Below are 526743 nucleotides of genomic sequence, written 5' to 3'. Positions count from 1 at the left end.
TGAATATTTCTAAAATAGAGATCTCAAAGAGGAAAATAAAAATCATCCATTATCTTACTATCCAGAGAGAACCAACATCTTGGCATATATGCTCTTGGAATCATCTATGTAGGCAAACACACACACACTCACATGTGTGTGCATGCCATATAGAGCTCTATGTGTTTATTTTACCAAATAAATGTTAGCGTATACATGCTCCTAAATAACCTTCTTTTTTTCTCTTAACATATGGTGAACATTTCCCCACATCTTTAAATATATTTTTTTAAAAAGATTTTATCTTTATTTATTTATTTGAGAGAGCACTCATGAGTAGGGGGAGGAACAGAGGGGGTGGGAAAGGGACAAGCAGGCTCCGCACTGATCAGAGAGCCCCATGCAGGGCTCAGTCCCATGACCCTGAGATCACGACCTGAACCAAAACCAAGAGTCAAATGCTTAAGCTACTGAGCCACCCAGGCACCCCATTGTTAACATTTTAAACAATGCTTGTGTTGACACTTATCCGTGACATCTGTCATCCTGATCCTGCATGGCTGGGCCATTCCCAGTAGGGATTCCTGTATTCTTTTCTCTTCTTGCAGGTGACATAGTTACAGAGCACATTAATGACCGTGTTGGTCTAGAAAGTTCCAGCCCAGCGTTCACCTACATCATTTAGGAATGTAAGTCTAACTTTACATTTCATTATAGCCACTGCACTTTACTCCCTACCGTCCCAGCCAAACCTGTATGTGATTCTGTATATGAAAATGAAAAGTAAATTTGCAGGCAACTTAAAATCTAGAAACTGCCTCCTAAAACCATTCACTTTCCTTACCACTTGGGAAAGAATGGGGGACACCTTTAGAAGCAGTGGCATGTTAAGAAAAAGAAGCAATGATATGTAGCTAAGTGGAAAAATAACCAAGATGTAAATGAAATATATACTTTTATTTAAAGCATGTAAAAATATACATACAGTGAAAAACGAGTGTCTGGAAAAAAAATGCATGTAGGCATTGATAGCGAATACTCTTTGGATGACTTTTTAAAAACTAGTTCGTTTATTTTCTAATAAAAAATAAGCAAGTATTACTTTACTCTTCAAAATAAATCTAACAAATGGCATGTTTTTAAAAGAAACGGAAAGGGCATTAAAACTTATAGCATGTGTGATTTCCTTCCTTCTTTAAAAATTGAGCAGTAAACCAGAGGACGACCCCTTCAGCCCCTTCCCACTCCAGTTTATGAGTCCTCAAAGGAAGAGGAAGAATGACTTGATATGTAATTTACTTGAAATGTGCAGTTAAAATATAATCAACGTAGCTGATCGTAGAGGCAAGATGATGCAGTATATACACTCCGTCTTGGAAAACTGCTACAAAAGTATTTTTTAGAATCAGGACAATGCAAAAATGATAACATTTTTAGACAAGAAAAACAATATCAAATTGGAAACTGGGAGATGATCCTTCAAGCATAACTTTTTTAAAAATGATTCTCAGCAAAGAAAGTGGATACTAACCCAGAAATATTAAAACTCTGGTCCTTATCCAACAATCTATGAGCAAAGACTGTATCTTGCAAGAACCATGAGACACTATCCTAGGAAGCTCTGTGGTGGGGTACAAGATCAACAAACACAATCAACAAATGTAGAAACTCAGCAGTGGTCCTCATGAAGCTGAGTTTCTTTATATCCTAGTTTAAGACAAAATTTCCAGGGTCCTGGCAACTTGCAGGCCAGGCATCCAATGCCTTCAGAAAGCATATGATCTGGGAATTTAACCTCAGGTCCAGGACCTTTGGGTGATACAGATCCCACTTGGTTGTTCTTTAAGACTGGACTCAGGAGGGACCTTACACCTGATGAGAAGGCAGATGGTTTATCCAATATCTAAGAGACTAAATGAACCAACCAAAATAAAGGGCAACAGATGGGTATGTACAGGCATTTTCCAATGAAAAGTCACCACTTTTTGGGTGTATCAGTCAGGACAGATAGGTGTGAGCGAAAGAAGCCAAGTAGAAAATATTGGCCAGAGCTGACTAACTCCAAATGGGTCCAAGAACCAGGTTGGTAGACAATGTGGCCAGGGCCAGTGCTAGAAATAATACCGCAGAACCGGTCTGGTGAAGACACCACTGACACCATTATTCAATTGAGTCACTGCAATTAACACCCCTAATTTCAGCAACACTGGTCATTGAATCCTTAGGAGACATTTCTCCATCGGCATCTTGTTTTTATGCATGTCTTACAAGCAGAGGCCCTGGTTGCCCGTGTTCCAGACTATCTGTCAAGGATGATTGCAGGTCTGTTGGCCATTAGGATGTCTTCTTTGGAGAAGTGTCTGTTCATGTCTTCTGCCCATTTCTTGACTGGATTATTTGTTCTTTGGGTATTGAGTTCGATAAGTTCTTGATAGAATTTAGATACCAGCACTTTAGCTGATAAGACATTTGCAAATATCTTCTCCCATTCTGTAGGTTGTCTTCTGTAGGTTTCCTTTGCTGGGCAAAAGCTTTTTATCTTGATAAAGTACCAATAGTTCATTTTTGCTTTTGTCTCCCTTGTCTTTGGAGACGTGTCTGGCAATGTGATGTGATGAGCACTGGGTGTTATATACAACTGATGAATCACTGAACTCTACCTCTGAAACTAACTATGTTAATTAATTGAATTTAAATTTAATTTTTTTTTAAAAAGGATGCTTGCATAGCAGAAGTCTTGGAAAGTAAAAATAGTATGTTCCTACTGAGCAAAGGGGTAGACACTCTTACTGCCCATTATAAAAGATTCCGTGTGTTTTCCTGTGTATTTAGGTATCTATCTGGCTCATCCACTTTGCTCCCACAAGAACCTATTAGCCTGCAAGTAGGGCAAATTCTCATACCCTTTAGCTTTTGCACTTGCTGCTAGAATTGCTCCCATTGCTGTCTTCGGAAATGGGAGCCAGTCATTAGAACAGAGATGGCAGTCTCTGCTTTTTCTCTTCTGAGCTTCTAATTCTAAGCTCAGGTGGTAGGTGCTTCTAATTGGTTTCCCTAGGTCATGTGATGCTTGAGGTAAAGGGAGTCTGGGAAATACAATATTTGTTTTTCTACAGTTTCCATAGTGGGAAAGCCTCCAAACATAGCTTGTTCAGGATGACAGGGGGAAAAAAAAACAGACAAATGTCCACTACATCAGTAGTTAGTCTATAGTTCCCAAATTGATACAGAACAGGAATTCTTAGGACTTCGTCAAAGGTTAAATCCAAAGCCAGAGGTCTGTAATATTCTTCAGGGAAAGACTTTAAATTCCATGGCTCCTGGCAGAGATGTTTGTACCACTTAGCAAAAAATACACCAGATGGCACTCTAAGTAGTGATTATACTTCTGCTTTCCCCTAGCTGTGTTGGGTGCATTGTTAGGGCAGAGCAGAATCCTTCTAGGAAAAGAAGATCAATGTGGCCAGATTCCAGTTGTTCCTATCATATTTCTCAAATAAGATGGCTTCTCGGGCCATGGGTGATTCAGGGCTAGGAGGAAGCATGTTACAGGTGTCCAACGGCTACCATAACAACAGACAATAACTCAGTCATCACCACCTGGGACAATAAGGAGAAGGCAGGACTGGAGATAGGAATGTTCTCTAAGAGGATGGTGCGCTGGTGGAGATGGGGAAGCAGCCCTGGGGGAAGAGGGTCCTAGACAAACACATTTATTGGAGGTTTTAGTCTACTCATTCTGTAGAAGTCTTTAAGTGTGTGTGTGTGTGTGTGTGTGTGTGTGTGTGTGTGTGTTATGTTTAAGAGTAACATTCATGTACACACATGTGCAGATAATAAGCTCAATTAATTATTCTAAAGTGAATATACCTGTGAAATGATACCCCCAGATCAAGAAATAGAACTTTGCCGATACCCAGAAACTCTCTCAAGTGTCTCCCAATTACCATTTCCTTCCCTTCCTCAAAGATAGCCACTACTCTGATTCTAATATCTTATTTGTTTGCTCTTTTGAACTTTATAAAAATGAAATTGTATGTACATACTCTTTTGTGTCTAGCTTCTTCACTCAACATTATGTTGTGGGATTCATCCATATTTTGCATGTAACATAGTCTGTTCATTTGTATTGCTATATAGTATTCCATTATATTACTGTATCAAATTTTATTTATCTATTCCACATTTCGTGGAGTCCAACTTTGGTCCACTGCAAATAATGCCACCTGAACTTTTTTTAAATGTCTTTGGTATTTACATTTTGGTTAAGCATATGCTAAGAGTAGAATTTTCTGATCATAAGATATTTATGGGTGGAGTTGAAGTAGATACTTCCAAAAAAACTTTCCCAAGTGGCTGTAACATTTCACACTCCACCTGCACTGGGCTTTAACTTTGAGGGACATCAAACGTCTGAAGATGAATAGAATCTTCCATCTTGGATCCTCAAACTTCTTTGTGTGGTTAACTGATGTTGGGGAGGAAGAATTCTCTCTGCCATTCAAGATCCTTCTAGCTGGAGTAGGAATCAAATTGACACTGACATAAGACAGATTAACAGGAGAAAATCAAATTTAATTTTATGTGTATGTGGAATCCACAGAGACATAGACATTCCAAAGACAGTCAGGCAAAATGAAGTATCACTGTGAGTTAGAACTGAGGAAAAGGTGGGAGGGGTCTGGGACTTCAAAGGGAAGGAATGCAATTCACAGGAAGATGAAAGAGCAAATGTTCTTCAACAAATGCATACTGGGCCCTTCAGAAACAATGTGGCATGGAGGACTTTGATCAAACAGCCCTTGCTAAGTACCTCCCTGGTTACCACACCTAGTTCATATCAGTACGGAGTTATCGATCGTGATAGCTCTCTTACTGGAGCAAGTCCTCTATCTGAATTATTTTGAGGGCGGAGGTAAAAAGAGCTTTCCCTGAATCTGCTGGGTTTTGATTGCTTTTTAACTCAAAATGATCTTCATGCCCAAGTGGCCCATCTTGGGTCTGCCTGCCCTTGGCCCCCATGCTGAGTTTGTGGACTGAATGTATGTATAGGAATCGCATATTTCTTAGCACCAGCTAAATCACTGTCCTTCTTTGTCAGATAGCTCTTTCCTTCACCCACACTTTGTTTCTTCCTGAATCACTGCCAAAGTCCTGAGTATAGTCCCCTAAGGGTCAGAATTATAAACTAGAAGTCAACATTTGGTTCAAACCAGGTTCAAAAGCTCATGGGGAACTCAACTCACTCAGCAACACAATAAATTTTTGCATATTTCTCTCTTTTTTACAGTTTTGAAGACACACATAGAAATATGGATTTCAGTTGGAAAATAGCATTTTTTATCATCTTCTACGTGGAGACATCACATAGCCACAGTGAATATGGATACTCTTGTTACTTTTCTTCTACTTAATATTTTAAACATAAAATATGAAAAATATTGACTCCTATATGCTTAATATTTTTCCTGTTGAAATTGCACGGGAAACCTGACACTAGCTCTTAGCTAATTCAGTCTTCTTGTTTGACCACCTAGAAATAATGCTGCAAATGATGCCATTGCCTCTGGGCTAGTGTCAGGAAGACCCACTCTGAGAGGGAGACTTTCTAAGAATTACGGATTTATCATCTGTGCCCTTTATTTGGTCAGAGTTAATAATGCTCATGTGGTAATGCAACAGGACAATAGCTGGCCAAGTTGACCTTGAAAAAGGTCAGGGAATCCAAGCTCACAATGAACAATCTGGAGCTTCAGTGATCTAGTGATGTCTGGGGAGCCAAAATGAGCCAACGCCTGGCAATCAAGACACCATCACGGCAGCAAGAAGTCCACCGAGATGAAGGTTTTTGATGTTCGGCCACTTGCCACCTGCTGATTTTGAGCAGATAATTTTGCCTTCCAAAGTCTTAGTCTCTTCCTCAGTACAATGGGGATAATAGTAGTATCAGCCTCATTGGGTGATTGCAAAAGAGCACTCATGTGGATGAGGGCCCTCAGACGTGCCCAGTGAATAGTAAACACTCAATAAATGCTAGCCATTATTTTATATTATTATCTCAGGGAATTACTATCCTCATAGTTTGATTCAGACACTATGTGTGAAGCACCTGACAGACAGCTTGGCCGTGAAAAGTGCTAAGTAAATGAGCGCTGTTATCATCGATACCAAGGAAATGTTAAGGTAGTCACAAAAAAAGATGCTGAGGACTATCTTGTAACAGGAGAGGGAGTCACTAAGTACCGGTAAGGGGCAAATGTAGGATTCAAATAATTGCACAAAAAATCTCACTTTGTGCAAGTTAATTAACGAAGGGTGCACACATCCATAGAAGATTGGAAGGCTATATACCAACAGAGAGGCCAGACAACATAATGGTTCTAGTGACAGATTCGGAGCCCAAGTGTCCTGGGTTTTGACCTCATGTTGCCATTCATGAGTCGTTATCACCCTGGCAAGTTATTTAATGTCTCTGGGCCTCAGTTTCCTCATCTGTTAAATCATTGTTGGGTTTAACGTGGTCAAAGATTGTTGATCATATTAGAGGAGTTAATATATATAAAGGGCTCAGACTACTCTCTGAAACAGGAAGTGCCAACCATGTGTTTGATAATGCTGCAGGTTTGTGCTGCTTGTGCACCAGGATTCTGGAAATTAGTTTCTTCTCTATTTCCCAAATTTCAAAGTTGTTTATTTTATTTATATTATTCTTTTTAAAGATTTCCTTTATTTGTTTGAGTGAGAAAGAGAGAGAGAGAGCAGAAGGAGGGGGAGGAGGAGAGGGAGAAGCAGGCTCCCCCCTGAGCAGGGAGCACAGAGTCCTGGGGCTCGATCCCAGGACTCTGAGATCATGACCTGAGCCGAAGGCAGACCTTTAACTGACTGAGCGAACCAGGTGCCCCCATAAAAGTTGTTTATTTTAAAAACTGGAAAACTAAGATTGAAATCAGGTGAAGCATTATTTCTCAAACTTTTCTTCCTGTTTCTTTTAGGGAAGGCTTTCAGACATCCTTCCCTAATTGATGCTTCTCCATGAAATTGTAGTACCACAGACATACTGGATATCCATTTGTGTGCTGTATTTATATCTGTGCTACATTCACAAAAACTAAGTTTTTCTTCTCCCTCCAAGAAGTAATTTTGCTGGGAGGCAGGAGTGATATCATCCCCATTGTGCACACGTTAGTTAAAAGAAACAAGCAAATATTGATGGCCAAGGAAGAAAAACTTAGGGTAGAAAATTTAGTAGGTCAAAACCTTGGTAGCAGCAATTCGAACACATGCTTGAATCTGTTCCTATTTCATGGGTTATTTACCATAAGATCTTTTTTAGGTTTTATGCCTAGAATAGAAATGAGCAGGCAGTTCTGGCCCAAGAATTGCCTGTTGAGAAATGAGTGTCATTGTCAAGAAAGTAGACCCACAAAGGTCAGGAATAGTATTTGTTTTACAGCTTTATTACTTTTTTAAAAGATTTTATTTATTCATTTAAGAGAGAGAGAGAATGAGCATGAATGGGGGGGAGGGACAAGCAGACTCCCTGCTGAGCAGGGAGCCTGATGCAAGGATAAATCCCAGGACTCCAGGGTCATGACCTGAGCCGAAGGCAGACACTTAACAGACTGAGCCACCCAGGCACCCCACAGCTTCATTAATTTTATGTGAAGAATTTTTAGAATCTGAAACTCAAATGCATTTATTTATTCATTTTAAATATTTTATTTATTTTTTTAAAGTGGGCTCCACACCCAATGTGGGGCTCATGCTCAATGACCCCAAGATCAAGAGTCACATGCTTTACCAACTGAGCCAGGCAGGTGCTTCACAAGTGCATTTATATACAAGTCCAAAACTGCCTTTGGATCCAGGTGAATGCTTCCTGTCCAAGCTTCTGGATCAGAAAGATCAAAAGTCACCAGTTCTCAAAGTGGCCATGGACACCAGCTTCAGAATCATCTGGAATGTTTATCGACGTGCAGTTCCCCAGGTCCTCACATATTCTGGTGTGAGTGTGGGGAATTGACATTTTAGCAAGCTGCCAAGCTTTTTGTAAGTACGTTATGGAATAATGATAAGGGTGATGCTAATCACCATGGTAGCTCACTTGCATAAATTGGTGTGTGCCGAGACCCCGAGGGTTCCCATACATCCCAAAGGAGGGGAAAACCCAGGGAACTTGAGCAATCTTGGATTTCTTCAAAGCCTCGGAAAGTAGGCTCAAGTCACTTTCAATTTGATTTAAAAAATAAGGATGTGAGGGGCTCCTGGGTGGCGCAGTCGTTGGGCGTCTGCCTTTGGCTCAGGGCATGATCCCAGCGTTCTGGGATCGAGCCCCACATCAGGCTCCTCCACTATGAGCCTGCTTCTTCCTCTCCCACTCCCCCTGCTTGTGTTCCCTCTCTCACTGACTGTCTCTCTCTGTCAAATCAATAAATAAAATCTTAAAAAAAAAAATAAGGATGTGAGATGCTTCTTATACTTTAAATGGCCCATGGAATGCCTACCCGCCAGAGTTTCATTAGTCTGTTTAAGCAGTGCATCACACAGCTGGCTCATAACATAATTGTGAGAGTGAGGAATGCAAAATGGAAAAAGGGGAAGAGCGGCTAACAACATAGACAAAAACTCCCATCAGTCAGCATGCTAAGTGCCTTCTGGAATGGTTGGCCTTGAATGGTATACTATGGTTTTTCAGCCTTTTCGATCCTGCCATTCTTAATGCTTTCAAAGCAATTTGAAAATGGCAACATAATGGAATGTCTCAGGTCAGGGGATAGCTCTGTTCACTCGTTTCGTGGATTCATGATTGATGGGGAGAAAGACAGAAAGCCTTGCATTGAAAGAGTGGTATGTGAGACAATGGCCTTGGGACCCTGCCTTTTTCTATGGGAAGCGGTTGGCCAAAAAGATCTGGGCTTTACCAAGGACTGGGCGAGATAGGTCAAGCTCTGCAGAGGAATGATCAGCATCTGGGCCCACCACAGTCCGACAGGCCTGACCTTAACAACAGCTGAATTCAAAAAACAAAACAAAATATCCAGAAAACAACCCTTTATTATGAAAAAGAGCAAAAGAAACAAAACCCCATAAAAACTTGAGATTGCATTTCATAACCTCAGAAGAGAATGTAACGGGATGAACAAAAAGGCCCCACAAGAAAGTAGACATAAATCCTCTTTTTCAAGCCCTAAAAGGCACCAAGAGCAAGAGAAAATTGCAGTTCAAAGTGTAAATAAAGTAGATAACATCCTCGGTCCCAGGGCAGAGGAGTAAACCCACACCCTAAAGAGTATAGCTTGTCTCACACTGTGAAACTGGGTTTACTGCAGAGTGGCGAGAGCCTTATAATTTAATTTATCCAGGAGATTCCCCGGTCACTGGAGGAATAGTGGACAGTTTGCAGATGTAGGTGGTTATATCCTGAAACAGTCATCCAAAGTAACAAGATTTGTCCGTAATATAGTTACTGCTTAGCTTCTTTTCAGTTTTTACCAAGAAATAGAAATAAACTCTCATCTCAGATATATGGACATATCTAAAAAATTGAGAAACACAAATCACAGCATTCCAATGACTGTGGGATCATAAGCATGGTATTTACTCTTTGTTTGTCCATTGAAGTACATGATAATAACTAATTCTGTGAGTCCATGACGGACAATGACACAGAAATAGAACCCACCGTGGAATTAAGTGTTGCGTAAGTGCTAAACAATTAAGTGACCTACTTTACATGTAAACTTACAATGCCAATGTGTTTTTTTATTTATTTTTTATTTCTTTTATTTTAAGGGCTGGCTGACCCCATTTCCTTTTCCATTACCATAAATTTCTTTCTGGAAAATTCAAAAGTGATTTCAAATTTCAACAAGATTTCTTAAGTCTTGGAGTAAAGACCCGATCTTAGTACAAAACAACAATTATTACAATTTGGCCTCAGAATCCTGGACCTTGGGGCGCCTGGGTGGCACAGCGGTTAAGTGTCTGCCTTCGGCTCAGGGCGTGATCCCGGCATTCTGGGATGGAGCCCCACATCAGGCTCCTCTGCTGTGAGCCTGCTTCTTCCTCTCCCACTCCCCCTGCTTGTGTTCCCTCTCTCACTGGCTGTCTCTATCTCTGTCGAATAAATAAATAAAATCCTAAAAAAAAAAAAGAAACAGAATCCTGGACCTTATTTTAAGTGAACAAACGATCTAAGAAGCTTTCATAAGCAAGAGGATTGCAGAAAGGCATGGCAGAACTCCAGTGCGTAAAACTCAGAAACACAAACATTCTGATTAGCAAAAGTACTTACTTGATTGGATAGCCATTGTTCCCATTTAAAGGTGCTAAAATGAAAAGAAAAAGTTCTTATGTTATTTAAAGAAGAAATAACCCTATATAGTCAAGGAATTTACACAGGTTGTAGAGGGGGGAAAAGACTTTAATAAGGTATCTAAACTCTCTCATTTCTTATTTGGGGAACTACTGATTTATTTGCTGGTAACTCTCCAAATCTTTGCCTCTAGAACAACTCTTAACTGTAGAATTCTAGAACCAGATAACAAACTTCCCATTGGATATTTCCACTGAGATGCACTGCAGATGTGTCTCTTAAACACCACTCCTACAAACTGGGACACATTGTGTCTCCCCAGCGCTTCCCTAATCTTGTTCCCCTTCCAGTGTTTTGCACTTTGGTGAACGGCACCCAGCTGGAAACATGCCTGCCTTCCTTGATTCCACACGTCGCTTGTACCGGATTGAGAATTCCGGCTCTCTGTAGCTTCTACGCATCTCCAGAGCCTATATCGGCCAGAGCCCAGTAAGGAAAACCATACAACTTAGTTTTTAATTTTCATTTTTTTGGTATATATTTGTTTATTTATTTATTTGAAAGAGAGCGAGCCAGGGCGAGTGGGGGGTAGGGGCAGAAGGAGAGGGAGAGAGAGAATCTTCAGCAGGATCCACACCCAGCACAGAGCCAGAGGTGGGGCTCCATCTCACAACCCTGAGATCGTGACCCGAGCTGAAATCAAGGGTCGGATGCTTAACCAACTGAGCTACCCAGGTGCCTCAACCGCACCAGTTATTTTAACTGAAAAAATTTAGTATAAGGAATCAGTAAAGTGGGTATGGCAAGGCTGAGAAGGCAAAGGGAGAACACTGAGGTGACAAAATTGCAGATGCAGCTACCACCTCTTGGACTGGGAGAACGAGGACCAGAGGTTGGAGGTTGGGATTACCAGGAGGTAGGAGCATGGGGGGAAGGACCCTGAAATTCTTGGGACCCAGGCATGGTGGAGGGACCACCGTCTGCTCGCTGCTACAGGAGCTCAGGGGAGGAGTTGCACCTAGTTGGGCTGGAGGAAGGAGGTGTTTGGAGTTTGTACCTTTGAAGGGTATGATTCAGCTGGCCCAGGGAGTGCAGATCAAAGCCAGACCTATCGCTGTTTGCAGGAGGAAGGGCTATTGTGGGCTTAGGCTGATGAGATCAGCAAACCCATAGGAATGAGTGGCTCTCTTTCTGCCTCTTCAGTCTTGCAGTCTTCGTTGAGGGCTCCTCATGGGGGAAATCTAACAGGAGGCCAGTGGGGAGAAGAGGAATGTAATTTACAGACAGCTACTATGAGCATCACAGAACAACGTATAGGGACGTGTGTTTGGTGCCAGGAGAAAACAGTTGTCCAATGACAAGAATAAAGCAATTTAGTTTGATATCCTTTGGATTGGGGGAGTACAGTGCCACCCAAGCACGGGGACACTCTTCTCAAGGGACATTGGGCAGAGTCAAGCTTTATGGAGTATAAGCTCTGGAAACAGGGCTACCCTTGGCTAGCAGGTCAATCAGGGAAAAAGGTAAAAATGTCTTTGGTCTAAACTGATGGGCCGGGTGCGTATCTGCCGTCATTTAGAACTACGATATTAGCACAGATTCTTGGCAGTTGGGGATGGCTGGCTGGAAATACTGCCTTTCTGGTCAAATGCAGCATTTCAAGGAACACGAAAGTTCTCTCAGTTTTGGTTTGCTGACGTGGCATTCTGGGCAAGCGTGTAGCTCCATCTCGGACATAGAAGTTTATTTCAGCACAGCCTAACAGAGCATTTTCAACAAAAAGCCCATTATTTCTACCTCCTACTTCCCCTTCTCTCCGTCCCCAGTGCCGCTCTCCTGCCCTGCGTGCTGTTATCTCCCCTCTGACCTCCTGCAGTTGCCTCCTAACCGATCTTGCTGCTTCCTCTCCCGCCTGCCTCAAATCCACCTGCACACAGTGGCCAGAGTGATGACTTTGTTATTCTGTTTAATCGAAGATTTTATTTATTTATTTATTTATTTATTTATTTATTTATTTATTTATTTGCGAGGTTGGGGAGAGAGAGCAAGAGCGCAAGAACAGGGGGCTGGGAGGTGTGCAGGGAGAAGCAGACTTCCCGCTGAGCAGGGAGCCAGACTCAGGGCTCAATTCCAGGGCCCTGGGATCATGACCTGAGCTGAAGGCTGACGCTTCCACGACTGCGCCCCCCGGACGCCTGTTTAATTTTCAGTTAAACAACATAATTGCTTAGTAGAAGCATTCCCCCTGCGGTATTTCAGAAATTTATCTAAAATTCAAATTTAACTAAACATTTGTATTTTTATTTGCTAAACCTGGCAGCCCTACCCGGGGGCAAATCACTGGCCTGCAGTGTTTTTACCAATTACAATGAGTCAATTGCTTTTTTATTGGTTTATTTTTCAGAGTCAACCCCACACCGAATGAGTTCCTCTTCTATAATTGTGAGTATTATGCCTTTAGAACCAGATTGTAGGGGAGGAAGAAAAATCTTTCCTCTACCCTTCTAGGTTCTGTGGCTGACAATCCCCTGTCATAAAAGACAGATTAACAAGAGAAAAACCAACTGAGGTTTAATAACGTGTGTACCTCATGCATACCCACAGGAGACCCAGGAAAACTGAGTAAAACCCCTTGATATAGTCCAAACCAGCACCTTAAATATCATCTCCAGCTGAAGAGAAAGGAAGATGTTGGGGGAGGGGCAGTTATGGCGATGCTACCAGGAAAATCACAGTCAATTGTCCTGCAGATTTAAGTCCTTGCCTTCTCCATTAATTGGAGAATTAATCTCCAATGCAGATTTAGAGTCAGCCTCTCCTTCCTGGGGGGAGACACCTTTATAAATGGGAAATTTCCTTTATATATGTAAATGTCCTTTACAAAAAGGCAACTTCTGCTCTGTTTTCAGAGATTCTCTTGTGTGTCTGAAGGTTTTCAAAAACAACCACATCAAATCAATCCTTATGTCAAAGAGGCATATTTTAGGGTGGTGTATTTTGCTACCCCTCAAGATGAAGTCAAGGGAGAGACGCAGAATCCAATTAGGTGAGTTTTGGTCCTGGCAGGAAGTTAAAGAATCCTCTTGAGGTCAGTCACGGAGGAAGGAGCTTGGAGAAGGAAGCTAGCAGCAGCCTAGCAGAGAGGTAGGGAGAGTGAGGAGTTCTGGCCACACCAATTAGTTAAAAGAGGTTACAAAAGAAGCTAAAAGGGGTTACAGAAGTCTTGCATAAGAGCGTGAAGTACCCAATGGAAAAACCATTAATGTTTACGTCAAAGGGAAAGACACTTAAATGTCTTAAGCGTTTTAAGAAATGCAAAATAAACCAAGCCAAAAGGAAAGTCAGCTGCAACTTTACTGGTTACTGCAGACTCCTATCTTCAACAGGAGAATTAGTACATTCTTAAACTCCAGGGAGGTGGGTCCGAAAGCCAAGTCCAAGGTAAAGTATGTGATTCTTGTTATAAAACTTATGAAAATAGCTCATTATGTCCATCAGTGGAGTAGGAAGAAACTCCCTGAATATACGTAGGCTCAGGTCTTGGATCCTGGCCCCTCATTCTTGGCCACCCAAGAGCCTTCTGTGATTGGAAGAATCACATCAATTTGCTCGGGATGGTTGAAACTGGTTCTTTTATGGGTGTGTATGGATTTTCTAATTCTGGGAAATTTCCACACTTTGCTATGATTGTGTTCAGAGACAATGTGTGAATGGTTGGCATTATTATTATATAAAGTGTTTAGAATGTTGAAGAGATTTGGCATATTACCATGTTTGACCAAGCGGCCTGGTGATTCCATTTAAAATATGTAATGGGGCAATTGATTTCAGACTTACAATGTTAAAACTGAATATTATAAAATAATCTGGCTGAATTTATAAGCTGTATTAGAATTTTTAAGACACCTTAATATTTATTATGTTAATATGTTTATTAGATTTACAAGACAATTTAGCTGGGAAATATTACTTGTTAGGTTCCAAATTGAAGTGCTTATTAAAGAAAATGAAATATAGTAATACTATAAGTGTAATTTAAACGTTTAAAGATAATTAACTAGGATGTAAATGGGACTGATTCTTCAAAAATTTTAGTTTTTTTGGTTTGAATTGCTCCAGCTTTATTCAAAATGCCCTTGGAAGTGAACACATTTATGTATCTACAATAATATAGCTTAAAAACTCCATCTATTATTTAATTTATTACTTTAATTTGTTTCTATTAATTAGGACCATCAAGGAAAAACAAATAACTTTATCCATGCTTAAAGATAGCAAATAATCCATAGTGACAGTTTTGAAGATTCTTTTTTTTTTCCTCTTTTTTTTTTTTGAGCAGGGTGGGGAGACAGAGGGAAAGTGAGAGGGAAACAATCTTGAGCAGACTCTGCGCTGAGTGTGGAGCCCGACAGTGGGCTCAGGACACTGAGATCATGCCCTGAGCCTTAATCAGGAGTCGGCCGCTTAACTGACTGAGCCGCTCACGCGCCCCTTGTAGATTATTTTTCATGAAAGTCAAGCCCGTGGCAGATACACATGGTTCTAACAAGTGAGTTTGCTCATCCCTAGCCTTTCTCAATAGCCACTGAAAACCAGATTTCAATTAGGAAATGCCTTAAATACAGTCCCCTATTTTGAACCCCGAGTCCTTCCTGCAAGGCTGAGAACTTCCCTTTCCCCTTGACTTTGCTCCCTTCTTTCCACATGTCACTACTGGCAGAGGGAATGTGACTCAGAAACCGGTTCCTCGGGGTTGTAACATTAGATGATGCACACTGGGGTCATTATGCTGTAAACCAATGCCCGTGTCTCATTGGGCTGGTTTCTCTAGAAGGTGCGTTGTTGCCTGTGCTGTTGGAAGAGCATTCCACAAGCGTGGGAAGAAAGGACCAGCCACCAGCCTCAGCTTCTAGGGACTTTTCTCTTGGCTGGGAAGGATTTTATGTTAAACAGAAATACTTCCAGAAGATTCAAGAAGTGGTAAAGGTGACGCAAATCTGCGAAGGACCAGCATGGGGATCCTATACTCTGAGGTATGTGCCCATTCTGGAAGTAAGATTCCAAAGGTGTTGAAAATTGCTCTTGCTTCTCAAATGTAATTTCCTGTTCCTGTTAAAGGGTGTCCTTTTCTTGTTTAGCTTTCCGTGAGAGTGTTAAGCAAAACAAAGTGCTGTGTATTAATCTTTTTGAAATATTTAATATTTTAAGGCAAATTATTTTGCAATTCTAAAACTCTACCTTCATCAACGTAGAGAGCAATACGATATATATGTCACGATGTCCAGATGTTTGTGGGGGTAATTTGGATCTTGCAGGAGCTTATGAAAATGAAATTAATGGAGTCATGTTTTCTGATGTCAAGTTTTCAGAGGAAAAGTGAAAATTGTACCCAACTGGATTTTCTAAACATACAAAAGTAGACTGGCTCTTTAATGGAAACACACAGACAGAGCGACACCTTTCAGCTTGGTATTTGAAAAGAAATTCACTACCAGCAATTATACATAAAGATGATCCCTGTATAGAAGAGGGATAAATGCAGAATATGTTTTTGATATTTTGAGTTTTTCTTTTCACATCTGATGAATACAAAAATGTTTTCCCCTGTATTGAAAGTAACCTATTAGAATCAAGTAAATTTGTAATAATGTTTCAAAGGAGTACAAGTAACGTATACACAAGAGTATAAGAGGTGTAATGATGTTATTAATCACAATTTACTCCCTTTCCTCTCCAACACAATTAACTGGTTATTCTGCATTTCATTACAAATGCTCAACAGAACCTCCTTGGGTGGTTCTTCTCCTCATATTTTAATACGAATATTTTAATATAAAATGCAGTTTCTCTGCATTTGCAATTATTTCTAACGCTTGTTGTGTGTTTGTGTGTGTGTGTGTGTGTGTGTCTTTCTATAGTCAATGTACTCTTTGATTAGTTTAAAATTCTAGGTATGTCTCGCTCAGTGACGTCAGTTTGGTGAGAGATCATATATATGAAACTGACAATACACACAGTATTCTAAAATGCTACTGCTCTGGTGTTTCTCAAACTTTAGATTGCCCGAGTTTGAGGAACCTAAAAGACAGAACTTGTTTAATGCAAAGTCAAGAACTCCCAGCCCAGCCAGTCCGTTTCACTCAGTCTGTGGTGGGGTCGAGAAACTTAGCTTTTAGGGGAGCATCCCAGGTCATTCTCCCATGGGTGATCAGTTTACCCCCCATGGGAGAGAAACACTGCTCTAAGGCGAGGGCTTTTCAAATTTTAATGTGAGTACAGATCACCTACGCTCTGGTTCAACTGCAGATTTTTATTCTGTAGGTCTGGGGGGCTGAAGATTTTGCATTTCCATTTCTTGATGCTAATGTTGTAGGTCCACGGACCGCACTTTGAATAGCCGGGTTGCAATCCAGGTCCTGAGAATAATTATGTTAAAAAAAAAAAAGTCTCTGCCCACGCAGTGCAACTGTTTGTCGATTGGGTGTTGGTTTGGCAAGTAGTTGAGTCAAGTCAACGCGAGGTAAGATATGTTGAATTGTGTTTTTTTTTAAGATTTTATTTATTTATTTGACAGAGAGAGAAACAGCCAGTGAGAGAGGGAACACAGCAGGGGAGTGGGAGAGGAAGAAGCAGGCTCCCAGCAGAGGAGCCCGATGCGGGGCTCAATCCCATAACGCCGGGATCACGCCCTGAGCCGAAGGCAGATGCTTAACCGCTGTGCCACCCAGGCGCCCCTATTGAATTGGTTTTAAGTATTGATGGGGAAAAGAAAAGTTTCCTCTACTCTTCCAAAATTTCTTCTGGCTTGGCTAAGAACTACATTGACCTGAGACAGATTAACAGGAGAAAAATCAAATTTAATTTTGTATGTAGGGGAACCCTAGGAACATGAGAGTTCAAAGACAGAAAGGTAAAATGAGGTGCATATGCCATCCTCAGGGAAGGCACAGAACAGGAGCTCAGGATTCAACAGAGAGGAGGCCAATTCACAGGCGAAAAGAAGAGCAGATGTTTGACAATGAGATGTATGCCCTGCTCTACACGGGGTCACTTAGATAAAATTTATCTCTGGTAAAAACTCTCATTCTGGGAGAGACCCCTAATTTAACTCCTTCTCGGTAGTTCAGGGAAGGGAAAAGTTTCTCTTGAGCCTGCTGGATCTTGATTGCCTCTAGCTCAAAAGAGTTCACATGCCAAAGTGACATATTTTGGGGAGACTTACTCTGAACCCCTTCAGTATCAATGAGAATATCCCCAGAAGTGGAATCAATGTTTCACTTTTCAAATATATGGAGGACAACGCGACTTGGAATTTAATCTTATATTTAAAGACAAATTCAACAACGACACATATGCAAACACACATGCATACACACACCCCTAAAACCCCTAACACACCTAGAAGCTCACAGGTAATTATTGAAAGCCCATAATTAATATTCAACCAAAGGTAGCCTAAGGTAGTGTTGAAATAGATGTTTTGGCCATGCCACTCCTTATCACAAGTGGAAGTGGATTCTAGGCCCTTCCATCTGATTGTGCACACTTGCCCACTAACTCTAGTGTCAGCGATGTGAAACACATGAGCCCCTGGAAAGTCCACCATTTCCAGAAAGAAGATAGTTATCTACCATTTTGGCAAATAGTTTCTCAACTTGCAGAATTCCCCCTTGATATCAACTTCTTTTTTTTCTTAAGGTAAAAGTAGCCACCACGGAGGATAGTAAAGGCATTGGTAAGACTAGCTTGGTGGCAGGTTTGTTTCAGGAGTAAGTGTTGAATCTTCCCCAGCATCAGCTGTGTCGAGGATGCTGTCAGTGGAATGGAGGTGTTTACTCTGCCGTCTCATTAGCCCCCCAGCGGCTGATCGCAGGAGATACTCAGCTAGTCTGTGAGAGCTCTCACTGAGCTCTGCTGCAAGGACTCTGGTTTGTGTGCTGGCTTTAGACACATCACATTTTTGGTTGAGAGAGTGATGGTGCCCAGGGCAATGGGTTCTAGAGCTGCACCAATTCTGCCCAAGTTTTCGAAGGTACTCAATATCCCCAGATACCACCTTCTTGATACCTTGCCTAACACTGTTATTCCATGCCCAGGACTGGGATGATCTGGTTTGAGCAATGGATGTTAGTGCTGAAGAGAAGTGGGTCCTTTCAGATGAGAAAAAAAAAAAAAGCTTAGCTTGCTTGCTGCAACTGTAGCTGCATGTGGGAGTGAAGCTTAGTCTTACCCTCTGGTGTCCTGATGCAGAAGCTCTGGGGTGGACCTTCTGTGAGATTCTCCCTTCTCTGATTTTAGAGAAGTTGAGCCGCTCTGGAGTAATCCCTCAAATACATAAACATAACCTACTCATCTGTCATGTATGTACTAGTCTCTCTTCTGCCCTCTGCCAATGGCTCTGTGTTGTCTAAGTATAAAGAATGGGAACCACTAAATTAAGAACAGGCAAGAGCCAGCCAGTCCTGCCCCATTTCTTGGTCCTAGACTGCCTCAAAGTACCTTTTAAAATTTTTAATTCCAGTATAGTTAACGTACAATGTTATATTAGCTTCCAGTATACAATATAGTGATTCGACAATTCTCTACATTATTCAGTGCTCATCACGATAAGTGTGCTCTTCACCAAGACACATATTTTTTAAAAAAAACTTTCAGTGAAGTTCAACTTCCCACTTTGAGTGTGGGAAGCTCTTCTAGATTGGGGATGTAGGCTTGTCATTTTTTCCTTAGAGCTGTAGAGGAGGGAAAAATTCTTTGTCCCTCTATTTCTCTTGGGTTGATTGGCTGGGGCCCCACAAATTTGACTGATAACTGAAATATTAACAAAACAAAAAGAAACAGAAGTTTACCAACACGGGCATCATGCATATGCATGGGAATACCCAGCGATGAGTAACTCACAGGGGTGATTAGAACTCGGGCTCTTATAGCATCTCAACAAAAGGACCACACATTTTCAGAGAAGCGATCAGACACACGAGAAGGACTTTGAGTTTCTAGGGTGGCAAACTGTGGAAGACAAATATGTGGTGGCGCTAATGGAAGACAAAGGCTACAATTCCTTCAGTGACTTCTTTGGGCTGACAAGGGTGACTTTTGTCCTTCCTGGCAGAGAGGGGAGGGGAATCCCCTTCACAAATTTATGTCATGCTTTTAGCTAAATAGGAGGAAGGCAGAGCACTTTCCTTGTATCTGCTTCTTCTCAGTTGACTTCAGCTCAAAATAATTATTATGCCAGAGGTATATTTTGTATATACATATAGTATACACATACATACACATACACATACATACACATACATACAGGTGTATATTCTGTGTATATATATATATATATACATATATGTATGTTCTCTTTCTCTCTCTCTCTCTCTCTCTCTATAGAGAGAGAGAGAAATAATTGACATAACATATTAGTTTCAAATGTATAGCACAATGACTCCGTGTTTGTCTGTACTGCAAAGTGATCACCACAGGAAGTTCAGCTAATATTCACCACCACAGATAGTCACACATTTTTCTCTTGTGATGAGAACTTTCAAGATCTACTCTTAGCTACTTCCAAATACACAGTACAGTATTAAGTCTAGTCACTATGCTGTGCATTACATCTCCGTGATTTGTTCATTTTAAACTGGAAATTCGTACCTTTTGACTCCTTTCACCAATTTAGCACATTCCATCTCCCTCCCACCACCCCAGGGAATGGCCAATCTATTCTCATGCACTGGATTTTTTGTTTTTGTTATTTTTATTTTGCTACTTTTGACTTTGTTTGGATTCCACATATGAGTGAGATCCTATATCCACCGTTCTGTGTCAGACATATTTCGGTTATCATACTGTCCTCAAGGTCCATCCATGTTGCAAACGACAAGGTTTCATTCTTTTTTTATGTGTGTGTATGCCACACCTTCATCCATTCATCCATCAGTTGGCATTTAGGATGTTTCCAATATACTTTTAAGAAAGGAGGAGAGCATGAGGAAGCATTCCCAGGTTTGTCCTAACAGCTGCAACAGAGGATGTGTTTAGAGCTCAGTAAGAGAACCTAGATTGGAATAATTACACCCTGTTAGGAAAGGTGGGCTCTGAAACAGGGCTGACTCATTTAACCCTTATCAAACATACTTGTTCACACTATTTACAATCACAGCAAACATTTAATTAGGGCTTGTTACATATGTGGTCATGTTCTAAGCACTTCATGTGTATTAACTGATTTAATACTTACAGTAATCATGTAAGAGAATCACTATTATTATCTTTATTTTACAAATGAAAAAATTGAGGCAAAGAGAGTTTAAGTGACTTGCCCAGAGTTATGCAGCTGGAAGTACTTCCTGGCTAGCCACTAGGGGCTGCAAGAGCAGACTTGTGTTTGTCTACTCAAGGAAATTACACTTACGCCACTGATGAGCACACCAAAGTTCTTGGTCTACTTGCTTTCTCAATAGGGACGCCATACTCCATGAATGAGTTGGTCTTAACCACCCTGCTTTCTGCCAGTACTCTTCCCCACTAGGTTACACTGTTGCCTGTTTCTCAGAGGGAAAAGAATAGGGAACACTGAATCCAGGTTCCAGAGAGTTACCTTCTATTCCTGCCCTGCAGACAGTACTGCACTGCAAAGTACTACAGAAATTGGAAAGAAGGAAGATGTGTAAGAACTCAACTCAAAAAGGTCAGAACTGTAGAATCTTCTGTAGACTCTTGACACTATCAGCTGGGGAAAAAGCATCGGAAGAAATATCTTGAAAATCATATCGGAATGGTGTATCCCTTTAAACCCGGGAAGGTCTAAGGATAAGCTGATCTATGAGCAAAGGAACACACACACACACACACACCACCACCACCACCACCACCACCACCACCACCACTGTTAACATCAATTTTGGGGGCACAAGCCTATTTGTCAGCCAGGCAGATGTTACTATAGAAAAAGGCACCTGACAAAGAGGAGAAAGATTGTATTGAAGTATAATGTCCACAGAGAGCAATGCAGGTCAAACAGGGCTTTCGGGGAGAGCTGGTAGAGCCGAGAGGGAGAACCCAGGGAGACAGGAAGAGAGTTGTGGGCAATGGGAAGCCATTGGACTGAAAGTCAAGAAAACGTAGAATTTAATACTGACCACACTGGGAACTCTGTGGGACCTTCTATCTATAAAAGGAGAGCAGGATGAGATCAGGTTTAGCATTGTGTCATTCCATGATATGAGAAAAGGAAAGGCAGAAACAAAATGGAAACAAAATGGCTCCTTCACAGTCTTAGCAGCTCTCTCTACGTTGTGTGTTAAACCCCTAGTATTGGCACTGTGTATTCAAAAAAAAAAAAAAAAAGAGCACTATTCTAATATTCTAATTGGTTTCTTAATTCTTTCCTTATACAAGTATTTTGATAAACAATAATGTACTAAGTCACATTTCTAAAAGGAAATGATAACTTGAATGTAGGAACAGAAACCAGGACCAAAAACTTGTAAATATTTCTTCATTCATTGACTCATCCATTTATTGAATCAACAATATTTGTTGATCACACACTACATTCCAGGCACATGCTGGCTCCTGGTAGATAGTGATAAGTAAGTAAAGTGGACCCTGACCTCTTGGAGCTACCAGTTTAAAAAAATGAACATACACATGAACAAAATAAGTATAAATAATGAAAAGTGACATCGAGGAAGCATCAGGATAAAGAGAATATATAAAGGGGGGAGGGGGTCCACGTATGGTCTTTGACCTGAAGGGCTCCTCTTAGGTAATGATAATGAAACTGAGCTCTGAGGAATAAACACCAGTCTTGGGAAGCTTGGGGAGAGAATCCCAGACAGAGGGGACGGATATGTGGAGCACTGGAAGCATGGACGGTTGAGCCTATTGGAATGACGGACGGAGTGGTGTGTGAAGGTGTGTGAAGCAGCTCGTCCAGGTGCAGGCAACAAGGTGCACTGTCTGTACAGAATTTAGAGGCTCATAAATCTGACTAAAGGTTGTTCTGCTTCTTAGTATCACCCAGGCTCTAGTAATTCTAGCTTGGTCCTCCTCACCCTTGGGTAGCCATTGTTTGATGGAAGGTCTGGGCACCCAGGAGGCTGTGAGGGTGATGTTCCTGCCTCCTCCGGGCTCTGCACTCACCTGTTTGGTGGTCTCCGGTGGCAGGGAGGTGTCTGGGATTCTGATCTGCTCCATCCTGGCAGCTAGAACACACCCTTTCTCCTCCTCATGAGGGAAAGGCTTTCTTGCTCTCTCCTGGTCACCATCACTGACCTCAGGGCTTCTAGGGTCTGAAGTCAGCAGTGAGTCTCCTCTGACCTCCTGGCAGTGCAGACAACATACTCTCAAGCAGACCTTGTAGGAGAAAGAACACAAAACAGGTAACTGTGTGCTCTGCTTCCATATCTCCTCATTGCTACTATCCGTCACAATCCAACCACTTCTGGGACCTTCCTTCATGTTCCATAAAGGCTAAATGGGCCTAAGACAATCTTTAGGGGAAAAAAAATCCTCGTGCCTTTTAATTGACCTGGAAGAAAGAAGTTACTAAGAAATTTCCAAATCCCAGTATATGACAAAATGAATCATCAGAAAGAACGGCCTGCAATTAATTGTACAAAGAAAATGAAACCTTTGATAGTGTTCCCTAGGATTGCTTAATCTGAAGAGGAAGAACATATCTTCTTTTGTTTTCTGAGAAGACTTTTCATGAGTGTACCAGAATTACCTGAATCATTTTGCTTCAAAATGCACAAATCCTTCCCAGAAGTTGTTAGGAAACATTTTATAGGGCTAGAGCTTCGGCACAGGGATGGCTAAGGAGCAGCCCACCAGAGTTCCACACGATCTTTCCTTAGACTGGGAATAAGCTGCATTCACTACTCTTTAGAAGAAGCCACAGTGAAAGTGGGGTTGGAGGGATGTCTGGCTCTTGGTGACATCCGCAATGGTGCAAGCAGCTTGGATATTTCTTTTCTTTCCTTTCCTTTTCTTTTTTTTTAAAGATTTTATTTGTTTATATGAGAGAGAGAGACAGCACACAAGCAGGGGGAGGGGCAGAGGGAGAAGGAGAAGCAGACTCCCCACTGAGCATGGAGCCCGATGTGGGGCTCAATCCCAGGACCCTGGGATCATGACCTGAGCCGAAGGCAGGTGTCCACCGACTGAGCCACGCGGATGCCCCAGACGTGATCATGTTAAATAGCATCTACAGAATATTCTAGTTGATCATCCACACGCTGAATGTGTCACGCATTACTGAGAGACTCTTCTTAAATTTTAGGGCCTGGGAAAGTGAGATACACAGTGGGACAGGGGTGGGGTTCTGGCACCAAGTTGGGGGGTATTTTTAAAGCCAGGCACATGGGAAGCCTAAAGGGCACAGGGTTAATCCTGATGTTCCAAGTTTCCAGGGTTTCTGATGTTCCTCACCTCGTGTTACTGTAAGGGTCGCAGGGTTTCATTCTGGCTTGACTTCTATTATGGGGGCTCCTTCCTTTTACTCTTGCAGTGGTTCTCAACCCTGTCTGTGCCTCAGTCACAGCCAGGGAACTTTTAAACAATTCTAATGCCCCTGCCTTACTCGCTATACCCTCCTCCTGAGATTCGAATTCGGTTGGCTAGTAGTGGGACCTGAGCCTGTACTTTAAAAGAGCTCTGATACTTAGCCAGGCTGAGAACCACTGAGCTGAACTATTGAGCTGGTTCTCACATCAAGGCAACAATCTGGATAGAGAGACCAGACTTAAGGCACAGAAAAAAGGCCAGTGAGCAGCAGGAGGAACTGTGGTCCTTGCTGTATGTAGGATGGATCAAGGAAGTTTCTTGGACGTGAACCGTGAACCGGGCTTTGAGGGACCCATCATGCAGCCATACAGCTCCCAAGCAGGTGCAAAGACAGAAGACAGAAATGGACGGAGCATGCTCCTGAAGTTGCTGCAGTGTTGTGAGCACAGACGAGAGGAACAGATGAGACTGGAGAGGCAAGTCGGTTTATTAGTGTGCTCCCTTCACCCTGTGCCTTAGTCTTTCAGGCTGCACAGAGCACAACTCTAGGGGGCCCCATCCACAGGTTAGTCAACGTGGACTCACACACACTTTTGGTAAATCTGCCTTGTCTTCAATCTCCTCCCCACCACCTTCCCCTGCGTCTCCACTGAAGTCTCATGGTGTCTCGACTTCCATCTACTTCTTTCTTGTTCACCATTGTTGTTTTCTTTATTTTCTTTATTTTTAATTTTTTAAAAGATTTTATTTTTTTGAGAAAGAGAGAGTGTGAGAGAGAGAGCACAAGCAGGGGGAGCTGGAGGCAGAGGGAGAGGGAGAAGCAGGCTCCTTGCTGAGCAGGAAGATCCTGAGATCTGCTGACCCTGAGATTGTGATCTGAGCGGAAAGCAGACACTTAACCTACTGAGCCACCCGGGTGCCGCTCTGGTGTTGTTTTGTGACCATGGCTTGAAGTCTTTGCTTGTGTCCCTTTCTCTGTTTTCCCACTTCCACCCACCGTCTTCCAAGACGCATTTCTACCTTCCTTGATTCTTGAGCACAATGTCCCCTTTCATTCTGTTCCCCGGGGGTCATCCGCAGTGACCTCAACATCCACAAGCCTTCCCTTTCCTTTCTGGACCTCTGTCTGCCTCTGCTCCAATCAACCCAACACGATGGCCCGTGACCTCTCATCAGGACCATGTTCCATCTGCAATGTTCAGGATTTGGTGCTTCTGCCTCCTCTTCTAACTCCATAACTGGACCCGTTTCCCACGAGACCACACGTGCTGACACTGCTTCTAGTCCTCCTTTGTGTTTCTGTCTGCTTGTCCATCTCCGTTTGCACGTCTGTCCAGCTCCACCTGCTTCCCGTGTGTTGTCCATTCGGTCTGAATCCCAAGATGAGGTGCTCCTCCCAATGCCTTGCCAGACAGACCTATTTCCTAACCTTTGCTCTTTGCCCCCTCACCTTCTCCATCTTTCCCTGACTGACGAAAACCACGAGCCTATCTTGTCGCCTCAGCCCACCAAAGCTTCTTACTGGGTTTCTACAACCCGATGTGTCAAGCAATGTCCTGTTTGTGTTTCTGTCCTGCAGCGCTTTCATGATGGCTGCCCTGAATCGTCCCCACCGTGCTCCAGAGCCTCTTCCCTCCTCGTCTCAATCCTGTCTCCCTGTTATTAACGCGTTTGTCTATTTAAACGTAACGGTGGCTTCTTGAGTTCATCTCTCTATGCCTGCCTATTTACGATAGATCCATATTGGCATGAAGCCTGAAGATCAAACCTCAGACTTTCAGGCAAGTTTCAGCCAGTGTGGAGTTCCTTCTATGTGTGGTTCTTTCTATCCCAACCACCTGCTTTCCCTCCTTTGCTTTGATCAGAGCCGGGACTGTCATCCTGTTTGGGACGGTCAACGCTTCCACTGTTGTTCTGTATCTCGCCAGCTCTTCATTCTCTTTCACGACCTCTGCCCATCTTCCCTGGTGCCTTATGTTTTTTTTTAAGAATTGTAAGAGAAGCTGACCTTAATAGAGGGTTTATTCTTATGGGTCTGATCTGAGCTAAGTGCTTCATCTGTGCAGTCACATTTCTGTGACCTGATAAAGAAGATGTGATTTTTTTCAAAAAGATTTTATTTATTTATTTGACAGAGAGACGGCCAGCAAGAAAGGGAACACAAGTGGGGGGAGTGGGAGAGGAAGAGGCAGGCTCCCAGCGGAGCAGGGAGCCCCATGTGTGGCTCGATCCCAGGACCCTGGGATCACGCCCTGAGCCGAAGGCAGATGCTTAATGACTGAGCTACCCAGGCATCCCAAGAAGATGTGATTTTTTTTAAATTTTAATTTTTTTGAGAGAGAGAGAGAGAGCGAGCGTATGCACGTGCATGATGGATGGGTGCAGAGGGAGAGAGAGAATGTGAAGCAGACTCTACACATAGCCCAGAGCTCGACGCAGGGCTCAATCTCTCAACCCTGAGATCATGACCTGAATGGAAATCGAAAGTCAGATGCTCGATGGACTGAGCCACCCAGGTGCCCCAAGAAGTTGTGATTATTAAATGCAGAAGGGAATTAAGCACAGAGTTTAAGTAAGTTGTCCCAATAATACTACTGTATGTGGTGGCGTTGAGATTGGAGCCCAGAGGGTCTGCTTCCAGAGCCTGTATTTATGACCCCTTGACACCAGCACTTGGGCTGGACCTGCTGCCTCCCTCTGTGCACCGCTAGCTCCCTCTGGGCTTTCACAACCCAACCCGCCACAATTCCTCTCCAGTCACATCGTCTGATTCCTCATAGACTGTGTGCTCAGGGCCCTGTGGTCTGCCTTCTGCCCATCGCTCTATGAACATTGATGTTCGTTCATGATCAGATCCAGAACCTCTCCTTACATTTCATTCCCGTAAGTCCATCTTCCTTCTCGAAACTCTTCCTTCTTTGCATCTGGGCCGTATCTTTTTCTGGTTTCTCCTGCAACCTCTCTGCCCTCTACTCCTTTACCTCTTGGCAGGTATCGGTACATCTAGGTCAGCCTGGAGAAGAATCTGGGTACATAAGCGGGGAGGCTTGGACACCAGCAGCCCAAGGGGGGAAGAGGACTGACCCGTGTCCTGAGCATGTAGCTCGATTAGGGTATGAGTGGAACCAAACATAATCTCAAACGCAAAGACTTTAGCCGGAAGACACTGTGAAGGTTGTTTTTCAGACGGCCTGCGGTAATGAGAGCCAGAATGTGTCCATGCTGCAGTCATTCCCCTTGATTTCATTCCTAGCACTGCCAGTTAGGAGCCGACTATGGGTAAGAAAGACAACCTCCCTCAGTTTCACTGATACCAAATGGGTGTAATAATACTATTTAGCTGGGGCGGTTGTGTGAGGGTTAAATGAACTAACCGAGGGACTCAATAAAAGTTACCTCATCTTATAATTTATTCATACACTTACTTACTCACCAAATAAACACTGAATGCCTACTTTGTGTCACCTATGTGCTGGATGCTGGGGAGAGAATGTACGAGCACAGACACGATACCTACCCTCATGTAGCTTTCAATATAGTGGGGGAGCAAGTTGTTAGTAATACCCGTGCCCTTATTTACTTAAAGATTTTATTTAATTATTAGAGAGAGAGAGAGAGCACATGCAAAAGTAGGGGGAGAAGCAGAGGGAGAGGGAGAGGGAGAGAGAGAAACCCAAGCAGACTCCGTGCTCAGTGCCTAGCTCAACGCAGGGCTCGATTCCACAACCCTGAGATCATGACCTGAGCCAAAACTGAGAGTCAGACACTTAACTGACTGAGCCACTCAGGTGTCCCAATGCCTTTATTTACTTAGATCAAGGGTACAGATAAGGCAGTGGTACGAGCTGAAGTTGGAAAGACAGGATTCGTGAGATCTGAAGAATCATGTGTCAGCTCAAGGACCACATCCTAACTCCATTGGTCACCAAGTGACCAAAGTTTTCAGTAGGGAGGTGACACGAAGCTGTTGCTTTTGGTGGATGGCCCGGGGGCTGGAAGGCAAGACAGGGAGAAGCAAGGCCAGTCAGCTGGTAGTTCTGCAACAGCCCTGGTGAGAATGACAAGATCTGAGCTAGGACTTTGGCCATGAGGATGGACAGAAGAGTACTAAGGGATAGAACCATCACGACAATTTCCCAGGTTGTCCACTGGTTTCCTCTTCACTGAGAGTTCCCCCAAGTTCCAGAAGCTTCAGAGGTCAACAGAATTCATAATAACTCTTCCCTCAACCCAAGTGGACAGCCTCTTCCTCTTTCAGGGCCGTAGCTTTCTGTTGGACTTCCCGTCTGTCCCTGTCAGCACTTTCATGACCCTGAGCTGCCCCCTGGTGGACACTGGGAGTTCTCAACAGCATAGAACCTTTCCTGGGGTTCACTCAATTCCTGCAACCCACCACTTGTGGTCTAACTGAACCAGGGGGACACTTTACTTTGCACATACAGGAAATAGGAAGCCTAGGAAAGATTAAAAGATAACATAGGATTGATATGTTAAGTACGATCACTTGAGTGGGATTAAGGAAGCACTCAGAGGCACCGGGGTGTCTTAACATTGCCTACTGTATTTAGCTCCTTTTTGTTTGTTATTTCAATTTACGTGACAGGACATCCCTGCTAAGATAAGGGCATCTCCCAGAAAGTTTTTGAGCAGTATTAGTGCTTTAAAAGGACTACCCCTCTAAGGCACCTGGGTGGCTCAGTTGGTCAAGTGTCCAGCTTGATTTCAGCTCAGGTCATGATCTCAAGGTTGTGGGATCGAGCCCTGCATTAGGCTCTGCCTGGGATTCTCTCTCTCCCTCCCCCTTTGCCTTTCTCCCTGCTTGCGCACGCTCGCTCGCTTGCTCTCTCTGTCTCGTTCTTTCTCTAAAATAAAGAAAATCTTATTTTTTTAAAGGACAATGACTTGACTTTACAGTTGATGTGGAAGATGCATTGGTTGGGGAGAAACTTGAGGTTCAGAGTGTGACAGTCACAGGATGTGACAACATAAAACAACCTTTGCCTTATTCCTTCGTTTTATGCCTGAGGACATAGAGACACATGAGGGGAAGAGATTTGTCCCCGGTCACCTGGGGACAGTAGCAGAACCATGATGACGAGCCAGTTTGCTGATAGCAGATATTCCTCCTTTCAACTGCTCTGGTCACTTCTGTGTCAGCCAGACAGAAAACCTGGAGACGCAGCTGACCCCAACTGGTGACAAGGTCTAGTCAAGGGATGACTTCAGGGTAGTAGAGAAGTAATTTGTGTAATTGTGCATTTCTACTGCATTTCGGACCCTTGTATCACCCTCATTTCCTTTTGGGGTACAGAAGTTCGCCTCTTATGGGCTACTGAGCTGACTGTCCTTTAGGATGTTGCTTTCATGAGTAGGGCCTTGGGTGTAAAAGCACCTTACTTTCAAAAGCTCTCTGATTGTGATATTTGGCAATGTTAGAGTATGAACTGATTAGCAAATCGACCCCTCAGCGTCCTCACTGAGGTCTGCCTCAGCTGGTGCTGATTAACCCGACTCTGTGCTTCCTCAACTTTTCCTATTGTTAAGTGTGTGTGTGTGCACCTGCGTATGCACACTAAATTCCCAACTGGTAATACATTGCACGGGGTGACGAGTAATGCGTTTTATCCTCCTCCCTGTCCCCCTGCAACTGCGGCTGGCACCCAGGAGAGTCTGACTTGATCGAATCAGCAGCAACAATCTTTTCCATAGATTGAGCCCCATCTCTGTGCTCTGTATTATTCTACATGCCTTGGTTTTTTTTTTTTTTAACTCTCTAATTAAAATCAGTCTGAGAATATTCAGTAGCTGCCTACCGTGTGCCGGTGCTGTGTTAGTACTGGGGATACAACTCGAATGGATTCCAATGACGACTGGCACGATGTAGCCTCTGTCCGCCGGGCGCTGACAACCCGAACTTCGACGCCTCCCCTCACTCGCTGCTACCGCAACCCCTCCCCATCCATGCGACCACGATTCTAAATCAGTAAGAAAGGAGTGACAGTTATCCAGTGGCGGCAAAGCTGCACCGACCTCAAGAAAGACTTCAGAGGGGAAGGGGGTGGGGAAATGGGATAGGCTGGTGATGGGTAGTAAGGAGGTCACATATTGCATGGTGCACTGGGTGTTATACGCAACTAATGAATCATCAAACTTTACATCAAAAACTAGGGATGTACTGTATGGTGACTAACATAATATAATAAAAATATAATTATGGAAAAAAATAAATAAATCATACATGTATACATGGAAAAAAAAAGACTTGATAAAGCAAACATTAAGTGATGGCATGGAGCCAGGTTGGCAGAGAGGGGAAAAGGGTTTGTGCGGAGGGAGCCGTGAGGACAGGGGCCCAGATGGAAGGATCCGGACATGAGAACTGAACACAGAAGAGAGGTCCAGAGGAGGGGCAAAGTGGGCAAGGGGAGGTCGGCTTCGGTCTTGCTGGTAAGCTCCCATCGTGCTTTGCACAGCTCCTTCTAACACTTTCAAAATAAAAAGCATCGAATGAAGTTAACTAACTTGTTATTTATATATTATTTGTCTAATATAGGTGTTTTCCACTGCATTGGGTTCCTTGAGTACAGGGGGTCATACGTCTTTGTCCTATCACTTAGGGCTGCCCTAAATCCCTCCCATAGGCCTATCCTGCCTTTCTGACAGGGGTCATCTCTCCACCCGCACACCACACAATTTCCTCCCTGACCTGAATCGGCAATGTTTTCCTTCCGGGTATTCCCTCATTCAGTGAATACATCTGTATGCCGAGCAATCTGGGAACTGGTAAGGGCTTCCTCATGGACTTAGGCTTAGATTTAAGCCTAGGCACAATGGAGACCAAAGACCTCATCTACAAAGCAATATATTCCAATTTGGAAACACTGGAGCTTTAAGTGACTGGGTGAGGATTTCTCTCTTATGGGGGCTTTCATTATAGCCGTATTGCAAAATCTGCTTTTGTGTTTCCCCTCTCAGCCCATCTGCCAGGCAGCCTACCAGAACGACTTGGGTCAAGTGTGGCGGTGGGTGAGAGAAGACAGCGCCTGTATCAACGTGCGAGATGGCTTTAATGGAGACACTCCCCTGATCTGTGCTTGTAGGCGAGGACACCTGAGAATCGTTTCCTTCCTTTTAAAAAGAAATGCTGATGTGAACCTCAAAAACCGGGTGAGGCCATTACACATGAGTGGAGAGAGTCATTGACCATGGTAATCCTTTCTCCCCACAGCAATGGAAATAGTGAATGCCATTCTCTTGTTGCTCGTAGCTCCTGATACCAACTTTTTTTTTTTTTGCCTTACTTTAGAGGGACAGACAGACACTATTCTATAAGGCCAAAAAGCCAAATAAATCACAGTTCAATCAGCAGGCATGTTTTGTGGTTAATTATATCCTCATACTTCTGAAAAGAATGGTAATGGTTCACTCATTTGACTAGTGAGAGCTTCTTCCTTTCTTTTCATCTTCCTCTCCATGCTGTTCCCTGCCTTCCCGCTACCCTCTCCCTGCTTTTCCTCCTCATTATCACAGAAGTAATGGGAAAGATTTCTGGAAAAAAATGTTGACCTGCTGGTGTTAGGTCATTAGATTTTTACCTACTGGGTCAGTGTTCTCCAGAAGATCCCACAGTTTGCTTATAGGATTGAAGAATGCTAGTGAGACATCTGTCAAGAACAAACAAGCTCATGAACCAGAGGCTCCTTGAAGGCACACAGAAAGGCATAAAGATTGTACTCAGGATGCAGTGTTAGCCGATGGAATCTTTAGAATCAAGGAAGAGCAGAATACATGTGTTGCCAGGAGCATCCTTTCAGAACACCTTCGAACGTCCATTGTCTGCCTCATAGCAACAAGCAGCATTTAAAGTGCACTGAATAAATATAAAAAGTCATTATTGGTCATAATTATGAGTGTCCTGTTCCCACTCATGTACATTCAGTGAGGAAAAGCAGCCTCTAGGGCCCCCCTTGCCCCTTCCGAGTCAGTTTCAAGACCAGCTTGTTTGCAGCAATAACATATTCCCAGAAAATGGATAGCTCCTGGACCTTCTTGCCTGTACTTACTGCTTTTTTTTCGCTTGGTTGGGCTTAAAAGCAAGTCAGGCCTGCACCGGATCTCACAGATGGCAGCTTAGTGGCGTATGACAGGCTCTCCCTAACTCACAGCTGACGAACCAGGTGTGTGCGCTCGCGGTGAGTGGGCGATGTCTGTGGGTTCACGACCTCTGTCTGGAGACGTGCTCGTCTGGAAGCTGCTGGAAGGAGATATTGGTCAACACAGGGATGGGGCCGAGAAGGCGGTGAAGCTGAGCTAGCCTGCTGGGATCCTCTGGTATCATGAACATCTTGGAAAGGACTTGGGAGATACTTTAGAAAAATAGAGATTTTATCACAAGAAGGGTTTGGCTTACATTTTATATTTTTAAAATATTTTTAATGGTTTTTAAATGTCTAATCTTCTTAATTTTTCCCGAATACTAATCTTGGCACATTAATAATTTAACCAGTGCCTTCTCATTTCTTAAATGTATGTTTAGGACTTATTTTCAGAAGTACTAAATGAACAAAGGCCTCAAAATAAAACACACAGTTCTGCTGGCAATTCACACACACACACACCTAATAGAGAACATCAGTTCTATGGAAACCAAATTAAATTAATGGGGCGCCTGGGTGGCACAGCGGTTAAGCGTCTGCCTTTGGCTCAGGGCGTGATCCCGGCATTCTGGGATCGAGCCCCACATCAGGCTCCTCTGCTGTGAGCCTGCTTCTTCCTCTCCCACTCCCCCTGCTTGTGTTCCCTCTCTCGCTGGCTGTCTCTATCTCTGTCAAATAAATAAATAAAATCTTAAAAAAAAAACATAAATATACTTTTTTTTTTTGGCCTGTCAAGTTGACCAGGATTAAAAGAGGAAACCGAGTGTTGATCAGGAAGGAAGTTTAAATCATTAAGATTTTACCCGAGCACAATTTAGCAACACAATATGAGAAGCATTCAGACCTTTCACGTCAGCAATTATACTTTTAGAAACTTTTGCTAAGGACAAATTTGGAAATGTTGACAAAGCTTTATGAATGAGGATGTCCAGACAGCGTAAAAAGTTAAAATCTTGAAATGTCCAACAGGTAGGGTTTGGTCAAATAAATCAGAATAGCTTTATTCAATAGAAAGTCATGCAGCCATGGAAAATGCACAAATTCTAAATGTGAAAAGAAAAAGAGGGTCTGATTTTACATATGCAGCATGTTCCTACATTTTAAAATTCCTTATAATGCATTTTATTTTATTTTTTAGAAATATTTTATTTATTAATTTGACAGAGAGAGAGAGAGAGAGAGAGAGAGCACAAGCAGGGGGAGGGGCAGAGGGAGAAGCAGGCTCCCCGCTGAGTAAGGAGCCCAGTGCGGGGCTGGATCCCAGGACCCCAGGATCATGACCTGAGCCGAAGGCAGACGCTTCACCGACTGAGCCACCCAGGTGCCACTGCATAATGCATTTTAAAAGACTGGAAGACAATACAGCCAAAATGTTAACAATTATTTCTGGGCTGATAATGGGTAATTTTAAATCCTGTCATTATACCCTTGTTTAGTTTACAAAATTTTTACAGAGAACGTATATACCTTGATATTAAAAAAACAAAAAGTATTCTTATTTAAGAAAAGCACTCCCCCAACTGGAAATTAACCTCTCTTTCCTCTCTGACTTTCTCTCTCTCCACATTGATTTGATTGGTATTCCAATCATCGTGGCCGGTTTTGCATTATATTTATTGTGCTCGTTTTTTGTCTACCTTTATCTGATTATGAGGCCCTGAGGCTTGATATCCCCTCCCCAGAAGCTTAAGTCTATCACCTGATAAATTGTCACATATTTGAAGAATTAAATTGACTTATTTCCATTCTTCCAGCACCGTGTGTATGCATGTAAGAACAGGGAAAATATGCCACGTGATTAAGATTTTCCCATAAACAAACCACAAAATGAATAATCATCTACCATAGATGAGTCAGGGATAATGATAGCTTTTCACACTGAATTCAGTCCTATGTTTATATCTCACTGTATTTGTTCCCCAAAAAACTAACATGCGTGTGAGAATCCATCTTTTTAAAAAAATATATTTATTTATAGATTTTTGAGAGAGAGAGAGACAGCGTGTGTGAGTGGGGAGAGGGGCAGAAGGAGAGAGAGAGAGAGAGGGAGAGAGAGAGAATCTCAAGGAGACTGCCCATGGAACCCGTGTGGGGCTTGATCCCACGACCCTGAGATCATGACCGGAGCCAAAATCAATAGTTGGTTGCTTAACTGGCTGAGCCACTCAGGCACCCTGAGAATCTTTGGACTATACTGTGCTTGACATTCCCATCAGTGGAGAAGCGGCCTTATTAATCAGACACACTCCACAGAAGGAGTTGCCATGGGTACGATAAAAATAAAAAGCACAAACTCACCTTCTTTTTTTTTTTAATGTAGTCTTTTGTTTTCTTATTTTTAAGTGAGCTCTGCTGCCCAAAATGGGGCTTGAACTCACGACCCTGAGATCAAAGGTCGCATGCTCTACCGACTGAGCCGGCCCGGCACCCCACCCACAAACGAAACTTTTTGATATGGCAATCTGAAGATATGGAATTTGAGACAAGTATTAATAAAGAGTGCTTTTCTTAATTTTCAGAAAGAGAGAAACTGCTTGCATTATGCCGTGAAGAAAAAATTTACGTTCTTCGATTACCTACTCATTATCCTCTTAATGCCAGTTCTGCTTATCGGGTATTTCCTCATGGTGAGTAACACGGGTGTGATCAAGGGATAAACGGGGAGGACAGCAACAGCATGACTCAGCCAGTGTTGCGGACCAGTCAGAGGCAGGGAAACAGTAACAAAATAAGCTCCTGGTTCGTATTCTAAAAATAGCATTTCCAACATCCACAGGCAACGCTGTGATAGAAAGAAAGTGAGAAGAAAGGTGGCCAACCAGGTTCGTCTGTGTGATGTTTATTTAGAAGAATAAATTAATCTTGGTGAAGAATCATCGGAAGGAAGCAGAAAATCCCGAATATTAAGGAAATATTCCCCCGCCACTTCTTTTCTCCTTTTACATCAAAAGAGCTTGAGTCTTTGTACACATCTTTGAGTTTCTGATTTTTCTGGACCTGCCCTGTCTCGAGTTAAAAACAGATCCTAAGAGATTTGCAGCCAGAAGTTGACAAACACGGAACATCTTTATAGAGAATTTAGCCAACCTTTCATGTTGACAGAGTTGAATAACGAAAGATGTAGTTGGGGGAGGAACGCAGTCATTTTATGAGTAGAAGATGAAGCTTGAGATGGTTATTTTTGTTTTTTCCAAATGGAGCGACAGCTTTGCACTGACTCATTGGTTCCCTGGTGTCTGGTTCCATTGTTGAGGGATGACTTAGCAGATGTGTCACTTAATCCAATTAAATGACCAAGCTCCCTTCTCTCCATAGCTAACAGACCATGGACATTGGTTACTTTTGCCACCAGAGGTTCCAGAACAGTCTGCCAGTTGGAAGTGTAATTACCCCCTCGGGTATTTAAATGTCATAGAATTTGAGGAACTCTAATTAAATATGATAATGCCCATTTTTGATGCTTGGATTTATGGGAAAAAGAAAACACAAGCCACTGATAAACACATCATCTGCTTATGTACTGGAGAGGTTCTTGAAAAATTAATTGCGTATTTAGTACAGAGCATCGAAGTATTTGCAGTTTTGGGGCGGGCGAGGGGTCTGCCATTCATTTCCAAAATGATCACAAGGGTGATGAGCAAGACTCAAGACTCGTTCAGAATTTGTTGAACACAGCCCTGCTTCCTAAGACAGTTGGAGGTTTAAAAACTGGAGGCTTTGGCAAAAATACTGATTGTAATGAATAACTGCCTCTGATTGCGCATTTATCCTACGTATTCATGGGGCATGGAACTGCACACTTGTGATGCACAAGACGCAAGTGCCAGGGGAGGACGTTTTGGAGGAAGGGACCAGAAAGGACTGTATTACTTCAGAGAAAGGTAGGAGGAGACAGGCAGTCTCGGTGTTGACCAGGGAGGGAATTACAAAGAAAGGAGGAAAGTGGGTGGGGCTTCCTGCACAGCAAAGGGGCTGACCTTCAGGACTTGACCCCCTGTTCCCCAAGAGCTGTGCTCCCTAAAGCAATGGGATGTGGTGGGGGGGGGGGATGCTCAAACTGTCCTGTGGTCAGAATCTCGGGACTGGGCAGGAAACGTGGATTTCTGAGGAGACTCGTTTATTTCATTCCTTTGTTCCATCATTCAGCACATACTTACTGTGGACCTACTCCGTGCACACACTGCTGGGTGGGAGGGATGCAGGGGGAAAGCAAACAGGTGTAGTCCTTGTCCTCATGAGAGAGAGTAGAGAAGAATGGGTCCTTAATGAAATAACCACAGAGACGCATGTAAAATTACTACAAAGTAGGTGGTACAGGGAGGTGATCTTCTGCCAGAAGAGAGATTTCACTGAGCCAGTAGGTCAGGGAAAGCGTCCTGGAAGAAGAGAGGCTTGGGCTGGGATATTACAGATGCATTTACCAGGTCAAGAAGGGAGGTCTGGCGTGGGGCCACTGAATTCACATTTCCAGTTTCCCAGGTGCTGATGCTGCTATCCCAGGACCACACTCTGAGAACCCGTGTTTTAGCTGACTGATATTGGAGGGAGAGGGGAGAGGGGGGAAATTTTAAGGAAGATGCACAGACACGTAGAGGTATAGGGATTAAAATCAATCCTGTTGAGTAGAATAGACATAAGATGGAGAAAAGTTTCGTCAATGGACCTCTTCTGTACTTGCTGTTTCTAACAGGTGTCAAAGACCAAGCAGAATGAGGCTCTCGTCCGAACGTTGCTCAATGCTGGCGTTGACGTGAATGCCACGGACTGCGTAAGTTCCTGGGTTTGGTCATTTTGAAAGAATCTTCAAAATGGCATTTGCAGGCAGTGTGTTTGTCACCTACAAAGTTACTCACTTTATTTTCCTATTTTCCTTGGCTTTCTTTACATTTCATTCTTTCTTTCCTTTCGTTTCCACTGCTAGTCAGGCAGCCTTGAAGTTGTTTAGATGCTGCTGCTAAACTCATGGGAGTAAAATCTTCATTGACTAGAGGACATTTTCTAAAAGAACCGCTCCACCTTTGATGAGAAGTTATGGGAAATGAAGGCTCTGCTAGGAAACTTCCATCCTCCAGAGTTAAGCCGCTGGAGTCAATCTAGGCTTGTCACCTTTTGCCTGTGTGTGCTGTGGCCGTCATAAACGTATTGGATTCTCGGTTTCCTCACCTGTAAAGTGAGGGCGCTGATAGCACCTCCCTTGCAAGGCTGACTCAGGTAAAGTGCTTAGCAGAGTGCCTGGCGCATAGTGAGGTCAGCGAGTACCAGCTGCGGCAGCCAAGCTTGCAGCCCACTGGGTGAGAGGGGCCCCATCTGTCAACTAGACCGGTAAGGATCAAGGTCAAAGAGCCCAGATGGTGGTGAGGGCAGTGACCACTGAGCAGCAGCCCGTAACTACTTCCTGTGTCTAAATAGCAAGTTTTGTCTCCACCTTTCACCCCTGCACCCTGCACGCCTCTTCCTCCCTTAAATGATCATAAATGGATCAAATGTTTATTTGTATGAACTTTTATTTGCTTCTATCGATTAGATGAAATTTCGGCTTCCCAATTGTGTATTGAAAAAGTTGGCAAGTTGAAATTTGAGTCGAAAAGAACCAATATTTTCTTTGTGGTCCCGAATTTATTTTATGTTGTATACATCTGTGTGTGTGCGTGTGCATTACCGTTGTTTTCTGATGGAGCGAATGTGCCCGTCGCTGTTTCTATTCATTACTTACATCACCTTAGTGTTGGTTATATTGGTATCGTATGTTTAGATGGAGGTAGCTCCATGTGCCCGTGTGTGCATGTACACGTGTGTGAGTGTGCATGCATGTGTGTGCATGCGTGTGCACACATGTGTCCATACCTGTGTGCGCGCGTGTGTGCATGTGTGAGCATGCGTGTGCATGTGCATGTGTGTGCACGCATGTGTCCGTGCATGTGTTAGCGTGTGCATGTGTGTTTGCGTGCGTGTGCGCGCGCGTGTGCGCATGTGTGTGATCATGTGTGTTCATGTGCATGTGTGCGCACGCATGTGTCCGTGCATGTGTGAGCGTGTGCGTGTGTGTTTGCGTGCATGTGTGTGCGCGCTTGTGTGCGCATGTGTGTGAGCGTGCATGTGGGCATGCGTGGGCATGCATGTGCGCGTGTGTGCCTGTGTGTTTGCGTGTGGGGGGAGGAGAGAATAAGTTTATGAAATGCACATTTTCCCTTTTATTTAAAACAGGATTTTTGTATTAATTGGAGTAGACAACTACTATGCTCCATCATTTCCTGTATTAAGTAAGATGTTATTAAAGATTAGGTAAAAGATTTGTTGACGATTTTTTGGGGTCTTCTAGTTTAACTTCAGAAGATTGAAAACGTTGTGATCAAAATCGCTCTGGGATATTTTTCAGGTTCTCTGTGTGTCTCTAGCTGGATGATTGCACTCCTGTGCATACTTGTGTGCACATTCATGCACGCACACACGCTTTTCCTGCCATTTTTCTACATCTGTCTGAATATTCAGATTGTCCCCCTCTAAGTGATGCGATGCATTATATTTTTAGGGAATTAGACTCTTTATTCACATGGGAACGTTCAGAGCCGGATCTTCCACTTATCATCTCACCACTTAATAAAAATAAGTGATCGCAGCATTTTTTGCTATGATCTCAGAAGAGTTAATAAGGTCTGATATTATTTCATCACATACCAAAGCCACAGTTGCTTGGCTGCTTCTTGAAAGGCAAAATTGGGGGGCACAAACACCTTAGCTATACATTTCTTTTCACTTGAGTTAGTGCTTTAAATTAGTACCAAGAGAGCAGATCCACTAGTTTAAAGTGCAGAATACACGCTCCAGCAAACCTGTTTGGGAAGCTTCTCCATAGAGCGGCACCGATGCTGTCACTGTGCTGGAACACGAGCCACGTTCTTCAGCTTGTGGGGGCTTTAGTCAACAACCACAGAGGATGATATTTGCAAAAAGGCCCATGTGGGGACCTTTATGAGAAAAGACGGCAAGACGACCAAGGTGATGATTGCCCAGACATGTGGAATCTTACCAAGAACCCTTGAGATAATTCGGCAGCAGCTTCTTATAAGTTGCATTGTTTAAGTTGGGAGCAGAAAATGAGAGAGGAAGATGTTAATGGCTTATAGGACATGAATTATATGCACGTTGAGGCAAAAGAGGTGTGTTAAATACAAGAAATGTAGTTGTGCATAGATGGTTTGAGGACCGGCTTACTTAGTTGTAGGCTGTGACATGTGACATGTACTCGCTGAAGAAGCCACCTGCTAGGGACAGTAGAGCCCAGTGATGAGCCTAGGTGTGGTCCTCTGTTTCAGGACGGCTGCACGGCGCTACATTATGCCTGCCAAATGAAAAACCAGACCCTTATCCCTCTGCTGCTGGAAGCTCGTGCCGACCCCACGATCAAGAACAAGGTAAGAACCTGTGGACATCTTCCGAGCTCCCTTCCAGCAGCAGCATCTTCTGATTTCGGCTTTGTGTTGAAGTGCATTAATTGCCTCTGATGTTGTTTGTTAACAGCAAAACTAATTGTCCTCGTTAAGGAATTAAGTTATCGTATTACTATTAAAGCCTGTGAGTCAGTCGGTCTGGACTGTTTGCTAGACCTTTTGCTTTGAGGTTGGACTGTATCGGGAATAAATAACTATAATTTTTTTTCTCCTCAGCGTGGTGAGAGTTCCCTGGATATTGTGCGGAGATTAAAGTTTTCCCAGATTGAATTAATGCTAAGGAAAGCATCATAATCCTTGTGGCCTCACATGGAGAAGTAGATAAAGTTAAAGGACTGGATTCTATCTCCATTTTGGACAATTGGTCTGTGGACTGTTGAACCTGGATGCTATGATTTTATGGTTACCATGGGTAACCATAATCGTGGTTACCATGGTAACATTTTGAAAGAGCTTTGTATTTAGAATTTTCTTTTGCCCATTGGAGTTCACCATGGTCACGATCCTTCTAGGAGAAACACCAAAACTCTTGGAGGCTCCATTTTGGTCCAAAAAAAAGGTGACATTTCAAGGTCAGTCTCTCCCAAAGAAGAGGATCAGTGTTACCTGGTTCAGTTTTCTCTTCTCATCTGTGCGGCTCTTACCAAGAGGCTGTCCTGTCTATATCATGCCCAGAAGACAACTGGATCTATCCGTCCTTTTTGAGTAGTAAGAAGAAGAATCAAAGTATATATATTTGTATAGACTGATGTATTGGGGGGATGGGAGGTGAGCTTCATATGTAAATATTTACTCGGTGAAACAACTTCAATAAAGTCATCTATCAGTCGTCAGGGGTGGGAGTATTTATGCCACCGTAATTGGCAAAGGCTGTAAGTCAGGGCTTTTTCTTTTTCTTTTCAGAGAGTCGATTTCTTTTATTATTTATTTATTTTTTATTTTTATTTATTTGAGAGAGAGAGAGAGCACAACCAGGGGGAGGGGAAGAGGGACACAGAGAAGCAGACTCCCCGCTGAGCAGGGACCCCCCCCCCCCCGTCCCACCCAACCCATGACCACAGGGCTCGATCCTGCGACTCCAGGATCATGACCTGAGACGAAGGCAGACACTTCACCAACTGCGCCACCCAGGCGCCCCTCCAGAGAGCCAATTTAACCAGCATACCTCTAGATATTTTGCTATTGGTTTATAAGTAAGAGCCATCTTGATTTTTTTTTTGAACAAAATTGTGTAACTATCAAGATGTTTGTTCAAAAATACCTTTCTGATTCTCTTGTGAAGGCGAGGCAGATACTAAGATTGTTCATTCTGTTTATATTTATTGACAAAATTTAAAACAGTATTGTTAACTATTGGACAAAGGATTTTTTTTTTTTTACAAGAAAACGAGCAACAGGATGTCGTGGTATGTGGATTATACTTCTAGAGGAGAGACAGAATATCAAAAAGTATTTCTCAAGTCGTTTGTCAATAGACAGAGTAGAAATAAACACATTTAAAAAATGATTGAATTTTGCAAAGCCAGACTGAGTCATCAATATCTTTAGACACGGACTAAGCCACACTACGTGGTAACAAATAAACAGTCTAAGAGGGAAAGCTTTACCATCCTTGAACAGAATACGGGCTTAATGAAAATCCAGTCCAGGAGTATTTATTGAACTACGTACAGAGCCTTAAGGCACATGTTTTGTGAGGGAAGGAGTAGGGTGTAGATATGATTCTGAAGCCCTTAAGTGCCTCTTAAATTATTTAAGGCGCATTTGCACTGAACGAAGTTAGCAGGTGACTCTGGGGGATTGAATAAACAAGCGAACTTCACGCACCAGTACATCTTCAATTTGGTTTGCAAAATCACTCTCTCACCCACGTACTTCATAACTGTCATCTTTGCAACTGTGTGAACATTGGACATTTTTCTAAAGAAATAAATCCAGGTTTGTGAATGAGTTTGGATAGTTGTCAAGATCAAAGGATAGAATACATGACATTCTAAAACTTTCTTCCCAGTTTTTAATATTTGAAGGCAGAAAACTGGGCCAGACATCGGTAGCCTCGGGCAGTAAACTCTCATGTGAGCTTGGACTTGATGCTAGGTACTGAAACACAGACGTGCTTCATGCAGGGGCGTAATGTGCTTACTGGAAAAGTCGCTAACTATCTTACCAAATTATTTCCTCTGAGACTCAACTGTAAAACTTGGCCCCTTTTAATGATGCTTAAAATATATTTTGTCCATACTCTTCTCTTTGCCTTCCTCTCTCTCCCTCTTTCTTCCTAAAGCAGCTCAGCTTCCTTGAGGTAGCATTATGTCTCTATGGCAATAAGGTGAAAATGTCTAGCTTAGTTACAACAATCCAGAGATTCAAGACCTCTGTTTCTGTTCCATTCTGTCATTTTACTTGACCGTTCCAAAAATACGGCTTATAGAAAAAAATTAACATTGTAAAGGGGTCTACCTGAATGACGTAAAGAGTCCTGGCTAATTTCTAGCTGTCAGGTAAAACCTACTCTTCAGGATGGCAGAATATACGACAACACATGAAACCTATGTTCACCCAATGAGTATTTTAATCAGCTGAAAAAAATTTCAATGCCAGTTTTAGTGTCAAATACAGGAAATCTGAAGGAGTGTGTATTATATCTCTGTCTTCCCTTCCCCACCCCCCTTCTACTGATATGGGAGGTTTCCAATTCTGGAAATCCTGAAAATCCTCCGCTTGGGGACCCCCTAAGACTCTTCAGTATCGGACGCCTCACAGTCTGACCCCGCACATTCCCTGGGAGAAGCTGGTCTCCTCCTGCTTCATCAGATGTATGATCTCATTGTACATACGGTGAGGAGCATCCAAGCCCCAGATGAAATCCACATGTGCCCATTCAGGAATGTTCTTATGGTAGATGAGATTGGTCACCTCGGAGAGCAGCATCTTCACGTCCTCTGGATTGGAAAGCCAGTCCTGACCCCCAGTCCACATTGCAGTGGGGACCGTCATGTCTCTGACTTTATACCTTATGGGAGTTGGCTAGAAAAAAGGAATAATTTTTAACTGTCGGTAACATTTGGATTTCCAAACTCACGATTTATATTTCAAGTCAACAGAGTCAAAATATGACATGTGTTGTGAGGAAAGGTGCACGGGTGCCACACAGTCAAACAGGACCACATCCAGAGGGTCCGTTCAGCCCCCACTTGAAGGTACAGTCAGTTAGCCTCAGTTTCTTCATCTGGGAAATGGGGATGACACTTGTTAACATCCTACGAGGTTAAGTTGCCTTCCACCTTAAGCATGAATCTTCAATTCTTTTTCTCCTTATTAGTAAGTATTTAACACATACGTTGCCTTTGGAAGATAATGTTTCTGTCCTTTTAAAGGCTGATTTCACAAATTTCATGAGGCCAGAGAGAGAGAGATTCTTGAAAGAAAGGCAAGAGATTGGAGCCCCCTGAGAAGGTCTCTGGGTCTTCACGGAGACTTTCTGGGAGAACAGAAAGGCCTTAAGGCAGTCCAAGTTCAAAACCTGGGGTAGTCAATGGCACAAGAACTCAGGTCCTTTAAACCGGGGGGGGGGTTAGGGTGGGGGGTTCTGGGGCACGGTTGTAACGATTAGACCCCTGCTCCAGTCCCCCATCACCCAAAGAAAGGAATCTAGGATTCTGAACTGACAATCTGCCTTATTCAAGTAGTGCTTCTAGATCAGACCAGCTGGCTGAGCCCTGAGGTTAATCAAGCACCCGGAACTTTCCCCTGTAATGTTGAGCCCCGATTCTTCTCAGAAAATCTACCGTGGAGCCAAGGCTTTCAACCCACGAGTCCTGGTTGACTCTGTGGCTTTCTAAGAATTTAGAGTTCTACCCTGAGATTGTGATTTACAATAAGGAGTATATATTTGGTCTTCGTTCCCATTTCTGGCATAGAGGTCCTCTTTACCCTTGGAATTTACTCAGTGATGAGAGCCAATAAAATGTCTTTTGTTAAGTTAATGAGGTGACTTTAGGACTTGATTTAAGGATGGGGGCTGGTCACCAGGGGAGCCAAGCCTGTGATTAGAGGGTTGGAAATTTCAGTGTTGCCCCCAGACCTCCAGGGAGGGGAGGGGGCTGGAGATTGAGTTCAATCACCAATGGTCAATAATTGAATCAATCATGTCTATGTGATGAAGCCTTCATAAAAACCCTAAACAAGGTTGGGAAGCTTCTAGGCTGGTGAACATGTGGAGATTTGGTGAAAGCCAAGGGCTAGGAGAGAGCTGGAAGCTCCTTGCCCTTCCCCCATACCCTGCCCTCTGCACCTCTTCCTTCTGGCTGTTCCTTGTTACAGTCTTTTGGAATACATGGGCAATCTAGGAAGAGAAATGTCTCTCTGAGTTCTGTGAGCCAATCTGGCAAATTAATAGAACCCAATGAGAGGGCTGTTAGAATCTTCCAGTAGAGCCAGTGGGTCAGAAGCATAGGAAGAACCTGGGCTTGACATTGGCACGTGAACTTGAGGGCAGTCTGACTCTGATGTTCTCTCCAGGTAGTGTCAGAATTGAGTGAAATCGTTGGACACCCAGCTGGGGTCTGGAGACTTGCCTCTTGGTGGTGGGGAATCTCCCCATGCCCACACACGCATAGGAATTTGGTGATCAAAGTTACCTTTTATGGCCTAACTTAGACACGAAAGGTTGAAGCATTCTAAGGCGCCAGTCCTGTATTTTTCTCATTTTACAGGTGAACTGAATTCAGGTTAGCTCTAAAGTGCTGCGATTCTAGAATGCCTTTTCTGCATAAATGTTTTCTTTTTCTTTCCTGGGGCCTGCCCTGCGTAAGCCACTTTCTCTAGAATTTAAAACATTAGGGCTGATAAATTAAAACTATCTTAGAGCCGGAACACTTTCTCCAAAGACAGGTTTTTAGGAAACAATGAAAAAGGACTTAATAAAAAGTAGCTGATGCCCATGACTTAGACTTTGCTGGTCAGGGTGCTCCCAGCCTGTCCCATTTCTTAGGCTTTTATATCTAGGCTGATGTAGGGGAGTGGATGTTACATACGATCCACGACTCTCAGAGGTTGGCCTCTGTCTGTCAGGCTCCCTCTGGCTTTATGTTCATATGGTCAGTATTTGTTTGCATTCACGCACAAGCTAACCAATAATCTTCAGTGGGGGTTTTATGCTCAGAAAAGTACAACACACAATTCTGACTCCCCACAACTATTCATTTCATTCTAGAGTATCAGCTGTGCATTTTCTTACATAAGGTAATAACTTGTCATATTTTTCATTTGCAAATGACAGATGCATTAAAAGTGCGACCAGCAGAACTCTTAAGGATTATCTAGTGCAATAATAATAATTATTATTATTATTTTAAAATAGGATCCACACTCAGCATGGAGCCCAGTGCAGGGTTTGAACTCATGACCCTGAGATCAAGACCTGAGCTGAGATCAAGAGTTGGATGCTTAACCGACTGAGCCACCCAGGTGCCCCAGTCCAATAATTTTTAAAGATAAAGACATCAGGGTGTGCAGAATGAAAGCAGCCTATCTATGACCCCTCAGGTGGTAGGGTCGGGGCAGGACTCATAAGCGACCCTCACTTATCACCAAACGCTCTTCTATGTGCCATGAAGCAAACTCGCCCCTGCTATCTTCATTCCTGGTTTTATGTTTTATTTTTATCTTTTGATCCTAAAAGGATCCTTCTAGCGACCACCAGAGTCTGTACTCTTTCCTTCACCATAACTACCCCGTCTTGCTCCTTAGAAGCCCAAGCACCTTGCTCATGGCGGCAGACTCACCAGGAAAGTTCTTCTACTCTGTTATGGAAGCAGGAAGCCTCTTGGCTAAGCTGTGAATGTCTCTCTTTTCAAACGGAGTCAAGCCTGACCTTGTAATTTATTCCTGCCTTCTACAAAATACTGTCATTATAACTTCCCTCCCATTTATTTCAAAAGAATGTGCTTGATTTTCTTACCTGATTGCCTTTCTCCAGATTTTTGGTCTCACTCCCCCAGTCAAATGCCCGGAGTTCCCCAGAATTCATTGTCTAAAAGGAAACAAATTGACATGGCCTTCAAATGCGTTCCTGGGTAAGGGTGCGAGGAGGGGTGAGAGGTGCTACCGAGTCTGCAGTCGCAAGCCAATTGGAGAGTAAAAGCCGAGGCTGCTCTTCTATTCGGTATTCAGATAATCTTCGAGAAAGCAGAAGGGCAAGAGTAAGGCCCCTTCAGGGAGAAAAATGCACTGGAGACGCACTTGCCACCTTGTCCTACAACTCCATAAAGCACATCCCCACCGCAGTCTGTGTAGGTGCTTGTCCTGCACACCCCCACAGGCTCGATGGGAGAGCGCCCCCTAGAGCCGAGCCATGTGGTGATTCCGGGAGAAGGTGACCAAAATTTCATTCAATTCCGAATTCTTCTTTCCTTTTGATTATAAAGTCTCTCTCCTGATACACACGCTCTCTCTCTCTCCCTCTCCCTCTTTCTCTCTCTCTCTCTCTCTCTCTCTCTCTCTCTCACACACACACACACACACACACACACACACACACACACACACAGAGCAATGACCTTAGAGGAACATTTTGACAAGGCTCTAAATCGTTAGAGAAACAGATAGGACCGATATTTATGATTTGTAAGTCTCCCTCAGTATTCTTAAAACTTTCTGACTGAACTAGGAGCCCTCCGTTTTGTTTTGTTTTTCTCCCAACGAGGTTGTGGTTGTAGTAGATGAGAATCTAAGGTTAACTATGCTCTAGCTCTCAGTCTTTAGCTCCATCGTTATTTCCACAGCGAATCGGTCACTCCAGTGTCCTCTACAATGAGCAATACTAGGCACAGTGCTTCTTTACGGGTGAAGCAACAGTTGACATCCGCACGGTCCCCAGAAACAGTTCGTGTGACTGGTGATTGGGACCCTCCCACCTGTGATTGCGGTGAAGGCTGAAGCACAAAGGACTCCCGTGAATTAGGTCCTGCCTTCGCATTTTTATTACCACTTGACCAACGTGCTGGAGGAGCCGAAAAGGAGAATGGAGACATGATCTCCAACCCCATCTGTGAGGTGGCTAGAGGCAGAGAAAGGTCTCACTTGGACCACCTGAAGTCACACTCTTAAGGTCCACTAAAGATTCCTTGGGCCAACCCTCCCCTCCATCTCCTGAAAAGATTCAGATCTAGATCAAATTCACGGTCGAAGCAGCATTGACAAGATCATATTCCCTCTTGGAATAAATGTGAAATAACGCCTGGGCTGTCCAAAGGACGTCCTCTGACTGCTCCAGACAAAACGCACAAAGACCCTTGGCGGAGACGACGGTTAGCATCCCTACCTGGCTCCAGTGCAGGATATTCTGCACAGACGTTCCAGCCAGAGTATGAGCCACGTACACGTTTGCTCGGCTCTGTAACAAAACACAAGTGGTTTGTGGGGCATGCAAAACTCACAAGACGTGCACCTTGTCAAGACCACGTCTCGAGGGTGTCAGACTGAGAAATGGGAAGATCATCAAGTTATCAGCAATTATTCACAAAACAGTAATATACACTTAGGGACACCTGGTGGCTCAGTCGTTAAGCGTCTGCCTTCGGCTCAGGTCATGATCCCAGCATTCTGGGATGGAGCTCCACATCCGGCTCCCTGCTTAGCAGGAAGCCTGCTTCTCCCTCTCTCACTCCCCCTGCTTGTGTTCCCTCTCTCGCTGCCTCTTTCTCTGTCAAATAAATAAATAAAATCTTTAAAAAAAACAGTAATATACACATGCGTATAAATAAAAAATTCCACTAAGTGTATCCCTGGGCGCCTGTATTTTTCATCTGAGAAGAGCTTCTCTTTAAACATCTGACTTCTTCTTTTAAAAAACTTTACCAGAATAATTAAGGATGAGGGCCGTAGAATTGGGTCTGTATTCAAATTCTACCTCTGCCATTCAATTTTTAGGTCAGTTTGGGAGATATTTAATGCATTAAATCTCAGGACACTAGTCTGTCAAAGGAAGTTATTGATCATACCTGTCTCATTGGCTTGTTACAAGGAATCACTTAGCCTGGCACAAATAAATGCATAGCAAATGGTAGCAATTAATCGTATTATTTTTAAAAAAGGGAAAAAATCTTCAGGAGTGAAAGATGTATTCCTCCAGCTTCTGGAAGTGCTGCTGGCAGACAGTACCCCACTCTCAGGCTTCCTTGTGGGGCCGCCCCAGGTGCAGAGAGCTGCCCTGCCCAGCGTCTCCCCTGGTGACATCTGTAGTAAATGACAGGTTGAGGTGGGAGTATAAAGACCAACCCTCTCACTTTAACTTGGGACAGCTTGGAAGCATCCCCCCATCTTCACATCAACCGAGAGTCCCACGGAGACTGTATCTCGGCTTGATATTTTCAATCTACCAAATCCTGCTCACTTCCTTTCCCTGGTGTCACCCCGAGGGTATCACCCCAAATCGTTGTGCACACTAATCTCTGCCTCCGAGTGTGCTTTCTGAGGAAGCCACAGTGACCCCTCCAACGACAGCTATGCCTAAGTTGAACTGAACTCTGGGATGTCCCATTAACCGAGAAACGGGAAGGACCCAAGGAGAAAAATGAGGTGCATGGTGCCTACCAGCTCTCTCTTTCAAATAATGTTACCTCTCGGTAGTAAAGCTGCTCTCAGACCGCTTCCATCCATAATCTACGACGTCAATCTCTAGCGATGCCGTTATGTCAACCTTGACTCAGGCTGCGTTGAAGTATTTTCTGCATGTTAGTATGATTTGAAGAAAACGGAATAGGTCTTCCCTGGCATTAGCTCACTCTTAGGATGTGAGACTAATCACTCCTCACTTTGCTTTGGAACACTAAGAATTGACTAGGCTCCCACTTACCATGTTCATATTGTTTGTATTAAATCCTCCCATAAGTAACATGACGTTGCTACAAATCTGATCGATAATCATCTGACGGCACAGGTAAATAGCAAACTGTCTGAAGAATCTGGTCTGGTACAGGAATTCTTTTTTGCCAAACAGTCCCTGTAAAAATATGACATGGAGTTGTAGTCGTTACATCATAGCCAAAAAGAAGTGAGTCTAATTTAAAAGCGTATAGATCTTCCAAAACTTAAAATGGAGTTCATCCCCAATAAGCCCTTCATAATCTGAAACTATTGTAAGTCAAAACCCAGGAGCTGTGGCTGCTGCCCGGCATCACGGAGAGGTTTGTCTCAAATATCACTAGCCCAGGAAAAGATCAACATTCAAAATTCAAAGCATGGTTTCTACTGAATGTGTATCACTTTTGCACCATCATAAAAACGAAAGAATTGTGAAGTCGAGCTATTGTAAGTCGGGGCTGTCTGTATGTCTTAGCAAATTGGGCTGGAGGACTCTTCTACGCAGACAAGGAGTTATCTGAGGAGTCACATACCTTGATCATCATATCCGGCAGCAACAAAAATTTGGTGCAAGGGCTTTTCGCATGTTTAAGAGTGGCTATGGGTGCTAAAGCAAAATACATTTTGATTTTCTGAGCCAGTTCTGGCATGGTGGAAAAAGCAATAAAGCCTACAAGAGAAGAGATAGGTCAGTGTGGATACTGCATATCCTAGAACCCATAAGATGCCGATTGTATTTTTATCAAGTTATTTCAGTAACTATGTGTGATTATGTTTTAATTGTCCTACAAAAGTATAGGCTCCTTGAAGGGGAAAACGCCAGCAGCCAACATGCCTCCGTGTTCCCTCCAACACCTGGCATGCACCTTCCTGCTAGTAGTTTCTCAGTGCATTATTGAATTAAACCATTGAGTCTAATAGTGCAGAATTTGAGAAAACATATATACAGAGAAATAAGTATGTAGCAGACACTTTTCAGGGTACTTTCGTAGTTCCTACCTCATTGAATTCTCAGACTCTTGTGAGGTATTTTTAACAAATCTCTACAGTGAATGAAATTGAGAATTAGAGAAATTGCTTTGTTTATCAGTAACAAGCAGGTTCTGTAATGTAATGGGTGTTGGGATACCAGGGTTTCCGCCAGTCTCCTTGATTCCTACCTTTTCTGGAATCCAAACTGTACCATGATCTAATAGACAAGTTGTCTACTGAACTGGATTCCAACTCTTATTTGTCCTAGACCAGGTCTGGGATGCTCGCTAAATCATTCTGGGCCTCAGTTTCTGTACCTATGAAAGTCTATGAATTATCACCATGTAGGCACCATCCCTGTGGAGCCTTGGGGAGAAAAAAGGCTATCATCCAAAGCCAAGGCATGGTCACTGTATTTGAAATACTCTACATCTGTGCATTCCTTGGCTAGGCTGATACTTGCAGCTTGAGTGCAAGGGGGAGAGGGACAGAGGAAAACTAGTATCACGTGACTTCCTCCAGTTCCCATAGGTGAGTGAGTACTTTTCCCTCCCTGTGATTAGGCTTGCCAGCCACATGCAAAGGCAGGCTCAAGAGTGACTCATTCCTCTTGCTCTTCCAACTGTACCATCAGTAGGACTGGGCTGGAACTCTATTAAACTCGATTCCAGCTTGATTGTGACCCTCTTAGAACTCCCCTCAAACGTCAAGTTTGAGAACTCAAGCTAACTTCTCCTGGCAAACTTTTTCTTTATGCAAAGCTGGTGTAAGTTCTCCATCTAAACAGCTCCGTGGTGGACTACTAGAAGAATCCTATACTTTTTTGCCCCCTTCGTCTTCTTGAAATAGCATTTGGTCTCATCATCAGCACCTTTGTCTTAATGTCAAGCTGGACAATTTGAGCATGGAGCAAAGCAGCTCTCAGAGGCCTCTGGCCATTAGAGCAGCAGCAGGCATTAACACCCCACTTACTTTCTGTGAAGTGTGTGGTGAGATGTGGCATCCCCAGAGCCAGTTAATGTTATTGGAAAATCCAGAGAGGAAAATATGAAAGTCAGGCTCTTTTCATTCACCAGAGAGCACCAAATATAAATAAGCCCACTGAACTCCTGCCCTGAGTTCCGGGGGCGGGGGTGTGCTCACCTGTCTCCCCAGAATCCCATACCCTGGCCTTCCCCTTTTGGTTTGGCTCAGGGTGAAAGTAAAAAGCACACTCAGCCATCCCATCTCCTCATGGCTCACAGCTCCCCTCCTTGCCCTGGTCTAAGCCAAACACATTTCCTACTGGCTTTGGTCCGAGAGAGAGTTAGAGACCACAGCCTCCACTCCTGTCTTCCCAGTGATGACCTGTATCCTGCAGGGCTCATGAGTTAAGGTTTCTCACAAATTCACTGAAAGCAAAAGGACAACAGCACGGAATTCCATACATTGGCCATAGAAGGGAAGGAAAAAGACTTGAATGAAATCCCCCAGCCGTCCTGTCGGTAGTGTGATGACCATGCTTACTGTTTATTAAATTGAGTGCACACTCTGGACCAGAAACTGCTCTTAGACTTATGTCTTAGACGAAACCCCTGCCTGCACGGAGCTGATCCACATTATCCCTGAATAGTTCGAACACCTCTATCTCCCCTACGAGGGCTTTACTGTCTTCATGTCATTGGAGACCACAGGGCTTGGACAATTCACTCGAGGACATTCACCTGAGAGGTGGTGGAATCAGATGTGACCTAATCCCACATCCGTCTGTCTCCAGAACCCTTGCTCCTTCTGCTACTCTAGTCCCCGGCTTCCACAGCCCTCAGGGTCGCTGAAGAGGACAGGACAGAGCTGAGAGAAGGTCAGGTGCTGGCCACCCACCCGAGTGCCATATGCCCACACCCCTGACTGTACAAACCTGCTCTCTATGAAACCTACCCATGGTAGTGCCCTGCGAGTAGCCGACATAATAGACCTTTTCCTGGCCGGTTCTCTGCAAAATAAAGTTTATGACTGCAGGAAGGTCAAACCTAGCCATCTCATCATAACTATAAGGGGGAAAAGACAAAGTTATAGGAAAAATTATAATCAGAAACAACAGAAGCAGCCCAGGGTTTACAAACAAGCCCCTAAGTCATCAGCCCCACCAGCTTGTGACCGTGCCCCTCGCGCCCTCGGGATGGACTTGTTTCACACCTGTGACCCATGGGGGCCTCTGGGCTCTCAGACTATTTGCACTATTTGCACCTTACTGTTTTCCCCAGATAGTATCACAGAGCGATAATCATCTTCAATGAATATTTACTGAGCACATGGGCTACCTCCTGGTGGAGGTGCCCTGCTGTACAGTTAGCAAAGCAGCACCCGGCCGTACAGATTTATTCGTATGGGAAAGGATTAAAAATGCCACAAGGCCCTTCTCTGACACAGGTTGAGATAAAGAGTGGTTTGAATGCCAATAGGTAATTTACACAAAAACATTAAAAACCGTGAGATATGTATTAGCCAAATTGATAGTCCCTAGGGCTTAATAGTTTCCCTGATATCTCTAATGTTGACTGATCTCCTCTCTTTCTGGGGGTACCAGTCCTTGTCATTACTGGGGGGGGAGTTAACCCCAGGATATGCATCTACAAGGACATGGACCTACACCTTCTCTCAACTACCTGACACCAACCCCCATCTCACCCTATTAGCCAGACCCATTCTTCTATTGGGGAAACCCAATCCTCCTACTACTTCCCCCAAATTAAAACAATTGGGGGATAACTTGGTAGGATATTGATGACCCAACCAAATTAAATCATCCAAATGCTGGAAGCCATATTCTTTACCCGGTTCTCCCAAAGACATCCGTGTCCACCTCCACTCGGTATACCTGAAAGCCCAGAACTCATCCTGGTCTACAGAGAGGGTCTTGTGTTTCCGAGACCAGATGTTCCCCCTGCTGTTCCCCAGCCACACGTCAAAACCGGCGTCTGCCAGAATGAAGCCCAGGCTGTTGTTGGGCAGGTTGGTGATCCAGTTGCTGGCGTCCCCCAGCAGACCATGCTGTAGGAACACCACCGGCCTCGGACCTATGTGCAAGAGAATTTCAGCCATGAGACAAGTTCTCTACCTTCCTTGTTACCCTCTAGTGTGCAAGTGCTTTTGAGTTCAATAGACCCGTTGAAATTTTGATTTAGCTGCTTGTTAGATCGATTGTATTAGTTGGTCACTTAACCTGTCTGTGTCTTGATTTCCTCCATCAGAAAAACAGGATTTCTGTTATGATTAAGTAAAATAGTGCACAGGGAGCAGATGCGACAATGCCTGGCACAGAGAAAGAATCAGTAGAGTTCAGCTTCCATTGTCTTTCTGTAGTTCTTACTCTCACTCGGTATGTCTACGCACCACCGAGGATACTGGAAGTGCCCAGGACATAGTATAGTCTAATGATGGAGGTAATTATGGAATTATAAATGTAATTACATATTACATAATTATAAATGTGTATATAATTATATTATAAAATTATATATATATGTATGTATGTGTGTGTGTGCTATAGATACCATATGCAGAATGGTTTAATGATTACAAGCCCTTCATGTCAAAAAGATTCACAAGCCAGCTTGAAGGAGCTCCCACTGCTCAAATATGGGAAAATTTGAGACTCAAAATAAATAATGATAGCAAAAAATCATATCCCAGTGAATAAATTAAGAATGTGTGAGTCCAGGGGCACCTGGGGTGGTTCAGTCGCTTAAGTGTCTGACTCTTGATCTCGGCTCAGGTCATGATCTCAGGTCAAGGGTCTCAGGGACCCATGATCTCTCGTGACTCTGAGATCATGACCTGAGATGAAATGAAGAGTCAGACACTTAACCGACTGAGCTGCCCAGGTGCCTCATGTTGTATACTTTAAATACATGCTATTTTATTTGCCAATTATATATCCATAAAGCTGAGGAGAAAATAATTTTTTAATAAAGCGAATATCACCAATATTAGAACAAGCCATTATCATGGGCTTCATGATGTGACACGCTGAGGACACAACTTCACTTCCGTGGTATTCGGGCCAAAACGTATGGCCGGAATCATACCATGAAGAAACATCAGACAAACCAAATTGAAGAGCATTCTATAAAATAACTGCCCAAAAACTCTTTAAAAATGTCAAAGTCAAAAGAGACAAAACTTGAGAAACTGTTTCAGTTCATGGAGACAAAAAGTCATGAAGACTCAATGAGGCATATGACCGCGGATGAGACTACTGATCAGGGAGAAAAGCACACACAAAGGACTTCAGTATAACTGGAAACATTTTCATACGGGCTCTGCAGTAGGTACTACTACCAGTCAGAGTTAATTTCCTACTCTTGATAAAGGTATTGTGATGATAAAAGACAACATTCCTCCTTCTTTTTAGGGAAGGGAGTCAGGATGTGACCCAGCCTACCGGGAGATTTTCTCCTTGAAGAGGCCGGCAGGAACTGCAGGAACGTCACTGGCCACTAGAGGGGAGTATTCTGCACCAACTGTACCAAAAGGGCAGATGGGTGGGTTCCTTGAACTCCAAACTCTGGGGCGAGGAGTGAACAGTGTAAGTAAACAGGATGTGCGAACAGAAACTCCAACCATGAATAGGGGTGCAGGTGACCCGTCAGCTCAGGCACCGCCACAGTCACTCGATTGCTTGGAAGAGCCGTGCCTTGCTTACATCCTAGGATTTGCAGGCCTCACTGAAAATTCTCTCTGCAGCTCCAGGCTCTGTTTAGTTGTATAAAATTCATTCATTCATTCCACATATATTTATTGGCATCTACCATGTGCGTGGCATTCTTTTAGGCACTGGCTGTATAGCCTTCAACAAAATAAAGTCCCAGCTCCCAGTGAGTTTACATTCTGGTTGTGGGAGACAGATAATAAGCCAGCAAATTGTTTATCCTGCCAAGTGGTAAGTGCTGTAGGGAAAGTAAGCAGGAGAAGGGGCCAGACCCTACTAGGAGGCAAGGGGCTGCTTCAAATGCACCGAGGTGGGAGCGTGTTGGACATACAGAAGGCACAGCTGTGCAGCTGGTATTAAAAAAAAAAAAAAAGCTGGCTTTCAAAAAGCTGCACATGTGGAAATTAGAATAAACCAGAACCCTGAAGCTTGTTTATGCCAAAGACAAAAGCATTTGCCCGGCAGTCTCTGGTCCTAATTAAGAATGTGGGCTCAAGTGGCAGACAGGTCTTGATTTGGGCGCGGGTTTTGCAATATTCTAGCAAGTGCTATTATAGACTTTCTGGACAAGTTACTTAACCTCTGTGCGTGGCAGTTTCTTCAGATTATTGTGAAAGTTAAATGAGACTAATGCAAATAAAGCACGTGACATCCTAGCTGGCGTTGAGAAAGAACACAGTACGAAATTGTATTATCTGTACTCATGACAAATACTGTAGTTGCTGCTATGAACGTAGAGCTAGAGTATGCAAAGGAACAGAGCACACGTTAATTGGTAATGAATGTGAATATTTTTTAAAAGCCAGCGATAGCTGAAAATCCCATATACAAAAAATGGGATTATAGGAATTAAAGAAATGTATCAGAAAATTAAAAATGTACATCTATTTCCTAATTCTTAAAAAACTTCAGTGAAAAGCTGGGCGACATCTCAAATACTTAGAGTGCTATTTGGATGGGGAATACAGAGTACGCAGGGGTGGGCGCCAGGTGCCATACTGGAGTTTGCATTCTTTATAAGCAGAGGTTGGTATGGTCCACTCAAAAGACCATCAGTGGATACTGTAAAATATCTATATAAGAGGGGTTTGGGGAATGAGTTAAGTGCTAGAGGGGGTCAAGAAATGGACCTTTCTTGAAGGTCTTTTTTTTTTTTTAAAGCAAACACTATGTTTCTTTGAGGTCATTGGGGATATTTGGGGTAAATGGGGTGGTGGTGATGGGGAGGATGGGGGCGGTGAAGCTATCTTTTGGCCCAGACAATGGGCCCCAGTCTACAACAAGAACTCAGACTCCCCTCTACACACTCAAACCACAAGGAAATCATTATTATAGAGAAGGCTGCCATGTTGGGGTGGCATGGGGTGAGCCATACCTGTCTTCTTAAGTTGTCCTAGGCCTTGAGGAATTCTGTTAATGGAAAGGATGTACCCATCTTCTGTCACAACTTCATACTCCTCACAAGGATAGCCTTGATGTTGGATGATTTCACTCTAAGGAAAAAGCAGTGTCTTTTGAGTTCAGTTCTGTATGGCTATGCTCTCAATGATCCAAAAGTAATGAGAAGATTCCTTGACTCTGAAAGACATAGAAAGGAGTCCCTTGTTTTCCCTAGTTACTCATGTTATCTTAGAAAAACTAGCAAGCCCTCCCTAGTTCTCATTTTCTTTGCCTTTCATGTAGAGACTGGACTAGAACAATGGTTCTTGAAGTGTGGGCCCTGGACCAAGAGGGTCAGCATCACTTGGGCCCTTGATAGAGATACAAATGGTCAGTTTCCACCCAAACTGAATGAACTGGGATTTGTTTTTAACAAGCTCCTTTGGAAATTCTAATTCACTCTAATGTTTAAGAACGACTAGACCAGAAGACTGATTCCAAAGCCTGGGTCCAGGGCAGAATTACCTGGGGCACTTAAACATACAGATTCCAGGGCTCACTTCAGGTTAGGGACCAGGTAATTGTCAGGCAGCCAATGAGGCATTCTTCCCAGAACAGCTTACGAGAACCCTTAGGCCATGCGTTCCCTATGGTTTTTTCAGCTCTAAGAACCACAAACTCAAGAGCAGGCGCTCTTAATGTTTTTAGGTCAGGGATCCCTCAGGGAATTTGAGGAGAACTATAAAAATGAATATGCACATGGACCCACAGGCACTTTTTTGTATCAATTTTCAGGGGTTCCTGATTCCTGGTTGCCTATATATGGGCCCCTGTGTAAGGACCCCTACGCTATACAGTCATTACATGTAGAAACTCTTTGTCAAATATGAAGCTTCAGAGCTCTCCCCAGTAGCCTCCCTACTCCCACCCACCGCCATCACCCAGAGGAGGGAATCATTTCTCTCAGCTTTAACAGGACTGAGAGAGGAGAAAGCCTGGTGGGAAATGCCCAGTGTCGTGCATGGGGGAAAGGGGCATACTAGTTAAGAGAAAGGCCCTGAGGTCTCCCTTGCTTGAGTTTTAATCCTGCTTCTAACACAAACTAGCTGTGTGATCTTGGGAAAATTAGTTAACCTGTCTCCGTTCCTCAATTTATTCATCTGGAGATCAGGCATACCAATGGCCTTAGCTCTGGGGGGTCTGGCAAGACATGTGAAGAGATAATGCACATATAATGTTCACTAGGTTACCTGGCACGTAGTAGGCCTTCAACGAGCATTAGTGACTACTATAATGAGAAATCACCCCCATCTTCTCAAGTAGCTCCTATTCATTTGGAGACTTCAGCTGAAGAGATCTTTGTTCAGAAAAACTTTCTTGAATTCCCTGGATCAGGTCCCCCTCTTCTATGTTTTCTTCTTCGATTTCACTGCTCTTGTAATTAGTAACTGAGGGTCTATTTTCCCTGCTGGACCGTAAGCTCCATGAACTCCAGTCTTTTGGCATTCTTAGATCTCTCTGAAACCTCAGTGACTAGACCAGCATTAAAGGCCTGCTAGGTGCTCAGTTAACACTGGCTAGAAAAACACAAGCAAGAAGCCAGTTGGATACCAAAATATAGGATTGATTATATCCGTATACGTCAGTCTACAGAATCAAGCCCGTTCAGGCTCTGAACCACTCGTACTCTATTTCATTGAATGTATACCAGTAATTATATGGACTTCCTATTTTACTTTGCTTCTGCATGCATAAACACTCAATGGCAGAGTCTGATTCAATGGGCTTGGGTATTAGGGTTCCTGAAGCCCCAGCAGCAACCAGTGCTGGACACACCCAGTGGGTGAGGCCCAGGGAGACCAGCTCTGCTGAAGACATTGCCTCTGTGCAGTAACTCAGAGGAATGTGTGTGGGCTCTTCCCAGGGCCAGCCCGCTGGCGGGAGCCTCTCCTCACCTGGGAGGGTTAATTGCACGTTGGTTTAAGCTATGAGCTTTGTGTCCAGGCAGGCCCAGATCTGAATTGCGGCTCTGCTACCTGTCAGTGGTGTGGCCCAACCCAAGTTGCTTATAGCCCCTGATTCTGAGAATGGGGATGATCCCGTCTCCTGATTGGGTCATACCTGGACAGCTTGCAGTCACCATGTCTGCCATGGGGTAAGCATAACTATATGGTGGGCTTTCCTAAAGTCAATGCAGAACTTGAAAGTAAGCCCAGCACTCTGGGATGCCTAAAAAGGTGTCACATCATTCATGAGTCACATACACGAGGCCCTCTCTAGAGGTCACCAAGACCCCCTTTTTGCCAATCTACTGAGGTCCCAGTCCAAAAGAGGGTACAAAGAACAGATGCTACTAGAAGCTGGCATCCTGATAGTAAGAAGGGGGGACTGAGACCTTTCTAACATGGAAGCAAGTACAAAAGGAATAAAAATCACAGAGGAAGTGGAATTGCCAAGGGTCTGGGTGCTGCTCAAGATGCGGAGATGATTTCTCTGCACGTAGGATGGACCGCAGAATCCATGAAAAAGTTACCTTGTGCTTGGGGCCCAGGGATTAAGTCATTCACCCGAGTTTACCTAACTTCTTCAGGGAGGACGAAGGTGGACACATACCCAGGTTAGCATTCTCCCCAGTACAGCATGCTCATTTATGACTCTGCTCTGCCAGCAAAAGCCACCACCACATAGAAATATAATATATAATGCAGATAATACACAGATGCACAAGTTAGCGAGTGAACCACTTCACTTGCCCCAAACACAGAAAAATCCCAACTTACAATATTCATGAATGCTTCTGGGTCCACGGCTTTCGTTGGCATACATCCTGAATTCACATTTCTCTGGAACAAATACGCCACCAGAATCAGAAGCCACATCTCCGTTCTGTGTGAGACAATCCACACTCTTGACAAGATTTTTGGCATGATTCAACATCTGCATTTAATTTTTTTTTCCTGGCAGTATCACAGCTAATCCTAATGTCAGAAGGAGCTACAGCTTTAAAAAGCTGTTTCCTATATGTTCCATCCAGGGTTCCTCCCCCAAATTCGGAAGCAAATTCAACAAGCTTGGTTGACAGGAAGGAAAGAGCTGGAAGCAGAATGGAAACATGGCCCAGGATGTCCCAATGCCACCAGGCCCCTCCCACTCCTCCCAGAACACAGAGTCACCAACCCTCAACTTCTAGGTATATAGAACTTTCTTTGATGCCACCTGGAGTTATGGGCATATGATACAGCCCAGAAAACCCCTGTTCTTCAACATCAGGAAATAGGAACCACAGGGAAGATCCTTCTTCTTTTTTCCCTAGTTTTTGTCTTTCTTTGGAGGGTGGAAAGATACCGAGTCTGCAGAACACATTGCAAGCTTTGATAGCCACATTCCAAGGCTTTAGTGATCAGTACTTTTTTTTTTTTTAAGATTTTGTTTATTTATTTGACAGAAAGAGAGAGAGGGCACAAGCAGGGGCAGAGGCAGAGGGAGAAGCAGGCTCCCCGCTGAGCAGAGAGCCCGATGTGGGACTCGATCCCAGGACCCTGGGATCATGACCTGAGCCAAGGGCAGACGCTTAACCAACTGAGCCACCCAGGCATCCTCTGATCAGTCCTTTTATTGCAGGTCAAGGTACTGATAAGTAGTTTGATATAACATGTCAAGAAATGATAGGACATTTTCTCTTTTTAGCAATGGGTGAGATCATTGTTTGGAAGAAAAGGAAACTTCCACATTTAGGCCATTTCTCTGTGGCTCAACTAAACAGACACGTGCAAAAAGTTTTGTTTTGGGTTATAATCACCCCCTAATGCCAAGAGATTAATGAGACCAATCCCTGGCAATTAACTCATCTGCAATAACTGAAGTGAGTTGCAGCCTAGTTATTTTCACGAACGAAATGTCCCAGTTTGATACACTGTGTGGCCATGTGAGCCCTTCCTTACCCTCCTATTTTTTAAGCAGGCCAGGGACATAGATTCATTGTCATTTTAAGTAAAGCGTGTGTTAGAGTGTAAGGGGAAAAAAAAGACTATTATTTGAAGTACTCTATTTCTTGGCTTGCACATCGGGTCTTCAGACCTGAGCTAACAGCAGCCACACTAACTCAGAGACGTCTGGAATGTGGTTGGTGAGGGAGCAAAGCTGGAACAGGACTGCTGGGTCTGTGCAAAGGACCGCCCACGCTCTCGGCCACACCCGGGCTGGGCTGGCCGCAGAGGCTGATGAGGTAAGCCTGAGGCTCTTATCCGGACCGATCTCAACATTCCCCCCACGCTGATCTGATGCTTGCTAAGGAGGGGCCGTCTGACCTGGTTCAGAAGAGCACGGACGTCACTCTAGCACTGAGAGCCCCATGTCCTCAGTACCCACTGAGCTCGCTCTGACGTCCCGCAAAGTGAGATTTTTGAAAGGAACTTTGGCTCCCACCACTGACATTGTAGGATTTTTAAACGTCAGATAGCTAGAAAAAACCAGAAAATCACATTCGGCTCTTTCATTTTTAGAAATGTGAAGACTGGCCCCACATTGCCTAGGCAGAGTGTGGCAAAGCCTATACTAAAAATTCAGGTGTTTTAACACATTGATTAGTATTATTACCACGTGGGAAAAAATGTAATGTTTCAGTGTCCTCGTCCCCATTCGAGGACAAAGCCTTACACTATCAGAAGAAATGATATCAGTCTCTGGGAATTGTGTCTTTAAAACTTTTCTCCTGGATTTGAGATTCAAAGTTAGTCTCAGTGATTTCATTATAAATTTGGGAAACATAATCTACTCACATTTGTTCCAATGTATTCAGGTAAGATCAACTCCCACGTTAGATTAATAAACTTGTGAATATTGTATGGATTTATCAATAAAAGCATTGATGCCAATGAAAGTGGTTAGCTCCGAAAGAATCCCATATTTTGTTTTCAGCCTTCAGGAGCCGTGTCCTCCTTGGGTTTGAGCATAATGCAGAGAAAAAACAGTTCAATTCGGCTACCAAATTCTTGGGTAACTTTCTGAGCTCTCAACTGTTATTTTGGAAGCAGGAAAGTGACATTCTAAGTCCAGCTCAAGGAAGTAAATTTTGAACAAACATGACCTGAGTTCAGTTGTTTCCCACTCCAGAATTTTAACCCCCTTAGCAACTCTGAGAAGCTAAGGGTCCTGGAATTGAGCCTTACGTCGGGCTTCTTTGCTCAGTGTCTGCTTCTCCCTCTGCCTCTCCCTCTGCTTGTGCTCTCTCACTCTCTCCCTTTCCAACAAATAGATAAATAAATAAAATCTTTAAAAAAGTACCATTATTGCAATATAAGACAACAGAATGTACTTATGTGTATGTGAGGCATAAAGAAAATCACAGGGTTTTAAAATAACAATTGCCCAATATCATGGTAGCTGGGTTGAAAGAAGGCGTAGCCTAATGTGCGGGTTAATTTATGTTTTTAAAAAAGAGTTATTTGTTTATTTGATAGAGTGGGTGGAGAAGCAGAGGGAGAGGGAGGGAGGGAGAGAGAGAGAGAGTGAGAGAGAGCGCACACACGAGTTGGGGGAAGGGCTGAGGGAGAGAGAGAATCTCAAGCAGACTCCTCACTGATCACAGAGCCCTAGGCGGGTCTCGATCTCACCAATCTGAGATCACGACCTGAGCCAAAACAGAGTTGGACACTCAACCGATGGAGCCACCCAGGTGCCTCAGTGTGGGTTAATTTCTAAAATCAGATAGTCATACGCTAAAAACATTTCCCCTCAGCTTTTGTCTGTCTGAAGGACGGCTTTGCTGAGAAGGTCTTCTCGGTTGGTGGCATCTTTCTTAAGAGCTTTGAGCATCTCATCCCGCTCTCTCCCGGGCTGCACGGTCTCTGCTAAGCCCTCTGCTGACAGAGTTGTGGGGGCTCCTGTAGGTCAGAGCATTGTGTTCCTCTTGCTGCTTTTAAAGTTCTCTTTTGTCTTTGATTTTAGACAGTTTTATTATAATGTATCTTGGGGAAGATCATTTTGAATTGAAATTTTGGAGTGACCTTCGAGCTTCGTGAACCTGGATATCCATCTCTTTCCCCAGATTTGGGAAATTCTCCATCAGTATTTCTTTAAATAAGCATTCTGCTCCTTCCCTTCTTCCCCTTCCCGGACTCCAATGGTGTAAACGCTGTTTCTGTAAGTCCCATAGGCTTTCTTCTTTCCTTTTTATTCTTTTTTTTTTTTTTTTTAGCTTTTGCTCCTCTGATTGGATCATTTAAATTGATCTAATTGCAAGCTCACTGCTTCATTCTTTTGTTTGTTCAAGACTCTTTTCAAATTCTCTGTTGAATTCGTCAGTTCAGCCATTGTATTCTTTAGCCCCCAAATTTCTGTTTGGTTCTTTTTCATATTTTCTATCTCTCTGTTGAACTTCCCATTGTGTTCTTGTATTGTTTTCCTGATACCATTGAATGGTTATTTGTGCTCTCTTTTAGCCCTCTGAGTATCTTTAGAAGAATTATTTTGAACTCTTTGTCAGGCAATTCCCGGAACTCTATTTCTTTGGGGCCAGTTCCTGGAGGTGGGCCTTGTGCCTTTGCTGGAGTCAGGTTTCCCTCATTCTTCATGATCACTTGTAGCCTTGTACAGGTGTCTGTTCATTTGAAGACGCGTCACCTCGTTCAGACTTAGGAGCTGGTTTTGGTGAAGGACACCTTTTGCCTGCGGGCGGGAGTGTGCCGCAGCAGGCTGTGTGACTACGTCTAATGGCGCAGGGTGCCAAGTGTGGGGATAGGTGTCAGTACCAGGTCCAGCGGGGAGTGGTATCTTTTTGGCTCAGGCTGCTGAGGTCCATCGCATCGACAACTGTGCAGTCCTTGGTGAGTGCCATGGGGGTCTGTGGTGGTGGTGAGGGCTGCTGGGGTCCTCAGTGGGTCCAGTGGCTAGGCATCAGAGTAGGCAGCTGGAGCTGGTGTCATGCCTGCATTTGGCTGTGGGCGCCAGCTGGAGCTGCCTATGTTACAGGGGCCAACTGCAGACACACATGGAGTGGTGAGGGTAGGGCGGGTGGCAAGGGCCAAGCCCAACCGTGGGCACACTGGCAGCTGTGGGGGCCTCGGCTGTCAGCGTGTGCTCCCGTGACTGCAGTCCCCCATTGGGCATGCACGTGGCGGTGTGGTCAGTGACCGGCGTCACGCTGGTGGTGTGCAAGGACACTGCGGAGGGACTAGCCCTGAGCATGTGCCTGGCAGAAGGGGTCTGTGGGGTCTAATCCGGTGTCTTGCTCTCCTGCAGCTGCAGCGTCTGAGCTTCCTGCTGCCGCAACAGAGGTGGGGGGTGGAGGGGAGCAGTGACTCGGGAGGCATGTGGCGGGGGGGGGGGGGGTAAATACCTATGGAGCAAATCTGGTGAAATCAGCAGGGCTCTGTAGGGGCTGCGCTGGCCACTGGTTCCTTTCCTTCTTTCTTTCTTTCTTTTTTAAATTTTTATTTATTTGAGAGAGAGAGAGAACAGGAGCAGGGGGAAGGCAGAGGCAGAGGGAGAAGCAGGCTCCCCGATGAGCAGGGAGCTTGACTCAGGACTCGATCCCAGGACCCCAGGATCATGACCTGAGCTGAAGGCAGACGCTTCACCGACTGAACCCCCCGGGCACCCCTGGCCACTGGTCTCTTGAGTGGGAGAAGTTGCTCGGTTTGTCTGCAGAGCAGGTCACTGGGAACCATGGTGGCCCCTGTTGCCTTCTTCATTCCTAGCTGTCTCTACTGTCTCAGCTTTGCCAGATGGGTGGGGTGACACCGAAGCAGGTCTTTCATGTGGTGTCCTGAAAGGCTGGGGATGCTCCCCACTTACCTCCTTCTTCCTTCGTCAGCAAGGGGGACTCTGAGCTGGGGAACTCCCTCTTGGCACGGGGCAATGCAGGCAAGATGTGGCTGTCTTCCTTTATCCTCGGGTGTGGTGTGGTTATTCTCAGGTTTATTTGTTACCCTGCGCTGCTGAGGTTCCCTAGGTGGACTCCAGAACTGTCCGGGAGCTGTTTTTATTCGTGCATAGTTATCTAATGGTTGATCTCTGTGGGTGGGGTTGGAGGCTGGTGTGTCCTGCACTTACTGTGTGTGTGACCTCCTGAGACCTCCTTACCCTTGCTGAGCCTCAGTGTCGCCCCTTGCAATTTTTTTTTTTTAAAGAGAGAGAGCACAAGGGAGGGGCCGTGGGAGAGACAGAATTTCAAGCAGTTTCCATGCCCAGCTCGGAGCCTGATGCGGGACTGGATCTCATGACTCTGAGATCATGACCTGAGCTGAAATCAAGAGTCAGACACTCAACTGACTGAGCCACCCAGGCGCCCCCCGCCTTGTAACATGTGAATAGTAATGGCACCTTCTTCCCAGGCTGCCGTGTGGGTTCAGTGGGTAAGAAGGCAATGCCTGGTGCGGAGGGAGCCCCAAGCATAGCTCAGCAAGTCTGCTTCTTGCCGGTCAGGGTTGCTGTGATGCTGGCCAGCGGCTCCTCACCGTGGCCTCCTGCTGGCTGACTTGATGTTTACAAGATAAACCAGTTTCTCCATCCACCAGGGAAACTAGGTCACCCGGTGTGCAGGGGCGCGGCCAGAGCCCTGGCAGACAGGTCCGCCTCTGACTCCCGGCTCTGTCCCTTCTTGGCTCTGTGATCTCTGTCAAGCCCCTTCACCTCTCAACGCCTCCATAAAACGACGACACCACCACAGTAAATGAGAAAATGTCTACAAATGGAATAAGCACGTATAGGTACTTTCTTTCCCTGTTTTTTTCCTTCTTGAAGGATCCCGTGATATAGACCCAAGCTTGGTGGCTTAAGTTTTCAGGTTTATCTCTAACCCAGGATGAATTTAGCCCTAGTTTGTTAGAGCAGAAATGTACAGACTTCTGACATCATGGAGCTCAACTTCCTGACTTTTATTTCAAAACTATATAACATGCAAACTGCATATTTGTGGTGAAACTTCAAACACTGGGAAGCACATAGAATGAGATGTACATCTTACTTTTCTTCCTGGAGTTATTTCCCACTAATAGCTTGATGTGTAACCTTCAAGATACTTCTTATATGTTTACATACACGTGTAATTATACATTCATGGACAAATGCATGTAACTTTATATACATGAATAAATACATTTATTTATATAAATATGTGTATGTTTCCATATTTATATATAGCTTTGGAACTTTCTATCAGGGGCGCCTGGGTGGCTGGGTGGGTTAAATGAGCAACTCTTGGTTTTAGCTCAGGTCACGATCTCAGGTTCATGGGATCCAGCCCCACATGGGGCTCTGGGCTCAGCAGTGAGCCTGCTTAGGATTGTCTCTCTCTTCCTCTCCCGCTTTCTTTAAATCTGTCTCATTTGATTTCACTACTGCAAAAAGCCTCATTGTAGTATCAAGATATGAGGATGCGCCAACCATTCTTTGTTGATGGCTAACATTTGTCTGCTTGCAATGTTTATTTATTATGAACAATACCATAGCGAGTGCCCTCAACATATTGTGTGCACATATCAGAGTATTTTTATAGGGCAGAGTTAAGATGGGAAGTACTAGATCAATGGTTACGCAGTTTCTCCATTTTCAGAGTGACTGTGAAATTGCCCCCAAAAGATTGACTCAGTGTAAGTTCTGCTAATAGGGTATGAGTGTGATTGTTTCCCTATATCTTCCTTCGTCGATTCTGCATTTCATAAATCTTTTTAATTTTGCCAGTCTGATGCAATCAAGATGATCTTGTCATTTTTGTTTGTGTTCTACTGAGCTATAACAGACTTGGAAATTTTTCCTGTGCTCTGGCTCTTTGGTTTTCGTTATAAATTGCTTTTTCCAATTATTAGCCTATTTTCTCTGCGTTTTTAAAATGATTTGTTGGGCTTTTCATTTTTTATGAATATGGGTCTTTGGTTTGTTACATGTACTACGAATATTTTCTCTTTTTCCTCTTTTAAAATTTGGGTTATGGTGCCTTTCTTTAGTTCCTTTTCCATCTTACAGAAATGTTAAGATGTTATGGAGTTAAGTCTCTTGAGGGTTTCATTTTGGGCTTCTAGGGTTTCTGATTTTTTTCCTAAGACAAATTTTCTTTACCCCAAAGGTTACATAAATATATTCTATGTATTTTCCAATATTTTCCCAATTTTTTTACTTAGAACTCCGGACCATTTGAAATTTATTTTTCAGGGCACCTGGGTGGCTCAATTGGTTAAGTGCCTGCCTTCAGCTCAGATCATGACCCCAGGATCCTGGGATCAAGTCCTGCACTGGGCTGCCTGCTCCACATGGAGTCTTCTCCCTCTGCTACTCACCCCATTCTTGTGTTCTCTCTCTCTCTCAAATAAATACATAAAATCTTTTTAAAAAGGATTTTATTTTTCAATATGGGTGGGTATTGAATCTGGATTTTTAAAATATAAGTAGCTATTTAATTTCACAAGTATAACTGATCCTTTAGTCTTTTCCAATTCCACTGCGATGAATGACACCTTTACTTTTTCACCTTCTGTTATAAGTTCCAGAAGCCCTAGAGAGCTTACATGATTTTCCCAGAGCAACGCTTCTCAACTGGGAACAATTTTGTTTCCAGGCAACTTTGGGCCCTGTCTGGAGACATTTTCCGGTCGGCACTACTAGGGGAGGCGCTACTGACATCTAGTGGTAGAGGCCAGGGATGCCGCTAGACATCCTGCCAGGCACGAGGCAGTCCCTGCAAAGAATTTTCCTTTCAAAATGTTAATAGTACTAAGGTTGTGAAATCTTGTCCTAGACTCAGAGTATGAATATAGGTCTGAGAAAAAATTTGACTTGGAAAAGGTATATGAACATGTTTTATGATCAGCATTTAAAATTGCTGGCATTGCATGGCACCTGGGTGGCTCAGTTGGTTAAGCGTCTGCCTTTGGCTCTGATCATGATCGCAAGGTCGCGGGATCGAGTCCCATGATCGAGTCCCATGTTGGGCTCCCGGGGCAGCAGCAAGTCTGCTTCTTCCTCTCCCTCTGCCCCTCCCCCTGCTTGTGTTCTCTCTCTCTCTTTTTCTCAAATAAATAAATAATAAAAATCTAAAAAAAAAAACCCTAAAAGTGCTGACTTGTTGTAACTGTTGATAAATCCTCCAAAAGTTGTTTTGTTTGTGAGCTAATAATTATCATGATTTAGCATCTGTTTTCCAGGTGAGAGAGAATGTGACTCTCCGCTCTGATAGTCTGTGACATGTTCCCTGTGCTCTCCCACGGAAATAGCCTATCCTTCCCCACTATAGAACGCATCCTTTGCTGCCCTGGATGACACACGCTCGCACAGACTAATTGTGCGCTCTTTCCTAAACACTGGCTTTGAGCAGTCCAGGTGGGGCTGAAGTTTTCACAGCGGACTCTACCTCCCATACGCAGGGAAATCAGACTGAGACTCATCTAATAGCTGCTGCTAATTTGTTTCCCCCCTAGACTGGCTGAAGCAGGATCTCTGGGTTTGGGACCCAGGGATCTGTATTTTTATCAGGCGAACCAGTGGTTCTGAGGGTGAGCTAGGTTTGGGGGTCGCTGCCGTGCTGCACCCACAGACCTCCTGCCCACAGGGAAAGAAGCACATCCCTGTGGGGTAAATTCTTCCAGAGTGACTCTGACCTCAGAAGGGAATTTAATCCCGAGGGGAACGTAGAACCGGAGCTTTTTTAAGATTAAAGTTTCCCTGTGTTCCCCAGCATCAAAAAATGTAGTAAAAAGATGATTCGTAATAACCACGACCTCCTTGAGATTTTAAAATATATCAGGGAAAACCACAAGGTTGAAGACAAAAATAGGCAGGTTACTCAGTTTTATGGCTGCTAATGATAGCTTGTGTTGGTTCCGTTTGCTTTCATCTCAAAGTGCATTTAAACATTAATTATCATAAATCTGGGTTGCATTTAACGAACAGCCTAGAGGATAAGATCACATGGATTTGGTCTGCACACTGCTAAGAAAGTGCTGGAAGTCACCTAATGCTGCCCAGGGAGGCGTTTTGCAAATACTCCGATAAATGGACCTTTCCACGTTTATTGGGATGTTTAGCCTCCAGGGCCACTCAATCCGAGATAAAAGAGGTATGAGAACAGCAGCGAAGGGCTTGAACTTCCAAAATGGCTTCAATGAGAGCAGAACGATTTTCTTAAGCACACTGAGCCGTTAGAAAGCCAAAAGCAAATGGTTATCCTGAAGACTTCAGATTTGAGCATTCCCTATTGTTTAGCTTTTAAGAGATTCATTATACGTATCATTAAAATGGTTTCCTGGCGAGTGTGTCAAAGAAGGAAGAGAAATTTGAAGTGGATTGACAGAAATTCAGTATATGTGTGCAAATCATGACGGAAGACATTTGCGATGAAAAAATTAAATAAATAAATAAATAAATAAATAAATAAATAAATAAATCCGAGAGCTAGCTAAACATAGTTCCCTGGTGGAGAGCATTTTGGGGAAAGAAAAGTGAAGGGCATGGAGCGCCTGGGGGGCTCAGTTGGTGACGTGTCTGCCTTTGGCTCAGGTCATGAATCTCAGGGTCCTGGGATTGAGTCCCCATGTCAGGCTCCCAGCTCAGCAGGGAGCCTGCTTCTTCCTCTCCCTTGTGCTCTCTCTGCCTCTGTCTCCCTCTCAAATGAAAAAATAAAATCTTAAAAAAAGAAAAAGAAAAAAAGAAAAGAAAGTGAAGGGCAGAATCCAGAGCATGTCTGAGGACCCTGTTAACCCTAGGGGCTTGGTAGCCTTGATATCCATTGATATCCCCCTGTCATCCAGGTGATACGAAGTCTGGCTGAAGATGGGATAGTGCGGCAAAGGAAGGATATTTCTTCCCGTGCACATTATCCAGTGGGAAAATTAGGGGACCCAAGTAGCCCTGTCTAAGTACTGACTCACGACTCCTTCTGAAGCCATGTCCAGAGTGCATGGATTCTGGGGTAGGGGGTCTGGGATAGTGATTGCAGGTGTATGGCCATTTGAGAATAGCGATCAGGAAAAAGGAAGGTCCTAGGACTTTCACATCTGTTATAAGTCAGCAGGTGAAGATTTGTGAATGTTGAACTTAAAACTACCTAAGACTTGTGAGTACATTTATATAGATAAATAAACCCAGTAGTCATCAGAGGTAGGATTCAATCGCTCGGGAATGCAGGTAAGTAATTTAGGAGCTCTCCAAATCAGTGCCTTTGTCCCCAGACGTCTTTCTTCCCCTAATTAGGAAAAATCTCTGCCTTGTTTTGTCAGAGGGCCTGTAGTTCCACTAATAAAGAAGAACCTCGTTAGTGGGGCACTCCAGGAAAGTGGAAGGAGCACTGGAGTGGGAGTCAGGGCCCGGGGTCCCCGGGGCAAGCTAGTTGTGTGACCCTGGGGAGTTCACTTCCCCCATCTAGGCCCTGGAATCTATACAATTCAGTTGAAACCAGATGAGTAGTTTTCAAACTGTTTTGTTGAAGTCTGGGTCCTGTAGAAGGGCTGCAAGAAGTCTGCCAATGGAGGCATTCAATTTTGTTTTTGAAAGTAATTTTACTCATTTAAATAACTTTGCCTCGCACGTAATCGCAAACGTCTATTTGTATACTAAAGTTCACGTCAGTAGCCACATATTCATTAACTTTTGCTGGAAATATAGAGTAGAAATCCTCTGCTCTCTTACATAATTGAGGAGAATTGAGCTTGTTTATAACCTCTTAACTGTTTAAAAGCGAGTATGACTTCAAGTTCTTTTTTTTTTTTTTAAGATTTTATTTATTTATTTGACAGGGAGAGACAGCCAGCGAGAGTGGGCGGAGTGGGAGAGGAAGAAGCAGGCTCCCAGCGGAGCCCGATGTGGGGCTCTATCCCAGGACTCTGGGATCACGCCCTGAGCCGAAGGCAGACGCTTAACGACTGAGCCACCCAGGCGCCCCGACTTCAAGTACTTTTGTGTGCAGATTTATCATGTCATTGAACTCAACAAAATAGAGCGCCGAAGTGTAAGCCAAGACCGATTCCCTGGAGTACTGTTGCTTATAATAATTCCTAATTCGGAGGATTATCAGAGTAACCTCATTCTTATCACTTCATAATGGCCGAAGGTCATAAATGTGAATTTTATGTGATAAACTTAGACTAACCATCTACTATTTGTTGATTGTACACGTGTTGGAGCCCTATGTCATATTACTTGTTTGAAAAGCTTTTTTTGTCCTAAAACTGTTTTAAAATCACTGGGTGAGATGGTTTCTATAATCTCTTCTCTGGCATTATATCTCAGTCCTTCTTAAAAACATGAGAAATATCTACTCATGTTGTCACCCTTTGAGATTTTGGAAATTTTGATGAGAGGCAATAGAGCGATGGCTGGGAATACTTTAGTCCAGGAGCCCTTGAGAGAATCAGGCTCGGGTGGATCCAAATTTAGAGAGTGGGGTTAGACAGAGAGCAGCATGACGCAGCCCAAATCCTCACACAGAGAGAAGGAAACTAGATGGCAGGGGTGGGGTGGTGGGCGGTGGAGGGGGGGGGCTCACCCAGAGACACAAAAGTGGTAGGTGCTGTACTTCCCCTGGCTGGGGGGTGCCAAAGTGCATGTCCTGCTCCTGCTTCTTTATTTTTAATTTTAAAATTTATTTTATTTGTTATTTTGGTGGGGGAGGGACAGAGGGAGAGGGAGAGGGAGAAGGAGAGGGAGAGAGAGAATCTCAAGCAGACTCCATGCCCAGCACGGAGCCCCACACAGGGCTCAATCTCCAACCCTAGATGGTGACCTGAGCCAAAATCAGGAGTCAGACACTCCACCGACTGAACCCCCCAGGTGCCCCCAAGTCCGCTTTTTAAAAGTGATCACATTCATAGGAATACAACATATTGAGGCTGATGAAGACCTGGCAGGTCACCTAGTTTATTTTATAGATTAAAAAGGCCCAGGTGAGAGAAACAACTTGCCCAAATGTTTAAGACCAGCTGCCGCATGATGGGGCTAAGGCAGGCAAGGAGCGCTGGGGAGTGAAATGTGAGTGGAGAAGGAGAGAGGAAGTGAGGTAGAGACAGTCTCCTTCCATCACTTCCCTGCATTCAGGGGATGTCTTAGCAACACCCACCCGCACCCTTTAAAGAATTAAATAGGAAGTGTCTCTGCGTTCAGAAGTTGCTTCTCCGGGGCTCCTGGGTGGCGCAGTTGTTAAGCGTCTGCCTTCGGCTCAGGGCGTGATCCCAGTGTTCTGGGATCGAGCCCCACATCAGGCTTCTCTGCTAGGAGCCTGCTTCTTCCTTTCCCACTCCCCCTGCTTGTGTTCCCTCTCTCGCTGGCTGTCTCTCTCTATCAAATAAATAAATAAAATCCTAAAAAAAAAAAAAAAAAGAAGTTTCTTCTCCTCTCTATGCCTTCTGGCTTGGGGATTCTCTCCATTTTCGGAATGTAGCATTCTACCTGTTGCCCTGTTGCTAATGTTGACATAGATCATTTCTAGAAGATTCTCCCCAAGGGTTCCTGCCTTGAAATATTTGACTGGTCTGTACTAGGCCTAGTATATCTTTCCAACAGGGAATATGAAACCTATCCTTAATCACAACAATAAACACCAAACAAATCAATCAAAACAACAACAAAAAAATCCAGAAACTGTACAATTTTAAAATGATGTCCTAAAAATTATGGAAAAATTTTTATGCCTGCTTTTTCAAATCTGCAATATACCTAATGAAGGATGGAACAGCTGAGGAACATGAAAGACTCCAAGTATCTTTGGGTTTCTTTAAAATTTTTTTCCTAAGGCCATTAAAAGGGTAAGTATGGGGATGTGTGGGTTCAGTTATGGGGCCTGGAAGTCCCAAATGAAACCTCAAGGACACCTAGCAAGGAGTCCCACCTACCAGAGGCATTGGGAATGGTAGATTCTGACAGACCTGGGTTCAAATCCCAGCTCTGCTCTCACCAGCTGTGGGCCCTTGGGCCATTTTCTGAGTTTCCCTTTTTTTCCTATAAATGAATAATAACACCTTCCTTGTGGTGTTGTTGTAAAGCCTAAAAAAAACCCCACACGTGTGAGGAGCACAGCAATGTGCGTGGCATCGAGAAGCTACTTAATATGTCATTGGTATTTATGGTGGCCATACTTATCATTAGAACGAATACCAATTTGTAGGCTTGAGGTAGAGAAAACTGAAAAGAAATCCGATTACTCGGACATTTTCTGCCTCACATTGTAGCTAAAATATATAAGGAGCTTGAAGCAGGCGACCCTGACGGCAGACCACGCTCTTCAGCAGCTCGGGTTTGCAGGGCCGGGTGTGGGCACAGTTGCCGGGCCCTGTGCTGGGCAGCTCTGGTTGCCACCTGCTTCTCCACAAACTTGGCAAGGGGGAAATCTGGAAGCTCTGTCTCTAACAACCTGGTAGACAGCTGAGGCAGAAATTTACTTTGAGGCCCTACAATCTGATCATCTGTGTTGATTAAATCCGCAGGTCTATTTCTGGCCGAGGGCGGAGTAGGCAACTTTCCTGATAAAGGCAAAGACCTTGGAAAGACCTTGGAAGGACCTTCCCCATTGTGCCACAATGAGGACTGTCCACCTGCTTTACCTTTCTGCAACCAGAAAGCACTGACCCGAGAAGTATCTATAAATTCATCTAAATACCTAGGAAAAGATAACCTCACCTATTGTTTTTCCTCTTTAAGGAATTACTCCATTTCCAGAGCATCTGTTTCTGCCCTTTTTCTTTCTCCGATACAAGGTCAAGAGGAAGGCAAGCATATTCTCTCATTTAACACATAAAATAGGAAGTAAAAAGACACTTCTCACTCTTTTCCCCAAAAAGGTCACTACTTATTTCCCTCTCTTTTATTCACTCAAACTTGCAATTAATTCCAAAATTAAATATATTTTTTAAAGATTCATTCATTTGCGATAGAGAAAGAGCGAGCACACCAGGGGGACGGGCAAAGGGAGGGGGAAGGACAGAACCCCAAGCAGACTCTGTGGGGAGCTCGGAGCCAGACACGGGGCTCCATCTCACGACCCCGAGATCATGACCTCAGCCAAACCAAGAGTTGGAAGCTCAACCGACTGAGCCACCCAGGTGCCCCCCAAATTAAAAATTCTTAATTCAGAAATTTATTTCTAGGACCCATCGCTGGCAAACAAAAATAGCATAAGCAGCCACGTGAGGGAAATGGTTACGTAAAATCTAGTTCAGTCTCACAACAGAGTACTATTCGGTCATTACAGATACATTGTAGCAGGATAGTCACATGTTCACAATATGTTTCAACCCAGAAGCTAAAGACTACTAAATAATATTTACTGAATAGACATAAGACCAGAAAGAAATCTATCAAAATATGAACCAAGTAGTTTTTGGTGGTGAGGATTTTGGTTATTTATTGTTTTCTTTGTTAGTGTCTATTTCCTAAAACGTCTATAATAAACAGATTTTACTTCTGCAATTGAACAAAAACAAAATAATTTTTTTTAATTTAAGAGACTATTTCCTAGCCTATTTTTTTTATTTTAATGTTTTTTTATTATATTATGTTAGTCACCATACAGTACATCCCTGGTTTCTGATGCAAAGTTCGATGATTCTTTAGTTGCATATAACACCCAGTGCACCATGCAATACGTGCCCTCCTTACTACCCATCACCAGCCTATCCCATTCCCCCACCGCCCTCCCCTCTGAAGCCCTCAGTTTGCTTCTCAGAGTCCATAGTCTCTCATGCTTCATTCCCCCTTCTGATTACCCCCCTTTCTTTATCCCTTTGAATCCAGAGAAAGGCAGTGCAGAAAGAACCGCAGGGATGGCCTACCTCAGGGCGGGGTTCATTTGCCGAAGGAGGGCTGATGCAGGAATGCAGGAATGCTGTCGCCCAGCTCAGGACTAAGTGGGAGAGGAAGCAGGACACTGACCGCACAGCTTCCCCTGTAATCAGCCATCACTCCAGCAACAGCTTCACTGCCTCAGGCCCAAATTCTTCCGCAGTTGCTTTAATTGATGGCTACCCCTCTCGCGGCCGCCCCAGTGGAGCTCCTCAGTTTCCCCGAGTGTGGGCTAGACTCCCCTGGGACTCTGGGAGATTTTAGCTGCTGCACAGGCTACTAAATCATACAGAGGTGCTAAATAACAGAATCACAGGATGAGGGAGTCAGTCCCTTTTGTCACTGTGACAAATAACCACGAACGTGGTGTTTGAAGTCAGATACGTTTATTCTCTTATGGTTCTGAAAGCCAAGGCCAAGGCCAGGAAGCTGAGAGCACGGTGCTGACCGGGCTGCACTCGTTCTGAAGACTTCAGGGCAGAACTGCTTCCTTATGTTCTCCAGCTTCGAGGGGCTGCCCGCACTTCTTGCCTCCGAGTACCTCACACCACTGCCGGTTGTTCCAAGGTCATATTTGCTTTCTCTGACTTTGACCTTTTGCCTCCTTGTCAGAAGAACCCTCATGCTTCCATTGGGCCCACCCAGATAACCCAGAATAAAATTCTCACCTCCGGTTTCCCAATGTAATGACAGGTGCAAAATCTCTTTTGCCGTAGAAGGTAACACATTTGCAGGCTTCTGGGATTAGGACATGGACATCTTTGGGGAGACATTATACTTCCTACCCTGTCTCCCTACCAAATGCCTTTCAACCTTCTGGGGCTCCTGGTTGACTTAGCGGGTAGAGCATGCAACTCTTGGTCTCAGGGTTGTAAGTTCAAACCCCACATTGGGTGTTCAGATTACTTAAAAATAAAATCTTAATTTTTTTTTCTTTCAACCTTCTGAATGTCACAAGGAGAGAGAGTTTAACTTTGGTTTATGTCTTTGTTTCTAGCAATTGCTCATCTCCCTGGCAAACAAAGAGAGCATCTAACAAAAGAAAGGAGTTCTAAAACTCTCGTGCCCTGACTAGTCCTGATATCTATTTTATCATCAATTATGTTTTTTATTGTTATTACGTTTATGGCAACTTTCAAGTTTTGGCAAATAATACCTTTCCTTCCATTAATAGTAGCTGCAGGAAGTTTCTTTTTTTAAAGATTTTATTTATTTATTTATTTGGGTGGGGGAAGTGCGCACACATGGGTGGGGGAGGGGCAGAGGGAGAGGCAGACTCCCCGCTGGGCAGGGAGCCCCACGCTGGACTGGATTCCAGGACCCTGAGACCATGACCTGAGTTGAAGGTAGGTGCTTAACCCACTGAGCCACCGAGGCTCCCCAGCAAGGAAGTTTCTTTTAAAAAGGTATTTAAGTTAAAGAGATAAATTGATTTTGAGAACTTTGAATAAGCAGGATTATGGGTGGCATGCAGATACAGCAAGCATTGTGAATGAGAAATGTGAGTGACCCAAGCTTGAGAAATATTGCCTTAGGAGAACAGCACCCCACTTAAAATTAGGGAAGAGTCAGGACATTCAGGGACGACTCTGCTCCTTGCTTAGCTCTGAGTGAGGCCTTCCTTGAGGAATGTCATACAATTTCCCTTCTGCTTCCGGGCACCTGGCTGGCTTAGTCCTTGGAGCATGCAACTCTTGATCTCGGAGTTGTGAGTGCGAGCCCCACTTTAGGTGTGGAGATTACTTAAAAATAAAAATCTTAAAAAAAAATCAAGAAAAAAAACCCCCAATTTCCCTTCTGCCTCTTTGACAGTATGTTCTCTACATAGATAGAAGATGGGTCAACAAGATTGGGAGAGAGAACTTCCTCTTCATTCAGGAAGAATGCAAATCAGCAATGGAAAATTGGTGGGGTGTCATTTAGCGGCATGGGCTATGGGCGAATCTTGCAAGTCTTGCTGAGAGGTAAACGTAAGTTCCTGTGCTCATGTGGCCGAACGACCAATCAGGACAATCTAGGCAGGAAGAGCTGGGTCCATAGGGAAAGGAACCAGGAGGTTCCTTGAACTTTAGAGGTCAAATAGTCCAATCCTTTCAGCTTGGAGGCTGAGGGGAGAGGGTAAGGATGGAACAGATGGCGATGGGAGGGTCAAGGAACTTTGCATGGTGAAGGTAGTTTTCCCTCGGGGGCTTTACCAGGGATTTCCCTAAGAAGGTTTTGGGGTGGGAGCTTCATCATTATCAACGTTAGATTTTCCCGGGCCGTGACCCCAGTACCACGAGGGTTCCCTGAGTACCAACCACTGGCCAGATTGTCTCAGTGATGGGCTGATACAGAGCTAGACTTTAATTTTCTCTCTGTTTAAATCACAACATGTCTTGGATTATTGGTCTTCTCTTAATAAAGGATTATAAAATGTTTTTTGTTTACCTTTTATATAGTCTGCCTCAGAAGCAAATATTCTGGGTCTTATTAAATATTTCCTATACTTCACATTGTCTTTACCAGATCTTTGATTGCTTAAAATAACTGAGTTTTTTCAATATGAAAAGAGCTAAGTGTTTTTGGGGTTTTTTTTGCAACTATGTAATTTCTTCCTATATTTGCCTTTTGACAGCTTAAACTATTAGAAATACCAGGGTGTGGTACACCCGTTTAAGCCCCGTTTAAATAACCTACTTAATAATAAATCATTTTTATATTTGTATTTTTCTAATTTTCAATCACACACATGTACTTTTTAGTAATAAAAATCGTATTATTTAATTATCACATAGAAACCTATGTGGTTTCCATATATCCCTGTGGGAAATCTTGCAGAGCAGGTAGTTAGCAGTTTGTCCTTTGTTCCGTCCCAGGGCTGATTTTTGGCCTCTGTCTTCTGTGTTTGGAGCTGTGCCATCCCACAGGGCTGATGAGATGCTTTGATAGAATCCAGGACCTGGTGTTTTCACCTATAGCAGTTTCCAGGGATCTTTCTTTGGGGAGGGATGATGGTGGCAGGCGACAGAGGTCATTTTTAAGTGTTTACCATTAAAAAGAAAAAAAATGGAACGCTTGGGGGGCTGGGGGGCTCAGTTATTAAGCGTCTGACTTCGGCTCAGGTCATGATCCCAGGGTCCTGAGATCGAGCCCCGCATCCGGCTCCCTGTTCGGCAGGAAGCCTGCTTCTCCATCTCCCATTCCTCCTGCTTGTGTTCCCTCTCTCTCTGTCTCTCTCTGTCAAATAAATAAATAAGATCTTAAAAAAAATATATGGAACGCTTCACGAATTTTTGAGGCATTCTCATGTGGGGCCACGCTAATCTTTTCTGTGTGGTTCCAACTTTAGACTCTGTACCATCTAAGTAAACACTTAAAAGTGCTTATTTTGGTGAAGCTTATGAAGGGCATGTAGTATTCCGAAAATGTTAACTTTCTCAGCTCAGTGGACTGGTTTGGTTAGGAAAGCAATTTGCCCACAGAACAAAATGACAAAAACATAACAAAACAACGAAAACTAACAAATAAACAGAAACAGAAACAGACCCATAAATACATGGAACAAGCTGAGAGGTTGTCAGAGCGGAGGGGTGGGGAGATGGGCAAAATGCATTAAGGCGGTGGGAGACACAGGCTTCCAGTGATGGACGGAACAGGTTCTGGGAAGACAAGACACAACGCAGGGAACATGGCGATTACAATACCCCCGGTGGTAACAGAGGCAGCTGCACTTGTGAGCGCAGCCCAATGAACAGAGCTGCCGAGGCACTAGGTTCATACTGACGCTGACGTAGGGCTATGCGTCGACTGCTTCCATCAAAACTTTTTTAAATGGCAAACAAAGGTAGGAGTTATTGGGAAAAAAAATACTGGTGCCTTTATACTTCACAGAAATTTTTAATAATGGCGCAATATTATTGTCATTCTTCTTTCCATTTGGATTGGCTCTGTGCGAGCTGTGACGATGCTGATGGAGATTTTGATGAGATAAGAGCCCCTGTCACACCCAGATCCTGGCTTGGGGAGGTTTTCATAATCATCAAGGTGTGAGTGCCAGGAATCTGTTTTCACTGCACCCCAAAGCACTTCTTCAATCCCATCAGAGCTCTAAAATGGAACGAGAACCACCTGGATGTTTTGCAATCTCTCAGTTTCAGATGAAGATAAGAGTGAAGTCAATGGAAACGTGAGAAACTGACATTTCCCCTAAGGGTTAATATGTACAGCAGGTGTCAGCCCCGAGTTCCGTGTCAAGTGGGACTAGCAATGAATTCAAATTAACAAACCTGAATTGAGTGTTTTCTACTTTCAAGTCACCTTGCTAAGCACTGGAAAGTTAAAAGATAAAGCCAAAACTTGGAAACGACCCGGAAGTCCTTCAGTGGGTAAGTAGTTAAATAAACCGAAGGAGGCCCATACCCTGGATATTTCTCAGCAATAAAAAGGAGCAAATGCGACACACTCTAACAGTTCACAGTTTGGATGGCTCTCAAGTGCGCGAAAGAAGTGACTATCAAAAGGTCGCATACCGCAAGATTCCCTTTACACAAAGTTACAGAGATGAAGGACAGATTAGCGGTTGTCAGGGTTGGATTCAAGGAGGGCTGGGGAGTGTGGGAGTGGTTGTTAACCGTGCAGGGAAAGCTCGAGGGGAATTTTTGCGGTGATGGGCAGTTCTGGATCTTAATTGTGGCGATGGTTACACAATCTACACACACACAGAGAGTACATAGTGAGATCTGAATAAGCTCTGTGGATTATACCAAGGTCAGCTTCATGGTTTTGAGAGCACACTATAGTCATGTAAGATATTACCTTTGGGGGAAACTGAGCCAAGAGTATGTAGGACCTTCCTGTACTACTTTTGCAATTTCACAGCAATCTATATTTTTTTCCAAAATAAAGATTTTAAAAAGTTAAAAGGTAAGAAACACAGAAATCCTGTTCTCAAGCTACTTAAAACAATTAGGGAGATAGACTAAAGAGATAATTCAGGAGCATAATAAAAAGTGATTTAGAAGAAGAAGTATGAATCTGGGGGCGTGAAGTTCAAGGAAATCTTCTGAGAAGTGGTGGTGTTTGAGCCAGACCTTAGAAGGTGTGGATGAGCTTTGCACAGGAGGACAATGGGGAAGTGATCAGAGCTGACCAAGGCCCTAGGTGATCAGACAACTTCCTTGCTCTTGGATTCATGAGTCTCGAAAAGCCATCATTTTAGTCCAGTTCCACCTCTCTGAAACTAATTATTCTTCCTGAAAGAAATTCACCAGACACTTAACATTTGACATGCATTTGTATTAGAAATTAATATTATTATTTACCTTGTTCTATGCAAAATATTAATGGGATATTCAGGCTTGAGAAAGTATAGTTCCCTAGTGAGTCTGTTATGGGGTTATGACTTTCTTGCTTTGTGTAAATGTAAGGGTAAGTAAAAAAAGGAGAATTGTTGTCAAATTTTCGGTAACTTTATATTACTAAGTCTATAACCAAGTTCCGTGTCAGTGGGTTGCTAGATTCTATGCTTACTTGGAAACGATCCTGGTATTTCAGACAAACTGATGAAAAATGTGTTAGCAATCTTCTACTCATCTAACTTTTTCATCCACCTTTATTGAGAAATAACTGCCATATAACATTGTGTAAGTTTAAGACATACGGTGCGATGATTTGATACATTTATATATTGTGAAATGTTTACCACAAATAAGGTTAGTTAACACATCCTTCATCTCACATCATTACTCTTTTGTTGTTATGGTGAGAACAGTAAACAATACAGTATTGTTAACTATAGTCACCACGCTGAAATAGAGTCCCAGAACTTACTCTTCTTAGCTGAAAGTTTGTGCCCTTTGACCACATCTCTCCATTTCCCCTCACCACCTCCCCTCCCCGGCAACCACCATTCTACTCTGTTTCTACAAATTCGATGTTTTTAGACTCCACAAATAACTGAGATCCTGCAGTATTTGTCTTCCTCTGTCTGACGTATCTCACTTAGCATAATGCCCTCCAGGTCCATCCATGTTGTCACAAATGGCAGGATTTCCTACTTTCTTTATGGCTGAATATTATTTTATTCTGTGTGTGTGTGTGTGTGTGTGTGTGTGTGTGTGTATGCCACATTTTGTTCATCCATTCATCTGTCAATGGACACTTGGTTGTTTCTATGTCTTGGCTGTTGTGAATAATGCAGCAATGAACGTGGTTGTGCAGATATCTTTTTGAGTGATTTCTGTTCCTTTGGGTATATACCCAGAAGGAGGGTTGCTGGGTCAGAGGGTAGTTCTATCTTCTCATCTCAATTTGATGGTTAGAATTTATAAAAAACACAACAACCCCCTTTCCCCAAAAAACCCCAAAACATTTTCTCATCTCTTGCCTTAATTTTCCAAGTAATTTCGGTCTAGGGTCATATAAACATGACTTTCTCCATGGTGTCCCAATGACATTTATATACCATTTGAACACATTTATACAGATACGTGCTGTCAGACATCCTGGATTAAAATCATGACTCCTCAACTTGTGCAGTCTTAGGAAAATTTGACTTTTCTATCTCATTTTTCTCTGTGCCTCATGTGACCATATTTCTATCCCATAGGCTTATAAATTTTAAATGAGATATTTCCTATAAAACTCTTAGCAAAAAATAAACTATTGCTCAGATTTATCATAGTCAATACATTTGTTACCATATGCAGAGCAAAAAATTAAAAAAGTAGTGGTATTGGTAAAAAGTGTTCTTTTCTTCTGTACTCCACAGCTTGTCGATTTCAAGCAGAAAAGCTGAAGGTATTTAAAACATACTTTTTATTGAAATATACATAACAGAAAAAGTGCACACACTGCAAAGGTATAGCTTGATAATTTTTCAAAAGATTTTATTTATTTATTTGTCAGAAAGACAGAGCACGCACAAGCAGAGGGAGTGGCATCAGAGGGAGAAGCAGACTCCCTGCTGAGCAAGGAGTCGGATGCGGGATGTGGGACTAGATCCCAGGACCCTGGGATCATGACCTGAGCCCAAGGCAGATGCTTCACTGACTGAGCCATGCAGACGCCCCATCTGTGTGATATTCCTTACAGCAATGTGAGTAATTACAAAGGATCCTAATCCATCTGAATCTGTTGATAATGAATTTCCATGGAGTCTGTAATAATGTTTCCTATGAACATACAGAGAAAGGTCTCCGAGATATACTAAGCGATCCAAGCAAGATGTGAAGAAGTAGGTAGAGCATGGTACATTTAGATCAACAAACCCAACGAGTATCTATGGATCTATTTCTGTGCGTGCGTGTTATAATCCATAGAAGGCTACTCAAAAACACTGGTAAGAGTGAATTGTCTTTGACGGGGAGCCTGGGGGCAGGCTTGGCAGCGAACGGTATCTGAAGCCAGCAGAGCTACAAACATGGAGCTGTGATTTAGCAAGTCCTCTTGTGCTCTTGGGATCTAGCCGGTGAAGAACAGAGTCCTGTTAGCAGCTAGTTCCAGAATGAACTGGCGTGTGGAGCAGACCAGGACCCAACCCACAGGGCTGAGCCAGGCCCTGGCGACCCCAGCCCAAAGCAGAGCCACTCCAGTCAAACTGCAAGCCTGTGAGCATGAAAAAGAAATGCTCGTTCTCGTGAGCCACTGAGCTACTCGCGACCGCTTGTTACACAGCGTTCCTATAGCAACAGCTGAATAGGATACATCCTGTAGGAGCTCGCTCAACTGACCGCCACTTAGCTGGATTCCTGTAGTAGCCAATGGCTCCTTTTCTCTCGGTGGATAGCGAACTGATGTCCAAAGCTTCTGAAAGATTCCACCATGGCCACAGCTTTTCACTCCTTTGACTTGAACTGTAAGCTTCCTAAGAGTTAGATACCTGTCCTCAGACTGACTTAAGCCTGTTCTATTTGTTAGAATAGTTACATTACTTAATGCCTTTTGATGAATTTGGTGAAATGTGACTTTAATAGACTGTATTGTTTGTATGAAAACCACATTTTTCAGTGGGTGTGATATGCAACTGATAAATTATTGAACACTACATCTTAAACTAATGATATACTATATGTTGGCTAACTGAATTTAAATTAAAAAAAAAGGAAAAAAGAAAAAAAAGAAAAGTACATTTTACTCTTCGGAAGAACTCCATAAAAGTCACTAAAAACTGATCAACTTAGATGGTCTGATCTTGAAAAATAAAAATCATACAAATATGGAAGGATTTGCACTTAAAATGGCTTCCCAAGTGTTTTAAAATTGTTATTCCTTTGAAAGGCATTAAAACTAAGGTTAAAAAAAGATGATGTATGAATTATTTATTGAAGAATGGTTATGTGGTATCCGACATCCAACAGACCCAGGTCCTACATGCAAATATTAGGGAGCTAATTTACATTTCCCTGTTTTGAATTAACTGTGGGAGGTATGCATGTGTATCATTTATTTATGATTCCTTGAGGATCCTCAGCAGTTTTCCGTTAATGACATCTTCATAGACGGTAAAGAACTTTCGCAAGTTTCCATTGCTCAGGAATCCAGAAACAGACACAAAGCTTCACGCTACTCTTGGAACTCCGTACTGAGTCCTAGAATCAACACCTGGCTCATTTAGAGAATGAAATAGAGCGAGACTTGGAATAGTCCTTGTGCCTCCCTTGCTGCTTCTAAAATAGGCTTTCTGGAAGCTGCTTTAAATGTCACTTGGGTGCAAGCAATGGTATAAATCCCACTTTGACCATGAAGACACTCCTGGTGATCCGTTTAACTTATCTTTAAATCAGAGAGAATTATTTCTCATGTGTTGTAACTTCAGAATAATCAGTAATTCAGCATATCCTACCTAGTCTTTGCCAATTGTGTCTCTCTCTCTCTTTTTTTTTCTAGCTTATGACAGTAAAACAGGCTCCCAGAATACTTCAGTTGTGTTCTTTTTTCCCCGTGTGCTGTTGTCTTTCATGCTGGATGCGGGCCGCAGCTTATTTTCATGGCCTGTGTACAGACGGCCGTGATGACTCTGGCCCTGACTGCGATTTTGAGTAGGCCCTGGGATCACGGCCACCCAGAAGATATTCCCAAAGGGCTGCCTTTACAGAGCCTTTCCTTCTGGGAAATTGACTTGCATTAAGAAAGGGAAAGGCCTCTTTGCACTACTCTCCCAAGTGCGTATTTCGCAGAGATGAAAGTGGGGTCTAGCCCTGGCTGAGGGGGAGAGGTGGGAGATTTCAGGCGCGTGCATTCCTTAGCCGGAGAGCAGCGCAGCTGAGATGATTCCTAGCCAGACGTTGGCTAAGGGAGCCCCTCAGCAACAGCACACAGCATGAAGGACTCTGGAGAAGACCTCCCTGCCGATCGGCCTCTTTCTCCATGCTTCCCGTGGGCCCGCGGGCAACTTGTGACCAAGAAGGAGGGCGCTGCAGTCAGGAGCACGACTTCATCAAGGCTATGATTTTACTATACAGCCGCTGAGGGGCGTCCAGGCCCCAGATGAAATCGAAGTGGTTCCAGTCAGGCAAGAGGTCGAAGTACCGGAGATTCCCGATTTGGGGGATTACCCTGGCCACGTCCTTGAGCGTCACAAGGACGTCATTGCCACCAGCCCACATGGCAGTCGGCACCTTCATGGCGGTCAAGTCATAGAGAGGGGGACGGCTCTAGGAAGAGAGAGAAAGAGTGTTCAGGAAAGAAAGCTCCTCACAGCATCAACTGGGTTCAGATACACAGAGAGGCGATTAAAAGAGTATTTACTGCGAATACTGTCAGGCACCGAGGGAAGTAGAAAGATCACCTGCAATGGTCCGTGCCTTCAAGGCAAGATTGGTCAACAGACATTTGCCTACCAAAGACGGTGTGTCAAATGCCACGAAACGCTCCCCCAAAACAATGGCAGTGAAGGCAAAGAAGGAACGACTTCTGACCGGGGGCTTCCTAGAAAGAGGAGTCATTTGAAACGACTCTTGAGGGACGGTTGGATTTTGCCAGATAGGGGTGAGGGGGGAGAGCTTCCTAGCAGGTAGCAAGAGCATTACAGCATGGTCAGGATGGCAAATGAACCCAGGGAAGAAACTGTGTGAGACAACGCGGTAGGATATAAGTTTGGAGACAGGCAGTCAAGGTCTAGGCTAAGGTATTTTGATATCTTTTAGAAGTTTGGGGGGATGAAGCAGGGTCATTTCTCAGAGCTCTGTCTTAGCGTGACTGTAGGACCATCAGTCTAGGATGCCTTGAGGAAGGAATAGGCTGGAGGTAGATCCTGGAACAGTCTAGACACGCAGTAGGAGATGGTCCAGAGAAGGGATAATTGAAGCCATAGGGATGACTACATTCTCCAAGGGAGAAAGGGAGAGAAGTGTGAAGAATCTTGGAAGAAGTTTGACAATTTGTGAGGGGGGGGAAATAGAAAGTAGCCAGTGTTGATGGAAGACGAAGGAAGCAATCAAAAAGGGAAGGGAAAACTCAAGATCACTGCATCATGGAAGTCCAGGTTGGGGGAGTGAATGGCACGGGGGCTGTGGGAGCTCACAGAACATACATTTGAAGGTGAGAACAGGCCACTGGATTTGGCAGTCAAAAGCCACAGGCAACTTTAAATAAAGTAGCTGTAATAGAAAGATGAAGACCTAAACTATATTTTCCAGGGTTCAGGAGTGAGTAGAGGAGGGAAAGAAGTGGAGAAACTCAGCCCTTTTAAATATTAAAAAATGTTGATTAAAATCAGAGGGACAGAACGATGAGTGAATAGAATCCATAGGTTGATGGAAGGTTTTTTGTTTGTTTTTCATAAGGAACAGCAGTTCATTTAAGAGGGTAAAAGGAGCCAGGAGGAAGAGGAGAAGGGAAGAGATGGGGCCAAGGGCGCAGGCCCACAAACTTGGGAAATAAGTGGGCCTTCATCTTCTGAGAGAGGAAGGAAGAAGAGAATCACGGGGATAGAGTCATTTGAAGATGGGTAAGAGGGACGTTAAGAAATTTCATTCATGCAACAAGTACGTGTTAAAGGCCCAGGAAGTGCCAGGTCCTCTGCCAGGTAAGAAAACACCAGTGAACAAAACAGAAGGACATCTCTACCCTCATGGAGTTTATACGGGTTAGTCCCCTTATTCTCGATAAAATGCAATGGGCATAAAGATTGTGCTGGGAACTTAGGAAGATGGCAAAGTAATGAGGCTAGAATATAATAAAAATTCACTTCAAATGACCTAAAATCATACTCAAATCCAACAGGATCAGCCTGGACTCAGATTGGAGCAGCTAACTATTGAGAAGGTCTAAGGACACTGACACACTTCCATACTTAAGTCAGCACCGCTGTATCTTTCACTCTTACAATTTTATTTGTCAATTTTGCCTCAATAAAGCTGAAAAGGAAAGAGCTTAGCTAACAATGGTCTTAAGTGTATGGCTGACATTTTTGTTTCATTCTCTTGTAAACAGAAACAATATATAAATATAATATACTCATTAAAATAATAGAAGAAAAGAGAAGTATGTCAAATCCAAATTGAGAGCCTCCTTCATTCCTTCAAGTTCCCCCAGTTCAGTCTGCCTCTCTTCCCCTCTCTGAAGGTAATTCCTTTCACATTTGTTGTTGCTCTTTATTTGCTTATTCGTTTGTTTTTCTGGCCCTATTCCAAGCATTTGCAAATATCTGCATCTGTGAATATCTATGGTTTGAGGGACAGGGAAAAATTTGGGGGGGCAGTGGAAACTTCTATGTCTTGATTGTGGCATAGTTACACGGATGAGTGGATTAACCAAAACTCATTGAATTGGAAAAATTGTGAATTTTATTGTTTGCAAATTACACTTTAATCAAGCTTAAAAAATAATAAAGATATACATAGCTCTCTTAGTTGTCTTAATGGCTAGTAAAATCGTTTTTCTAACAATTCCATCCATTAGAGAGAAAATGACTGGTCTGATTGGCTGCTTTGATGCTCAGAAACTACTTAACTGATAATTTGCACTAATGAATGGCCTTGAATATATCCGTCTGGGAAAACACTGGAAAAAATTAATTTCATGTGTTTGGTTCATATCGAGAAGCCCAGCTCCTGAATTTGAGAAAAGAAATGGTGGTAGCAGGATTTATTACAGGTACAGGAGGGCTAAGTGAGTCTACAAATTTTAGCGTGAAAACTGAGGGCAAAAAGATGCTGAGGGCAAAAAGATGCTAAGCTCTCAACTCTTCAGGGGTGGATAATACTCTTTTAACTTTCATGTGGGATCCTGTGTATTTTTTTGTTGATATCAAGAACTGGGTATTCATTTCCTCTGTACATTTTTATAGATTTTTGCAAAACAACTTTCCTTATTATACACTGAACAAAACTATGTTAAAAACCACCTCAGTAGCACTGGGTAGGTCTTGCGTAACTAAATGAAAAAGCAAGATTAAAAATCATGGGATAGGCTGGTGATGGGTATTAAAGAGGGCACATATTGCATGGTGCACTGGGTGTTATACGCAAGTAATAAATCATGGAACTTTAAAAAATAATTTAAAAAATTTAAAAAAATCATGTGAAATCAGTGATACTGAGAAGATCGGAATAAATGCAGTAGAACAGTGATACCTCTAGTGTGCTCTGGGTGGAGGGATTATAAATTATTAGAATTCCTTAGCATATCCTTCTTTTATTTCTATTCTATTTATTTTTAGATTTTCTGCAATGAATCCATAGGTAAATTAGTCACTTTTTAAAAAGCTCTATCAGTGAGAATGCCACCAATTGTCAGGTGGGATTCTTTTCACTGTCCAAAAATTTCTTACTATGGCATCCCCAAGCCCCCCTTCTGGGGCCGTTCCAAGCAGCTCACCTGATTGTAGTGATTCATGTTCTCAGCTTTGCTTCCCCAGTCATAAGCTCTGAATTCATCAGATCCATAAAGCTGAAATACATGTTTTTTGGAAAAATGATCACAGTAAGCATCACAATTGTTGACAGCAAATCTTAGAAAACCACTGTGTGCTGGGAAGAAAAGAAGGCTCCTGGATCTCCAGAAGGATAGAAATACATTTTTACCACTAGAAGCACAAGGCCAACAGAGAGGGAAGCAATGATCTCCCCCAGTTTGAAGGGACAGCTAGTGGGAAATCACGACTCCTCAGGGAAGGTCAACCCTGAGGTAGTTCTCTCTCCAGGGAAGGTTCCATCACCTGAGGCTTTCCCGGTTACGTCTTGCTTCAGCTCGGGGTCTGTTTTACAAGCTCCGATCTAAGAGAGGGTTCATTTGCGTCACCTACGTGGTCTGTACCATACCTTGTCCTGTCCCTCAAAATCTGGGGAAATCAAACCAAAGGCGCTGGCAGAGAAAATACTGAAGCCAGCCTCGAAGCTTCTCAGGGTAGACCCACTAACTCCCTCCTTTCCGATGTATGGAATGCGACCGGAAGGGTCTTGCAGGACAAAGACACTACCTGTTTTATGTGCAGGATGTTCTGCATCGACGACCCGGTGGGAGCATGGGACATATACACGTCCATTCGACTCTGAAGGGAAGTGAAACACAGTACAGCAAACATCACCCAGTGAAAGAAACTGTACAGAAGCAGGCAACAAGTGTGCTACCAAGTAGCGAACCGATGCTGGGGTTTGGGAAATGACGAGGCCGAATCATGCAGGTAAATAAGAGCTCACGTCAGGCGCTTGAGGGTGAGTAAAGCGTGGGTTGGGATCATTTGCAAGGTGGGCGGGTGCAGTGCGCAAGCGCGTGGGTGTTCGCTGTCCCAGATCCATCGGTCAAAACACCTGGGCTTCGGAACTTCACTGTGTTAATTATGAGCTTTGTGAGTTTGGGTTTCTGTATTTTCACCTATTAAATGACCACACTAAAAATCATACTGTGCCAGGCTTTGGTGAGGATAAAATAAAATATTGCCAAAGAAAAGCTAAACAGAATCCCTTCCAATGCGCTGCGCTTTGGTCTTTGTAAACAATATAGAGATGAACATTAGAGAGATAGCAGTGCTCGGAATGCCGTGTCTAGAGCACTGTAGAACGAAACTAATCAAGGGAGCTATTAAAAATATTTACTTTTTAAAGAAGAACAAGGGTTCCTCTTGTATTTTGGTCTGGCACAGCTTCGCCTCTTGAATGGGGGCAGGATGGGCTGGAGGAGAGCAGCCGTGCGGGGACCAGCCTTCCCGTATCGGCCTCACTGGCCGCCACGTGGAATGTGACCTAGCCAGCGACTCCACCGCATTAGCCCGCAGATGGACACTCCTCCCCCTCCTCCTCCTCGAACTCGCCGTACGGGAAACAGACTTGATGAGACAGGATTGCTCTTCTTCGGTGGGAAAGAGGGTCTATCTCCGTTCCATTCTGTCTTGTGCCTTCCCAGTGAAGTGGGGAGTTTTATCTGAGGCCAAAGTCACCCAACAAACAAAGGCACACAGGAAATAAATTCAATGCTTGTCTGGACTTCTCTTCTGGGATTAAAAAAAAAAAATCCTCGGTATTGGTTGTAAAATCAAATTGAATATAGTAATGGTGGCTGATAGTGAACGTGTGGAACTCTACCCACGATGGACATCTGTTTTCCTAAATATGACCGGGGATGGAAGGATGAACCTACCTATTCTTTCCCCCAGTTCTCACATCCATGGTCCCTGGGACACCCGATCTGTGCATAGCAAATCTCAGCCTTTCTTTAGAACAACGCGTTGGTTTACGCAGCGTAATAGATACGTGGAAGTGAGTCAAAGAAAAACCAGAATCTCTTAAAACATCAAGTGGTCCCATAATCATTATACATACCATATTCATATTTTTCTTGTTGGATCCAGCCCATAAGGACATAAGTTCACTACATATCACCCATAATATTTTATTGTTGCAGATTTTGAGGGCCGACACCGTTCCCGTCTTTAAAAATACACCTTTGGTACCAAAAACACCCTGTAAAGATAAACAATAATTATTCTTTCAAGAACTGTTTTCAGGCTTTGTGACATTCCCTTCATCCCAGGAATAAAGATTCTTGGAGATCTATTTCCATTTGTATTTGCTGTTTCTGCCAAGGAGACTAAGTCATTCGGGAAAAGGAACTATTTATGAATCCATCTCTATCCAGGAAGATCAACAAACATACTTTTTTAAAAGATTTTATTTATTTATTTGACAGAGATAGAGAGGGAACACAGGCAGGGGGAGCGCGAGAGGAAGAAGCAGGCTCATAGCGCAGGAGCCTGATGTGGGGCTCGATCCCATAACGTCGGGATCACTCCCTGAACCGAAGGCAGATGCTTAACGACTGCGCCACCCAGGTGCCCCCAAAAAACATAATTTAAAAAGATATTGCAGGAAGGCTCATCAACCCCAAATTCGCTTCTCCATGGTGAAGCTTCCCTATTCTGTTCAGTTGGTGACGGCCTATGTTTCTCATTTCTTGTTAACTGGCAAGAAAGGCAGAACAGTTTCTCTTTAAGGCCAAACATTGCCTTGACTAGGAAGGAAAAGCGGGGTCACCTGCTACCCATGTGCATACCATCTTTTTAACAGCATCCCAGTGGGGCCAGCACTTGGGCTAGAAAGGAGACCATGGCGTACTGAGGGGAGGGGACCACTGCACAGAAAATATCTGATATCATGGGAAGTAGCACAGTTAAAACTTCTAGGGCATGGGAGAGTAAGCCTGGGTGGGGCTTTCTGACGGGGGATTGGAGCTTCTGGGGACCACAGACATAAAGTGGTGGGAGGGGTCAGGGGATGGGACTGAAAGTGGCAGGAAATCTGACAGTAGGTAATAGGAAGCTGAGATAAGCCTCAGACCCCACCTACGCCCACAAAGCCATACATATGTAGAAATGATGTATTTAAAGATAGATGTGTCTGCCTCCGAATGTAATGTAACTAATTCGTCTGCTCAACTCTGCCGAAATGTAGAAAACTTCCCAGACTAACTGATGTCAACACACTTTGCAACAGAACTATCAACCACACAAAAGGGAACTTGTCTCACCTGAGCTTACAGTAAACAGTACAATAAAACAATACAGTAAAAATGAATGAAACCAATTGTTGGGCTCTATGGAAATTCATGCTTGTGTTAGCTTGCAAATATTTTTTTTTATCGTTCCCACCCCTTCACCCTAAGCCAGGGCCTCATTTTATGTATGAATGACTGTGAAACCCTTATTGGTCTCCTTGACTTCATTTTGCCCAAAATCCATTTTAGTGGACATCCCAAATCAAAGGGACAATTTTGCCCAAACACTGTTTATTGTGGCAATGACCTTTTTAGAGAAACAAAAAGCAAACAGAAAAAAAACACAAAAACAAAAAAAACTTTCGATGGATAAAGTCCCAGATCCTCAATTGGCAACTAAACTACTTTTTCAACCCCTGGAAAATAACCAATAAATGTCTGACTAAATAATTGAGCTGAAATACATTTAGGTTTTGGAATCGTAGCTTTGGTAAATTAAAGCATGCTCCCCTACGGGAAGGGGTGTGTTATTCAGGCTTATCTAACATCAAAGTCAGAAATGCCAGGGATCATATGGAACTTGAAAAATGTCTTCCTTTTGGGCACTGTGAATTCACTGACCTGCCCAGCGGAACAAGAACGGAACGAGAAAATTGTGAGTGGATTTTAAACTGACATCGCAGTTATCTCGGCTAGAAATTCTGATACACACTCAGGTCTATTAATGATTGAGTATAGTAAATTGTATATGGGAATTGTAGACATACATGTGGGTACAGACACACACGTGCATACACACATGGACACACACACGCACACACACATGGACACACACACACAACACGTGGTCACAGAATCTGGTTTCTACAGATTTCATGTAAATTTCCTACTTTCCTACTTTCGCTTCATAATAGATTTTGAAATAATTAAGGAGCTATGATCCAAAATGGGATCTTCAGAGACAGTTTGGCGAAAATTAGGAGCCTACCTTGATTATGGAATTTGGAAGTAGAAAAAAACTGGTAAAAATGCCCGTGGGATATTTGAATGAGACCACAGGACCCAAGGCAAAATTCATTTTGATTCTTTGTGCCAGTTCAGGCATGGTGGAAAAGGCTACAAACCCTAAGAGAACAGGAGACAAGACAATCTTGTAAAAATCAGAAATACTGAGGTAATGTCTCTACTAACAGAAGTGGGACTCTGCTTTGACATTTTATCCTTCTATTGCAATGATCCTGCAGGTGAATTGGGAAACTCTTCTGAGTTGTTCTGCAAAGATAATCTGCCTTCAGTCCTTTCTGCTCTCAAGTGTTCATTTTCCTCGTATTCCGGACAATTTGACTTGGTTGGGGGGAGCGAGGGAGAAGCTGCCCAAGCCACCACCGCCGAGGGGCCCTGGGGACAGCTTCCCCACCCCCACATGGGCTAAGCGCTGGCAATGCTGTCACTTTACCGCCAACCCTGAGATGCCAGGATGAGTCACAGAGCTTCCAGAAGTAAACACTTGGTTCATGGGAGGTGAACCAATCAGTTCTTTATGCAGTGTTATCCAGTTATTCCTCAGTTGTTTTTTTTTTCTCACAGTGCAAAGAGATTTCATCCCTCCCAGTGCTTCCCTCGCTGGATGCTGACCAACCCTCCAGAATGTTCCCTGATTTCCCTCAGGCCTCTGTGGTCCTGGCAAGGACGAGCTGTCTCCATTTACTCTGACTTTTCAGCAAGTGCATAGCACCCATTTCTAGCCCTGAGAGGATGAGGGTGGAGAGCCGCACGGGAAAGTCTGTGGAGTGTCTGTGTATTTTGGTTCCCTGAGATGACTTCCTGGAATCCGGCCACTTCCCCTCCCCCCTGCCCCCCCAAAATTCTTGTTGAATCATTGAAACCATCTTGGCCAGAAAAAAGAACTGACTTTGTATGAATTGGCTGAGCAATGGATACAAAGAGTGAAACTGGTATACTGGTATAATACCTCCCCCTGGAAGATCTCTGGGCATGTGTGGAGGGGAGTTGTTCTGTGCTCACACTGACTAGTAGGGTGAGTAGGAGCCTAGGTTGCTAAATGTCTTGCAAAGAGTGAGTCCTTCCCACGTACCAAAAATTGTTCTGCCCAAAATGCAGAGGATGTTCACTAAAAATTCATGCCCTAAATGCAAGGCAGAGCAATGCTGATCCGATATTTTCTGTTTTCTTTGCTGATCAGATGTAAGAGCATATCTATGTCCTGCCTACTTTTCCAGACCCCACTGAAGTCATTCCTTCTCCATCCGGTTCCTCCACATGCCCAACACCCCAGCTGGGGAGTCAGACTGACCTGATTTGATTCTGTGTTCTGCGCGAAGAGAATCTGTACTAAGAGACCCTGAACAATCCACTTCATTTCTTTGAATTTCTATTTCCTCTTCTATGGGACGGAAACCATCATAGAGTTGCTGTGAAGCTCAGACAGATTGTGGGGAAGGTCCTGAACACAGAACCCTAAGCATAATAAAGGCTCAGTAAGCTTTAGCTAGGATAGTATGATTATTTGCCCATTAGTGGCAGATTTTTTTTTGTCTCCTACTAGATCTTTGATATTCTTTTATGTCCTGTGATGTTCACTGCCTGTTCCAAACATAACTGTCTCTCAGGATGAAGCAATGACAAATATATAGCTGCTGTTGATGATAATGGTGATAAGGAGACGACTGTAAGAATATTTATTGTTTCTTGCACAGTTTCACCCCAGCTAAAATATGCATTTTCACATAATCTCTTAAAATCGGAAACTTTAGCAGAAGATCACTAACAAATTCACATTGTTCATAGTATGGATTCCTCTAAATTTTTATTTGGAGCTGGATTTTTTATTTCTAAAAGATCTAGTAAATCATGAAGAAGTACATTTTCAAAGAGTAGGATCTTGGACTTTAAAAAATTTGCTACATAGTGCTTGCATTTGATTGCTATTCCATAACTATTAAATCACACTGTAAATAGATAAGCCCAGTTGATGTAGGCTTTTGTGTTTCAACTTAAAAAAATGTGACCATGGGGCGCCTGGTTGGCTCAGATGGTTAAGCATCTGCCTTCAGCTCAGGTCATGATCCCAGGGTCCTGGGATCGAGCCCCGCATCAGGCTCCCTGCTCAGTGGGCAGTCTGCTCCTCCCTTTTCCTCTGTCCCTACCCCTTCTCATGTGCTTTCTCTCTCAAGTAAATAAATAAAATCTTTTTAAAAAAGTGATCGTGTATTTTCAATTCATTCAAATATAAGTATAACCTCACCCTTCCACTGTTTTTTAAAATCCCAAATGGGGTGTGAGGAAGGTATGATTGACGCATACTTAATCATTCTTCAGGGATATTTCATGTCATTAGGCTTTACTATTTTAGCACAGTGGGGACCTAGAAACTTACTCTTTGGAAATACTTTGGATTTGGGGCACATGGAAATTATTTCACCATGACAAAAGTGTTGTTGTAACCAGAAATGGAGGAAAGAGTGCCCGACACACAGTCTCTAAAATTCAAGTTCACAGCCACTTCGGGCCCTAGGACAACATGTGCAGCCCAGGATGGAAACTTAAGGGCACGGTAAATGGCAGTGACTCAGCCCCAGTCGAAAGATGTGCTCTCGTGAGGCTCTGACTCTTGTAAAACACTGACATTTGTAAACGTACCTATCGTAGTGCCAAGTGAGTGCCCGATGAAGTACAGCTTCTCCTGACCGGTTTTGTTCACGATGAAGTCTATTATTCCTGGGAGATCGTATTTGGCCATTTCATCAAAACTGCAGAATAAAACGGGGCTTGTAAATACTCGCTACTAAGTTTAAACTCAGAGCACCTGCTCACTTACTTTTTACACACCGAATTCTGTGGCGTTCACTCCTTTGGTGTGCATTTCATTATTTATCCAGTTACGTGTAGGCTAGTGTAGCTTTTGTTTGCTGCATTTGTATGTGTCACTGTCTAATCAAAGCCTGATTTCAAGACTTGAGTGTACTGTCTGGGGGCCAGTCCTACCGTCCCTCCTCTTCTTCCCCTTCCCTTTCCCTTGCTTTGCCTGCCTCTTCCTCAAACACCCACAGGGCACTTCCAGACCTTCGGGCCATTTCACACTCAGCTTTGGAAACAGAACTGGTTGCCAATCATGATTCTAGCTGAGAAACTCTTGATCAATTACTTAAACACTCTCAGCTTCAGTTTACTCGTCTGTGAAATGAACATAATGCCTGCTCTGGAGCAGGGCGGCTAAAGGTATTGGATGACAGTCAGGTCATGACTCAGGTGCCAGCCGGCACTCAATCAAATGCACCTGTTATTTATGTTTCTTTCCATATTAGAGATATGTTCGATATCTACCAAGATGCCGTAGCACCAGTTCAACTGGCATGAACACAGGAGAACAAAAAGACTTACGTAATATTTAGTGGAGCCAGGTGTCCCATGAGCTCGAAGCTTGCTTATGAAAAGGACACATGCAGAAATCTGTAGGCTGACACTCCTGAGTAGAGGAGAATTCTTGCGATGTCTTATAGTAAACAAGCTCCAAGCTCCCAGCCAAGGGCCAGAGACACGAAGTATTTCCTGATGTTTGCTCTGGCCCCAAAAGCTCTGACCCTAACAATTATTCCATCCTTGCTTCATTCTCAACCTGTCAGTGGGGGCTGAATGTTTCCTTACTATGGTAGGAATGCACACTCTGTTCTAGCAGCAGGCTTGCAAACTACTAGGGAGTTTAGCCTTGCAAAGGGAAGTCTCTTGCAGGCATCAGCCTGTCTGTCCTCTGGTGATAGCAGAAAATACTCTCAGTAAAAGAAGCCAGCTGCATATGAGAACATTGTTCTCCATTGCCCATTAGCAAGGTTTTAAAGACCTCATCTTAGCGTTCTCCTGAAAAATGGTATCCGATGAAGTCTCAACTGGTTTCTCTAAATGAATGTAGTACTGTTACACATCATCTCTGCAAAACTGACTGTCTGAGAGAAAAGGCCTGCATTAGCAGCCCTAGAATGAATAGAAGCTTCTCGAGGGCAGGTCATTTGCTCACTCTTGAGTGCTCAGGACCTGGAACTATACATACAGTAGACACTCAGCAAACATTGGTTGAATGAGTGCATGCACCGGTCATAGGAATTCCCTGAGCTGTCCCTTGGGATATACTTATAATATACAGTATTGGATAGAATTGGATGTTAAAATCATCTTGTTAAAATGATATAACGTGCTTATGGGAGAACCAGTGGAAATCTACCTTCTTGCTATTTCTCTGCTTTGAGATATTCGTAGAAACTACAAGAACCATGTGACTTCCGATGTTACAGATCATTATTAACATCATTCACACTATTATATTCAAAGAACTTGTCTCAAACTTTCTTCGTGATTTTTCTTAGATACCGTTTACCTAAAGGCCCAGAATTTTTCTTCAGTCACTGAGAGTGTTCTGTGTCTTCTTGACCAAGTGTTGCCCCGACTGTTTCCCATCCAGACATCATAACCTGCATCTGCTAGAAGGAATCCAAGGCTGCCATTGGCATAATTCTCCAGCCAAGAGGCATTGTCTGCAAATAAGGCATGCTGCAGATATACGACTGGCCGGGGTCCTGGAAGGAGGGAGGAAGAGAGAGGAGAGAGAGAAAAATTTATGACAAATCGAGCATCTCAGGAACATGATAGAAACTGCTCCCCACACCCCCCCCACACACCAGACGAAGCAAAAACTAAAACCAGCATTCACCTTTCCCATTGTCATTCGTGCAGAGTGTGATAATCACGTAAGTTTCTCGAGCACGCGCATTATACCTGCTGCTATGTTGACGGGTGAACATGCATGAGCTTGTTACAGTCTCGTAATACCTCTATAAAGTAGCTATTGTTTTAAGGATCCTTATTTTACAGATGCAGAAACTGATCTTTAAAGTAGTAAGGTAACCTTCCCAAGGGGCCACCCAGGTAACAAGGTGTGGGGCCAGCACGCAAGCCCAGTTCTGTTTCATACCAAAGTGGGTGTTTATAAACTGTGCTCGCTGCTCTGTGAATTCCCATTTGCGTATCTCTGGGGTCCTAGTTGCAGAGACAGGAAAATGATCGTGTTTGATGGAATCCTATGCCTCTTCCACGGAGGAAGAGAATGCGAGCGGAAATGAGCAAAGACTGGCTCCTTGCCAAGCTTCTAGCCAAATCCCCAGCCTCTGCCCACCGGAGAGCATTTGAAAATCCCAGATATAATAGAATCAGCTCAACATCCCTCTGGTAACTGTCAAAATTCCCAAGGGAGAAGGGATTCAGGGAGATGAGGAGAACCAGAGCAGAAGTTTCCAAAAGGCACCACGCTTCAGTGGGTAAGAGCACGGGCTCTGGAGTCAGGCTGGGTTTGAATCCTGATTCCATCACTTGCTATGTGTGTGACTTCAAGCCTGTTAGAGAGTCCGCTCAGGTTCACGATCTGTAAAATGATAACTAGTCATAGTACCGACCTCCTAGGGATGCTGAGAGATTTGTCAGATATAAATTCATGTTAAGCTTTTAGAATAATGCACTTAATCAATGGTTCTTAATTCCAAACCTTCCCCAAATTCTCCCTCCTTAAGTAAAACTTTTCCTGGGAAAATGCTCTCCCTTTAGGGTTCCTAGCCCTCTCCCCTCAAGGTTGGTGTTGCCAGATTTAGCAAAAAATGAAAGCGATGATTAACAGAAGACTCAGGATGCCCTGTTAATTTGAATTTCAGATGCAGGATGAACAATTTTTGTAGAAGTACATTCAAAAGTGGAACCTGTCCGAGAAACTGATTTTTTAGTGATTTGAAATCAACTTCAACTAGGGGTCTCCCATTTGTCTCTTACCCTCACCTATGTCCCACTCGCGGTTTTCATCCTGAATCTCTAGAATGATGCCTTTCTTTCTTAGATGAGAGAAAGCCAAACAGGGTGATTTTAGCCGCCTCTGAATATGAATGGCAGGAGGGACGGTGCAGTAACGAGGTAAAGGATTTGCCCCCCAGCCTTCCCAGACACCTGCTTACTTTTCTCTCTTCCTCATCTCGAGCTTTTCCGCCACGTGTCCCTATTTAAAGAGTAATTTCTCTGCTTTTGCATGGCTGCCTCTTTGTGCTAGAATTCAGGCCTTATGAACACCATGCTCTTTCCTCCCACAAAACTTCTGTCCCTCTGATCAAAACATAGGCAGAATGTTCCAGTTTTCCTTCCGGGAAAAAGTTTCAGGAATGCCAGGGTCATTTAACTTACTTGATTTTTTAATCCTGCAGAGGGAGGCCTATTGATTCTAACAGGGGCAGGAGAGACTTCATGCAACCCAGCCGATCTCTTTGCAAGTGAGGAAATCCACTTTCCTGGGATGCGGCAATTTTCCACATGAGAAATCAGTCACCAACAAAAGAAATGTTGGCCCCGCCTTTGCATTTACATGCCGACCAAGCAAGCCTGCTCGCTGTCAACAAGATCTGTCTTGCCCTTTGTATTTTTAGGTTCGTGACTGTCTTCAGAGAATTGGGAAAGCATGAGACTCCCTGCTAACTATTTCAAGACCAGTCCAAGAGTGGAACTGATTCTGTTAACGGAGAGCCAGCACTAACTTGTGGTCGTCTGCTGTCCCCCTTTGCAGGAGAGAGACATCTTGTACCTGTGCTCCCAGCACCTCTTCGTCCATGGGGAATTCTGTTCACGCTGAGGATGTAGCCATCCTGGGTGGTGACGTCATACTCTTCACTGGGGTAGCCATTATAGGTGATGATCTCACTCTGCCCAGTGAAAGCACAGATGTTAGCTCCACATTGTCTCCAGACGTTATGGGAAGGAACTAGAACAAAGCATCTGGTGTGTACTTATTGGGGTGAATTATCTGAAATTTATAGCCCCAGGTAACTGTAAAATCAATTTACTATGTGAAGTCTTGACAAAAAAAAATTAGCAGAATATTAAAAAATGTCTGCTATTGGCAAATTTGGGGGTGGGAGTGGGGGAGAGATAATATTTAGTATCGTCCCATTCTTCTGACAAAACTATGTTCTCCAGCTGATTTTGAGACCCCTTTTAGTTTGGTAGAAGGCCATCATATACATCATCTAAATGGCTTAAAATAAAAATTTTTACTATTTTTAAAATATAAATTCAAAAGAGGAGGATGCCTATAAATTCTTTTTTGCTTTACATTACTAGAAAGTATTATTTATTCAGCCAAAAGGGAAGTTCTCCCTAGCTTGATTCTTGGAGAAATGTTAAATATCACCTACGTCTTATCTGTTCCCTTATCTGAGATTTTCTGCTATCACAAGACCGTTCATCTGCCTTATATGATGTCCTTTGGGACTTGGCATGACTTACAATATTCATCCACACTTCAGGATTCGCTTCATTTTCCAAATTAAAGAATCTACCAGCATTTAAAGTTCCACAGATCAAACAACAGGTTGTTGTTAAAAACAGCCACATCGTGGGAATGCCTGACGTAAGACATTTAATAATCACAGATTAATTTTACACATCAACGTTGCTTAAGAAATGAAAATAGTGCCCTACTGAAAACCGGACAGACATCCTAGGAACACTGAGAAAGTGTGGAAGGGAGCAAACACAGTGAGCTAACTCTGAGCAGGGGGAATCCATTCCTCCCATAGAAACTGCTTTGACCCAATCCTCTCCTTGCAAGACATTTAATCTAGTACAGAGGCTTATTGTTTTGGTTGTCCTTTAATCAAAGGTTTTCAATTATGTTAAGTCTTTGCTCACCTGCAAATGGCCAGGATACCGGAGGACTCAGAGGACAGGTGTCCAAGCCACAGCAAAGGGACAAGTGGTGTTATCCTCTACTCTAACCGGTTTCCCACAAAACAAACAAGAACAATGAGCAGAGAAGCGGATGATCGGTTTCCCGTGACAGGATTATTTCTCTTGCGGACACCAAGAGGGGAAGGTTGCACATTTAAATGTGCGATCTCTTCCTCGGCGTGGCTTAAAAGCACCTCTTCCAAGGCAGACCAACCTCACGGCGGTACAGATGCCCATCTTGTGCCCCCCTTCATGACCTGACTTTGAGGTCCAGCCTCACCAAAGACAAGATCTCTGACCTTGGGCAAAGTTACTTAGCAGCTTTGTTTCTGGGTTTCCTTGTGGGTGAAATTAGAATAATAATGTAACCTACAAACTGTGGGGTTACAGGAAGGATTAAATGACCTACAAAGCAGTAAACACAGTAAACACAGTAAGCCCTTTCACTGTTTTTCCTAATCTGAAAATGAGCCAGAAAGTCACATCAGAGAGCTGTAACAGATTAATGACTGACTTCTAGAAATGTAGAGCTTTCCTTCTGAAGATTTTAAACAGCTTTCCATGCATTTGCTGTGTGGTTGAAGATGATTTTATATCCACAAATGTTATATCATTGAAAACATTGTTAAAACCAGTAACAGCTAACATCCACGGAGCAGAGAGCTAAGCTTGTGCAGAGAAATGTTTCTAAATGCCTCAGGCATGTTATTTAAATCTCAAAGAAACTCCATGAAGTAGGTCTCATCAGCCTCCCTTTATCCATGAAAAAAACCAAGTCTTAGAGAGATTTCAAATCTGCCAGGTCACCGAGCCTCCAGGTGTCAGAAGCAGGTCGGGAAGGCATGCAGCCTCCCAGCAGTGCCCTTGCAATTTACCATCACCCCCAACCCTCCTCCGGGTTGTGACAGATCTTGATCTTACCCAGTTCAGCGAGCGTCCTCTGCTCCCGAAGACTCCGCACTGATTAGGAACCTCTAAACTTTTGCATGTGACATCAGGCTGAAGAACGAGATGTACTTGCAGCGACAGTTAGAAGCTAGAGAGAAGACAGACAGGAAGCCCATGGAAGATGAAGAAACCCTGGGCTGTGGCGCCACCCAGGGCGTCTTCCTGACGCACTGAATGCCCTGATGCACTTGCAGATTGGGAAACAGTGGTCTGCAGGATGCCAAGTAACCAGTTGGACTGAATCCTTCCTGTTTCCTCGGAGTGCCTGACACTGTTGGGAGTGTTCAGCAGCACTTTCAAAGCCTGGCGGGAAATGGGAAGTCTGGTGGACTCAGGATCCTAATGGACAGAACCAGGCAGGGCAATATCCAGCTTCTCAGCGCCAGAGCAATTCCGTCAGGGTCAGACCAAGCCATGTCTGGAAAAGCCCTGATATCAACCGTGCAGTGTGGAGGGAGGGGAATGACTGTAGCTAAGTGGTAAGGGTGAGGCCATCCTGACTCCCAGCTCCCGAAGCCAGGCAGGGTAGGCGAGCGTTGGAGGAAACTGACCCATGTGCCCAAGGGAGGCAGCCCTGCGTCAGCTTTGGCAGCGGCCCTTGTGGGCGCTGAGCTACAGACCAGTTAACCTTTACATAAAGCAAAGTAGAAGCAGGGGCTCCTGAGGGGCTCAGTTGGTTGAGTGTCCGACTCTTGATTTTGGCTCAGGTCATGACCTCAGGGTCTTGGGATCGAGCCCCATGTTGGGCTCTGCGCTTAGCAGGGAATCTGCTTGAGATTCTTTCTCTCCTCTTCCTCTGCCCTTCCCCACCCCTGCATTCTCTGTCTCTCTAAAATAAATCAATAAAATCTTAAAACAAAACAAAGTAGAAGCAGAGGCCAGAGGAGAATGAAGACAACTTAGCTTCCCCCCACCCCCCAAACAATAGTGGAGGCACGTATGCCTCACTTTGTATTCTGTGAGCCTCTAGGGCCCCAGCAGTGACTGACTCTCTTGGGGACAAGAACCAGGAACAGTGAGGTCCTGCCTAGCCGGTGCCATAGTTTCCATTCTCTGAGTCTGGACTCATTCTACACCCCTTTCAAAAACAAAGCTATTACTCACATTTTCCAAACCCTAAGACCTTCTCTACTTACACGGGGAATTTCGTGCCAGTTAGGCCAATACGGAGTGAGAGGAAGCACTCTGCTTGCTGGGCTCTGTGGGGGGATTATGGATTAGTCCGACTTTGAGGCCAGACTCCGCCTGACCGCCCAATGGCAGAGGGGTGAGGACCTGCTGGGACAGGCGCAGGGCTTCTGACTTTCAAAATCACTTCAAACAGGACTTCGGTGGGTTCTCTGGGGAGTTCCAGCAGGCACAGTGTTATTGGCGTTAATGTAACGTGTGGTCACGCTCCGTGTGGACATGGCATGAACGCAGCTAAACGTCTCCGGCCTTGACAGGTTGTAGTACATTGCGAATCTCAGAGCTCTACGTCGTCGTCCTCTCAGAGCCCCTCGTGGTCGCATTCATTATGCTGAACCAAGTTACAATGAAACACGTTGCAACTTCTTCCCTGGCCCTGGGAAATACTAAAACTATAGCTCCTGCTCTCTAGAAGCTCAAATTTTCCCTGCTTTTCTTCCCCCAAAAGTTAGATGATATTAGAGCTGGAACACGATCTTGGGCAAAATGGAGATTAAGGGGCAGCCTTTCTGAAGCCCGGTGGTGTTTTGATACCTTGCTCCAAAGATCAAGTCGGTCTGAGCAAAGTTTTTAATGATGGCTGCGCATTCAAACAACCAGGTGGCTCTAAGTATGTGCTCGAGCATAGAACCCAGATCCTTGAACTCGGCATCTCTCCGTGACGATGATTATTCTTTTCCTTCCAATGTTCTAATTCAAAATACATTTGCTATTACATCTCATCTTTTTTTGTTTGTTTGCTTCTTTCTCCCCAAAGACTGATTTTTTTTTGTAACACATAATTTTGGATCAAAGGGGGAATCATTTTCCCTTGAAACGAATGAGAATTTTGGAAAAATAATAATGAAACCTTACCCCCTTTAGACAAATTTTGCCCTGGAGTAAAAAACGTTCCACGAACAGGAGCACAGAGCCTGTTGCCCGCTCACAAGATAATTCACCTAATTCGTTCTGCATCCTCAAATGCAAACAGAGCCGTAAGCATGTGTGTGTGGGGATGCACACACATGTGGGGACGCACTCACAATGACTGATTAGCACACTTTGGCTTAGGAAAGGCACTTTAAATTACATTTAACAATTTTATTTCTTTACCCATAAAGCAGCGTTGGCCATTTTCGTGACATCTATAAGAATCAACGCAGTCTCTGAAATGACCTATCAGAATGGAGTACGTTCTCTTTAATGCTGGCTGGTGTCAGTGAATCGCCCTGTCAGCCCCACTAGACCGCACCCACCTTCCAACACAGTATGGCTATAGGATAGAGAGGCAGGAGAGAGAAAAGGCAAGTAAAAAGTTCTATCGTAAATAACTGAAATATGAAAGGTTTTTGAAAAGAGGTCATAAAACAGCTTATTGAATGTACGCCCATCTCGATCCAAAATGCGCAAAGGAAAGATCACTTCCATTTAAAGAGAAGTTGTTACCCAAAGTGCAGGTGGTTGCCCTTGACGACGTCCACGTCCTGCAGGGGCGGGATCAGGTCTGTATTTGTGGCAAAGATCAAAGTTTGGGGGAATGAAGAAGAGGGCCGTATCATCTAATAGGAGGAGATTGATAGCATCCTCCAAGCCTGTTTACCTGCCTCGCTGCTTACTTAATGTGCAGAATTTATGGATGGTATTCTCTACAGCTCATTTTGTATTTGAATTCCTGTAGGAGGTATGTTCAAGTGGAAATGCTTTTTAAACACGCACAGACGTGCACAGACACACACACACACACATACACACACACACACACAGAACACTTGGCCAGAAGTTTAAGTTGTATCTAGTTTTAGATACAGTCTCATCCATTTGTGTGGGTAGATGAAAGGCAACTGAAACGAACAACAAGATAACATTGGCTATTTTGATACATGATGCTGTTTCTTTTCTGAATTTTCTACTGTGTTAAATTACTGTTAAATCACCTTCAAATCTCCCCAACCCCCTTGAAAATAGGTCGATGGCTTTGATTTCATCCCTCTCCTAATCACCACCATGTAACATATTTGCCAGGTGAGTGAATAAACGAATGAATGGATGAATCTAGAAATCCAGAAAACATTGCTGAGTTACTGAGGAATAATAATATTATTATTCATAAAAACAGTGAATTCTTAACTATTTACTGAGTATTTACTTTGTGTCAAGTGTTTTCCCTCGTTACTCTACTAGCTTGGTTATAAATTCTACTGGATCTCTTTGCTCTTAAGTATGCTTCAAAGGACATTTTTTTAAAAAGATTTTATTTATTTATGTGACAGAGAGACAGTCAGCGAGAGAGGAAACACAGCAGCGGGAGTGGGAGAGGAAGAAGCAGGCTCCCAGCGGAGGAGCCCGATGTGGGACTCGATCCCGGAACGCCGGGATCACGCCCTGAGCCGAAGGCAGACGCTTAACGACTGCGCTACCCAGGCGCCCCAAAAGGACATTTTTCTTTACATAGTTATATAGTAAATTTAATAAGAGAGTAAACTCATAGGAAAGGCCAATCTTGTTTTGGTTTTGTACTAAATTGGAATAATTCCACCATTAGTCATAGATTGCATTGGATACTAATACAATAAAAAATTGCTATTAGATAGTCATTCTTCTCCTACTATTCAGTCTCCAATATGTTCTTAAACCTATCTATTATGACACAATCTGATATCTTTCACACAATCTCTTTTTTCTAATTTTTCATTAAAAAACAATCTCGTAAATGCAGAATCATTCAAGTTGTTTTCTACAAATAGCCAGATTTCTTAGATCTTAACCTAACATTTTTCTCTATACCAGCATTGTCCAAAAGAAATGTGATGTGAACTAAATGTATCATATACATTTTCTTCTATTTTTTAAAGTGTAAGGAAATTGGTGAAATTAATTTTTATATTATACTTCATTTAAACCAATAGACCCAAAATATTATCATTTCAACATGTAATCAATATTATTAATGAGAGACTTTCCTTTATTACCATTTTTTTGCACTAAGTCTTTGCAATCTGATGATTATGAGACACTCACAGCACATCTCCGTTAGGACTAACCACATTATAACAGCCTTATAGCCACATCTGTCTAGTGACTGCGTACTTGAGGGTACAGCTCTGTCCTATCCGTCTTGTGCTTCTTGTTTTCTTAAACTTTTTTCCAACCAGATTCCTTATTTCTTCACCTGGGACTCGCCCCAAACACATACTTTGTATCATATATTTGACCTGAATTGGATATCTGCCTACGAAACTTCCTACTATCTGAATCATCAAACATATCTTCTCAAGTGCTCGGCCTCTGCTCCCCTAATTGAGCCTTGAGACTTATTGTCCAGCCAAACATTTTGCTCATCAATATTTAGCTACAATACTTTATCAAAAGCACAATGATCACCAGTGTTCTCCAGGTCAATAAATCCAGAGAGCTTGTTACATTGATTCTACTCTAATAACAAATGCCAAACTATTATTTAAAAGTTTTTTTAAAAAATGATTTCATATTTCCTGGTAAAGAAAACGTCACTAAAGGGGTGCCTGGATGGCTCAGTTGGTTAAGTGTTCAACCCTTGATTTTGACTCAGGTTATGATCTCGGGTCCTGGGATCAAGCCCCACATTGGGCTCTGTGCTCAGTGGGCTGTCTGCTTCTCTCTCTGTCCCTACCCCTGCTTGTGCTCTCTGTCTCTCTCTCATATACAAATAAAATCTTAAAAAAAAAAAAAGGAGGGCTCCTGGGTGTTTCAGTTGGTTAAGCAACTGTCTTCGGCTCAGGTTATGATTCTGGAGTCTTGGGATCGAGTGCTGCATCAGGCTCTCTGCTCAGCGGGGGGCTTGCTTCCCTCCTGACCCTCCCCACTTTCATGCTCTCTCTCTCTCTTCTCTCTCAAATATATAAATAAAGTCTTAAAAAAAGGAAGATGTCACTAAAATAATTATGCCATCATTTAAATTCATTTCCAAGCTTGACAGCTCCCTGGACCTACCTCTTCCGAGTGTTGGTTGAATAAACAGCACTTACATACTAGTCTGATTAGTCTAGCTTTTTTGAGAGGTTTTGCTTGGAGACCAGGGATATCAGCACAATTTCACTGATTGTCCCTAAAAGACGATTGAGTCCTTAATGTAGAACTGAGAAAATATTTGTCCGTGCCTCACTTTGTGGTTCCAAATAGCCACATGGTAGCCAAAGCAGCCTTATCTCCAGCTGGAGCATCAGAACTTTCTAGCTTGGTTTCCTGGATTGGTCTAATGTCTTCTTCACATTGTGGCTACTGTCCTCCCTTTAAATCACACATCTGAGTCTGTTCTGAGCCCTCTTGAATTTAAAACTCTTAAATGACTTTGCATTCAAAATTCCGTGACCGGCTAGGAAAGCGCACAGCCGAGGCTCTGCCTCCCTCTCAAGCTCACCTTGCCCCACTCTCTCCCGGGCTCCCTGCACTTCCTTGTCTCCAGTAAGCCTAGCTCCTTGCCACCCGAGTCAGTCCCCTGCCTGTAATATCTAGAACACCTGACAGATCTGAGATTTGGTTTGCTCTGAGAAGACTTCCTTCCCTGTCCGCCTAGATGAGGGTGCCCTTCTTGCTGGTAGATTCATCGTTGTTATAATTAAAGATTTAATTATGTGAGTAAGCTGTTGCCAGATATCTGCTTTTTTCATTAGTCTATAAACTTTACTCGGGCAGGAACAGGGCTCACCTTATTGCATTTTGGGCTCTGAATGCCCAGATACGTCATAATAGGTACTCACAGCCTCATAACATAAAGATGAAGAGCTTGGTAAAGTCAAGATCCTGAATTTTAGAGAACTGATATTTTGGGGAAAGTTATCCAATATTTACAAACTTCAGTTCCTTCATCCAGAAGAAAAGGATGAGGAAAGTACTATTTTATGACTATTACAAAGATTAGACAAGATAATAGATATAAAGTGATTAGACTGTTATTTACATGTGGGAAAGACTCAATGTTCTTGAAGGATATGTAGGTGACGATTTTGGTCAAACCATATACTTCTTTTGCGTTCTTTCCCTTGCATACAAGCTAACATTTGCATACTAGGACTTCCTATGTGTTTTATTACAGGAAAAGAATATACTAATTTGGCTGAAAAATTGATACAGTTCTTTTGACAGCTATAATTTTCAATGCAAGTTATAAACACGTTTTGATGTAGGTTTTGCATTTTCTTGTAAATTTCAGTGTGACTCAGTTATGTGTAAGTGCAGTCATTTCTGGGACACCGACAGGATCAAGAGTCTGCATATGACAGTCTGATATGCCATGATCATCAAAGAGGTGCCTTCCTGTGAGGCCTTCTGGTGCCCTGCCAGCCAACCGACCCCATTCAATACCCTCCCCCTCATATGTAAAGCTCCTTTATATATGACAAGAAATTCTTGAGAAATAAGTCTTGGCCAAAATATATTAATTATATGTCTTGAAAGTACCCCAGTTCCTACAGGACCTAACCCAGTGCTGGAGGACAGAGAGGACACTCTTAGCCATTCAGCAACTATTTATTGATGACTGGTTTTGTGCAATCATAAATGAGACACGTCCACTGCCATTAGGCGCTGGACTCCTGCCCAAGTTCATTTGGAGACCAAATTAGTCACTATATTCTCTGTCCCTTCTTCTTTCTGCAGATACCCCCAAGGCTTCCTTTACAACTCAGGCCATTCCTTTCCTCCTCTGGGAGGTCTTCTCTACACTCAGCCTTCTGTGATCTTTCCTTTCTTTGAGGTTCAATAACGCTTTGTGCTTCGTGTCTGTTAAGATACGCTATCAACTTCTGTGTACACACGGTTATGTATCCACACCTTGAACGCATGTGGACATACTCCTGGGAATTAGAGTAACCACCTAGTTATCTGTTATCTGACTTTGGGTACCTTAGTTAATTATTTCTGGTACTGTTCATGTGTAAAGTGGGTATACTAATATCCAAGACATAAACTATCGAAAGGATGAAGGGAGATAATGTGTGTCTTGTTCAGTATTTGTCACATAGCAGGGACTCAATGAGATTAATCCTCATCTCCGTGTACACTCTCAGTCCCTCTCCCTCTTCACCCCCATAGCACCGGAGAGTACAACCTCAGACAAAAGAGCAGAGAGGATTTAATTGACCGGGTGAAGAAAAGGGGAATCAACGATTGACAAGTACTATCATGCCGGCAATACTGCATGATGAGACAGTACTGACTCTTGTACTGATAGACAGCCTGCCAAAAAATGACTCCATCACCTCAGGAAGTTATTAGCTTTTCAAACATTCCGTCTTCTTATCTGTAAAATGGAGGAAGCATGGAGTCCATCTTCAGGGCTAAGGTGAGACTCCAGTGAGAGACCCACATAATCACTGAGCATAGTGCTTGGCCAATGTCAAGTATCTCAAAAAAATAAGTAGAGTTGACTTCTATAATGTTACTCAGATAAATACGTCCAACTCTCCAGAGGGCAAGGAAACAGGTCTTGTGATTAAGTACGACTTCACATGTGCCATTTTATGTCTTGGTATACCTAATTCCTATGTGAATTAAGAATTCTCTTTTTCCATATGGTGTATAGGTCATGACTGGAAATATGAAGCCATTATGTGTGCCCAGCACTTTATAAATAATAATATCTACTAACCCCTTTCTATGGACCTGGCATTGTGTTCAAGTCTTTTGCATTATTACCTCACAACATCTCAATAATAGAGGAATTAACAATATTTCCATTTTACAGGTAGCAAAAATGTGGATTAGGGTGCTTACTTAACTTGTCTATGATATAAAGATAGCAGTGGCCTAGGAACCAAAACTGAAGACTTCAGGGCCCGTGATGAAGTCTTGTACTCTACAAACGTGCTTCTCTTCATGGCAGCGTATGCGTGAGGCAGGAATGAGGGTCTCCATTTTGGGGAAAAAAAAGGAAGTAGCTAGAATCAATGAGAAATGACTTTTCGAGGGTCACACAGCTAATAAATAGTGGCGTGAGCTCTGAACTTCTGTTGTCTAACGCAACCGTGAGGACTGTTCCCACAGCAATTCCAGGTTCCTGCTCAGTCAAGAGAAAAGGTGGTTATGCCTGTGAAAACACTTTAAACTGTCTTTTATTTTATTATTTCCTTATTATTGAAGTCTAATCATCATGCAATGTTATATGAGTTTCGGGGGTACAACACATTGATTCGATAATCCTTTACATTACTCCATGCTCCCCATGATTGGTCTTCTTTGAAAAGAACTTCAGGTGTCACAGAAAGAAGGGTGACTTTTTTGTTACGATGATCTTTGTCACCACGGGCCGTACCCACAATGTCCTTGAAAGGAAGGGCTGGGAACTGGTTCATTTCACTAAACCGACTGCGTCCATCTGACAGCATACAGGTGGGTAGGAGGCACAGGCACCCCAGCCTTGAAAGAGGGGGCTGGAAGATGGAAGCCCAAAGGTGGGAAAGGGTTTAGCCTGGGATAAGAAAGCTCAGGTGAAGAAAAAAGAAAGGCTTGCTCTTGCAGAGGATGGCAATCTCTCAGATTTTCCAGTCCCCTAACCACAGAGGGAGCAGTGTTTTGTTGAGGGTTGGGTAATTCTCCAACGGGGCAGGGCAGGGCTTCCCTGACGGGAATCGGGTTGTGTGGGGTTGAGTGGATGACTCCTGGCTGTTACCCTGATGTGTTGTGGCTGTGACACCTGTCAACAGATTTGTCAGACGGATACCAGCCGGGCTGGTGAACCTGGCCCTTCTCTCCGCAGAGCTGGTTTTGACTCAGAACTTGGGTGTCCTGTTTTACATACTCTCGGATGCGCCTGCTCTGTCCTGACCCTGCCCACTTCACCCCTGCCCCCGTTGCTGGTTCAGCCGCTCCCTCTCTGTGGTTCTAGTGACACAGATTTCGCTTCAGTTTCTCTGTTTTGTTGAAATCTGCGTGAAGTTCTGGCCTTGCCCACTGTGCAAAGCTCCAGGAATCCCCTAACAGACAGGAGCCTCCCTGACCAGACGGTCTCGCCTGGGCTTCCTCGTCTGTGTCTTTAAGAAGACGACACAAGGAAGTGATGAGAGTTGGAATCTGGATTCGGAGAACTCTGGGCTTAGGACCCAGATTTGCTTCTAATTGGCCTGAGCTAGTGTGCAAGTCTTCTGAGAATCTGTGGTCTTTAAAAGAACATAGTCCCTTTATCACAGAGATATGGGCAGGGACATGTGGCTCAGGCCATGCCTTTGGTAAATGCCCAAGAAGTTAGTAAGCGCTGAATAATGTCGGCTATTTTTATTACTACCCTCATTGGTTGAAATTCCCCAGTGTATTTTAAACTCAGTGTAAGTCATAAGATGACGACCACATTTTCCTTGTTTAATGCCCAGTCTCCAGCCTCTAACACATAAGAGGTGCAGAGCAAATTTAAAAAAAAATATTTTATTTATTTAGAGAGGGTATGAGCAGGGGAAGGGGCAAAGGGAGAGGGAGAATCTCAAGCAAACTCTACACTCATTGCAGAGCCTGGCGCAGGGCTCAATCTCATGACCCTGAGATCATGAATTGAGCCAAAGCCAAAAGCCGCACACTTAACCGACCGAGCCACCCAGGTGCGCTTCAGAGTAAATTTATTTAAATGAATGACTTGTAACTCTGAGGAGTTGTTTGAAAATTTCTTTGTCAGGGATCACAAAGACACCCCTAGAAGGAGAACTCTGAGCTCCCCAGTCCTACACAAGTAGGCTTATGGTGGAACTGAAAAGTGGTTCCGTGTTAAAATTTTCTCCCCTCCAGAAGCTGCCAGTGTTCGGATTCCTGAACACGTAATACAAAATCAAACTAAAAATATTACATTTATGTGATTGATGAGAGTGATAGTGATATACCTTGAGGCTTCTACTAAAAATAAATTATAAATTTAAAGAGTATTTTTAAAAGACATCACTAAAGGCCAGAAAATCCAACCTGATTAGGAAATGCAATGTTGTGACTTAATTTTAATTGAATTCCATTTGGTTTAAGGCAAACAGCGTGGGCAGATCGTGTCGAGGAGAATGAGGAAGTTGTGTGGGAAGACTTAGGTGTATAAACCTAGTTCGAATGAAAGATGGACATCTGGTTAGGGAAGCAGAGGCAGATGTATCTAGAAAAGCAAGTGAAGTCAGGTTATGTGGAACTTGGGAATATAGCTAGGGAAGTTAGGGCTTGGTGGAAGAAAATAAATAGCAGCAGAGTCATGGTAAGTTCTGGAATAATGGTGTTTCATGGTGAAAACACCTTTGGAAGGAGGAACAGGGAAGATGAATCAGTGCAAAAACTCATAATTAAAGATATTAAGGAGAAAGCAATAATACTTTAAAAAAAAAGATTTTATTTGTTTATTTGAGTGAGAGACAGAGAGAGCACAAGCAGGGAGAGCAGCAGGCAGAAGGAGAGGGAGAAGCAGACTCCCCGCTGAGCAGGGAGCCCGATGCGGGACTCGATCCCAGGACCTTGATATCATGACCTGAGCTGAAGGCAGACGCTTAACCAAATGAGCCACCCAGGCACCCCAGGAATAAAGCTTTTGTAGAGAAAAACTGATGCAGTAGAAACACTATATTGGCTCAGCGTTCTGAAAATACAGTTCCAATCCTAGCTTACTCACTAACTCATACCCCTTGGGCATACCACTTAAACATATGACGCATAAGAGACAATTTTAGGTAGAACATAGAGGAACTTTAAAATTGTTAATAGTTATGTTTATTTTAGTTATTTTCTTTATGTCGAGTGACACTAGCTCTGCATTAGTACAATGATATAATCTGTAAGAATTTTGACTTTTGCTTCTAGCCATAAGACGACAATAGGGTCTGAACTTACCACCCTATCATCAAAACTAGAACATTGGAGGCAAAGGAATAAGCCACAGTTGTCGGACATTGGAAATCAGGCCGCCCAGGACTGTGATCGCTGTGAGGAAGGAAATGAATGAGGTGTTCTCTAGGCAAACCTGAACGCTCTGCCTACTGATCATTTCTAGAACACAGCAAAGGTAGAGGAACCCAAAGAAAGCTCGGTGGGAGTGAGATAAAACCACAGATGCCAGGGAAGCCACTGGTTCTGGAGAAGAACCTGAACCAGGCCTTTTTGGATCTGCTCACCCAGACCCTCATTGCCGGCACTTCCTGGAGAAGCACTTCCCAGGTGAGGAGGGAAAACTCATCACGACGATGGCTGAGCACCGGACTCACTGCCACAGGCTGGCTGGCCCCTGGTCTCTTCAAAAGGCTCACCCTAAGCTTAGCTAGGAGCCTCTGGAGCCCAGAAGCTGTTGAGGGGTCCCCCTGGCATCCCCCTGGTGCCGGGGTTCTGCCCGAGCCTCTCCCTGAAGCCCCAAGGTAGCCTTTCAGACACTCTGGAGCCCTCTCCCAAGCCATGGACCACAGGGAAAGAGGACAAGCTTTTTGCAGCAAAAAAAAAAGAAAAGAAAAGAAAAAGAAAAAAGAAAAAAGAGAGGGGAGAAAGAAAGAAAGAAAGAAAGAAAGAAAGAAAGAAAGAAAGAAAGGGAAAGAAAGAAAGAAGAAAGGGAAAGGAAAGGAAAAAAAGAAAAGAAAGGAAAGAAAAGGAAAGAAAAAAAGCAAGCTCAGTGGTTTATATAATGTATGAAGGCAGAGACTGGAATTTGGGGAACATGAGGACGATAAAATCTGTGAGAACACCAGAGAAAGAAGAGCAACACAGAGGCAGGGCTTCTGAAATACGGAGAGGCACCCCCTTGAGCTTTTGGCTAAATAATAACGTGTCCGTGCAAAAGGTAAAGTATCACCAGAGCGGACGGAGTGAAACTTTCAGAGAAAGAACAATTGCCAGGAAACTACAAGCAAAACAATCCCTAGAGTGTACATAGTATACATAGGGATGCATTTGAATTCCCACCAGCCGGCATGGAGAGGCCTTTCCGAACACACTGGGACATTCAGGAGAGACTTCCGAAAGTGCACACCTCATAGCCAGCCAGAGCTTCCTCGGAGGAGAGATCAGTCTAGACCGGCCCTTAGGGGGGCCAGAAACCAAAACCAAAACAAACAAGTCTCAAAGCAATCAGACTTAGCTTCAGGCAAATGAAGTGACTGCCAAAAAAATTTCCAACCCTGTTTAAAGGAATATAATAAAACTTGGCACGCAGCAATGCAAAATTCAAAGTTTGGCATCCAATGGAAACATTACTAAGCATGCGACAAAGCAGGAAAATGTAACCCACAACCAGGAGAGAACCGATCTATAGAACGAACTCATCAGTGAGAAAGATAATTGCATAAACAGAAAGTATGTTACAATAGGTTCTGAAGGATGCTGACTATGTTCAAAGATTTAAAGGAAAACATAAAATAAGAAGTGGAAAAATTGAAGATATAAAAGAGACCTAAATGGAATATCGAAAGATGAAGAATACAGTCTCCAAAATAGAAAATGTGCCAGATAGGATTCCAGCAGACTAGACACCGTGTAAGAAAAAGTTGTGAATATGAACACACACAATGGACAGTATCTAAAAGGAAGCACACAGAGGGAAAACACTGGGAAAAATGCACAGCTTTAATGACTTGTGGGTCAATAGCAAGTGGTCTAACATATAAATTAGAGACCCAGGGAATGGGAAGGTACAAAAGATGTTTGGAGGGGAAAAAAGGATATTTGGAGAAATAATGAACTAAATTTTTATAAATTTGATGAAAACTGGAAGTACACAGATTCAAGAAGCTCATTGAATTCCAAGCAGGATACACAATGAAACCACCCCAAGCCTCAATGAAATCAAATTTTTAAAAATCCATTGATGAAAAGAGAATCTTAGAGCAAAGAAAAAAAATGTACAATAAGTACAAAGAAGCAATATAAGAACTTACATACTTACAAGAAACTACATGCCAGAAGGTAATGAACAACACTTAAAAGCATCGCAAGAGGGGTGCCTGGGTGGGCCGGTTGGTTAAGCATCTGACTCTTGGGTTTGGCTCAAGTCATGATCTCAGGGTCCTGGGATCGAGCCCTGTGTCAGGCTCCTTGTTCAGCGCAGAGTCTGCTTGAGAGTCTCTGTCTCCCTCTCCCTCTGTCCCTCCCCTCATTTGCACATGCCTGCCCTCTCTCTCTTTCCCTAAGATAAATAAATAAAATCTTAAAAAAAAAACACTGTAAGGATAACAAAATAGAAAGCATGTCAGTCCAAGATTCTCTTATCAGAAAAAACAATTTAGAAATGAAGGCAAAATACCTTCTTCACCGATCAGCCCAGCTGGAGATTCTGGGGGCCTCTCAAACTTTTTCTAAGGATGTGCACACGCCACTCCTCTTCCTCTGTCCTGGGGGACAGGTCCCAGGGCTGTGTATCTTCCCCATTCATCACTGACCATCAGGGGAATGCAAATCAGAACCACGATGAGATACCCCTTGCACCTGCTGGGATGGCTGTAACAACAATACTACTACTAATAAAACAAAAGACAAAAGAGAAGTGTTGGCGTGGATGTAGAGAAATCGAACCATTACCCACTGTTGGTGGGAATATAAAATGGTGCAGCCACTGTAGAAAAATGGTACGGAAGCTCCTCAAAAAATTAAGAGCAGAACTGTACCTGATCCAGCAGTCCCACTTCTGGGTATATATTCCAAAGAATTGAAATTAGGATCTTGAAAAGATACGCTTAATTCCATGCTCATCTCGACATTATTTGCAATGGCCAAGAAATGGAAACCACCTAAATGCCCATTGATGGATGAATGGATAGAGAAGATCGACTTTATACATACATATAATGGAATATAATTCAACCTTAGGTGATGGCAAAACAAAGACTTTTTCAGACAAACACTGCGAATCGATCGCTAACAGATCTACAAAACAAGAAATGTTTAAGGAAGTTCATCAAAACAAGAGAAATAAGGAAATAAAGGTAATAAGGAACAGTGAAGCTTTTAACTAAAGAGACTAATAATAATAATGATAATAATGGTTCGTTACTACTATTAATAGTAGTTTCCTGTTGCTGATGAGAAATTACCAGAAACGTGGTGGTTTAAAACAATTTACATTTATTTTCTCACTCTTGCTGTGGGTCAGCAGTCTGGACATGGTGCAGCCACTCCCTCGGCTCAGAGGCTCCCCGGGCTGCAGTCGAGGTGTGGCCAGCCTGCTTTCTCAGCAGGAGGCTTCCCTGGGGAGCAGTGGGCTCCAAGCTCATCCAGGATCTGGAAGTAATTCATGTTGCAGCGGTATGACTGAGAATCCCATTGTTGGCTGGTTGTCGGCTGGAGGCCCCCTACAGATCCTAGAAGTCACACACGGTTCCTTGCCGTGTAGACTTCCTCCCCGTACCTGTTTACTTCATCGAGCCCAGAAGGGCAATCTCTTCCCCAGCCCACTTAGATGGGGTCTCATATGATATAATGCAATCAGGAAGTGACGTCCCATCACCTTCGCCATAAGCATGATCTAACCAAGGCTGTGGCACCATTACTCTTGCCAATTCTGTTGGCCAGAAACAAGTCTCAGGGCCCTCCCGCACTCAGGGGAGAGGATTACACCAACACGTGGACACTAGGAGGTGAAAATCACTGGAGGGGTCACCTTAGGGTTTGTCCGCCACAGTATTATTTTGAAAATCCCCTTGCTTAGAGAAAGGAAAATGCATTTAATTTTGCTAACACTCATCCATCAGTCTAATAAGGTCTTGGTAAACTTCCTGGGGTGCATCCTGTCCAAGGTAGAAATCCACATGATTGTAGTGTGGAATAAACTTGTAATAAATAAGCCTGGTAATTTTAGGGAGTAGATTCTCAATGTCCTTGAGATCAGCCACGCGGTCCTGTCCTCCGCTCCACACAGCCGTCGGCACTGCCATCTTAGTAACATCGTATATGGGAGGTGTTCGCTAATGACATGTAAAGAGAGAAGAAAACAGAGTTTTTACAGAAAACCACCTTATGGAAGTAACATTCACTATTAATTGTTAAGCAAGTTCTTCAAATGCTCAAAGTGTGCAGTTAGAATACACTTAGTGATATATAAACATTAAAATGTTAAAAGTACTTAAAACACTTTCATGCAATAATTTGAATTGTGAACAAACAGAAAACCCTGATTTGCACTTAGGGGGAGAATAGGAAAGAATCCCAGGGGAATGGGGCTCTTATTCCTATGGGGACCATCCTTCTAGTCGCACTTGCATGGGGGGTATGTCCTTTTCCAACAAAATGGATGTGTTTATGTATTGGGTAAATGTAAATACTTCTTCCCAAATGCAGAAATCTGGTCTAGGGGGATTCCTGTCACTCGAGCGGGCTCTTTGGGGAGCGTTGAGACCAGCAGATGAAAACATTTGAAATATGAGGTTAGGAAGGAGCCAGCCTGTTCCAGAGAAGGGCGGCTGTGGTATTAGTCTCCTGCCCCTTCTCTCGGGTCATATATAGCCTTTCTCACGTGGATCCAACAAAGCCCACCCCCAGCTCCTCAGCGGTCTGGGATGACCAGGCCTGGCCAGTCAGTCCTGCATCCTCTGGCCTCCATGACAGGATGGATGAGAGAGGGGCTCATGGCTAAAACCAGGCCAGAGTTCTCCCTGGAGCCTTTGGCCAGAGCGAATGAGAAAAATACTAGCTTTTTCTTTGTTTGCAGTTAAAGGAATGCTATGAGCTAAGGACATCCAGCCATCATCTTACTACTATTTTTAAAATAGCCTGAGAAGGGAAAGAGCACACGCAAGCAGAAGTGGGAGAGAGAGGGAGGGATTGAAGGAGTGGGAGAGCCTGGAGGACAGTGTCTAAGTTCCCACCTATGGAGAACTTACCACTTTTTAACTCAGTAAAGCTGTATATATTTTTTAAACATAAAATAGACTTTTCTTCTGCTATCTGCCACTGGAAGATTATGGACTGCCAACATAGTCTGTGGACTGAATTGCATTTTCTCAAAATTCGTATATGGAAACCCTAACCCCTACTTTGACTGTATTTGGAGATACAGCTTTTATGAGGGAATTAAGGTTAAATGTGCTCATAAGGGCTGGGTCCTCATGTAGTAGGACTGGCAGCCTTCTAGGAAGGGGAAGAGAAAGATCTCTCTCCAAGCACAAGCACAGAGGAAAGGCTATGTGAGCGTATGGCAAGAAGGCGGCCCTTGGCAAGCCAGGAAGAGGGTCCTCACCAGAGCCCCACTGGCCTGCACCCTGACCTTGGACCTCCAGCTTCCGGGACTGTGATAAATAAATTTCTGTTGTTTAAGCCACTCAGTCTACGGTATTTTTTTAATGGCAGCCTGAGCAGATTCATACACCACTGTTGCGGCCTGGGTGGCACAGTGGGGGAAGCAACCAACTCTTGGTTTTGGCTCAGATCGTCATCTTGGGGTCGTGAGATCGAGGCCCTGCATCGGGCTCCATGCTCAGAGATTCTTTTCCTCTCTCTCTGCCCCTCCCGCCTGTGCTCTCTCTCTCTAAACATAAATAAGTACATCTTTAAAAATGAAAATACACCATCATTAGTTTTGGCAGCAAGATTAGGAAGAAAAGTTTATATGGACAAAGGTGCAGATCCTTCGGAACCTGTAACCTCCCTGACTGCACCTCGAGTTCTCTGAGCAGGGCGATATTCAGGCTGTTACTGCAGAAGTCTCTGGCAGTCGATGGGTTGGTGTCTGGGTCTTTGCATTACTAAATATCTTACTCATATCCCGCTTACCCTATGCTGCTGGGAGACCGTGGCCTTGGGCTTAGGAGCACGTGGTCAATAAGAAGGTATAGCTACAAGAGGCAGGGAGAAAGGCAGAGAAGCTAGTGAGTACAGGTCGGCGCTCACCAGTAGTGCATGTGAGCAGAAGGGCTCAGGGGAGCCCGTGCAGTGCCCCAAAGACAAGGAGCCGCAGACGCAAGAAGAGGCATGCTTTTCCTGACTCCGTGGTTTTCTCAGTGGGATCATACAAAGCATAAGTACTCAGATGCAAGATGGAGAGAGGTAAAGAATAGAGAGACAGCACAACTCAGACATATTAGCAAGCTTTATGGCAAAAGAGTGGAGCCCCTCTGCAATGATTTAGGACCCCGTGAAGGATGAAAGGGGGCCCCGAAGATGGCAAAGCAAAAATAAATATGAAAACCAGGATGCAAATAAGACATGTTGGCTTTGGGCCAAGAAATTCTTTTTTACTTTTGTAGTAATAAAGGATTAGTGATTACATTGATAATTACGCCTGTCTAATTTATGGCTATTACTTATGCTTGTGACAAAAGCAATTGCTTTTTACACATGCATGTTGTTCACCCTCAGTTTGTTTGGGATTTTCCGTGATTCCCTCCAAGGTCCCAAGCAAAAGATTAGTAAAGGAACTTGAATCACCCCCGTCTTCTGAGGATCTGCAAGCACGATGGTAAAGCTAAGCCCTGTGACTCAGCTCTCAGCCAAGTTGATAGCTGAGTTCCACAGATTAGCTCACCATCCAAGACACTTTCCTTCTAGCAACTATCTACTCTTGCTAGGATGAGGAATTGGTTAATTACAGAGTAACTCGTACTTGGACAGAGTGGGTGAGTCTGTGTGTGGTTAGCAGTTTAGGAGAAAACTAGAGAGGTTCGGGAGAAAAATCGGATTTTTCACACCGGCCGAAAGTATGCATTTGCACTACTGCAGTTAGGGTAGCACTGGAAATGTGTTTTTTAAAAAAATTCAAATTTTTTCGTGTCTCTGATTTGAGAAACTCATGTATCTTTGATGACTACTTGTTTAATTTGAGCTCAGTCTATCAGCACGAAGCCAAAACCATGTACGGATTTCCTTATAAATCCTGAAAAAAAATAACAACAAATAGAACACCACATATCATCATTTAATATAGAACTTTGGCTCCAAAAGTTTTCAGAGATTGTGTCAAGAAATATCTTGACACACCGTTTTCTGGCAGATAACAGTACTTCTTCCTAAGAGTGATATTTCTATCTGGTATTTCTTTAATGATCCATACATTGTTTTTTAAAAAATGAGTAGTACGTGGCATCCCAAAGAATGGTCCCAAAGTGCTGAGAGTTTCCACTTTTTGAGAAGAAATAAGTGCAGTGAAAGAAGAATGGATATAAAATCCAGGAACCCCTGGGTCATACTCTGGTCCGTTATTAGTTAAATAATTTTGACAATTTACGTAACCTCTCTGAGCCTCTGCAAAATGCAGACAATCTTATTTGCCTTGCAAGGGCCTCATGAGGAGCAAAAATAATGATATGGAACATGCAAGAAACCATTAAGTAGCGTCCGATCGATACAAAGTACCCAGCACAGTCTTGGTGCCTGACGAGGGGATATGACTTCACTTGTTCACTTGCAGTTGCCGCTGTTGATTATCGCCATCTCCGTACCTGGTGAAAGTGCATCATGTTCTGATCAGGGTTTCCCCAGTCAAAAGCTTGGAACAGACCAGAATTAGCAGCCTGTAATAAAATACAAACAAAAACGCATTACAGTGATGTAAGAAAACAACATACATTTAAAGACAATAAACAGAAAATAGGCAAAGAGGATGACGTCACATCCCACTCGTTTCGGCACAAGAGCTAAAACCCAACAAAGATGAATAAGCCAGATAATATAAATGATGAATATTGATATACTAATTCACAGAACTGATACTCTTTTATGCCCCCCCCCCCCATACTTCTCTGGTGAAAATCCTCGGACAGCAATGTCCTTAAGTATTCTAATGCTATATGTAGCAATGGTTACAAGGATGCTGGATGGAATGATTCTTGAATATCTTAGCTTCAGGAATTTTAATATATTTTTAAAAGGCACCAGCTAGGGGTGCCTGGGTGGCTCAATGGGTTAAACATCTATCTTTATGATCTCGGGGTCCTGGGATCGAGCCCCACGTTGGGCTCCCTGCTCTGCAAGGAGTCTGCTTCTCCCTCTCCCTCCATCCCTCCCCTGCTGTGCACACACTCTCTCTGTCAAATAAATAAATAAAATCTTTTAAAAAAAGGCACCAGCTGTGCATCCTCCTACATTGCAAAGTGACTACGTTTTAATGTACAAACAGCTTTGTATGTTACCCTTGTCGGGTGGTCTAGGATATGACGACCATATTCCTTATTCTTAAACATTTCTGTTGCTATTGAAAGGAACACAGAGCACTCAGTGCTTTCCCTGTGAGGTACGGTGCTGCTGTCTCCCATCTACAGGGCCAGGCACCCTCCATGTCATCAGTAATGTGGCCACAGGCTCAGCATTGGAGACACCATGCAGGCCCATTTTTGCATTTTATTGCTCAGACTTCAGCTATTAGAATGCAAACACTCATAAGCCTCTAACCTAGGGGTTCCTTCTTCCCTGATTTGCCACCCAAGTGGGATCGGGGAAGCAGATAGCACTCACATTCACCTCAAGCAATTCATGAAATGATTCTCAGGCTCCTCCAAGGGTTTTTTTCTTAACTTGAATCTCAGATTTTTTTTTTCAACCACATTGATTTATCCCTGATTTTTAGTTTAAACTTATTCCGATCATGATTTCTAAGGACAGAGGCAGTAGTCTGTTGCTGTTGGGATGCTGCAGGTTTTTGACAATGAGAAGCAATAACGTGGACTAGTTAGGTCCTTGGGTTCTAGCAGCAAACAGAGCTGGTTTGAAGCCAGGCTTAAAGGATTACTGCAACTGTGATCCACGCCAAGTTTTTATCTTCTCTAATTCTCATCTGTGAAATGGGAATGACAACATTCTCTTCCTAGGGTTGTGAAGATTCAATAGGGTAATGCAAAAAAATAAAATAAATAAATAAATAAATAGGGTAATGCATATAAAGTGTGTAACACCTTGGAAAGCTCAAAATTACCAGTATCATCCTCCTCCTCCTCACCCCTGCCTTAGCTGTCTGCAGGACTTATGACCACATATTTTATCTCATCCCCCATCCCCACCCCCACCCCCATCCTCCTGACTTCTTTCTGTCCTGAAGAGGACTTTCTGTCACAGGAGAAGAGATCTTTTGAAGAGCAGTCATCTGGGACATGCGTAAGCGACTGGCAAGGACATTTGGAGAACAGGAGTCTCAGTGCCTCCATGGAAAGATGGTTATAAGCATTCAGTGAGACTGAATGAAATCACATGTATGAGGAGCAAGAACACACCGTAAGTGCTCAGGAAACGTGAAATTGAAGTCGCGTCACCTGGAGGGCCATGCCCATCACTGGCTCCATCTGTCTCCTCACCGGGAGGAGGCCCTAGTCCTGAACATCCTTCTTCCTGCAGAAACTTGAAGGCTTATCTCCTGCAGGTGGAACTCTCCAAAGGAGTCCAGAAATCCTCCACTAGCATGGAGCTAGTTTATTAGGCTGGAGGTGAAAGTGCAGATTCCTACTCATCTCAGATACATTAAAATTCTGGGAAGACCTTTCTCTCCTCTTCCCTGTGCCCCCCATACACACACGTGTTCATACAGACTTGGCCCAGAAGGCTATACCAGTTAAATCTTTGACTTGCTGACCCGTGAGTAATACAGCAGAACACACAAAAAATTTAAACGGAGGGAAAACCAGAAACCATTAATCTAGTGTTGTCCCTCTCTAACATTTATATTTGCTCAGAATAAAGCATGATTTCCATGCTCTGAAATGGCCCACGTGCCAATAGGAGGATGACAGATCTTTCTAGAATACCCTGTGTCATGGTATATAAAGTTCTGTTAGAACTGATGATTTTCCAAAAAGAGGAAATACAAGCTTTCCCTAGAAAAGGAAGTTTGGAGGGTTCCAAAAATCAGAGTTCAGTCAGAATCTGTGGGAACCAAGCCCAAACACCAGACACTCCTGAGGACACGAAGAACAGAAGAGAGAGCAGGAAGTCAACGTGACTTGATGCTGATTCCAGAAGCATCAACCTGACAGCAGCAGGTGCCCGCAAAACCCTGCGGTGGGCTCTGTGCGAGCGCTCCTCAGGGTCTTTGAAAGCTACGTGGGCCTCATCTCAGGAACAGGAAGCTCGTACCTGGGCCCAGTGCAGCATGTTCTGAACAGACGTGCCCGCGGCGCTCTGTGCCAAATAGACATCCAAGCGACTCTGCCAAGGAAAGAGATCTGTTCTCATCTGGAGGCTGATCATGTGACCACACCACAGGTGACCGTGAATATTCATTCTCTCTTTCTCAGGAATAAACATGCACTGTACCCTCTTGAAGAACTTTCTCCTCCCTTGGCTCTAGTCTGTCCTGCGCACCCTTCATAAAGTCCAGAGGGCATCCCGCTGGTCAAAGACGCTAACACACCTTTTCTCCTTGGCCTCACCTCAGACAGGTCCAAGAGTCCAGGGGGTCAAGGGATGAAAGCCCCGTGACCTTCCTCACCCTGCGCGAAGTCCCAAAGGACATTCCGAGAGAGTTGTTAACACGAGACATTGAGAAAACATCTGAATGTTTGCTTTCTGATTTTAACAACGTAGTAAATATTCTACAGGGCCCCCTGAAAGTTTGCAGAACATAATCCATCCAGTATTGTAACTTCCCTTAACATTTAGATTTTTTCTGGATTAAGAAAAAAAACACTTGATTTTTCTATGGCATTTTTTTTTAGCATGCTTAGTTATATTTTTCCACCAAAGTGAGCATAGAAGTATCATAGAGCTTTTAAAAAAACACAACCCCTCATGAGCTACCCCAACCTATTGAATCAATATCAAAATCTCTAGGGGTGAGTTCTGGACATGTGTATTTCTTCAAAGTTCCACAAACTCTACTTATGCACCCCTGCCTATCCTCCGCTAAAATAAACATCCTTGCAGAGACTATAATAGTCCATAGGATGGTTCCCAACAGTGAAAAAAAAGCCAATCTGACTGTAAAAATGTACAATGATGGCCCTCAGTGAATGTTCGAGGGAGCCATTTTGTGGAGTCTTTCTTTAGCAAACTCTTAGGCCATGTTGAGAGGGTGCTCTTGAAATGATCTCTACTGTCTTTGCTTAAAGGTCTTCTTACTTAGCTCTGCCTCCATGATATGCTTCCTTCTAAGTGATGGGCAAGCACCGTTCCCTTCAGTAAACTGAGACCAACATAGGGAAGGAATGTGAAAAGCCAGTGACTAAGGCATGCTTTCCATAAACCACCTTTTAGAAATATTGCTTGAAAGCAAGAAAAGTGTTAATCAGTGCCTTCCACCAACAGAGGGAGACTCGGCTCTGGGCAGAAGTCTGTGAGATATTCGAAGACCATTTTCAGCTTCGTCCTGCTTCTGGTTTCGAAGATACCTCCTCTCTGGCTGGGGAGTAAATGGTAGTTTCCCCTCCTCCCTCTGCCACTCTGTGGGTCAGCTAGTGGTGACTGAGGAAGAAAAGGATTTCAGTTGGAGAGAACTCACCAGGAAACCCAGCTTATCCTCCTCAGTGTCCCTTGAACAGTGAATCTGCACCTATCTTTGGAAAGCCCTCCCTTAATCCCTTTGGGTTAAAGAAGTAAGTGCTTCACAAAATGACTATTTCCAAATCACCTATGAAACTGGAAAACTGGTTTAAAAAATACAGATGTCCAAGCTTACTCCCTGCGATTCTACTTTAGTAGGTCTGAGATGGGGTTTAGGCACAGCAAGATAAATTTCATAGCCTTAATGTAAGTGAAGGATTTTTCAATGGCGGCACTTTGGCCAACAGCGAGAGCCAGCGAGAATGTTCAGTGGCCAAGCCTTCTTCTCAGATCCTCCTACCTACTAAAGCAGGTGGACTCCCCAGGTTTGGTTGGAAACCACCAACATGTAACTTCAATCCAGGAGACCAGAAAAAAGCCCTTGAGATGTGGTTTCCACGTCACTGAGTACAAACTTTCTTCACCTCTGTGCAACAAAACAATTGTTTGCTTGGCTCCGATTATTTAAACATACCATGTTCAAGTTTTTTGGATCAAATCCACTCAAAGTAAATAGGAAGTTGCTGCAAATATGACGAAATAGCTTCCGGTTGCACACCTTGGTGGCAATGAATTGGTCAAAAAATGTATGAGGGTAGAACATCTTGTCACCAAATAATGCCTGCAAGATCAATGTAAGACACCATCAAATTTCATGGATGTGGATGTCAAGAGTGGAAAGCGAGTGGTAATTCAGACACTGGACAGCAGTGGTATGTGCTCTATGCTAGTCCTCGGTGAAACAGAGAGGCCTGTTAAATTTTGTCTTAGGTTCTCCCAACCCACCTGGGTGGTCTTCCCAACTCTCCTCTTGGTGCATTTTCCCAAGATCCTCTACTTGGGGTGTTTTTGGAATGCCTCCCTTGAGAAACTAGTCCCCGTAGGAAATTGGTAAGTCTTTGGAGTCAGGGATACCTTGGTTCGATTCTGGACTCTGTCTCTTATACCTTAAGAAAGTATTTCATTGCTATTATCTGGAACTTTCTCAACTATGAAATGGAATATTAATATACAGTATGTAGGACCGTTGTGAAGATAACAGGTCATGTTTAAAAGGCACCTACTGCAGTTTCTAGAACCTAGTTAACATTCCCCAAACAATAACTATTATAATTAGTGAATGATCATTCCAGAATCTTCTAGCAAACTCTTCCAGAGGCAAAAGTTTAACCCCCACAAAATCAGTCTCTACTAGTGGAATTTCAGGCAATGTTGCCAGTGAGTTGCATTTACCTTCTGAACTTGAGGAATCCCTTCAAATTAGAACACGAATTCATATCTAATTCCTGTGCATAGAAGATGAGTCTTGCCTTTGTTTCACAATAACTAGTTTTATAATCTTAAATTAGATACAAAGATGAAGATATGTTTTAAAAAAGATTTTATGTATTTATTTGAGAGAGAGAGAGAGCATGAGCAGCAGAAGGGGCAGAGGGAGGGGGAGAGAGACAAGCAGACTCCTTGTCGAGCCCAGCACCTTGTAGCTCAATCCCAGGACCCTGAGATCATGACCTGAGCTGAAGTCAAACACTTAACGAACTGAGCCATCCAGGCACCCCTGTAAAGATATTTTTAAATTCTTAAACGTTTTGGAAACATCTATTTACAGTAATCAAAACTGGCTTCTCTTTCTCCTGGAATCCTTTATTAACTGCCAATTACAACCAAAGAGCAATACAAGTAGCATCTACTTTTATTGTACTGATGCAGGACGAGCTCTCACAATATCTTTGGTAAACTCGAGCCAGTAAATTCCTGCTGGGTATAGTTGGTTGAATTCTGAATTTGAAAAGTGGTTATTTTATACGGTCAAAATTCATCTTCATTTAATGGAATATTTGGTATCCCATGGAATATTAAGGTTATCTATGATATACTGTGACTTCAGATAATCCCCCCCCCCCCCCCCCGCCAGGGAGAGAGAGGGTGAAGGAAAGAGACTACAGTGTGTTAAATTAGTTCAAATCAACTTCTTTACGTCTGGAAAGCAGTAATTAACCATGGCAGACATTATCTAATTCGTTCTGGCCTCTCATTCATTTTGTCACAATCACTGGGACACTTGAACAATATACTAGGTAATTTATTTAATCCACTTATCAAATTGTAAACCTTCCTGTGTAACCGTCTACATGATAATTAGTAGTAGTAGCCACAGACACATAAAGTGAAACTTTTTTTTTTAAGATTTTATTTATTTATTTGACAAAGAGAGAGACAGCCAGTGAGAGAGGGAACACAAGCAGGGGGAGTGGGAGAGGAAGAAGCAGGCTTGCAGCAGAGCAGGGAGCCTGATGCGGGGCTCGATCCCAGGACCCCGGGATCACGCCCTGAGCCGAAGGCAGATGCTTCACCGACTGAGCCACCCAGGTGCCCCCGCAAAGTGAACTTTTAAAGAAAAAATAGCTTCTTTTTAAAAAAGATTAAAAAATTTTTTTAATTAAATTTTTTTTTAATTTTTAAAAACTTAAAAAAATGTTTTTCTTTTTTGAGAGGGAGAGAGAGCACATGTGTGAGTGGTAGTGGGGAGGGGGAGAGGGAGAGAGAGAGGGAGAATCTTTAGCAGACTCTACACCTAGTGGGGAGCCCCACATGGGGATCAATCTCACGACCCTGAGATCATGACCTGAGCTGAAATCAAGAGTTGGCTGCTTAACCAACTGAGCCACCCAGGCGCCCTAAAGATTTTATTTTTAAGTAATCTCTACACCCAACATGGGGCTCAAACTCACAACTTGGAGATCAAGAGTCACATGCTCTTGTGACTGAGCCAGCCGGGTGTCCCTGAACTTACCTTGTAAAGGAATGTTTGCATCTATTCTAAGTTCTCAAGTGTGATAATCTAAATAGATTAACACATGAATAAGCAATAAGAGTAGAAAGCAGCGTCTGGTTTTAATCAGTGAACATTTTTGTTTTTTATTACCAATATCTTTATCATCCACACTTGGCAGAAAATGTGGATAGAAAGGGTCAGTTCGTAGACGTGACCAACCATCAAAATACGATGTGAAGAAAGAGGTTGTATCTGCCATAAAGGGCCCTTGTTCTTTACTCTGACAGTTGGTGTTTCCAAATATAGGGTGAAGTAGCATGGCAGCCTCTGGCTTCACGCTACCTCTACACGCATGCAGGAGCGATGCGACCAAACTACCATTACGTTTACCCAGGCATGGATAATTGCTTCTTTAGCCTAACCTAAAAAGAGAGGATAGTAATGCAGGCCAGCCAGCCATATAGCGCCCTTTCCTACAGCTTGGCAAACAGGACTTGTAGACTGTAATTCCAAATTGGTTCTGGAGGGGGCGTGCTTGTCATATAACAGCATGGGAGACTTCTTTTTTGTTGTTGTTAACATTTTATTTTATTTTATTTATTTTATTTTATTTTATTTTATTTTATTTTATTTTATTTTATTTTATTTTATTTTATATACAATGGAATATTATTCAGCATTCAGAAAGGATGAATACCCACCATTGGCATCGACATGGATGGAACTGGAGGGGATTATGCTAAGTGAAGTATGTCAATCAGAGAAAGCCCAGGAGACTTCTATTAGCTCTTCCAGTAACTGTGTGAATTTAAGAAGGTATCCCTTCTTCTGGGTACATGGGTACGTGGCCCCATGCCAGGTCACAAGGTTTGCCAAGCAGAACATGGGCTGGATGCAGCTCCCCAGAACTGACTTTTTCAGGTTGGCATTGGAAAAGAGGGGAAATAATTACACAGAAGAAAGAACATTGACAATAGATGGGCTGGTCAGATCTGGGTTCAAATGCTGGTTCCACCACCCATTAGCTGGGTCATTTGGAACAGAGTGCTTAGCCCCTTTGAGCCTCAGGTTCTTTTTTTAAGAAATGTAGCCAGGGGTGCTTTGGTGGTTGAGTCTGTTAAGCATCCGACTCTTGATTTCGGCTCAGGGCATGATCTAGGGTCGTGAGATGGAGGCCCACCTTGGGCTCTGTGCTGACCGTGGAGCCTGCTTGGGATTCTCTCTCTCCCTCTGCTCTTCCCTCCCCTCTCTAAAAAAGAAAGACAGACAGACAGACAAAAAATACCAACAATCCTTACTATTATAGATAACATGTAAAAAGCAAAGGGTCAAAGCATGCTATAGGCCAGAAAAAAGATAGATGGGTCAGAGCACACAAATGCCGAGGGGCACAACATGGGGTGGGAGAGGTGGAGAGGATAAGCAATTGGTAAACAGGAGATCTGAAGCACCAAGTGCTAAGGTTTTGAATCTAAAATAAACTCAATTAATAACACTAGACAATACTTACAGAGCACCTGCTACAGGCCAGGCACGATGCTTAAACATGTATCATTTCAATGAATCTCTCAAACAACTTGACAAATTTTACCCATTTTTTTACTCATTCTTTCATTTTCAACTTCATTGAGGAATAATTGATATCATAAGACATTAAATGTCGTAAATGGTAGTCTGTACACCTTGACCTACATTCCCCCATTTCCTCCTCCTCCAGCCCCTGCTAACCACCATTCTATTCCCCTTTTCTATGAAATTGGTTTTTAAATACTGGATTCTACATATAAGTGATTCAGTACAGTATCTGTCTTTCTCTGTCTGGCTTATTTCATTTAGATAAATGTACCCTAGTTTCATCTAGGTTGCAATGACTATATTTCCTTATTTTCTTTTGACTTTTTTATGTTCTTTTAAATTTTCCCATTTCAATTTGTCTATACTGTTTTCTGTAAGGGCTATACTAACTTACATTTCCACCAACAGTGTATAAGGATTCACTTTTCTCAACGTCCTCGCCAACATTTATTTCTTGTCTTTTTGATAATAGCCATCTAACGAGCATGAAGCAATATTCCATTTTGGTTTTGGTTTGCATTTCCCTGATGATGAGTGATGTTAAGCATCTTTCCATGTACCTGTTGGCCATTTGCAGGTCTTCTTTGGAAAAATGTGCATTCTTGTCCTTTGCCCATTTTTAATTGGATTACTTGCTCTTTTGCTATTGAATTGTATGAGCTTTTTTATATATTTTGGTTAATACCCCTTATCAGATACATGGTTTGCAAATATTTTTTCCCATTCTGTAGGCTGCATTTTCAATATATTGATAGCTACGTTTGCTGTGGTGAAGCCTTTTAGTTAGTCCCATTTGCTGATTTTTGCTTTTATTGCCTATACGTTTGGTGTTTTATCTGGAAAAATCAGTGGCAAGACCAATGTCAAGGAGACTTTTCCCTATGTTTTCTTCTAGGGGTTTTATAAAGGTTTTAGATCTTCAATGTAAGTCTTTAATCCACTTTGAGTTAATTTTTGTGAGTGGCGTAACATAGGGGTTCAGTTTCATTCTTTTTTTTTTTTTAAGATTTTATTTACTTATATGACAGAGAGAGAAAGAGAGAGAGCACAAGCGGGGGGAGTGGCAGGCAGAGGGAGAAGCAGACTCCCCGCTGAGCAGGGAGCTGGATGCAGGACTTGATCCCAGGGCCCTGGGATCATGAACTGAGCTGAAGGTAGATGCTTAACCGACTGAGCCACCAGGCGCCCCTCATTCTTTTGCATGTGGCTGTCCAGTTATCCTAACACCGTGTACTGAAGAGATTGTCTTTTCATCATTGTGTGTTCATAGCACCCTTGTCAAAGATTAGTTGGCCATTAAGTGTGGATTTATTTCTGGCTCCCTACTGATACTGTCTTGATTACTATAACTTTGTAATAGATTTTGAAATTGGGAAGTGTGGTGCCTCCACTTTTGCTCTGCTTTCACAAAATTGGTTGGGCTATTTGGGGTCTTTGCGTTTCTGAACACATTTTAGGTCACTTTTTCTCTTTCTGTGAAAATTGCCAGTGGAATTTTGATAAGGATAGCACTGAATCTGCAGTTCACTCTGGGTTGTATGGACACGTTAATGATATTAATCCTTCCAATCCGTGGACACCGGGTATCTTTTTATTTATTTGTGTCTTTCTGGGCTGTATAGGTATGGAACTGAATCACCATGGGCTAATTTCCTTATTTCTCACAAACCAGAATCCCTGGCTTCTATAAAAGTGGTTTCCCTTTCATCCACTTTCATTGAAATCGCTGAACGCAACGATCGCTTTTAGTCTGCCATGGACTAAATGGATATCAATCTGTCTGAGGAAAACAGACTAATCCCCATGGACCAATGCACTTCAGCTGAGGAACTGATCACATTAGTTAGCTGTCAGTACACAGAGAGAATCTGAAGTTTGGGATATTGCCCAGATTTTGAGGAGTTGACAGACTGAGAGTCGTTGACGTGTGGGCAGTTGAGTAAGGTTGGACTTTTTGTGGGGCGCCTGGGTGGTGCAGTTAGTTAAGGATCCGACTCTTGCTTTCAGCTCAGGTGGTGATCTCAGGGTTGTAAGATCGAGCCCCACATCAGGCTCTGTGCTCAGTGTGGAGTCTGCTCCAGATTCTCCCCCCCTCTCCCTCGGCCCCTCCTGCTCATGCTCGCTCTCTTTCTCTTTCTAAAATAAATAAATATATCTTTAAAAAAAAAGGTTGGACTTTTAGTGATGGGAGAAAACATGTTCTAGGCAAATCATAATAGCAATGAGTAGCTGACATTTATTAAACGCTTATAATGTGCAAGACCTGGTTCTAAGGGATTCACGAGTCTGAACTCAATCCTCACAGCAGCACTATGAGTAGGAACTATTAATATCCCCACTTCATGGGTAAAGAAAATGATTTGCAGAACATTTAAGGTCTTGACCAAATTTACCCAGCTAGCTAGGCTCCCACCCCACGCCATCTGGCACCATGCTGTGATCTTAATTCCTACTCCATATGGGTCCTGAAAAACCAAGGGCCACTAGAGAGAAATTTAACCTACTAGATGAAACAAATCAATTAATCAACTCAACATCTGCTTTATCTGTGAGTGAGGAATGACACAGGACAGAAGCCCCTGATGTAATTCAGACAATAGGGTAGAATGGCATCGGAATGAGCTCCCTGAACCCTGTCGGTAAAATTACATTATCGGTAGATCTACATGGACGTCTTAAATCTTTTATAGTGTCAGAAGCTTATAAATGCCATTTTTTCTACGGTTCTCTTCTCTTGAAATCAGTGAAAATAGATTTCGTTTTAGTTTCAGTTACTACGGATTTAAACGTGGAGGAGTCACATACCTTGACTACTTCCCTGGAAAGAATTGTGAATTTTTTCAAAGGACTTTGGGTGTATTTCACCGTGACAACTGGAGCCAATGCAAAAAATATCTTAATCCTTTTAGCCAGCTCTGGATTTGTAGAGAATGCTATGAAGGCTGAAAGGGAAGAACACAGTAGTTTATAGACTTAAAACAATTCTTCAGTCATTGCACATGATAGTAAAAGTAGTCATATTAAAAACAACAACGACAGCAGCTACAAAAGCAACTCAGAGTAAGTACCACTGGTAGGGAAGAATTTCCTAAACTTCTCAAGGAGGCAATTGGCTAATTCGAACTGCAGTGACTTTCCTGTCCCTGGAGAATTTAAGTCTACTCATAGAGAGTGTTGCAGAAAGGGTTCAGACATCCATCGTGGGGCATATCCAGGAAAACTCCAAGGACCATTCTACCTTGACCATACTCTTTAGTATCAGACAACACTGGGCTATAATTTGGCTTCCCATTCATGAGCTGTGGGAAGTCTTAGTTTTCTCAAGCTGTAAATGTGGAAAATAGCACCCTCACAGGATGATTCTTTTGAAGGTTAACTTACACATTATAGAACCGAAGGTATCCTTTGGCATTCTCACCATTAGAAAGAATTTCCAAATTCAGCCATTTGTAAAACATGGATAAACAGCCTCAAATGTTTGTAGGTTGCAATGAGAGATGGTACGTCAGATGCATAGCCTATAAAGACCTACTTTACACCAGAAACCCGATCAGGATTCAGATGTAGAAAAGAGCCTGGTGGAGATGCTGTGGGTACTGTTGAGGTGTCTAGCTGCATGGGGAGAGGGACGGGGGTGAAGTGCCTCTAGGCCTTGTCAACGTGGCCCCAGTACCTCTGGGAACTAAAAGAAACAGTCATTGTGGCATATGATCTCCACCATTTGTAATTCTCTTCTCTCTTTTTGGTGTCCTCATTCGACTGAAAGCTCTTTAAGGGAAAGACCCGTGTCATTCTTATCTCGGCCTTCCCCGTGTCTAAGCCAGTGTCTGGCCACCGTGTGTGATGTGCACACGGACGTAAGTCCCTCCCCTTCGGGCTCATCTATCAGTCTCCAAATTCAGTCCTGGGGCAGCAGAAATCCCTGGTGTCCTGTTTCATTTCCTCTTCAGAAACCAGTCCGAGGAAATGGTTTCCCAGGTCAAGTCCTCCAGCTAGACACTGCACAGAGGGAAGAAGCCCTGACCCCTTTCATGAGTGCAGAAGGTTCTCTGACACTCCCGGATCCCAGCTGCCCCAAACACACCGATGGTGGTGCCTTGGGAGTGGCCCACATAGTAGACTCGCTCTTGTCCAGTTTTCTCCACGATGAACTTGATTGTGGCTGGAAGGTCATAGTTAGCCATCTCGTCCACGCTGTCAAAGAGAAAGAACAACAAAATTGGGGGGAAAAAACCCCATCTCATTGTCAGGCCTGCAATGCTTAAACACCTTTATTGCAGACACAGATCCTTAGCTTTTGTCAGTGTAAGACTAGAGTGAATATAGAACGTTAGGCATCTCCGCAAGCGTTGAGGGTGTCCCCTGGATTGTAAGAGTAACACGGGTAAGGTCCAGAATCAGGGAAATCTGCTTTGCAGAGGCCCAGAGAGGATTTTCCGGTTAGGCTAGTCATACCTCACTTAATTCTACAGCGGATTTACCAAACTCCCTTGAAAAGAACAATACCTGGAATGTTTATTTTAAAAGCAGACTAAAGCCAACAGACTGGTAGGCGTCAGCCTGGACAGACTGAATCAGAATTTCCAGGGACGAGGCCTGGTGATCTGCGTATTTATCAATTACCTTTTCCTCCGAGTGGTTGGGAAAACGCTCACCTAGGGAATCATCCTGTTACCTGTCATCGTGCCATGACCCGGCGGCACTGGGGTGTGGAATGAGGAAATGCCAAATGGTTTCGAGGAATAAGGCAGCAATGAAGCCAAGGAACAGATGGCTTTAGGGACCTGCAAGGCAGACTTCGTAGCACCGGTGCCAGTGTGGGGGGTCGCCCCTGGGATGAAGCTGGCGTGGCTTCTAGAGCAGACTGTGCCCCAGGCGCTGCTGCTGGCAACTCTGCTCTTCGCTCATTCTGAGCTCAGGATTTCTCTTTATTTCCCCAGGACCCGGCTTGGGGGCCAGGTCTCAGCCCCGCCAGCCTATGGTTTATTCACTGCTCAGCGATTACACATTGGAGGTATCACCTATGCAGACTCACCCGGGGCTTGCTCTTGGCTTATCATGAATGTCTGGTTCTCAAAATTTTCACCCAGAACCTTGTTTCCTGTCCCACTTCTCGATCAGTTTCAGTTTTCCTCTTTAGCAAGCACCCCATGTAAGCTTCCTCTGGGGTCCACAGTGACAAAGTGATAGTCCTAGATATAACCTTTCTAAAGACGACCTTTGCATTTTGACTTTTTTTTTTTTTGCATATATACTTTGCAGGCGCACACACACACCAGCAAGTAGGTTTTTAAAACAAACAGCAATGCAGCAAATAAGGGCATTTCTTCAGGGCTTGTGAAGAAAGCCTGGGTAGAGGAAGAAATGTTTGTTTCCTTCTCGTGGATTCCCTGAGTTGTGTGTGCACAGTAAGGGGAAAATCCAAGGGTGTTCGTCCATGTCCACGAACATTCATATTCATTAGTACACAGCTCCTTACCTGAAGGCCCAGTATTCTCGAGATTTGGGTGAGAATTTCAAGTGTTTTCTGGACCAGGTGTTGCCCCGGCTGTTCCCCATCCACACGTCATAACCGGTGTCTGCCAGAAGGAACGCCAAGCTGCTGTTCGGGAGGTCGCAGATCCAGTTAGAGGCTGACGCAAGTAAGCCGTGCTGCAAATACACAACAGGCCTCGGAGCTGGAAAACACACGGGCAGCGAGAATCTCAGGTCCGAACACCCTCAGTGTGCGTAGGAGAATTCTCTTTCCCGGCTTCCTCTAGTATAGAGCGGAGGGAAGGGATGACATTTGGCACCAGGCAAACCTGGGTTCGAGTCCTTTGTGAACTAATTACTTGGGCAAGTTATTTGTCTTCTCCTGTCTTGTTTTTCTCTCTGCAAAATTTGGATTATATGTAATGTTTTACGTTGTTCTGTAGGTACTGGAGTCAGGTCGTTCTTGCTCAAAGTCTGTTCTGCTACACGTTAACCCCTTGTGCCTCAGTTAACTTGTCTGTATAATGGGCAGGAATAAATGCTATCTCATAATGTAGTCATAAGAATTAAATTAGAATTAAAATACATAGGGGCACCTGAGTGGCTCAATCGGTAAGCATCTGCCTTTGGCTCAGGTCATGATCTCAGGGTCCTGGAATCGATCCCCGTGTTGAGCTCCATGCTGAGCAGAGAGTCTGCTTCAGGATTCTCTCTCCCTCTGCCCCTCTCCCACTTACTCTCGCTTTCTTTCTAAAATAAATAAACAAATCTTTAAAAAATACATAAAAGACTGTTCAGCATAATAAATCATTTCTCTATAATTATTCATATCAATAACGCTTGATGTCTCATGAAGCAGCTGATTACCAAACTACATTTTTCTAAAAATAATAACAGAAACATTAAAAATGCCATTTGTGAATATTGAGCCAGTGCCAGGCACTGGGCTCGATTTTACACACGCCGCAGAGTTTCATTCACATTTTCAGAAAGCAAAACAGCAAATGCAAGATGTTCAGTGAAATGTCATGCAACGTAAAATTGTTAATCTGATACAAAAGTCCTGTTCTCAAGGTAGAACAGCTTGACTAAGAAGAAGGCGGGGAAGTGGCGTTGAGACACAGACAAGAGAGAGAAGAGCGACAATTTTCCTGTCCTTTACAAATAGTTACTATGCTGGAACCCAGGACCCCCTCAGCTCCCTCTGGGGCCAGACCAGCTCCCGGAGATCTGGCGGCTACACCGGGGTCCCAGAGAGCCTTCAGTCTTCCAGGGGCAAGGAACTAAAGCCTATTTCATTCAGTCTACCTTTGGAGGAAACGGAAAGAAGAGGTGTTACTAATTCTCCTAAATTATTGCCAAAGAGCAGTCATAGGCGTAGGCCCCCTCTGACCTGAGCCCCCAGCAGCTTCTCATTGTGGAGTTGGCTGTATAGCTCAGGCATTTCGGCAGCGGGCTGGCAGAACGGAAGTAAAAGTTTGGGCAGACAAAGTTCTCATGAGTACTTACAAAGGTAAAAGGGTTATCTAGAATCTAGATTTTTCTCTTTACATAATTAACCATTCTGATGCTGGCTAGTTTCATTATACAAGACTCCAAAGTATCAAAGGAGCTAAGATGTGAGGGAAGAAAGCAAACAGTTCTTGCCAGGTGGGTTCCTCCTTTCTTAACAGAGATCAAGCTCTGTTGTAGGGAACTAGGAATGGCTCATTAATTAAGTTTAGTATAGCACTAATTGGGTCCGATTTAGGGGCCCCTGGGTGGCTCAGTCAGTGAAGCGTCTGCCTTGGGCTTGGGTCATGATCTTAGGGTCTTGGGATCCCGTGCCACATAGGGCTCCCTGCTCAGCGGGAAGTCTGCTTCTCCCTCTGCCCCTCCCCCCTGCACATATTCTCTCTCGCTCTCTCTCAAATAAATAAATAAGAAGAGAACTAATTGCAGGTGAAGTAAGTTGGAAAGCTGTCAGAATAGCTGAAGCAAAGGATAATGATCATGTCCAAGCCTGGACTTGAGAAATATGGAAGCTGAGAGAAGCTTTCAGATGAGAGAGAAATTTGGAGGCAAAATCGATAGATCTTGGTGATTGCCTGGATGTAGGAAGTGAGGGAGAAGAAAGCACCAAGATGACTCCTCGGGGTTCTGTTGTTAAGCTCGAAGAGGGTATCTCTAGAACAAGACCAGGTTTTCTTCCATGTTTTTTTGGAAGGACAAAGTGATGGAGAAAAAAAGACTAAAAGGTGTACAGTTGACCTTTGAATAACATGGGCCCACTTATATGTGGAATTTATGGATAAATACAGTACAGTCCTAATTGTATTTTCTATTCCTTATGATTTTCCAATAACATTTTCTTTTCTGTACACTGCTTTACTGTAAGTATACAGTATAGAATACTTATCATGTACAAAATATGTGTTAATAAACTGTTTAGGTCATAGGTCAGGCTTCCGGTCAATAGTAGGCTATTAGCAGTTAAGTTTTGGGGGAGTCAAAAGTTATATGTGACTTTTCAGCTCCCTGTGGTGGGGGTAGCGGTGTCCCTAACTCCCATGTTGTTTGAACCAACTGTGTATCTAAATGCTTGAAAAACTCCAGAGGATCCTACAGGCGAAATGGAGCAGGACTGGTGGAGGTGATGAGTTTCTTATTTCAGAGCAAAAGCTGCCCAGCTACTCTGCTGCTCTCGGCACACCTATGAATCGCTGCTGTAGGCATTCTTCCTTCCACAACAAAATAAATCCTACTTGTTCTGGGACATCCTCTTCCATGAGGAATCCGGTAAATTCCGAGGACATAACCATCTTTGGTCACGACATCATACTCTTCACAAGGGTAACCCCAGTAGGAAATAATCTGGCTCTGAAAAGAGGAGAGGAAAATAGACACGTCCATGATGTGCAATGTAGTACTTTGAGTTACACAAGCTACTGTTCAACTAAGTATTGGGACAGAATGTAGCAGGAACCTCGGGTTGTAGAAGAAGGTTGCATGAGGAGGCATGGAAAAGCGAGATAGGTTGACCATATATCCTGGTTTGCCCAGCCTGGTAGTATTAATGCACCTGGGGTTCGCTCTCAAAATGTTTGAAAAGAAATTTGTATGGTCAGCTAATGAGGGAAGCCAGGAGGGATTGTGTAGGACCCCGGGGCTAGTAACCAGTGAGCTATTGCCAGCCAACCCTGAAGGGAGGTGGGAGAGAGTGGTCACCTGGCCCAGAATGAGATAGGTAGAAAGGGCCACATGGAGAGGAAGGAGACAGCCCACCTAAGGTGACCACGTGGAGGGAACCAGGCAATGAATCATCTGACCTCACCCTCGTCCCTCCTTCTGATCTGCTCAAGATTTCAGTGGGCTGAACCGAACTGAAAACCAAAGTCAGGGGAGCTTGCTGACCTAGTTCTTACAGGTCGGCTTCTTGGGCAGAGGGAAAGGTGTAAAGAAGAGAGAGGGGACCCAAATAAAAGACACGTCCCGAACAGATGCACAGGCAAGAAGGGAAGTACTGTTTACTGGTCATCTTCCGCATAGAGCCTGGTGCATACACTCTGCTTTATTAATCCTTACAACAAGCCTTTGAGATGGGATCATCCCATCTACGACTAAGCAAACGGAGTTTCAGCACGATGAAGCATCTATCTGAGACTGGACACTAGGAAGAGAGAAAGACAAACCTAAAGCCTAAGTGAGTTTAGCTCCGAAGCGCACGCCGTTACTACGGGCTCCGCACCTGCCGACGCAGGCGCACGAGAAGTGTGTGCGTGTCATGGGGCTAGTTAGAGCAGTGGTTATGAGCCTGGACTCTAGAGACAAACCGTATGGCGTCTAAATCTCGCTCTTTCTCTTCTTAGCTGTGCAAATTTGGGCAAGTTATTTAACCCTTTTGTCCTTCAACTGTAAAATAAAAATAATACTAGTATCTCTTCACAGATTGGTTCTGAGGACTATACATAAAGTATCTAGAACAATGCCTTGCACAAAATAAGTGCTCTGTACACGTTTATTATTCTCATTATCTTTATAGAATAATTAAGAACCCAAAAGCACCCAGACCAGGAAAGAAGAGAATGTGTGTGAATTGAGAGAAAGAGGGAAATTTTGATATGAAGGCATATAGTCACGGACCGTGAATTCAGCCCTGTAAGAGGTTAGGGCTGCTTACTGGGGAGAGAGGAACAACACAGGACATGGATTAGAAACCGTGACGGTTTCATTCTTCTTAAAGTCCTAACACAACCTTGACATAGGTGAGGACATCAATGGTGCACAATGTATGCAAGAGTATGGAGTATCCCATTGGAATTAAGCCTGTGGTGGAAATCATCATTTGCCTCTCTTTTTCTTTCTTCCTTCTTCCCTTCCTTCCTTCCTTCCTTCCTTCCTTTCTTTCTTTCTTTCTTTCTTTCTTTCTTTCTTTCTTTCTTTCTTTTTCTTCCTTCCTCCTTCCTTCCTTCCTCCTTCCTTCCTTCCTTCCTTCCTTCCTTCCTTTCTTTCTTTCTTTCTTTCTTTCTTTCTTTCTTTCTTTCTTTCTTTCTTTCTTTCTTCTTTCTCTCTCTCCCTCCCTCCCTTTCTTCCTCGTTTTCTTTCTTCCTCGTTTTCTTCCTTTCTTCCTTTCTTTCTTTCTTTCTTTCTTTCTTTCTTTCTTTCTTTCTTTCTCTTCTCCTTTTTTTGACTAACACTATTCCATTCCACTCTATTCCTTTCCACTTCTGATATAAATTTCTGCATGTTAAGATACTTTCAGTTATAAGCAACAGAAACCATGTTTGGCTTATTAAATTAAGAAAAACACTGATACAGCTCACAAATTAAAGAAATGGCTCTAGAAAAAAACTTTAGGGAGAATGCAAGGGTACTCTGTAGAGGTCATCAGTGTGAACTCACGAAACTTCTCTTCAGGAAACCACCATCAGATGGTAGCTCAATCTACCAGGAAAGGGAATATTACTGCCCCAACCTGGCTCAAGTCTTTCAAAGTTTGGATCAGCAGCTTCCAGCTCCTGCTTAGCCATGTCGGGGAACAAGGGAGCGAGCACAGATTCAGTCAGTGTAGAAATGGTTGTACACAAGCACACCAATTAGATCTAAATTATATCTAAAGTGATGATAAATTACAAATTCCTTATCTTAATGTTTTTTTCTTAATGAAGGACTTACAATATTCATATTAGCTTCAGGATTTGTGATTCTTCCCTTCTTGTGATAACCATATATAGGTCCAAGAAGAAGGATCCAGCATGTTGTTGCTAAAAGCTGCCACATTTGGGGTCTGCCTAGGAAAGGAAATAGTAATATATTTGTCATCAAAGAGAATTCTACAAGTGAACTTTGGTGTAATCCTTCTATAATACGACTGTAGGAGAGAATAGAAACATGCTTCTGGGTTGTGCTTTAGCAAGCAATAGACTTCATATTTGATGAGGTTGTGGAATACACGTGAGGTTCAGTGGGGTGGAGTCTGGAGCCAAAGACCAAGAAAGAATTCTTGAGACTCCTTTGGTGCAAAATTGGTGGTTTATTAAAGCACAGGGACAGGACCCGTGGGCAGAAAGAGCTGCTGCCCCGGGTTGTGAGGGGTGGCTGATTATATACCATGGGGTTGGGGGAGGTGAGGAAAAGGGGAGGTTGTGAAAATACTTTCATATGTTAAAGAAGACTCACAGGATACTGGAGGCCTTGCTATTGTCAAGCCAAGGCTCTCCCTCCCTCTAATGAGGCCCTAACATGGCAGTTGGGAGTCTCCTGGAGGAATGATCACAGTCCTTGTCAGTGGGCTTCAGGTTTAAAAGAAATTCCATTTTATTTACATTTCCTTCTGCCTCAGCCTCCCTCAATTTTATGGAGGGGATGGTAATGTTAGGGCTCCAGGAAACTGAATTTGGGTCTCTGGAAGTTAGCCTATTGATAAGAAAGCTGCTTCCTTGTAAATCACTAGGACATGTGTAAACTGAGGGAGACTCAGGTCTTGCAGGACTGTGATCTCTGTTAGTTAACCATTTATTTTTCTTTTCCCTAGCTTTTGGGCAGCCAGGGGTGCCTGAGGAATGTCATGTATATCCCATGGTGGGCAGGGGTGGGGTGGGGTTGCGGGGTGTCAATTTCTGCTTTGTCCTCAGCTTGCCTTCTGTTCCCTCATCAATATTCAAGACTCATTGCATGAAAAATCTGAACTTATGAATTTTTTAGTAAGAAAAGAGAGAAGGGAGGAAGGAAAGAAGAAAGTAAAGCATAAACATCAAATAAGTCTCCAATAGATGGCTGGACAAAAGAAGGGAATGTAGAATTTGCAGAGAAAGAAATATAATGGCCAATATATTAATAAAGCACATTTAATATCTCTAGTTATCAAATGAATTAATTCCTTTTCTCTGATCATGGGAGTAAGCATTGGCACAACCTTTATGGAGAGAATTTTATTAACATGACTTACAAATTTAAAACTATTCATACTTTTCACTCAGCAATTCTATTTCTAGCAGTCTAGCCAAAGGAAAAATAATATACATAATAATAAAGAAATAAATATTATAAAATCATTCCTGATTATATATCTTAATATGGTATAATTTACCAAAAAAGAGATTGATAAAATAAATTATGGGTGAGGAAGAATGGTATTATCCAGCCACGAAGTGTATGTTTGTATGTGTTATGTGAACTCTCTATTACATAATATTAAGGGAAAAACAGTGTAGATCGTTTGAGCCCAATGATAAAACAAATGATAAAGAGAAAAAAAAGACTGTCACCTGCCAAACCCACAGGATTGACCCTAAGACCTGACCTTGACTGCCCACCTGCCTGTACCCGTCCACATTTGTCCCACATTTTCCTTAAGTTCTTTTTTCCAGACTATCTCTTGACTCTGGAAAAAAAAACATGACAGGCACAGCATCCCGTGATGGAAACTGAAACTACACCCCAAGCAATAACGACTGCCCAGAAGAAGCTTCCCATGGCCCAGAGCACCCCAACCCGTGTGAGCTCAAACCCGGACTCACGCCTGCGCCGATGGACCGTGGGGTGACCCACAGGCACCTCTCCCTCATTACAATACCAAAATCTCCCCCAGGGAGGAGCCCAAGCCTATTTACAGAACACGTGAGTGTGCACATGCCTTAGGGACCTGCTCAGCCTCATCCCTGCCCCTACATCCGAGGACCAGGCTCCTCCGTCCGAGTACTCATCCCAACCCTAAATACAAGGAACGCACCGCCCTTGCCCGGGGGCCCAGCTTTGGAGGTTATTCCGAGAGATTTCCTTAATTTGCTAAATAAAGTTTCCTTTGTGCGACAACCCGGCTGCTGTAGTTTCTAAACGACTCACCAAGCAGCGAACTCACGTTAGTTGGGTTACGTAAACACCAAATTTCAATTATGGTTATATCTAGACAGTGAATATTTGGGTGATTATTTTCTCATTTTTCAGGACTTTTCATGCTTTATAATTTTTTTATATCCAATATTACTTTATCATAAGAAAGAAGTTACTTTTCAAATAGAAAATTGTCAAAAATATGGGAGAGAAAAGATGATTATATTCCCCATTTGGCTTTGAAATCACTTCAGTTGAAAAGCAACAAGCAAGTAAACAACTGCAGAAATAACACAGGGGGACACTTTGCAGGAGCCCTCCCGTTACTTCAGTCTTTGCAATGTGAAGATATTCAGTTTATGTTGAAAAACACACTCTATCTGCTAATATGTGCTTTTTTTTTTCAGTGTAAGACAGATGGTAATTCTCACCCTGTAGCAAATGGAAGGATATTTCAGAGGATGCTCCAGTATTTTTGTAGAAAATTCCATGAATGTCTGTCCTGGATTCATCAAAGTCATAATCTCTGTTGACTGTATGTATTAATATAATTAATTTATATTATAATTAATATGATCAATGTAATAAATATATATCTGATATTCATGTAATATATGTATTTATAACTCATATTGATTGATACAGCTTAATTCTGGTGAATCACATTGGTAGTGATAACACCACCAATGTAATAATTATTATTACTAACGCAACTATCCATTGAGTACCTATTATGTGCCAAGTTAGGTGCCAGACATACATAGTCTCATTTTATTCTCAAAATGATCCCAAAGGATAAGAAATATTGTCTCCATTTTATTTCAGCTGAGACTGGGCCTTAAAGAGGTCAAGTCATTTGCCTGAGAATAGGACTCTTGTTGCCAGGCTCTGAAGGAAATGTTCCAGAGCGTGGTGTTCTTAACTACTTGGTCCATTGGGAATAGGCTTACAGGGCCCTCTGGCTGCTATGTGCCTGACTGGTGCCGCATAGAACGTAAAAACTCTTCAAACCCCACCCCAGCCAACTTGAATGAGACTCTGTGGGGGTGTGCCAGGGACCTCCGTTTTCAGCCATCATTCCAATGCATCATTCATATGCATTCTAACATGTGAGGAACAACTAGACCACCTGGATTCCTTGAGAAAACATACATTTTGGTTCTCATTTCTGTCCTACTGTCCTAGCTTGTAGGCTCCTGATGCGGGAAATAAAGGCAGAAGGAAACCTAGATAAAATAAAATGTCCTTGTAACCTGCAGCCCATGGACAGATACTTGAGGCAGGCAGAGGGTAATGCTCCTCCAGGAAGCTCCCGACTCTCTTCATGCTAATGCCTTGCTAGAGGGAAAAACAACCTTAACTTGACAATGGCCAGGCCTCCAGTACTGTGAGTTTTCTTTAGCATATAAAAATCCTTTTGGAACTTCCCTTATCTTTACTTCCCCCAACCCCAAAATATACAATCAATTGCCCCTCACCACCCTGGGGCAGCACGCAGCAGCGGCTCTTTCTGCCCCCGGGTCCCGTCCCTGTGCTTTAATAAAACCACCATTTTGCACCGAAAATATCTCAAGAATTCTTTCTTGGCTGTTGGCTTCAGACCCCATCAAACCTCACCTATATATATGTATCCAAAACTACATCCGTTCTTATAAACATTTGTCAAGTAAATAGATGAGTGAAAAGACCGAATGAATACATCGTTTAATCTTAAAGATGACCCCACATTGACTCACCATTTTGCATTATATCTCTCTTGCCTGGTTTCATTTTGTCAGGGAGCCCTCTTGCTCAACTGTAGACCCCAACAGATAAAACCAGAAACAGACAGGACAGCTCAACTTATGCTCTAACTAAAACCCATGGTACTGATTCCTTATCACACTTTTTTGAGGCGTTGACAAAGACTTTTGGCAATGACCAGAACATTCCAACCACCGGATCAGAAAAGCCCTGAGAGCAATGAAATGTCTAGAAGACCACACCCTACAGGTCCCCTTCCCTGCCCATGATGACACACTAAACACATACCACCTCCCATCCATGACTGTGCTGTCTGCCTGCTCCCCTGCACATATTCCCTGCTCTCCCGCACATATTCCCTGCTCTCCCCAGCCCCCCAAACTCTCCTATAAAACTTGAGGTGTTCCTTTTGGCCGCAGAGAGGTCTGCTGTTAAGGCAGGAGCCTGCCACCTCCCCCAGCTGCTGGCACCCAAAATAAATCCTTTTGTCTTTTCCAAACCCTTGTCTTTTGAGTGATTGGCTTCTCTTAAGCCAAGTTTATCCGAATTTGTTTGGCAACAATGTTGGCAACCCAGCCCAGAGCTATGCTCTCAACCTGTCCAGCGCCCTTGGGATGCACCGGAGGGAGTGGCTTAGCTGTTTGTTTTCAGAGTTAGCCACTGTGATAGATCGATCAGTGACAATTTCACCCTGCTTCATTGGTCCTCTCGTGCAGTAAACTTTGAGAGTTGATTATGTCCTTAATTCAGGATTATCTTATGGGAAGGCATGAGGGAAAATTTTAAAAGTCGTCTTTTTTCTCAAAGCACTCACAATTTAGATGTTCTGGTTTCTGTGGGGTGGTTGGCATTTGGGCCTCTGGGTTACAAGCACGGCCAGGAAGGGCCCCTCCATTAGAGCACATCCAGCTCCCTTCAGTAATGGGGTTGCTGGAGAGCCTCTAGGGCCTGGGTTCCTGCAGAGCAGCTGGACCGTGTGCTGCCTCTAGGAAGAACTGGGCTCTTGTCCTAAGGGATGGCGCAAGAATGTACTAGTCATGACAGGCTGTGTTGTGCAGCTATGACATTGAGCCCATTGGGCTGCTTTGTTTCACACCTCTGTGTGCTGGATCTGGGTTGGGAAGTGTGACATGCCCAGACAAGAGCTGTCTCTGTCTTCCATTTCGGTCAGTGGTTCTAACCAAACAGCCTCTCTTCAGACGCTTCTCACCAGGGCTGTGCTTACCTGTACTTTCGAGGGATGTACTTACCTGCTCTGCCCTATCGGAGCCTCACAACATTACCTATAATTGTCCAGTGAGGCTGCCTGATTTAGACACTTCTCCTTCATGGTAGCCCAAGAGTCCCCTTATTTCTTTGACTGGTTTCCATGACAGCTCCCTGATGAATACATCTCATACTGACATGCTGCTGGCTCACACGAATGTATAGGAAGATGGTAGACTAAGACAGCAGCCATGACAGATTCCTGGGGGCTCTCAGTCCTTAAAAGTGAGATCCTGGGCCTCCAGTCTCCAGACTTAATCAACCAAATTATATGTATTTTAGGTTTTTATACATATAATCTATACATCGACTATATTGATTATCACTCTTTTTTTTTTAAAGATTTTATTTATTTATTTGACAGAGATAGAGACAGCCAGCAAGAGAGGGAACACAAGCAGGGGGAGTGGGAGAGGAAGAAGCAGGCTCATAGCAGAGGAGCCTGACGTGGGGCTCGATCCTGTAATGCCGGGATCACGCCCTGAGCCAGAGGCAGACGCTTAACCGCTGTGCCACCCAGGCGCCCCTGATTATCACTCTTAATCAGTATTTCACACTCTTTTCTATGAAACATGACTCTCAGAAGATGCTACTTGTGAGAAGAGCTCACAGAAAAGCATGTGTTAGACTATTTCTATACACATAGTTTACATCTTATATAAAAACTATATACAATGGTATGTTTATCATCCCTGGTTCTTGCCCACTAAATGTCAATAACCACCATTAGATTACTCAAATATGTGTCTTCATCTTTCCAAATGTCCCCTAGGGTGACCGATATTGTCATAGGTACACACATATACACGTGCTAGCTAATGACTTGCTCTGGGAGTCTTAGTCTACAACACTGTAATTAAGGGTCAGTGTAATCCTGCAGTCCTGACCCTCTTTTGCTATAATTGACTTTTCTGCAATCTCATTTGCTCTTGAAATTTTATTGTTTGAATAATACCAATTAAGCATACTATGGCCCATATTTCTAAGGAACACTCTTGGGAAATGCTGCATATATATATATGTGTGTATATATATAATATATATATGTACACACACATATGTACACACAGATATATATACATATACACATATATATGTACACACACACACATATATATACACACACATACATATATATATATTTTTCTATTTACTACACCAAAAAAAAAAAATTCTGTATAATCAAGGGAAGACTAACATGACACAAGTAGCCCCAAACTGAAACCTCATCTTTGAGAAGTTTTCTGCAGGCAGATGGCCTCCACAGCAGTGAGAGCTGCTACGGACTTACCCAGCTTTGGTTGGGAAAAGGTAATACCAGCAATAGGACTACTTGTAAGACTGTCCTCCCTTGCTCAAGAATTTTTCTCTAATAATGTTTGTTTTCTGTCTTTCCCCCTAGCTTGGGCAGCCAGGGAGAAATAGGAGACTTTCAAAAGAATATTGCCATGCTGCATTTTCTGTTTCATATTGGGTGTAAATATTTTCCATCAAGTGCATGTAGATTACATGTAGGCAACTTTTGTAAGTAATGCATTTTGCATTGACGGACACATTGATGATGACATCAAGGATACCAATTTCTCAACAAAAAAATAGTAGAAACAAACAGAGACCTTCATTCCACTTTTCTCATTGCTTCATGATAGTTATTGTCAGGCTTATCAAGCAACCATTTAACCAGAGCTGATGTCAATGTTTGGAGCGTTCTCAGTCAATCCACACCCCAATTCTAAGAGTTGGCCAGAAGATGCAGGTAGGTACAAAGACCCCATCATTAGCTTTATTTTACCATTGAGGAGACTGAGATTCCTCAGAGCAAGACATAGTAACTGGCCTTTCTGTGTTTCCAAAGCTTTCTTAGGAAAATATTTGCAATTGAGTGAATAAAAAATACTCCATGTCAAAATTAGTAATATGTAATATGATTATGTTAACTTATAACATATAATGATGTATATTAACTTTTATTAGGAGAGAGAAAAGCTCACAATCAATACTACAAGTTTCTACCTTATTAAGTAAACAAAGAAAAGCCTATAGTAAGTAGGAGAAAAGAAGTAATAAATATAGGAGGAAATAATCAATAAAATAAAACACAAAGAATATTAGAGAAAATCAACTGACCCCCAAAGTTGATCCTTTGGAAAGATTTATAAAATTGATAAGCACTAGGAAGATTAATCAAGAAAAAAACAGAGTTATATAAAGTACCAGAATCAGAAATTAAAGAATGAATATCATGAACAATATCACAAATAATAAAATTGTAAGAAGGGTATATGAAGAAATTTACATGCCAATTAATTTGATAAATTAGATAAAATGGAAAAATTCTTTGAAAAACACAACTTCAATAATTTCTGTTTCAAGAAAAAATAGAACATTTGATGAGCCTTATTCTATTAAAGAAATTGAATTTGTTTTCAGAAGCATTTACACACATACAAACAAAAATCCCACTTCTGAGTATCTTGACTACTAAGTATTAGTTTGATTAGTTAAAAAAAATATATTTTTAATTGGGTCATGTTCTACTTTGATCCTTAAAAAAACTTATGAATAGGCATGCCTGGGTGACTCAGTGGGTTAAACTTTAGACTCTTGATTTCAGCTCAGGTCATGATCCACGTTGGGCTCCCTGCTGAGTGTGGAGCCTGCTTAAGATTCTCTCTCCCTCTGCCTTTCTACCCCCCCACAGTCTCTTTTAGATAAACAAACAAACAAACAAATAAATAAAATTTTAAAAGAATTTCTTTAAAAAAAAGACGTAGGAGTAAAAATAAAAAGAAACCCAATGGTTTCCTTAGTGAATATCCTATTTAACAAATAAGGAAGAGATTATTATAATTAAGCAAAAAAAAAAAGAAAAAAAAAAGAAAAAGAAAAAAGAAAAAGTAAAGGAAGAAACTCTTTCCAACTCATTTTATGAGGCCAAGATAAATTTACATTATATTCTAAAGTGACCTAAATAGCCAACACATATTTGCAAAAGAAATGAAGTCGGATGACTGACATTACCTGATTTCAAGATTTGCAAGTTGCAGTAATCAACACTGACTGTGTGGCAGTGTCACATGATAAATATCCAGTACAATACAACAATTGGTGCGCAACTATACACATACACAAAGAGTCAAGTGATTTTGGGCAAAGCTTATAATTCAATGGCAAAGAATTCTATTTGCAAAAATGGTACTAGAACTGAGAAAAAAAGTCAAGTTCAACCCTTAACTAGCACCATTTGCAAAAGTTAAAAGTAAATTATTGGCCTAAACATAAAAGCAAAAACTATAAAGTTTAAACAAAAACACAGGGAATCTTTGTGACCGCAGGGTAGCAAAGATATCTTAGGACACAAAAAGCATGAAAGACAAAAATGATAAATTGGATCTTATTGAAATAAAAACTGTACTGCTGAAAAGACAACATTAAGAAATTTAAATGTCAGGCCATTGGCTTTGAGTAAATATTTGTAAAACAAAAATCTGACAAAGAAATTTTGTCCAGAATACATTAAGATCTCTTACAACTCAATAAGAAGTCAAATAGCCAATAATAAAATGGACAAAAGCTTTGAACAAAAGAAAGCGTATGAATGACTAGTAAGTACATGAAGGGGTGCTCTGTATCTTTCATCATCAGGGAAATTCAAATTAAGATTACAATGAGATAACTCTTTTCGCCCACTGCAATAGCTAGAATTAAAAAGAGCAATGGTTGGCAAGGACATTGAACAACTGGAATGCTCATGATTTCTTCACTTGTAGAAGTGTAAAATGGAAAAAGCACTGGATAAAACAATTTAGTATTGTCTTACATAGTCTTATAGAATTAAATATATGACATACAATTTCCACATGACTCAGTATTTCCACCCCTAGGTATTTACCAAGAGAAAAGAGAACATATGTTATCTAGAAGATTTGTAAACAAATATTCATAGCATGTGTATTAATAATAAACCCCAACCAGTCATAACCCAAATATGGAATGGGTACAGACTGTCGATACAGTACGTCGGTCCAATGAAATACTCCTTAGCAATAAAAAGGGAAAAAACAGCTGATACACATAACCACATAGATAAAACTCAAACACATGATTTTGAGCAAAAGAAAGAAGTCACATACAAAGGAGTATATAGAATAATTATATTTATATGAAATTTTAGACAAAAATCAATACTAATATATAGTGACAGAAATCAGATTGAGGGTGATTTGGGGCTAGGCGGCAAGGAAAAAAGAAATTTTCTAGGGTGATAAATATTTAATATTAAGACTGATCTTATGGCAAGCCACCTGGGTGGCTCAGTCAATTAAGCGTCTGCCTTTGGCTCAGGTCATGATCTCAGGGTCCTGTGATCAAGCCCCGCGTTGGGCTCCCTGCTCAGTGGGTTATCTGCTTCTCCCTCTCCCTCTGCCCCTCCCCCACACTTTTGCATTCTCTCTCTCCCTCTCAAATAAATAAAATCTTTTTTTTTTAAAAAAGACCAATCTTACAGCAGTTATGTGGGTTTATTTATCAAAGGTCATGCCTTGTACTCTTATAGCACGTAACTACATTACAATATACAAGTTATATCTCAATGAAGTGTTGAAAACAAAAAGAAGCAGCAACCACAGTGGCCCAATAGCCTTGCCATGTTAGTTCCATCCACTCCCTTTCACAAACTCTTTCTGATCCTTGTTTGTATTTGTGAAAAATACTGGGATCTTCAACCCTGTCCCTCAGAGATTCTGATTCTAAGGTAAAGTAGAGACTCAAGAGCTGCATTTTTATTTTTATTTTTTATTTATTTATTTTTAAGAACTGCGTTTTTAATTAGTACCCCTGCGTGGTTCTGAGATAGGTTACTCCAAATTCACATTTGGAGAAGCACATCACTGGACAGATTTAATTCCTATTTCTCTGCCTGTGTCCTTGTTTCCCACACCTGTGATGTCCCCACTTTTCATCTCTCTAGACTCTTTCCCTCTTGCCTGGTTTAACTTTTTTGAGTCATTCTTTGACTGCCCTTTGCTCTGAAATGTTCTTCTAATGAGTTTGAAGGTGATACCATGAATCATCAAATCATTTCCAATGGCTTAATTCCTGTTGTCTCTTAAATTGCACAGCAAGCTGCTTGTTATACCCTTCCTTCATAAACATTTCAAACATGAACAGTACCTATTTCGGTACTAATTGGGTAAGCTTGAATTCTTAGCCTTTTCAAAGGAGCTCTGAATAACAACGTCTGTAGAAATAACCCAACACTCCTCTCCAGAGGATCAGCTCAGTTTGCTCTTTTGTTTTGCTTCTTGGCTGACATTTAGTTTAACTGCTCAACAAAAAAATATCTTGGCACTCTGCTTTCTATTTCACAGCTCAGTCCTCGAATTTAAGGGCAGATTTCCAGGCTTAGTTTCTGAAAGAGAACTTAAAATATTTGGCATATCTGAGATACCTGATAATATTGTTAGATTCTAACTCAACTGAGGGTCACAGAGCCCAGCTCACGCAATCTCCACGTGCTGCTATATTATTCAAGTGGATTTCTTTTTCAGATATAACCTTTGCAGAGAAATGATATTGGTCTTTCTGTTGTAAATGATTCTGGCAGGCCACGATGGTCACGCACTCATAGTAACAGAGCAGAACCATGGCTATACCAGAAAGTCCAGTCCATAAAATCATGTTTCTTTCAGGAATACATTTTTTCTGCTTTGAATATTCATCTGTCTCTTATTCCTGTCACCAGCAATCAAAGTGCTATTATTAGTAACATTTATCATGAAAAAATAAAATTCAATGAAAATAATAACAGCTATCATTTTTAAAAAGATTTTATGTATTTATTAGAGAGCATGTGTGAGCAGGTTGGGGCAGGGAGGGACAGAAGGAGAGAGAGAATCTCAGGCTGAATCCCTACTGAGCACAGAGGATGATCCGGGGCTTGATCTCATGACCCTGAGATCATGACCTGAGCTGAAATCAAGAGTTAGTCATTCAACCAACTGAGCCACCCAGGCACCCCACTATCATTTTTAGTATGGTTCCTGTATAATAATAATTTTTGAAAATAACTTTATGTCAGGAGCTTTTAAAAGCAGTTTATATGAATTAACTTATTTAATCCACTAAACAATTTATTGGTACGTTAACTAGTATTATTATCTCCTTTTTGTTTGTCTTGCAGAATGAGAAACTGAGGCACAGAGAGGCTAGTACATTAGCTAAATTCACATAGGTAGTAATTGCTGGCATGAGATTTCCTTGGAGATCATTGGATTCAAGATACTACTGTCCATCACCACTCTGTACTGCCTTTCTTCTGTGTGCTGGAGCGTTCCTTGGATCAGGTCATTTCTTTTCTTGCCTAGTGGCAAGACCACATTTCATGGAATTTTCAGTAATTTAATATAAAAAGTTACAAGCTAAAAATCTAATTTAAAAGACATTGGTCATCTTGCCACTTCCTCATTCCTGGCCCTCTGGTTAAAAAAAAAAGGGGGGGGGGATTAACTTCTTTATTCCAGAGAAAGAGAAATTACCACTCATCGTTGTGTACCAACCCGAAGGGTTTGCTTTTTTTTCTCTCAATCTCTTCCTCCTTCCCTCTTGCCTCCCCTCCCTTTCTTCTTTTTTTCCTTCTCTCTACATCATTCTCTTTCTCCCTTCTGCCCTCCTTCCCTCCTTCCCTCTGTAGCAGGAAGAATCACATCAGCATTTGGGTTTAAAGGCTTTTAGGGGCGCCTGGGTGGCTTGGTTGGTTAAGCCTTGGACTCTTGCTTTTGGCTCAGGTCACGATCTTGGTGGTGGGATCGAGCCCTGCATCAGGCTCAGCAGGGAGTCTGCTTGAGGATTCTCTCTCTCCCTCTCCTGTCTCTAAAATAAATAAGTAAGATCTTAAAAAAAAGGGGGGGGGGCTTTTAAGTAGGACTATTTTCTCCGAGGCAAATAAACAGAAGTGAAAGTGGAAACTGCACAGATAAATCAGATTTAGATACCCACAAAGGCTGTAATTAGGTTGAACAGGTGCTGTGGTTAATGAGAAGAGGAAAACAAACTTCAGCTCAAATGACTCACAGTGTGGAGTCTGGAATAATAAAAACATATTGTCTGGAATAAGCAGGAATTATTCTGAGCATGCTGTAATGTATTTATAGCAAGCACTTTATCCGTTCATCGTTTATGAGAATTCAGGCCATTAACAGGTGGCGTGTGATAGGTCCACAATAAGATTTGCTGAATAAATGTGAGAAAGGTAAGCAGGTCAATGTAAGTGACTTGCTTCTTTAGTTTTTGTTGTTGTCACTGCTAGTTTTAACTCTTTTAGCTGAAAATAAAACTGAATTGTATTGTACATTTCTTATCTATTTAAAAAGTGACAAAAGAAAATCTGATTTTGACTGAGAGAGCTCAGTTGGAGTACTTTCCTTCCCGATAAATTGTTCTTAACCTTCTGAGTGGATCCTTGGTAGCCAAAATTATTAGAAGAATGTGAAAATGAATCAAAAGATCAGTTTCAAAACTGGAAACTCAACTCCTCTTCCTAACCAAAACTGGTCAGCAAAGTAGAAATAGAAACTCCTCAATTAGTTGAAAGACTCCTATGAAAAATTCTCCAGCTGTAATTATATCAACAGTAAAATACTGAACACTTTCACCTTAAGAATGGGACAAAAGACAGGGTATGTGCTCTCATCACATCTATTCATCACGGCACAGCAGGTGTTATTAAATAAAATAGAGTAAAAGGAAAGGAAAAACAAAACAAAAAAGCAGAAAGGTGGAAAAGTAGAAGTGAAACTGTATTTGCAGATGACATGATAGCGCATTTAGAAAATCCTAACTAATCTGCACAAAAATTACAAGATCTAATGAGTATATGCAGAACAGTATCAGGACACAAGGTCAATGTAAAAAATGAACAAACAATTGTTTATCTTACGTTAACAAGAAAATGCTTACAAAACAAAAATTTTATTTTTAAAAATTTTATTTATTTATTTGAGAGAGTGAGAGAGAGAGAGATCATGAGCAAGGGGAAGGGGTAGAGGGAGAGGCAGACTCCCCACTGAGCAGGGAGCCTGATGTGGGACTCAATCCCAGGACACAGGGATCATGACCCGAGCTGAAGGCAGATGCTTAATTGACTGAGCCACCAAGGTGCCCACAAAACAAAAAATTTAAAATATTAGTTAGGGGTGCCTGGGTGGCTCAGATGGTTAAGGGTCTGCCTTTGGCTCAGGTCATGATCTCCAGGTCCTGGGATGAGCCCCGCATCAGGCTCCCATCTCAGCAGGGAGCCTGCTTCTCCCTCTCCCTCTGTCTCTTCCCTTGCTGTGTGCGCTCTCTCTCTCAAATGAATAAAATCTTAAAAAATTAAATAAAAATAAAATAAAATATGAGTTAAATAGAATAAAAAACAAAAATAGTAAGTAGCAATTTGAACAAAAGACCAGCAAGATCTTCACACTGAAAAGTGTAAAACTTAAAGAAACCTAAATAAATGGAGAGATATTACCTACTTTACGCATAAAAGACTCCATATTGTGAAACTGTCAGTTCCCAAATTGAACTCTATAGGGATTAAGTTCCAGGGACAATTCCAGCAGACTTCTTAATAAAAAACAACAAGGTGATTTTAAAATTTATGTAGAAATATAAAGACCCTGTAATAGCTTAAGCTATTTTAAAAAAGAATAACAAAGTTGGAGGACGTACATTACACAATTTTAAGATTTACTATGGGACTACTGTAATCAAGACAATGTAGTATTGGCAAAAGGACTGAGAAAGATCCATTAAAAGAATAGAGTACAGAAATAGACCAAATTATATGTAATCTAATAGCTTTTGACAGATACTCTAATAAAGTTCAATAAGAAGAGAAAAACCTTTTCAATAATTATTTCACTGGAACAACTGGATATCAATTTAGAAAAAAAAACTTGCTACATTTCTTAAACCAGACATAAAAACATACTTGACATGTATTGCAAATATAAAAGTAAAAACTAAACTGTAAAGTTCTGAGAAGAAGACAGAAGATAATATCTTTACAAATTTGGGATAGATAACTAAGTATAAAAGAAAAAATATTATAAACAAGTCTTTATTAAAATAAACTGGTCATCAATAACACCATTAAGAAAATAAAAAGGCAAATCACAGACAATATGAAAACATTTCAATAGATATCTGGTAAATTACATATGTCTAGGATTTTTCAAGATATAAGTAATAATGAAACATACAATTAAATTTAAAATTAGCAAAATACTTGAATAATCACTTCATGTAAGAGGATATATGAAGAGCCAATAAACACACAAAAAGATGTTCATTACTGTTAGTCATCAGAAAAATGCAAATTAAAACCCTCATGAGCTACTACTACATACCCACTAGACTGGCTAACATTAAAAAGACCAACAATAGCGGCACCTGGGTGGTTCAGTGGGGTAAGCATGCAACTCTTGGTTTCAGCTCAGGTCATGATCTCAGGGTCCTGGGATCGAGCCCTACATTGGGCTCCCCACTGGACATGGAGCCTGCTTGGGATTCTCTCTCTCGCTCTCCTTCTGTCCTTCCCTCTCCTCACCTCAAACAAATAAATCTTTAAACATATAAATAAATAAATAAAAAAATAAATAAATAAATAAATAAATGTAAATACTGGAGAGAAGGAGGAACAACTGGATCTCTCATACATTGCTGAGGGGGGTTTATAATATTACAACTGTCAAAAACTGGCAATTTCTTAAAATCCAATAAGACTGCAATTCCATATTTAGGTAGTTGCTCAAAATGAAAGAAAATATAGGTCTATATAAAGACTGGTTTGCAAACTTATTCCTTGAAACTTCTTCATAATAGTAAATTATTGGAAATAACCCAAACACCCGTCAATAATACGAGGGATATACAACTGCGTTATAGTTCTATAATGGAACTCATTGACACATACAACATAGATAAATCTCCCAAATGTTTTGCTGAGTGAAAGAAGCCAAACACAAAAGAATGCTTACTCGATAACTCTTTTTCTATGAAGATCAAGAACAGGTAAAATGAGGGGCTCTTGACTGGTTCAGCTGGTGAACATGTGGCTCTTGATCGCAGGGTTGTTAGGTTTGAGCCCGTGTTGGGTGCAAAGGTTACTTAAAAACAAAATCTTAGGGGGAAAAGAAAGAACAGGTAAAATAAATGTATTGGAATAGAAAAAACAATAGTGCTTGGTGGTGGCATTGACTGGAAAGGTACAACAGCTTCTGGGTATAACAGTACTCTGTATCTTGACCAGGATGATTGTCAAGACTCACCAAACTGCACACTTAAGATTTGTGCATTTTTATGGTACATAATTACAACTTGATTAAAAAGAAACTGGAAACAATGTTGCAAAACAGGTGTTCTCAATGATTACTAGTGTTGGCGTAAATTAGCTCAACTCAATTGGTAAACAACATTGCTACACTTACCAGGACTTCTTAAACTATTCATATCTTATGTCCCAGATGTTCCACTCAATAAATAGATACTTAGAAAATATGTTTTACACTTGAAGGTTGGGCGGGGCAGGGAAGTGGGGGGGGGCGGAGATCTTTTCTACAAAGTTGCTTTCATGCTTGTTGTTTGAAATAAAGAAAACTTAAAAACATGTTCACTTGTAAAGGGGTGCTTAAATAAAATACAATACGTTAATTAAATATATTAGATGATTAATTATTGTAGAGAAAACCATTAAAATGGACATGAAGACACACTTAGGATATTACATTAAGTGGGGAAAAATTTGTAGGGAGGAGCTCCAGGGTGTGCAATGACTTTCCAAAAATATATAGGCATATAAACTGTTTTTAAAAAATCAGATTATAGATCTTTGACTCCTGTATATATTCTTTCCTAAAATTGATACAACCTGAGAATTTCTAGCTTCAAGCTGGTTTTCCTTTTTCAGCTCTACACAGGGAAAGCCTATCTTTCCCATCTCCTGAATCTTAGCATGACGAATAGTATGGAGGAACACTTGACAGCATCGACATTGGTATTGGCAAAGGCATTGTTGATAAAGTAGCAGTCCTTTTCCAAGGGCAAGTCACCTCTGCAAAAGTGCTGGTTTTTAATTCTTTGCTTTCAAAAAATTGGAAAAGAATCTACTTGAGTTGTCAGGAGGTATATCATTAAAAATAATTTTTGTGGATGCATCGTTATCTGATTTGTGACACAGAGCTTCAGAAAGAATTCAAGGAAGTAAATAATACTATATAAACATGGTTTTTCAGCACTTACATCTGTTGAATAAATGGAAGACAACTAAAGCTGAATTTTGTTTCATCTGTTAATAATAATCATCACTGAGTGTATGAATTAAAATGAGAAGTTCCATTCATGTCATTAAGAGATTCATTCCTGAATGGGATAGACCGGTGATGGGTAGTAAGGAGGGCACGTATTGCATGGTGCACTGGGTGTTATACACAACTAATGAATCATCTAGCCTTACATCGGAAACCGGGGATGTACTGTATGGTGACTAACATAATATAATAAAAAATCATTAAAAAAAAAAAAAGAGATTCATTCCTAATAAAATTTGGTTTTAATGCATAATAATCATTCATTAAACCTTTAATATATTTATGATCCTATGACCGATTATATGCTAATAAAGATTACAATAGCAAGTCATTAAAAAATTAAAAGAAAATGTAACTTCATGACCGAAAAATGAAAACAATTTTTTAAAAGATTTTATTTATTTGACAGAGACAGAGAGACGGCCAGAGAGAGTGGGAACACAAGCAGGGGGAGTGGGAGAGGAAGAAGCAGGCTGCAAGCAGAGCAGGGAGCCTGATGTGGGGCTCGATCCCAGGACCCTGGGATCACGCCCCGAGCTGAAGGCAGACGCTTAACGACTGAGCCACTCAGGCACCCCTAAAATGAAAATAATTTCAATTTCAATGTATATCTACTGTTTTAGTTGCAGAGAAGAAGGGTCAGTTGATCAATAAAAGAATTTTTAAGCTTACAAATACATTTGGATATACATTTATAAAAATATATAAAACACCTGTAGAAAAAGAAAAGTGGAATGGGAGTATGAACTCAAGGAACAAACAAAAGATATAATTTTTTAATCCATTAAATAAGAGATTTTTTTTCAATGGATGATATTAGTTTTCATTTTTTTTAAGATTTATTTATTTATTTATTTATTTATTTATTTATTTATTTATTTGACACAGAGAGACAGCCAGCAAGAGAGGGAACACAAGCAGGGGGAGTGGAAGAGGAAGAAGCAGGCTCCTAGCGGAGAAGCCTGATGTGGGGCTCGATCCCAGAACGCTGGGATCACGCCCTGAGCTGAAGGCAGACGCTTAACAACTATGCCACCCAGGCGTCCCTGATATTAGGTTTCAAATCACTATATCTGTTGGATATATTTTAAAAATTGCATAACAATTTCAATTTAAACTGTCTACACTATGCTTTAAGGTGCATCCCTTGCAATCTTTTAAAACTATGATAAAAAAATTTATATGTCAGCCTAAAAATTTGTACATATTTATGGAGTTTTGCACAATTTGGGGCAATAGAGGCAAAAACAATTTTTTAAAAAGATTTTATTTATGTATTCGACAGCGATAGAGACAGCCAGCGAGAGAGGGAACACAAGCAGGGGGAGTGGGAGAGGAAGAAGCAGGCTCATAGCGGAGGAGCCTGATGTGGGGCTCGATCTCACAACGCCGGGATCACGCCCTGAGCCGAAGGCAGACGCTTAACCGCTGTGCCACCCAAGTGCCCCCAAAAACAATTTTTGAGCAACTTACAGATATATTTTTAAATATTTGTTTTTAAAATATCTCAAATAAACCCATAAAGTATGATCTTCTGAAAGACTGGAAAGATTACTCCAGAATGATAAAGATTGCACTTGGATTCTAGGAGTAAAAATTTCTGGGGCGCCTGGGTGGCACAGCGGTTAAGCGGCTGCCTTAGGCTCAGAGCGTGTTCCCGGCGTTATGGGATCGAGCCCCACATCAGGCTCCTCCACTATGAGCCTGCTTCTTCCTCTCCCACTCCCCCTGGTTGTGTTCCCTCTCTCGCTGGCTGTCTCTATCTCTGTCAAATAAATAAATAAAATCTTTAAAAAAAAAATTTCCCCGCTTTTGCTACTTATTGGTTAAACATTTTCCTTGATGACTTTACTATGTTGAATTACTCTTATAATAAAAATATACTTAAAACGTTACAAATAATTAGGTGTAAATTTAAACCCAATGATCTCTGAGTAAATACCCTAGCGGTGTGGGGAAACAAAGGCAGAAGAAAAATTATTAAATTTCCTTACTACTTACAGCCCGTGGACAAGTCCTTGAAATAGGCAGAGTGACATTCCTCCAGGGACTCAACTGCCTGGGCAATAGGCAATCTTAGCCCAACTCCCAGGACCCTGTGAGTCTACTTTAACATATAAAAATTCCTTTGGAAACTTCCTTTATCTCTAACCCCCCCCCCCCCCCGCCAAGATACATGTTGGCAATCATCCCCCAAGTATATGACGCACCAATATACATCTGAAGGGTCTCACTGAGTAAGGGACAGGTGGGGCGAGGTAGGGAGAGAGAAGTAGGGGGCTACACGATTAGGCTCACAAAAATCCCAGAAATGCTGAGATGCAACAAAACCAGAGATAAGGGAGCAAACCAGACCACCCCGCCCTGGACATCAGAGGTGGGTGTTGTTATGGCAGTCAAAGTGTGACCAGATCCCAAAGAAGAAGTAAGCCATTGAAAATGTTATCACCAGTCCTCACTCAAAACAAGACATCACAAGAATGAGGAGGCCACAAGCTCCGTGGTCAGTTCTAAATAAAAGACGGTGGATGGAGGCCCACATTGGCAACCCTGTCGGGGCCCCTCTCACTCCTGAGAGGTTTTTCTGTATCCTTGCTTCATAAAACTCTATGGTTTTGCTCACTCGCCTTTGTCCGTGAGATTCATTCTTCGACCCGGTGAGACAAGAACCTCGCTCTCCTGCTTCACTAGAAGTCTGATGGGGCAAATTTGACAAGTTCTAGTATTTCTATTTTGTAATAACCATAACAGCAGCCCCCTACCCCCACCTCATTTTTGTTTATTACACGATTTGGGGCAGTGATACCAAGGATCGTGTTGACCGGAAGACTGTTGTCTGTCAATGAAGACGTTTGGGTGTTTGCCACATTTTCCCCTTTTATCCAACATGTTCCATCCAAAATCAGTTGGGGTGTTTACAGAAATTTAACCTCTGTCTCATCCTCACCTCAGCATCCTTCACAAAGCTCTGATATTCTTATCTCTTACCAAAGTGTGACTCACGAGGTTACACAACTATTTTAGCCGCCAGGTTAGTCAGATTCTGAATCTAATTTGGTTCTCTGTTTTCTGAAGTCCTCCACCCACAGAATGAAAGAAAGAATCGGGAAGAGTGAGGACATTATCGTCAACAAGTGAATGGGAGGAAATCGTTACACAACAGTACATCCAGGCCTGCAAATCTGGGATGTGAGGATTTAGCGCTCTGTGTCAAAGGAAGAAGGGCTCCTGCAGCTTTGACAGGATCTTCAAATGGGGCTGAGAGGCCAATAGCTCTGGGCGTCAAGCCCAGGGGAACCCCAGCAGAAAAGACTTTCAGGCTGAATGGGGAATGAAATGCTCAAGGGGAAAAAGGAAAAAGAGCAAACACTAGAGGGCATTGTATTTTCACGGCTCTCCTACTATGTTGAGGACAAAGCCCTTGAACTCTGGATCACAGTTGCTTCAAAATTTAAAAAAAGTAAGACTGATAACAAAGGAGGAGCTGTGGAGGGGGGATGCTTGATCCCTCAGTTTCTTCTACATAGGCTGGCAAAGGAACCTTAAAGCTAGTTGTATTAGAGTAAAATGACTCCTGGGACGCCATAGTCCCATCCCCACAGTTGGCTCCACAAGGTGCCATATTTCTTGTCTGAAGTGTTAAGTGGGGTCAAGTGACTCTATACTTGAACAGATGTCTTTTTGCAAACATGAAAGTCTGGTAACAACTTTCTTATTTCTGAGAACAGAGAATTAAAGATAAGCATATTGTAAAGGCAAGAAAATGAACATTTGGCTTTGACACGTAGACTGAGAGGACAATCATTTCGTCTCTCAGTGCTCAGGGAGATCTGAGTCCATGAGGCTGGCCCATCCTCATGTGCCGGAGTTCACGCAGGTCTGCAATTATGAGGGCTGGAGGAGCAGCCGACTCTCATATCCACATTCATAGGAACCACTTTTTCACTCCTCACCCAGCAAAGGTACTCATTACAAAGCAGCAGAAAAGGAGAATGACATGTCCTCACAAACCACTGGAAGAATGTTCATAATTTCCGTAAGTAGGAATGTCACTTCGTACAAGAACGCTGGCTAATCCCTTGGCCCCATGTTTTCCCGCAGATGACCCCACTTATAAGAAGGAATATTCATGCTCAAGGCCATTGGAATGAGACAATAAAAGGCTTTTTGAAAATTCCAGAAAGTTTTAAAAACATTCTCCAAACATTCTTTCCCAAACCCCAAGATGCACAATCTAAGAGACTGGTCTCTTAAATCCATAAAATCGGCCACTTGCCTTGCCCAGGAGTGGGCTTACAATTCCTCCTCTCGAAGAGACTCAAATATGGCAATGTCTGCTTTCTAAATGCTATAGCTTTCTGAAACTCGCGATGACATTCTCTAAGAAAAACTCTGCACCGTATCTTCTCGGTGGTCACAATCTACCCTCACTACCTCTTAACGAGGTGGAATCAAATACAACATTCCTCACCAAGCTGTAAAGTTTCTGTACCTCCGAACAGTTCCCAAGTCTCATTGCAATACCAGGACCAGGCCCTGCAAAAAGATCAACAGTCATTACCTGATCCCTGAAGTCTCTGAGAGGGGGATCTGCTGTCTTCAAGCCCTGGGAGCTTCAGATTAATTCCAGCTCCTTCCAAAAGCAGTTGCCAGGAGAGCATGCTCTGTTCCAGACAGCCCGGGAGATGTTGCAACCAGAAACTTCTCAACTCGAGGCAGATTAATCATGACTTCAAATATGACAGAAGCCGCCCAGGCAACCTTGTCAGGTGAGTTCTTCCCCGGGCATGAGAAAAGAAGTGCGAATGGACTAAAACCTTGCTTCTGCCCAGCTGGTCCCCGGGTTCTGTGCCTCAAGGGTCAGATGGATTGGAAATTTCTCAGCAGAACATAGACTCTCCATCCAGAAAATAATTCCACCCGAGGATGGACGCCATGACCTAGGCATGCAGGCATCTCCATAAAAGGCCTCACCCCCTCCATCAGTTCCAACAGCCATAGTACTATTCATTGCCAGTTCCTGCCTTGGCTTTCCTAAATTTCCTCTACCTTCTTACGTAAATTGAGTATCAGAACAGACAGGAAACGGAGAAAGTGTATCCAAGTCTTTCAACAGAAGCCTAGGAACACAGTGTCTCATTCAAGGTCTCCCGCCAGCTAAAGGCAGAAGCAGCAGCTTTTGCTCTCTCTGACAGGCATCTTTCCTGCTGCAGGAGCAGCTCCTGTGTCTGCCCTGGGACAAGGGGGGCCGGGGGGGGTGGTGGTGGTGGTACTTAACCTGCAGGGAATATTCGCCCTGCATGGAGTCCTGCTTTCTGTTTTCACAACTGTGAGGGTGCAGATCCAATCTGAAGAGATGAAACCAAGCAGACTTCTAAAACAATGCAAACGCTAACATTTTACATTGCTTAAAAGTATTCCTGAGTTAGCTCCTGAACTTTCACCATCAGTTCAGGCACCTCTGTGGCCGCTTAGAGCATAGGAGGTGGCTGCGAAGGCACTCACAACAGAACTTGTGGGGCGTCTGGGTGGCTCTGTCGGTTAAGCAGCCGGCTCTCGATTTCGGCTCACGTCGTGATCTCAGTGTCGTGGGATTGAGCCCCGCGTCAGGATCTGTGCTCTCAAATAAATAAATAAATCTTCAAAAAACAAAACAAAACCACAAACAATAACGGAACTTGCATTTTAGTTGGGCACTCAGAACTGTGTGACATGAGACTGATATCAATACCTTCAAGTCTCTTCGGATTGTGTCAGGGAGTAATTAGACTGGACTCGATTTGATTCAAAAGTGTAGCCAGGATTGGTTTTGCTTCTGTTACTAGAATAGTTTTGGCAGTTAATTAAAATGCTTTACAGATTGATTTGTTTTATGAGAAAAGTTTTATATCCCTATGTTTTTAATAGGCAATTCCACTTACAAAGTAATAAGTTCTACCAGCGTGCCTTTTTGAGTCTTAAGAAGAAAAACAAAACCCACTGGAAAGATGGTTCATGTGTTGGTAATATAGAAACAACTGGAATCCAGTCTACGCTTGAAAATTAGATACTATTTGAAAGGTGAAGTTTTCAAATATTGCGTAGTTGATATAAAACTGTTTTACCCAGAGTTTTCTGAAGGGCATCCTTCACCCAAAGAAAATCCAAATCACTGCTGTTTGGAGACTTACAGTGAATGAGTTTTCATCCATATAAGGGCCCTTTGTGGTTTTATTTACTCTTATTTAACTTTGACCTTTGTCTCTGATCCCCACTCCCACACACCTGACCTCCATTCTACCCTCACCTGTCATTCTAACATATCCTTGTAAAGACCTTAGTGTACCCATAGTATACAACCTTTCCATATGGTATTTTGTAATAAATCTCATCGTGTGCCTTACTTTTCCCTGCGCTATGCTTGTGCACAGGGTGGAACAACCTACTATGTGAGAGCTGGTGCAAACTGACAATACAGGACCCATGTTTAAAAACGATGAAGAATTTCAAGCTGTAGGCAGCAGAGGAGTAAACAGTGTGAGAACATTCCAAGCACAGGGCCCTATGCTTTCCATATGTGACATACCTATCAAGCCAGCCCTGCTTGTGAGAACACAGCACTTTCCAGTCTGTACATGTGGCTTGTTTTTAATTACTGTCCCACAGAATTCCACGATATCTGGTTTTTTTAAGTATCTTGTCCCCCTCCCCCACCCCGCTGTGAGTCAGACACATAATTTTGTTTCCTCAAAATCCCCACTGTTAAAAAGTTTTTATACTCCCCATTATGAAATGTGTGAGAATTTCTTTGAGATGTATTTCTAGAAATGAGATCTTCTGGTCATACAGTTTGTTCCATTGTACTATCTGCTGCCAGATTGTTCTAGAATAGGCTGTGTACTCTCATCCACAGTGCTGAACGTACCCATCTATTTCTCTACCTGTTTTGCTAGTGGTGCTGTTGTAAACATCTCCGTCAATCCGCCATTCCTCTATTCCTTTCATCCATGACTTGACTCAGGGAACAGAAATTCAACTCTCTTTACATATTTACTTTTACATTCATATCTGTGCTTTTTGGATCTTCATTAAACTTCCTAAACTGTAGATCACAAAATAATAGGGCAAAGGTGCTTTCCCTTTGCAGAGGGGGTGGGGCCCATCTTGCTCTGTTGCTTCTGCTTCCTGCCTTCTGCTGGAGGGGTGGGTGCTCTTTCAGGAACACTTCCTTCCTCTTTCATCAGGATTTCTCAAAGCTCCGGGGTGTTAGGACAGAGCCAGGGAAAGATGAGATCAATCCCCACTTGACTCATGCTATAGGCTCATCCTGGTAGTGAGTGTGTGTACCCGGCAACCTCATTCCAGGGGTTAGGGGGTTAGGGAAGCCTTAAAGGGAATGCAACATTCACGGTGGACGGGAGCTGGGCCCCCAGTCCGCACACGTTTTAAATTCTGTGCCTTCAGAGGGTGTTGAGGGCAATGAAAATACTCTGTATCGTACTATACTGGTAATATACTGGATCCATGTCATTGTACATTTGTCGAAACTGCTAGAATTTATAACAATTTACAAGACTGAACCGTAATGTAAACTGTGGACTTGTGGTGATGACGATGTGTCAAAGGAGGTTCGTCAGTTGTGACAAACGGTCCACTCTGGTCAGGGAATAATGATGCTGGGAGGCTATGCACCTGTGGAGACAGGTGATAAATGGGAAATCTCTGTACCTTCCTCTCAATTTTGCTGTGAACCTAAAACTGAGCTAAAAACATTATCTTAAAAAAATAAAATAAAAATCTGTGCCTTTAAGTCTGAGCCCGGAATCTGGCCTTGTTTCACCAATGACTTACATGCTTCGGTGTTTGTGTAATGTTGTAGGACTTATATTGCTTTGGTTTATTACTTTTGTGTACTATCCCCTGGGGTTTGCAGTTTTGTGGGTTAGTAGGGTCCTAGGCTACCTGTGAGACTCAAGATTTTTATTTTAGGGTATGTAATCCTCCAAAGGTGTGCACTGAAGACCTTTCGTATGTGCCTGTGCGGATAGGCACCTGGTACCTTGTTGGCTGGGGTGTACTGGAGATTATGAGTCACAGGGAAACACGGCCCACGGACAAAACAAACATAAAAACTCACTCCCTCTGCTAATGACTGTAGTAAATCATTAAGGTATGTGGATTTTCCCAGGGAGGCGGTGTTAAATTTGAAAAGACCGAAGATCTTACAGTATTTTGTTGAATCTAAGATGTCCTCATTTGTAAAAGGTAACTCTCACTATATTATGTACTCCTAGGAAAGAAACACATCAGCCATACTTGTAAGACATTGATTGTAAGAAGCATTCTGTGTACTGAGATATGAAAATGTAAAAAAAAAAAAAAAGCATTTTGAAATCAATGAAATATAGTTTATTATAATACAGCTACATTGAGTTAAATCACAAGGTTTAGACCACAAGATCTTTGTAAGAATTTGCTCCACGATTCAGATATATCTATGGGTTAAAACACTTGAGTGTTTTGATATATCATGAAGTGAGATCACCTAGGATTCTGCAAGTCCCAAAGATCTCTTTTTTAAATTTTATAGGGGTCTTAAAAGGCCATAGCTACTGGGAAAAAGGTCTTAAGACCAACCCCTTAACTCAAATTGTCACCTAAACTCTGCTCAGTAGATATTATAATGTCCATTTTACAGGAGACGAAGCAAATTCAGAGAAGTTATAAATACTTGGAGAACTAGCTGACGGGGGACAAATAACAAGACATTTTATCCCTTGTCAAGACATTTAATTCCTAAAGCACCAAATGCCTGAATTATCCTATTCTGTAGATATTTGATATTTTGTTGTAGGTCTCATAGTCCAAATGGCCATTTGTAGACAGTCCATATGTTTTGAAATACATTAAAAATTATAATTTAGCCCAAATGGGGTTTCTAAGTCAATGTTTATCTATGTTTGTGTTATTATCCAATAAGCTATAGGTACAGACAGGATCAAGCCTGTCCATTTTATAAAATGGAAAGAGACAAAAAGAGAAAATAATTCCTCTTCACTCAAAACATTTTATCTACAGACTAGTTGTCTAGGGTACCTATCTTTATAAACAACTTGGGAATTAATATTTTTAAAGGAGGCCAGCATTACCCTGATACCAAAGCCAGGAAAGGACATTACTACAAAAGAAGACTATAGGCGGGGCACCTGGGTGGCTAAATCGTTAAGCGTCTGCCTTTGGCTCAGGGCATGATCCTGGAGTCCTGGAATCAAGCCCCACATCAGGCTCCTCCGCTGGGAGCCTGCTTCTTCCTCTCCCACTCCCCCTGTCTGTGTTCCCTCTCTCACTGGCTGTCTCTCTCTCTGTGTCAAATAAATAAATAAAAATCTTAAAAAAAAAAGAAAACTATAGGCCAATATTCTAGATGAATATAGATACAAATATTCTCAACAAAGGATTAGCAGACTGAATTCCGCAGCACATTAAAAGGATCATTCACCATGATCAAGTGGAATTTATCCCTGGGACATAGAATGGTTCAATACACACAAATTAATTAATGTGATAATACCACATTAACCTAGCATCATCTCAGTAGATGCAGGAAAAACATCTGACAAAATTCAACATCCATTAACAATAAAAACACTTAACAAATTAGGTATAGAAGGAACATATCTCAACATTTTAAAGGCCACATAGGACAGGCCCATAGCTAACATCACACTCAATGGAGGAAGGTTGAAAGATTTTCCTCTAAGATCACAAAAGAGACAAGGATGCCTACTTCACCACTTTTATTCAACATAGTACTGGAAGTCCTAACCAGAGCAATTAGACAAGAAAAAGAAATAAAAGGCATTGGAATTGAAAAGGAAGAAGTATAGTTGTTTGTATTTGCAGGTGATGTGTTTTTGATATATATAAGGCCCTAAAGACTCAACCCAAAAACTGTTAGATCTAATCAACAAATTCAGTAAAGTTGCAGGATACAAAGTTAACATACAAAAATCAGTAGCATTTCTGTTCATTAACAATGAATTATCTTAAAAATAAATAAATAAATAAAAATAAAATCGATGCCCTTTACAGTAACACCAAAAACAATAAAATACTTAGGAATCAATCTAACCAAGTAGGTAAAAGAGCTCTATTCTGAAAACTATAAGACAATGATAAAAGAAATAAAAAAAGACACAGTTAAATGCAAAAGTATCCCATGTTCATGGATTGGAAGAAAATAATATTGTTAAAATGTCAATAACAGCAAAAGGTATCTACAGGTTCAATGCAATCCCTATACAGATTCCAAAGGCTTTTTTTTTTTAGAAGTAGAAGAAGCAATCTTAAAATTTATACGGAACCACAAAAGACCCCAAATAACCAAAGCAATCCTAAGAAGGAAAGATAAATCATACCTTTTGCAACAACATGGATGAACCTTGAGGACATTATGCTCAGTGAAATAAGACAGACAGAGAAAGACAAATATTATATGATCTCACTTATATGTGGAGATCAAGGGGAAAAAAACCAGGCTCATGGAAAAAGAGATCAGATTTGTGCTTAGCAGAAGCTGGGAGGTAAGGGCAAGGGGAATTGAGAGAAGATGGTCCAATGATAACTTCCACTTAAAAGGTAAATAAGCACTAGGGATGTAATGTTCAGCATGATAACTATAGTTACTACTGCTGTATTACTTACCAGAAAGTTGTTAAGAGAATGAATCCGAGCGTTCTCATGACAAGGAAAGACATTTTTTCCCTTTTTTTCCATTTCTTTTTATTGTACCTGTGTGAGATGATGGGTATTACCTGAACTTACTATGACGATCATTTCACAACATATGTAAGTCAAACCTTTATGTTGTATACCTGTTCATTCTTCTAGCTTCATTTTATTTCATTCAGTTTAAATACTTAAAAGTACATCCAATTAGGTTTTCTGAAACAAATTCCTAGTGAATTCCTGATTTCAATTTCTTTTCTTTTCTTTTTTTTTTTAAATATTTTATTTATTTATTTGACAGAGATAGAGACAGCCAGCAAGAGAGGGAACACTAGCAGGGGGAGCGGGAGAGGAAGAAGCAGGCTCATAGCGGAGGAGCCTGATGTGGGGCTCGATCCCAGAACGCCGGGATTATGCCCTGAGCCAAAGGCAGACGCTTAACCGCTGTGCCACCCAAGCGCCCCCTGATTTCAATTTCTTTTCCCTTTTCCCTTAAGGGAGAAAAAAAAAATTTTAAAGAGTTTGAAAAACAGAAGAATGAACACACATATTCAAAAGCTAATTCTTTGAGTAAAAACAATTGTATAAAATAGAGGCAAAGCAACATACAAGATTCAGAATAAGAAAGGCAATACAATTCTTTGTGCAGAGAGAATTTAAAAGCAAATTTAAGGGAATGTTCTAAGACATGGTGTTAGCATTTTCCAAAGTGTATAACTTAGAACAATAGTCCTACAAAAAGATTGGTTAAACGATGACAAAAGATTCCCAGTCAGAAATGTTTAAGAACACTTTATGTCATATTCTTAGAGATTCATAAGACACACTAGCTTTATGGACGTTTCTGGATGAAATGGAAACTTTATTGTGAAATATAAATGATTAACATTAGCTCTAGAAGCAATAAAAAACCTGAATAGATCTTAGAAAAAATTTAAAAGGCAGTAAAAATCCCTTTGTGAAAAAGACATCATACTTAAAGGAATTATAGATTATAGTTCTATCAAGTCATGAAAGAACAGACAATTCTTAGGCTATCTAAACTATTAAAGAGCATCGAGAAGATTTTTCTTTTTTTTCTTTTTTCTTTTTTTTTGTTTAAAGATTTTATTTATTCATTTGAGACAGAGAGATACAGGGAAAGAGAGCACGAGCAAGGGGAGAGGCAGAGGGAGAGGGAGAAGCAGACTGCCCACTGAGCCAGGAGCCCGACGTGGGCTTTGATCTCAGAACCCAGAGATCATGACCTGAGCCAAAGACAGACGCTCAACCATCTGAGCTACCCAGGCGCCCCACAAGAAGATTTTTCTAATGGATCTGATTAGAATAACCCTCATTGAAAACAAAAAAATCAAAAAAAGTTAAAGGCAACTACGAACCATGCTTACTTATAAATTGTGATACATCAATGTTAAATAAGAAATTAGCAAATATAATACACCACCGTGGATACATTCTAGCTTTGCAAAAGTATATATATAACTAAAACTTTCACTATGAAAATGCATCTAAATGCCAAGACTTTGAAACACAATAAAGCCTTGTTTTAAGATGTGTCGACAAACAATTGTTCCCCAATGGCATCAGAATAATTGACTAAATATTTGGAAAACAGTAAAGCTAAATATTTGCATCATAACAAATACCAAAATAAATTCCATGTAATTAAGAATTCAGCTGCAAAATATAATAATATCAAGTTAGAAAGAAATGTAGGTAAATATTTTTATAATATTTGAGTGAGGAAGGGCTTTCTAAATATGATATGAATGACAGAAATTATGACAATAAATCATTAATTAAGCCATGTAAAATCTCAATAGATCTATATTCTTAAATACAGCATAATTTTCAAAAGCAATGAATTTAGAAAAATATTTACAACTTATATAATAGAGTTAGTAATCTTTATATATAAGGAGTACTTAGGAACCGGCACATAACAAACAGAACACAATTTGAAAAAGTGGGAAAAGTTCAGATATAAAAAATTTCACATAGGCTAAATATAAATAGAGACTATATGTATGAACGAATGTTCAAACTTGTTATTAATGATAGAAGGAAGGGCAAAATTATGCATTAAGAAATCACCTTCTTCCTATAAAATTAGCCAGTATAAAGCATAATGCCCAGTGGGTGTCAGTGGCCTTGGCAGAGCAGATGGCTGAGGTCTGGGAGCCGGGTGAGGCCGAGTGATTCCCAGCAGATGCACGCACTCTGTGTGCGGCATCACCTGGAGGTTATGTGTGCGGTGTGGGTCAAGGACGAGGCCTGGGTGATCAAGCATCTCGGGCCTTCCAGCCCAGACTTCTAAGGCCATTACACTGAACCAGCGAGGTGTAAGGGGAACAACCTCACTTTATTTCTTACTGCTTTTATAAATCTGCCATACGGAGCTAATTATTCCCGTCTGGATGAAAACTCGGGAAAACCCCGTGACTTCTCCAAGAAGGATCACAATTCAATCTGGTTTTAAAATTCAAATTTCTGCACCATCCCACCTGAGCCTGTGTCCAACCAGCCTGAGATCAGAAGCCTGTGTTAGGAAAGGGAGTATGCTGGCTCTCACTCTCTCTCTCTGGGTGCTTCTTCCCTTTCTCTTCGAGTCCAGAACTTTGGTTTCTGGTCCACCTGAGTTGGGACACAGAAGATAAAAGGGGAGCAAGTTCTTACTACTTGTCCTGGTGTATGAGCAGTGTTTTCTAAACTTGATTACACTGAAAACTGACTCTCTTGTGGGATTCTTTGGAGAAGCCTATGTGTAGCTGCTTGGACAGGGGACACGCATCCCTAGTCCAGACGCTCGCTTACCTCTGCAGCTCCAGGTTATTTGGTGATACCTCCGGCCTCTTTCTGCTGATGGTTCTTAGTCCTCCAGGTGGTCCTCCAGATGAAAGACAAGCATATGGTGACTGTCTCTCCCTGGCCCCATTTAGCCCACTGCTTTCCTTGCTTAGAAAGCAGCCATGGAGGGCATTCCTGGATCCTCAGCTTTGCAGGTGGAGTCGGACACCAGGCTGCTGATTCCCAAAGTGCAGGGTATAGGCATTGTGCTCTCCAAGTCACCCTTTTGGTGAACTGAGGGGCAAGCAGGTGCATCCCTGTGTTTGAGGGGAAGGAGAAAGTGGAAGGAGAGGAAGAGGTGGGATTCACAGCGCTGTAATACATTTCTCCAAAAGTCCGCCCCTGAAACCCACAATCTCTAATGTTTTTTTAGAGCTTTGAGGCGTCTGTTGGAGGCAGTCACCTAGAGGACATGACCCCTGCTTGACCCTTAAGCTGGACCCAGGCTGGACCCAGCAATGGGAGGCTCCTCACGTCCTCCGTGTCCTCGGACCATGCACTCCGCTCGCCGTCCCCACTCTGGAAGCTTCCCCAGGAGCAGAGACTGTGGAGCTCATGTGTTGCTCAGCCTGTGAGACTGCATACTTCCACTGAATCCAGGTAAGGCCTCTACAGCAGCTGTTAAGATTCTTTTTTTTTTTTTAAGATTTTATTTATTTATGTGACAGAGAGACAGCCAGCAAGAGAGGGAACACAGCAGGGGAGTGGGAGAGGAAGAAGCAGGCTCCCAGCGGAGGAGCCCGATGTGGGATTCGATCCCGGAATGCCAGGATCACGCCCTGAGCCGAAGGCAGACGCTTAAGGACTGTGCTGCCCAGGCACGCCAGCTGTTAAGATTCTTAAAACCATATGTGGAGATCTACTCACCTTGCAGCTGCTGAGTCAAGCTTGAAAAGAAAGTTTCTCGGCATATTAAACCTGCCACCGACTATCCCAGGGGTGAAGTCTGGGAACAGGCTACAAACTGCTGGTAGGACAGGCAGGCATTTAGAAAATTGCGTCCCCTCCTCGTCTGAGTTTGAACTGAAAGGGGTGCAGCTGACATATCAACAAAGAGGAGTTATGCTTCCAGAAAACCCTCAGGGAAAAGCACTGCAGGCAACAGTAGTTGCTGTTGGATCGGGCTCCGAAGGAAAGGGTGGAGGGTTTCCACAGGTTTGCGTGAAAGTTGGGGATCGTCCTCCCAGAAGAGGGAGGCATCAAAATAGTTCTAGATGGCCAGGATCATTTCTTATTTAGAGGGGGTGACACTCTTGCAAAGTATGGAGGCTGAAGGGAGTCCTAAGATGGCATCACAGGAAACTGCCCCTTCCACGAATTCTGAAATCTGTCATCACGTGAACATGTCCATGTCTCTCTTTTACAATAAGCTAATGACATCCAAAAAACAAACCAAAAAATCCCTGCCACCTGCCAGTCTGTAGCAGTCTCTCCTTATCCTCTGTGGAGGGGGCAGTTCATGAAACAACAGTCTAAGAGTCAAATGATTTCTTCCTACCTTTAGCTCAGGTCCTCCCCGGGACTCTAGCCCTCCACTCCAGAGTATTAGGTCTCAAAAATTTCCATTTTAATACCCCCTACAGCTATGACACATCTAAGAATTTATTGGTTAATTTTAGCCCATTGACACCCATCTTGGAAGTTTGACCTCAAGAACTGTAAGGTAGTAAATTTGTGTTGCGTGAAGTCACGAAGTTTGTGGTGTCTGGCAATGGGATGTTAACGCATAATCTGTATGTTTGTGTGTTTCTCCCACGAGATCGTGAGCTCCTTAAGGGTATGGACATTACCTCATTCCAGTGCAGTAAAGTATAAAAGCAAGAATGTTTACGGTGTTTAAGTTTGCCCTCTCTGAGTTTAGTAAAGAAAGCATATGTTTATTGTGGAAAGTTAGAGATTCGGAAGAACAGTAAAAGAAAATTAAACTACCTATAACTTGTCAGAAATAAACAAAACCAAAACAAAAAAGAAAGCAGTTCCATAGGTATTTGATGCATTAACGATCATTTCAGTTTTTTGAAGTGTCAAAAAAAATCAATCGCTCTTCTTTCATTAATTACTTGCATGTAAATTTTATGTCAAAGGAGAAAAGAGGCTTGTTTCCAAATTCAATGGACAGTCATATTATGCTTTTTTAAAATTTTTTAAACTTTTTACAGTCCATATTCTATAACTTTATTTTTTAAAATTTTTTATCATGTTATGTTAGTCACCATACAATACATCATGGAACGCTACATCAAAAACTAAAGATGTACTGTATGGTGACTACCATATTAAGCTTTAACTTATTTCTCCTCTCTGTCTTCATTCAGGTGCTTCACAAAATTTCTTCATGGAATCATGGTATTTAGGGCTTATGGGGTTCTCAGAGATTACATATTCGTATTTCTTCATTTCAAGAAAACTTGCACTTTTAAGAAGTTAAAATTAACTGAAAGCTTGTGCAGAGCTAAGGCTATAACTGATTTCAGGTTATTAGCTTTACTGAATTACTGTCTCCCTTAACTGGAAGTGACGGGACATTACATGTATACATACATATACATACATGTACATATCACTGTATGCAGACATGCACACACGCAGAATCTTCACACACCATTCACAGATTCTAGACATTGTGAGGCAAACATTTCTCTGAGGGACCACATTCCCCCCAGCCAACCACAAGCATGCAGGGGGGTGCAATAGAGCTGGTCGTCTTTCTTCTCACGCGGGTCTGGACGTGGAGCGTTAGACCTGTTGTGTATTATAGCTCACACATGTTACCCGTATTCTTTTGACTATATCAAATATTACCGGACAATAATATTTTTGAAAGAGATTTACTCATTTAGAGACTTATAGTTTAGTGGCAGAAATTTGAAATGCACGCAAGTAAGTATAACAAAACTCATAAAGTCACTTTTATTGTTTTGCTAAGTACTACCTACAGTTGCTCAGCGGACGTGAGTCCATTCAAAACACTGGGTGCCCTGACAGTGAACAACCAGCCTTTGAAGCGGAAATTCATCTAGTGATCATCGGGTGTTCATTGTGTTTGTTAAATTTAGGCATCTTCATGACAAAGGTTTTCATTTCAGAAGTGATTGTGGAGTCCAAGCTGTAAGACCCTTTGCCACAACAGACACGTCGGGGGTTGATCATAGAAACCAAGGGCTCTGAAAGGAATGTTCTCAACACAGCAGTATGCTGACAACTCTAGGCTTCTGGGGTGATGTGCAGATGAGTCTGCATGAAGGTAACATGCTAGGGCAGCAAGAATAACCAGTTTTTTCCTCTTTCCTCCAGTATCTGTCTGGCAAATAGAATGGGGAACACCGATTTATCCAGACCTTGATTGGCAGTAAATTATGCCTATGGAATGGTGCTTCCTTCTGCCTCACTACATAAAACATTTCCAAAAATATCTTCCCCCAATTTTACCTCAGATTTATTTACTCAATAGACATCTACTGAGCTTCTACAATATATACCAGATTTTTTTTTTTCAGGCAGTGGAGATCCAGCCATGAACAAATAATAAAAAATCTTGTTTTTTTACCCTTGTTGAACTTACATTCTAGACATAGCCAAGAGCACAAAGCTAATTTTCAGCATCAATTTGAGCACCACACTCTACCAGACAAGTAAATAAAAGCACAAGTTCTGTAGAATTGTGCTTCTTAAAATTTAATGTGTTACAGATCACCTGGGGATCTTGTTAGAATGTAGATTCTGAGTCAGTTCGGGTGGATTCTGAGATTCTCCATTTCTAATAAGCTACTAAAAGAACTTGGCCCAGGCCTTGAGTAGCAAGGTTAGGGTGAAGGCAATGAGGTTTGGAAAAAAGTGCCTAGATTTGAATTTAGATTCTGTTGCTTAAAGCAAGCTCCACTTGGTGTCTTTTCTGTTTTGTTTTTGTTCATGCTTTTTGATAATGAGGACAATTATGGTCATTATGATGATTTAGCTACCATTTATTGAACATCAACTATGGGCTAGGCACTGTACTAAGTTTTTGACCTATATATTTTAATCCTTACCATAATCCTTACAAAGTATCAATGATTGCCCTCATTTACAGACTGAAAAACAAACAAACTGTGCTTCAAGAGGTCAAGTGATTTATTTAAAGCCACTCACAGGCAGGGATGGGAGCTGTGCTCCTGCTCTTTGCCCAGTAGACTCTTCATTTGTTCAAAAAATGAAGATGAAAAGTAAGTATGATATGCACACAACGTGCCTAGGATTGTGCTTGATGTTTAGTAGGTGTTCAATAACTGTCAGTCCCCTCTCCTCTTTGGGAAGGGTGTGGATATCATCATGAGTTGACAAGAATTGGGAGAAGGGGCATTCTGGGAATCCCATATTTTCCCTTCGCACGAGATCCACTCCATTTGCCCAGAAGTCATTGTGATTGATGGGCATAACCCCTCCTTGTCCAGTTCCCATGGAATTGCCCAGTCCAGCTTCTTCCTCTCTCCTACCCAATTCTTCCATAGAGCAACTGTTGACATCTCCTCCACTCAGTCTGCATTTCTTAATCCTCTCCTAGTGCCCAACCCCTTTTTTTTTCTGACCAGCAGCAAGACCACTGTCAGGGGCTCTGCACCTCCCTTCATGGTTGCCTGAAGCTAGGTGGAGGGAGGAGAGGCCCCATGTGGCAGTAAATGAGCATGCGTGTGTTTGTATTTGTTGGGAATCAACACAAGTGCAATTTCCTTGGGGACCGTTCCAGGTGTCCAGAATCAACATCCTGGACTTGAGTCTCTGTGTTTTACCAAGCTCTCTGGGAGACTGTGGTGTAGACCAAAGTCTGAGAAGCTCTGCTATAAAGCATCATTTTTATAGGAAAATGTGTTGTAAGCTCCAAATGAACCACTTAGAAATTAGCATTCAGAGATGGCCCATTATTAGTGTAGGCAGTGCTGGCCTTATGAAGAGAAAAGAGAACACTTTCTTTAAGTAGAGGGCAATGGACACTGTCTCCAAGGGCCAGATCAGTAAAGCCTCCCTTCCACCTCTTCCAGCCCCAAGAGAATGATTTAGCTGGACATCCTTGGTCAACATAAGGTTTCCATGAGCATCTGATTTATATTTATAAATGATATTACAGGATGTGCAGAAATGCTGAAGTTTGACTGTGTTTTCAGAATTTAAGTTTTTTCCTACCTCAACACCCTCCATCAGCAATTATTTTTACTTTCCTGATGCCTATATGCAGAAGGACAGACTATTAGTAGAGTTCATGAAAATGCATATGCTTATTTCTCTTGTTGCTCTGTTTTCGGTTTAGCTCAATTAACCCAACTGTTAGGTACCACTTCCTGCCCAAACCTGAGTGACCAAAGGCAAATTCAGACCTTCACGTTTGTGCATTCTTGAAGCATTCAGCACAGGCTTTATCACACATTATATTCACTGGTTACTGATTAATAGAGGAAATGCTTGAGGTTTATTCTAGAAAGCAAATTGCTCAATGCAAAAGTAAATCTCTCAGAAGTAACAGGAAAAGTAATAAAGTGATCCCAAGCAACAACAAACAGAAAGCGAAAACAATGACCCCATAGCTTTGTTTTACTTCAGTGCATTTAATATTGCTCCCTGCTCCTGATGCTGAGGGGCGATATGTATACTCATAAGTAAGATGGTGGGGGACTGTATTCTAGAAGAGGTATCGGAATCCCTGAGCATCAAGTGAATATAGTTTGGAAAAAGAAACAACAACCTGCAAGTGATTTTGTAGCTCCTTGGTTGATAGTCACAGCTCTATACCAGCAATAACTCATGAGATATATACTAGAAGAGAACAAAATCTAATTCATGCTACCCACAAAATCATAAAATTTCATTTCTTGGATAAGAAATGACAGAGACCTATATATAGGAAACTAGATACTTTTACTAAGGAGCATAGAAGACAACTTGAACGGAAGTCCAGAAACACTATTTTGAAGAAGTTTCTGCTCGAAAAATTATCAATTTTAAAGAATTATTGAAAAGGCTTGACACAATTTTAATAAAAATCCCAGTGATTGTTTTTGCAAACTTGCTGAAAGTATAACTTCTACTAAGACTAAAAGGACAAGAGTACTTGAGAATATTTATTTAAGACTATTTAGTTAAAAATATTCAAATGAGAGTAACAAGATGGGTTTTACTCAAATATATATATGAATTTTGAGATGATGGAAAATCTATCAAAAATGGACATGAATAGTCATGAATTGAAATCTGAATTCAATGCAGGCTCAAAAGCCTATGTTCTACTATTCTTCCTTGCAATAAAGAAAAAAAAATGTTAAGGAATAAACAGTAGGAAAAAATTCTCATCAGCTCGTGTTTATATCTTCTAAACAAATCAACCATGGCTTTAAGATCAATAAGTATTTTCAACTATTTTAATGGTCAAGTTCCTGCTATTAAGAGCTCAATTGTTCGTGCTTTTTGGGTCCAATGACTTCAGATTGACAGTACAGTTATCTAAATTAAGGGCTCAGTAATCAGCCTAAATGAATTTCCTCTTTGTGCTATGTATTGAGTTCAGCTATATCCTGGACCATTTGCAAGGAGCATCTAAGAGATGCTTTTGAATGAGAACATTTGCTTTATGACTTGGGAACACATATGAACGATTTTGGTCTGGCGTCTTCCTTCAGGACAAATGCCAGATGATCTCCTTCTCAAGCAACCACCTTACTGTGTCCTTGATGATCAGAACTCCTCTGGACAGGTTGGTCTTTCTGATTGCACGATGCCGTTTATTCCTAGGGTCTAATGGAGATTCCAGAAACAGCTTTTCATTGCCAGTGAGGATAGTTAGCTCATTTGGAGGTAGTGTAAATGAAATCAAATCCTGACATGGAAAAAAGAGTAACCAAACAAGACCAGGAAGAAAAACCTCCCCATCACATACTAATTATTCTTGAAGGCATACCTTGATATTTTGATAGGAGGGTGGAAATTCAGGGAATGGCAACACCTTCCTGAATCTATTCTATCATGATGGAAAAAGACCTTTTCAAGAGAAACTCAGAAATACACTTGATTCTGATTTAGGAATTAAGCCCTCTGTTGGGTTAAGTCAAACACTAGAAGGTGTGGTTGGTTCCTTATGTTGCATTTGACCAGGAGAGATGGAGTCACAAATGAAGCCTTAAGTATTCTGGCTCTGGTATGAGTTGAGGATGAAAGCCTTGTGGTGTTGATGTGGCATGGGAGGGGATGATTGCCGGGAGGGATTGAGGGGTGGAATTGTATTAGGAGTATAGTGCTTGCATAGACTGATTTTAACATGACCATTTGGGGAAAGAAGATAAACATTTAAAGGTAAAATGGAGATATAAAGAAGATATACTTTATGGTCTTAGAGGAAACAGATTGCACTTGCCAGAAAAGGGATCATTAGAAAGTATTCTCAAGGATAGATTACATTGTTGGAATTGGGGGATATCATCAGTAAACATATGGGCATAAAGAAAAAGAAAACAGGAAGGAAACCGGTGTAGATGGAGTTTTGTTTTGTTTTGTTTTGTTTTGTTTTAAATTTTAAGTAATCTCTACACCCATTGTGGTCCTCGAACTCTTGACCCCTAGATCAAGAATCGCATGCTCTACCGACTAAGCCAGTCAGGCGCCCCCGATGGAGTCTTAAGATACCTATGAACCAAATGCAGTATATGGGAGAGTTTATTCTTGATTTGGACAAACTATTAAAAAAAAAAAACAACATTCATGAGACAGACAATTGTGGAAATGTGAACGTTGCCTGGATATTTGATACTATTAAGGAATTCATTATTTTCTTGGTTTTTAGAGGTGGTACTTATACTGTGGTTATGTTTTTAAATTTTTTTTTTATCTTTTAAAGCTATGTCACAAAACATTTCCAGGTGAAATGATATGATCTGGAAGTTTGCTTTAAAAACAATCTGTTGCTGGTTGTGTTGGGAGTAGAGATGAAATAAAATTACCATGTGATTTAGGCCGAAATATAGATATTTTGACTGAGAGATATTTGGGGGCTCCACTACTTTCTCAATTTTTGTGCTTGAAAACCTCAAAAAAAGTGTTTTTTTAAAGATTTCGTTTATTTATTTGAGAGAGATTGAGAGAGAGCATGAGTTAGGGGAGGGGCAGAGGGAGAAGCACACTCCCACCAAGCAGGGAGCCCAACTCGATCCCAGGATCCTGGGATCATGACCTGAGCCGAAGGCAGACGCTTAACCCAAATGGGCCACTCGGGTGCCCCCAAAATAAAAGTTTTACAAAGAAATTCGTGATAAGATGATAAAGAAAATCAAACTCAGGGCATTGTAAATTTTGGATCAAGTTTAGGAATACTTTTGTGATGTAAGCCAATCCCAGTGTGTTTGCTATTTTTACCATTCACATGTGATTTTAAAAGAACCTGATACATTAAAGAAAATGGACAGGTTAGCTACATGGAAAAATTAACTATATTTTAGCAAACCATTCGTAAAGCTTTCAGAGAAGCACATAATGATAAGCGTTGGCAATGAAACAAGAGCATCTGCCTGAACCATAGCAGCAGAGAACATAGGATGAGAAGCAGCCCTGGGTTCTCTGAAACGACAGTTTACAAATTCAAAGCAGTGTTAAAAACTGTTACACATACCTGCTGCCTAACACAAAGAGGGAAGAGTGGTAACAAAAGCAAAAATGTACTTTGTAGCATAGCGTCATGTGAAGGATTTATGTGTATTAGGACTTGACATGTTGGTGTGAGAAATTGACACACTTGAGTCAGGCTGACCTGAATTCAAATCCTGCCTCCACTAGTTGCAGAGAATGTGCACACAGAATTTATTCTCTGTACCCTTACTTTGAGAAATTGGTATATTACCAATTTTGTAGTATTTTTGTGGGAATTGTGGTGCCATATATAAAGTGTTTGGCACAGTGCGAGTTTGCCCTACCATCTGTTTGTGAACTGCTCTAGGACTTAATGCCTATTTTTTTTCTTTTCTTTTTTTTTTTTTTTTTAGAGAGAGAGAGAGAAGTTTTCACAATTTTTAGTACAGGGCCTTAACGTGCTATGTAAAATGGGCACAAGCGCCATCTATTGATTAAATAGAGACAATGCCTTGGATTAAGAGAGAAATCACAAACCAATCTCTAAATCTACGTTCTAGTGGCAAATTTGGGTGATGGGATCGTTCCTACAAAATTTCTTTGTTAAAATAGATTGTGAATATGAAAATATTTTAAGTAGCAGTAAGTGGTTTTGTCATAAGAATAAACCGCATGTCTGTGCGCTTATGAAATTAATTCCATAAAACAGTTACATTTTCGAGCTATAAAAACAAAACACTGAACACTGCAGGGTTTGCAACAATTCTGATATAGCCGTAAAGCATATTTATGTGTTAATGGTATAGATTTATGGACCCATGCGTAATCTGAAATATCTAATACTCTCAGGTCATTTAAACTCAATTTTGACTTCAAAATTTTTTTAGAGCTGCAGTAACCAAGAGTATGTTATAGTAGATGGAAAATCATCAGTGCTCTTTAAACAATGCCGACATCTGCACTTTGGTCAAGGCCTCTCGTAGATAAAAACTGGAATGTTGTTAATATCAACTCTAGGCACAAGGTTACTATTAAGATTATAAGATTATTGAGGCAATTTTATAAGCAGGAATCTTTTTTCTCTATGATTTCAACTCCCTCCTTTGTTTCCTGTCTGGAATGGAGGTATAAAAGTCAGTAAGCTGAACCACGTTATAAGATATGAGAATTGTTTCTAACAAGAGATACGCTACTTACCAGGTTTAATGAAATAAAAGATCCCAAGAGGCAGAAGCAATTTAGAATTGTAATTTCCTGATTGTCAAGCAGAGCAGAATGAATGCAAATCAAGAACCACACAACAATAGACTTAAAACGGTGATTTTCAAAGTATGGATTCCTGATCAGCAGTATCACTATTTCCTGGGAACTTTTGGAAATGCAGATTCTGAGACTCACCTCAGACAGACTAAATCAGGAACACTGGGGGTTAGCCCTAGCAATATGTGTTTGAACAAGCCTTCCAGGTGATTCTGATGTTTGTTAAAAGTTGACATGAGAAGACTGTTCTCCAGGATATGTCTGCACATCTCAGATCAATTTTTGTTCCAGATTCTTTTCAAGGAAGCTTGCATAGCAAACCAAACCCTCTGCTTTAGAAAACAGAGGTAGTATCTCTTTACAGGAGATGCGGCAGGTTTGTTCTTGACAGTGGCAGAGATTGGATAGGTTCCCTAGAAGCCCCCTTTCTAAGATTGGGGGTTCCCTATGCTTGGGGTTCCTCACTATAGTGTAGACCCATTGTATGTGCAACGTTTACCTGGGTCAGCTTTCACATCATCCCGGGACTTGTGGAACAAGGGCAAGGTGGAGGTCATGAGGTCTGTTGTGCTGTGAGTAATGGAGTCCTTTGTCTCTGACCTGGGAGTTTCCTATCTTGCCAGCCTTGATGACATTGTGGCAGGCTATCTTGCTAACTTGCTATTATTTCCATCCTCGATGGTGTAGAGCTACTGGACCAGATGCTCAAATAAATTGCATCGCTCTCATTTTGGTCCATTCTCTGCTCAGGTGTCACTTCCCAAAGGGGACTTCCTGCTGGCTCTGTTGAACATAGTGCCTTGTGTCCTTCCTACTCCCCCACCTGCTTTATCTTATTATCAGTGATTACTATTACCTGATACCATAATATACATCTGTTTATAATTTATTACCAAACTTTACCACTAAAATGTAAGCTTTATGGGGGCAAGGGGTTTGTCTTCTGTTCCTAGAGCAGCGTTAAGCTCTGTAATTATTTATTGAATATAAATATTTGTTAAATGACTATGAATATAATATATTGTATGTACCTTAGGCTTATTAAAGAAATATAAATATTTTCTACACGCAGTACAGGTTTCATAGACCAAGAAGATATTTAAAAAATTTAACCTAATAGATCCATTTTGGCCTGTTTGATAAGTGCAGCCACATTTTGTGATGAGATGCTTCAAAACGAAGGTGTAGGGGCACGTGGGTGGCTCAGTCTGCCTTTGGCTCAGGGTGTGATCCCGGAGTTCTGGAATCGAGCCCCGCATCAGGCTCCTCCACTGGGAGCCTGCTTCTTCCTCTCCCACTCCCCCTGCTTGTGTTCCCTCTCTCTCTGGCTGTCTCTCTCTCTGTCAAATAAATAAATAAAATCTTAAAAAAAAAAAAAATGAAGGTGTGAAACACAGAATCTTAAGGTCACTAGAAAGGGTATATTAATGCTTAGATAATTAAAATTGGCAGAATATTTATTCAAGGGAAAGTGTGCCTGTGTCTGTGCACACATAGTCCAAGTAGTATATGTGTGTATAAATATATGTACAATCTTATATGTATATGTATGTTATACAAAGTCTATTATATATATACACACATAAAATATATAGCATGTATTTGTAAATTTATATATTTATACTTATATATTTTTAGGCACACATACAATGTGCATCTTCAGTGTTCCATAAGCTGATCTAATATAAAGATAAGGAGATAAGGATTTTGAAACAGAGCCACTCAATTCTCCACAAATATTCTGGTATCATACCTCTGTACTTAATAGAGATTGACCTTGCCACAGTGGCACAAATTGAACAACATAGTGATGGGAAGTTAGGTGCTCTGGTGCTACTGAATCTACTGGAATCCACGAACTGTGTTCACTTCAATAAAGAACAGTGGATTGTTGGAACTTGTGGGGTGTCAATGTTCCTCTTAAAGGCTGAGCTCACAGATATGGCAAGTTAAGTTAAGGAGCCTTGGTTTGGAGAGCCAGCCGGGTGATACGATAGATGAAAAGCTGGGAAGAATGAGCAGGTAAACCAAATGAATGGAGGAAGAAGAGAGAAGTTTCCAGATGCTTTTCAGTCTTGGAAATACACCTTGAAATAATTACACAAGAGGATTAAAATTCAGAGAGAGATAATTCATTAAGAAATGTAAAATGTACAATTATTAAAATGAAATAATCAGATGGAGGCCAGCTGGTTCCTAAGATTGGGTCTAACTTGGCTCCATAATTGTGCAGAAACTTTGGCTTTCTGTTTTTTTTTTAATAATAGTTTTTTATTATGTTATGTTAGTCACCATACAGTATATCCTTAGTTTTTGATGTAATGTTCCATGATTCATTATTCACGTATAACACCCAGTCGCGTATAACTCCATGCAGTACGTGCCCTCCTTAATACCCATCACCGACCTATCCCAGTCCCCCACCCCCCACCCCTCTGAAGCCCTCACTTTGTTTCCGTTTTCATTACTATGACTTCGCCAGTTTATTTAGAGGTCATCAGACTTGGAGGAACAGATTTATGCTAACCAAAATCACAGAGAAGACCCAATAAGCCAGAATGTCAATGCTTTATGTGTGCAGAGAAATTATGTGCTTTGTAGTAGATCTGACATTTACACTGGCTGCTCTATGAACTTCTCACTTAGTAGTTATTCTATCTTGCAGGAACTTAGAAAAAAAATTATTACTATTATTTTAAGTAGGCTGTGTGCCTGGTGTAGAGCTCAATGCTGGGCTTGAACTCACAACCCTGAAATCAGGAGTTGGACACCCAACTGACTGAGCCACCCAGGCACTACAATAGTTATTCTATCTTGAAACTAAGTTACCTTATAGTAAGGAATATAAGAGCATAACATACCTTATTGTCTAGAACATAAGAGCAAAGTAAAATGATCTTAATAGAGAATACCTTGGAGCTATAAAGGTAATATTAAGTGATACTGATTACGTGCTACCATGGATCATACACCAGCTATATTAGAAGGTCTGGCATAGAGAATCTGGCAGCTCAATAGATAATTTGTTCAATAAATGAATACGGAAATCTTCACAACCACTCCATGAAGTAAATACTTTCATTATTTCCACTGGAGAAAACTGGGTCTCGGGAAGACAACACCTTTTCCCATAAAATACATCACTGATTTACACTTGAACCCAGGTCACATTGACTTCTTAGCTCATGTTTACAACAATTTTATTATGCTGCTTGAAAATGTATATATCCTTTTCTACCTGAAAATTGACTAAAATACACTCAGTTTTAGGTCCCCATATATCCCTACTTACTGTAGACCTTATTATGACATCAGCATGTTATGATGCCTTAAATTGTTTTATAGTTTATTTTAACTTTAATTTTATATTCTTTTTTTTAAAAGATTTTATTTATTTATTCGACAGAGACAGAGACAGCCAGCGAGAGAGGGAACACAAGCAGGGGGAGTGGGAGAGGAAGAAGCAGGCTCATAGCGGAGGAGCCTGACGTGGGGCTCGATCCCAGAACGCAGGGATCACGCCCTGAGCCGAAGGCAGACACTTAACCACTGTGCCACCCAGGCGCCCCTAATTTTATATTCTTGATGACGTTTTGGAATCACTGCTACTATCAGCAGCCTATCTGAAAACTACTTCTTAGGGTGGATTATTTGAGCAGATAGCTCCTCTCATTTGTATTTTGATTTTTTTTAATGTGTGCTGCTTTCAAAAGAAAATTCTAGAATGGCATCTTACTTGTATGCCTTAAATGCTTTTCCCTGTTGTCTTAGATTATATGGCTTTTACGGTCTCTGAGTTGGGCTAGGACAATGCCCAATTGATACATGGCAAAGCAGGTGAGGTTTGCATCTGGAGATTCAAATCCTTTCCCATACCTTCAATATCTCCACTTCTTTCTCATCTTTTTTTTTTAAAGATTTTATTTATTTATGTGACAGAGAGACAGCTAGCGAGAGAGGGAACATAGCAGGCGAGTGAGAGAGGAAGAAGCAGGCTCCCAGCGGAGGAGCCCGATGTGGGACTCGATCCCGGAACGCCGGGATCACGCCCTGAGCCGAAGGCAGATGCTTTAACGACTGCGCTACCCAGGCGCCCTCTCATCTTTTTTTTTTTAAGACTTTATTTATTTGAGAGAGAGAAAGAGAGAGAGAATGAGAGCGAGGGGAGGGGCAGAAGAGGAGAGAGGGAATCCCAAGCAGACTCCCTGCTGAGTGCAGAGCCTGACAAGGCTGGATCTCACGTTCCTGAGATCATAACCTGAGCCAAAAGCAAGAGTCAGATGCTCAACCAACTTCGCCACCCATTCTTCTTTCTCATCCTAATGTCTATCCAGCTACTTCTACTTTCTTTCACACTTTCAGAGAAAGCTTACATTCAGCTGGCATTTTTCTCTCACCAGATATGTGTGTAGACCCTAAGAGCTCAGATACCCAGTATTATCCTGAATAATGCTTCACAAAATCCTCAGCAGTACCCCTCATTCCTTCCCTCAGATAACTCTAGAAACATTTAATTTGGCAACATAACAGAGCTATTTATGTCAGCTTTCTGCAGCAAAAAGAGAATACTTGGACTGGGGTATGTGGATTCCAGCCCCGACTGTGCCCATTGTATGATGTTTATTAAGGGCCTCAATCTCTGTGAACTTTAATAGCCTCACTGGTAGAATGTTGGGATTAAAATGGGTAGTTGCTTAGATCTTTTAATTGTAAAATACCGTGATGTTTAAAAATAGGTGTCACATTATTTCTGGTAAGTTTTGATGACTACAGGCTTCTCTGTTCATTTATATCGGTCTTCATATGAGTTATATGCAGAACATAGAAACCTACTCACAGCCCCAAAATAAATTAGGAAGAATTTTGGAGGGGAATGTGAGCACCAAGATGAAGGTGCAAGTAAAGAGGTATATCTGAGACATAAGGAAGAGATGATTCTCGAAGGGAGGCTACTGGTTAAAGTAGATGGAGAACAGATAGTATAGGTAAGTAACTCTAGATTTATGAGGACTTTGGGACGTCAGGTTGAGGAATCTGAATTTAAGAAGTTGAAGCATGGAGAGGATCTTAGGAATCAATCTGGAATATTAAGCACAGAGACTAGAGGAAGGAGGACCAGTTAAGATGTTACTGCAACAGTTCAAGCATTATGTGTTCACAGACATCATGGTGGAGAAGGGGATGAAGAGCTAATATTTTTTTTAATTGACACAAAAATGAATATGAATGCCTGATTTATTTTTATCTTAAAGATTTATTTATTTATTTATTTACTTATTTATTTATATAGAGAGTGGGAATGAGGTAAGGGGCAGAGGGATAAGGAGAGAGTCTTAAGGAGACTCCGCAAGGAGCAAGGAGCCCAATGCAGGGCTCAATCTCACGATCCTGAGATCATGACCTGAGCTGAAACCAAAAGTTGGACACTTAATCGACTGAGCCATCCAGGTATTCCATGATGTATTTTATCTTAAAAAAAAAAAAAATGGGGGCGCCCGGGTGGCTCAGTCGTTAAGCATCGCCTTCGGCTCAGGGCGTGATCCTGGGGTCCTGGGATCAAGCCCCACATCAGGCTCCTCCGCTGGGAGCCTGCTTCTTCCTCTCCTACTCCCCCTGCTTGTGTTCCCTCTCTCACTGGCTGTCTCTCTCTCTCTGTGTCAAATAAATAAATAAAATCTTTAAAAAAATGATCTAGCTCTCTTCATTGAAAAAGCCTAAAAACAATGACCAACCCAATAGCAATGATCACCCTCACTAGTAGAATATGGCTTCTTAAAAGGAACCAGGACTTCTTAGAGAAATAATTGATTCCAGAGCAGGGGAGGTAAATACACAAGATGACAGTTAGGTCAAAAGGACACTGGAGCCATTCAGAGAGGCTCTCACAAGCAGTAGAAGGAAATAATTTTAATTTCACTAAGAATAAAAATTGCAGTGCATTGAAACACATCAAATATGCAAAGGAACATGAATTTATTATGATACTAAAAGAAGGAAAATTAATTTTGGAAATTGAAAAAGAGAAAGAATCATATGTTTTGGGTAGCCAAATAATATATGAAGAAAATTTTCTCCTATGGAAGTATCCCAGCTAATAAGTGAAGAAGAAATGATTCAGCTAGAATATCATTGTTCCCTAACCCCTAATGAACACCTGACTCTGGATGCTGCAAAGACATGGCTACTGACATCCTGAATGATGAGCCGTTCTGCATTATAATCCTCATTCTAGAAAAACACAACACGGTCTATTAAGTAGCTTTTCCAAAAAAGATTTCGACGTGATCAAGGTTATAATTCACAAAAATGGTTCTTGGCAGGGAGAATGGACAGTTTTCCCCTTAAGGTGATATTTGGCAATGTCTGGAGACATTTTTAGTTGTCACTAATTCGGGGGTGTATGCTGCTGACATCTGGCGGGTAGAGACCAGGGACCCTGCTAAATGCTAGAATGCCCAGGATTATCTGGGCAAAATTATCTGACACATACCATGTCCATAGTGTTGGGGTTAGAAATCCTGACTTACGGGAGACGTGAAGTGGAGAGGAACATGTTAAATACTACGACTGGAATGTAATCAGCAGAATCTCAATGGTATGAAACTAGAAGCCAAAGACACAGTTTCATTAACAACAATAACCAAAAAATTCAAGAAATAAAAAGAAACGAGGCAGATGACTTATAGACCTAAAGAGAAAAGAGGCAGATCAACCAATAAAAAGCAAAGAGCTTATTTGGATTCTGATTTAAACAAACTGTAAAGAATTTTGACACTTATGAGACAATTGGGAATCTGAACACTGACTGGATGTTCAATGATATAAAGAAAAATTTGGACGTGATAATGGTTTTGTTATGTTAAAAAAGTGACCTGGTCTTCTAGAAATACATCCTGAAATACTGATGGGTGAAATATGTAATGACCTAAATTTGCTTCAAATTAATATGGGAGCAGGGTAGTAGCTAGAGAAATGAATCCTTGTAGATCAGCTGAGATGTTGACAGTTTGGATTTAGGAATGAGGGATATTGGGGTGCCTGGGTAGCTCAGTCGTTAAGCGTTTGCCTTCGGCTCAGGGCGTGATCCCAGGGACCTGGGAAGAAGCCCCACATTGGTCTCCCCTCTCAGTGGGAAACCTGCTTCTTCCTCTCCCACTCCCCCTGCTTTTGTTCCCTCTCTCGCTGGCTGTCTCTCTCTCTCTCTCTCTCTGTCAAATAAATAAATAAAATCTTAAAAAAAAAAAAAGAACGAGGGATATTAACAGAGCTTCTGTGGGAGCAAATATATTTACTTGTGTTCAAAAACCAAAGCCAAAGTTGCCCATGTTTGCTAAATGCAGACTAAAAGAAAGGTAGTTAGCTGCAAAAGCACAGGAGACCATACGAATATAATGATTGTTCTTTTCTTGAGAAGGTCAAGTTGATGAAGCATCTGACTCTGCCACCATGAATAGTGGTCACTAGTCCCTGAGAGTCTGTTGTCAGTTTATTAAAGCCCACCAACAAAATTCATTGAAATAAAGACTTTTAAATGATCTTCTTTTAGCAATTTCTTGTTGCCACTTTCAAAATAAAGGGGGTAAAACAAACAAGAAGGCTTCGGGCTTTCTAACAAAGATTGAGGGACATGGCGGTGTAATAAAAATCACTAAGAGATTTTTGTGAATTCTCACTACGTTCTATATGCGATGTGGGTACAAGATAGTCATGATCTCATTTGTATTTTATACACTAAACCCTACCCATAGCATGATATGTGTGACCCGAAAGGCTTAATTTATAAAATATGAGGTCATGATATTACAGGGTTGATAGAATTTATCAGGTGAGGCTGTGCTTATTGGAGATTCTGGAAGTTTGGAGGAGCCATTTTGGGAGGGGGTGAACTAACTGGTGGCAGTTGTATCTTCTGACTTAAATGATCGGTGGGAATATTTCTGGATCATGTGTTTGCCAGAATGGTGGCAGTGGTGTAAAAAATCTTTTGGTTAGTTGTCACATGTTCTGTGGCCAAGGTCCAAGGATGGGGGGAGAACAGCAGGAGGGATGGAGAGCACATTTTGTACCCCAACTTCCAGAACTGCTTTCCCCTATTTCCCGTTGCTCTTTTCCATCTAGGAAGTGAAAGTGAGCTGACCTTCATTCAGCTGATAGCTTAATTTGCCTTTTCATGGGGTTAAATATGAAAAACAGCAAGAAATATCACCAGTGTATGGAGGGAGAGAAAGAGCTTCAGCAAGAATAGACCATAGAAAGCAAGGTACTCAATCTCAAGCATGCACCAGAGGGGTCAGCATTCAATTCCACGACTGTCTTTTGGCAACACTCATGAGTGTCTCACAATCTATGTTGAGTTTAGAAGGTCAATGGGATGGGAGGACTGGAAAAGACATTTCACCTCCCCAGGCATGTGTTCTTTCAAGTGTTTCCAGACCCATCTTAAATGAAAAATAAAAAATGTAAAACTTATTTGACATTCAAAGTGACCACTGGAAAGATCATTGATGCAAATTTATTTGTGAAGTCAAAATTACAGAAAGAATCCCAAACACAATAGGAAACCATGTGTGAGAGAAGAACTTATTTTGGAACAATAAATGGATAATTCTTTAAAGGGGAACTACTTATTATTTTCTCCCATCATGGAAACGATTTCGTTGTAAATTACTTGAGGGGCATCCATGGCCCAGATAAAATCCAAGTGATTGTAAGGAGGAATCTTCTTGTGGTAAATGAGGTTGGGGAGTTTGGAAAGCAGCAGGTCAACGTCATGAGGGTCGGCCAACAAGTCATTGCCTCCGTTCCACACTGCAATTGGCACATGCATGTCTGTCAAGTTGTAGTAGGGAGGTGTGGGCTAAAACACAAGAGAGAAAGAACCCCAGTGTTTATAGGTAACTGTACTTTAAAGCCCAATACTTATTCCTTGGCTAGAGGATATCGCATTGGCTGATGATTTTTTCTATTGAGGTGTAATTGACATAGAACATTGTATTAATTTCAGTTGTGCAACATAATGATTTAATAGATGCATATATTGTGAAATAATCACCCCAGTAAGTCTAGTTAATGTCTATCACCACACATGGTTACAATTTTTTTCTTGTGATGAGAACTTTTAAGATCTACTTTCTTGTTTCTCAGAGTCCGTAGTCTCTCATGCTTCATTCCCCCTTCTGATTACAAACTGAGGGCTTTGGAGGGGAGAGGGGTGGGGGAATGGGATAGACTGGTGATGGGTAGTAAGGAGGGCACGTATTGCATGGTGCACTGGCTGTTATATGCAACTAATGAATCATCGAAATTTACATAAAAAACCAGGGATGTACTGTATGGTGACTAACATAATATAATAAAAAATATTATTATAAAAAAAAGAAAATATAATCTAACAATTAAACATTTCTAATTTTCAAAAAAAAAAAGATCTACTTTCTTGGCAACTTCCAAATATACGATAGAGTATTGTTAATTATAGTCACCATGCTATACATGACATCCTCAGGACTTATTAATTTTATTAACTGGAAGTTTGTACCTTTTGACCATCTTCACCCATTTCACCCACCCTGTACACCCCATACCACTGGCAGCCATCCATCTGTTCTCTGTATCTATGAACTCAGCTGTTGTTTTTGTTTTTAGATTCCACATAAAAGTGAGATCATACAGTATGTGTCTTTCTCCTAGTATAATGCCCTCAAGTTTGATCCATGTTGTTGCACATGGCATAATGGAGTTTTAGAAGGAGATTCTTACCAGTGATTGCTCAGAGAAAGTCACCTTTATCCACAGAGCAAAGTGGATGTGATATGTTTTAGGTCATTGCTTCTCAAACTTGAAAAGGCCTGTGAATCCGCTGGGGATCTTGTTAAAATAAAGATTCTGATTCAGTGCATCGGGGGGAAGAGCCGGGATTCTGCATTCCCAGGTGATGCTGATGCTGTTGGTCCTGGACCACGCCTTGAATAGCAAGGCTTTAGGTAACAGTTCTTAGAAATTAAAAACTTAGATTTCTACCCAAGCTCAAGGAAGTGGATTTGATTGGATTCTCCCCAGACACTCTAAAATATGATCTCGAAATGTCTTGAGTCATTTATTTTGGCTTTGTATTGATTTACCAGTGTGGTCAATTGGTAGGTCAGTCAGTTCATTGAAGGGGTTGTTTTGCTGCATACTTACCTGATTTGACTAAATATTGGATAAAATTCTGATAAAAGCTATCATCAGTCCCATTTGCTATTTCTAGAAAATCACCATTTACACATAGATTTTAAAGTGGTTTATAAAGCAGGTCAAGGGAATAAATAAATCACCACCAATGTTACCACTATCCACAGAGAATTTTGTTATTTTTTTTAGCTCATATTCTCAAGAATACTAATCCAATATACTCAATTTTTCTATATTCTCACCTTATAGAATAGCCAACTTGTCATAGCAAAATATTTCATCATCTATGTTTTTTCATAGTATTTGAACACTATATTATAGTGGAGAAAAGGATAAAGTGTGGATAATATCCATAACAATAAACCTACTTTCCTTTATTCATGCTCCATTGTTCAAAGAATTTTCTAGATGCTAGATTCTGGTTCTTAATTAGTGTCAGTGATCAGTTAGTTGAAGATCATCTGTGCTGTTTTATGGCTTGGCTGGAGGGAGGGTGGGCTTGGGATTTGTTATTTCAGGTCCTCTAAGATGAATGCCTCTCATTACTGGTAGTAGAGCCCAGAAGAAAGGTAGATGCAAAGAATGACTGTGTTTTGAGGGTTTGAGGAGGCAATGGTTGGGGGAAAAGTGTTTTCAACAATGTTCGATCTGATGGTGCCTCTTTGAATACATCAAAAAATGTCACAAAAAGGGAGGCATCTTTGGTCCACCTAAGATATTGTGGTGAAGAGATAGAAATCCCTCCTAAACATTGAGTCGTGGAAGCAGATGAAAAAAAGTAGAGCTCCTCGGCCAACACTTGGGTGGGAAATTTGGGGTGGGATAAGAAGGATGGGGAGAAGATTATGAAAACTGCAGAGCAGCCCTCCCATTCAAATGTAGCCAGTATGGTCTGAGGGTGTACCCTGAGCTGAAGGCTGCAGACGTTACCTCATTCTGTATCTGGGTGAAGAGATGAAGAAATTTCTGTCTGAACGCCTATGGGGCCCCAGATAGGATGAACCCAAAGCCTGACTTCTCTGTACAGTGGCAAGTGCAAGGGGTGGCCAGTATGTCTGCCCCTCCAACAAGGCCCCTGTAGGCTGAGGAATAGCTCCATCCGTGACCTGTGAGCTCACCATCCTAACATCTTACCTCTGGGAATATGGTGGAATCACTTCTCTGGCTGTTGACAAAGGAGGAGCTATTGTTTAAGAAGACCAGCTATTCCAGCTTTATCTCATGAACAATTCGAATTATTGGCTTGTTGTATCAGTGAATTGCACTTCTGAAAGGAGAGGACCACATCCTGGGCGGCTGGGATACAGGGCAGGGATATGTAAGGGGGTGAGGAGTGATGTGTTCTAGGAGGTTCTCACACACGGTGGTGTGGTACCCTGAGTGCAGCCGCTGGAGCAGAGTGCACAGAGGGAGAATGGAGATGGGGTGATGTCTGGCATGATGAAGGGATTCCAAAGAAATTACTATCTAATTTCTAATTTCCTTAAGGATGAGTCTGGGCACCAACATTCCTTTGAAAAATCTATGCACGATTATTGTAATTTTACCTTTAACCTTTTATATCTTTGTCTTTCAAAATGTGAACAATTTCAACTTTAAGAAACTTACCTGATGATAATGCAACATGTTCTGAGTTGGGCTGCCCCAGTCAAAAGCTTGGAACTTCCCGGACTTAACGGCCTAATGTAGAGAAATGAAGAACACAGGAAATAAAAACTCTCCTTGCTATGTGAAAAACAAAATCCAAATCCTTCCAGGTAGTTTACTTTCAATTTAAACAATTTTTGAAAAACATTTTTCTCCTTCCCAAACCCAAGACTGTTGGTCATCCAGGACCAGATATTTATGCAAGTTTAAATGTACGACATTGGCCAAAGCAAACTTTTTCATGACACATCTCCAAAGGCAAGAGAAACAAAAGATAAAATGAACTTGTGGGACTTCATCAAGACAAAAAGCTTCTGCACAGCCAAGGAAACAGTAAAAAAACCTAAGAGGCAGCCCACGGAATGGGAGAAGATATTTGCAAATGATGCTACAGATAAGAGACTGGTATCTAAGATCTACAAAGAACTTCTCAAACTCAATACGTGAGAAACAAATAAACAAATCATAAAATGGGCAGAAGATACGAACAGACACTTTTCCAATGATGACATACAAATGGCTAACAGACACATGAAAAAATGTTCAAAATCATTAGCTATCAGGGAAATTCAAATCAAAACCACACTAAGATACCACCTTACGCCAGTTAGAATGGCAAAAATTGACAAGGCAGGAAACAGCAATTGCTGGAGAGGATGTGGAGAAAGGGGATCCCTCGTACATTGTTGGTGGGAATGCAAGTTGGTACAGCCACTCTGGAAAACAGTGTGGAGGTCCCTTAAAAAGTTAAAAATTGAGCTACCCTATGACCCAGCCATTGCACTACTGGGTATTTACCCCAAAGATACAGACGTAGTGAAGAGAAGGGCCATATGCACCCCAATGTTCATAGCAGCATTGTCCACAGTAGCTAAATCGTGGAAGGAACCGAGATGCCCTTCAACAGATGACTGGATTAAGAAGTTGTGGTCCATATATACAATGGAATATTACTCAGCTATCAGAAAGAACGAGTTCTCAACATTTGCTGCAACATGGGCGGCACTGGAGGAGATAGTGCTAAGTGAAATAAGTCAAGCAGAGAAAGACAATTATCATATGATTTCTCTCATCTATGGAACATAAGAACTAGGAAGATCGGTAGGGGAAGAAAGGGATAAAGAAAGGGGGGGTAATCAGAAGGGGGAATGAAGCCTGAGAGACTATGGACTCTGAGAAACAAACTGAGGGCTTCAGAGGGGAGGGGGGTGGGGGAATGGGATAGGCTGGTGATGGGTAGTAAGAAGGGCATGTATTGCATGGTGCCCTGGGTGTTATACGCAACTAGTGAATCATCGAACTTTACATCAGAAACCAGGGATGTACTGTATGGTGACTAACATAATATAATAATAAAAAAAAAACATTAAAAAAATAAATGTGGCTTTGCTTGAAATACTTTTTTTCCTCACATGCCAAGTCATAAAAAATCATTCATTTTTTTGCTACCCAAAGTGACTGTTTACATAGGATTTTATTTTTTTAGAGAGAGAGAATGCACTCGCACGAGAGGGGAGAGAGGGGCAGAGGGAGAGGAAGAGAGGTAGAATCTTAAGCAGGTTCCGCATTCAGGGCACAGCCTGACACAGGACTTGATCTCACGACCCCAAGATCATGACCTGAGCCGAAATCAAGAGTCAGAAGCTTGATCAACTTGACCACCCGGGAGCCCCTCAGAGGTTTTTCATTCACATGGACTCATAGTTATTTTCAGCTGGTAGCCACATGCCAGAAAAATTCCCTCCCAGGAGCACTTGACAGAGTTTTTTGAGAATGCTCTTTAGGGACGGTGCCAAGGGTTCAGGTACACAAAAGATGTTTTAACGGCATTTGAGAAATGATACCTGGGACCAGTGGAGGACATCCTGAACCGATGTTCCCGCTGGATTATGTGATAGGTACACATCCAAGCGACTCTAGAAAGCAAAGGCACACAAAGATGTATATTTGGTTCCTTAAAAACAGCTAAGATATCAATTTTTCTGATCCAGGTCAATTGCCTCAGGGCAGCGTTTGCCAAAGGAGACAAGCAACACGGTTGTATGCTGCTTTAGACCTTGCAAAGCATAATTGCATGAGCCAGTTTGTTTGATTTGTAGCCACTCAAGGAGGAGAGCTCATCATCCCTTTTATCAAAATGGGAGTCGGGGCTCAGAGAAGTTTCGAGAAATGTCCAATGTCATGCAGCTCGTATCGGGTGGAGCCAGAGACTTTAATCTAGATCTCTAACTTCTCAGCTTTCATTCTTCTCTACCTAGTGTTAGGTGCAGTAAATGTAATGTCCACCCATAAGCTTCATGTTTTGCAGACCTATATATGTATATATAACAAGATATATGTATGTATATATCATATGTGTGATAGCATATATGTATAGGGTATTTACAATCATGCTATCCTGTTACCTTATCAGTGTCCAACCCACCATGATCAGACCCCAGACAACAAACTGAAATCCATGTCTCAGCTTGTAGAGACTAGTTCATAGTGGGTCTTAGTGCCACTGTATAGAGGACCACAGCTAGGGTCAAACAAATTGACCATTATCATAGAAGAATGAATAATGAATGAATAAATAATGTTCATGCAGAAGGATGAAATCTCTAATTTCCTTGGCTCCTCATGTCTCTATTTACCATGATTTTTATCAGAAGGCTCTTATGGATGGAATGCAGTGATCTATTCTGCCTTTTCGTAGCGTGACAAGGGTAGACGGCTCTGTCATACTCCACATACAAAATGGCAGACATTCTCAGAGCCATGGAGAAGGACTCGTTTGCAAGACAGAAGGATGAGACTTTTATTTACCATCCAAAATAGAAACTAAGGGAAGTTCCCTTTCTTCATATATGTTTTTAAAATATCCACAGATTCTGACCAGCGTTGAGAAAGAGAACTGGATGTCCTTGATTTCCATGAAGGCAAGAACATATCTGTGTTTTCACCATTGTGTTCTCAGTAGCTACAACACTTAGTAGTGCCCCAATAAATACCATTTAGTGAGTAGGTACCTGGAGGTAGAATTATACCTTCTTATCAATGAACTTCATTTTCTTAGGTGTTCAAGGGTATATAACTAAACCGATAATTCTGAGTGAGGATAATTGTCAGTATATAATAGTATTAGTAGCAAAACTTATGCTATTACTATGAGCCATATGCTTTGAACTATGTTCTCTATGCTTTACACATGCTAGTTAATTTAATCTCCACAATAATACATTTTGGGGACAAGGAAACCAAGACAGATGAGTGTAACTCAGCTCCAAAGATAGGATTTGAATTGAGGCTCTTAACCTGAATCCATACTCTTAACTACTCTTGATACTGCACTTTGTCATATATGTTTTAAAACCCAAACCCAATTAAAAGCAAGGGAAATAGTCAGATAAAGAATATGGACAAAACTAATATAAATAGTTGCTTTGAGCATTAAGAACATTTATTTAATGCTTAGACATTAGCAGAGGACCCTGCCGAAATATATGGTTCAATGCCTCCCATCACAGAATGTAAGTGTTACACCAATTACTTCGGTGCTCAGAAGTGAGCAGTGAGCACTATCTACTATTTTTCCTACATGCTGTTTACTTTAGGCCGCACTTGGGTGACAGTAGGGAGCTGGAGGGAACAAAATTGGGAGCAATGACGTGACTTCCCTTGGGCTTACATACATGGCTGCACACAATTCCGAAGTTCTCCTAGTTTTTTGTTTTTGGTTTTAAGTAGGCTCCACACCCAGCATGGAGCCCAACATGGGGCTTGAACTCACAAGCCTCAGATCAAGACCTGAACTGAGATGAAGAATTGGATGCTTAACCAACGGAGCCACCCAGGCGACCCACTACTCCTAGTTTTTTAAAGTACCATGTCTAAGTGATGGTATGACAAGTCACCAAAATGTTGCTCAAAATATTCAGAATAGAAATGTCAAGGCATACAAACCATGTTCAAGTTCTTAGTGTCGTATCCACAAATGACGAATAAGGCATTGCTGCAGAGGAGATCCACCGTCTCACGGGAGCACACCTCAGTAGCAAGAAATTGATCAAAAAAGTGGTGTGGGTAGAATATTTTGTTACCAAAGATAAGCTGAAAAAGAAAAGCATCGGTAGATGTTTGCAAAAATTAAGCAGTGGAGAAGACTCATTGATTTGTCTAGTTTACTGGTATAGGTGTGACCAGGCTGATGAGATTTTCCTATTTTTTTATGTTGTTTCAGGAATTTCAAATACTTTTTCTCATTTAATTCCCACAATAAAGTTGGGGAATGGACAGGGCAGATAATCAATATTGAATATTTATTGTTCCATTGAGAAATGTCGTGGCTGCCAAGAAGAAGTAAAAGACACAAAGAGTTACAGTCTAGTTGGGCTAATAAGCATTATGAAATAAAATGAAATAAAATCATAAAGCATGGCAGGATGTCATAACTAAGTGCCAAGATATGTTGATTTCAGCAAAAACATGGAAAGATCAGGAGCAGAAATGGTGACTCAGCCATATTTTCAGCAAAGCCTTTGGGAAGACAATGAGGTTGGGTAGTTTGATTATTGAAAGGATTTGCCTCAACTCTTCTTGAGGAAAATAGACATTTGGTTATCCCTATATTATACATGAGCAAACAGGATGCTAAGAACATAGTTGGGACCTGTGCTAACTAGAAGTGACTATAAAGTTCATAAATTCTATAAAGCTAGCATCCTGGCCCAAGCCTCAAGCTTCTGACTTAGGGTCTAACACTTTTTATTATTATTTTTAAACCAACTCTCTACATTGCCTATCAGAAAATCTGAACACAGTAGGAAAGGAAGGCCTGCATCAATGCAGCCAGTAATCATACTCAAGGTCAACACAAATTTACACATTTTGAACAAAAGCTTTACTAACATAGTTTGACCGTAGATAAAGTCTCTTAGGCTTTCGACACACAAGTTAGAGTGACAAGAAATGAATAGTACACAACCACGGAAGGAAATAGCATCATTACTTTTTACAGCCTGCAGTAAAACTGCTCGAAAGGAAGCTGTGTCTGTGTCTGTGTGCGTTGGTTTCGGTAGGTGGGAGAAGTAGGTGATTAAGTGTTGGAAAAACAAAGATATTAATTCCCTCCAGTGTGTGCCTAATATACAGACACTTAATATTTCAGGCTTCTTGCAATGCACACTCCTGCCCTCTGGAACCCCATTTAAAGGGGAAGCTCTTAGGAAAAGGTTTGGAAAGCCAAGGGCATTTGATGAAGTGTCTCAAGGTCCTTGCCTCACCGAGCGTTGCTTTCCTTCCCCTCTTTCTCCTTTTCCCTCTCCGCTTGCTTTTCCACCCTTCCCCTTCCTGGTTTTCTTGGCGCAGGTTGTTTAGGCTTCTTCTTTGGCTGTTTGGGTTTGTTATTTCCCCATCCCTGAATCATGGTTTTCATGCAGCTATGAAGGAAACGAAACGTCTGTGAAGGGAACCAACACTCCCTGTGTTGCTAGCCCGTATAAAGCAATGGAGAATGCAGAGGTAAAGGGGAATCTTAGCGGCTGCAATGGGGATTCAGCCACGGTCACCGCCAGTCAAGAGATACAACACGCATGCGCACAGCTCCATTCTTGGCCAGAAACATGGCCGTCCGCACGGTGTTCCTTTTATCTTTCCATCACTCTGAGACCCACGGACAATCCGGTATCTTAGATTCAGTTAAACAGAATCACATACCTTGAAGAGGAATGTAGGAAGAATCATGAGTTCTTTTAGCAGGGATTTGGTGTACTTCACAGTGGCAACTGGAGCTAATGCATAAAAGGTTTTGATTCTTTTAGCCAGCTTGGGATTGGTAGAAAAGGCGATAAAACCTAAAACAGAAAAAGGAACCAGTGAAGAAAGTGTGTGTTTGTGTGTGTGTTTGTGTGTGTGTGTGTGTGTGTGTGTGTGTGTTTTACAAGTGTGATATTATTTTGGATTTACTCAGAGTGCCGTTTACTAAGAGAGAGAAACTGACCACCTCTGCTTGGTCAGAGAGATCAGATTTTAGCATATTTGTTTTATTTCCATAGATTCTCTTTGGGAACATGAGGCTAGAACTTGTAAAAAGTTAAAATAAATTCTTTGATCTGACATTAGAAAACAGGCCAACTTGAGGATTTGCCTGGGTGACGAAGGGTTATTTATGCTACGTATAGGTTTTGATGAGTTCAAATTCGTGTCATCACAGTGAGATAATTAATTAACATTTAATATGAGTAGGGTATGTAAGTGGGAAGATTGGAAAAGTTTTAAACCTGACCAAACATGATTTGAATCTTGGCTATGTGGTTTACTAGATTTGTTACCTTGGACACGTCACCTAAGCACCAAAAGCCTCATTTTCCTCATCTGAAATATGGGGCTAATAATAATGAGTGCTTCCGTAGGTTTTTTAGGAACCAAGTGAAGTGAATTATAGGAAGTATTTACTAGGACACTAGGCACATTTACTAGGACACTGGACAAGTGACTAGACACAATAATTCAAACATCTATGCACAGTAAACATACTCAGTTCTTGTCTGTAATTAATTGGCCTTATGAACGGTAGCATATTAGTAGACTGGGATGTGATCAAAGAGTTATTAAGCTACACTCAATACAATCAAACTATATAGGATAATCTTTCCCCATGGTTAATAATGGCATATTGATTAGATGTAAGAATGGCCTGAAAAAAAAGACTTTCAAATGAATGTAAACACCTATCTCACGTACCTCAGCCTAATTCTACTTGAGGAAGAATGTCTTTATTAAGGGATTCTTTACCTGATTGCTTAATTCTGCAGATTACAGCCAGACTATCACCCAGAAAAAGCAAGAATCACACATGAAGGGTTTGTGTAGGTCCCCACACTGTCAGGACAGGTGACTTCTCAGAATACACTTGCTTGCTCAGAATAAAAAATCCTATTTGAGACACAATCCTAACAGGGATCTTATCTGACCTCCCAGTACACAGAAGATTGGAAGATGCAAATTCAAAGCAGAAACACCTTCCAGAAATCTATGAGTGTGGTAACAGCAATGACAAGTTATCCATTAGTGACAAAGAAGAATGGAATGTTCAAAATTCAAGTGACTCCAAAGAGTGGTGGTTTGGAGTCGTTTAGTGTCAGTTCTACTCATCTCAATAAATCTTAGGAAATTGTTACACTGCATCTCTAGGCAAAAATATTATAACCCTGGATCACTGGGTAAAGGTTAAGCTCTGTTCAATGTGTGCTATTTTAAAAAGCGACATTAAGTTAAGACAGATTTCCCTTCAAAAAGATGACATTTTTGTATGATTTTGGAAATCAAAGGAGTCAGTTTTAGTAATCTAGAACATCTCCCCTTTTTTAACAAAGGATTTTGAGGGGTGCCTCGGTGACCCAGTTGGTTGAGTGTCCGACTCTTGGGTTTGGCTCAGGTCATGATCTCAGGGTTGTGATATTGAGCCCCTGTGGGTCTCCATGCTCAGTGGGGAGTCTGCTTGAGATTCTCTCTCTCCTCCCTCTGCCCCTCTCCCCGCATGAGCGTGCATGCTCTTTCTAAAATAAATTAATTAATTAAAAAAAAAAGGATTTTGAGCCGATCGTTGACCACGTGTGACTGATGCTGTGCTGCCCCACCCGGATTCCTCTTCATGTCTGAAGCATTTATTCAACCCCAGAGGCGGGGAAGTTTGTGACTTCTCTCTGATTTTGCTTTTTTTGCTCAAGAGAATCCAAGGTTCTCAAAGAATTCAAGAGAATCCCTTCCCAGGGCAGTCTGCATTGAATGGCCAGTCAGCAAGTGGGTAAAAAGGCCCAGCCACCTAGTCCCACTCAACGACTCTGAAGAGCCATCCCATCCAGAGTTGGCAGAGACCTTTTTTGGGACTGTGTCACGTCCTGGCTTCTTCCTCTGCCTAGTCTCACTTTTCTGCCCTTTACCCTAGCAGTGTATATTTATAAAACACCCTGAATACTAATCCTCATCTCCTTGGGAACATGACCTATGATGTAACGACAAAGGACACTGGGAAGCTCTTCGTCACTGATGTTTTTCTCTAAAATTCTATACATGAGGGGCTCCTGTGTGGCTCAGTCGGTTAAGTGTCTGCCTTTGGCTCAAATCATGATCTCGGGGTCCTGGGATTGAGCCCCCCCTGCTCAGCAGGGAGTCTGCTTCTCCTTCTGCTCACTCATGCTTTCTCTCTCTATTAATAAATAAATAAAATCTTTAAAATTCTATTAGGTGAGATCCATGCACCCACCACCAACTTCATCCACTTCCCTGCATAGATGTCTATATAGGACATTCTGATCGCTTAGCTTCATGGCAGGGACTCGGGTCATCAGCTGAGAGTAGGGACTACTGTAAAAACACATCAGTATTCCTCCTCTGTGACCCCTTCTTTCCCTTCTGCTTCCACCCTTTTCCTTCCCTTTATAGCTTTCTCTCGTGTGCTCTTGAACTCACGTAATTACGCTTTCACCCCAACCACTCCACTGACATTGCTGTTAGGAAGGTCCCCAATACCTGTCCGGCTGCCAAATCCAATGGTCCCTTCTTAGACTTCAGTGCACGTGACTCATTAATAGCCTCTTCCACAGCTGACCGCCTTCTCCTTCTTAAAACATGTTCTCCCCTTGACTTCCAGAACACCAGGTGCTCCTGGCTTCCCTCATAGCACTGTCGCCATGACTTCCCAGCTTCTTTGTCTGATTCCTCCTCGTCTTCTAAACTAAGAGCGGCCCCCGGCTTGGTCCTTGGGTTCCTCCTCTTTGCTGTCTGAACTCACTCCACTGGTTATTGCATCCTGTCTCATGTACATTTTATGTTTTCAGTCCAGTCCTCTCCCCTGAATTCCAGATTTGTATCATTACTCGACTGCTTGGCCCTCCACTTAGATCTCCAACATGTATCTGACACCCAACATCGAGAAAATAGATCCCCTGTTCCCCTGGACCATATCAGCCCTTCTCACAGCTGTCCCCCTTGTGGGCTGGGCATCTACATCCCCCAGGTACTTAGGCCACATATCCTGTGTCATCCTTGGCTCCTCTCTTTCCCTTATACCCCATATCCAATGTGGAGGCAAGTCCTGTAGGTTCCACCTCCAGAACACATCTAGAACCTAACCGTTTGCCACAGCTACCCACCTGCATCCAGGTCACTATCATGCCTCGCGTGGGTTTCTTGAAGAGTCTTCTACCCCATTCCTTTACCCGGCCCTTGCTCCCATCATCAACTGGGGGGATCCTGTTAATGGGGCCGTGTAACTTCTAATCCTGTTGAGGATCCTGAGGTTAGATCCTGGAAATCCTGTCTTCAAAACTCTGCTGTGGTTTCCCTTTCTACTGAGAGTAAAAGCTGAAATCCCTATAACAGCCAAAAGTCCGCCCTCCGTAGACCATGTCCCCATCTTATCTCTTGCATTGTGTCTGACTCAGCTACACAATGAATCATTTCATCGCCATTCCTTGAACAGGCTGCAACCTCAGACCCTTTGCACTTGCCGTTCCCTCTTCTCAGAGCATCAGTCTTTCAGGCATACACATGACTCACCCCCCACCCCCTCCACCTCCTTCACGCCTTTACTCAGAGAGTGCTGGTGATATTCTCTCTCTGAACTTGCTATGTCCCCTCTGATGCTCCCTAATAGCCTTTCCTGATTTATTTGTTTCCCATAACATTACCATTATCTAACCTACTCTATATTTTACTTTTTAATCCTCATTACTTTCTCTGCCTCCCCACTAGAGTATCTGTAGCACAAGGACAGAAATTTTCATCTACTTTATTTATTGCTATATTCTTAGGACACATTGTAGGTGCTCCATAAATGTGGTTGAACGGATGGATGAAGTTCAGTTCAGAGGCCAGCAGGCGCAACATCTCCGAGCATGGGCTTGGGAGTCAGATTGCCTGAGCTGGTACCTGAGCTACCCTATTTGTCCTTCCTGTGTTACCTTGCACAAATTATTTACCCTCCTGTTTTGTTTCCCCATCTGTACAATAGAAATGATAATTGTCCCTATATCACTGCATTGTTGTAGCCGTTCCTTTATATGATGAATGGAAAGCAATTGGCATGGTGACCAACATGCCTGCATAACCCCTGGAAGGGGATCTATACAAACAAAACCACCTGCTTCAGCTGCTTTTACCTACCAATGGTGGTGCCCTGGGAATGGCCAACATAATGTAGCTTATCCTGCCCAGTTTTCTTTAAAATGAAGTCAATCGTGGCTGGAAGGTCGTATTTAGCCATCTCATCAAAGCTGCAAGAAAAAAGAAGACAAAATAAAACTGAATCATTTCCTTGCCATAATTTCTAAAAGTCAAGCCTATTTATAGCTCTCTGAGAAACAGAAAACTGGATTCTCTAAGCATTGCTGCTTATAGACCATTAGTTAGTGTCAGGTGCTTTGAGGGAGTGGGCAGCTCCTTATCAACAGCTGACGTCATTTCTGAAGCAGAGCATTACAGCTGCAACTTAATCCAAACAAGATAGCGTCTGTAGGTGGGGATTCTTTCTTTCCCTAAAAATGAATGTCAGATTTAATCATCATTTGTATGCAGTGTTCCGTTGCCAATTGAGATGAGTCATAGCCCTCTCTTTTACTCCCCAGAGATCAGCCAGAATGATCTTTTAAAAATGAAAATGGGATTCTGCCACTGCCTTGTAGGAAACTATTCAGTGGCTTCTCCCATTGTGTGCAGGGTGAGCTCCGAGGCCCTTAGCATGGCCCATGGAGCCCGCCTGACCGGTCTCTCTTTTTCACCACCTTGGAGACCCAGGACTCCAAGCTCTTCTGTGCCTCAGGAGTGTCAACGAAATCTCCTCTGTTCCCCCTTCCATCAGCAATTTCCAGGAATGGAGCACAAGAGGGCCGGAGATAGGAAACTTCTGAAAATCTTTCCATGGTGTCTGAATTTTACTCCCCTCTCCCCTCCTCACTATTGATGGTGACTTGGGTTCCTGAACCCCCAACTGAGTTTGGACATCCTCCCAAATCTCCACGGATGTTCCTTTTGGAATCTTCTGAAGGCAGTGAATTTCCTTGCTTTGGTAATTTCACTCATTCTATTTGGAAAAGCATATTCGGGGAATTTGCTAATAATGTGTCCTGAGATCATAGAAAATGTGGAGGAAAAGCTCCCCTTGGGCTGAGGTGTATGGATGAATCCAAGAAGGGATTAGAATAAAAATGACTTGCTTTTTTTTCCTACTGAGAGTGTGATTGGTGAAAATGGGACTGAATTGGAATATGCACGCAGGAACACCCATGCTTCTTTTTTTTTTTAATTTTTTTTATTATATTATGTTAGTCACCATATGGTACATACCTGGTTTCTGATGTAAAGTTCGATGATTCATTAGTTGTGTATAACACCCAGTGCACCATGCAATACATGCCCTCCTTACTACCCATCACCAGCCTATCCCATTCCCCCACCCCCCTCCCCTCTGAAGCCCTCAGTTTGTTTCTCAGAGTCCATAGTTTCTCAGGCTTCATTCCCCCTTCTGATTACCCCGCCTTTCTTTATCCCTTTCTTCCCCTACCGATCTTCCTAGTTCTTATGTTCCATAGATGAGAGAAATCATATGATAATTGTCTTTCTCTGCTTGACTTATTTCACTTAGCAACATTTGCTGCAACCTGGACGGCACTGGAGGAGGTAACACCCATGCTTCTTAAACTCACTGTTTATTTCTCATTGTCTATCTTTACTTGTCGTTTTTCTTTACCTGAAAGCCCAAAATTCAACAGAGTCTGGCGAGAAGTATAGGTTTCTCCTGGCCCAGGTGTTCCCTCTGCTGTTCCCCAGCCACACGTCATAGCCGGCGTCTGCCAGAATGAAGGCCAAGCTGTTGTTGGGCAGGTTGGAAATCCAGTTTGTGGCTGATGCGAGCAAACCGTGCTGCAAAAATGCAACAGGTCTCTGGCCTGGGGGAGAAAATCATATCCAAGCCTTATACCCTCGTTCCTCATTCTCAGATAAACACAAAGACAGAAATAGGCTTTCGGACGACTAGAATTAAATATATTTGCTTGATTGAGTTGAATACTTGAATATATTATCTTAATTATGGTTCTCAAGTGACACAACGTATCAGATTGTGCATTTTAAACATGTGCGGTTTATTGTATGCCAGTTATACCTCGGAAAGCTATTGAGAAGCTTATATTCCAAGGAATTCAGTGTGATGTTAATTTAAGTGGATTGTGAGGGGTAAAGTAATAGGTGATCTTGCTGAATTTTATTCTTTTTGTACTTCACAATTTTCCTGCGATGAGGAAAACATAAATTTTTATTTAAGTGACCTTTGTCTGTTTAGGAAATGAGCCTCAAAATGCCTCTTCATCCTTCCTGCTGTAACGTACATCCTGGCTAACACTTCCTGATCCTCCAGAATTCAGCTGGTTATTATTTCTAGAGTAAGTTTTCCTTGACCTCCTCTAGCTGGGTTAGGCACCTGTGCCAGGACTTCCAGGTCAATACTCTCTGGAGAGTTCTAGCATTGCACTTATCACATGTTATTATAACCACCTGTTTGTGCATCCCATTGACTTGATGGTGTTCTCTCTGAAGACTGGAGATAAGGTTTCATCATTGTAGCATTTCCAGAATGAGCAAGACTCATTAAGTCTTGAGAAATGAAAGGAGGAAGGCAGGAAGGAAAGAAACAAGGATGGAATGAAGGGAAGAAAAGAGAGTGGAAAGAGGAAGGGAGAAAAAGGAAGGGAGGGAGGATTATACCTATATTCTCTGAATTTTTCTTCCCATAAGGAATTCTGTTGATCCCAAGGATATAACCGTCTTCAGTCACGACATCATACTCTTCACTTGCGTATCCCCAGTAGGAGATCATCTGACTCTGACGAAGAAAAACAAAGCTTTCAGTTTTAGTTGAGTTTTTAAATGCATCTAGTAAGTAGATGTTGTTAGTCATTCTTGATCGGTCATGTAAAACTTCAACTCGCCATGACTCTAAGCCATGGTAGTAGCTCTTGGTTCCATAGATTCCCCACCCCCAACCCTGGTAACTTACAATATTCATAGTCACTTCAGGGCTTGTAGGATGCAATTTTCCAAAGTAACCATGTGTGGTTCCAAGTGCAGCCATCAAACTTGCCATTGTTAATAGCAACCGCATTTTGGTCTTGTCTGAAACAGAAGAGTAACCAGTGCCATGGTTAGCCCATCACACTTTCATAATACTTGTCTTTTACGCTAATTTTACCTTTATGCAAAGTCGAGAAAGGCTTAGGTCTGATTATATTCTCTTGGGCAATAAACTGGGACATGAAGATGTCAGTGTAGGTATTTTAATGCTTCACATGTTTTCGCTCTACTTGTTTCCTTTTAAGAACGTTTTCCACTTGGTTTTCAAGTCATATTGAGCTAAACTTAATTGATAAAAATGTCTTCTAATTGTCTGGTACAATATTATATTCTTATTATGCCTTATGTTTAAGGCTTTTGCCAACTTATTTTGAAAGCCCAAAGTCATGTGTGTGGGGGGGGGCAAGGTGTAAACATTTGATTCTTCTAGATTCAATCTCAATACAACATGCATTCACACCCATCATGATGTTTTTAATATTGCTTATAATAGCCACTCCATAAAAATTTATTAATTTGAGGTAATTATGTGGACTTAAAAGCTGCTACCACCTGCTCAGAATGTTACCATAACTAGACTAATGTAGGCACTTAATTTCAGCAAAGGTTTGCTCTTTTGATTTTTTGCTGAGATATTACCTAAGTGAAATTGCTTAGGTAGGTCTTGATAAATTAATAACGTGTTAGATGGTACACTATCTTTGTTTGCAAGTATCTAACAACTAAGAGGAAAATCAGTATCATGATTTTAAAAAAATTTAGTGATTTTCCAATTCAACCCTCTCATATTTTACAGGTAAGAAATAACAACCCACTTCTCAGATAAGTTAATGATAATTTCAAGTGGGCCAAATCAGTGCTATTGTTTACATGATCAGTCTTTCACATAACTGCTCTATCAAATGTGGTAGGCTTTTATAAGCTATTTTAAAAAGTCAAAAAAACAGGGGGGCCTGGGTGGCACAGTTGGTTAAGTGTCTGATTCTTGGATTTGGCTCAGGTCGCAATCTCAGGGTGGTGAGATTGAGCCCTTCAGGCTCCACGTGCAGTGGGGAGTCTGCTTGAGATTCTCTCTCCTTCTAACTCTGCCCCTCCTGTGTGTGCTCTCTCTCTCTCTTACTCTCTCTAAAATAAATAAACCTTTAAAAAAAAGTCAAAAAACATGGTAGCCTCCATAAAATATCTGTGGCTTTTATAACAAAGGATTAATTTCTTTACTATGTAATTAACTTTCATTAATCAGTGAGAAAAAGGCCAACAAACCAATAAATATTGGTTGAGCACATGAAAATGCTTTCCTAGAGAGAAAAGTGGACTAAAACCTTACAACTGAAAAACATGATAATTCATAGTGATAGCAAATTTGGGTGGAACAGAGACCTAAATGCTGCTTGTGGGAGTATAAGTTTTGGCGAGGTCTATCAAGAGAAACCTGGCAATATTTATGAAAATTTAAAATACATAACCCTTCTATTCCACATTTAGATTTTAATCTCAACCAAAACCACAAATGTGTCTAAAACCATCTATATGTACACGGCCGTTCACTACAGCATTGTTTATAATAGGAGAGATTGGGAATGACCTAAGTGCCTATCAGTAGAGAACACAATCTTACAAATTTTGTGTAAACCATACAACAGAATGTTATGCATATTGCTTATAAAAAAGTGAGATGCAAAGCAAAACCACAATGAAATACCACCTCACACCTGTTAGCCTGGCTGTTATCAAAAAGACAAGAAATAACAAGTGCATTGCTGGCGAGGATGTGGAGGAAAGGGAGCTCTTGGGCACTGTTTGTGGGAATGTAAGTTGGTGCAAAAACAGTATGGAGGTTCTTCAAAAAAATATAAATAGAACTATCATATAACTCAACAATTCCACTTCTGAGTATTTATCCAAAGAAAACAAAACCCCCTAACTCAGAGAGATATCTGCATCCCCCTGTTCACTGCAGCATTATTTACGATAGCCAAGACATGGAAGCAATGTAAGTGTCCATTGATTGATAAATGGATAAAGAAAATGTCACACACACACACGCGCGCACACACACACACACACACACACACACAGGAATCCTATTCAGCCTTTAAAAAGAAGGAAATCTTGCCATAGAGGACAACATGGATGGACATCAGGGGCATTAGGTTAAGTGAAATAATTCAGACAGAGAAAGACAATACTGAGTGATCTCATTTACGTGTGGCGTCTAAAACAAGCAAACAAGCAAACAAGCAAACAAACAAACAAACAAACATAACCCCAAACAAAACCCAAACAACTGAGCTCACGGATACAGAGAACAGATAGGTGGTTACCAGAGGCAGGGAGGCCGAGGGGGAATGAAATGAGAGGATGCGGATTAAAGAGTACAAATGCCCAGCTACAAAATAAATAAATCAGGGGGATATAATGTATAGCATGGAGACTACAGGTGATAATAATATTGTATTTTTTAAAGTTACTAAGAGAGAGATCTTAAAGGTTTTCATCACAAGAAAAAATAATTCTGTAACTATGTGTGGTGATGGATGTTAACTAGACTTATTGTGGTGATCATTTTGCAATATATACAAATACCAAATCATTAAGTTTTACACTTGAAACTGATGTAATGTTATATATCAACTGTATTTAACTTAAAAAATAAAAAGAAGAACTACTATAACAGTCTCTCCCCAAAGAGAAAAAAGTGAGATAGGTATGTATGTATTTACATGAAAAGTTATCTCAGACGGATTGTAAAAACAAGGCACAGAATAGAGTTCATTTGGTGTATGTAGTACCATTTATAAAACTAAAAAGGTCTCATTTGAAAAGTAAAACTAGAACATGAAAATTGTTAGGCCTCTTGTAGTTATAAAGCAATACAACCCAGTGACAAAATGTGCTTGCTTTAAAGTGAATGAATTTTTTTACTCTGAGTTACCTGAAAAAACTGCATTGCCCAACTTAAAATTTATCAACTTTGCTTTTCAACAGGCAGCCCTTGGGGCCGCTGGTCAGCATTTTCTCTTGGACAATAAGGAATCCCCCATACACTCAAACTTATTAGAACTAAATTGATGTTCTTTTCCATTTTTACCTTTTTATTGAAATTACAATTTATAAACTTTTTCTGAAGGACCACTTTTACAGCCCTTAACTTTTCTGATTTTGTGATGGCAATTGTCACTTATTTCTCAGCATAGACAAGCTGTTGGACATTAGACTCAGAACAGCTAAACTCCCTTCTATGTTGCAATCACCAACTACACATTTGAGAATCTTCAGATATTAAGCTGGTGAAAAAGCCTCAAGGGAGAGGTGATATTTGTCCTCAAATATTTGAAGAGATGCCATGTGAAAGACAGTTTTAAATCAATTCATTTTTAGTGCATCAGAAATAAGTCATTCAATAGATATTTGTTAAGAAACTACTGAGTGCTGGGGTGCCTGGGTGGCTCAGTCAGTTAAACATCTGCCTTCGGCTCAGGTCATCATCTCAGGGTCCTGGGATCGAGCCCAGCATTGGGCTCCCTTGCTCAGTGGGGAGTCTGCATCTCCCTTTCCCTCTGCCCCTCCCACCCACTTGTCCTCTCTCTCTCTCCTCTCTCTCTCTCTCTCAAATAAATGAATAGCCTAAAAAAAAAAAAAAGAAAGAAACTACTGACTACTAGGAGCAATATTTGGAAGTCACACATGGAAAGATTTTAATTCTGTATAGAGAAGAGCTTTGTAAGATTTGGATCATTGGACTCAGGTGGGATTCTTTGGAAAGTGGTGGTTTCTCAGTTGCTGATGTTTCAACAAAGGCAGTATAACCATTTGTCATAATTCATGTAGAACACTTAGCATAGTTTGCAACTTACAGGATAGCCAGACTGAAGGTCTCGAGACCTCAACCCAACCCTCTAGTCTAAGAGTTTGGCCACTTATTTAGTGTAAGATTAGATATAGTAGTACCTCGCACAAATGGATTTTTAACCATGTCTTTACAAAGATATTTTAGAAAGGGACAAACTCGTACATAAAGACCACCCAGCACTGTTTTAGCATTCAAACCAGAAGGGTTTGATCAAATATTTCAAGGACCCATAATTTTATACTATCTATTGCTTCATTAGGTAATTTGGCATTTTAAAGTGAGGACACTTAACCTATGGTTTAAGTTATAGGACGTCTCTATAATCCAGTCATAAACACGGGCTCAAAGATGTTCAGGGGCAGGTTAAGTGAGCTCAAAATGCCCATGGACCAGCTCTAGGATGATACCAGTAACTAACATTTATCGAAGGCTCATTATGTCCTGGGAAGGATTTCCAACATGTTGAGTGTGCAAATCAGTTACCTTCTCTGAGATGGTTTCCTCTTCTGGAAAATGCAGCCAGTAATGGTGCATGTCCCAAAGTTATTATCAAAACCCACGAAGATAATGAAATTTCTTAACAACATGGTAGGCGTGTCATAAACACTGAATAGAGTTATTATTACTGTCATCCCATTTAATTCTCATGATAACCCTATGAAGTAGATAGCATTTCAGTCCCCATTTTATGGATAAGCAAAGCAAGGCTAACAAAAGGGCTTTTCCCAATTGTTGAAAGCAATTGACCCCAAGTGTGAGACTGGGTAGTCTGTCTCCAATGATTATGTTCTCCACTCTAACACTTCTTTAGGATGACCTAAGGCCAATGTCTATAAGGAACTGCATGGGACATCCACAGAAGGGTTTATATAATTTGGTCCAAAGTTGTTTGGAGGGGTGTATAATTTGAAGAAATGCATTAGTAGCCTCTGAAGTTTAGCAACGGTATTCATAACAGTTGATTCAATAGCACCTGGATGAAACTAAATTATGCAATATAGTATATTAATATAGCCAGCTCCTATGATGCTAGAGGACTGATTTTTGCTTCTCAAAAGGAAGAATAAGAGAGATAGATATTCACAGTAGGCACTCGCTATAAAAATGCTGAATTAATAAGCAAATCTGTCATCTAGTAGTTAATAATTTCACATATACATAAAAAAACCTGAGAAAAAATAAATAAGATCTTAGCAGAATGAACCCTAACTTAAATAGACACATTTATATAAAAGAATATGCGACAAATATGCAAGCTTTTAAAAAATGCAAGATTTGCATTATAGGAAAAAATGAGTTCAATAATTCAAATATGAATTTTGCCCAGCAGAACTTATACTCACGGTCTCCTCAGAAACAAGGTTGTATTTCTCTTGATATTTAGTATCTTGGTTAACGTTGCATTTACTTCTTATATACAAAACTTCCAATAATGGCCAGAATTACTCAGCCGCTGGTTACATTTCCATAAATCTTAATATCTGGACATCATCTAATTATCAGAGGACAAACCTAAAAATCAAATACTGCATTGATTTTCATATAGTATTGAGATCACACCTTTAATTTCTAACAACCACAAATATTGGCCAAAGGAGTTATGCCTGAAAGTGATTTAGGAAGCGTTAAGAATAATTCTTGATAGCCTAAACATATAGAAAATGTTGAACCAAAGGTATAAGACAAATTATTACGTAGCTCAGATAAAGGGGCCTAAGATGATAAAAGGCCTCCTCTCGTTCTTTAAAAATACTGCACATAACCTATTCTGACTGGATACTTACATAACCTCCTGCAAATGAATGTAATCAGCAAGGATTAATGTTTCATTATGGTCTTTGATCAGGGTCTCTAACTCAGCAGATAATGATCTCGCTCATCTAGAGAACCCCAGCCTCTGCCCTCTAAAAATATATGGGTGGTGTCATTTTCTTCATATAAAATCAGTAGCTGGAGTTCAAACAATGTAATTGTGTTAATAAATGACTTGTGCAATTAAAAAAATAATATTTAAAAATACAGTTGAGCCTTTACAACGACCATGGGCACCTGGAGCTTATAGTGAGAGAAATAGAGAATCCTGTTTTGACTTCTTAAAATAGTTTGCAACTTATTTTTTGGACTCATCATTTTTTAGTAGCACTTAAATTGCTAGCAGAAATAGTGAAGAAATATTTATTGCTGGAAAGGACACAATGGCAGGCTATAAATACATCAATTTTTCACCAAGTACTGTAATACAACTGACTGGATTTGCTTGGTTTGAACAAACTAGGAAAAAGTTAGGGTATATCAGGTACCACATGTATGTGCTTATATTTGTGTTTCTAATGCCTTAGCTTTACTCCACTCTGGTTGATTGCCATTGACAATAGGAGATCTTTTTAAAATAATTTTTTATTATGCTATGTTAGTCACCATACAGTACATCCTTAGTTTTTGATGTAGTGTTCCATGATTCATTACTTGCGTATAACACCCAGTGCACCATGCAATATGTGCCCTCCTTAATAGGAGATTTTTGAAAAGAGAAGAAAGTAACACACTCTCGTAAGGGTCAACGTAGAACGGGAAGGTTTTGCTAGCTATCCTAATGCAATCTGAATTTACTTCCCCAGCAGATGGCAAAGAACTTGACCATGTTTTTCATGTCATTGTTTGTAGACATTTAAACAAGAGAATGCAGGACGTGTTCCCTTGGCCTTTTGTTGTCGTTGAAAAGGATTTGGGGTCAGAGTCTGGGCATATATGAACAGTAGGAGTCTTTTTTTTTCTTTTAAAGATTTTATTTATGTATTTGACAGAGAGAGACAGCCAGCGAGAGAGGGAACACGAGCAGGGGGAGTGGGAGAGGAAGAAGCAGGCTTCCAGCGGAGCAGGGAGCCCTATGCGGTGCTTGATCCCAGGACCCTGGGATCACGCCCTGAGCCAAAGGCAGACGCTTAACGACTGAGCCACCCAGGCGCCCCCGGTAGGAGTCTTTTAAAGAGATCCATGATTTTGCCATGACAACACAGCCAATCGGCCGAACACATTCTTCTTATAAGTACCTTAAATTCTGATTAGTCAGGGGTAATTGTGGTAGTCCTATAAACTAGTTCCAGTGTGCAGTGTATGCTAAGGGCCATGAGGAAACATGCCTTCTGTACTGTATCAGCCCCCCTATCCTCCCTCACCCTGCTCACTGTCTTTTTCCCCTTGAAACTGTTCTTCATGTACTTACAGGTCTCAGCTCAGCCTGTATTTCCCTGACACTGTTTATCATCTCTCCATATTGGGCTTGGTACTTTTATATGCATTACAATGGAGTCCAATGGTCATCCCTTTTATAGGACTTACTGATTGAAGGGCTCTTTGTTAGATCTCTTCCCCTGGAAACAACACACATGAAAACTCCTTAACTGTAGGGCTCCACCTTGTTCAATCAATATTCTATCCCCACTGCCTACCCCTTGTCTGGAACAAAGTACATGATCCATAGGTATCTGATGAAAAAATGATTAAAGAAAGAAGAAGATGGGGCGCCTGGGTGGCTCAGTGGTTAAGCGTCTGCCTTCGGCTCAGGGCGTGATCCTGGAGTCCTGGGATCGAGCCCCGCATTGGACTCCTCCACTGGGAGCCTGCTTCTTCCTCTCCCACTCCCCCTGCTTGTGTTTCCTCTCTCACTGGCTGTCTCTCTCTCTCTAATACATAAATAAAAACGTTTAAAAAAATCTTTAAAAAAAAAGAAAGAAAGAAAAAGAATTGCCAAATCATCCTTACACAGGCATAAGCATACCAAATACGTTTTGTAATAGGAAACTACCTGATGGATATAAAAAATTTGATTAATTTAATGTAAATCAAATGAAAAGAGGACATTAAAATATACATGAGAAAAAATAGATGTATTAAATTATTACTATCTCTTATTTTTTATGCTGATGATAAGAAATTTTACTAATGATAACAGCCATTTATAAGTTGCTGAAAGAAAAGTTGTAATTTAAGAGTTGTACAAATTGTTCCATGGAAACCACCTTGATCCATGATCTTTGGGATAGTCATTATCAGAAACCATTGATGCAATTAATGTTTGAGTCTTTAATTAGGAAAAATGAAAACATGAATCTGGTGAGGGAATGTCTTTGTTTTTTGTTGTTGTTGTTGTTGTTGTTGTTGTTTGAACGTCACTTGCTCTTTTTTATTTTATTTTTATTATAATAATATTTTTTATTATATTATGTTCGTCACCATACAGTATATCCCTAGTTTTTGATGTAAAGTTTCATGATTCATTACTTGCGTATAACACCCAGTGCACCATGCAATACGTGCCCTCTTTACTACCCATCACCAGCCTATCCCATTCCCCCACCCCACTCCCCTCTGAAGCCCTCAGTTTGTTTCTCAGACTATGGACTCTGGAGAGTGTCTTTGAATAAGACTGTAATGTTGAGAGGAGGTCAAGGGCAGGAGGAATGGTTGTACCCATATAACCATCTGTCGGGTGACTCAAGGCAAAACGCTGATTCACTGGGCCTTAGTTTCTGTAATAAACTCTATAGCAATACCAGTACCCACCCAGCTACCTGGTAGGTTTTTCACATAAATGTCCTGGTTTCCTTTTGTTGCTTGGTATCGTCTCTTCAAGATTCGGAATTCACTTCAAATGTCACCTCCATGGTGACATCTGAATCTTCCCACAGAGTTAGCGGTTTCTTCTCCTCATTGTTCTAGGTCCTTATTGGTCCCCCTGCACTGACACTTTCCATATGTTAAATAAAAGCCGTTTTCCTGTCCAGTTGGTGTCTTCCGGGTGACGTAACAGATAGATAAATGAATGAACACAGGAATAGAGATCAAAGGAAATAATATGAAAGCAAATGCTTTGGAAAACCTGAAGAGCTAGAGGAGCAAATATAGGATAGTGTTTTCAATAGTGTTGCGTGTTGGCCTTCCTAGAGAACCATAAGATCGCTAAGGTGACATGAGCCTGCAGATGCTGTCCCATATATGGTGTGGGAATTTCTCCCGCTTGTTTCTGGACAGAGGGAAGAATAGCACATGTCTAAATGCATGGCTTTAGGGTCAAACCCACTAAGCCCAAATTCTTGCACAGTCACCTGTTGTCTCGATGAATTTACGTCAGTTTCAGCTTCTCACGTCTCTCATTTGTAAAATCAGGATGACAGTGCCTACCTCTCAGATGGCTTTTCATAATGAACAATTTAACCAATTGCTGAAGGCCTCATTCCTCAGTTTTTCTTTTGAGTGCTTATTATATGCTTGAAACTCTCAGAGGCTGGAAAGAAAATCTTACAAATGGCAAGCCAGGTTCAATGCTCTCTAGCTTTTACTTTGGGGCACAGAGAGATGTTAAAGAAATGGATACAAGTGGATTGTAAAAAGGGCTTGAGGAAGTAAAGGGCTCTGTGAAAGAGAACAGCCACACTGTTTAGGAAGGACAGAGCTGGAGCCGTGACAAGAAGGAACCAGCCCTGTGAAGAGTCTGTGAAAAAGGGCAGAGGTAAGAGCAAGTTCAAAGACCATGAAGTGCAAAAGGACTTGTCATGTTGGAGGGACAGCTAAGAGGCTGGTGTGGCAGGGATTTGATGAGCAAGGGTGAGAGACAGGATCCATTCATGTGGCTCATTTAGTCTGTAATAAGCAACTATGATTTCATTTGAAGAGTTGAAAGGTTTTGGGGGGGTACTTAACTTGTTATATGTTTTTAACAATTAGCCTAGAAGCTGTGTAAAAAAAAAGGGGGGGGGAGAAAGTAAGAATGAGAACAGGAACTCCAGTTGGAAGCTTCTGCAATGTTCCATTGGGAGATAATAGAGTCTTTGATCAGAGTGGTAGTAGAGAAGGTAAGAAGAACTGATTCAAGATATACTCTGTTCTTTTTTTTTTTAAAGATTTTACTTATTTATTTATTTATTTATTTATTTATTTATTTATTTATTTGACAGAGAGACAGCCAGCGAGAGAGAGAACACAAGCAGGGAGAGTGGGAGAGGAAGAAGCAGGCTCCCAGCAGAGGAAATGATGCGGGGCTCGATCCCAGAGCACAGGGATCACACCCTGAGCCGAAGGCAGATGCTTAACAACTGTGCTACCCAGGCGCCCCAAGATATACTCTGTTCTTACAGAATTTGATAAGCCATTAGATTCTGCAGGGGTCAGGGTGAAGGTAAGAAAGGAAACAAGGGTGATCAAAGTCTCTTGCACTGACCGTCTGGGGGGAAGATGGTGACAGCTGCATAGACGAGAAGTGTGAGGAAGGAACAGATGAGGGTTGAAGGTAAGATGCCAAAGTATTCATTTTTTATATAATTGACATGTCAGTGATAATTGTAAGTAGGCAATTTTCATGAGACTGGAGTTCAAGAAATACGGTATTGGAGACACAAAAGTGGGCGTGATTAGTATACAGATGGTATCTACAGATGGGATCACCTAGGAGTGGCTCTCAATTTTGGTTACACATTGGAGTCATCTGGGAAACTTTTAAGTAATGATGGCCAGACTCCAACCCCAATCGACTGAATCAGAAGCCCTAGGGTGCTAACTAAACCTTGGCATACAAAAACAAAAACAAAAAAAACAAACAAAAAAACCACATCATGTTAATTCTGATGCATTTGTGAGACCTGAAAACCACCAACCCAGGGAGAGATTGCAGACAGAGAAGAGAAGATGGTCCCAGATTGAGCTCTGAGACATGGCAATACTTGGTCCCTAGCAAAGGGACCAGACAAAGAGCAGCCAGGTAGGCCTAGAAACAACAGACTTGGGCTCCTTGAGGAGACTGTTGTGAAAATTGTGGCTAACTGGTTTCAGGGTCACTAAGGGATCAAGTATGGCGAGGACAGGTATAGCGTTCTTACACTGACTTTTTCTTGAACCAGGTATCCATATGATAAAGCATGTACATCTCAGGCCCACATTCGATCACTTTGTGTACATGTGCATACTGGAGTAACCCCCATCCAGGTCAAGATATGGAATGCTTCCAAAATTCCATAAGGATCTCTTGTGCTCCTCGGAGGTTCATATCTCCCTCCCCCTCAGGAAGTAACTGCTTTTCGGACTTACATAGCTATGGCTTCGTTTTGCACTTCTTTTTTTTTTTTTTTAAAGATTTTATTTATTTATTTGAGAGAGATAGAGACAGCCAGTGAGAGAGGGAACACAAGCAGGGGGAGTGGGAGAGGAAGAAGCAGGCTCCTAGCAGAAGAGCCTGATGTGGGGCTCAATCCCATAACGCCAGGATCACGCCCTGAGCCGAAGGCAGACGCTTAACCGCTGTGCCACCCAGGTGCCCCCCGTTTTGCACTTCTTAAACTCCCTATCAGTGGACTTCTGTAGGGTGTATTCTTTGTGTCTTGCTTCTTTTGTCCAAATCATTTCTGTGCGCTCCATCCACCGTTACTTCATATATAAGTTGTTTGTTCTTTTTCTAATTCTATAGTTTTGCGATTGCACTAATTGCCACAATTCATCCACTCTCTTGTTGAGAGGTAGATGGGTTTCTAGTTTATCAGCGCTTACGAATAAAGTTGCTATCCTTGCCTTTTGATGGACATATGTTTCTACCTTTACTGGGTCCATTCTTAGGGATGGAATTACTGCATCATTAGGATATGTGCACCTCTAAGTTAATTAGATCTTGACACACGTTTTCCAAACAGTTGTGCCAACTTACACCTCCTCTAGCAATAAGTGAGAATTTCAGATTTTCTGTATACTCACCAACATGTAGTACAGTCATTCTTTTTATTTTTAAACATTCTCGTAGGTGTGTTTAATGATATTAATATTATAATTAATATTTATTTTAATAATTAATATTAATGATATTTCATTGCGGTTTTAATTTTCCTTTCCCTGATTAATAATGAAAGACATTTTCGTAGACTTCCTGGACATTTTGATCCTCTTTTGAAGTTCCTGTTTCAATCTTTCAGTCAATTTAATTGAATTACCTCTTTTTATTATTGGTTTGTGGGGATTGTCTCTGTATTTTGGATATCGCTCATTTGTTAGATGCATGTGTCATGAATACTTTCTCCTCATTTCCTAGAGGTTTGCTTTTGCAGTCTCTGAATGGTATCTTTTGGTGAAAAGAGCATCCATTTTGATGAAATTGAATTTCTCAATTCTTTTATGGTGCTTCTATGTCATATGTAAAAAATCTTTGCCTACACCAAGGTCACGAAATTCTATTTTGCCCTAAAAACCTTATTGGTTTACCTTTTTACATTTAGGTTTGTGATCCATGTCAATTTCATTTTTATATTTGAAGAGAGGAAGGGTCGATGTTAATTTTATTCTGTGCAGATGCCTAATTGACCCAGCATCCTTCCCACTGAGTCACGATGCCACCTGGATCATTAATCATATGTGGGCTTGCCTTGGGGCTGTATTGAATTCCATTGACTACTTGCGTTCTAAGAAGTGGCCATAATCTTCCCTCATATTCTGAGGTGTTTTCTTTTATTTGTTGCCACAAGATGAAAGAAGTGAGGGAAGCATGTAGTTCGTGATTCCTTCACACTTTTCGCTGCTTCTTGGTTGCATCAAAAAGTCTAAGAGCTTCTACGCGACTCTGACATTTACATGCAATGCAATAGAACAGGAAATGATTTGCTCCGGAGACATTTGTCCTCTTGCGGATATTTCAAATCCTCTCACCCCGTAGAGTATAATTCTTGGCCTCCTCCCACATTCACTGCCAATGTTCACTGTTCTAATCCTGGTCTTTCCAGCTCAGAAGAGCTTTCAACATAGTAACTGAAAACTTGCACCCATGTTGTAGCTCAGCTTTGAATCCTGCATTAAGTCAGGTGCGACCGCTCTGCTTTGAGCCAGTTGACATGTATGAAACCAGTTGGACGAGCCCAATTTGAGTCCAGAGTGTAAGTTCATTGATAGCATCTTTTGTCTTCAAAACTTGCAATGGCTCCCACCGTTCCAAGAATGGAGTTCAAACAGAAAAGAATGTATTTCATCAACGAAATAGGCATTTTTAGAGAACTCTTTTGTTCCGGGAGTGAAGTGTTCCTAAAGTTCCCAGCCCCAACTGATCTCTCTTTTTCTTATGATTTTCTATTGTGTTTTGGTGAGAGTAAAGTTTGTTTAGGCCCATATGTCTCTGCTGTTTTGTTTTGCTTCTTAATGACTTCAGAGCATGCTCTATTAATTCAAGAGGATGAACTTCATTAGGACACATATTTATATCACTGTAGAACATGGTGAAGGGCTTTTCACTCAGCAGGTGCTTAGTATTTTAGATATTAATGAATTAGCTTATTTCCTGCATCATTTCACAAATACAAGAGGCAACTCTTAGTGCTTAGGAAATGAGTTTATTTGACTGTCCTCATAAAATTCCAAAGTTTTTTTTTTTATCAGTTGGGGGTGATAACACTGTCTTTACAACTCTTCTTAGAAACCTAGAAACTTCCTCTTAGAAACCTCATTGCTCTGAGTAGTTGACACGGACATTGTAAGGGACAGATGTTCATGACCTGGGGCCCACGTAAATATGTGCATTTCTAAGGCGAATAGTTCCATGACTTCCATTATATTCTCAAATTTATCCTTCACCTATAGAAAGGCTAAGAATCACTGAGACTATGCCTTCGGCTCAGGTCATGATCCCAGAGTCCTGGGATCGAGTCCTGCATTGGGCTCCTTGCTTGGCAGGGAAACTGCTTCTCCCTCTGCCTGCCGCTCCCCCTGCTTGTGCTCTCTCTCTCTGACAAATATGTAAAAAAAATCTTAAAAAAAAAAAAGAATCATTGAGCTAGGGTCATGTCTAATAATCCTTCATGTAATAATTACAAAATTCTCAATAAATGCATGTCCAATAAGACTGAATGGCAATGAAAAGCATAACATTTACAATGACAGAAGGATTCCCTCCAGGTAAAAAAGAAACCAAAAAAACACCAAAAAACAAAAAACGAAAACAAAAACCCATGATGCAAAGGTTATTTTATGTGTATTATGAATTCAGTGTCAGCCTTGAAAAAAATAGTATTGGTGATAGATAAAGTAATGATTATTTCTGTAACTATTTCGTAGAACTAAAATAGTACAGTCAAACTTAAGAAATACTGTGAAAGAATTTGAAAAATAAACACTAACATTAAGGAAAAACAATTCCATTGTCAATTAAGAAAATCCCAGAATTTACATCTGGTAGAGTTTTCTTTGTGTTAATAATTTAGTAAATTTCAGAGTTAATGTCCTGAAGTGCTCTGCGTCCCCAGATCAAATCCAATTGATTGTAGGAGGTAGACAGAAGGTGAATGAGGTTAGGGATTTGACAGAGCGCATTGCTGACATCCTTAGGGTCAGACGCAGATGGGCTTTTTTCCATCCACAGCACAGCCGTCAGTCACACAGTACCTTGGAGAAGCAAGCTAAAGGAACACAAAGAATTTTCACAGATAATTGCACTTAGAAGCAACATTGGGTCTTCGTAAAACTGTTTCACTAGAAGAGCAGGTGTATTTTAGTTATTTTTGTTATTAGTGAAAGTGGGTTGGTATTAAAATATACAGCTTCTAGAAAAAAGGCCGCTTGTGCACTAACCAGTGTGAAGTTCCCTACTGGAGGAGCGCCACTATACCTGGCAAGGTTTGGTGCCCTTCTACACACAGATGCGAGATTAGGGGAGAGACAATATTTTTATTCCTAATCTTTAAAGCAACAGTAAAATAGATGATTAAAAATCAAACCGGATCTGCTTTGTTGGCCCTCTCAAAAAAACAAAGAGAGGCGTGTTTTGGAATTTCTAGATAAAGACCAGTTTGGGTTGGTAGCTATTTTCCTATTCTGGCCAGTTGGTCTTGAATTGATCCTTTAGGTCTAGAGATAAGGGTGTTGATCTACTCCTAAATTCAACAAGTCCTGCCCTAACCCTGCTGAGGCTTGTCCCTGCCCCCCCCCCCCCCCCATACTGCCACCACTTGGGTAAGATTAGTTTAGAAGAGACCTTAACAACACAATGGAGGCAGTGGAGGAAGGAAATTGAGGAGGCGTTGGCTGAGAGAGAGGTACTGAGATAGAATTATGGAAAACTACTTTGGGGAGAGAAAACTCTTGGATATGTTGACTAAGAATTTACAGGCTGAATCTGCTACCTCAGTCAGTGTCTAAGAATATGACAGAAGTGTGAGAACAAAGTTGTCTTTGGCTGTGTCATGCGATGCTCAGAGCAGGTCGAACAGATTAAAAAATATTAAGACTCCGTTAACTTCAGAAAACACATTGTATGTTACATGTGCTTTTACTTGTATTAGTATATACAATCTTTAAGCCAACCTGTGAGGTAGTCGTTAGGTATCACTTCCAATTTACAGGTGAGAAAACCAGCTCAAGGAAGTTTATTTGGCTGAGGGTGTACAGTTAGTGACGGAGAAGCTAGGAGCAGGGCTTTGGGTTATAGACACAGTTCACCTTCTGGGTGACCCTGGGGGTTCTCTGGAGCACCTAGCCAAAGTCACTGCATTCACTTACCAGGGCTTCCATGACCAATACCAAAGTCTGCGTGTCTTCAACAATAGAAATAGAAGTTCGACATCAAGGTATTGTCAGGGTTGGTTTCATCTGAGGCCTCTCTCCTTGGCTTGCAGATGGCTGCCTTCTCCCTGTGTCTTTACATCGTGTTCCCTCGGTACCTGTCTGTGTCCAAACTTCCTCTTCTCGTAAGCACACCAGTCATACTGGATTAGGCAGGTGTAAGTAGTTCACTTGCCAGCCAACGACTTCTGAGAAAATTTTCAAGGCAAAATAAATGAGAGGCCAATCTCCAAACTCGGCTTATAAACTTGCTTCTTTTTTTTTTTTAAAGATTTTATTTATTTGACAGAGACAGCCAGCAAGAGCGGGAACACAAGCAGGGGGAGTGGGAGAGGAAGAAGCAGGCTCACAGCGGAGGAGCCTGATGTAGGGCTCGATCCCAGAACGCTGGGATCACACCCTGAGCCAAAGGCAGACGCTTAACAACTGCACCACCCAGGTGCCCCTAAATTTGCTTCTTATTTTTACTTAATGAGTCTTTCCAGGATCAGAAGGCTGGCTCAGATTTCCAAAATCACGGAAGCCACATGAGATGTTTGGCATTGGAGGGAGTTAGGGTGCAAGAGTCTGTGGATCTTGAATTAGTAGGCTAACAACTTGATTGGACATTTTGTGCCTTGGAGGAAATCAGAAGATTGGAATCTTCCCATATCTGGAGATACATGGAGGGAAAACAAGGGTTGTCATACGCACTGGAGCAATCAGAAGGTTAACTGGCAGAATTCTAAAGACTTGGAGAATTTATTTTCTGAAATATTCTGCTGGGAACAATGGGATGCTAAATAAGCAACTTCAGAGCCCACATTTAGTGAGATATTTATTAATTTCTTTGTTGTCAAACAATTCTAGTTTTATTTCTTGAAAAGGTCCAACTATAGAGTTTGCTATGTAACTTATAACTCCTTCAGCTATGTCTTCTGACATTTTGTGATCACCAGAAATTGCCTAATATTTTTTAAAGAGTAAAATAAAACAATTATTCTTTTAAAATTCAAGAATTACATTTTTTCTTAGGAACGTGTCACAAAGAAATGACACTAAAAGAACCAAACAGAAAATCGAGAAATTATTATCCACATAGAGAGAATCTTAACTTTCTCTTTTCTGTATTTACTAAAAAGAATCAAATGCCACTAAAATTTAGGTGTCCTTTGGGGACATTAAAAAAATCCACACTTGGGGCGCCTGGGTGGCTCAGTCAGTTAAGCGTCTGCCTTCAGCTCAGGTCATGATCCCAGGGTCCCGGAATGGAGCCCTGCATGGGGCTCCCTGCTTAGCCGAAAGTCAACTTCTCCCTCTGCCCCTCGCCCTGTTCGTGATTGCCCTGTCTCTCTCTTTCTCTGAAATAAACAAAATCTTAAAAAAAACCACACACACACATACACACTTACCTCTCATGTAGACCAATGTACTTAAGAATAGGGAAGGCCAGTTACATCAAATTCAGTTATAAAAATAATTATGCTTACAGAAATGGAATGCTATTTAAACAAAAATAGAACTAATAAAATGCATTTACTATAAACATATTTTATTTTGTAACATATATATTATTTAAGAAAATAAAATCAGTGGTCAGGTAAAGCTAAATTGATTACTTTATCAAATCATGTAGTCCATTAGTCTAATTTTATCTCTGTATAATGACCTGGTTTGGTATTCAGGCATACTAATATCTTGAAATCTCTATGAGATAGTATATCTACAAAGTTCGTTAAGTTAATAGTTAATTCTTGGTTTGCTGTATTTGTCTAAAAGCTAAGAACTTAAAATTATTTCTCTCTGATTTTTAAATATAGGTGTGAACACTTAACAGGTATAGGTGTGAATACTTAACTGTGAAAAACTGTTTTCCTCCTGAGATGTGGAACAAAGCAAGGATGCCTCCTTTTACCACTCGTATCAGCATCACCACCTGTACAGTATCACCTGTATGCTAGTGCAATATAGAAAGAAAAAAAATTAGAGGACCTAAGATTGAAAAAGAAGATGCAAAACTGCCTCTATTTGCAGATAATTGTCATCATTAAAAATCCCAAAGAACCTACCCCAAAAAGCTATTAGAAATAACATGTGAGTTTAATAAGGCCGAATGATGCGAAAATATCAAACATATAAGTTTTATAGGTTAGCAAAAAAAAAAGGAAATATTTAAAAAATACATTTGCAGTAACACTAGAAAACAAGAAATACTTGTAACTATAAGTTAAAAAAATAGGTGCGAGATCTATATGCCAGAAACTATAAAAAAAGAAAGAAATGAAAAATACCTAAATCAATGGAGGAATAAATCATATTCAAGAAGAAAATTTTTGTGTTCGCATATTGGGTGTAATTATCTTTAAATTAATCTATAGATTCAACATAATCTCATTAAAAGTTTCTAGAGGGTCTTACTATACCTCTTGACAAGCTAACTCTAAAATTTATATGGAAAAGCAAATGAACTAGGAGAGACAAACAATGCTGAAAAAGAACGAGTTCAAGACTCACATGACTTGATTTCAAAATGTATTTTCAAGTTAGAGTATGGAATTGATAATAATGATACACAAATTGATCGATAGAACAGGATGAAGAGTTCAGAAATAATTCCACATCTTTATGAGGAATTGATTTTTCCAAGGATGCAAAGACATTTTAGAGAAAAAAGATAGTTGTTTCAACAAATGTTGCCAAAATAAAGTTATTCGTATATGAGACAGTGAATTTTAATCAATAGGTCACATGATAACAAATATTAGCTGAAAATGGATCATAGATTTAAATGTAGAACCTAAGCTGTAAAGATTTTTAAAGAAAATATTGTTAAAAATGTGATTTTGGATTAGGCAAAGATTTTTTAAATACAAATACCGAAAGAATGATCCATAGAAGGAGAAATTGATAAGTTGATTTCATCAGAACTTAAAAATGCTCTTCAAAAGACACGTAAGAAGAGACAAGTTATAGTCTAGGAAAAAATATTAGCAAATTATGTTTGATTAAGGACTTGGATCTAGCACACTTAAAATGCAATAAAAGGAAAACAAACAATCTGGTTTTTAAAAGTCGGCAGAAGCTTTGAGTAAGTAGTTTAACAAGAGGATATATGTGTGGCAAATACACACATGAACAGAAGTTCGGAATCACTTGCCACTAGGAAAATGTAAATTGAAACCACAATGAGACACTACTACCTATATATTACAATGCCTAAAATTGAAAAGACCTACCATACCAAATTTTGGTGTAGATGTAGAGGAACTGGTACTCCCATAAACTGTACGGGAATATAAACCATTTTGGAGACCAGTATTACAGTTTCATAAATAGTTCAATATGCCCCTTCTGTTCCTGGGTATATGCTCAAGATAAATGAAAGCACATTTCCATACAAAAGCATGTATAAAAATGTTCATTACAGTTTTATCTGTAATTGTCAAAAACTTGAAACAACCCAAATGTCTTTCACAGGTGAATGTAATAATAAACTGGTATACCCACACAGAGGAACACTAAACAATCAAACTACCAACAGTGTAAAGAGGGTTCCTCTTTCTCCACATCCTTGCCAACATTTGTTGTTTTCTGTCTTGTTTATTTTAGCCATTCTAACTGGTGTAAGGTGATATTTCATTGCGGTTTTGATTTGTGTTCCCCTGATAACAAGTGGTGTGGAGCATTTTTTATGTGTCTGTTGGCCATTTGTATGTCTTCTGTGGAGAAATGCCTATGCATGATTTTTGTCCATTTCTTGACTGGATTATTTGTTTTTTGGGTGTTGAGTTTGGTAAGTTCTTTATAGATCTTAGATACCAGTCCTTTATCTGATAAGACATTTACAAATATCTTCTCTCATTCCGTAGGTTGCCTTTTAGTTTTGTGGACTGTTTCCTTTGCTGCGCAGAAGCTTTTTATCTTGACGAAGTCTCAATAGTTTGTTTTTGCTTTTGTTTGCATTGCCTTTAGAGACGTGTCTTGCAAGAAGTTTCTGTGGCTGAGGTCGAAGAGGTTACTGCCTGTATTCTCTTCTAGGATTTTGATGGATTCCTGTCTCACATTGAGGTCTTTCATCCGTCTTGAGTTTATCTTTCTGTATGGTGTGAGAGAATGGTCCAGTTTCATTCTTCTGCACGTGGCTGTCCAACTTTCCCAGCACCATTTATTGAAGAGACTGTCTTTTTTCCATTGGAAAGTCTTTCCTGCTTTGTCAAAGATTAGTTGACCATAGAATTGGGGGTCTATTTCTGGGCTCTCTATTCTGTTCCCTTGATCTATGTGTCTGTTTTTGTGCCGGTACCATGCTATCTTGTGGAACACAGTTTGAAGTCAGACATTGTGATGCCCCCAGTTTTGGTTTTCTTTTTCAACATTCCCCTGGTGATTCAGGGTCTTTTCTGGTCCCATACAAATGTTAGGATTGTTTGTTTCAGCTCTTTGAAAAATATCAGTAGTATTTTGATAGGGATTGCATTGAATTTGTAGATTTCTCTGGGCAGCATGGACATTTTAACAATGTTTATTCTTCTAATCCATGAGCATGGAATGTTTTTCCATCTTTTTGTATCTTCCTCAATTTCTTTCATAAGTGTTCTGTAGTTTCTAGAGTACAGATCCTTTACTCCTCTGGTTAGGTTTAGTCCTAGGTATCTTATGGTTTTTGGTGCAACTATAAAATGGGATCAATTCCTTAATTTTTCTTTCTTTAGTCACATTGTTAGTGTATAGAAATGCAACTGATTTCTGTGTATTGATTTTGTATCCTGCCATGTTGCTGAATTGTTGTACGAGTTCTAGCAATTTGGGGGTGGGGCCTTTTGGGTTTTCCACATGAAGTATCATGTCATCTGTGAAGAGGGAGAGTTTGATTTCTTCTTTGCCAATTTGAATGCCTTTTATTTCTTTTTGTTGTCTGATTGCTGAGGCTAAGGCTTCTAGTACTACATTGAACAATAGTGGCGAGAGTGGGCATCCCTGTCATATTCCTGACCTTAGGGGAAAAGCTCTCAGTTTTTCCTCATTGAGAATGATATTCGTTGTGGGCTTTTCATAGATGGCATTTATGATATTAAGATATGTTCCCTCTATCCCTATACTTTGAAGAGTTTTAATCAAGAAAGGATGCTGTATTCTGTCAGATGTTTTTTCAACATGTATTGAGAGGATCATACAGTTCTTTTCTTTTCCTTAATTAATGTGCTGTATCATGTTTATTGATTTGCGGATGTTGAACCACCCTTGCATCCCAGGAATAAATCCCACCTGGTCGTGGTGAATAATCCTTTTGATGTACTGTTGGATCTTATTAGCTAGTATCTTGGTGAGTATTTTGGCATCCATGTTCATCAGGGATATTGATATTTAATTCTCCTTTTTGTTGGGGACTTTGTCTGTTTTAGGATCAAGGTAATGCTTGCCTCATAGAACGAGTCTAGAAGCTGGTTCTCGGAAAGAAATAATAAGATCAATAAACTTCTGGCCAGACTTATCCAAAAGAAAAGAGAAAGGACCCAAATTAATAAAATCATGAATGAGGGGCGCCTGGGTGGCGCAGTCGTTGAGCGTCTGCCTTTGGCTCAGGGCGTGATCCCGGAGTTCTGGGATCGAGTCCCACATCAGGCTCCTCCGCTGGGAGCCTGCTTCTTCCTCTCCCACTCCCCTGCTGTGTTCCCTCTCTCGCTGGCTGTATCTCTGTCACATAAATAAATAAATAAAAAATCTTTAAAAAAAATAAAATAAAATCATGAATGAAAGAGGAGAGATCATGACCAATACCAAGGAAATACAGACAATTCTAAGAACATATTATGAGCAATCATATGCCAACAAATTAGGCAATCTGGAAGAAATGGATGCATTCCTGGAAACTTATAAACTACCAAGACTGAAACAGGAAGAGGTAGAAAATCTGAACAGACCAATAACTAACAAGAAAATTGAAACAGTAATCAAAAACCCCCCAAAAACCAAGAGTCCAGGGCCAGATGGCTTCCCCGGGGGAATTCTACCAAACATTTAAAGAGGAAATAATACCTATTCTACTGAAGCTGTTTCAAAAAATAGAAATGGAAGGAAAACTTCCAAACTCATTCTATGAGAAAATTTTCACTTTGATTGATAAAGTTTATTCATTCATTCTATGCAAATATTCTTATATATTGCTCATTCTGTATAATACTAAACATACCCCCACACATAAAAAAGAATTAACTCTAGGGAGAGGTAAGTATTGGAAATTGGGGTAGTGTATAGAGGAGGAAACAATAATTTAACTTCAATCTTAAGCCAAGGATAGGTAGATAGGTAGGTAGGCAGGTAGACAGACAGACAGACAGACAGGTAGACATAAACTCCAAACAGTAACAATTCTACGAGTGATTTGGCAGAAATCAAACTTCATGAGTGAAGGAAAGAAAACGTGTGGCCAATTTGCTTTTTCCTCAGAGTAGAAAGGAAAGTTTGAGCCTGGCAGACACTTTCTGTTTGAATCCTCCATGCAGCCTCTAGAGTATCCTAGAGGCTTTCGTATCCACCCCATGACCTGGAAATCCTTGCCTGGGTCCGCTCTGTAACTCATGGCTTTGTATGCGCTACCCCAATCCTCCTAGACACGTCCTGTGACTGTTCTAGACTCCAGCTACTCTGCTCCATCTCCAGCCTTCAATGTGGAGGTAACCAATGGCAGCCCCAATCATGTGGGAGGTGACAGGATGTAGGGACAGACACAGCTGGGGATCTGGGGAGGGCATAAGAAGGGTCTAGACACAAAAGTGTTGGAGATGAAGAAGCTTTCAAAGCAGAATGGCATCACGTGTCTCTCTTTGATTTCTCTTTCTTTTCTATGCCTTTCTTTCAACCTCAGACAAGTTCTGAGCATCTTAGATGAGACCCTCTCTATTCTGAAGAGCTCACAGGCTTGCAAGAGACAGTCAAGAAGGTAAACATAACTGATTAGATCATATGAGTTTTATCATTCTGATGCAGAGAACATCATCAGTGTGAAATAAACATAATATTGTTTACTGTGCTTCCTTATATTGTATTGATCAGGGAGTGGTAGTGTTTTCAAGTAAGCTCATGTGCCCCTCACAGGCTCTGGGATTATTCTAGGGTTAAAAGATACATACAGTAAATGTGACTTCAATGAATACATCTGTGAGCCCCTGGCTTCTAGCCTCTGATTAGAGTGTTGTAATGAGAATAGAATGTGGGGAACTTGGAAATGAAAGATGGAGCTAAGTAAATGTAATAGTTTCTAGAATCCTGACGCAGATGATTCATCACAGCACAGGAAAAGACTGGTTACTTATAAAGGGTTAAAACCAGTTTTTCTGACTCAGGAAAGGGCCATTGTTCCTTTTACTGTGTTCCGCTCCCTCTTTCAGACTGACTTGAGATTTCTTGCAAATTATGCATTCTTCATTCACTTCACTGACTCATAAAATCGACATGATTTTTATAATGTGTTCTGTTCCTCAATCACAATGAGAGACAGCAAAGTCAGTCATTTTTGGTATAGAATTGTAAATAATTAGTCACCTAGTCCACGTTTTTGATGTCTGTGGAAAGAAATATTATTTACACAAAAGCTAATTAAATATACTTCCTTTATGAAACGGCCAGAGGTGTCTCTTATATGTCTGTTGAGATCTCACTCTTCTTTTTCTAAAGATTTTATTTATTTGTTTGTTTGTTTATTTATTTATTTATTTAGCACATGCAGGAGGAGGGGCAAAGGGAGAGGGAGAGAGACAATCTCAAGCCGACTTCACCCTGAGAGATCATGACCTGAGCCGAAATCAAGAGCTGGGCCCTTGACCGACTGAGCCGTGCAGTTACTCTAAGATCTCACCCTTAAATGAGTGAGAAATCCTCTATGCTCACCCATTCTAAGGGGAAGAACCACTGTGGGGGGAGCATGGAGATACATGCTTCTGAAATAGCAGACCTCTCTCTGATCTGAAGTTACAAAACTTGGAAAGATCTGAACTGTCTGATTGAAGAATCCCTCAATACTGGTAAAGAGGAGTGCACAGTGTAATCAATCTCCAAAACAACATTTGCATTTCCCATTGCTCGAGAAACTGGAATATGCCCATTGACGGGCAGAGGAAAGATAGAAAAGGCTGATGAGAAATCTGTTAACTGGCCCCAGGGTGTTTTTTTTTTTTTAAAGATTTTATTTATTTATTCGACAGAGATAGAGACAGCCAGCGAGAGAGGGAACACAAGCAGGGGGAGTGGGAGAGGAAGAAGCAGGCTCATAGCGGAAGAGCCTGATGTGGGGCTTGATCCCAGAACGCCGGGATCACGCCCTGAGCCGAAGGCAGACGCTTAACCGCTGTGCCACCCAGGCGCCCCCCCAGGGTGGTTTTTGAGTCTAGCCTGGAACTACTGCTTTCCTGAAAACCTCTCTCACAGTGACAAGGTTAGCCAAAGTGTAAAAGGTAATATTTGTCCTTCGGCTTTCTCCCTGCGTCATTCTCACCCCGCTAAGCCCCTTATCTCCGGGTCCTCGCACTGACCCTCACTTGTCCTGCCCTCCACTGGAGCATTTTGCTGAGCAAACACTCCTTCCCTTTTCCCTCCACACCCAAGTACATGACCTTGTAGTCTCCGCTATCAGTGGCAGCCCCCACCTAGGAGGTGAGAATGGGAACTCTGAGTTTGTGCATTGGACCGTTCTGAACGCTCAATGTGTTCTCCCCTGCTGGATGTAATTTACCCTTATGATAAAACTGTCACTCACAGGTTTCCTTCAAGTCTTAAGTGCCATGCCACTGCCTCAATGAAACTTTAACGGGAACATCTTACTACAAATTGTAGCACCAGTTCGATACCACCCACCCCTCACTGTATTTTTTCCCCATTGCACATATCCCTTTCCAACCCCCTCTATGATTTCCTTGTTTCTTTTACTTATTGTCTGTCTCAACCTATTGGGATATAACATCCCTTAGAACAGACTTCGTTTCATTCAGGCTTTCTCCGAGACTCGCAGAGCGCCTAGCAAATGGTGAGTGCTCAGGAAGGAACTGTTGGATGAATTCATTAATCGGGAATGGGAGGAGCTCTTACTGTGATCACTTCCCCACGTTGCTGTTCTTCCTTTACTCCATCCAGTCCTTTCTCTCTCTCTTCCAGATTCTTACATCCTTACTGACTCATCTTTGCTCAGTTTGGTCTCAGAGACAGTCTTTCCTTCATCTTGTCCAAGAAGTGAAATTTCTAAATTATAACACGTGACTTAATCCATATGCTCTAAAACTCTCTCTCTCTGGCTCTCTGTTGTTGACAGGATCAAGTTTAGCAGAGAGGGCACTCCATGATCCTCCTTCACTCGCAGCCTCTTCCGGATCCCCGTCCAGGGGTGTGGTGTGCTGGGACCTGTTCCTATTGGCTGGGGGAGAGCCTTTTACCAATTCTCGGAGCCACGCCATGGTGGTAGCTGGAAATCAGTTCTACCAAGAATTATTTTCACTGGGAAAATCGGCAAACCCTAGAAATCATGGTGTTTCCCCCCAGGAGAGACAGACGAGAACTATCCTCCAGCATACCCCTGTTCCCTCACCCACCAAGTGAATACATAATTCTCGCGAGAGCTCTCCAACTTTAGACTCGTGGGAGAATGGTTTCCTAACGCTGCCGCACGTTGATGGGGTTCCTCAGCTGAGAACTGGGAAGTTCTCAGTTTACCTTCAACACTCGTATGACTTTTGCGTTCTAGTCCGTACATATGCGCAATAAATAAGAACTTAGATAATTTACTATTTGAGTAAAATGGGTATACGAGGAAGACTCGCAAGCTGCTGCAAACTTTTGTGTGAAGGTTTTTAGGTGGATTTTCTTTTCTTTTTTTTTTTTTAATAAATACCAACGAGTGAGATTGCTGGGTTGTATGGTAAGGACATCTTTATTTTTGTGAGAAATTGCCCAGCTGTCTTCCAAAGTAGCTGTGCCGTTTCACGCGTCCACTAGCAATGAGGGAGAGTTCCTGCTTCTCCACATTCTCGCTAGTATTTGATGTTGACCGTGTTCCAGATTTTGGTTATTCTCATGGGTGTGTAGTGGTATCTCGTTCTTTTAAATCACATTTCCCTGATAACATATGACGTGGAGCATCTTTTCATATGCTTATTTGCCGCCTGTATATCATCTTTGGTAAGGTGTCTGTTCAGATCTGTGGTCCGTTTTTAAAATCAGGCTGTTTTCTTATTGTTGAGTTTGAAGAGTTCTTTGTATATTTGGAATCACAGTCCTTTATCAGGTGTGACTTTTACAAGTATTTTCTCCGAGTCTGTTCCTGTTTTCTCATTTTCTTGACATGGTCTTTCACAGAGCAGAATTCCTTAATTTCTTGAAGTTGAGCTCCATTATTTCTTTCAGGGATCATGACTTTGGTGTTGTATATAAAGAGACAGCTACATACTCAAGGTCATCTACATACTCAAGGTCACCTACACTTCCTCTGTGTTATTTTTTTAGGAGTTTTATAGTTTTCCATTTCATATTCCGGTAGGATCTATTTTGATTTAATTTTTGTGTCTCAATTTATAATGTTTGTGTTTAGATGTATTTGTGTGTGTGTGGATGTTTGTGCCCACACCATTTGATGAAGTGACTCTTCGCTCCATTGCATTGCCTTCGCTCCCTTGTCAAAGATCAGTTGACTATATTTACAGAAGTCTGTTTCTGGGCTCTTTATTTTGTTCCACTGATCTATTTATTTATTCTTTCACCAATATCACACTACTTTGTTCTTCTCCTGCAATATTGTGTGGGCTATTCTAGCTCTTTTGCCTCTCTGTATAGTATAACTTTAAAATCAGTTTTTCCATATCTGCAAAATAAGTTGCTGTGATTTTGATTGGGATTGCATGGAAGCTATAGATCAAGTTGGGAAGAACTGACATTTTGACAACACTGAGTCCTCCTATCCATGAACATGTGATATCTCTCCATTTATTTAGTTCTTTGATTTTAATCATCAGAGTTCTGTAGTCTTTCTGATGTAGATCATGTACAGATTTTGTGATATTTACATCTAAGTATTGTATTTTTGGGTGCTATTGAAATGCTATTATGCCTTTCATTTCAAATTCCTGTAGTTAACTGCTGGCATATAAGGAACTGATTGGCTTTTGTGTATTAACGTTGCACCCTACAACATTGCGATGATTGGTTATTACTTCTAGGTTTTTTTTTATTCTTTCATATTTTCTATATAAATGGTCATGTCATCTGCAAACAAAAATAGTTTACTTCTTCCTTTCCAAAATCCGTACCTTTTATTTATTTTTTTTGTCTTGTCTTATTGCATTAGTTAGGCCAATAATTTACCTGCATCCACCTTGGCAAGTCATCACTGCGTCTCCTGAGGATTACCGCCATGTCCTCTTAACTGATCTCCCTGCTCTCACTTGAGCCTCCCCCAGTCCATTCTAATGACACAGCCAGAGTGACCCTTTTTAAGACATTTTTAGTCAGCCCATGTCCCTCCCCACTACAACCCCTGCAATGGCTTCTCATTCCACTCTATGTAAGACTTATATTCTAACAATGGCTGGCAAGACCCTGCACCATCTGACTTCCCTCCTGCTATCACCTTGATGTCCACATTCTATTATCTTCCCCTTGTTCATTCCATACCAGACATTCTAGGAAATTTCCAGCCTCAGTCCTTACCAAGGCAGTCCTGCGTTATCTCTCTGAGAAGTTCAGGTTTGGAGCATAAGAGAAGGGTAGCTTTATAAGTAAACACAGGCTGAAAGTCAGCATGATATTAGGAAAATTTAGCACTCATTTTTTAAAAATAGGTGATTCTTAAGTAGGTCTCTGGATGGTATAGGTGAGATGGTTGACATATATAAATACATTTGTTTCAGGTTGATTCAGTGGTAACTACTCACTGAGTGATAACATTTTGTACAACACATTCCTATTAAAAACTGAGTAGGAGGGCACATATTGCACAGTGCACTGGGTGTTATACGCAACTAATGAATCATCGAACTTTACATCAAAAACCAGGGATGTGGGCGCCTGGGTAGCGCAGTCGTTAAGCGTCTGCCTTCGTCTCAGGGCGTCATCCCGGCGTTCCGGGATCGAGTCCCACATCGGGCTCCTCCGCTGGGAGCCTGCTTCTTCCTCTCCCACTCCCCTGCTGTGTTCCCTCTCTCTCTGGCTGTCTCTCTGTCACATAAATAAATAAAATCATAAAATGTTATTCTTTAAAACAAAACAAGAACAAAACAAAAACAAACCAGGGATGTACTGTATGGTGACTAACATAATATAATACAAAAACATTAAAAAAAACCCTGAGTAACTTCTTTATTTTCACAAAGTAATTAATTTCTGAGTTTTCCCATCCTTCTCCTTACCGCATTACCATCCCGGAAACAAGGACTAAAGCAGAAGAGCAGTTACAGAGGGCAATGCGATTAAGTAGACTTTCATTTAAGTCAATGAAGATCCAGCAATGGTATCGTGGAGGTGGGACCTGCAAAGTGACACAGGGTCCCACGTTAAAAAGAGCTTTACTATCCCTTAGTTTAATGCTTGGTTTAATGCTTTATTATCACTTAGTACTTGAAAAACTTAGTAATTTCAGAAGAAGGCACCTTGCATTTTCTTTTGCACTGGACTCCATAAGTTATGTAGTCAGTTCTGTGAAGACCTAAGCATATCATTCGATGGAAGAAAATGACATTGAAAACAAAAAAATGATTGAAAATGCAAAAGGGAGATGATAAAATAAACAGAACAAGATCCTAGAAGAGAAAGGAAGGAGTAAGAGAATGAATATTGGTACAGGTCATAGAATCAATAGAGACAGGGACTATAGTTAAAGAGGAGGGAAAGGTGGAAAGAAAGGATGAAGAAATGAAAGGATCCTACACTTTTGAAGGAGAGGATAAAGAGGTTTCCAACTCTTAATGTTCTCTATGTTCTTAGTAAGGCAGCCCAGCACCAGGAGCATGTGCTTAAACAATAGAGATCTTAAATAAATATTTGAATGTGAGAGAAAATAAATACTATGAGAAAGATAGTGGAGAAGTAATTGTATGAGAAAAACAAAGACAAATATAAAACAAACTCTATCAGAGCAGAATGCAAACACCAAGTCTTAATAGAGAAAGTTAGAACAACAAATGTAGAAGAGGAAAACAATGTGCATTTGTTATGTCTTCACATATGTTGATATAGCTTCTTAATACATGAACAAATAGTCAATATTCTGTAAGATAATAATGTGATTTCCTGGCGTGCCTGGTTGGCTCAGTCCATAGAGTGTGTGACTCTTGATCTTGGGGTTAGGAGTTCGAGCCCCACATGGGGTGTGGAGGTTACTTGAAAATAAAATCTTTTTAAAAAAATAGTGTCATTTCCTTAGTTATCATTGACCATACTTTATTCATAGGGAGACTGTGTAAGAAAGTTGTGATGTTTAAGTTCCTGAAAATTTGTTTGGCCACCATTTTCTTATGACAAGCTTTACGTGTTCTTTATCTCTAACATTTCCGGTATCACCCCACCAGTTCATTAGCTACATTCCCATTATAATCAATCATTCCCCAAGAATCACTTAACTGATTTTTTTCCCCCATGATCATAATTAAGGTCTTTATTTTTTCAGGTTTTTCTTAACTTCTTGGTTGATGTATAACCCAAACAATAAAAGGTACACACCACAAGGGCACAAATCCGTGAGTTATCAGAAATGAATGCAGCTGTGTAACCACTATCCAGATCAATAAACACAACACTACTGACGCCCAAAGAGTAGGCTCCAACCCTTGTCCCATTTACTCCCAGCTTTCTCTCCAGAACCTTCTCTATCTCAACTTCTAACATTACAGATTCGTTTATGGAGCTTGTATCAATTAAATTACACATTCTCGTGTCTGGCCTTACTGAAGATTAGGCTTTTGCGACTCCTGTGTGTTACTGTGTTAAGGCTTTGCTCACGTTCATTACTGCGTATCATACTGTATGAATAAACATTTCATGTATACTTTCTGCCACTGTTGATGGATATTTGTTGTGTTTCCCGTCTTTGCTATTAAGGATAGTGCTGTCATGAACATTCTTTTACGTGTTTGGTACACATCTGCCTTCAGTTTTGTTGGCTATATCCTTAGGTATGGAATTACAGGGCATGTGCGTATTCAACGTCAATAGTCAAGGCCAAGGTTTTGCCGAGTAGCTTTATCAGTTTATATTCTTACCAACAGTGTATGACAATTCCATGTGTTCATATTCTTGACCAACACTTGGCATTTCCAGGCTTTTAAATTTCAGTTATTCTCTCATCTCATTATAGTTTTATTTTGCATCTTTTCAAAACTTTCAAATGCAGAGCCTGTTTTGAAAGGTTTCATGGTATTTTGGATTTTCTCTTTTATGAAACTCTGATCAAGTCTTTGGCCTCTTTTACTATTGGGTTATCTGTCGTTTCCTTTTTGATTTACGTTGGAAGTCCCCAAGACCGTGCTTAGGCTCCGTGTTTCACTAGAAGGACTCCCAGGCCACAGAAAAGCAGTTATACCCATACAGAGAATGTGTCCAGACTAATATCAACAAAGGTTAAATGCACCGGGGTGAAGTTGAGGAAAAGGCAGGTGCAAGTTTCCAGCTGTCTTCTCCCAGCGGAGTTACATGGGGCTATGTTTCATTCTCCCAGAAACAGTGTGTGAAACTATGGAGGCATCCAGCCCTTGCATGACTGACCTTAGCTACTTAGACTCCAGCCCCCAGAGAAAAACAGGCATCACTGTAAGTCACATTGTTTGCCCAAACTATCTGATCACACTCAGACCACATGGCCCAGGCCTCATGTCTACAAAAATAGTCTTATCAGGTAGAATTTTCCAAAGGGTCGGAGTTTGGCTAATCCTGAAGACAAGCCTTTCTTGGGACTGTACAGACTTTGAGCCACACTGACCTGCTAAGTTAACCCTTGCCCGTACGGATTTGTAGAAATTATTTATGTATTATAGACTGGAGCCCATTTCACTTGCATGTGTTATAATTTTTATCTCCTACTATGTGACTGGCTTTTTATTATCTTAACTGCTTTGATAAGCAGAAGTTCTTACTTCAATCCCTGCATCAGTTATTGTGACTTTATAATAAGAGAATTCACATTTTTACAATGTGACTGTCCCCAATCCTTGCACATGGTAGAGCTATCCATTATCTCATGCATTCCATAATTTATCTTTAAGTGTGAGAAACCTATTAGGAAAACAGTTTTCTCTGTGTAGAGGTCTCATACAGCTTTTATTATTTTTTTCCAAGATATTTGATATTTTTGATGTTACTGTACATACCATACTTTCGAAAAATTTACTTTATGTTTATTCTGGTTGGAAAAAATGAACGAGAGACAGAAGCATTTTTTTTTAGAGAACTTTACTTGCAATTAATATAAGAAGTCAGAAATTAGAAGCTTACAAAATTGAAAAAAAAATCCAGTAAGTGTTTGAGAAATAGCAAGATTATCATCAGACTGTTTATGGTAGAAAAATAGCTACTTTTTCACATAATTATCACATCCACAGAAATCATACTTTTTCAGACATCCGCATTGCAAAAATAACGGAGAAAGACATTTTTCATTACAGTCTGTTTTGTCTTGGGTAAATGATTCTTAACCTGGTGTTGAGTTAGGCAGTCTCCCTCCAGAAAGTAATCAGCTTCTACATGGAAAATGTGCTGTAATTCCTGATTACAGCCCTTGGGACAGTCTGACAAGTGTCTGTTTGTAGTGATAATGTCAACTGGCTGACCAAAGACAAGAACTATTCATCTATTTGCTGTAGAATCAATATTTAAGAGTAATTCGTGCAACCATTTACCATGGTTCTTTTTTACATTTCTTTCAAAAACAGTGATGGCCAGATGATCAGATCCTTGAACCAAATTCCTTCATCTTTGCATCAACAAGGACATATTTGGCCACATACAAATCAGTCCCCGAACCAGAACTAGACTGGACCGAGAATTGGACATAATCTAGGACCTAATTAGAATAAGAGGTAGAAAATAGAAGGGTGGGGGGAAAAGAGATCGAGAACTCTATGATACATAAAATCCCCTCGAAAGCTAAGAAAAGGCTTGCATTGATGTGAGGGGCCAATGGAAGATTCACTTGGCACGCTGTCATTTTCAACTCTGGTAGGTGAGTCTCTCTGGACATAGATGGATGGATAACTCAAAGAGAAATTATATTAGAAAAGAAAATTAGTAGTTTTCTTTCATAAAGGTGCAAGGAGAGACTTTGGAGGGCCTGACTTACTAAATAAAGAAATATAACAAGAATTTAAATAAGGAGAAAAAAACAAGATTACAAAAGTTGTTTTGGTTATATTAGTTCACTCGTGTTGGAAAAAGAGTAATGTTTTCAAATAATTATCATATTCAGAAACATTGTGAAATTTATTCAGACAACAGCACTATACAAGACAGTAATAAAGATTTTTTTTTTTTTATCGAGAGTCAACAATTGGTGAGAGAAGCTCCAGGTTATATTTATTTTGAGAATTACACTGAGATAGAGTGACCAAATTCTTTTTTGTTTATCCCAGGCTACAAAGCCGTTTTTTTTTTTTCTTTTCTTTTTGGCCATCAGATGTACTGTGTATGTTTATTGACAATGGTGGTGAGGAAAAGTGTCAATTTTGCTTCCATATAAATGGTCCATATAAATATATTTTTTGAACTGACTTTAAGTCAAAGCAACTTTGCTAAACTCACTGATTAATTCTAATGATTTATATGTAAACCACTTTCAATTTTCTATGCATTCATGTTAACTGAGAATAATGAGCTTCATTTTTCATTTTAGTAACCTTCATACCTTTGTTTCCTACGCTTGCCCTATTGTACTGCCGAGGATCTGTACTACAACATTGACATGAATATGTTATGGGACATATTTGTCCATCCCAGTTTCTGCAGGAAAGCTTTTGATTCCTCATCAATAACTACAATGTTTGATGTAGCGTTTGTTCTAAATACTCTTTGTCAGAGTAAGGAAACTTTATTCTTACTTCAAGAGTTATTATCATAAATAGATTTTAAATTTTGCCAAATACTACTTCCCATTTATTAAAATGATCATATGGCTCCCCGCTTCCCCCTTTTACTCTTTAACATGGTGATTTTCATAGCCTGGTTGTCAATATTCAGGCATTCCTGTTTTCTTTTCTCTTGAGTAATTACCTAAGAGTGGAACTGCTGGGTTACATGTTAAGTATATTTTTACTTTTATAAGAAATCACCAGGCTATTTTGCAATGTATATGAGTTCTAATTATTCCACAATCTTCCCAGTACTTAGCAATACCTCTCTTTTAATGTGTTATTCTAGTGACTATTAAATATATCATACTGTTTTAATTTGTGTTTCTTTGATGACTAATGATGCAGAAAATATTTTCAAAGGCTGATTGGCTATCCCTTTTTTCTCACGGCTTTTTTGAGGTATGATTGACAAAAATCGTATATATTTAAGGTGTACACTGTGATATTTTGATATATATATATACACTGTGAAATGATTACCACAATCAAACTAAGTAATATAACTATCACTTCATGTAGTTATCTCTTGTGTGTGTGGTGAGAAGGCTTGAGATCCACTTTCTTTGCAACTTTCTAGAATATAGTATATTATTAACTATAGTCACCATGCTGTATGTTAGGTCTCTTGAACTTACTCATCTTATAACTGACAATTTGTGTCCTTTAACCAACATCTCCCCATAACTCCTATCCCGTGGTAGCCACCATTCTACTCTCTGTTACTATGAGTTTGACTTTTTTAGATTCTACATATAAATGAGATAATACAGTGTTTGTCTTTCTCTGTCTGACTTATTTCATTTAGCATAAAGAACCTCCAGGTTCACGCATGTTTACACGTCCTTGCAAATGGCAAGATTTCCTTCTTCTTTAAGGCTAAATTTTATATGCATATATAATTATTATATAGATAATGATGACTACACATAAACATGATGCTAGTACATAAACATATGTATCTATATGTACATCTAGGTAGATAGATGATCTTTATCCATCTATCCATCAACGGCCACGGGTTCTCTTCATATCTCGACCACTGGGAATAATGCTGCAGTGAACGCAGGAGTGCAGCTATCTCTTTGAGATAGTGATTTTTATTTCTTTTGGATATATATCCAGTTGTGAGGTTATTGGATTACGTGGTAGTTCTATTTTTCAGAAACCTCCATAATACTTCCTGTAGTGACCCTACCAATTTACATTCTCACCAGCAATGGATATAAGGTTCTCTTTTCAGTCCGTCCTTGCCAACACCTGCTATCTTTGATTTTTTGATGATAGCCATCCCAACAGGTGTGAGGTGATATCTCATTGTGGTTTTGATTTTCATTTCTATGATGTTAATGATGTTGAGCACCTTTCCCTATACTCGTTTCATTAGCCATTCTTATATCTTTTGTGAAGAATCTATTTAGGTCTTTTGCTAAAATTTTCTTGGGTTCCTTTTCCTCTTATTGAGTTGTGAGAGTTATTTTTTCGTATTTCAGATAAATAGCTTTTATCAGATATATTTGTTGTACGTATTTTTTCTTAGGTGGTGTCTTGTCCGTCAGTCTTTTAAGTGTCATTTGATAGGCAGAAGGTTTTAATTGTAATTATCAACATTTTCTTTATAATTGCTCATGCTGTGTTTCATCTAAGGTATTTTTGCCTACCTCAAAATTACAAAGAATTTCTCCTCTGTTTCTTCTAGAAGTTTTAGAGTTTTGGGTTTTGGATTTAGGTCAATGTCCATTACAAATTAAAGTTTATGTGTAATGTAATCTAGAGGTGAAAGTTCATCTTTTTTTCTGTAATCATATCCACCTTTGAAAACACAATCTTTTACCCATCGAAGACCAACTGACTACATACGTGTAGTCTATCTCTGAACTCTGTGCTGTTTCATGGATCTAGATGTCTTTTTATACTAATACCACACGGTCTTAATTAATGCAGCTTTGTGATTTAAATCTTGCAATTAGGTAGCGCAAATCCTCCAACATTTTTCAAAATTACTTTGGTAATTCTAGATTAATTGTAATTCTACAAAAAATTTAGAATCAGTATACCCATTTCCAGAAAAAAAAGCCGAGTGGAATTTTTATTGCAATTTATTTGAATATATGGATAAATTCGAAGAGTGGATATCTTAATAATATTGTCTTTCAACCTGAGCATATTTGTTTATCTGTATTCCTAAGTATTGTAACTGTAATATTGTAAATGGTGTATTTAAAATATCATTTTGCAATTATTTGACACTAACATATAAACACGCAACTTATTTTTGTATCCTGACATATCCTGAAACATTGCAAAATTTTAGCATTATTTCTAGCATCCTAGATGACTTGATCTTCCTTCAGGGAAAATTTACTTTTGCTTCTGACGGATGGTTACGGCATCAATATTCCGAAATCATCTTTGTACATTAAGAATTCTTATGATTCAAAGGTGGTCTAAGTTTCTGAAAGGGTGATCAATTTCCCGTTTGACTTTATTCTTAGTGTTATACTACTTTGAGGTTCCAATCCAAAGCCTGAGGATCAAGGTTTATCAGAGAAACTTCCTTTTGGTAAACTGATTATAGTTTTTATTCTCAACTAATTGCTTGCAAGATTTTAATTATACACCTGGAATAAGCAGATGTTGCTAGGATATAAACAGCTAAAATGCCAGGCTTACTTTCCTGGACTTCTTTTTCTTGACCTTATTCTTCCCTGCATTTTTAGCTCTCCTTGTCTTCAAATAAATGCTTTTCACATTGTCCCAGGTCTGAATTACTCAGTCCACCTTTACCAGAAACTTCCAACTTATTTTTTAAATCTCAGCATGAGTAATTCTTCTGCATAATTACCCTCTCCCGTTTGTCTTATTTGAAGGATCATTCGAAAACTCTGAAGCAACACTTAATGCTATATTCACATTCTTGAACTCTTTAAAAAGATATCTCTAAGTGTGTATCTATTCTCAGTGCTCTACTTTTTCGTACTAAGGGTTACCAAAGAAAGGAAGGACTGACCTGTAGTCTGAACTGTGGCTTTTAAGGTTATGTGTCTTCTCTTAGCTGTATTACAATCATCTATGCACATATTTTATTTTTTCTCACTATCTATGCATATTCCATTATCTTTTGCGGAAGACATTTTGAAGCCCATAAGCATATATGGAGCACAGAGTTAGCAAGCTCAGAGCGAACCGAATTTGGCTTGGCTTTTAACCATTGTTACTCTTTACACACACTTGCTGGAAAGGCAGGCTATACACCCTGGGAAGTGAGGTACAGCCCCTCCATGGCTTTTAGGATCTCCCCTGGCCAGAAATGGGCAGAAGCACCAATATTACACTGGCATCCAAGCTTTCTTTCTTCCCTTTTTCCTCCCCCAAACGTCTTTACATAGCTCAAATGTGTGTCTACTCTTCATTCAGCATAGAGAAAAATTAGCTTTCATATCAGCAAGCATTCTCCCAAACTCCTTTTATATCATATATGCTCATATTTCTTTGAAGAAAAGAAAGCACCTTTCTCAAAAAGTCATCCCTTAAAAATTATGCTTTTAGTTTCTTAGGTTTGCATGTAGAAACACAACAGATTGCTTTGGGCTGAGTCAGAATCTGCCATTCTTCCTCATATAATGAAATAGGAGGGCACGTATTGCATGGTGCACTGGGTGTTAGACGCAACTAATGAATCATCGAACTTTACATCAGAAACCAGGGATGTACTGTATGGTGACTAACATAATATAATAAAAAAAATTAAAAGAAAAAAAATAAATGCCACTGATTTAATGAATGGAAGGCCCGGGGCAGTGAAAAAAATAGGGAAAAAGTACAGACTTTATTTAAATAACTGGAAAAACATGCATTGCAAGAAAAAAGTGATTGGATGTTAAGAGAAGTGATACAGATCCTTCAACACACAGTACCGTAGTTCTTTATAGATTGCCTTGGATAATGTCAATGATGTCACGGTAAACTTGCTGATACACATCTAACCCGAACAAAAAGTCTATATGATTGTAGTAAGAAATAGTTTTATGGTAAATATGGTTTGTAATTTCAGAAAGCAGATTTTTCACATCTTCAGGATCGGCCAACAAGTCATTGCCCCCGTTCCAAGTTGCTGTTGATACATTCATGTTCCTCACATCATAAAATGGAGAAGTGGACTAAATGTAGAGGGTTTTCACAGAAAATAATACATAGAAGGTGTTCTTTACTAGTCTTTAAATGATGAATTAATACAATTTTAAAGTAAGCTGAATCTAAAATAATTACTATTACAGAAGCAATGAATATTGAAAGGATCATCATTACGGTTTTTACTTAGAAATAGGTCAGATACAAATCAAAACTAGACTGTATGCTCTAATTCAGGGTATTCAAACATTCCACAGAGGGAATTTCAGCTTTATTTATAAGGCATGAAAGTACTTTAATCAAAATTTTCTGTGGCTATATAACCGCCAATATGTTCCTCAGTAAATGGTAAATATTGGCAGTGGGAGCCAAATCTGATTTTGTTGATTTTCATCTTTCTATTTTACTTCAGAGTTTTACGCAAGCAAATCATATCAGGCATGAAGTTTAACTAAGGCAGAAAAGCATGGTGGAAAAGAATAACTTTGAAGAAGACAGAGTTGGGTTCTAATACCTCAAGATTTCTGTCATCCTCCTCATACAATTAATACCACCTTCTCATTAACTTTTATCTTTTCTTCATTATTATGGGTTTGTCTTATCTTCCCAAATACAGTCAATAGCTTTTAGGGTCAAGAACCATATTATGCCTTTTATTTCTTATTTAACTAATCACAGAGCTACGCATATTATAAGCACAATATTTTTCCTCTTGAGGGAGGATGAATTACTCTACAGCCTGTCAAACTTCTCCAGGATTATCCAAGGTATTTGTCATTAAAATACATAGAAAACGTGGAAAAGCCCCTTGTTGGATGTGACAATATGGAGCCAAATCATGGCGATCTGCATCTGCTGGTCCTTCTCACTCTGTCATCCTACTCCTGGGCTTTACATGAGCCACTGTCTGCAGCAACACCATCTGAACTGATCAAGGAGATAGTTTTTAGCTTATACATAATTACGTACCTGATTGAAATGAGCCAAGTTCAGAACAGGACTGCCCCAATCAAAAGCTCTCAAGTGACTAGAATTAAAAAGCTGAAAGAAAAATTGTAAAAGCAAGATTATACTCATCTGTTTACTACAGCGCGGCTGGTGAAATGAGGTGTGCATAGCACGTACTGCCCCTTTGTACTGGGCCTGTTGGTATATGTGCAGGGAGACTTCTTTGCTTCTCCCTTCCTTTGTATAGGGCAAGAAATGGAAGAGAGAGGAGGGCGGGGAGGGGGGCAGGAGAATCTACAGAATATGGTTCTATCATCTTCATATAAATGCACATTTCCCCAAGGCCTTTTACCTTGTTAAAGGGAGCCTGTGTGCTTGGGGCAACATCAGCCTTCCCCAGAAATCCTCAGGTTCATTCACAGAGGTCAAAAGTGAGTGTCTACGCACACCAGGGTGGCCTAGTCTGTTGAGCTTTGGGGGTGCCTGGGCTCAGTTGGGAGCATCCGACTCTTGGTTTCGGTTCAGGTCCTGATCTCAGGGTTGTGGGATTGAGCCCTGCGTTGGTCTCTGCACTCAGTAGGGGGTCTGCTTGAAGATTCTCTCTCTCCCTCTCCCTCTCCCTCTATCCCTCCCTGTGCTCATGCTCTCTCTCTTTCTCTCAAAAATAAATAAATAAATGAATAAATCTTAAAAAAGAAAAAGTGAGTACCTAGGACTAAGTGCACTAGGACTGAAATGATACTTCCCCAAACACCCTTGCTTCAAACAACAATGCTCAAGAGCATGTTCCAGAAGCCATCCCTTGCTTCACCATCCATACTTGTAGCTTCACCACCACTAACTGCTGTGAGCCTATTAGGTCTAATCTAATTGAGTCCATTTTTCCCCCTAATAATGTTTTAATTGGAGGAAGGTCCAGACTCTCAGCTTACCCCATCTTCTCTGGGACTGACTGGTCTCCAGGCACCCCCCATTTTATCTCCTCCCAACTCCCCCAACTCCTAAAACTCTCTATCATCTGGAATTCTGTCATTAGCCTGTATCTTAAAACCCATCTCGGAGGGGCTTTTTTATCTTCCTGCTCTCTGGACAACCTAATTTCCCCCAAGAACACTTCTTCCCCTGCATCTCTTTCCTTCCACAAAACTGGCTGAGGTTATTTATGATCTTAACATTTGTAAAACTTGTCAATTCTGAGGAATTTCCTCATATTACCTATGAGCAGTACTTGACCAGTTGTCCATTTCTATCCTCAAGAGCCTTTCTTCACTTAGCTTCTGGAATATCATCATTTCTTGATCTTCATTTTTCACTTCCTGCTCCTTTTTGGTTTCCTTGGTGTATTCATCCAGCTGCTGCTGCCTGACCTCTGAATCTTTTCATGTCTCGGCCCTCCACCCTTGCTCTTCTTCTCCCCATCTGTACTCATTCTGTGTGTGTTCTCATCCAGCCTCTTGGCTTTCAGTGGCGTTCATATTTAAAATGTTTATCTTCTTCTGTAAGTCTCTTCTAAACCCTAGACTCTTATACACAACTGCTTATTCAAATTAATCACTGGGATGTCTCACACTTAACATCTCCAAAGTTGAACATCTTATCTGTCCCTCAAACCTGCACTGCCACCAAACGTCCCTATCTCCTTTAATGGCTATTGAATCTTCTCCTTACTTAGGCCAGAATGTCTGGAGTCATCCAAGACTCTTCTTTCTCTCTTCTCATAGAATCCATCATTATCCTTGGCTGCATGTTTCCCATACATATGTATACTCAGAACCTAACCCTCTTCACCACCATTCCTGGGAACAACACATCAGTGTAGGCCATCATCATTCCTGTTTGGATTATGGTAGTAAGCTCCTAACTTTCTCATTGTTTCCACCTCAGTGTACCCAATATGGCACCCAAAGCATTCTTTTTTTTTTTCCAAGTAAACTCTACCACCAACGTGGGGCTCAAACTCACAACCCCAAGATCAAGAGTCATATGCTCTGCCAAGTGAGCCAGCCAGGCACCCCTCAAGGCATTCCTTTAAAAATGTAAATCATATAATGTCCCTTCCCTGCTCAAAAACCTGTAGTGGCTACTCACTTCAGCCAGAAAGCCAAAGTCTTCACAATGGCGTACTTGTTCCCTTCTGGTTCTAGTATGTTTCTGCCCCCTTTTCCCTGCTCCTTTCTCCTTTCATCACTGACATCAGCCTCCTGGACCTCTCAGAAATCCCCTGACTAAAGGGCTTTGCATTGGCTATTCTCTCTGTCTGGAATGTTCTTCCCCCCAGTTCACATTGCTAATTTTCTCGGCTCCTTTAAATCTTTTCTCGAATGTCACCATCTTGTTGCGGCTGGCCTAAACTCTCTATTCAAAAACACAACTGACTACCCAGTATGCCTAATCACTTTATCTTGCTTTTTCCCCTTTAATTTTCCATAGCTTCTATGCCCTTCTAAAGTTTTAATAATTTCCTTGTTTTCTATGCTTAATGTTTACTGTCTCTATATCTACCACTAGAATGTAAGCTTAAAGAGGACAAGAATATTTATTTTGTCCACTGATATATATCCTGAGCATAGAACAGTACAGGGCACATAGTAGGTGCTCAATAAATATTGTTTCAATGATGAATAGATGCAAAGATTGCTTAGATTTTCCTGGCCTACTTATCACCAGGAATGAACTAAAATCTAGAGATAAGTCAGAGATTTTTAATAATTTACCTCAAAACACTCACTTAGTAGATTTAAATATTTTTAAATGAGAAAGCCCTTAATCAATATCTCAATGATACTGTAAATTCAACAGTGTTTTTTAAGTTTAAATAATACTCATAATCATCACCCTGTTGAACTTTTATAGTATTTTTGTTAGTTAAGTCAGAGCATTATTATTAACTCCATTTTTTAAATTAAGGAAACTGACTTCAGAAAGATTAAATGAGCTTGCTCAGTGTCTCACTGCCAGTAAGGTTCAGAGAAAGGATTCAGTGTCTGATATTTTGATCTCAAGTATCCTGTTCTTTCTAAGATATTATCCTGGCTCTCAACATTAAGATGATATACGCACTGGACTTTTTTCTTCATCAATATTCATGCAACAAGTATTCTTGAGTATCTGCTGTTTGCTCAGAACTCCTGGCCTTGCAAATGTAGAAGTGAATAAAACTTGTGCATGGTCCTCATGGGGTTCACAATTGAACAGAGGACACCTGTGTTCTAGTCTTAGGTTTTTTATTTTTTTATGTTTTATTATTACTATTATTATTATTATTTAATCTTAGGTTTTTTTTAAAGGAATAGCTCTGAATTTTTGGGCAAGTCAAATGATGAACATGGCCTCAATGATTCCTAGTCTACTATTCTGAATTAATATTTTCTCATTTGTAAAACAGAAAATAATTATATTGCTCTGATCATTGCTTAGGGCTAGAAGACCTAATAGATTTTGATGTTAACATATTATAAATGATAAAGAATTACACAAATATATAATAGTTACATTTTATCCTTCTAAACTTATCATCCTATGGCAATGGTATGATTCCCAGAATGATGGGATAAACCATGAGTAGTATAAACAAAATTGTACTATAATGCATTTGAAAAGTTATACCTGACTCCAGTGTAACATATTTTGAACAGATGTCCCTGCTGGGTTATGTGACATATACACATCCACACGACTCTGAGGGGTTAAAAAATAATTTTTATACTTAGTCCAACCAGAGAAAGCATAATCTTTGATATTTACTACACTAAATAATTTCAATAAAATTTAGAACTATTTTTAAGTAAATAATAGAAATAAAAAGATAAAATTATATTTTAATTAAGTACCTAAATATACTTACTAAATGTGTAATTTTTGCATTAATGTAGAAACTATTACTGGATTTCCAAGTTATGTAGTCTGTCATCCCATACTGAAAACAAACAAAACTCTTAGGGCTCACACACACACACACACACACACACACACACACACCTTTTGAAAACACAAAGAACTGAAAAGATAGGAAGAAATGACCAGGAAAAATGGAAAAGAAAAAACAAAAAAAACCTCAAAAAAGCAAAATACTAAATCCAGTTTTTCCTTCAAGTTATTTGCTAATCCCAGAGAATCTGAAGTTTCATTGTGAGAACTCAGGTAGTTGAGGAAAACAAAAATCAGCCCAGGGCCTGCCAAGGGCAGTTCGGAGATTTAAAAAGAAACCCTCTCCATGATGAACTGGGCTCCTGAAATTCTACACAACTCCCAGTGAAGCAATCAGAAAGACAGCAGCCTTCATGTCAACCTGTCATCTAAGTTTGTATTGCCTACAAGGTCCCTGGGAAACTCAATCAGTGAACAAGACATATAATGTCAATGTTATCCTATCAAAACCTCAGCAAGTTATCTTAAGGATATCAACAAACTGCTTCTCAGATAGAGAGGCAGAAGACCCTGAACAGCCAACACAATACCGTAAGGGAAGAACAAAGTTGGAGGACTGACATATAACAACTTCAAGATGTACTGTAAACCTACAGTAATCAAGACAGTGTGGTATTGATGAAAGAACAGACAAACAGATCCATAGAATGGAACAGAGGGTCCCAAAATAGACCCTATAAGCATAATCAACAGATCTTTGACAAAGGATAAAAGGCAATACAATAGAGAAACAATGGTATCTTCAGCAAATGGTGCTGGAACAAGGAGACAACCACATGGAAAAGAAAAAAAAAAAAGAATCAAGACACAGACCTCACACCCTTCACAAGAGTTAACTCAAAATAGAACACAGACCTAAATGTCAAACTCTAAACTATGAAACTCCTAGAAGATAACATAGTAGAGAAAATCTAGTTGATTTTGGGTCTAGTGATGACTTCTTAGATAAAACAACAAAGGCACAATCTATGAAAGAAATAACTGATAAGCTGGACTTTATTAAATTTAAAAACATTCACTTTACAAAAGACAATATCAAGAGAATTAGAAGACAGGTCACAGACTGGAAGAAAATATTTGCAGAAGACATATCTATGAAGGACTGTTACCCAAAATGTACAAAGAAGTCTTCAAACTCAACAATGAGAACACAAACAACCTGATTTAAAAATGGGCCAAAGACCTTAACAGATACCTCACCGAATAGCAAATGATGATGAAAAGATGCTCTGCATCATACGTCATCAGGGAAATGCAACTTAAAGGAACAATGAGATACCACTACAAACCTATGAAAATGACAAAAGTCCAAAACATTGACAGCACCAAATGCTGGTGAGGATGCGGAGCCCCGGGAATTCTCCTTCACCGCTAGTGGTAATGCAAAATAGTACAACCACTTTGGAAAACAGTTGGGTGGTCTCTTATAAAACAAAATCTATCCTTGCCATGCAATCCCGCAATCACACTCCTTGGTATTTACCCAAGGGCGTTGAAAACTCATGTTCATGCAAAATCTGCACATTGGTGTTTATAGCATCTTTATTCATAATTGTCACAACTTGAACAAAATGTCCTTTACTAGGTGGATAGATAAAGAGTGGTACATCCAGACGATAGAATATTTTTCAGCACAAAAAATAAATGAGCTACCAAGCCAGGAAAAGACATGGAGCAACCTTAAATGTATGCTACTAAGTGGAAGAAGGCAATCTGAAAGGGCTACAAACTGTGTGATTCCAACTACAGGACATTCTGGAAAAGGAAAAACTGTGGGAGACAGGAAAAAGATCAGTGCTATAGTGGTTGCCAGGACTTAAGTGGGGAGGGATGAATAGACAAAGCACAGAGGATTTTTAGGGCAGTGAAAATATCCTATATGAAACTATGATGGTAGATTATGTCATTATACATTTGTTAAAACTAACAGAATGTAGAACACCAGAGTGAACCATACTGTAAACTATGGATTTTGGGTACTTATGATGTGTCGATGTAGGTTCATCACTTGTAACAAATGTACCACCCTGTAACAAATGTCCTTGCTACACCCAAGGTCATCTAGGTTTTTCCCTATGTTATCTTCTAGGACTTACAGAGTTTCACATTTCACATTAACATCTATGATACAAATTTGAGTTAGTTTTGTGAAGGGTATAAATTTTGTGTCTGGATTCATTTTTTTGCATGCGGACGTCCAGTTGTCCCAACACCATTTGTCGAAGATACTATTGTTTTTCTATTGCATTGCCTTTTCTCCTTTGTCAAAGATCTGTTGACGATATTTATGGGGCTCCATTTCTGGGCTTTCTATTCTGTTCCACTGATCTTCTTGTTTCTTCTTTAACTTACCCCACACTGTCTAGATTACTGTAGTTTAATAGTAAGTCTTAAAGTTCAATAGCACCAGTCCTCCAACTTTGCTCTTTCCCTTCAATACTGTGTTGATTACTCTGGGTTTTGCTTCTCTCTATAAACTTTAGAAGTCATATGTCAATATCCTTAAAAGAGCTTGCTGGGATTTTGACTGAGATTGCATTGAATCTATAGACTAAGTTGGTTAAGAATGGACATCTTTGAATGAATAAATTGGTTCTCATTGGGAAATTATGAAATGGTACAGGTGTGGGAACCGACCAGTTGTCTAAATGCTACAACTGCTTCTGCCAAGTCCTGATTTTTACTTTAATGTGCTTAAAAAGTCTTAGAATGAATGCCTACATCTGTAACAGCATCTATACGCAATCAATCCATGTGGCCTTGGTAATAGTAGCTTGCACCCCTGAATAGTCTCCCACTCCAGGAATTTTGATGAATGCCAGAAGCATGTAAGATAATTAGCAGGCACTAATGCTAATTACATAAGGGTCAACAAAAAAGGGAAGGATTGTTAGGAACCAAGATATAAGAGCAGGAGTTGTGAAAAACAAGTGATAAAAGAACTTAATAAAAGAATTTTTGGGAAACTAACACCCAATAGTAAAGGCCAATAAAGAGACACAACACAGCACCTGCTCTCTGTTCTTTACAGAGAGCAAGACAAATGTGACTGCAGAATAATCCCAGCATGCTCATGCTGATTAGTTTCAGAATGTTGGTATAGTCACAAAACCAGAAAGGTTAAGAATCTATTAGTATATGTGGATAAATCATAAAATCACACACCAGGCATAAAGTAAGTACTATTAAAGAGCTGCTTTCTAAAAATTGACAAAATACATTTCAAATTCAACTTGTTCTCACCATATTTAAGTTCTCCAGGTCACATCCATAAATCATAAACAAGATATCACGGCAAATCTTACCAATAATCTTCAGTGGACACAGCTTTGAACCAACAAATCTTTTAAATGAGGTATTAGGTAGGAAGTCTTTGTTGCCAAAGAAAGCCTGTAAAACAAATTTAGTTTATTTATATTTGGAAGACCAAAATAATTAATTAAGAAATAGTGCAATGAGTTCATTATATTTATAATCAAATGTATCATCTAACATTAATTTAAAACATTTAAATTAGAGGGGTACCAGGGTGGCTCAGTTGGTTAGGTGGCTGACTCTTGATTTTGGCTCAGGTCATGATCTCAGGGTTGTGAGATGGAGCCTCATGTCAGGCTCCGTGCTCAGAGCAGTCTGCTTGTCCCTCTGCCTGCTTGCCCCCAATCGCTCCTGCATTTTCTCTCTCTCTCAAATAAATAATTAAATAAAATCTTTAAAAAAACATTTAAATTAAGTACAAAACTTGGAAGCAAAAGATAGAGATAAGTTGACTACTGGATTTTCCTTCACAATGAGATGTCCACAGGTATTATAAGTAAAATCCTATTCCTTTGGAAAAACAAAAGAAAGAATCCAGTGTCACCGAAACAAAAAAAAAATTAAATTCATACAAACGTAGTCAAGACCTTTTATTTTGAAAGGACAGAATCGTCGTCATTTTGGATTATCAACTACGTAAAGGAAAGGAATAACATACCTTTATCACTGACTTCCATTTGTACGCCATTTTAATTAAAGGGCTCTTTGAGTATTTAATAGAAAAAACTGGAGCTAAGGCAAAAAATATTTTGATTCTTTCAGCTATCTTTGGTATTGTGGAAAACGTTATGAAAGCTGGAAGAAAATAAGACAGAAATTAACTATTCTTACACAATTACTAGCATGTAAGAAATGACATCATGGCAAGTTCAATATGGCAAGCATATTGAACTTATGCTATGACCACTTAATTGACTCATTCATTTCTTAATTCCCTTATCAAACATTTATCGATCTCCCGTACGAGACATGCATATCGATCACAACCTCATACTGATAATTAGTATTAAAAACAATGTCTAGACCATAAATAATGATAAGTCAGCATTAAAAGAGTCTTGTAACACCATAGTTGAGAAATCAGAAACAATATTGAACATTTCTATAACTGGCAATGGTGAAAATAAGTTGCAGAGCTTTTCTGATATTCGAATCTTACACTTTAGGTGAGAGATTCAATACGTGTCAAATTGTTTTAATATTTACTTTTAATATATTTCGAAACATCCTTCCCTTCTTGTATGGAGGATACCAAACACTAGTTTATATTTTATTGTTAGTTTAGAGTCATTAATATGACAAATTGTAGTTTTCCCCTTTATGACATCTTATCAAGCTACATTCTTGCACATCTCTCTTTTTATAGCTCTTCTGTCTTCTGAATTCTGAGAAGACAAACAACCAAAGAATTATATTATGTGTCAATAAACTCTAGCACATTGCCCACTTTTTTCTTATTTAATAATTTTCTAAGATTCCTGGTTCCAGATAACCGAACAGCTAGAGAATTCAGACTCTGAGTCACACACATGGTTAACAAACACCAGAGAAAAGATCTATGGAAAATTGGATTAGACTGTTATTTAACACACTTTTTAAAAGCAGGAAGTGGATTATTCCTGTAAGAAAAGGATGATTTTCAGCCTAGAAAAGACTCAATGAATATTGGCTACTATTATAAAATAGACTTTGTTACTTCCAAATGAGGAAGTGTGGGAGTAAGAATGTTTACCACACCATGTAAGAAAATTATGTTGGGTTTTAGAGAATTTTTTTCTTTTCTGAAAGTGAAGTTGCTATGCATTAAATAGAAGCATTGTTGTTGTGAGCTGACGGAAGCTCTTTTCTAGCCTCTTTAAACATAGAAAGACTTTGCTCATCTTCGTGTATGAATCGTATATGTATCATCCAAAGTTTAATCTGTCCTAAATGCATAAACATAAATGGCTTCTCACGTCTCTCCCTTATGCCACACTTAAATGACAATAATAATAAGTATGAAATTTCTATTTGAGGAACAAGTGGTAGTTGTGATCTCACTTTGATCCCAAGATGGCTACGCAACTTCTGAACACTTGGAAACAAAGACAACCACCAACAACCTGTGATTACAATGAATTCTTTGTGACTGAAGAAGACAAGGTAGAAGTAAGGAGGGGGTGAGCTTCCAGGGCCTAGCTGCGGGATGCTCCTCTCAGAGCTCTGCTTTGTGTCCCTTGTAGCTCTGGGAGCTTGCCCACGTCCTTAGGAGATGTGTCTGCAAACTCTACAAAAGTCATCGTGGACTACTAGCGACAATCCTTCTTGCCGTACCAATAGTGGTGCCCTGGGAATGGCCTATGTAAAATATTTCCTCTTGTCCTGTGTGCTTCACGATGAAGTCAATGGAGGCTGGGAGGTCGTATTTTGCCATCTCATCAAAACTACAAAAGAGAAAAGGAAGTTGAAATCTCTTTGATTCTAATGTGTTGTTGACACTTGAAGATGATGAAAAGGTAAGTGAATGAAAACAATTTTCAATTCTCTTTAGGTATTTTTTTTTAAAATCACACCCAGGGGTGGAGATTTATTATTTTTTTTAATTTATTTATTTGACAGTGATAGAGACAGCCAGCGAAAGAGGGAACACAAGCAGGGGGAGCGGGAGAGGAAGAAGCAGGCTCCCAGCAGAGAAGACCAATGTGGGGCTCAATCCCAAGACCCTGGGAGCACGCCCTGAGCTGAAGGCAGATGCTTAACGACTGAGCCACTCAGGCGCCCCCAATTCTCTTTAGAAGTTATGGGGTACCTGGGTGGCTCAGTTGGTTGAGCATCTGACTCTTGATTTCGGCTCAGTTCATGGTTTCAGGGTCATGAGATCGAGCCCTGCATCAGACTCTGCACTCAGTGTGGAGCCTGCTTGAGCTTCTCTCTCCCTCTCCTTCTGCCCCTTCCCTGAATCATTCTCTCTCTCAAATAAATAAATCTTTAAAAAAAAAAAAGAAGTTACATGTCATAATGTATCTACTGAATAATGACTGCTATGAGAACATAAAGTCAAGGAAATAAAAGAGTTCCAAGATGGTCTTATAAAGAGGCTGTTTGTTTATTTTATATATAAGGAGATAAACTAAATATCTAGGTTATGAAGCAAAACAATAGTTAAAGGAAGGGTGGGGTTAACCAATAAAGGTTACTACTGAAAAATGAGAAAATCAAACAAACACTCTTTAATTTTCAAACAAAAATTGACATAAATTGTGATGGTCTCTTAAAAGACCGGATTGGGAGAAGACACTTCTACTTTATTTCATTCAAACACAAAACAAAATATCCAACACACTTATAAAATAAAACGAAATATTACTCGATGCTATTTGTACCTGAAGGCCCAGAATGCTTTAGAATTTGTCTTTAGATACTTGTGTTTCCTGGACCAGGTAGTCCCTCTGCTGTTCCCCATCCACACGTCATAACCAGCATCTGCCAGAATGAAGCCCAGGCTGTTGTTGGGAAGATTGGAGACCCAGCTGCTGGCAGATGTAAACAAACCATGTTGCAAGTATACAACAAGCCTCTGAGCTAGGAACAAAAATGTAGGGAATTTCTTTTTAAATGTTGTAGTGTCTGCACAAATATCTTATCTAAAACACAATCTTTTAATACGTGACAGTTTGAAGTTTTAAGAATATTTTTTAATTTTTATATTGTATAAAAACAGGTCCCCATATACAATTTTATTTATTTTATTTTAGAGAGCGAGAGAAGGGGGAGGAGCAGAGGGAGACGGAGAGAGGGAATCTCAAGCAGACGCCACTCTGAGCATGGAGCCCAACGTGGGCCTTGATCTCATGACCCTGAGATCATGACCTGAGCTGAAAACAAGAGTCAGACACTCAACCAACTGAGCCTGCCACGCTCCCCTCATATACACTTTAAATAACGTATTACATAAAATATTATATTTTACGTGATTTTGCCACACTTCCATTTTGTAAAATGATTTTATAATCACATTTTCCCAGACAGATTCAATATAGGTGTCATCATTAGAACCACTGTTAGTTACCTAACCAAGTTTCCAGAACCCTAATTGTACTTCCAAGGTTTTTTGAGAAATAACACCTTTCGAATAATGTAAGTGTGCTCACGAGTAACTTTGTTTAAGCCCCAAGCTGTCATTTACGCATAATCCACATCGTTGTTGTCTCCTGCTGTGATGCTAGGGGTGTCCCCACACAGGTCCACTAACTAGGCTGATGCTTATACTCTCCAGCTATCATGTCACAACTGCACACAGCTGCTCCTTCTCCAGAGAGGCCCTCTTGGCATTACCGGCTAAATGGGAGCTCCCACACGGGAGGAGGAAGGAGACAGCACACTCTCTGACCAACCGACACAGAGTACAAAAAGCTGAGTCCCTTGCTTCAGGGTTGGACTAGCTCTGATGTACTTCATGTTCTGTATCTCCCCAAGAGACCAGGGTGAGGCTAGACTCCAGGTGAGACCACATATTTGCTTAACTTCTTCCTCTGCTCTCTTCTGCTTCCCCCGTTTCCTTTTCCCTGAGCTCTCCTCAATAAATCACACACACTCAAATCCCTGTCACAAGCTCTGTTCCTAGGGAACCTGACCTAAGAGTTACTACTAAAAGTGACCAAGGAAGCAGACATTGGAGGATGGGATTGTGGAGCCGGATTACTTGCTGGCTGGCTGACATTGAGGACCACATCGTAGGTGGAGTACTGAAAGAACCTTCACGTTATAGCACTCCAGAGGCTAAAATACTCACGTTTCCTGTGATGGTACAGGAGAGGAGTGACTGGCTTGTGCTGCAGCTCTCACGGTTAAGAGGTACAGGGGAAATAGAATTAGGAGGTCTGGAGAACTGGGTACCTATTGTTGAGTGCCAGCGATGCTTTAAAGAGGGAATATTACAGGCTCAGGGCAATCAATCATCAATTCAAAGCAAAGGGTGAAAGTCCTAAGACTTTTTTCGTAGCACCTTAACACCTCATCTTCTACGGCCAGAGGCCAATGAGGTGAAAATCATGGTCTTGAACTAATTGTAAGGAGAGTAGAACTTCAGGAAGGTTGAATTCTCGCGGGCCTTGATAGGAAAGGAGGACTCTGAGACTTGAGATGAGACTATCTGAATAGAAGAACTCTAGAAGCTTGAGTCCCAGATTTCCCTGAACTCACTGGGACTACAGAGTGACCCATTCCTCTTTGTCAGAAGACTCTGACTTAGATATCTTTCAGAACAAGGCTTCTCCTTCTCAAGATCCACCCTGATCCCTTCCTGTATACTCAGTCACTAATGCTGGTGGAGTTCTCCAGTGGCTTGACTGAGGAACTGTTAGGCCTGCTGACGGAGAGGAGAGATTGTAACACTGAAAGAGCTATAAAATCTGAAAGAGTATGCCTAAGTGTTGGATAGGAAATAAAGGAAAGATATATGTGTGTGTGTGATGATGATACATATATATATATAAAATATAAAATTATATATAAATATATACATTACATATAATATAAATACATATATAATTTATATAAAATATAAACAATATATAAATATATATAAAATATAAATAATATATAAATTATATATATGTGTCTATATATATATATATATACACACACACACACATATATATATAAAACCTTGCATCGTATATATCTACGAAGCAAGGTTTTACACACTGGCAGTGGTTGAGAGGTCAGTCTCGACACTCTGCTAAGACTTCTCAGAAGCTTAGAAAATTCCAGAATAGCAAAGCAGATTGCGGAGGAAAGGATACAGAGGCTTAGACATAGGTATGCTAATCTATTAAATAAGACCAGAACACCCACCAATTGATTAACATGCCTTGGGAGAGCCCAGAGGATATTTCATTTACCAAGTTGAACAAAAATGCACTGGTGAGGACATCAGGGGAATTTAAAAGCTCAGAAATGGTGAACTTCGACTTCCATCCTGGGTTGTATAATAAACAACTGGAAAGAGTATTGCTCTCACTCTTATAAAAAAACACAAACAAACAACTACGTTCAAATTCATGACTTCTAAAAAACTTATCAGAGAGCTGATTCACAGAGCAAAAATTGGGCCCCAATCTGAGGAGAGAGAGGTGCTTACAGGGAGAGAGGAGACATAAGTCCTCCCTTATGGGGGAGACACAATCTGAATAGGTCAGGTAGAATAATTGAAGAATTAGTGAAGGCCAGGGATAGGCTCCAAGGACAGTGTGAAGGACAGGGTGCAGTAGAAAAGGGGGAAGTCTATATCCTCCTGTAAGCTCTGTCCCATGAACCTTATAGGAACTTCACAGAAAAGATTAGGGAGAGTCTTGCAAAAGTGTCCATTGTGGTGCAGATCTGTGAGAGGGAACAACAGTTATTGCAGGAGGGGCAAGACACTCTTCTCTGACCCTTTCCCCTTCTGCCCTTCAGAACAATGCTCAATCTTGGGCAGGGGAACAGAAAGGGCACACACAGGGAGGGCAATGAGCACTGCATACGGTACACTAACTAACCAAAAGTGCATGGGATGACTCAACCAGTAGACGTCAGCCAGTCACTGGTCTTAGTCACCCTGCTGCTCTGCAGTGGGCTCACACAAGAAGTAGCCATGATGAGAGAGATGTAGTTAACCTGGCCCCCCAGTGTGGGTGCCTCACCAAGACTACTGCTAGGAAAGTATGTCTGACCTGCCTGCAAAGGAGATCTCACAGGGTACATCCCCTCAAGGAGACCAAACCAACCACTTGGAGACCAGTTGGAGACATCAGACCCTTTCTCTCCTGGAAAGGTCGACAATTCACTATGACTGGCATTGATGTATGTTTTGGCTATGATTTGCCTTTCTTTCCACATAGAACCATAGCCAGCTAGCACTGCTATTCCAGAGTTCACGGAGTTTCTTCTTCTTTTTTTTTTTTTTAAAGATTTTATTTATTTGTTTGACAGAGAGAAAGACAGCCAGCAAGAGAGGGAACACAAGCAGGGGGAGTGGGAGAGGAAGAGGCAGGCTCCCAGCGGAGGAGCCTGATGTGGGTCTCGATCCCAGGACCCTGGGATCACGCCCTGAGCCGAAGGCAGACGCTTAACGACTGAGCCACCCAGGCGCCCCTGGAGTTTCTGATCTACAAATATGGAACCCCTCATGACATACCTCAGATATGACTGCAGGTCAATGAATGTGCATTCATTAGCATATGGCCTTGGAAGACCACTGGTCTTACCACGTTACTACCATCAAGAGGCTGCCAGCCCAACCGAGCAATGAAACCACCACCCAGTAGAGATACCAGCAGGGAGATGACATCTTGTAAGCGTGGGTCCTATCCTAAGGACTCGTTATATACCTTAAACAAATGGCCAGAATATATTGCTGCTTCCTCTGATTGGTAGAACACATGAGTCAGAGAAAAAAGGGGTAGGATTAAGACTCTCACCCAATAATTCACTCAGGGGTTTATACCTTCTGTCCTCACAATTTAAGTCTCCATAGATCTAGAGGCCCTGGTTCCCAGACAGAAAACACTGCCACTAGTTCATACAGTAAACATCCTAATAATAAAGCTATAACTGCTGGCTGGCCATGACTTTGGGATCCTCATGACAGAAGACTGGGGGGCTGGGGGTGGTGGCAAAGAAGGGAATTACTATATTGGCAGGAGTAATTGGTCATCATGATGAGGTAGGGCTTCTGATACAGAATGAGGATGGGAAACATTTGGTATTGACGTGATTCACTGGCACACCTTTTGTTATTCCCATACCTTGCTTTACCTGTAGAATGTACAAGTACTGCAACCATAACCTATTAACGGGCACAGTAGCCCTTCAGGATAAGGGCCTGGCTTGGCCATATCAGGGGAGATGGCTGAGAGGGAGGGGAATCTACAGTGGGCAGTAGAGGTGGGAATTTAAGAGTATTAGCCATGGCATTAAGATCAGCTGCAATGGCAGATGTCATACTTTGTTCCACTCACCTTCCTCTTGTAAGTTTCCCCAGAAATTCAGACCAACCCAAATCCTGGAAAACCTGTACCTGGATAAAATAAGCTTAATGTGAAAAGCAAATGGACCTGAGTAATGTGGGAGGTGCACTCAGTTATTTTGGTGCCCACCTAGACTTCCTTTCCTAAGCAGGTAGAGCATGCTTCTAGCTGTTGCGGGTGTTGCTTTCTAAGTGTTCATTATTGCCCCTCTCTCTGTAGGATTGCCGCCCCCCCCCTCCGGCAAATGGCAATTGCCTCACCTATGAGATTACACCTCTTTCTTTGAGTAGCCTTAAGCAATGACTAACTGCTGTGGCAATGCAAAAGCCTAGCTCCCTAACTTCAAGGCAGGACCACTTCGGTAATGCAGTACCTGGATCCAATGAGCTCCCCTGAGATCAGACTCCAGGTAGGCTTAGCTGAGCCACATCCTTCCTTAGCTCCTTCCCCTGCCCACCCCTGATTTCCATATGACCTTCTCCAGATGGTAGACCAGCAATAAATCACAGGCTCCTGACTCCCTGTCTCTGGCACAGCTTCTAGACAACTCTGAAGCACTTACTGTATTTTTAAATTACCTTTCAATATTTTATTACACTATTCATGAAATTAGGTCATACCCTGAAAAATGATTACTATAATTATGTTAAATCTATGTTAACATTTTCCGTCTAGTAGCTGTGACCTTTATAAGGATCCAAAATTACTTTGATTGAGGTTGTTTCAAATTAGTATCTTTCCTGAAATATACTTGAATGTTTAAAATGAGAACTTGAGAGGGTATTTTATAATATGAGAAACATTCTTTTCAGGGAGAAAATCTAAAGAGAAAACTAAAAAAAAAAAAAAAGGAAAAAAAAAAGAAGAAAAGGCTGGCTTTTATTTGAGCAACTACATGAATAAGCAAAAGTAATCCATTACATATTCTGCCAGTAAGTGGCCGATATAGGATCATAACCCTAGGGACAAATTTGAGTGCTTTATTTTTTTGCACCTCACTTGCAGATAGTGATGTACCTATTTTGGGGACACAGAACCAGAGATTGCTACTAACTTGATCTCTTTGATATTATGAGGGGAGACAGCCATAAAGACAAGGAAGGACATTTTTACCAGCCATTTTTCAAACCTATGTTACCATGTTACCATTTCTAACCCCTCATGAAACAAAGAGTTTGGAGAGAATCGACATAAATGAGTAAAGTGAGCCACAAAGAACTTGGAACAGCTTAATTTCCACCACACTCTAAAACCACCCTGTGAACAGGAAGCCAGGGGAGATCAGGCCTTCTTCTGGGGGCATGCAGAGACACGCACGAGGAGTTAACTATGCGCTTAACCTTTAAATCCTTTTCTTGTCCAAAACCCACGGAGAAGAAATGGAAGAGTTAAGACCTTCAGGGCCCAGACAGTCACCACGTTGTTCTGAATTGAAGATTACCTGAACTGTCATTGTTCGTCTTCCCATAAGGAATTCTGTAAAGGCCAAGGATGTAACCGTCTTCAGTAACAATATCATACACTTCGTCTGGGTAGCCCCAATAGGAAATAATCTGGCTCTAGATAAAGAAAGAGGAAGCCTTTTAGGATACGATTTCTGGTCAGTTAATGGAACCTGATAATAATCTAAACTATTAATGTAATCATGGAGCTTTATATTGTCTCTCAGCCTCAGGACTATTTTTTTTCACTAGTTCACTGATTCATTCAGTAACATATCTTATTTTATTTTATTTTTTTAAAGATTTTATTTATTTATTTGACAGAGATAGAGACAGCCAGCGAGAGAGGGAACACAAGCAGGGGGAGTGGGAGAGGAAGAAGCAGGCTCATAGCGGAAGAGCCTGATGTGGGGCTCGATCCCATAATGCCAGGATCACGCCCTGAGCCGAAGGCAGACGCCCAATGACTGCGCCACCCAGGCGCCCCTCAGTAACATATTTTAGAACACCTATAAACATCAGTCTTATATATTACTTTTTTCCTAACTACCATTAATCAAACTTTTACTCAGCCATCTACAATTTTAAAATATGTTTATCCACAAATGTTTGCATGTTTATGCTTATAGCTAAGCTTATATCTGGAATTTGTATGTGTGCGCATGTATACAAAAGAGAATTTATAAGTCCTCTGTAAAGGTATTTAAATGTATGTCTATATATTTTCATCCAGGGACAAAATAAGGGTGAAGGGAAAACTGTGAGCTACAGAATAGGAAATGGGGACTATTAGTTGACCCACACAAAATGTATGAATGCAGGGATATTTGACTGCAGATGTATTAAAATAAAAGCCTCCCCCCCCCCCAAGAAACAGCATTCCCAGTTTCAGCAGCTTAGCATTTATTTCCTAGCAACTTACAATGTTCATGTTCGCTTCAGGGTTCCTAGCTCTTCGATATTGAAAGGCACCTTGAGTAGTCCCAAGAATTAAAACGGAAGACATCACTTTGAAAAGGTAGGACATTGGGATCTACATATAAGAGGAGATGTGAATACTATTAAATGGCAGCAAGTGATACCATTTGACTGTTTCAATAATTCTGTGAGTTAGGGAATATTACCCTTTTCAGGTAAGAAAACTGAGGCTTTGAAAAATTAAGTAACTTGTCTAAGGACCCACAATGTATAATTGGCGGTCAAGATTCCAATTCGTTCCTGCCTCATTCCCAGATCTATGCTTTTCCAACTACCCTCTTCTGCAGCACGAACTCCTTTTTGAAGTCTCCATTATAGAATTGTTTAGCCCAATTCTGAAAGCTTTATCATATACTGCAAGTTAATTGATAGCTGAATTAATGATGTAATAATATTCTTACCAGACTAACACTTGTTCATTTTTTAAAAAAGATTTTATTTATTTATTTGAGAGAGAGTGTGTGTGAAAGAAAGAGACCACGAGAAGGGGGAGGCTCGGAGGGAGAGGCAGATGCCCCACTCAACAGGGAGTCTGATGCAGGACCCCGGGATCATGACCTGAACCAAAGGTAGATGCTTAACCAACTGATCCACCCAGGCATCCCTGGACTAACACTTGTTTAAAGTATGTTTGAAGGTTGCTGGGTTTTGGGGAGGGAAGGGGAATGGGTGAGGAGATTAGGAAGCTTGGATAACTTAACTTTTATCCAGCTTTTCTAATCTAGATTTTATTGCATATAGGAATGGGAGTTTGGGGAATACCCTAAATTCTGGAAAGCCAGGACTCTTAAGTTCTTTCTAGAAAAGTAAGAAACCAAGGAACCACTGAGGTCATTACTCACATTCTCTCCCTAAAAACATGACTTATGGATCTCATGAGCCTTGTACAATAAACCAGACACTATACCTGGAAGGAAAGTATGAAGAGTTTATAAAATGTCCAGCTCTGCCACTCACAAGCTTTGTGACTTAAAGGAAATTACTTCACCTCTCTGAGCATCAGTTTCTGTACCTATGATATGTGAATAATAGCTACTTCTCAGGGTTGTTATAAAACTTAAATTTGATAAATGTGATATGATGCTTTGTTAGTAGAATACTCATCACATAGCTAACATTTAATGTATATTAGATTTCCTCACTTAAGAGAACAAACTAATACCAGCAACTTAGAGAAATAATTTACATGCAAATAATTGATATGTCTCTCTTTTATATTTTGTTAGGCTAGTAAGTTTTGAAATCAGTGAGTGTGAAACCTTCAACTTGGTTCTTTTCATTGGAATTTTCAACCCAAGAGAATAGCATTTCTCTTATTGTTTCATTCCACTGTGTAATACATATTGAAAAACATGTGTGCTCAGTTTTCTGAAGCAGACTTTATAAAAAGTGTCATGGATGCAGTTGTCAAAATCACTCAGTATGTATAAGCAAATGCTAAGCCTGATGATCAGCTTATGGAACTCTTGAAAGAAATAGAAAAAAAATTGAGTCTTGTGTTCTTTGCCAGAGCTCATAGTCATAGACTATTTTTAAAAGATTTAGTGTACCGCCAACTCTTATTCAACACTGCCCTGAAACGAAAGCAATATTACCAAATATCCAGTAACCAAAGAAAAAAAATGATGGCAGTGTGACTTAACCTTTTTTCATCGATATGCTGGGGAAAAAAAGCTCATTTATTCCCTTATACTACAAATTATGTGTAAATGGAAACTTTCCATAATGCATATCGATAATAATGATTTCACATTTTCGTAACATGAATCAATATGTGGATTTATTTCTACCTAATAGCATTATGTAAATTAGCTACAAAAACTACCAAAAAAATTGAAAGAACATTTTGTGTGATACTGATAAATTTAGAGTTTCTTTTATACTCTAATTTGAATTTGATATGAATAATAATAATTAACGTGAGCTTTCAAATTAGCTTAACTTCGGACAGATTTAGTTTTCAAATTGATACACCACTTTAAACCCAAATTAACTCTCCTAAAAAATTGTTTTAAATTGTCAAAGTAGATGCAAATATGCAAGGAAAATCATTCATTTGTAATCAATTTAGTTATTGGACAACTTTGAAATATGTTTGAAACAGCTTGGATATGTGAAACTACTCTTTTAAGCATAAATTTTATTTTATTTTTTTTTATTCTCTATTTTTTAAAAAGATTTTCTCCATTTATTTGACCAAGAGATAGAGAGAGCCAGAGAGCATAAGCAGGGGTGGGGGTGGGGAATGGCACAGGCAGAGGGACAGCAGGCCCCCTGCTGCGCGGCTCTATCCCAGGACCCTGGGATCATGACCTGGCCAAAGGCAGACGCTTAACCAACAGCCACCCAGGCGCCCCTAAGCATAAATTTTATGAAATCTAAACACAGATCAAATATGTCTGATAAAAAATTTAGCTCTCAAATTGACATGTTTTTATGGGAGTAAATTACACACTGGAATTTAAAGGCTTAATACAAAAAAATGTAAACTATCTCAATAATTTTATGATAACTGCATATTGAAATGATAATCTGAATATAATGGGTCACTATTAAAGTCACGCCGATGTTACAGAATTAGCCATTCCTATTAAAATAAAATGTTACTTTTACCTGCAAACCTTGTACCTAACACAGCAGATTATCATTATTACATCAATTTAAGTCACTCACCATAATTTTCCATCCATGCTGGCTGCCTGATGAAGTATTATTCCATGGACCAATCACCGGTGCTTTGCTCTATTTAGGGCAAACTTTTATAAGATATTGAAGATGAAAGTAGAATGGAAAATTGAGTTTTATACAAGAACACTAAAATTCAAGGCAACCAAAAATTTTAATAATCATCTTTAAAGATTATCACCCAATTAGTGAAAGTACTTAAACAAAATATGAAGTTACCAAAAATCTGCATTATTGATAACACCCATCGATGACCAAATATAATTTCCTAAAAGCTGATTTGAGGGTTATTTTTCTTCAGCTTCTGGCATTAAAATGATTAGTTTGACTCTAGAGACACCCCACAACAATGAAAAACATTATAGCCATATCTCTCTGTTCTTGTTGATTTTAGGTGCCTAATATGTGTGTCTTCAAAGTAGTCAATCATAGATTGTGTTCCTTTTAGCAAAAGTTGCTAAATAGAGTCATAAGGCAAGCCAAAAAAAGAATATTGTTCTAGAAGAAAAAATAAAATGAGAACATTTAACTTCAGTGCAATATCAAACCCAGCCTCCTATCATCTTTCAAGCTACCTTCCCACATGCTATTCTAAATAAGTCACAAAAATGAGAGCACATCTACAATGGTTGTTAGTGGTAGTTTCCCACTGGCTTTGGTTAAAAAAAAAATTTAAATTATTAAGACATGATTCCAATTCTCTAAAAACCTGAAATAGATTTCCATTCTTCTGCCTGGTAGTTATTGCAGTAACAGCCATGAGTTGTAAATATATAGTCTATGCCTGCTGTAGCAGTTCAAATATAATCTTAAAAGTATTACTAGGTTTTGAAGATTTATCCCTGTGGAAAACATGAGCAAGTTTTCAATTTTTTTACTTAAGCCATATGATAGAAAGTATAACATTATTTGAAGATGGGCTAAGATTATCTTAAAATGTATATTGTAGACCCTAGGGAGACCACCAAAAATGTTTTAGGAAGCATAAAGAATAAAGGAGATAATATGGAATAATAATAAATGTTCAGTTAAACCCAGAGAAGTGAAAAAGAAATAAAGAAAAAATAAACATGATAGCAACATGGTAGATTTTAATCAAAAATCACTTTATATGCAAATGGTCTAAGTGCACCGGTTAAAGACAAAGATTGTCAAATTATATTTAAAAAAAGCAAGACTAAACTGTATGCTCTCTATAAGAAATTCATGTTAAATATAGACACAAGTTAAAAAGTAAAAGGTAGAGCAAAATATACCAAAAGAAGGCTGGACTAACTATGTTAATTTCAAACAATGTTGACTCAGAAAAAGGAATGTTATTATGGATAAAAAGGGAGATTACATAATGATAAGGAGTCAATTCTCCAGGAAGACATAATGATCCTAAATTTTTGAAGATAGTTTAAGGGTTTATGGGACACCAACAAGTGGACCAATATACACACTATATAGGCCCCAGAAGAAGAAAGAGAAACAGGCAAAAAGCTTATTAAAATAATAACAATAGCAATAATAACAGCAATAATAACAACAGCTGTAAACTTACCTAACCTAGGGAAAGAAACAGGTGTTCAGATCCAGGAAGCCCAGAAAGTTCCAAAAGAGATGAATCCCAAAAGACCCATACCAAGCCACATTATAATCGAATTGTCAGAAGTTGAAGGCAAGGAGAGAATCTTAAAACAGTATGAAAAAGAACTTGTTATCTACAATGGAACCCCCCATAAGACTATCAGCAAATTTTTGAGCAGAGACTTTGCAAATCAGAAGAGAGTGGCATGATATATATATTCAAAGTGCCGAAAGAAAGAAAAGAAAGAAAGAAAGAAAGAAAGAAAGAAAGAAAGAAAGAAAGAAAGAGGGAGGGAAGGGGAGAGGGAGGGAGGGAGGGAGGGAGGAAGGAAGGAGAAAGAAAGAAAGAAAGAAAGAAAGAAAGAAAGAAAGAAAGAAAGAAAGAAAGAGAGGGAGGGAGGGAGGGAGGAAGGAAGGAAGGAAGAAAAGAAAGAATCCTGCCAACCAAAGACATTCAACCCAACAAAGTTGCCCTTCAAAATTGAAGGGAAGATAGTTTTCCAGACAAGTAAAAGCTGAAGGAGTTTATCGCCACTACTAGATGAGCCTTATAATAAACATTAAAGGGACTTCTTCAAGCTGAAATGAGAGGATGATAATAAGTCACGGGAAATCATGTGGAACTATAAAACTGGTAAGGTAAATATACAGTTAAATTCAGAATACTCTCATGTTTCACGGTGGTGGTAAATCTTGAAATTCCCTTTGTAAAGCTAGTCAAGAGCAACTGTGAAAGGAAAGGTAGGAAAGGAGAATCTGCTTGACCACAAAGGCTTTTACAGATATTAGTAAAAAGTACTTTCAACATCGAGAATGTGGAAATTGACTTCCTTAAAATTATAACTGTCTGGCATTTAGAAAATCTTCCTTTGAAAAAAAAATATCTTCCTTTACTTATATGTATCCCGTTCGAGGACTATTGTCCTACCCAATACTTCAGTTCCTTTCGCAATATCCCCCATTGTGCTCATCCCGGTTTTGCTTGAAAGTGTTGCAGTTGGAGAACTACGTCGCGAGGAAAGGTGTTCCAGTTTTAGATGTATCTACTTAAAATTATTCCTTAAATATCTTCTTTGAGTGCGGCCAGAATCTACTCAACTGATTTGAGTATACTGACATACTCAAGTATTTTTCTCTCTGAAGGTCTTTTACATACATGAAGATGACTTTCGTGTTTTCCTGAAGTTTTCTTCAGGCTAGAAATCTCTATCCCTCGTACATATCCAAGTAAGATAATTTCAAGTCCACTTACCATCCTGGACATTTTTCTTTGGAATGGCACCCATTTCTGAATGATCCTCTTAAACTCTGGCGTCCAGCACTGAACATAGTATTCTAAATTTTCTTTTTTAAAAGATTTTATTTATTTATTTGACAGAGAGAGAGAGACAGCCAGCGAGAGAGGGAACACAAGCAGGGGGAGTGGGAGAGGAAGAAGCAGGCTCATAGTGGAGGAGCCTGATGTGGGGCTTGATCCCAGAACGCAGGGATCACGCCCTGAGCGGAAGGCAGACGCTTAAGGACTGCGCCACCCAGGCGCCCCAAGAGCCGAATGTTTAACCAGCTGAGCCACCCAGGCTCCCAGGCCAAGTAAAATTCTAAGCCCTCTTCCCTGATTCTGTAAAATTATTTTCTAGATACGAGGGTAAGACTTCGAATAACCTTGTCCATTTTTGTTGTTGCTGTTAAATTTGTTTTAGTGACTTCTACTGAAATCTCTTAAACTGCTGATCTTTAAATAACCCTATGAGGCTATTCATCTTGATTTTATGCCATCTAAAAACTGTTAGATTTGCCATCGATGATTATCAAAGTTATCAGTAACACAGTTAGTGAGAACAGACATCCTTTGTGGACTGGCATGATATTTTTATATTATTCCAGTCATACTATACCATAAAAAGCACTCTCTGAGAAAGTATTTTCAATACTGAAACTGCCCCACTGAATTACCGTTCGGCCTATCTTAGTTTAAGCGTTATCCTTGGAAGGCTTGTATACCTTCCAGGCAAACAGTTAGTGAGCTCTGTTTCTGAGAATTCTAACTTTGATTCTAGTTGCCAGGGATGCTGTATTGACTATGACAATGTGTCTGCCCTCTTGGTGCATAAATTCTATTAAGTAAACGATACATAAGTAAGTAGGTAAGAAAACAAGATACCTTCTAAACGTGCTCAAGTGACATGAAGAAAATTAAACAGGTTAGTGGAATAGAGTCACAGGGTGGTTGTTTTAAGTCCAATGGTTAGAGAAAGCTCTCTTTAGGTGATTTTTAAGCAGAACTTAAATGAACAGAAAGAATCAGTTTTGCAAAGGTCAGGAATAGGAAAGAAGAGAAAAGGTCAAGGTGACTAGGAAGAGCAAATATAAACACACCCGTCCTCACTATTTTGCAATCTTACTTTCTTTAGTTGTCTAGTCATTCTCAAATTTCCCAGAAAGATAACACTAGAACCAGTAGCCAACCACTGACTACGACCCTACAGTTATATCGCTGGACTAGCGTAACCCATTCTGGAGGTTGGGGATGGTGGCTAAGGTGGGTGGCTATGCTAGTCCCTAAAGACTAATGAGAAATCACAAGCCACCACGGCTACCTCTATTCAATGGTCATAACAATCCCAAATTCTATATAACTTTTTAAAGAACATATTGTCGATCACACCAGAAAAGGAAAAGAGTGAAGAATTAATGCAAATTAACAATACTGGAAGCAAGTAAAAAACAATACTGGAAACACAATTAAAAAAACAACACACAAGTATGCTCTGTACTCAAGAACTACATAAGCAAAGGCTTACTGCTTTCACAGATACGTGGAAAATCGGAGGATGTGTTCGGGGAACATAAAATCTCAACTATAGCACAGGACATACGAAGGTTACCAGGGTAAAATATAAACGGGGAAATATCACTGAACACTTTTTATGCCAAGCAGTTGAACTTGATTCTGTATGAAACCAAGAGCTACTGAAAGTTTTCTGAGAATGGTAGTGATGGATCCAGCTCAGTGGAGAACACAGATTAGGAACGGGGAGCCTGAGTAGAAAGTGGTTATAATAATCCAGTTAAGAAGTAATGACTGCTTGGGGCACCTCGGCGGCTCAGTTGGTTAAGCGTCCCACTCTTGATTTCAGCTCAGGTCACAATCTCAAGGTGAAACTGAGCCCTGGGTCCAACTCTGAGATCAGCATGGGGTCTGCTTGAGATTCTCTCTCCCTCCTCCTCTGCCCCCCACCCATGCTCTCTTTCTCTCTCTCTCAAAAAAAGTCATGATTACTTGAATTTAAGTAATACATTAATCTGTTGGTGATTACTTTCAAAATGCTAAATATCCACAGCTGACAAGAATGCGGTAAAACAGTAGTACTTATCTGGTATAAGTGGAAGCTGGATTTTTCTGGTGTAGAATTGCATGGGATTGAATATAAGAGGCAGAGGAGAAGAGGTCAAAAAGACCAGAGGACTCCTAGTTAACAAGAGTGAGAAAAGAGAAGCTATTGAAGATGACCATGAGGTTTTAGGCCTGATTACACAAGAAATGAGGAAGCGGGAGATGGTGGACATGAGCAGAACAGACTCAAAACAATCCAGGAGGACCTGCCCTGGTCTCATCCTTGAGATACTGTGCGAACTTGGGCAAACTCACTTCAACTTAGTGTCTATATTTACATTATGTAAAATGCTGGTGGCAGAGGGCAGATGAAATAGATTACCTCAAATCTCCTTTCCGGACAATTCTGAGATTTTTAGAATGTAGTTTTGAAATCTTTGACTATAAACAACTTTAAGGCCAGGGTTGATTAACTTCCATCTAGCCTATCAGCTTTATTTTGTTTATACCAAATAAATTAATAAATGTATATAGCCTTTATAAAACATTTGAAGTTAATAGAAACATGTAACTACATCTGTTTCCTCTTGAATTTTTCTAATACTGCATATGTACTTGTCTCTGTGTATGTATACAGAACTCTGGGATTTTACTAGTTTTGTAGCTAGTTTTTCAGCATTATAGAATGAGTAATTTTCTATACATCCTTAAGCAGTTAAAGCCATATTTTCTTAGTAGCTTCATTAAGAAGTTTGGATAGCCACAATCAAATCAATTAAATCCCGTTGGTTGTAGATTTCCACGTTTCTAATAACATTGAGGTAAACACATTTTTACATAAATCTTAATGTAATTATCTATATATTATTTTCCCAAGATAAATATCTAGACCTGGTATGTCTCATTTACACAGTTTTAGGGCTTTTAATATATTAGTACTCCAGTTTGCTATTTATATTGTGTCCTGTGCATTTTATAACATACAAGTTGTAAATAATTATGTATTTAAAGTTTTTCTGTTCCGCTCCATCTTTTATTTTTGTCTTTTTACAGACTATAATTCATCTATATTTTATCTATATTTTATCACATGTATGTAATATTGATTCATCACTAATTTGATGTATGGTAATTACTTCATGACAGGGACATAAAGGAAAACTTCTAATTAACTGTTTTCATTGTCTGGCTATCGTTGTCAATTTCTTAGCACTTCTCATAGCTATTCAGTTTCTCTAGTTTTCCAGGTAATAATTTATCTACAATCTAGGGTAACTGAATTCTTTATTTTTTAATAGTTCATAGTTCTCATCGGTTTTTTTTTGTTTCACTGCGAATTTCCAGGACAATGTTGGGGGGAAACCAAGCAGTGAGAATAGCAGGTATCTTTGTCTTGCTCCTCTTATACTCCTCAGACCATTTGGAATGTATTCTGACCTAAAAATATTTACTCAAGAGCTGAGTGATCTCAAGTTTCCTGGTGAATCAAACATCTGTAATCGTTACAAATCTGACACACTGACGTTGCTGTCCCCATTTCACAGATGGAGAGACTGAGGCTCCAGTCGGAGAAGCTGCGTTCCTGCATTCGCACGTGCGTCGGGCGGAGGTGAGCCACCGCCTTCAGGCCTCGCGGGTGCGGTCCCTCCCTCCCGCCCCACGCACTGCCGGACTGCGGTGTCGCGCCCTCAGCGGCTCCAGCCCGGGGGCGGGCGCTCCCAGGCTCCACCCTGCATCCCAACCGGGCTCGGCGAGCCCAGGGGCGGCCATGGACTCCCAGCACCCGGGCGTGGCCCACCCCCCCACCGCGGCCCGCTGGCCTCCCGTCTGCCCCCTGCCGGCCGGCCGGCGGAGCTGCGCGCGGGAGGGGCGGTCCTGGAGCGCGGAGCCCGAGAGCTGGGCGCGGCCTCGCCGCCAGAGCCAGGGCCATGGCGCGGGTGCTCATCGTGGGCGCCGGGCTAACGGGAAGCCTCTGCGCAGCGCTGCTCAGGAAGGAGGCGCCCCGTCCAGTGCACCTCGCGGTGTGGGACGAGGCTGGGGACTCAGGTGGGTCGTCGGGCGGTCGAAACCGGGGAAAGGAAGCCGGCGCCTACGGGCGGCCCACGCCGGGATGTCTGTGGGAAAATGCGGTCACCCCGGCCGGCACCCCGTTGGCGACATGCGCAGTGCGCACCCGGTCACGTGACCCGAGCCTCCAGATCCCCGGAAAGGCCCGAGGGGGGCGGGAGTGGGCGGTGACCCCGGCGCCGGAGGGGGCGGGGAGAGGGGGGAGTGGGAGGAGCCCCGCGGGGCTGGGAGGGAGGAGCGGGAGGAGCCCTGGGCTGGAGGGGGGCGGGGAGCAGGAGGAGAGGGAAGATCCCCGCGCGGGTCAGGGAGGAGCGAGAGGAGGGAGGACGCCCGGGCTGGAGCCGGGGGGGGGGGGGGGGGGGGGGGCGGGGAGCGGGAGGAACCCTGCGCGGGTTAGGGAGGAGGGTGGAGCCTCTGGTAGGAGAAGGGGGGGAGCAGGGAGAGAGGGAACCTTGGTCACTTCGCCAGTCGGCGGGTTTTTATCTTGGCCGGGCCCTGCCTTCCTTCTGCAGACTGCGAGGATCCCAAAGTGCCCTTTGACCAGGACTTTACGAAGATCCAGTTTACAGACTCCACTTTTTCTCATGAAACCCGATTGCAGGCATGAAAACACGCTTTGAGTGATTCATTCCGACATTTTGTGCGGTATTTCGTTTTATGCTATCCATGCACCCATTCCTTTTATTTAACTGTGTGAATCCGGGGGCCAGGCACAGTGCCGAACACTGCTGCACCATTCATGTGTCCTTTTTAAAAAATCCCTCGCAGTGACCAAATTGTCTCCATGAACTGCTTCCTGACAATGGTAGAGGACAAAGCCCAAAACTAAAACAGAACAGCACAAAAAAAAAGTCCTTTTTTAATACACCCGTTAAGTAATCCATTTGGCCTCACGTGAGGTGAATTAATTGCAGAAGGTTCATTCTGATGCACAAAGATGTTTCTTGTGAATGAATCCAAGGGGGAAGAATGAGTACAGCCAGGAGTCCCTACAATCCGCAGAGCACAGTTGACTTGGGTGCCCAATACATCACCTGCACGTCTCACTATGCCAAACACCACCAAAGGTGAGTTAGTTGAAAGGGGAGGAATCGTTCTTCGTGACTGTATGATGTAAAAAGATATAAATCATCCATTTTTAACAGGGTGACACTTTGCCTCTCGTAATATAGTGAGGATATTATAATATTATCATTGCTGATGGCATTAGCGGTAAGAGGTTAGCCTGAGTAAAGTGGGAAAGCTGGAGTCCGTGCCTCCCAGGTGGTCGAGAAGATCACATGAGATGTTACATCACGAGGGCTCAACTGAAACATGAATTTCTGTGTTGTGTTGAGGAAGAGGACAACTAGTCAATCTTCACTAAGTTCAAAATGGGTAGACTGCATACCTTTCTACCTTCACTGACTTTAATTTTGAGATATACAAGAAAATAGGCCTTCACCTAATGTCAGCAAAAAGATTTAATTGTCAAAATGTTTCTGTTCTTCACCTGAATTATGGTTTATTAATTTTTTAAATAATAATTTTTTATTATGTTATGTTAGTCACCATACAGTACATCCTTAGTTTTTGATGTAGTGTTCCATGATTCATTATTTGCATATTATGGTTTATTAATTTTTTTGAAGTAAGCTGTATGCCCCACATGGGGCTTGAACTCACAACCCCAAGACCAAGAGTTACATGCTCTACGGACTGAGCCAGCCAGTATTATGTTTTTGAATTATGTTTTTTTAACACAAAACATACACTGAGTTGATCATATGAAGATTTCTAGTTATTATTTAGAATGATAATCTCTAAGAATTCTTGGAAGAGAATATAGTATTTTTAAACTAACTGATTGTGGTTTATAATTATATCATATATATTGATTTATTTCAGTTTTTATGATGACCTGTTAGCTCTTGGCATTTTGAAGCCCCTGACTGCTCCTATTGAAGGGATGGTGATGAAAGAAGGAGACTGTAACTTTATGGCACCTCAAGGAATTTCTTCAATTATTAAGCATTACTTGAAAGAATCAGGTGGGGATAGGATTTTCTCTGCTTTTTTTTAATATTGGCATTTAAGGATAAAAGTTGTATACATAATTAAATATTAATACTATAAAGAAAGTTATAAAATAGATGTTCTCCTCTTTACCACTCAATAGCTAATTTTCTTTTCCTGAAGTAATCCCTAATAATAGTTTTCAATGTATGCTTCTAGAAAAAAGTTTATGCATCTGTCTATTGATCTATATGGCTGCGTCTATTTATTTATTCATGTGTGTTTATATTTATTCTTTTTAAGTATACAAATGGGATTATTTTTCGTAAACTGACACCTTGTTTGGTCTGTATATAATAAATCAACCCCACCCCCGCCAATTATCTATCTGTCTACCTCCTATTGGTTCTGTTTCTCTGGAGAATCCTAATACATCATCATAGACTGAATCATATCTTAGGTCTATTTTCATAACAACAAATTCAGTATGCTTCATTCTTTTCAATGCCTGTTCAGTATTACGTTATTTATTTATAAATAAATAAATACATTGTGTAAGTGTTAGCTTTCTGGAAAATATTTAGGTTGTTGGTGGGGGTGAGGGGTTGTTTTGGTTTTTGCTAATCCCAATATTGCTGCATTGTTTAACCCTGACACACTTCTATAAGCATATCTGTAGGACCAATTTCTAACAGGACAGTAGCGGTGTCAAATGGTATTGTGAATTTTTAATTAAACTAGGTCGTTCCATCTATTCCTCTTAAAGAATATCTCATCATCAACAGCGAATGAGGAGGGGCCTGGGTGGCTCAGTCGGTTAAGCATCACACTCTTGGTTTTGGCTCAGGTCATGATCTTAGGGTGGTGAGATGGAGCCCCAAGTTGGCCTCTGAGCTCAGTAAGGCTCTGCTTGAGATTCTCTCCCTCTCCCTCTGCCCCTCCCACTCATGTTCTCTCTCTCTAAAATAAATAAATCTTTAAAAAATTTTTAAAAAAGCAGTGAATGAGAATTTCTCTTTCTGTACATCTTGATATTATGGAGATTTTTAATATTTGCCAGTGTGATAGGTTACAGCTGGTGTCTTTTTGTATTTTGATTTGCATTTATGTAATTATGAGTGAGTTTATGCATTTTTGTGTTTTTAGTGAGCTCATTCTATCTTTTTTTCTGTGAATTTCTTAGTTATAACCTTTGCCCATTTTCTATTAGGATTTTCATTTGTTTTGAAAATGATGTTTTTTTAAAAAAGATGATAAATGATCTTGGATGATAAACAATTTGTTTTTTTAAACAGAAGTAAATTTCTTGATGAATTATAATTAAGTAACTTGCCCAATTCAAGATCACTGACCAAAGGTGCTGAGAAGTTTTGTTTCATAAGCTATTTCCAGAATAATTACTGTTTTGATCTTCTTCATCAAATATTACTTATTGAGAACCCCAGGAATCCCCGATAGTAGGCAAGGGAGAGGTCGGTGAGATCGAATATACAGATAGCATGGGAATATAGTAGATGTCATTCTGGTTAGACCATTTCTCCATCTACTATTCAGTCTATGATGGTGTATTACTCAGGATTTTCCAGAGAAACAGAGCCAATAGGAGATTGATATAATAGGATGTGTGTGTGTGTATAATAGGATATATTCATATATATATATATATGATTCATTATAAAGAATTGGCTCGTGATTAGGGAGTTTGGCAAGTGTCAAGATCTGCAGGATGAACTGGCAAACTGGAGGCAAAGGAAGAGCTGATTTTTCAATTCAAATCTGAATACAAGGAGGGGAAAAAACCCAAAAAACCTTGTCCCGGTTTGAAGGCTGTCAGCCAGGAGGAATTCTTCACTCTTGGGGAGGGTCAGTCTTTCTGTTTTCTTCAAGCCATTGGCTGATTGGGTAAAAGCCATCTACATTCGTTAGGGAGGGTAATCTGCCTTGCTCAAGTCTACCAGTTTAAATGTTAATCTCATCCAAAATCACCCTCATAGACGGACCCAGAATAATATTTGACCAAATATCTGGGCACTCCATGACCCAGTCAAGTTAATCCATAAAATTAACCATTACAGAATGGGATACCATTGGATATTTTGTAGAATGTCACCATCATCTTCATAAATTGCTGCCATATAACTTTTAAAAATCTCATTTCCATCATGATTTGACACAATTTAGATGTGCATGTTTACTGAAATCCTCAAGTACTTACTGTGTTATATATCCATCCGTGTGTGCACACATCCATTCAGTAAACACTTACTGAGTACTTACTGTATGCCAGACACTGTTTCGGGTGCTAATGATACAAGAACCAAAGTCCTTGCCCTCTTAGAGCTGATAGTCTGGCAGAGGGACAGTCCTTGAATACACAGTATCTACATCCTTCTTTTGGTGGATGTTTGGGAGGATATATGTGTTCTATTCCAATTTTGCTTTCGAAGCTCTTGGGAAAAGAGGTCATATTTAATTACTTGTGGCTCACATAGAATTTAGCAGTAGCCTGTACATAGTAGGTAGGTTTCATATAGATTTCTCTATCTGTATCTATTTCTATATATGTATATGTACGTATGTATATTGGAGTTGTTAAATATATTTAATACAGTTGTTAAATATATTTAATATAGTTATATATATTAGGTGACTATCAGTTTTAAAATAACCAATTCTTAGTAACCTGTTTATATTTTCAGTTTGTCCAGCCTCTTGAGACAAAGATTTTGTAGATTTTTTATCACTAAGTAAAATATTATTTATTTCAAAAAGTAATTTAAAAAAATACAAACTCCTGGTAGAAAGTTTGGAAGATACAGAAAAATAGCAGGAAAAATGTCACTGTATATGTCAACAATAAGTCCATTTTGTGACCTACTTTCTGCTTTTTTAAAAAATGAATTTTTATGTAATTGAGTTCAAGGTCTGTATAATTTGAGTGTATATAAACGATTTCTTCGTTTATTTTAATTTTATCTTTGTAATACTTCAAGTGTCTTTCCCCCTTTATCCAGATCTGTTGTTACAGAATTTATAGACCTAATCTGTACTATTTTAAATTTTACAATTGTACCTTTTTAAACATCCTTTAAGCTTCTGTAAAGCTTTCTTTCCACTGAATGGTCCACAAAAGTGTTTTAGTGTTTCCACAACGTAAGTGAGAGAGTTTCTAGAATCAGAATCACCTGGACTGAAGTCAACGTTCTGCCCTCCCCTTCCTAGCTATGTAATAATAGGAAAGTTTAAACATTTATACCCTGGTTCTTTCATTGGAAAAATGGGAGTAGTAACAGTACCCACTACAAAGTGTTATCATGAGGACTATGGGATATAATGCATTCATTGTCAACCCAAGCAAATAATGGGCTATGTACATAGCAACCTCTTGATAAATGTTGGTTTAGAAAATAATCTCCTTGAATGAAGGTGACCTTTCCACAAGAACCCAAACTGTCAAGTCATTCTGAAAACACTCTACAGTTTGGAATCAATTAAGTTTACAGCCCTACAATCTGTAGTCATTTAGATTGGACCAGACTTCCAGGGAAATTATCTGTATGGGATACATCTAATCGTGTATGCTTTAGAATGCGTTCAAATCTCTAAAGCCAGTACTTAACTAGAACAACTTCCCATGACAGTGGCCTGAGGCACAGGGATTCTGAGTCAGTAGGTCTGGCTTGGGTCTCAGAATGTACATTTCTAACAGGTTCTGAGATGCTGCTGTTGCTGCTAGTCTGGCGTCCACACTTAACCACTGACATACACCTTGCAGAATATTTTGGGACCATTGGGATACATGTCCAAGACATTTGGCTGGGTATGGAGAATTTCTAGGTCAGTGGACTTCAGTTCCCTGAAACACACATACCCGCTCACCATGGCCAATAACCATGCAAAGCTCTTTTCAGGGAATATTATAAGAAAACACAATGGAATAAAACATAAAAAATGACTTGACTTACTTGAGGTCCAGATCAGGGCCAGAACCAGAGTGAGGTGAGTAAGGTGGCCAGGTCAGGGTGAGACGTTCTAAATATATAGAACCAAGTGAAGAGGAACTGTTCAGGCTGGAGTGGAGACAGTGGGTAGGAGTTGAAAGCTCCTCCAGGAGCCTTAGGGAAAGCCTCAGACAGGTTGGAGGTGACTCACTAGCCCTTGCTCTAATCTACGAGCAGAATGATGCTAATTGCCTCAAAGAGGTGGACCATTGGGCCCAGTTAGCACTTTGTTCTTTCTAATATATTTGCATTTGATCTAAAAAATGTGAATGTTTACAGTGTTGTGGCAGGATTCGAGGGACAGTGAAGGCATCTGAGCTCAAGCGACGTGAGGGACAGAAACGGGTATTTTTGGATAGATAAGACATACCTGAAACATACAGATATTTTGAAGCAATGTCAGAATGATGGCAGAGGGACCTCATAGGTGAGGGGGATCACACTGAGCTGGAGTAGCTACAGGAAGGAGGCTGCAGGGCCCCGGGTGGACGTAAGCCAGTTTTTCAGTGGCTAGGATCGCGAGGTGTCCCCGGTAATGATGAACAGGATCTTTCAACGTGCTTTTTTGTCTTCTTTCTTCATTTCTTGCTTTTTCTGTTCCCGAGGCTGCGTAGAAGTAGATTTGTTTTTAAATTAAAGTTTTCTGAAAATTGAAATGTGAGGTAAGTGCTTGGTCCCAAGGAGACTTAGTGATCCAGTTATATTTTCTTGTCTTTTGGTTTATGGTTTCTGATTCATTCTCTTCTTCAGCAGGTACTTACTAAATCCCTAGTATGTGCCAAGTACTGTACTGTATATGCGATACAGTATTCCCAGAAACAAAACAGGCATAGTTCCTTGCCTGTGGGCTCTGAGGTGGACGGCACAGGCCAGGACTCACAGTGAACTCATGCCCCGTGAGAGGAACCCCACTCTCTGAGGTGGACGGTGATTAATAGGGAAAAAATGTTAATCAAATAACTATATCCAAGTAATTATTAATAACTATATCCATTAATAATAATAATTAATAACTATATCCAAGTAATTATTCTTGGTGATAAAGAAGAAAAATGCAATGAGAGGACATGCTCGATTGTATTTCTCTTAATTCCAGTTCTTCTTAATAAAGGTCCACCAACGAGGGCTTGAATTTCTTTTACAGACACCTTTTTCAGGTTTAAGACGGAATCTTAATTTCTTTGATAGGGAATATGGCTCTTCTTGCTATTTCTAGAATTGTTAACACCTTCACTAAAGTGTATTCCTGCTCCACAAAGATCATGAGCTTTAGACATGGATGGATATAGTTTTACGTCATGGGGTGACATTTCTGAATTTGTTTTCTTGTTTGTGAAATTAATTGGTACAGTGTATATCAAGTGCCTGTTACAGTCCTGGCATATAGTGGCTGCTTAATGAAAGACAGTTGTACTTGTAGTAATGGTTTTTTACTCCAGGGCAGGCATCGATCCCAGGGTCTAAGGAGCCAGAATGAGAGGAATTCCTACCAAATGAGAAAGGGAACCCCTAGAAGCGAGCCTTCACTGTTTAATTCACGGGAACAGATTCAGTTGTGACTCTTCTCTTTCTCCTCCTTCATGTTGGAAATCCTGATAATGTGAACACGACTTCGCTTTTGGAACAGGTGCTGATGTCTGCTTCAGACACTGTGTGACCCAGATCAACCTGCGAAATGACAAGTGGGAAGTCTCCAAGGAAACGGGTCCCCCTGAGCAGTTTGATATTGTTGTCCTCACCATGCCAGTTCCTCAGATCCTGCAGCTGCAAGGTGACATCGCAAACTGTGAGTCCCAGCCTGCGCCGTCCACCTCAGAGAGTGGGGGTCCTCTCATGGAGTGTGAGTTCACTGTGAGTCCACTTCAGAGTGGGGTTCCTCTCATGGGGCATGAGTTCACTGTGAGGCCTGGCCTGTGCCGTCCACCTCAGAGAGTGGGGTTCCTCTGATGGAGTGTGAGTTCACTGTGAGTCCACTTCAGAGTGGGGTTCCTCTTATGGAGCATGAGTTCACTGTGAGTCCTGGCCTGTGCCGTCCACCTCAGAGAGTGGGGTTCCTCTCATGGGGTGTGAGTTCACTGTGAATCCACCTGAGAGAGTGGGGTTCCTCTCATGGGGTGTGAGTTCACTGTGAGTCCACCTCAGAGAGTGGGGTTCCTCTCATGGGGTGTGAGTTCACTGTGAGTCCACCTCAGAGAGTGGGGTTCCTCTCACGGGGCATGAGTTCACTGTGAGTCCCAGCCTGCGCCGTCCACCTCAGAGAGTGGGGTTCCTCTCATGGGCCGTGAATTTGGTATACTTCTCTTAGCAAATGGTACATTGTGGATTCTGTTGATTTGTGTGTTTTAAAAACTGATACTGTGGCCTTGTTCATGATATTAGTCTAGGTCAAACTGAAACCCATAGAATTTTTTTTAACTAGTTAAAACTTGAACATTTTTCTTACTTCCCTTGCTTTTAAGAAGTAAATATTTTTGATGGACATGCAGTTGTTTGGCCTAAAAGAAGACCAGTCTCTTTGTGGCCATCCTGGAGATAAGAAGGTTTTTATGATATAAGAATTGATTACGTCGTACACCTGGGTGGCTCAGTCAGTGAAGCGTCTTGCCTTCAGCTCAAGTCATGATCTCAGGGTCCTGGGACTGAGCCCCCATTGGGCTCCCTGCTCAGTGGGGAGACTGCATCTCCCTCTGCTCCTCCCCCTGCTTGTGTGTGCTCTCTCTCGTCCACTCTCTCTCTCAAATAAATAAATAAAACCTTAAAAAAAAAAAAAGAATTGATTACATCAACCCCCGGGAAACCTCATCTTGGATTGCTCTTGAGTGTGAGTCTCATGTTCTTGCCTGTTTGGAACTTGTTGGAGCACCTTTTACCTGGCTTTTCCCCTTCTTTTTTAAATTTTATTTTTATTTTTAATTTTTTTAATTAGTTATTTGAGAGGGAGAGAGAGAGAGAAAGAGAGAACGAGTGGGAGGGAGAGGGAGAGACAATCTGAAATAGACTCCACGCTGAGTGCAGAGCCTGACGTGGGGTTGGATCTCATGACCCTGAGATCATGACCTGAGCCGAAACCAAGTGTGGGAGGCTCAACTGACGGCACCACCCAGGTGCCCCTCCCCCTCCTTTTTTTTTTTTTTTTGACGATGGCTTTGAGATATAATTCACAGACCATACAGTTCATCTATTTAAAGTGTACATTTCCGTGGTTTTGGGTGTACTTACCTATATATGCTACCATCACCACCATCAACTTAGGAACATTTTCATCACCTTGAAAAGAAACCCCATATCCTAAAGCATTCGCCTCCATCCCTCATCTTTATCTCCGTCCCAGCCCTAAGCAAACAGTAATCTACTTTGTATCTCTATAGATTTCCCTATTTCCTGGATTCTTAAGAAAAGCCCTTCTGTGGCTCTGCTTTGCCTCTACCTACCTCACTGTCTTTCCCTGTCTTCCATCATGTCTGACTGAGCCTGACACAGCAAAGTCATTGACTTCTAGAAAATACTCAGCTTGCCTTGAAGGGTTCCTTTCGCTCCGTTCCTTGAGCTCTTGCTTTAGAGAGATCATATATTCCTTCACTGTCTTCAGGTCATTGCCTCAGTGTTTGTTGGACTAATCGGCTTCCAGCCAAATTTTTCTGAAATGTATTTTCCATCAGCTCATTTGTTCTGTTACGTTCTGTTGTCTTCCTTATTTTGTCTGCATCGGTCCCTCTCTGATTATTACCCATCTTTCCACAGCGCTATTTCTGTCAACTTCATGAAGAATAGTGTTGTCAGGAAAGGCCACACATTTCAGTAAAAGTACGTTGCTTAGTGATCATAATGATTGGATGCTACTAATCATTAATATAATAATGTTTTTATTAACATGGAAAGATTCCACCATATTTTTAAATTAGAAAAGGTATGTAGATGCATTTGTGTTTCTTTTCTATCTACCAAAAATAGTTTGACAGAAACATATTGACATTGTGATTGCTTGAAGATGATTTTCATTTTCTTCCTTATAATTTTTTGAATAATCATAACTTTAAAAATAAGGAGAGTTTACTTTGACTATAAAAAATGATAATGTTGACACCATTTAAAAAATATATCATGCTGAAAAGGAAATAGAACTTTTTTCCTTTTCCTTTTTATTGGAGGCGTATGGTGGGATATGTAGGGTCCTTAAGATGAAAACATTTACAAGCAGAACCTGGGTGGCTCAGTCGGTTAAGTGTCTGCCTCCGGCTCAGGTCAGGGTCCTGGGAGCGAGCCCCATATCAGGCTCCCTGCTCAGCAGGAAGTCTGCTTTTCTCTCTCCCCCCACCCCTCCCCCCACTCATGCTTTCTCTCTCGTTCTCTCAAATAAGTAAATAAAACCTTAAAAAAAATAAAACGTTTATGAATGATTGACTTGGTGCACTTGACTGAGGGTAAGGGTCTTTGGGTTTTGTATTGGCTCAAATCAGAATCGGACCCCATGTAAATAAGTCTGTGTTTAGTTCATTGTTGTGAAAGAAGCCACCCTGGCCGTAAAGGTTAAAACAGAATGCCCAACAATAACCCTTTACCACCTAGGGGTCTAAAACAAAGGGATTATTTATTTACTTGAGAGACAGAGAGAAAGAGGGAGGGAGAGAGAGTGCAGTGGAGGGGCAGAGGGAGAGGGAGAGGATCTCAAGTGGACTCCCCACTCAACGAGGAGCAGGGTGCGGGGCTCCATCCCAGGACTCTGAAATCATGACCTGAGCCAAAATCAAGAGGCTCGACCGACTGAGCCACCCAGGTGCCCCTAAGACAAAGGGATCAAAAACATCTGCTTTCTCTTTTAAGTTATAAATCTCAACACTGAGCTCAATATGAGGATTGTTAATGTCTTCTCTCTGTATTTTTCGGAGAGCCTTAAATACGTGCTTGTTTGATTATTACACGATTACATCATGGTTCCCAGGAGGAAGACCTCCATCTACAAAGCCACGTGCTGCCACCTCGTGGACACTCTGTGTATTGCAGTTCCCCTCAATTTTTAAACTAGAGAGGATTCGGAATATACGTAAAACTGGCTGTAATTTAAAAAACCCCACAGTGTCACAGGGAAATCAACTTAGGCCCACGATAACTGACTGACAGTACTCAGAAGTGCAATGCTAGTCAGTGACAGGCCTCGCCTTCCTACAAACTGAGCAGCCCAGAGCCTTTGCTTTCATTGTGTTTCCTTCTCATCCTGCCCCCCTTCTAAATCACCCTCTTGGATCAGTACAAATACCATCTCTGATGTGAAAGACTTCCCTGTTGATTGCACGTGGTCTGGCTTTTCCCTCCCCACACCCCTCTCCTTATTTTGCTTTTTACGGAGGACACGGAGCTACTTTTTTTTTTTTTTGGCCAATTATTTATTACATTTATTACATTATTCCAAGTGGGAGAACAGGGAATCTTCATGGCCCATTCAGACAACGTCTTATAATTCATGATTCACCTTCTGGTTCCATAACTGTGCTGCTCTCTATGTGTTAATACCACAGGGTTTTCTCACTTAATCCCCATAATGATTATTTCCATTTTTGGTGGTGATGCTCAGATGTGAACCCGTTAGTGAGACTCTGGAGCCCATACTCCTAACTGGTTACACCCAGCTCTCCAGTACGTACTTCACCTTAGACCACCTGTTACTAATGGTTTCCTGCAGGTATGACTTCCCACAGTGTCCTGCTCTCTCCTGATCACCGTGTTTTCTGAACTTCCCTAATGCAGATTGCTAATTAAAAATTAAGGGGTGCTTCTGAGAAGATTTTGATTCCTAGGGTTTGGGTAGGGCCCAGGAATCTATATCTGTAATAAGCACCCCATGGGGATGTTTTCCTCCCAGTTACATCTGGGATTCGGTCCTATTTAACACTCATCAGAGTTTATTGTGATTCGTTTTTCAGTGTCTTCTGCATTGAGCCATAAAAATCCATGAGGAAGGGGGTCCCGTGGGCCAGTCTGTCCCCACCCAGCATCAAGTACCATGTCGCACACAGACCCACACACCGCTGGCTGAAGGAACAGCATCTGTTTTATTCCCCAACTTCATTATAAGGTCCCTGTGGTCAGATGACCTTGGAGTCTACTGGTTCTGGTTTGGTTCCCTGTTTGGGTGCTGGGATAAAAGGGTGAACCTTGGGCAGACCAGAGAGTTTCAGGACTAGAAGGGACCTTGGGGCTTCTTCCACCTTGACCTTGGAGATGAGGAGTCTCGGACGTGATGTGCCCTCTACAAGAGCACACAATTCCGTGGGGGCCACACAGGAGAAAGTGTGGTTGAGAAAAAGGAGGCTCCTTTCAAATATCATTATTGCCTTGATTTCATGTTTCCTACACATTTATTTATTATTTATTTATTTTAAAAGATTTATTTTAGAGAGGGGAGTGGGGGCAAAGGAGAGAGGGAGCAGGAGAGGGAGAATCCCAAGCAGCCTTCATACTCAGCACAGAGCTGTGCGGGGCTCAGTCCCATGACTGCAAGATCATGACCTGAGCCAAAACCAAGAGTCGGACGGTGAACCAGTTGAGCCACCCAGGTGCCCCCATGTTTCCTACACATTTGAATAGAACTCTTCTTTGAGCTGCGATGGAGTCTCTGGGTCTGAATCCACGTATGAGGGCTTCCCTGCTGGAGTTCTCGCCTCCTCCCGCTGGGAGTGTAGCATAGCCAGTGAAAAGACTGGGGAGAACAGAGTAGAATGCAGCAGGTGGGACGTGGTGAGCGACTCTCAGGCATGAGAAGCATGGAAGGTTCCGGTCCTTGCGCCGTGCTGCCTCCCACATGCCTAGATGGAAGGAATGCATACGTTCAAGGTCTCCTGATGAACATTTCCTTAATGGTTTGGTATGCTATCTCACAGCCTTAATGCCAGAATGGTCATTTTTTTCTTGAGATAGGAAGGAACAGACAAACGAACCAGGTCAGGTACTGGCACCTTGGGGTGCACCCCTCCTCCTCCCCTTTGTATGCTAAGGAGCTGTCACTCCTGCTCCCGTCAGATGCCTTCACAGAAGTGAGAACCGTATTCATCTGAGCAGACACATGGTCAGATAGCCCCAGGGGAAAAACACGCTAGTCCTCTCCTGCCTTGACCCCATGAAACACTGCTAATTTTAGACCAAAGGCCTCAGGCTGCCTGACGTTACTTAAAGACGCAAATGAATGAAAGCAAAAGGTCTACACAGAGCACATCAGAAGGGTCACCGAGAGGAAGCTGAGGGAGAGGCAGGGACAGTTGTAGAGCTGGTCTCCTTCCTTCAGGAATCCTGCTCTACTCCGGGCTCCTGGAATGAACCATATTCTTCGTGCATTTGCTCCTAAAGCTCCCCTTGCCTGGAATACTTGGACACGTGCTCTGTTCTCCCTCCTTTGGGACCCAGCCCCGGGCCCGTGAGTTCCCGGGCTCCTCTGACAGCTCTGTTCTTCAGGGAAGCACCTCAGAGACTTCTCCAGCACTGCGTCTTTACATTCATTTAGCTTCTGACATTTGCTCCCCTGCAGAAGACAGTTAAGAGCACCGACGGAGGGAGCCAGAGTTGGTAACCCAGCCGTGCCGCTCACAGTGTGGGCGATTTGGGGCAAGCTACTTAACGTCTCTGAGCTCTTGTGTACAAAATGAGGATAACAAACATGATCTACCTGTGGGTTCATAGTGAAGACTCAGTGAGATACTCTGAGTACAGACCTTGTCAGGGCGCTGGACACATAGTAAGCACATTGCTGTTATTAATACTCTTGGTGACTTTTTCATGTTTGTGACTTCTTTACCACTAGGGGAAAGGTCTGGGTATCTGTTTAAGGGGTGGAATGCTTGCTGTTGGGAATTAAGGCAGCCAGAAAAATCCCGTGTATCAGTAAGGATATCGGAAACACAGTGGGGAACATTACTTTGCCCTTGCGCAAAACGATGGCGTCTTTGTATCCAGAATCCTGTGGGGTCACCTTGTGTTAGAATCTACAACACTGTGGTGCAAGGAATGTCTGTTTCTTTGTTTCTCTAAGTTTACAAATTACCCATTCCACCTACCTGATAGGACACCCTCCCTCGTCATCATTAGGGCTTCTTCCCTTCCCTTTGGGGTCACACACGGGAATTCCAGGCTTCTGTAGTGCAGGGAACTGGGGAGGCATGGCACCTGAGTGCATAAGGTTGCCAGCATTATTGGAGCTCCTCTGCTATGTAGGCTGGGGCCCAGCCTGGTCCTCTGACATCAGTCAGCCTGGCAGGACTCAGGGATGCCTCATGGGACAGCCGCGCACAGACCTAGAGGCCTTTCCACTGCTCTGAGAGCCCAGAGGCATGCTGCTCGCATGTTCTGCGGCAAGGTGCCTCCTGGGCAGGGCACACAGGTGGGAGCCAGGTCTCTACCCAGACAGGAACCCCACAATCCCCTGCCCCTTAGACATTTAATGTCCAGCCCCTACCTCCCCATTTTCAGGGATCCACTGCCTCGATCCCTCTTATAATCCTGCAAGAGAAAGATGCTTCACTTCCTTCTGACTTCGTGTGGGTTGAGGGTGGGAGTTATCCCAACCTTGAGAAACACACCACTGAGCATCTCTTTCCTAGACTGGAGGGTGAGGAAGGGAGAGTTGGTTTTCCCTAAATAACTCATCTTGGTAAATCCTTTAATTTCTGGTTGCTATATGATAGCAAAGATATAATAAAAGTACAGAAGATCTCAAGAAGGCAAACTGTAATGACTGAAGAATCACATGCATATATGAATGTAGGCTGAAAGAAATGAAAACTTCTTTATGGAGAAATGTAGGGCTCCACAGCTCTGCAATGGCAATGGATACAGGTATATGTAGGCATATGTGTGTGTATTTAATTATAAATGAGGAGAACATGGATTTGCTTTTAAAATTCTAGAATATAACCACTAAAGGAGGAACAGCAACCTTGAAGCCTTCAATAGATAATTTCAGATTAAGGATCTGCACTTTAATTCATTGTAGAGAAGTTTGCCAGCCATCTGACAAAATAGTATTTGTTTGAGTCTAAAGGAAATGCTTACTTTGCTTATATTTTATTTTATTTTAATTTTTTAAAAGATTTTACTTATTTGAGAGGGAGAGGGAGAGAGAGGGAGAGAGCAAGAGAGAGCACGACCAGGGTGAAAGGCAGAGGGAGAAGCAGACTCCCCACTGGGCAGGGAGCCTGATGTGGGGCTCGATCCCAGGACCCTGAGATCATGACCTGAGCCGAAGGCAGATGCTTAACCGACTGAGCCACCCAGGCCCCTACTTTGCTTATATTTTTAAAATTATAACTTGTTCATCCAAAATGTAATAGTTTAAAATTTTCAGTAAATTCACAGATGGTAGGATTTTCATGAACTATTAAAGATCTTGGGGGTCCATTTCTAACTTTGTAAAGATGCCCTAGCAGATATCCACTTTCTCACTAATTCACTGTGTACCATTCCTTCCCTTTCCCCACGTCGGTGCCCTAGCATGCAAGCAAGGAAACGCCTCGTGCTGTCCCACACTCTCGTCTCCTGTCCAGCCTCTGGCTACACAGTCTGGCTTCAGATACCCTTCAGGTATATGGGATTGCTCAGGATATATATTTAATATATCTGTTAATATATCTAACATTTCTCTCCTTTGGATTTACCTTGATGTGTTAAACCAGTTTGATGGACACGTAGGAGGTTTCCAGTTTGACAAAGCGTTGCTCACAGAATGCTTACAGTGTGTTGTTAAGTGCAAGTCTGAAACGAAGATTTTTTTCCGCTAAATTCCTTTCCTCATGGAAACAGTTAATTTTAATATAGAGTAGAGAAAGGTCCTCTTGATGATTTTTGTTCTAAGTTTTCTTGGCTAATCTGTTTTATTTTCTGTGTGCTTTAGAATCAGGTTTCATTAAAAACTCCAGTTGGAATACTGATTTGAATTACATTGAACTTAAGCATTAATTTAGGGAGAAAGGACACTGTTACAAAAGTGCATCTTTCTATCCAAAAAAAGAACCCAAAATAGTTCTCTACTTATTTAGAAATTCTTATGTCCTTCAGTAAAATTTTTTAGCTTTTATATTAAGATCTTATATATTTCTTATTACGATTATTATGTTTTATTTTCTGTGTGCTTTAGAATCAGGTTTCATTAAAAACTCCAGTTGGAATACTGATTTGAATTACATTGAACTTAAGCATTAATTTAGGGAGAAAGGACACTGTTACAAAAGTGCATCTTTCTATCCAAAAAAAGAACCCAAAATAGTTCTCTACTTATTTAGAAATTCTTATGTCCTTCAGTAAAATTTTTTAGCTTTTATATTAAGATCTTATATATTTCTTATTACAATTATTATGAAATCTTTTATGATATTTCTGGAGATTGTGAATAATATCACTTTTGGTTTATGTTTACTTAGACATTTCCAGAGAAAACCACCTCGCTGTTTTAAAATCCACCATGGAAAGTCTGTTTCTTTTGATAGTGGAGTTAAACCCTTTTATGTTTATTGGGGTAAATAGCGTGTTGCTTTTATCTTTTCTGTTGATGTCTGTTATTTATTTTACTTTGTTTCTTTTTTCCCATTTTTTCCATTTTTTTTCTTTTCATTAACTCTATCAACTGTCTTTTTTTCCCTTCCTCACACTGTTTACTTATAGAATCTGCTTTGTCATTCCACGAATGGCTATCTTTTTATCCTTTACAAACATGTTTAAACCTATTTCATTTCCCTCCTATTCCTTTCTACCTTATTCCACAAATAACTGTTGAATGCCTACTGTCTTAGATGTTGTTGGGTAAAGTAAAAAAAAAAAAAAAAATTAAGTAGTCCTTCCCTTCTCCCAAAATATTTTTTTATCACTTTAAATGACAAAACTGATCAGTAGTCTTACAACAAATGAAACAATCCGAGGTTGAACTAATAATTCATTCCCCACACTCTCCTCCTTCCCACTCCCCAGAGATGAGATGTTAGTGGTGTGGTGAGTGCCCTTCCACACCTTGCTCCAAGCATTGGGTGCCTTCTAAATGTATTGGTTTGAAATTTGCTCTTTAAATTGACATTTCTTCACAGGTGCCTGGGTGGTTCAGTCTTTTAGGTGTCTGACTCTTGACTTCAGCTCAGGTCATGATTTCAGGATCGTGAGTTTGAGCCCCGTGTCTGGCTCCATGCTCAGCAGGGAGTCTGCTTGAGATTCTCTCTCTTCCTCTGCCTCTGCCCCCGCCCCCGACCCACTTGTGCACATGTGCTCTCCCTCTCTCTCTCTCAAAATAAATAGATAAAATCTTTTTAAAAATTTGACATTTCTTTAGATAAATACATCTTACTTATTTCTATTTAATGGCTGCATAATCTCCTATAGTTTGGAAGTCCTAGAATTTAGTTTTTCATCCCCTTATTGTATATTGGTGGACATTCATGTGGTTTCCAGTTTTTTCCCCCTATTTATTCCTATTTATTACTATATTGAGTGCTGAAGTGTCAAAATTGAAATTTGGGGCTCAAAAGATCTGTACATTTTAACCGATATTGCCATATTTCTAAAAATTTTATAATGATGTGCATTCTTAATTTTGAGAATGCCTGCTTTTCTATATACTCATTAGCAGTGGATGTTCTTAGTTTTTACCGATCTTTGGAGATTTCTGCCTTAGTGAGAAGTGAACACAGGTAATTCTTGTTTTAATTTGCATTTCCCTTGACTGTAAATGGGATTGAGCCTCTTTTTATAAGTCTGTTTGTCATTTAGATTCCCCTCTTGTGAATGTCCTGGTCATCTCTAACGCTTACTTTTCTAGTGGGCTATTTGTCTCTTAGGAGCATTTCATGTATAAAAGATACCAATGTTTTTCATATGGTAGCACAAATATTTCCCAGACTATCATTTATTTGTCTTTTGCTTTTAAAAAATGTTATTTGCCGTAATAATTTCTTAAGATTTTTATTTAGTTAAGCATGTTTATCTTGCATGGATGCTGGATTTCCTGACTTGCTTATTATTTCCCTCACTCTGAAGCCCTGTAAATATTCTAAATTGTATTTTAATACTTTTAGTTCTCATGCTTTATGTTTAAATCTTTATCTGTAATATGTGTTTTATAAAGTATGAGATAGGGATCTGGCTTTGTGGGTTTTTTTGCCCCCTATAGGAATACCGATTTTATCAGCATCGTAAGATTTATTTTTCCCACTAAATTGAAATTCCTCATTTGCTATATGTTAAGTTCCATATATATTTACATTTGTTTCTGGATTATCTGTTTTGTTCCGTTTATTGATTCCTGTGCCAATGCCATCATTATATGATTTATCATCACTTTGTAGTTGTCAGTCATTTTTTTAGGGAGTCTGAGCTGTATGTGTGGGGTGTAAGCATGAGAAAGCTGGATTGTTCTCTGGAATGGCCCTCAAACTCTTCTGTATGAACTCCATGTCTTTCCACAAAGTAAGGGCCTGAATGGTGTCTTGGTCATTTTCTACAACTTGCTAGTCACCTTTGGCTGTTGGAACAGTCTCATGTTGGTCTTTAAGGCTCTGTCATGGTTATTTTAGTCTCGATTCAGAGCTCATTTGCTCTATCCTTAATGCCAGGTAGGCCTGTCTGGTACCAGGGGCTGGTGGCAGAGTTGATTTGGGGTCTGATTTTGAATATCTGCCCACTCCTCCCTTCAGACTGTCCTGTGACTGGCTTCTTGTTGCTGGTAGGCAGGCGGCCTTGGCTTCCTTGGAGTTCATTCCTGTTGCCTGATGCTGGTGATGGGTCTACATGTAGACAAGGTGGGGTGTGTTTTATTGGCCTAGAGGGCAGGTTTCAGCCTCATACGGAACCTTTCCAGGATGTTTCCCCGGGGCTAGAGGCAGCGATGTGTCTCAGGCAGCCCCACCAGCCAAGCTTCGCCTTGGTCCCTTCAGCAAGTACCTGGTTGGAAAACAAGGCCCCTCCTTCTTGAGCTCCCTATTCAGGGAGTGTGTCTGGATCATTCTCTGGAGGGCTCTCAGGATTTGGAGGAAGAGCTTCCCTCTGGGAATACTGGCATTCCCAAAAGCTGAGCTTTGGCATTTCACATCCTGTTGAGTTTTCTCTTTATACTGACTGGACAGTGGGGCTCAGAATAGCAAGGCCAGTTCTTACTTGGTGATTTCTCAGAACTCACCAAGGGCACTTGGCTAGGTCCTTTTCCTGGTGGCCTCTGGAACTTCTAACGTAGCATCATGAATACTTTGTCCCCAGCTTCACAGAGAGCCAGGGCAACGGGGAGACCTGCTGTTGCAGTTTTCACGCCCGGAAGGCAAGAATTTCCTTCCCACACCTTTATGAATGTATCCCAATTTAATCATAAGCATGCGCCCATCACGAAAGTCGACTTGTTGGCCTCCCTCTGCCCTGTGTTAGTCTCCTGTTCATCCTCCCAACTCGAAGCAAAACCACTTCCTCAGGAGTGTCTTCCTGACCTCCGTGACCAGGCCGTTTCTCCTACCATACGTTATCCCAGTTTTCTGAGCCTCAGATGCTTAGCACTCACTACAACTGTAATTAATTAATGGCTTAATCCACTGTGTGATGTGTGTCTTTAACTGGAAGAATGTAAAGTTCATGAAGACAGGAACAGGTTCCAACTTACCTCTTCCTGCTTTCCCAGGATCCCCTCACCTGTGGTCAGCCCTCGGTCTCTGTTTAGTGAATGAATGAATGAATGAATGGTACGATCTGAAGTACGTCTTGAGGAACAGGCAGAGGGACAAGAAGGGAATGCTTTAGAGAGGAAAAAAGGTCTTACCAAAAAGCTGGAAGTAGAGGTGCTTATCTTAAATTTTTGGGACTGAAAATAGACTGGCTTGGTGGGAGCAAAGCCTTTGTGGTGGAGAATTTAGGGAAATAAAGCTGGAAATGTGGATTTGGGGCAGAATGTGGTAAGCCTTGGATGTGAACATCCATTGAAAACAAGTTCTAGTTCATCAGAAATATAGAATCTACCTTTTAAAACCTGACTGGATACATTGAAAATAAATAAATTTACCTGATTGGATTGGGAGGAAGAAAACATTTGCAGGACTTGGGGGAATGGTGTTCGAAAGGCTTTTCATCTTAACAGACTCACACTCCTTAAATAGACACTTAGCACTTCAGTAAACCGAACTGTAAAAATACATAATCTCAGAACCTATCATGTACTATAGGATAAAATGATAAATACTTCTCACCATGAACACCTTCAATTTCTTTCCCATGACTGCTAGACTCTCCCATTATCTTTGATGGAAAAATGAGAACCAATTCTTTTTTGCTAAAAGAAGTTAAAATTCCTCATTTTTCTTTGACATTTTGGTGAAAAGATTTTGATTAAAAGCACAGGAAACAAAGGTCCTTTACTCATCAGGTAACATGCTTCATTGCTTTTTCTGGCAGACCATCTCCATAGGAGGGGAGATAAGTCAGTTTCGAAACGTCCTCAGATATTAACTGCTCTGTTGGGCTGCCTGCAAGCTTATGAACTGAGATCTCAATTTTTAGAAAAACCAATTATTACTATTAAATTCCTTTTATTTGTTATGTCTCAATCTTCAGCTTTTATGTCTACCTCATCTACTTGTTTTTCCTTATGGTTATTTGCAAAGTGTTGGAGAGTGGGAGTTGGTTCTGGTCGATGTTTCCTTCTCCTTCTTAGTGCCCAAGAGGCAATCCAAGCTAATCTCTGCCGTCCTCCAGAAACCCAGCAGTCTGCTGAAACGGCAGAGTCCTGCCTCCATTGTGGAGTCTAGAGCAATCTGGCATCACTCTTTCTTGCGCTGACTGCCCACTCCAGGTCCTGGTGGGACAGAGCGAGCTTCCCTGTGTTCATACAAGTCCCTCTGGGGAATGACTTGCTGAAAAGCAAGAGGAGATCTGGAAGATAATGAGAACGGTATGGAAAGCACTTTGTCCGTATTATGTCAACCACTTCACCTTCACTGTATCATTTACTCTTCACATTTGCCTCATGAGTATTTTACCCCCATTTTATAGTAGAGGAAGGTGAGACTCCAAGAGGTTACGTGAACCTGTCTGAGGTCACGGAGCTGCTGGGTGGCGAGCTGGAATCCAGTCTTCTCCAGGCTCTGGTGATGGAGGCCGTGTACCTTTGGGCCCCTGTACCCAACACCGGTGTGTGTGATCTCCCCATGCTTGATATAAACGCATCAACGATGTTAATATTTGGACCCCTTTGTTCTCGGACACATACTGTCGATAGCTGTGTGATGTCAAAGGAGCCCGCCAGGTTGCTCCTCGACCACAAGAAAGGATCCCTTCCTAAATTGGCCTTCCCGAATGTGAGCTTCCTTCAGGACTTGGAGCTCTCCTTTCCATTCGGAGTTCTTCAAAAATGGAAAGGCTTTAAAAAGAAATGTCACAACTAGATGTGGGGTGGGATGAAAGAGCCAAGAGCTGTAATTTACTGAATTGCATCATTATCACCGGCTCGGTCAGCAGGTGACTTGAATGAAACTTTTCCCTTCTGGGCTGGCAAAGGCATTTGGAAGAGAGAAGAAATTTGAGAACTGAGATTGTTAGCTTTCTAGCAGAAATCTCTGAAGATTCAGATAAGATGTGCTGCACGCAAAGAAGAAAGCATTACCGCCATCAACTACCAACTTGGAAGTAAGGAATTGTAAACACTAAGATTGAAAGAGAGAAAGGGAAAGATGGAAATGGAGGAACACCAGCATTCCGCATGGATACACTTTCTCCCAAACGTGTTTTCCTTTTTTACAAGCAGATCTCATTTAAGAAGTTTCTTATTCGTTGGACCAGATCTACAAGACATGGCTCTATGCTAACCGGACATTTGGATCCTCTATCATTCTTCCCAAGCACTGTTTCCAGAGTCTGACATTTTCTCATTTTGACCTGAATGTTTGCTTCTAGAAAACAATGAGGGAGATCATCTAAAAAAGCATTTCATGTTTACCAGTATAGAAGTCTCTGTTGGTTTGAGGAAACTATTTAAATGTTGGCCTCTCCTAAAACTTCTTCCATGGATAATAGCCAAGGAAAACCACTCTAGCCAAAGCAGAGTTTGCTTTCCATTTCTGTGACTTGTTAGATTTTTTTTTTTGTATTTTATTGTTTTATTCACCACAGGCCAATGAGATGATATTTTATTTCAAGAAGGGAAATTAAAATCCAGTTTTATTTGTTTAAAAATGGTCGTTGTTATCTTTTATTTTGATGTTGAAATCAGGCTTATCGTTGTATAGATATTTGCTGAACTCTCACTATGTGCTAGAAACCGTACGGACGCTTCGAGTACAGCAGTGAACCACACATTAAAGCTTCTGGGAACTCTTATTCCAGTGGAAGGAGACCGAATATCTTATAATATTGTATTCCGGGGGGAGGAGGAGAAATAAAGAAATATCTAGGAGAGATAATAGTGAGTTCTGGGAAGGGAAATGAAGCAGGATAGGGAGAATAAAAGTGATAAGGAGTACTTTTGTATGCAGTGGCAATGGGAGTTTCGAGCAGCAGAGACCTGAAGGTGGTTGAGCCATGGCGGTATCTGGAAGGATATCCAAGCGGATGCGGCTGCATGTAGAAGAGCCGTAAGAATGAGCAGTGTCTCAAGGAGGCCAGTGTGGCTGGTGAACAGTCACAAGGAGGGGCAGTGGTGGAAGATGAGGGCAGAGAGGAAGGAAGGCCTAGCTGTGGAGGGCTTTGTGCTAGGATAAAGACATTGGCTTTTGCTCTACAAGGGACAGAAGGCCATGGAAGGCATGATGTGATCCGACTTAGATTCAGGAGGCGTTCTCCTGCTGTTGTGTGGAAGTTAGACTGTAAGAGGACTGGCCTGACCAGACAGACTGATGCTATGAAAATGCAGGCCAGAAATGCAGACGGCTTGGACTCTCGCAGTATTGGTGGTGCGTCCAAGCATGGTTGCAATCCAAATGTACAAGAATCCCTAGTTTCTGCATCAGTTCTGCTCCTGATTTTGGATCTCAGGGGTTCAAATATTAGGGAGAAAAATCACACACTCATTAATGGTGCCAAGAAAGTGTTTGAAGAAAGAGGAAGTAGTCAGCTATCCCAAATGCTGCCTCCAGTTTCATTTAAGAATTGGCCATTGGATTTAGGAATATGGCGGGGCAGGGGTGACACTGATGATTTCTCTGGGGTACGGGGAATGAAAAACACATTGAAGAAGGCTTGAGGAAAAAACAGGAAGAGAAGACATTGAGATTGTTGGTTTAGACCTGTGTTTGTCAATCTCGTTTTTATTATTACCTCCCTAAAGAGCTTTTTTAGACACTTTTTTCCAATTGTTCTTCCCTCACCCTGATGAAATTATGCTATCCCTGATATGCTTTATATTTGTTACATATTGTATGTATATGTATTTGCTTTATGCATAAAAAGTAAGAATTTTTCACCCTGAAAGAGTTGGTTTTTGCCCATTGAGGGCGGTAGCAGCCCTATTGGGAATGGAATGGTGTAGACATTTCTTTAGAGGGATTTTTCTGTTGGGGGTGGGAGGCAAGGGATTGGACTGGAGACTAGAGAAAAAGGTTGGAGTGTGTCTTTATTGTTTTGTTTTTTTAAGATGGGATATGTTATAACATGTTTGTGTGCTGATGGAAAGAATCTAGTAGGAAGGGGAAACCTGGTGAAGAACGAGGTTGGACAGTTCTGTAACCCAGGGTCTTGAGTAGGAGCTAGCGGATAGGGCCTTCGATGACGGCCTGACAGCGATCCCAATAGAGCAGGTGCGGACGCGGAGCGGCAGAACACGGTGGGGCTGAGATGTCGTCTTTGGAGGTGAGTCTTTGGACGTCCTCCTCTGGTTGATGTGTTTTCTCCGTGAAACAAGAAGCCAGATTGTCAGCTGAGATGGAGGAGGGGCAGGAGATTTCGACGGTTTAAAGGGGGAGCAGAGGAGTAATACCGTCATTTGGGGAGTGAACTGAGTAGAACACAGTACGCTAGCTAAGCAGTGCTAAGATCCACTTCAAGTCAGTGGTTACCAGTCGAAGATGAGACCAGTCAATATGTTTTTCATGTTCTCCCCTAACTGCATTAGAGATTTTTAGTATTTGAGTCAATGAATGAATAAAGTGAGTTAATATTGAGTTTATGCCGCATGCTACCTAAGATTTTTTTTCAGTTTAGCACTTACTTGTTTTTTTAAGATTTTATTTATTTATTTATTTTATTTAGAGAAAGAGTGAGTGTGTGTGTGTGGGGGGGAGTATAGGGAGGGGCCGAGGGAGAGAGCATCTCAAGCAGACTCACGTGGAGTGTAGAGCCCGACGCGGGTCTCAATCTCACAACCCTGAGATCGTGACCTGAGCTGAAATCAAAAAGTTGGTAGCTTAACCGACTGTAGTCGGTAGCTTAACCACCCAGGCGCCCAGTACCACTTAGGTGTTTTTAACTAGGATGTTTTATGCTTGATTTTGTTAAAATCCAGGACTTCAGATAAAGAACATAGAATCGCACACCCTAGTTCAGCTCTTCTGATCAAAGTAACTGAAATGAACACGGATTTTTAGTGCCTTGGTTTTGGTTGATGCTGCTGCTGAATATGGGAAGAGGAGGTAAAAATGACCGATAGTTTTGAATCTTTTCCTATATATGTTATTTTCATTAAAAAGGAAGCTGGAAGTATAGAGTAGTTTCTTTGAGGATGTGGTGGTCATTCTCTAGAAATACCTGAAATTCTGAACTATGCCTCTGCATTCATCCGTTTATTCATTCCCCAAGGATTTTTCTCAGCCTCTCCTCTCTTCTGAGGCACAAAAGGACGAAACTGAATCTAACATGTTTCCTACCCCGAAGTCCCTCACAGGCATCTGGACGTTGCACTGCCGTTAGACGTGTCTGTCCTTTGCTTTAGAGTATGTAAAGTTAGGCTCACACTAATACTGTAAGGAGCACGGTTCCTATGCAGCACCACACCGAAAGTGCACTGATGAAGAGAGAACGTTGTGAAATTTGTAAAATAAAAAATTCATACACTTTACTACATTCAGTCCATTATATCCGAAATGTTCTGGTCGGTTCTCTGCTTTTCCAACAGGAAACAGTGGCTCATAGAGAATGCTTTGTCATGAATACAATGGTGTGTTTCACAGAATCTTAACTAGAGATGATTAATTCTTAAAGAATTACCGATTCTTAAGGTTGGTACACGTCCCTTGTTAAGAGCAGTTGGTGCTTGGAAGAGTTAACAGCCTCATAAATCAGGCCTGTGATTCATCCTTCTGCTGAGGCCAGGCGTGGCGCTCACGGACTGCAGGACACACCAAGGAACAGTAGGGGGCAGTGTTTAAATGCTGTTCCGAAGCCGCTGCCTGGGGCCTCACACAATTCAGAACGCTTCCCTGCGATGATTGCAAATGCATCCCGGGATTATATTTTTCTTTTATATTGCTATGTGTCATGCTTTGTTTGCCAAACAGAATATAGAAAATGAATAGGCAGTTTTCTGGCACAGTTCTTCGTCGATAAATTGTCAGGATGAACTCCGTTGCTTAAGAAAAGCATGAACAGCTCAGTCACTGGATGTGGCTGTGTGGATGTCGGTTGTTGCGGTGCGGAATTTTGGTTTGACCAAAGTGATATTTTCTTTGAAAATTCTGAGACCACGGTTCTCTTTGTTTTCATAATACTTCACTCCACCCCCCGAAAGAGCAAGCTGTCAGATTACTGAGGTTCCACTTGTATACATGTGGCTGCACATATCTGACAAGATGGGGAATTTATTTTGCCATGACTTATAAGTTATAGATATTATTTGAATAAAAGGAAACTAAGCTGGGGCACCTGGCTGGCTCAGTCTGTGGAGCCAGCGACTTTTGATCTCGGGGTTGTGGGTTTTGAGCCCCATGTCGGGCATAGAGATTACTTAAAAAAAAAAAAAGAAAAGAAAACAGCTTTTGATTCACGTTTACAACTTTCATGGAGGATTTTTCCATGTAGCACATACAACACAGTGCATGTAAGCCATCCCCCAAGTACAGACGTGTGTGTGTTCGTATGTGTGTACGTGCGCGCACCTGGATCTTCTTCATTGTCCTTTCATTTCAGGTAACGCCACTCACTCTTGGTGATTGAAATCTTTACACGACCATACACTGGTGGAAAGTCTGTGCCTGGTCGTCACTATCAGGCGGTAGACAGATGAGGGTATTGTCAGTCCATAGCTGCTGTTCTTCAGGACTGTTCACTAGTCCCCCACCTTCTCTATTTACTATTCATCGCGAAGACTCCACTTCGAGAGAATGTGGTTCCGTATTGCCACGTCGCTAATTGCATTCCAGTTAATTATAATCCACGTACATCTACGGAGCGCTCACTGTCTTCCAGGAATTGTCCCCGACTCTGAGGTCACATAGGCTGAGGAGCCTTCACTCTGGTTCTTCTGGAGCTCGGAGTGGGAAGATCTGTCTCTGTTGGACTTCTCTTCCAGTCCTTCTGAAGTGTGCTGTTTTGTGTGTAGCTGGACTGAGGGCAATGTCTGGTTGTTTCTTCTGCCCTTCTTTCTCATCTTGGCTCTGCTGCTTGTCCGCTCGGTGACCTTGGGCACACGACTGAACCTCCCGGACTCCCTGGTTTCTCCTCTGTACAGTTGAGATGACAGTTCCTACCCCATCAGGGCGTTCATTTGGGAGGAGTAAATGAGGTCATGATTAAAGCACTGCGTACACTGCTGGCACTTGGTCAGGGTCAATGACACAGGCTCTGCTGTTGCCTTTGCCCTTGTGTTGGGCACATGGCTGGTGCTGACCACCACGGAGGTTTCTTTCCCTTTCGTTCCCCTGCTGCTGACCCATTCTTCAAGCACGTGGCCAGTTGGGAACTTAGAAGCAGAGTGACTCTTGCAGTGTATCCAATTTATGAACACCTTTTACGGGCTAGATACTTTACGTGACTGTAATCCTTGGAATGACCCAGTATTGTTATTACCCTCACCATTCAGGGGAGGACGCGGGAGATGAGAGTCGCTGTCAGCGGCTGTGGCAGTACCCACTAGAAGAACCAAAGTACTGACTCTAAAGCCTATCACCTTTGCACTGCCACACATTGTTTCCAAGGTCCCTTCTAATTCTGAATGCTCTAATTTTTTTTTTTTAATGAGTGTGTTATGATTGCAAGCAGTAGAATCTCATTTGAGCACAGACTCAAAGCCTCAAAATCCGGATGCCTGATGATGTCATTAACAAGCTAAGATGTAGAGATCTGCATTTTTATAAATAAGTGTGACTATTAGTCCACGGACAGACCAGAGTTCCCCAAATAGTTCTCAGTTCTTGCCATCTGCATTGGTTGATTTTTCTGTTTCAACTGAAAGTTGAATTATTTTTAAAGGGGTGGGGGAGGGAGTGCTTTTCTTCTTTAGACTTTTGGAAATATTTAAAAATTTTTGATAAAAGTTTATCACTTTGATTTTTTTTAAAGATTTATTTATTTATTTGAGGGAGAGTGAGAGAAATTACAGAGGAAGAGGGAGAAGCAGACTCCCTGCTGAGCGTGGAGCCCGATGCAGGACTCGATCCCAGGACCCTGGGATCATGACCTGAGCCAAAGGCAGACGCTTCACCGACTGAGCCACCCAGGCACCCCATCACTTTGACTTTTAATAAAGGGTTGTTTTGATATTGTGACTTTTCTTTAATCATAAGTAGTGAACTTTGAAGACCTGTGTTTGCTTTGGTGGAGTAGTTCTCTGTCTTTACCTTGTATGTCTCGGTCCCGGTAGCCTGAGGACATCAGCTGTAAAGAGGTGAAACAATTAAGGAGATGGACAGCTGGCCCAAGTGGCTCAGTTGCCCAGCCATTGCCCTTTGAGCTCAATGTAGCAAGGGTCCCTGATTTGAGAAGGAGGAGCTTGTGGGTGTGTATTTTCTGCAGAGAAACCGAACAAACTATTAAATTACAATATTAGAATTCTACGTAGAATTGTCTGTATAAACTTCTAAATGGTTACCTTGGGCAAATGCCAGTCTATCTGGACTTCATGTTCCTCCTCTGTAAAATGAGACCATTGGCTTCTAGTTCTCCAGAGATCCTTCCACATCTAAAATTTAGTGTACAAACTCATCTGAAATGGTTCTGCAAAAAGGTCATTGTGTGTGTGTAGCTGCTGCTTGAAATTCGAGTTCCTTGAATGTGACTTCACAGGACATAGATGTCAGAAGGTGTGTTTATAAAATGTTAAAGTGGGTGAGTGAGAGAGAAATATTTCATCCTTGTTTGCAAACACCTTGGTTAGCAAGCTTGCACCTTTCTTGAATACATTAGATTTTGGGGGAGGAAAGAACAAGACTGCTCATATTCAAACCAAGATTCAGATTTTTTTAAAAAATTGGGGTACCTGGGTGGCTCCGTTAAGTGTCCAACTCATGATTTCAGCTCTTGTCGTGATCTCAGGGTTGTGAGATAGAGCCCTGCATTGGCATGTGTGCTGGGCATGGAGGCTGCTAGAGATTCTTTCTCTTTCTCTCCCCCTCTGCCCCTTCCCCCCACTTTCTCTCTCTCTCTCTCAAAAAAAAAAAAAGACAAGAAAAAAAGGTTAACTTCTCTCTCTCATCCACTAAACTCGAGTTCTTTGAGACTTACTCTACCTCTGCCACCTTCCACTGTAATATTTCTGGAATGAGTGGCTTATGAATTGAATGATGAGATCCCCAGTGTACTTGATCACACATTGCGGGACGACTACGAGAAAGTTCGACTTTTTCAATCTGTACTCTTTCTAGCTTCCTCTATCCCATCACCTGCTATGTTGAAGAAAGAAAAATCAGTTACCAAAAGAAAAAAGATCTTCCCCTTAACCTGTTCCCTCACTGAACTCTCATTAGAGAAAAGCAAATGACTCTATTTTTGATGGTTAGCTGAATGATTTTTTGAAGTTTTACAAGTATAAAAATTTTTATTTCTATAAAGCAGTTCTACTTGTACAATAGAACAACTGAATGGAATATAGCAGGAATTTGGGTAGATCTTCTCCATTTGCCAAAACGTATGTCTAAAGCAACAATAAAAAACAGCAACAACCAAAACAAAAGGAAGTTTGGGGATTATGTGTGTGGATGAGTGGATAGGTGGGTAGGTGTGGGTGTGAGTGTGGATATTGTATTGAAGGAGGAATGGAATTTAAAGACATAATTATTTGTATATATTCTGAAGCAACTCTTGGGTTAAATACTGAGTCCTACAGTAGTAAGTTTCAATATTAGTTGTTTTAAATCTGATAATGTTTTATCTATTAGAAGAAATTTAAAAACTGGGTTTCAATTTGTGAATATAGGAAAAAAAAAAGATCAAAGCACTTCCTTTTCTGGGCCTCGGTCTCCTTAAGTATGACATGAGAGGGTTGGGGTGAACGATGTCTAAGGTTCTTGATGCAGCAAACATTTGCTGATTTTATAAATCAACCCATCAGTCCAACACTGGCTTTCCACGTCGACCCCCGAGTGGTATTTCTCCTACGCTGATCTTTCCCTGCCCTTTCACTCCCCCCCGTTTATCTCTTCAAAACAAAACAAAACAAAACAAAACAAATTTTTTTTTTACTTTCCCCTTTCGTAGCTTGTCTTATGAAACAAATGTAAAATCATAAGCAAATTGGATGTTTCCAATTTATGTTTGCAGGCACGGGCAGTGTTCTTTATTTTGACAGACACGGGACCAAGTGTTAGGGGATGAGGCAGTGGAGGGCAGCAGGTGTACGAGGAGCCCCACGTCACTCCACGGCCCCGTGTGCGTGCGAGCACTCCCCAGGATTCGTCACCCTGGACACAATCTGTTAGCGTCTGCCGTCAGCGCTACCAGCACCACTGCACTAAATGGGGAACGAGCCCTGGCCTGGCCGTGGAGCCACATACGCACGTGCAGCAGTCGGCTCCCCTTCTGAACCGTCCCGAAAGAGCACATCGTCTGCTTGTGGATGCGGTTGTGGCGTGACACGGCAGGGAGCGAGCCTTCGTCCACACGCCCGGGCTTCCTGGAAGGCTCGACTCCACCCGTGTGTTAAATGAATCCTCCGATCATTTGTTGGTCTTTGAATGTGTAGATTTTTTAAAAATATACCTCTCTTCATCAATAGGTAGGGACGTATTTGTAATCAGGGAAAAGTGTGATAGTTAATTATCCCATGAGGTGCACCTAAGTGAATCTTTAAAATTTACTTAATGTATATCTTAAGTTAGTTGCTGTAGGGGTCGTGGTGGCGACACTGCCTTGTCAGCATTTTGCCCTGGAATGCGTCTGCCGCAGCCGTAGTTTGGCCGGCTCTCGCCACTGCCTGATGGGGAGGTGGGTCATGGCCCTTTGGTATTTGGAGACGGGCACCCAGAGTCTTGGCCGATGACTAAATCAAGCAGACGAGCCAGCAGGGGAAGCTGGTCTGGAAAGTAATAAGAACAAACAAAACATGACTGGAAAGTAATGAGAACGATTTTCTTAGCTGTCTCCACCACTGAAATGCAGCCGTGCCAAGAAATTCCAGAGACGCTGTGAGGATGCTGGGACCAGGGAACATATTGATAAATACGCTTTGGCTTTTGGAGACATTTCTCAGGGCGCTGTGGTTTCCGTTTCCACCATGTGGTCCCTAGTAGCTCACTCCAAGAGAGTTTTTAAAACTCCTGATGAAACCCCCTGCATAAATTATTTGGAGGGAAGAAAACTGGGGTGATATATAACGCCAATCAAATGTTTCTTTCTCGAGTGGCGCATATTACGTGTCATTGAATGAAATCTGGTCTCTGCCCTTAAAAGCAGCGCAGGGGAGGGGAGTCAGCACAGCTGAGCCAGGTGCTCCGTGAAACAGATGTCTACACCTGCATTCATTTATCCAGCCTCAGGAGCGTCCCTCCCTCACCAGCCCCTCTTCCATGTTCAACAGAAGGGGGCCGTGACCCAATGGGATCTGTTTGAAGAGATTTGGGGACACATTGAGGTAAAGGTATTTAAGAAAAGGAACCTCATCATTCAATTTTGCTTTTATGTTAAATTTTCATGATCATATTCAGTATTGCAGTGCCTGGTCCTCAGGCCACTGCCATAGAGGATGACGATCACTTGAAAGTTGGGCTAAAACCTCAAATCAGTGCTGGTAAAACTGGTGTCCTACGTAGGTAACTCTCAGAAGATTCCATAGTTTCAACATGAGCATAATTCTAAACCATCATAACAGTTTTCTGATCTGCAACTCTGAGAAAAAGATCTAAGTGTGTTTTATTTTTAAAGATTTTATTTGAGAGAGAGAGAGCACACAAGCAGAAGGAATGGCAGAGGGAGAGGGAGAAGCAGCCTCCCCCTGAGCAGGGAGCCCGACGCGGGACATCTCAGAACCCTGAGATCATGACCTGAGCCGAGGGCAGATGCTTCAGTGACTGCGCCACCCAGGTGCCCCAGATCTAAGTATGTTTATTATTCCCGCTTCAAAGATAAGAAAATTGCCCAATGGTGACACAGTTAATGAGTGAGCTTTTACTGGGATCCAATTAGGCTGCGTCCAGGGGCTGGGCCTTCACCATTTCATCATACTTCTCACTATTTATGTGCTTCTCACACCTGACAAATGAGCCACGGGTTTGAAAGTAGGATAGAACCACAGTAGAAGGGCAAGCTGGACAGTTGTTCACTTCCCATATTTTCATATTCAGTGCGGTAGGCAGAATAACGGCCCTGCAAAGATGTCCACGTCCTAATCCTTGGAACCTGGGAATACGTTACGTTACCTGGTGAAAGGGACTTTGTGGATGCAGCTAAGGATCTGGAGATGGGGAGGTGATCTAGATTATCCAGGGGGCCCACTGTAATCTCGGAGGTCCTTGTAGGTGAAGATGGGCGGGAAGACTCAGAGGCAGAGGAGATGTGATGTGAGAGCAAAGTTCATTCAGAAAGATGCTCTTGCCGGCTTTGAAGGTGAAAGGGGGTTACTGACCCAGGACCGTGGGCAGCCTTCTCAAGGAACAGAGCCTCTCAGAGAGCCTCCAGAGGGGCGAACACAGCCTCGTGCGCACCATGTTGTTAGCTCTATAGACCTATTTCGCACTTCTGTGAGGTAATGTATCTGTGTGATTTGAAGCCACTCTGTCTGTGGTAAATTGTTATAGCAGCATGAGAAAACTAATATTCCCGGAAATTATTTTCATTAGTAGTAATGTTTTTAATGAAACTAGCTCATTCTCATCTGAGAATGATCATAATATTGAACATTATAATCATTACTAACTGAAGATGTAGAAACTGTGAGGAATTTACCTCTCTTCTCTCTTATAAATGATTCCAATTGACTGCTTTCTCTGACAGTTTGAAAGAATCTTTACATCCTTACAGTTTTGTGAAGTCAAGTACTGATCGTCTAACTAGTTCTAAGGAACTTGAGAGCAATTTACTTGGAAATGAACTGCAAACTTATTTGGGCCTTTTAATGAGACCATTTTTAAATTTTGTTTTGTTTTGTTTTACGGTGAAAAGGGTTTGCCCCTTTATAGAGGATTACTTATATCCCACTCACTATTGGGAAAGCCAGAATGGCTTTGAAGTTTCAAAATGCTGCTATTTTTGGAAATGTATTTACTTCACCTGAGATAAAATCTATTTTATCTGCAATTAGTTTCACTTCGCGTGTTGCAAGGATGTGTCTGTCAGTAAGTTTTGTAAGACCCCACTAATTATTTGATGAGAAATGTGGTTTCCAAATTCATAAAATCCAGGAAGCACACCAGAACTACCATGCAAATGCCAGGACCAGGACGGGCAGATGGAAGCGCTTTCCCATCTCCTTCCACCTGGAGCTCAGTGACCTTGGGTTTGGAGTGTGCTTTTTAGGTTAGTGCCGTACAAATCAACGAGACAAGAGAAAACAGTGTGAAAGTAAATAGAAGGAAGTCTAGAACTAAGGACGTAATATCTGTGAAAACTGTGTCAAGGGGTTGATACTCCGTTTAGGACCATTGCTTCCGAATAATGAAGTGAAAAAGCCGACACTCGCGTGTCCTCAACCTTTCGTCCCCAAGTGCACCAGAGTGCAGACATACACCGCGAATTTAGTCCCGTTCGTGTGTGTTGGACATCCGTTCTTGCGGCATCACAGTCTCCCTCAATTCCTTCCTCGTCATTTACATGCTGCAGCCTACTGTCTAACCATCATCGTGGTTTCTTGGTAAGAAATCAATTTAGGATTTGAAAGTTCTTGTTGTCTTTGAAGTAACATTGTTGGATTTTCTAACACTTGTTATACAGAAGTCTTTTCTAGCCAGCACGAAATAAGCTTCTGGCTAGTTAAGAAAGATTTTTAACATTTCTTGCCTCAATAATTTCTTGTTTGATCATTGACATATGACATTAGTTTTCTGAATCGTGGATTAGATGATAACATTTCTATTCATCCCCAGCATGAAGCCAATAGTCAACTATTTTTAACCACTGTCGTTATAAGAAGTTTCTTTTAGTGGTAGCATTCATTGACATGTTCATTGTTTCTTTATGAAAGTAAGAAAAAAAAACCAGTGTCTCTTTGCAATAAGCACAAAGGGCACAGCCTCATTCTCTTACTTAATTGTGCTCAACATAAATCAGTGAACTCTGTCTTTATTTGAACTGTGCAGAGTTTTTAAAGTCACCATTATTTATTTTAGAATCTTAGAATTTTCATTTTTGGTTCAAGTAGGTGAAAAGATCAGCAAAGCATTTTTTTCTTTTTATAATAATTTAAAATGTTCCGACTAGGCGACAGTGCCAGAATACTCTTTTGCATTTACAAATGACTTTACAATAAGATAAATATGGAAAGTGAATATAGAGTTTTATCCATTACTATGAATAGGCCATTGGCAGTCAAATATACTTTACGACAGTTAGAGAATTATGTAGGTTTGGATTTTTGTTTTCATTCGTGATGTGAAAATAATTGCAGAATTCTCCTGCCATTAAAATATGTAAATATTGAATATATTCTGCATTCTTTATAATTACTTTTCAGTAGCACTCAACATGCCAGACATGTTATTTTTTTTCTCAATACATGAACATATATGTAATTTTTAATTTAGTGATTATTTATGGAATGAATGGTGATTCAAATTCTTGGAATACTTCAGAACGATTATGTTAGGAAACTTTTATTGTTCATTAGTGCTACTGATAAAGAAAATGTTCTTATTTAAAATTTCCAGTTAATCATAGTGCATACATTTGGATATTTTTTCCCTGAAATGGCAAGTCTCACACTATTTCTAATTAGAGATGGATGTAGAGCGATACATCGTGGCAGAAACTGACAAAAAAAACGTATCTTTTGACAAAATGAACTTCTGGAAACTTCCCTGTCAGCTTGTTAACATTAAGAGATGTGTAATGCCGAATTGTGTTGTTCAATTTATATATTGACTCAAGACTGTTACTTTTTTCCCTTTGTACTACAAGGAAATCTCACGTTAAGTTTTGGGTCAGTTCTCTAGAAAAATGAAGATAAAAAGTTTGGGCTAAGGCGCGGGGAACTTCCCAGTGGTTTGCTACACTGAAAATACAGGTTATGTTGTGGAATCCCCGAGAAGCAGTGAGCTCAGGCGGCAGGCTCCACGGGAGCAGCGGGCTTCTCCGGGAAGGCAGCGCCATGGCCGCGGACCTTCCCAGACAAGCTGCTGCTGGAGACCCACAAAGCGGAAGTGCCCAGGGGAGCACGCACTGGAGTATTACGGTCACTATCAAACAGCCACCAAGTGGGATTATCCCAGGGTCCCCTGCGTCACAGGACCGGATGTTGATTACACCACAAACAGCATACCAACTTTCCTACCTTATTGTAAAAAATCGGACTCCAAACAAAACAGATCATTGTCTTGTCTATACAAGAGCATCCTTTCCGGAATGGAATTTCCTACCTCCATCATGAAAGAAGACCGGAAGTCAGCAGTCGTCCACGTACACGTAAGGAGTGTGCTCCAGTGGCCGTAGGGCACTCAGGCACCAGGCTGTTTGTTTTTTCAGAATCCAGCAGAGCCTCCCTGTTTCTGAGAGCGCTCATCTCTGCGCCGTACTCGACATTTTAAATTGAAGTCACGTGTGGACTGGCAGAAAGCAGAGGGACCCTGGAAATGATTCTTGAGAGTCAAAACTTTTAGTGTGACAGCCAGATAGCCTCAGATATTTCCCGACTCCAGGTTCACCAAACTTTCATCCCGTGTACTATGAGAATAACAGGAGAACGTGAGGGAAGGGCCGAAGAGTACGGTCAAGCAAAGGAGAAGACTAATTGCATCCTCCCAACTGGTAGGAATTGGAGGGAGTGCACCAGAGTACATTCGTCTCTGCCACAGACCAGTCAAAAAGGACAGAAATATGCAGCTATTGGCTCTTCTTTATCCCATTGGGTGCTTTTAAATGAGGCAAACAGGAGGATGTAGAGAAATCCTATTTCTCTGAATGAAAAAGAGAAAAAACAAGGGATATCTAACACTTCAGTAGTGCTTGCCAGGTGCTCTCCAAATGTTTTAAGTGTATTCACTAATTTAATTCTAGCATCAATCCTCACATTATTGTCCCCATTTTCATGAGGAAACTGAAATGCAGAGAAGTTAAGTAACTTGCCCAAGATGCAGAGCTTGTAAGTGACCGAGCCTGCACAAGGACTCCCGCCCGGGCTGCCTGGCTACACCTGTTACTGTACGGTTGTGCCTTGAATTTGTCAGATTTTACCCAAAACAAATATTTTGAGGACAGCATTGTCTGAAGAATCATTACTATTTATATCCATGACTTTATCCAATCAGAAGCAAAACTCTTCTGGTGTCTCAGACACATGCTTTTTGGTCAGTCAGATTTCAGGTAATCAGTTGGCCACTAAGACCTATTTTTGGAACTGGTTCTCACATAAACTAGCTTGTCGGAATCCAGGGGTCAGAGGTACCTTTTGTCTTCATTTGAACCCATTACAATCTGTATTTTATTTATTAATTTATGAATATCATATAAGGTGTGTGAAGGATATGTTTATTTAGTGCCTTTTTAACCAATTGTCTATTAAATAAACATCTTTGTGCATTTTAGGTTTGCTTTTCTAGAGGCATTCCATCTTCTTATGTGTCTCTCTTAACCAGACGTGATTTCTCTCTTCTTTTTTTTTTTTAAGATTTATTTATTTATTTTAGAGAGAGAGAGTGAGGATTGAGGGGCAGAGGGAGAGGAAGAGAGAATCTCAAGGAGACTTCACGGTGAGTACAGAGCCCAGTGTGGGGCTCCATCTCGTGACCCTGCGATCACAGCATGAGCTGAAACCCAGAGTCAGATGCTTAACTGACTGAGCCACCCAGAAGCCCCAGACATAATTTCGTAAAAGATAATTTGGATTGTACTGGACAACCACCAGACAACCCATTGGTCTATCTAAATTTAAATATATAAAAAGAAAGTGTGACGTGGCATTGGAGAAGTTTCAGAAGAAGATGGAGAATTTCCAGATAACCAATTTTAGGTTTTTTTTTTTTTTTAATATTGAAGTGAATTTCTTTACATGTAGATTTTTTTATTATTTAAAGATTTTATTATTTTTAAGTAATCTCTACACCCAGCATGGGGCTTAAACTCACAAACCCTAGATCAAAAGTCACATGCTCTTCTGACTGAGCCAGCCATGTGCCCCCTTCATGTGTAGGTTTTAATTTTTCCTGACTATGTCAGTGTCTGAAGTGTTCACTTGGCAAGTGAGAAGAGAGAGACTGTGAGCAGGACCGAGGGCAAGAATGACCTAGGGGTGAGGAGGAGGAAGGAAGAAGGGTAGGAGATGGAGGGGTCAGAGTGGGGGACTGCTAGAAGCCACATGGGGTCATCAGATAGCATGAGGAGTTAGGCTGGAAATATTGAGCAAAAGATTGTGACCGAGGCCTGAGGACAAAGGGCAGAGAAGTGGGAATGCACGGGTTGGGGTCAACGGAAAGAAGTCCACCTCTTTTAAAAGCACAGTTCAAGAATATTCTGCGTGGAGTCATCTGCGTCACCAACTAGACCTTGCCTCACTTTGGGGGTGACTGTCTTCATCGTTGTGTTCTAGGAAAGGAATGGTTTTCTATCACTCAAGGGAGAGATACTTGCAAGTCCTGTGAGGGCTCGGAGCATTTGTGTTATATCTTGTGATTACAGTTGGAGATGCTGCTTATCTTATTTCTTGTAAAACTCAGAGGGAAGCCTTCCAAGGGCTTTCCTGCTCTTGGGTCTCTTCGCAATCAAATATGCTTCTTCAGCAGTAATTGTAGAATCTATTATCTCGCCTGAGCCGCTGGCAGCCGGGCAACCTCACAGCTTCGCCATCACTTGTGGTTTGCGGACCGTCCTGCCGTGCCGTCGAGTGCCCCTGATAATAGGTTCTAAGTGCGGAGCTGATTGATACTGCCTGGAATTGTCCCATCTCTTCCTAGCAATTGAATTTGGCAAATGAATCATTTAACCTTTTCTGCCCCATGCTCAGGCCTTGCTGTGAGGTCACTGGTGTCGCACCAAGTAAGACTTCACATTGACAGAAAAAGTTTGTGCTGGAATTGTGAACGTCACCCCTTCTGGAAGATGTGCATGTTGTCATTTCAGATGAAGGCGTGAAAGCAAATAAAAGCATGTGTTTTCCCAAGTGCACCTAGTCCACAGCAGAACTGGAAACGGAGATTCGTACTCCTCATTCCCAGTCACGTGCTGGGCCACTTGGGCTTTCTTCTTTTCTCATCAAAGCTCTGGCATCTGCAGCACACAACAATCATGCTCAAAGCCAGCCTCGCACTTAAGTTCTCACAGTTGATTCCGAGATGCGAGCTTTAAGGAGTTTGGGCTGGGCGAGGGGGACCTGGCAGGGGGTCTGCATTAATCTGATGTGCTAGCTCTCCATTCACTGCAACCTTCAATTTTTATATCACATGGGTCTATCTTTAATCAAGCCTTGTAATTAAGCAGAAACTTAATGGATGGAGACTGACAGTCACATGACTGGTCCCCCAAGCAAAATGCAAAGGTATCTCTCCCCTCTTTGCCCCCCCGCGGCCCCACCTCGCCAAAAGCCTCATCTTATCCTTGGAGTGGGCTGTGGAGGGTTTAATTTAATGTCCTCAGCCCCTAGACCCCCTGTCCCCATACCTCCATCCTCACCAAGTACACACTTCAAATACTGAGTCTTCCTCCTCCATAAAGAATCTTCAAAAAGGGTGCCTGGGTGGCCCAGTTGGTTAAGCACCTGACTCCTGGTTTTGGCTTAGGTCATGATCTCAGGGTTGTGAGATTGAGCCCCGTATTGGGCTCCACACTTAGCGGGGAGTCTGCTTGGGATTCTCTCCCTCTCCCTCACCCCTAACCCTCTCTCCTCTTTCACTCTGTCTCCTAAATAAATAAATAAATAAATAAATAATCTTAAAAAAAATCTTCTAATAAACATCATCAGCAGGAAGTCCTTGTTAGTTCCCTACATTTACTCAGAGTGGCACAAGGATATTTCTCCTTGTCTTAGGGGTCAATTTGACCCAAATCCAGATTTGACCAGAATATAGAGATATAAATTGTAAGGCTAATGAAGGAGCTGTTGTTAAGGTCAGTTGTCTTCTCAAGCTTAAGAAGGTTAGAATTCTTTTCTTTGACAAACATAATATTCTTGCCTTGATTCCTGTGTACTGTAGTACAGTGTGTTCTTAAGACTAATTCTTGGAACAGTCTAGAAGGTTCATGTGCTTCTTATTTTGTTGCTACTTGTCTAAGGCTAAACGGGTTGAATGTGTCAGATGCATCGGGTCATTTGCATAACACTACATATTAATAAAAGAGGGTATGTAGAAATTCGAGGATATGTTTCATCTTGTTTCAGCATTTAATTTCAGATCATAGCCAAGTATCTGTTTTCATTGAGAAAAGCAAGAATCTGCCAAAAATCAAAATGAAACAAATGAATTACATCATGGTGAAAAGAGTTAAGACGTGTACACAGACGCATTGTTCCATTCAGTTGTTATCAGAGTAGCCTTGTCTTTTTAAAAAAGCATTACACTTTTCATTGCAGTTTAAAAAACTCTTAGTTAGAGAATTCAGTATATGTATCTACATTGCATTCTGAAACTGCTCACAAAGTGTAAATATTTCCTAACAGGATTGCTCATGCAGTTTTCACAGTCAGGAGCCTTATTGTGAGGGAGAACTCCCTGATTCTGAACTATATTACAAAGCTATCATAATTAAAACAGTATGGTATTGGCATAAAAAGAGACATATATGTCAATGGAACAGAATAAAGAGCCCAGAAATAAACTCACACATATATGGTCAATTAATTTGTGACAAAGGAGCCAAGAATATACAATGGGGAAAGGACAGTTTTTGAAATAAAAGGTGTTGGGTAAACTGGACAGCCACATGGAAAAGAATGAAACTAGACCATTATCTTACCCCATGCACAAAAAAATTAATTCAAAATAGATTAAAGACTTGAATGTAAGACCTGAAACCATAAAACTCCTAGGAGAAAACGTTAGTGGTAAGCTCCTTGACATAGGTCTTGGTGATGATTTTTTAAATCTGACACCTAAAGCAAAAGCAACTAAAGTGAAAATCAGCAGGTGGGACTACATCATATTAAAAAGCTTTTGCACAGCAAAGGGAACCATCCATAAAATGAAAAACAATGTGCTAAATGGGAGAAAATATTTGTAAATCATGTATCTGATAAGGGATTAATATCCAACATATATAAAGAACTCATACAACTCAATAACAACATAAACCAATTCAATTTAAAAATGGGCAGAAGATCTAAATAGATATTTTTCCAGAGAACACATACATGAAAAGCTGTTCAACATCATTAATCACCCGGGAAATGCAAATCAAAACCACAATGAGATATCACCTTACACCTCTCAGAATGGCTATTGTCAAAAAGACAGGAAATAACAAGTACTAGAGTAGAAGAAAGGGAAACTTTGTGCACTGTTGGTGGGAATATAAATCTGTGCTATGAAAGACAGTATGGAGGGTCCTCAAAAAATTAAAAATAGAACTACCCTGTGACCCAACAATTCCACTCCTGAGTATTTTTCCAAAGAAAATGAAACACTAATTCAGAAAAATATTTGCACCCCTATATTTATTGCAGCATTATCTACAGTAGTCAAACTATGGGAAGAGCCCAAGTATCCATCCACTGATGAATGGATAAAGAAGATGTGGTGTATATATATATACAATGAAATATTACTCTGCCACTAAAAAGAATGAGATCTTGCCATTTGTGACAACATGGCTGAAACTTGAGGGTATTATACTAAGTGAGCTAAGTCAGACAGAGAAAGTCAAGTACTGTATGATCTCTCTTATATGTGGAATCTTAAAAGAAAAAAAAAAGACAAGCTCATAGATACAGAGAACAGATTGGTGGCTGCCAGAAGCAGGAAGGGGATGGGGATGTGTGAGAGACATGGGTAAAGGGGGTCAAAAGGTAAAAAGAAAAAAAATCCGGTTGATGTAAAAACAAGCATAGCAATTTTGAATCACAATCAAAATATTGAATAGATATGTAGAGAAAAGACAATGTGTGTCCTTGAGAGTGTTTCTCTGGAAATTTGTACTTACTCTATAATTCTCAAAATATTTTCTTGGAATTTTTGGAAAGTTTTTTTTTTTTAAGTAAAGTTATTGTCAACTCTCTTAAATAAAACTAGAACAAAGTATTCTTTTTGAAGCTACATAAACATGGATTTGGGAATTTGGAGCCACCCTGGAAAAATTCTTCAAATTGCTGTTGTAGTCACACATTCTTTTAGATACACACCTACTTCTCTAGCCATGGCCTGAATAATTTTTGACTCTTCTCAAACTATTTTCCACTTTCAAAGGAAAAAGATTTGCTCTCCTTGCAGATATTCAAAAGAATGAGCTGTGTTCTCTAAAAGCAGTTTCAGAAGGGGACTTTTCAAAATGTTTAGAATAATAGTAACAACTCTGGTACGACAGCATCACATTGAAACAGTGCAGTTGTCTGGATGTGTTAGTTCTTACATATTCGTTAAAAATACATAATAGTTTATACTTGCATGTGCAATAGTGAGGTAGTGGATGCCTTGTTTTAGAAATTTTCGCTTCCTTGAACCCAAATACAGTTGCTGTTCTCATTACCACAATAGCTTATGAAATGCTTGTCTTTGGCTTTTGGAGGAAAATGTGATCTTGTAAATTTTCGGGAGTCATGATAGCATAACCTAGCACAGTTGCTCCACAGGCATTTTTCAAAACTACATCTTTTCATAATGAAAACATGTTAACAAAGCAAGACTTTACAAAACAGAAAAAAAATATTATATTTTGAAAACTAGGTGATTACTTGAAGTATTTTTTTATCACAATATAAATTTTATAGTTGCAGTTATATAAACGTTCTGGTGGAGGTGGTATCCAGTCTAACTCATCTTTGTTAGTTTGTGGCTTATGTTATTAAAGTGAAAACACAGTATTTTGTTCATGAACGGTAGTTAAAAATCTACTGATAGAATAAATGAATGTGAATATTAAAAAATTGGGTCATGAACATTTGATGCATTGCAGTATAGCTTGATGGAGTATTCAAAAGTAAATACAGATTTACTTTTGTAAATCTTTATTTTGAATGATGTATAACTTTTGAACATGGTACACTGACTCTGAAGTTACGAATCTGAAATCAGACTCAAGAAGGCACTGGATATGCCCATGTTACAAAGCAAGTTAGATATTTACAGAAATTAACCTATTCAACACATAGGTTACTTCTGTGGTTCCAGAGGATGCAGTAGATGCTGGGAAAACAGGCAGCGTATTTACTCCATGGAGCTTACACTCTGGTGACTGTGGGCTCCAGAGGGAATAAACTAAACTAGGAGCATTTGCAGCAACTCCGTATCCCATGGAAGTGTTCTCATTCCAGATCCCTGGGTGCTGTTCTCTACTTTGAAGTGTGATGAATTTGGACTTCTAGTCTCCGAAGTCCTCTCCAATTAGAGTTTATGCTATGATTTTCTGAATTCTCCTTTGTTCTTAAGTGACAGAGTCCTACCCACCCCCAAATTCTTAGTATTTTCAATATGTATTATTATATGCGAGTACTCTGTGTGGAAGCATTTTGTGAACTAGTAAAATCTTTTCACTCCAAGGTAGTGTTATTACGCAACCAGAAAACATCTGAGCTTTATCTACACAAAGGACGGTGTAGACTCGCACGGTTATGCAGATAAGACAACAGCTAATCTGAAGGTCTTTTTTCCTCCCTCTCAAAAATGGGAGATGCTTTTGCCTGAATTAGCTGGTTAATTTATCAACTGTCCACCTCACTTAGTCTTTGTAGAAACAATTTCTAAATCCCTTGAAACTGTAGTTTACGTTCACTATGGTTTAAGCTTATGTTCTCTGGCGGGCCCAGAATGTGTCACCCCATTAGAGAGACTCTCAATATTGTTTATGGAAACAGGGAACAAAATGAAGTCATAAATCTGGAAGACACCCTATTTGGCCACTGCGTTTTGGGGAGAAGTAATTCCAAATAATTTAAAGAGGGCCAGTTAACTTTTTTCTTAAAGATTTTCCAGCAAAGAGTTATAATTTCCCTCAGTCAGCAGCCACGGATGTTTTCTTAAGTAGGTTCCTTCTTGGGGAAAACTGGAACAGAGGACATGATAGGGTAAGGTCTAAAACTAACCCCTACGTCTCCCTCAATTTTTCTGTCATTTAGCTTTTATTTTAAATGCCTCAACCTATAGTTAAGTCCTCTTAACTGTGCAGTTGAATTCACTGCAACTGAGCATGCTCAAAACATCAGAAAAGAAAAAAATCAGATTTCACACTGGGAGTGAAGTATTTTATTATGTCTTTCAAGTTCTCCCTTTACACTTTTCTGGAAGCATCTCTAAAGGCAGGCATTGCAAGAGATTTTGAGGAGAGATAAATGGTGATCAAACAAAAGCATATCAGAAATGTCTTTTCTAAGGATTAATGAGGTCACATTGTTTGTTATATTTTTTGAAGTCTTAGAATACTTGTGGATTTTTATTCTGATGACAAAGTGCAGCTGTTTCTAGTCAACTCTTTTAAATGAAGTTCTTTCGTAGAGCATCCATTTCAAAATCAGCAAACTTCTGGGCCCCGAGTGAATCTTCCCCTGTGTGCATGCCAGACACTTCCGTTGTTTGTGGGAGTTAATCTCCAGGTTAATCTCCAAAGATAGATTTTTTTTCCAGTTGGAATCATATAAGTAAATAAAGTCCCCATCTGGATCTCTGCATCTGAGTCTTGTTTTGAATTCATATATAAATTCTTAATTTCCACACTACGTTAACCATCTCTGAACATAAATTTTATTTTTCCACTGCTGAAATTCTCAAGTGACTCAACAAGTATGTCATTCTTTTCTCCTCCAGGGTCCCCTGGGGACCCTAGATTTGGAAAGAGTTCACTTATAAAACTGTCTTCGTTCACACCATCTTTCCCCCTGCCTTTTATTTTCACTTTTACTGAAATATGCATATAGAAAAATGCATGTGTATTAAGTACACATCTTGATGAATTCTGACAAACTGAACATATGCCCATATAACCAGTATTCCCACCAAGAAATAAGACACACCAGTGCCCTGAGAAGTCCCCCGCTCACATTCCTGTCCAGTCACTGGCTCTCCCATTCTCCAGTAGCTATTTGCTACTTCTAGACTTCTAGCAGCGTAGATTTTTTTCTTGCCTGTTTCTGTGCTTCATTTAAATGGAATCAAACAGTACATGCTCTTAAGTGTTTAGCTTCTTTCTCTCACCATTTTTTGTGAGAGTTATCTTATTGATACATGTAGTTAAAGTTGTTTCTTCTTACGCCTGTGTAGTATTACATCCTACGGACCTAGCACGTTTTATCCATTTCCTGTTGATGGGCATCTGGGCAGTGTTCTCAATGATGCTTCTACAGATAATGCTCCCTCCTGTGAAAATTCTTTTTTTAAGATTTTATTTATTTATTTGAAAGAGAGATAGAACACAAGCAGGGGGAGCAGCTGAGGCAGAGGGAGAAGCAGGCTCCCCGCTGTGCAGGGAGCCTGATGCGGGACTCGATACCAGGATGCTGGGATCATGACCTGAGCCAAAGGCAGACGCTTAACCGACTGAGCCACCCAGGCACCCCTCCTGTGAATATTCTTGTGGGTTTCCCTTGGTGAGCAATTTGTATACGTCTCTCTTGGATATATACAGAGGAGATCATCAGCGTATTTAATTAGTTCAATTTTATTGATGAAAAACTTACATCACTGAGAATGTCTGATCAGCATGAATCAACCAGGGTGACTCTGTTGAGTTGATACAATTTTTTTCTAAATCATAGAAACTTAGCATTTTAGTTAGCCAGGCTTCCCTCTCGGTTTCAGTCAAGCTCGTTTCATTTCTGCCCTATGCACCATCCTCCTCTTGTCCTGCAGACCTACTCGGGCACGCTATATACTCATGCTTACTCCTCCCTCTTTGCTTGAACTTCTGTCTCCTAGAGTGGTGTAGGCATAATACGTATAGTGATAAATAACAACAACAACTGTGTATTGAGCACTAACCATGTGAAAAAAGTTTTGGTAGTTTTTTACATTATTTTATTTGGCCCTCACATCATTCTCGTGTTATGCAAATATTATTGTCCCAATTGATGAATAGCTTAAAATTATGATTATTATGATATCTACAAAACAAGGACCGAGAACAATATAGTTAACATTCATGGACGCAGCTCTCAGATTTATATAGAAAGTCTGCCATTTTTGCTTCAGTGGTTTCCTGTCCCCTAGATTTAGAATGAGACGACTTGCTCAAGTCACACTACCATGAAGGGACAGAGCTGACAGCTGATATTGGAACCCAGAGGATATAAGACTCTTCAGAGTGTCCCTGTAAACTCTATCCTCCTCCTCACACTTTGTATTTATTTCAAGGTCTCACCTCCTTTAGATGGTTCTTCCTTGAATGATTCTACCCTGTTTTTTTCTTTTTTCCAAGAATACCAGCCAGCATTTATTCATTCAGCCAACAAATACTTATGAACCTTTTTTAGGTTCCAGAAACTATGCTATTACCTTTCCGTGTCTCTTGTAATTCTTACTGCAGCCTGTGGGGGCGCTACTGGTATTGACCTCAGTTGACGGAAGAGGAAAACACAGTTTAGAGCCTAAATCACTTGTTTTGTGCTCTAGATCTATGAGCCCCCCAAGCCAGCATCAGTCTCAAGTGTGTCTGCTTCTAAAGCCATTGCCTTTAATAACCTCTAAAATGTTATTCCTTGGAGAAGGAATGTTATTTTTTATTTTTTCCTTGTCATGGTAGTCAGTATGAAATACCAGCCGGGCGTGAGCCCCTCTCCCAAGTGTGTGCCACGTCCAGTTACACAAGTGAGGCTGTCCATGTGCAGAGGGGCGTGTGACTGGTACTGGACCGGATGTGGCTGGACCCCATCTTCACACAACCCAGTCCAGAGCTGCTAGTCTGTGATGTAACGCTGCAGGTCTCCAGGTGAAGGGGACAAGTATGTGAACAGCTCCATCAAACAAAATGAAACCTCTTTTGTTAATTCTCCAGTAAAACCATTCTCTTCAGGTCCATTTCCAGGGACCTCATCATCCGTGTAAACCTGTTCTGAGTCTTCACTCTCCTTACTTCAGAGCCTCCTCTTGCAGCTCCTCTTTGCCCAGCTACCCCCTGAACTCCCCTTGCTTGCTTTCTGCGGTCACGCTTTCTCTTCTTTGTAAATGATTCTTCCCCCTTCTTCCTAAAATATAGGCAGTTCTCAAGGCTTTGTCTTGAGCTCTCTTCTTTTTCTGTTCTCTCTCTCTGCCAGCCATTTCATTTACTCCAGCACTTCCTGTGCAGAAGACCCCAAATCTTTTTATTTTTAGCCCTGATTTCTCCTTCATGGTTTAGACCCCAGGGCTCGGGCTGCCTGTGGAGTTCAACTTGTGCAAAGCTAATTTCAGCATTTGCTGTCCTCACCAAACCTGTTCCTCTCTTCATGTTCGGTGCGGGGTCATCCCGTTGGCTCGTCATTCTCTCTGTCACAACCCCATGCGTCATTGACCTCTTGCCTGCACTTTTATAAGGGCCTTTCCTGCCCCTCTTTTCTACTTTAACCCATCCTCGTAACTGAAACCAAAGTTGTCTTCTTAAGGGCACCTCAGGTCATTTTACTCTCCCGTGCAATAAACTTTGAGGGGTTCCCCAGTGCCCACCAACTAAAATTGGCCCATCAGTGTCCCCTTTTTATCTGATTTCAACTGATCTTTCAAATCAAATTAATCTATTTTCTTCTCCTGACATGTCTACACTTTCCCATTTCTGAATCTTTTCCTAATGCTGTTTCTTTCTTTTAAACCAGGGATGATGGACACTAGGGAAAAGGCCAGTCAAAGGGAATCCACTTCAAATTGAGAATGACCAACATTTTATACGAAGAAGAATAAGAGGGTTGATGGGGGACTTTAACTTAAAAAATGTAACTGAAAATTATAAGTTATAAACATAAGCTTATTTTCCTTATAATTAATAAAATTTAGGTTATAAATGAAATTATGTGCTAATTCTTGGAAAATACAAAGGACAGTTAAAGTATTTATTGAATTTTTGGCATGATTTTCTGACAATTATAATATAAAATGATTCAGTCACGTTGATTTTGACTTTTGCAGCACATATGATTTTTTAAAAATTCAGAAACTCAGTTTTATTTAGAGTACCTTTTAATTTAATTTGATTTTATAAGCACCATGTCAATCCTTTATCACTTCTTTAATTTCTTGGGTTCTCTCTACCAGATCGTCATTTATGAGGGTCTTTGCATGGAATATCTCTGCTTTCATCTAATGTTACGCAACTGTGCGGAGTTTTCAGTATCTACACTTAGCAATAGATTACTGTTGATGTTGTAATCATTAAACAATTAGTGAGACTTTCTGTGATGACCTGAAACTTTTCCTTAGGTTTTCTATGGTGTTTACCATGGTCTGATTGTTTGAATACAAAATCTGTTCTACCATGTTTTAAGTTTCTTGAAAGGCAAGAATAATGCTCTGTTCTTTTTTGTCCCTATCAGAATCCATGGAAATGTCTTGTACATAGCAAAAATTTAAGTATTTGTTGAATTCTGTTTTCTGTTGGTTCCCCAGTAGAACCAATCCTTGCGTTTTCTGCCTTTCATCATTGGACACAATGCCATAAAACTAGTTTATGGAAAAATGGACCATTAGTTTTTTCTATAAATGCAGTGCACTAATAAGGAATTACATTCCAAATCAAAGACTCAACTTCAGATATAACCAATAGTGTATCATAAAAGATACAATAACTAAAATCTTCTATGATAACCTAATTAAAACATGAATTCCAAGTCTTGTAAAATGTTTCTCAGTATATATCATATGTAATGATTATTTGTGTGTTACAATATGTACATAAAATGTAAAGGTATAAATTTGGGGCATCTGGGTGGCTCAGTCGTTGTCTGCCTTCGGCTCAGGGCGTGATCCCGGTATTTTGGGATCGAGCCCCGCATAAGGCTCCTCCACTGAGAGCCTGCTTCTTCCTCTCCCACTTCCCCTGCTCGTGTTCCCTCTCTCACTGGCTCTCTCTCTCTCTCCGTCAAATAAATAAAATCTTTAAAAAAAAAAATGTAAAGGTATAATTTAAACCACTTAACATAAGCATAAAGACTGTCATAAACATTAATTAAGATTCTAATTGACAACATTCTTTTCTTTGTCCAAAGCTTATAAAGGGCTTTGGAAAATGATTTTAATAACCTGATTCTTTTAAAAAATCTCACTCGAGGGGTGCCTGGTTGTCTTAGTCAGTTAAGCATCTGCCTTTGGCTCAGGTCATGATCTCATGGTCCTGGGATCGAGCCCCACATCAGGCTCCCTGCTCAGCGGGCAGTCTGCTTTTCCCTCTCCCTATGTCCCTCCCCCTGCTCGTGCTCTCTCTCTCTCTCGCTCTCCCAAATAAATAAATAAATAAATAAAGTCTTTAAAAATAAATACATAAATAAATAAAGAAATAAAAATAAAGAAATAAAAATCTCACTCAAGTATGCCTTAAGCAGATTACTTCCTTTACTTCTAAGTAAGTAGAGATTGAGTTTGGGAGAAGCTGACAATTCTGTTGACCTTAGATTTGCCTCATCTTATTTCAGGAGTTATTCAGTACCCATTTTGGGGCGTGATAATAATTTTGTTTCTACCACTAAGAGCTGAGCTAACATTTTCCAAAGTTACCCTCTTCTTATTCAACTTAAAGACATTCAGTCTGAGAACAAATAAATTCTACACAAGAGCAAAAAGTAGTTATGTCATTCTCCTTGATATTTAGTCATGAGACTACTTTACACACCATTGGAAAACCATTAAAACTATTACCAGGTCATTGGAATGGGCATTTTAAAGGGAGTTTCTGGCAGAATAAAATGCCCACTGGAATGGGCATTTTAAAGGGAGTTTCTGGCCTGACTTAGCATGTACTGTTACACAAAAATCAATGAATGAATAAAGGTGGCAAAAATCCAGGAATGGTAGGAAATATGTGGCTATGATAGGAAAGATGTGGCTCAATTAAGCGGCGTTGCGATCTGTGAAGTGGCTTGAGGTGGTGACCCTCCTGCATTGCTAAAATCTAACTAGGAAGAAAAAAGAATTGCCTCCATAACTTGAATGTCCTTGCTCTGTCTTAGAAAGCTTCTATCTCTAAGTAGAATTGTAGTGTACCTGATCCAATGTGGGTTTTTCAAATATTCTGATAAATATAATTTGGGGTCAAATGAAGTAAGATAATGTATCCAAAAGATAAGTTTATAAATCATTTTTTTATACTTTCCTTTCTTTTCAGTACCCAAATATATCCTTCGGCCTTTGAGTTTCTCTTTGTTGCCCTAGTAATGCCTATTAACTTGCAGATTCCTTAATAAAGAAGGCTGCCTTCTGATGTATTTCTTGATGCCTCCATGTAATCATGACAACTGAAATCAGATGCTATTCTCCGTTCCTCCCCAGATGTAACGTGTTATTTCCTTCCCTTTAGCTGGGTCAGGCACTAGGACCCACGACTTTAGGAGCATTTATCAAGAAACATTTGCTCAGTTCAACTCCTATTAAATAATGCTTAATTCAGACGTCTTTGGTCTTACCATTAAACTTTTTTTTTTCCAGCAAATTCTCATCTGAAACGATTTATTAGAGAGTGAACCAACATGCATTTCTGGAAACTGTGTTATCACATTAGGCTTCTTGGATAACCCTGTTTTGGTGCCCCCTGTTTCCTGTGGACTCATCCATCTATTCCGTCATCAGCACGTTCTTATTATAAGAAAGCTTTCACTACACATGGCATTATATTCAGCCAGAACCAAGGCCGTATTTTGTGAGAAAACGAATACATTTTCAGTTATCCAAAGACTAAAGGATTATTATTATTTACGTGCAATCACGATGAGAATTATTAGAGGATTTACTTAAACAGGAAGAAAAGCAAGACCAAAGGAAAAAAATATGACACGCAAGAAGCGATAGTGAGCACAGTTTCATAAATGTATTTGTAAATGTAATTAACTGTCAAATGCAAACAAATCCCTACTTTTTCGTATTTTTTTAAACATTGAACCAAAATGCTAGACAACACCACGGAGATTACATAGGCATATGTTCAATGGGTGGTTAAATTTGTGGTACCAGAAAAAAATAACTAGATAAAATTACAGCTTCTAAACTGGCAGAGAGAGGAACACAGAATTTAGAAAATGTTAGTTCAATAAAAGTCAAGAAAAGAGAGCAAATGAACAAAGGACAGAGAAAACACAGGAGAAGATGGTAGAAGGTAGCTCAGTGTGTTGGTAGTTAACTTCGTGTCAACACATCAGTCCCACTGAGAAAGAATCATTCATTGCAGGTGCTCTGGTGTGTGCCAGGTCCGGCTCTGAGTTCTCTCTCCATAGCAGTTCATGGACTCCTAATGACAGCCCACGAACATGGGACAGTTATTACCCCCCTTCTGTAAACGAGGGTACTGAATACAGCGAGAGTAGGTCTCTTGCTGGAAGTCACACAGGTTAAAGGTTGGAGCCAGGATCTGATTCAGGTCATGGGCTCTTGAGCCTACTACTCTCCACCGGCATCACTGTTTAATTGGTAATGTTGCCTGGGAAACACGAGCTGCAGAATTGTATATCCAGTATGATGCCGCTTATTAAAACACAAAAACAGTAAAACAATACTGTAGGGTATATGCATATGTATATGTTAAGAGTATTGGGTAAACACATTCATCAGAATGACAGAACGATACTTACCAATTTCAGGCTAGTGGTTATCTTTGGAGAGAGAGAGAGAGAGAAGAAACAAACATATGATCTCAGAGGGCTTCAGCTGTATCTGTTATGTATTTGTTTTTAATACATGGGCTGTGGTGTACCTGGGTGGCTCAGTTGGTTAAGCATCCTGACTCTTGATTTCGGCCCAGGTCATGATCTCCAGGTCCTGGGATTGCGTCTCACGTCAGGCTCTGGGCTCAGCGGAGAGTCCGCTTCTCTCTCTGACCCCCCCCACCCCCACGCATTCTCCCCCCCCCCAAATAAATAAATCTTTAAAAAATAATATATGGTATGAAGCAAACATGGCAAAAATGTTACAATTTGTTATGGCTAGATGGCTAGATGATGATTCGTAAGTGTTTTCACAGTATTTTCTATTCTTTTGTATGTTTGGAATATTTCACAATTAACATACTTTCTCTTAAAGCAAAGAAACAGTTATAGGAAGGAGATTTTTCTCTCTTCTATACTCTAGGAAATTAGTCATTGAATTCTGAATTTTAAATTGTTCTTTTTGCATATTGCTCGTTGTGTAAGATACACTGCTACCCATCATTGTACATATACAGAACTGTAACAATGTTGCTGTTTGGGAGAGCGGTAACTAACAGGCTTTCCCTCCACCCAAATTCGGAACCAAATTGAGAAAGACAAAGGGGTCAGGCAGATGCAAATCGAACTATCACCATTTGCTACTTACAAGACATCTTGGAGAATGTGATGGGGTGTGTGGCCAAAGTGGGCTTTTACTACTGAACAGATCTATCCAGCCAAGCAGGCAGCCCTGGAGAATCATGGACCTTTGTGGGGGGGGCCTGCCCCTGTGAAATTTATGCCAGTGAGGAGCAAGAGCAGACGAGTTTTCCTGCAAGAGGGAGGAAGCAGCTGAGCTCTGTATACCCAGCTCCTCCCCAGGGCTGCTCTGGCCTAAATTCACGACTGTGGAGGACTGAGGCATGCAAGAGAGGCTGCAAGTTTCTAGAGAAAATTATCCTAGTCGAAGTCTGAAGAGTAAGGAAGAAATGTTTCTATAACCCTCCCCAGCCCACTCAGCCAAGAGTAAATCTGCCTTCTGTGGCTTCCAGACACTTGGAATACTAGGAATTTTGAGGACATGAGTCATTGATATCATTAATTCATAGCCTGATTAGTGCAGCTGGAAATATTCTCTCAATCCATCCAACCACAGCAGATATTCTTATCAACTAATTAATTTATGTATTTATTTTCATTCATGTATTCATTTATTATTTCATTTTCTGAGAGACTTTTCCTCAGTGCTCTCGGTTCTGGAAGCTTTCTCTGAACCAGTTGCTTTGTGAATCTGCCTCAGAGCTGCTGTTCTTCACCATCATTCATTCTTCACTCACTGCCTCAGGAAATGTCCCTTGTATGGAAAACAACCCAAGAAACTGTGAGGGCCCAGCTCCTAAATGTTCGTGTGTTTAGGCCTTTTTCCTCAGACCTTTAGTGTTCTGCCTGGGGGTGAGGCTGGATAGGGTTGTGGGGGTGGGAGAGTCTAAGGTCTGGTGCTGACATTCTACAGGCAGAGGAGGGGAGAAGGTCTCACTGGTGAGTATGTAGACTTTCCCTTGATCCTCTTGCACTAAGGAGAGCTACCAGTACCCAGATCCCCAAGCCTGTCTGACTCAGCACCTTCAGAGAGTGAGCTTTCAGCTCTCCACCATGATGGGGTCATGAAGTCTTCTGGTCATGAGGGGCAGAGGAGGAAATGGGGGGATCCCCAGAATCCAAGTACTCAACCACACCCTTGTTTTCTTTTCCATCCCTCCCTGCTTCCTTCCAAGGCACAGTTCCTGAATCTTCCTGGAATTTTGCCTCTCTGCTGGCTTCCCACGTCTTACCTGCTTCTCAAACTTAGAATTCAGGCTCTCTAGTGAGTCTGGGCGACTTCCCTGCGTCCATCTACTGAACGGCTTTCGAACTTTTCTTGCTGTGCCTCACCTACTGTTCTCTCAAATTTTCTTTGCCCTTTGGTGTTTGTTCTGTTTTTATGTGTATAATGTCATTTTAGTAGGAAATCATAAAGAAGCAGAAACACGGACGCTCAATTCTTTGTGTTTAATTGGAGCTTCCTCACTTCTTTATCATTTGGGCCAGGGTTCTCTGTGTCACTCTATTTTTGCATCTACTCTTTCCGGTGTGAGTTCTAAATTTGGTAGTTCAGGATTTGATGCATTTTGCTCAAGACGCAGTTGTTGCTCTTACTGTCTGGATCTTTTAAAAGTAATCAAGAGACTTACTCCACAGAATCTGTTTCTGATTTTCATTGGCAGTAGTTGAGGTGCTGGGGTCTGTTGCAAGATTATGAAGAGGAAGTAGATTTAATCGAGGGTAAAGGTAGAGCTTGGCTGGATCCACTTGCTCCTGGCTAAGCAACGTTCATTCACGCGGACCTCACATCATCCCCCAAATCTCAATTTGCCCCTGTGGGTTTGGGGCTTTGTGTGTATGTGTGTGTGTGTGTGTGTGTGTGTGTGTGTGTGTGTGTGTGTGTGAAGGTCCTACTGTGATTTCCTAAGTACCTGAGGAGAGCTGGACAGCTAATGCAGGACTGTACCATGACTGGGAGGGGTTCTGATCTCTCGTGTCTGCTCAGACTATGAGTCAATGCCGCAAGTGAGTGCAGAGACGTACTGGACCAGATCGCATCTTTACTGGTCTGCTTGTCCTTGCAGCGGCACGCTGGCCAATCAACAGAAAGTCATATCTTTTACCACCCACTTGACCTGAGTGATTCTTTTTTGTGGGTGAATACGTACTTGTAAGATCTTAATGACAAGCCTGAATGTCTAATTTAGTAAGATGTGGTGATCCAGAAGGCTGAGGATTACTTCTTTCACCACAGGATCCGTTTGAATACCAGTATGTGTGTGTGCGTGTGCGTGCATGTGTGTATGCACACGTATATATGGACGTGCATATATGCAGATGTGGGCATATGTGTATATATGTATAGAACAGCACACCTAAGCTATGATTACAGACTCGGGGAGTATTATTTGTAGGCACAGTTCTTGTTTACAAAATTAAATAAAATTAAAAATAAAAACAAGGCTCGCTAAAAACCTGTTTAGAGAAGATCCTCTTCCCTTGACACTGAAGGCCGTTCTGCATGGCTGTAGATTCAACCACCTGAACTGTTTCCTTACTGAGGCGTTCCACATGCAGTTATTAGGACGTCCCCAGGGCCTTTATAATTGTGAAGAACATGGATCGTCCTATGAAAGGAGGAGGTTTACAGGTTTCTTTATGCTCTGTAGAATGTATTTCATATGAGGACTGATCAACAGGATTTTATGTAGGATGAAAGAATTAATGATGATATGAAGTCTTTGGTTCAAATATGTCTTTCACGCACACACACACAACAACAACAACAATGCAGCATCATCTTTTGTTACTCAGATGACTTAGAAAAATCAAGTTTCTCCTTGCTGATGTTTCTTACCATTGGGTTTCTGAACTGGGAAAATAAACTGTAGTGTGATCTGTTTTCAGACTAGGGCGAGGGTTTTAGGACTTGAAGTACATTGAAAGGTTAGGTATAGTCAGTATTTGGCACAAGATTATCCAGAAAGCCAATAATGTACTGACAGAGTTGAAAACAGTCTAATCCAGTACTATCCAGTAGAACTTTCTGTGAAGATGGGAATATTTTATACCCCCTACTGTTGGATCTGGTAGGTGCTACAACATATGGCTGTTGAGCACTTCAAATATGTATAGTGTGATCGAGGAATGGAAAATTTGTTTGATTTTAATGAATTTAAATTTAAATTGCTAGCCTTTTCCTCCCTGGCTGCTTGAAGGTCACCCACCGCCATCATGAATGACACAGTAACTCTCCAGACCAGGAAGTTCATGACCAACCGATTACTTCAGTGGAAACAAATGGTCATTGATGTTCTTCATCCCAGAAAGGCAACAGTACTTAAGACAAAAATTCGGGAAAAACTAGCCAAAAGGTACAAGACCATACCAGAAGCCATCTTTGTATTTGGATTCAGAACCCATTTTGGTGGTGGCAAGACAACTGGCTTTGGCATGATTTAGGATTCCTGGATTATGCAAGGAAAAGTGAACCCAAACATAGATTGCAAGACATGGCCTATATGAGAAGAAAAGGACCTCAAGAAACAGCCAAAGGAATGCAAGAACAGAATGAAGAAAGTCAAGGGGACTGCAAAAGCCACTGTTGGTGCTGGCAACAAGTGAGCTAAAGGTTGACAACAAAAGGAGTAAGGATTCTGCAGTGACTTTATCTGTGGTGACAGTGCAGGTTTTTCAGGCGACAGTTGATTGATAAACTAAGAACTTAAAAAAAATTAATTTAAATACCTAATAGATAATAGAGTATTCTTTTACAATTGCCTGGAAATGTAGATAGCGGAATACAATTATGTTGAGTAGCAGGTCTATTTTGTAAAACAGAAAATTGCCAGTAGCTTGACCAGGGCACAGGTCATTTATTCACACACCGATTCAACAAATATTGTGTACTCACTAAGTACGTTACTTACTGTATTATGCAACCTGTTGAGGTCAGCAACTTTTCTATTGCTGAATTGGTCCCTAAATAAATGAAAACTTTGTAAGGCCACAGTGTCGATGTGAAGCTGACCAGTTAGGGGTAGAAGAGGATAGAAAGAAGAATATGGCCCAGAAAGCCATCAGGGACACTGCCCACAGCCAAGGACAGAGGACAGAAGCCAAGGGCCCTAAAGAATTGTTTATATTTAATCAGTTTGAAGAAATGATATATGGTCAAAAATTACCAGGAGATAGAGTTCAAGAAGCTAAAACAGAAACAAGGGCCAAAATCAAGTAGAAATTGTTTCAAGATTATCAGCGTGAATGGCACAACCCAGGAGACTGTCGTTCAACCAGGATACAATATTGTTCCAAACTACAGCTGAGTGACCATGAGCCCAGATGACATCCATCTCGCAAGCAGATGTCTGTTGACTGAGGTGTGAGCCCACCACTCACTCATTCCTGTACACGGTGTCCTGGCTCAACGGTAGGGGAGGACAGGGTGAATTTGTGATCTGAACAGTGACTCTGCTCTTTTGCCAGCCATTTTGAAACCACTCCGGTCCTGAGAGTCCCAGCTAGATTCTGCATTTCCATACAATATCTAGCAAGAACTTTTCTTGGCTTCTCTTTTAAACTGAGTCTGTGACCAAAAAACTACAATGACTCATGAGTCTGAGATTGTGGAATGTAACAAAAGGATCTTTCGTTTTGTTCTTTGTAATTTCTGAACTCAAAGGGAAGGATGGACTGTAGCCGAATGTTTCCAAGCTTGGAACCGAATATAAAGTGGCCCCTGACTACTAATAGAGACAAGAATTGGAAGAGGACAATAATAAAAATGTTACTATCTAGTCATTTTGCTTTAGAGGCTGAAACTGACATGGGAATAATTCCTTTCAGAAAAGTTGTCACTTACTTTCCCAACGTTCCTGTGAATATTCACATTTGTGGGATAGTAGACGGTAGTGTGTTCTCCTGCACTTGGCTAGGAATATAGACAACTGAATACAGTTATTTTCTGAACGGCACAGTGGGTCATGGGCAGAGCAGATCTGTAGCCAATCAACAGCAATGTTCAAAAAGATCGTTATGATTTAAGGTTCGAAATCCACCCTTTTAAGCTTCTTAAGAAAAAACATTCTTGTGAGAGTTCCTTCTCACATCTCTTGATGCCTGAGTGTATGTGAGGATTTCAGGGCTGTAAAGACAGAACAGGATTTTTGTGTCTCTAGAATTTCTCCTTCTTCCCTGGACAGCTGTTTCCATACATAGCTGTATCCTCATGCTGAGGAGGGTCCAGAGAAAGAAATGCTACTTCCCGTTACAGTCTCCGAGGCAGCACACCCAGCCCCTGCAGGCAGGTAGTTCTTGGAAGAAAAACCACTTTGGTATCTCCAGTTGGGAAGCCCATCTTCTCTTGTGCTCCCTAGAGGGAAGCAGGCCAGCTGCTTGCCACATTGACAAAATACTTAAAGATGGTTCTTTGCTCATCAGCCTCTTCTTTCTTATGTTAAATAAGCCACATTTTTTGTCTTTCTCTTTGGGGCTAATTTTCTTATCATTTTTTTTTATTCCTTAATCTCTTTGATCAGTCTTCTTCGGATTCCTTCCAAATCCTATAGATGTTTTCAGTTTGCAGACCTAAAACGGAAGCTAATCATTACCCTTACAAAGGCTGGTCCAGTGCTGAGCCTGACAGGGCAAGATTTCCCTCAATCATCAATGACATGCTGAGAAGACTCTTGTATAGAACTCGGGTTTTGAAAATTATAGCGTAGCATCCTTGGCTCGTGTTTAACCCTGTTTTTCAGGGGCACAGGGCTTTTTTTGCATCATGGATGCTCAACACCAGGCTGGCTAAGTCTTTCTTGGCTCCGGATGGTTTTCCTTAGAGAAAGCCTCCCTGCCGAATCTTCATTGTTGCATCTCTTTGCCATCTTCTACAACACCATTGCCATTCAGAATTTTATTCAGTCTTCCAGTTTCCCCACCCAGTTTGTGCAGAATGGAAGTTGTCCCCGTTCAGGCACTCGTTGGTTCCCTCCACATACGTTTATTGAACTCCCCTTTTTTTTCAGGCATTGCCTGTCCTGCCCACGCGCATTTTTAATGCATCGATAAATACTTTGGAACCACCCCTACAACCTCGTTGCAGCCCAAGGCAAGAGTGCATTGGCCTCCTTTTAGGGAAATGTAGTTAACGAAGTATAAAAAAGTTTTCGTTAGAACGAGAGACTTCAAAGACCACATTAGGGCGATGTTCTGGTGTCACAGCAGCCAGTGACCCGAGCCTGCCAGGGCTGGTCTGAGCATTTACGCCTGGGCAAAAGTGAAGCAACACTTACCATTTCTTGGGTAAGACCAATTAACAAGAGTTATGAGAGAAGTCACCCTCTCGCGTCCACTTACTAGCCAAAATCTGAATCTCCTTTTTTCACTTTCCATTCTGGTAACTGTGGGTGTTCCTAGGGTTTTTTTAGTTCTTGGTGTTCGTTTCTCTCTGTTCTTTCTTTTGGTAATAGGATCCTGTGCCACAATTTTAACTTTTTCTCTGTATTTATGTTTATATCTTCACTCTCCGAGCCTCAGTTCTATACCATTAACAATCTCAAACACCATTATCTGAAATGTGTTCTATCTCAAATTCAGTACATTTTATTCTCTCCCAAATCATTGGCCAGTTCTGATAGCTGCATTTCGTTTGCTGACATCCACATCCTTCACTTAAAACCTCCTTCATTTTTTTATTCTGCCCCTCTTTCCTTCTCTTCTTTCCTCACCTGCCTTGGTGTCCCCCCTTCATAATCCATATTAACCGTTATGGGCGGACTGAATTTCATCATATCCTGCTGCTCAAAAACTTCCCGTGGTTCCCTGTCATCTACAGGATGAAGCCCCAACATTTCAGGACATGCAAACCTGGGAACAAAACGGGGTCACAATATTAAACACCATTATTCCAGAGCCTTTCCTCTGTCACTGCTCCCAACTCCCTTCCGAACCATCCAATCAATTCCCTGAAAGGCAAACCTTTGAAAGTTAGGACAAGGAAAAAGAGTACCCGTGGTTAGGGTCTGAACCAGAAAAGGCTAATTCAAGGATAGGATGATTTGGACAGAAGAGATTTTAAGCACATTTCCCAGCAAGGCCTACAGAAGACAATGCACGTGGGCAGGAAATAAATAAGCTACCATAAGAGGGAGAACAAGAGTGATGGAGGAGGATGTGAAGCACAGATCTCTAGAGGCAAGAAAATAGTGAAAACCCCAGGGCTGCCTGGTAAGTTAGTATAAATGAGTGTTTACATTGAATCTTGGCTTCTGATGACTTGAATTCCTACAACTCTCTCAAGCTTGTTTTCAGTAGGCCTGTATTCAGGGGTCATAGTTCTGCTCAGGATTTAGAACTTTTTCTCTTGGTGGAAGCTTTTCTACACCTGTTCAGTAAGACATTTATTCACTGTGTGGATTGGCCCTGCTCAACGTGTGAGACCCAGAGAAAGGCACAGGAAGGCCACGCAGAGGACTGCCTGCTCTTTCACCACATCAGTAGTCGCTTTCCTGTCTTAGCTCATGCTCGGAAGCACATTCTTTTTTTTTTTTTTAAAGATTTTATTTATTTATTTGATGGAGAGAGAGACAGCCAGTGAGAGAGGGAACACAGGCAGGGGGAGTGGGAGAGGAAGAAGCAGGCTCCCAACGGAGGAGCCCGATGTGGGGCTTGATCCCGGAACTCTGGAATCACGCCCTGAGCTGAAGGCAGACGCTTAACAACTGAGCCACCCAGGCGCCCCTCGGAAGCACATTCTTATTGATGTAGACATTGTGGTGGCCCCTAGCTTGAGCCTAAGCCAGGCCCGCTACCCAAAATCACACATGTCTGGACATGTCTTGTTGGGCTGGTGCAACTGACCAGCTGGCAGATGGTTCATGGGAGAGACTTGTCAGAACTTCTGGAGAAAGAACGCTTTCACGGGTGGATGGACTTAGAGTTAGTCTAATAATACAGCTTTAGTGATTGTTGGGAGTGAACTATCTGGGAATATCACAGTGCCTATTGCTTTGTTTATCTACCAGCCATTCCCACTTGAAAGGCTAGGTGAATCCTGTGGAGATGAGGCAGGAGGGAACTTGAAAGAAAAGCAGAGAGCTCTGCACTACAGTCCTGGAGGCTTTCGGGGCAATACTGCTCTAGTGCTTGTGTGGAAGAACACAACACTGAATCAAAGAGTGTGGCATTCCCAGCCAACCATCCACTTTTCATGCAATGTACAGTGACTTCTGCATCTCATGAACTTCAGAGAGCCCAGAGCAGCTTGAGCTCTTCAGGGACTCTGGCTCATTAGCACGAAAGCACCAGGAGAAAGTGGTATCCATCCGAAACTGGCACGGTGCTTGGCAGAGGCAAGCAAGTGTCTAGCAAGTTATGGTGGCAAATCAGTGATCTCTTAGCCAGAGGCAGCTGATAAATACACTTAGACACTATCGAAGACCTCAGAGCCTGAGTTTCAGACATCATGGGGACATCATAGCCAAAGCAGAAGGGGGAGAACATTCGGCCCCATATAGTAGCTCACAGGGCTTGTTCAAGAGCACACATAAGATAAACCTTAGAGATCGTAAATATTTGTGAAGGGCTTTGCAGGGCGTCAGAGATAACTGTGTCTTAACAGGTAGGATCAGTAGGTAGCACACATGAATTCTTAAGTGTCTTGGGCTTAGAAGAAGGCTTTGTCCGGTTGTTGGATGGTTGGATGGTTTGTTAAGGAACTCTTGAAATGAACAATGATATTTGTAATTTTTTTTAAGGAGTGAGATAAGGTGTATTTTAGAAAAAGGTATGTATTTTTAGTTTTATTAAGTTTAAAGCAATGGTAACTGGGTCTCTGTAAGCATTGATCTCACATTCACTGCCTATAAAACGAGATATATATCCGTGAAATCCTTTTATACAATGCCTGGAACTTCAGTAGATGTTCCCTAAGTATTACTGTGCATACACTTCTAATCTTCCCCTTTCAACCAGAAAGATGTTTATAATTTAGGGGAGGATAGGGATAGAACATTTGCTAGGTTTGGACAAGAACAGAACTTCAAGCCTGAATATGCATCAGATTCAACTGTGGAGCTTTTTAAAAATAGAAATGCCTGGGAGGATCCCAGACCTTCTGAATCAGGATCTCTGGCTAGGGGACCCAGATACTTTTAAAATGTTCCTCAGATGATTCTGACGAGCAGCCAAGTTTATGAACCATTGATTGGAGGCTTGGAGAAAGTGCTGGTTTTCTGCTTTGTAAAAAACAAAGCCAAAGGATTATCTTTTCTTTCCTTGAGGATGCACCACGGTCAGATGGAAAAAGTATGGCTCTGGGGTCTAGTCCTGGACTCAGCTCTGCTAAGGGAGAAAGTCAGTTCTTTTCTCCCAGTTTCTCAGCAGCTTAATGGAGACTCTGATTCTTGCTGTCCAGAGCTGTGATGCAGTAAAGGCAATGAAGCGTCTTTACCATAGGAGCTGACTGTAGTAGACAGACAGTGACCATTACTTCTTCTCATGTGTCCTCTGCCCCTCTCTCTAGGTAAACAGTTACTCTTCAAAACAAGTGCTTTAGGTCCCTGCTTTCACATATAATGGGGGAGATGAACGACAAACCAATTATACCAATATTCATTCAATTACAATTTTGTCAGTGTCACAGAAGTTAATTACATATTATAAGGGTCTCTAAAAAGATTTTCTGACCTAACTACACACTATGTGAGCCTTCTGTTTTAGCTATATTTTTTTCTTCATATTGATATATTGAACTATTTTTTTCTCCAGTGTTACTGCAGGAAAGCTTATTGTAGGGAATAGAAATCCCTTATCCACAAGTATAAATGAACAAATGCGCACTATGTTTTGCCCTTGGTTATATTTACATATGTATGTTACTTCCTATTATGGATAAATATGTACACAATGCCAAGCTTTTTGAAAACCCTTTTTAATGTATTTTAATAAAGAGTCTAGATTTTAAATTTTATTTATGCTGTTGGGTTAAAGTCAAAAAGACTGGTTCTCATTATGGTCTAACTTGGCTGAAGTGACAATGAAGAAAAGTCCAGAGTCAGTTTTATTTGGCAACACTAGAAAGAGAAATCTCTCCTACCATGTTTTTAAAAACAACTTCAATTAAGTTTCATTTGGGATTAGGGTCTGTCTTAGTTACATACTTCAGAAAATAAAGATTTAGAACAGTCCTAGTGTCCTAACACCATTAGGCAGAACTGTAATCTGGTCATTGTTTCCCATTGTGTAAAAGTCAGTGTTCCTTTTCAAATGGCATGAGAATTCCCTCCCAAAATCTTCTGGCATTGGTGATCGAGCTTTGTTAGGTGGGAAAATCTTTATTCAGTTTTTCACTTTTCAAACATAACTCAGGCATTCAGACATCTGTGTCCATAACAAATCTAGAAGACATCTCTTTGCTGAGTGGTGCAGATGCCCATGCTGGCAGATTCTAGATTACCAGTAAAAAATATTTGAAGAAGAAAAGAATGGCTTGTGGAAATCACTTCTTAAATTTGTCAACTTGTATTATGTATGTATGTGTAAAACAAAAGGACATTTCACTCGGCTTATATTGTATACACATAAGATAAATATCAAAATGAACCTCTGAGATAACATCATAAAAATTAGCACATTTAAAGCATTTAAATTCTCAAAGCATTGCTAAAACATTAAGCCTTTTAGATAAGTTCTCAATTATATAGTATTATCCCCATTTTATAGCCAGTGTTATAGACATCCAAATCCGATATCGAATTTTGTTAATAAATGGTGCATCAAATATGTGTGTGGCAAAAAAAAAAGAACATTGATATATTTATTCTTTCCTTATTATGTAAAGTCTGTTTGTAATAAAAAGGAGTTCTGTACATAGGGCAATAGATTCATGCACAGTGAATTCATAATGATTTCCCAGATGTTCATATTTAACTAGCAACCATTATGAAAGGAGTAAGGCTTTCAAAGGTTATCTTCCTGATTAACAGCTTTCACCGTCCCTGGCTGGGTGATTTTATAGTCTGTCAGGGAAATTAACCATGTAGCCTCCAGATCATAGCCATCACAATAGAGACTGAATATAATTTCACACGTTTCCATCATAACTTGAAGTGAAAACCAGACATTACTTGATTTAACTTAATGATTTATGTACTGTCATAGATATATTGACTTACCCAAAATATGAAGGGAAATGAACAGTTTGTCAAAGTTGGCATATAGTTTTTAATACAAAATTATGGCCATCATCACAGATGAAACACACAGCCACAGGAGCACTCTCAAGGACTTCATGTCCCATGGTTAATTTTTCTTTTTTTCATAATGCCATTGAGTATGGCAGTGTATCAGATTTCATTTTCTAAGGAAAACATCTCTTTGAAACAAACTAACCCAGTAGGAAAGAGGGAACTACTAAATCTGAAAAATATCATTCCACTTTATAGGCAGACTAAAAATTATAGTGATTTTTCACCAGTCCCAACAATGCAGTGTTGCTCTGAATGCATGCACCTCCTTCAGCCTGAGTGGCTTATTATAATCAGACTAAATTCTCACACCATGTAAATCCATTATAGTTTATGACTTAAATCCATGAGAATTAAAATTGAGAGAGCCTTACCCAATCAAAATCAAATTTAATTATATGTTCACATTATAATCTAGAGAACAGAGGTTTTAGTTTAAAATCAGCCTCATCTCTTTGTTCTGAATGGAAAATAAAGAACCACTTTTTCTTTCTCAGTTGTGACATACTTGCCAAGACATATGAATCTCCCCTGTGCCTCTAATGGTCTACATTTAGACAGTCCGCAACCCAGCCATTCTCCCTTCTGTGCCCTCTAAGCCTCTGTATTGCTTTTCTGGGACTGTGTATGAGTGTACTAGGGCCGCCATAGCAGAAATTCCACAGACCGGGTGATTCAAACCACAGAAATTTCCTCTCTCACAGTTCTGGAGACTCCAAGTCCAAGGTCAAAGTATTGGTGGGTGCTCCTGAGGCCTCTCTCCTTGACTTGCAGACAGCTGCCTCCTTGCTGTGTCCTCACGTGGTCTTTTCTCCATGTGCATGCATCCCTGGTATCTCTCTGCAGGTCCAAATTTACTCTTCTTATAAGGACGTCTGTCCAGACTGGATTAGGGGCCCACCTCAACAGCCTCATTTTGCCTTAACTACCTTTTAAAGGCCCTGTCTCCAAATACAGTCATGTTCTGAGGGATTGAGGGTTAGGGCTTTATCTAATGAATCTGGGAGGGCACACTTCAGCCCCACAACACCCTGTTTATAGTGCTCCCACTCTCCCTTGCTTCTCCCCTTTTTTCCTGTTTCCTTGCCCCTTAACATTTATTGATCACTTATGTATATGCCCGGTACTGGGCTAGTTGCTGAAGATACAACCATGAACGAATGAATCGTAGCCCTTGTCCTCACAGATCCGGAGCAGAAAGCAAGGAAGTAGCTAATCATTTCAGAGAAGGAAGGTGTTCTGATCAGGGTGCACATGAGGCACTGTGACAGGACAGGACGAGACCACCAAACCTACCTCAGGGATTAAGGGCACCTGCACTGTAGGTGCAGCCTTTCCACTCAGTCTGGAAGGACCTGTAGCCATCAGCGAGGAGAAAAGAACTGAGAGAACATCCCACAAAGAAGCAACATCTACAAGAGCCCGTAGGTGGGAGAGATGCAGCACAGTTGGCCCCTGCAAATAACTCAGTAGAATCCAAGTGAAGCACTTGTAAGGGTCGAGACTGGGGCAGTCAGTAATGGAGAAATACTAAGTATTTAGTACTGCTTGGAAATTAACATAAAAATAAAGTCGTGATTGGAGAAGTAAGTCATATTAAATTCAAAATAGAAATGACAAACTTGGAAAAAAGCAATTGCAGCTCGTAATATAGAGAGTCGTACTACTCAATATAGAGAGTTTCCTCAATACAGAGAGTTGTACTTCTCAGTGTGAAAAGCCCAGTAATCTGGTACGAAAATAGGCAAAGAATAGAGAATTGAAAGAAAAAGAAATGGAGGTGGCTCCTACACATATGAAAAAAAGATACAAAATAAAACCGTACACTTTAACCTTTGGTATTGGCAAATATTTAAAAATTTGATAATATGGGGCACCTGGGTAGCTCAGTCCATTAAGCATCCAGCTCTTGATTTTGGCTCAGTCTTGATCTTGGGGTCCTGAGATTGAGCCCCAAGTTAGGCTCCACACTCAGCATGGAGTCTGCTTGAGATTCTCTCTCTCCCTCTGCCCCAACCCCCTCCCCCTCTCTATCTCAAATAAATAAATCTTTGAAAAAATTAAAAAGATAAACATTTGATAATAATATTGTGAAGGTAAATAGAAACAGATAACTTCCCTACATTGCTGGTGGGAGTGTCAATTATTACAATCTCGATAAAGGAAAATTTGGCAATATCCCTGAAAATTATCAGCACACATTCCCAACAATCCAGTTTCTGCAAAATAGCCACCCACGTGTGAAGTAGTGTTACTACAAGTTTTCATTGCGGCAGTAACCGCAATGGTGAAAGTTTACTACCTAATAATAAATGATACGCATTAAGTATTTTGAGGGAGGTGTCATGATACGTGCAACATATTTTGAAATTAATAAAAATATGAGGGATGGATAAAGCAAGTATATAATAAAATATTGTTTATAGAATCTAGCTGGTAAGCACATGAGTGTTAACTTCAACTGTTAAATTCAACTTTTGTTTATGTTTGCAAACTTTTATAATAATGTGTTCGAGAGAAAAGATGACTAGGAATCTTAAAATCTATCCATAGGAGAGTGGCTTATTTCACTGATGGCACATCTGTACCCTGGATCACTACAGCTGTTGTAAAAAGAGTAAGACAGTTGCTTGTGTATAGACAGGGAAGGCTCTCCAAGATACATTATGAAGTGAGAGAAGAAAAATGTCAGTAACTGTTTGTATACCAGCATTTGTTTCTAATACCTCCACAAGGATGTGTGTGTGTGTGTGTGTGTGTGTGTATATATGTATATATATATATATATGTATATATGTGTGTGTGTGTGTGTGTGTGTATATATATATATATAGGGAAACTTCATCTGGGGGATGGAGTGAAAAGGAGATCTGTTATTTGATATATTTTTGAGTTTTGAATCATGTGCATTTACTCTATTCAAAACCAGAGTTTAAAAACATAACAGTTATTGGGCCACTTTTGATGTCTTACTTTAATAATTGTCACCACCATTCTGCAAGGTAGGGTTATCACTGGCACCATGTGCTGAAGAGGAAGAGTTTCTGAGAAGCTCAATGACTGTTCACGGTCACACAACGAGCACATGAAAAAGGCAGAGGGGGACATAAGTCTGCCTGATTGCCAAACCTTTGCCCCCGACATCTGCTTAGTAGGATGGATAAGAGCCCTGCACTCCAAGCAGAGGAGACAGCGTAAGCGGAGGGCACAGCCGCGGGATGCGGAAGCACTCCCGGCCGGAAGGGGAAGCCCTGGCCCGAGACCCGGAAGCAGTGCAGGGCAGAATGCACATGGAGAGTGGGAAGGAACGAAGAGTAACACGATAGGCCGGGTCCTAGAGGAACGCTAGATCCGCATCAAGACACGTGTCCTCGATCTTACAGACACCGGGAGCCTTGCTTGATGTTCAAGATTTTCACTTTGCCACCCTGTATGCTGAAGGATAGAGAAGAGTGAGACCTGATAGGTTCCGACATCCGACTGCATGTGGGGCTTTGGCTGTCCTTTTTTCTAAGTGCCAGTCGAGTGGTGGAATGGGGAACATTTGGTGAACTTAGAGCGCTTTTCATTCTAAGTGGTCATGCCTCCATTTTATATGCACATTTGAAGAAGACCCTACTTATGTGTAATAGAAACCTCCCAAACAGAAATTCCACAAGTTACTGCAGCAAGAGTTATGGCCAAAGGGGACTTGTTCCTGACATGAAAGGGTGCCAACACTTTTCTCTCTAAATCCCACCATCCTGTAAAAAGAAAATAATAATTTAAAAAAATAATAGCTAATAAAAATCCTTGGCAGTATATAGGGATTACTATGTGCCAGAATTTCCCAGCTTCTCTTTACAATATTATGATTATAATATATAACTTATGTAATTATTATATATATATTATATATTATTATAAATTATTATAAATATACTATTTAATATTAAATCATAGAACTTTATTGTCCTGTCCCTCCCAGTTTTCCCCATCTCTGAAAAGGACAGTTCTGTCTGACTCCAGTTGCTCAAGCCCCAAACTACGTAATTATCCTTGACTCTTCTCTGTCACACCCACATCAGGAAGTGAGGGAGCTACTGCAGTTCCCTGTGGCCAGTGTGTCACTGAGAAATGAGGGCCTGAGTGTCTTAGTGCAGCTAAGGAGGAGCCCACCACTGACTGGCTGGGGAGAGAGGAAGGGAGGGATGGGATGTCCCACTGAGTCCACATTTTAGGGCAGATAGATTTCTCCTCACCCTAAGCCATATTCCTATGTTTCCCATTGTTTCCATCCAAAACCTCAGAGTTTTTTAAAAAAAGATTTTATTTATTTGTTTGTTTGTTTATTTATTTATTTATTTTAGAGGCTGGGGGAAGGGGAGGGCAGAGGGGGAGAGAGAGGGACAAGCAGATGCCCTGCTGAGCATGGAGCCTGGCTTGGGGGTGGATCTCACGACCCTGGGATCACGACCTGAGCCGAAATCAAGAGCTGAACACTTAAACAACTGAGCCACCTAGGTGCCTCTAAAAACCTGAGTTTTTTAATCTATAAAGTGGGTATAATAATTGTATATGCCTCATATGGTCTTTTGACATGGATTAAAGTTTTAAGTGTATGTAAGGTGCCAGTTAATATAGTGCTTGGCATGGGGGGCTCCTGGTGGCTCAGTCAGTTAAGTGTCCAACTCTTGGTTTTGGCTTAGGTCATGATCTCATGGGTCGTGAGATCAAGTTGGGCTCCAAACTCAGCAGGGAGTCTGCTTGAGATTCTCTCCCTCTGCCTCTCTCCCCTCACACTTTCTCTCTCTAAAATAAACAAATCAATCTTTAAAAAAAAATACAGTGCTTAGCACATAGTAAGCCTTTAATAAACATCAACTTGCTCGCCTGTTATTTATTTTCATCACTGGTGATATAAATATCTCCTCTTTATTAACAGAGATTTTGCTCTAAGCTATTCACTACTGAGTGAAACATTTTAGGGACAGGAGATGTTTGGCGAAAGCTTGATTCTGAAACTGCTTGTGATGTGAGTCAGTGGAAATTTTAAATGACCCTGTTAAATAATTCCTTGCTGGTTTGAATAATTGAAAAAAATTTTTTAAAGCGTTCTTTTATCTTTTTTCTGTGCTATTTTCTCACAAGTTTATATCAGGATGGTTAGAATTATCTGCCCAAATGTTTTTGTTTTTGTTTTTTAAATGGAGTCTTCTCTCGTGTTGAACCAGCAGTTACATAGTATCCCAAGTGTGCATTCAATTCATATACATGCCATGCTATTCTGTTGGAAAATATAGAGTTCTCCATCTGAAAGTCTGACATAAATTTGACATACTTTCGTGAAATGTGAAATGGTGGAGACTTCCAATCCTAAATTATTCTCTAAATGTTCATTTATATTAAAAGCCTCGGTAGGCGCATGTACTCCAAATGTTAATATCCTAGGAGATTACTTACAATGGCCATTTGGACATAGCTAGAAAGGAGACTATGAAAAATTTATCAGCGTTGGAATGGGGCTTGATAAGTCATCTTGGCAGAAACAGGCCTAAATTGTTCCAGGCAGATGGGTATCACTCTTCCTGTTTTCAAAGATGCTTGAGGAAGAAAGATTATATGACCCATTGGTATCTTATAGTAGTATTGAATGATCGGCTGTAAGGGGCTCCTAGCCTCCCTCCTTTCTAGCATTGGGTTCTTGGTAGAGAACAGCATACCTATATAATCACTTCTTGCATTTATTTATTTTTAAAGATTTTATTTATTTATTTACTTAGCATGCGCACACACACTGGACAGAGGGAAAGAGAGAGAGCACGAGCATGAGTGCCAGGAGGGGCAGAGGGACAGAGAGAATCTCAAGCAGACTCCAAGCTGAGTGTGGAGTCTGATTCCGGGCTCAGTCTCATTACCCTGGGATCATGACCCGAACCAAGATCAAGAGTCGGACACAACCAACTGAGTCACCCAGGCGCCCCACATTTATTTTTGAATTGACCCCTAATCCTTCATTTTCTTGACCTAAACTGTTCTTAAACATTAAGCTTAACCATTGGATGGCATTTTAAAAAAGATTTTATGGACTCTGAGAAACAAACTGAGGGCTTCAGAGGGGAGGGGGTTGGGGGAATGAGATAGGCTGGTGATGGGTAGTAAGGAGGGCATGTATTGCATGGTGCACTGGGTGTTATACACAACTAATGAATCATAGAACTTTACATCAAAAACCAGGGATGTACTGTACGGTGACTAACATAATATAATAAAAAAATATTATTTAAAAAATAAAATAAATAAAAAAGATTTTATTTATTTATTTGAGAGAGAGAGAGAGAAAGAAAGCAAGAGCAAGGGGAGGGTCAGAGAGGGAAGCAGACTTCCTGCTCAGCAGGGAGCCGGGCATGGGCTTGATCGGGGACTCTGGGATCATGACCTGAGCTGAAGGCAGGTGCTTAACCGAGCTACACAGGCGCCCCTTTTAAGGAACTGTCCTTTTCTTTCCTTTCCTTCTGCCCATCCTTTCTCCCTTTCTGTCCACTCTCTCTCTTACTCTCTTTCTGCCATTTAGTCATTCAGCAGATGCTTTCCCAATACATGGCCACACCATCTGCTCTGTTGGGAGTGCAGTGGGGAACAAGAATTATGTGGTCCCTTGTCCCATGGTGCTCACAAACAAAGACAGCTCTGTCCCTCATTTAGGATAATGGGCAGTCATCCCCTGTGTGCCAGTGGCAGAGACCAGCCTATCACAAAATCATCATCAAACCAATTGAGAAAAAAGTGATGTCTGTCTAGGCCCTTAGTTGTGTCATGACATTGACCTTCATAGTTATGCATGTGTTCAGTATCACTTCCCTGGGAATCAAATAAGAACCAGAGGGAAATGCAGTTTAGGAGTGCAGGAGAGCCCCTTGGGGACAATCTTGGAAGAGGTTTAAGGGTCAGCACCTCCCACCCCCCAAAAAAGTGCCTTACCAAAGGAGGAACAGTCATTTAAAAATGATTGCATCCTGGGACCCAGAGGGAAGTATGCAGTGTCTTCCAGAAAGGATGGGGGAGGGTGACAGTAACTCTGTAAATCAGCAATTATATTTAGGGATTAAGCTGGAAGGGGGAATATTTGACATTATGGGTGCCGGTGTTTCTTTAAATTTCTGCATAGTTTTCTTGCATATACACAAGGTCTCAAACAGGCATTTCTGGATGGGCTAGAATGCAGGGAAAGCAGTGGAGGGGATTATGGAAAATCCACCTTTGCCAAAAGACACAGAACTCCCCCCCGCCCCACAGCTGCAATTAGGGTTAGGGTTAACCCTAACCCTAACCCTAACCATAATGCCACAACCTTAACTACCAACCAACTCACAAGCTAGTGATGGGGCAGTGCTAAGAAAGACCATCAGGATCATGCCTGACAATAACGCTAGCTGTCAGCAGAAGCCACGGTCCTGGCGACGTTCGCTGAGCACTTACTATATGTCAGACATTCGTACATTGTCTCGTGCAATCAGCACAGCCTACCAATGTGGTAGACCATTGTTAATATCCCCATCTCACATGCCCTTCAACAGATGACTGGATTAAGAAGATGTGGTCCATATATACAATGGAATATTACTCAGCTATCAGAAAGAACGAGTTCTCAACATTTGCTGCAACATGGATGGCACTGGAGGAGATAATGCTAAGTGAAATAAATCAAGCAGAGAAAGACAATTATCATATGATTTCTCTCATCTATGGAACATAAGAACTAAGAAGATCGGTAGGGGAAGAAAGGGATAAAGAAAGGGGGGTAATCAGAAGGGGGAGTGAAGCATGGGAGACTATGGACTCTGAGAAACCAACTGAGGGCTACAGAGGGGAGGGGGGTGGGGGAATGGGATAGACTGGTGATGGGTAGTAAGGAGGGCACGTATTGCATGGTGCACTGGGTGTTATATGCAACTAATGAATCATCGAACCTTGCATCAGAAACCAGGGATGTACTGTATGGTGACTAACATAATGTAATAAAAAAACATTAAAAAAAATATCCCCATCTCACAGATGGAGAAGTAAAAGCATGGAAAGCTGACATGATTTTCATTACGTTGCACAGCTTGTAAGTGGTGGATTTATTCCACCCCATGTGTGACCATGGTTCCCCTCTGCAGCCCCCGTTTCACTCGAGAACCTTCACTCAGGAACCCTCTGTTTCAAGCTGATCTTCCACTGGGCTTTGCTGTTTTCCCCCAAGTCTAATGGATACACAGCTGGCAACTGTAGACAGGAAAAGAGATTTACTAATAAAAGGTTTCAAAATAGTGCTTACTTACAGTATAGAGACCATTCAAGATTAAAATCCAGATTTTCAAAGAATGGTGATTCATTTTGCAGCTGCAACTGCTAACCATTAACTGATTAACTCCTCTCACTATTGACTGTTTACCCTATTTTAAGGTTGCAGAAATATCCAGTTAATCCCACAGTTATCAATTGTAGAGACATTAGATTTACATATAATCACAGCTCAAAATCATGCCCGTGGATGTAATAAATGGTTACATTCTTTTATCGGTGGATTTAGTTTCCTAGTGGCCAGTAATTTTGAACTCACAATGTGTGCTGCGTTGAAATTAAATATTCATTATGATCTTTTGAAGTTTACATTGGAAAGTACTTCAAAAACTATCAGTACATCAAATTATAATGTGTTGCTCCTCTTTTAAAAAATCTGATAGTAGTAATCCTTTGTGAATTTTGCTCTTTACAATTCTTTCATCAGTGCAGATGTTAGCAACTCACATGGGATAGCTAAAAAATGCCTCCTCATAAAAGCTGTAGAAGAAAGTCAGTCATAAATCATGCACTTTAAATATGGGGAGAGCATCTTGCTGTCGATTGTAGAGTTTCTCAAGAACAGATGATCATGAAATGAAGGGTTTAATACTTCCATGAACAGAGCGCTTTCTTTATTGGTTTGTTTGCTGCTGATTGGACCCCTTTTTTGAAGGATGTCATTTTGGACTTATGTTTTGTATTTTTCAATAGCCTTTCAAATTATCAGGAAAAATATCCAAACAAAATTCTTACATTCATTTCGTGTACGTGTGTGGGGTGGGGGGGTGCTGGGAGGCCCTCAGACTAGGCATTCATATTTAATTGCATTCATATTTCATCTCATGGCTCTTGGACTTGACTGATGGCTACCAGTAAACATGTATAATTATTCCTTCATGCACTTGGCCATTGGCAAGTGATTTTCATGGCAGTAATTTAACTGCTGAGGTTGCAAGTCGAGATTCCTCAGTTTTATTGGAATGCTGAACCTTACAAGCTTATGGTTAACAATGTTATTAACTCTCTCTGCATTTCCTCCATAGTAAAGGGGAAAATTGGAAGTGCAGCACTTTTTAATAATAGTCCGTGTGTGGGTAGCTGTGGAGTCTCGGCAGGATTCAGTAGTGACTCCCCCAGTACTCTCAGCTCTGTATTCCGTTGCTTCGGGATACTTCAGTCTTTCACTTTGCAAAAATGCATGTACAGAATCATTCGTGTGTTGACCTCTTGGCTTTTGGTTTTTTTAGAATACCCCCCTTTCTTTTGGTTCCTAGACCTCTTTTGGGTATTAATTTTGGTTTGACTTCTTAGGAAAATGTTCAGAATTGCAGGAAAGCTGAAAAAAATAGCTCAATGACATTTATATACATTAATTGGTAACATTATTTCAGATTGAGTTTCTTTTTCTATGTACAGATAAATATATAGAGATTTTAATTTGCCTTTTTATTTTTGTTTATTTTTCCTGAATCATTTGAAAGTAAGTTGATAAGTTGCAGACATCCTGACAGTTTTTTGTTTCTTTTTTTTTTTAAATTCAGAATCCAGTTAAAACTCACTCATTGCGTTTTGTTGTTATATCTCTTTAGCTTTATTATTTTTTAAAGATTTTATTTATTTATGTGAGAGAGCGAGCATGAGCAGGGAGGAGGGGCAGAGGGAGAAGCAGACGAGCAGGGAGCCCAATGTGGGACTTGATCCCAGGACCCTGAGATCATGACCTGAGCCGGAGATAGACGCTTCACCAACTGAGCCACCCAAATGCCCCTATCTCTTTAGCTTTAATCTAAAGGTTTCTTCCCACAAATCCTCCCAGGCTCTACTTCTTTGTTATTTGTGACCTTGACTTTCTTGAAGAGTTCAGGCCAGTAGAAAATCTGTTGATCGGAATTTGTAATTTTCTCTGGTCTGGGGACCACACTTTGAAAACCATGGGGTTAAACATTTTTGACATCACTTCTTGCAACACAGCGCAGGGCACAAGGTGGCGGCTTGCTCCACTACTGATGATAAGCTTGATCAGTTGCTTAAGGTGCCGACTGCTCAACCTCTCCAATGTAAGGTATCATTTTTCCCCTTTGTAATTAATAAGTTATCTATGGAATGATGCTCTGTCATTAATAAGTAATTTACAGGGAGAAGACAATGTGAATTTCTCTTCCTTAGCAACGTGCTTTTAGCACCCAGTGCTAAGCCTAGCCTGAACCAATTGTCAGTTTTCTTTCTTCCTTCTCCTCTCTCCCTGTCCAGACACCCCTACACTCTCCCTCACGTCCTTTCTCTTTCACTGTCTCTTTCTCTTTTCTCCCCGCATGCCTATGTACACATACAATTCCTCTCTCTCTCTCTCTCTCTCTCACTGCGTCTCTGCCCTCTCTTCCCCTCTCCCTCTTGTCTTTTTTCCTCCCACCTACTGCGCTTCTGGGTTTCACTTTTGATCAAAAATTTTTTTTAATTTGATACATTATAATTTATTACTACTGTTATTATTTTGGAGTCTTAAAAATTTTCCAGATTTATCTGGTAACAGCCCCTTCTGGGTCCTTTTGAAATGATGCTGTTACTAGCAGGCGTTGCCTTATTTTCTGGCAGAAGTTGTTCAGCTCTCACCTTGCACTTTTCCTGCTCTAGACCCAGAACCTGCCATTTCTTTAAGGAACAACTGGCTCCTTTTAGTAGGGAATATCATTTAGAAGCCAGTATCTGGGTGCTGGGGGGTTCCAATTGTACTGGAGTGTCACTGCTATCAGAGAGCTAACCCAAGACTTAATCTCTTCAGAAGCGATGAGATCATACTGATATCTTTAATTCAAATGCAGCATCAGTGTTCTTTCTCACCTTCCTCTGGTCCCCATTGGCACCCACACTCATTCGCAGTGAAAACTCTGATGCTCTAAACAATTATTTTTACTTAAACCATTTAAATATATATATATATATATACACATATATATTTATATTTATAAATACAATATACAAATATGTATATATGTGCTCATTTGCTCCAGTACACACAGAATAGATTCAGAATTAACCAACAGTACAACTTCGGCCAACAATAATGGAACTACTAGGAAAACCAGATATCCTTATAATTTTGTGTCCTTAGAATTTACTACCGTGTCTGGTATTGAGTGCAATACATAGTCTGAGTTCTGTGCGTCGAAGTTTCTTAAATTATTTTTCATTCGTGTTTGCATTATCAGTTTGATAGACAGTTTATTGTAGTTGTTCCTGGTTTTATTCCCTTGCAGGGTTTTTTCCCTAACAATTTTGATTTAATTTTATGTTTTGAATATGTGAAATATTTACATGGCCAAAGTCAAAATTATATAAAAATTGAAAAGTTTGAATCCCATTTGTATTTATTAGTCTCAGGTTTATTTTTCTTTCCTGTGTTTCTTTTGACAAAAATAAGTGCATGTACATTTCCCCTTCTTCTACAAAAGGAGACTATTATATATCTTCTTTGGCACTTTTTTTTTCATTTGACAATATATTCTGGGAATTGCTCTAAAATGGTTTGTAAAGATTTTCCTCATTCTTTCTCAAAAACACATACACCCCATTGTGCACTGTAGATAATTCAGTGTCTTACGGATGAGCATTTAGCTCGTTTCCAAAATTATGTTGTGGTAAGTGATGCAGCGTTTTAGCTGGCCTGGTTCAGGTCTCTCAAGAGGTTGCAATCAAGCCACGGACCAGTTATCTTATGGCTCAATCGAGGCTGCAGAATCCACTTTTTAGCTCACTTACATAGTTGCTGGCAGGCCTTTGTTTCTTGCCACTTGGGATAGGCTGCCTGGGTAGCTGAAGACATAACAGTTGGCTTCCTTCTCCCCTGGGCCACTCTTTGACATGATAGCTGTCTTCCTCCAGTATTCATGACAGAAATCACATACACCCACCCATGCACATATCCAAGGCAGAAACCACAGTCATTTTATAACCAAATACTGGAAGTGTCATTGATCATATCTTCTGTATTTTCTTAAACTAGAAGTGAGTTGTGGAGCCCAGCCCACACTCAAGAGAAGGGGAATAAGCCCCACCTATTGGGGGGGAGGAGTGTAAAAAAAGAGACAGAGAGAAACCAAGGAACAGGCTCGTAATTCTAGAGAACACACTGATGGTCACCAGAGGAGAGGGGGTGGGGGGGGTGCGGGGAAATAGATGATAGGGAAGAAGGAGGGCACTTGTTGTGATGAGCACGGGGTGATGTATGGAACTGTTGAATCACCCTATTGTACACCTGACACTGATATAACACTGTATGTTAACTATACTGGAATTTAAAATCAAATTAAATTTAATTAAATTTTTAAAAAAGTGTGAACATATTTTTAACACTACCACATTGCCTAATGCAGAGACTTCGTCTCAGAACACGTATTCTGTGATAGTACTTGTACTATATGATGTCCCAAGCATTCTCTCCTTTAATCCTAACAACCATCGTGTACTGCACCAGGGTAGAACCACACATCTCTCAAGTCATAGCTTTACAGTTTTAATGAGTTTCCTGGTTGTAAATCAAGTTCTATGATGATACACCTTATATTACATTTTAGGATCATCTTACATGTCTGTGGTATTTAGTGTTTTAGTTATTGTTTTAATGTTTTGAGGACAATGATTTAAAAAAAAAAAGAAGAAGAGACAATACCCTATTTAGCATGGGGAGAAGAAAGTGGGGCGATAGATAAGAAAAGATTGACTATAAGTTGGTGATTGTTGAAGCTCTATGATGGAAAGATGCTTTGGGGCTCATTATGTAGTTCTATCTACTTTTACATACTTTTTAAGCTTTCCAATATGAAAAGTAAAAAAAAAAAAAAAGGAGGGGGAGAAAGAGAAAAAAGAAAACGTATCTCTTTTAATTTTCATTTTCTGTCTGAGATTTATTGCAATAAGGGAATATTAGTGCTTTTGATCGTTTAAAAAAAAAAAAACAACCACAATGGACTAGCTGTTCTTCTCATAACTGTCAACTTTTCTGGTCACCAGAAAGAGCCACAAGTTTCTAACATGTAGCCCTTCTTCTGTGACAGAGCCCCCAGACTTTATCATACACGAGAATCACCTATAGCGTTTGTTAAAATGTCCCCAGGTCCCAATTCCAGCAATTATCATTTAGAACATTTCCGTGGAATAAAGAAATCTGCATTTTAAGCAGATATCCCTGGTGTTTCTGATTCCAGTGATAAATCCCAATTTGATATACACTCTTCCGTGGATTTAGAGCACTTCGACGGGTAAAGCAGTGTGATAGATACAAAGATGAATGTGATGTTCTGACACTATGCTGTATTTCCTAAAGAAACTTGCCAATTAGGAGGGAAGAATGACACGCATAAAGCATTATAATAGGAGTATGAAGAATTAGGCTGATTCCATATTATCCTACCAGCTCTTGGTAAGGAGTGAAGATCATATGGGGGCAGATTTCTTATTTGGATGAGCAGAATATAACAGGAGCTCTGAAAATATAAATGAATATATCATTGTTTGCTTTTCTAAAGAATCATATGTTTTCAAGCTAGTCTTGTCAAATGGTGAAAATTGTTCATTTTGTGGATGACGTCTCTGATAAGTTCCAGCGTTTTAGGTTATCGATTAAAGAGGAATCCACATGCATTGAATATAAAATATGCAAAGGACAAAGATAGTGTGAAATTAAATTAATATTGTTGGCACTAAGTTTTTCTAATAGCCAAGCAGGAGAAAGACACTCCTAGTTCAGTAGCATCAAAATAATAATAGCTAACTTTTATTGAGCACTTATGAATTAAGAGTAGTATTCAGTGTATATTAATCCATCATAGAATGTCTCTTGAATTAAGACAATAATGTCATTATATGGTGGCTATTCATTTAGAGTAAGGAAAAGCAATCTAATTTGTCCCTTTGCTAGACTGAGTTACACTTTTATTGCATATCTCTCACTTGTGAGTAATCTTTTTTTAAAAATAGTTTATTTTTTGAGAGAGAGAGAGATGAGGGTGGGGGGAGGGACAGAGGAAGAGGGAGAGAGAGAATCTCAAGCAGACTCCCCACTCATTGAGGAGCCTGACTCCAGGTTCGATCTCACAACTCTGAGATCATGACCTGAGCTGAAATCAAGAGTCGTCCACTTAACTGACTAGCCAGCCATAAGGTGCCCCCCACTTGTGAGTAATCTCTTAAAGGGATGAGTAAGATCAGAGGAAAAGTATAGAAACCAAGCCAAACTTTTTGAAGAGGATGATGATTTAAAATATGTCTTTGGATTAAATGCTGATGATTGGATTGAACACTCACCTCAATGTCAGAGAAATGTCAACACTAAATAGCGTGATTTGCTTGCCTTCATTTCTCTCAGTGGTTTTGAAGAACGACTTTTATCCTGAATGAAACTAAACAAAGATAGAAGAGTTGAAGTGTATCTAAAAGTCCAGGTGACCAGAAGAGCATTAGCAACTCCTCATGTGTTCCTGAACAATAGGCCAGAATTAACTCCCGCAAAGCCTGAAGTCACTCTAGAGAAAAGCATCTAGTTTAGCAAATAAAGGTCTCTCGAGCACAGGTGAGTTCATTCAGCTTTCGAATATGTCTAGCATCAGTGCTGGAACAAGTTATATAATGATCTCTCTAAATCCCAATGCTGAAAGTGAGGCATGTGGCTCTCCTTACTGCCTGCAGTGACATGGTGGGGGAGAGGACTCCTCTGATGAAATAATGAAACGATGGCCTCCTGTTCAGACAGGAGATAACTTATAGCTAAGGCATTTGAGAATAAGCCCTCCAATTTCATGTTCCATTAGTCAGAAGTTCTATTTGGAGCATCAACAGAAATGGCAGCTTAGAAAACACTATTAAAACTGTATTGTAACCAAAGCAGGACTTTGCTCTCTTTAAATCATTACAGGTTCATTGTAAAGGATATTTATGATTATACGGGTTCATAATTCCCCATGCCTCATCTTGCTAACCAGAGAATCTCTGCAAATGGGCATATCTTATAAATAAATGTAAAAAGTTACTGTTTCTCCCTTTTATCTGTTTTACACTTTTCTTTAGACTGCAGTGCATCCTTCTTGCTTATCTGCTTATTTGTACGTGTACTTCTCGGATCTCAGCTGGATGATAAACAGAAGCCACTGCTGGGCTTCAGGGATAGGAAGGCAAATGTGCTAGGTCAGAGCTGGCAGAAATTGATTGTGGGAATGGTGGGGGGAGAAGAGCCTGAAAAGCTATTTGAGAAATAACCCAGGCTGTGTCCACTTCTGGGATCCATGTCTACCTGGTCACTGTGGTGGTCCAAATAAATCTATTTATGGAGCCACTGAGAAGCCTTCTAGGAGGGGGTACGAGTAGGGGAGAATACAACATATGCCCTGCCCCTTTCAAGAAAAAAAAGCCAGCCTTGATAAAGCAGTCACAGTAACAAATAGTTTTTTTTAAGAGCTTGTACCAAGTTAGCTATTACGAATACAGGCCTAAATTCTGGGGAAAGAGAGAACTATAAGGAAATGCTCAAGGGCCATTTTCACTACATTTTGGAACTCATCAGAACCAAAAAAATCCTGCTTTAAAACCCATCTAGTAATCAAATGGGAGCCTTTGCTCCTTGGGGATCAAGGCAGTCACCAGCAGAGAAATGCTGTGCCCAGCTAGGGAACAAAGGAAATACTGAGCCTGGGGGAGCAGGACAGATGGCTGAATACCGAGCTGCTGCTGCTATGCCTAGTGAGCAATGATGGAACCTTCTCCACACATGACACTTTTGCTGTCATTGCTCCAGCACATTTCCTAACACTAAGAACATCATTCTGCGTGAGCACACGCCATCATTAAACCTGAGAAAAATCAGTTATTATGTAATTTCACCTAATATTTTGTCTCTGTTCAGATTTCCCCAGTTCTCTCAAAATACTACAACTGGGTTCTCCCCCTGACCCCCAACCAGGATCCAAGCCCATTTCATGAATTGTTTTTGTTTTCTTCCCCTAGGAAAATTTTCATTGTTAATTTGGAAATAATTTCAGATTTAGAAAAAAGGTTACAAGAATAATACAAAGAATTCCTATGTATCTTTCACTTAGATTCCCAAATGTTAATACTTTCTCCCATTTGTTGTCTGTCTCTGTCTGTGTGTCTTGGTCTTTCTCTCTCTCTGTATATATATAATATGAAATTGTTGTTTCTTTCTGAACTGTTTGAAAGTACGTTGCAGAAGTGATATTTCATATCCTTAAATACTTCAGTGTGTATTTCCTTAAAACAAGGACACTCACTTACATAACCATAGTACAATTGTCAAAACGAGGAAATTAGCATGGATACAATATTATCTAATCTACACACACTATTTAAATTTTGCCTGTTGATTCAGTAATGCCTTTTAGAACAACAGAAAAATATCATTTTTTTTTATGCTCCAAGATTCAATCCAGGATCACATGTTAACATTAAGTTGTCATGTCTTTTTAGTTTGTTTGTTTATTTGTTTTTTTAATCTGGAACAGTTCCTTAGTCTTTGTCTTTCATGACCTTGTTATTTTTGAAAAGTTGAAAAGTACTGAAAAATTGTAATACAAAGTGTCCCCTGATTTTGGTTTGTCTGGTGTTTCCTCCTTATTAGATTCAAATACTGCATTTTTTGGCTGGATGTGATGTGTGTTCTCAGAACATTATGTTACGAGGCACATGATGCTGTTCTCCCCCCCCCCCCCCGCCCCGGTTAACTAACCCATCACTTTAATTTGGTGATGGTAACTGGTGATGATCATTGGTTAAGGGGATGTTTGTCAGATTTCTCCACTGTTAAGATACAATTTTTCTCTTTGTAATTAATAGGTAATTTGTAGGGAGATACTTTGAGACTATGTAAATATCCTCTTTCTTTCACCTACTGATTTGAGCATCCATTGATGATTCTTGCCTGAATCATATCCAGACGAATTTTATGCTTTGACCAGGACTTTTTGCTTCTTTCTCTCCTAAATGACCTCAAAAACGCTATTTTATAACTCTGCTTTACTCAGAGTGTCTTCCAAAATTCTAGCTAGTTGGCTCCGGATATCTTTCCTTGGTACGTTCGGAGACCAGGTGTTGTTGTGTCTCTTCCTTCTCACACCTTCCCCTTGGACAGGTGCTTGTTCTCTCCCAAACTTTTATTGGCTTAAGCGATCAGTTTCTTACGTAAGACATTTCACATGACATTTCTGCTTTGTCCTAGTTTTTCTCCTGCCTGTTCCTGGTTTTAAACAAAAATCTTTTCTCTTTAATGCCCACATCCTGAAACACATCTACTTCTGTTTCTCAAGTTCTGGCATTTAACAGCTCCCTTCCTAAAAGACTTTCCCATTGTTAGTCACTGTTGTTTTATAACCATGGCTCTTAGCTTCCAAATCTTCCATTTTCTTTGTAGTGTCCTTCTTCTACCTGTGCCATTTTAGCTTTGAAAGATCACCTTCATCAAGCCTTTTAAGATCTCTTTCCCCGTGGGCTGCGGGAATTTGAAGCCCATAGCCCAATGGTTGTCATCGTACATCTTCAAACACTAGAATGCAAAAATGAGCAAATTCTCTACTGTTCCTATCTAGCGTCTCTGCTTCCAGGGAACTGACTTGTATTCATTTTCTGTATTATTGTTTTTTTCCCTTAGGTTGTGTTCAATATTTTCACCAATTTCATCTTGTCTTCCAAAATAACTCCAAACTCACTTTTTACAAATAGTTTAATCATTTTTCCATTTACCTCAGATTGCATATCCTTTCCCCACCTGTGTGGCTGCAAGCAGTCAAGTTCATTCTCATGGGGGCCTATTACACAGCTTTCCCTTCATTTTCATTTTGATGTTTCTCAGGGAAGCAATACATTCAGTGTGAGATTCTTAACCATTAGTGTACCTGTTCTTGCCTTCATTTTACCATGTCCTGTGCTCTGACCATCTCCATAGCTATGTCTGTATTCTTGCAAAAGTTCCATATAGTTCCAAATACCAGGTCAGTTGGTAGTTCTCAAACTTGAAACCTTCTCTGGCTGCACCCCACAGGGAAATGCTTTTTTGTATGGCAACTACCATTTCCTGAGCTGTTTAGCATATTTGCCTATCCCAGCTTTTACCATTCCCTTCATGACATCAAGTATTCTTTAGAAGAAATCCAGTTGTGGTGTGTTGTGTATGGTGAAGGGACATAGCACATGATCACAGGTAGCCTCTGAAGTCCTTGAAATTGTGTACAGACTTTTGTGCATTTCTCTTGGGGGAGAGCGTTTATGGTTTCATCAAATTCTCAAAAGCATCCTGCCTCCATTTCTGAAGTTCTGGTTTAAGTTCTTATTCTCTAATCTAAAAGCCAACTGGGCTACTTTTTCTGCAATTCAGTGTCTAAAAAGTAAATCATCAAGCCCAGAGTCTTCCTCCTCCATGCCATTCTCAAAGTGGGTACTGGGTTTAAACTTTGCCAGGTTAATGAAATTCTAAGGAGTTCTCTTGGAGTTTTCCTGTCCTTTTCTCATCATGTGTTCTTCCAAGAGAATCCAGCTTTGGTATTTGAAAATCCTATCAATTCCCGAATTCCAGGGACTTTAGTTACGGCCTTGGATTCATGCAGTCTAGCCTATAATTACTCTGTTCTATCGGGCAGTTGCTGTCCTGTTTCAAGGCAGATGATTACAAATAGTTGTCCCTATAGGTGTCCTTCTGGGGTATTTCTCCCTTCCAGAAGCTGTGTCAATGTGTCCCTGCCCTCTTCCTTCCGTCTCCTGTGCCTTCTGCAACCCATACGGAGGACAAAATAGGTGAATAGTGTTTGCCTCTTTTTCCTTTATTGTCTTTTGCATCCCCCACCACAACTTTGTAAAACTGTTTGCCTCTGTCCTGGCCCAGTTTTTCTTTCTTTCCCTTCCTTCCTTCCTTCCTTCCTTCCTTCCTTCCTTCCTTCTTTCTTTTTTAATTTAATTTTATTTATTTAATTTTATTATGACATGTTAGTGACCATACAGTACTTCATTAGTTTTTGATGTAGTGTTCCATGATTCATTGTTTGCATATAACACCCAGTGCTCCATGCAATACGTGCCCTCTTTAATACCCATCACCGGGCTAGCCCATCCCCCCACCCCCCTCCCTCTAAAACCCTCAGTTTGTTTCCCGGAGTCCATAGTCTCTCGTGGTTCATTTCCCCCTCTGTTTAACCTCCCCTTCATTTTTCCCTTCCTTCTCCTACCGATCTCCCTGCTATTCCTTATGTTCCACGAATTAGTGAAACCATATGATAATTGTCTTTCTCTGCTTGACTTATTTCACTTAGCATAATCTCCTCCAGTCTGATCCATGTTGATGCAAATGTTGGGTGATCATTCTTTCTGATGGCTGAGTAATATTCCATTGTATATATGGACCACATCTTCTTTATCCATTTGTCTGTTGATGGGCATCTCGGCTCCTTCCACAGTTTGGCTATTGTGGACAATGCTGCTATGAACATTGGGGTGCATATGGCCCTTCTCTTCACCACATCTGTGTCTTTGGGGTAAATACCCAGTAGTGCAATTGCTGGTCATATATGCTTTTCTTCCTTTCAAAATGCCCACTCGAAGCTGACACTTATCAAAATCCTGAACCAAAAGAGAAAACTCTGGGATACATGTCTCTACACTCTCTCGTTTCCACTCCTGTTGCTCTTACTTTTGAATTTCTTTGTTGGTTAGCTTTGCCCTAGCTACACCCAAACCACACTTTCGTACGCCTTCCCTTTTCCCTCTCCTACCATCTTCCCTGCTCCTTCCTGGGCACCCACCCCCATTGTCCATCTTATTTCTATCGCTGCATCCTCTTTCTCCCCCGTGTTCCTCCCCCCCCCGACTCCCTCTAAGCAGCCCCTGTTAATTTCCCTTATTTGCAGTGTGCTCCACTCAGTTAAATGGAGGTGATTTGTTTTGACACAATCTCTGTGAGGTACTGAGAGCAAATGTATTATATGCTGTTTTATAAAGATAGTAAGCGAAGCTTGAAAAGCTTACCTTATGTGTCTAACACCACACCACCAGTTGCCATAGACCCGGAGTTCCCTTGTTGCACTTGTTCTATCTAGTGATAAAAGAAAGAAACAGGTGGTACTTGAATGTTGCTTATTACTCTCTAGAATCTAGAATATAAGTGACTTTAGCTATTGTCTTGGTTTTCTGAGATTTCTGCTTAATTGTTTAATCAAAAAGAATAAAAAATTAAGCCTGGCCTAGAGAAACGTTCACTACTGATTTTGGGAGGTACATATTACGGTTGCCCCAAGTTATGCACCTGGCACAGTAAGGGGACCGTGACCTGGGCCACGTTCCCCCGTCCTAGATCTGTTGCTCTTCTTTTTTATTTCTTTTAAAGATTTTATTTATTTATTTGAAAGAGAGAGTGAGAGCCCAAGTGAAGTTAGGGACAGAGAGAGAGGAAGAGGGAGAAGCAGACTCCCCGCTGAGCAGGGAGCCTGACTTGGGGCTCGATCCCAGGACCCCGAGGTCATGAGCTGAGCTGAAGGCAGACATTTAACCAACTGAGCCCCCTAGGCACTCTGCTGATGCTCCTCTGACATAGCTTCACCATTACTGGGAATATCAGCCTTTGAAAATAGTCCGTCTCTCAGGCTAGCTTTTCAATATGGCACTGCTCACCTTCAGAAAGACCTCACACCTAATTTTGCAATGATCCTGGGTTACCTTAGAAACAATGTAAGGACTGCTTTTGAAAAGTAAGCAGAGCTTCACATAAATCCTTTAACTAAATGCAAAAGTGGTAATAAATATCGTTCCGTTAAATTGTAGGGTCTTCTGTTAATTTTATTCACTCCTGTTTAAGCTCTTGAGTTATCCTGTTCTGCACTGGCTCAAAGCAGAGCCCGTTCACAGCATGACCGGAGAAAGTGTTTTGCTGAATGGATAGATGAACAAATATTCCATTTGCATGCTGATGATCAAGAAAGTGAAAGTCACAAAACTTTTTTTGTATTTTCACTTTTTTCAAAACAAATAATAGTCAGACACAGTGCCACACAACTTCTTGGTGTGGAACTTTCTCCACTGTGATGCTGACTGTAGCACTGTTCAGAATTTGAACATCCCAACTCCTGCTTTCTGCGTTCCTCTCAAAAACCTGTCACTGTCCCTGCAGTATTTTAACAGAATCTCTGTGTGCCTTTTTCTCCCCTTCACCTGATTGTTATGTGTGTGTGTCCTGTGCATATCAGCCAGGGACATCCATGTTGTACTATCATGACAAAGGATAATCTGTTTTCTTTTAGGTTAATTTCAGAGTCAGAGGTCAAGACATTGTCATTCGAATGGCTTCCAGTGTTTTCCATCTTGCTTATGGTCTGCTAGTGTTCAGAAGTGTTTGGGAATGTTTTTATAACCCAGTCATCAGCAGTGGTAAAAAGCCACACGGACAAATACAGCTTTGAGAGTGACTTCACATCCCACATCACATCGAAGGAAGCTATCGGGATAGTTAAGATTTGTGCCTTTCAAGTTGTTGCTTGAAAAGAGAAGGTAAAAAAGAGGATAGGGAAGGAGAGGGAGAAAAAGGAAGGGAAACTCTTCTCCCACAATATGAACAGACCTAAATCCATAGGCATATCCTCACAATAATGGAAGACAGTGGTCTTGAGCTGGTTTATGAAATGAGAAGGACTAGCAAACAGTGAGAAGGACTCACTGTTTAACAAATAATGTTCAGGGGAAAACCTGGAAAACTTACAGATTAATTAACCAGGGAGGACACTTTGCCAAGTGTTACACAAAATCACAGACTACCCGATGTCATATATTGTAGCTACTCATTGACTGATGACTGATTCAGCTTTCATGCTTCCCTCTGTTCCAGTATTGCTTCTGTTAACATCAGAAGATACTCTGAGTGAGGTGAGGAAAACAAGATTATTATCTGCTTAAGCCCCTGTTAAATATCCACTTATTACCTTTGTTATCTGCTTTGCCGGGACATCAGAATATACATCGTCGATGGAAAAAAAAAAAAAAGGAATATATGTAACTCCTCCTAAATACCTGTTTATCGTCTTTTCTAACTATGCATCAGATTATCGTAATGGTTAGTTCGAAGGTGGCTTGCACATAAACACATGCCAAAGCCAGAGATGACTCATGCTGGTGAGACAGTGAAAAATAAGCGTTGATTTAGTTTCACGTACAACAGAAGTTGACTAGTGTAAAAGGTCAATTATTGTAGGTAGCTCTCGCCCGCAAATGTTCTGAGTTATAAAATATTTTTAAGTGGTTTCATACCTTATTCACTTTCAAAACCTACATATCCCAGTAAATGTAGGGAGGGAAGAGAGAATATCATGTCTCTAAGTGTGGTCATTCTGCCTCCCTACTTTTAGAAAACATCCACAGGTCGCCTTTTCGTAAATACTTGAGGATGGAGAAATTAAAAACCAGGGAGAAAAATGCACGCACACAAAACTCTCCAGGAAAGTCATGTTGGAAAAATATAAAAAGCCCACAAAAGCAGGTCAATAATGTACATTTTATGTTATAAATACATTAGCAGCTTGTATGCCGTTTCCCACAGCTGCCCCAATACCCACCTTTTGGACTTTTCCTGATGTTTCTTAAGAAAACTGAATGCTTCAAACATTACCTTCTAAAATGCAGCGGGCACCTTTTCCCTGAGGGTAGCCTAGGAAATGTCCTGTAGGCTGAAGGGCGGTGGGAAGGCGGGGGGTGGAGTTCCCGGTAAAATAATATTGGGAGGTTCTCACAAAGTCTCTTTTCCTCTTGACACACATGATGCATATTAATATATGGAAAGTTCTGCTGTCAAGCAAATTATTTAACTTTGGTTATCCTAGCTTTTCTCAAATGTACTTCTGAGGTTGTTTTTGTTTTTACCAAATTATCTGTTATTTTATTTTATTTTTATTCTAACACCATTTAACGTCTCCGAAAATTAGCAGCCTCACTTCCAAAAACATTAGACTACCCTTCACCTTCGTGGTCCTTCATCACCTCCTGTCACATCATCATCCCTAGCTCCTCAAGTTCTGCAGTGCTATCAGGGGTAATTATAATAGGGGTAATTATAATTAATGCTCCTTCTCCTTCCACATATGCCACAGACACACAGGGCTGCGGATGGAGTACTCTCAGCACTGTTCGATTATGATGAGGAAATCTTCATAAATAGTAGCTTAATAAGAAATTAGTTTGATGCATTAAATACAGTTTTGAAATATGGGCCAGAGTACTAAGTGGGCTGTCTGGGTTTTGTACATTAGTCAGTTACTTAGCTCATGTATATTCAAGAGACAATGGAAACTGATAGAATAGAGTCTGTTTCAATCTGTTTTGGGGTCCACAACGCAGGAAAATACTTATGAGAAAGGGATGGAATACCCCAGAGTTTTGGTTGTTTTTTTTTTTTTTCCCTCCTGTTTTAGGTTTTACTATGTTACAACTCCTACGTAGTTTGTATGCTGTGGCTGAATTGCATAGCTGTAGTCATTTCAAGAAATTTTACAAGAAAAACAAAATTTTAAATTTTGAAAAAAATCCCAGTTTTAGGTAGGAAGAGGTTTATATTTTGATGCTGTATTGTACAACCTTAGAATTCTGAGAATTTGAACAGGCTGTGCATCAAAAGAAATCAACTTTAAAAAATAAGTATATCATATTTTTGAAATAGTTTGTTACTGTGACTTGCAGTTTGTAAAGTTATTTTTAAGAGAGCCAGAACACATTACTCCTGCAAAAACCATGTTTATGTTTGCCAAGAATAAACAGGATTCTTGACCTCAGAAAAATAGACAACTTTCTATATTATCTGATCTTGTTGAGTAATTTATTGCCATAGTCGTGGCTAATGTTCACTTTGTGTGCACATGGTTCTTTTATGCAAAGATTGTAGGAGCTCCCACTTACGAGCTTAAAAAGTTCATAGATAAGAGTGAAGAAAACCTTTTGGTTGAAAATGACACAGTAAGGGATTAACCACAATTAAAGTAACTGCTTACTACATGTGCTTCTTTTAAAATAACCTCTGACTACTTGATATTTAATAAACTTAGAGATTAGATCTTAGAGAATTACCTCGAGGCATTTAGAAACTAATTCAGTTTCTAAAAGGTAAATGTTTTGCTACAGCTTACTCCCAAATCAGCTTAAACCATGTCCTTTCAATGGCTAAGTGAACAAATTGAAATTAGCATTCTGCCACATGGTTTTTTCCCCATAAAATCTAGCCAAAAATCCATACAGAAAGGTTATTTTCAAAAGAGTTTTAAGAGACTTTTAATGTTATTCTAATCAATTTTCCAGTACGGGGGAGGGGGCCCCTTTATCCAAGCAATGGGCAGCTGTCTTGCATTGTCGCACCGCTAGCTGCTCAATGCAGAAAATCAGTATTTCAGAAAAGAGTTTGTAGTTTGATCAAGGCCGGACTTTTGAATTTTCCTTCTTGTCTCACAAGAAATTACAGCCTGAATAGCCTGATTCAGTATTCTGAATTGCTTGCATGTAGAAACAGCTCAAGAATACCAATTGATGCGGGGCGCCTGGGTGGCACAGCGGTTAAGCGTCTGCCTTCGGCTCAGGGCGTGATCCTCGCGTTATGGGATCGAGCCCCACATCAGGCTCCTCCGCTATGAGCCTGCTTCTTCCTCTCCCACTCCCCCTGCTGTGTTCCCTCTCTCGCTGGCTGTCTCTATCTCTGTCGAATAAATAAATAAAATCTTAAAAAAAAAAAGAATACCAATTGATGGTCTCAAAATCTCAGATGATGAACTGAGTCTTCCACAACCACCCAGACATGGCCATGGGGTTGAATTTGCCGCCATGCGTGTCTCTGTGACAAGCCTGGTGCATTGGCGTGGCCCTGTATGCGAGAGGTATCTGCTTTTGTGAGAAAATGGGGATCTGAAATTGACGAGGTCCTTGCTCTTACGTTTCAAAGTGAATAACCTTGGGAAACAAGCTCCACGTCCATTTTGGCCTTCTACATGTTTACACAAAGGCAACACATTCAAAGGACTCATGTCCTAAAATTCATACCGGCCTCGTCAGGCAGAGCTGTGGGTTTGATGTTCTTGTTCTCAATTTGTTGCTGGGGTCCGAGTGCCCGGGTACCATGGTGATTAAGTGCCATTGAAATACATAGGTAATCAGTCAGTGTACTGGAGGGTTGATTTCTCTTTCTTTTTCTGAACAGACAAAAGCAGTCTTCTTAGAAGCAATGAGAATAAGAGGACACTTAGCATTTATGTTATGAGGACAGCAGCGATAAAGGCAAAGATGCCATTTAATTAATAACTTCACCTGGGCAGGGACTATCTCCAGGGAACTGAAAGTATTGAAAACCCTAATTGGCTGCTCTCCCCTATAGAACACAGGCCTCTCTTTTCCCATTTTTAAATTGGAAGATTTTGAAAAGGCAAATCATTTTCTCTCAAGCCGAATTCAGGTCCAGAACGGAATTGGGACCAAGACCCAAAACTCCTGGATTTCCGAGCACAACGCCTGTGTAGAGTGGGTCTTATCACAGATCACAACCCTTGCTTGAACCACTCAACCAGCATGAAGCAAGCACATCGCAGTTTAAAACAGGCCAGTCTGAACTAACAAATAATACTTTTTTAAGTCTTTTAAATATTCAGATGCATACACTTCATTTTAAATGTTGGCAGCTTTGCCATTCACAACTATGACCCAAATTCCTCCCTCTAACATTTTAATTGAAGCCAAATTACTTTGCTTTCTGCTTTTACATAAGAATGTAGCACACTCATTGCTGTGAGAGAATCATGGAAAATTTGGCTTCTGGTAGGTACCTTTACTTTCTCAGCCTTCAACCTCTCTTTCCTCATGTTTATGTCATTGTTCAACCTGTGTTCTCATACTTCATATTTTCTTTTCTCTGATTCATTTATTGGGCCTTTTCCTTACAGGCGTCTCTTTGAAGTTTTTAACAGGTAACATTTGGCTATTTTTTTCTTAAATTTATTGAGGTATATTTGACATACAATAAACACATATTTAAAGTGTACAGTCTGGGGGGCGCCTGGGTGGCACAGCGGTTAAGCGCCTGCCTTCGGCTCAGGGCGTGATCCCGGCGTTATGGGATCAAGCCCCACATCAGGCTCTTCCGCTATGAGCCTGCTTCTTCCTCTCCCACTCCCCCTGCTTGTGTTCCCTCTCTCGCTGGCTGTCTCTATCTCTGTCAAATAAATAAATAAAATCTTTAAAAAAAAAAAAGTACAGTCTGGGAGCACCTGGTGACTCAGTCGGTTAAGCGTCCGAATCTTGTTTTTGGCTCAGGTCATGATCTCAGGGTCCTGGGTTAGAGCCCCGCATCGGGCTCCATGCTCAGTGGGGAAACTGTTTGAGGTTCCCTCTCTCTCCTTATGCCCCTCCCCCCTGTGTTCTTTCTCTCTCTCTAAATAAATATATCTTTTAAAAAAATTAAGTGTACAATCTGATAAGATTTATGTATGTGTACCCTCACAAAACCACTTACAATAGTGAGGGTATCCACAATCCCCCCACATCACATTTTCTCATGGTTCTTTGCAATCTGCTCTTGTCACCCCTTCCACCCTTGCATCCCTAGGCGACCACCCATCTGCTGTCTCCATAGAGACTCTTGACTTTTCTAGAATTTTATATAAATGGAATCATGCAGTCTGTACTCTCTTCTTTGACTTCTTTCACTCAGCCTAATTAGCTTGAAAGTCATCCTTGCTATTGCAGGTGTCAGGAGTTCATTCCTTTTTATTGATCATCAGCATTCGTGTATAGATATATGACAGTGTGTTTATTCATTTATCTGTTAATGGATAATTAGTTGTTTCCAGTTTGGGGCTATTACAAACAGCTATGACCGTTTGTGTGCAAGTCTTTGTATGAACATGTATTTCCTGTTCTCTTTGTTAAATACCTGGGAATGAGATGGCTGGATCATACGTTAGGTGTATGTTTAATCTTTTAAGAAATTGTCTAATTGTTTTCCATGTTTATACCATTTCACATTCCTATCAGTGGCGTACGAGAGTTCCAGTTCCTCCACCTTCTTGCCAACACATGGTATAGTCCTTGTCATTTTAGCTATCCTAGTAGGTGTGTAGAAGTATATTATTGTGATTTTAAATTACATTTAATTTAATTTACACCTGTCATTGCCTAATGACTGATGATGTAGAGCATCTTCTCATGTGCTTATTTGCCATCTGCATATCTTCTTTGGTGAAGTGTCTATTTAAATATCTTTTGTACATTTTTTATTCAGTTGCTTTTTTTATTTTCGAGTCTTGAGAATTCTTTATTTGGATATTCTAAATTCAAGTTCTTCATTAAATATATGCTTTACAAATATTTTGTCTCAGCTCATGGCTATCTTGTTTTTTTTCCTTAATAGTATCTATTGAAGAATAGAAACTTTTAATTTGAAGGAGGAGAATTTGTGAATTGATTTTCTGTGATTATATCTTTGATGTCACAAAGATTTTTCTCAAACTTCACTTCAAGAAGTGTTATGGACCTTAGGTTTTACATTAAGCTATGACCCATTTTGAGTTAATTCTTGTATCTAGTGGGTGGCATGAAAAAAAGCATATTATGCCTATGGATATCCATGCAGTTCTTATTCCAGAACAACTTAATGAAAAGACTTTTCTTTCTCCACTGATTTGCCTTTGCACCTTTGTCGAAAAAGAATCATCTGTGTATGTATGGGTTGATATCTGGACCCTCTGTTCTGTTCCATTAACCTAATTGTCTGTCTTTACACCCATGCCCCACTGTCTTCACTTCTGTAGCTTTATAATAAATCTTGAAATCAGGTAGTGTCATTCCTCCAGTTTTGTTCTTCCTTTCGAAGTTGTTTCATCAGTTTTAGGTTCTTTGCATTTCCAGGCGAATTTTAGAATCAGTTTTTCAGTTGCTTCAAAACTTGCTGGGATTTTGACTGGGATTTTCTTTTTTTTTTTTTTTCCACAAAATGTATGTTTTATTTTATTTTTTTTATTATGATATGTTAATGACCATATAGTACATCATTAGTTTTTGATGTAGTTTTCCATGATTCATTGTTTGCATATAACACTCAGTGCTCCATGTGGTACATGCCCTCCTTAATACCCATCACCAGGCTAGCCCATCCCTCCATCCCCCTCCCCTTTAAAACCCTCAGTTTGTTTCCCGGAGTCCATAGTCTCTCGTGGTTCACTTCCCCCTCTGTTTACCCCCCCCTTCGTTTTCCCCTTCCTTCTCCTACTGATCTCCCTCCTATTCCTTACATTCCACAAATTAGTGAAACCATATGATAATTGTCTTTCTCTGCTTGACTTATTTCACTTAGCATAATCTCCTCCAGTCCGATCCATGTTGATGCAAATGTTGGGTAATCATTCTTTCTGATGGCTGAGTAATATTCTATTGTATATATGGACCACATCTTCCACAGCCACTTTGGAAAACAGTGTGGAGTTTACTCAAAAAGTTAAAAATAGAGCTACCCTATGACCCAGCAATAGCACTACTGGGTATTTACCTCAAAGATACAGACATAGTGAAGAGAAGGGCCATATGCACCCCAATGTTCATAACAGCATTGTCCCCATAGCCAAACTGTGGAAGGAGCCGAGATGTCCTTCAACAGACAATTGACTGGGATTTCCTTGAATCTATAATATCAAGTTCGGAAAAGTTGACATCTTTAACAAATTGAGTCTTTTGACCCATGAACAGGCATCAAATAATAAGAAGTGCTTAGAGATAAATCTGACTATGTGTGAGTTATAATACCCTGAAACCACAAACATTGCTGAGAGAAATCAAATGTCTAAATACATAGATATGCTTCAACTGACCATTTAAAAATTTTGCTATGCTTTATTTGCCTTGTTTTTTTTTCCTCTCTGTGTTGCAGTCCAACTTTGAAGAAATTATGATATAATAACTTTAAAGGTGTGCTACTTGACTCTACCTTCAGTCACTAAAGAGAAAGAGATCGATGAGAAGTTTAGAAAAGTAGTGTTTACAATAAATTATTCATGGAATCATTAGGTGCTCTAAGTATTCTCCAGGCTTTGTTCTTTCTGTTCTTCCATTTTTCTGTCTACTTTCTGGCACTTCCACTTCTCATTAATGTCTTTTGGGGTAGGTGGGGTAGAGAGAAGAAATGGGACTGAACTTATAAATTCTTTTGTCATTATTATTAAAAGCTTTTATGGAAAAAGAGATTGAATGTTGTGTTTAGGGATTTCACTTATCTTTTTGTTCCCATTCCATGTCCTGCATTTTCATAGATGAATAATAATCGGCAATAGTAGGAAAGTACAAATATGCACATTTAACTATCAAATGCTACCTTCTAAATTTGTTAATGTGCCTTATCAGTGAATACTCAGAACATATGTGAAGTGAATTTCTGAAGAGGAAAGCCTATCATTTTGAAGAAGATTTGTCATAAAGAAATTTAGAATTGGTGATTGGTTAAATTATCTGGTAGGGTTGGTTTGGTAGCTGTGTGATTAAAACAAGCTATTACTGAGGACCCTCATAAACTTTTGTGTTATTCATACCTCAGATTAACAATTCTTATGAGAACTTGCTTTTGGTTCTCATCTTGTCAAAGACTTCGTATAAGTTACAGCTAATGTATATATGTTACCAACATATGGCTTTTAAGAATTGTGAGGTATGATAAATTTGATGTTCTTTATTAGAGAATCTTCAATAAGATATAGTTAAAACTATATTACTCTGGATAAAATAAAGAAAATAATACATATTATGATGGAATATCCCTCATTATCTTTATTCTAGTCACTTGATTGTTCACTTACGAAAAGGTAATCTGCAAAAGACACTCAGTTATTATTACCAATTTGTAAGGTGTTCATGTAATTTTACTTCATTTAGAGTATAATTGCTTACACAGTATATAACATGAAGTTATTAATGCTCTGAGGGAAATTATTGTGAACAAAGAGAAACAAACAAAGAAGGGAACCCAGAAATTGTCAAGAAAAATTGTATTTGGTCTTTGAGAAGTAAAAATATAAAAAACACAACTGGAATAAGAGAAGAAATAGTTAAAGAGTACCAAGATAATCATTTTGCAATATGTGTGGGTATTGAATCATCAGGTTATACTCCTAAATGCACACAATTATATGTCAATTATATCTCAATAAAACTGGGCGGGAGGGGGGAGAGTGCTAAGAAAAACTAAATTTATTCAATAAGCCAAGTTCTGTGACATGCATCATATGACATTTAGGGAACGTGCAAATGCCATCATGGAATCAGTAGGCATCAGTTTGAAAAATCACAGGTAACAGATAATTTTCCATGTAATCTTTAGGAAATTTATCCATCTTTAAAAAAAGGAAATTAAAAAGTGAACTTCTCTGCCAACAGTTTCTGCAAGCCTACTATATGTTAAGCCTTGGAATGCCGCGATGAAAAGCCAAGATCCTGATTTCAAGGACTTCCAGCTGTGACCAAATGAGAAGTTTGGTTAATCTTCTTCCCAAAAAAGCAATTATAAAACTGGAAAAAAAAATTAAGTGCTGTAGAATTAACCAAAGGCATATAATAATCTGAGACACTTTATGCTTGAAAAACGATTTACTGTTGGATCTATTCATCAGAGATGGAAACTTTACTAGCTCAAGATGTTTGAGCATAATCTCAATCTAATCATTAGCTGATCATCGAACTCTGCAGTTGTAAGGGTGACCCCTAGGAATCCAGGTCTAAAAATTAAAACAAGAATAAAAAGAAAACCAAGCATGGACATAACTAGGTGTACTCTGTGAGGAGACACAGTTCACAGAGTTAGCCCAGTCAGTTTGCCAAACAAACAAACAAAACAAACAACAATAAAAATCAATAGCCACCACTGTCAGGGGGAGACATCAGAATGCAGAGTTGCTGCAATATATTATCTAAAATGTTCAGTTTGCCACAAAAAGTTAAGGCAACAGGAAAGTATGACTAAGAAAAAAAGCAGTCAATAGAAATTGCCTCTGAGTGTCCCCGAATGTTGGATTTAGTAAACCAATACTTCAAAGCAGCTAAATGAAATTATTTTTAAAGAATTAAAGGAAATTATGACACTGTGACTCAACAAGTAATAAATCTCAATAAGCAGATAGAAATTGTTTTAAAAAAAGAATTGTATGGAAATTCTGAAGTTAAAAATAGAGGACCTGAAATGAAAAATTTAAAGTGACTCAAGAGTAGATTTGAGATGGCAGGAGAAAGAATCTGTGAATGTGAGACTAGTCAATAGAAATTATCCAGTCTGAAGCACACACAAAAGGTACTGAAGAAAAATTAAGAGTGCCTTGGAGATCTGTGGGACAATAGCAAAAATACCAACATACCTGTAATGGGAGTTCCAAAAGGAGAAGGAAGAGAGAAAGCAGCAGAGGAAAAAGACCAGAAAGTTTGATGAAATAATGGTCCAAATCTTCCCAAATTTGAAAACAACCTTTACAGATCCAAGAAAATGAATCCTCTGAAAAATAAACAGAAAACTATCCACTCCTAGCCATATCATAGTCAAACTGTGGAAAGCCAAAGAGAAAGGGAAAATCTGGAAAGCAGCAAGAGAGAAACAGCTCATTACATGAAGAAGACTTGGTGCAATTAATGACTGACTTCTTATTTGAAAGAACGGAGTCTGGAAAACAGCTGAAGGACATAGTCAAAGTGCTAACAGGAAAAAAAAAATACCAGGAATTATATATCCAGCAAAACTACCCTTCAGAAATGAAGATGAAATAAAATCATCCCCAAATTTAAAAAAGAAAAGAAAAAGACTGGAAGAACACATTACTAGTAGAACTGCCTTTCGAGAATACAACAGGAACTCATTTGGGCTGAAAGGAAGTGATACCAGAAGAGAACTCAAATTTGCATGAAAGAAATGGAATGCCCTAGAAATAGTAAGTGTGTAGGTTAATATAAAAGGCTCTGCAAATATATTTTATCATTTCTTCTCATGACTTCTTAAAAAGACATAATCTATAATTTAAATATCATAGAATTATATTATTGTATTTGCATACATAGATACACATTCATATATATGTAATATATATGACAGTAATAGCACAAAATGGTGAGGAAGTGGAGCTATAAAGGATCCAATTTTCTATATTTTGCTACAATTAATTGACTGTTAGTCTGCATTTGATTGTGATAAGTCAGAATGCAAATTGTAACCTCTAGAGCATCCATTAAGAAAATAAAAGTCAATGAAGGAGTTAGAATACTACACTGAAAATATACTTAACCAAAAATAAATGAGGACTAGAACAAAAAAAGACAGGATACATATAAAAAACAAATAGCAAAATGAAAAAAAATATAAATCCAACCATGTACATTAAATGTGAATGGCCTAAACTTCTTGGCAGATAGGTTTAAAAAGCAGGATCCAACTATATGCTGTCTACCAAGACCACAAATTAGATTCAAAGACACAAATTTATTTAAATAAATGGTGGAAAAAGATGTGTTATACAAATGGTAGTCATAAGAAAGTTATAGTTGTTATAATGATATCACACAAAATAGACTTTAAAACAAAAAATATTGCTGGAGAGAAAGAGGGGTATTTCGCAATGACGAAAGGGTCAGTAGACCAGGAAGATATAAAATTATAAATATATACACACACACCTAACAATAAAGTACCAAAATACACAAAGCAAAAGCTGACAGAATTGAAAGGAGGAATGGAACAAATCATGGAAATGAATTGATAAATTTCAACCAACTAAAAACATAAAACATCTGGATATGACCAGCCATGTCTTTGTTAAAATAATGTTATACTAGACCAGTATAGGTTCTATTTGTAATATATGCAACACACACACATGCACACACATGGGTATGGGAATGAACAGTACAGGTTTCCATTCCATAAGAAACTTAGAAAAGCATTAACTTGACTAAAGGTTTCCCCTAAGTCTTACAGAAGTAGGAATTTGACGAAAGTCTCATAATAATCTTAGAGAAGTATGAATTTTACAAAAGGTTTCTCCTAAAGGATAATTACCCATGGTTAGGCATCAACTTTGAAGAACCTATCAAATTCAGCCCACAGCCATGTCAAAGAACTTCTACTTAATTGATGACCCAGGAAACAGCCCTCAGAATATGCTTACCAGATTTAAAGGTCCCGCATGAGGTGACATTTCTAATGCTCTCAAAGGGTGAATTAAAATTCAAAATATGTTATTAATAGGAAAATAAGCCTACACAAATTAAATGAAGTCCTGGCAAGGCAAGTACAGTGCAAAAAAATGCAATAATGTAAGAATATGCTGGATCAAGACTGACTTATCATAAATTGAAGAGAAAAAGGTCTTAAATCATGGGTGAACACTTGATGAATGTAAAAAGCTGATATGATGCAACAATGTGTTTTTAAAATGTGACATACACATTTTAAAAAGATATCCTTTAGTGCTATCTGTTGGTGAATTTTTCTTCATATATTGTATCCATTTTTTTCTATTAAACCTTTTAAAAAGTAGAACCTAAATGAATGTACAGAGAAGAATGGCTGATATGAAGACAATGAATGGAAAATAGATCCTTCGTAAGGGCAAATAAAAGAAGTTTGGGTTACTTTTCCCCAAATGGGAAAGAGTAAGAGATGGCAGCATTATTTTCAAGTTCTCATGTTTTAATATTTGTAGGTTTTTACAAAGAAACTAGGTAAAAATCTAACCAAGATAAACATCAGTCTGAGACAGGTGGTGTACCGCGTGACCTCATGTGATTCCATGTGTGTATTCAACAGACGTGCTTTACACATCCAGAGACAGTTACGTAGTGGATGGTGGTGTAGCCACATCAGCAACAGCATGTGCCCCAGGGTCGAGCAGAGCTTGGGGCACATCCCAGCTCCTGCACTGGAGAGCTGTGTGAACTCAGCAAAATGCTGACCCTCTGTGATCCTAAAATCCCCCAGCTGTGAGACAGAGACAGTGGCAGTGCCCGCCTCACGGGAAGGTCATGGGAATTAAATGGCAGTGATGTATAGAAAGCCTTTAGTCCAGTGAGTAAGTTGCCACTGATGCCGTCTCTGAGTCCCCATTATCAGTGTCACCCCTGTTGCCATCACTATCCTGTTCACCGTCTTCCTCTCGTTCACAACCATCACTATCTTCTCCACTACCACCCACAGCCCCCATCATTTTTGGCCTCCACGATGGGAATTCTGCAGGGTGATAGTCACTCACTTTGTTGCTCTTGAGTTAGTTTTTTTCTGTGAACAAGTCCGGGGTGTTCCCATTTAGGAGGCAAATCTAGACATAGAACAGGCCCCAATTTGTTGTTAGTTTAGGTGACACTGTGTCATTCTCTTCTTCATGCTCTAATAATAGATAGTTATCCATCATTTAATGACATTGATATAAAAAAAGAATTTTCTGGAATTATTCTCATTGGGGCTACACCAAGAACATGAGTTCCATTTATATTATAGCAAATTAATTGCTTGAAAAAAAAGTCACACCGTTATTGCATTTTTACCTTTTGTGGCAAAGGAACACAGCATAAAGCACTTACACATATCCCCGTTCAAAAACGATTGAATTAGATTTGAATTCAGCAAGCCTTACTACCTACCTTTGCTGTCTTACCATGCTTCGTGCTTGCATGTTTTATGAACATCGGTACACTGGTAAACAAAGCACGCAGAGCTGGCCCTTTTCTCTGCCTCTCAATTCCATTTGTGCAGGTTTTAAAAAAACAGATAATAGAAAGAATTTGGCCATCTTTTTATTATTGCTAAATACTTCACATATGTGGAGAAAGGGATTTGTGTTGAAGAGATGTTCTTAAACAACAGTTTAGGGAGGTGGCTTATATTTTTGTCCAGAAATGTTGGATCATTGATTTAGGAAGTGGCTTTGACCAGCATTCCTTAAGAGAAAGGAATAGTGTGTTTCCATATGTGACAGATTCATATTGGTGGGTGTGGAAGCTTGTTTCATATATGCCATTGTCCTCTTCCTAGTGCTGTGCGTTCCACTAAGGTTAAGGGTGGTGCACAGTGAATGACTGAGTTACTCCTCGGTATGGTCGGTGGACCAGTGCCTACCTGCAAACTGCCTGCTGCCAGTCTGTGACAAGAAAAATCAGATACTGAGAGTACGTGCTTAGAACCTTTCATAGTAACAGGACATAGGCATGGCATTCAAACATATGCTTTTGTATGTAGCAAAAATCTTAGTTACCAATTGATTGAAAGTATAAAAAAATGAAAAACAGTCACAATAACCAAAACAGAAACAAAAAATTCATTCTGGTCCTTTATCTTATTGGTCTACAGAACACCAGTTCTGTGGGATATGGATAGGATATAGTGTGAAAGGGCGTACTATCCTTTGAGAGGTTTGGGAGGGACTAATCAAGTAATTCGGGTAAATTCATGTCTTCAGGGCTCCTCTGAAACTGCACCGTTAACCTCCAGGGGAGGGGGAGGGGAAGCCTCTGGTCTCGCAGAACCCTGGATTTGTAGAGCACCTGCAACAAGGACTGCCCTCTGGAAGACCTTTAACAAGAGTTAGTATTCCAGAGCTGTCCTTTTTTTTAAAAAAAATATTTATTTATTTATTTGACAGAGAGAGTGAGGGAGAGGGAGAGAGAGAATCTCAAGCAGACTCCCCACTGAGCGAGGAGCCCTAGGTAGGGGTTGATCCCACAACCCTGAGATCATGACCTGGGTGGAAATCAAGAGAGTCAGCCGCTCAAGCAACGGAGCCCCCAGGCGTGCCTACTCTGTGGCTCTTAACCTTCGCAGTGTCTTCTTACACAGCATTAGGGCAGCACTGTAATTCTTCAAACTTAATTTTTTCCTCGTTTTTAAATTTTTGAAATATGAATTATAATGTTACCCCCGTAATCATGGTACCATTTTTCTGATATCATGGGTTTCTTTTCATTTAGTTAAAAAAACAACAACAAAAAAAGCAACTGACAGTTGACCCAAAGGAGACAAAGTCCCACCTCCTAGAAGCCAGAGACTACGTTTTTCCTATTATTTCTGGATCATCACAGAGAATATGGAAAGAGCCTCTGCAGATTATGTGAGGGATGACTTGGCAATAATTATGTTGGAAAACACTTCTTGGCATAGGAAGGTGAGATGAGGTGCTGAACGGATACTGGAATGAATCAGATATGAAAAGGTTTTTTTAGTGCTACTCACAGAAGGTAGAGGAAAAAAGATAGGGCCTCTGAGGGTTAAAACAAATTCATCGAAAATGTACTTTAAAAAAACAAACGTCAAAGTGATCCTTGAGCTGCTGTCGGGTACCAGCGCCCGAGCCAAAGTCTGCTGCCAGCAACAGGTTGTAGGGAGGAGATGGCTTCACTTTCCGGCAGGTCCAGCCTCTCATGTAGCAGGCACGCTATCACTCCCAGTGTCCCTTTTCTTGAGCCTGATCCCATTAAAGCAGCTCTGCTGAGTGCCGGCCATCACCTTCGGCCGGGCTGCTCATAGAGTGTGGAGCAGGGGAAAATCTCGGGGAAATCGGACGGGTCCGCGAACACGTAAGCACAGCCTCGAGTTTGGAAAAGCCGCGGTGGAACGCTGGTGCTCTCTTGTCCCTGTGCGCCCAGCTGGCCGGCTTCTTCATCACCTCCCCTCACCTTCCCCTCTTTATATCCTCCTGAAGCCCAGCCTTGCTTTCACCATTATCTCCCCCTGCCTTCAAATAGGCGCAGCATTTTCCTTCAGCGGGCAGGGTCGGGGAGGGGTGCGGGGAAAAGCTAACAACTCCATGCTGTCTAGCTCCTTTTACTTCCCACTTCCCTGTTCTTGCAAAACTTCTTACACAAGGTAACTGATTTCCTGGCCACCTCCCCTGTCCTTCGTGCCAGGCCTCTGGCTTTCATAGCTGTAAGGACAGCAGCCACTACGGCTGACTTGACTGAGCACTTCCTGTGCACCAGCCGGGCTGCTCCGTGCTTAGCAGGAGAAACTCCATTGTGTTCTTACAATAACCCTCGGAGTCAGGTCTTACTCCTACTGTAATGTTACCGGTGAGACGCTCAGGCTTAGACGAAGCGGCTTGCTCCACGCAGCCACCCCTATGGACCGGGCTGGGATTAAGCTACCTCTTTGTTAACGCAAAAGTGCTGGGAAAAATGCTTCCAACTTGAAGAGGCATTATTATTATTATAATACATTGAATGCACCTGCTCTTCACTGGGGGCATCGCCCCCCTCCTAGGGGGCGTTTGCAGATTTGTAGGGGTATCCGGTTATCTCCAGGCTAGAGGTGGGAATGCTGCTGGGAGCTAATAGCTAGAAAAAGGAGGAGGCCAGTGGTGAGAAATGCTGAGAACCACCTCACGGGACAAAGGATTATCCTGCCTCAAATGCCGATAATGCCCCCTTTGGAAACAATGGTAATGGATGAGAATCTAATAATGGATTCACAAAGCCTGAATAACTTCCCCGAATCTAGAGCCATAAATCAGACTGATCTCTGTCTGGCCCTAAAGCTTATGCTCTGTTCACTCTCTTCAACAGAACATTAAAATATTATACATAATTTGATTTGCTCTCAGAATTATCATATTTTATATGTGGCATCCCAAATATAATTTATTTAGAGAATAGTTAACTAATTTCCTGATTGAATGTTCTTTTAATACATTTAATGGAGATAGCATGTATCATAGTATTCGCCAGATTTTCAGAAGGATGCTAAAACTTAATGAAAGAAACCATCAACGCTGTATTAGATTAAGAAGACTGCATATTCTGGAACATGCTGCCTTCTTCACTGTCGACCAGGAGGGGAAAGGACTCATTTAAGAAAGGAGAAGGATGGGGGAGCTGGAGGGGAAAGCTAGGTGAAGAGGTTAGGAGAGAGAAAAAAAAAATCCTTGGATTTTTATTTAATTCGGCTTACATCCTGAGCTCTGGGCTGTCACTGCAATGTTTGCTTCCTCTAAAACGTCAGTTTTAAAAATCTCTTCCATAAACTCGCTAAATGGTTGCCCAAATTTAAATAAAATTCTCTGCTTTCTCCATATAAAGGCATCTCTTTAATGTGCTTATTTCCAAAATATATGCCATATATTTTTCGTAGCGGTCATTGGTTGCGCTGGGCAAAGGCCTTGTCACTCTTGGTAAAAGAGGCTTGTCCTCATCACAGATTGTACACGGGGCCACGCACTCAGACATGCTTCTTGTCTGCAGATTTTAGCTTTCCTTTCCTAACAGCAAAGCCATATATACATATGTTTTTGTGCCACCCAGAAAAATGCAGTAGTAGTTTTAGCGTCACCTCTGTGCTTACAACAGAGACTCCCATCCTGAATTGCCTGGAGGAAAAACAACAACAACAACAAACCCACGTCTATAGTTTTTCTCCTCCCTATTTTCACAACTTGAGATATATTTAGATTCCCAGTGCATTCCCAGTGTAGATTTTCTGGGCACCAGAGGGAACACAGAACCTCAAACTTTCATGGTATGAATATCTGGGGAGCTTGTTAAACATGCAGATTCCCAGCCCTGCACTAGAGATGTGAATTTAGTAGCTCTCAGGGGGAGTAATACACATTGTGGACAAGGTCCTCGGGTGACAGAGCACGAGTGGTTCATGAGCCAAACTTTGAAGACGATCTGTTGGGCACTGGGTAGGCCCTGGGTAAATGGCTGTTGAATGTCTCTAAAGGCTCTCCTGACGTGTTTATTGCTGTCAAGAGGCTGTTACCTCTAACAACACAGGCTTATAATCCTAGAAGATTCTTTAGCCCCTCAGCTTTGTCCACCTGTTTTCAGTGACTCTGAAAGTCTTGCTGTGGTTGCTTCTCACGGTCTCCTGTGCAGGCCCTCTCCATTCCCACCGCCGTCACACTGCTGTAGGCCCTCCTGTGCCACGGTGTGTTGGCAGAGTCCCCAGGCTCCAGACTCTTCCCTCCAGCTTGTCTTTAAAACCACTTCCATGTGCATTATCCTCATCCATGCTTATGTGCATTGAAGACTCGCTTCATGATTTGGTTCAAGCTACTTTTCCACTTGATGTCTCGCTCCTCTCCTTCTCTTTAACCCTGCTGGTTTACCCTCTTGTCCTGAAGCATGGGTTATGCATTTCCACCTTTCTGTCTTTGCTCATGCCATCTTCTCATGGGCAGAAAAGGGATAACTCAGCAGGCCTGGATTGTTCAGACCCTGCACTTACCAAAGAAATGCGTCTTCAGGACTAGCCCTTGGCCAGCTCCTGAGAGATAACTTCTGAGCCCCTAAAATATTCTTCCTCATAAGAGTGTTTTTGTATACCCAAGGCCTGGGACCATGCTGTATTTAGGGGTAAACACCTATTTGTATGCATGAGGCATACCGTGACCCAGCAGTTTCGCTTTCTGAAGTTTATTCTACAGAAATCACGCAAGGGTAAACTGTGTGTTGCGGTCTTGTTTGTTGAAGCAGAAATTGGAAATAACCCAGTTATCCACTGATGACAATAGTAATGGAATGATAATTCCTTAAGAGTAATAGTGATAGAGCTCCCACTTACTGAGCACATTCTCTTCCAGCCCTGTGCTGAGTGTTTTACTTACAGTATTTTGCTTAAATTTATAGCAGATCTTCTGTAGGTTATACCCACTTAGACAAACACTGGGACACCTAGAGGCCAAGTGAGGTCATGTGGCCAAGATCCGTATGATTACATCCATCAATTCATAGGAGGCTGGTAAAGAGTGATTAATTAACAGAGTCATAGAGCCCTGTGTGCTGGCACGAAAGGATGCTTATGGCACATTATTAAGCTTAAAAAGGAAAATCATGAAATCATATGCACATTACCATCTTGTAAGCCATACATATATGTGTATGTGTATTGTGTATAAACTATATTCAACATATATATTAAGCATAATTTTTTATTTAGAATTTAGAAAATAAAGCAAAGCACAAAGAAGAAAATCATGATCCATGGCCCGATCCATTATTTTCTTAGAGCAGCACTTCTTTTCTGGGTTCTAAGACCAGATCATATCAGCAGACCTGAGAGACCCCAATACTAGCAGGTTTTCTCAAAGAAGAAAAGAAAAAGAAAAGTTTGTTTCACTAAATTTGACAGACACATGTCTTATCCCGTCCTTGTTCTGGTGCAGATGTGTTTATTAAAGAAGTCCTGCAGTAAACCCCTTCTTTATTCAGAATTACTTAGATTGTGTGACTGTCTAACTCTTGCACAAGTTGACTGTCCCTCCTTGGGCAGCCCACAGGATGGAAGGTGACTGTTGCTCACCCCCTCACTGCAGGAACCTGGACACTAGCAACAACTATTTTCTCATCTCTTCATCCAAAAACAAATCAAGAGCTTCAGTTTATTTGTCCCAGTATTTGTACCTTCGAGATCTGCAGGAATGACCCTAACTGACCCCACCTGAGCAGGCAGTGACTGTGGAGAAGGGGATAAGAGGCCCTGATCAGTTGACCTTGGTCAGAAGCTAGACACTGTGGCCAGGCACTGAGCCCGGCGATGGCCCAAATGGCATGAATCACAAATATCTCAGTAGGGAGAATTAGTTGCACCAAGGAAAAGAGAGGAGGGGAAAAAGATGACAAAATATAAGACGTCCCTATACGCTGCCTTATTCTCTTCCTGTACTCTTTGATTGGAACAACTTCTGTGTTTCGTAAAAATGTGTATCATATATACATACCGTATATTCCTTCTCATGTAAACACTTCTTCAGTTAACACATGATGAACATCGATTTTCCATTGACATTATTCTTCAGAAACATGTGCTTTTAGAGCTGCATCATGCTCCATTTTATGGATGAAGTAATCTATTTTTTACATTTTATTTTAAAGTCTAGTGTAGTTAACGTACAGTGCAGTATTAGTTCTAGGTGTACAGTATAGTGATTCAATACTTCTATACGTCACCTGGTGCTCATCACAACAAGTGCCCTCCTTCATCCCCATCCCCTGTTTCTTCTGTCCCTCCACCCCCCTCCCCTCTGGTAACCATCAGTGTATTCTCTGTAGTTAAGAGCCTGTTTCTTGGTTTGCCTTTCTCTCTCTCTTTTTCCTTTGCTCATTTGTTTCTTAAATTCCACATACGAGTGAAATCATATGGTATTTGTGTTTCTCTGACTGACTTATTTCACCTAGTATTATACCCTCTAGATCCATCTATGTTGTTGCAAATGGCAAGATTTCTTTTTATGACTGAATAATATTCCACTGTGTATATATACCACATCATCTTTATGCGTTCATCTAGTGATGGACACTTGGGTTGTTTCCATAATTTGGCTACTGTAAATAATGTTGCTCTAAACATAGAGATGCAAATATCCCTTTGAATTAGTGATTTTGTATTTTTTAGGTAAATACCCAGTAGTGCAATTACTGGATCATGAGGTAGTTCTATTTTTAACTTTTGGAAGAACCTCCATACTGTTTTCCACAGTGGCTGCACCAGTTTGCATTCCCACCAACAGTGCAAGAGGGTTCCTTTTTCTCCACATCCTCACCAACACTTGTGTCTTGTGTTTTAGATTTTAGCCATTCTAACAGGTGTGAGATGATATCTCATTGTAGTTTTGATTTGCATTTCCCTGATGATGAGTGATGTTGAGCATTTTTTCATGCGTCTGTTGGCCATCTGTATGTCTTCTTTGGAGAAATGTCTGTTCATGTCTTCTGCCCATTTTTAATTGGATTATTTGTTTTTTGAGGTGTTGAGTTGTACATGTTCTTTATATATTTTGGAGACTAACCCTTTACCAGATATGTGATTTGCAAATATCTTCTCCCAATCAATAGGTTGCCTTTTAGTTTTGTTGATTATTTCCTTTGTTGTGCAGCTTTTTATTTTGAAGTAAGCTCAGTAGTTTATTCTTGCTTATTTGAATGAACTATATTTTATGAGTAAACTGTATTCCTCTATTGTTAGGCATTTAGCGTCTCCCTAATTTTGGTTTTAAAAAGCTCTGGTTTTTACATTCAGCATCAAGAATTCTTCTTGATTCTCAACAGTCAGCCTCACAAGACCACATTTGATGCCGTTCTACTCAAAAGTGTGTAGGATGGGAACACAGCTTGCTGGAAAGGCAAAACACAGCCATTCCTAAAGGCGGCCTTGCAGTCGTCCACAGAAGCTCATGTGCAAACATATGAAATGCACATCAAGTAAGTACAGGAACTGTCCCGGTTTAGAAGCCTTATGTCTGCCCCCTCCCCCACCACCGAGAAGCAGTAGCTCTTACAATAATTTCATGGGGACAGGTTTCAGGGTCCTTGTAAAGGGCATGTCCAGTTATAAGAGTACACACTCAGGGAAGCTCAAAGCTATGGTTCCTATCAGTTATTTATAGTTCCCATAGCCTAGATGCCACTTAGCAGTCTACGGTCAGGTTTACTATAAGTCATGTTGACTAGTTGTCAACATACTTGATGTGCCTTTCATCAGGTTACCAGGCAAATGAAGGTCAAATTCTCATGCAGAAATAGGGAAAGGCTTTATAAAACCTTTAGCCACCAACATTTTAAACATAAATCACTATCCAGGTATATGCTTATTTTCTTTAAAAACCCCTAAAAAGTGGGAATATTGAGTCCAAGAGAATTAACAATTTAAAAACTCCTGATGCATACAGCTAAATTAGGTGCCAGAAAGGTAGACCAAATTAAAATACCATTGGTGGCACACCTATCACATTTGGGCCCCCACCTGCCTTTCCAGCATCATTTCTTTCACTTTCTATCTGAATGTCACTTTCCCTCTGGCCCCTTGAGCCTCTTGACTGTTCCACTCATTTCATTTTCTTTAACATTTCTTGCTTACTTGTCCTCTGACTAGAATGTTCTGTCACTTCTCTGCCTGGTACCACCTGATGTCCCTTTGAAAGTATTCCAGAAATGTCACCTTCTCTTGAAATGATCGCCAAACACTGCTTCCCCTCAACTCTTTCCTAAGTAGAATTCTTGACTCACCCCTGTTCTTCCCATAGCTTTTTGTTCTGAAGGTTACTTTAATGCTTTTCAGGTTGTCTTACTGTCTTCTATACTAAATATGAACTCTTTATAGTTAGAAACTACATTTGTAATTTTCTAGCTCAGAGCACTTTGAATAGTCTATAATGGCCTTTTAAAAATGTTTGTAGAAGAGCACGAATTAATTTAGCAATAAAGATTTATTGAACAGTTACTATAGGGCAGGCACTATTAAAAGTACTGCATCCCCAGCATCTAGAACTGTCCCTGCCCATAATAGATGGCCAGTGAACAAGAAGCACTGGTTGAATGAGTGAGTGAATGCAGATAGAGCACTGAATTAAGACAAGGTCCCTATTCTCGTGAAGGCTACATTTTAAAGAGGGAAGAGAGAATAAACCAACAAATAAGAAAACCAACAAACAAGATGGAGTAAGTGCTATGAAGAGAATTAAGAGGAGGATGATGTTATAAAATGCTGGGTGGCAACGCTGGCTGTTAGTCAAGGAGGGTTTTGCTGCCGAAGTGACAAGCTGAGATCTGTATGCCAAGAAGTCATTGGCCCTGCAAAGATTTGGAGAAGAGCAGCCCAGGGAGAAGTAGACCTGGGGCAAAGACCCTGAGATGGAAGGAGCCTGGCATGTTTCAGGTGATGACAAGAAATGCTCTGGGGTGGGCCAAAACAGAAAAACAGAGATGATTTTCAAAATATTTAATGACTACTACACTACGAACATGATGAATCCTAACTCATTTCAACCACTGTCTCCCTCTCCCTCCGGTCGTCCCACTTTCTGACTCTGCATGTGTCCTGGATCTGGAGCCCAGAAAGCTTTAGAGACACCCATCTCATCAGTGCCATCCTTTTGTTCTCCTCCAACTCTGATCCGATGACGGAATACTCCCTATCTATATTTATTTCATGGAATGTCAGGCAGATCATATTTTCAGTGGGTATTCTGGAATTCCTATAAGACCGAGTCTGAGACTGTCAGGAGGTTGTTTGGAATGGCTGTGGTATAGGATCCTGATTCCCAAACTTTGATCCCTTGGGGACCTGAGAGTCTGCCTTTCTGATAACTTTCCAAGTGACGCGAGCACTGCTAGTCCATGGTCTCCACTTTTCGTAGAAGCACATGGAGCACTGATTCTGAGTCTTGGCGCCCTGTTAAAATCCACGAGGAAACTTCTAAATCTCTTAACAACCCTCAGGCTGTACCCTATGCTGCTTGAATCCAAACCTCTAGAGCTGGAACTCAGGCAGATACATTTTTTAAATTCCCTCAGGTAATCCTAGTCTTTGGTGCATGGTCTCATCCAGTCCCTTTGGTCACAAGCTAACTTCTATAGTCATTGGTGAGGCAGCAGGTGCACTTTTGGAAAACAGACCTCCTGTGAAAAGAAAACCTTACCCTTAAAGTCCTAAAAGAAGTCTGAAGATAGTTAAGATGCAAGATTTTTAAACATTGTTTTTATTAAGAGTGTGTTTGTGTTTCCTCCCTTAAGAACAGGCAGGACTTCTTTCTCACTCTTTAGCTGTCCTAATTTAAAACTCCTGTTATTGATACTGGCCTCTATTGAAAGAACTTTTCTTTTTCTGAAACCTTTGGACAGACTAGGACTATAAAGTGAAAAAAAAAGAAAAGGGAGGGACCTGCACACTGGCTTTTGCTGTACAACCCAGTGGAATGAATTAATGGAGTCTGAGGTTTGGGATAAATATGGTCACATCAGGTTGGTGTTCTCTCCAAACTGATGAAAAATATTATACCCTTCTGGAGCCCACTGTAATTAACTCTCGGACAGCATTTCCATTATAAATCCCCATTTTAAGAGGTTTGTTACTCAGCTGTAAAATTTTGCTCTAGGCTATGGCTTGGACATAGACAATTTCAGCTTGAAAGATGCTTTAAAAATAAAGGGGATTTTTTTTTTCATTGAGCAAGTGAAGTGTGGTTTTTAAAAGGAATGAAATATCCACTATTCTCAGACATTCTTTGCATCTCTCTCTATTTTCTCTCCAAGTGGTCTTGATTCCCAACAAATGAAGCCTAGTTATTCACATATTTTAAACCAAATGTTTAAACTACCAAATGTTTGAGGGACTCTTTGAATTAAGGAAATGCATTTTGAGGGTCACAACTCAATAAAAAGGAAGGAAGATGTTCTTTCCTACTTTTTCGATGTGCAGAACTAGGGTGGAGCAGAATTCTGTTCTTTGGAGATCCTCAGTCTGTTGTTCATCTTTAAAGGGGAGTTACACAAGAAGAAAGCTGAACTGAACAACAGGAAGCACATTCGCTATGCATGTGCTTTCACCGAAAATTTCTCAAGGGGTTTCTAAAATGTCTCTTTGTCATAAGTACGTGTTAAGTTAAACAGTGGTCAGTTTCAGGATAAAAAATCTTGATTTCTGTTTATTGGTGTCAAGGACTTCTTCTGAGGCCGCTCTCTCCCCGTATTCAGAAGGGAACTGCCACCTTTCTCTGGCTTATGTCACTTCTCCAATGGCGTACTGCTTGGATTTCTCACAGTACCTCCCCTTTGCCTCGTTAGCACCCTATCTGCTCACAGTGAGTTCCTTTCCTCACCTCTTTCATCTCCTTCTGACAGTGGATGCAACAGCCATCACCTTTGCCTCCTGCCTGACTGTGGCGTAACAGAAACCCAGTTACACGCACTGGGGCCCAGAGTGGCTCTGTCCTAGAGCTCTGAGTCTGCACAACCTTACTAGTGGTCAGTCCGAGTCAACCCAAGGTCCTGCAGCACTTCATGTGTCCAAACAGACCTTACATAGTGTGCTGGTGGCAAATTACCGTTTAGAAATTTATGCTGTTGGCATCAAAAGTAGTATTTCCTTTGTGCAGTGCTCAGTCAGTTAAGCGTCCAACTCTTGATTTCGGCTCAGGTTATGATCTCAGGATCTTGAGATCAAGACCCGAGTCAGGCTCTGTGCTGAGCCTGCTTAAGATTCTCTCTCTCTCTCTCTCTCCGTCTCCCCATCCCCTCCGCTCCCCACCACTTTTGTACACTCTCTCTCTCTCTCAAAAAATAATAAATAATAAATAAAAGTAGGATTTCCTTTGAAAGAAGAGATAATATAAAATCATGGCATATAAAGATCCCATAAGCAACTACCAAAGGAAGAAAGCAAAAAGGTAGGCATTAACTTTAAAAACACACTTTAGGTTCTTTGTCAATGATAGTAAGGAATTCAGGGTGTTCTGGGTGTTACCCTCAATTTGATTGGCCATCTTTTTTCTAACTGAAACAGTAGTGCCTCACAGTTTTGTTCAGGTATCACCTCTAGGGAATGATGCCTGACCATTGCCCAGCCCCACCCTGGTCAGTCTGGATCAAGTGTTCTTCCCTCCTTCCTCCTTCCTCTTTGTCCTCCCACTGTACCCTCCCTTACCTCAAACGTAACTCTTCAGAATGTCCTGTCTGCTCTCCACCAACCAGGCTGTGAGCTCTTTGGGGTCAGAGACTATGTATCTCATTCATTGTTAGAATTCTAGGGCATAGGGCACTGCCCCAGTACCACACCAGATAAATATTTGTTGTATAAATCAGTAACAAAATGAATAAACCAACGTGGAAACATAGGAACTTGTGCCTAAACAACTCTTGAATTTGTTTGCCAGGCTCCTATACTACTTTGTAGTTTTAGCTATGTATTTGGGAAAAAAGGGTCTGGTTTTGTTTGACAAGTCTCATTCCTAGCAGTAGCAGTAGGAGCAAGGGTAGTAATAGCTAACATTTCCTGAGCGTTCAGTCATCACGCACTCTTCAAAGTTACCCGTGTTAACTCGGGTAGTCTTCACAGCAGCCAATATGCTGGGTACCGCCACTGACCATACTTGACGGATAAAGAGACCGAGCTACTTGCCCACGTCGCTACCGCTGGTGGTTCAAACCCTGCCATTTCCACCTGAACCACCTTTAGTCACTGTGCTCAATGTATGAGATTAACAGGCCCATTTGGTGGCCTTCCAGTGCTCGTGTCATGGTTGACCCTGTTTTCACGTCAGGGGACCGCCGCTTTTCAGCGTTTAGCTTGGCAACCACCACACCCCTGTGCAAAGTCCGTTTCTCTGATCTTCGTTTCCTCATAGCGTGCACGTGTTTTCCTTTCAGTCCCTCGCTGTTAGTGTTTTATGACTCGGGGAGCTTGAGGAGGCAGCTGCATTGTTAGTGTAAGTCATTACCAAGACGTTCCTGCTCTTTCCCACAACCTCATAATTTGTTAAGAGTTCTGGTTTGGGTTTTCCTCACGTCTTCTTTCTGACAGTCTTGGCAGTGTATGCCAACACTACCGGCCGTCTCCAGGGTACCCGTTGAGACGTGAAGGTTTCTGTCATCATCTAAGATCATCCGCCACTTTATAGAGTACAGCCTGCTCACGTAGGGACTCTCTGCACCTGAGAGATTCTTCTGGCCCCAGTGGGCTATAAAATCATCTGACACCACTGTACCTTAAAAGACAACACAATATTAGCTCTGAATCGTTGGCTTTTGTTAACTCGCGTTTTAAGGCTGTCTGTGTACATTGAGAAGAGGAAAACGATAAGCCGGGCTTCTTTGGTGAAATGAAAAAAATAGATATTTTTCTCATCCTCACTTCTTTTCCTTGCTATGATGGCGATTTGCAGTGCTATTCTTAGAAGCTTTCTGCTAGTTCTTTCTCATTTGAAGCATGGATATTAAATCTTTTTTTTTTTTTTTTTTTTTTTTGCAAACAGTGGATTATGGCCAGTATCAAACGCTGCTGTGACCCACGTGTTGCTTGGGCTGATAGCAATTTAAAAGTAAGCACCAGTCCAAGGCCACACAGCTCGCTGGGGCCCAAACCGCGGCTGGACTCTGGTCCCCAGACGCCCAATGCAGTGTTTTTTTCCATTGTTCCACACCCTCACAGTTTATTTGATTGAAATAATGGTCAATATTGTGCCTTTGCAAGAGAAGTTAAAGAAAAATTCACTTGCTAAAAGCCAATTATCTTGAGAGCTCCAAGTCCTCATAGATTTAAGTTCCCAAAGAGTAACACACACACAACCACAAGTGGCTTGCCAGGAGCCTAGCAGAAAGTGATGTAAAAACTGTATTTTATTTTCTAGCCGGATGCTAGACTGACCTAAAGTTAAATTAAAACAAAACCAAGTATATGTGACATATTTGAATGCTTTTAGGGATTTACTATATACAGAAACTGAAAAAGGGGTAGTAGTAATCTTTTAACTCCCTTAGTGTTTTTTCAGGGAGTTAATTATTCAGTATTGTGTAGAATCTAGTCTAAAATTCCTGTGGTCCCTCATGATACACCTCAAAAGAATTTACAGTCTGTATTAGTTTGCTAGGGCTACCGTCTCAAATAACCATCGCTTAAACAACCAAACTTCGATGTCTCACAGTCCAGGGGCCTGGACGTCCAAGATCAAGGTTGGTTCCTTCCGAGAGCTGAGAGGAAGCGTCTGTTCCAGCCTCTTCCCTAGTATCTCCGTCCATTCGAGCTGCTATAACAAAACACAGACTGGGTGCCTTATAAAGAACAGAAATGCATTTCTCACAGTTCCGGGGGCTGGGAAGCCCAACATCATAGCCCCAGGAGATTCCGTCTGCTGGGAGCCTGCTTCCTGGTTCACAGATATTGGCCATCTTCTCACATGGTAGAAGGGAGAAGAAATCTCTTTTGGGGAACCCCTCTTATAAGGGCACTAACCCCATTCATGAGGGCTTTGCTTCCTAACCTTGGGTGTTAGGATTTCAACATGAATTTGGGGGGGTACATAAATGTTGAGTTCATAACACCTAGTTCGTGGTGGTTTGCTGACCATCTTGGGCATTCCTTGGCTGGTGGAAGCATCATACTAATGTCTGCCCTCAACTTCACATGACATTCTCCCTATGTGAATGTTTGTGTCCACAGTTCCCCTCTTTTGTAAAGGGACACTTATCATATTGGATTAGGGGCTCACGCTATTCCTTTATGACCTCATCTTGACTAGTTCCATCTGCGATGACCATATTTCCAAGTAAGGTCACTTTGTGAGGCACTGGGGTTTAGGACGTCAACATACGAATTCAGCCAATTACACTATCTCTTTCAGAAAAGGTTAGTTCTTTGATTAGCTATATCAAATAGGAAAAACCTGAATATAGACAATATGGTTTCCCATCTATCAGGAAAAGAAAATGTAAGTGGCAAGTATTTACTTTAATTTAGTCATTTAATACCATTAAACCCATCATATACTTTTAAATAAAGCCCCTATAATTCAAGACCACACTACCTGGAGATTAAGAATGTAATGAACGTTTCATCACCTTGAGTCACTGCTTCATTTTTACAGGCTTTCCTCTTGTCTATTTTTTTTCTAGCAGAACAAATATTTTCATTTACTCTGGATGAATTCTTGATAAGTCCTTGATCCTCAGCTTCCAACTCCAATTTATTTAAAAGGTTATTTAGAAGGCAGCATTCTCTAATCCTTCCTATACAGGTTACTGTTCCCTTTTTTATGCCCCCACAATATTAAGTACATGACTCTGTGACAGCACTTTTGCATTCATTAAAATATTCTTTGTTTTTATGCCTGACTCCTCCATTAGACTGTCAGTAACTTGAAGACAGGGGTTGTCCGTCTTCCTTATAAAACAGTGTTTATTTGTTTCCCCAGACCTGGCGTAGGGTCTGGCGCATAATGCTTGGGATACTGTAAACATCCAATAAAAGTTCACGAAGGATGGAATCAGCATAGAGGAGTTTGTAGAGGCATGTTATTTTAGACCTAGATTTTATCTAACATAGTCTGTATATACCCAGTGTCTGGTCGGTGGTTTGTCAGCATACACAAATAATTAACCCAAATTGGTATTCATCAAGCAGATATTTTTTTTAAGATAACAGAAGAGCCAACACTTTTTACAGAACAATCAGTATTTGAAATTCTCAGAAGTATAAAACATGGTCTTTTGAAGCCCAGTGATTTTTTTAAAAAAGTCTAAACATTATGATTAGGTAGAAAGTATTTCAGATTGTTTTAGATTTTAAAACGTTTGGAAAGTCTTTATCATGACAATTTAACTTTAAGTAATAAATAGTATTTACTTGAGTATATCCCATCTGCTATTTTGTAGCTACCTTGGGCAATAACTTTATCTTTCTTTGGGCTTTATAAAGTATACCACAAGTCAAGGTCACCATTAGCTCCCCAATTCTTTATTCCAGTGTGTACCCTACAACTATGTATTGTGCACTTGCTGTATTCCTAGCATCTGACTAGGATCTTGACTGAAGGATGCGAAAGTGTATGAGACACGTTGCCTCCATGGGACCATGATGTGGACATGGTCCCAGACACAGAAAAATGTGACTAGGACAGAGTAGGCAAGCTCTGTAAAAGGCACAGAGACAGTCAGAGATGGCTTCACAGGGGCTAGGAATATTTGACCGGTGCTTTGACCTGTGATTATTGAGTGGTTATCTAAGTACAAGAGAAGCTGACTTCCATTGAGAAAGCCTGCTGACTTTAAATTTATTTTTAAAAGATTTTATTTATTTATTGGGGGGGAGGGGCAGCGGAAGAGGGAGAGAGAATCTCAAGCAGACTCCCCGTTGAGCACGGAGCCGGTCGCGGGCCTCAATCTCACCACCCTGACATCATGACCTGAGCTGAAATCAAGAGTCAGACGCTCAACCGACTGATCCTCCCAGGCGCCCCACTGCTTACTTTAAATTTTGTAGATACTTTAAAGGGATAGTCAGACAATCTATTTCCACCTGGGCTTGACTCTGAAGTGACAGCTGAAATGTCACCGATTTCCAGGGTTGCATATACCCAACGGAAGGCCCCTGAAGGCCTGGTCCCACCCCTCGGCCTGAGCACAGGCAGCCCTTCCTGACCGCCCGAGCTCTGGATAGATCCTGAACCTTGAGGGCAGAACTTGGGCTTAGAAGTTCAGGATCCAAGGAGGACTTTGGACTGTTGCCATGACCCAGACACCAAGGGCAGCTGGACATGGTAGAAAAGCATTTTCAGAAGCTCCCTGAGGAGGATGGGGGACAGTGAGGGCAAGTTCCTTTGCACCATACGAGCCATTTCTTCCCTGCCATTATGAAGTCTTTCCACCCGTCTGCAGACCCGGGAGTCACGAGATCTTCCGTTTCCACCCACCCACATTTCCTTCGCTCAGGTCCAAAATAGATAGGCTGTCCCCTCAGACGAGAGAAAAGCAGCCCACGTCCTTTTGCTGCAGAGCGGGAGCGAAGTCAGCTTTCCTCTCCTGCGTCGGAGGTAGTACAGCGGAAATGATCCAGGATCCCTGGTCACCGCGTGGGACACGATGCCACACGGAAGTGAACCCACAAACGGTCGGAGGGAAAGAGGGAAGTAGAGGGAACCTCCATGCCTGCTGCGGCCCTCCGTCTCTAGGTGGTTTATCATGCATTCCCTCGTGCAGTCACTCAACCGGTATTTGGGGCCAGGCACTGTGCTAAGCACTAGGCGGAGAGCAGAGCCAAGTAGACACAGTCCTTTTTCACGAGGGCTGCCTGCTGTGGGAAAGATGGACAATAGTCAGATAATTACAGATCGGTATAGAGGCCATGACATGACGATGGTAAGCAGAATGTGATACCCGGGTCAGGGGGTTGACGCGTCTTCAGATGTGTAACCTGGGAGGGCTTCCTGGAGGCAGTGACATTTAAGCTAAGACATGAAGTATGAAGAGCAGCTCTGCAGAAAGGCAGGCAAAAGGAGCTGCAGGTGTACAGATAACACGAGCTGTCTCGTTCATGCCCCGCAACAACTGCTCAAGGTGCTGTCCCTACTCTTCATTTGACCAGCACCAGAATGCAGGTGAGAAAGTGCCCTTTTGTCTCCGTGTTGGGGCACAGGTGCCTGGCACTGAACAGTGGCTGACCTGAGAGTTTAAGCCGCGCTGGAAAGGAGTCAAGGACACGCGGCAGTCCCAGTCCGCAGTAAACATGGCTTGTCCACCACCCAGCAGTGGAAACACAGAGAAGAGCAGGCCCAATCCTTTGTTTTCCTTTTCAACTATCACTGAAAACCTTGAATTTCTTAACAGTGTCTTGGGCTCTGCTGACTCTAACCAAAATTGATTAGCAACCCCTGGGGTGTTTGGAGTCTCTGCCCTGCGGCAGCACATGGACCAGTTCTGCCGTGCTATGGTCCTGAACAGACAGAAGCAGCAAACCGCCCCAGATAGGCTGAAAGTGAATGAATTGCCTCTCTTCCTTGATCCTGACATTTCCAATAAAAGGTGGTGGATTTGGTCTTGTGGTTCTGTCTCTTAAATTGAACACCAGATTTACCCACTGACAGACTTAATCATTATAGACATCAGAACATGCTTCCATCAAAGGACAGGACTGCTGGAAAACAGAGAAGGTATAAAATGCATCTTTTTAATAGCAAAATTAAAAAAAAAAAGGAAAAGGAGAGAAAAAGCCCTTATCTAGCTCGAAGATTTTTAAAACAGTCCTTCCCCCTTCTTCTCCCAGCTCCCTTCCCTCCCCGCCCGATCCCCTTTCCTCTCTATACCCACCATCCAACAACAACAACAAAAAGAAGGTTTCACACCATATGTTTCTATTGAACAGTGACTTTCTGGTTTATGAAAAAATATTGGAAGCATTAAGTTAAAGTTACAGATCTAAGGGCCCATGCTGCACTGTAGTCCTCCCTTCCTGTCCCCTCCTTCCTTCCCTCCTTCTTCCTCCCTTCCCTCCTCCCTTCCTCCTTTCTCTCTCCCCTACCCCCTCCTGCCTTCCTTCCTTCCTTACTCACTGGAAAAGTCTTCTGCTGCTTGTTTTTATAAGCCGTGTTCTCATGTTCCCTGGGGAAATGCGCCCTTTGGCTTCTAGCCAGAGGCTCATATCTAAAATATCAACCAGGGCAAAACTAGAACGTTTGCTCTTTTCAAAGCTGGATTGAGGAGTATAATTATGTTTTTTTTTCTTTGTCTTAATCTGTAGACAAATATGTACTATTCTTCCTTTGAAACTTTGTGTGCAGTATTCTATAGGGAGAGAAAATGGACATATTAGGCAAAGTCCCATTTTCCAGGGGGTTTAAAGCACATTGAACTCAAAACATCTATATAGAAAAAAGAAAATCAGCCAACCAACTAGCGTGTCCTTACCATAAAACAGTTGTCCCACAAGTGTCCATAGGCGTTCGGTAGAGAATGGAGAAGTGTTCTGGCTCGTGCAGCTTGAGAATGGCAGGGAGCTGTCCCTGAGGGCTGGGCCCCGGGGGCTGTGCTTTGTGCATGTGGGAAGTATTGGGGATAGAAGGCTGCAGAGGAAGCCAAGCGGAGAGGGAAGGTCTTCCCAGAGGAGGAAAGAACTAGGCACAAGCGTCTTCACTTCACAACAAATTCTCTGTTGGAATTTGCCCAATAGACTGGACACAAAGAGCCAACGGTTTCACACGGCATGTGGTAGATTTTGCTGTCACACAAGTTCCCGGTCTCTGTGGCATGGAGGTGGCCAGCCTCCTAGGTTGGAGTACAAGGGGGACACTGAGGCCAATGGACACAGCTTGAAACGTGCTTCTCTAATGGGCCAGGCTGGAAGGCAAGGCTAGCCCAAAGGGACACAGGCTAGCTCTAACTCATCTGCTAATGGATGTCCTGGGAGTTCAGCCTCCTCAAGGGGAAAAGGATTTGGTTGAGGCATCAGGAGAGACACCCGAAGGCTAAAGGGTGCATATAAAAGGGGACATTATTTTCAGAGAGTCTGGCTGGCCCCAGACCCTCCAGGATGGAGGGAGGAAGACACGCACCCTGACACCTGTGTGCTGCTGGAAGGACGCTCGGCCTCGGCAGGTGGCACGCCTCCCCCACACTGCCTGCCGCCTTTGAGGTCAAATCTAGCTTCACGACCTTCACCGCTGCTGGAGGGCTCAGGAGGCTTTGTTGATGAAGACATCCAGATCCTGAAGACTAACAGGACGACCAGGAATTCATTCTAGTATAATGCGCCTCCTGGGTCTGAGTTAAAACGTCAGCCCTCTGCTAGAACTTGCGAGCTATCCCCAGCAGAAACCTCATAGATCCCACATCCTTTCTCTTGTACCGTACCTCCCACCAGAGACAACGCACTGCATCAGTTTGAACATCCCTGCATTCATTCAGATCCGTGAGGTCTCCCGTGGACGTGGGGCTGGACGTGGGGCTGGGCCGGCCGGGGCTGGCTTGATCCTGGAGCCGAGGCGGCGGAACCCTTGCCGTAATGCTTTACACCCTCATCATCGTCATTCTCAGCCCGCATTGAGGTGGACTGATGCTTCATATAGTGAGCTAACGTGGAGTGTGACGATTTCCTTACACGTTATTACCTCCTTGAGCCACATAGATCCCCAAACTCTTTCCAAAAGCCCCCATTCTCTGTTAGGTCGGTGGGTGCGGCCACTGTGGTGCGGGGCATCGGGTGTGTGGGGCAACAGCGTCCCTGGGGAGGGCTGCCTCGGGTCACGTTCCTCACGCCACTGCTGCGCCATCACAGTGCAGGTCCCAGGGTGCGTGACAAGAACTCTGGAGGCTTCCCCAGGGCTTCAAAGACTTCAGCTCGAACTGGGATTTTTCCTAAAACTTGTGCATTTGTTTTAACATGGGTGGAGGCGGGAGGCAGCCTTTATTTCGCGTGCTGCTTTATCAAACCACTTAGAAGGCCTTTGCTATATAAATCCTACGAGTATGACTCAGTAGGATCTTTCCAAAAGCCACTGGTATTGTGCAAGAAGACGGCGAAAAAAACATTGGAAATCATAAGAGTTGTTATGGTGAGGTGCGCTGGCCAACCACAAGGCCGCCCCCTTCTTCTTGAGGAAACCGATCCCATAAAGAGAACAAAATTGTCAGGATGCCTGGATTTCTCTGCACCTAGTCAGGCATCTCAAATAAAAGAATAACAAGGCCATTGATAGGTTCCTGGCGGCTCTGAGACTGTGGGTTCTAGGAGAGCCCCTACTAGGGTTGGCTCCAGACCTGGTCCCCACTGTGCGTCCAGGGGGTCATGGCACCCATACTGTGTGGATGCCGCCCTTTGAGTTGAGCAGTGCACAGCCCTGCCTGTGGTGTGGCTGACAAAGGACCTGGTTCCTTCCTGGGTGCTAGTCTCAGCTCTTCTGTTAAATAACTACTTGACCTTGGGCAGTCACAGAACCTTAGTTTTGCCTTGTCTGTATGGGTTCCCCATAGTTCCTTTTACTTCTCAGCTGATCTCATAGTCATTTTTGTATCCTCTATCTCTCCGCATTATTTGAGAATTTTTGAATATGGATTTCATAGTCATTACCAAGATAGTAGTACACTGGGTTTTGTTTTGTTTTTTGAGAGAGAATGTGAGCAGTGGGGTGGGGCAGAGAGAGACGGAGAGAAAGAGAATCTCAAGCAGACTCCCCACTGAGCATGGAGCCCAACGCAGGGCTCGATCCCACCACCCTGAGATCATGACCTGAGCCGAAATCAAGAGTTGGACTTAACCAGCCATCCAAGATAGTAGTACATTGTAAGAGAAAACATACATATGTATATACACATATATACGTACATCTACATAGCCATATATATATATACCTATATACACATATAGGTATATAGAGAGCTTATCAAGGAAAAATGTAATACCAAAAGCGAGCTGGAAGAATACCTCAGGAAAGCCGTAAGAACTTTAATTCTGCTAAAGCTTTGGGTGCTTATTCAGCCCTCTTGGAAACACAGTTTGGAGTAACTTGAGATTTAGGGCTCAGCATGGAGAGATATTGCCATGGAAATAACCATTCCTAATTCACTTTGTCAAAACGGGAAATAAGAGAGTCCCCTGGCAGTAAAGCAAACATGATTCCCTTTCCAAATTTTAAGAATTCTGATTTTGACTAGTTTTATCAAAGAAGGTTCTTGCTGACTTCTCGTCCAGCTTCTTCCGTCCCTTAAGCTGGTCAGTTAAAAGTGTTTCATGTTCGCTGGGTCTAAGGCCCCTTGCGAAGCTTTTTAATGGAGGTAGATTACTATTCACTTTAAAACAAAAAGACTAAATGATGAATGGATGTGCATTGGGATAAAGTGATTTGGGGAGGGTTTTTGTTTTGGTTTCTGGAAAATAACCGAGTCATTGGGAGATATTTCTAACTGAAATGTAAATACCATGTTAACAGTCTGTTCCCAGTTTTTTCTTTGAAAAGAGAGAAAGAAGACAGATTATAATGAATTATAAGACCATCGAGTTAGAAGTAATTACAGGAATAATTTCCTCCCTGCATAGGTTTTAAACGACCTGAATGTGTTGCCCTAGAAAGTTTAGAACTTTTATTTCTATAGAACTTTTATTTCTAGAAAACACTGGAGTTTTCCCCCGTCCACTTTGGTATCCCTCCATTCTAATCAACCCAGCAGCGCTAACTTGCACATCTGTAGCACTTCCGGCGTCAGCTCCCTCCCAAGGCTGACGGAATGCGGCCTCCTCTGTGTCTCCATGGCGCCCTGCGGCTTGGGCACCCCACTCTTAAAATGCCTTCGAATTTTTGTGTGTTCCTCTAGCTACTAGTCAGTGAGCTCTTTGAGGACTGAAGCTGTGTTACTTATTTTTATGTTTTTATTTTTTCAATCTTTTTTTCTCAGTTCCTAAAATAGTGCCTGACAGATAACAGTACTTATGAGTATTGGGTGAATTGAAGTAAAAAGAGTGTTTACCTAGATCAAATCGTTCAACTGCAGGAGACATGTCCAGACTTGATTAACTGAGTCTCAGGGAAATAGACACAGGTTGTCTGCGCTCCTGGCTCAGGTGTCCTCCATCAACGCCAGGTGCACCCCCACCTTTGTCCCCAGACTTGGGAACAAGTTCTACCTCTTCCTTCTTCAGTCACAGGGGAAAGAAATCTGATAAACCTACTCATATTGAGCCGTAATTGACTTTAATATGTTTCCCTTGAGTGACTTAACCACCCCTATTTATTTGAGCTCTGAATAATTCTTGGTTAGGCTTTATAGCTTTCACTAAGGAGTTGACCTTGTGGGAGGTTTGAAGGTTGTAGTCATATACCCGACCTCTCTGAATTCTAACCATTGAAAATAGATACAGAGAGCCATGTGGATATGAAAGCATTATTAATGGAACCCCAGTAGCCTCCTAAAGAACAAAGCCCCCTGCTGAAGTGGGACCAGAGAACAAGAAGCTGAAGGTGATGCTTCGTACTTACTTCTCAGACATCCATGGAGCAACCATGTATAGGAAAAGTTGGATCTATAAAACTGACTTGGAATATATTTCCTCCTACTCTGCTGCCAAAATGTCCCTAGAAAAGTCACCAATGGCTTCCCAGTTATCAAATCCAATAGTCATTTATTGGTCTTAACTGATTTATAATTGTTATTTGGTTCTGTTGAATATGCCTTTATCAAATTTTTCTGTGCCTTAGGCTTCCAGGATATTACCTTCCTTGATTCTCTCTTCCTTCACCAACCATTCTCCCGTGGGTTCTTCTTTCTCGGTTCACTCCTGCAGAGTTGGCATTTCTCCGGGTTCTGTGAGAAGCCATCTTCTCTTCTCACTCTGTGCATAATCCATCAGCAGTCTCATCCACTTCCATAGCTTCTGCTCTTGTCTGTATTCTAGTAACTCTATGAAATCTGCATCATCACTCCATGCCACCACCCATATTCCAGGTCAATATTTCTTCTTCTTTTTTTTAATCCCACAAATACTTATTGACAAATTACTGCGGTAGTAATGTGCTGGTAAATAGTGGGGATACAGAGACAAGAGTTCCCGCCTTTAAGAAACAAACTAGTAGCAGAGATAGATGTGTAAACAAAGTGGAGTGGTGATATCCAAGAGAACGTTCCGGAAGCACTGAACACGAAAACTCATATCAAACTGGGAGATTTAGAGAAGGAACACAGAAAGGATGCCTTGAAGGATACTTAAATGCTGATTAACAGCGAACATTGTTATTCATTCAAGATTCCCTCCCCTCCTTTTCTTCTCCTTTTCCTGGGTGATGGATGGTCTGAGTTCCAAGGAGGGAATTGGTCTGTGTGCCTCCTCTTTCCTCACTGGCCTCTGTCAGTTTCGTGTGGCATGCACTGCTGTATGTTGGCTTCCTCTGATGGTCATGGTCCTCCCGGGACTTCTAGTCTCATACCCCACTCAGTACTTGTGGACCTGCCACAAAAAGGCTCTGAAATCTCTGAGCTGCTCTTCCTACCTCCTGCTGAGGGATGCAGAATTTTGTGAGCCTGACCTCAAGTCCATCTGCAGAGTGGGAATTTTCTGAAATGCACAGGTTTTTTAGGCTTTACCCTGAGATCCTTTTGTAGAACCTACCCCCTCCAACTGATTTTTTTTTTATCATCTGATTCGAAAAGCCTCAACCCTTGGTGGGGAATGGAGAGCCGGTATCTAGCACCCATGTCGTCCTCTTCTCCCTTCTGCCTTTCTCTCTCTGAGCCCCACCCTTTGTCCCAAGAAGGGTGTTGATTTCCTCTCTCTGTCCTTTTGCATCAAGTTCTATAGCTTTCCCTACTCTGAGATTCTTGATATAATGTCCATGTTTTAAGTCTTCCAGACGCAATTGCAACTTACAAATATATTTTTCCTCTCAAAAGTCCCAGCTCTTGTGAATCAAAAGCTCTCTGGCTTTCAAAACTGTTGACTCTGCCATGAATTTCAAGGACCTATTTTGAAACTCAAGGCCAAGAATTGGACTTTTTGTTCTTGATGCTGCTTTTGTGTCCTACGCTCCCTGAAGCAAAAAGCTTCACCCTTCTTCAAAGAGTTTAATGTTAGAAAGGCTAAAACAATTTTTTAAAAATTTAGAAAAAGAAAAATACGTTGGATTTTATAATACGATTTTGCTATACTGGTCGCCATACCCACTTTCCATATTTATTTATAGTCTCTTCCATTTTGTAATTGTCTTCTAATGCCATAACTCTATTATGAAAAATTTAAGATTATTTAAGGCAGAGCATAAGTCAGAGATGTCTTTTGCTTCCTCAGAGCACCTGGGTTCCTTTTTTCATTCATTCATTTATTAGGCAAACATTTATTGAATACCAAGAGCTGTTGACAAAAGATGAATAACAGTCTTTGCCCTTCATGAGTTCATGAGTTAATAAGAATTACTATTAGGTAATAAAAGGAAAGTAGAAAGTAAACCAAGATAACTCAGAGGAGAAGAATATAAATCAGAATGAGGGAGAAAACAAAACAAAATAGCTTCTTAGAGAAGGTGACATTTGAACTGACTTTCAAAGGTTCAATGAGTTAAACATTAAGGAAACTTTTATTCCATCCATAGGGACCTGGATGTATGAATAAATGGGAGCGTATTTGCAAATCACAACTATTTTAATTGTGTCCAGGAACGGTAAAGAGTCTTCGGTGGTCAGAGGGGAAGGCAGTGGAGATATGAGATTAGTATTCACTAAACAGATCAGGAAAGACCTTTCATGCTCATTAGAAGTTTGAACTTAACTATGAAAACTGTGAAGAATTATAAAAGGATTTAAGGATTTTAAGGAAATTCTTAGAAAGGATTTTAGAAAGGTCACTCTGGCCAGTGTGGAAAATGCAGAGAATAAATTGGATTTTTAGGGGAATCTCACGTTAGAAGGAATAAAAGTGAGCAAATTATGGCCAAACTCAGATGAGTGGTAAGAACCTGGATACAGACAGTGAAACATGGAGGAGAAGGTACAGAGGATGGGCGAGAGACCTAATCTTCAGGCCCTGGATGTGGGAGTGGAGGAGAGGGAGGAGGACATGGAGGTTTCTAAAGTCGCTGAGTGATTGTGAAGAGTAGTTTCAGGCTCTTGGTTAGGGCCTTGGAAGGGCACATGGAGGGGAAATACCAAGGTGAGATTTGGCCTTGTTAAATGTGATGCGTCAGAGGGACCTGAGGGAGAGTCGTCCGCCGGAGAGCTTCCCGTGAGGATCCGTGGCCCACACAGGTGTTGGAACTAGAACGCTGGTGTGATTGCTAAAGGCATGAGTGTGGGCGAGATGACCAATCAGGAGGAGTGTGAAAGCACAGAGAAACAAAAGGCAGAGAAGAAAATGCTGTGGAACCTGGGGTAGGCCAAGGAAAAGGAAGCCTCTGAGGCCAGCAAGAAGGAACTCTCTGGAGGAGAGACGGAGAGCCAAGGGAGACAGGGCATAAAATCCAGGAGACGAGAGAGATAAGAGAGAGCCTGTGGACAACAGAGCTTCTTGTAACGTGGCTCGTGTGGATTAACGCTAGAACAGTACTGAGGAAGCAAGCACAGATAGAAATATCAGAACTCCATGGCTTCAGGAAAGAGTAGGTCGTGAGTTCTGCTTTTTCTAGATTAACATGAAAGAAAAGTGGGAGTAGGGAATCAATGGGGAATTTTTTTTCTTTCGTTTTCAACCAGATTCTCAGCATTAAAACCCAGTTTTAATCAGGGCGAATGTCCAATCATGACATGACTATAAGGGAAACCCGCTTTAGTAACACGTATGTATAGACACCCTTTCTAAATGAAGAAAGTTGTGATATAATACATACAAAATATACTTAGGAGAGTCATGTTCTGCAGCAGTAAACAATTTGCTTTTTCTGTATTCCTCCCCCCTCAAACTAAACAACAGCAAGATGCTACAGAAAACTGTATTATCCGGCATATAAGAGATTCAACCCCTTCTCAGTTTTGTATCATGTGACTGAGAAGCCATGAGGATCCCTGTCTCAGCTGAAGGGCTTCTGAGCAATTTCCAAATTCCAAAGAGTTGTTCCCAGCCTCTTGTCATAGCCTGTGAGCTTGTCGTTCCTGTTGCAGAGAAGCTTTTGGGAGGGTGTCACCATAGGGGATAGTAACCCTGCCGCCTCTGCCTCAGAGGAGCTCTTCTTGCACGCGAGAAGCTTCAAGTTGGCTGTGTGGGTAAGTGAAAGCATCATAGCTGGGAGCTGTCCTCCTCAGGAGCCCCGCTGAGACCTGTCAAGGTTTCCCACTTCCTTTCTGTGTTTATTAGTCATGGAATGAACAGTAACATTTGAGAGCAGCCTTTGCCTCCCCAACTCATCTTAGATGTTTGTTCGATTATATTTTCTTAGAGAATGATTTCTTCCCCCAGGAACTGTACCCCTGGATTACTTTGCATACCCAGGAAAGGCAGCCCTCACTACTGTGCCTGCCGAGCATGCAGTGACTAAAGAGAGCATAACCATGTTTATGGACACACAATCAATTCCAAACATCCTAAATCACGACGCACCTAGATTTGGCATTTACGTGCTGAGTGTTGCGGATATGCCAGGAGACTTGGAAGACCCGGAAGTAACTTGCCTTTCAGGATAAAAATTTTTTTTTACTATAGAGAAAAATGCCCACTTGCCAGCATAGTAATGCCTCCCCGTCTTTCCATAATCACCATGGTCAGCATAGCACAGTTTCAGAGAATCACCACCAACTTATATATGGGTGGGAAAGAAGACCTCTCTCGAAATAAGTGCTGTATAGCTAGGAACTTGGAAGAATCGGAAGGGAAAATTAAAGTGAATTTTCTGATAAAGAAATTGTTCTATCTTGGTGTTTATTGATTGCCGTGGGTTCCCAAAGTTCATTACCAGGCACGAAGACTTTTTCCCTGATCTGTCGATTCTTAAGTCATCAGGATAGAACTCATTTGATCCAATGGAAAGAGAACACTGAAATATATATTCTTAATAACACATGCTTATTTATAAAAAAAGGAACAGGGATTTTGTTCCTTTTAACTCAATATTCAATAAAAAATTTCCCTTAACTCAAAATTAGTTATGCTCATGGAGAGTTTGAAGAATTGTCATTATGAGATCGTGTATACGGATGATTCCCTACCAAGTGTCCATCCTTCCTTCTCCTTCTAAACAGAACAGGCATTTTTTTGGTTATCCACCCCTTCCCCAAGCAGCCCAGTAGACTGAGGGGAAGCTAAATGCATCCCCAGTTTCAGAGTCAGTCTTGAATTTCTAAACTAGGCAGGATCCAGCCCTCCTGTAGTGACCATAATGGGGCTAGTTAGTTGGTCATGTGACCTAGATTCAGACCACAGGGAAGGATTTTTATTGCATAGCTGGGACAGGGATTTTCTTTCTCATTCCAGACATGAATAAGGACGTGTGTGGTCCCATTGCTAGCAGGAGATACCTAATGAAGAGGAGAGACAGCAGCTCTAGGAAAAAGCCAACACCAAAGATTATAGAGGAGAGGGATAAAAGGAGTTTAGCTCAAGGGAACATGCTATGGCTAGTGAATTAGCCAAACTTGAAATCTTTCCTCCTCGTTGACCTCCCATTATGTGAGAGAATTAATTTCCTTATTATCTGAGTCACAGTGAATGGGACTTTTCTTTCTTTGCATCTGAAAGCATCTTGAATTGATATACTTATGATTAACATTTTATATTCGTGTCTGGGCAGACCCTACAAGTCACTGAAGTCTTTGTCTGCCTCAGTGCTTTGACTTTGATTGAAGGAGTACCAGCCACAGATTATCTCTTCTACCAGTCTAGCGCCAGACCTACAATCTTGGCCATGAATGGCTACCTTAGGCTAGAGCACTGTGTATCCATGGAGGTGCTTGTTAGGATGCCAAAGGGGACTGACATCTTCAGCCCTGAATCCCCACGAACATTTGTGGGAATGCATGTGTTGATAGGGTACACACCAGTGTGACTCAACCAACACTTATCACATATAAAATGTTAGGATCTACAAAGAAATGCAGTTGCAGATGAAGAACACAATCCTTGCCCTCGGGGAATATATACACCAGTAGGGGTAGCAGGTGTGTGTGCACATGGTCAACCATATTACAAGCAGCTCACGAACGAACCCCTGATGTCGGAGGAAATAGCTTCGACTGCAGACAGGATCACTTTTTCCAGGAAGACTTGGAGAAACTGTCAGACAGGAGATGACATCTTGTCGGGATCTGGGCAGGCAGAACAGAAAGGACAGTCCAGAGAGTCAGATTATGTACTTGAAAGAAACAGTAAGACAAAATCTTGATGTGGTTGGAGTGTGGTACTGGAATACAGCTAGGAGGTCTGGGTCTGAGTTACACCTCTGTCAGTTTGGGTGCATTACTTCCCACTACTGGAGACCTTAGTTTCTTGATCTGTAAATGGAGAGTTTGGCTGGGTCATCTGTAAGGGTCTTCCAACTCTGACGAGTCATGATTCTAAAGTTCTTCAAGAAATGCCAATACTCTGTATGAACTGCTTCCTTTTTTTTTTTTTAATCACAGATTTTGCTACCATATTCTTTGGCCAAAAGTTGACCCTGATCATGTACTTCCATGTTCCTTTCCAGTGTGTGGTGTTTGAGTAGGTCCTAGAAACTGTCCTAACTCACAGAAATGTTTCCACCAATGAACAAGCTTGCTGGCAAGACATCTCTGGTGGTTTCAGAGCCTAAAATTGCTCTGAGGACAAGAGAAAGACATTTGTTATGTTTTCTACTGTCCGATAGAGTCACTTGGAATTGTTGGAGCTTATAATACTAGCACTGAGTGGAAGAGGGCATTAAATGGCCCCAGCAACATCTAGAGTTTATGATTCCATGTTCTTACTAAATATCCCCCAGCAGGCCTCTGAGATTTAAAGCAGCCATGGTAACAATAACTGCCTATTCTTTTATGACTGAAGGGAGTTTGGAGTTTGGTGTCGTTCTATTAAGGTTTAAAGTGGTTTTTGATATATGAGAAAGGAGAAATAAAACAACATGTAACAGGGAGAAAACTATTGTGTTGCACTTAAGAATAGATTGGATTGACTTGTGTAGATTGGGACAAGTTCACTTTTGGGTTTTGGTGTTGAGATTAGGATCTCCCTGGTGATCTTAGCCAGTCCTGGTGGTCGTTCTTGGCAAGATACAGAAATCAGTTCTGGCTCACTTAAGCAAAAGGGAATTTCCTGGGAGAACATGGCTGTGTATGTGGAGGGCAGCTGAAAGAATTAAGAAGAGCCTGGGGGACTGGGTTTGGGAATGTGCAGAAACCAAGGGTCTCCCAGTGAGCCACGGAGGACGGGGAGGAGCAGCCAAAGTCATGGGTCTGGTCACCACAGTTGCAGTAAATACTATTGTCCATAGTTCTTACATTCTTGCATTAGCAGTTGAAGATTAAAGGCAAGGGGTGAAACATACTTTTGGCCAAAATTCATTCAGATCACCTGCCCATTCCTTTGATGTTTCCTTGATGTTCCTCCTTCTGTAGGAGGAAGCACACCCTCCCACCAAGATTACCTTGAACACATCAGTAATAAGCAGATTTCCAGAAGGTGGCTTTAGGATGGGGAACAGATGCTGGGCAGGCAGAAAATGGCATGTGATCCGTAGGTTAGTTATAATGCCTTCAGTTCTGCAGGTGACCTAAATCTGTGCTCAACTTAACTTGAATATGGAGGGAATTTACTAGCTTATATGACAGGAAGTCCAAAGTTGGGGCAGTCTTTAAGACTGGTTGAATCAGCCGCTCTTGAAAGTTACCAAGTCACAGTGTTTCCAGTTCCCCTCTGCCATCTTCAGTGGATTGACGTTGGCCTCTGGCTGGATCGTGCAAGATGGATGAAGCATTTTCAGGCATCACATCCAGATACAGCAAATCTGGAAAGGTAATGAGACCTTCTTTTCCTGAGTTTCTTTCTTAGAGTGAAGAAAACTTTTCCAGAAGCACCCCAGCACATGCACCACATTGAATAGATTTGAACCTCAGGAGCATCTGCAAGCACAGGAAATGGAACATCTATGATTTGCTTAGGCTCAATAACATCCTTCTCTCAGCCCCTGAAAATGGGGATAAAGTCACCCTTGCATGAGTCATGAGTCACATGCGGATTGACTGGGTATTTGAATAGAATCAAAGTTTTATTAGAAAGCAGGGTGTGCGGGGGTGAGGTGGGGGGGGCACGTCTGGGTGGCTCAGTTAGTTAAGCATCTGACTCTTGATTTCAGCTCAGGTCAAGATCTCAGGGTCCTGAGATTGAGCCCCACATCAAGCTCCATGCTCAGTGCAGAATCTACTTGTCACTCTCCATTCCCCCACTTGCTCACTGTCTCTCTCTCTCTCTCTCTCTCAAATAAATAAATGTAAATACAATCTAAAAAAAAAAAAGCAGGGTGTGGGAATGAGAATTGGGAAGACTTCACAGTGTCCAACATAGTCCATTACCCCAGGATCTGGAAATTCTCTGTAGCAAACTGGCCCACTGGGTAAACTTTGCATTGGGTTTCTCGCTAAGACAAAAACCTTGGATACAATAATTGCAGTAATTCTTACTATCATATCAATATCTTGATTTTAAAAGAAATTATTTCAGACTACACATTTGAGTAACATTTTTGATAAAAAATTCAGCCCCATCTATATGGCACTTTAGGTACAATCTTTTATGGATATGCTTTCTGCATCAAACGTTAATGAAAGGTTGGTATAACTGGAGAACAGGAGAGGCAGACGGGCAGGAAGATGACTGCCTGCCCTCTGTCTTCAGGCAGATTGATGCCTCTTTACGCCACTTACCGATTGAAAGCCAACTGTCTATCCGTTTCCCACAAAGATACCCTTGTTACAAAAACTAAAGCTAAAATGCCTTAGTTTTATAGCTGGTATTTTCTCAGGCAGGGCCTAATGTGCAATTTTCACTCTTGTTCATGAAGTTGTTTTGTGTTGTAAATTATGCATTTGCCTCCAAACTGCTGTAAGCATCACCTCTATTATTTGTGTGCCTCATCAATAAATTATGCCATTTCAATAATATGCAAATTTCTATCAACATTTTTGGTCCTGAAATTACAAACCTCAAGCTTGTATAAATAATATATGGAAATGTAGATGGTATCTGCAAACTGATTTTATTATTGGGCACTTACTGGTAATGAAGTATAATAGTTAGTTGGATGCATTCTTTATAAAATGTCCAGAAATGGGTCCCTAGCTGTCCTGCATCCCTCTCTTAAAATTGAAGACACTTACTTAACTATAGGGGTAAATGATAAAATTTTGAGGGACAAAGACCAACTTGAAGCCCAAAAGAGAGTTTTAAAGAAGCAACTCTCTCTTAAAAGGCACTTGGGGTTGGTCTGCATTAGAGCTTTCTGGATGCATATAATGGTCTGTAGCCTGACAACATTTCTCACAAGCAAACTGAAAATTACTTTGCTGCCAATATTCGTATTAAGTGGTAGAAGCTTTGATTGATTAAGAAATTTTAACTGTGAGTGGTTTCGTAAGCTTGATGGAATAAAATATAAAACCTTCTTATGTCTGTGGATTTGCTCTAGGATGGAGGCCTGGAATTCTTGTTCTAATTTAGAACCATCCTGGGAGACCCATCTGGTCCAGCGTTGTCTCTGATCCATTAGAGCCACAGGGACGTTTTGGTGGGCAGGGCACAAGAACCTGTAGGATGAGTCTAATGCTGGCCTCCTGTGTGGCATCTGACACATGTAGGGCCTCCACCCAGCCCCTGATACTATCACAATTTCACTCCGCTAGCGTGGCAACTTACCATGCCAGAACCCAGAGTGAGCCCACACCACCAGCCCAGAAGCCGCCCCTCCCAGGGTGTCAGGTAAGGAATTCCTCGTTACCTTCCCATGCCCCTTTCCTTCTCATACTCACAACTTGCTTCATACTCACACCTTGCTTCCTACAGTCCCTCCCCTAAACTCTCTGGTGAGGGTCATCACCCTTCCCCAGAGTCCTGGCACCTCATGTCCTGGCTCCTCCCCACCTCTGTCTTGATCTCAGCCTCAACACCATCAGCTCATCAGGGTTAGCTCTAGGACCTCGCTGATAGATCAACTAGGGAGACCTCATTCTAGTGATAATATAGTAACGGTTATAACATTAGTGACTAAAAATTAGGCAGTGTGGCTTTAATGATTACAATAATAAAAAAATAGCTCTTTATTGTAACTTTCCTATGTGGTCCCTATTGGACTAAGCAATCTTACATGCTTTCTCTTGTTTAATACTCTAAACAACACCAAAGGTGGGCACTATTATTATCCTAATATTATAATCCCTTGATATTCTTTTCCTTTTGAACTGCAGCTGTGTCCCTTTTGCTTCTAGCCATCTCTGGAGACTTTTTTTATGCTGCCTGGAAATTTTAAATTCCAGATTCTTGCACTGTTTCATTTTCATAACGGTCTCTTCTTATTTTATGGGGCTACTGTCCTCTAGATTCTCTTCTAGGTTGTTATTTTTGTGTAACTATTGAAGTAGTCTACTAGTTCTATTCTGTTTCTTTGTGTGCTTTTGGGGGGTATTATTTTTTCATCTTTATTTGTATTTTTCATGTTGCTTTTGGTTTACTCCAAATATTTGGTAGTTTGATTCTTGTTTGTTCACTTTGTGTTTGAAAATCTTTGGGTGCTGGACTGGGGGGCAGGAGAAGGTGCAGGGTCTAGTTATAGGTGCTCGTGAATGAAGGGGAAAGAAAGGAAAGACATATGCTCATTATGGTGTGCTGGAAACTTGCCTTCTGGGGCACCTGCCCTCCCTGTTTCAGCCAGTGGGGAGTTGAGATAAGGGAGTAAGAGGACAGCTGATCAGAATTTCATTTGCCAATGAATCACACAGACATGCCCCTGCAACTCATATCTGTTTGCACTAAGCTCAGAGCACATTTTTCACCACTCTATCCTTCACAGGGAGCTCTCCTGCTTGTGTTTTGGGGCATGCTTTTCTTCAATCTTAGTCTCCACCAGATTCTTAACTTTGAGGAATGCTTCAAAATCTCTGGCCCTTACATAGCACAAATCCTTATTTCTGCATGCTGTGTGGTTTTATAACTACTTTTTAAAATAGCTGTTCTGCCATTTTATGAGATTTTGCTGGGAGGGTATAGGGATTCCTGGATTCAGTCTACCATTTTGATCCACTTTTTCCTCCCATTTCACAGATGAAATGACTATCATTAGCTTAAAGAATGTGACCAACAATCTAAGATCCTAGTTATTCTAACCAAATCCTCTGATGCCACAGCTTGTGTGCCCAGCAAGTATCTATTCTGATTTTAATTATAGGTTTTCCAGTTTATATAAAAATGGCTCATTTGAGCCATACAATACAGTTTATAAGGGATTATGACTACTGTTTCCGATGAAGAAGCAGACTCAGAAATGTTAAGTGACTAGCCCAGGAACTCACAGCTAATAGTGGCAAATAGTTCTACATGTGCAGCAAATAATGCTTGGCACACAGTAAGAATTCAGGATACGGAGAAAAACGTCGTGCCTCTAAACCCCAAGACCTCACAGAATACAACCTAAAATAGGATCCAAGTTTCCTAATTCGTATCTCATCTAATAAGTACCTTTGCATTAAGCTTCACTATCTTGATTTCCTTGGTTCTGTTGTTACCCCTTTTTCAAAATCACCTTGTTAACACACACACGCACGCACGCGCACCCTAACTCTATTGGGAGACTGCAAATGGCAAGACCTGGCTTGTTTTTGATATGACTACATCCAATAACACATTGATGTTTCCTGCAAGTAAACATCAGAGAATTAGCCCTTAGGTTTGCAAAAGATTTCCAATATGACCTCAATTCTCCAAAAGTTATGCATCTCTGTTTTAAGGTAGATGTGCAATGTGCTTGGAAATAAAAGAGAGAGAACTAGCTCAAAGAGAATACATTGAAAATCAGAAGCTTACTGAATAATCTAATCAACTGGGGAGTCTAGTAGACCAGGCTGATTTTCAATAGTGTGAGTAGACACTTCCCATAACACCAAGCTTTTGTTAAGCAACCACATTGCACTGAACAGTTCCAGGAGACTCATTGTTAACTGGAGAAAAACTAGCAAGCCTGTAATAAAACAATTATAAGCACGTTACAAATATTAATTTCATTTCAGTACTTACCTAGCTCATTGTGCTCAGGGTGGGAGAGTATAAAAGCAGAAAGCATTAGATATCAATACTGAGTGGCATGGCTGAAGTGAAATTTCATTGCCTCTGCTGAATAAGGGGATGATCTAAGTTCTCACTTACCCCCTTCATTAGTGACTTGTTAATAACACTAGTAATAATGGTAACCACCATATGTTTACAGAGCTATTGAGATGACTATCTGGGCTCCAAGAATGGAATTCTGTCCTATTCATTACTGCTTAATTTCTGTTTCTTCGCTAATGGAACACAAAGAAAATAAATAATAGGAATGATCATTTACATTTGATACTGCTTAATTATTCATAGATAATTGTCTATAAAATTGCCTCTTTTTATCTTCATCAAAATTCTGTAAAATAGGAGCACCTGGGTGGCTCAGTCAGTGAAGCGTCTGCCTTCAGCTCAGATCATGATCCCAGGGTCCTGGAATTGAGCCCTGCCTCAGGCTCCCTGTGCAGCAGAGAGCCTGCTTCTCCCTCTCCCTCTGCCTGCCGCTCCCCCTGCTTGTGCTCTCTCTCTCTCTCTGACAAATAAAATATTTTTTAAAAAATACTGTAAAATAAATATTATGATATTTTGGTAATATCTAAATATGATCTTTAGATACTGAGATAAGGAAACATATTCTGAGAGGTTAAGTGATTTATCCTGGGTAGCACAGCTCCCTGAGCACAGATCAAGTGATGAACTGAAAACTTATATTCCAGTTAACTCTCGCTGAATTCCCATGCTGATGCCACACTGCCGTGCTTCCCCAGTAATACTCAGAAGAACAAGTCTGGACCACTGGGTTTTTCTATACTGGTTTCCATTCCTTATATGTTCACCTTATAGATACATGGGTCTTAGGATGCACTAACACCACAGACCTCTTGGAATTCCTCTGTTTTGCTCCCAACTCAGACTCATCACACCCACCTCTGTGTTCAGCAAAAAAAATCACAGAGATGTGTAATATTGAATCTAGTGTTTCCTCTTATTTTACTGAGATAATAATTTCCTTCCTGTGGCCACTAAATCAACATGAGTTTTTAGTCAATTATTTTGCATGCCAGTTATAAATGTTTTGCCTGGGTAAACACAATTTCTGATATTCAAAACTTATCAAATTCAGCATGGCACTACTAAGAACTATACATTATTTAAAAATGAGAATTTTCAGCTAGCTCCAAAATCTCACTTCAGCTCTGTACTAGCTATGATTGAATTTGGTTTAAAAGCAGTAAAATGTATTCTGGCATTTTTAGCTCGATTTAAAATATTATGAATTGCAAACATTCATTTCAGCTTGATCTTTTCAGCCCATTCATTTTAGTGCCTCTCCAAAAATTGAAGATGAGATACATAACCACAGACTCCTTGCAGGGGGTCAGATTTATATCTTACTTGGTATTTGATTTGAAAACTTTGACTTTAAAAAGTGCTTTATAGCTACTAAAATAACAAAACTGAGAGTTATAAATAAGAAACCAACAAAGGAGATAAAATAGGAATCATTAAAAAAATTCATTGAATCCAAAAGAAGACAGAAAAAAGGAGAGATGGAACAAAGAAAAGATGGGAAAAATAGAAATCAAATAGCAAGTGATACACCTAAATCCAACCACATCAATAATGACATTAAATGTAAGTGGTCTAAATGTCCTAAATTAAAAAGCAGAGATTGTCAGATTGAATTAAGAAGATCAAGAATCAACTATATGCTGCCAAATTGAAGCACATTTTAAATATAAAGACATAAATATATTAAAAGTATAAAGTATGAAAAATATGTATCATGCTAATACTAATCAAAAGCTGATATAACTGATATAGCTGCTGGGACTATATTACATAGCTGAGTGGCTATATTAGCATAGATAAAATAGATTTCAGAGCAAAAAATATTAATAGGGAAAGGAAGGTCATTTCATAATGATAAAGGGACCAATTCAAGAGGATGAAAGAATCCTAAATGCATAGATACCTAATGAATTCAACATACATGAAAACGAAACAAATGAAAAACCTGATAGACCTGTGAGGAGAAATGGACAAATGCACAATAATTGTCAGAAACATCAATTTTCCTTTGTCAATAATTTCTAGAAAAAGAGACACACACACACACAAAAAAAAAGAAAGAAAAGGAGACACAAAATCATCAATGATGTAGTACACTTGAATGTTACTTATCAATCAACTTTATCTAATTGACTTATAGTACAGTCCAGCCAATAACAGCAGAATACACATTCTTTCCAAATACACACGGAAGATTAACTGAGAAAGACCATGACCTGGGACATAATAGCAATCTCAGTAAATTTAAAAGGATTCAAGTAATACCAAATATGTTCTCTGACTACATGCAGTGGAATTTTATTAGAAATCAATAACAGAAATATCTCTGGAAAAGATCCAAATATTTGGAAACTACATAACACTTCTGAATAGCCTGTGGGTCAAGGGAAAAATCAAAAGGGAAATCATAAAGTATTTTGAACTGAATGAATATGAAAATGCAACATATCAGAATTTTGGGCATACCACTAAAACAGTGTTTAGGAGGAAATTTATAGCACTAAGGGCCTATATTGGTAAAGAAGAATGGTCTCAAATCAGGGACTTCAGGTTCAACTTTAAAAAAACAAAGAGTAAATGAAGCCAAACTTAGCAGAAGAAAGGAAATAAAAAAGATCAAAGTGGAAATTAATGAAATGAGAAACAGAAACAATAAAGAAATCAGTACGACCAAAAGTTGGTTCTTTGAGAAGATCAAATAAAAATCTCTAGCCAGACTTATGATAAAAATAGGAGAGAAGGCACATATTACCAATATTGGTAACGGGAGAGGTAACATCATTATAGATTCTACAGACATGAAAGGATGATAAAGGGATATTATGAGTAACTTATGCCTGTGAATGTAACAACTTAGATGAATGGACACGTTTCTTGAAAGACACAAACTACCAAAGCCCACTTAAGAAGAAAAAGGAAAGCTGAGTAGCCCTAAACACACAAAAGAAATGGAATTTATAGTTCAAAGTCTTCTCACAAAGAAAATTTCAAGCCCAGACAGTTTCGCTGAGAAAATTCTACCAAACATTAAGAAATAAGTAATATCAGTCCTACATAATTCTTCCAGAAAATTGAGGTAGAGGGAATACTTCCCAACTCATCCCATGAGACCAGCACTATTAACCTTATGCCGAAAGCATACAAAAACATTATAAGAAAAGAAAGCCACAGACCAAGTTCCCTATGAATAGGAAGACAAAATTTCTGAACAAAATTATAGCAAATGGTAACAAGTGTGTATAAAAATGATCATGACCAAATGAGAATTATCTCATGAATGCAGGGTTAATTTAACTCACACAAGGGGCGCCTGGGTAGCACAGCGGTTGAGCGTCTGCCTTTGGCTCAGGGCGTGATCCCGGCGTTATGGGATCGAGCCCCACATCAGGCTCCTCCGCTATGAGCCTGCTTCTTTCTCTGCCACTCCCCCTGCTGTGTTCCCTCTCTCACTGGCTGTCTCTATCTCTGTCAAATAAATAAATAAAATCTTTAAAAAAACAAAAACAAAGCCTTTAAAAAAATTTAACACACACACACACACACACAAATCCATGTAATTCACCATCTAAAGAAACTTAAAAAAAAATCTATGTTCATCTCAACAGATGCAGAAAAAGCATTTAATGAAATCCAATATCCATTATTTATAAAATCTCTAGCCAACCAGGAATAGAAGAGACCTTCCTCAGTCTGATAATGGCATCTTTGAAAAGCCTGTAGCTAGTACCATGTCTCATAATAAAAGACCAAATGCTTTCCCACCAAGATCAGGAACAAGACAAGAATGACTGCTGTCACTACTTTTATCCAACATTATAGTAGGAGATTTAGCCACTACAATCAGGCAAGAAAGAGAAATATGAAGTACCTAGAATGGAAAGAAAAGGTGAAACTGCATTTATTCACAGACAACATTAGTGTCTATGTAGAAAATCCAGCAAAATCGCCAAAAACAGCAGTAGAACTGATAAGTGTGTTTTGCAAAATTGCAAACTACAAGATCAATATGCAAAATTTAATTGTATTTCTATACACTAGTAATGAACAATCAGAAATAAAAAATTTAAATAATGTACAATAATGTTGAAAAAAACTACATACTTAGGGATATATCTGACAAAGGGTATGCAGGACCCATACACTAAAACCTATGCAAGCTTTGCTGAAAGACTTAAAGACGACCCAAATAAATAGAGAGATATATCTTTTTCATGGATTGGAAGACTCAGTATTTTCCCCACATTGATCTGCAGATTCAATTCAGTCCCAATCAAATGCCCTACAGGCTTTTTTGTGGAAATTAACATTCTAAAATCCATATGAAATTCAAAGGACCTAGAAGAGTGAAGACAACTTGAAAAAAAGAAAAAAGTTGGAGGGCTAGCATTACCTGATATCAGGAATATCATAAAGTTGCAGTAATCAAAACAGCGTCACATTAGCATGAAGGTAGACAACCTAATAGGAATAGTTCCACACGTATATAGACAATTGATTTTTGACAATGATGCAAAAGCAGTTCAGTGAACAAAAAAATAGTGTCTTTTCATTAAGTTGTGCCAGATCAATTGGCTAGCTTATACACTTAAAAGACAAAGAACTCCAACCTATCCGTAATTCACAACATAGGGAAATTAACTCAAAGTAGATCATAGACCCTACATATAAAACCTAACATTGAAAAGTTTCTAAAAGACAATATAGGAAAAATCTCTGTGGCTTGGGATTAGGCGAAGATTTCTTAAAGATAACACCAAAAGCATGGTACTTGAGCTCAGCAAATGGCTCAAGCCACCCTTGTCCTTCCCAGCCCTGAAGGGCAGATCAGCTCAAACTCCACGTTTGTTCAACATTCCTATTTAGGAAACTGTAATTCAACCAACATTGCCTGGCAATCCTTTTTTTTTTTTTTAACCTTTTAAATAAAGCAGTAGTGACTACCCCTTATATAGCACTGTTCAAGTTACACATGGATTTTCTATATATCATCTTAATTAATTATACAGCAACTTTATAAAGAGATTATGTTCTGTTTTATGTCTGTATTACACGTGATGAACTGAGGCTCAGAGAGATTCCATCCCCCACTCAAGGTTACCCTGCTAGAAAGTGGTATGGCCCAGCTCTAACACACATTCCTTGATCTTAGAGTCTGGTTGTTTTCCTACTGTCTTACTTTGCCTGTCTATACAGAATGGTAAATTGGACCCTGATCTTTAAAAAGAAGCTATTTCTTGGTAGGTGAGAAGATTAATGACAGCTTTAACTCTCTCAAGACCCCAGGATATTACTTGGTAAAGCAGATATGTATCCTTTATCTTTCAGACCTATCATGGCTGCCATCCATGTTTGTAAGTGGATGGCTGAAGGGAAAAGGTACATGACCAACCACCCCTTCTGTTCTAAATAGAAATAAATTGGCCTTAGTCTTTGATGACCCTTTACCACAGCCGTACTCAGGTTGCCGTAAATTAATGTAATTCCCAAAGTGACTACCAGATGCCCGTGGTGTAACCTCTTCACCCAGTAGGATCTGACCCAATATTCCTCTGATGTCGTCTAAATAGATGACTCACTTCAGGGAGCCTCCCTTTGAATTCAGTGCTCTTGGCATTTGCCCCAGTTCTGTAATAGCCACATGCCCCAGGGGTAAAGTAATGGATCTCTGGCAATCTGGCTGTCCCCTTTATTTCTCTTTCGTATTTGTTTACACATTTGTGACTGTCCTCTGAGAATGCCACAAAGTAGAAAGGAGAATATCCTCCCACCGTCCTCTCTAAGGGTCAAAACCACATGAACAGTCTTATCAGTCTCAGATTATTCTTCAGCTGTGCTTCTAGACACAGTTAAGCCATTTGAAAGCTGAAGGAGAGTGTCGTTAACAGAATCAAATTTAGAGCAGTATGCTTATTGCAAAAGACAACATTCGAGAAAGGTAAATGAATAAAAGTGAGCCTTTCGTATTGTAGCCAGGCATGTAACACTTGGCAGGAGGGTGCATTTTATGACATTATCCAGAAAAACGCAAAACTGTATTTCCTCGTCAGTCATAGTCTAATCCCTTCCCTAGGAAGATACATTCAGTGTCCTCCCTGCATGGTGTCTCAGAAACAGACATGGGCTAAGAGACCGGGAAGACTATGCCTGGAAGTGAAATATGCTACTGCAGGCGCCACTGACTCTAACAATAGATTCTGTCCTTTTCGATTTGCATTATTTCTACCTACAAACCTCTGTTCTTCTCTTATCGTTCAGGGTATTTTTGATCCTTGTCACAATTCTGGGAGGAACGAAGAGTGAGTTTCTCTACTTTCTACTAGCGGAGGCAACATAGTGAAGGAAGGAAGGAAAAAAAAAGCATCGATGGGTCTAAGTTGCTTCTGTCACTTGTCAGTTATTTGGCCCGGGGGGGAACTACCTAACTACGCTGAAGTCCAGTGATCTCGTGTATAAAATGAGGGCACAATCCATGGGTCGTTGTGAGAACCAGATGAGTTACTGTAAAGCATGTGAAAAGACAGGCATATAGAAGACATCCAATAAGTGTCATTTTTATCTTTCCACTTAATGAGTTTAAGAATATGACTGATTTTTCTCTATCCTAAACCCTTGTTGATATGTGTGCCTTTATTTAGATCAAACGGTAAGTTCTTCTTTTGCGATCAGAAATTCAACAGAAATCATGCAGTCTCCAACTCCTGTCCTTCAGATGATTATGGCTCTCTGTTCTTGCAACTTGAAATGAGATGTGATTTGCAGTTACCTTTTTGGAGTTTATAACTTAGAATGTGCCAGGTAGGTAAAATCTTACCTTAAGTGAAAGAGTAGTTAATAAGGAGAATATTACATATTAGATATTGGAAAGAGATCCACAGTTTTCCACAGAGTCATGGATTCTCCCATGTCCTTCTCAAATAGTTCTGGTTCTGAAATGCCGTAAAGAGCCAGCCACCCCATCAGAGAAATACAGGCTTATCCTCTCAGTGCACAGCAGGACTTTCGGCTCCCTAACAGACTAACAGAAGAAAGGCAAACCCAGAGAATCCACAAGGCCAATAACCTGGAGGTTTCGTTAACACACAGTGTGATGGCGAAGATCAGTCCATCGCGCCTGTGTTCTAGTCCTCTCTGTGTGGATCATGATAAAGATTGAACAGTCCTCTCTCTGCTTAGTAGGAGTCTCTTCGTTGTTCTTTTCTTTTCTTTTTAATGTAAAATGGTGAGTATAATGGTGCCCCTGTGGAGTGCCAGGCACGTATAGAGATGTTCAATCCATATTAAATGCTACTTTTGTTAGTTTTCTTAAAGAAACCGTTCCCTGTTTATGTTTCATTCAAACCACGGTGTTAGGAAATGTAAAAGCAAAACCAAGCCAGATAAATGTGGGCTCTTCAGATCAATTTGCTCCACTCATTCTAACTTTTCTTAGATTTAACCGATCTTTACTGGATCTCTTTCTGGAGCACCCCCTGTCCCCGCAGCCCCGCTGCCCCGTGGGATCTCCACCCGTGTGAGCAGGCTGTGTGCCGTGCTGATTAAGAACATGACTGAGTTTCAAGCTTCCGTTCTCCTCTTACTGACTTTGGTGCCTTGGGCAACTTCATTCGACCACTAGGAAGCTATAAAAAGGGGAAAATGGTAGTGCCTGTCTCCTGGAGTGGCTGTGATAATTTAGTTAATACCTGTGAAGCACCGAGAGCAGTGTCGGGCATGGATACGTGATCTGCAAGGGCTAGCTGTAAGTAGATGCTAGCGTTAGGAGTCACAAAATGCACGCATCGTTTTCTCTTCGACGTTCCCTCTTGCTGTTTATTCTGGAGGCCTGACTGTCTATTGTGAGGATTGTTTTCCCTTGATCTCCTTTTTGCCTTTCTTCCCAAGAGTAGAAGAAAGAGGGCAAAGTGTTATTGACATACAGCCCCCAAAAGGTGTTGCGACGGTTGTCCTGTGTTGCAGTCTTGAAGATACGAATGATGAGGAGTCCCTTTCTGACTTCCACGCTGGGCTTCCTCATTATTCCCATGAGCCCACTTCATTAAAACAGTTTTAGTGGACTACCAAAGGTGCTCTCGTTTTGTTTTTTTTTTTTAAGATTTATTTATTTATTTGAGAGAGAGAGAGAGCAGGGGAGGGGCAGAGGGAAAGAGTCTCATGCAGACTCCCAACCAAGCACAGAGCCCGACATGGGGCTCGATCTCATGACCCCAAGATCATGACCTGAGCTGAAACCAAGAGCCAGACGTTTAAGCACCTGAGCCACTCAGGTGCCCAGAAAGGTGCTCCAATGATGACATGGCTACGACTCCCACCCTGAGTTGCAATTCACATGTCTTTCTCTGCATTTCACATTAGACTGTCATCTTTTTGAGGGCAAAGGACCGCATCCTAACTTCTTCGAGCCGCAGCACCACGTACATCCGTAGCCAGTGATTCTGAGTAAGCTGCCACCAGACGGAATGAATGAATGGATGGAGTCACGTTCAAAGTATAGTATGTGAGCCTTCTGTTGGGCAACAGAAGAAACTTCCAAGTTAGTGTTGGATGATCCTGGAACTTTTCAGTCTTCAGGGCTACTCTCATATGTCCTATTTTTGGTCTTCCTCTGCTCTTAGCTTCATCATTCTTGCCGTGATTCACTGTCCCCCCTCAAACGTAACTTGTGTTTTCCCGTCTCTGTGCTTTACTGTCACGTTTGGAATGCCTTTCCCTCCATCTCTACTTAACCCGAGCCTCAGCTCATACCTCCCACAAACGTTTCCTTCTCTACTCCAGGCATTTCCCCTTCCTCTGACTTCCTGTAGCAACTGTTGTCTGAACCAATTAGCTGTCCCTTAACATTCAATACTGTTGTGTGATTTTTGTTATCATTTTGCAAGACAAATCCTTTACCGGATTTTCAATCCCTGGGAGCAGTGGGCACGTCTTACACGTCTGTACCCAGCACTGCGGCTCACATTCCGTGCACCAACAGCTACATAATTGTTGCCAGGGTCACTTGGTCTAAACCACCTTCAACAATGCACAATATAAGTGCGTGTAGCATGATGATACATTAATTTGTGGATGAACAGGAAGATTTGATGTGTGAAACACATTGGGATAGAAATGTAAGTTGCAGGTGGAATTGAAGCTTGATTAGTTCCTTTTTACTCTTGTGCTTTATTTTTGTTTGGTTTGCTGAGTCTTTTCATTTTTGTCCAACTTGGGCTTTCGGCAGAGCCAGTGGGGTGAGGGCATTTAACTATCGTGGGGCAAGGGCATTTCACTTTTAAGCGTCATCACATGCACTAACAAATACAAACCCTCCTGCAGAATTGTTTATTTTACAATGAAACATCTCAAAACAAAACATGAGACAACTAATGCCTCGCTGCCATCTGTGCTGAAAAAGTGCAAGGAAGGCGTAGACGGGGGTGAAGTGTTATATGCACAGCTCCCTCCTCCTCTTCAAACCTTTCAGGAACATGGTGCTAATGACTGTGGTGTGGATATCACCCAGATTTACAGCGCACGGCGATGTATTTGAGCATCCTGATTATGACAACGTGCAGAGCGACCACATCCCGAGCCGCGTGAAGAATGGTCAGTGCGCAGAATGCTGGGAGGTCATGTAAATTCTTGCTACATATCTTAAATCCCGGTAGGTGCGTCTTGTTAAAATGCGGACGAAAGGGAGCGCCTTACCAACCATCGCTCCAAATCTCAGAGCAGCCACGGTGACCGAGGGTCTTGTGCCCAGGACCAAGGTTGTCTCTGACTCTAGACACTTCCTCTGCCCCAGTTGCCAAGAGCGTCTGGTCCCAGGCATTTCCCTTACTCCACATTCATGCGTTGACACGTGTCTATCTCTTCACTGTGTGACCATCAGTGCCCGGGTCACGCGTCAGCGTTGTGGGCAGTACAGCAGCAGCTTCCTTCACTCGTCGCCCTGTTAACGTTCGCCTTCCATTGTATGTGCACAGAGGAGGGAATAATGTCCCGTTCGTTTTAGGCTGTGACAGAGCACTCCGGTTGGTGTGGCTGCCTCAGGTCATCAGCTAGGCGGGGACCCTGGCCTCCAGTGAGGCTCTGCTTCGGGTGGCGTGACACCCTGCTTTGCTCACTGCCTGCGTCCAAGAGACTCGCCAGCCACGCGCGTCTGTGAAACCGTTGTCATGCCCCCCTCCCCGTTTTCTTTCCACTTGTGGTCAAGCTCCCTTTTTCCCACTGCTGGATCATTCGTTTCCCCCATTCCAATGATAAACGGTCTGTTTTATTCTGCGTACGCTGGTCCGTCTTCCAGGAGCATCAGAGAGGACTGACATGTTGCGCATCAGCGTCTGTCTCTGTAGTCAAGTCAGTCATCCCGGCATGCGGACCTCCAGCAACCTCTATAGGTTGACTGATGTGCAGGGCACCACTGCGTTATCCGGTGAAGAAGACTAAGTTCCAGCACTCGTGGACCTTCCATTGTGGGGGAGGGAGTCGGGGTGAACAGACAAGCGCATGCGTGCCTGGTGCCCGTAGAGCTAGGAAGGAACGTACGACAGGGTAAAGGAGAATGCTGGGTGGTGGGGAAGGAGGTGGGGTGTCGAGGCAAGGCCTCGCGTGACAGAGGAGAACACTGAGGCACAGGAGGGACAAGTAATTGGCACGAGGTCACACACTTACGTAGTGCATGGCCGAGCCAGGTGAGAAACCAGGCCACCTGGCTCGACAGCCCATGCTCTATCACGGTGCCCAGCTGTGCTCTTGATCCTAATACACCCTAAAATGGATAGCTGAGCTTATTTCCGGGGGAGGTCCACACGGCTGCAGACAGCACTGCAATCCTAGCAGGAAGTCACACGGTGCAAGAACCCAAGGAATCAATGAGAATGTGCCACGCCAACGCCCAGTCCTATTGACTGAAAACAGATGGACCAGCAAGGAGGGTTTACTGAGGTGCCAGGATGGTCACCTCAGTAGACTTTGTAAGCATTGACATAAAACTCTCTGTTTGAAATAATTGTTTCCAATTTAAATCTGCTACAATTAGAAGCAGTGCCCGTTTCAGGAGACTGAAACCCATAAACACAGCATCACACTCCTTGTTCCGTAAAGCAACTCAGTCACTGTTCCATCAGATGTGGCAGATACTACGTACTGAACCCGAACGAGGTCAGCCTTTGTCCATGCCAGCGAAGTGCGTTTCTAAGCAAGTGTTAGGAGCACTGGTTCTACCACGGCGTCTATTAATAATAGTCCTGGGTGCAAAGAAATAGGGCATGGCCTTACGGGGTAAGAGGTATGGAGGATGCTGACGGTCGTGCGTAAGCGTGTATGTAGCGCAAATGCAAACCCAGGGCTGGCCTAACCAGGCTGTTGTTTTACAGTGCAGGGCCATTAACAGTGCTATTAGGAAAAAAAGGAATTAGCTTCATGTCAAAGGGCCTGGAAGCATGAAGACAATCGCGTGCCTTACCTTAAAACAGAACCAGTATTCACTGATTTCACATTCATCGCCAGTGCCCCCCGGCGCTTTGTAAAGCGTTCCTTTTATAAAAAGCACCTAATTGGAAAACTGGCAATAGCTGCGTGAAAGCAAAAAAGAGAAAGAAAGTGATTTCTTCCACTGTCTTTTTTTTTTTAATCGTATCTTTTATTGGATTTCTATCCAACTTCTCACTTACAAGGAAAGCCGAATCGTGGCGTAGGAACACTATACGGATCAGCTATACATTCTGAGATTTACTCACAATTAGTAAACACAAGACCCTGATGAAGTTTAAGTTAGTTAATCCTCAGAATTTCTGGGTTTCTGGAAGAAAGGACAGGGAAGCCGCAGATGCTGCATTCGAGGCGACCCGGGCCATCATAAAATCCATTTCCAGTTCCTGGAAAGAAGTACTGAAAAGACCGTCTATATGATCAATGATTCGCTACATGCCGTGGATTGGTTTTGAAGCAGTAACTGTCTGAGGCAAAATTATATCCCAACCGGAAACCACTTTTTTCTTCTGGGTTTCTAATTCGTAAGCCCCGTTCTTCAATATAAGATAGTTTTAAAATCACGCATGTGATGAATAAGGCAGTGTGAGCAGGAAACAAGATGAAATATCAGGCAAGAGTGCACGCTCATTCTTCCTGGAGGAAAGCCACCTCTAATATTTGGAGCTATCATTTAGTGTTTAAGTGATGATTTCAAATAGAGCAGAAGTTAATGGAATAAAGGCAGAGCTTCTCCCTCCAGAAGCATTATCTTTATCAAGAGTTAGCTACTTATGAAAAAGGATGGTAGACATGTCGGGCCTACAAAGAGTTTAAAAAAAAAGAAAAGAAAAAAACTGCCCTTGAGGAATGGAGTCAAGATGAGGTGACAAGACAGGTACATAAAAGATGAAGTATGAGGCCGTGTGACCTTGTGGCAGGAGAGTAAAAAGGACACGTGTGTGCGGAGCTCGTGAGGTCTTCTTCAAGGAGCAGGAATGGAAGAGCGGCCAGCAGCAAAGTTTGGAGAAAACGTGATGGAGACGTCTCATGGGCCACACTGGCTGGAGCAGGACACGGGCAGGAACAATAGGTTATAATGGGGTCCTATGGAGAGTTAAGTGCCAGGCTCAGAAATTGGAATTTCCATCACTCAGCAATAGGACAGTCATCAGAGGGTCTGGACTGATCTTCTGTGGAAATGGGGCAAAGGCTTACACGTGCAGTGAGACGCAACACAGGCTGGAAAGGAGTGTGTTTTGAGACAGGAGACACGATTAGGAAACCACTTCATGACTCCGCGTGTGTGGAAGTGTGGACCAGGAACATGGAGGCAAGAGTGGGCCCATGCAAGCAACTTTCTGAAGACATGGGGACGTCTGGAGAGTGACAGTGTGAGAGACAAGAATGACTTCTTTTTAGAGTTTGAGTAACCAGAGATATGTTGGATCCTTGATTGTTAATGTTTGCTAGTTTGATCGATTTTTTTTCTTCCAGAGGTGAACCAAGAGCATCTTCTTTTTGTTCCAAGTGAATAAGCCTTTGCACAGAAAGGACGGAGCCCACAGAATCATAAGATAGGGGTGAAATGTCATCAGCAGAATCAACAATGCTCCTGTCCACCTGAAGCCATGAGAGATAGAAGCAGGGATCCTTAGAGAAGCAGTTCAGTCCCCTCTCCAGGTCGTTGGTATGCTGGGAGAGGGGGTGGGCTCGTGCCTGCAGCCCCTGACCCCCAGGGGACTGGCACCATCCTCATCTGGAGAGAGAGGAGGGGCACGTGGCTTATGCTCTTACTGGATGCCACAGGGACAGCGTGGACCACACACAGGGCCTGGCCTCAGACTGCCTGAAGGGGCGCCCTTGCGTTCTCTCTCTTTTGGGGTTGTGGGTAGAGACCTGATGTGATTAAGAATAGCCAGGCATTCAGGAGATGATCTGCTTGGACACAAGTACCTACCCACTCTGTAGCAAACCATAGCCAAACTCAAGCACACCCTTATATTTCAAACCTAGCATTAGTGCCTAAACTCACCCGGCTCCGGGAGGAGATTGAATGGTGCCCCCTACAAAAAAATAAAAAATATAAATGTCTACAACCTAAACCCTGGAACCGTGAATGTTGCCTTATTTGGAAAAAGAGTGTTTACAGATGTAAATTAAGGATGCTGAGGTGAAGAGGTGATACAGGTGGGCCCTGAGTCCAATGGCTAGTGTCTTTATGAGAGAAACACAGAGGAAGGGGGTCTGCGGTGACAGAGGCAGGGTTGAGTGAGGTGGCCACAAGCTGAGAAAGCCAGCGATCACCAGAAACTAGAAGAACTGCAGAACAGACTCTCCCCTAGAGCCTCAGTGGGGCGTGCGGCCCAACCGACACCTTCATTTTGGACTTCTGGGCCTCTGGAATGATGAGAGAATGAATTTCTGTTGTTTCAAGCCATCAAGTTTATGGTAGTTTGTTACAGCAGACCTAGAAGCTAAGATAGCGATTTTAAAAATCAGTTAGCTTCAGCCAGCTTAATAGTTCATGGTCTGTAAGTCTTAATGATTTATAGGGCACGGTGGTGACCAACAAGACAGATGTGAGGGGCGCCTGGGTAGCGCAGTCATTAAGCGTCTGCCTTCGGCTCAGGGCATGATCCCGGCATTCAGGGATCGAGCCCCACATCAGGCTCCTCCGCTGGGAGCGTGCTTCTTCCTCTCCCACTCCCCTGCTGTGTTCCCTCTCTCACTGGCTGTCTCTCTGTCACATAAATAAATAAAATCTTTAAAAAACAAAAAAACAAGACAGATGTGAGCTGGGCATAATATTATGTATAATAATGATACTGGTTCTATGAAATAAGTGCCTACTGTACACTAGGCACTCTATCAGGGTCTTCCTGAGATGTCATCTCATTTAATTCTCTCCAAAAACCAGTGAGATCAGTGTAAACCACCATTTTACAAATGACAAAAGAGTTAATCAAATGAAGCTAAAACCACATATCTAGCTAGGCCTAAGGTTGGACCTTCAGGCTCAATCTTATGCTCTTCCTATTATGTGACACGTGTGCAGGAACAGGATCTCAAGGAAAACACTTCTCGAAATTAGAAAATAGAGCAATTAACATAAATGGTTTTTTTTTTCAAAAGCATCTGAATGTTTGAATAGGGTTTTTTTTTCCTCCCCTCCTTCTGATTGCTACATCTTTAGAAATGCGAAAGAATAAGAAGGAACAGGAATAGAGCCTGGAAAATAAAGACAGTGACTTGGAGGAAAAGAAAGAGTGGGCCTAGCCTTGTTTTGCTCTGCTCCACACCCCCTCTCACCCTCCAGGGAGAGAACAGAGAGAGTTCTGGATAGACAGGAGTCCTCAGATCCTGATAGAGTGAGTGGCCCCACCACAGACCAGTTGCCCGGATGTTCTGGCAGCGGCCGCATGAGTGACCTCAGGCAGAATTCTTGCGTTATGTTCCCTAGTGGCTGGCCCCAGGTCTGGCTTTTGAGGTAGCAGAAGCAGCAGTTAGCTTGGAAGGAAGAGCTAGGGGACCTCCTTGAAATGCCACTTGCATAGCAAAGACACCGTTTGTAGTAGATGGTATATCTGTGGGTGTGAGGGGGCTGCTGAAGCCCCATTTTGAGCCGCATTGACCCCGCAGTAGACATTAGCAAACACTCTGAGGAACTGTGAGAACTGCAGGGAGCCCCAAGGAATCTGGGCCTCTCTAACCCTGGTGCTATTCTGCCAGCCCAGCCAATGGAGTGTTTAAGCAACTCTACTTAAGTTGGGGCTTAGCCATCGGGGTTCATTGAGCCGAACAGAAGAGGCCAGCCTCTCAGAGTAAAGTCATTTAGGAAACTGATTTTCAGGGGGCGGGGTGGGGGTGTCCGTATAGTATGCTTAAGGACACAGTCCTTTCCAGAAAGGCTGTTGCCCTGAGGTCCGACAGATTATCTGCCTCAATCCATCAGTCCTGAAGTTCTCCAGAACATCTGTAAAGACGTCAGCCCAGGAACATAAACACAACATGTAGCTTATGCTTTAGTGTATACGCAGCTACCCCAGGAGTGGTCGGCAAGAAGCAGTGGATGGAGATGTGTGACCAACTTAACATCGTGGCCACTTTCACTCCTCGTGTAATTCTGTGAGAATCTTGCTAACGGAGCCAGAAGAGGAACAGTGTCTGTCTGATCTTCATCTTGATGAGAACCTTTTTAGCCACTCATTCAGGAGATTCCTTAGGTCAGATTTTGTAAGCCTTTGATGAAACACTCTACCATTTTAGATGGCCCAAGTTGAGGACACAGTGCCATGTTTTCAGTATCGGCATGAGGAAATCGGTGTGCACAGGTATAGCGCCCTGTGGTGGACTACACAATGCATGCTTTCTACAGCTCCCCAGAAGAACTCTCTAATGTACTCCGTTTAAGTTCCATGCTGTATTATAGTGAGCAGAACCCAGTTTTAGGGTTGAACTCCATTCCCAAATGTGCCACACACCAGCTGACTGACCTGGGGAAGTCATTTTATCTCTCTGAACCTTTATTTCCTCAACTGTGAAACACGATTAATTATCCTTACTTCCCAAGGTGGTTGCAAGAAGCAAACAAGATAACACGTGAAAGCATCTCGCACGTAGAGGCAGGCAATTAAAAAATTCTGTTGAATCATGAGCTCCATCAAGGCAAAACTGTGGCTACTTATTTCTGCATCTCCAGTGAGGAGTTAAAAACAGAACAAAACAACAAAAAAGACAAGGCTCATTGTTGCCCTGAATTTACTGGATGTTTACTGAACCTTAGCTTCATTTTATGTGGATATTTTTGTGTATTTTAAAAGTCTATGGATATTCAACTCCAAAGGGAATATGGGTAATTACACAACACATGAATATAAAGTGAGTCAGGGATATCAACACTGTCACTTAAAACTGTATTCATATCTGCACCTTAAAAAGAAGGCATCTACAGTACATAAAATCATGTGGGCAACAAAAAGCCAAAGAATTGTCAAGATTCCAGAGACCATAACCAGTCGAGGTCCCGAGCTTCAAATTTCATGAAGTGAAAATGAAGAAGTTTTATTTTTTGAGAGAGGGGGAGGGAGGGGCAGATGGAGAGGAAGAGAGAATCCCAAGCATGTTCCACACCCAGCATGGAGCCTGACGCAGGGCTCAATCTCACAACCCTGAGATCACGACCTGAGCCGAAATCAAGAGTCGGATGCTCAACCAACTGAGCCACCCAGGTGCCCGGAAATGAAGAACGTTCTTGATGCACTTTCTTTGTTCCCCTTCTCCAGGGTAGATAGTGATGTTATGGCTGAGGTCCTCAGCAATGTCACAATAACATAGATATTTAAATATGCAACTCATATTTCCGGATCTGGCCTCCAAGTTGTCTCAAGAAATAAGAGTACCATTTTATTCCGCACTGTTGGCACTTCGACCTTTTTGGAAAACATGTATTATCTTCCACACCATACACTGTTTGCCTGTCAAATTAACATAGTTGACTATTTACAACTGTTCTATGTAAAGTTTTACTGATTATAATTCCCCATAAATGTGGATTCGTGTCATTTAAAAAAGTACTACTTCGTTAATCACAGGCTTTTAAGTCTAAATTCCAACTTGAATATGGTGCTTTATACCAAGATTTTATATAGGAAATGCATAAGAAGAAACATCAGTGCGAAGGGTTGGGGAAATATCTTCTCAAACCACATTGTACAAACCCAAGCTTTAAGCTACCGAACAGTAACTACATTCTTTAGACCCTACTGTTCAAAAGCCTTTGGCAATTTTGAAACATAAAATCTTGATTCAAAAAGTACAACTTCCCCCAGAAGACTTCAGCAGAAAATAAAAATAACCTAACTGAGCTCCCACTCCTCTCTCCAGACATAATGTCTAGGAAGGCCAGATTCTCATCCTATGTAATTCTGTGAGAATTCCCACAGGGAAATCCGTGAAAGAATTCAGAAACCTCCCTCGCGGAAATTCTCATGGAGCTATGTAGGAGAATCTGGTTTATAAACAATAAACACAAAATTCTTTAAGATATGATCTTTGCCCTCAATGAAGCCCCAGATGTTAACTGGGGAAAGATAATCCTGGGGCTCCAGTACACTGTCTCCTGGGTTCTAGAAAATTTGGTGGGTTATTCAGCAATTCTATTACCATAAAGGGACATATGGGTATTTGTAAAATTGCCCCCATTCTTTTTTTAATCCAATTTTCAATCAGGACACATAGGACAAACCAAATTTTAGACAGACGGACAACATATTTGCATATGTAGGGGGTTTTTATTACAAAAATGACATAGGTTTGTTGTAAAACATTTGAAAAATAGAAATGCATATAAAGAAAAAAAAAGCCCTGAAAAAAAATCTAACAGACTTTGCCAATTAATACAATTCTCATATTTCTCTTCGCAGAGCTAAGAGGAAAAATGAGGTCAGGTTGTCGGGTGGCAATTGAATAATTTTGAAACCTTCACCTACTTAGAATTCGCTGTAGCATTTTCTCTAAGGAAAAGAGAGTGGGAGTTTTTAATGTGCTTCAACTCATAAGGTAGAGTTGCTGTGATGTAAATACAGAAATAGGAATCAAGGTCAGGGTCATGCAAGGGCACAGACAGGCTTTGTCATGCTAACTGTGGTCAGAACACTGAAGGTCTAATGTAAGCAAGGCAGGAGGAGCCTCACAGAACAGACTCACAGAAGAACTCAGAAGTCAGGTCAGTCACAGAGAGAAGACCTGGAGGACCACCCGTGAAGCCTTAATGATGTGTCCTCCTGTTCTTACTGTTCTTGACTTTCAGATTAACCAGTCACGTGTATTCTGGTCTGGGAGCAGGAACAGATTGTCCTTACAGAATGTAATGGCTGACACTGAGTACTTGCTATGTGCCAGGCTCTATTCTAAGGATTGTGCTGCACATATCATTGAATCCTAATGAGATTCAGCAACCCAATGAAACAGGACTGCTGTTATCCCCATTTTACCGAGAGCAAAACTGAGGCTTAGAAAGGTCAAGTCACTTGCTCAATCATATAACTAATAAATGTGTCTGAAGTCAACTTTTATTCTTTGAGTGTTTCTCTAGGCACCCAGACCAGTGTCATTACAGTCACCTTATCGATGGAGGGGTTGGTGAAGAAAGCCATTCAAAAAAGCACAGATCGACTTGGCTTCATAAGGGGCATGGTTGAGATTTTGATTATGAAATCATCAGTCCAGCCAGTAGAGTCAAAATTAGTAATCTGTTGTTTGAATGTGAACAAAACCTCAAGGCACTCTTGAATTCCAGTTCTTTCAAATGCCATACACCTCTCCTAAGCTTCATATTGAGCTCGAGTTATCTCCAACATGGGTCATTTATTTGGGGAGGGGTGGGAGCCGATGTAGTTAATAACAGGCAAAGAGAAGTAAATATTTTACCAACCCACAAAACCATCTCTTACAGGTTCATTTGACCATATGCTCATGAACTTTCCCCTGACCCCCTGTTGCCTCTCCAGCACCCTGGAGTGTCTGTGTTCAAGTGAGACCTTCTTATCATGGCCAGAGCATGGCCTGCCTAATTGCTCACACACACTTTACAGCATCTGTGTGCTTTCCATTGGAGACAGCATTGAAAACCAGAGAGGAGGGACTCCTGGGTGGCACAGTCAGTTAAGTGTCTGAGTCTTGGTTTCGGCTCAGGTCGTGATCTCAGAGTGGTGAGATTGAGCCCCACATCGGGTGTGGAGTCTGCTTGGGTTTCTCTCTCTCTCCCTTTAACCCCTACCCCTGCTGCATTCTCTCCCTCCCCTCTCTCTCTCTCAAAAATAACTAAATAAATCTTTAAGAAAAAAAGAAAAGGAAAACCAGAAAGGATTTTTAATACTTCTACAGTCTCCTTTCTACTCATCTCCAGAGTTGTAGCCACCCACAACCTAATTTCTCAAAAGTAGTTCTCCCTGCCCAAGATTCAACTTCAGTGTACTCATTGCGGTAAATCTGGGAGGCACAGAAGCCATCTTGTGAGCTAATTGCAATCAATTTCAAGGACAAGTTTGGTTAAAGACATGAATCCCTAATGGGCGGGTTGACTGGAGGGGTCATTTCTGAGCAAGATAGTCTTCTCACTACTTACAACCCCTAACGCCCACCCTGTATGCCATTAAAGTAGAGTTAACAAGATCCACAAGATTGCTAGTGGATGCATTGGGCTGGAAACTTCCTAAAAAGCCTTTCTGCTTTGGTGATTTTCCCATACAAACAGTGAGCGAAATGCACACATATACTTTAGGATTTCACATTAAGATGACATCATAGTCAAAGCCGCATCTCTAAAATCAAGTCTCAAACAGCAGTCTTAATCGTCTGTACACATCTGATAAGTGGTGTATATACAGACACATGTGGATACCACCTTGAGATCTCATGGTGTAAGCAGTTGTAGAGCAAAGAAAAAAAATGATGATGATTCCCTGAACCAGTCATTAAAAAACAACCTCATCCTTCCCAACTTCCCTTCCAAAATCATGTGATTTGAATTTCTCAATCTCTAATGTCCCTTCAGCTCTAAGATTTTGTGACCATCTTTTTTCTAATGCTCGTGGAAGGCTAGCTTTCATTGCACTGCTGCAGGGGTAATGATGAAGTCTCGAAAGACAAACTTTGGTTAATGGAAGACCAAATTATAAGCCCTCTCTGTATTCCTCCAGGTGGATTCAGACTACTTGTTTCATGGTAACCAGGTGCCAAGAACAAACTAACAAAACAAACAAACCAAGCTCCTTACAAATTCTTTAAAGTGGAAGGCGTGTGGGGCGCTTGGGTGGCTCAGTCAGTTGAGCCCCTGACTCTTGATTTCCACTCAGGTCATGACCTCAGGGTTGTGAGATCGAGCCCTGCATTGGGCTCCGTTCTCAGCACAGATCCGCTTGAGATTCTCCATCCCTCTCCATCTACCCTTCCCCCTCTCTAAAATAAAAAAAACAAACGAACAATAAAGTGGAAGCCATGGATGCAGAGAACCAGCCTAAATAAGAAAATGCCTTGTGTTATTTGTACTAATTTCTTCAGATAGAAAGTACTTTCCATATCTTTAATGTTGGTACAGATGTGACATGGAGACTGTTTTCTTTTGGTTTGAAATATAAAATGAGAGGACCAAAGTAAGGTTAGGGTTCTCTGTGGCTTACCTATTAAACACAAATGATGAGTAGAAGATACTGACATGAGGAAATTTTATCTGCACCTGCAAGAGGAACAGAAAATAGAACGAGTCAGATCCGCTCAGATAAATTGTCTGAAACATATCGGAACGTGAGAATTGGCAACAAAGCAAAAGAGTCTGATTTGCCCCCAAGAAAACCACTGAAGTGCAGAAAGGGAGACATCTGAAAAAGGAAGGAAGAGGCCCTTCAACCTAAGTGGAAAACGTGACCCACCCCCACCCCTGTTTTACCTCAGTGATGCTTAATTAATAGTTTGGGCCAAGCTGCAAATAGAGCTGTGAGCGTTTGGTTGGCTACTATGAGGAAGATCACAAGTATGAAGCAGGGATGGTGTGAGATCAAGTCGACATAAGATCAAGTCAGTGTAAGACCAAGCAGATGAGAAATTCTTACAAGGAGACTCATCTCTCTAAGGCAGGGGAACACACTGCCACTCACTGCTGTTTTCCCACTGCCAAAAGCAGTGGTTAATTGATATTTGTCAAATGGATGGATGACTGTCAGGTTTTGTTGGGAATGGAGTTTCAGTTTGCTTGTGGGAAGAATGCAAGAAACTATAGGCCAGCAAAAGCTATGACCAGAACTGGAGCAAGAGATCTAGGTAGGTGAAGAAGAGAGGAGCAGAAACAAAGATCAAGAAGAAGACATTCACTGCCAGGACACAAGAATCTGGGATTTGAGTGGGATTGGAGGGGGAACCAGATCTTTATCTTCAACCTCTGCCTTAATGTACTATTCTGTGACCTCGGGAAGAGAATCCGACTTCATATTTTCCTCTTAATTACAGGAGCTCACAGTTTCTCCCAACTTTATGGGGACATAAAAGATTCCTCAAACACAGTAGTAAGTAAATACTTCTCCTTTGAGACTGGGATGTCCATCAACAGATCTGTGTCCAAAACATCGATGTTAAATATTTCGAGTCTTTCTTCAGTACCAGTGCTAAGGATGAACATTTATTCATTCAACAAATATTTAGAGAGCTCCCACTATCTGACAGATTCTATTCTAAGCATGGCTTAAGCATTCTCTATGTTGAGTAGTTCAGTAGTTTGAGGCATAATCTACAGAGAACAATTGAGAAACCACAGAATATTTAGATTCCCTTTCTTTTCATTATTGCTAAGTGTCTTGAGAGAGTGGTTGAGGTACATGTGTAACCCCCTCAGCCCTTCCCCATTTCTCTTCCCCATGCCATCTGATCTCAAGCCTCCTCTGAGGTCATCCATGGCTGTCCAAACCTTTGGACTCTGTTCAGGTCTTTCTTTTTTTCAACTTTGGTTGAAGCATTCGATATTAATGATCATTCCCTCTTGGTTAAAACTTCTGCCTTGCCTGATTTTTCTATCAAGGATGTAATGTGTTCTAAATATTTATAAAGTGAGCTTGGAACCACAGAGATGTGAGTACAGATCTCTTGTGAGCCTGAACAAATTATTTAAACCCAAGGTAGTTCCCACATCTGTAAAAGGAGGGGCTTGTAGCTTCATTCATCATCTTCCTTACGTTGTTGTGAGGATTTCATGAAGGTAAAGCATGGCACCTAGCACAAGAGCAACATAAGAGTTCTCTTGGGTCCTCTTTGCTCCATCTGCCCTGCTACCTATCTCATTTCAGGTCCTCCTCATCTCCTCCCTGAGTTACTTCAGTGACCTCCTCACTAGTCCTCCTGCCTTCAGTCATTCATCACTCTGTTCTTTTCCTCACCTGCAGACTTTCTCAGATGCAAATCTGATCATATCACATCCTACTTAAAATTCATCAGTGGTGGGGCGCCTGGGTGGCACAGCGGTTAAGCATCTGCCTTCGGCTCAGGGCGTGATCCCAGCATTATGGGATCGAGTCCCACATCAGGCTCCTCCACTGTGAGCCTGCTTCTTCCTCTTCCACTCTGCCTGCTTGTGTTCCCTCTCTCTCTGGCTGTCTCTCTGTCAAATAAATAAATAAATAAAATCTTTTAAAAAAAAATTCATCAGTGGAACCCAGTGACCTGTAGGATAAGCGAAGTCCAGACTCCTAAGCATGATGTGCCCCAGGCTCATCTCTGCAGCCTCATTAACAGCCGCAGGAGTCTCCCACACCCTTCACTTTGGATATACGGGGCTACCTGTAGTTCCCAGAGTGTTCTGTATGCTCACACACCTTCCTACCTTTGCACATGACTCTTGCTCTACTTTGAAAGGTTTTGGCATCTTTCCTGGCTGGATTAATTATGTGTGTTCTTCAAGATCCAACTCTCCATTCCATCTTTTTAAATTCTTAAAGCAAACAGAGTTGACTCTGCCTCTGCGGTGCTTCAGTATTATCTAATGCATACATCATGTTTTCATCATTAGTCTTGCTTATCTGTCTTCCCAATTAGGTGTGTGTTCCATGAGGCACTGTATCTGTGTCCTGCCCTTTTCATTAGGGCCTGGCACCTGGTATGCTCAATACACGTTTGTTGACCTAATTACATAAACAATAAGTTTGTGTTTTGGCAGGGACAGTGACAAAAAAAAAAAATAGAACATGGAGTTTGAGCCAGTATGAATGTGAGGGTGAGTCAACCAGGGGTAAGTGGGCAGATATGCGAAATCAATGATGAAGGCAGTGTGGAACAAAATTAGAGTCTGTGTAACAGCAAATGTGTGTGTAACATGGCCCAGTGAGGAAACAGATCCGACCTTTTCAAAAGCAAGGGAATGTGTAAGAGTATATACTAGAATGATCAAATGCTCACATGTAAATTATTTGGAGCACACAGATTAAGACCACGGGATCCCCATGGGGTTGACCGGCAGGGTGCGCAGTGACGAGCTCCTACAGAGCTCATGGAGATGAGAAATAGCAGACGGTTTTGCAGGAAATCTCCTTGTGTCTTGGAATCATGAGAAGTTAGCCGACCTTGAGAAAGGAATCTGAGCTTAGCCACATAAGAGTTCCAATAGAAGAAAGATGTTGGAATCTTGTGTTTCTATGTGTGTTTGCATATCTTTTAATTCTTGTCTAAAGATTCCTTCAAGCCACCTCAATACATTAGAAAGAGCTAGTGATATTGTGTTGTTAAATGTCTCAAACTGTTATATTTTAGCACTGACCATGAGCCTGTGTCTTAGACCTTGTCATATTTTTGTGGGGCCTCATTTGGTTTGTGACTTCCTGAAAGCAAAATTATCATTTAGCCTCAGTCCTCAGAACACCTTTCTTGTTTGAACTTAGTAGCAATATGTCTAGAGAGGACAACAGGTGACTGTAAATTTAACCCTTTGGAACTTTTATATTGATATGTTCCAAACTCAAGTTTTCTTTTCTGAAGTTGCAATGAAAAAAAAGAAGAAATGAGAAATAATAAATAGAATAATTACAGGGTAAAATCATTAACTGTAATATTAAATTATGACCAAAATTTCAAGTTTTCTAGTTTAATTCACTTGAATAATAGAATTATAAATGTTTTAAATAACTTATTGAAAGCTCTTTGTGATCTCACTTCTAAGAGGAATCTTAAAAAACCAAACTCAGAGATACAAAGAACAGATCGGTGGTTGCGAGTCAGAGCTGAGGGTTGGGTGAAATGGATGAAGATGATCAAAAGACACAAACTTCCAATTGTAACATAAATGGTGACTATAGTTAACAATACTGTATCATATATTTGAAAGTTGCTCGGAGAGTCTTAGAAGTTTTCATCACAAGGAAAAAAAATTCATAGTTATGCAAGATGATAGATGTTAACTAAATGTATTGTGGTCATTTCACAATATTCAACACAGTATGTATATCAGCATAGTATATACACATTATATCAATCATTAGATTGTACACCTAAAACTAATACAATGTTATACGTCAGTTATATCCAATAAAACTGGAAAAAAATAAATTTTAAGAGAGGCCTTTGGATTTTTACTCCTTTGTTAAACTTAGCATAGAAAGTTTCCTGTATTCTCCACTATTTATGAATATTGCCATCGTATAGACCAAAAGTTGGCAAATGACAGCCATGGGCCAAATCTGGCCTAACCCCTGCTTTTGCAAATCAAGTTTTATTAGAATATAAGTATACTTACTCATTTATGTATTGTCTGTGACTGCCGTCGTGCTATAATGTAACAAACATAACAACACACAAAACCTAAAGTATATACAATCTGACCCTTTCTAGAAAAAAAGGATGCTGGTCTTTGACATGACAGGGTTTAGTAAGCCAAAAAGCCTGTTCTTCAGAGTGTAGAACACAGAGCGACTGAGCTCACAGACTTCAGGGCAATTTATCTTAAAAAGTGAAAAATAAGAGATCTTAAGAAGAAAAAGCTACCAGCTATCCAAATGAATTTCAGCTCCACCAGCAATGGTTTCAAACAACTAGCTGTCTGGAGTTCCTTGCCTACCACCAACTATGTTTAGAAGCTTACTGTAAGGGACGTTTTACGTGCATAGTGAGTTATTTGGCTCTATTACTTTATTTAATCCTTTGAAAACCATAAGTGGCATTCATTTTGAGATATAGGGGAGATGGTCTGCAGTTTAGAACTAATTTCTTATAAGAAAGTGGAGAAGATGAGATATAAAATCACTCTGTACATCAGGGGCCCTAATGACTCATAAAATCTTTCTGGGTTCTATTTAAATCATTTGAAACTGAAATTAATGATTCATATATGTGATGGCTGTCGCAGAAGTAAGAAAGGAGTCGTGATTCATCTAATATCAGTACATGGGCTTTGTTCTTACAGCACAGGGTGGAGAAATGCATTTCCAGTGACTTGAGAGAACACACGTGTTCTTTTTCCTGATTTTTGGATACCAAATGGAAATGAAGCTAATTAAACTAACTTCCCAATCACATTACTGTGAAAAAGTTCACAAGCAATATCTGAAAATGAGAAGTCATTCCTCATCTCTCTGATGGGACATTATGACCTCAGTGCACCAAAGGACACTGTGTATAGATCTTCTTCCCACACCAGATGTGTAAAAAAAAAAAAAAAAAAAAAAGGAAAAAAGGACATAGCAGACAGTTTCCTGAATAGTTGAAAAATTTGAAATAAAGTAACATTTTCATACTTTGGGTCATACTTTCCTATTAATTTAAATTGTATACCAGAAATGGGTCTTCAAATAAGGTTTCTTCTCTCAATATATTACCTTAAACCACATATACTCACAATTAAACCAAACCAAGCTTTTCATAGAGAAACATAATTTACTAGTAATGCAACTCAAATCCTTGTGGATTCAAGAAGAGTTATAAAAAATAAACAGAAAACAAAAAAAGTATTTCCAAATTAAAAAATAACGTTATGTAAAATACCAAATTGGAAAAAGGGTCATTTGCTGTCTAAAATGTGCAAAGGGAGAAGTGTCATCTCCCTGTGTGATCCTCACAGATTAAACGAGAAGAAAAAAGAAAAGGAAAAGGAAAGCTTCTAATTGAACGACTCTTCTCCCCATAACGCCACCGTGATTATCTTTTTCAGATATATTTTGTCTACTCTCTAGACATCCTTAATTTAGGTGCTAAACACATTTAGCAATTGCATTTCTGGGATATGTGTCCTGTCTCTTTAAGAACTTGCCTTTTTCACTTTTCATCCCTAAACTGCTGGGGTGGGAGAGGGGGATGGGAGTAAGGCAAGTAACATAAAAAATCCAGCCAATCAGTAGAGAGGACAGCAAAGCTAGAGTTCATCCTAATAGTGATTTCCTGAGATGGAAGCATTTTTATGCTCTGTGTTAACCCACATTGCCGGTCACATCACCAATGTCCCTCATCCACAAAAACGGATTTCCATGTAATACAGAGTTAATGCTGATACTGAAACCCAAGTGCTCTAATAATGACTTTCTGAGCAGGGACCTGGCTGTCCTCCTTAGCCCAAATCATCATGATCCCCTCCATTGGCCGGAGGCTGTAGCAGGACAGTGGTAGGCAGCATGAGGGCTAGAAATATGCCCCGTTCTATTTGCATTTTGCTCCTGGCACTTAATAAGTATTTGTTGACCTGCTAACGGACCAAAGTTATTTGCACTAACTCCTGCCGCTTTCCCTCCATTTTCCTCTTATGATGATTGCACTTGTTAGCTTCACTCATGGTCGTGCCGCTCTCCTCCCCTGTATGAGGAGTATTAATTCTCTGTATTAGGAGAAGTACTAATTCTCTCCTAACACGTCAGTTGTATATAGTGTGGACATCTCTCTTTTTCTCACTTTCTCAACTGTAAAGGGACTTAAGACATGATAGCCTCGGGAGAAAAGAATCACAAACCAGACCAAACCAGCAATGAAAACTGTAAGCCAGCCTTTCCATGCTGTGTTTCTTCATGGGGAGAGGGACTAGGGTAGTCGAGAGGATGGAGATTATGTCCTTCTGCCGGGAGTGGGCTGGCACATTCCACGTGCACCTAGAGCTGAATAAGAACTTTTTGATGTGGACGGTGATGATAGTTCAAGGGAGCAGGAAATTGAAAGAATCAGAGAAGGAAATGAGGCCTGATCTCTGTCTGCCAGATTTGTATCTGCAGTCCACACCAAAGCAATTATTTTTACCCATGTCTATGAGATTTGACCATAAATCACTAGATACACATCTTTTAGTTATTCTCATCATTTCAAGGAGAGGCTCCACTAGAATCATCTCAAGGTCGTTGTTTTCCCTGTGCTCAGAAATCCTCAGAGAAGGAACATTTTCAATTTCCCAGGTGCCAGGAAGTTTTCCCTAAGCCTAACAAAATTTCTTTCTTCTGTAATGCAAGCCCTAACTCTACCCAGCTGACTAACACAGCAACTTATCTTCATCTGGATAATATTTCTTTGCCTATTTGAAGGTTGTTATTACAGCTTCCCTGCACTCCAGCGTTCTTTCTGAGCCAGCTGATCCTGGTTCCCTTAGCTTTGCCTGTCTTGTGACCCTTGCCACACATTGGTGTGGTGCCTGTCCTTTGGATAATCCCCATGTATACTGCATTTCACTAAAATTACCTAAGAATAAGCGAGATGGACTTTGAGCAATGGTGAGTCGAGTCTCTGGACTGCTTCATGGCTTCTTTGCTGTGGTTACTTACTCACCTCGCGTTATCCACCTTGAATTGTCCACTGTGTCACCTTTTTGCTACTTCCCAGTGAGTTCGGGATCCATTACGATTGTCAGATCTTTCCTGTTAAACGTGAGTCATGTTTTCCCCTTTCTCTAACTCAAGATTGGTTTTCCTTCTCTGGGTAAATTATTTTGAACTTTATTTTGAATGACTTTTATTTTTTGATTTGTTTTGTTTTGAATGACTTGGCCCATGACTTAAGGGCGTAGAAGTAGTTCTAAACTCCTACCTATATTTTTTAGAAAAATTCTTTCATATTTTTTCAGCAGAATAAAATGTTCAAAAAAAATATGCCACATATAAGAGATAGTAGAGGTCTAAAATGTAGAAAAGGTAAGTCCAGTTCCTTTGTTATACAGATGATAACACCAGGTCTTACAGGAATTTGTTTGTCCCAGACCTCAGAGATTCCCAGGAGCAGAGGCAGGATTGAAAGCAACATCGTCAGACTCCCCCTTGCCTGCTCTTCTCTAACGCACTGAAGCCTTGTACCCATGCCTTACATTACACTGTCCAACGAGAAAGGTATGGAAATTATAAATCTGAAGGAATTTCATAGAAAACTGCTTTAATTGTAAATGACACGATCTTACCAGTGAATAGTATGTGCATTATAAACTAGACCTTCATGCTATATTATAATGGAAATTTTTATGTATTCAGTTGGCCAGACCCCCCCCCCCCACACACAAAAAATCTACGAAACACTTCAGTTAATCAAAATAGGTTCCCCCTCACTGCACTGGATACAAGTGTGTACAAATGCGTGCAAGTATAGAGCACAGAATAGTGAATCCAGTTTCGGTAATTATCAGTATGTGGTCAAGCTTGTTTTAGCTGTAGTCCCGCTCTCCCCCATAATTACTTCATGGAAATCTCAGACCTCTTACCATCTCATCTAGTGCAGTGTGAATTTCTAAAGCCATAACCGCAGTTGCTATCACACCCACAAATATTAACAATAATTTCTGAAGGTCGAGTACCCAGTCCCACGATTGCTTAATATCATCAGATAGCTAGCCAGTGTGCATATTTCCCCAGTTTTCATCTGGGTGTGTACATGTAACAGTCTGTGTCTTGACTGAGATCAAAATAAGGTTTTGCAATATAACTGCAATTGCAATGTAAGCAATTGACATATGTCTCTTTAGACCCTTTTAATCTATGGGTTCCCTGTCCTGTTCTTTCTTCCCCCTGCAGTTTTCTATTGAAGAGAAGGGGTTGTTTATCTTGTATAGTTTCAACAGTGCCTTTTGCTGAACACATCCCCGTGGTGTCACTTTGCATGTTTATCCTAACCTTCTATTTCCTATAAACTGATGGTTAAGTATAGAAGATTGATCATTGTCAGACTCACTGGGGGGCAGAGAAGACCACTTCATAGGTGACAGTCTATTTTTCTATTAGGAAGTGAGCTGTTACCTACTCTTGATGATTTGGGCAAAGATCAATTAATTCATTAGAGATTTCAAAAAATGTGCTTTTTGGGACGCCTGGGTGGCTCAGTCGTTAAGCGTCTGCCTTTGGCCCAGGGCGTGATCCCAGGGTCCTGGGATCAAGCCCCCATTGGGCTCCCTGCTCCACTATGAGCCTGCTTCTCCCTCTCCCACTCCCCCTGCTTGTGTTCCCTCTCTCGCTGGCTGTCTCTCTGTCAAATAAATAAAAAAATCTTTTAAAAAAATGTGATATTTTACTTTGCGAGCTACATTCATTCTAAAGAATGTTCCATTCATGAACTTGTGGGTTGCTCTTCATTGCTTTTGTCACTATTTCCTCAGTAATTGCCTGCTCTCTTAGAGAATATTTTGTGAAGGTATAGATGAACAGTATTTTCTGAATTCTTGCAGGAATTTGCCCATGGCCTTTTTATTTAAAGATCCTTTGGGCTGATTTTATAAAATCTATGGCTCACTTTTTTGTCCTTTGAGTGTTTTAAATATGATACTTCATTGTCTTCTGTATCAAATATTACTGTCACAGAGTCTGACAATCTGAATTTCTTTTCCTTATAAATGACTTGGGTTTTTTGCTTGGATACTCAAAAGATTTATTATTGTGTTTTAAAAGAAACTTGGCTTTAAAACTGAAGTCCCGTAGTTTGACTAGAATATATCTCAGCAATGGCTGTTCTTGGTTGATTTTTTTTTTAGGGATATGATGTGCTCTTTCAATATGTGGTTTCGATCATATTTCTTTTAAAAGGACCACGTTTAGTGTTTGTGCTATTCCGTTGCCTTGGTTTTCTTCTTTCAGACATCTCTCTGGCATGCTTTTATCATCGGTTGGGAAATTATTCTGCCCCTTCTTTGTCAAACTCCCAATCTTTCAGGTCCTTATTAGTCACCCCTCTGAGCCCTTTCATAACTTCTGTAAGAAGTGACATCTCTATCCTCTTTACTTTCATAGTACTTCTGTTTTGACACACATTAAATAATGTGTTCATGTGCATGGTTTTCCTCTCAGACCATGTTTCTCAAAGCAGGGACAATATCATGTTGATCAATGTATGTGTTAAGCACAGGATTTGGCATCTAAAAGACATTAAAATGCATATATTTTGAATGAATGAGTTAATGGTTGATTATCAATATGCCATTGTAAGTTCCTGAGCAGTCATTGTTCATTAAAAGCAGGCTTAAATTAAATTCGACTCATTTAGGACTTATGTGGCTTATAGAAAGATCCTGCTTTCTCAGTTTTGGAGAGTTATCCCAATGGTTCTGTATCACATTGATGTGTTTAGAAGGAAGTCTTATTTTCTTACAAATATGCATATGTAACTCAAATACCTCAATGTGTTGTTCAGTATAATTTCTTTAATATTAGTACTTAGATATTTAATATTCAAATAACATTCACTTCTTCTGTCCTTTAACAAAACATTTTAATTTTCCTTCAGAAAACAAAAATTCAGATTATATTAGATGTTAAATTCTAGGACTTTCCCCCAACTTTTTCCCCCTTTCCCTATTACCCCATGGCTGCCATTAACTTGTAGGGTAACTATTACCTTTAGCAGAGACACCAATTAGGAGAAATGCACTTCTGATGATTCTGAGAAAATCAACGGTAATCTCAATGTGACAAAAAATAAATAAAAATCAACATGCTTTCCATAAACCAGAGAGAGTGATATACAACGTTATGGAGATTGAACAGAGCCTGGCATAAAGTTCAGTATGACTAGAACAGAGACTCCAGGAAGAAGAGATGAAATTTATAAAGGAAGGAAAATTGGGATTACTGCATGTCATACTAAGAAGCCATGTACTTGTAAATTGGCATTCTCAACTCAAATATATCTGTAGTAAGCTGAATGATGGCCACGTAAATGTATCAGGTTTGAATCCCTGGAACTTGCAAATGTTACTTTATAAGGAAAAAGGGTCTTTGCAGATGTGATTAAGTTAAGGATCTTTAGATGGAGAGATTACCCTGGGTTATCTGGGTGGACCCTAAATCAAATCACAATTGTCTTTCTAAGAGAGAGGCAGGGGGAGATTTGGCATAAACACAGACGAGGAGGAGGCAATGTGATTTGCTAAATCATATGGCAAGTCTGTGTAAAACTTTTTGAAGAACTGTCAAATTGGCCTCCAAACCAGTTTCACCTTTTACATTACCAAGAGCAATGTATGAGGGTTCCCGTGCTGCCACATCCTTGTCAATACTTGTTATTGTCCCTTTTTAATAACCCAGGAGGCATGAAGTAGTATCATCCCAGTGTGGTTTCGATTTGCATTTTCCTACTGACTAAAAACATGGAGCATCTTCTCATGTGCTTTGGGGTCATTTATACGTCTTCTTCGGAAAAAATGTCTATTAGATTCATTTGTCCACTTTTTAATTGGGTTATCTTCTTATTGAATTGTAATTATGTAAGTTTTTTGGATAAAAGTCACCTATCAGATATATGATATGCAAATAGTTTACCATTCTATGTGTCTTTTCACTTCCTTGATCGTGTCCTTTGAAACACAAAAGTTTTTCATTTTGATGAAGTCAGATTTATCTCTTTTTAGTTTAGTCACGTAGGCCCTTTGTGTCTAACATTGCTTAAAGCCAAGGTCATAAAGATGTATACCTATGTTTTCTACTAAGATTTTATAGTTTTATGAAAGTTTTATAGTTCTAGCTCTTATATTTATATCTTTGATTCATTTGGGGTTAATATTTGTATATGGTGTGAGATAGGGGCCCAACTTGTATGAACCATGTCTTATTTTCTGTATTCTAATGATTGACATCTGTGGCCTTGTGGCCCCTACAAAGACTATCCCAACGTTAGCCAGTTCCTAGCAACTCACCCATGAGTGTTTTTTTCAAATGCAGACCAACCAGTCCAGTGTCCATATACCCAACCACCTCTTTTATCAGGCTTTCTCACTCCAGGCCACTATTCACCTTCCATAATAACCCCAGGGCCAGGTAGCATACAACTAGGGACCGCCTTTATGCAACAGAGCTTCTAAAATTATTCAACTAGCCAACCCTAAACCTGTCTACTCTGGCTCACCTCTTTCTTCCCATAGAAACCACAGTAAAGGCTCTTGCCCATAATTTTCCCTCTCCCTCTGCCTCCTGACTAACCCTGTTCCTTCCCTATGTGGTGCTCCACAGTGTAGCGTGCCAGCTTCTGTTGGGAGCTGTGAGCATTAACAAACTATCTTCAATTTTAGCCATCTCCCGATCTTTTAGCCTTGACATACCTAAATAAGAATAAAACCTATCAAACTTATATTAAAACACAACTTCATCCTTCTGTATGTGGATAGCTGGTTGTCCCAGAAAGTATGTGTTGACAAAATCATTCTTCCCCTTGACCTTGGGAATGATCTTAGCATCTTGTCAAAATCAGTTTGTCTTAGACATACGGGTTTATTTCTGGACCCTCAATTCTATTTCATTGATCTGTGTGTCTATCTTTAGGGCTGGTACCATACTGTTGTGACTACTGTAGCTTTGTAGTTAAGTTTTGAAATTGGGAAGTGTGTGTCCCCCAACTCTTTTTTTCCTTCTTCAAGCTTGCATTAGCTATTCTGTGTCTCTTGAATTCCCATATGAATTTTAAAATAAGCTTGTCAATTTCTGCAAAAAAACATAAAGGAAGTTGGGGTTCTGATGAAGATTGTATTGTAGCTATAGAATACTGATTTTCTCTATTATTTTTCTGTTTTCTGTTTTGTTTATTTCCACTCTATTATTTTCTTCCTTCTGCTTCTTTTAGGTTTAGTTTACTCTTCTTCTTTTAGTTTGTTAAGGTGGGAGTTTAGGTCATTGATTGGGGATCTTTCTTCTTTTTAATGTAGTCATTTACAACCACAGATTTCCCCGTAAGTGCATCCCATACCATTTGAGATGTATTGTTTTAGTTTTTATTCATCTCCAAGTATTTTCTATTTTTTCTTCTTATGTCTTCTTTGACTTAATGATTATTCAGGTATGTATTGTTTAATTTCCATTTATTTGTGAGTTTCTGTTTGTTACTGATTTCTGGTTTTATTCCACTGTGATCAGAGAGCATACTTTGTATGATGTCAGTCCTCTCAAATACACTGAAATTTGTTTTATGGTCTAACACAGGGTCTAATCTGGCCCTATGTGTACTTGAGAAGAATGTGATATTCTGCTGTTGTTGTACGGAGTGTTCTCTATGTCTGTCAGGTCTAATTTGCTTGTAGTGTTGTGCCCATCCTCTATTTCCTTACTGATCTTTTGTCTGATAGTTCTATATAGAAAGGGGGGTATTGGTGTCTCCAATTATTTTTTCTCCCTTCACTTCTGATAGGTTTTGCTTCGTGTATTTTGGGACTCTGTTGTTAGGTGGAATATGTTTGTTATTGTTATATATTCATGGCGGATTGATTCATTTATTATTGTAAAATGTCCTTTGTCTCTAGTAACATTTTTTCCTTAAAGTCATGTTGTCTGGTATTAGTATAACAACTTCAGCTCTATTTTGGTTTCATTTTGCATAGTATATCTTTTTCCATTCTTTTACTTTCTACCTATTTATGCCTTTGAATCTGTAAACAGCATAGCGTTGGATCAGGTTTTGTACCCATTCTGCCAATCTCAGCCTTTTAATTGGAGTGTGTAAGCCCTTTATACTTCATGTAACTCTTAAAATGGTAGGATTCATGTCTGCCATTTTGCTCTGTGTTTTCTCTATGTCTTATGACTTTTTTCTCAATTCCTCCATTACGGTCTCTTTTGTATCAACTACATAATTTCCTGTGTACCATTTTAATGCCCTTGTCATTTTTTAACACACTTACAAAAATTATTTTCTTAGTGGTTTCTCTGGGCTTACAGTTAACATATTTATTTATAACAATCTAGGTTGGATTAATATCAACTTACTTTCAGTAGTATACAGAACTTTTGCTCCTATATAACTCCATTCCCTTCCACTTCCTTTATGCTGTTATAGTCATACAAACTACATTTTACATCATGTGCACATTGACACAGATTTATAATTATTACTTTATAATTTGTCTTTTAAATCATATAAAGTGGTACAAACAAAAAGTACATTTATACTGTCTTTTATATTTACCTCTTTAGTTATCTTTACCAGTGCTCTTTATTTCTTCATCTGGATTTGAGTTACTGTCTAGTGACCTTTCATTCTATCCTGAAAGACTCCCTCTAGTATTTCTTGTAGAGCAGGCAATGAATTCTCTCAATGTTTTGTTTATCTGAAAATGTCTTGATTTCACCTTCATTTTTGATGGATATATAATTGGATATGTAATTCTTGGCTGATGGGCTTTTCTATCAGCATTTTGATTATGTCATTGACACTGCATTCTTACCTATGTGGGTTCTGATGTGAAATCAGATGCTGATATTACTGAGGATCCCTTACACATGAGGAGTCATCCTCTCTAAAGGCTTCAAGATTCTTTTTGCCTTTGTCTTTCAGCAGTTTGATTATGATGTGTCTGGGTGTGAATCACTTGGATTTTATTCTTCAAGTTTGTTGAGCTATTTGGACATGTAGATTAATGGTTTTCATCAAGTTTGGAACGTTTTTGGCCTTTTTTCATATATTCTTCCTGCTGCTTCCCATTATGCATATATTGGTACACTTGGCAATGTTCCACAGGTCTCTGATGCTCTGTTTATTTTTTTCATTCTTTTTTTTCTTTCTCTTCCTCAGTCTTGATATTATCAGTTGACCCATCTACCCCATAATTATTTCATGGAAATCTCAGGCCCTCTTATCATCTCATCTAGTCCAGTGTGAATTTCTAAAAGATGAGGGTGCTCTTTCAAAACCATAACCACGATAGCTATCACACCCACAAATATTAACAATAATTTCTAAATGTCGAGTATACAGTCCCATGATTGCTTAATGTCATCAAATAGCTAGCCAGTGTGCATATTTCCCCAGTTAGTGGTTCTTTCCTCTGCCTGCTCACATCTTCTTCTTTGAGCCCCTCTAGTGAAATTTTCACTTGTTATTTTCCTTCTCAACTCCAAAATTTCCATTTGGCTCTATTTTATAATTTCTATCTCTCTGTTGGTCTTCTGTATTTGGTGAGAAATTTCTTTCTTTCTTTCTTTCTTTCTTTCTTTCTTTCTTTCTTTCTTTCCTTCCTTCCTTCCTTCAGAGAGAGTGCTAGAGAGTGCAAGTAGGGGGAAGGGGCAGAGGAACTAGGAAGGGAAAGAGAGAACCTTAAGCAGACTCCATGCTGAGTGTGCAGCCTGACTCAGGGCTCCATCTCAGGAACCTGAGATCATGATCTGAGAGCTAAAATCAAGAGTTGGATACTTAACTGACTGAGCCACCCAGGCTCCCCTCCTTTATTTCTTAAGATATAATTTTCTTTAGTTCTTTGAACACAAGTAAAACAGCTGATTTAAATCTTTGTCTAGGGGTGCCGGGGTGGCTCAGTCGGTTAAGTGTCTGACTCTTGGTCTCGGCTCAGGTCATGATCTCAGGGTGATGGGATTGAGCCCTGCTTCAGGCTCTGTGCTGGGCACGGAGTCTGCTTGAGATTCTCTCTCTCCTTCTCCCACTGCCTCTCTCCCTGCTTGTGCTCCCTATAAATAAATGAATAAACTCTTTATAAATCAATCAATCAATCAATCTTTGTCTAATAAATACAATGTCTAGATTTTGTCAAGGGCAATTGACTCCTTTTGTCCTGTGTGTGGGCCACAATTTTTGTTTCTTTGCATGTCTAATTTTTTTGTTGAAAACTTACATTTTAAATAATATAATGTGGCAATTCTTGAAGTCAGATTCTCCCACCTCACAATGGTTTGTTGTAGTTGCTGTTGGTTGTTGGTTGGTTTGATTTTTCTGAACTAATTCTTTAAGGTCTGATTTCTTTGTCATGGGGCACTCTGGAGTCCGCTGACTAACCAGAGTTTGGCTTATGACCAGACAAAGATTTCCTTAAATGCCTGGATCCAGTAAGCCCCTCAGTCACTGCCAAGGGACCCTGTGTGTGTTTGGGACACATCTTCAGCACCCTAACAGGTACTGTGCAAGTCTGCTTTTGCTTTTACTTCCTGCTTGCACAGAGCCTCAAGGTGAGACAGAAGTGAGAGCTCAGGTCCTTTTCAAGACTTTCCAGAACACGGATATGCTCACATCCCGATGCATGCGCTCAGCCTTCTAGATTCCCAGTAATATGCCTTTGCTTTTTAAGTATCTCTATGGACATATCTTTCCATAGCTTTTCATTTTAAGCTTTTGGTGAACCTGTTATTTGCCTATTATCTGCTGCCTCTGGTAACTGTAATGCCCCTGACTTTTTTTTTCCTAAGGACAATAGAAAATTGTTTCTAATGAGAAAAAGGCTGTTTACAATGTGAGGATGAGCTCTGACTCAAGTCACATATAGACAGTGTTCTGAGCAGTATATCCCCAGGAACCATGAGACAGATCAAATAATGACAGTTCTGTGGGAATGAGGCATGGAAGGAGCTCTACCTCTGTTCTGCCCTTCCTTTGGCTTCCAGTCTGCTGGTTTTTATCATCATTGCAGGCTGATAGTTTTCCAGGTTACTGCAGAACTGAGGAGGGGAGTGATGGGACTAGAACAAGGTAAAAATCAAACAAGTATCCCTGTTTTTACTGATATTCAGCCATTTTTCTGGAATAAGAGCTCCCCTGATTGCTGCAAGCCTGTGGTGAATTTCCAGAGTTCTGCAAAGTTCATTTTGTCAATTTTTGCCAGTATTTTCATTGCTTTTATGGAGTACAAGATTTTCAGAGTTCCTTACCCTGGTGTTTTTCACTATCACCCCAATGTCCTCTTTTAATGACAAATAATTTTAATAATACCCTTGGCTATCCTAAAATGAAATTCATAGGTAATATAACCTACCAATACACATAATTTCAAAACTATCAATGTAATTACCTAACTACAGTATAAAGAAGGAAAAAATATATTAGTAATAATTGAAAATGCCCAGATACAACTACACTAGAAACCACAACAAAAGAGTCAGACTCTTTGTTTTGTAGAATCTCTTTGAGTTGGACATTCCAAATCAAAATGGAGCTTACGCTGGTGCTCTTGGAGTACTCAGATACCGTGGATGGCCCCTGCTATCAGTTTTTTTAAAAATGCTGAGCAACTCTCAGTCAGGTTCCAAACAAAACAAAATTTAATCTTCCTTCGATTTGCATGGGATTTGCATTTCTGAAAAATTAAAACCTTGCAAAAAATATGTGTTTTTATATAAAACTGAACTTTGTCGTAGGGGTAGATAATTACCTATGGGTTTTTTATGTACATGAATGGTTGGTGGGAAAATCTAGCATGATGCAGAACTGTTCCTTGTATCCTTGGCCGGTATACACTGAACGTCATTAACAGCCCCATAATTATTTCGACACTTTGAGACACCCTCCCCACAGAAAGTGGTCCCAAAACACCCCCTAGGGGGCAGTACCACTCCTTTGGGAGCTACTGCTATAGCAGAGCTAGTAGTTGTTTTGGTTTTGTTTTAATCTGAGGTGTGCCAAGTTTCAGAGAAAGGTCCCCAGTAAGAAAAGCAACACGCTTGATGAAATGTAAGTGCGCTGTACGCACAGCTCTGCCCCACACCCTACTTTTCAGGAAATTGACTATAAAATAATCACTAAATGATTTGGACACCCTTCGATGGATTAGATGTTCAAACACTTTGGTGGTTTTTTTTTTCCTTTTCAATTTTTATTTTGAATGGTAGTTTTATTTAGTGCATGCAGATGATCAAATATAGAATCTGATCTACACAGAATAACACTGCTTCTCTCTGTCTTAAGACCCTAAGTCCTCAGAGAAGGGCTTTGTTTCTAAATTCCATTGACATCTTTCTGTACTTGGCTGGCCCAATGATATAAATTCCTCGAGTAGGATCCCTGTGGTATGTAATCCAGATCGTGTCCAGGAGACCATCAAATGGTCACCACAGTTTCAAGTGGCAAACACCATGACTCTTGCCATTCTGACGGACACATTGTGGTTGTAGTGACTGTAAGGAATCTAAGGACAAGGGTCCTGGAAATTAATCTGGGCTGGTTCTTAGTCAACTGCAACAAAATTCTACTTCCCTCTTGAGTTCATGACTATTTATGAATAGTACTGCAAATCCTTTAAGAGCTATAACCTTCTTTTGACCGTCTGAATATAATACCTAATTAGTCAGCTTGCATGGAACCCGGTGATATGAAATGCTGTGGCTCCTGGCCTTCATTCTAATGGCTGTGGAATTACATGCATTTTTATGATGGCCCTTCCTTTGCAGCTCCTGCAAACTCTACCTCTGAATTGGCCAGCAAGCAGATGTTCTGAGGCATGTAATTCTTGCAGCCCCCCCAAGAACAAGAGATAGCTTCTTATAGTTTATGGACATTTTTATTTCAAGTTGCTCCTTACATTTCTGTAACGTAGAGTGATGCAGTCTCCCTAGACAAGGCTTGTTTTAAAAACGGCCAAATTTGATTCCACCAGAGGGCACCATGGTAAACTTCATTTTCAAAGGTACCCAGAACAGGTCAGCTAAGAGCCCCAAAACTAGAATACTGAAATGAATGTAATTAAAGCAGCGATACCTTGATCGCAATATTGATGCCATCCTGATTTTAAAATCTCTGCAGAGTGATTCACTTTGCTGAGGATGTGTTCGTCAGTGACAAGCACAACTTCGTCAAATCAAAAATAGATACAGGCTTTATTATGGCCAGTGTGCGAGCTCCCTAGACTGTAAAGAATGCAACACCGTTTTCTTGACTCTCGGGGAGTGGGGACTTCTACTTTTCTGGCTCTAAAAAAGAATGAATGCCTTTCAGCACATGTATCACAATTTCCTACGTGCTACAAGGTGGCTATCTAGTACAGCTCCGATCTAGGATGGTTTGCAGTCATTTACTACTAAAGGAACTTGGGAGTGAATTTATACAATCCCCCGTGTCCCACTCCAAACAAGATTCTAGTCCCTTCCAGAAATCAGGCTGTTGAGATTCCACAAAACTGCCCTAATGAGGACAGCTGCATCAGTGCCCCCAACTGCAACAGGAATCAACAAATGACGAGCAGGAACAGGACCCAGAGTGTCCCTGCGTCCGTCCGCAGCTCCATCAGCGCAGAGGTGATAGGCCCCACAGGTTAGGTTAAGGCCCTGGTATGCATTCACTTTTCCAGCAAACACTACCTCCCATGTACCACTGTTGTAGGCTCTGGGGATGTAGGGATGAGGGAAAGAAAAAGAGCTCTTTGCCTTAATGGAGCCTGATGACTACTAGGGGTTAGACAGATAAAAAGAGGATGATAAACAAGGAATCAAATAGAAACCTTTGTAATTCCAGAGTGAGCAATCAGAGGAAGTCAACCAGCAGGTACTGCGAAGTGAGAACGAAGGGAATGTCTTCCTAAGACAGACTTGTGACATGAAGCAGGAGAAAGAGCCAGACATTGAGGACGTGGAGACGGAGAGGAACAGCGTGGCGGCAGGCTTTTAAATTGGCAAGATGGCACAATGTTTTTCTAACCAAAACGAGGCCTCAGTGACTAGGGTGGGCGATTCCGGGCAGAGCGTGGCCAAGTAAACAGGGGCCGGATCATGGGAAGGATTTTCAGTTTTATTCTCAGGGCACCTTTGCAGCGGGGAGCTGACAGGGTGCGGAGAAGGGATTGGGAAGGACGGGGGCAGGAGGTGGAGAGGGTGGGGAGCCAGGAAGGAGAGAAATCCTCCAGGAGGCTGTGGTCCGGGGGGAGCAGGGCTGGTGGCTGTTCAGACGGACAGGAGAATCCTGCTTCGAGGGACGATTTGGAAATGGCATCTTGTGCCTTGCGGGGGGAACGAGGTGTGGGGAGAAAGTAGAGATGAAGAGGACTTTCAGGTTCCCAGCGTGCGCAGCTGGATGAAGAGTGATGGAGTGCGTGCGCTCAGCCTCTGCAAGGAGCCGCTTTCAAGGAGAGGTGGGGGAGAATAATCAGGAGCCAGCTCCCACATGACAAGCGCGACAATCCTGTGCTACCCCCCCGGGGACCTGTGTTCAGAGCTGCCCTCGGAGCTCGAAAGAACTCAGGTCTCGGGGCACTGTCACTCTGTCCCCTTCCAAATACCCACAGAGCTGGTTCCTAGGTCTGTGTCCTCAAGGTCTGCCGCGGCCAAGGGCAGAGAGCCCTTCACCTCCTTTGCATTTCCTGTAAACTACCGACCAATGTGGCTTCTGAGTCTCTTTTCTGCCATCAGAGCAGTTGCAGCCCCGGATCGTGAGGGCAACTCCACATCACCATCTCTCTCCACAACACTCTCCCCCGCCCCCGCCCTGTGGCATTCCAAGTGTTGGATTCAGGGCCAGAAAACCTCGGCTGCTTTTCTTGGTAGCTGAGTGACCTGGAGCGCGCGATGTAACTTCTGGGAGCCCTGCAGGTCTTGGGAAAGACAATGTCAATGATTGCACGTAAAAGCACTTGGTGAACTGGCCGCAGTTCCATCAACGGGCACTGTTATTCTTTTTCTCCTTTAAATCACAGTCATCACTTCCGTGACAAATAATCTGCCATTTATTTTGCCCTGTTCTCTCCCCTTTTTTCTTGCCTGCTTCTTCTGTGTCCTGTCCCTTCTGCCACATAAATTTGCTTTCCTGAAAAAGGCTGGTTATTTGGAGACATCATCACCAGCCAATCAGAGCGCACCATTCCTCCTGGCTGGTAAGCCAATCAGATGTAACCTCCAGGTCTCCTCTCTGTGTTGCTAAGGCTTCAGGTCTACTTCTAAAAGCTGACTTGCTTGCTTTTTGCTGGTTCTCATCCTCTCTCTCCCTCTCTCCCCAACCCCCCAGCCTTTCTCCCTCTTTCCCTCCCTCTCCTCCCTCCTTCTTCAGGCTTTGGAGCAATTCCAAATACTTAAGCCTTCCGGAAGTTTGGGTTATGGATAAGCAAGGTCTGACTGTGTATTTTTTCCCTTGAGAAATCGAGAACAACTATTCCATGTTCAATATTGGAACAAGTGTTTTAGCAGCTTAATGCCCCTTGGCTACATAACATTTAGTTTTGTTTACGGGAGGGCTTTTTGGTGCACAAATCAACTTTAATTCAGATAGACCAGAGCATAAGCTGGCATTAAATTTGGGAATGAAACGTCCTATTGGGCTTCACCTTTCATTCAAAGTATCTTAAAGCTCTTCCAGTTCTTAACTGATGACAAAAGATAATAAATATATTGTGGCCATTATGCTCCCGTTTCTTGAACTTTTCAGTGCTGGGATTACTGGAGAAAACCCGCAGGGGTTAGCAGTGATTTGGGAACTCATACCTAATCACCACGTGGGTGTCCTCTCCCTCACTTCCTGCTTCTTTGGAAGCAAATTAACATGGGAATAATAGCTAGAAACCCTCCCCCACCCCACCCCCACCCCCCTGGACTCTCTGGTCCATCCTTAAAGGCTGTGTAGCTGGGGACTTTAAGAAGATTCCCTTAACACAGAACAGCTCTGCCTTCCAAAACCCTAAAGACATTTGATAAGGAAAAATAACTAATGAGTGATGTCTTTCTCATAACCTTTGCTACCTACTTAAAAACTGAAACAGTACAAGAATTTGCAGCTTAAAATGACCAGAGAAGTGGCAGAAAGCCAGAATTCTGTCAGAGACAGCTTAGAGAAGCTTAATGATTAACGAATGGGTCACTGCCTTCAGGCTCTGACCTTTAGAACGAACCAATTTTAGCCTTTTGGTTAGGTTCCTTCAAATTGTTACGTATCAAGGGAAAAAATCTTCCCGGATGGGTCAGTACGACCCATCCGAGAAGAGATTCTGAGTGGCCCACGTTATTTGGTGAGTAGCTGTTCTGAGAACACGGAATGGGTCCCAAACACACTATTAACAACTGTTAAATCATATTTTTTTGTTCGAGTTGAGGGAGGGCCTTAAGCACTACTGCATATCCTGCAGGTGAAATGTACGAAATTCGGTTAACATGGTAACGGCTCTAAAAATACCTAGGCTACAGTTTAACCACAGAGTTTCCTCCTTAACGTAAAACAGCCACCGTCACGAGCTGTTCGAAAGTGCAGCAAAAGCAGTCCTTGTCGGACTGTGTGCAAGCAGGCTATTAAATCAGGCCTGGCAAGGACAGCAGCCACTCTGCATCGAAGTAATAATTAAAGCTGTGCAGGCCAGAGCAGCAACGCACACATCAGCTAAGAAGAATGTGAAGTTGATAAGCCTTTTTTTTTCCCCTCCTCCAAACCTGTTTTCTCCCCTCCACTCCCACCCCCAGGTGGACGAAGCAGGGCGTGGCAGGGGTGCAGAGACAAAGAGTCACCACACTGTAACCACAGGGCCCCACCCGAAGGAAAGCCTGGGGCAGAGAGACCCAAGGGGACATTGGGCTTGCTGTCACTCTTGGCGTGGCAGCCTCTGCCCCGGCTCCCTCTGAGCGTGCACAGGAGGGTAATGGCTCACCTGGGGTTTGGATCCAGGCCCTTCCTTTGCTTGGCAGAGACCGATCGGGTGGGAGTCAGGTTGGCCCCTGACGCCTTTGCAATTAGACACTTGAATTAGGTGCTTTTGAATTCTGAGCCTTGTTGGCTGTCCAGGGTAAGAGATCTCTTCCGAAAGTTTGAATTTATCATGTCTACAGTGTCAGATTTAGTAAACAAGACTACCGGACACCGGGTTACATCTGAATTTTAGATGAACAATTAATCACTTATTTAACGTAAATTATGCCCCCATGCAACATTTGTGACATACTAAAATGGAAAATTCACTCTTTCTGAAATTCCAATTTCCCTGGATGTGCTGTATTTTAGCCGCCAGCTCTAGTAAGGCGCTTTCGGATTTTGCTTCCTCTTAAGAGTCTCCCTGTCCTCCAACACCCAACCAATGAGTTGAGTTTCATTTGCTTGTTTGGGTTTTTGTTTTGTTTTGTTTTTGTTTTTTTCTCCTTGGTTTGTTTTATTGTTGTTTAGTTTAGCTGTACTTTCTTTTTAATCTGTGGGTCAGTGTACAAGGTGTACAGTCCAGGGAGAATGAACTAGCATTTATTGAACTCACTCGTAAACCAACCCTACATTAGGTACTTTTGATCCATTTTTTTTAAAGCCTTACATTTCTGTATGGTAGACTATTTATAATCCACATTTTACGAAGGAGGATACTGAGGCTCAGAGAAGCTAAGTGACTTGACCAAGGTCATACAGCTAACAAGTAGCAAAGCTGGGAATAAGCTAGGTGAGTATGAATCCAGCTGGCCTTCTTACTACTTTAGTGCGGCTCTGCATTGGTCAGATTTAAATGTAATGCTTAATTTTTGCACGTCTATAATTTATTAGGTTCTTTTTCATAAGTCTCAACCAAATAGCACAGATTCCATAATAAGTGAAAAGTTCTAATTGCCAGCTGAATTGCAAACTATCAACTCTTTCTAAATAATAAAAAACTATTTTATTGATCTCTTTCCTATATTGGACCTCCAGCCCAGGTCACGACTGCTCTCCCCTGAAGCTATTTCATATATCAGTTAACTTAATGCTTACATCAACCGCATGCATGATATAGGTGGTACTGTGGTTATAAACCCTATTTTATAGATGAGGAAACAGGTTTAGAGGTTAAGTAACTTTCCCAAGGTCACACAGCCTAGGCTTTGCAGCCAGGAAGACCAGATTTGAATCATGGTTCATGGGGCACCTCGGTGGCTCAGTCAAATAAGTGCCCGACTCTTGATGTCTGCTCAGGTCATGATCTCAGTTTCTGCATAGGGCTCTCCACTCAGTGTGGAGTCTGCTTATCTCCTTCTCCCTCCTCTCCCATCCCCTCATGTGCATCCTTAGTAAAGGTTCTAAACTTCAGTTTCACCACACCATAAATTGGGAATAGTTGTGCCTCTCCCACAAAGAAATGCTTTGCACTCAACAAACATGAGGTTATGAGATGATTTTGAGAAGTATCTTTTCTCAGCACCTGTGACAGTAAGAGACATGAGAGAATATTCTAGGCCAAGGATTGACAACTTTTTTTCAGTAAAGAGCCAGAAGTAAATAAGTTAGGCTTTGCAGGCCAAGAGTCAAAATCAAGGATAATTATGGAGGCAGTTACATAACGAGAGAGAACAAATTTCCACAGATTTTTATTGACAAAATTGAAAATGTAAGTGTAATAATGACCGAGTACAATTTTCCATAATGTAAGTCTACTGTTAAGTGAATGGAATTCTATTGTGGAGGAGGGATAACATTTCACTTAATTGGGGCTCAAAGTTAGTGTTTCCTATCATCAGCATTGATTGCACACGTCCATCTGTTAATGCTGATTCATAATGAGGCTTTACATATTTCATCTCTGAAAATGTCTTTTCCTACTGATAGGCACTGCCAAATACTGGTGTCTCATAGGTCCGTGAGCCTATGCTTGTAATTGAGCCCATTCATTGCGTGGAAGGCACTTAAAGAATTCTACTCAATTCCTATCTTGGTATTTGCTTTTTTAGCATGTCATGAAATTAATTACTTACCATGGAAGGGTAGGTGGAAACTCCTCAATTGCACAGTTAAATGGATTTGGAAATATGGAAATTTCATTTGCACTTGCATCAAGGTCCAAAAAAATACCACTGGAGCTGTCATCTGAGCTCCGAAAATATATCTGGTACACGTTTGCGTGGAAACGGAGGCCTTGCTTCTTATTCTAACTTGTGACAGCACAGGAAACGGATAAACCAGCTTGACATTTCGTGTGATTCAAACATTAGTTGTCATTGAAATGACTTCTCCTCAGTGTAAGTTTCACATTTAAGTGCTGTTTTGCCTTGTAATTTTAGGTCATATTCATTAAGAAACTATCGATTCGGCAACAAAAGCCCATTTCCAAAACCTTATAGTAGTTGACGGTGCCACATGTCATTCACAAAAATTTCAATCTTGGCCCTCAAAAAGAATCACCATCAGACTTTAGCAGTTGATCTGCAACGTGGTAGAGAGATAGGATATTCAGATTCTATTGTGACAAATACGGAATTGATGATGTTTAAGTCCACAAAAGTAAATGACACTCACATTAACACTGTTTCAACTGCACGTGATAGATTTGAATATTTTCCACAAAGCACCTGCTGGTGAAGAATACAATGAGTATCCATAGGCTTCAAATGCCTTCTAATTTTAGCTAAGTCTTTTTCTTCGGCTTGAAAACAAATACTTTTACCACCACGATCTGGAGCACATCTTAGAAGATTCCCCTTCAGATGGAACTGAATCAGTGACCTCTCAATTTCTTTGAAAATACTCCTGCCTATTGTTTTACAATGCAAACTGCTCATAGAGGCCAATTCTTCAGTCACTTCAAAGGTAGGACTGAGTCCTCAAATAATAACAACCGAGCAGTATCAGGGACAACTGTCAATACGTCAAGAGCCAAGGAAAACCACTCAAAATCGTTTGCCTTGTTCAGTTGACTAATGATGTTGCTTCTGACACTGTGAACTCTTCAAGCAACTGTCTCACTGAAAAGCCAATGGTCTTAAATAGGCTTATTTTCCCAGGACGATTTCTTTGACTGCTACAGCCAAGCACAATTTAATTTACTCCCCATTGACAAACCAGCTTTCCTTGCTTAGGAAACAAGTGAACCACTTAGAAACTCACTTCCATTGCAGCCTCATTTTGCACTTTTTATCTTCGTTACAAACAAAACAAAAACAAAAAAACAATAAACTCTGCTATGATGAGATATTCCACTTATTTTATTTTTCTGACCATTGCTTCCCTGTGAGTTGTGACGAGTGTTTAGGCCCTCTAAATCCTAGAAGACAGTATTTGTGGAGCATAGCTATGGTGTCATTCCACAGTAAATGCAATGCTTGGCCAACTAATTTGATAACAAAGTCATCCACACCCCACCATCCATGCCATGGGAAGTCTGATTTTCTCTTCTTGTTTTGACATGATGAGTATGTCATGGTACTTAAAAAAGAATTTTAGAAGATGTCCCAGGACAGCATGGCATTGAATCACAGTCCAGTTATAACTGCATCACTGTGGTTTGTGGTGTACTTACTCTCCCACACTACAGAGCGACCAGAGAGTGTATACAGTCTGTGCCTCAACCACCCTACTTTGCCTCGGTAGTAGGAAGGCGCCCAGAGACCATAAGAGAACAAATGAGCACGGCTGGTTCCAGTGAACCTGTATGTATGGATGCTACGCCTGAATGTTCTTTCATTTTCAGAATTTTATTCTTCCTTTGATGTTTTGGAATCATTTAAAAATTTTAAAAACCTTTGTCAGCTGGAGGGCCATACAACAATGGGCAGGAATCAGATATGGGCCATGGGATATAGTTTACCAAACCCTTTTCTAGGTAACTAAATATTAAAACTAATATATATAAGTATATTATATTAAAACAAATATATAACTAATATGTAAAAACTTCAATGAAAATTTTTCTAAAATAGGTAACACATGATCTACATTGTAAAACGGGCTCTGTTAGACATATGTTTATCTTTGTATTAACACAGATAGCGTAGAGTAAATATTAAGGACAAGGGCTTTGAAATTGTTCATGTGGGGCCAAGTCTTGGTCCTCCATTTGCTACTTGGTCAGGCGATTTAATATATTTAAATTTGTTTCTTCGTCCATATAAATGGGGTGGATAATTAGAATGCTTACCGAGTCATAAATAAGACAAAAGAGACTAGTATCATCATTGCTATTTAACATAAGAGAGACCTACCTATTCAAAATGTGGCCTGCACCGTCTGGCAGCGTGAGAGAATCTGAGTCAGTACTTGAACAAGAGCCTTAGGTAATCTGCATGCACATTAAAGTCTGAGACACACTGGTATAAGGAGATGCTAGCTAATGCAGTCGTGCGAAGAAAAGAAATTGAAGTTACACATTTTGGAAAGGAATAGGTAGTTTTATCATTATTTGTAAATGACATGATGGCCATCTACAAGCCAAGGGGAAAGTCAAGGGGAATCAACTGAAAACCCCTTACAACTGGTAAAGAAGTAAGGAGAAAAGAAAGCTGAAGATAAGGAATATAAAATATATTTTGATACAAATAGATATGAATACAGAAATACACAATTCAGTAGTTTTATTATACTGCATCAATGGCCAATTTGAAAATATAATATTAAAAAAACCCACTCTACCCACAAGAGTAACAGAAACAGTAAACTTAACTAGGAATAAACGTAACAAGAATTGTTTATGAGTGGATGAAGAAAACTCTGAAACTTACGGAAGGGACTAAAGGATGATCCAGATTAATAGGGAAATATACCATATTCATGTACAAGAAGACTCAATGTAATATATATGCCAGTTGGTCCCACATTAATCTACAAAGTCAAAGTGATTTTCTCAAGGCACTTGGCAAGTTGATTCTGAAATTCATCTGAGAGATGAAATGTATAAAATTGGCTAAGACGGGACGCTGACTGGCTCAGAAGGTGGAGTGTGCAACTCTTGATCTCGGGATTATGAGTTCAAGCCCCACACTGTGTTGTAGAGATTACTTAAAAATAAAATCTTCAAAAAAAATTTTTTTTAAATAAAATTGGCTAAAAATTTCAGGGGTGAAAAATAAAAGAGGCCAGGTTACTTGCCTTACCAACTATCAAGACATAACAAAAAGGTATAGAAATAAAAATAGCATTTTTATAGAAATGGTCAAACTAATCAATGGGTCAGAATTGAGTCCAGAGATAGACCTGTGTTTAAGAATTTAGTTGATAGGGGCGCCTGGGTGGTACAATGGTTCAGCGTCTGCCTTCGGCTCAGGGCGTGATCCCAGTGTTCTGGGATCAAGCCCCACATCAGGCTCCTCCACTGGGAGCCTGCTTCTTCCTCTCCCACTCCCCCTGCTTGTGTTCCCTCTCTCGCTGGCTGTCTCTATCTCTGTCAAATAAATAAATAAAAATCTTTTAAAAAAAAAGAATTTAGTTGATAAAAGAAGGATTTCAAATCAGTGGAGAATGGATTACTTAAATAAGGGCTGTAGAAACAACTGACTGTCTAGGACGCACCTGGCTGGCTCGGTTAGAGCATGTGGCTCCTGATCTTGGGGTCGTGAGTTTGAGGTAGAGTTTTACTTAATAAGAAAAACCTTAACAGCAAAAAAGAAAAGCTGACTATCCATTTTAAAAGAGTTCAATTTCCCCCACCTCATACCATATAAAATAATAAATTAAAGATGGCTTAAAGGGTTGATCATAAATAGAGATATAAAAGTACCAGAAAAAAACAGAAGTGGTTTTTTTTTTAAACTTCAATTGGGAAAGCTTTTTTTTTCAAAAGACACAAAATACCAAAATTTAAAAGGGAAAGAATTAAAAATTTTGACTACGTAAGGCTCAAATTGTTCATCACCTATCAAGCAACTGGTCGAATATATTTACAATATGTGTAACACGTATGGGATTATATGTAGAATTTATGACCAAAAGAGTAACCATGCGGATCCAAATGGGCAAAGTTTATGAACAGGCAACGCACAGAAGAAATGCAAATGGTTGGTAAACATATGAAAAGATGATCAACCTCCCATTTGTTACTGTTTTCTGTTGCACTGTGACAGATCACCCCCAAATTTAGTGACGAAACAACCATTGTATCACATCAAGAACTCTGCAGTTTAAAAATTTGGACATGTCACAATGAGGAGAGCTTATGTCTGGGGTCTCCACTGGAAAGACTCAAGAACTGGGGTCTAGTAGCTTCTGGAGGCATCTTTATGCACATGTCTGTGGGTTGAAGCTGGCAGAAGCTGGAGCTGGCGACCGGAAACCTATGTATCCTCTCAAGTGGCCTGGGATTCTTCCTAACATGGTGGCTGGATTCCAAGATTGAGCGTCCCAGGAGAACCAGGCATAATTCGTATCATTTTTTATGACTTCCCTCAAAAGTCTCATAGTGTCAGTTCTGCCTTAGGCACAAACTCTCTCAGAGTCAAGAGAAGGGGCTAGAGACCCTATCTCATGATAGCAAGGATGTAAGAAGAGAATGGTGGATGAGGGGTATTGTTCCAACTAACGGAAAAATCTACCTGCCACTCCAGTTGTCAAGAAAATGCAAGTCAAATACCTTGACACAGATCGAATAGATAATTCTTCCAGTGTCATTCATTCTTCAGAAGAAAGAGCAGGGGAAGGATAGAAAGGAAGATGAGAATAAAAAAGACACTGGGCTACATTTTATCACGCTGTTTTTCCCCAGTGTAAAAAACCAAAACAGGGACACCTGGGTGGCTCAGTCAGTTAAGCATCAGTCTTCAGCTCAGGTCATGATCTCAGGGTCCTGGGATGGGGTCCAGCATCAGGCTCTGTGCTCAGCGGGGAGCCTGCTTCTCCCTCTCCTCCCCACTCATGCTCTCTCTCTTTCTCAAATAAATAGAATCTTTTAAAAAATAAATAAAAACGACAAAACAAAGCAAAATCTTGGTCTGGGAAGAATTTCTTTTTTCTCAAAATGTTATTAGAAACTGACCATTTTATATTAGAATATGAAAAAATTATTGTGAAAAAATTATTCTGCTTAAATAGCAATGCATTTTCACATTTAAATAAACAAAAGCCAAAAATTCCCTTTCTTTAATTTAACTCGCTCTTGAACATAAAAGCATTCACTCTACTGAACATAAAAGTACATTTCTTCCCCTGTAGTAGTTACTATATAGTTGTCTTCTACTGGGGGTTGAATGAATAAGTTTCGAAGTAAATAAAAAATTGGTTTCTTGTGTGTGTGTGTGAGTGTATGAGAGATGTGGAGAATACACCTTATGTTGTATTTGAGCTTTTTAAAGAATACTTTTGAATTACTTTCAGGAAAGTAAGAAGCTCAAGTGTAGCTAATTTTGTCTGATTTTAATGAGCCATACAGATATTATTTTGTTCCAAGAGAATTTTCCGGTATAAAAGAATTCATTAAGTTTAATAAATGATTTGTAATTAATGGGTTGATACTCTGGTGAAGTGCAAGGTGTTATATTGGGTTTTTTTATGTGCTAAGTGTTAGCCTGCAGGGTAGTATTTTTACCAAGACCATTAAAACAGAGAAAAATTTTTCCAACAAGAACGTCAATTTTGGGGCACTTGGGTGGCTCTGTCAGTTAAGCATCTGCCTTTGGCTCAGGTCATGATCCCAGGGTCCTGGAATCGAATCCCACGTCGAGGTCCCTGCCCAGCAGAGGAGCCTGCTTCTCCCTGTCCTTCTGCCCCTCCCCCTGCTCCTGCTCTCTCTCTTGCTCACTCTCTCAAATAAATAAAATCTTAAAAAAAAAAAGGTTTTATGTTCTTTACCAAAGCCATCTTCATTCTTTTCATGTAACTAATGTAAATGTATGATTTTATGTGTATTTGCTGTACCTGTGATATTTATAAATGTTAATTGTGTGGTTAAGTGGCACCACAGTCTACAGCAGAGGATTCTGCATGCATCTCACACCACTGACTTGCTGTAGGTGCTGTTATGCAAACTCTTAAGCCCACCCTGATTTTGGTATCTGCCGCCACAGGAATAATGGCAGGGGCTTCGGGACTAGCAAGGAACAGTGACGAACGAGTACATGCTTTTTCCAGCCATGCTGGGGTAATAGATGGAGCTGCTTCCCCCTCAACGTCCTCTTTCTGACACTTGCAAGAGAATAGATAATTCTTTTGCAATTGCTAATAAAATACAAACACCAAGTTAGCAAATTAAAAAGTTAAATTTCTCAGAATGACATTGACTCATCTATATTGCATATCAGAAATAAATATTTTATTCGCTGCATCATTCAATTCAATTTCTCAATATGCATTATTTGAAATAGAGGTGAATTAATTTCTTTATGGGCTGCCTATTCCGATGTTCTCGTTTTGCACCACATCCCTGAATCTTTATGCGAGAGGACAAACGAGCACAGTAAAATTGGTGCTGAGGGAGAAACTAGAGCAGAAATGAGTTTCCACTCTGGCAGCTCTCAGGTGATAAACGCTCTGCTGGTAATCCATTGTTTCAAATTAGGAATGTGTATTCCCACAGAGCCAACGTTCTCATCTGCGATCCCAGTCTTGCCCACAAAAACTCATGTATCGTGACTAAAATAGACATACTTCCATTTGCTCAAATAAAATAGAGAACGGTACAATTGTTTAATGGCTAATGGACCCTGGTTATTGAGGAAATGCCAGAGGAGGACGTTGATGGGATCTTTCATGAGATTCGGAAGGGGACGTCAGGGGACTCTTCGGAGAAGGGTCCTTTCTTCCGATTTCGGTATCGACTGTGTGGCTTTGCTTATCTGTGCATCACCTACTAGGAAAGTCACTTTCCGTTAATTTTGGATCAGGATTTATTCCATCCTGCTGCGGTGGTAGTGGCCTGTGTCTCATTCCTAAGTAGAATGAAAGGGAAAGGGGAGAGGAGGCAATGGGTGATCTCACAAGAGATCTTCCTGTGACATGACAGCAGAACAGTTTGGTGAAAAGGAGGGCACGTGGGGAGGAGATGACTGGGCTTTGTGGTGGAGCAAAGCAGGTGGCCAGCGTAAGCCTTCGGGGGCATCTGAGCAGGACAGCCTGTCTGCTGCCCAAGCTGGACACGGGGGCAGGGTGGGTGGGGTGGAAGCTTGGAAAAAGAATCTACAATTGAAATCTTGAGCATGTGGGAAATCCATGACCTACCATGAAACCAGATATGTCTGAAAAGATTTCAGTAGGGGACCCAGTTATTTTACTCTAAATTTCCTTGTAATCCATGAGACCAGCTCCATTTGAGTGTCCCTAAGCAGACACAGGTGTGGAGAAAGGTCTGCTCTTTGGAATTTGCTCTTTAAGTACCGCAGTGACGAGATCCCATTTGTCATCCCATCATGGAGATCACACCCTAGCAGACGTACACGTTTACCTGCAAGCACGAGTAAACAGGTGTGTGAGGTGGGTGTGTTAGTGCAGCAAAGCCAAGGAGGAGTTTTTGTTTTGATTCTACAGCAAATGATAGAACCCTAACATAGGGTTAACATAACATAACAAGGAAGAAAGCGACTTACTATGTTTCAGGTTATAGAAGTGCTTCGGTTAATTGCTTTAGAGTTCAATTAGATGCTAACTCTGACTGATAAGAGAGACCTAGTAAAAACAGATAACTGGTAAGAAAAAATTTTAATAGAGTAAATGTTCTTTTTTTTTAAGATTTTATTTATTTGAGAGAGAGCGTGAGCAATGAGGAGGGGCAGGGGGAGAGGGAGAAGCAGACTCCCCACTGAGCAGGGAGCCTGACATGGGGCTCGATCCCAGGACCCTGAGATCATGACCTGAGCCGAAGGCAGACACTTCACCGACTGAGCCACCCAGGTGCCCCTAGAGTAAGCTTTCTGAAAAAATGGTATTTAACTAAAGTTGTGTTATAGATCAGAAGCAAATACCTTGAGACCATAAAAGCATGTCTTCCTAGAGATAAGCCAGGAAAAATTCTTTGTATTCTTCCTTCCTGGCTCTCACTTGTGAATCTCCTGTTAAAAGTTGTACCTTCCTATACCAGTTAAGGCTGTCTCGTTCATCCCTTTCCTTGTGATGGTAGCCACAGCAATCATTGCCATTGGTTTTTTGTTTTTTGGGTTTTTTTTGTTTTTGTTTTTGTCCCTACTCTGTGCCAGGTATTTTATATATCTATAATTTTTATAATAGGTAGAATATAAAATTTCCAATCTAATTCTCATAACCACCCCATAAGTGAGGTCACACCCCTTACTACTGAACAGATAAGGAAACTAAAACTCAGTGAGAGATTTACACACATCAGGATTTTTGCCCAGGCTCAGAAATGCAAGCGTTCGGCTCAGGATGACCTCTCGTCCGATTGTTGAGGTCAAACATCTGTGGTGAGGTAGAAGCCAGATGAAAAATAAGGAGAAACGAGAGAACCCGGCAGTAAAAACGTTCCGCTCAATAGCGTGCATAAAATGGAAACAAAACAGAGATAACAAAGCAAAAAGGGCAGTATTTTACTAATGTACAGAGCAGTACATGGGTATAAGAAATTTTAAAAGTATTACAAGGAAAAGGTAAGCTGATGCAAAGATGAACAATAACCGTGTTTTCTTCAGACTGCGACTTGCATTGGTGATGGGAGCGTGCTGATTTTAAAGCAAGGAAAATGCTACGGTCTTCCCCTAAATGAAGCCTGGTGCCACTTACACATTTTTTTTCCTCACGTCCAGTTTATTTGCTTTGGCTGTAGCGAAGCATTGTGGGGAGTTGTTATTATGTAAACAGAAAAGAAGCTAGCGGATTTGCCAAGTACAAGATGAACATATTTCTAGCGTCCTAGAGCTCACACCACCAGATTCTGACATTTTGCCTCAATACCCTAGATTCCAGGCCCTTGCAAACATTGCTTTCTGAGTTCTAAAACGATACAAGCTCTGAGTTGGAATAATTCTCCAAGTCATTGCCTTAGTATAAAGTAACTTTGGCCGTAAATATAAAAATAGATATCTGTAGAGAAATATGAGGTGACGTGTAATAACGTTTTTATTGTGAATTTTAGAATGACTGTATTGCTCATGAATGGCATGGCCATGATGTCATTAAATGGATAGGCTGGGAAGAGTGATTGTCAAATATGCATGATATTCTGTGACATTTTGTATCGTAGCACACATGACGCCTATGTTCATGTTCTCTCTCATCTGAAACCCAACACTTTTCCTACAAGAAGAATTACGGCACAGTAGTCTAGAAGTTGAGAATGCGTGGAAATGAGGCCAGCATTTCCAACCTTATTATTGTGGTTTTTGGACTTACTGTGTATGTTGCGCAAAGACAACACGAAAGCCAACTACATTTCTGTTCTGAAATTCCAAAAGGAGGCTCCCGAGGATAAAATGGATACTAACCAGGGTAAAATCATCTTATGTCTCAGTCCACAATCTGTCCCAGACACTGCAGAGTTGTCAGGAGGTGTTTTACAGTGACTGGCATAGGGTTGGGCACACAGTGGGCCTACAGGAAACAACGCCAGAGGGAAATGACCCCACATTCTTTCAAAACATAGCTCCAGCACAGAAAAAAAAATGTTTATTTTTCTAATCCCTGGTTAGAACTCGTTGCCATAGAAACAATTGACTCTCCTTTCAGTTTCACAGGACCTTCATCCAGATAAAGGGAAGAGTGGGTAGTGAGTTTGTAAAGCAGCAGAGACTTGGTGTGGTTGCCGGAAAGGCAGAGGCTTTATGGAAAGCCAGCTACAGGCACCTCTAGATAGCGGAATCGTCTCTTTCAAGGCCACCGGGATGGAGCCGCAGGAAGGCAGCAGAAGCAGAGAGCAGGGAGAAAACGTTGTCTCTTTAACCCGACAGATCGTCTTTATGATTTTGGAGACGGAGAGGCCTCGGGAGTGGAAATCTCTCCAGGATTGACCAGAAGGCGGGGACCAGGTTCATCACAAAGGCTGGTCCCAGTACTGCAAAGACATTTTTAGCATGAAATCTGCCCCTGGTATGGCAGGATTGCCTGTTTAATTGCAGGCGCCTAAGAACTTGCTCATGAAAGCATGCCTTGCTTATTTTTGTCCTTACTGGAAACAAAGTAAGTTCAAGTCGGGATCAATTAAGTATGGTTATACTCTAGAAACTTTAGGCATCTTTATGTTCTTTTCTTCCCTCTTTGATTCCACTTAATGCATGGATTGTTAGGGTCCCCCAAAGTTGGGGAAAGATGAGGATAAACTTCTCTTAGATACGAACCTAATTGTTCTAACATGCTTACGCTTTTTAATGCGATCTGATGAGTCCAAAAAACATCTCTGTATAACTAGATGGAATATACCTGTTAAAGTTTGGATTCATGTAATGATTAGCAGTCTCCCCGAACACATGGGTGTAAAACCAGCTTAATCCTAAATTTTTGTCAAAATATTTCTATTGGGCGCCTGGGTGGCTCAGTCGGTTAAGCATCTGCCTTCGGCTCAGGTCATGATCCCAGAGTTCCAGGATCCTCCCTGCGTCAGGCTCCCAGCCCAGCTGGAGTCTGCTTCTCCCTTTGCCCCTCCCCTTGCTTGTGCTCTCTCTCTCAAATAAAAATCTTTAAAAAAAATTCTTAAAAAATTTTTCTATCAAGTGGCCAAAAGTCCACGCAGAGAAGCCTACTTCTTTGGCACCTCTCCTTGTTATACAATTGTGGGGTGGGATTAGGATTCAGAAACTGTGATGCAGACAGACTACAGAAAGGATCACCGGGAGTGTGGCTTTTCACTCCTCTCAAAAGATAAATCTTTAAACATACAGCATCCTAAATTCACTAGCTAAAGAATTCCCCAATTTATGTTAATTTTTTAAAAACATTTTTGGTCTGAAATGCTTTTGGTATCTTTACTACTCCGTACTTTTCAAAGAAAAATTTTGGTTTTTTGATCCTCCAGTCTGACAAGTGAAGCGTATCAAGTATACTTTACCAGCCAGAGAGCTGTCTTCAACTTCGTAATATCCTGATATGCTTGAACTGTTAGGATGTTACCTCTAAAGGCTTTTTAAAAACATTCTTGTAAAGTTTAATACACACATAGACGTCAAGAACGATGGGGTTGGGTTTTTGCAATACACTGATTACATGCCTGGCACTTTGCTAAGCACTTACTATCACCTCATTTAATTTTCTTAACAATCCTTTAAGGCAGGTGCTATTATTATTCTCCTCTCACCAGATAACAGATGCTTGGAGGGATTAGCTAACTTGACCAAGGTCACATGGATAAATGTCAGAACCAGAATTCAAACCCCAATTTTTCTGACTCCAGAGGTCCCTCTCAGGATGAAAGAAATCTTTCCTCAGGGAAATCCCACATAGATATATAACTGCTAAAGGCTGTCACCGATAAACTCTAGATTTATTGCTTGCCAAAACTATTTTTGAAACTCTGCTTCCAGGCTTAATGACTTATACCTATAGAGTCCAAGGGAACATTCGGTTTATTCCAGGTGAAGTGAAACGAGACCGAGTCTGTGATGCTCTTACACAAAAGGAATGACTCATGAATGGTAAAAGTTCAAACTCTGTACTGGGCTGCTAGGAGAACTATTTATGGAAAATGGGTCTTTCAGCCCTGTTTCTATAGCCACTTTGAGTAGAGAGGAACCAGCTTATCTGGCGAAAATACTGTTGGCTTCAGGTACCCGCAGGACTAGCAGGTCTTATGTTAGGAGTTGAGTTGGTGCATAACATTTGCCCTTCTTGTGTTCAGCATAAAAGATAAAGAAGCAGTATGGAAGTGCTGAATTGTATGCCTGGAATTAAAATAAAAACTTAAGGATGCCTGGGTGGTTCAGTCGATTAAGTATCTGCCTTCAGCTCAGGTCATGATCCCAGGGTCCTGGGACCGAGTCCCGCATCAGGTTCCCAGCTCAGGGGGGAGCCTCTTTCTCCCTCTCCTTCTGCCCCTCCCCCTGCTCATGTGCACATGCTCTCTGTCTCTCAATTAAATAAAAGCTTTTCAAAAAGCAATAATAAATAAACCAAGAGCAGCTAGTATCCCCAATGCAGTGCTTAAAAACTTATAATGCAATTTTGACTTCCTAATTTCAACTGTCCCTGAGCTGAAATTCTTTATATCCATCTAGTGGCAAATCAGGAAATTAGCAATCCTCCATAATTGGCTATAAGCAACAAAACTTCTAGAAGGAGGTTAAGGCTTTGAGCACCAGCCATCACGTTGAACAGGATTTTACCATGAACTACAATATTGATAATGAATTGATAAAGAATGCCAAATGAGAGCTAGAAAGCGTCTGTTCTACTATTAACATTGAAATATATGTTGTCACGCCAAAAAGCCAGCATTAGATTAAGAGAAATACAGTGGAAAGCAGTCCTTTGTTTACCTATGAAAACACAGACCTTCTTGACCACAAGATATTCTCACTCAGCATACTCCTGGGCCCGGGGATTTGCTTTTAAGAGGTGGAGCTCTAGGGGCGCCTGGGTAGCACAGCGGTTAAGCGTCTGCCTTCATGCTCAGAGCGTGATCCCGGTGTTGTGGGATCGAGCCCCACATTGGGCTCTTCCGCTATGAGCCTGCTTCTTCCTCTCCCACTCCCCCTGCTTGTGTTCCCTCTCTCGCTGGCTGTCTCTATCTCTGTCGAATAAATAAATAAATAAATCCTTAAAAAAAAAAGAGGTGGAGCTCTACTGTCCGCAAGAACAGAACATAACATGCTTTGCTTTTAGAGGGCTTGGCTAGAAGAAACTAGAAGAAAGCATGCTTTCATAGTGTTTCAGTCACATCCCAGCAAGAAATAGATAGCAAAAAGGTTTTAACTCAGGGAATTTAAAGAAAGAGCATTTAGAACGTTGATTAGGTAAGGCCACCAGCAGAGAATATTGCGACATCTCGGGACAGTGGCAGCAGGGAGCCATCGCTGCTCCTAAGCCAGAAGAAAACATGGCATCGGATGCCCCAAGCAGGTTGGCATCACGGAAGGAGGGAGGCCTGAAAGGAACTTTAACCAACCGTAGAGGATCTCAACATTGCCAGCCACCTGGCAGGGCAGGAGGGAGAGAAGCAACCGATGTGATAACCTGTCTTCTTCCACCCTGCAGTCCGCCTCCTGCCTATGCCTCTCATTGGCCACAGCCCTTCAGAAACCAGAGCTCAAGGGAATTCGGCAATAACCCTGGGGCCTGCAGCAGAGCAGAGAAGGGCAGGGGTGGATGTGGGGGAGCAGGAATAACCAGTATGAACCAAGTTTTGGTCTCTCCATGTTTCAACAAGCAAGCAAATGAGAGAGAGAAAAGAAAACAACTGACAGATTATCCGCATAAGTATTATTATATGATACTAAGGCAGTAAACAGCACAGAGGCAAACTTTTATAAAGTGCAATAAATGGAGAACCTCTATAATATATCACCCATTAATAAAAATCCACTTCATGTTATTACATGAATAATCTAATAGACTGATTAGCAAAATAACAAAAACCGATTATTTCCAAAAGAGAAAACCCATAGACGAAGAATGTTTCGTCTCATCAGTACATAAGAAATACATGTTAAAACCAAAATAAGATGTAGTTTTCCTACTGAATTGTCAAGAAAAATAGGTAATACCTAACACGGGCGAGGACACAGGGAAATGGGTCTTTCATACACTGTTAGTGGAACTATAAGCTGGTGCAGTCTTTCTGAAAATCAATTTAACAGTAATTCCGCGTCCATTGCTCCGTCTTAAGGAAATAACCAAAAACACAGATAAAGATCAATGCACAAAGGTACACATAACAGCTTTAATTATAATAGACCAAAAAAGGAAACAAATGTCCAACATTAGTAGAAGTATTAAGTGAATCACACAGAGTCCATTCCATCATATTTTATGGGGGCGTTGAAAATCATGTTCGCAATGACTTTTTTTTGTCCTAAGGTAAACAGAAATGCAGTATGCAAAATCATATGTATAATATCAGCATGGCCATGTTTAAAGAAAAAAGTAAGGAAAATATTGCATAATTGAGACAATTATGGTGATTATTTCCCCTTTCACCTCTTTATGCCTTTGTTACTATCCAAATATGCAAATGGATGAGGATGCGCTCGTTAATATTTACTGAATGCCCACATTGTACCGTCATCGTTGGGAGGACCTGGACACACAAAGTTCTTCAGGCACAGCCCTTGCCTGAATTTGCTTACAATCTAGTGAGGTTTTTTTGTTTCTTTTCTTTCTTTTTTTTTTTTATGACCAAGAGAGCAGGGAAAGGAACAGAGGGAGAGGGACAAGTAGACCCTGTGTTGAGCACAAAGCCCGATGCGGGGCTCCATCTTAAGACCCTAATATGACCTGAGCTAAAACTAAGAGTTGGGCACTTAACCAACTGAACCACCCCGGCACCCCTCAACTTCAAAAATTAGAGAATAAGAAAGCTGTGGTTTGTTTAACTAGAGTGGTTGAGAAGTAGCATCCCATCTATTCCCCATTTGATCTCTTTCTCTCAAACCACCTTTCCAAGCCCACAGGGATCTTGGCTGCTTTATTTTCCAAATATGTCTAAAACCCTATGCCAGATAAGCCAATAAATCTTTCAGAGAGTGTAAATAAATAAAATATCTTCAAGGCTTTGGCATAGGTAAAGAGTTCTTCAATAGGACACAAACGTGCTATCTACAGATGGGAAAAAAATGGTAAATTGTATTAAAATTTAAACTCTGTTCATCAGATCACATGATTAAGAGTGAAAAGGCAAGCCACGGAGAAGAAAGTCTACAATTCACATACAAGACTCCTATCCAGAAGATGTAAAGAACTCCTACATAGCAATAAGAAAAAGACAGACAACCCAGAAGGAAATGAGCAAATGTTTGAACAGGCCATCACAGAAGGATATCCAAATAAACATGGCAGGTTTTCCAAACATGAGTCATCATGCAATGCAGAGTAAAACCACAGTGTGATATCACTACGCCCCCAAATTAAGAAAGCAGATAGGTCGTAGCAAACATGGACAAAGGTGTGAAGCAATTGAACTGTCGTCTGCTGTGGGGGGCAGGATTGGGGGGGGTGCAGATTTGCACAATTGCTTTAGAAAACATCTGGCAGGATCTGGAAAAGCTGAGTATAAAGGAACCCTGTGCTTGGGAGTCCCAGTGCTAGGTATATACCCAAGAGAAACACATAATCTGTTCTTCACATTATGTTTGTCGTCACCAAAAACTATAAGTAATCCAAATGTAGAGTGGGTAAAGAAAGAGCAGTATATACAGATACGCAAAGCCGTCCCGCAGCGGGAACTAACTACAACTGCGTACAGCAGCATCTGTAAATATCACAGGCTTATTACTGAGTGAAAGAAACCGCACACAGAGAGTACGTACCACATCATTCTGTGTATGTGACATTCTAGAACAGCTGAACCAATCTGTGGGGTTAGAATTCAAGAGTACTGATTACCCTTGGCGGGGAACGCCTGAAAAGTACAGCCGAGGTAGCTTCTGGGGTTCTGGTAATATTCTGTTTCTTCATCTAGCTGAAGGTTATACTGGTATGTTTGTATGAAAATTCATCAAGGCATGCTTTTCTGTATGAAAATTAAAAATTGCATGATATATATTTATAAATATGTATGTGCATATGTGACATACATACATACACACACGTATAAAATAGATAATGTAAATGTATTTATATACACATAGAGATATATATACACACACACATACACACAAATGTATTCCATCCAAAATGTAACCACTTCTGACACTCCTCTATGTTTTCTCCATTCTAACATGACTCCAATAGCTGTTTGCCCACTTCCTCTCTTGGAGTCTTTATCTGTGGCCAGGATAATAGTCTTTAAAACAGAGGCTGGGTAGTATCTGTCTTTGGCTCATAACCAGCAGACACTACCCATGTCAATCAGAATAAAATCCTCAGAGGGGACATAGATCCCTGACAGCCTGTATAAAACAGCCTCACCACCCAGACCTGTCATGTTTATCCCTTTATCCTGCTTCACATTTCTTTATAGTTCTTCTCACCAACTGACATACCATTGACTTGGTTATCAGTTTATAACTGGCCTCTCCCCCTCTAGAATGTGAGCTATGGTAGAGCAGAGTCCTCAGCTTTCTGTTTCATGTCCCTGATCCCTAGAACAGTGCCTGGCAATGAATGAATGAATGAATGAATGAATGAATGAATGAATGAATGAATGATGATCACCCAAAAAATAGAGGAAATAAGGGTGCCTGTATGGCTCAGTCGGTGAAGCATCTGCCTTCAGCTCAGGTCCTGATCCTGGGGTTCTGAGATGAAGCCTGTGTCTGTTCAGTGCGCAGCAGGGACTCTGCTTCTCCCCTCCCCACCCCAGGCTCATGCTCACTCTTTCTCTCCCTCTCTCTCTCTCTTTTAAATCAATAAATAAAATCTTTAAAAGATATGTAGAAGAAATAGGCAGAATATGTATGTTTAGCTTTTTTTATAGGTTAAGAAACAAGAAAATGAAATTACTTGACGTTATTCAGGAGTAGAGCTCAGGCCTGTTTCTCTCTCTCTCTCTCTGTCCTTTGTCTCCCCCATCTCCACACATCACACATCCATGCAATGTAATTGTATAACCCTGGTGGTTCAGAATTCAATGACAGTGACAGCCAGGTAAAGATTCATTATACTGGAATTCAGCATTTTTATCGAAGCCTTATTTTGTGGCAATATGGCCCTTTTGAATACATGATAGTAAAAAAACCTATCATTTTTCTTGCCAAAAATATATGTGTTTGGGACCTAGGGATGCTCCCCTAAGCATTCTGCATAAGAAAAATTTTCAAACAAAATAACACCATTTTTTTAGGCTCTGCAGCAATTCAAAATTTTCAGGCCCTGACGATGAATTGCGTATGTCCAGAAATTGAGATTGTTTCCATCAGAAGTCATACCTCCCTGTCCTCAGAGTGAACTATGGGGCTCTCGGACCAGATGAGGGTGTTTACAGTTAATAATTTCTGTGTCTGTATAGAGACTGACCATTTACCTTTTCACAGGGCCCCCCTCTGGGGTATGCCACTTGGCAGCTTGCCTAAAAACTGGCGAAAGGTGCTCATGTTGGCAGGGGGAGGAGGAGGTCCAGTTTTGTTGTCCATCTGGTTGGCCCTTCAATTTAGGTTAAAAAGAGAGAGAGAGTTTTAGGCCCCCTCGGTTACTACAAAGCTGATGACACAGTTTTGTTGCTTTGGTTTTTAATTTAAAAAATGAGAAACAGCAATAAACCCCCAAGTACACAATATGTACTCAACTGCTAGTAAGAGTCTCTTTCCCCTCCTCCCTCTCGGGAAGCAGTAAGCATCACAACAAGCTGTAACTGTAACAGCAGATTAAATAACAAAACGAACCCCAAGAGACATTGAGTATAACAAGGGCAATGTCAGATCGTTTGTTCATCAAGTAGTTCAATCCTTTAATAAGGCAGACAATGATGGTTAGAGGGAACGATGATGCCTTTACTTCTGAGTGAGTGCAAAATAACCGTTCTTGTCAGAGGAGAAAGCAATGCCAAAGTTCATTTTGAAGCTCAGACTTAACAGCTCGGGAGGGGAGAGCATGGAGTAATGAGGATGTATACGTGACTCCAGTGCGGAACTTCTGGTTTCATTGGCTGCATGACTTGGAAGCTGTGTAACCCAGGGCCAGTTCATTAACCTCTCTGAATATCGGCTTCCTAGGGGTGTAAAATAAGGATGGTAAAACACCTAATTTGCAGGGCTTTTGTGACCATCCAATGATATCTTATTCTAAAAATATTTTGTAGCCAAGAATACGCTATGATAATGTATAAGATTATTAGCATGCTTAAATAATTCATTGAATAACCTTCTTACCTTCTCCCTACCTCCTATAGCCACTTCCCTAAGGTTTAGCTAAAGTACTGCCCATCCCTGAGGTCTGCCTATCCCTCCTGTTGTAGATTAGGACAGCTTTCAATAATTACATGAAAAAATTGTATATGTTTCATATCTGAACCAGCCTGCCAAGCCTTCAGAATAGAACTGTGGCCTTCTCTGAAACCCAGATTATTAATGCTGTGCACATATGAACAAGCAATTCCCTGACACCCTTGAGGGTAGGAAGATAGATGAAGATTGAAAAGTGAGGGAAATCTCCTCCTTCCCCATCCCGGATGGAACAAATATTTTCTTCTCTGTAATAGAAAAAGTGGCTATTTGGTGAACATGTACCCTATGCCAAGCACTGTGCTACATGTTATTTGATGTGATCCTCACAACATCCTGTCCTGTGACTGCTGCCTATAGACAAGAAGACGATAGACTACTTTAGAATAAGTAACTTGACCAATGTCACATGGTGGAGTCAGAATTTGAACCCAAACTTGCCTGGTTCCTTTCCCGGTCTTTGTCCATTTGTGGATTAATGATTTACCTCCTACGTTTTAACTAACTTTGTGTGTCCGTGTTTGCCTTTCTGTTCCTTTATCCTCTCATTTTTTGGTATGCATGTAATGAGTAGGGTAGAGCCTTATGACAGAAATGCCTAAGGTGTGGTAGCCGTGCCCAAGGAATTGTCCCAATCTACTGCAAGAAAGATGACAGACAAACAAATCCTTATGTGACATGGAAGAATTTAAGAGGTCCATCAGGGATGGTGCATTAGCCTCCTCGCCTGGAACGTGCCAGTAATACTCTACTTTATCCAGCTGTTGTTAGGATAAGAGTGAAATGCCTTTATCAAGTGTTTGGCAAGGACGCTGACTCCTAGTAAGTGCTCAGTATATGGACCCTATAATGTTGCCAGATAGTCCCAGGATAATAACTGGAATCCAAAGCTGAAAAAGCAACTTGGTGCCAGATTTCGAGAGCCTCGAATGCCAGTCTAAAGAGTTTGGACCTTCAGCTTAATTAAAAACAATTGTGCCAAGGTCAGTAATTAGAGCTGATGCTGTGTTGCACTACCTTTCAAAATTCATCATGAGTGAGACGGAGTTAAGGGGCACAGTTGGAACTGGTTTAGAGCACTTTTATATTTGATGCACTAAAAGGAAAGATGATATTTTCAAGTTTAATGCTCTGTACTTTTTCTTCCACAGTAATTAGTGAATGCCAAAGGCGGCAACTGGAGTCTGTGAGCTACTCTTCTCGCTACGCTCTGGGCCTCTTTTATGAAGCTGGCACGAAGATTGATGTCCCCTGGGCTGGGCAGTACATCACCAGTAATCCCTGCATACGCTTCATCTCCATTGATAATAAGAAACGCAATATAGGTCAGTACCCCCATTATTTCCCTTAAATACAGTAACAATGGTGGGTGTAGATCATGAAAAATGCTGTTTAATTGAGTGTTGCCATTCTGAACAGAGCAAGCATTTAACTCCAAGCCACAGGGGATAAAATTTAATGTCACATTTGGCCAATAATAAAATACACAGTGAAACCAGCAAAGTTTTTCGGAAAATCATTCACCACATGGTTTGTATTACTTTACTGAGTTCATGAAAAGAGTGTCAGAAGTTTTAAGATTTCAAAATGGCCCAAGTTCTATTGCTTTAATATGGGTCCATCTATATGCAGAAGTATCTCTCCTCCTTTGTGGCTTGGTGGAGTTTGTTTTCTGTTTGTTTGGCTTTGTTTTTAAAATTTGCTAAGTGCTGCTCTTTCCACTTCCCAAGCTAGAAATAAAAAGTGAACTTTACTATGTTATGAAAATCCTTCACTTCAATATAATCTTATTTATTTAATTTTCATCCGGAAGACTACATAACATTACTTCATATACAATATGACGAAAATGATAGGTAAAATGTTTCCTAAGAGCTCCGCTAGAATGGGCTAAAATCTACACTCCACCCTCTTTGTTGAACGTAGTTATTAAAATTGGATTGGAATTGCGAGAATAAATGTAACACTCATCTCAGGAGTAAAGGAGAAATTGTCTCCTTCTTCACAGGATTAGAATGATTCCTAAGAAAACTGCTTTTTGAAGAATAAACCGTAATGATCGGAAACGACTAAATTCTTGAAGGGAATCATCATTTCAATTCGTTATGGTGTTTTATGGTGCAGTGATGGTTTCACCAAGCCATTAGGTAGAAGTTTCGCTTGATAAAATCACCAGCGAATGTCTCTTGGCTTGCCAGAACTTTATAATGATAGAACTGGGCTGGAGTATGGTTTTTATATCAGAGCACATGATCTTAGAAAAATGTTTCTTTTTTAACTTAAAACTCCCTCAGGGCTAGACTGTTTATGTTAACATGATACCACATATATGTATAATCAGCAGTTCATGAAATGCCCTGTAACAACAGCGGACTGACCATTTTTAACTCCACAACTGCTCTGTTCTGAGAAAAGAATAGCCCTTGATCTTCTCATGTTATATGTCATGAATTAGACATTACCCTTTGTGTACTGCTTCATCAGATATGGTATCTGCTAGGGTGTATTCAGTAATATGTAACAGAAAAACCAATTTAAACTTGTTTAAACAACATAAGGTGATTTGTTATATTATCTGCTGTGGACTGAATTGTATCCCTCCAAAATTCATGTGTTGAAGCCCTAATCTCCAGTGTGATTACATTTGGAGATGAGGCTTTTAGGATGTAATGAAGGTTAAATGAAGTCATAAGGGTGGGATCCTAATCCAGGATGATCGGCGGCCTTACAAAATGAGGAAGAGCGAGTTCTCTCTCCTAGTGCACCTACCAAGAGAAGAGCCTATGAGGATGGTGAGAAGGCAGGAAGGCAGGCTCTCTACAAGCCAGGAAGAGAGAGGCTTTACCAGAAACCCAATCGCCTGGCACCTTGACCTTGACTTTCCTAGTCTCTGGAGTGAAGAGAAATACATTTCTGTTGTTTAAGCCATGCAATCTATGGCATTTTGTTATGCCAGTCCAAGCTGACTGACACATTATCTAAGAGGAAGAAGTTGGGGAGACATCAGGAAGAATCGATTCAAGACCTGAGCAATATATTCAAGGACCTAGAATTATCCTTCTCTGCTCTCTTCACTCTTGAGGTGGACCTTCTTTCTCAGAGGCCTGGTGGTGAGACGGCACTAACCATTGGAATCACATCCAGACCCAACAGCACGTCCAGGAAGAAGAGGGAACATTCTGTTTCTGTTTCTTTCTAAGAACCAAAGATTTCTTTCTAGAGCCCCCTCAACTGACTTCATCTTGCATGTTATAGGTCAGAATTGGGTTCCTCGACCAGTCCGAAACCCATGTGGCAGGGGAGGATGGGACTGCCACAATGAACTAGACAGATCAAGGTTTACTCCTGGAATTGCTGTTAGGATCATCTTCCTTGAGTTATACGAGGGGTACATACTGAATAAAATAGGGTTTTGTTTGGAGAAGAGAAGGAAGTAGTGGATGCTAGGTTGGCAATACGTAATGCCCATCATTTTCAAGTACAGTCACATCGTAGACGGGAGGTAAAGTTCTAAAGTTGACACATAAAGAGAAGAATCGTGTAGATTCAAAATTATCTTTGAAAATCCCTTAAATCTACTTGACATTTTGGAGAGCGAAATACCTTTCAGTAAATTCAGGATAGCCATCGTTCCAACATCCCATAGATTTCAGTTTCTTTGGGTGAGGCCAGATGAAATAGTTGGCTTGCATTTATAGGACAGAGTGATATTTTCTACTGTGAAAGGCACATGGCAAGAAAGAAACAGCAGTCATATCTCCTAACAGATTAAATCGCAGTTCGGATGGAGTGGGGGGTGAGTGCCGGCACCCAGAGTACAGTGCAAAAACAATTTAGCAAAGAGGTACGCAAATTTGAAAGAGCACAACATAAACATATTAATAAATTCTCACGATTGGCAGCATCTGAAATAAGAGAAATAAAAAATTATTTTTTTGTATTAACAATCACAGAATTTTAAAGCAGGAAGACTGGGTGGATTGGAAACCATGTTTTTGCTACAGCTCAGGACACTGCCTCTTCCAACAGCAAAGAAATGCCTGCCTTTCTTTGCCAGTTTTATGGAAAATTAATCTTGGATTATGCGAGCTTTAAATTATGGGAGGCCTCCAGTAATGGCATCCCCGAACATAAAATCTAACTGCCTTGCATTTAAACTATTTTTTTTTCCTCACTATCTGGGGCCAGGGTGCTAAGTAGTCTAGTTGAATTCACACAATATAAATGTCCATCTAGTATAATGCCACTGTATTTTATTGGTGCTGATATTTAAGTAAGAGTTGTCTCTTTATGTTATTAACACTACCCCGCACCCACCCTGTTCTTAGAGTGTCTGATTGAATCTAGAATTAATACTATAAATACACACACCCAGCTAATGAAGGGAGCGTTTTGGTTCTGTCGAGGTAAGGCAGCAACAAGATAAAAGGTGGCAGGGTTGAGTCCACAAAACCCAGGCTGTTGTTAAGTCTTGAAGAGAGCCAGAGTTTATGAAGGATTCGTGGCCCAGACCAGACAAAGGTCAAGGAGTAGTCATTTGTCAGATGTCGGGAATAGGAAGTACACGCAGAAAGCTGCAATGAGAACCCAAATCTCCTTAGTCAGAGGGGCTAAATTCCAAGACCTGTTAGACCCAGCCTCAGGTACCTATAGTTAGGGGCATGAGCCACTGTGCTTTGGTTTGTGTTTCCCAAAATGCGTTCAATGGAACACCAGTTCCTTGATATGCTCTTTGAGAAGAGGTTCTGTCATCACATAAATTTGCAAAATGCTACCAACTTTACCTCTAATATAAGAGTTTCAGGTCACATTGCCCTATTAAAAGACATTCCTATTAAAAAAAAAAACCCACTTTCTCACTTCATTTAATCTAGAATTTCCCAAATGTATTTGATCAGGGGTATTTTATTTGAGTGCCGTACCTACTAATATCCGACAGAAATGGTTCCCTTGGACACCCTTGGGAAACCCTGACTTGACATCATTGTTTGTGCCTCAGACCTGGAAGGGAATCGCAGGCCAGTGGAGGAGGTGGCAAAGGCTGGTCTGGAAGCTGTCAGTAGGAAAATACTGATTTTTTGTTAGAGACGGAAGAAGTTTGCACCTGGAACCCTCCAAGAGTTGCCTCATTAGAACAAAAGATACTCGTATCCCTCAAGAAATTCCAAGGGATTTAGGAGCTCTGTGTTAGGAACCAGAATCAAAGAGCAAATATTAGAACAAAAGATGTTTTCAGTGCTCTTATCACTTGGGAAATTACAAAGATTTTAACAGCTCTGTGCCAGGAGCCAAGGAGAGAGACTAATATATACATATTGTCAAGAGCCAATTATTATATATATATATATATATATATATATATATATATATATATATATATATATATATATAGTATTATTTCACATTTCACATCTCCCAAGAAGATCTCAGAGATTCCTCTCAAGATCTTGTATTTATAATTAGACTGGCCAGGAGTAACTTAGATTCAACTCAGTTCTCTCTCTTAATAGCTGTGTGATTTTGGATAAAGTACTTAAACTCTCTGTTTACTGATCAATTTGATGAGGAAAACAATACCAACCCCAGAGATTTGGGGATGAAGTGGCTTAAACATATAAAGAGCTTCATATGGCCCTTAGCAAGCATTAAGTCCGTCTCTCTGGCACCTGTTATTACAACTGATAATGCCGCTCTTGCATTTGGATATTATATTTTCCGAGGCAAAGGGCATAAATATAAAAGCCCCCTTTGGTGAACACAACCCTCTGACACCAGTGCAGATAGGAGGCTGGGTGGCCTTAATAAGTAAGATCTGTAAGTTACCCTGAAAATGGTTGGTCACGATTTTAGCAACCTTCCCTGTTCACCAGCTGGAAGAAGAGTACTACCGATCATAAAATAGCCAATAGACAGCAACCAGAGGAGATTAGTATAATCTGCAATTCTAGAAATGTGGATGGCCAGTGACTATAATTACATGGCTTTCGATAACTCATCAAAGGAATCCGTTACATTCATCCCCAAAGAAAACCAACAAATAAACAAGCTTTTTCTTCACGTGGAATTTACACCTGCCAGGACTGTACAGGTAGGGATCATTGAGTAATGTGCACTAGTATACTGTGTATTGGCTCTAACAGCTGTTTTATAAAAGTTGCAGAAATGTTCTTCACCGAGCTGTTTATGACATCAACTCTTTGTAAATACAGAAGCATAGTATGAAATCCTGTAAATAATTGGGATGAGCCTGGGGCCCCAAATCCAGTCATCTTGGGTTCACTTAAGGGAGTCTGTGATTACTCCATTTAAGCAGAGAGCCATGCACTGACACTACAAGGTGATCTGCTTTAGGATGTAAGTAAATGTGGAATTATTTGCCCTTAAACTTGCAGAAAACGTAAGCAAGAGAGGCAGCATTTTTTTTGAAGATTTATTTATTTATCTTACAGAGAGAGAGAAAAAATACGCGTCCACCTGCAGGGGGAGGGGCAGAGGGAGTGGGAGAGAGAGAGAGAGAATCCTCAAGCAGACTCCCCGCTCGGCGCGGAACCCAACATCGGGCTCCATCTCCTGACCCATGAGATCACAACCTGAGCCAAAATCAAGAGTCAGTCACTCAAACAGCTGAGCCACCCAGATGCCCCAACAGAGGTAGTACTTCAGAAGTAGAAGAAAAAGAGAAGAGGGAGAAGAAGGAAATGGGGACTGACTGTAGCTGGGGGAAGGAAAGGAAAAAAGAGCTGTGATCCTGAAAAATGGGCAGGTTTCCTGTTCAGGCTTGTTTTAAAATACCAACTGCAGAAGCAGAGCTCAGAGGTAAAATAGCAGTGATCGTCTTAAAATAACCAGCAGTAACCAGTTACAAGGTGCATGATATGCTGTCTTTTGTATAATAGACGTAGTCATTTGTGACTCAGTTAGGTAACTGCTGCTGTCCAGATCGACCTGTTCAGACAATTTACTAAGCAGCCAATACTAATTACAAATATCCATCTCATTATTACAGTGATGCCACGGAATGTCACATGCTCGTAATATCAAAATCTTGGGATGATCTCCCAGGAAGGAAAGAATATATGTGTGTGTCTACATGTGTCTACACATACACGTAAAACTAAATGTCTTTTTGTTGTCACTTAAGTCAATAGGCACAAATCATAAAATACACAGATCTCATTTCACATAATATTTGCCAATTCTCAAAACAAAAAGGATTTTCTTTAGAGAATGAGCCCATCTTGTACGAAGAACATTTGCACACGAAGTAAAAACAAACAGCAGATCCCTTTCAGCCTCTGGTTTCCCTATCAAGCTATCCTCACGGGGAATGCTTTACATCCAAGATAGCACGTGCCCTCCCACTTGCCAAGCAAATTAACTCCTATGAAAATCAATGCCAGAGATGGAGGGAAACTGGAAAAGTGGCAAAATATATAACATCAGAAACAAACTTTAAAAATATCCTGTGGAGAGTATTACTGGGAAAAACATTTTATGGACATTTCTTCCAGAAGAACCAAACTCACAAATATTTGCTTTATGTGTTTCCATTCTCAATTTGTTGAGCGGTTACTTACAAATATGTATTGAATGCCTCTGCGTGCCAGGCACTGGGCTAAGACCTAAGGGTTCGAAGTTCCGGGGTCCACTCAAATGAGGAATTCTGAAGGAGAGACACGCAGAGGCTCTGTTGGGACTAGTGACTCAGAGTCAAGGAAGAGTCCTCCTAATATAAATGGATGTCCGGATAGAGACAACATAGAAACCATTAACTCACATCTGTACTCAAACCCGGGGAGAGTCATATTGCCTCGTGACAATATTATAAGCTTTTGAAGGAACACTTAAGACCTTTTGTCAACATGAAGCCAATACTCTTCTTTCTTTAGGTGAAGAAATGAGAGGTGGGGGCAGTGAAACATTTAAATCCATGAATAAATCAGACACTTTAGCCCAGCCTATTATTTAACTTTCTCCTGGGGCTGCTAAAAAGTTCCATACAAGTAAGTCATGAAATGTCCAGGAGGCAGTGAGCGAAAGGGTAGGGAACTTCTGGAGTCTCTCGCTTCTTGGCATTTTTGTAACTGCGAACAATGGCAAATTACAAATTTATGGAGCAACCACACTAAGCAGTGAGTCTTTTTTTTTTCCTTTAAGGTTTTTTTTTTAAAGATTAAATTTATTTGAGAGAGAGAGTGAGCAAGAGAAAGCAGAAGCTGGGGGAGTGGCAGAGGGGGAGAAAGAAGCAGACTCCACACGGAGCAGACTCCACGCTAAGCATATCCCAATGCGGGGCTCGATCCCAGGACCCCAAGGCAGATGCTTAACCAACTGAGCCACCTGGGCGTCCCAGAAGTGAGTCTGGGACATTGTATATCCTCAGTCCCTTTGTTTTTTTTTCAACCTTCCATCTCGTGTTCTGCCTGCCCTGCCTTCTGAGAGCAGTATTTTCTTTTTCTTTTTTTTTTTTTTAAAGATTTTATTTATTTGACAGAGATAGAAACAGCCAGCAAGAGAGGGAACACAAGCAGGAGGAGTGGGAGAGGAAGAAGCAGGCTCATAGCAGAGGAGCCTGATGTGGGGCTCGATCCCATAACGCCAGGATCACGCCCTGAGCTGAAGGCAGACGCTTAACTGCTGCGCCACCCAGGCGCCCCATGAGAGCAGTATTTTCACTTGGGCTATTGGCGTAAAGTTGTGGCTATCAGGCTGAGGCTCACGAAGACCTTCACGTTGGCCAAGAATTGGTCTTGAACACAAGAGCCAGATGTGTTGGTGATTGAGTGTGGTTTTATCCACTGTTAGTGGGACGGAAGGTGGGAATGAGAATCAGGCAATGGTGTACGGATCTGAAATTTACAGGTCGTAGATGAGAGCAGCAGAAAAACTGGCAAACGCTATCACCACTGCTGCCAATTTCGAAAGAAAAAGCAAGGGAGAACCCTGTGTTGGCTTCGTAAGGAGGTGAGGGAGGCCAGTGTACAGCAAAGGGGGAAAGACCTGCAGAGGGGCCCAGGTGGGAACTGCCATGGTCTTTCTGTCCTCTCTGCTAACAAAGGTCATGGAAATTGGTGGGTAGCTATTGTCTGATAAAAAAATTGCTGTATTAAATGTAATAACACCTAATTTTGGCTATTTGTGAGTCCAGTCCTTTTAAGGGAGGGTTCTTTTGTCTGCTGAGCATCCGAAAGAGATGAGATGCCAATTGGGAGTGGACACAGGGAGAGCTAAATTGCTTTGCCTAATTGAGGAGAAAATTTCAGATGTCCTGAGACAACGGGGAGGGTGCGGAGCAGAGAAGGGGAAGAGGAAAACCTAGCTGGATGATGGAAGGCTCTGGCTTGACCTGAGGGATCACTGCGTGGATTTGTAACTTCTTTGCTGGATGATTTACTCTGTGACCGCTCCCACAACTCCCTACGACCCAACACAGCTCTGGATTGAGCAACTGCTTTAAATCCATGCTTGCTTTTTATTGGGGACTTGTTGAGTAAAGTCAACATAGTCCAGGCGCTTTGGGGAATATCTAGAATGAAATTAGATAGGAACTTTGAGATTTCTTCAGGTTGCTTTCTGAGCGGGACCTTGGAGTGTGGCAAGCCCACATCTGTGTTGAGAACTGTAATTTGAATCAAGACAAAACTCCGCATCCTCTGGACCTCGAATAAAGCAAGTCCAACTTGCTGCTTCCATTATACCTGTGACCTGGTCAACCCGTTGGGGGAATGAGGAATTGGGAAAAGGCTCCATCTGGGGGACTGAACTATTTCGAAGGATTGTGAAGTTAAGTCTTTACTGTGGTCTGTAGTGAAGCTGTCAACACTCTGGGTTGGAAGCCAAGGCTCAAAATGACGGGCTCTGCTCTTCTTCCCAGACAAGTGTGTGGTTTTCATCATCCTGGAGGCATCTCCAAGCCTCTGCAAGTTGAGAACAGTCTTGTAAAACTGTGTAGCACTCCAACAGCTTGTGAGCCTCGGGTCCTGGGAGGCCGTGTAGACTGCTGAGCTGAATGAGAGCTTGACAGGTCTTAATTCCGGTCCATTTTTATCTGAACCTATGACGATATCAACCCAAAGAGTTGAGACCTTTCCTTTGCCTAGAGCTCCCTCAGAAAAGATTTCACCATTTTCCTCCCTGTCAAGAATTCTGCCTAAAGTCAATCTAAATGTCTCGTGGGCTGAAGAATTGATAGGCCCTGTTTGCAGAGCCTGCTGCTTTCTCCAGAATTAGAAGTTCTCCCCTGTAGCAGGATACATGCCACGATCCATCATGCACGCTGTTCATCAGCCGGTCCCTCTTATCTGAAGCCAGACTGAAAATATGAGATAGACACTAACATTACAGCATAACGGGAGTGTGGAGTTGGCGCTCAATAATTTTCCCATCATCCTCAGTGTGGCTCTGAGATGCCCTTCCCTGGTCCTGAGAATTAATGCTTCACTGACACAGAATTAAGCCTTCAGCGCTGGGCACTCACTTAGCAGCCAGGGAAAAGTAATAGCTAGTCAACAGATTGTTCATCCCTAAGACAATCTAGGGATCTGTTAGCACTGCCCTTTGAATCATATAAAATGAATGAGCTCTCTTTGTAATTTCTGAATCTGGAAGCCTTTGAAAAGCACATGTGTGTTCTTGGCATTCACAATGATCAGAAGCCTCGTACCATGCCTCGAACACTGGGGCTAGTTGACTAGGACCATACCACAGGGATTGCCAGTAAGACCTGGAAATTTTATGGAGCCCTCTCCCCAAAGAGGTACAAGTATTCTCAGACACAATTCTACTGTGGTCTCTAGAGAGCATACATCTGTTTTGAATGATGCCCTGTAACACAGACCTTGATTTCCAAGGTTACGCTTCAAAGGATCCCACTGTTCTCTTTGTGAAAGATAGTTCTTTTTAATACTTGGATAAAGAACAACTGTGCTCCAGCTGAAATATTGAACTTAGAAAATATGTGATAAGCTCTGCAAATGTGTCATTTCCCTGCTACAGTTTAGCAATTATGTCTCTGTTTTGTATCCTGATGGCATTAAAATGAAATGCTATCTTGCATAGGAACCTTGCCGTAAATGATGAGTTCATATTAACCCAAGCTCGGGGAGTGATGAATTCTTTATTGTATAATTCATGACTTGGTTTTTATTCTCATGGATGGTCAAAAACAACCAGTACTATCCAGCATGATGCAGTGGGCTTTGCACTCACAGAGACCTAGCTCTGAATTATAACTCAACTCTTCCAGTTAGCTTGAGCCATTTATATTACTTTAATCTTTGTGGATTAAAAATGGTTGAATAGCAGCCTTTTCAGGTGATTCAACATTAGAGCTCTGACCATGAACAAGTTTTGTAATCTCTGAGTTTCACTCACCTGTACTGTAAGTATAAGGTTAATAATGTCTCCCAGAAATGTTTCAGGGGCTGAGTGCCATGGTACGTTGGAAAATCCTAGTACCAAGCCTGGCACACAGTAGGGCAGTAAATGCCGTCTTTATAGTTGCTGTCACATATAAATTATTTTACAGTCTCAGTCTGTCAGTTACATAAACGTCTTTGATTCTGAGAAAGAGATGGGAAAAGGAAACTGCCAACAGTACACATTTAATTAAGTTATATTATCTTTTGTTAGAAATAACAGCACACATTATTAGGGTGCGTGAACAATATCTCTTCACCTGAATTAGGTGTTAAACTAAATGAGATTAAGTGAGATGCAGGTTTTCTGTCCTTTTATGGAATCTCAGGTGACTTTTTGCCTAAGAATCATTCACAAAAAAACTTTGCACTCTGGCATGTCCGAGAAGAGTAAGACACCAAAGTTAAATTGTCAGCAGATCAAAGGGCTGAGACAAACGCAAGAGCAGGTTTGCAAGTCAGACTGCAGGGTCCCACCACAGGAAATTGCTGCATTGTGTTTCATAAATACTTTATATCAGTTGGCATTTTTAACTCTGTCCAGAAGCACCAATCCATCATTGTGCCCAGATGTGACGTGATTGAGTCAGTTTCGCCTAAAGAGCCCTTTGGTTCATTACCAGTGACTCTCTTGTTATTGAGTGAGCTGAGTGGGCTTTGATAGGCCCTCGGAAGATCATATGTGGGCCTGCCAGTTTTAACGACCTTTGCCCCTACAGACTTCATATATGTGCTCATTTAGATAACGAGAAGAATCCGTGTGTATAGGACAGGTCATTGAATCCCCTGCCTAATAGGAATGAATATTAAACATTGGGATCTGAAAAGAATATATTGAAATTCCATTAATATTTATAACTGATCTATGGGACTAAGGGAATTCTTCAGTATAAATTATTCCAAATTCATGTTTGTAAGAATGAAGCATCCTTGAATTTAAAATATAGTTTTCCTCGCTGAAATAGATTTCTGTTATACATGTACCTGGTGAAATCTTTGTTGGTGATGTTATATATCCTTACATTATTTAATAGAGACGGGAAGGGCATTTTAGAATCTTGAGCTCAACTGAACCTAATTCACTCTGTTTTATCAAAAATAAAATGTCTGTTTGTTCCCTTTTCCACTGTCTATATTCATAATAATGGTTTCTCAAGAGTAGCTAACAATATCATAAAGATGATAGTCCCTTTTATTTAAGAACTTTTGCCAAAACCTAGATTCGATCTCTTTTTTTTTTTATTTTCTGTCAAAATATAACAGGAAGAAGGGCGCCTGGGTGGCTCAGTCGTTAAGCGTCTGCCTTGGCTCAGGGCGTGATCCCAGGGTCCTGGGATCGAGCCCCGCATGGGGCTCCCTGCTCCGCTGGGAGCCTGCTTCTTCCTCTCCCACTCCCCCTGCTTGTGTTCCCTCTCTTGCTGTGTCTCTTTCTGTCAAATAAATAAATAAAATCTTTAAAAATATATATATAACAGGAAGAATAATTCCACTGGTATTATTAGTAAAGGAGATAAGAGTGTCCACAATAAACCAGTAAATTTCCTCTATGAAAAGGGCCAGAAATATTTTGACACAGTCCTAAATACAGTCTTCATCATCTGATTAGTGTCAGCTATACAAATTCAACATTTTAGAACGTCAGGACTGAAATTTCCCTTTAATGCACCACTAGAGCAAAGCTTTAAGCCAAATCCTCAAGCCCAAAGATCTATTTCATCCAGTCGCAGAATCCTTTTGAACAGTTACAAATCTAAAGCTGACCCCAGTTTCCCAACTATGATGATAAAGTGATACTCTTAGAGGCAGACCAGTCTGCTGGTTCAAGAGGAAAACCTTGCCCAATTTGGGAAAAGGGTCCAATCATAATACCACTTAACACACAAAATTTCATATAGGGCACAAGGATGAGTAGGCCAAAATAACAATGTATAATGGGGATGGCTGCTTATTGCTGGTGAGTAGTGGGAAAGCAGAGAGCGTCTTGGGGGTGGGGATTGTCATTAGGAGAAAACTGGGCTTTCACACCGAAGAAGAACTCCGGCACGGGCCTGGAGCTCCGAGTGCCCGTTAGGACAGATCCTCTGTTCTAAGGACCTGCATGGGGCCCAATAAAGGACTATTGAAATCCTTCCATTTTTCCTTTTGGCCGTGTCCATAGAAGCTGCAACAGGCTGAAAATCTTGTGTCTCGGGATAAGTAGATGTTTTCATAAAACTTGGGAGGTCTCTTAGCCAAAGAAAAAATTTCTCCCAAACAGATCCTGAAATGTATGCTGTCCCACTAAACATGGCCCCTTTCTTGAAATGGGCAGAATCTATGGAATTTATGGAATTTTTTTACAGAATTAATGCGAGAAACATAGAGGAAAGATTATTCTAGCCCTGGGCAGCAAATAGAATTCAGAATATGCTTGCTGGCGTAGCTTTACTCCCTTTTTATTTTTAAAACTATATATGTTATAATCACACTTCACACGTGCAGCACTGGCTTTTGATTGCCTGCCTACAAAACTCAGAACTTGGCCCTTCTCGAATCCTCTGTGTTTCGGAAAACAGAGCCACCAGTTTCCTAGCTCCTTAGCCAAAAATCGGGAATTGTCCTTGGTTTCTTCCTCTCCTCCACTCCAGTATCCAATTGATGACCAAATCATACTGATGTTGCTCCCAAAACAGACACGGAACTCCCTTCTCGTCTTCACTGTCACAACGAGGATGCTACCTTCTTGTAACTGGCCTCTCTGTGTTGCCCCTTCCCAGTTCATTCTTCACAGAGCCAGCAGTCTTCTTTAAAACACACGTCTGTTCACACCACTCCCTTTCCCGTTCAGAGCCCTCTGCTGCTTTCCCGGTGCACACAGGATTCAACCTCAGACCCTCATCGTGACCTGCAAGGTCCTGAATGATCTAGTACAGGGGTCACAAACTTTTTCTGTAAAGGCCAGAGAGTGAATACTGTACAGTCTCTGCTACAACTACTCAGCTCTACTGACATAACGAAAGCTAAAGACATTATATAAAGGATTGGACATAGCTGTGTTCCAATAAAACTTTATTTACCAACACAAGTGACTGGCCCAAGGACCTTCACTGGCCAACCCCTGACCCAGCGCATGCCGATTTCACTAGCTCCTCGCTCCCTTAGCTCACTTAGCCCTCCTGACACACCTCTGATTCCCGCTATGGTGATGCCCACTCAGGACCACTGTCCATTCTGTTCTCTCTGCGTGGACATCTCAGTGTAAATGTCACCCCCACATTTCATTCGGTTTTCCTATTGTCCTTCTACAGCTCCCTCTATTTTAATTGTCAGGAACTATGCATTGCATTTGTTTAACGTCTAGTTCTCCTTCAAGTTGGGAGGTCCTCGAATGCAAAGTCTGGATTTGCTTTGCTCATCTTTGTATCTCTGGCACCTGGCACTTGGCTTAACGCACAGTCATTTCTCAATTAAATATTTGGTAAATTAAGAATGAATTAATGAGATCTAATCAAAACATGAAAGAAAACAAAAGATAACAATCTGGGCTCAGATCTGAAATATGAGATGCTTTAAGTCCCTTCATTTCCAAGGTATTTTGTTTTAAAAGTTCTGCACTTGAAATCGGCACTGGGCACGAGTCAGGGTGATTAACAGGCCCCCAAGTCCTGTTCCAAGTCCTACTGCTCCAGAGGCCCTGTGCTCGACACGCTGTGGCTGACACAAAGCCGTACGGAGGTCAGACGGCTCTACTCCGTCTTGTAGCTCTGCCGTCTGGACCACGAACCCCAACGGCCAGCGTGGAGGGAAGAAGGACATGGAGGAGGCACGTGGCTTTTAACAGCTGTGGACTAGGTGGGACACACTTCACTGGCCCTCATAGCCCACCGACCAAAACGCGTTACCTGGCTGCAGCTTACCTGCCAAGTGGATTAGGAACTGTCCGGGAGCACACAGACTCTGTGCTGAGCGCGAACTCGCTCCGCCAGGCAACATAAAGGTAGATCAGATACATTTCCTACTATGAAATAAAGTTGGCTACGTGACGTTTCTGTAAAGCCCATAGATTGGTATACTACCGATGCTACAGTTTACTGATTCAAAAAAGCTTTTCGCACATGTTAATTTACCTCGTTTGTGGTGGTATCTCGCTTGGTGGTAATTATTAATGTCTTACTCTCCCGTCTCCCTCAGATACTTTACTGCAAAGACTTTTAATGTTTAGTAGAGGAACGTGCTCATTTTGTCATAATTTCATGTTATGATCATGATTTTTCTATAGACTTTGTAAGTTTGGGTCATTTTAAAGTAATTCTGTGACACATTTCTTTTTAATATATATATTTTTAAAGATTTATTTATTTATTTTAGAGAGAGATTGAGAGTGCGAGCAGGGAGAAGGGCAGAGGGAGAGAGAGAGAGAATCCTCAAGCAGACTCCTCACTGAGCACAGAGCTCAACCAGGGCTCGATCCCAGGACCCTGAGATCATGACCTGAGCTGAAATCGAGAGTTGGCTACTCAACTGACTGAGCCACCCAGGTGCCCCTATGGCACATTTCTTTTTAAAAGGAAAAGGTCAAGTCCAAAAATTGACTGTAGGAGAATGATTTTTTACAAGGAAAGAAATATATGCATTTTCTCTTTGCTCCCCAAATTATTTATGTCTACATAGGTTATTCATCAATATTCAATCAATATTTACGGCCTTCCAGCTCTGGGCCAGACATTGTTCTAGGTATTCAGTGAATGAGACAGTTCTAAGGCTTGCATTCAACAGGAAATATTAAAACTTTTTTTTTTTAATTTGAGAGAGAGAGAAAGAGAGCATGATCAGGGTTGAGGGCAGAGGAAGAAACAGACTCCCTGCTGAGCAGGGAGCCCGACACGGGACTTGACCCTGGAACTCCAGGATCATGACCTGAGCCAAAGGCACACACTTAACCAACTGAGTCACCCAGGCACCCCAATAAAATATATTCTAACATTTAGAATTCCTTGTAAGTAAAATTTCAACAGTGTTTAATCTGATATTCTCTTTTTTTTCCTTGTTTTATTGTTCAAAATTTTGGAGGATATATATTTTGAAGTCTATGTAATGTTTGTGGAATTGAAGTATCCTTAGCTCCGTGAGACACTGTGATTTCATCTGGCCAGTAATCCCAGTTAGGTCTTTGGTAATCTTTGAGTGACACTGACAGGAATATAAAAATGTACCTTGTTTTAAAGGGACAATAATAAACATATCTGTGCTCCCTCAGAGAAGGTAGAAACAATTCTATAATTTGAAATCAGCCTCCTGAGGTTTATCCTCTTATTTACATAGCTTGTCTGAAGGAACTTCTCTGGAGACATCGGTCTCTGGCACAAAACCAGATCTGCTTCTCACACGCGCAAATAAGCGCAGGAACCTAAGGAATGATGGAGAGCACTGGACTCAAACAGGAGTTGTTGGCCAAGTGGCAAACTTCCCTTGCACAGAACCTCCCGACAGCCCTGTAACAGGGATTCTATTGATCTGCAAGGATTTATCTTTGCCATGGATTCCGGAAATCTTGCCTCCTTGGTTTACCACAATGGAAATCTTCAAGAAATTTTTTCCTCTGAAAAGGTCAGAATTATTTGAAAGATAATCAGGATTTTCAATTCAGTAGTAAATGTGATTGGAAAAGTCAAAGTTTCAAATCCTGAGAATGGGGAGTAGGGGGAATGTTACTTCAGACCCGCCTGATGTAGAAATACATGTGAGTTTTGAGTTCCGACGTACACAACATGTATCTGGTTTGGGGAGACCATGGGTCCCCCCCTTCCTTCTTGCTGTGTCAGTGTATGCATACATAGCAGCTTGGGTGTGTGCTAATTAGGTCTTAAATTACAAATAACGTATGTTTTTCCTCTATTACAACTTGTTTCTATTTAAAAAAAAAAACAAGCAAAAGGAAGTTTTCTATAGCCTGAATTTAGAACAACTGTGTCAGGAGTTTGAAAAGTACAAAGAAATAAAATGAAAACCAGAATGATGTTGTTCGACCTTTGAAAACTCCATCCCCGTAATCTTTATCAAGCTACGCTAAGTGCTTTCCATGTGTCATCACATCTCATCTTTACAAAAACTCTGTGAGATAAATACTATCCCCACTTTATAGATGAGGTAGCCAAAGCTCTAAGCTTTAAACTAAGTAAAACTACAACTTTGGCCTGAGCTTTGTCTCTAAGTCATACTTTTTTTGGTAAAAGTAAGCATCTCTATCCTGGAGAGCCTAATGAAAACGCCCCACGGAGACTTGTCTGGCTGCACCACCCACACCCGTCAACACATCGGGATTCATCCATACCTAGAAACAAGACTCTTCTTTTTTATATTCTTCCCCAACCTATACTTTCTGTCATATTGAAAATAACAGTGGCTTTTAAAATTTATTTCCTAAAGATGAAATTATAACACCAAATGTGTTATTTGAGATTTCGCTTGCTCCTCCCCTCCTCCCCTTCCCAGGGTTGGGTTCTCCAGACCCTCAAGGGCACGTGTGTGCCTCCAGCCCTACAAGTCCACTCCCAGCACCGCCACCACTGGCTGCCATCGAGAACCCCGGCCGTGCAAGAACTTGGAAATCTAGTTGTCCTAGCGTCGCTCACATGACAAATGACATTCACATGTGCAGCGCACCTCATGGGGTAACTTAAGTTATCAGGAATCCTGAGAGGCCTGGTGTTCTTTCAAGATCACCTCCATCGACATACATGTAGGCAAGAGTAATGTTATTTTCAGAATCAACTTGAATCCATCTTAATGTCTTCACAAAGCAACATAGTCTCAATTCTGGGTATATTCACTTAACTATTGTTAGTCACACGTGATTTCGCGCAGAGCGGTGACCCCTGAGAGTCATTTCTCCATTTCAGTGTGTGAATCCAGTATCCGTGGTGAGCGAGCTACTGTAGGTGTTCTAGCAGAGCTGTAACTAGACCAAGATGTCCTTCAACAGTGTGGTGCCTTTCCTCGCCGTGCTACAAACTAGCTCGCCGTGTTTAAGCTCAAACGTGGGCGGAGGTTAAGGTCCTAAAGTCTAGAGCAAACTCGAGGGTTGAGAAAGCTCAGATGAAGGAAAATGCTTTCATCGCTTTGGTCCTGTGGATTCCTAGGTTTAGTCTCTGAGGACCAGAAATTTGTACCTTGGCGACAGCAGGGAGAGGCCAGGGAAACGCTGTGCTTTCCTTCTCACTGTCACTGCCAACCAGACCTCCATTTTTATAGACGCATAGAAAATTAAAGCTGAAAGGGATCTCAAAAGTATGGAGTAGGCCTAGGAAGAGTTTTCCGCATAATTACTTGACCACGCTTTTTGAAGAAACTGCTATATAATCTACCCTTTATATGCTGGAGATATAGAGAAAGGTTCAAGGCCGGCAAGCAGACAGGAGAGGAACAGGAAAGGAAACAGCTATTTGTAGGAATAAGCACACACGTGCTAGACATAGTTCTAGATACTTCGCACATTTAAGATTGTTTAGATTGCAGGTGACAGAAAACCCAACTCAGATGGCTCGTGCAAAAAAGAAAACGAGGAGGGGGAATTATTGGTATTGTTGTAAAAAATCTAGGAGTAAAGCTGCAGGATCTTACATAAAGATAGTAAAGCTGCCTGGATTAATTGAACCAACATCATAAACACTTAGCTTCTGTCCATTTCTGGACTCTACCTTCTGCTGACTTACATTCATTTGTGGTGAACTACCAGGGAGTACCGAGCATCTCAGTGCCAAGTTACAAAAAAAGAGCCCATTTTCCAAAAGCTCAACAGTATTCGTGGAAGTGAATCTCATTGGCCGTTGGCCTGGCTTCTGTACCCACTGCTGAACCAATCACTGTGACCGGGGGAATGGATTAACTGATCTGTTCAGCCTAGGCCACCTTTGTCGGGGCTCAAAGTGGGGGAGGTATAATTCCCTACATCAAAATGTGGGTACTGTTACCACAGCACAGCCAGGAGATGGTGAGCAGTGGTGTTCACCACACACGACCCTCCTAACTAGCCTGGAGGTCAGTATTTGACTATCTTCTACCATGCCTTCCCTGTTAAGGTTTTGGCTTCTTGAGTCTATAAAGTAGAATGCCAGGTAGAAGGCTTCCACCATTTATGAACTGGTTTGAGCCCCTTTATAAGACCCAAAGCCAGTCCAAGAGGAAAAGAAATAGTAAAATGAATTTGTGGAGGCAATGTGTATTTTTTCTTCCTACTCCTAGGTCTAGGAGTACTCCCTGCACACCCAGCCCTGGGGCCATCCCTCACCCCTGTATAAGTCAGCCCTTTCCACTGATCACCTTGTGTATTAGGAAGCCTTGTTGACTTTGTGAAGATTTGCCTCGAATTTGCCTTCTCACATCTCCTCTCAGCTCTCAAGACTTGAGGATGCTCCTCTAATAGGTAGTGGTCCAGCCCAGCCCCTGTACCCACCCTCCTGACCACATCTCAAGGCACCTTATCTCCAGCACTCACAGGTAGGGTGGAAATAAGCAATACACTGTTTATTTTTCAAGTAGCTTGGATTACTGGCAAATGTTATCATTTACTTTCTCAGCTGGCTGGAGAAGGCAGAACACACTCTTCTGTGAACAATTTTCCATTGTTTACTGGGAGGCTATTTCCTGAATTTGTATACGTTTACTTATACCAGAGCTCTGGGGAAACATCTTCTAAAATTGGAAGTAAGAACTTGAGGGGAATTCTCATTTTATGTTCAGCTCATCGTGTGGGGTTTTACATCCTTGTTTATATTGAACTAAACGCCTATCAGTATGGTCATCTTACATGGGATTGTTTAGAGGATGTCTGTGTGTCTTGCTAAACATGAGAAATCCAAACATATGTAGCCTGGGATAACAAGGATTACAAACATACATATACTTCGGTTTTAAAATTTCCCTCTGCCCTTTATTTAAATAAAGGCAAATGCTTGCATCCATAGACATCGTTTCCCAAAGACACTCAGGGCAAATGCGCACCCAGGGGCCTGGAAGAAACAAGGCAAAGAGCAAAAGAAGAGAAGAAACCCAGAGGTGTGTTAGTCGTTTCTAAAGCTAGTATTTCTAAGTCCCTGCTGGAAAAGTTTCTTCAGGTCACATATGGAACCAGGGCTGTCACTGTTCAGCTGTGAGCATTCAGGGCCGTCAGATTCTAAATGTGCTGTCGCTTTGTCCCATAGAGCTGACCCCATCCTGTTTGTTCAACAGACAGTAAACCTTGCCCCTCCCCCTCCATGCCCCTGAGTGCGGACAGACAGACCCTAACTGTGACTCTGTTCATCTGTTCGTCCACGTACTCAACAAATATGGATTGCTCACCCTGTGCCCGATCCTGAGGGGGGAGCCGTAAGTTCAAGTAGCTCTCAGTCTAGAGGGAAGACAAGCAAGTAAATAGACAATTCAAATATAGTGTCACTAATACTCTGATTCCTCCCATGATGCATCATTCTCTGAGATTTAGGTTTCCCGTCAGTGAGACGTGAGGCCCGAGCAACCGCTTGACGGAAGCTCAGGGCCTCGAGCCCTCTGAGGTGGAGCGAGTCAGCCTCCACGGGTTTTCCAAATGCCACTCGAGGAGCATTGACTGCACACCAGCCTCTGAATTTACCACTTCACAGGGACTTCGTCCGTGCAGGGATCCTGAGGTTGGCCCTATGGTTACCAGAAGGGCAAGACCCAGGCACATCACTGGAAAAGAATATACAAATCGGGTTTATGTATAAAAATACCATGTTCACATGTAATTAACTGAACACTACAGATAAATAAGATACATTGTAATCTAACAGATTAGCAAAATTTACTCAGTGTTGGTAAGAGTATGGAAACAGGAGGCCTCTCGTATGCTACTGGGGGGAGTGTCCTTTGGGAGGACCCTGTAGCTGTTTCTGAACTAGTTTTAAATGTGCTTACTCTTTGACTCCGCAATCCTGTTTCTAGCAATTTATCCTAGAGATGCTCTCACATCAGTGCAACAGACGTACGTGAAAAAGTGTGCTCACTACAGCATTTCATTGCTTGTCACAGAAACTGGAAAGGAGGAAAAGAAATGTCCAGCTAAGGATGACCAATAATAAGCCATGGTAATTCCATACTATTAAGTTAAGTAGGTCCACATGAACTGGTAAAAAGCTATCCAAGATATGTTAAGTGAACAAAAGCCAGTTCAAGAACAATAGGTGTAATAAGAGTATATTTCCATTTTGAAGAGGGGAGCAGATATGCAGGCTCATGTGTAGAAAATTCTGGAAGGATACACGGGAAACTATTGACAGCCATTACCCTGGGGAGTGGGACTGCCAGGCTAAAGGAGAAGCAGTACTTGTACTTATCTTTCACTTTATACCTTTTCACAGTGTTTGAGTACCCTTTTTGTTTTTTTTACAGTTTTTTAAAAAATTTAAATAAAAGTAGTTTTAAGCCGCCAAAAATAATTTCCTACTATTTTTCCTTTAAAGGATCACACTGGGCGTAATCATATTTGGGACTCCAAGGAGTCTTATTTAATGTTGTTTAAAACAGGCATTTTAAAAATATGTTTGACCAGAGAATTTCATTGTTGTTACTTTGCCTAATAACTATGAATATGTCACATGAGTCATCCCGAGGCAACAGTGACCTAAGGAATCACAGGGACACTATGACCAGCTTAAAGTCATACAGCCAGGCACTGGGAGAAAGAATTTCTGAGTCAAGATGCAAAGTTTAATTGATGTCCTTCAGAAACTGTGCCATCAGGATGGAGCAGGGGATCTGATTCATTCATACGAAATAAAACTTACCTTGTTTCTTAGGAGGGGACATAGCACTCCAGAATTTTTTGTAAATCTTAGATGATAGATCATAGTTTCCTAGGAAGAGTGAAGTACTACCTTCAACAGGCATGGGAGAAAAAACCCACTATTATACTTGAGTTCTATTTCCTGCCATTTATGTCTCCCAAATGAGGCTGTTCATTCAGACCTCTTAGATGTTTTTCCTTGGATATTTAAAGCAATTGCTATTATCCATTAATCCGGTCCCGTCTTCCAGGGAAAGAGTAAAGGAGAAAATAAAACAACTATTCGTCTTCAAAGATGATAGGATAAAAATGAAATCAATAGAGGGAGGACTGTGAGTAAACCCATCTTTCCTCTGTGCCTGGCCCACTGTCATTTCAGCCATCTCTACTTCCAGAACCTTCCTCTTCAGCTAAAACCAAAAAACCGTGTCAACTGAATACAAATACTTAACACAGTCACTGCTGTGGTTACACTTGGAGATAATGAAGGTGCCCACGAGCCGGGCTCCCCAGGAGGAAGTGATGAAATGGCCTGTGACATGGGTAGGGCGCTAGGAGAACTGGGACCTCTGTCACCTACCCATCAGAAACAGGTTGGGCTTAGAAAAGAGCAAATGAAACCAGCAGGTGGTCCCTTGGGATAGTGCAGCCTCGTGCCTGAATGGGGGCAGTGGGCAGTAGGCTGGCAGAGCCCCAGACCCCCGTCAAGGAGCTAGAAAGTGGGTGGCAGAGTGCTCCGTGCCTGTTTGGGCTGGCTCTGCCAGGAAGATGGGGAAGGGGAGAAGACCTCAGAAGGACGGATCCTCCCATCTCAGCCTCCCTCCCCTCCCCACCCTTGGGTCCTTCCCTTTCCCTGCCAGTCTTCTTTCCTCATCAGGGTGAGCTGGAGCAGGACTGCTTTGTTGGACTTGGGGACGTGCTCAGCTTACCGGCTTACTGTCCATGGCATTTGCCGCTGGGCCTGGCTCAGTAGGAAAAGGCTACCTTGTCATCAGAGCATTTATGGCTGCGGGGCAAGGGTTGTTGGGCCAGTTCTGCTTGAAGGGGGGAGAAGGAGAGTTGCCACCAGTTTCTACTGCCAGGAGGAAGGAGGGAGGAGAGTCGCCCGCTGCCACGCGGGTTCCTTGTCTAGTCCCCTGCTCACGTGGTTCTGTCTGTCTGCTGAACTTCACAGCCTCGTGTCAACGCCACACCAGTTAGCAGGTAAGCTCGCCAGTGGGTCAGCTGGTGTGTCATCCCCGGGCTTCTGAGTCATCCCCGGAAGCCCTCCATGTGCATCCTTCCCTTCCCGAAGAACCAACCACCGCCCTAGACACCCGCACGCGCACTGTGCATCAGGACCTAAAGAAAGGTTCTTCCCCGCGCCCCGATGCCCTTGGCCTGCAGCTACGGTGTGCGCCTCTGCTTACTTCCCTGTAGGAGGTGGGACCTCAGCTGGCCTGACGCTTCTGTCCTTCCGTGACCACACCTCCGTCCCTTGATAGATCCTGCCTAAAAGGGGAAGTTTATCAGCTAGAAAAGGTCTCTAAGGTCTTCGTACGTGAATAAATGAGTCCCTGGGAGTTTGACCTTGCTGTGTGGCTGAGGAACGCTCGTTCCTCAGATGGTTAGGTAGCTAGGAAAGCAGAAATGGTCACAAATTTGGATCAGAAGTGGGAGGGGAATATCCTAAGGTAATTGCTCTATATATCCGGTTTGCTAGCACGATATAAGAGATGCATCTTTCTCCATTGTTTTAAGTTTGTTATCCACTAAATACTTAATCTGTTTTAGGATTTGTTTCCCGAGATACCTATTTTGATTCATTGACTATTATTATCCATCAGTATTGGGCATTTTTAATTGCTGTGGCTTTAGAGGGTATTTAAATATATGGCAAAACAAGTCTTGACTCACTGATTTCTCAAAGAAAAAAAGGGAATATTCTCATTGCATTATTTTTCCCTTTAGGGTCATTTTTTTTTCAAATTCTAAAATATTCTTGTGGAATTAATTAAGTTTTTTTTCTTACTAATTATTGCTAGTATATAGGGAAATCGATTTAATATCAAAATCTTTAAATTTATTTGAAGGCTTTCATGTTGGGTCACTGTTGTTTTCAATTATATGATTTTTTTCTTTCTAGTATTATACATTTTATTTATATTTTTTATCTTGAAGCACTGACCAGAGCAATGTTATATACCACCAGTCTTTCTAAGCACCCTTGGTTTATGCTGATTTTACTCTGACAAATATCTATATCGTTTCATTGTAAAGTATGATACAGATCATCAGCTTAAGAAAGATATTCTATTTTGAGAAAGTAATTTTTCTCATGTTGTATCTTTTTCCCAATGAATTGATATTAAATGTTAATTAATGCCTTTTTAAATATATATTGAGATGATCATGTTTTTCTTAATTATGCCTACTAATATGAAAAATGTACCTATTAATATTAATAGAAAAATAGCTTGCAGTTTTGTGTATATATTTATATGCGTAAATATGATGTGTATGTCTTTAATAAACATTATACTAGCTTGATAATTTTAAACAAACCTCAAGTAAAGCAACCAGATCTTGAAGTCATTTTTAAAAATTAATTTGACTCTATCTTCAATTTCTTTTATATATTTTGGTTTATACGGATTTCCTTCATGTCGAAATAATTTTTATAACTTTTGTTTCCCAAGAAAAATCGCTCTGTTTCTTCATGATTTAAAAGTTTATCAGCATGGGGGGGGGGCGCCTGGGTGGCTCAGTGAGTTAAGCGTCCAACTCTTGATTTCTGACCCAGGTCATGAGATAGAGCCTGGGTCACGCTCTGCACCTGCTCGAGATTCTCTCTCTCAGTCTCCCTCTGCCCCTCCCCCTGCTGGTGCTCGCTCTCGCACACTCTCGCTCTAAAAAAATAAGATAAAATAAAGAACTTCTTTGTATCTGATATAGCCTATCTGGCAGAAGAAGGCAGTGGGGATGCTCGTCTGTCCTTGAGTGGGGTGGATAAAACAAAAAAAGAAATGAAATTCTCTCCTGAGATGCCAAACCACATATCCACCCTCAGGCAGATTTGATGCCAGAATTCATTCTGCCAGTATATTCCTAAAATCTAGTTAAAGTAGTCATGGGTAGTATTGCCCCCAAGGCATCTGGCAGAAGGGAAAGTGAATCTCCAAAGGAACCCTCTTTAAGCTTAGGCCTCGGAGAATTTCTCAAAGTTGCTAGGAACTTTAGGCTCACAATAGGAAAAAAAAAGAAATCACAAAACACATAAGGAAAATACCATCATGAGCGTGTGGCAGTAGCCATCCCGAGCAACAAAAAGGGGAATCAAACTCATAAAGACTGCAGATTCGGGAATGATCACACACACAGTATAATACGTTGACTATGTTTACAGAAACAAAAGAGAAAGAAACAATCTGAAAAAGAGAACTTTTACAGATAAAGAATAAAATAATTTAAATTTGAAATTCAGGGGACAAATTGAACATCAGAATAAACACAGATGAAGGGAGAACAGTTAACTGAAGGATAAATCAGAAGAAATCACATAGAATCTAGCATGGAGAGATAGCAATGGAAAATCTTAAAAAGAGACCAAGACACATGAAGATAGAATCAGGGCGTCTGCCGTATCTCTGATCCGAGTTCCACGAAGATAGAATGGAAAGAACAGGGAGAACTGTTCCCAAAATTCATGACAAACATGAGTCTTCAGATGGAGAAAACCCAAGGAAGTCAAAGAAGGGAAGCAAAAAGAAACTCACACCTCAAGATAGCCAAGTAAAACTGCAGAACCCCAAAGGCAAAGAGAAAACAATAGAAACACCCAGACAGAAAAGGAAAATTACTGGCAGAGGACCTGCAATGCAATGGAGTTGACGTCTTAACAGCATTAGTTAAGAGCTAACCTATATGAACAGTGTCTTTATAAAGTGCTGAGAGCAAGTATTTTCAACCTATTCTTACATGCCAAAGAAAACTATTTTTCGCAAAGGACAGTGAAATAAAGACAGCTGTAGAAAAACAAAAGCCTTCAACAGAACCTCATTAAGGAACTTCAACATGAGACACTTTGGGCAAAAGAAAATGACCCTGGAGACAAGCTGTGAGATCCATGAAGGAAGCCATGGATAGATAAATACAAACAAACGTTGAGTGTATTAAAACAAAGCTGAATACATGAAACCTAGACCAAAAAGAGCCCATAAAATCAGAATTAAAGTGCTCAAACTTTCTTATATTATTCTGGAGAAGGTTAAACATATTAACTTTTGACTTTAATTTGGATGCTTAAGTCTGTGGTTAATCCCTAAAAACAGAAACCAAGTATATAACCTTCCAAACTAGTAAAGAAGAAAAATGAAATAATGGGGAAAAGTGGTTTAAACAAAAAGAAGGCAATTTTTTTTAAATTTTAAAAAGAAACAAAGAAATGTTGGAAAAACAGAACAAATAAAAAACAGAAAATAAACCTCAAGGCATTTCTAAAAAGATGTTCACAACATATTGTTAAAAGGTATCAGGAAATTGCTGGAAACTGATAACATAGCTTCAATATAAAACAAACATTGTCGGGACTAAAAGGAGAAATTGGAAATTTTACCATGTTCAGGACAGAGTTTTAATATACCTCTTTCAGTAATTGATGAAGCAGACAATTCATAAGAATTTAGTTGATTAGAGCCACACGATTGATAAAAATTGTCCTACTGGACTCATTAAAATTTAATTCAACCACTAAAACGTGCTACTCAAGCCCACAGGTAACACTTAAGGAAAACTGACTATGTATGAAGCTATTCCAGAGATCTTAAAGTCTTATACAGACCACATTCTTTGACTCAACACAATTGAATTAAGATTTGTTTTAAAAGTGTATTTTATTGGGGCGCCTGGGTGGCTCAGTCGGTGAAGCATCCAACTCTTAATTTCAGCTCAGGTCATGACCTCTGGGTCGTGAGATCGAGTGTCAGGCTCTGCACTGGATGTGGAGCCTGGTGGAGACTGTCTCTCCCTCTGCCTCTGCCCCTCCCCACCACTCACGCTTTCTCTCACTAAATAAATAAATCAAATCTATAAACAATTTTTTTTATTATAAGTATCATCATGTCTTTCAGCGTGTGTGACCTGTTAGTGGTTCCTTTTATGACTGATGTGACCATGGATCTGAGGCAGCTAATGTCCTTATTTTAAGACGAGTTTCAGTTTCTGTTTGGAGGACAGGGGACGGTTCTGTAACTATTTCACTCAAGAGCCTTCTCGAGCTCATGTTCTATCAGCTGTAGATGGGAATGCTGCCCCACTGCTCACACGGGGGCTCCTGCTGTTGTTATCAGCTCTTAGCACCTCGACCCCACTCAAAGCTGTAGACTAATGGCTATTATAACAAATAAAATAAATTAACAAGTGTTGATGAGGATGCAGAGAAATTAGACCCTGGGTACCTTGCTGGTGGGAGCGAAGAAATGGTGCAGCCACTGTGGGAAATTGATACGGTGATTCCTCAAACATTTAAAGATAGCATTACCATATGGTCCAGCCATTCCACTTCTGGGCGTACACCCAAAAGAAGTGAAAGGAGGGCCTCAAATAGATGTGTGCACCATGTTCATAGCAGCATTATTCACAATAGCCAGAAGGTAGAAGAATGCATAAATGGATGGACAGAGGAATGCATACACAAAACGTGGTCCATCCATACACTGGAGCATTATGTGGTCTTAAAGAGGAAGGGGATTCAGACACCTGCTACAACATGGATGAACCTTAAAACCATGCCAAATAAGATAAACCAGCCATAAGGACAAATATCGTATCAGTCCATTTGTATGAGGCACCTAAGGTAGAGAGAATCAGGAAAATAGAATGGTGGTCGATGGGCTGGGGGAACGGGGATGGAAGGGGTCGGTGTTTCAAGGGTATAGAGTCTATGTGCAGAGATTAAAAAGCTCTGGATACGGATGATGGTGATGGTTGTAGGACAGTGTGGGTGTGCTTAATGGGAAACTTAAAACAGGTTAAAATGGTAAATTTTAGGGGCGCCTGGGTGGCTCAGTCGTTAAGCGTCTGCCTTCGGCTCAGGGCATGATCCCGGCGTTCTGGGATCGAGCCCCACATCGGGCTCCTTTGATAGGAGCTTCTTCCTCTCCCACTCCCCCTACTTGTGTTCCCTCTCTTGCTGGCTGTCTCCCTCTGTCAAATAAATAAATAAAATCTTAACAAAAAGTAAATCTTAGATTATATTTTACCACAATTAAAAAAAAAACATGTAAAAACGGCTGTACCTATATCCAGGAATAGTCTGCCCCATTCCTGGGGTGTTGATATAATAATCAATCTTAGTGCTTTGAGAGAAGCTAACTCTGCCATCCCTTTCTAAAGCGGCTCTTGCTACGGCATAGAGGTCAGAACAAGAATGTTATCTGGGGACACATTACATTGGTGTAGCACTTGATGTCTGAAGAAAGATTTTTATGTGTCCTCACCAATTTAATCCTTGCGACAGCCTTATAAGGTAAGTAGTATTGCTCCCTTTTAATTGATGTACGAAGGTGAGGTCCGAGAGATTAAGTTGTCCGGGACCACCGGCCGTTAGGATGGTCAGCTTCAAGTACTTACCTTTTGACTAAAGCCACTGATCTCCCAGCGTACAGAAATAGTTGTCGACTTACCGTGAACTTACATTTAATATGCCAAGAGCAAAGTGCTGTGCTTGTTAAACTGAATAAAGAGAAGAAGAAAGATAACATTATTACTACCTACCCAGTGACCAAAGAATACTGATTATACTGACTCGACGCTCTGAATCCTATTAACATATTTGTGGCTCTTTCCCGTGCTTGAGTTCCAAACCTGAGTCACGTTTAAACTCTGGTTGGCTGTTTGTATTTTTGGACTTAGGCTTCTAAAAATACCCTTTAATTTGGAGGGGCGGAGGGAGCTTTCCCTTCAAACTCATTGTTTCGGGTTGTGGCGATTCAAATTTTAATCTAAATTCTGGAAAATTTTTGTCTGATTCCAATAAAAACAAGCAGCCAGGTTGTTCTCTCATTGTCATTCAAGAACAGTTTCATTTTGGGTCTTAAATTTCCTTTTTTACTGTTCTTCTTGGAGTGGGTGGCTGATGTAAATGGGAGAAACCTGGCAGGGCACCATCACTGCCCTCAGTAATTTTACAAGTCCCCCCCCCCCCAAGAACAAATGGTCAGTGGGGTCAGTGTAACCTTCAGATTCTCAGCCCGAGGCTAGCATTCACTCTCCTTGGAAGCCTGCCACCCATAAGCCAGCTCAGAACCCCAATTCTTGTGCTTCAGGTCGACCCAGTAGCTTTCTCTGTTTTAGGGAGATTTGGTACCTAACGGAATGGGGGTGGGGTTGACACCCCTTGTTGGGAGCAAGCCTCCCTGAATCTATTACCTGAGAACCGAAATAACACTCCCTGGGGCGAGATGGGTGATGGGATTTTTTTTTTAAAGATTTTATTTTGAAGTAATCTCTCCACCCAACGTGGAGTTCGAACTCACAGCCCCCGAGGTGGAGAGTTGCACGCTCTACCGACTGAGCCAACCCGGTGCTCCATGGTGACAAAATTTAAGGGTTTGAACTCCTGGGTCGTCCCCTGTGTGAGGAGGCTCTAAAGTCCCCCCTGGCGGGTTAAACCGAATGTTCAGAGGCAGTCCCTCCGTGTCCTCTTTCCAGTTGTTCCAGCTCGTGTGAGGTGGAAACAGACGACAGTCTCCTTACTGTAGAAAGGGATGGCAGAGTATTTGCTGCAAAGATTCTGCAGGCAGCTCTCCCAGCTCATGCATATAAAAATATCTGGAAGCACTCACTGGACTTTAAAATGCTCACAGCATTTTGGGACTCCCCCTTCCCTTGCGTTTTGCTTCATCATCCAGGACGCTCGGGGCAGAGAGCAGTGGAAAAAATGAAGTACTTAAGAAACAGTACCGCACACCTATCATTTGGGCAACAGCTCGGGACCTTTTCTTTTGTCTAGATTCGGTGTGTTGCTTCTGTTCTCATAACTCACAGTGCTGAAGCCCCACCGATGATGCTTGCTGCAGAAATTGTGCCGAGCACATCACGGGCGTGACGTTACATAATCCAGACCACGGACCTGTGGGATAGGTCCTAAGATTCTGACTTTACAGAAAATGAAACAAAACAAAAACCCTGAAATGAAAAGAGGGTAAGTGGGCATATAGCAAGTAAGTGGCTTAATGCTGTGCCACGGGGTTTTTTTAGTGTGTAAAACTGTTTGAACAAACCTGCCTCAAATAGATCATTGTCTTACCCTTGACAGTCTGAAATTTGAATTTTCAGAATCAGGCTTGCCCGTGCCTATCTGGACGTTATAGACTTCAATATTCTCTTCTTTCAGCAAGGGTGGGGAGCACCAACTGTCTTATTAAGTCGTGTGTTTTATTTTTTTTTTAAGATTGTATTTATGTATTTGAGAGTGAGAGAGCATGAGCAGGGGAGGGGCAGAAGGAGAAGCAGATTCCCTGCTGAGCAGAGAGCCCACTACGGGACTCAATCCCAGGATCCCGGATCATGACCTGAGCTGAAGCAGATGTTTCACTGACTGAGCCCCCCAGGCACCCCTATTTCATGCACTTTAGATCTATGATTGCTTCCTCTCAACTTTCTCTTCGACATGATTTAAAATCATAGTAACAGGCAAACTCTTAACATTCCTGCCCAGACTGTATTTTTTAAGGCCTCGGTCACTGCTTTCAACTTAAAACTTCATCCGATTTTCCATATTCCACAAAAGAGTGAAAGATAAAAACCTGACATGCATTATTTGAAATTGTGAAAATATAGCAAAAAAAACACAAAAAACACAGACCCTCAATGGCAAACAAAAATGGAAAGCAGTTCCATGTGATGAATGAGGGAGGTTTTACTCTTTTTTTTTTTTAAGATTTTATTTATTCAACAGAGATAGAGACAGCCAGCGAGAGAGGGACCACAAGCAGGGGGAGTGGGAGAGGAAGAAGCAGGCCCACAGCGGAAGAGCCTGATGTGGGGCTTGATCCCATAACGCCAGGATCACGCCCTGAGCCGAACGCAGACGCTCAACCGCTGTGCCACCCAGGCGCCCCTAGGGAGGTTTTACTCTTAACACTGCTTCAAAGATAAAGAAGTCAAGCCCATTTTTTAGAGAGAAGCTTGATTTTTTTTTTTGAACGTGGTAGAGATATTTTATTCTGGCATTAATATAATCTCAACAAAATATTTTGCAATCCGTTGAACAGAAAATGAGTGTTTACTGAACACCTACTTCGTTCTCAGAATGTAAGGAGAGTATAAGCTATCTATAAGAACCCCCCCTGCTCTGGAGAACTTATGATTTAGTGGATGAGAGAACACCCCGACCAATCTGATTTTACACAAGGCAGAGATTATGAGATGTTCCTCATCTCCTTCCTTCCGGTTCTTTAGCGAGAGCTGAAGATTTGTTCTCTAAAATACATCGTGACTGTGTCCTCCTCTTCAGAGAAGCTCGATTTTGAATTGCAGAGATTGCCTAATGTGGGCAAAGATTAGAATCCGTTTTCCCTCTATTTATTGTCTGATGACTGGGATTCATTCTTAAACTTGGTTTGAAATGCTGACAGATGCTTCCCTCTAGCCTGCTTCAAGACGTGTCTTGGTGTTGCTCTTACACTAGAGTCGTCCGAAATTGGGCCTTCCCTGGTGGTTCACACCACTGTCCCGTTTGGAGTCACACACTTGGACCACCACACGGAGGACGCAGAGGAGCTCATCTTCCAGCAGCTGGAAGCCATCTTGCCAGGCCTGCCTCGACCAGTGGCGACCAGATGCCAGAAATGGAGATATTCACAGGTAATCAGAGAATACACGGGTGAGGACGCGATGTGCTTCCTCAGAACTGAGTCAGCAAAACGGACTCCTTGTTCTCATCTCCGCCATTCCCTAGTTTAAGAAATGTGATTTCTGGAGCAAATATTTGTTTACCTCATGTATAAGCGTAAACTTTGACAGGTCTTATTAGCCGGTTATTTCTCAATGAAATTTTCTGCGGGGTTGTGTTCAAAGTCTAGCATCTCAAGACTTACACACCCTGAAAATCTGGGGTTTCCTATGCAGGCAAGGCGGGTTATATGTCAAAATGCAGCTGTTTCTCTGGGGTTTTTCTAAATCAGGACTGTGGTTATATAGAAACCACTTTAACCTCCCAAATTTTTTGCAATATGTCAAATTAACCTTGTAAGTGTATTTTGCTACCACAATTTTCATTTTTGTTAAGTTCCCACTTTGGTTTTGACTGCCGCCAGCAAAGCTCCTTGGGGCAGAAAGATGAATACCTGTATAATTCAGCTACTTGAGTTGTTTTTCTGGGTTAGAGAAGCCTTCTGCTCACGCTACTAGCTCAGACTTCAAGCTCTTTACACTAAGTAAATGTTGACTTTTCTGACAATCTCTGCATATTCCAACAGAAGTTTGTGAGTATTAGTAGAAAAAGCCTTTTGATCTGTAAACTCAGTTGTTACGCCGTTTGGGGACAGTGGAGCAAAGGGCAGAGGAGAAAAGCAGCAGGGACTTTTTCCCCCAAGATCTCTGAGCCTGTTGATTAACCGATTTACCAGCGCTATTGGTTACCCAACTTGGGAAACCTTGAGGAAAAATGGTACTGTGAGAAATTGCAGCAGATTTTGTGTATTTTACATGTAGGGCTTTCCAAAATCAGAGGAAATGGTAAATTACTTCCTAAAATACTGCAGCTTGTCTGTGTGTTTACCCATGTCTTCTCAAGTTCAATTATACAGTGAACCTTTGGGGAAAATATTTACTTAAATGTATCATGGTCACTTTAGAAGACTCTACTTTTTCCTTTTAAAAGCATTGAAAAAAATCTCAATAACTAATGTCCTGAAGTGCTACTAACTCAATCTTAGGTTGGCTTGAAAAAGAAGACAGGGCAATTATCTTGTTGCTATAATTTGAAGCTAGATGTATTACACTGCAAGTCCTTTTGCAATTTATAAATATTCATTTAAAAGGAACAATAGCTTGTGAGTTTCTTCTCGTGACATCTGCAAAATAATTTAATAAACTGAAAAGATGGGTTAAAATCAACTTATGTCTTCAAATTTAATGTGTTAATAGAAGTAGATTTGCCCTAACCACAAAATGACCTATTCAAAGTTGTGCAATATCACAAAATTTAATAAAAAATATTTGAACACAGAGTACATCCAAACCCTAGCCATGATTTTTATTATGATTTGGATGTTCTTTCTTGAAATTAACCCAGTGAATTTACAGCTCTGTTGTCATGAAAGCTACATTGGCTGCAAAGTCTAAAAGGGAGTAAGTTGTTTCATTAAAACTTAGAAGTTTGCATTTTCCAGTATTCATATCCTTCTCATAGTACCTTGAGTATCATTCTACAGAACATAACATTGTCTTTTATGGTATAGATCTTGCCACATTGTGAGATAGATGACGGTTATGATAGGTGATACATAGATAGATGATAGATGGATGGATGGATGAATGGATAGATGTATAGATAGATAGATAGATAGATAATAGATAGATAGATAGATAGATAGATAGATAGATGATAGATGGATAGATGGATGGATGGTTAGATGGATGGATAAATAGATAAATGATAGATAGATGATGGATAGACGGTTGGACAGGTGGATGGATAGATAGATAAATGATAGATGGATAAATAGATGGATGGATAGGTGGATGGATGGATAGATAGATAGATAAATGGTAGACATGATAGATGGATAAATGGATGGGTGGATGGATAGATAAATGATAGATGGATAGATAGATGGATGGATAGATGGATGGATAGGTGGATGACAGATGGATAGATGGATGGATGGATAGACAGTTAGATAGATAATCTCCCGTATCACCTCAGAAAAAGGAATAAGGAATGACAGGTCCAGAGACATAACAGGATTTAACTAGTTTTCAGTTTATTCCCAAGAGAACATTTCACCAGTGCTTTTCAGAGATCCATCGTAACCTTTGAAATTTGACATAAATGTGTGCACCCCTCTTCCCTTGCCATCCCAGATCATATGCTCTACCTTCAATAAGCTCATAGATGTGCGTGCATGAATATGGTCTACTATGTGCATAGGCTGAAGGGAAGGATTGTGTAGGGACAGGAACAGAAAAGGAAGAGGAACAACCCATTGGTTTTGAACTTCCGTTCATTTCTGAGCAGAGATGCTGTCCCCATACTGGGGAAATCCCACCCATATCTTCTTCCAGTCTGGGTCCCATCCTATGTTCCTTTTCTTTTCCTCCTCTCCCTCTCCTGGTCCACCCCAAACGTCTCCTATTCTTCACACTCCATTCCCTTTTGTTTCCTCCCCCTTTCTGACGAACAAATGGTAGAGCCCTTCAAACCCTCATTTTATGAAATCCTCAGGAGACCACAGAACTGGCGTCCCCCACCCCCAGCAGCAGTGGGTGGCCTGGATTCCCCATCCTAGACCCCTCGGGATTGACTCTTTGTCTCCATTCATTTTTTTCTCTTTTGCGATCCCTGCACTGCATTCTGGCACCCAGTGGCTGCAAAGGGTAGGGGAGAAGAGGGAGAGAGAAAGAGGAATCATGAGCACCCATAGTAGTGCAGGCCAGGAGCTGGGCCATTCAAACGTGTGATCTCATTTAACATTGGAAGTAGCGTGACAAGGTTACTAGTTTTAACCCACTCCAGCGATGAGAAAACCAAAGCGTCAAAGCCATGAAATAAATTCCGTAGAGTCCCTTGGCTCATCATGACAAAACCAGTCTTCCCACCTGCCCGTCCTTCCCTGCCGGTCACTGACCCGCTGGGTCACGTGGCTGCTGCAACAGGACACCACAGGCTGAGGAGCTTAAAACGACGCGAACATATTAGCTTACAGCTCTGGAGATCAGAAGTGCAGGACGGGTTTCACGGGCTAACAGCGAAGTGTGGGCAGGCTGTGTTTCTTCCTGTGGTCTCTAGGAGAGGATCCGTTTTCTTGCCTTTTACGTTTGTTGGAAGTTGCCCACATTCCTTGGCTCGAGGCTGTCAGAGTCAGCAACAGTTGGTCAGATCCTCGCCATGCGTCACTCTGGCTGTGCCTTCTGCCCCTACTCTTCCTTTGAGGACCTTGTGATGACTTTGGGCCTGCCTGGGTATTCCAGGACAATCTCCCCATCTTGGGCTGCGGTGATCAGCAACATTTCTTCCAGCTGCGGCCTTCATTCTCCCTCGGCATGAGACCTCACTTTCGCAGGTGCCGGGCATTAGGATGTGGACATCTTTGGCCGGGGGTCGGGGGAGCGTGATTTCTGTCTACCTCACCCTTTTTCCTCCAGACTTCCTTGGTAGGTGCCTCTAGGAGGCAGTGTCTCCTGCTGTCCTCATCAAAGCTGCAGGGAGAGCATCCCCCTTCAAGGCCCCAGCCCCTCTAAGGAGGTGGCTGCTATGGGAAGGGGGAAGGACCGACTTTGTGGGGGTCACTTCTGGTTGCCCCACAGCTGCTCTCCCATGCCCGGGGCTGCCTCTAAAGCTACAGACCCACAGTGACAGGAGAGGGCGAAGGATGTCTGTTCGTTACTCGTTTGGCTACTCATTGGCTCAGTAAGCGTTCAACGAATGCCTGAAGTGTGCCTGGGCCTCTGCTCCCGGAACAAGACGAAGATTTGCTGACGGCCTTCTCCGAAGACACTGAGTTGAATTTTTGGTCTTGAGTAAGGTAACGGTGCATTCTTATGGGCACCGCTCTACCAGGAGAAAAGAGGCAGCCGAAGGAGGAAGGCGTGTGTGAAAGACTTGGGAGCTGCTCTGTGCCTCCCATTCGGGTTGGAATAAAACACTCGAGTAGGCGGTTCGGACAAACTTAGCAGAGCAATGGCAGGTTTTCATAGTTCTCAGTGCTCCCTTTGGCGCCCTTTGTCCTCCAGAATTCAAGTGCTTATCCAGTTGGTAGAACTTGACGTATAAGCTGTGACGCGTCGCGTGAAGGTTTCTGTAGCCAGGGTGATGCATGAATTCTTTCGGCAGGAGAGGAGTCGCCGCAGATGCCCTTCCGTGTACCTCAGCGGCACAGGTGATCAGTGGATGGCCCTAACACTCTCGCTGCTCTCACTGTGCTTTCCCTTGTTTGGGGGCTCTCGCGATGCCTTGCTCCAACTATCCTAAATGTCTGGTTTGCTTGTGAGTTGAGCTCTGATGTTCCCCACCTTTCTTGAGTCCCCGAAAATGCCAGTGTCCTTTCCCCACTTTATTGGGCACACTTATGGAGTACTTTCTCTAAAACAAAAACAAACTAACAACCAAAAAAAAACCCTTTGAATGTATTTTCAAATACCAAGGACATCAGGAGAGGAATTTAAAGGGAAGGAAGGGAGACATTGTTATCTCTGGCAAAGCGCATGGACCCGGACTGAGCTCTTAAGCTTTTGCAGTACAATTAGAAATCGGGTATCTTCTGTAGTTATATATATATATATTTTTTTTTAACCTGGTTTTCTGCCCTGAGAGGATGCCTTCTCTCTCCCCCATGGCAGTCCTTTCATATTTTGTAAGAAGAATCATGAACTCTTTAAGAATCTGATAAAAGCTGGGGCGCCAGGGTGGCACAGACAGTTAAGTATCGGACTCTTGATTGCGGCTCAGGTCATGATCTCAGGGTCTTGAGATGGAGCCCCGAGTCAGGCTCCAGGCTCAGCCCCAGTCAGCTTGAGATTCTCTCTGCCCCTCCCCCACCCTCGCTCATGCACACAAGTGTGTAGTGTGCGCGCGCATGCTCTCTTTCAAATAAATAAATAAATCTTAAAAAAAAGAATCTGATTAAAGCTATGAGCATGAAGGTTCTCATCATTTCAAAATATACATGTACACATGTCCACAAAAATTACATGTGTCTGTGTCACATTCTGATAATTCTCACAATATTTCAAACTTTTTCCTTATTACTATATTTATGATGGTGATCAGCACTCAGTGATTATGTCTCGCTGAAAGCTAAGATGATGGTGAGCATTCTGTAGAAATAAAATATTTTTAAATGAAGGTATGTACATTTTTGAAGACATAATGCTATTGTACACTTAACTGACTACAGTATAGTGTAAACATAACTTTTTTTATTTTTTTATTTTTATTTTTTTAAAGATTTTATTTATTTATTTGACAGAGAGACATCCAGAGAGAGAGGGAACACAAGCAGGGAGAGTGGGAGAGGAAGAAGCAGGCTCACAGTGGAAGAGCCTGATGCGGGGCTCGATCCCACAACGCCGGGATCACGCCCTGAGCCGAAGGCAGACGCTTAACGACTGAGCCACCCAGGCGCCCTGTAAACATAACTTTTATATGCATGGGAAACCAAAAGAATTCATTTGACTGGCTTTATAGCAATACTCGCTTTGCTGCGGTGGTCTGGAACTGAACCCATGATATCTCCAAGGTGGGTCTGTAACTCCAATCTTTACAAGTACCTTTTATGAAACTTTAAAGAATATCCAACATTTGTCATCCTCCCCAGCACTTTTAGAAGTCTCTCTTCTCATTCTCTGTATCCCCCGCTTCTGGAAGCTTCCCCACACCTTCCCTGTGCACGTTTACCTCTTAATTCCCCACCGAAGTTTCTCTGACCAGCAGCCCTGTGGGCTCATCTCTTCCTGTCTGTCGTCCCTTCAGCCTCCCGTTCACATTCTTCACTTTTGACTCTTTTTTTTTTTTCCTTAAACAAGTAACCCTTCTCCCTTTTTAGTGCAAATTCCCCATTCTGGCTTCCTCATGACCCCAGTTGGCATAGTCCTCACCAAGAGTGGAAAGAATAAAAGAGAAAAGAAGAAACATACAACAGCTTATGGCCAGAATTTTCCTTAGTTGTTTGTGTTTGGTGGGGGAGAAGGTGCGCACACAGAAGAGCCTGAAACCACCTAGTACTTCCATTCTTGCCCCGTGAGATTAATTTTGGGTGTGTGATGGTGTCTAGGTCATCCCTGGAAGGTCAAGTGGCAATTCATAGTTTCATTTTTTTCTTTTTCTTTCTTATGCATTTTCTATCGTCCTCTTTATCTTGTTTTTCATAGTTTGGAACTGGAAGGCAGTGACTGATTGTATGAAAATACCAAAATTATAAACCCCAAGGATTATCCTATTCAAAGAAGTCAGTCACCTTGATAAGCTACGCCCTTATTTCAACAAGATGGGGCACGTCTTTCAGAGCCTGGCATGCATTCTTCGGCTGGATCATTGGCTGGATCAGGTCTTTAGAATTTGAGCTGGAATTTGATGTTTTAGGAACAAAGCCATTTGGACTGAAATCTTTTTAATAAAATGGATGGTCAGTTTTGACACTTTTCTTAAACATTACAGATTCAGACATACGGCCTCCCAGGATAAGTACTCTGAAAAAAAAAAAAAAACCAAACCATTGTGTTTATCAGTTCAAGTACGTTCCATGTGTTGCTTGGTAGTTTATGTGCACAGTAAAATCATACTCTATTGGTCATTCTGCCACTAGTCCTGTGATTTTTCTCCCATATTTGTGCTTTATAATTTCTAGATTTTTAATGATGTGATTATGATCTTGGACTCTGGTACCAAAGGATTTAGATTCAAAGCCCGCTCTCAGTGGGCCTCTGAGCAGGCTAGACAGGCGCTCCAAGCCCCAGGGCCCACTTGTGACCAGTAACAACTGAACCTGCCTTGTAGGGCTGTGGTTGGAATGAAAGGGGCAGCACGGTGGAAAACATTTACCACAGACGCTATTACGAAGCAAGTTCTCAGGAGATATTACTAAATGGGTAGTGAGAAGAGGAAGAGAGGACGTGGGGTCATTTCCTAAGCTGAGCTCATGAGTCCCTGTCCCTTGCTTTCTTTTCTTGACTACCTCTCTTAAAAAAAAAAAAAGATTTTATTTATTTGACAGAGAGCAAGAGAGCACAAGCAGAGGGAGCAGCAGAGGGAGAGTGAGAGGCAGAAGCAGGCTTCCTTCTGAGCAGGAAGCCTGATGCGGGACTCGGTCCCAGGACCCTGGGATCATGACCTGAGCTGAAGTCAGATGCTTAACTGACTGAGCCACCCAGGCGCCCCGTGACTACCTCTCTTCATGGCCACGTGCTGTCCTACTTTTTCATTTTTCCTACTCTCTTTTCAGAGTTTCTCTCTTCTCTGTGTTCTGTGCTTCACTTATGCAAATAGCCCTGGACAAGGCATGTTTCTGAAGGACTGATTCAATGCCAGGCGCTATGACATTCCCTGTGACGTGCCATAGGGACCGTTGAATAAGATCAGAGCAAGGTGAGACCAAAGAGGTGGATTTCTGCGGATGCAAGGAACTCTTGTCGTTTTTTTTTTTTTAAGCTTATACATTTTTCATCTTCTTGCTATTTATTCCCAGACTGACTTGCACATTCTTTAGTGTTTGGTAGTTAAACACACTTATGCCATTTATGCTGTGAGTCAACATTTCCTGGCATGACAGTATGGCCACAAGAGCGCTCTTGCCTATGTGCCATGAGTTTCTGATAACGTATGGAGGGCCAAAACAGGCCCTTTGGGATAAGTGGACTCTGGCATGACCCAGTCCATCAACAGCAAGACACATAACAGGTGTCCACACTAAGCATTCCATTGCGTCATCTCCCACCTCTTTGTCACGGGCTCATTACTGGCGAGTTGCTTCAGTTTGTTATGAGGTAGCTGAGTATGTGTGAGATCATTGGCTGAGAAGTTCTGATCCTTGAATTAAGGATGTACAGTCACAGTTTAATTGAAGTTTATATGAGCAGATATTTCCCCTTTTCACAAAATTCCATATTATGCAAGCTATTAAATGTTTTAACACCTAGGAATTTAATTAAATCATTTTTTCTTAAGTCCTCATGAGACTGACCCTGCCATGTATTCAGTATCACACTTTTTCAGAAGAACTAATTATTCCAAGCAGCATTACTTTATAGAAGAACTTTCTAGAGCAGTCTGTCATTCTTCCTGGGCAAAGGCCATATATATTCATCTGCAGTCAGTACTACTACTTAAAACTTGATGGTGGGAGTTATTGTATGGGTGTGGACACCCCAAGAGAAACAGGCCCTATTCCAGCACAATTCCAAAAAACTGAAAGTCTACTTGATCTATTTAGGGTAGACATCAATATTGTGCTATAAAAATAATGAAAAAGTTCAGTTGCCAAAAGCTATTTACAGGCACATTAGAAATTAATAATGTATATTCATGTTTCCATTTCACACACCTATATTGAGTTCTCACTCTATGCCAGACATTATGCAGGATTCTCAAAGACAGCTCCCTTCCTTCAAGGGGTAGCTCTATAACCAGCAAAGCTGACCAAAAAGCAGATAATCATGAGATAGTGAGGTTTGCTGTAAGAAAGGTATGTATAATATACTCTGAACACAGAGAAGTTTTTTTTTTCTTTTTAAGATTTTATTTATTTGAGATAGAGTGAGAGAGACAGGAAGGGAGATCACGAGCAGGGGGAAAGGGTGGAGGGAGAAGAAGACTCCCCCATTGAGCAGGGAGCCCAACGTGGGACTCGATCTCAGGACTCTGGGATCATGACCTGAGCCGAAGGCAGATGCTTAACCGACTGAGCCACCCAGGCACCTGAGCACAGAGAGTTTGCGGAGAGTGGTTCATAGCTTCCTAAGAGAAGACATCACTTGAAATAAGTCCTACCAAATGAAGTCAGACAGGCAAAGGGAATGATGTTGGAATGATGTTCCAACAACAGGTGCACTTACCCAGAGGTGGGAGAACGCAAGGTGCATTCTTTCTTTATGCCTTGGTCTAAAGCACCTCTATAAACATGACAGCCCACCTCATCATTTTATTACACTGTATTCATTATATATTCTTTCTCTGTATTCATTCTCTCTCTCCCTCTCAAAAATGCCATTTATTTTTTATTTATTTTTTAAAATATTTATTTATTTTAGAGAGAGAGCATGTATGTGCCAGTTGGGGGAGGGGTAGAGGGAGAGAATCTCAAGCAGACTCCTGGCTGAGCGCAGAGCCCGACACGGGGCTGAGTCTCACAACCCTGAGATCATCACCTGAGCCAAAATCAAGAGTCAGACGCTCAACTGACTGAGCCACTCAGGCGCCCCACAAAAAATGCCATTTATTAATCCCCTACTCTGTGTAGCTCACTGAGCTTTGTACTTACCTCACGTCACCCTCCAAGCACTCTGTGAAGTGTCTCCTCCTTCCCCATTGCACAGATGAGGAAGTTGGGAAGTCGAGGCTCAGTACCTTGCATGAGGTTCTTCCACTGGGAGGTGGCAAAACCGGAATTCAGCCACAGGTCTGTTTAAAAGCCAGTGCTTTCAAACACCTCATTCTACTGCCAGTAATTGTTTGAGTTCTGGCTTTCTCTCAACTATGACACATTCTTCTATCATCGTTCTTTTGCTGCTGTCATCTAGAAATAATAGTTAACATTTATGCTCTGATTTTAGAAAGCACTTTCTACTTCTTTTCATTCAATCCCCACAACAATTCTGACAGATCAGGAAGTAAATATAACTATCTTTGCTTCAAATGAAGAAACCGGGGTTCATGTTGCATGGTTTTGCCTAATGTGACGCAACTAGTAAGTAGCAAAATAGAAATTGGAATGTTTCATTTTAGATTCAAAAGTACACGGTCCACACTGTATACAAAAATTAAGTACACATGGATCACAGACCATAGAACCTTAAACTATAGAACTTCTAGGTGAAAACAGGAGAAAATCTTTATGGTCTTGGGTTTGGCAAACATTTCTTAGATAAGACACAAAAAGCACAAACCATAAGAAAATAAATTGATAAATTGGGCTTGATCAAAATTAAAAACAATGTCTTTGAAAGACACTGTTAAGAAAATGAAAGAACAAGACACGGACTTGGAGAAAACATTTATAAAAACATATATCTGATGAGACTAGTATCCAGACTATATAAAGACCTGTCACAAATCAGTAATAAGAAAACAAATGGCCTAATTATTTAAAAATGGACAAAAGATTTGGAAGAGCACTTTACTAAAGAAGAGGTATGAATTTAACCATGGGTATGTAAGAGTGCTACAATGAAAACTAGAAAACATTGCTGAAAGAAATGAAAGAAGACTTAAATACAGGGAAATATATTTTATGTTCATAGATTGGGAGACTTAATTATTGTTTTTTAAGTAAACTCTATGCCCAGCATGGGGCTTGAACTCATGACCCTGAGATCAAGAGTCACATGCTCTACCAACTGAGCCAGCCAGCTCCCTCGGGAAACTTATTAATTTTAAAATGGCAATACTACCCAAAGGTGATCCACAGACTTCTTGTAATCACTATTAAATTCCCAATGGCCTTTGCAGAAATGCTGACCCAAATATTTATATGGAGTTGCAAGGGACCCCCAGATAGCCAAAACCATCTCAAAAAAAAAAAAAAAAAAAAAAAAGCTAGAGGACTCACACTTTCTAATTTCCAGCCTTACTACAAAGCTACCCTCATCCAAATAATGTGGTAATGGCATAAGAATAGACATATAGATTAATGGAATAGTACCACGAGTCTGGAAATAAACCCACACTTACGGTCAATTGATTTCTGATAAGTTTCCCAAAAACATTCAATGGGAAACAATAGTCTCTTCAACACATAGTGCTGGGACAACTGGATATCCACATACAAAAGAATGAAGTTGGACCCTTAACTCACATACCATGCAAAAACTTACCCAAAATGGATTAAAAACCTAACTACACAAGCTAAAATCATAAAATTTTAGAGGAAAACATTAGGGTGAATCTTCGCAACCTTGTACTTGGCAATGGTTTCTTAGATACAACACCAAAAGCATAAGCGACAAGAGAAAAAATAAATAATTTGGACTTCATCAAAATTCACAACTTGTGTGTATCAAACAATTATCAAGAAAGTAAAAAGACAACCCATAGGATGGAAGAAAATATTTGTGAATCACTTATCTGATAAGGTTCTACAATCCAGAATATAGAAAGAACTCTTACAACTCATGGCAAAAAATCGAACAATCCAATTTTAAAATGGGTCAAGGACTTGAATAGACATTTCTCCAAAGAAGAGATACAAATGGTCAACAAGTACAGGAAAAGATGCCAGTGTCCTTAGTCATTAGAAAAATGCAAATTAAAACCACAATGACATACCATCTCATACCCACTAAGATGAATATAATTTGGAAAAAAAAATTAAGAAAGAAAAAGAACAAATGCTTGTTAAGAATGTAGAGCAATTAGAATGCTCCTACCTTGCTGGTGGGAATATAAAATGGTTTGGACATTGTGGAAAACGGTTTGTCAGTTCCTCAATAAATTATACATAGAATTACAAGATGACCAAAATATCCCCCTCCTATATACCCAAAACAATTGAAAACATGTGTTCAAACAAAACTGTGTCCACAAATGTTCATAGAAGCACTGTTCACAATAACTAAAGGTGGAGATAGGCCAAATGTCCAACATGGACATGAATGGATAAAATATGGTATATCCATAAGATGGATTATCATTCACGCATAAAAAAGCAATGAATTATACCTCAATTAAAAAATCAGTCATTAAGGGGGCACCTGGGTATTTGGTTAAGTGTTTGACTCTTGATTTCGGCTCAGGTCGTGATCTCGGGGTCCTGGGATCGAGCCCCACACTGGGCTCACCCTCACCCTCTACCCCTCCTCCTGCTCTCTCTCTCTCTCTCTAAAATAAATAAGCAAATCTTTTTTAAAAAAATCAATTGTTAGGTGAGAAATATGTCTTCAACATATTTCTAATAAGAGGACCCATGGGAAATTATATAGAAATACATATATTAAACATTTGAAGGACAAAAAAAGAAAGCAATGAAGTATTGATAAATTCTACAATGTGGATAAACCTTGAAAACATTGTGCTGAGAGAAACCAGACACAAAGGCTACATCTTGAATAATTCTACTCATATGAAATATCTCGAATAGGCAAATCCATCGAGGCAGAAAGCAGATAAGTGTTTGCTTATCTGGCTACTACTAATGTCGTGTGTATTTTACCACACACACAAAAGAAGAGATTGGATGGCAAGTAAGGACACAAAAAAATGCCGAACATCTTTGGTCATTAGGGAAATGTAAATGAAAACTAAAATGAGATGCCATGACACACCTACTAGAATGGCTCAAATCAAAAACTCTGAAGGTGCCAAGTGCTGGTGAGGACATAGATGGTGCAAAATGGCAGCAGCCCCTTTGGAAAACACTGTCACAGTTTCTTACGAAGTTAAATACACACTTACCATCTGACCCAAGGACCCCACTCTTAGGGATTTACCCAAGAGAAATGAAGACATACGTCCAGATAAAAATTTATTTGCAAATGTTCATCGATCGCCGTTTTGTCAACAATTGCCCCAAATCTCAAAATAACCCAAATATTCATCACCTGATACCTGGACAAAAGGTTGTACATCCATAAATGAAAAACTACTCAGGAATAAAATGAAACAAGCAGCTACTTCATGAGTGACCCTCAGAAGCATTATCTAAGTGAAAGAAACCATACTCAAAGGCTATCTGTCGTATCCTTCTACCCGTATGGCTTCCTGGAATAGGCAAAACTGTAGGGACAGAAAATCGATCAATGGCACGTATTGCATGGTGCACTGGGTGTTATACGCAACTAATGAATCATTGAACTTTACATCAGAAACCAGGGATGTACTGTATGGTGACTAACATAATATAATAAAAAAACATTAAAATTTAAAAAAAAAGAAAAGAAAATCGATCAATGGTCTCCAGGGGCTGTGACTAGGAGAAGGGGATGAACTACAAAGGGGCACAAGGGAAATTTGGGGGGACGACAGAAACGTTCTCTATGTTATTGTTGCAGTAGCTTAACACGGCTGTGTACATTGTTAAAATTGATAGACCAGTACGCATGTGAATTTCACAGTATACAATTTAGCTGACTCAATTTAGCTGACTTTTCAAACCACTTGTTTTTTATCCTCCATTATCGTCTTTCTGAGGAGCAGAAGCATTGATTCTTCTACTTTCACAGCATTAGAAGTAGGAAGGAGGTTGTTTTGTATCTGAAGATCAAAATGGTGGCAGTCTTTGAGCTAAAATCTCACAGGCAAACTAAAAGCCGTGGGGTTCGTTCAGAACAAGTGAGGACCAGAAAGAAATAATGGTCATGTTTCTGGGTCATCAAGAAAAGGAAAGGAAATGGAGTGGGAGAAGGGACAAGGAAGGATTGAATTGGTGGGGCACTAGGCTGCTGTTAAATGGGGGAGAAGTGGTGATGAGGCCACTCGAGTAGGAAAGATGATTTTACCTTCATGTCTAGACGCACAGATCAGAAGCGTTTTTGGCCCTCTGCATCCTAGGATCCCAAGCAATTGGATCCTTTGAGAGACTGTGGCACAACATTTATATTTAGATGAAAACAAGAGGATCCCACTCTGTTAGATCACCTTGTGGCTACAAAATGGCGCCTGTCCCCCCAGCACCCCAGGCAGGCTCGCCGAGTGCTAGAACACAACATATTTGAAGAGTTAATGCATGAATATACTAAAACTTGCTGAAGGGCAGGAGAATTTCCTATTAAATTAAAAACTCTAAAGGGGACTCTAAAACGACCATTGTTCTGTCTGTTATTACTGCGAGAGTACTAGAGAAAACAGTAGCTCATTCTTTATTGTGTGCTTGTGAACAACTCCTCGTCGAAATAGACTGACTCCTCCAGTGCTTTCAGGACTTTGAAAGATAGATCTAAACAGATTCAACGTAGACCTCAGGAATCGAATATACGATTTCAGCAAAGTATGTCCTTCACAATTCAAGCCCCACTAAAGCTGCTACGTGGACCATATAATTGATTTGTGGCGCTTTCTGCCCCATGGTTTATTAAACTAGAAGAGACAAATACCAGTAAAGCGAAAAGCTCCACTGAGAATTGACCAAACCACATCACTTTCTTCACACCTAGAGTATTCCAACCAATAGTAATTTTACAGCGGCTCTCCATAGTCCCAGACACAGCTCTGCAGCCAGGAGCCCACAGCACAAGCAAACCTTTCCCTACAGCACAACAAAGAAACGGGTTTATGAAATCACCATTAAATATAATAGAACACTGGAGAGATGTGTCGAACAGAGGCAAGAGGACAGAATGCATAAGAACCAATTAACCATGTACCGTCTCTGCAGGAAAGCACCCAGTTGCTGATGAAGCTCTTTATGAAGACGAAGGAATGGAACATAGGATGATATGGGGCTGAAAGCCTCAAACACCAGTGGCCACAAGAAATGCAATTTTTTTAAGGAAATACACCTAAAAATAGACTAAGTGGAATAATCAGCCCTCCCATTTGTCATTATTAGCCCAGTTCTCAGTATCGCTTATCCTAAATAATACACAACGTATGGTTAAGAAATAACCCGTACCATCACTTGTCTTAATAACACGGCAAATACATTCCATATGTGTAGGACCTCGGGCTGTGCCACAAACATCTGAACACAGAGAGTGGACTGTTCGAAGAGAGAATTTTTAAAAGATACAGACATAAATTGGCTAGGTCACCCAGAAGAATGGGTTTCTTTCCTCCCTGACACCTAGAACTTTCTAGAATGCATTCCCCGTGTCCCAGGAAAGAAAGTCATTTAAAGGAGTATTTAGACTTTATGCCTGTGGAGACTCACTGCCGCTTTGACGTGAACTGGAAACATCGTGGACTGTGTCACTATGGTCCCAGTTTTTAAAATAAAGACAAATGTCTGTATGTGCTATCATGCACATGCGTGCACACACACGTTCACATGTACATGCTGGTCTAGTTCTACCTTACACACTTTTCGGGGTGTTCTTCACAGTACCATTTTATGAGGCGAGGAGGAATTGTCTGGGTAGGAAACCGTCTTTACTTGCTGTTTGAAATTCGGGCTGCGTCCGATGCTTCGGGTGCCTTTGCCTGGGGGGCTACAATAACTGGGCCACAGGCAGCGAATCCCGCTTTCTGGACGTCAGAGAAAGGCGCATAGGCACCCGGCGGGTTGTCTCCTGCACAGTGCTAGTGATGGGGACCTGAGTTAGAATGGGCAGGTGTCGAGGGCGAGGACATAGAAGGAGGTAAATAACAGGATGATTCCGGAGGTCCAGGAACACTTAGAGACTGAAACACTAAAGAACATTATCATCATAGAGGGAAAATAAAGTTCCTCCACGTTTAAAGGCCACTCGAACACGGAGAATTTAAAACTTTCAAAAGTTTGCATCTGTTTTTTGGTGGGCCCACGTGCACACATCCTTCGAGCAAACATTTATTCAACACCAGCTGCGTACGATGGAGTAGGAGATGCAGGGAATATGAAAAGGAAAAAAAAAACCCTCAAACAAAACAAAACAACCCTCACAGCTCACTGTTTCTGAGGACTTAACAAGGCTTTTAAATAACAAATATTTCTCACCAAATTGCAATTTGGTGAGTTAAGTGTAGAAGAATCAGCAACATTTTATGGCATTTTCATTAGTCCCCAAAGGGACTTGAAAAAAAAAAGGGATAGAAACATTACATTTTTAATTTGGCCCATAGAACACATTTTTTTTTCCTCAAGAAAAAAAAGTGCTGAGGGGTTGATAATATTTTTCACCCCTGACCCATCACTGAAGTCTCATCCTTTCAGAGTGCTGGGCTGGATCCCCATCTATAAAGATGTAAACAGACGTTTCCACTAACATGAGCACAAGCCCTGGTCTCTCATCTGTTTGTTTACATTTCTCCCTATTTTTGTAAACAGGCGTATGATAGATGCTTCAAACCAGTGCCTTGGGGACGTGGTAGGAATGGGGAAATATATCCGTAGAATCAACACAGGCCACATTTTCTCTCTAGCCTCATGCAGTTTGAAGGTAGGCATTTACTGTGCATTCGATGAAGCCTTTTGCCCGCAAGTCAGATTTTTCTCTACAGCCTTATGTTTCCTACCTGAGTAGAGTATCTGCAGATGAACAGAGGAGGGATGTGGTACCCCAGATTCTAGTTCTACCTAGATGAATGTTTGGATGGAAGAGGGATTGCCCAAGTATCTGGGAAATGAGTCGTACACAAGATTTTATTCCATTTTTTTTAATTACTCATCCACTCACCAAGTCCAAACCAAGGTTATGCAGTGTTACCTGAGATTACTGGTGGTTTCTCAAAGCCGCCCTCTGCTCCCCCGCCTCCCACCCCCTTTATGGAAAGCATTCCTCGGGCTGAGCATCTCAGCGCTCTGAACCACAGCTAGCACCTCGCCCCACAGCAGCGGTTCCACGCGTTTTTATTTCATGGACCAGTAAAATCCCTCTAAATGAACCAGTATAGTAATGTTATCTTTGCATCCTGCAGTTAAGAATTTAAAAAGCAAAAACACGGCCACAAGAATTTAATGGAACGAATAACCAAAAAAAAAAAAAATAGTAAAGATATAACCTCATACATAACCAGTTTATAAATAGAATACATTTCGCTCTGTGAAAAAGCTCATAATTCTCCTTATTTTTTCTCTTCTTGCCATAGATGGACTTTTGGGAACCACTACCTTCAAGCTTTGCATCGGGGCCATAAAAGAATAAGTTAACCAAATATTCAGTTTCTGCTGTTTATGTACCATGGCATGGGCTCAAGTTTGTACTGGCTGCAGAGCAGAGGAAGGGAGGAAATGTATGACCCAGCCCCAGACCTACCGTCTCAGCCTTTCTAGCTGTTCGTATTGCTAGTGTGGCCAGTACCTCAGAAGGAGACTCTTCCTGAGAGTTCGCCCCAGTCAAGTTAGTGTGCGACCAGGAGACAGTACCTTTCCCTGCGCTCCAGGAACAATGGGAGGCAAGAGTCACCCTCCAACACTGGAATTGTTAGAAATCAATTTTTAAAAACTTCAGTGTGATTATCAAAAACACAAGGGGGGGCTAACACATCTCCATTTGTCCAGACTCAGGCACACCCAAGTCCAATTAACGTGACCCTCAGGAATGTAAGGCAACATAAGAAAGCCATAAAATTACTCAGTCTTTTATAGCACCTGGGTTGTTTTGTTTTGTTTTTAATGTGAATTATTTCAACTGTAAATGAGAACGAGGAAATCAGTGTCATGGGAAATAGTATTGGTTTCGGACATGTTAATGGTTTCAAGCGATCCGGGTAAATTTCCTCACAAGCAAAGAGGAAAGCTTAGCAAATAGGAAGATCTGAAGAAAAAACCCGAAAATCTCCAGAGGTGCCTTTCTTCAGGGCCGACAGTGGTTGTCACGGCAGCCTTAACAACTGTTGGGTTTTCCGCCTTGGTCAGCTCTTCAGCAAACCTGTCAGTGCTGATGAAGAAATCACAAAGACATTTTCCCCTCAGTGAAATGATGAATCGATGAAGAAGGCTACATCCTGGATACTTAAAATTTAGATCAAAATGGTGTCTTTTAGGGGGTCTGGGTGGCTCAGTCAGTTAAGCTTCTGCCTTCGGCTCAGGTCATGATCCCCGGGTCCTGGGATCGAGTCTTGCGTCAGGCTCCCTGCTCAGTGGAGAGTCTGCTTCTCCCTCTGCCCCACCTCCCCTTGTGCTCTCTCTCACTCTCAAATAAATAAATAAATTAAAAAAAATTCTGATAAGGGCGCCTGGGTGGCTTAGTTGGTTAAGCGTGTGCCTTCGGCTCAGGTCAGGATCCCAGGGTCCTAGGATCCAGCCCCGCATTGGGCTCCCCGCTCAGTGGGGAGTCTGCTTCTCCCTCTCCCTCTGCTGCTCCCCCTGCTTCTGCTCTCTCTTTCACTGTCTCTCACAAATAAATAAATAAAATCTTTTTAAAAATGGTCTTTTAGGAGCAACGGTTCCCCAGGCCCTCTGTCTTAGAGGAAGAAGTGTAAGCCCCAGACTTCAGGCTACAGAGGTGTCAGCAGATGCAGAGGGGGGACGTCCGTTGTGCTGGTCACTTTACTATGATGCGTATTGTTTGTGTGAGTGCTCCAGTCAGAGTTTCATAGGTTTCAAATTGTCTGCTCCAACCCTACTTTTCCCACGAGCCCTGATAGTTACAATGCTCAATTTTGTAGTACTGTGGCCGGAGCCAAGACACCTGCCTTATTTTCACAGGGCAGTCTAAGCCCCCATGTGACCCATGGAGGGACGTTAAGAATTAAGGGCTGGGGATGGTTATTAGAAGGTTATTAGAAGAAATGAGAAGTGGGCATCCTGCATCATCTAGAGGAAATGACTTCTGATGTGCTTTTAATTCTTGGCTCTGAAACATGTCTGGTTTGGACAAAGGCAATGCATCAGACTATCCTGGCTTCATGAGAAAAGAGGAAAAAAAAAACAGTGAAGACTAATTAATTCGCTTATTTATAATTACATGGTTGCTCCGCAGGCTTCGAATCCAGGATAGATTTATAGGATTTCTCTCGAGTGCCAACTCAGATTGACTGGTAGCGATCTGCCTGAAGCCATCAGGTGGGGAGGACGCTCCCGCCATGTCCAGGCTCGGTGGGAAAGAATGCCACAATCCATTAGTGACATCTGTCCAGAGATGCGGCACCGGTGTCACCCCGATTGCAGGGGTGAGGAGACAAATGGGCTGGGAAGACAACCACGTGTGGTCCTGGAATCCGTACGTTGACCTTTGGAAAAGAACAAATCAATTCTCCAATAATGAGTCTGTCTCTGTCGGTTCTCCTGAGACTGCTCCTTTGGGTGAACTGAGAACACAGAGGGTTTAAACCAGCAACACTGAAGACACTGGTATAGGGACCCCAAGACGCTGTGACCAGAAAAGGCCCTGCTTCAAGGATCCCGCCCCTCATTATCTTTGGACTTGTTACGCATTTACTCATATTAAGTACTCGTCATACTTCACCCCTTTCCCCATTTTTTAAATTAGTTTCAGGGGTAGAATTTAGTGATTCATCAGTTGTATACAATACCAGTGCTCATTCCATCCAGTGCCCTCCTTAATTCCCACCATCCCGCCCCCTTACCCCATTTTATATTTGCCATATTTCATTGCTTGTGATATGCCACGGAGTCGGTATACACCAAGAAAGTCAGGAGGTTGTTTTCACACATGTGAACTCGGCTATTTGCAGTGATTTAACAGTGGGACCACCACTGTAACCCCTTGATATTTTAATTAACAGATTATTTGAAGACCATTTGAGAAAAGAGTATGAGTCCTGGTTGCTGTCTGAAAACCTTTCTTTCCCACCACAGAGAAAGTGCATGACCGGAAGTTGCAAGACAGCTATCAGTGGCTCAGAGAAAATGCCAGAAAGTACGATTCTGTGGAGCATTCATGTAAGAAATGATCTAGGAGGCACAGAGGACAGACTGTGATGTGGGGAGGAGCATGGATGTGGACAACTCGGAGTTAGAGTGGAGGAGTCACGCTACATATGTGAAGACATTTTTGGAAAGGCTTAACCAGTATTCCTCTTTTATTTACTTTCTAGTTTTGCAAAAGAACTACTTGTAGATAAGTTCAAGAGAACTATTCTAGTAAATATAAAGCTTTGTGTCACGTTACCACCTTTTTTCTTCCTCATTGGTCCATAAAATATTGGTGCCTCTTCCAGTTGACCATGCCTTAGATTCAATGAAATCATCCATGACAAGTGAGGAAATGCAGTAGCAAGAAGCTAATTGTTGAAATGTTGTCCGCATTTTCTTATCAGGTTGGTTGTGCTTCTAGGATTAAAATTGGTGAGACCTCAGTTCTTGTTGCGCCCACGTGGACATGACTTAGTGCTGTATTTCAGAAAGGTTGGTGTTAAGGAACCAAGTCATGGGCTAGACAGCCAACTAGAATGGATTGACCTAAAATATAGCCATGCTTGAGGCCACAGAGCGAGATCGTTCTGCTTGTGTAGATACCTGACAGCCCGAGGACGAGCTTTTGCGGTCAGCTTAGGTATGCACGTCGCCAAGTGTGTCACTGGATTATTTCTTGCTAATTATCACCTTCACTTTCTTGATAATCCCCATTTTGAAGTCACTATTAGCCTTCTTGTCTGCTCCTCTCTCTTGTCATCTTTAATTTCGGTCTCACACCCACGGAACTCCTTGTGTGTATTTTTACAGCTAATAATCACGAAACAAAGAACCTGCTAGGTTAAACCATATAAAGATGGACAGTACTTAGCATTTCTGACCTACAGAATCAGCAGCTTTGTGTGGTTCCTCTTCATACATGACACACGAGATGTTCACATAAAACAGTTCACAGTCTGAGATGAGAGGACGGCCCTGCATTCGTCGCTATTGAGAGCATTCTAAATACAGTATCTTTTCCATTTGCCTTCCTGCCAGCTCGGTGGGAGCCTCTGAATAACACTTTTCATGTAGATGGTTCCTTATAAAGACCTTCATTTGATCAACTATGTGTAAAGTATTGTCTTTTTTTTTTTTAACTCAATGAACATTCACTGCACACTTCATAGAGGCTAGACACCATCCCCAGCCTTGGATATAAGGACTGGTGCAGCCCAGCCCCTGCTCCTCAAAACATGCAGTCTAGGAAGGGAGACGAATCTGGACATAATTACAGTGCAAAATAACAAGTAACATCACAGATAAAATAACACGCTGTAAAGGTGCTTAACCCTGCCCGGCAGAGCAAGAAGACCTTAGTGCAGGTGACATTGTGCTGCTTCTAGAAGGCTGAGCCATTTCCTTGGCAGCAAAGAGAGGGAATGGTACAACACCCCCCCGCAGGACAGTTGGTTCAAAGCCCCAGAAACATGACAAAGAAAAGCGTGTTTGAAGCAGCTCTTTGTGAATGTAGACAGGACATGTGGCAATGGTGAGCGAAAGGACAAGACAGGAGGCTTGAGTAAGACTTGGTCTTGGAAGGTCTTCCTTGTGGAGTGAGGAGTTTCTCTTTCATTCTGCAGGTGGAGGGAAGGCCAGAGACACATTCACATGGGATGAAACCACTTGGAAATAAAACTGCTTTTTCTGCTTCAAATGGATACGTCTAGCCCAGTCATCACCTAAGCAGAGAGAAACATCGCAATAGCGACCCCAGAGCATCAGTGAGGGCAGCAAGAGGTTTTTCTGACCAGCCCTGGTGCACATGTGGGCTGACGCCATCTGGATTTCCAAAGGGGTGGCTCAGCCCTGACATCTCTCCTAAACACAGTCACTGAGCTGTGGTTCCTTACTGTGGCTGGAGGCAAAGCCAAAGGCTGCATTACTGCGAGACATCGTGGCTTTGGCAATGGAGGGCTCCCTGGCTGCCGCGCTCTCTCCTTCACTCACGGGGAAGGAGCTTGCCAGCACACACTTCGTGGTTCATATTCTCCTCACTGGGTCATTGCAGAGGGGCGATTACACCTAAATGCAGTTAAGATTGATTTCCTTCCCAAACTGCAGACTGGCTAATCAGCGTCCGGTCTTCCAGCCACGTGACCTGGCATCTGGCATTTAGGAGTCACCAAATGGAATTACACAGCACCAATCGTCAGCTCACCCTGGGCAGAACGTTCTCCCTTCAGCTCCCTCCTGCTCAATACTTGTTAATGTGCAGTAGTGTTATGGTTTATCTGTACAGGGATATCAACAGGACTGTATCAGAACTTGACCACAAATGGAGATTTATGTGTGTGTATGTGTGTAAATTATACACACACACACATATGTATATATGAATACATATGAATGAGTTATCCCATTTATGTGATTTTCTAGGTGCATTAAGCTAAGAGACCACCAAACATTTTTGTTTTGTTTTAAAAATTATACATATATATGTACATGCATTATTTTGTATTATACACATGTGCATAAGTGTATATGTATATGCATGAGTTACCCTGTTTATATGAATTTTCCAGATGCATAAAACTATGAGTGATTATCAAACATTTTTTTGTTTTGTTTCCACCAAGTCTTCATGGAAATGTTTCTGAAAGTGTCAGAAGGGTGAGTTCTAGAGTCTGTGTGCTCTGTTGGAAACTCTGTTTCTTCACCTCCTAGCTCTCTGTCCTTGGGCAGGTGACAATCTTTCTGATTTGCAGTGTTCTCCTCTATAAAATGAGAATAGTGGCAACGCCTCATAGGATGGCTGTGTTCATTAAATGGGTACACATGTAAAGCATTTGTATGCAGCGAACATTCAAGAAATGCTAACAAGTAATACTTTATGCATATTAGAACTGGTTCTTGAATATTGGGGCCATCATCATGAGCATTGACGATTGCAGGAAAACAGAGCTGGCACCCTCACGGCCTATTAAGAGTCAGAAAATGATTCGCCCCTCAACTCAATGGCGCCAGACTGCCAAGCTTCCACCCAGTCTTGTCTGGGTTTTGAATGTTTATATAGCATCCCTTGTTTTCAGACTATCAGCTATCACACTCTGAAATCATTAATATGTATAAGAACCTAACAGTTTTATTCTTCCCTTAGTGTTTCACTGGCAAATCAAATAATCCAACCTGTTTAAATTCTACCCAAAGTAGGAATTTAGAGGCACTTGGGTGAATCAGTCAGTTAAGCATCCGACCCCTGATTTCGGCTCAGGTCATGATCTCAGGGTCAAGCCTCTCATCGGGCTCCATGCTGATTGTGGAGCCTTCTTGTCCCTCTCCCTCCCTCTGCTCCACCCCCTTGCACAAGTGCTCTCTCAAATAAATAAATAAATAAACAAACAAAAAATAAAAGAAATCTTTAAAAAATTAAAATAAAGGGGAAATGTAAATGCTCTGACAGAACACCCAAGTCTGTGCTTCAGTGTCCAAACTCTGTGCAGTCTGTTTTAGCCACTCAAGGAACTTGTCAGCCAGTTTCAAGATTATTAGCTATGGAAAGACAAATGCTGCATGAGCTCACTTCTATGCAGAATCTAAACTAGTCAGACTCACAGAAGCAGAAAGTAGAACCGTGAAGGCTAGGAGCTGGTGGGAGGGGGAAATGAGATGTTGGTCCAAGGTACGATGTTTTGGTTACACAGGGTGAGTCCGTCCCGGGGATCTAATGTGCAGCAACATGACTTAGTTACCAATACTGTACTGTGTACTTGAAATTTGCTAAGACGATAGATCATAAAATGATTCACCAGAAAGAAGGGAGGGAGGGAGGAAATGAAGGGAAGGGAAAGGCAAAGGGGAACGGGAAGGGAAAGGGAAAGGGAAAGGGAAAGGGAAAGGGAAAGGGAAAGGGAAAGGGAAAGGGAAAGGGAAGGAAGGGAAGGGAACAGAAGGGAAGGGTAAGGAAAGGAAAAGGAAAGGAAGGAAAAATGGTAACAATGTGAGCTGATGGATGTATTTGTTAGCTTTATTATGATGATGATTTTACAATGTACACATATGTATATCAAAACATCAAGTTGTACACCATAAATATACACACTTTTTATTTGTCAATTATACTTCATAAAGCTGGGTAAAAAGTCAAATTGCAGTTGAACATAATAAAACTATGGCATAATTTTTCAGTAGGCTCCAGGTGTGGAGTCTTAGGCCGGGCTTGATCTCAAGACCCTGGGATCAAGACCTGAGCTGAGATCAAGAGTTGGACACTTAACCGACTGAACCACCCAGGCGCCCCCTATGGTGTAACTTTTAAAGAAGATGATTTGCAGAGTGTATGAAAGATGCTGCTGCTACCAAGTGACCTCCAGAAAAATGAGAGGATGCTCTTAAAATGTAACATCTGTATCTGAGCGACACAGGACTTTAAACATCCCTATCTTTAGCGATTCAACAGAGAAATAATTGTAACTAACCTCCTTTTTAAAGCCAAATATGGCTTAGAAATAAAAAAATCTATGCAACTTGTTCTGGTGTTAAAAAATCGTCCAAGCAGGTACTACTAACTCAGCCTATCTAGGACCGAATCTCAGCCCTATAATCCCAATAACATTTGATACATTTCTTGATTGTGACGGGAGGGTAATTTTTAAATGGACAAATCCTCATGGGCCTTAGCCTATTATTTTCCATGAAAACATTGTATAAGAGACAAGAACTCCTGCGTTGTAGTCTCTATGAATGGCATCCCTTGAAGTTGTGCAGGGAAGCAACCCCACGTGAGATTGACTTTTTTTTTTTAATAAAGGAAGTGACCTTATTTATTTATTTTTTAAGTAAACTCTACTCCCAACTTGAGGCTCGAACTCATGATCCTGAGATCAAGAATTGCATGGTCTACCAACTGAGCCCCAAGATTGCCTTTATAATAAGTTTGTGTATAATAAGTTTTCTTAGGGGTTTTTGGTGCTCCAGGAGCCAAACTGTCTCAGTGTCCAAGATAACTATGTTCACACACCACTGTCACCCCGTCATTCTTCTGGCTGTGATGGCTTATTAGCAACATCTATCCCAATTTTGAGAATATTTTTCTCCAGGAAATAACCTCTATGCCTTTTTTAGCATTGCAAATTTTATAAATCTGGTTCTATAAAATAAAATAAATCTTCAGCTAATTCTCTCTCCTTTGGCTCATAAGTAGTAAATTCCTTTTTTTATTTTAGTTATAAAAAAAGATTTATTTACTTATATTAGAGAGAGAGAGAGCATGCAAGTCAGGGCAGGGGCAGAGAGAGAGAATCTCAAGCAGACTGCCTGCTCAGTGCTGAGCCCCATGTGGGGGCTCGATCTCACCACCCTGAGATCACAACCTGAGCCGAAACTGAGAGTCAGGCACCCAACTGACTGAGCCACCTAGACGCCCCTTGTAAGTAGTAAATTACACATTTTTAATAGACCTTTGTTTATAAGTATTACACATTTTAATTCTGAAACACTAAATGGCTCTTATCTTACCTCTCAGCCATGTCCCTTCCTCTGATTAGCCCCTTCCTCTACCACACGCACATACACACTATGTGATCAACCCCACAGTTCCGAAAACACACTTTGTTCTCTCTTGCCCATGGACTTTGGGGCCTTTATGCTTGCTGCTCATTCTCTTTGGAAAGCCCTATCCCTGTTTCGTCAACTCCTATGCGTCCATCAGAACTCAAGTGAAATGACCCATCCTCTTCCCTTTGAAGGCTTCTGTATCCAGGTGTGCTGGGTTGGACACCTCCCCAGTGTTCCCATAGCGCCCTCTTATTCACCCTGTCTTAGCCCTTAGACGCTGTCTTATGCCCACACTCTGTGTTGAACTGGAAACTCCTTAAGGATACAGTCCTTATCCCTTTTCTGTTTCCCTTGTCTAGCACGTAGAAAGGACTCCATCATTGGTAAATGATTTCATGAATATCATTTCCCCCTTATAAAAAAAATGAAACAAAACAAAACACTGTATTTCCAACTAATTGAGCCTATCACGGCCTACTAATTTTTAAGTTCAACAACTTCTGATAAGTTTATCAACTAACTGAAAATGTCAACATTTGAGAAAGTCAGCGTGAATACTTGGGTGAGGGGAGGGGCTTAGGGGTCTCGGTTTTGTGAGACCTGGTGATTTCTCCACAGAAAGGGCTCTTCCCCAGGTGGGTGTTGACATCACAGCACAAGAGGGCCGAGAACGTCAACCACAGTGCTTTTGTGTTGTTTATTTTTTTTTTAACCTTTTCAGGTTACAGAGGCTGCTGCCCACTCTCATGGCCAGTTGACTCTGCATCCCAAACCGTTCCTTGTGTGTGGAGGGGACGCATTCACCGAGTCCAACTTCGATGGCTGCATCACTTCTGCACGGTGTGTTCTAGAAGCTTTAAAGAACCATATTTAGTAACTGTATCTTGTCCTCTGTGTGAGCTTCAGGTTTTTGCTTCCACAAGTTTCTGTTATTGATTATTTTGTTTTCCATTTTGTTGAGAGAAATTACTGGAAAATTTTTCATATGGAGTATAAAATCGATTTTATAATTTTGACAGTTACCACCCATGCTAGAATGAAAATTCCTTGTACCGTGCACCTTTCGCGGTGTTTCTGAATTGCCATGACTACTCCTCGTTAGAGGAAAATAGTGCTTAAGAATAACAAATGACCCTCACAAAAAAGCAGGTCCAATCAAAGTAACAGTTCACGTTCCAAAGCCTTTATTCTCTTGAAAATTTCCATTCCAAATAAAGAATAATTATTATTCAATCCTCATTTTTAATCTTCAAGTATATCCTTGATTCCGTGTTTTTGCCAGTTGCTGAATGGCAAGATTCCCCCAGACTGTGGCTAACAGAGTATAATTTTTGTCTCTCTCTAGTTATTAAATGATCCTGAATCATAGGTCATAGATGTCATGATTTCTAGGACTATGGTTTGGAGGGCAATTGACTGACAAAGAAACCCCCTCTTCAAGTTTTCACATAATAACCAGAATGCAACTTGACTCTCCAAGTCATATCATAGTTTTTAACCTTAAAAAAAATATTCAGTCCTCACATGAAAGGTAAAAATTAAATAGAAGCTGAGAGAAAATATGTCGATCTTTACCTCTTGCTCTATCCAATGGCTGGTGCTCTTACCTTCGTGTGGTCTCTGGGATGTGCTGTGGCATTTAGACTGTGTTGAGTCTACTGAATTTAATACAACAAGAAAATTTACTGAACTGGAAAATAGATGCACTTAAAATAGTTCAATATTTGCCAACTTAGTGGTTCAGTGTATCACCCACATGCTTCAGTGACCCACCTGCTTCCCATCACTCGCTGGCTGGACAGAAATGGATCCCCGCCTTCGAAACCAGCTCCCTGTTGCCAAAGGAAAAGGGAACTGCATGTGATTTCTGGTTGATGAGATGACCGATATTGAAATTTCTTTCATCATTTTGGCCCGTATTTGATTAACATTTGTCTTCCTTTGGGTTTTACCCTCGAAGCATGGCAGAAAAGACATTCAGATGTGCTAACTATCTTGTGTTTACCTAATGCCAATCTGGAGCTATTGGACTGAGCACCTCCTTAAGCCTTAAGAACAATTGTTCTATTCGTCTCCTGAGCCCCCAACCTCCGAAGAAAAGAGCAGAGAAGGGCTTGTGAAGAGGGGTGAATGACTTAGAGAAAAGATTCGTCTAAGTCGTTACTGATGACTTGTAATATCTACTCCTTCTAATTTCCTAATAATTCCGCATCTGTTTTGAGAAATAAATCTGTGGCATGTACGGGAAAAGACTCAAGTCTGCTTACTGTGTAGATCGTCGTTACTTTGCTATTTGAGTCGTCCTGAAAACTCATTTTACGTGTCGATCCATCTCCTGGAGGAAAAGGCCAATTTCCTGCGGCTCGAATAAGAAAATAAAATGTATCCACTGTCTGTGTTCTTTATTTTTGTTCACCTCTCTCCCTTCAGAAACTGAAACGGGTAGAGAAATATCTTGTGATGGAAGCCATCCCGGAGGGCCAGGAAACTCCATGGCCAGGATGCCCTGAAAGGCCCAGGGCGAGGGCGTCCGGTGCCCCTGGGAAGGAGGCGTCGACCGCCTTTGGAGCAGTTGCCGAGGGGGATGTATGTCAGCCTGCAGGACCACACAGCTCCGTGGTATTTCCAGACAAGAACTCTTATTAAATCAAGCCAGCCAAGGAAAGCTGCTCTGTTTTGAAAGGAGCCTATTTAAGTGAGAAACGGCTGGAGCAGTGGGGTGATTTAATACTTGTTAGCTGATAAATATAGGCTTCGCCAGAATAAAACTTTATGATGCAGTGTTGAAAAGCTTAATTACTAAACCGTCTATGCGGATCTTTCTTGCCCAGGCAGCAAGGGTGGCAAATTATAGCAGCGGAATAGTATTTTTCACCTTTGGGCATTTCTGAAGGGGAGAAGTATGTCTAAAAACATCGAGAAAGCAGTAATAATCCCAGACCAGATATTACTGAGGGAAAAAAAAACACTTCCTTGAGTCACCAAGCCTTCTGTGCAAAATGCCATCATCCCCACCCCCCGCCTACCCACTACGTTGTTAAGTAAAACGAACAAGGTCAATTTTACATTTATCTGGTATTTTATACTCATCCAAGTACACACATACACATGTATAAAGCGTATACTCGCGTATGTATATGTATACTTACTTGGGAGAGTATATACTTTATATATGACATACATAACGATATGGCGGAAGAGGAGTCCGTGCGTCCGTGACCCATTTCTATTTACAGGGCAGCCCACTGCTGCCAGATGAACGTGGTCACCAAAGCTGAACTGAATATTCGTTGGAGGTACAGTCCCCACCATGCGGCTCTCTCGTGAGGCTTCTAACACTAACGCTGGTGTGATAGATACAGGCATCTGATAGGGAATAAAGTCTCCATAAGTCTTGGCTAAATGATGGATCTTGCCGTGATCTTCATTAGCTGGCTTATTTCCTTCCTCGGGGGTCGCTCGCCCTGACAGATAGCTGCATCCTGGCAATGCTGAGCTCCAGCACAGGCGCGGTTGGCCGAGCGTACACACCCCTGCGTGCCAGTCCTTCCCTCTGTGAACCTGTCGGGCTCGTCATTCAAGGTGTCCTTCTCCTGCCCTCTGTCCGTTCTCCCCTTCTGCTTTTTCTCCTGCTTCTTCCTCTGTGTCCAATCCTCCATTCTCAGAAACCTGGAATCCAAGTGCCATCACATCAAGATTCATAGTATTTGTGATTCCTTTTGTGGAATCATAGTATTTGTGATTGTGTTTTAATATATCTTTTTTTTCCCCCACCCCTTAAAATTTAAAGCAGCCAATCTGGCTTTTTATTCGAAGTGATTAGACAGTCATTATTTTGATTTGCAGAAGTAATGCAAGATGTTAAAACTGGGTATAGCTTTCAGGGATCTTGGTGCTAATAACCTAAAAAAATGCGTGCAAAGCATGGTGCCAGACTCTGTGCGTGGACACAATGGAGCGTCATTGGCCATGTTCACCTAAAGAGCCCAGTTAGGAGCAGACAAACCCTGTGGAGCGGGAGGGGGGTGAAGGTCCCCGTTGGTGTGATCGCAGGCAGTAGGTAAGATGCTCTAACTCAAGAAACTGGGGAATCCGAAGAGAGAGAACTAGGTTTTCTTGGGAGGGGATCCCGGAACAGATACATCCAACAATGTCCCTCCCTCCACACCATACCTGGGCTGACCCCGCTGATTCCACGCATCCAAACTGCGTATCGGTGTGGTCAAGACAAGTGAGAAGTGGAGAGGGCTCAGTGGAACGCAGAATGTGATCTCTGGAAAGAAGAAGAAGAAGCCTCAGCAAACCTCACACTAGGCTGGGGCAGGACCAAGCTGCTGTGTTCCCGTCGGGAATGTGTTTGTGTTCCTGCCAGTACCGTCTGGCCAGGTAAGCCAGGGAAGGTGGAAGTGTGATATGTTCTTTGTTTCCTTCCCCACGGATGATGCTATAATCCCCTTAAGAGGTTCGTCTGCATCAGATGAGCCTACTAGGGAGAAAGAGTCTCTAAGAGAGTATTAATTTAAAACACATGTAGAATCATAGAATCCGGGAATGTCTGAGTTTGGAGGGCTTGGAGACCATTTAGACCAGATCTTAGCCATCTTGGATTTTGAATCTTCATCAGAAAGTATAGAAGGCTATGGCTGTTCTCCTAATAAGGACGAAAATGCACATAGACACATAGAGTGTGCACACCATTTTAGAGCCTGCTGGCTAGCTGCCTGTTTTTGTAAATAAAGTTTTATTGGCACACAGCCTTGCCCATTCATTTGTATTGTCTGTGGCCGTTTTTGCATTACAACAGTAGAGATGAGTGATTGCAACAGAGACCATAGGGCCTGCAAAGCCTAGAATAGTTACTATCTGGTCCTTTAAGAAAAAACTTGCTGACTCCTGTTCTAGAGGGTTACAGGCCTCCACAATCTATTTTTAGACACTCAGAGGTCTGTGGACCCCAGATTAAGAACCTCTAAATCTCAGCCCTATCACTTTATGTAAATACAGGCTTATCTTAGATCCACACATCTGGTCCATTGTTCCTTGATCCTTTGCCTTATTGTAAATCCTTTAAGGCAAGCTGTGTAGCTTTGCAGTTAAGAGTGCATCCTCTAGAGTTAAATAGATCTGTTTTAATCCAGCCTTTGCTCCTCATTGTGTGACTTTGAGGCAGTTAAATAACCTCACTGCCTGCTTCATCGTCTGAGAAACGAGTTCAAGGATTTAATCTCGTTTATCTCATAAGCTTGTTGTGAGGCATGAATATGCATACCACCTTAGCAGAGTCCTGGACATACAGTAAGTGCTTAATAAATGGTTAATAGCAATGATGAACGGGAGGATGAGGAAGAGGATGAGCAGATCCTCCTGGTGCCTCCGGGCTCCTGTGAAGGCCAGTTTTCTCTGCATTTACACAGGACGCTTGGGAGAGTTGATGGTAAGGCGAGCATGTGTGTTGATTGCAGATACGGTGAAACAGAAGCTTAAAGGCTCTAGGTTTCTTCCAACCTTCATGTAACAGAATGGTAGTGTCTACCTGAGACGAGCTATGGGCCACTTTCTCTTGTCCTGCTCCAGGTGGTATGCAGACACCTGTTGCTTGGGGGATAAGATGGTTTGCTCAGACGCGGTCCTTGAAAAGAAACCGGGGTAGGCCATTACGAGGAGTAGGGCAGGTGTAAAATGTAGGAGCATTTCTCTGCAACGAACGGTGTCTTCTCTTTTGCAAGCATGTGTGCAACAAACTGCATGCTTGGACAAGTTCCTTCAGATTATTTACTCTGAAACACTGAAAACTGGGAGCGAGTTATTTTCACATTCTTAACATGTTTGGCAAAGTCTGCAGATTCATTTCCTGTCCCTGGCCTTCATTTAAAAATGAAACTCAACTCCTGGTAAGTTCCATGACATGGTGGTGGGTTCCGTGACCTCTCAAATCCACCACCTACTAGATGTGTGATCTTGGACCAGTTTCTTATGTCTCTAAGCCTCAGGGTGTTCATCTGTAAAATGGAGATACTAATTTTACCTACCTTAGAGTTATTCTGAGGGTTATAGAATATCCACGTAAAGGGTTTAGCATGTGCTCTGCACCTAGAACGTGCTTGATAAATGTTAGCTGTTAGTATTACTATTATCATTAGTGAAATTTGACTTATGAAAATAATCCTCCCTTGGGGCGCCTGGGTGGCTCAGTCCCTTAAGCATCTGCCTTCATCTCAGTTCACGATCTCAGGGTTCTGGGATGGAGCCCTGCATCAGGCTCTCTGCTCAGCGGGGAGTCTGCTTCTCCCTCTGCCTCTGTGATCTCTCTCATTTTGCTCTCTCTCAAATAAATAAATTAAAATCTTAAAAAAAAAAGGAAAAGAAAATAATCCTCTCTCATAACCACCACTGCTTTTGTAGGTAGTATAGATGCTTTAGACCCCAGCTAGATGGGGCGTCTGGGTGACTCAGTCAGTTAGACCCCAGCTAGGAGGCCAGGTCAGTGTTTATAAAACTCACTAGGGACTATTTTCAGGTGCCACTGTAAGTTTGGGGGCAGAGTCATTTGTGTTCCGAAATCCTTGTTGGCTCTGGAGTGAGTGAATGAATAAACGCTCCTCATTAACATACGCGGCACCCTGTTTCCCGTGAGCCAATCGAATCTTCCCTCCCTTGTGATACCAACCACATGTATACTTACTCATAGCATCTACTTGCCACCCAAACCACAGGACCCACAAAAGCAGGGCCTGACGTATAGGAAGTACACAGCAAAAATCTGTTGATCCAGCAAATGAATGAATTCAACTAATTTTAACATTTCTTACTCTAATTTAGTAAGTACCAAAGCGAAACTTTGCTGATACAGAATGATCCCACAGAACACAAATGTACCAGCCTTGTCCACGATAGAGGAGATAATCACAAGAGTACCTTCTCTCCACTCCCCCTACATCATTTCGCTTCAGAGTCAATAGGTGATCTGAGAAAGTTCCCACTTTGTGCTGCCTGCCAGTGTTTGGCAGGTCCTTATTTGGAGGGTGGAAAGATGTGGGAGCGCTGCTCTACCATTTGAAACTGCCTAATAAACACTTGTGCTTCGCTTCTCATCATTTTGCCTACTATTTAAAGGTTTCTGCCTGCGAAGCCAAAAATTTGAGCAAAGTAACGTGCCAGACTACCGAAGCCTGCTACGTCTGTTTTGTGCTGTCCTACCTGAAAAGCTGGAGACATATATATTGGAATTTATTAGAGCTACAGATAATTGAATTATCTGGAGAGGGAGGTTATGTGAATTTCAATGTAAATAATTATGAACCGGAAATCCCTTTTCTGCACCAACTTCTGCATTGCTGTGTTTCCAGAATGCTTGCTTCACTTTTTTCTTTTCTTACCTTTTTTTTTTTAGTGCCTATTCATAGCATATTGTGGTATATGGTATGCATAGCATATTAAAGTTGAGTAAATCTTGCAAAGCTTTAGAATTGGGATTTCATTAGAATATAGCAAGCTCCATGGGGACAAAGATATTTGTCTTTTTCCTTCACTATGGAATCCCCAGTATCCAGAATCAGGCGTGGCACATACTGAATGAATAATTTGAGAACATTCAGACCATCAGCAATTAGGAAGCTAGGTTATGCACCTAAAACGTGTAGCAAAAGAAATGGGATAGGCTGGTGATGGGTATTAAGGAAGGCACGTACTGCATGGTGCACTGGGTGTTATACACAAGTAATGAATCATGGAACTTTACATCAGAAACCAGGGATGTACTGTATGGTGACTAACATAATATAATAAAAAAAAGGAAAACAATTTCTAAATTCTGACAAGGTACAAAAAATGAGAATGAAAAAACTTTGAGTCTTTCTTATGGATATGTAAGCAAGTTCTATAAAGACAGGGATCATGTCTAAATTATCTAAAATGTTTCCCCAACACCTAGCACACAGTAGGTCACAGAGTAGATCTTGAATCTATTTTTGTTGAATAATTCAATGATTAAAAGAAGAAAATGTTTAAGTGAAAATGAGCACTGCGTTCTAAAAAAGCCAGGAGAAACTTCTAGAAAGACAGCATGCGCAAGGGTCCGTCTCTGTGTAGTTGGTGTGCTTGTGTGAGCACATTGCATGCCAGAGTGGGCGAGTTGATGCTTTCCTCGTGCACATGGCAGCAAAATCTCCTGTGGTTTATTACCTACCAGCAATGGGCAATGAAGGTTTATTGGCTTATATTTTCATTTTCTTGGTATTCTTTTATTAGAATTGATTTAAAGGTGGCAAGAGTTAGACCTAGTGTAGTACTCACTTCTATCAGACGGTCACAACCTCTAACTCACACATTGTTTTAACCATTACAATAGGCCATGTTTATTACCCTTTGGAAAACAATCAAACTATTTGCTGCAAACCCAGGTTGTCAGAAAACAAAATGTTAATAGTACAGAGATCATTGTGGGGAAAAAAAATCAGCAAGTATTACTAAATTGAGAAAAATAAGTTCTGTGTAATAGAAAAGACCTAAGAGAATGTCCCTATAATTAGGAAATCCATTCATTCGATAATCCATGTTAATAGTTGCAATAATAAAAACCTTATAATTATTTCAACAGATGCTGAAAATTATGTCATAAAATTAACATATATTACTGGTAAAGGCTTATGATTAACTCAGAAAAGGGGGCCACTACCTTAGAGGGATAGACAACTCTAAAACCATAACAAACATCGCTATTAAGAACAAATCACTAGAACCATCCACATTAAATTGGAAAGAAGTCAAACTCCTCACATCAATGTTTTGAAATTTCTAGGAATGCATTAAGGCATGGAACACATTTTTTTTAAATGTGAAAGTAGGGAAAGAGAGACAAAATAGGGGGCACCTGGGTGGCTCAGTCAGTTAAGCCTCCGACGCTTGGTTTCAGCCCAGGTCATGATCTCAGGGTCCTGAGATAGAGCCCCACCTCAGCTTAGGGCCCAGGGCAGAGTCTGCTTGTCCCTCTCCCTGTGCTCCTCCCCCTGCTCTCTCTCTCTCTCTCTTTCATAAATAAATAAAATCTTAAAAGAAAAAAAAATAGTTACGACTGCCATCAATATGATTATACTCCTAGAAAACTCAGGTGAACTAACTACTGGAATTAATGAGAAGTGGCCAGGGAGGCTGAAATACAAATATTCGAAGATGAATAACTTTTAATAGTATAATAATCAATGCAAATATGTCCTGTATGTATTTTTATTAACAACAAAAAAAGAATACAAAGGAATATCTCTGAGAAGATATATCCAGAATTTATACAAGGACATGTTTTCGAAATTTTGCCAAATGATATTTTTTAAACATTTGAATAAGTAGGAAGATATACCATGTCCGTGAAGGGGAATGGTAAATATTATTAATTTTTTCATTTTTATCTAATTAATTGCTGATTTAACATAATCACAATGGACATTTTTAACCCCCCAAAATTTCTAAAGTTCATCGAAAAAAATTAAAAGGTGAAAATAGCTAAAAGTTTATGAGCAAGAAGATAATAAAGGTGGGACTTATCAGCTACTAAGACATATTGTACAATTAGATAAATAAAGAAGTTTACCATTGGTTCTAGAATTGACACAAATCAATGAAAATAATGGCTGTAAAAAC

The 526743-nt window shown here is 41.3% G+C and overlaps 7 protein-coding genes, 1 non-coding gene and 1 pseudogene across 21 annotated transcripts; 3 read left to right on the top strand and 6 right to left on the bottom strand.

Annotated features, from left to right (window-relative positions):
- Window positions 1–15138: 15138 nt before the first annotated feature.
- On the top strand, window positions 15139–40227 carry ANKRD22 (ankyrin repeat domain 22). The gene is made up of 6 exons (XM_026503991.4): window positions 15139–15327; window positions 30776–30967; window positions 34476–34583; window positions 36647–36724; window positions 39270–39368; window positions 39621–40227. The coding sequence occupies exons 1-6, from the start codon at window positions 15307–15309 to the stop codon at window positions 39696–39698; spliced, it is 576 nt and encodes a 191-aa protein (XP_026359776.1). The 5' UTR covers window positions 15139–15306; the 3' UTR covers window positions 39699–40227.
- Window positions 40228–41437: 1210 nt separating this feature from the next.
- Window positions 41438–58394, bottom strand: LIPM (lipase family member M). 2 transcript variants are annotated; one of them, XM_026503992.4, is made up of 9 exons: window positions 58092–58394; window positions 55307–55424; window positions 52099–52297; window positions 51159–51268; window positions 48803–48939; window positions 48262–48408; window positions 46729–46800; window positions 45367–45438; window positions 41438–42431 (listed from the first exon to the last, which is right to left on the bottom strand). In XM_026503992.4, exons 1-9 carry the CDS (start codon window positions 58236–58238, stop codon window positions 42162–42164), a joined length of 1272 nt encoding a protein of 423 aa, XP_026359777.1. In that variant the 5' UTR covers window positions 58239–58394; the 3' UTR covers window positions 41438–42161. The 2 variants fall into 2 exon arrangements, with proteins under 2 accessions (XP_026359777.1, XP_057164554.1); XM_057308571.1 differs by lacking the exon at window positions 48803–48939 and having other exon boundaries at window positions 51159–51213.
- A 17926-nt stretch (window positions 58395–76320) lies between these two features.
- Window positions 76321–76424, bottom strand: LOC113259312 (U6 spliceosomal RNA). Its single transcript, XR_003317556.1, has one exon. It is a non-coding gene; the product is annotated as a U6 spliceosomal RNA (small nuclear RNA).
- A 3491-nt stretch (window positions 76425–79915) lies between these two features.
- Window positions 79916–98900, bottom strand: LIPN (lipase family member N). 4 transcript variants are annotated; one of them, XM_048219147.2, is made up of 11 exons: window positions 98674–98895; window positions 97309–97795; window positions 96608–96725; window positions 94373–94571; window positions 92644–92753; window positions 89972–90108; window positions 87813–87953; window positions 87310–87414; window positions 86474–86545; window positions 85873–85944; window positions 79916–82706 (listed from the first exon to the last, which is right to left on the bottom strand). In XM_048219147.2, exons 2-11 carry the CDS (start codon window positions 97414–97416, stop codon window positions 82473–82475), a joined length of 1296 nt encoding a protein of 431 aa, XP_048075104.1. In that variant the 5' UTR covers window positions 97417–97795; window positions 98674–98895; the 3' UTR covers window positions 79916–82472. The 4 variants fall into 4 exon arrangements, 3 of the variants coding, with proteins under 3 accessions (XP_048075104.1, XP_048075106.1, XP_048075107.1); XM_048219149.2 differs by having other exon boundaries at window positions 97309–97427; XM_048219150.2 differs by lacking the exon at window positions 87310–87414 and having other exon boundaries at window positions 97309–98891.
- Window positions 98901–112912: 14012 nt separating this feature from the next.
- LIPK (lipase family member K) lies at window positions 112913–157365 on the bottom strand. Its single transcript, XM_026503993.4, has 10 exons — window positions 157289–157365; window positions 136211–136326; window positions 133801–133915; window positions 131061–131259; window positions 129666–129775; window positions 128387–128523; window positions 121706–121852; window positions 119827–119898; window positions 117207–117278; window positions 112913–113738 (listed from the first exon to the last, which is right to left on the bottom strand). Exons 2-10 carry the CDS (start codon window positions 136313–136315, stop codon window positions 113508–113510), a joined length of 1188 nt encoding a protein of 395 aa, XP_026359778.1. The 5' UTR covers window positions 136316–136326; window positions 157289–157365; the 3' UTR covers window positions 112913–113507.
- A 27258-nt stretch (window positions 157366–184623) lies between these two features.
- LIPF (lipase F, gastric type) lies at window positions 184624–206361 on the bottom strand. Its single transcript, XM_026503994.3, has 10 exons — window positions 206245–206361; window positions 200975–201090; window positions 200683–200800; window positions 199670–199868; window positions 198088–198197; window positions 193639–193775; window positions 191887–192033; window positions 189786–189857; window positions 187903–187974; window positions 184624–184978 (listed from the first exon to the last, which is right to left on the bottom strand). The coding sequence occupies exons 2-10, from the start codon at window positions 201077–201079 to the stop codon at window positions 184742–184744; spliced, it is 1197 nt and encodes a 398-aa protein (XP_026359779.1). The 5' UTR covers window positions 201080–201090; window positions 206245–206361; the 3' UTR covers window positions 184624–184741.
- A 31112-nt stretch (window positions 206362–237473) lies between these two features.
- Window positions 237474–256311, bottom strand: LIPJ (lipase family member J). 2 transcript variants are annotated; one of them, XM_044385955.3, is made up of 10 exons: window positions 256221–256311; window positions 255304–255415; window positions 253986–253994; window positions 249231–249429; window positions 248182–248291; window positions 246527–246663; window positions 245797–245943; window positions 242233–242304; window positions 238648–238719; window positions 237474–237707 (listed from the first exon to the last, which is right to left on the bottom strand). In XM_044385955.3, the coding sequence occupies exons 1-10, from the start codon at window positions 256302–256304 to the stop codon at window positions 237474–237476; spliced, it is 1176 nt and encodes a 391-aa protein (XP_044241890.3). In that variant the 5' UTR covers window positions 256305–256311. The 2 variants fall into 2 exon arrangements, with proteins under 2 accessions (XP_044241890.3, XP_044241891.3); XM_044385956.3 differs by lacking the exon at window positions 245797–245943.
- A 9435-nt stretch (window positions 256312–265746) lies between these two features.
- Window positions 265747–519360, top strand: RNLS (renalase, FAD dependent amine oxidase). 9 transcript variants are annotated; one of them, XM_057308311.1, is made up of 8 exons: window positions 265747–265913; window positions 266896–267001; window positions 267822–267964; window positions 273558–273716; window positions 281405–281494; window positions 461224–461397; window positions 491940–492115; window positions 513198–514993. In XM_057308311.1, exons 1-8 carry the CDS (start codon window positions 265796–265798, stop codon window positions 513282–513284), a joined length of 1053 nt encoding a protein of 350 aa, XP_057164294.1. In that variant the 5' UTR covers window positions 265747–265795; the 3' UTR covers window positions 513285–514993. The 9 variants fall into 9 exon arrangements, with proteins under 9 accessions (XP_057164294.1, XP_057164295.1, XP_057164293.1 ...); XM_057308312.1 differs by lacking the exon at window positions 513198–514993 and adding an exon at window positions 497443–499600; XM_057308310.1 differs by lacking the exon at window positions 513198–514993 and adding an exon at window positions 517832–519360 and having other exon boundaries at window positions 265748–265913.
- LOC125282775 (40S ribosomal protein S24-like) lies at window positions 313701–329892 on the top strand (annotated as a pseudogene).
- Window positions 519361–526743: the final 7383 nt, after the last annotated feature.

The sequence above is a fragment of the Ursus arctos genome, unplaced genomic scaffold (assembly GCF_023065955.2).
Source record: "Ursus arctos isolate Adak ecotype North America unplaced genomic scaffold, UrsArc2.0 scaffold_7, whole genome shotgun sequence".
NCBI lineage: Eukaryota > Metazoa > Chordata > Mammalia > Carnivora > Ursidae > Ursus > Ursus arctos.
This window is presented reverse-complemented; position numbering and strand designations above follow the sequence as displayed.

What these genes read in the sequence shown, in the direction of transcription:
- ANKRD22 (XM_026503991.4), top strand. Translation starts at nt 15,307, where the DNA reads ATGGGGATCCTATACTCTGAG. An exon ending in TGGGGATCCTATACTCTGAG is followed by an intron (nt 15,328 to 30,775) that starts GTATGTGCCCAT and finishes TTCCCCTCTCAG; the next exon opens with CCCATCTGCCAGGCAGCCTA. An exon ending in ATGTGAACCTCAAAAACCGG is followed by an intron (nt 30,968 to 34,475) that starts GTGAGGCCATTA and finishes CTTAATTTTCAG; the next exon opens with AAAGAGAGAAACTGCTTGCA.
- LIPM (XM_026503992.4), bottom strand. Translation starts at nt 58,238, where the DNA reads ATGCCAAAAATCTTGTCAAGAGTGTGGATTGTCTCACACAGAACGGAG. An exon ending in GATGAGTTCTGGGCTTTCAG is followed by an intron (nt 51,269 to 52,098) that starts GTATACCGAGTG and finishes TCCCCCTTATAG; the next exon opens with TTATGATGAGATGGCTAGGT. An exon ending in ATCTGGAGAAAGGCAATCAG is followed by an intron (nt 42,432 to 45,366) that starts GTAAGAAAATCA and finishes CCTTTTTTCTAG; the next exon opens with CCAACTCCCATAAGGTATAA.
- LIPN (XM_048219147.2), bottom strand. Translation starts at nt 97,416, where the DNA reads ATGTGGCTGTTTTTAACAACAACCTGTTGTTTGATCTGTGGAACTTTA. An exon ending in CTGAAGTGTGGATGAATATT is followed by an intron (nt 96,726 to 97,308) that starts GTAAGTCATGCC and finishes TTCACTGGGCAG; the next exon opens with AGTGAGATCATCACCTATAA. An exon ending in ACATCCTGCACATAAAACAG is followed by an intron (nt 85,945 to 86,473) that starts GTAGTGTCTTTG and finishes CATGTATTTCAG; the next exon opens with CTTTATGGATCTGATGAATT.
- LIPK (XM_026503993.4), bottom strand. Translation starts at nt 136,315, where the DNA reads ATGTGGCAGCTTTTAGCAACAACATGCTGGATCCTTCTTCTTGGACCT. An exon ending in CTGAAGCTAATATGAATATT is followed by an intron (nt 133,916 to 136,210) that starts GTAAGTCCTTCA and finishes TCCTCTTTTCAG; the next exon opens with AGCCAGATTATTTCCTACTG. An exon ending in ATCCAAAAAACTTGAACATG is followed by an intron (nt 119,899 to 121,705) that starts GTATGTTTAAAT and finishes TTTCCTTGGCAG; the next exon opens with AGTCGCTTGGATGTCTATTT.
- LIPF (XM_026503994.3), bottom strand. Translation starts at nt 201,079, where the DNA reads ATGCGGTTGCTATTAACAATGGCAAGTTTGATGGCTGCACTTGGAACC. An exon ending in TTCCCAGGGCACCACCATTG is followed by an intron (nt 193,776 to 198,087) that starts GTAGGTAAAAGC and finishes TTTCTGTTTTAG; the next exon opens with GTTTTATCGCCTTTTCTACC. An exon ending in ACACTAAGAACTTGAACATG is followed by an intron (nt 189,858 to 191,886) that starts GTTTGTATGCCT and finishes TTTGCTTTCTAG; the next exon opens with AGTCGCTTGGATGTGTACCT.
- LIPJ (XM_044385955.3), bottom strand. Translation starts at nt 256,304, where the DNA reads ATGTCTTCCGTTTTAATTCTTGGGACTACTCAAGGTGCCTTTCAATAT. An exon ending in CTGAAGCGAACATGAACATT is followed by an intron (nt 255,416 to 256,220) that starts GTAAGTTGCTAG and finishes TTCTTTATCTAG; the next exon opens with AGCCAGATTATTTCCTATTG. An exon ending in ACCTGGAGAACTTAAATATG is followed by an intron (nt 242,305 to 245,796) that starts GTGAGAACAAGT and finishes TTAACCCCTCAG; the next exon opens with AGTCGTGTGGATGTGTATAT.
- RNLS (XM_057308310.1), top strand. Translation starts at nt 265,796, where the DNA reads ATGGCGCGGGTGCTCATCGTGGGCGCCGGGCTAACGGGAAGCCTCTGC. An exon ending in TATGCCAAACACCACCAAAG is followed by an intron (nt 267,002 to 267,821) that starts GTGAGTTAGTTG and finishes GATTTATTTCAG; the next exon opens with TTTTTATGATGACCTGTTAG. An exon ending in GCAAGGTGACATCGCAAACT is followed by an intron (nt 273,717 to 281,404) that starts GTGAGTCCCAGC and finishes TCGGTGCCCTAG; the next exon opens with CATGCAAGCAAGGAAACGCC.